The 512,286-nt window shown below is 38.0% G+C and overlaps 10 protein-coding genes, 1 long non-coding RNA gene and 2 pseudogenes across 22 annotated transcripts; 7 read left to right on the top strand and 6 right to left on the bottom strand.

Moving 5' to 3' along the window:
* Positions 1-3,058: 3,058 nt before the first annotated feature.
* Positions 3,059-58,212, top strand: nebu (solute carrier family 2 member nebulosa). Of its 5 annotated transcripts, none has more exons than XM_089731138.1 (3): positions 3,059-3,243; positions 54,575-54,695; positions 55,191-58,212. In XM_089731138.1, the coding sequence occupies exons 1-3, from the start codon at positions 3,187-3,189 to the stop codon at positions 56,549-56,551; spliced, it is 1,539 nt and encodes a 512-aa protein (XP_089587264.1). In that variant the 5' UTR covers positions 3,059-3,186; the 3' UTR covers positions 56,552-58,212. The 5 variants fall into 5 exon arrangements, with proteins under 5 accessions (XP_089587264.1, XP_089587262.1, XP_089587263.1 ...); XM_089731136.1 differs by lacking the exon at positions 3,059-3,243 and adding an exon at positions 16,057-16,227; XM_089731137.1 differs by lacking the exon at positions 3,059-3,243 and adding an exon at positions 32,506-32,685.
* A 1,557-nt stretch (positions 58,213-59,769) lies between these two features.
* LOC114243314 (mucolipin-3) lies at positions 59,770-62,219 on the bottom strand. Its single transcript, XM_028174762.2, has one exon. It carries the CDS (start codon positions 61,943-61,945, stop codon positions 60,143-60,145), a length of 1,803 nt encoding a protein of 600 aa, XP_028030563.2. The 5' UTR covers positions 61,946-62,219; the 3' UTR covers positions 59,770-60,142.
* A 701-nt stretch (positions 62,220-62,920) lies between these two features.
* LOC114243291 (lipid droplet-regulating VLDL assembly factor AUP1) lies at positions 62,921-74,741 on the top strand. The gene is made up of 8 exons (XM_028174726.2): positions 62,921-63,083; positions 64,637-64,803; positions 66,589-66,701; positions 67,433-67,506; positions 67,707-67,840; positions 69,713-69,903; positions 71,381-71,531; positions 72,521-74,741. The coding sequence occupies exons 1-8, from the start codon at positions 63,046-63,048 to the stop codon at positions 72,766-72,768; spliced, it is 1,116 nt and encodes a 371-aa protein (XP_028030527.2). The 5' UTR covers positions 62,921-63,045; the 3' UTR covers positions 72,769-74,741.
* A 1,791-nt stretch (positions 74,742-76,532) lies between these two features.
* l(1)G0007 (ATP-dependent RNA helicase l(1)G0007) lies at positions 76,533-193,611 on the bottom strand. Of its 2 annotated transcripts, none has more exons than XM_028174781.2 (21): positions 193,127-193,611; positions 191,967-192,257; positions 191,398-191,598; positions 190,512-190,606; positions 189,416-189,618; positions 188,310-188,408; positions 187,195-187,324; positions 187,020-187,109; positions 186,439-186,576; positions 184,953-185,105; positions 184,170-184,363; positions 91,410-91,589; positions 85,230-85,313; positions 84,315-84,465; positions 83,498-83,595; positions 82,856-83,083; positions 81,823-81,994; positions 81,044-81,185; positions 80,331-80,491; positions 78,668-78,908; positions 76,533-76,757 (listed from the first exon to the last, which is right to left on the bottom strand). In XM_028174781.2, exons 1-21 carry the CDS (start codon positions 193,447-193,449, stop codon positions 76,571-76,573), a joined length of 3,561 nt encoding a protein of 1,186 aa, XP_028030582.2. In that variant the 5' UTR covers positions 193,450-193,611; the 3' UTR covers positions 76,533-76,570. The 2 variants fall into 2 exon arrangements, with proteins under 2 accessions (XP_028030582.2, XP_028030585.2); XM_028174784.2 differs by having other exon boundaries at positions 186,439-186,573; positions 193,127-193,587.
* On the top strand, positions 131,391-132,500 carry LOC149502092 (uncharacterized; annotated as a pseudogene).
* Positions 168,979-170,017, bottom strand: LOC114247371 (uncharacterized; annotated as a pseudogene).
* l(1)G0469 (lethal (1) G0469 NlpC/P60 domain-containing protein) lies at positions 175,074-182,078 on the top strand. Of its 2 annotated transcripts, XR_003624688.2 has the most exons (5): positions 175,074-175,647; positions 176,045-176,220; positions 177,021-177,128; positions 177,663-177,757; positions 180,738-182,078. XR_003624688.2 is itself a non-coding variant. In XM_028174785.2 (4 exons), exons 1-4 carry the CDS (start codon positions 175,311-175,313, stop codon positions 180,831-180,833), a joined length of 717 nt encoding a protein of 238 aa, XP_028030586.1. In that variant the 5' UTR covers positions 175,104-175,310; the 3' UTR covers positions 180,834-182,078. The 2 variants fall into 2 exon arrangements, 1 of the variants encoding a protein (XP_028030586.1); XM_028174785.2 differs by lacking the exon at positions 177,663-177,757 and having other exon boundaries at positions 175,104-175,647.
* A 6,864-nt stretch (positions 193,612-200,475) lies between the features above and the next one.
* Positions 200,476-436,929, top strand: LOC114243277 (adenylate cyclase type 2). 4 transcript variants are annotated; one of them, XM_089731129.1, is made up of 25 exons: positions 200,476-200,935; positions 272,385-272,530; positions 281,783-281,989; positions 295,253-295,378; positions 309,209-309,403; positions 403,771-403,983; positions 409,798-409,925; positions 411,489-411,647; positions 414,053-414,185; positions 418,547-418,763; positions 420,395-420,568; positions 422,914-423,041; positions 423,809-423,867; positions 424,983-425,144; positions 426,425-426,590; positions 427,146-427,229; positions 428,162-428,299; positions 429,111-429,277; positions 430,966-431,137; positions 432,219-432,284; positions 432,698-432,847; positions 433,348-433,449; positions 434,219-434,336; positions 435,265-435,409; positions 436,170-436,929. In XM_089731129.1, exons 1-25 carry the CDS (start codon positions 200,893-200,895, stop codon positions 436,273-436,275), a joined length of 3,504 nt encoding a protein of 1,167 aa, XP_089587255.1. In that variant the 5' UTR covers positions 200,476-200,892; the 3' UTR covers positions 436,276-436,929. The 4 variants fall into 4 exon arrangements, with proteins under 4 accessions (XP_089587255.1, XP_089587256.1, XP_089587258.1 ...); XM_089731130.1 differs by having other exon boundaries at positions 200,761-200,935; positions 272,388-272,530; XM_089731132.1 differs by lacking the exon at positions 200,476-200,935 and adding an exon at positions 243,472-243,636 and having other exon boundaries at positions 272,388-272,530.
* On the top strand, positions 203,105-205,587 carry LOC149502091 (uncharacterized). Its single transcript, XR_016323811.1, has 4 exons — positions 203,105-203,163; positions 203,340-203,411; positions 203,868-203,988; positions 204,080-205,587. It is a non-coding gene; the product is annotated as an uncharacterized LOC149502091 (long non-coding RNA).
* On the bottom strand, positions 321,475-387,831 carry LOC114243278 (uncharacterized). 2 transcript variants are annotated; one of them, XM_028174705.2, is made up of 5 exons: positions 387,553-387,831; positions 355,110-355,239; positions 342,618-342,754; positions 330,223-330,392; positions 321,475-322,619 (listed from the first exon to the last, which is right to left on the bottom strand). In XM_028174705.2, exons 1-5 carry the CDS (start codon positions 387,649-387,651, stop codon positions 322,040-322,042), a joined length of 1,116 nt encoding a protein of 371 aa, XP_028030506.2. In that variant the 5' UTR covers positions 387,652-387,831; the 3' UTR covers positions 321,475-322,039. The 2 variants fall into 2 exon arrangements, with proteins under 2 accessions (XP_028030506.2, XP_028030505.2); XM_028174704.2 differs by lacking the exon at positions 387,553-387,831 and adding an exon at positions 361,276-361,890.
* A 13,020-nt stretch (positions 436,930-449,949) lies between the features above and the next one.
* Positions 449,950-453,940, bottom strand: RIOK1 (RIO kinase 1). Of its 2 annotated transcripts, none has more exons than XM_028174764.2 (4): positions 453,725-453,940; positions 451,982-453,160; positions 450,466-450,652; positions 449,950-450,123 (listed from the first exon to the last, which is right to left on the bottom strand). In XM_028174764.2, exons 1-4 carry the CDS (start codon positions 453,785-453,787, stop codon positions 449,966-449,968), a joined length of 1,587 nt encoding a protein of 528 aa, XP_028030565.2. In that variant the 5' UTR covers positions 453,788-453,940; the 3' UTR covers positions 449,950-449,965. The 2 variants fall into 2 exon arrangements, with proteins under 2 accessions (XP_028030565.2, XP_089587254.1); XM_089731128.1 differs by having other exon boundaries at positions 451,982-453,153; positions 453,725-453,932.
* A 6,815-nt stretch (positions 453,941-460,755) lies between these two features.
* black (glutamate decarboxylase-like protein black) lies at positions 460,756-471,074 on the top strand. The gene is made up of 4 exons (XM_028174730.2): positions 460,756-461,152; positions 462,207-462,500; positions 469,140-469,507; positions 470,280-471,074. Exons 1-4 carry the CDS (start codon positions 460,883-460,885, stop codon positions 470,881-470,883), a joined length of 1,536 nt encoding a protein of 511 aa, XP_028030531.2. The 5' UTR covers positions 460,756-460,882; the 3' UTR covers positions 470,884-471,074.
* A 1,367-nt stretch (positions 471,075-472,441) lies between these two features.
* On the bottom strand, positions 472,442-480,647 carry LOC114243284 (multiple C2 and transmembrane domain-containing protein). The gene is given in 15 exon segments (XM_089731127.1): positions 472,442-472,626; positions 473,323-473,420; positions 474,732-474,841; positions 474,956-475,065; positions 475,140-475,195; positions 475,386-475,537; positions 475,811-475,956; positions 476,031-476,235; positions 476,568-476,743; positions 477,132-477,324; positions 478,124-478,264; positions 478,875-479,020; positions 479,227-479,407; positions 480,054-480,399; positions 480,402-480,647. Coding segments are annotated over 15 exon segments (2,187 nt in total). The 5' UTR covers positions 480,472-480,647; the 3' UTR covers positions 472,442-472,569.
* Positions 480,648-512,286: the final 31,639 nt, after the last annotated feature.

Below are 512,286 nucleotides of genomic sequence, written 5' to 3'. Positions count from 1 at the left end.
ATCTCGCCCAAGCCCTGGCCCTCTAAGTGTTTTGGGTCCCCCTCACATGTCGGTCTGGGGACCGGCGAGGGGGGCCTAAGAAGACGACGTGCAAGCTGCTCTGCACGCGTTTTACGCAAGAGCATCCGGGTGATGGAAGGCCGGCTATCCTCGACCCACGCTGGTTCTGGCCCAGCGGGGTATTCCGTAGGGTAACCCACTCTAACCGGCGCCATCTAGGCGGGCTTCAGACAGTCTGCCGACCGAGAGGGCTGGTGGTCGTGGCACTGACGACCGCCAGTCCGGCGTCCCGAGGGGGAGGGTGATGGGAGAGATGTGCTCCGCACTAAACGCTTCACTTTCCCCCCTTTGCCTTGTCATGAGTTCTGTCTCATGCGAGGTTTGGACGTTGGTTGTTGAGCGACAGGAGGTTTTAGTCAGTTCGACTCTGACATACCCCGCCCAGTATCCCCAGAAAAGGGCGGAAGTCCGGCGATTTCCTCCTGACCAAAAAAAAAAAAAAAATCCGTGACGATTTATTTATTGATAGTAACGGTTGGCAGATTTAAATGGAGGCATTACCAATACTAATGTTTTTTTTGTTCATGTGTAATAGGTTAATATAAGTAATTAATATAGGTTAATATAATTTAATATAGGTCAAAGTAGGTTAATTATCAAAGCAAAGATTAAAATTCTCCAACATGTCTCTGTAGCACTGAAGTTTATTTAGCTGAATTATAAGTTTATTTAAACTCATATAGAAAGTGTACTTCATTGTACTACATCTTTTAATATAAGCTTTATACTGGTGGTAGGGCGCCTTGTGAGCCCGCACGTACCACCGCCCTGTCTATTTCTATCGCAAAACAGTAACTCATTTCGGCTTGAAGGGTGGGTGGTGCAACCGTTGTACAGTTAACCTAAGGCTTAGAACTTTCGAGGTGGGTAATGGCATTTACCTTGCTCATGTCTGTGGTCTTCGGTAACCACTCAACATTGGGTGGGCTTTGAGCTCCCCGGAATGACTACCTATCCAATAAAACATCTTTATTTCTTAAGCTGTTCCGTATTGGTCCCCTTTCCTCCAAACTGGATCGTTTATAATGCATAAAAACACATTCGCTATGATTGTACATTTTGTACTGACAAAACTGTAGTTTCTGCTTATCTGGAAGCGGTTTAAAATGATAAGTTAGACCAGCAGCACTCACTGACACCGGCGTTAACTGCCCAGGCTTTGATTATAAAAACCACCAAATAATGCTGCAGTTCCGTGATAAAATATACAAAACATATTTTATCTGATTTACGATAACGTAACGTGATTTATTGTATTATCGTCATATATCTAATCTGTTATCAGTTTATGTGTGAAATTTAGTTTTTTTTTCAATAAAAACTTAAAAACACAACGGCATTTCTTAGCAGGGTTCTGTTATGTATTGTTATTTTGAATCAAAACAATGCATTTAACATTAAACTAAATTTAAGTGATGTGTGCTCAAAGCTAACAGCACCCTAGCCAAAGCTCCTAGCTGCATTTTGATATAATTATATAGCTGCTGATTTCACCGCGTATGCTAAATTTATCGAAAGAGCTTAAACTTTTATAACTTAGCATCGAAGTGTTACTCAAAATGGAATGAATTTTAAGCTCTTTTTTATGAAATGGAGGGATGCTTTAGTCAGAGCAACGGAGAAAAGTAAATTCGTAAAAACCTAGATCGTAAGATGTGGAAATATATTATATATTTGAAAGAGGTAAGATTTAACATTCTATGGCTTAAAGTTGACGAAGACAAGACTTGAAACCATTTCAAAAAAGGGACATGCATAATATATCTGTGTATCCGTGTTCTAAGTGAGAACATATGCCAGCCTTTATCATTTTCTACTATATAGCGTTGAAGTAATGCCTTTTACGTCACAGTACGACTGCCAATGGACGAAATATGCTACGAAGTTGTTATTAAAATATGCTAACAAAATGTGACAGATATCAACTTAATTGGTGTTCGTGTCATAACTGATAAAAGATCCAGAGTTATAAGGCTATCGAACAAATAGAACGATGAAAATACCATATTATAGCTTAAATCGTTAATGGTTCCGTCTAAATTATTGCCTTTTAAGCATCTAAGTCTTTACGGCAAATAAGCCAACTACTGTGTTTCCTAGCCATGTTCACGTCAGCAATACTAATGCTAACCATAAGAACATCTGAACCCTTTTGAAATCAAACGAATTGGGGTAGATATTGCGGAAAGATAATTACATAAGTTTCATTTGATTTAGAAAAATAAAACAACACCCTATTTAATGGGCTTAGTAATAGTTGTGTATCGTTATAGTTCTAAGAATTATGTTCGATACTTGAACAAAGTCCGTCCCAACCGAAGTGTGTATACACTTCGATACTACGAACTATATAGTACACAATTATTGTGTTTAAATGAATATATATCATTTATCACCTTCTTTATTCTTTTCATATTTCTCTTGCGGCCCTATTGAAACTTGGTTGAGATCTTTTGAAGAAATAAACATTGTATTTGCCCTAACTTTCCTATTACTTTGTATTGTTATTTTGTGTGTACATAAACAATACAATAATGTATTAATTTTATAACCACATTAATACTTTGTATTATGGATTAACAAGAATTTAATAAAATATGAAATCGATATAATAATATATGGGCCAAGGTTTGTCGCTTTGTCAGATGTTAACTGCAGTCGTTAATTAAGCTAGAAATCACCGCCTTTCCGTAGATTCTGATAATTTGATTACTTAATAATTTTTTTAAGTAAAAGACTTCCTTATGTATTCTTCTATAAGAATTCTATTACTTTATAGTTTGAATTTAGATGACTCACTAGCAATATGTCGAGGGTGAACTGCCATCAACAACTAAGAACTAAAATGAATAACATCTATATTAACAATTATTATTAAAAAGCAAAATAAAATCACGTATGCTTCGATATTATCACAATAGTTCCCCAGAAGGGAACCCTAAACATACGAAACTCGTCCTTAAAGACATTATCAAGAAACAGGGGACATGTCCATTGTGCAGTACAACGCATGCGTGGACCAAAGTGGGGTGACAGATACAGTTCACCACGCGCTTCTAAAACGAAAATAACAAATTAATAATAATACACAAAAATTAAGTTTTATTTGGTTGTTTTAAGCATAAAATGGCTGAAAGAAATGGTAGCCAGCCGGCGGAGATGATTGGATTGCTGGAGCGAAAGGTGAGTCTTTATTAAAGGTCAAAAGGACGTGTGTTGTAGTAATTTTGTCGAATTTACGTAATATAGATCTGTGGGTGCATAATACAAATGCCTGTGTGTGTGTTTTTTTTTAATTCCGATTTTACATCACGACAATTATCTGTTACTAAGTGTGTGCGATATTTATTTTATCTAAACCAACGATAAATCAACTAATTAACGCCTTCGGTGTACGATTTAATAGTATTTAAAAAAAACTTAAGCAGTATTGTTTATGAAGACAAGTAGAAACTGGATGGTTTTAAATCAATTTCTTAAAATCGATTTTGTTCAATAAATAGTTCCGGGTCAATATTTTATTAGATAAAAAAAAATGATCAAACATGACAAAATCCTTTTTGAGGTGTTTATTTGCGATTATATTTAGCGCCTTTTGCAGCGGACAGTGGATATTTCCATTTAAATCTTGAAGTGCCATTAGATCTTAATTGAGGAGAACTATTTATCATATGTTAGACCCAAAACAACTTTGTTTTACACCGATAGTTCATATTATATAATCAGGTAGGTACAGACTACAAATAGATGAGTTTCCAAAGATTTATCATCTATTTCATAATATAGTATTATTATTCTTCGGATTTTGCGAGTCGAGGACATAATTAAAGGTACCTATTTTTACGGTTTAATCTCGCATTATTACTATCATTTTATTATTTGCTGGTTTTCGAATACTCCACAGTCGTCCGTGAACTACGAAAGCTGTATCGACATAACGTGGACATAACTATACATCATAAATACCTTCGCTACGATGACCGGTTACTATTTAACGAGATGATACGGATTAAATGAATACTTTAAATAACTGATACATGGAGCTTTGGTTAAGAATATTACTCACTGATATAGAACGATTACGATAATCACAAATTAGATGGTTGCATTAAATTATAATGAAGTAACGCAAACAAATTGAATAAAAATTAAATACAATTATGAAAGTAATTGTATCGACGTTCAAACCTAAAATCAATTCTAGATTGAATTACGTGTTAATTCTATAAAAAAAATTGCTTTTCGTTAGAGGAATGCGCACTATTTAGATGTACACATATGTTTTATAATTGTATTGAAATAAGCTATTGCTTGTTTGTATAAAGAAAATATAGGTATATTTTATTATCTACATTGCTTATGAACGACAAATCAGAGCGTGAGTTCAAAGTTTATTGGACGATGACTTGAGCAAATATTTATTATCATAGCATTGTATAGAAATAGCAAATTCATTTTTGATAATAAGACCGCTTCAATACAAAAAATATTCTAGAACAATTTTTTTTGTTGTTCTAACTCAAACGAATAAAAGATAAGACATAGACGTACCTACTTATGATTTTAATAAAAGAACCATGCCTTTCGCAAATTTAGAAAAAAATATAATAAATAATAAATAAATAAATATTTACTAACAGTCACGCCACGTTAACTGGTCCCGTGATAAGTTCGTAAAGAACTTGTGTTACAGGTACCAGATAACGGAAATAAATATAAGATTTTTATTATACACATACACAAATTTAATATACATCCATAACCCTGCAAAAGACATTTATATTTATCATACAAATATCTTCCCTTGGCGGGATTCGAACCCGCGACCCCCTTGTGTGGTGACCATGTCACTTACCACTACACCAGACGGTCGTTTATAATGTTTGGCATTTAGGATCATTTAACTTTGCTCTGAGTATATGTGAAGTTTTAAGTAACAGCATGTGAACATTACGTCATCACGGAGATTATTTGTACTGTGTGCGTTATTATTGTTCGTTCTTAATGGCCATTTGAGTTGACGAGTAGGAAATCTGCATCTTATTGGTCGGGTTTAGGAGTAAAACCAATATTAAACGAGAAAACGGCTTAAATCGGGTGCGCCTTTGACAATGTTGACAGCTTGACACTGATAAATACATTGCTATACTATAATATACCTAATATAATACGCCACCGTCAATACATACAATGAACACAGTTCACGTTACGTGAAGAGAGACGAGAATTAGAATCGTGTCCAGCAACGAAGATTGGTAGCGCTGGTTACAGCCCACTGTGTTTCTCGCCGGATCTTCTCAGTGGGTCGCGTTTCCGATCCGGTGGTAGATTCTGCGAAGCACGGCTCTTGCTAGGGTTCGTTTTGCAACATCGTCAGGTTTGAACCCCGTGAGCTCACCTACTAGCCCGGTGACCTGACATAGTCTCTCTAGCCATCAGCTTAGATAATAATAAAAAATAAAAATAAAATAAAGCTGATCAGTGTCGAGATAAAACACATACAAAATTTTATCAAACACAGATGTTTTTTTGAAACTGTTTTTCTTTCAAAGCTTTTCACGAGCATTATAAACTATAAGGTTGAGCCCGCTTATTTGGCTTCCAGTTTTATTTACGTACGTTGCGCGTTCACGAATAATTAAAAAATAAATTTTAATCATGCTTTCCGTTTATATTATTTTTTTATTGTTTAGGTGGGTGGACTAGCTCACAGCCCACCTGGTGTTAAGTGGTTACTGGAGCCCATAGACATCCACAACGTAAATGCGCCACCCACCTTGAGATATAAGTTCAATGGTCTCAGTATAGTTACAACGGCTGCCCCACCTTTAAACCGAAACGCATTACTGCTTCACAGCAGAAATAAGCAGGGCGGTGGTACCCACCCGCGCGGACTCACAAGAAGTCCTACCACCAGTAAAATTTTATATTATTCGAGCACTCAAGTATTGAACACCACTGTGACATCTGCTATACGCTGTACAATAGCAACATACCAACAATACTTGGCCCACTGGTATCCTCAAACCCGTTTCCAAAGAATGCTCACACAACCCAAACGACAAATTTAGCCCAGAGTCTTTAAAAATACATTTAACAATCGCCTTTAACGAGCTCCACAAGTCACATCCGCTATTACAATAAGAGGAGAATAGCTCGTGGGACATGTGCTGTAGTTTTAATTCAATCATGAATACGGCAGCTACCGAGAACACTGTCAGTATAAAGTTTTGTGTTTTTTGGGAACAAATCGCGCACGTTCATCTGTCTCCAATTTAGGATTCCCTGCGTTATGAGTACCAAAGCCTGGCATACATACTTCTGATATTATTTAAAGTTCTTGGTAGCAGAGTCCAATCTTTAAATCGCAGAGTGCAGGCAGTTACGAAATAATATATTAACACACTTTTATAAATTAGAATTAGTTACGTGGATGCTTTATAATTTTTTAACGAAATCACAGTTTTGTTATTTTTGTTTTACTTCACGAATTGACAGACATTTTTTTTACTTATTTTTTTATAGGGCACCTATTGTCACTGCTGTCTATGTATATGGTTTATTTTCTTTTTGATAAGGAGTTTCTGTATCTATCAACTCCAATAACTTCCTCCTCCTTTCGTCGATAATCCTCAATGCTGAGGGTCGTGGCCTCCTCTAACAACTTTTTCCTGTATTATCCTGCGACATTCCTGTCTATCCTCGGCTGGGTGGATAGCAGCGTGGACTGAAGTATTAAGAGTGACGCGTACTGGTCCGATCAACACATTACACTTCTGCCTCTGGACCTTCTTCCGCATACCTTGCCTGTTACAAGCAGCTTTTCCAAATTGTCAGCTTTCTTTCTGGCGTTGTGTCCAAAGCACTCGAAGCTCCTCCGCGCGCATATAGTACTGAGGCGCTTAAATCAAATTAAATCAAATGAAAAAAAAATTATTCAACATAAATGAAAGTACATACTTGTTGAACGTCAAAAGAACTACCGCCAATTCACAAAAACTAGCCTCCGTCCTGAGAAGAACTGGCAAGAAACTCAGCGGGCATGTCTTTTTTTTTAAAATATTAGATTGTTTTTTTTTCAATATCAGATTTTTTTTAAATATTCATTTTTGCAATGAGTATTATAACGTAACAATTATTGCAATATTGAAATGCCCGGAGCGAGCAACTCATTCCCACTTTCTGCAATCTTCTACGATCGGAAACCTGAGCTCGATAAGAATGGATTCGTTATTTCTGTGTTTTGTCCAATTAGTTCCGAGCATTATTACATACTTATATACGTTTAAATATATACACATGTAAATAATATACACCTAGACAAAGAGAAAATAGTCCTGTTCATCACACGAATGTTTGCCCGATGTGGGAACCGAACCCGCGACCCTTGGCGCAACAGCCAGAGCCGCTTACTAAAGCTTGATAATATGCTTGCTAATATTATTATGTTGAGTGTAAAAACCCAAAAAAGTGAGTAAATAATGTTAATTATTCGTTCATCAATGACCGTGATACCAGTAAAGGACGTTACAAGTGGGTTTTATTAGTAAATTTTCCTCTATTTTCCTCAGCGCAGATTTACGGTGACTTCTTGTGAATCTATGTATTTATTTAGGTACTCGTTCTTGTATTATACATATATTAGTTTAATTCTTTGGGGATACCATAGTAGCCATAGTATAATTACAGCATTGTATCATAACTACTGATAGAAACTATTAGAAACATCTACGTTGGTGATGAAACTTGTGTAATTTTTACATTACTAGACAAAATTATTTCATTATTATTAATTATTTATGATGACCGATATAATTATAGAATGTTAAAATAAGTGGAGCCAATTCTAAGGTATAGGTATCATATCATGCGTTAAGTAATGAATAAATCAATAGAAATAGAATGGTGCAAAAAATAAAAGGGACATACACAACAAATAATCTTCAACCATTCTTTAAAGTACTCCTGATGTCATCGTGGCCTAAAGCCGGTGTACACGTTTGAAGTGATGCGACTATACCAGTTTCAATCCCGCAGGTCGGTACTATTTGTTTATTTTCTAAGAAAACATGTACGTAATTTGCACGTGTTAAGGTACGTCTCTTCTTCTTCTTAATCGCATACTTTATTGCTGAAGGCCGTGACCCTGAATGGCCTGCGTGGCTCTTTGTACTATCAGCTTCCATTTCGTTCGGTTTTCGGCTTCACTCAGGGCGATCGTAACTGAGAGTCCGGTGAGCGCGATTACCTGATCTGACCAACGGTTTGGCGGCCGACCGGGGTGTCTTTTCCCTTCTACCTTACCCCCCACAGCCAATTTTTCAAGGTTGTTTGGTAGCCGCCGCGCAATATGACCAAAGTAACCAAGAACCTTCTGGTAGCAAATCGTAGACAGGCAAAATTTTTTTACTGGAGCCCATAGACACCTACGACATAATTGCGCCACCCACCTTGTTATAAGTTCTGAGGTCTCAAGTATAGTTACATTTGCTACCCTACCCTTCAAACCGAAACGCATAACTGCTTCACGGCAGAAATAGGCAGGGTGGTGATACCTACCCGCGCGGACTCATAAGAGGTCCTGCCACCAGTAATTACGCAAATTATAATTTTGCGGGTTTAATTTTTATTACACGATGTTATTCCTTCACCGTGGAAGTCAATCGTGAACATTTGTTGAGTACGTATTTCATTAGAAAAAATGGTACCTGCCTGGGATTCGATCACCGGTGCATCGCTCAATACGAATGCACCGGACGTCTTATCCCTTAGGCCACGACGACTTTCTACGCGAAGTTGCTCGAGGGCAGATTGGCTTATTCTCTTGGCGGTATACGGTATGTGGATCATTCTTGGTCTTCGAGAAAGGCTTCACGACAGCGGAATAGCATCGCGTAATAAAAATTTTGGAGTAAAACCATCTTGGCTATTTCTGCCGCGAAACAGTCATATTCCGCTTTGAATGATGGGACGGCCGTTATAATATATAACACAACTGACACTTCGGCCTAATGTTTCAACTCGAAGGTCAAAAATCAACTATTCCTGTACGACCGGTATTGAAACAATTGCGGCCTGGGGGTCAGGAGTCATTTATATGAAATTATATTATTGCTGAGCTATGCTCAAAAAAGGAATGTATAACAATATAATAATATATCAGCTGTAATCCGCGGCTCCGCCCGCGTGGTCAAGGAAAAGTGTGACGTAATTTTACGAGATAAAACAGTTTCTAGCGGGATTGAGATCGTTTTTTTTTGTTTGAGATAAAAAGTTGCCTGTGTCACTCTCCTTACCTAAAACTAACGCTTAATAAAAATCATATCAATCTGCTGCTTCTTTTTACGTGAAAGAAGAACAAACACACACGCTTTCACATTACATATATGGATTAGACATAGATATGTAAAATTAAATATAATAAAAACTATATTATAATAAAATAATATTCCAAGCACCGATCGTTCTTGTCGAACCCGTCAAATGCGACGAAGGGTTTGTCGTGAATACTAACTAACCCACCGACAGCCCACTGAGTTTCTCGCCAGATCTTCTCAGTGGGCCGCGATTCCGCTCTGCTGGTAGATTCTGCGAAGCCCTACTCTTGCCAGAGCTAGGGTTAGCAAAGTCTCCTGGCTGATAGGCTGATTGTGAAACTCGGTCACGTTCCGCTGCGAGTACAGTGGTGCTTAGTGCGAGTTTTTTAACTTCTCGATAGCGTAAAAGTTAACTCAAACTTGTAAGGAGTTGGAACAGCGCCCCTAGCGGCAAACGTAGGGCAAGCACGCTGTTGATTGTATGAAAACATCTTTTTTGAAACCACTAGCGCCACCTGTTGTAATACGCTGAAGATACTATGACAGAAACCTACAACTGTAGACCGTTCATCATAGTATTTTCTTCGACTTTAGAGAGTCGTAGACATAATTAAAACTGCTTTTACGATTTAATCTCGAGTTTTTTGTTGTCAACGGTGAACTGTCCCTCGTGAACTCGTGACTAAGAAAACTTTTTTTTTTTATTATTATTAAAAGATCACTGGTGGCCCGGAGGCCTTTCCAGTTTCACCAGGACATGTGGGCGAGCAAAGGCTCAGCCAGGACGGGTGGGATTTGCTAACAACTGCCCGAGCGTCTCTGAAGGAGACCTAACAACTCAAGAGCAGTTGCTTCGCGAATGAATCTACTACCGGATCGGAATCGCGACCCACTGAGAAGATCCGGCGAAACTAAGAAAGCTGTAAAGTACCTATTCGAAAAGTTGATACCTACGATATAAAGACAATAAAAACGCGAGATTAAATCGTAAAAATGGCTTTAAGTGTCATCATGATTTCATGATTGTTTTAGATAATAATAGTAGGCAAACATATACATAAGTAAACTTAGTTTGGCCATAAATACTGTTACAATAAAAATAAAAATAAAACAATTGCAAATAACATTTATTACTTTTACAGTGTGTTAGTTTAATACATAAATATAAAACAATTTAAAGTATAAAAAGCTTATTCAAAGTGGTCTCCATTGGCTGCAATACAGTCCTTTAAATGTTGAGGCCAGTTATCAATAGAAGCTCTTTCGATGGGAAAAATTTTCACTGCCAATCGTACGAATTGTTTTAGGGAATCCAAATTATAATGGCGTTTAGAGCAAGTCGTAGGTACTCTCTAAAACTGACCATAAATCATAATCCAGCAGATTAAGATCGAGACTAGACGACGGCCAGTCTTCAGCTTTGATAAATAAATAAATAATAAATAAATAAATATTTACTAACAATCACGCCACGTTAACTGGTTCCGTGATAAGTTCGTAAAGAACTTGTGTTACAGGTACCAGATAACGGAAATAAATGTAAGATTTTTATTATACACATACATATATTTAATATACATCCATAACCCTGGAAAAGACATTTATATTTATCATACAAATATCCTCCCTTGGCGGGATTCGAACCCGCGACCCCCTTGTGTAGTGACCATGTCACTTACCACTACACCAGACGGACGTTAAAGGACGGACGGACGTTTGATGAAGTTCGAAACGTTCGTTTCCAACCAAGACTGCGTAGACCGAGCTATATGACCTGGCGCCGAGTCTTGCTGGAAGGACCATTCTTGATTATTGAACATGGTGCTGTTAAGGGGCTTCACTACCTTCTCAAGAGTGGTATCTTGATACACTTGTGCCGATGTTTTGATACCTTTTTCACAAAAGTATGGCTCAGCCACTCCTTCATAGCTAATACCCCACCAAACCATCACTGAAGTCGGACAGTGCCCACGTTGCACTCTGTCGACTTGGGAAGCTTCCTTAGAGTTTTGAGCATAAATACGGTCATTTTGTTTGTTAAAATGCTGCTCAATTGTAAAAAAAATCTCATCCGTAAACAAAATTTTTCTATGACCTTCCTTTGCGTACCGCTTCAGTAGTTGTTTCGATTTTACCACCCTATTCTCTTTTAAATTATCAGTTAAGAAATGACCAGTACGTCTCTTACAGGCTGCAAGTCCTAAGTCATCGTTTAAAATACGCGACATGGTTCTAGGTGCTATCTTCATCTCCCGAGATAAAATCTTTTGCTTTCGGACAGGATTTCTTCGAATTCTTTCCCTTACTGCTTTGACCACCTTTTTCGTACGAACACTACGTGGACGGCCAGATCTTTTTCTGTCACAAACAGAGGAGGTCTCATTGCACCTATTAATAGCCCGGTACACAAACATTTTACTAATACCAAGCGTATGGAGAGTTTTAAAAATTGCATTTGGCTCTATACCTACTTTGTGTAATGCAATCACAGCGATTCGGTTCTCTTTATCACCCCACTCCATTTTAATATCGCAAAATATTGTACAATGTATTGGCGCCAAAGTGAGAAAACCCAATGAGCAATCATTTAAAAATGACAGATTCCAAATTCAAATGTAATATTTTGTTTATTTTTAATTGTAACAGTATTTATGGCCAGACTAAGTATAACATACCTACATTATGTATATAATGAAGAATAACAGAATTGCGACTTGAGGAAAACTCAGTTCGCTCACCTCTCGGTAAATTACCATAGCTATGTTGACATAATTGCACACTTCAAGAATTTGCATTTTCTAAAGCTGTATGTATTTAAACTAAAATGAAAAGGTTACTTGGTTAATTGTTTTTAAAATTGTGGCTGTTGGAAATATGAGCTAAAACTAAATAGGCGTCTTGTGAACATAGAGAGATTTGATTCGGGTTTGTGTGTGCGCGCCTGGACAACAAAATCCCACAAGATGTTCAGAACCTACATATACATAGGTTTAAGAAAACTATTAAAGAACATATGTGCAATAAAGCTTACTATAAAGTCAATGATTATCTAGAAGATTGCACAAAGTGGGAATGAGTTGCTCGCTCCGGGCATTTCAATATTGTAATAATTGTTACGTTATAATGCTCATTGTAAAAATGAATATTTAATAAAAATCTAATATATATTTTTTTATCTAATATTTAAAAAAAAAGATATGGCCGCTGAGTTTCTTGCCAGTTCTTCTCAGGACGGAGGCTAGTTCTTGTGAATTGGCGGTAGTTCTTTTGACGTTCAACAAGTATGTACTTTCATTTATGTTGAATAAAAAAAATTTGATTTGATTTTCGTGTCATAGACATCTACAACGTAAATGCCGCCGCTCACCTTTAGATATGAGTTCTAAGGTCTCAGTATAGTTACAATGGCTGTCCCACCCTTCGAACCGAAACGCATTACTGCTTCACGGCAGGACTCATAAGAGGTCCTACCTTCAGTAAATAAATTCGGAATCATTACTTAAATAATTACAACAATACAAATTACGCATCTATTTATTGCAGTTTCTACTAATCTATAGATCTAGTATGTGAGTTAATCTAAAATTTCAATACGACTGTCTAGAATCTGGACAAATACGTTATATAAGTTTGTCAAAGAGAAAATATTATACTTAAGAGAAAGTTACACGGAACAGGTTTCATCGTGGTACATTTATTTTGTGGTGTAACAGGAAATGCCTTTAGTTGTCCGAGAAAAGTATTATACGGGATGTTGAATATTGAGATTCGGTTTTTTTTAATTCATCATCGATGTATGACAGTGAATGTTTTCATTCTGTGTGCTTAGTGCGAGTTTTTTAACGTTCTCGATAGCGTAAAAGTTAGCTCATATTTGTATGGAATGGGATCGTTTGCGTACGTTTGCCATTCCCGATCCTGCGGAAAGAATGGAAAGCAGTCGACGTCGCCCAAAACACCTCATCTCGGATCCTCCCGATCCACTAACGGTGCTTCTAGTTACTTCAAGCACCGGTCACCGTCGAACCCGTCGCTTGCGACGAAGGGCTCGACGAGTAAATTAACTGTCAGACACAGCCCACTGAGTTTCTCGCCGGATCTTCTCAGTGGGTCGCGTTTCCGATCCAGTGGTAGATTCTGCAAAGCACGGCTCTTGCTAGAGTTCGTGTTAGCATCGTCGTCAGGTTTGAGCCCCGTGAGCTCACCTACTAGTTAAGGTTACGCTGGAATAGCCTCTCTAGGCTACCAGCTTAGGTAGAAAAAAAAAAAATTGCGTACCTTTGCCGCTAGGGGCGCTGTTGCAACTGCATACAAAATTGGGCTAACTTTTACGCTATCGAGAACGTTAAAAAACTCACACTAAGCACACATATTTCTAAATCAATCTCTCATGTACTATTTCAAGACTTATAGTGTCAGACATTAGATCACACTTCGCATTCCGTAGAACAGCTGTTCTTGGCCTGCTGAGATTGAAAAAGGCAGGGTCATCAGCAACCCGTCCTTACTAATTCTTCTTCTATATCGTTCCCTCACTGCTGAGGATCGCGACCTCATGTGACGTTCCTCCACTGTGTTCGATCATGAGTGGCACGGACCGCATGGTACAGACTACCACCAAATGCTTCTCTTAGTAGATCTGACCATCTGACTGGTGTTCTGCCCACGGCGTGCTGGCCCTCTATGCGACCCGCAATTAAGTATGAGCTTCTCTAATTCATGTCTGGGAGAACGCATGATGTGTCCGAAGAAGCTCATAACACGTTCCCGGCAGATGGAAGAGAGCCTTTTTCGGATGTTTAGCTCTCTATTATTAAACGGGCATTTTTTTAAGTTAAGTTTAGTGTTGGGTCTCCAAACTCATATCTCGATGAGCAGCGTCTTTTTACTTTTATTGATGGGTGGAGGAGCTCACGTCCCACCTGGTGTTAAGTGGTTAGCGGAGCCCATAGATATCTACAGAATTTCCATTACATAAAAACAAAACATACGATTATACCTAGCTAATAAAACCGTGTTACAAACATCAAAGTTCGACCTAAAACGTCTCAGCTTTTCTCTTGTTAATTCTTTTCAGTATTACAGAACTACTCCTTTTTTTTTAACGCTGTGTAATTCATTTACGCTCATTGGAACGTTTAGTGGTTCAAGGAAGAGTAGGCAGTCAACGCTCTCGCGGTCGATCACCCACAAGATGAACAGACTTGATTAAGTCATCTACTAAGAGTTCCCTTACTGAATGTACGCGTACCGCCGCAAATAGAGAGAGATGGAGAAGTTTCTCAAAAGCCGCAACCAAGCAATAAGACATACATAATCACGACCACTCCGCCAGGAGTGTACGACTGAGAAGAAGAATCCATTTACGGATATACGGTCGAGGGGGTACGACCTACCTCCCCCAATTGCTCGTAGGAGACTACGCCTTGAAAAAGGAACAGATAGAACCACTCCCTAACCATGAAAGAAAATTTCATACCGAACTGGAATTGTTTACCGGGCTTTAAATTGCAGAGGGCAGACAAACCCAAATGGCGAATAAATGTAACGAAGATAGCTAAATTGAAATCGGACCACGTTGTATAGTAGTCAGTATCTAACCAACTAGATCAACCGGTCGATCGTACCACATTTCGCTCTACAAGCGGCTTCGTTGAAGAAAACTCATTTATAACTTAGACTCGATCAGTTTTCATTGTCACGGACAACTATAGTTCTAAATTCCGGTGGCTCTAATATAGTTTACAAGATTAGACTTAAAATAAATCATAGAAACGGCAACTCAAACAAAAACCTGTAGAAATCTTTGTGTAATAGATACAAATGTATGTATCGCGATCAATTCAGAAAGTATAGCTGGCTAGGCGGCTGAAGTTGTTGGCTTGTAGGTTCAAAGACCTCGATAATCGATTGAACACAAGGGTCGAATTCATAATAATTTCATGAATAATCTTCGTTTCATGGATGGATTGATTGAGATCAACATGAAAACAGTCACGCGACATTGTGTTATTATAATTGTTTATTTATTATTGCTAGGTATAAATATCAAAGTTGTTTCCAAAAAGCTGCTAACAAAGTGAAGCTAAACAAAATTACTCATTACGCAGTAATTCTGTTGATTTAGTGTCATATTTGAAAAATGCTACCGCTATCTTCATTTTCTTTACTGAGAATTTGTATTCAGAATTTAAGGTTTATTTTAGAAGTTTTCGCGCGGTAATGTTTCAAAGTCTATATATTATGTGTGTGCGTATGTGAAGTTTCTTTACTCCACGATAACTTGCTGTTTCTGTTTCTGTTCATGCCTGAACAGTTTTGCCATTTACCAAAGCGATGCTGACCATAATTAAAAAACAAAACAAATTCATTAAAATGTTTATTTTTATTTGCTATAACGTCGTATAATTGTTATAACGTCATGTGATCATTTACTATCTAAGCAAATAAAAGAGTGTTCTCTTATTTTAAACTCTAATTCAGTTTACGTCGTAATTGCGTATTATAGAACGTTTTACAGTTTTAGTTTAACATAAAAAACATAGTTCATAATTATTACAGACCGCATATTGTGGTCAAGAGAAAAACATAGAAAATAGAAATTCCTAGAATGGCCGCTCTGAAAATTAACTCCAAACTCGTCACAATGTTCTGACGCACGTGTTTCGATTCAGTTGGTTTCTTAAAGTGTTACGTGCAGTACACAATCGGATACAGCGTTTAGTATTCAATGCTCGATTTAAATTGTGACGACGGCTTAAAAAGTTACAGACGTGAAATGTTGGAGTGTTTTGATAATGCTGGCTTTGTTCTCTCTGAAAAGAATGCTCGGACGACGAGCATTGAAAAGGTATGTCGAATATATCCTAGGGATGCCCTTCTGAATATCCTATTCTTTTGTTTTTGTATATGCATAGTAAGCATATGTTTGAATAATTTTTATGAATTTATTGGGTTTGATCAATTTCCGCGATTGTCATTGTTTTCAAATTATTAATTTAATGGGTTTTGACTGATTTCATCAAAAGGGTGAATAGACTATTGGACGGTAATTAGTGCCAATCAAGATTCATGTGTGATGATAAATGTTTTAGACATTCTTAAAGCAATAGTGTACTCTTAAAATTGATAATTTTTCGTGATGGAAAAATACATCAATGTATTTGGTATAAATCTTCGTCATTATCAATAGTCTTAATGGCTAATCAATCAATTTAATACACATAATACGCGAGCTTTATTTTGGAGATTATTTTAATGCGAAATCTTCTTGTCTTTCAAATGTAATCACTAAAATACAAGGAATCACGTGTAAACGTCTCGTTAAAATAGCTGAGACCTCGACAATTATAACAGTATTCGAAGCGTGACTGCAACTACAAACTTTTAGGAAAAGAAACGAAGTAATAAAATCAATTTAAGTCATCATTAATTTTATTGTTATAAATAGACAGACCCTTCCTTGTGTGAAGTAGTTTTTGTTTATTATTGTCTTTGTAAGCATACGAACACATTGCCCACATGGTGGTGAGTGGGTACTGTCGCCCGTGGACGTCAGCAGTTATAGGGGCACAGATGAGCCTCTACCTACTGACTTACTCTCTGTAAGCCTAGTATGGTGAAGGTAGTGTCATAGCGCTTGGGAAACACGTGGAGGGTAGTTCATTCCAAAGCCGGCAAATTAGCGAAGTCCATTTATATGACCAGATACATGCCGCGACTCAGCCTGAAACGTGGAGAAGTCTCAGCTTTATTGTATTAGGTAGTGCCGCCTTCAAACAGGGCATGACTGCTTTGCAGCAGAAATAGTAGCGAGTAGTAGTATAGTAGCAGTAGCTCTGCAATTATTACAGTTTTCATTTGTTGACAATGAGTTAGGGTTCTATTAACTTTGAATTCATACCCGTTAGAGGATTTGAATTCCTAACGCATACATCAGTCGAGTGTCCCGCCGGATCTTAAAGGGGGTTGCGATTCCGAGATCTGGTAGTAGATTCATTCACGAAGTAGCTATCCTTGCCCTGTTGTTAGTTCTTCTCCGGAGGCGCTCAGGCAGCCGTTGGCAAATCCCTTCCCTGCTGGGTGAGCCTTTTGCTCGCCCACCTGTCCTGGTGAAACTGAAAAGGATTCCGAGCCACCAGTGATCTTTCACTCCAAAAAAAAAGTATTTGAATTCCGTTTTTGACGCGTCAATCAAAACGAGCATGCCACTATTCATGTCAATATTCAAACACATCTACATTTTTTTTTTACTTATCGCAATCTAGTTTTTTTTTATTGACTGCTGTACCTTAAGATGTCTTTGTCGTTTTAAAAATCGATACGTTTAATCTCAAACACCAGAATGTCTCCGTCCACAAATTACTTTTTTAAAGTCAGACTACGTGACTGTCCGTTTTACGATTTCTTGTCACAACGTTAATTTTGTAATAATAACATAAGTATGTATTCTCCACAATACCTATTTAAAAAAAAAATGTTACAAAGTTTCTTTTCTCAGTGTTCGAATTGGTATTTTGTAACGCTATCAACGAAATAGAATAAAAAATGATTTCATGAATACAAAAATGTATTTATTTTGTGCCTTTTCAATCTATTGCGAGAAGAAACAATCTATTTTTGTTGTTGGATCAGAATTGAAGAACCGGTATGTTCATAACTAGATTTTTCACCTTTAAGTAATCGTCTACAAATTCTGTTCTAATAACATATAATAGTACAACTTTAATGCATATTGAAATGCCTGAATCAAGTCTAGACATTAACCTACTTCAATATATTCGGTGATTACGGAAATTTAATTTTAATTTGGCTTATTTTGTTGTTGATTTGTTAATTGCTTCTTGTTCATTGTTCTAACCAAGTTTCTTTTTTTTTGTTGGCTAAAAGCTTTTTTTTTGGCTGGTTCTCACCGGCCTTTGTGTTTGTTCGCTAAATATTATAATTTGAAGAAATGAACCATCCGAATAACATAAATAAGGCTTCATCCTCATGTGTCAAAGTTGTTCTCCGTATTATTTTTTTTCCTACCTATGCTGATAGCCTTGAGAGGCTATTTCAACGTACCCTAGCTTGTGTAGGTGATTTCATAATCAGTGTTGCTATATAGTGCGTCTTTACCGTTCTCGATAGCGTAAAAGTTAAGTTATTTTGTGTATACAGTTGGAACAGCGCCCCTAGCGGCAAACGTAGGCAAACGTTCCAATTCTACACAAATTTGAGTTAACTTTTACGCTATCGAGAACGTTAAAAAACTCTCACAAAGCACACTGAGAGACAGAATACTTGTCTATGAAAGTACAATCTTATAATTATTAAAAAGACTAGCGGACCCGGCCACACGTTGCTGTGGCTGTGGCTTAGGTTTTTGTTTCTAAATAACTCGCGGCCGCCTATGCTAATACCAAAAATTTACAACGTAAGAACAATTGGATTTCACTGTATTGCGTTTACTACGAAATAAATTTCACTTATACTTTAGCCTCAGAAACACGTGGTGCTTATGCCATTAAAATGTAGCTTATGTGAAACGTTGGTGTTTTTAGCACAGCGCCATCTATGAGATATTAAAGTCACAGTATAACAATTGTCTATAAAAACTGATTTAAGGCGCCATCTGTTTTAGACTTATGAAACTTACAATTAATAACAAAAATCAACATAAGAAATCATTTTATTGTTAATTAATAAATATTGCGACCATTCATCGAAATAAAAACCATCCTATCTCTCAAGTTGGATCGAACTGCACATGGTGTGCGAATTTTATTATAATCGGTTAAGTGGTTTAGGAGTCCATTGAGGACAAACATTGTGACACGAGATTTATATATATTAAGATTAGTATACATTGTGGGAAACTCTTCTTCGCGCGCTAAATTAAGAATTTTCCATTACCCACTTAGGTCAGAAACGTGTTTTACTCTGCCATAGTTTACAGAACTGTAACTAAACATGTAACCGCGACATATTTTTTTGTTAACGCTCAGACGTTAACAAGAATCTAGTTACAATATTAAGATAGGAATTATAAGTCTATTATGTTACGAGTGTGAATAGTTTCTGTAAACACGTACGTTGTAGTTTTTGCAAGCGTTTTTTTTATTGCGATGGTAGACAGGCAAATGATTGCGTGCACGTGCGACCGTGCAATAAATAATACGTACTGAATAAATTTATTGTATAATAAGCAAAAAAAAAATGTAATAAGCAAAGTTACAACAGGTGGAAAACCTGAAATTTTAAATCAACTTACGATAACATGCGAGATATTTGCTATTTTATCCGATATATGGAGATTATGGAGATAGAGGCGATTCTTATTTTTTTTGAAATAACCGACTTCTTTGTGTTTCGCCCATCGTCCCCGACGTGTAAAAAGAAATTCAGCAGTTTTCTCCTAAACATAAAATCACTAAACCATTATGGTGCTCAACTCCCATGGGTAGATATACTCCCATGGTATACCAAAGCTTCTAGTAAAAAGATAAATGTCATCCACAATGACGGAATAGCATCGTAAATTAACAAAAAATGTTACAACCGCATTCTAAAATTAAAATATTCGTCTCTTCTTAGCTTCAAAGCTAAAGTAAACCTAGACTGGTTTGCTATGCTTTGACGCAGTGAATTAAGCAAAAAAGTATGTGACCAAAAAAGATAGAGTGCTAATCTATAGTTTCCAATTTAATGTATGCTAATTGTACTTAATTGGAAAACTATATACTAATCGGAATTTGTAATTTTGGAACTAAACTTATTTTTGAAATTTTAAAGTGGTCGTTAACTTTGTAGTATAGTCTTCGTCCAAAAGTCAGCGAGTTATATTATTGTTACGCGCTGGGGTTCAATAAAAGTTCCACCAAAGTACAAATTAAAACTCTTTTTTTCCTACCTAACCTGATGGTCTAGAGCTAGACTTTAGAGAGACCGTGTGAGCGTCGTCAGCTAGTAGGTGAAGCTCACGGGCTTCAAGCCTGACGATGTTGCTAACACGAACCCTAGCCAGAGCCCTGCTTCGCAGAATCTACCACCGGATTGGAAACGCGACCCACTGAGAAGATCTGGCGAGAAACTCAAAGGGTTGCGTCTGTGACTTAATTTACTCGCCGAGCCCTTCGTCGCAAGCGACGGGTTCGATGAAAACGACGACCGGTGCTTGGGGTACCTAAAAGCACCGTTAGTGGATCGGGAGGATCTGAGATGACGTGTTTTGGCGACGTCGACTGTTTACCATTTGGTCCGCAGGATCGGCTATGTAGTTACCGGCGGTCACAATGAGAGGGCTCTCGTGTCGTGCTGCTTTATCGAAATGGCGCATTGATACCGACTGTAGATACTTACTGATGAACTCTAGGTCCAGGTCGTGAAGGTCGACGTTCCTGACTTACCACGTGGCTTCTACGGCTATCCTGCAATAAAAGGGATTGAATGGTTTGAAGGGGTTTCAAGTTAGTGCGGGCCGCGTGAGCGAACACTACACTTGCATAGGTCACGACGGGGAGGCTCGGTGGAGCGACGTTCTATGCAGGGTGGCTGGATAAGAGCTGGATAAGAGAAACAATTAAATTCATGGACATGGACGGCTAAGACTTTATTCGTTATTATTGGAATATCAGGATAAGGGAAATATGCTTTTATGATTAAACCGTAAAGATCGTTTTAATTGTGTCTTCGAGTAGCAAAAACCGAAGAAGATACATGTAAATAGTTGTATACATATAGTACGCCATTGTCCTCGACGTCATCAGACTAGTGATATTGCAAACGTCACAATGTCTATGTCAAGGCTATATGAACTCGCTTGTGCGCCATTTGCATCTTTAAATTACGTAACCATTACAATATTTTGATTCACTTTTTGTATGAAATGAATAAAATGTAATAATTAAAATGTACCGTGACATAGTGGCATCACTCGATAGCCGCCGGTAACCCACAGACACAGCCCACTGAGTTTCTCGCCGGATCTTCTCTGTGGGCCGCCTTTCCGATCCGGTGGTAGATTCTGCGAAGCACGGCTCTTGCTAGGGCCAGTGTTAGCAACACTCCCGGCTTGAGCCCCGTGAGCTCACCTACTAGCCCAGCGACACTCACATGGTTTCTCTAGAATTACGCAAATTATAATTTTGCCGGTTTGATTCGATTTATTACACGATGTCATTCCTTCCCTGTAGAAGTCAATCGTGAACATTTGTTGAGTACGTATTTCATTACAAAAATTCGTACCCGCCTGAGATTCGAACACCGATGCATCGCTCAACACGAATGTATCGGACGTCTTATCCTTTAGGCCGCGACGACTTACTTAGTGTTTCCGAGGACTATGATTTGTCGTTTTTGGTACAAGGTTTCTGACAGTTTCTGTAAACATTAAATAAGTTAAGGAAACTATTACTGTGGATGACGTTGGGGAAATTGTTTGTGGCTTAAAGTGGCCAGGAAGCATTGACTGTAAGGTATTCTTCTAAAAACTAGTTTGAAGAAGGACATTACACACAGTGCCGGTGTTTTTTATTTTTTTTATTGCTTAGATAGGTAGACGAGTTCACAGCCCACAGATATCTACAACGTAAAGGCCGCCATCCACCTTGAGATATGAGTTCTAAGGTCTCAGAATGGTTACAACGGCTGCCCCATCCTTTAAACCGAAACGTATTACTGCTTCACGCCAGAAATAGGCAGGGTGGTGGTACCTACCCGTGCGGACTCACAAGACCTTGTGGTCCAAGGTCCTACCACCAGTAAGCCTTGAAATATTATGAAATACCGAGTAAGCATCAAGCTGTCAATAAACTGACGCGATCTTTTAATTTTAATGTTTTTCATCGATTCGTTGCAGTGCGCATTTGTATGCATCTCACGAAAGATATTATTACAGAGACACGTTTTCGATACGTGCTAATTAAAGAGACATTTTGTAAATAAAAAAAATACAAATGCCCTTTTGTTTTAAATAACGTGAAAGAAATATAATATGTTTTTATTTCATACTATTGTCTCTCGTTAATGCTTCGTATTATGTTTAATATACCGAAAGATAAAAACAAAATATGTGTATGAATATTCCATTTTTATTCAAACATATTTTTATCGCTTAAAGTATTTTATCTCAACATTTTTTAAGTGGTGGGACTTTTCTATTTTAGTTGGTATTTACTGAGTGGCACAAAAGTTAGCGCCCGTGACTATTGACCCGAGGATCGTGGATTCGATTCTCACTTTTGGCAAACGCGCAAACTAATGTGATGAACATTTCGTGACGAAGTTCTTTTGCTCTTTTTCTGAGTATTTAATATGCAAACATATATTTATTTAAATGTGTATGAGTAGGTACGTCTATCAGTCTCTGGTTCCAACAGTAGATAGAATCCAAGTTTGGGGCCAGACGTGTGTGATTTGTCTCTGATAACTTAATTGTTTCATGGGAAATGAGATTCTATCATGATACCACCATAAGCCACAAGCCACCATAAGGCACAATACCTACGACAATAACCACTTAACACCAGATTAATCGTGAGCTTGTTCACCGATTCATGTGTTAAAAAAAAGATCATTTGTGTTACTACTGAAGTTGGAAGAATTGAGCCCACAGAAAACTTAACAGGAGAAAGTGCAGTTTTTCCCTACCTATAGCTTTGAGAGGCTATTTCAGCGTTACCCTAGCGTGTAGGTGAGCTCACGGGGCTCTAACCGGAGTGTTGCTAACACTGGCCCTAGCAAGAGCCGTGCTTCGCAGAATCTACCGCCGGATCGGAAACGCGACCCACTGAGAAGAACCGGCGAGTAACTCAGTGGGCTGTGTCCTATGGGTTAAGTGCAGTGGAAAAGCACCTTGGGCAATATTCGTCGCCGATTTTACTGACTTAATACTATATTATAAAACTAATTTACAGTTTAATTTCAATTAAAAAGAGTGCCGGAAGACTTAGACTTCGAATTCGTTTATTATATGAACATATTTATTTCCAGTCTCGCTAGAATGTATCTGCCAGGTGGATGGATTATCAGTGTGGATGGATCGGCATTGATAAATTGACGATAAATTCAAACATGATGTCCAGATGATTCGATAGATGGCGTTAAATCATATTTTTATCTATAACAATTGAATTTAATTTTGATTACATAATTTCTTCAATGACTTTCAATTATTGAATTGAGATTGAAATTGATAAAAGTAAGCTATCAATACAAACAATATTTCGAGGTTGTAGCGATTGACTGACTTTTTTTTGGGAAGTCAATAATGTTATCATTAAAATTTCGCAAATGTAAGTTGCATTTTGTGATATGTATTTTTTCCCCCTACCTAATCATTGTTAGCCTTAGGGGCTATTCCAACTTCGCGCGGACGGGTAGGTGAGTTTTCAAGGCTAACACTACATAGGCGGCACTGAAAATTTCGGAAATTAACGAAGTGACACAACATTACTATTTAAAAATGTATTTATTGTTTTTCGAAGTATTCTCCGCGAAATTTGACACATTTTTCCATACGATGGAACCAATCATTGAAGCTATCATTCCATTCGGAAGTTGGGGTCTCCAAAATGGCCGTTTTGTAGGCGTCCACAGCTTCTTCAGGTGATGAAAATCTCTGTCCACGCAATTTATTCTTTATTTTAGGGAAAGTATAGAAATCATTAGGGCTTAGGTCGGGGCTGTACGGCGGATGGTCTAATAATTCTATGTTTTCTTGCTCTAAAAACTCTTTTGTCCTGTGCGCGGTGTGAGAACTCGCATTGTCGTGATGGAGGATGATGCGGCGGTTGCAGTTCTCTTTACGGAGTTCAGAAACGACCTGTGGCAAACAAATGCTAGCATACCATTCTGCATTAACCGTTCTTTGTCCCTCAAGAGGAATAGTCGTAACATGGCCGGTTTTGGAGACAAACGTGGCCACCATTTTTTTTGCAACACTCCGTGAACGAACAATTTTTGTTGGCTTTAACTCATTTTCGAACACCCAAACTCGCTACTGGTTTTTTGTTTCGGGTTCGTACGCGTATATCCAGGATTCGTCACCTGATACAATGTTGTATACAGCATTAGAGGATCCTGCGTGGAATCTTTCGAGAGTTCTGCCGCACCAAGTAACGCGAGCCGCTTTTTGTTCTTCACAGAGCGAATGCGGTATCCATCAGGAAAACAACTTTTTTACACCTAATTGTTCATGCAAGATTATTTGTATTTGACTCATGCCAATGTCTAAAGTTGCCTGAATTTCGCGGTATGTCACATGTCGATCTTCCTCAATCAGCTTACGCACAGCATCAACGTTTTCTTGGGTGACTGCAGTTTTTGGACGACCTTGTCGGGGATCATCACTGAGCCTGACACGTCCACGTTGAAACTCAGCAAACCAGCGATAAATTGTGGTTTTGGATGGGGCTTCATCACCAAATGCAGAAATGATCCGGTCAATACACTGTTTTTGTGTTAAACCACTTCGGAAGTCATAATAAATCATCGCTCTTGAATTTTCTCGAGTCAATTCCATTTTCTCAGCGACTAAACAAGTTTGACAAAACCTCGTGACAAGACCGAGAATCTTTTTTAAAATAAATAAATGGTATTCGATTTTTAAAACCAAGGAGTTTTCAATTAAAAAGATTTTAATATGACAGGAACAGTGGAAATATTCCATTCCCGATACTTTTAGTACAGCCCTCGTAACCCTAGCAAGAGCAGTGCTTTGCTGAATCTACTACCGGATCGGAATCGCGACCCACTGAGAAGACCCGGCGAGAAACTCAATGGGTTGTGTCTATGGGCTAGTTTGCACATCGAACTCTTCGTCGGAGTCGACGAGTTCGACGTGGACGGTGACCGGTATGTTTTTTAGCACATTTAAGTAAGGTAACATAAAGTAACATAAAAAACAAAAGATTTTATTAGTGAAGTTATACTTCTTTAGGCGCGTTATGAAAAATTGATGAGAGTGAAATTTTACGATGCGCGCGCTCCGTGACACAAAATTAACAGAATGAAGTTGCCCACTAAATCGCTCATTACAATACGACCGACGTAACTTGGCGAGTCTGAATATAGCCGCAGGTGAACTTTCCGAACCGTACCGAGAATTACCGCATTTATACGATGTCAAGAAAAGGGATGTCCAATATGCGTGTTTGAGGATGTTGTTTAATCGATTTTTATTCAAATTGATTAAAATTTAAATAAGTAAAAAAGGAATAAATTTAATAAAAATAAAGTATAACTTCTTACGCGCGTACATAAGTACAAGCACCCTTTTTTATTTTATTGCCTTGTAGACAGACGAGCATACGGCCCACCCGACGGTGAGTGGTTTTCGTCACTCATGAACGTCACCAATGCCAGAGGCACGACTATACAGCTGTCTATCGCGAAACCAATTTGAGAAATTCCTTATATAAAGGCAGTTACAAAAATTTATAATTTAATTTATCCATATCATCAAAAAATGTTAGGCACATTACCTTGCATCTACATTCATTAAAACCTGCAAAAATAAGACGGGCGAACGAGCTCGCGGCCCACCTGATGTTAAGTGGACACGGAAGTCATAGACATCAACAAAGTAAATGCCGCCATCCACCTTGAAACAAGAGTACTAAGGTCTTAGTTTTTCTGTACAACGTCTGCCCCGCCCTTCAAACCGAAACGCATTACTGCTTCACGGCAGAAATAGGCAGGGTGATTATGCCTACCTGTGCGGACTCACAAGGGGTCCTACCACCTGTGTCAAGTGTAATTCAGATTACGACTTTATGTCTGAAGGTGGATTGGCATGGTGACCACTTAATACCAAAACGCTATCCATATATTGTGTGAGTCTGCCTTACTCGTATAAATATAAATTATCCGTAGATATTCACTTTATAATCAAAAATGACTCGCTTAAATCGTGTTTGTGCTTTGGTTTGCATATAATATCAGTACGACGCGGCGACGCTCGCGGCCACGTAATTTCATTGAAAAACCGTCTTTATATTTTGTGACATACTTTATTCTGTGACATCTATGATCTATATATTAATACGTGAAGCAAAAACTTTGTATCCCTTTTTAGGAAAATCGCGCGGACGGAGAAGTATAAAATTTCTCACACTCATAGAGAATATAGAGAAGGAGTGCACAATGCTAATAATTTTTTTTAAATAATGCATAAAAATACATTAAAACAATAAAGAAAACATTACACACACTACAATGTATTTGACACACGCACGCATGCAATCAGCATACTATGTGTTTATTGTCAAACTTTTCTTATGGCTTTTGGTCTGTGGTCTAATTGAGAGAAAGATTAAATATTGTTTGTCCTTGTTAATATTTGTCTAAAGTGTAGTCTTAGCGAAATTTGTGAAGAAGTAGAATAGTTTTTGACAATAGAATCTTAACAGTGTTTATACAAACTTATAATTTCAATTAATTATAGTCGAACTTCGACTACCGGGGGACCACTAGTTTTCAAAATTGCATAGATTTCTTTTGAAACGCAATAACATTTTTAGTATTTTCCTGTGATGATCGTATCGGGGGGAACCACGTTATAATACACTTCACGTATTTATTATTCATGCATTAGCATATTAAAAGAACGCATGTCCCGTTTGTGTGAATACGAAAACCGCATTACGTTCCTCGATTGCAAAGTTGATTTAATGTTAAGCCGGTTTTGAACATACGACCTTCTAGATTCAACGTGTTTATCGTCATGTAGATGTAAAACGCGAATGTGTGTGAGCACGTAGGTTATTGTGACGCATGTCTGACTTAGCAGTGTAGTTCCGGATTAACCGAAGTACTGATAATGATTTATACAAGGAGGTTTTCCTCGTAAGAATGTCGGCGATCATGTTATATGAGAGCACTTCTCATGATAATCGATTTCAACCGCTCTCGCGTTGATAGTGTCATTCGAATCAATCGCTCGATTGTTAAGGCTGTTTCTACTCCCGATCCACTAACGGTGCTTTTAGGTACCCCAAGTACCGGTCATCTTTTTTTTCCCTACCTAAGCTGATAGCCTTGAGAGGCTATTTCAGCGCTACCTTAAGTATTAGGTGAGCTCGTGGGGTTCAAACTTGACGACGTTGCTAACGCGAACCCTACTACTACTTACTAGAATAGGTAAAAAAAAGGCTATTTCTGCTTAGTTTCAAAATGACGAATACCTAGTATTTCAAGAATCATTCGCGAAGCAGCTACCCTTGAGTTTGATCTCCGGAGGGGCTCGATGGATGTTAGCAAATCCATTCCCTACTGAGCCTTTGTTCGCTCAACTGTCCTGATGAAACTGTAAAGGCCCCGGGGCCACTAGTAATCCTATCATTTAAAAAAAACTAGTATTTAAAATTTTTTGGGTATACATAAACGATGAGTACCGTATCCTATAGTCCAACTAGAAAAGAACACTAGTAATGTCAGCCGCATATAGTATTTCGAAAAATACTTTTTTCTTGCTATATAAATTAACACGTTTTAAAATAACTAGGTACTTCTAAGAAATCGTTTACTGAAAACAGCATATTACTTTTACGAATCAATGTGACACATTATTGTTTAATTATCATTATCATTACCGATTCGGAATCACCGGGATGAATCAACAAAAAACTTATCAAGTACTGATGATAATACAATAATTTAATTATTTTCGAACTCTGGTCCACTATTCAAACATGAAGGTATGATTGGGAATAGACAGCGGTGTGGTTGCGTCACAGTAATTATGCAGATTACTATACTATGACGTTTTGATTTTTATTACATGATGTTCGTTCCTTCTAGAAGTTATCAGAAAGCGTATTGGAAGTCAGAACAATGCGGTGTTTCGTAACGATCTGAGGCTGGGATATTATTTATTCGCAACACTCGTACATTCGTATCTTACACAGTTAAAAAATGTTATTTTTTAATTAATAATTTCGAATAAATAACAAAATCTTCATACAAAATAAGTACGTTATAATATTTATATTTATTTACATTCATATTCGTTTGATTTTATGTATCGACATGTTAAGTACTTTATGTCTAGCGCGCGAGTGTAATAAAAAATGTACGAAACTCTGTATGAACTTTTAAAACACAGTAAGACACTGGAAGTAAGTGTATTTTATTTCAAATTCACGAACACAATAAATACACAGAAATACACAGAAATAAATACACAGAGATACATCGTCGAGAGTTGCATAAATAAAACGTTCACCTTTGTCCTGCCTTGACCATGACCATGGACACGTCAATAAACTCGGCGCTGGCAATAACGACATCGCATAGATTTCTTAAAAGATAGCTTGATCCATAGACCTTACTTCAGTGGCTTGATCCATGCTCGATCTCTGCAACATATGTCAAACTGACATTCCTAGGGTTTCCAGGATATAAAAAAAATCGACAAACAATATCGACGTTTCTTACTATTATCTATGCTAATGTAATTTATAAATGGATTTAATTTAATTACAAACGTTACTAAACTAAACGAATAATTTAACATAAAATACATTTATTCTCTTAAATGAGTAGACCCCAAATCCAGATTTGAATCAGTTTCTGAATCGCTAAAACAATCTTGTAAAATTATAAACTCTTACTCTTGTTCGCAAATATTATCAAATCGGACGTCCCGCTGCTAGTCTTCTTCCATTAGTTTTCTGCATTTCGTTACCACATTCCAGCAGTCTTCTGCAGATACATTGTCGACTGAACTTTTTAACAACTGCAACATTTTATTTGCCGTGAAAGGCGGTATTGTGTTGTGTCTGGCAGCGTAACCTTACAAGAAAACATATTTTTACTAAGATTAATATACAGTAGTTAATACTTAAAGTACCTATCTAACTGGAATTTCAAAGGGGTGTCTAGGCGCTGCGGTATACAATAAAAAAATTGCTACAATAATGCATATATGCGATAATGAGTTTGTTTGATACACTTTCACCTCTTAGCTTCTTTGCCGATCATCGTGAAGTCATTAACTTCAGACAAAGGTACATAAGAGATGCATACGCTACCTTTCATCCATAACACAGTCAAATTCTCGAGGGATTTTTTTTCCTACAGTAAAGCAAGCGAAGCCCCATGTAAAATCTAGTACTTTACAAAAATATAATATTATACAAAAATTATATTGAGTCGAAACTACCTAAATTAACTTTTGCTAAATTAAATGATCCGATCTTTTCTTTTATTACACTAATCCAGATTTTAAAACATCGATGCTGTCTGACAGCAATAGTCGAAACGCTGCGACTGACGACTAAAAATTACATTTTTTTTATTGCTTAGATATGTGAACGAGCTCACAGCCCACCTGGTGTTAAGTGGTTACTGGAGCCCATAGACATCTACAACGTAAATGCGCCATACACCTTGAGACGTAAGTTCTAAGGTCTCAGTATAGTTACAACGGCTGCCCCACCCTTCAAACCGAAACGCATTACTGTTTCACGGCAGAAATAGACCGGGCGGTGGTATCTACCCGTGCGGACTCACAAGAGGTCCTACCACCAGTAATTTGACTAGAGTAATACATTATAAGAATACACAAACGTATGAAATTGTCATAATCTAGATCACGACACGTGCCTTTGCCTTAGAATACCGGAACGTGATTTTGTTTATTAAACAAACAAACCATTAAGTTAATTCGTATTTAATGACTAAATAGTAGCGAGTAAAAACGTGGGCCGATTTAAAATCTACGTCTGAATTATATGTAGCCTTCGAAACATTAGCAGACGTTGAAGCAGAGTCTAAAAAAACGTGTTTTGATTTACCCATTTGATGCGTCAGACTTGTTACGTTCCTATATTATTGTTGTTGTTAAAATTATTGCTTAGATGAGTGAAGGAGCTCACGGCCTAACCGGTGTTGAGTGGTTACTGAAGCTCATAAGCATCAACAACGTAAGTACCACCACCTACCTTCAGACATGAATTATCAGTCTCCGTTTTGCAATACAACGGTATCATCACTTGAAACCGAATCGAAACCCATTACTGCTGCAGAAATGACCAGATTGGTGATACTACAAAAGACGTTAAACCACCAGCAGTCTTTATATTTGTATATTATGCATAAATATTTATGATGAAATTTTTATTTCGGTTTGCTGGTGAGACCGGAGATTTCGAATTATGTCTTTGAAAACTGTCATCGGTATTCGCGTTATGGTGTAAATTGGCCATAGCCAATATTTGACAATAGGCGGACCGTTACCTCGCCTATTAATTAAGCAAATACACAGTAAAAACAACTAGATAAGCCCGGCCACGCGTCGCTGTATCTATCGCGAAATACGACACTGAATACACCCATTTGTCGGAATTATTCACTAAAACCATTAACAAAGCCATAGATGATATTATACTTTATATCTTCTTCTTCTCAGTAGTACACTGCTGGCGGAGTGGTCGTGCTTATGTATGTCTTATTGCTTGGTTGCGGCTTTTGCGAGGCTGGATATTTTATATGGATACCAGTGAAAGTTACGCATCGCTGGAAGGATCGTTTGAAGACATCAAAAGATATCGATGGACTCGATCGAGCCATTCTCAAGTGCCATGCGTTCGGCAAATGTTTTTTTATAAATCTTATAATATATTAAGTGTATGCTTACCATAAAGAAATTAATCTACTGAGTTTCTCGCCGGATCTTCTCAGTGTACCGCGATTCCGATCAGGTGGTGGATTGAGCGAAGCCCTACCTACATCTGGTGAAGCTAGCACGTGTGTACGAGTATATTTACTAGTGGTAGGACGTCTTGCGCGTCCGCATGGGTAGGTACCACCACTTTGCCTATTTCTGCCGTGAAGCAGTAATGCGTTTCGGTTTGAAGGGCGGGGCAGACATTGTACTGTACAAACTGAGACCTTAAAACTCATATCTCAAGGTGGGTGGCGGTATTTACGCTGTAGATGTCTATGGGCTCTGGTAACCACTTTACAACAGGTGGGCCGTGAGCTCGTTCACCAACCTAAGCAATATAAAACTATAAAAATATCGATACAGAAGATTAGAAAATCTAAGTGAAATATAGGTTCTTTAACACACTTTAGTCCAGTGCCTCTTTCTGTTACGGGTCCATCTCGCATTCCAGTTTGAAGGGTGAGACAGCCATTGTACCAAAAAACAGAATGATTCCTCGACTAAATGTTTTCGGATGGCGGTATTCATGTCATAATTTCTACGGTCTCCCAAAACCCAACAGCGTCGTTAAGACAATCTTACGGTCCAACTCGTGCGACTCACTAATTACTTTAGTAATTACAGATAGACTTGTGGTTTAGAGTTAGATAGAGAGTTAAATAGTTGGCGACAAAAATAGGTAAGACAGTCAGTACCGCTATATCATATAGTTTTAAAGTATAAAGTGTTACTACTAGCTACGTTTGAAATCCCTGTGGTCTAAAGGATATAAAGCCCGGTGCATTCATATTCGAATTATCTATGATATGAGCGAAATATATTTAAAATCATATATCATATACGTAATATATTATTTACCTAATTACAGTTGGTTTTGTTTAGGCGTCTTTTAGGTACAATTACCTTGTTAATTCCTGCCGTGAAGCTGTAATGCATTTCGTTTTGAAGGGTGGGACAGCTGTTGTACAATAGAACAGAGAATTAGAGCTCATGTCTCATGGCGGGTGATTGTAATTACGTTATCTTTGGGTTCCCGTAACTACTTAACAACGGACGGGTCGTGAGTTCGTTCACCGTCTAAGCAATGAAAAATAAAAAAGTTTCCTTGAACGTTTTGTCTTATGATATTTTCAAAGATTCTTGTTGTATCACTGCTTTATTAAAAACAATTTATTCGCTTTAGTAGTTCAACTAAAGCGCTAAATGTTATTATTTAACTCTATTAAGAACAATTTAAGTATCAGAAATATGGGAATTCACGAATTCATATCCTCGGCATCGCTGTTTGGTCAGTATTAATTAACATTTGCAAAATCAGCAAAATACCTACAATTAGATAAAACCCTCAAGGCTCCAAAATAACTTGTTTTTAATAAAGCAGCGATACAACAAGAGTCTTTGATATTTATAAGACAAAATGTTCAAGGAAAAACATGGGAACATAATCCTTGACTATAAAAGCGATCAAGTTTAATTTTTGTGTCCAGTGTCGCGTCAAGTCGCGTGGACTTCAAATGTGAATTGACCTCGAGAAAAGTCATTTTTGAATTGAATTTTGTGTACATAGTTTGGTTTTTTTGATAACAAAAAAAAATGGTGCAAATGGATCCGATTTTAGTTACAATGAAAAGTGTTCCGAATGATTTTTACACTGATGTGAGTAGATTGTATTGTTTTGATATATTTATGTAGGGTGAGCCGGCCATTTTGTTGTTCTCGGAAAAATGCCTTTCGTGATTCGTGTAATTTCTCAGCTCTTCCAAATTCGTTTTTTAAATTTTGAAGATGGGTAACTGGGGTTGTGGTTTAAAGTGAACTGTCAAGCTTAATAGCAAAAAGAACAAACACCTCTGGGCCACGGAATAGTTTATTTGAAATTTACAGAAACAGTAAAAATGATCTAATGATGAGCAATTCACGAAATCAGTAAAAAACTAAAATTACAACACCATATTATTTTTTTATAACTTGAAATTGACACATTTGAATAAATAATTACATAATTACATAATTTATAATTTTAAAACCAAAGTGGAAATATGAATTCAATAAACTATTGAAAACAAATGTACATTTACAAAACCATTTGTTTTTTCCCTCTGGGCAACTCTTTCATCGGTTTAATTGATTTTATTAGATTAATATTAATTAATCTTAGATTAACAACTTTGACGGTCTAATCTCGCGTTCATTATTTTTGACTAATTACTGGTGGTAGGACGTCTTGTGAGTCCGCACAGGTAGGCTATCTGCCTATAAATACCGTGAAGCAGTAATGCATTTCGGCTTGAAGGGTGGGGCAGTCGTTGTACTATACAAACTGAGGCCTTAGAACTCATATCTCGTAATCGAAGAGTTCAACGAGGACGGTTATCTCTGCTTAAGGGACCTAAAAGCACCGAGAATGGATCCGGTAGTGTAAGATTGGATCCGGTAAGTGTCACATTCCCGATCCTGCGGACAGAATGGAAAGCAGTCGACGTCGCCCAAAACACGTCATCTCGGATCCCCCCGATCCACTAACGGTGCTTCTAGGTACTTCAAGCACCGGTCACCGTTCTCGTCGAACCCGTCGCTTGCGACGAAGGGCTCGATGAATAAATTAACTCTCAGACACAGCCCACTGAGTTTCTCGCCGGATCTTCTCAGTGGGTCGCGTTTCTGATCCGGTGGTAGATTCTGCGAAGCACGGCTCTTGCTAGGGTTCGTGTTAGCATCGTCGTCAGGTTTGAGCCCCGTGAGCTCACCTACTAGTTACGGTTACGCTGGAATAGCCTCTCTAGGCTACCAGCTTAGGTAGGATATAAAAAAAAAAGGTAAGTGTCCCACCCTACGACTCGGAAAGCAAGGTTGCGTCGCGACAGAAACAATCAGGGTTGTGGGACCCCACTATTTACGTACGATTATTTGGTGAAGAAGCGTTTTAACAGATACTTTTGTTTTGTTTCACTTCTTTTTTTTATTGCTTAGATGGGTGGACGAGCTCACAGCCCACCTGGTGTTAAGTGGTTACTGGGGCCCATAGACATCTACAACATAAATGCGCCACCCACCTTGAGATATAAGTTCTAAGATATCAGTATAGTTACTTCGTTCAACAAACAATTTTTTTCCTACCTATTCTAGTAACCTCAAGGGGTTATTCTAGTTTCACCGAACTAGTAGCTCGCAGGGTTCAAACCTGACCACGTTGCTAACACGAACCCTAGCAAGAGCCGTGCTTCGCAGAATCTACCACCGGATTGGAAACGCGACCCACTGAGAAGATCCGGCGAGAAACTCAGTAGGCTGTCTGTGTCTGTGGGTTAGTTTACTCGCCGAGCCCTTCGTCGCGAAAAAATAAAGGGAAATTAATTTGACTCGATTTTTCCCTCATTGATGAACATTTATTTTATATTCTGTGTCATTTGATCCTCAAAGTTAGATAACGTGAACCGAATTGTGAACGCACTGTAACTTTCCACACGTACCTACTTTATAGTCGACTTTTAAAAACGTATGATAAAACTATGTGGGGTCTATATCAGCACACACGGTTTTTTGGGTCGCACGCCTTAGGGGCGGGTAGACGGAGCATTCTAAGTTCTATAACTTCCCGGTCAGGTATCCGTGTCCAAGTCTTGGATGAAACAGAACTCAACCAAGACAGGCGGGGGGAATGTGACACCTTCCGCGGAGGGCGTCCCGGTCGAGAAGCGATCCGAAACCCCGAAATAACCTGAGTTAGAGAGTGGTCATAATCGCACCTTCTAAAGACGCCAGATAACACATCGAGTTCTTAGTGGTCCCTCGCCAGTCCAAAAACTGACACACAGAGGGACCCAGAACAAAGGGACCATTGATTCTCTCGTGAGACCCCTACCCTAGCCTCTCGAACGGAGTGCCCTCATCTGCTTCATATTTTTTGGTTGTTTAATTGTTTATGTTTTATACCTTCACGCATTGTTTGTTCGATTGAATTGGCCGTAGTCACGTCTATGAGCGAATGTCGGTAATACATTTGCATTTATATTGTATGCTGGTAGGCTGTATACGCGACTGCCTAGTGCCTAAGGCCTTCCTATAATACTGTGGCGTAGCCTTTTTTACCTTTTGTCAAAGGAAAAGCCTAATTTCAATTTGAATATTATCAAAGAAAAAAAGTGCTTTGGTCATTTTTCATCGAATAGATTCGTTAGAGATGTACATTATTAATTAATCTACAAATTCTTTGACTATATTATATTACATTAGTAATATCAAACTGAATGTTTTTTATCTAAATTAAAATACGAACGGCAGATCTTCAGTAAGTACGCGATCTAAAAGCTACGATTTGTCGTCAACTCGACAAGACGTATCCGTTTTGAAATTTGAAAGATTAATATCTAAATCAGATTGCGCAGTTCAAAATGTCTCATTAAGCATGAATAAGCGTTTTTTAGTCATAGATAAATAAATATACCTTATCGAATTCCATATTATAATATATTTATATTTTTTTATTTTATTCAAACGACAGCCGATTCTTGTCGTTTATAGGAGAATTAAAATGAAATTCATATGTAATAGAATTTTTTTTTATAAAGAAAATAAGAATAGTCAAAACGCTAATTCCATAGACAAACGTTTGTTAGAAAATTTAATTTAAATCTTAAAATTAAAACAAACAATGATTAACTAATTTGCATTCCCGAGTAATCGAGTAAACTAATCAATTCGTTTTTCATTGCTCGTTTTAGAATCGGATGCGGAAAATTTATATTTGTCATTTTTAAGACAAAATCGAGACTTGTATCGATGTTTAGAGGTCGGCCGCGCCAATGATTGTGTGAATCTAATTGCTTTGTTCGCACTTCGCTCATTGACATTTCTTCGCGGCAGCAAATTAGCAGACGTGTTAGAATATGCGTGCTTTTAATTTATAATGGAAATATACCTCGAAATTTAATCTCTGGATAAAAGACAAAATGATAATCTTATATATAAAATTCTCGTGTCACAATGTTAGTTACCATACTCCTTTGAAACGGTTTGATGGATTTTTATGAAATTTTATATGCATGTTCAGTAGGTCTGAGAATCGGCTACTATCTATTTTTCATGCCTCTAAGTTATAAGGGTTGTTCACCCCTAACATTTATTTTTTATTTTTTGGACAATTTTTTTTTTTTATAAAGAGTCATTATGTGGTTGAATGTGGTTTTGTTATTTTTTATTTGTTCTACACTAGAAATTCCCTAGAAATCTTATACATATATGGCAAAACAACGTTTGCCGGGTCAGCTATTATTCTATAACTCTTAATAGAACTGAAAGAAATGTGACATGAATTTATTTCCGTTGCGTCACAAAAAAATAAATCAACTTTGTTCTTTTTCATTTCGTGATTTATATTTTTTTATTTCCGAGGTTAATGACCCTTATTTGTAGTCTTCAGAACCCTTATTAAGTAGTATACTAGGTTTGTGTTAATTTTGAGTGAACGCAGTCACGCCATAGGTAAATGGCTACTTATTAGATACGTATATTATTATAGCTCAGTAATAGTGTGTTAAATTTTATACCGCATAACCTAAGTCTAAAAACCGCTAGCTTAGAAATCTTTATAGGTATAAAGGTATGAATTTAAAGCCAAACGACAATTAATATATTCGAATAATAATATTCGAAAAGAAACAAAACACGATTCTATTTAAGAATGTAAAGTTTTTGGTTGTAAACCTATTTAAACAAAGCACACCCTATTTAAGCTTAGCATTATTTAAGTCGATGTACTTTCTAATTATACCTTGTATTGTTTATGTTCGAACATGAAAATAAAACATAGAGTTAAACTTAATTTGTCATTTCATAATACCATAGTGAAAGCCGCGTCGAAAGTGTTTTCTGCAAAAATGAAATTCATCATTATTAAATGCACAGATAAAATTCTGTGAACCTTTTGTGTTTGGAATTAAAATAAACCGTCAATTAAATTCTTATGGTATACTCTGATGTCTTCTGATTTCGGTTATGTGGATTCGTTTAGCTTCTAAGAAAATAAGAAACATAACATGTGTTTTATTTGGAAACAAACAAGCATTTAAGTTTGTTCTTTGTAAAAGGTGTATTTCTTTTACGTTTTGTGTTATGCATATTATGACGCTATTAAGTATTATTAAGCAGAATTCTTTTGAGTGTTTTACATATTATCGAAATAAAATAAGCCGGTATGGCGATAAAGTAATGTATTAATGCGTCATACCACTGTCACATATTTTCTTGGAGTGCAGAGAGTACGCGAGCCGGTCAGTGCGCTAGCGTTATTCAGGAAAATAGGCCGCCTATCTGGCAGCCTTTGCCTGACGTGAAATAGAAAACATCGAAATATTAAAAATAGTTCGAATATGTACATATTTTGAAGCACGAGAATTTCTCTGGCCGAAAAGGGCGTTTTTTTTTTAATTTTCGTGAAACACCTATGTACCGTACCTACTTGTTCAATCTTTTTGGTGAGTTTTGTATTATTTATGCGAATTGTGTATTATTTTCAATTAACTTTAATCTGTACATAGTCTTGCCTTTTATATTTTTAAAATGTTTGTGCAGTAAAATAAATTTAATGCAATGCAATATATATAATGAAGACGATCGTAAAATGAGTATAAAATTAGACGTAAAACTGAAAGAAATAACTTTGTATGCCTTGCTATGAACAGGAGCCTGTTTGTATGTTTTAAGTTGAACAGCTACCATAACATAATATTAATATCATTCGAATTATATACAGACTGTATCATCAAATCTATAATATATGGAAATAAAAATACCTATGATACAAACTACATAGTTACGACTCTTATCAGAGCATATATTTAATAAGTATGTATAACTTTACTGGTTTCGTATTTTCTCTCAAAATACTGAGGCTACCCTCAAATTTTAATAAAAGATTTATGCCCCTCTTACAGTAAAACAGTAAAATTTTGTACATATTATGCATATTTGCTACTCGCACAAAGAGAACTCTTTTTAATGATAACTTTTTTAAGATAATTAAGTACACAAAGAACAGTAAAAGTGACCGATAATAGCCCGTTGCCCTAAGCAAGAGGTATCGTAAAATTCCATTGCAGTTATAACAATGAATGTTGCAACTATAAACGATCAACGTTCATACCTAAACACTTCTGTAAATATTAAAGCCGTTTGACTTTATTTCTTTGCCTATTTTTGATTTGACTTTGACGTCTGCGACATCTTCGTGGCCTTGACAAGTTAATTGATGAATTAATATCCAAAAATATATATTTTGAAGCGATTGGCCTTTTTTGTCGATTTTTACTAATATTAAAACATGTTGTACCTATAATCAGTGGTGGATTTACACTAGGGGCAGTCGGGGCAATTGCCCAGGGCGGCAAAATTTTTAAAGTAAAAATTTTGTTTATAGGCTTGTCAAGATTGCTCAATATAATTAATTAATTCTAATATATAATAATTTTTTAATTGATAATTCAAGAAATTCAATCCATTGGATCCATTATTTGTGTATAATCGATTTTTTATTTTCTTTAATTAAAGAAATTTATGTAATTTATGTAAATGTACGTTTTTTTTATGCAATTTATTTATCAGCCACCTTTAGTCCAAATTCATAATTGTTAGGAAAAAAACAAATATTTATTTATGTTTTTGGGATATATGACATATGATAAAGTTTCCGCAATAAATTAAAGTTATTTTAATTTTGAAAAATAAAATATAAAAACTATAAGTTTAAGTAAAATTCCAGTATTGGGGCGGATTTTTTTACGGTGCCCAGAAGCGGCATTAAGTTTAAATCCGGCCCTGTATTTTCTATTTATTTACTGTTAAAAACGAACCTGATCAAAATACTAGTGTCTAGTTTCGTGTAGTTACTGTGTTAATTGCCCTAATACCTATCCATCAAATTGAATTTACAACCGCCTAATTATTCAATTTATGGGGGTCCGCGATTATTGTAGTTAAAATACAATTATTTGTTTATCAATCGGATTAGTTATCATAAATATATGTTTATCTTGCAGAACCAGAGATAAGTTAGTGAAAAATAAATATAGAGTCGAAATAATTACCGTATTAACATTATACGAGAAAACAATGCACTTATAAACCGTGAAACGTGTGTTATCTAACATTTTGTGCTAGGCACGGTTTTATTCTATAATATTCTTTATTCGGAGCGTTACAGATAATAATAAGCATACTAGATTAACTAGATAATGTGTCGTTTTTGTCTTACCCATTTCTGCCGCAGGACATTAAAGGTTAGCTCGAATGAAGGTTCGAAATGTTCGAATGAATGTTTCTCATAGTGCCAACGAACGTCAGTCCACGCTGTGCGTTCAATTGCATCAGTTCTAGGCCAATTTTTAATTCTTAACAAGATGATTATTACGACTAAATAGCTTGATACCTGGATGCTTGATTATGGTAACCAAAATGTTCTATTTACAACAAAACATGGAAATCCTATCGTATACAATTAGCTCTAATGATGAGAAATATTTATTTAAATATACACATCCAATTTATTATGATATTATAATTACACTGAACAATAGTTATATTGTTCGTAATATTTGTTCATAGAGATTTAACACCTGCCAATACTCTTTACACTTTTCAAGGTGAATAACTAATTATTATTCGTAAACGAACATTTAAGTTATTATCTCCATATTATATATGTATGTCTTTCGATGTCCATAGTACATATAATGACATAAACAAGTTCGTTAAATCATTCGTTGTCGTTTAGTAAAAATTTTAGTATTTTTTTTTTGTGGGAACCGAAAACCTAGAGATAAATAATTGTGAAGAGCTCACTTTAACACAAAATCCCTTTGTATAATGACTGATACCTAAAAACAAGGTTACGTAAAGCACATAGCAACCCATTTTTGTTAATGTTCTTAAAATAAAAAACAAAAGTAGAAAAAAAAATCTTTCACTGTTCAATCTGGGGTGTATTTCTTTTATTTAGATATTTTAATGTCAAAATCGAAGGCTTTTTTACATTGCTTTGACGGGTGAATGAGCTCACGGCCTACGTCGTTTTTTGGCGGTTACCGGAGCCCGTACCTAATAAACATGAACAAAAACTAAAATGCTATCACCCACCTTGAGACATGCTGTCCCACCCTTCAAACTGGCATGCGTTACCTTTTCGTAGCTGAAATAAGCACGGTAGTGGTGGTTAGTACTATACCCATGTGGGCTCACAAGATGTCCCACCACCAGTGGAACCACGCAAATCATAATTTTGCGAGTTTCATTTCTATTACACGCATTGTTAAGTACATATTTCATTACAAAACTTGCTATATATATGTCTGCGGGTTTTGTACATCGGCACAGTCGTATCGCCCGATACGAATGAACTGGTCCGCTTATCCTTTAGGCCATGACAACTTCTTTTTTTGTTTTGACACTTATAGTTTTTCTGTTTTGTTGAAATTGGGCAGTAAACGTCTCAGCATCTGTCCAGTTCAAGATATGTTTTCATTCTTTCATTGTAATAAAACATACCAAATAGGGCAATTGTAAATGAAAACGCATAAACTTTGTTTATTATTAACGTACGACTTTAATTTATTTTTTTAATGGCCAATTGTTTCAATATAATCGATGTCATAAATTCAATATGATCTATTGTGATCTCGATGGAAAACAAATGATTTTTTTTTTTTTTTTTCCTAAGCTGATAGCCCTAGCGGCTATGTCAGCGTAACCCTAACTTTAGTAGGTGAGCTCACGGGGCTCAAACCTGACGATGTTGCTAACACGAACCCTAGCAAGAGCCGTGCTTCGCAGAATCTACCACCGGATCGGAAACGCGACCCACTGAGAAGATCCGGCGAGAAACTCAGTGGGCTGTGTCTGAGAGTTAATTTACTCGTCGAGCCCTTCGTCGCAAGCGACGGGTTCGACGAGAACGGTGACCGGTGCTTGAAGTACCTAAAAGCACCGTTAGTGGATCGGGAGGATCCGAGATGACGTGTTTTGGGCGACGTCGACTGCTTTCCATTCTGTCCGCAGGATCGGGAATGTAGTTACCGGCGGCCACGATGAGAGGGTTCTCGTGTCGTGCCGCTTTATCGAAGTGGCGCATGGATGCCGACTGAAGATACTTACTGATGGACTCTAAGTCCAGGTCGTCATGGAGGTCGACGTTCCTGACGAACCACGGGGCTCCGACGGCTATCCTGCAAAAACGGGATTGAATAATTTGAAATGATTTTAAGTGTATGCGGGCCGCGTGAGCTAACACTACACTTGCATAGGTCATGATGGGGCGTATGCAAGTTTTGTAGAATGTCACCTTATTTCTAAGGGACATTTTACTTCTCCTACATATCATCGGGTAGAGTCGGAAAACAAATGAAGCTTGGTCTTCCATTTAATAGCTATAGATATTAAGTACGGATACAGTTGTTGGACGATATCAAACCTGCGACCATAAATGAGTTCGTGCTCAGATATTTCCTATTTCTCAGGTAAACTTAATTTTGTACGTATCATGATTTGTTCATGAGTTTTCAGGGCTAACGTATGTTTTAGTGAGTTTCTACATCCTTAAAGTTGGTATGTTGGTATTCTATACGAGTTTCTGAATTTTTCCTTTCGTGGCTAAATCTTTTGGATTGCATGTACATTAGTAATAAAAAACATTAAAAATTATTGTTGATCAAAAATAAATTTTATTTTGTTGAACAATCCGCCGTGTCGAACGAAGCAATGTCAACGAACTTTTGAATTTGGCAACAACTCTTTAGGCAGGTTTTGACGAACCCTTTTGCATATTTTACACACGCACAGAGAGAGAGAGCGCGCGAGAGAAAACATCATTCTTTGATCGTAAATTAGTCCTTCGTACGGGAATGTGGTTTCATAATTGACAGTTTTTTTTTGCTAACTGGATATAAGAAGTACCCACACCGTGATTCAAAGAATGCGTAGCTCCAACTTTCGTAATTACGGACGTCTAAGACGTTATTCGGTCACTTTTGAATAGTGTGTTAATTCGCTGGCTACTATCTAATCTATTATAGAGTTGCCCTATGTTGTCTATGAATTGCTAAACTTGGTATTCTGTTTTAGCACACCAAAGGTTTCTATCTCAAAAACAAGATTCGATAGTCGCAGAGTGATTATTTTATTGTGATGATTTAAATAAATCGTTTTTTAACTATTTTAAGCGATAGCGATAGTTGAAAAAAAGTACATTTTGACATTTACGTTTCTTTGCACGCAGAAATAATTTTTATAGTATTTTGATGCAGCCTATATGTTGAATAGGGATGTTAATTTATAACCAAACAGTTACAGTCTAAATTGAATAAAACTTTCTTGTTGATTTCTAGTTTGGATTGATAGCAGCTGCTAGAGACGTAGACAATGGGTAGGTACAGTTAAATTGGTTATCTACAAAACAATTATAATTACATATCTTCAGAGCATATCTACAAGAAATCTAATCTCATTTTCTTAGTACATAGAATGATAACATATCGTAATTTCACAAATATAATTTTCGGTCATTTTTTAATAAGGACAGAAGATAAACGGTGCTGTTGCAATAAAAAATCCTTTCTGTAGTAGATTAGGCCTAACAATCTGAAACACTATATGATTGACAATTTTGTTTTTATTACAATAGTTGAGGAGGCAAGCTCATTCGCCCATCTGGTGTAACCTTATTATTTCCAGTCTATTTATTTAAATACATATATATATGATATTATAATTATTAATGTAATATATATTATTAATTATACAATGTTATAAAAATTAATAAACAATAATAGATTGCAAATGGTGGCAGTGTTTACAACTTACAACACAAGTCGCCAGTGGTTAGAGCTCCAGAGTGAGAAACCTCCTCTTGATACGCGCCGTGCCAAGGATAACTGTTTCCTGCAGCAAACCCCTAGCCCTGGATAAATAAAGTTTCTTAAGAATTTAATAGAAACTTTTCGCTACCAAACCGCCGACACAACTATCGAGATAATGATGGCTGAATCAACGTGCCGCGTGGCATTAGTCTCGTGGGCCTGGTCCCATTAATCTTACCATTACGAAGTTGATAGGCATAGAGACTTATCAGAGCTGGGGAAACACTAAGAGTATTAATTCCGAAACTATAAACTGATAGTCGATTTATTATTAAGCGAAGGAACGATAAAACGATTCAAGGAAGTTTATCTTTAAGTAAATATTTTCAGCAAACAGGTCTAGACTCATTGATAGCTGTGCTAGAAATTATTTCTCATACTATGTATTTCGATTATGTAGCTTAGATCATAAAAAATAAAAATCTGCTTTATTTATGAAAACACTTTCGCCACCGAAAACTGTCATCAAACAACGCGGATACACTTCGTCCGGGCGGAAACGGATGTGAGAAAGGTCGGCTTGTCACATGCTGGTATATTACACGACATCATTATTCCTCAGTTAACTCTGCAAATTTATTTACCGGAAAAATTATTTGATGTTTTGCAATTAAAGACGACGAAAAGACATTTCGATCCTGAAAGAGCTCAACATCAAGGAGAGAATAGTCTCTCCTTGATGTTGAGCTCGACGATAGCGTCAACAGTCCAAATACGAATCCTCAAGTTCTTCGGGCACATCACTCGTAATGAGGACTCCATTGAGCGGTTGGTGGTGCAAGGGAAAGTCGAGGGCAAAAGATCTCGCGGACGATCTCCAACACGATGGACCGACCTCATAAAATCTGTGACTCACTCCAACATAAATGATTGCTCTCACTCTGCGAAACATCGTGCCACATGGCGTCGCATCGGGAGAGCATCGGTATCGCAGGATCCGACTGATGCATGACCACGACCACTCTGTCAAGAGTGTACGAATAGGAATTAAAGACGACGTCTCGATTGCATATTTTGAATGTTACATGTCGGATGTTTACTTGTGAATTCCTTTGCACTGTGACTAAGGCCATGAATCATAATTTTTTTTTTTTTTATTAAAAATATTTTTTCCATTTTGTTAATCTGTGTTGGATTATACAATCATGATAAAAGAATTCAATTCAATTTTTATTTGCAGTCCAAAGGCTACACTGTGAATCCAGTGTGACATTTCAAGCATTTGAGAAGAACCTAATGATAATCATGTAATTTCTACCAAAACGAATTAATGGTAATTAACGGTATCGAAAAAAAGACCTAGACTATAATGCTTATAACTATATAATATATGTTTTAATTAAGAGATCTTATAAGATTGTATAATGTCTACATAGATAAGAACAATGACGAAGGTTTGTCATAAACAGTGACAATAAAAAAATATTATGCCTGCAGTACAGACTATCTGATAATGTTTCGCATATGGAAAATTTCATTTTTTAGGTTTTTTAAACATTTTTCATTAAAATGGTTTTTCAGTAAACGCCCATTGATTTTCTTCTATTTTCTCACACAAATATTCTCCGAGATAATTAATAGCCCACTATTATTTATCTGAAGAAACACTAAAGCAAATCTGACCGCTCTACTAGAATTCAGGATGATCACTACTAATAACAATGTTATTATTAAAACCAACCTCAAGGCTTAATCATGCGTTTAATATTTATATTTTGACCGACAGTAGAAGCAGTAGTGCGTTTCAGTTTGAAGAGTGGGGCAGCCGTTGTAACTATACTGAGACCTTACAACTCATATCTCATGGTGGGTGGCGGCATTTACGTTGTAGATGTCTATGGGCTCCGGTAACCGCTTAACACCAGGTGGACCGGGAGCGCGTCCACCCAAATAAGCAATAAATAAAAAACAATTTATTGTTTTAATGTATGTAACATGTAAGATTCGGAAACTGAACATTACGCATTACGTGTTACACATACAATACACATTATCCAATTTAATTAATGACTTGTTTTACGCAATGTTTATGTGAGGACGTGCATAATTAGACACAGATTAGATGGGCTAAAACTCTTTATTTTGTAATTTAAATGAACACACAATAATACATTTTTTTATAGTCGTGACTGATTAGTTCGCACCATGGAGTTAATATGTACCTACAAATAAAATGTGTACAACTACAAACAAATAAAATGTAAAATACTAACTCTATGGTTCGCACAGACAGTCATAGATATGCGTTGCTCACGGTACTTTGCTTTATTAACAATTTACATTATATACTATCTTTTTCTCCACCTTATCCCACTACATGGGGTCGGCACAACAAATGTTTCTCTTCCATTCTCTTTTATCAGCTGTCATTTCAACACTCACTCCTCTCTCTCTCTCTCTCTCTTATATCGTCATTCACACACTCCATCCATGTCTTCCTCGGTCGACCTCTTCCCCCTCTACCTCGCACTACCATTTCCATACATCTCCTTGTCACATGCATCTCCTCTCTACGCATCACATGTCCATACCACGCTAACCGTCCGTTTTTTTATTTGTTGATTACCGGAGCTACTTTCATACTTCCTGATATTCTTTATCTTGTCCATTCTTGTCACTCCACACATCCATCTCAACATTCGCATCTATGCCGCATGCACTTCTCTTTCATGCTTTACTTTCGCCGCCCAACATTCAAATCCATACAGCACGACAAGTTTAATGATCGTTTTGTAAATTTTTCCCCTCGAGCTGAAGAGGCATTCTACGATCGCATGCTGTTGCAGAGACCTGTCGCCATTTCATATGTTTACATTACATACATACATATACATTAGATCAAAACATATTTTATTATTTTAAAAAAACTACTATTACAGTAAGTGGTATCCGAAGTCGGCAACACAGGTAATTTAAAATGCTATCTGCATTTATTACAAACAAAAAATAAATGCAAATATATAACCAAGTAAGTGTAACTTGGATTTAAGGAAAGATTCTGGGCCAAATAGGTTTAGGTCGATTATTTTAGCAATAAACAACTCAAAGAATCCTCGAAATTGACGATACTAGAATAACATCATAATAGTAGGTAATTGTTGTATAAGGTTACCAAGGGAAACATTACCTAATATGTAATTAATATTCTAGTTGAAACTTTGTACGTATTATGTAAGTAGAGGTTTTATTGCAATCGTAGGTTTTGGTTCCGAGTCGTGTCTTTCACTTTCACCTTATAAAGCAGACTGCCCTTAAAGAAACTTAAGATACCTTCAGATTTCAGACAGAAATTCGAAGGTTCAATTAAAATAAACCATGATGATTTTTTTTTATTGCATAAATTCGTGGGCGGACTCACAGTCCACCTGGTGTTAACTGGTTATCGGAGCCCATAGACATTTACAACGTAAATGCAGCCACCCACCTTGAGATATGAGTCCTAACATCTCAGTAGTGTACAACGGCTGCCCCACCCTTCAAACCGAAACGCATTACTGCTTCACGGCAGAAATAGACCGGGTGGTCGTATCGACCCGTGCGGACTCAAAAGACGTCCTATCATCAGTAATCAACAGTATACTTTAACATTATTTATTATAATATACGTATATGGTTACTGTACATACCTATTATCGAATTATTATTGTTATAATAAAATTTTAATATCAGCTCATTAAGTGTTGGATAATAATAATTTATCAAAATAATGTCATAAAAATCGACGATAATTTTAATTAATCAATTTTACAAGAAGGACATGTAATAAAGTATGACAAAAACAATTATGGTACCACCCGTGAATCTCTTGCATGTTTGAATCGTTGTGTAAAAGCAAAAACTTACCTTGCAATCATTCCCAAACTTCAGGTCACTGACGTGTATATGATCAAAGGGCCAACCATTCCCGTGAAGAACAGTTTATTGTGCTTGGGTATTTAGTTTAACACATTCTATTATTTATTTAATGGGGGTCTCCTTTTGAGTATCAAATACTTGTATTCAGGGAACCGGCTATTCCTTTTTTTTCCCACATAAGCTGGTACACTAGGTGTTTGTGCCAGCGTAAGCGAGTAAGTAAGCTCACGGGGCTCTAACCAGAGGACTCCCCGCTATTCAACATCTTTAACCCAAATTTTTGATTATTTTCGACATCAAAACACAAAAACAAAGAAGAAACGATAAAATATAGTCACATCATCATAATCATATCACAATATATCAAACATAAAAGATCATTGCATACTAAAATTTAATGATATTCAGAAAACTTTAGGGAATCTCTTATTCGTTTTTATCATATCGAGGGGTGAATGATATTTCATTTAATACGTGACATTTATTTATCTTTGTAATTAAGGGTGCGTTTATTTGATATTACCATCAACAGCTCGATGTTTTAAATTGAACATCAATTATGTTTACTTCATTCAAATAACCGTATTTTTTTTGTCATGATATTTTTTCCAAACTTTAAACTTTAAATGGCTCTCCTGTATTTCGCTTAAAGCGAATAGCCTTTCAATCCTCGAAATATATCAAATCAAATCAAATCAAATCAAAAAATTTTTATTCAACCTAAATGAAAGTACATACTTGTTGAACGTCAAAAGAACTACCGCCAATTCACAAAAACTAGCCTCCGTCCTGAGAAGAATTGGCAAGAAACTCAGCGGGCACGTTTTTTTTTTTTTTTTTAATAAAAAAATATTTTTTATTAATTTTTTAATATTACATTTTTTTTTTAATATGAATTTTTTACAATGAGTATTATAACGTAACAATTACTACAATATTGAAATGCCCGGAGCGAGCAACTCATTCCCACTTTGTGCAATCTTCTAGATAATCATTGACTTTATAGTAAGCTTTATTGCACAGATGTTCTTTAACAGTTTTCTTAAACCTATGTATATGTAGGTTCTGAACATCTTGTGGGATTTTGTTGTACAGGCGCACAGACAAACACCCGAATGAATTTCGTATCTTATGTAACCTACTCATCGGCACAACAAGCTTGTGTTTGTTCCTAGTATTTCTATTATGTATGTCCGACTTTTTAGGAAACTCCTCAATATGTTTACGAACATACATCAAATTTTCAAAAATGTACTGGGATGGCATAGTGAGAACTTTAATTTCTTTAAATTTCTCCCTCAGGGATTCCCTTGAGTGCATGTTATAAATAGCACGTATAGCTCTTTTCTGCAGAATAAATATCATTTCTACATCGGCCGCATTGCCCCATAGCAAAATGCCATAGGACATGACACTGTGGAAGTAACTAAAGTAAACTAAACGAGCCGTGTCCGCGTTTGTTAACATTCTAATTTTTTTTACTGCGTATACTGCAGAGCTGAGCTTACTCGCCAATTTATGAATATGAGGTCCCCACTGTAGTTTGGAGTCCACTGTTATAACAAGAAATACGGTTGATTCAACAAGCTCCAATGATTCCTCAGAAACAATTACATCACTATCCACTTGTCTCACATTTAAAGATGGTTTAATACATTTTAAAGTAAATTTAATACATTTAGTTTTCTTACTATTCAATAATAGGTTATTGATACGGAACCAATGAACCACACACGAAATCACATCATTCACTTCGTCATAGACTTGTAATTGTCGTTTAATTTTAAATAATAAAGATGTATCATCTGCGAATAATACGACCTCGTGTCGGGACTCAATAAAACTAGGTAAATCGTTTATATATATTAGAAATAAAAAAGGACCCAAAATGGAACCCTGAGGTACACCCATTTTCAACAAGGTGCCTGAAGATCTAAAAATGATTTATGACCTATGGAAAAGACGCTATTCAGTGTTATCCACAGTAGTGCTTATTATGTATCACCCCGAAATCACATTCAAGGCAAAAGTGTTTGAGACGTATCAATTTTTGTTTTAAAAGCATAATATACTTTGTTTGCAGCAAAGCAAACAGTTTATGTAAATACATATGTAAAAGTTTGTGCTCTTATTATACTGGAAAATGCGAATTTAGATATGTATTTTATTTTTACTATCAAAATCGGACCAACGCGAGCTCACTTGGTTAGATATGAGGTTGCAGGAGATCCGAGAACAGGCAATGGGGAATCGGTTTGACATTATCGATGTTCGCAAAAGATACTAGCCAGTCATAGGAATATCAAAATCCATCACTAGTTATCGGTGATTGTCATAAAATATGTTTTAGATAAAGAGAATTCATCTCGAAATCGTCCACTTCAAAATCTAAGATTACTTTTGGTTAGCGATCTTCGAGTGCCACCGTGTTTTTTATTATTTTTACCCGCGCTTTATTCAAAATGTTCGGGTCGAATTTGTTGGGCGCCATGACGGTTCCGCTCTTCGGACCTCACGTAGTTGGAGGTTTGATTACAGCGAACATTATCACATCGATCGCAACGGTAAATAAGTTCCTTATTTTATTTTCCTTTTCACGCAAGTAATTCGAACTCGATTATCAAGTTGAAAAGGTTGTTCGTGGTCATAATTTCAGGCATCATGCTGCCACAAAGATCAATGACTTTACCAATGGATCTATAATCTGTACATAATAATATTTACTATTTCTTTTTGTTTTAATGAAAATGCGCATCTATTCTCGCGTACTTGATACTATAACCGATAGCAAAAACAATCCAAAAAAATTCGCTTTATGTGTTAAAGGTCAATAAAAATTCTATTTCAAGCTAATCCACTTCATTCAAATAAATTCATTCAATATTTAATTAAATTCATATACCATGTAACTTATGTAATTCAATGTTAACGTATTAATATCGAAATATTAATTGAAATTATTTGAAATATTTATATGATCAAAGCAGCGGTCAGCTCTGTTTCTTTTTTGGTCTTTTTTTTTCAAGACAAACTTTGAGTAATCGTCTCTAAAAAATGTTGCGAAATTGTGAATATCATTTTAACATAAAATAATCTGCTGTAAAAACACGATAACTTAAAGAAAACATTGAAAGTTGTAACGCTTTGAAACATGTATGTAGAACACATTTATCTCGATCGACAACTGATAAGAGATAACACACGAATTACGATATCTATGACAACATGACAATCCATGCTCTATATACAATATTACTTGTGTATGGAACTTATTTTGTTGATAAGGCACGATACGTAAAATACCTAATTTTGAAGGGTCAGCAAGAGTACAGAAACGTCCGCGGCGAATAGGTGCTAAAGACACCGGGCTTGGAAGATTCTGTGAAGCACTGCTTTTGCTATAGTATTAGAAAATTCTCTCAGATTGAACCCGTGATGAGCTCACCTACCCGTCAGCGTGAAGCTGGAATGACCTCATAAGCTAACAACAAATAAGTAGGGAAAATATGGTCCTACCGATATGATTCAGGACCATATCGGTAGGATTTTTGAAAATCTGAAAACTCAGCTTCCTCGATATATGTAGCTACCAAATATCGAATCCTTGGCTGAGTGACACGCTTATGGTAATGTTCCAGAGACATAAAGAAACTTTTTTTCTGCTTTGAATTCGAAAATTAACACATTTTATTGATTCATAAAGTTGTGTTGGAAAGCTGTTTTGTAGTAAGATTTTATAGCAATTGTTCTTAATCGCTTGATTAGGTTGCGGCTAGTGGAATGCAATCAAATAAAGCGGCCTAAATTCTAACTATCTCTTGAACAAGACGAGGTAAAATCAATTAGGTTTTACAAGTGTATTCCGATTTGGTATGTCTGCAGATTTTTAGTTATATCTTAGACATTCAGTGGGCCTTAGGTGTTTACTTCCTTAACGCTGTTTTGAGGTTTTACAAGTGTATTCCGATTTGATATGTCTGAAGATTTTTAGTTATATCTTAGACATTCAGTGGGCATCAGGTGTTTACTTCCATAACGCTGTTTTGCGGTTGGAAAACGACGGCTGAAAAAACAATCGACAGCTGTGTACATGATCTTCGTATTGGTGGGCCTCGAAATTTTTTTGGGTTTCGCTTTTAGCTGTGATCGTAATATGTTTTAGCTGTCATCTAGCAACATTTAATCTGTTTGTAGTTACCACGGAGATTAGTCGGCGAACAAACAAACCGCCATTACGGAATTTCGAAATGTCACATCGTGATTTTTTCTTCGTCATGGCTTCGTCTTGGAAATGTTCATGTTCTTAAGAATTCTGAATGAATATGTCTGTCTACGGACGGTGCGATTTGGCTACTCGAAACTGGTAAGATGGTAAGTCGGGTAGCTTCGTTGGTGGTTGGATCGCCAAACCGACCTTACAGATTTGCACGTGCAGAGCGTAATTCGCGCCTTTTGAGCTCTTCTAAATCTTGAGCTGAGTTTTTTTCTCAATGCATAAGATTCAAAAACCTTTCCTACATATATTATGAACAGTAAAATATTGTAATCACAGTAGGTATAACCTTTAAGCTTTCCTTAGCAGTAATACTTTTGTGAATCTTTTACTTAAGTAAAATGGTTGAAGCGATTCGAATTCATACTCAGATATTTTCGAAAATGTCCGTTTATATGCGACACTCAACTTCTCAACAGAAGCTGTTATTTCACCCAGTATCTTCTCTTCTTTTTTTACGCCAGTTTTTACGCCCTAATTGTTATGAAGGACTTCAACATGTCTCACGTTCACGTTCATACTGCATACGCAGAAGTCGGTAAATCACCTCTCGACGCAAAATAAACTTATGAAAGTGCGGTAGTAATGTGAAGAAATATGACAAAATTAGATTGTACCTGCATTTTCGCACATAATTTCGGAAATAACTTGTTTTTTTTTTAAATAATAAATACTTAGGCACTTATTCTTATGTATCCTAATACTTAAAATACTTAGAAATAACAGGATCAAAATTATTTAGTAGCCAAACACGCTGCTCACATCCATTAAATCGTATCTCATATATATATTTATATTAGCCTATAATCGTATATTTCGTTTGATCAGTAATATAGTAATTGTAAATGTAAAAATATAAAATTTAGGTTGTAAATTTTATTTTAGTTGGAATAACTAATGAATTAGCAAGCAATTTATCACAGATAATACACGTTATATTTAAGACAATTAATTACACTTATAACAATAATAATCTTCTTTGATGAATGTGAAATATAACAATCCCTTTGTGCAGAGCATAGATATGCGAGGTAACACGAGGCATATTATTTTGATAATGGGAATTTTTATTTATTAGTGTTTGTTCAGATTTTAATATTGCATAATGGTTCCCTTGACTATTTTGTATCATAGCTCGTAAAATGGTAGAGTCCCGGACCCGAGTCCATTGAGTTTTCAGTAAATTCTTATCATTTTACTGAGGACCGACTGACGTAACTCATTTTACCTCATCCAACCGTGCTGTGTGATATCATCTTCTTATATTTGTCCCATTTAGCTTTCCGAAATCTGAAATGGCTTAAACCTATTACTATAAAATGTTGCCATGTAAAGATGTATTGGCTATATTTTCTATACTCTTCTAATAGAAGAATTAAAAAAGCATTATGTCAGATTTGACAGCTTTGACACTGACAGTAAACGTCAAATGTATACCGATACCGTACCTACGTAGTAAATAAACTCATAGAAATGTAAGACAAATAAACTGTTTATTGACAAGGCTTTGTATTGTTAAAGGTGTTAGTAAATTTAGATTCAAAATGAGATCGTGCTTATTTCGAAAAAGAGGTAGTGATGATGAAAGGGAACCTTTGCTTCCCGCGATCCCTGTATCCGAATCAAGTTCAAATATCGAAAATGAGGTCAGTTTGATTGTTTAATATTAATTAAACAAATATTAATTAAACCCTTGTAGAAATAATATTTCTTATTTGCGTGTTTCGATCTACGTATAATGTAATATTAAGATTTGAGTGTTAGCCACATGGTTCTATTTTGTTTTTTTTTGCTATAATGGCACATAGCTTCCGAACATTACGATTAGAATTAAAGCTTATTTAATATGGGATTCCATAAGTTTCAATCATCATCGAACCAGGATCCGTGAAGTCGTTGTGGCCTAAAGGTAAAGACAGACGTCCGGTGCATTCGTATGTAGCGATGCACCGGTGTTCGAATCCCGCAGGCGGGTACCAATTTTTCTAATGAAATACGTACTCAACAAATGTTCACGATTGACTTTCACGGTGAAGGTATAACATCGTGTAATAAAAATCAAACCCGCAAAATTATAATTTGCGTAATCACTGATGGTAGGACCTCTTGGGAGTCCGCACGGGTAGGTACCACCACCCCGCCAATTTCCGCCGTGAAGCAGTTATGCGTTTCGGTTCGAAGGGTGGGGTAGCCGTTGTAACTATACTGAGATCTTAGAACTTATATCTCGAGGTGGGTGGCGCATTTACGTTGTAGATGTCTATGGGCTCCAGTAACCACTTAACACCAGGTGGGCTGTGAGCTCGTCCATCCATCTAAGCTATAAAAAAAAAAAAAAACCTGATGAGCAAGAAAGCATAATGTTCTGGTACCAAACAAAGACAAATGCACAATAATATTGTTCAGGATTAAAAAATTTACAATAAAACTGTTTATACGTCCCAGTCTAAATACGATAATTGTTATTGTTTTATTTCTTTACTGATAACCTGCTTATCTTTAATTATTATAGATATATAGTTGTTATGAATATAAAAAAAGAACCATTAATTAAATGACTTTCTGATACTATAAATCTTATGGTTATAAAAGATTATCCAAATTAAATTGGTTGCATTTACTTTTTAATTATTAGAGAAATTTTGATAAACAGGATGAGTATTGATTGATTACAATTTTTTTAAATTTTCATTGCATAAAACTTTAATTCTAATTGAGTTCCAGATAGGAACACTTGAAAATGACGATTATATCATATTAGATACATATTGTAGTATGTCACATGTTCTCATTATATTTTGACACTTGCAAAAAGAATTGTTGTAGCGAGACCGAAAATTGTAAGCAGAGAATTATTTACTTTATTGCTTATTTAGATGGACGAGCTCACAGCCCGCCTAGTGCTAAGTGGTTACTGGAGCCAATAGACATCTTCAACGTAAATGCGCCACCCAACTTGAGATATAAAGTTCTAAGGTCTCAGTATAGTTACAACGCCTGCCCCACCCTTCAAACCGAAACGCATTAAGGTTTTACGGCAGAAATAAGCAGGGCGGTGGTACCTACCCATGCGGAGTCAAGAGGTCCTACCACCAGTAATTACACAAATTATAATTTTGTGGGTTCGATTTTTATTACACGATGTTGTTTCTTCACCGTGGAAGTCAATCGTGAACATTTATCAAGTACGTATTTCATTAGAAACATTGGTACCTGCCTGCGGGATTCGAACACTGGTGCATCACTATATATGAATGCACCGGACGTCTTATCCTTTAGGCCACAACGACTTTTGTGTTCACATTGATGTGATTTACTGTGTAAGTTCTATTAATTTGAAGTTATAGCTAGAAGTAAGCTTCCTGAAAATATCTGGTAACCAATGTGAACACAAACCTATTGCAAACTTTATACACTTTACAGTTTGACAAATTAATGTTCAAGTCCAAGAGTGTTATAAAGCTTGAGATGAAAGACTTGTTTATCTAATAATATATTAATTCATTTGTTGCAGTGTGCTAGCGAGACAAACACAAACGGCAGGATGGCAAATCTCGGTGTCTCTCAAACAGAACTGGTTGCTCCTCGGGGAGATTCTGGTCGCAAGTTACCTCAATACATTGCTGCTTTAGCAGGTATAAAACAAGCACATTTTTGTAATAATTTTATCATATCAGGGAGTCACCTCTGAGAGTACTCCAGGAATTATTTGATGGCACCCTCTTTAATTTAACAGTACTAACTGCAGAGTTTTAGAAAGAGCAACATAATTTTCAAAATCAGCCTACACATTACAGAAAATTCAATGAACGTACAGAAAACAACAGTTAAACATAGAACCCCTAAAATACAAAATATAGAAAATTGTAGAAAAAATTCAGTATTGACTTTTTTTTTATTTAAAGCATAAGTGGGTCGACGAGCTCACGGCTCACCTGCTGGTAGGAGGTTACCAGAGCCCATAAATATCTACAAAATGCCGCCACCTACCTTTAAATATCTATATTCTATTCTAAGATCTACTAGGTACTCTATATTCTAAAGTCTAAATTTTTTCTTATTTTACAATTATTTTTACAGTTTAGGGTTTATATATATTTTTTAAATCACCTGGTATTTGTCTATTTCAGCTACCCTTGGAGCACTAGCTGCTGGAACAATGCTTGGTTGGTCTTCGCCAGTTGTGTTCAAAATAACACAACCAAACAATACAGACTACAATTTTGACATCAGCGAAACTGAAGGAAGCTGGATTGGGTCTGTCATCAACTTGGGTGCTGCTGCAATTTGTTTTCCAATTGGCCTGGTCATGGATGCTATTGGACGAAAAAAAACTATGCTGTTTCTCATCCTCCCGTTCACTTTGGGCTGGCTTCTTATAACTTTTGGTACAAGTGTCGGTATGCTCATAGGCGGAAGACTCATTACCGGTATTGCAGGAGGAGCTTTCTGTGTCACCGCACCGGCATACACTAGTGAAATAGCCCAAGACTCCATCAGAGGTACCCTAGGGAGCTACTTCCAACTGATGATCACAGTTGGTATTCTATTTGCTTATGCAGTGGGTAGTTACACATCAGTGTTCCTTTTCAATATTCTTTGCACTCTGATACCTATTGTCTTTGGTATTGTGTTCTTTTTCATGCCTGAAAGTCCAAAATTTTTGGTTGTAAAGAACAGAAACGATGAAGCTCGAGAAGCACTAATTAAACTACGCGGTACCAATTACGATGTTGACTACGAGCTGGACTCTTTGAAACTGAGCGCTGAAGAAGCACAGAACAATCCAGTTTCATTTGGATCAGCTATTACGAAGAAAACGTCTATTAAAGCGATAATAATTTGTTACGCACTTATGATATTCCAACAGCTCTCTGGTATAAATGCGGTCATCTTTAACACCTCATCGATTTTCGCTGCTGCCGGAGCCACAATCCCAGCCGCGATCGCGACCATTATCATCGGCGTCATCCAAGTAATCGCCACATTTGTATCCAGTTTGGTTGTGGACAAATTAGGCCGACGTATTTTGCTTCTCTTCTCCGCTTTGGTTATGTGCTTGTGTTCGACGGCTTTGGGGGTGTTTTTCTTCTTACAAAGTACGCACGGAGAAAATTCTGATATAGTTCAAAGTCTTTTCTGGTTACCTCTTTTGTCTTTGTCTCTTTTCATCATCGCGTTCTCGCTTGGTTTCGGTCCGATCCCGTGGATGATGGCTGGAGATCTCTGCAATATTGACATAAAGGCGTTCGTCGCCTCCACTGCCGGGACATTGAACTGGCTGCTTAGTTTTACGGTGACGAGCACCTTCCTTGCCTTGAATACTGCTATTGGATCTGGTCAGGTATTCTGGATGTTCGCAGGCATCATGTTGATTGGTTTTGTATTCATTTTCTTCGTAATACCCGAGACAAAAGGCAAGAGCCTTCAAGAAATTCAAGTGATGTTAGGAGCGACACCACAAGATAGAAACGTAGAAGACAAAAAGTGAACAGACTGACAAATATTTGTGTAAGACGCTCGATTAAGTTTGAATGTCGTGCTGTTTAATTGACAGTGTTTTTGACGTCACCCTAGTTCTTTGGTGTTTATGTTATGTAAGCAATATTTTCCTAACCAAAGAATGTACGTGTGTCAGGAATTTATTATTTATTTATATAAATATATATATGATTATTTATTACCGATGTTGAAATTGAAGTTGAGAATTTTGATTTTGCTGATTTTATTGTATCGCTTATGAAACGTACGAAGCATATTATAAAAACACAATTTTTAATATAGACGACGACCCTGTTATAATGATAACACTGCATGCACATGAGCTTAAATTTGGGTAAATTATCAGTGTTTAAATTTATTTTATCGAATTATGTGTATCCTTGTAAGCGGTGTGGATGTTTTTACCTTCATTAGGTATCGTTATCAATCTGATATTATTAAATATTTTAAAAACAAGGTACCTAAGTCTTAAAAGATGTAGCTTTACTTTTTTTTATTTTCCTAACGTGGCAGCTATTAATTTAAAAAAATATTGTTATGTTAAATAAAAATGGTATCTATGTATTTCTTAATGAGAAGGTATTTCGAGCATTATACGGAATATACAACTAATGTATATAGCAAGAGTAAAAGTGTATAGTAAACAATAACTAATATTATTACTAAATTGTAAGGTTTATAAATATACACCCAAAAAGTCACAGCCACAATTAATTTTTTCCGCGTGTTTTAAACCAGTTATTTTAAGGGATTTTATGACCTGTTAAATAGGCCCTTTAGGTCATATCTTATTGTAATTTATATTCATATTTTTATGAAAAAATGTATAGGGTGACATGAAATGAAGATAATTAATTTGCGACATTAATCAACTGTGATGAAATTAAATGAAATGAGATGATATGATATGGGATGAAATAAAATCTCAGTAAAATTGTGGTCATTTACTGAGATTTTTTCAGTGAACTTTTTGGAGGATCACAAGAAGTTACGTCCAGCGGCTTTGTTACATTTTCCCACATTTGTGCACTTTCACTGATATTAAACAGCTAATAAACCACAATTATTACACATTTAAATCTGAAGAAACAGTAAATAGACAAAATAAAACAAATCACACAACTTCACTCCTCGCGTTAAAAACTTTTTGGCGAGAACGCCAAAAAGTTTTTAAACCAATGTCATATTCCGTAAAACATTAAATTTTGTGCCATCTGTGGTGGTATAGATTGATAGTATCGGTTTTAAATGCCATTAAAATATTACTTTTGTAAATTAAATATATTATGTTAGTTAATTTAATTATGGAAGGGTTTAACAATTATTTATTTTATTAGAATTAAGAATAAAATGTAAATGAGACTTTTTACAGATTAAGATTTGTTTGATAAATTAACAATTTCTTTTTCTTCGCCGTCGTTTCATTCATTTGTCTATATTCAAAAGTAAATTATGTTCCTAATTAATTAATTAGTCTGATATTAATTTGTATGTAACAGATGCTAAAACAATTTGTAAATGAATATTTTGCGTCAAGAAACTCCTGTATATAATAATTCTAGCAGCAAGTTCTGCGAATATAATTGTATAATAATTGTAAAGGCAATAAAATGGTTTATTAGTATTGAATAAAATTGATATTATAATAAAGTTTGTTAATACTTACATCATTGCCAATTCATCGTATATCATTGTAAAGGTATTGCTTTAAGGCAAGAAAGGATAGGTAATGATTTCATTGAATTCAATCTAGCGCAAAATAGTAACTTAGTAACAACAGGGAGAGGCTAGGATGTGACTATGCCGTATTTTTCATACCATGGATACCTGCGTGCAGGAATGGCCAATTATGCCCAAAAAAAATTAATATTTAAATTTATTAAATTGTAAGTGAATGAATGATCTACGTTCATTCAAATTGATTGTTGATGATTGATTGGTTAATATAGATCATAAATTCGGCGCTTTTAGGCATAGATTATACACTTTATATTTGACTTTTAGGCCTCTCAAGCACTGGTCACCGTCCTCGTCGAACTCGTCGATTACGACGAAGAGTTAGATGAGCGCACTAACCCATAGACACAGCTTACTGAGTTTCTCGCCGGATCTTGTCAGTGGGTCGCGATTCCGCATTAGCAAATTCTCTCAGGTTGAGCCCGTGAGCTCTCCTGTCCGTACAAACGTAGCTGGATTTTTTTTATTGCTTAGATAGGTAGACGAGCTCACAGCCCACTTGGTGTTAAGTGGTTACTGGAGCCCATAGACATCCGGAAAGTTTTAGCAATATATTTATACTACATATTTTATACCATTCACGCCATAGTCGATGTTATATCGGCAGTCTGAGAATGTTTGTTCTTGAGATTGTTTTCTTGTTTTAAAGCACGGAGCAATATTACCTATAGTTTTTATACCTAAAAAAAACACGCTTTAATAGTACCTATTCCAACTAAGACCTGAATAATAAAAATCGTCGTGGCCTAAAGAATAAGACGTTCGGTGCATTAGTGTTGAGCGATGCACCGGTGTTTGAATCCCAGGCGGGTACAAATTTTTGTAATTAAATACTCAACAAATGTTCACGATTGACTTACGCGGTGAAGGAATAACATCGTGTACCTAATAAAAATCAAACCCGTAAAATTATAATTTGCGTAATTACTGGTGGTAGGACCTCGTGTGAGTCCGCACGGATAGGTACCACCACCCTGCCTATTTCTGCCGTGAAGTAGTAATGGGTTTCGGTTTGAAGGGTGGGGCAAACGTAACTATACTTGAGACCTTAGAACTTATATCTCAAGGTGGGTGGCGCATTTACGTTTTTGATGTCTACGGGCTCCAGTAACCTCTTAACACCAGGTGGGCTGTGAGCTCGTCACCCATCTGAGCAAAAAAAAAAAAACATCCTAATGATACTTATTTAGGCTCAAATAATAAATATATTATCATTGAGCCTTGATATGTGTACAGATTTTATTGACGTCTTGAAGTTGTAAGAATTTTATTGAAAGGTTTCCTGTTTGTCAAATACAGGTCTATTGAAATGCGGTTAAAAAACGAAATTAAAATAATAACATTGTTTGACCTATGTTGATTCCAACACACAACAACTAGTTAGATATTTAAGAATATCCAGTTACAACACATGATAGCTCAGAGTGAATAACCTAGATATGAATTGTAATGAATCGTGAACACAGATTATATGAAAAAATAATTTATTCATAATTATTTTACAACATTGTAATCATTTTAAATAACAAGAAATATACAAATAATTGATTTTTTGCTTCAATTTACAAAAAAAAAGACTGCCTACTAAACAATATCACATAAAACGTGCACATGCTAAAATAAATGATGTTTCATTATTTTATTTACAAATTCTTCCATACTGAACTAATATATTCAGTGATAGAAAATCATTTAATCAATTCGCCATTCTCTAATTTATTGAAAAGTACATATCTGTACAATATACAAATATTCATTAAGTACCTACAAAATAATATTATGATTAGATTAGGTATTCACTTAAAGAACTTCACAATTGCTTAAAAATAGAAACAATGGAAGTTTACATTAAATTAACTGTTGAACTTCTACCCCCAATTTTTGAATATGCACTTCTGTAAATGTTGCAACAGAAAAGGGAGTTCATTATTGCATTGAGGGATGATGAACTATGCACTCTGTACAATCCTGATGATACCTCTTCAATCCTTGTTTCACCAATGAATTGTTGCAAATCACTTTTGGGAAAACCATCTTTGTAATATTGTTTAATTGTATCATAAGCATCCATAATAACAGATATAAATAAACTTAGTACAACATAAATGTACAGACTTATAAATGAATATAGGTAGACACGACTAAACCACCATAGCATTGGTGATTTCTTGGACATGATGGAGAAGGTTGCAAACATGTCATCTCCATTAATCAATGAGAAAAGACATTCTGATGTTGTTGCTAGTGATCTAAATTTCATATGATAGGGACCCAAAATGAGCCAACCACAGAACATGAAACCTGCATACAATAATAAAGCACAAATTGAAAATCTGAATATTTTTGGAGCTGCTTTTTTCAACGTGAGTATAACAACATTGTAAGTCTTGAAGAAACCTAGGTATCTTAGCACTCCAAACCAGACGAGCAGATTTCCTGTACCTAAAAACAGTGAACAAACATTCCACTGATCATTTGTGAATTGATTTCGTTCGATTTGTTCCTTAATAGCTGATCCCATGATGATCAGAAGGTCATTGATTATTATCATAATATACCAAATATTCAAGAACTCCAATCTTCCATCTAAGCTTAGTTCTCTGTCATATTGTCTTCTAAAGAATTGTACTGTTAATTCTTTTAGCAGCTGTGCTCTGTAGAGTGCTCTGCTGCATAGCACAAATGAGGCTGCACAAATCAAAATAACTAAAATATTTAAAGTGCTCCTGAGTATTTGGTCAATTTTATTATCTGTCACATAAGCTGTGTCGCCTTTACATTCTAGCTTGTGAGGTTCTGCTTCCAGAAACAAGGACATTTGTCCATCGTGATCTTCATTGTCAAATATTATTTCAACATCAAACCGGTAACAGTCTGGTGGAGTTATGGGACCGGCAGCCCTGAAGTTGATGGTTTTGATGGAAAACATTAATTTTGCTCTAACTAATGATGAGAAACTGATGTTCAATCCAGCATCTCTAATGTACGCTTCAGATTTGAAGTCTTCATTATCTTTAATTGTGAAATTTATACAGGTCTCAAAGACTTCAGAGTTAAACTGGTAGCTCTCATTAAAGCCATAAATAATGCCTTGTTTATAGTTGTACTGGCAAAAGACAGGATCTGGCATAAAGTTACTTTCATCATTGTACGAATATGGGCCTATCGCATTAGATAAATTAGTATAACCGGCAACTGCATAGTCTAATGTATTGTAGAACTCATCGATTTTGTACAAGGCAAGTGGTCCTGCTCCCGGTGGATATGCGTTTATCTCACGTGTAGAGTCCCAACCGAGTAAAAAGAGATGCGAGAATGTGATTCTGTTATCCCATGTATAGTTGACGTGATTGTATCTGTTATGAGCGAATAAACATAGTTGAAAAGTCACAAGTACAATTTTGATTACCTGCACGACAAATTTGTAAGGAAATTTTCTCTTTGCTTTCCATTTCTCGATTGGATTCATAAAGAAAAACTGCAGTTTTCTACGCATTTTTTCTTCCATTTGAGTAGGCGGAGAGAACGAAGTCGATTGGTGAGGAAAATCTTGATCATTGTTGGCATTCGGTCGAATTTCCTTTTTGTGATCGTCTTCGCCTTCAGAACAGGTAGTATCATCAGGGGCGTGCATGATTTCATCCATGGATATAACTTCTAATATAATTTTCTAAAAAGACAAGGTCAATTTGTCACGAACGTTCGAACTTGTTTTTTTTACTATAATTAGAGTTTGAAACGCTACATAGAACTTCAGATTCGAATAATAGTAAAAATGAATTCGATTAATAATTAAAATAATGTTTCTTTTGTTCTTTGTTTACTTTCAAGGATTGAGTCCATAGATTATACACTTAATTGATTGAGTCCTCGATTTAAAATTGTCACTTGCACATTATACCAGAATGTCACGTGTTTTTTATTTATTAAATTGAATAAGCAAATGGTACCACGCAATAACTATTCTGTTATAAAAGGCGAAGTTGTTTTAGTTCCACAATAAGTAAAACTTAATAAAATTCACTGAAATAGAAATATAATGAAATGGGATGAACAAACTTCTCAGTTAATAAATGATGGGGTTCTCTTCTATCTATCAATATAAAAACATCGGCTTCTTGCGAGTTTAAGTGATAATCAAGTATTACTTTGCCGCTTTGTGAAGTAAACAATAAAATAAAGTGAAATTAATTGAAGTTCATCAACAGGGTAAAAAAATATATATATTTGTTTCTTATCAATCGCAAAACATTGTATGCTATGTGTATGTATTAAAATATCGTAATTGTTGAGACTTCGGTAGATTTTTCGGAAGAACCCAGGAATCCCAGTCCAGTACTTTGTTCATGTACTCACCTTCACCTTCATGGACACTAAACGGTTTTTATATGTTTAAACTTGAATAAGCACAGAATTAACTAAACAAAACAATTCACAAAACTTCTGTATTCACTTTCATTCCAAAAACACTATTGCGGACTAATTTCTACAGTAATATCACTTCCTTTTTCACCCAAACGGTTCGGTTTAATTTTGACAATTTTAAAAGACAGAACTGTATGGAATCATTTCCCTTTGTGTAACTAAATAAAACAAACCAACGGAATAATTTATGATTGCCAAATGTCGAACGAAGAACACATCATTGCCTGTATTACTGTGATCATAATTTCATCGAGAATTTTATAAAAAATATATGGCAGACAGCGTAATTATTCAACAAAACATCTATCTACATATTCGGTGATGGCTCTTGCGGCAGAAAAGTTAATCAACAAAGAGAGGTACAATAATAATATTAACAATATTTATTGTTACGTGATTTAGTTCGGGGAAAGTTGATGCCCACTCGACCCTATAAAATAAAACGTATAAAAATTTCACATATTCACATCTTAATTTTTGACAGTCTGATTGCAAATACATAAATAATTTCACAGCATTTCATTGAATAATGTATGTAAATAAACAATGTAATTGAGTATAAAAACAATATTTAGTCTATGAAAAATCTAATCACGAAATTATGTTGTTGCTTCAAATTCTTAAACTTGAAAATCACTGCGACATTGAGACTTTAATTACATGAAAAAAGTAGTATTTATTTTATTTATAAATATTACAAAACTATATAACTATCATGGGATCTGGTATTTTAATTTCCTTGTAATTCAAAGTAAATATTTTAAAATCTCCACTCTACCTTTAGTACCCTAGATCTGCTGCGTTTTGGGTCTATTAGTTTTTTGATTTTACAGCTTCAATATGTATGTTAATGTGAAGGCTAAAATGTGAATGTTTTTCAAACACAAGTTATGGACATGGCAACAGATTAAGTAGGTACATTGAACAGTATTAATAATTAAAACCTTGAAAGATTCTCAGTCTCTGTTGTTTGAACTGTGAATTGGGAAAAAACAAATATTAAATCATATTTTCAACATTATCTAAACATAAAATGAATATAAATTTTCATTGAGTGATTAAGTAATTGTATATGTAAATCTCTAGTTTCAGAGACATTGTTTTTAAGCACTTGACCTTACGATTGTGTTTCAAATACAATAGTATTGAGAAATCTATAATAAGTTTATAACATGCAATGAGGAAAGTCCTTGGGGACAAGTTTAAGGAAATTAAAATCTTAATTATACTTAACCATACCACTATGAAAATTTTATGAGTCTTTTTTTTTTATTGCCCTTGTAGAAAGACGATACAGCCCACCTGATGGTGAGTAGATGCCATTGCCTTTAGACTTCAACAATGCCAGGGGCAAAGCTAAACCGCTGCCTACATTGACAGATTGGGTTAGATTAGAACATCTAGCAAAGGCTAGTATCTGAAATTAAGAGAACAAGTAACTTTTTTATGTGTGCACATTTTCAATGAAATCCCAGAAATTAATGACTACTTCTTCAAAGATTTAACAAAACTTTTATGGAATGGTTGTCAATAAGAGATTTTTACTAGATGGGTTTGTTTGGAAGTGAAGTTCTCTGTTCATTTACTCATCATTTCCGCTCACCCACCCTTTTCATTTACTATGTATTGTAATTTTGTTTATATCTCTTTTTTGTATTTTTATTGTCTTAGTAGGTAGATAAGCCCATCTGGTGGTGAGTGCTTACTACCACTCATGAACGTTAACAATGCCAGGGACATAGAAAAATCACACCCACTGAGTTCTTTTTGAGTAGAGGTTTGATTTTCAAAAAGAATGTTCAATAACATTAATTTTTTTTTAGAAACAGTTGTGAATTTTTTAATTTAGTACTGATAGAATAGAATAGAAGATATAGAAACTATAATGGTTATTGTTTTTGTTGCTTTTCAGGTTCAATGGAGAAAATGCATTGCAATTTTTACTGTATTTACCAATTGGAGTTATTCTGATGGTGATCAGAATATTCCTGGGTGTGATATTATGGATTGCATCAATTATATTGCCCAACAAATGGGCAGTCAGTCACATGTTAACTACTTTGGCTTGTTGGACTTTTGGTAAGATTTTGAAAATTGATAAATGTGTTTAATGCCAGTGGATGATATGTGTTATTTGTCTGTGGGACATCCTGAATTTTTTTGTTGCCATGATGGGTGAACATTTGTGTGGTTCTCCATTGACATTACAATGTGTTATGGTATAACAGATAATTTAAAAGATCTATGGGAAGAGCTGGTTGGAACGACACATTTAATTACTACATTTTACTAAACTCAATTTCATACAAAAAATTAGTAGGGGTACCATATTTTCCTAAGTAACTTTCTCTGTTTGTCGCTTGATTATTAGTGGTAGAGTGGCAGCACTGATTTCAAACTACTGCACCATTCTATCTCTGCCACAAAGCAATCATCTAATCTGATGAAGTAGTAGTAGTAGGAACTGTAGTATTAGTAGTATTTAATGCTCACTACTACTATCATACAATACGCACACTATGTCACACCTTAAATGTTATAAATGTAAGTAAAACAAAGTTAAAATGTTTTTTTTTTTTTTTTTTTTTTTTTTCCGGGCCGAGGGCCGAACCTCCTACGAGGTCCCCGCGCCTAGGGGGCGCGCGGGGTATGTGAGACTCTACGATCTGCAGGTGTTGAGAGCAGACCGCGGGCCCAAGGAATTTAGGGCCCACCCACTAAACGACTCCCCTGCACTCTTACACCCGGCGTCCGATCTCCGTCCGGGGTCAAAACCCGGTCAGAGTAGGGGGGTTCCCGCGGTCAACACTACAACCAGACACGCGGCGCCACCCCGAGGACGCCCGACCGACGGGTCGTCGAGGCGATAGTCGACGACCAACGACGTCAGTCTCCGCGGTACGGCGGCCCTTCAGGCCGCCCGGGCGATGCCGCTGGTGTTCCGGGATACCCCGCTGGGCCAGAACCAGCCTGCCGGGTCGGAACGCGATACACCGCCGACCGGGTTGCTCTTCCACAGTATGTTCGGCGACGACAGCGACGACGAAAATGCGGACCGCATCGCAGTCCGCAGCCGCCGACGCGTCGTCCCGTCCTCCTGGTGCCAGCGCGCTAGAGTGACGGTAGCGTGTGGCGCAGTCTCAGCCCCCTTAGGTCGCCCCGTGACCATCACCGGGAGGAGACTGCCTCCTCATAGGGGCCGGAGCTGGACAAACGCCCTCCTCCGACCCCCGGCTCGACGGCGGCGGCACGGCGCCGAGAGGGAGGAAGAGTTCTCCCTCTCCCGTTCCGCCGCCTCCTTCTGCGAGATGGTGGACTCGCAGAAGTCGAGCATCGCCTGCCAGGACTCATCGTTGCCGAGCATCGCAGCCACGACGGTCGGAAGCGACAAGTCCGGTCCTATTTTTGCAACGAGGACGCGGCGCTGCTCCGCGAAAGCGGGGCAGCACGCGAGCGTGTGCTCCGCCGTGTCCTCGTTGCAGCCACTGCAATGGTGGCACTTCGGCGTCGGCTCCCTCCGGGCGACGAGGTGCAGGTAGCGACCGAAACAGCCGTGTCCCGTGAGCACCTGCGTCGCTCGGAAGGTGAGACGTCCGCGGTCGCGATCCACCCAGTCCGAAGTTAAACTGTTAGTTTTACTTTGGATTGCTTCATATCCTATCACTTGCATGCTTTAGTTAAACTTTCTGAGGTTTTTTTCACTGATGTTTTGTTGTTGGACCAGATGCCTTCCCAGATTCATTAGGGTTTTGGAATGTAGTTGGAGCTTCCAGAATGTTTCTCTGTTTCGATCCTTAAAATAAAATAAAATGTCATCTGTATTTATCAATGAAATTTAATACTTTGAAATTATATATGTTTCAGGTGTCTATGTGAAGCTCAAAGGACAAAGAGACCCAAGATGTAGTGTGTTGGTTGCTAACTATGTGACATGTTTCGATTCTCTTGCAGCTGCACATGTCTTTGGTACCATATGTGTCAGTATTAAATTATTACTTTTGATTCTAATTACACAATCAACTTAAATAGTAATTTATTGCATAGACAGGTTAATGAGCTCAATTCCCACCCAGAGTTAAGCGGTCACTGGAACAAATCAACATCATAATGTGAATGCCATCCGTCATCTTGGGAAATGAAGTGATATTTATCATATAACAGCTGTTCAAACCTTCCTCACCGTGATGCTGTTAAAACCATATGCACTTTATTACAGAATTTCCTTTGATTACCTACATTGTGGATGATAAAATGTTATCTGTCTACGGAATACTAATACAGTTGTATCACCCGATACAAGTTCTCTAGGCATCTTGTATTCTAAGCCACAGCTTCAGTATTTTTAATTCGCCATCATATAAAATTCTACATTTGCATTTGTGCAGCAAAGTATATTATAGAGTTGGTTACTTACTAGATGGTGCACTTTGATGTGACATATTAATTCTAGATCATTACAGTTTACGGGTGAATTTTTTTTTGTGTTCCAACATAGGCAAGTCCTCGTTGATTCCTTTGCCTGTTCTGCTTATAACTGTGAATCATATTGGAACTAGTAACTATGCAACACTTATGCAACTAGTTGCATAATTATAAAACTTGCATTACATTAACAATTTAAATTGAATCTGGAATTAATCTACTTCCTCTTAGTGATTTTCTGAATATTTTAATTCAGAAGGATTAAAAATTACCTGTTTGTTTGCAGTTGAAAAGATGGAAGTTGCCACCATTTTTCGCATCGACGTTGGGTATAAAGAACGCCTCACAATTTTCTAAAAAGTAAGTGTTTAGGAAAAATTAAAAGTACTTAAATTATATATATAAAAAAAAAAAATCTTCTATAAAACAATAGTTTTTTAATATTTCGAGTAGAAATACAGAGAATCATTACTTCGAAGCATACGAATCTTAGCTTAAAGTTGAAGTAGTAGTTTATAGTCTTATATCACATTGTAAATAATGAAAAAAAATTATTTCAGGCAACATTTCTCTGACGTGCCAACAAAGCCTGTGTTGATACAACCAGAAAGTGGACCCACGAACGGTAAAGCGGTGTTACGTTTCACAGATTGGCCATTCCAGATTAAAAGCAATGTGCAGCCGGTCGCCATCAGTGAGTTTACCTTTTTTATGTTCGAATATAAATTATTATTTAAATTATTAAATATTTAAATTATTATTTTACTTAATATAATTTATTTAAATTAATATTATTACATATAATATTATACGAGTATAATATTAATATTATTATATAACTAGCGGCCCGCTCCGGCTCCGCTCGGGTCTTTAACAAAAATTTGAACGATATTTGACGTTGTTTTATTTTTTTTAAATAAAAGAACACTTATTGCGGCATAACTATAATAGTTAGATATATGCTGTCGGGACACTTTTTGTAAATAATAATATGTTCTACAAAGTCGTAGTACATTATTTTATTCTATCATCAATAGTTTTCGCAGGGCACGCGATGTAAAGAATATTTTAGGTAATTTTTTTACACCTTGGGTTACATTATTGGAGTTTTAGTAAGGATCCCTAATTTCTTTCAAAAAGATTATAGCCTATGTCACTCGGGAATAGTGTAGCTTCCAAACAGTGAAAGAATTTTTCAAATCGGTTTAGTAGTTTCGGAGCCTATTCAATACAAACAAACAAACAAATATTTCCTCTTTATAATATTAGTATAGATACTAGCGGACCCGACAGACGTTGTCCTGCAAAAATTCATTCAAGTCGATTCAGCCGTTTAGTTGCAGTAGAGATAAATAACCCAGATACCGACTGCAGCGTCATCTGCCGGGCCGATTTGTGAATCTAAACTATCCAGGGCGCCACCCAAAAGCATACAAAAAATTCGTTAAAATCGGTCGTTTACGAGGAGTTCAGTGACAAACACACGCACAGAAGAAATATATTAAAGACTAGCTGACCCGGCAGACTTCGTAGTGCCCCAATCGATAATAAAAGACCGACGCGGGACACTTCAAAGGAAATCAAAATTGTTATTTTTATTTAATTCCGAGCATTTTCATATTTATCTACCTTTTAAACCTTCTCTGGACTTCCACAAATAATTCAAGACCAAAATTACCCAAATCGGTTCAGCCGTTCTCGAGTTTTAGCGAGACTAACGAACAGCAATTCATTTTTATATATAGAGATTATTAGAAATCAGGTTTTTTAAAAGAAAACTTAAATTAGTATGATCTGTCTGTCTATGTATGAAACGGAGGCTATAAATTTGCAATACGATAGTTTTACTCCATGTGAGATAAACGGGTACCACCATTAATATCATATCACATCACAGTATTATTTACATTTTGGTTATTGGGTTTTGTGTGGCCAATCTTAAATTTTCTGGTATGTATGCGCATCTTGATGAATGATAGAAAAATTTGTAGTATACTACAGTCACTCCGTTTTGATTATTGTTTGTATTAGAAATAGGCAGAACACTGCTATTTATCGACGCACTTCATTTTATAAGTGAACTGTTCTATAAAGTATGTTTATATATTTATTATTATATACAAGTAAATTTAGAGAGTTCTGCATAAAATGTTTCGAAATATTTTCATCTCTTTTTTTAACTATTTTAGTAACCTCGAGGGGTTATTCTATATTCACCGAACTCGTAGGTGAGTTCACGGGGCTCAAACCGAAGGTATTGCTAACGCTAGTACTAGCAAGAGTAGTTCTTCGCAGAATCTACCCACTGATCCGGCGAGAAACTCAGTGGGCAAATATATCTCAATGTTTATGCTAGGTGTCTTTCCTATGTAGGCTTCGGCCTTTAAAACTAACAAAATTCTCCAATTATTATCAAGAACAAGACCTGGCTGTATGGACTAAAGTCCTTTGCCTTTCCCATTAGGGTTAAATTAATATCATCATCTTTCCTATGTGGAATAATGTGATTTGTAAGGTTATTGTCGGTCCATGTGGTTGTGACGTGACGGCTCGTATGTCCGCGCAGCCGTGGAGCGCGCCTTCACGCGGGCGACGGTGCAGCGGCGCCAGTACAGCGCGCGCTTCCCGTGGCGCGACGCGGCGTGGTTCCTGCTGTCGCCCGCCACCGTGTACACGCTGCACGCGCTGCCGCCGCTGCGCTGGGACGCGGGGGACGTCGGGGACCGCTGCCGGGCCGCCGTCGCAGAGGCGCTGCAGGTACTGTGGCGAACACTTCCCCAACCAACACGCCTCAACTTCAGAGGTCACCAGTACAGCTACAGTCCGCGCGCGAGCTCCGAGGAATGTTAAGGAATGTTGACGTAATGAGCTAGTGTTGTAATTAGTCGATATTGCGCTATCGATACTAACACATCTTAAGCGTCCGTGCGAGTGTAAATTATAAAATAGTTTTATAAGGGTATTTATGTACTTCAAATAAAAGAAAAAAAAACAGTTGATCACGTATGAATTTAATTTAATGAACTGATACTTATTGAACAATATGAACGTGAAATCTTATTAATTACTCTCGCAATCAGATTAATCAGTAGTTGAAGAATTTGATGTACTCTTGTCACTCTCCTCACGTACTTCAATAATAAATGATTCGACAACGTCCTCCATTAAGCCATCCTTTTGCCAGTAATGTTCCTCTAATGCTAAGACATGTTTATTAAATTAAATAGCTATTTGTGCAAACAAAAAGAGTTATAAGTGTAAGACTATTTATATTAGAAAACACACGTAATTAACACTGCTATCGCTAAATTAAAAACAACGTGTCGGTAAGCGTACTCTCACGTTAAGGTCGACACTAGTACCGGAGAGTGCGGGGTATGAAGCGACGGTCGGGCGCGGTGCACGCCCGCCCGCTTCCTCAGCCCCCGAATCCTCGGAGCTCGCGCGCGGACTGTACATACCAGCTAGTAACACATGAGTCACTTCTATAAACGACACCATTACTTCGCTTGGGACTGGTGGCGAGCGCTGGCTCCCACCCGCAATTGAACGTTGTTGTCCCGCGCGGCGCTGGTGATGTCCAGTGCGGTGTTGTTACCTGGTGAGACTACATCTCTTTCAACGATCAGGTGGAAAAGAATCGTTTGGAAACTAATTGCACACGGTGTACCAATCAATTGAAATATATCTATATACATACACACATTTACACATCATAAGAATAAACAATTTACATATAAAACATACTTTTTTTTTTACTGCTTAGATGTGTGGACGAGCTCACAGCCCATCTGGTGTTAAGTGGTTACTAGAACCCATAGACATCTACAACGTAAATGCGCCACCCATCTTGAGATATAAGTTCTAAGGTCTCAAGTTTAGTTACAATGGCTGCCCCACTCCTTCAAACCGAAACGCATTACTGCTTCACGGCAGAAATAGGTGGGGCGGTGGTACCTACCCGCGCGGACTCACAAGAGGTCCTACCGCCAGTAAAAATTACCTAAATTACCTATCAAACATAAATATACAATTCAAGTAAATACCAATTTCAGAATCTACCCTAACACAAATTAAAGTGGTTGACAGCTAATTGTTTAAAAAATGTTACCCAATGAGGCATTTGAACGAATTTAATGAACAAACAATAAAAAAAAGAACAAAAAATCTTAGATTTAAAAAAAAAACAATTAAAGAGAGGATTAACTTAGGGTGTCCACATTGAACTTGCCAGGTGGAAGTGTCGGAGCTGACGTGGGACGAGTTGTTCGCGGGGAGGCGCGTCCGGGCCGCCGCCGACCGCGCCGCCCCGCTCGTGCGCCTCGGGAACCAGGTCAAGGAAGTGTTGCCAGCCGTCCCACTCAAAACTATCCTCCAGGATTTAGGTGTGTTTCGGCGCAGCATCGGCGTGGACACCCGCGCCGAGTGTTGCCATGTCTTTTTTTTTATAGTCCTTTGATGGGTGGACGAGCTCACAGCCCACCTGGTGTTAAGTGGTTACTGGAGCCCATACACATCTACAACGTAAATGCGCCACCCACCTTGAGATATAAGTTCTAAGATCTCAGTATAGTTACAACGGCTGCCTCACCCTTCAAACCGAAACGCATTACTGCTTCACGGCAGAAAGAGGCAGAGTGTTGGTACCTACCCGAGCGGACTCACAAGAGGTCCTACCAGTGTCTCTGTTCTGTTACCAAATGTGTTGTTTTTTTGTCTAGGTAGTGTTTCTTTAGATTTCAATGTGTAATAACGGTGGTTTATTATCTGTTTAATATCTGTGAAAGTGCAGAAATGTGGGAAAATGAAACAAAGCCGCTGAACGTAACTTCTCGGGATCCTTCAAAAAGTTCACCGAAAAAGTCTCAGTAAATGAGCACCATTTTACTGAGATTATATTTCATCCCATATCATCTCAGTTCATTACATTTTATGCCATGTTTCATATTAATCAAGTTTTCATTAAAATTTAAATAAGACGACCCAAAGTTCTTAGTTACCAGGTCATAAAATCCCTTTAAAAAAATCTCTGTATAAAGTGCGACGAGTCTGTACCTGCCTCACTAGAGAAAAAATAGTGGGCCGTACGCGTAGCCATGACATCTGCTTATAGCTGCGCGGGAACTGTGAGGTCCGTCGGTCGCAGGGCGCCGCCCCGTCAGGTGAGACCCTGGACCGAACAGGGCGGTGGTAGTCTGGTGCGGACTCAACATGCTTATAACAATTTTTAATGTTGTAGGCCTACAGATATACGGCCCACCTGTTGGTAAAGAGTCACCGTCACTCATGGACATTAGCAATACCAGGGCACAGATATCCGCTGTCTACTGCAGTAATAAAGTTACCATAGTTGATAAATGAGAACAACTTACAGAAAGAACTGGAAGCGTCGACGTGACGATCACGAATTTCCTCGAGGGCGTGACTCCGTACGTCCCCGAGGATGCGGCCCCCGGACCGCAGCCCGGGCCCTCGGCGCCGCGGTACGTCACGCCGCCGCCCACAGGAACCTTCCCGAAGACGGCCAAGGAACGACAGCTGAGCTTCGAGGAGCGAAAAGCTCAGATGATAGCGGAAGCTCGCAGGAGATATATCGAGAAACACGGACTGAACGTAACGTAGGACCCCTAGACTGTCGCGGGCCCGCGCCGCCGCGACCCGCCGACACGAAATGTCACCCTTTCTTGATATTAATTTCTTGAAATAATTATTATAATTGGAAAACTTACATTGATTATACCGACATCTGAAACTAAATTAAGTTAAAAAAAATACGATTAATTGTTTATGGAAATTCGATACGATCTAAGGTTTCTTGAAATAATTTTATTAGTTATGAATCGAGTAAAATCAACGATGATTTAAAAAAAAAAACAGAATATTTTGATAATTTTATATAATGTTGTCCTTTGGTAACATTTTCTGAGAGAAGCTTTTTCATCAACATTTCGCAAATAAAAACGAAACTGAAATACATGGATAATCGAAAATCCATGTATTTTTTTAAAAGAAATAATAATACTATAATTTCAAGGGCGACCCATCCGTGAGGCGTGACGCACGTGACCTCTATCTGTCCTGTTCGCACTCGTAACCCGTGACGTCTGTCTGTCCTGCTCGCACTCGTAGCACACTCGACTGAAGCAGAACAGAATGACGTAACGCTGTAATGTCATAGATTTCTAATTGTCAAATAATTAAACTAATCTTCCTACGCATGTAGATATAGAATAATTCGGCCTAAAAGTTAAAATATCATTGCTTCGAGTTCATAATATAGTCTATATTTAGTGAAAATATTTTTTAAAAGATTTTAATGTATTGTAAAATAATCATAGTTCACAGTTTTATCGAATAAGTGAATACATATTTAGTAATACCGCGTTTAAAAAAGCAAATTTGTGATAAACAAAAATTAATAATAATTTTGTAATGTTTGTTAAAAATATTGACCGTTTTCATGTCATTTGGAGGCTAGCACATTGTTTAAGGCATTGTAATGTGAAATTTTCTGTATTAATTAAGACATTTTATCGACTTCCCGCGACATCAAACTGTGGGCCAGTCTCGACGTTACAAGTTTAACATGTAATTTACTTTAGTATTTGTAGAATTGAGAAAGAACACAAACAATGGATTGAGAACATATTTCTCGGATCTTCTTGGCCCGAGTATACTCGAGTATCTCTTGTTAAACCGCACCCTGGTTTTGCCCTATCGATATGCGCTTGCCGTGCTCACGGGTGCTCAGAGGCAGTGCATTTGCATTTTCATTGGCACGAGCGACAATTGCGTTAACCGGTTCGCCTGCGTACGTACGAAATTAAATAAGCCATCTTGATTTTTTAACTCAAAAGAATCCGTGCCAATAATCAATAATTTAGTGATAATTAATTAGATACGAAGATTTGTGTTTCAATCATCGATAAAATCGCTGCATCAGCACTAGGGCTGTTCATTATCGATTATCGCCTTAGGCATATCTGATTTTTTAGTCTCTCTAAGTTTATAGTTTGTGGACGTGTTTGCGCAGAAAATAATGAAGTTAACATTAAGATAAATAAAAAGTCTCGAAGTAAAATCCTATTTCCTGAAATATACAGACACGATTTAACTTAGTAGCGTTGAAATATTCAAATAAATGGTTCAATTTGATTAAATTGTGTTAAATTTCGTCCGAAAACACATATCTTCTTTTATTATTATTAGTAAGCACTACAATATATTTTTCTATGTTTTGTCGACATGAAAGCGCGTTAATTGTTCAGTTACACATTGTGGTCGGGAAGTCACTCGAGCGAGACTGAAGTTTTCTGAAGTAACGTGCAGTGTGATCACGAGTGCTCACAGTTAGTACTCATGGCACAATGGTTGCCTCAATGCCGCTTGCACCGTGTAATTGACATCTTGTGTCTTGTCCCCTGTCATTTTGTCGAATCATATTAAATTTCTCGTGATCATGAAAACATTGAACATTAATTTGGTTTCGTGTTTACATGTAATAAAAAATTACGTAAGAGATTTCAAATTATTATTTTTATTTTATATTTAAATTTCTTAATGACTGTAAATAAAGTTATTTTGATTTAAGGAAACGTTTTTTATTTGTGGAAAGAGTCCTTCTCTGAACGAATCCGATGATAAAAACTCAAATTTGAATGTATCGAAGGTATTCGAGGCGTCGTTGATTAATTGACAGCTGTCAAAATGACAACTAAGTGGCCGCCATCTTGTGGGAAGTTACTGGGATGAAGAGTTCGACGTGTAACGTAACTAATAGACACAACCCATCGAGTTTCTCGCCGGATCTTCTCAGTGGGTCGCGATTCTTATCCGGTGGTAAATCTACCATTCAGCGAAGCACTGCTCTTGCTAGGGCTAGTGTTAGCAAATTCTCTCACGTTGAGTCCGTGAGCTCACCTGCCCGTCCGCACGTAGGTAGAATACCCTCTTAGGCTACCAAAGATCAGGTAAAAAAAAAGAAAATTACTGACGATTTGCAATTTAGGAAACATTAAGAACAGACTTACTGTAGTACGTATTCACTCTATAAATTATTATCGTATCAGCTTTGGACCGGTGTTTTCTAATGCCCGTACAGTGCAATAAGGTTCTGAATTTAAGTCTTCATCAATTATTTATATCTATATACATAAAAGAGAATGTATATGAACATGTAAATGTGTGAAGGAATAACATTGTGTAACAATAAAAATTAAACTCGCAAAATTAAAATTCATGTAATTACTGGTGGCATGGAATCTTGTGAGCTTGCACGGGTAGGTACCACTAATTCGACTCATTTCTGGCGTTCTTCTTAGTACTTGTATCTCAAGGTGTGTGGCGGAATTTTGGCTGTAGATGTCTGTGAGCTCCGGTGACTACTTAACACCAAGTAGGTCGGCTCACTCATTTTAGCTATAAAAACAGCTAATGATAAGTAGTCTCAGATTCTCTCTTCTCTATCTATTTAGTCTTCGTGGCCTAAAGGATAAGTCATCCGGTGCATTCGTGTTGAGCGATGCACCGGGGTTCGAATCCCAGGCGGGTACCAATTTTTCTAACGAAATATGTACTACCTACTATATTTGAGACCTTTTTTTTTTTTTTTTTTATTGCCTTTGTAGGCAGACGGGCATACGGCCCACCTGATGGTGAGTGGTTACGGTCGCCCATGGACTTCAGCAATGCCAGGGGCAGAGCCAAGCCGCTGCCTACCGCTGCCTACCGCTGCCTACCTAGAACTTATATCTCAAGGTGGGTGGCGCATTTGTGTCGTACATGTCTATGGGCTCCAGTAACCACTTAACACCAAGTAGGCGGAAGCTCGTCCACCCATCTAAGCAATAAAAAAAAAGCATTCGAGACGGTGATTTAGTGACAGCTGTCAAAATGACAACGAAGTGGTCGCCCTCTTGTGGGCGGTTCCTGCGACGAAGAGTGACGTGCGAGACGCCCATAGGCACATACTATTGAGTGTCCCGCCGAATCTTCTCAGTGGCCATTGGCTCGTGATTTCGATCCAGTGGTAGATTCTGCGAATCCCTGCTCTTGTTATTACTAGTGTTCGCCTTCGTTCGAATCCTTTCCGCGGTGAAGGAATAACTTTGTATAATAATAAAAATCAAACCCGCAAAAGCTGCCTATTTCTGCCGTTGTGCTATAAAACTGAGATTTGGAACTCGTGTCTCAAGGTGGGTGGCGTATTTACGTTGTAGATGTCTATGAGCTCCGGTGACCATTTAACACCAAGTAGTTCGAGAGCTCGTCCACTCATTTTAGCTATAAAAAGCTGATGATAAGCAGCCTCAGGTTCTCTTTTCTCTATCTATCCATTTGTTACTGGTGTTGTCTAGTGTTGTGTTACGAATAAAACAACCGCGTCATTCAACTGCAAAAGTGTTTTAATGTTGTCCCCGGGCCGCTACAGACCCAGGCGCTGCGGTGTGCGGCGCGGCGTGCCCAGCCCCGGGGTGGCCACCTCCTGCTTCACGGGAACGTCTTCGTCTTTCTTCTTGCGATCTTCTGCCATTTTGGCCTCGGCCTCCTTCATCTCTTCTTCCATGCGTTGGAGGTGGACCGCTGCCTCTTTACGCTTGTCTCGATTCGATCTGGTAATTAGCCATTATTTATTTATACTTTATTTTAGTTTTTTTTAAACCATAACATTTTCTTAGTAAGAATTACTTATAATCTATGTTAGTAACTTAAAAAATCTAACACATAAATATCAATACATACATTTTATATCATTACATTTTTATTTATTTATTTTTATTTATTAATGAGGTCACAAAGTTTTTGGTTTTCATTTCTGTACGTAGTCCATAAGTAAATCTAATATATCGTCTTCTCGCATTAAAACTGTATAACGTCAAAACTTGCTAATTTTGCAGAAGAGTGTTTTAAAGGTACCTAGTCAAAACATAGGTAAACTATAAAAAAAAATTACTAAAACTAAACTACGCTCTTTTGACAGTATTTATGAGAAAAATACTGGTGATACCAAATGTTTACGCATATTAACACAATTTCGAATATTTTTGAAAATTTTACACTTTTAACGCGAAAAGACGATATACAGTCAAACCTGGGTAAGTGAGAAAACTCTATTAGTGAGAGTAATAGCCAGGACCCGTCATTTTAAGCTCCCAAAACCTCTATTAGCGAGAAACAGAAACCTCTGTAAGAGAGAGTCGTTTGTCTCTCATGGACCTCCGTAAGTGAGAGTGCTACTTATCTATACCTCTATAAGCGACAGTCGAGCTTTATTTATTTATATTATTTAGGAGGAACAAATGACAAAACAAATTACAAATTTAACATCTGCTATTTTATGACTCGTTCTTAACTTTCGTGGAACTTCATAACATTGTTTTTGTATTGTTTTCTCGTCAATATTGAACCTATTCTATTTCGTAGAACTAAATAGCGTTGTTATTTTATCGCATTCTTTTCCCAATGGACACGTGTGCCCTCCTGTTTGTCGGACTTACTCAGTTTATCGTTAATCAATTGCGAAGGAAAGTTCTGTTCTGCATCATGTCAAAACGGAAAATTAAAGTACTGTCATTAAGTGATAAACTTAAAATAGTGAATGCGTTTGAATCCGGAAAATCGCGAAATGAAATTCAGAGGGTGGATTAGCGAGAAACTCGGGTTAGTGAGAAACCTCTATAAGCGAGAATGAGATTGTGCTCCCTTGAACTCTCGCTTATCCAGGTTTGACTGTATTAATACGTGAAGCAAAAACTTTGTAGGAGTATGAAATTACTCACGCTTATAGATAATATAGAGAAGGAGTGCAGAAGGCTAATAATTATTATTATTTCGCATAAAATGATTAAATGAATAAAGAAAACGTTACACACTCTACCATTTATTTGACACAGCATTTATTATTTTATTTATACTCTTTGTTTAATGTTAAACTTTTGTTATTGTTGAAAGTCTGTGGTCAAATTGAGAATAGATTAGTATTGTTTGTCTTTAATATTATTTGTATATAGTGTATCTAGTCTTGGCGAAATCTGTGATTATAGAAGTATAATAGTTTATGACAATAGAATCATAATAGTGTACAAACTTATAATTTAAATTAATTATAGTCGATTTACCACTAGTATAGTTAGTTAGGTCTTCGTAATTATGTCCATAGTGAAATTGGATGTATACAACAAATAATATTTGCTACAAAAAGTTATTATATCTGTATTGTAAATATCAAAGACAAACCGGCGGTTGGGGTATACTTAATTGGCATTAGCATCAACAGTTCGATGTTTTTAATTGAACCTCAATTAAGTTTAATACATTCAAATAGCTGAAGAAGTTTTCTTGTTATGATATCGGGCACCTGTGTACTTATTGCGAGTGTTTTAACGTTCTCGATAGCGTAAAAGTTAACTCATATTTTCCTACGTTTGCCGCTAGGGGCGCTGGTCCATCTGCATACAAATTGAGTTAACGTTTACGCTATCGAGAACGTTAAAGTGATTGTATCGGTGGAGCGAGTACGCACTTGCCGGTCTCCTTGACGGAGAAGAACATGGGCCCCAGCTCGGCCAGCCAGCGCGCGTCCACGGCGGTGACGCAGTGCATGTACTCGCGCGCCGTCATGGTGAGCTCGTGGTACACCACGTAGTCGGGGCTGCAGCCCAGCCCGAACAGCGCCGAGGTGGGGTGCAGGTGGCACGGCATGCCGGTGCGGCAGTTCACGTACTCGCCGATGCCCTTCAGCCGCGCCGCCTGCTGGAAGTAAGCTGCAGGCCCAATCGACACGGTCAGCATCTTGGGAAGTTTAACGACCAAAGGAAGATCTTCCACCGAGCGGGTGATATTAGCTCGGCAGACGGACGGTCCGAATGTTGTTGTTCGGAACTTGTGTATATGTAGACTTATATTGAAAATGTCGTAAGCGAGATTCAGGCATCTGTCAAATGTGATGGATTTACGCCTAGACCAGTGAGGACCGGGCTTAGGACGACATGATGTAAGAGGGAGAACAATTTTTGAAATGCCGAAATTTCAGAGACGAAAAAGTAATGACAATCAGTCTCCTTTGAAAATGAGATCAGATTAATTTTTATAAAAAATAATATAATATTAATAAAAAAAAATATGTGTGCTTTTATGAAACCACGGTAAAAGTGAAACTTTTTTCACATTATAGACATTAAACTCTGACAAACAACATTTACATTAAATACTGACAAAAACAAAATAGCGCGGAGCACTGGCACAAATGAGTAATAGTCTATACACTACACGGTCAGCTGCTGCTGAACTATAGGCGCCGCTATATTGGCCTTAGCTGCTCTGACGAGCGCCTTTCACTTTATCCCTACTCCGCGGCCGACCGTCACGCGACATGCAACACACAGACGAAAAAGTTTGAGACGATGTAATAAAAGTTTCACTTTAGGGTCTAGGGTTCCCTCGAGCCTCAATCCGTCACTGGGCATCATCGTCTCCGCGGAAACGTTCCGGTTAGAGCAATTTCGACGCTGTGACAATTCACATTATAATGGCAATAACGAGCCTTGGAAAATCTTTTTTATTGCCCCTGTATGGAGACGAACGTGCATACGACATGCTTGGTGTTGAAGGGTTACCACCACTCATGGACGTCAGAAATGTCAGAGCCAAGCCGCTGCCTACCGTTAAGTACTCTTCATAAGCCTTGTTTGAAGAAGGACATGTCATAGTGTTCGGTGTCAGACAAGATCTCTGGAAAGGCACCGTAGATGAATTCTTCTCCAGTAGGTGGTGGGACAATGAAAAGCGATGAAATGATGGGACCATTTTCTCATTTTTTAAATTTTTTTTTTATTGCTTTGATGGGTGGACGAGCTCACAGCCCATCTGGTTTTAAGCGGTCACCGGAGCCCATAGAAGACATCTACAACGTAAATGCGCCACCCACCTTGAGATATACGTTCTAAGGTCTCAAGTATAGTCACGACGGCTGCCCATCCCAAGCAATTGAAGTGTAATGTCGATATCATAAACTATGCTTTAATTTTTTATGCCATATAAAAATGACCTGCACCGTCCGTCGTGTTTGTTTCATTTCCTCCTGCCTTACTTGACATTTCGAGATATTTCCATTGGAATATATTCATTTTATCGTACTAAGATAAATATCATTTATTATAAACGCACGACGTAAACCCTCCACGGACCTGAACAGATGCATTTCCTGACGGTGTCCCAATCGGTGCCGCAGGACACGAGCGGCAGGCGCTGCTGCTGCAGAATGTCCTTCAGCTGCTGGCGGACCTCGCGCACCTTCCTCATCGCCTTCGCGTGAACGAAGTGCTCCGTGCACCACTGACTGGAGTAGCTGCGGACCGCACGCACAGAAGGTCGATTCCCAGCGGATACAGATCGACTTGTGACGACACACCGTTAGATTTGTATCGATCAGGGTTCAAAGAGTAATGCAGCGCGAAGAACGGTTGAGCTTGCATTAGATAGGCCACATCTATACATGTTTGTGGCGAGATTTTCATTTTTTGTTTAGCGCCAGATTAGACATATTCATTAATGATTACCATATGGTTATTTACTTTAGCGAAGTGCACATATTCATCTGCGTAGGTGAATAAATGTAACGTTTTATTGCTTAAATGAGTTATTGTACTCACGGCCCGTCCGGTGTTAAGTGAACATTACAATGTTAATGTCGTCACCCACCTTTAGACATGAAGTTAAAGTCTTCATACTATTGTGTGACATTACTCCTTAGCAATACAAGTATGCAGGGTGGCGGTACCTACTCGTGTGGGTTCACAACAAGTCCTGCTATGGAAATTAATCATAAAGTGATTTCAATAATCATATCAAGTCGATTGGTTAGTCAGCACTATGTTAGTTTACAATTATAATTTTGTACTTGTTGGATTTCCACTGGTTGTACAAGTGTAGGAGGGTCAGGTGATCGGATTCGGGAACTTGGAATTTCTCTTTGACTGCGTCGGCTTCTTCCTCGCGACCTTGAGGACGGTAGAAGACTGAAGGCACCGACAGCATCGACACTGCAATTTCAGGTATTCCTTTTGAATTGAAGTGGCTGTACTCCGGGAAATGGGAACGGTATTTGCTCGCTATTTGTTATTCCCAACTTAAGACAAATTATTCTTAAAATTAGGCTCCATCGGTTACTAGGGTATATTGTCATCGAAATGTGATTCTCATGACAAGACATTAGGTTGACGTCTCCGTAGCCCTGGAATGATGATAGCTATACTATCCTTCGTTCTGGAATAGGATTGCTTCGTGGCAGAAATCAGCAACACGACTGAAGGTACTTAAGACTAGACACAAAAACAAAACATGTTTTAATTTCATCAAATTTTTTTTTTGTAGCTTAGATGAGTGGGCTACTTCACAGCCCATCTAGTGTTAAGTGGTTACTGGAGCCCATAGACATCCACAACGTAAATGCGCCAACCACCTTCAGATATAAGTTCTAAGGTCTCAAGTAAGTTACAACGGCTGCCACCCATCAAATCGAAACGCATTACTGCTTCACGGCAGTAATAGGCAGGGTGGTGGTACCTACCCGCGCGGACTCACAAGAAGGCCTACCACCTAAAAGTATCAAAATTATGCGTCGCTCTAACAAATCTTGTTTTGATTCTGCTCTGAGCAGTGGAAGTCGGGGAGACTGACCGATGATGAGCACCTCGGCGCTGCAGCCCATGTCCGCGGCCACGATGAGCATGTGGCACTGCGCCGGGTCCAGCGGGAACTCCGCCATCTGCCGCCCGAGCGCCGTCAGCGAGCCCGTGCCGTCCAGCGCGCCCAGGATCCACAGCTGGTACATCGAGTTCAGGATCGTGTCCTGCACCAGGCGAATGTCGACCTCAGACTGGGCTCAGTCCACTGTGCCGCTTTTAGAATTGAAACGACTGTTTCGCGGCAGAAACGAGCAAGATGCTGGTATTTATCTGGTGGTAGGGGGTTTTGTGACCCACGGGCAGACACCACCACCCTAATACACTATAGATAGCTCGATAGACATACGATATATCTATCGAGATTGGTATCTTGATAACTTTGAACCTAGACTCAGAGGATTTGTCAGATTGTGAAGGATATCCTGTTTAACAAAGGCTAGTTATTATTATTTGTAATTTCAATTGTGTTTTCAATAGCCAAAGCTATGCACATTAATATGGTTTTGCTGAGTGCACACACTATTTAGATTGCAATCCAGTTTAGATTTAGGTACTATTTGTACGATTTAGCTGTGTGCTGTAATGATTCTAATTTGTTTTGTGCATCAATAAAGTATTTAAAAAAAAAAAAGATGTAGTAGATGCTTGTTGGGTATCGCAGAGCACTGATACAATACTCAGAGAACGCTGCTCCCCATCTCCTTTGAATCTCATAGTCGCAGTACAACCCACGGCATGATACTATACTAGGCCGGCATCACACAGTCTCTAAGACCATCTACCTAACACAATAAGATCCTAACGTCCAACCAAAACTCAAGATTGATGCGATCTAGCACCAGTCTGTACAATCCTTTAAAACACCCTTCAAGCGGGTTCGTTTGTAGTTTATTTAGAACATTTGAGTCCCCTACGTAATCGTTGGTAGCGTAAGAGGCTATTCCAGCTACGCCCGGACGGGTAGGTGATCTAACGGGCTCAACCTGAGGGAATATATTAGGACGTCTACTATTACATCTACTTACCTGTGGAGGAGGATCCATGAAGTGGAAAGCCAGTAGGTCTTCAACGCCCAAGGACTTGAGCAACAGCACGGTATTGGCCAGGTTCGTCCTCTGTATCTCCGGCACAGTGGACGCCAGCAGCTCGTGCTGGTACTGCCGCTGCGTGTACAGACAGAAGGCCTTGCCCGGGCCGGTACGCCCGGCTCGGCCCGCCCGCTGCCGGGCGTTGGCCTGGCTAACCGGATATATCTGTTAACAGGAAATTATAACACCTAATATTAATATATAATTTCTAGACTTTTATAATTCATTTTATCGTGTAACAATAATTTTTTTATAGAAAAATAGACGGTAGTTACCATAATTTTCAATGTCGACAAATAACAAATACGTCAACGGTCCGCGATCACGCAAGCTTTCTAATATTCCAAAAATAACAAATCTAATGACAATAAAGAAGGCGACGTCAAACAGTAAAAGTAGGTTAAATTTGTTAACGATTCGCGAGAACCGAAGGAAATACCATGTAATAATATCACGCGGTGCATTTATTGACTGGTTGAAATTCAGCCGCTGAGATCTCTCTTTCAAGCCTCGCGGTGTCGATGGTCCCAGTCAAATCAAATCGACGGTTAGACCTGTTATAACATTTGAACGTCGTACCTGCAAAGCGTCCATACCGATCCTCGGGTTGTAAACCTTCAGCTTGCAATATCCGCAGTCTATGACGTACATGATCCCGTCCACGGTCAGTGACGTTTCTGTAATGACAGAGACAGAGTGTGATTTACGTGTGCATGTGTGTGGGCGTGTGTGTGTTTGTGGTTTTTGTGAGTTCTGGGTCCGCATTCAGACTTTTTTGCGAGAACGCGAGGAGTGAAGTTGTGTGATTTGTTTTATTTTATTTATTTAGTATTTCATCAGTTTTAAATGTGTAATAACGATGATTTATTAACTGTTTAGTATCTGTGAAAGTGCACAAATGTGGGAAAATCAAACAGAGCCGCTGAACGTAACTTCTCGGGATCCTCCAAAAAGTCCACTGAAAAAGTCTCAGTAAATGGCCACCATTTTACTGAGATTATATTTCATACCATTCATTTCATTTCACTCCATATTATAATTTTTCACAAAAAAGAATATAAATTAAAATAAGACTTCACTTGAAAGGTCGTAGTTACCAGGTCATAAAATACCTTTAAAAAAAGTGGGTCCGCATTCAGGAGAATACGTTGACGTGATATTCCTAACCATATAATGCCTACTATGGCATCTAAAAGGCAATCCAAAATCGAAGGATCAAACGGTCTTTCAGCCATAGATAGCACTATCGTGGGTTTCGGTTTGTAGAACCTCAAGAAAGCAGGCTACATTCACGCCAAGACATCAACGATGGCCACTCCGTTAAACACCAAGGGCATAGGATTCGATCTAAGTGACACGAATTATCCGAATTCACTTTGCTTCAATAGCGTTTTACCTGCTATATTGGTGGCGACGATACACTTCCTCTGTCCGGGCGGCGCTCGCTGGAATATCTTCGCCTGCAAGTCAGCGGGGAGCTGAGAGTATATCGGCAGGACGGTCAGGGGGGGCGCGTTGTCTAAATCGCCCAGTCTCTCTGTTAATACCTAACAAAAGGAAAATAAAACAAGTCAAGAACCAAAATCAGTGGATATATTTTGTCATCAATGAATAGAAAGAAGATTTTTAAATAAACATTTTTTAAATAACTTCATAAAAATCTTACAGGTTTCATATTGTTTGACGTTAAGCTAAAACGTGTGACGTCAATTGTAGCTATTCGATATGTGTATTTATTTCATCTATGGTTATGTAACTCTTCGTTTATTTATTTATTTTTTAGCACCAACTGACGTCACGACGTTAAATCGACTTCGGTTCCCTCTGTATTTTGTACCTTATGTTCCATGGGGAGTGCTCTGAGGAATTGTTCGAGATGATACCGGCATCTCGTTTTTACCATCGCACCGCCCGCCACTGGAGTAGAGTTCATCCATACTACCTGGAGCTACTGCGGTCATCCACAGTGCGTTTCCAGAGATATTTTTTGCCACGTACCATCCGGCTATGGAATGAGCTCCCCTCCACGGTGTTTCCCGAGCGCTATGACATGTCCTTCTTCAAACGAGGCTTGTGGAGAGTATTAAGCGGTAGGCAGCGGCTTGGCTCTGCCTCTGGCATTGCTGAAGTCCATGGGCGACGGTAAACACTCACCATCAGGTGGGCCGTATGCTCGTCTGCCTACAAGTGCAATAAACATAAAATAAAAAATATCTCCGGTAATTTCAATCAGTAATTTTTATTCGCTTTCCGATTATCACCTGTTTGTACCTGTCCCGTTTGTATATTGATTAAATTTTAACGTATTTACCTCGCACGTAACTTCGATGTCTTCCTGACCAGGCATGAATATCAGAATGTCGCCCTCGTCTGGCTGTAGATGAATTTGTAAAGCCTAAAAGCGAAAATGAGGGTATGAATAAATAAACTTTTACAATAGCTCGTTTGAATGGAAAAAAAAATAATTATAATTCTGTTTTTAATTTATAGTGATTTTCTCGAGCTTACATATATACGATATATAAATTAAAGAAAAATATATAAATGTGTTCGTCAAAAATTGGTGTTGATTTCCCTAAGTCCTTTGTACAGCCAAGTTAAACCAAAAAAATGTATGTACTAGAAAACATACTAATTAGGTTGGTACGCCATTTTAGGAGCCCGCACGGATACGTGCCACAACTCTGTTCATTATTACTGCCACTGAGCAATCATGCTTTGTAGATTTAAGGTGAGTTTAGCTGTTACACAATAGGTACAATCAAATTTGATGACACGTCTGAAGTTGGGTGGCGGTTTGCACATTGTGACTTCTATGTGTTCCGACCTAATATTCCGGTCATTAAGTATGACCGGAATTGCGTTACCTAAAAAAACGTACCCGGTAATTTCGTAAAATATGATCTGTCCGGTGTGCTTATTAGTGCGAGCTTTTTGACGTTCTCGATAGCGTGAAAGTTAATTCAAATTTGTTTGGAGTTGACGAACGTTTGTCTACGTTTGCCGCTAGGAGCGCTGTTCCAATTGCATAAACATTTTAGTGAACTTTTACGCTATAGAGAACGTTAAAAAACTCGTACTAAGCACACGGCTCTACATTGACGAAATGTCATGTCCGAATAAAAACAAACATTTTGAAATGTTTACGAAACGCGTATTAATAGTTGCAATACGTACAAACAATATCGTATGATGCGTCAATTGAATAAGCTGACGTCAGTAGAATCTCTGACGTTTATGAGGAGATACGACTGCGCTAAATATTAAAGTCCATTAGGGGACGCTTTGATTTGAGATATTAAAAGATTGCGGTGTATTTTGTAGATAAGCATAGTGAACATAAGCACCGTGAATTTACTAATTATTATTTAAATACAATAATTTTGACATTATATTGAATGATATCACGATATCCATCTTTTTTAATAACCGAAAAAAAACTATTTGTTTAGTGTGAATTAGATGACGAAAACTAAACTAATTGAAATGATTGGAGATCAACCGTAAACTGAAGAATTTAAGACCGTGCTCGGGGTAGATTCTTTTTTATATAAGAACGAATAGTCTAGCGTCTTGAACTGAACAAGGTCGCAGGGTGCGCCCTTGGGATAACCTTGAACTGCGTAGCCTCCAGATTGAACTCTACAGACTGTGCAGCGAAATTTATATCGATCTCGGCTTTTACAAAGTCTTTTTCAGTTCGAGCTGATATTATTCTCTTTGTGCTCGTTTTGAGAAGGTTTTAGGGAAGAGCCAATTTGAAATTATACATTTCAGCATAATCCTAATGCGGTAAAAGCGAGATCTTCAGAAATATTCTACGTCATTAATACGTTTGTCGCATTTTCACATTATTCGACAAATTTCTCGTCTTGCCGTTCGTCAAGAATAATTCTATATAATTTTCCGTTCACCTTTTTATACTGTGCACACCTGTAAGTACAATAATGTCAAACTGCGGTTCAACGTCCGTTGGTCCAAACGAATGACAAATTTAATTAGGACCATGAAATCGATAGGTGTGAAGGGCGCGCCCAAATGGCTAACTAAAATTAGGACTCTTTTGTTTGGATTGAAGTTATGTGATCTTGTTTAAATTGTTTATCATTCAGTAATTGCTAATTGATTCACAAATATACTATGTGCCTCTATTAAAGTTTGCTGAAAAGTTGGACAGTTAAACTAGTGTTCAAAGTGTGGGTGAGAAAATGATTTTATTTACTGAAATTCGATATCTGGACAAAATTTTTACGAAACATCTATCCGTCTCGCATATGTTTCTTCTATCCAAAATGGGAGGAAGTTCAAGCTTCAAATCTATTGGGGCAATCGGCAAACAAGTTTGAAAAAAATTCTCGATATTCAAATCCTTCAAGCATGTACCAGACAGGTACGACCAACCACCACGATGAAGACATGGTATTATGAAAGAAAATTTGCGCAATTATCAGTGGTATTCAGTATTGTAAGTCCGCTAAGGTAAGTATTATCATCCTGCCTGTTTCTGGGTTTGAGTTTCTTAGTTTGGGCCAGCCCTTATTGTAGATAAATTATATTTCGATCTCAGGTATCAAGAAAGGTGGAATTTTCGTTGTTTTAATGTCTATGTAACCAAAACGCTGTAACAACGTTCTTTAATTTGTACATATATCTAAAATGAAATTATTGTTTTGCGAGCATAAGTTTAAACATGGGAACACTGATCGGCAGATCCCAGACGTAAATACAACCGTCACCCATGCAATTAAGAGTCAAGGGCGGATCCAGCTTTGGCGCCAGGAGGGGGTCACATAGTCAAATTTAGATGCGTTCGTTCCCAAACGTTTGCCATTATACAAAGTTATTATATTATATTAAATGAATTAAATATTGAAGGTATGTAGTTACATAAAATCTGTATGGTGACAAAATATATAAATAAAATCATTATATTCAATTAGTGGTTCACCTAAGTCCTGGAACCAGCTCAGGGGGTGGTCATGACCCCCATGACCCCCCCCCCTGGATCCGCCATTGTTAAGAGTGTAAATCCATTGCGGCAGATTACCAAATTTGTATAATACCTTTGTAATGTACCGGAGAAAGTCTCGTATAGTCGTACTTAATAATCACTATCTGCGGCTTAAGCTCACGAATACAATCTTGTCATAGATATGCAAGTATTTCTTGTTTTTTTAATTTATTTTAGTGCATCGACACTCAGCATCAGGTGGGCCGTATGCTCTTCTGCTTCCAAGGGCAATAAAATAAAGGTGAACGACCTCAAAGGTCTACCTAGTGTTAATTGGCTATCAAAGTCCATCCACAACGTGAATGCCAGCACTCGCCTTTATCCTTAAAGTCTATTCTTGTCTCAATTGTATAGTAATTACGCAAATTACAATTTGAGCTTACACGACGTTAAAGTTATTCGTGAAGATATTGATCTGAAGTAATTGTTCCGTTCATTGTGGCGGACTATGGGAGAGGCCTACATCCAGCAGTAGAGAGATACAACCTGATGATGATGATGAATTGTTGCACTAGTAACGCCCGGTTTTTTCCTGGTGGTAGGAGCTCTTATGAGTCCGCGCGGGTAGGTACCACCACCCCACCTATTTCTGCCGTGAAGCAGTAATGCGCTTCGGTTTGAAGGGTGGGGCAGCCGTTGTAACTATACTTGAGACCTCACAACTTATATATCAAGGTGGGTGGCGCATTTACGGTGTAGATGGGCTCCAGTAGCCGCTTAGCAGCAGGTGGACTGTGAGCTCGTCCACCCATCTAAGCAATAAAAAAAACCTGGTAAAGCTGGCGCATCATTTGATACAAGCACACCGGGCGTCTTATCCATTAGACCGTGACGACTTGACATGAGTAATATGTTCACTCTTTTTTGTTTCTACTATCAGGTCCTTTGTGGTATTTGTGGTATTTTGTGGTATTTTATCTACATACATCGATGATACGTATTCGTGCATGTCACGATTACTACGAGAATTTTTATCATGACGGTTTTTATACTTTGATAATGTATGAGGATTATAGATATCCAGTGAAGTTCGGTCGAAGGCGTAAGCATTTGAAATCTTTCGAATGTTTATTTATAGAGATATGTACATTAAATAGTTGGACAATAAATGTAACCTAAGGAGGGAATGCTTTAGATCCATTCATTCTCTAGTAGGTCGGGGACTGTAGGTCGTTGACATCGATCGGTACAGTGTTGCCAATATTACGACGAAAAATTTACATATTTTGTGTAATTGTGTTTTTTTTTTGCGCATCGAATATGGTTATTGCCTATCATTTATGTACAAAGCAGTTATTGTTGCTTAGTCACGTTTGCCTTTCAAGCGTCGCGATATATACACATTTTTGTTAACAGAATTAGTTTTGCAATGTAAAAAAAAATATAGTTTTGTTTTTGTTACACCAAAAATATCTTCATTCAATTGTAGACAAATCCACGAGTCAATCGATCGAATCGTACAAACACAAAATTAATAAATAACCTAGATACAAATTTTGTTTCAAATACATCGTTTTATCATTAATTTTATATAATTTTATTCATGTTACAACACAACCTTTTGTAAGCTGAGTCAATTAATAACTCATTTCAATACATTTTCAAATTTTGTTCAAACAAGGTTATGTATTTATGAGCACGCTTTACTTGTAAGCAGCGGTCCTATTCTGACTTTGACATTGACAATTTATCGACAGATAACTGTTGTGACTGCTTTTCATTAGGTCAGTTGTATGGTCATCATCTTTATCTTAATATATTTATAAATTACGTGTCACGTTGTTTGTTCGCGATGGACACCTAAACTACTGAACCGATTTTATCTTCTTTTTTTTATATATGTATCTTGTTCCAACTTAGGCCATAGGATGGTTTTTATTTAGATTAATGGTCGCAATATTTATTAATTAATAACAATAAAATGTTTACTTATGTTGATTATTGTTATTAATTGTAAGTTTCATAAAGAACATTTTTAATTAATGAAATATTAATAACAGTTTGAAATAGCAGTACTTAAGACGCGTGTTCAGGACAAGGTCTGCCGGATCTATCAGTTGTCATATAATATGTAACATGTTTATCACATTACGCAGTCTATAAATATAACACGTGCCTACGATTTGCAGACGGTTTCGAGTGAGCTAATGAGTATTTCGTAACAAAAAATACTAATAAAAAAATCCACGTTTATCTCAGCACGGTGATAATGTGGTAACACACAAATTGCGTTGTCTAGGCACCGTCTGTTCGCTTACTTTACTCGCATACCGTTGAAACTTTCAACTGTTAAGTGGGTGTCTGAAAACGACGTAATATTTGGTTATGTTACTTTTACGTGCGTCCCATTCAGATTGATAATAATACATTTATTGGTAAAATTATTTGGTTTAGTATCACTATTTAAGGAAGAAAAAACGAAATTAAAGGTTTAAATAAGGCTGTTTTTTTATTTAAGAGTAAGGTATTAATTATCCAATGTAGTGTACCCGATATGGTTTATTTTAAAACGCTTTTAAAAACACTTTTATTGGCTCGGTATGTACATATGTTTGTTTGTATGTAACAGAATTTCTGAAAGTCAATATGATTGACTAAAAGACGTCCGACTAGATTGAAAATTCGCTCACACATTGCGGTTTGAAGACCATATAACAATTTTATGACTTCGCTCTAATACTCTGCCTAGTATCAATAGGATAAGAAAAAAAAGATGAAATTAATTGTTACTTGCTAAGGGTTTTCTTTTTAGCTTTTAAACTACGTGTATTAAAATTTGAGGTTAACAATATATAGACATCCTAAAACGATAAGCGTGACTTAGGCATAGCTTAGTACGAGAACGTTGTCTACAACTTATATTAAAGTAGGTTATTTTGCTCATTTTTACTTTGAGATTGGTTAACTTATAACGTTATAACCTTTGGATCTATTAAACTGTACAATATCAATTATAAATTCATTGTTGGGTTAGTTGTTATCGTGATCTTGAACACTAAAGATCAAGGTCCGGATTTGAGCAACGATTGGGGCCAGTTTTTTTGTTATATGGTATACCGGAATTACTTCTAAGCTGGGACCATTGAAATTGAAATGTCTTAAATATCACATCAATCTTTTATTTTATTTATTGCTTACATGAGTGGACGAGCTCGCAACTCACCTGGTGTTAAGTGGTTACTGGAGCCCATAGACATCTACAACGAAAATGCGACACCCACCTCGAGATATAAGTTCTAAGGTCTCAGTATAGTTACAACGGCTGCCCCGCAATTCAAACCGAAACGCATCACTGCTTCACGGCATAAATAGGCAGGGTGGTGGTACCTACCCGCGCGGACTCACAAGAGGTCCTACCACCAGTCAAACTCACAAGAGGTCCTACCACCAGTAAACTCACAAGAGGTCCTACCGCCACTAAATAATCTAAATCTCTGGAATAATAATAATCTAAACCAGTAAATCTCTGGAAGGTCTTACCTGTTTGACAGCTCCGTCAACGTAATCTTCGCACGGGTTCTTTGAGAAAAACGTCTCCACGGGGAAGGTCCTGCCGGGGATGGTGAAAGTCGGCACGTTACCGAAAAACGTCGAGAACTTAGTCGAATCCATCGTGGCTGATGTGACGATCAACTTCAGGTCGGAGCGACGAGCTACTACCTGGAACAGAAAAAAAAACGGGAGTTTCCCATATAAACTAAAATAACATCATCATTTTAACCACTTCAAGAAATGAGAAGTTTATCATTTACAATTTTTTTGTGTGTACCCTCAGAAAATTTTTCTAGTTGAACTTGATGATTCAATGATGACTTTGATGATTCTATTTTTTTTAAAGTCCAAAGCAGGTGCTTCTTATGTGGTCTCATTTAAATTTTATCAACATCTAAGTGTTTTTGAGTTATCATTAATAATGCACTTAATGTTTTCGATTATATAGATGATATTCTTATTTTATTCAAGTCAATGTATTTTTTCATTTGTTTTAATTTTGTGTTATTAATTAGGTAATTCGTATTTGGTTTTAGTCTGTGAGAGTTTTAACGATGGAGGGAAGATCTTCAACTGAGCGGGTGGTATTGCTCGGTAGACCGACGGTCCTAATGTTGTTCGGAACATGTATATTTGCAAGCTAATCTTAATAACGTCGTAAGCGAGATTCAGACATCTGTCAAATATTTTGTGTTGTATTAATACAACTTAAGCCTAATTAGCATAATTGAATAATAAAACTATACATAATTAGCCTTAAGGCTACCGCCACGAGTCTGTTTGAATTTTAGTTATTTTATTACTGACAATGGAAGTGGTTTTTTCACGACATTTGGAGTACCTATTACGTTTATATTTGTAAGATATTAGATAATAATAAATTCAATGTTATGTCTATAGTTTGTTTATACACTTTTATTATAAATAAGTCTTGAAGGCTTTACTTCTTTTAGTTTAACTTAAGTTATCTTAGCTTAACTTAGCTTAGTCATCCTTGTCTCGCCGCCTGGCGGACCCCGCCTACGGGCGACGGACCGTCGAGGCGATCCGCCCGGTCCTCTCGGAATGGGTGAATCGCGACCGAGGACGTCTCACCTTCCGAGCGACACAGGTGCTCACGGGACACGGCTGTTTCGGTCGCTACCTGCACCTCGTCGCCCGGAGGGAGCCGACGCCGAAGTGCCACCACTGCAGTGGCTGCAACGAGGACACGGTGGAGCACACGCTCGCGTACTGCACCGCTTTCGCGGAGCAGCGCCGCGTCCTCGTTGCAAAAATAGGACCGGACTTGTCGCTTCCGACCGTCGTGGCTACGATGCTCGGCAGCGACGAGTCCTGGCAGGCGATGCTCGACTTCTGCGAGTCCACCATCTCGCAGAAGGAGGCGGCGGAACGGGAGAGGGAGAGCTCTTCTTCCCTCTCGGCGCCGTGCCGCCGCCGTCGAGCCGGGGTTCGGAGGAGGGCGTTTGTCCAGCTCCAGCCCCTATGAGGAGGCAGTCTCCTCCCGGTGATGGTCACGGGGCGACCTAAGGGGGTTGAGGCTGCGCCGCACGCTACCGTCACTCTAGCGCGCTGGCACCAGGAGGACGGGACGGCGCGTCGGCGGCTGCGGACTGCGATGCGGTCCGCATTTTCGTCGTCGCTGTCGTCGCCGAACATACTGTTGAAGAGCAACCCGGTCGGCGGTGTATCGCGTTCCGACCCGGCAGGCTGGTTCTGGCCCAGCGGGGTATCCCGGAACACCAGCGGCACCGCCCGGGCGGTCTGGTAGGGCCGCCGTACCGCGGAGACCGACGTCGTTGGTCGTCGACTATCGCCTCGACGACCCGTCGGTCGGGCGTCCTCGGGGTGGCGCCGCGTGTCTGGTTGTAGTGTTGACCGCGGGAACCCCCCTACTCTGAACGGGTTCTGACCCCGGACGGAGATCGGACGTCGGGTGTAAGAGTGCAGGGGAGTCGTTTAGTGGGTGGGCCCTAAAATCCTTGGGCCCGCGATCTGCTCTCAACACCTGCAGATCGTTGAGTCTCACATACCCCGCGCGCCCCCTAGGCACGGGGACCTCGTAGGAGGTTCGGCCCCCGGCCCGAAAAAAAAAAAAAAAAGCTTAGTCATTCTTTACACTGTAGAAAACGTCTACTATATAGATATTTTTGAAATTATTAAAATATAAAATATTCGCTTTGTTAAGACCAGAAATATGCTGAAGCGTTAGCCGTTGCTATTTCTCCACTAGAATTGTAAGTCACCAGGGCTAAAAGAGCTTGGAGGTTCTTACTGGATACCAAGTCTCGTGGAGCAATCCTTGATATTTCTTACCCGCGATTAAAATACTTGCCGCCTACACTAATTACCGGAATTAATTTTATATTTAACAGCATTCATTTAATTTATATTTTGTATATATTTAAATTTTTACAAAAAAAATCGATATATTTTAGTCCCTACAATGAATTTAACTTCACATTTTATTTCAAAATCTATAAAAGGTTTATTGAGCTAGAATGACAATTATTTTTCATTGATTTTCATTTCACGCTACGCTAAACACTCTGTGATATTTACGTGAAATTAACTCGCACAAAAACTGTATATCTGCTCCTTAACAATAACGTTAATAGGGTTTTTATATGAAGAAAAAGCTGCACGCGAATAGCTCTATTTTTATCAACGCTCGCTGGTTTTAAATTTAATTCTTGGTGTTTTTGTATACCTAATACCCTTGGACTTTCGACATTGCTCGAGTTTTTGTATGAAATCATTTTATTAGTAGCGTAGGCGAAATTACGATTCAAATAGTATTTTTTTCCCTATCTATAGCTGGTGGCCTAAGAGGCTATTCCAGTTACGCCCGGACAAGTAGGTGAACTCAAGGGCTCAACCTGAGAGCATTTGCTAACACTAGCTGTAGCAAGAGCTTCGCAGAATCTACCACTGAATCGGAATTGCGACCCACTGTGAAGATCCGGCGAGAAACTCAGTGGGCTGTGTCTATGTTAGTTCGCTTCGACGGGAACGGTGACCGGTGCTTGAGAGTTCTAAAAGCACCGAGAGTGAATCCGGGGGATCCGACAAAACATGTTTCGGGCGATGGCGGCTTTGCGCTGCCCCGTCGCGGTCAGATAAGCTTATTTATTCACCAATACTGAAAGACATCAAAACGAGAATGACCACTTTGAGAAGTGATGCTGAATCTCAGTTGTATAGGAATACATAATAATAAAAATTGTTAGGTAGTGCGAAGTACATATTTTCGGTAATGTTTCGTTTCACCCTTCAATTTGTACCGTAATCATGCTTTCCAGTCTGAAGAAAGCAACAGTAGCTTGGTGATGATTAATAGGCACAAGTAGAGCGCGCGTCACGTAAAAAGAACGCTGGAAGAAAGTGGAGGGGGTGTGTTTGCGCATGGATACACTCGCGCACGAAAACACTAAGTACTTTTGTTTTATTTTTGAAGTAATCTTTCGCTCGCGGCTTCGTATATTGGTTATAGGTATGTACAGTTTAGTAGTTCTGTACTTTCCCGTCATGACTTACGCGAGTGTGGTGTTCGCTCACGCGGCCCGCACACACATAGACACCCTCCAATCCCTACAATCCCGCTTTTGCAGGTTAGCTGTCGGGGCTCCGTGGTTCGTGAGGAACGTTGACCTACATGATGACCTGGGCCTCGAATCAATTCGGAAATACATGAAGTCAGCGTCGGAATGATACTTCGATAAGGCTATGCGTCATGATAATCGCCTTATCGTTGCCGCCGCTGACTACTCCCCGAATCCTGATCATGCAGGAGCCAGTCACCGTCGACGCCCTAGACACGTCCTTACGGATCCATCAGATCCAATAACCTTTGCATTAGATGCCTTCAGCTCTAATACTAGGGGCAGGCTTAGGGACCCCGGTAACCGTACTCGTCGAACTCGACAAAGAGGTCGACGTGCAACCTAACCCATGCATCAGCCCGCTGAGTTTCTCGCCGGATCTTCTCAGCGGGTCGCGATTCCGATCCGGTAGTAGATTCATTCGCGAAACAATTGCTCATGAGTTGTTAGGTCTCCTTCGGAGGCGCTCGGGCAGTTGTTAGCAAATCCCACCCCTCTTGGCTGAGCCTTTGCTCGCCCACCTGTCCTGGTGAAACTGGAAAGGCCTTCGGGCCACTAGTAAACTTTCAATCATAAAAAAATAGTTCTGTACTCTTGTAGCTGTATGTAGTTACATGTTACAGGAGAGCGTAGAAAGATATCATAAGTTTGAAGTTAAATTAGTTTATGAAAGTTAAAGTCTAGGTAAAGTTATAAAAATGATAATTTCTCTTGATGTGAATTGTACGATAGTTAGTGATGCACTCTCTTGACTGTAATTAAATTTCATATTACATTATTTGTTGTCACGCGGCAAAAAGCGGATCGCATCGCGAGTAAGCATGACGTTCTGGTACTGTTGGTGGTCGGCAATCCTTAACTATAATAAAATTGTACGGTGGGAAGATCGTACATGGTAGGTATGTACATTAAAAATAATATATTAGATAGATTTTTATGAAATAAAATTAAAAACATGTTGATTTCTGCGTTTAATGTTTAATCTGAGATTAACAGACAGATTAACTGAGACGAACAGATAGACAGACGGACGGACGGACGGACAACAAAGTGATCAAAGGGTTCCGTTTTTTTCCTATTGAGGTACGGAACCCTAAAAATTAAATTAGACTCGGATGATTTTGTTGCCACTGTGGTCCGTTTCATGAATTATTTCAAATTATCAACTGCATTATTATCAGCCTCTTTCTTCATAAAACAATATACGTCATAAATCATTTTTCTCACTTTTCTATGTAAAACCATTTTGTAATTAAAACTTATGTGCCCGATAGTATTTTGAGAACGAACGTAACGTGAACCTAGCGCGGAAAGCAAAGGTCGACTGACGAACCAATAACACACCGGCAAGCATGCGGCAGGTGACCCGCCCGCCCCGCGCCGCATCTCATACCACCAAATACATCGATAAATAGCCTACTGCGCAGCTTGACCGCCAGCGTTCTTTTTAAGTGACGCGTACTCTAACCATGGACAAAAAAGATGAGCTGTGGGCTTATCGGCCAGTATTATGAAATAAAACTGACTTTTTATAACGCTGCATGAAACGTGCCGTAAATGTCAGGATGCTTAGTTTTGTAATTGCATGAAGATTCTGATCGATAATTTATTTCTATGCGGTTTGCATTGCTGCATCATGTTTGACGTCACCGAATCGATATTGAAAAGCGACAGTTGGCGCGAATGCGTTGCTGGTGGCGTCTGGACTTGTCGAATCTTTTCTTTAATGGTCTTCTTTATAGAGGTGAATGTCCATATGACGTGATCATTAATAAACGCAGTATTATTTAAGGCGTGTTTAGTTTTTGGATGGATGAAGGAAGGATGTATGAAACGGATACAATTAAACTTGAAAGAGTTTAACTAGAAAACATTATTATCCTATTTTTAATTAAATTACTTTAATATCGGTTTAAAAAAAAAGAAAATAGAGAATTATATAAAATTTGATAATTTTATCGTTTTGGTATTTGAAAATTCAAGTTTTAATGTAAATCTTTATAACAATAAAATTGAAATCATAGAAACACAGAAACACAATTTAGGTGCATCTTTTACTTCACACAAACGGGTGAAGTAAAAGATGCACCTTAAGAAGAAACAGAAAAAGTTCCTCACTATGGTACATTATAATAGATTCATGGAGATATAACCCAAGGAAGGTTTGACGTCACTGTCAGGCAGACAGGCGGCTAGTCGTAAAACTAATGCTAAATCCCAATTCAACAAGATAAAAGGACATGCCTTGACTCCACCTAATGTGGGGGATAAGGGCAAGAAGAATAAGAGTCATAAAAACACAAAAATAAAACTTTTCATGTTTTTTAGGTTTTGTGCAAAGGACAATGGCCATTTTCTATGGGCGTTTGGGCCCCTAAAAAAAGTTGTCCTGTCATGATAGTTTTAACTTAATTTGATAGACAAAGAAATATCGTTTCATATTCCGAAAACGATTTTTATATTCTCACCCAGGTTTAAGAGAAATCTGTTTTCTTCTGCAGCTAAAATTAAGTTGTTAATTGTTTTCTTCGAAATCAATAATCGCTCTCATAATTATTTAGAGTATTAAATAAGTTAATTGTGGTTAATGTTGCTAGAAATAAGCCCTTACGTACATTTTATTATTATTATATCCTCATAATAATAATAAAATGAAATGAAAATCCGGAAGCCGGCAACGACATTGTTGTTGTTGTTATTAAATTCACAATATGCAGGCAAAGAGCGTAGCCTATACAGCCTAGTCTGTCGAAGTTATATATTTTTTATGTCAATAAAAAGCCGGTGTATCTCTTTTTATTGCTTTTTGGGAGTTTTGACGTCAACTCGACGAATACCACATTGACTGAGCATGAGCTTACGCAGACCTTTTATACACAATATTACAAATACAAATAATACAAATTACACAATAAACTATTAAAAAAATATTAAAATAAAAATTCAAGTGACGCTTCACTCGGGTTGCTGCCAAAACTCTCTGATCATATATAATAAGAATAGAGTAATGGTAGGCCATTGATATTTTTACTAATGGAATCATTAATATCTAAAAATATTAAATAATTCATGGTTTTATGTAATAATTATTATTACAATAAATATTGAATTGAACAAAAAAAAACTAAGAAGCCTGTGAATTATAAGCATTAGCTATTTTTTTTTAATTTGTTGTTCAAGTCACAACAACTCTTTCGTTTGACAGCATATAGGTTTGCTATAAGGCTGTATGGGCTAAGCCCTTTGCATATTGGCGAATTTAAAAACTATGGCATGGATAGTTTTGGGATGTTATCAATTAAGTAATTTATTTTTTTGGAAAACAATGCCGGGTTGAAAGAAATGTTGATACATAAACTAAACAACGTGAAAAAATAAGGCATCGTTTTCCAAGTACAAATAGTTTTGTCATAAAGTTGGCCCACTTTTGGGCATTGTCCTTTAGTCACATATTGAACATTTGAATGGGCTTCCTGTGTGTGTTTTGAGTGACGTGTTTTGTTTTCCGAGTCCGGTCTTAGAGAAAATTTAAACCACTTATATTATGTAAAGAGGTGTATGATTTATAAAGGAAACCCGTGAATGGCAGTGGAGGTACTGCGATTGATTTGATAATAATACGACCGAGTATGTCTGTACAAAGTATATTTACCCAGTGTTTTTATAAATTTACTGAAAAAAAGCTGTTCTTAATCTCTAGATTAATATCACAAGTACTTATGACATATGTTGACTTTTAACTTATCAGATTACCGGTAATATAATTATGTCCGATGCTCACGATGTTAGGACGCAATTTCATGACGTCACGCGATTGCAGGTTTAATGACTAATCACAATAACTCAGTACATATTTCTAAGCTGCCATTTGTGAATATTCTACAGGACGAAGAAATTGAAAAGTGAAAAATTTAAAATGAAATTGAAGGTTCAAAATGAAAATTCAACAATTGTAAAACGAATTAAATTAAGCGATAAACCACTAATTTTTTTTCTTTTTTTGTGATTAGTCCTTTCCCCTTTTTCATGTCGGGAATTTATAGAGCTTTATCCTTATGCTTGTATTTTAAGCTGCATTGATATTAAGTAATCAAGTTTGACATTTTATTTAAATTTCATTAAAATTCTTATTAAATTACATTACCTCACCATCAGTCAGTCAGTCAGTCATCAGTTATAGTTTGTGGTTTGTAGCTAATTCAGTAGATTGTTATCGAAGCTACTAGGCCTAGTTTCGATATAAGCGCACGGCATAAAATCCGTTGTACTGTTCGAATATTAAATAAATGACGTAGAAATATCCAGGAGAGCGAGACAAAGTTGTGAAATTTAGCGTACCAGATCTGAAAGCACTTAGCGGATTAAAACAATTTCCTGCGTTAAAACTGTCACCGTAAACACGTTACACGCTACCAAAGGTTACCAAGTCTAAGAAGCTGTTCCAGGTACGCCCGGACGGGTAGATGAGCTCACGGGCTCAACCTGAGAGAATTTGCTAACACTAGCCCTAGCAAGAGCAGTGAAACACGTACCATGTACGCGAGACCATACGATTACACATTGAATTATGTAACTAAATATAGAACAGACGTTGGAGCCAAGCCCCCGGGCGATTGTTGCGTATTTATTGCGATAACGGTTCTAAATCGGCCAATTAACGGTGTGTTTTACACAAAAAAAAACTTACAATTAAATAGCACGTGCTCATTTGTCTTTCTTAAATTAAATTAACACGTGCCACGTAAAAACTAATACCAGTTAGCGAGCCTTTGATAACTTGACGGGTAGGTATCGCATTTTTACTTGTATATTTATATATACTAGAGGTCCCGCAGTAGTCGAAATTCAACTATAATTAATTGGAATTATAAGTTTGTAAGCTATTATGATTGTATGTTATTCTTCTATAATCACAAATTTCTCCAAGACTACACTACAAAAAATATTAACAAAGACAATCTATTCCCAATTTGACAACAGGCGTCAAGAACAAAAGTTTGACAATAAATAGTATGCATGCGTGTGTGCGTCAAATACATGGTATGTAGTGTGTGTAATGTTTTCTTTATTGATTTAATGTATCTCTTATGCATAATTTTAAAAAAATATTAGCATTGTGCACTTCTTCTCTATATTCTATATAAGTGTGGAAAATTTCATACTCCTCCGTCCGCGCAATTTTCGTAAAAAGGGATGCAAAGTTTTTGCTTCACGTATTAATATATAGATTTGTTACTTAAATTGGTGAAATTGTTAAGGTCATGAGTGAATGCGTTAAGCCCCCAACGCTAATGGCAACAACCATAACGAGACCTAAGTTCTAAGTCTTACTTCTACAGTACAACAGCTGCCCCACCCTTCAAATCGAAATGCATTATGGCTTCGCGGACTCACAAGACGCCCTGCCACCAGATCGCCTGCGTATATACATGTCGGAAATAGTCATTAGTTTGGTAGCTAAACGAAACGCAGCACGATTCCCGAGAGATGGCAGCACGATTGCCATATCATCGGAACTCGGCTAACTTCGTGCTACGACAGAGCCTAGCCGATAGAGGCGCATAGACGCCATCACAGTTCATCACACTTACCAACCAGCTTCCTTGAAGAGCGGTGCCTTCGTCCTGAGAACTGTCATTAGTTTTCGTTTGCTGGCGTCAAGAGGGAATTTCTATCTAAGACAACAAGCGTGAATGGTGTGCTCAATATTTTTCTTGGCTTGATCACCTTGTTCGCCCCTGCGATGTCTGACGATGGTGTTAATAATTGTGGCTTCTCCGACATACATATAAGAAAGAAGTCCGTTAATCGTTTCTATATTTACAACAAACAGATTAACGTGTCTTAGCTGATAAATAGTAGGTACATATATACCTAAAGCTAATTAATCTTTCTTATAAATTGCAGGGGCGTGTAATTATTAGAGATTGCTTTAGTTAGGGCTAGTGTTAGCAACGTCCACAGGTTAGTCTCATGAGCTCGCTTACTTGTCAAGTTACGCTGGCATAACACTCATAAGTTTACCTACCAGCTTAGGTAGGAAAAAAAAAGAAAAAAAGAAATGGCTTTGTGTGTGTGTTTATGTGACAGACAACGTAATGTACGCTTGAACAACGGGCGCTTGAATTTTTAAAATTTTGTTCGATTTGAATACAGTTGCGAAGTGTGGCGAAAAGCGTGACTGAAAGAATTTCAATTAACGCTTTTAGACTATTTGCCTATTAGATTTTATATCTGGATTATAAATCTTATCGACCTGGTTTAAAAATTTGAATTAGATTGAGACTTCAAAACACGGAGCTACCGTGCAAGCATTTAAATAAAATGTGTTCTTTAGATAGTAGCACAATAAGTTTAATAAGAATACGTTGTTTGGCAGGTTATCAGTACCTAACGGACATGGCTAACCGTATATAGATTGGTTGGGTTACAATGTTTACTAATTTATTGAATAGACGGGCGACGAACTGATAGCCTACCTGATGTTAATTGGTTATTGTGGCCCATGGACATCATAATATGAATACGCCGTCCACTTTGAGTCACGAGGACAATAGTATAACAGGCATCTTTAAAAACGCACGACTGCTTCGCGTTCGATATCGGTAGGGTTGAGATACATAGCCGTACGGGCTGACAATTAGCCCTACAGCCACTCCCAACTATATATCGAATCGGCAACCCTAGCCAGGATAGCCCCATACTGAAAATAAGAGCGGAAACAGCCCTGCACGTAGAATAGTTGAAGATCGTAAAAGTCTCCTTAGTCATGTAGTATATTAAACTGTGGAAACTGACTTACATCCTTATTCGTTTGGATGTTAATGTGTTTGGTGTAGAAATCTTAGCGAGATGATTTTATTACGTACGTACGATGATCAACTAACCGTATATATTTATAGAGTACCATCTATTGTAGCTGTATGGATGGATGTAGTTTTGGCCATTGATTAATACTACGCCACGAAACGATACGAAACTGGATAGATCCAAAGGGCCATTTGGATATTCGTGGGGAGAATTGAGTAATAAAAATCATGCGGCTCCTTACTCAGGTCTATTTTTTTTGTAATATCCGAGGTTTTGATCATAATTTACGTGTTAAAATTCGCAAACAGCGTGGTTTACAGAAAAATCGTGGAATTGTAAAGTCAGTAGATTCGATACTAATGTGGGTTTTATGCCATGCTCTTTAGTAATTTTGATGTTTTCAATGATCAGTCTCAACTACAATAAAAACTTACAGAACATGTACGTGTTTCGTTACCAAACACAAACATTTAAAGTAGGCACTTCAAACGTGTTTACAAACGTTTGAATCGGGCATTATGAAATTTCCAACCTTCTGATTCTCAAACTCGACCTTGATAGTTCAAATACCAAATTATTTATAGATTCTAATCTTACAAAACAAGCGGTGAATAATGTTTGGTTCTATTTATAGTAACACCACGTGGCACAAGTACCGACTAGTTTGATTCTGAAATTTGCTGGAAAAGTATTTGGCAAACAACCAATCGATTGTCGAAATTATAAAATATTAAGGAGAAAAGTCTACATTGTAGCTACTCTGTGACTGTACTGCTGATTTTAATTTTAAGGACACAGTATTGCACAATAATTGTACGCATTAAATTTCTCCAACTGTATTTAGCTTACATAGCTTACTTCTTAATCAAGAGGTCATTTGATAAGCACTGGGTATGTACTAACATGTTTTATGTCTGAAATGATTATAAGAGTAGGTCAATGAATCATTACCAGTGCTAAGGATCGGTAGCTTGTTAGGACGCAGTACATACATTATATTGACATAATTAATAAAACGGGTGACAGCTACGTTTGATACGCCAGTCCGCAATTATTTTTTTTAAGGCTATTATAGACGGAATTTGCTGAAATTTTTCGTAAAGAAATAGAAAATGGTATGTTGCGGTGATCTGGTACTATCCATTGATTTGGTAAGTTTTAATTTTTAATGGCGCAAGAACCAATTGTTGCGCCTAATTAAAAATGAATGACCGTTTGAATAATTACTTAACCATTGTTCGTCGGTTTAAGGTATGACATTATATTTAATCGACTACACAATACTTCACCAATTGTGTCAATACTCCAGCTTCAAGGATAACATTGAATGAAGCAACGATGAAATATACGGTAACTAAATCATCAAATATCACAAGCTGAATTTCACTGTGGATAAAATATATAATTTTCAAATTTTTAGTAGCACCCAATTAATTTTTAGCTATGGATATGAAACCCATTCGGTTTCGAATTTTCTTGAGAGAGAGAAGTATCCACACTCTAAAAATAAGGAAGTCGTTGACATAGGCCATGATGGCTCGTGATTATAAGCGCACGTGGGATACAACTGTTACTAGACCTGCTTCTATTGATTTTGGGTTATGGTTTAGTTGATTATATTTTATGTTAAGTTATTGATAGTCAATTTCTCAAAGTATTTTTTGACATCGGCTATCATTCCTCATGACTTACACGAGGCGACAGCGACATACCGATAACCTTTAAATACAAATATAATAAGAGCGGTAATCCTACTGCGGGTCGTTTGTATTGGTGTGACCATGATATCCGTCGACTTCGTCAATATGGAAATCGATGACGTAAAGGTTGGTTAGATTAGTCAAGTGAAATTCATTAGTACGAGTATATAAAACAATCAAATAATTTAAATCAATGGATAGTTTCTGGATAGTGGACGAGCTCATAGCCCACGTGATGTTAAGTGGTTACTGGAGCCTATAGACATCTATAACGTAAATGCGCCACCCACCTTGAGATATAAGTTCTAAGGTCTCAAGTATAGTTACAACGACTGCCCCACCCTTCAAACCGAAACGCATTACTACTTCACGGCAGAAATAAGCAGGGTGGTGGTACCTACCCGTGCGGACTCACAAGAGGTCCTACCGCCAGTAAACGTACACTTTTGGAGGGTCAGAGTTTGTTTTTTAGTCGTGTTTTTTCGTTTGTCTTAGCGCTATTTTGTAATGTGTTCCGAGTGAGGCGATTCCTAAAACGGTGGCACCAAAAAACTTTGGATAATGTAATTTATTCTTGTTTATTTGTATGCCTACTGCACAAAATTCTAGAACATTCGTTACTTATAAAAGACTAGCGACCCGCCCTCGCTTCGCTTCGGAAACATTAAAACACACATGAAACAAAAAAAAAAAAAAAAAAGTAGCCTATGTTCATCAGGGACAATGTTGGCTTCTAATGGAAAAAGAATTTTTCAAATCGGTCCAGTAGTTTCGGAGCCTATTCGAAACAAACAAACAAATCTTTCCTCTTTATAATATTAGTATAGACGTACCAGAGAAAACAACAAAGTTAATTTATACGGATGTGTTATCAATGTTTTTAAGAATAGTATTCTCAGTTATCTAACATAATATTTAGACTTGAGTGCAAAATATATTCTGTATCTTTAGAGTTGTTGTTACGCCCACACTACTTTTCCTTGTCCCGTGCGATCGGAGAAAGTGGAATATAGGGCTTTAGATTATCGACATTGAAGTTTGAATTGATAACATGGAAAGTTATACCTAGATTGGATTACATTGGGAGTAAAAATGTATACTTGGATATGGACTGGTAATTTAATAAATTTTAGGAAATTATTAAACTCAATGTAAATTGCATATTTAGGTTTGTAATGCTTTTGTCGACGGATAATTAATAGATATAGTTGCCAGGATACGCAGGAGAGAACGACATTATACGCAAATTCCCGACACTGTCATTATGCAAGTTAAAAAAATATAAAAAAATGTGCCTTTCTAATTTAAACTTCGTACAGTATATAAATACCCAATAAATTTAAACCTTAATAAAAACAAAGACTCAAAACAACTGATGTTAATGTGAGAGTTATATATTTATGTGAAGTTTTTATTCCCACGACTAGAAAACCAAATGTCACAGCGACGTCAGGAACTGAAGTGCAGTATTAAAGTGTATATCGAGCTTATTCCCCAGCACCACATTTATAGGAGGTTGTAATAATCGCAACGTTATTATTTGTAACTTTGAGTGCTTAAAATGCTTTTTTAAAATATAACTATATCGATGTTGTTTACAACAGAATATCAACATTGTATATTAGTGTTTTATATCCGGTAAATATTCTATAGCCAGTAAATCCTATGTAAATATTCTAAAGTTTAATTTTAACATCTGAAAAAGAAAAGACTAGTTTAAAAATATTCTAAGCACAAAAGAAATGTTTGGAGTTTCGATCTTGGAGATTGTGGTTTCATTTTTAACAAATGTTGACATATAAACCGTATTATCTTTATACAAGCGACAAAGGCCTTGAACTAATTAAAAATAGCGTTTTCGGGTTCGCATTCACACAGAACGCGCTAACAAACGGAATTATTGTGGATTTAATACTAGAGACATAATGTTTATAAAAGTAGATACTGCATGATATCGAGGGGTGAAAGCGTATTTGGTTAAAGCGACATTTTTGCAACTTTACAGGGAAGCCATTTAAATTTTAAAATTTGGGTAAAACATATAACAAAAAAACTTCTTCAGCTATTTGAATGGAGTAAACTTAATTGAAGTTTAATTAAAAACATCGAATCGTTCATGCTAATCAATACATAGTATAAAACAAAGTCGCTTTCTCTGTCCCTATATCTGTCCCTATGTATGCTTAAATCTTTAAAACTGCGCAACGGATTTTGATGCGGTTTTTTTTTAATAGATAGAGTGATTGAAGAGGAAGGTTTATGTGTATAATAACATCCATTAAATAGTGGAGAAATCAATAATAAATTACAGTTTCCGAAGCGAAGCGAGGGCGGGTTACTTATACCGAATAAAACGCACCTTTAATTACAAAGATAAATGTCGTGTATTAAGTGAAATGTCGTTAACGAAATAGCCTTTAATCACTCGATATGAATAAGGACGTGAGAATATTTGTAAATCTACCCCCAATATAAATTCGTATAACATTCTTTCTGAAGCTTTTCGAGACATATGCTTCCGATGAATCATTGCGCGGTTGCAGGATGTTCGATCTTAAAATAGAATATATTGTGCGAAGTTACATACTCAAGAGTATCGAACGAAAATGGATTTCATATGGTACAACTGCTAGGAACATTCTAAAACACAATTTCATTATCAATCACATAATATCGTGCTGTTATTTTATTTACGACCGATCCTTAAGAGCCTTTCTGGACAGAGAATGCTACTAAAGCCATTTTATAGCCGGTGTGCTTAGTGCGAGTTTTTTAATTACTCGATCGCGTAAACTATCTAATACTGCGCTGGTGCTATGACCCCGAAGTGGGTCTTGGTCTCCGATAATAAGCTTTGCCATTCATCCTGGCGCTGCGAAACACCTTGACAGTCCGACACTTGGAGCTTACGTAAATTTCCTTCCACAGTGTCAAACCAGCGGTACTTGGGTCTCCCTACAGGGCGGTGTCTCTTTTTATTGCCATTGTAGGTAGACGAGCATACGGCCCACCTGATGGTGAGTGGTTACCGTCGCCCATGGACTTCAGCAATGCTAGGGGCAAGACACTGCCTATCGTTAAGTACTCTCCACAAGCCTCGTATGAAGAAGGACATGTCATAGCGCTCGGGAAACAGTGTGGAGGGGAGCTCATTCCAAAGCCGGATGGTACGTGGCCAAAAAATGTCTGGAAACGCACTGTGGATGAACGCAGTGGCTCCAGGTAGTGTGGATGAACTCTACCCCGGTGGTGGGCGGTGCGATGGTAAAACGAGATGATGGTATCATCGCAAACAATTCCTCAGAGCACTTCGGTACACCCGCGTACACCCTTTTTACAGCCCGATCCTGCTCCATACGCACTACATGCTCAAGCCATCCGAGTCTTCATCTCCCCCAGAACGTTTGGCTCACAAAAAAGCCTAAAATCGCATAAAAGTTTACTTAAATTTGTAAGGAGTTGGAACAGCGCCCGTACGTTTGCCGATGTTAAAAAGCTTGGACTAAGCACACTGTACACGGAGCGTCCTTTGAGGTCGTTATCCACTTGCTTAGCGAGGTATTTATGGATGCAAATATTTTCCTATTGGTGCGGATGGGTAGATACGCATACAGTACATCTGGTGTTAGAGATGAGTTTAGAAACGTGTGTGATTGTGAATGGTAACGCTCGTCTCGACACGTGAAAGTCTTCCAGAACATAGGACTTAGGTACCAACCTATGCAAGCTAACAAAGCATTAGCCTAATTATATTCGCTATGATGCTACTACGTTTACGGTGTATATTACTGATGGTAGGACCTCTTGTGAGTCCGCGCGGATGGGTACCACCACCCTGCCTATTTCTGCCGTGAAGCAGTAATGCGTTTCGGTTTGAAGGGTGGGGCAGCTGTTGTAACTACAATGAGACCTTATAACTTATGTCTCAAGGTGGGTGGCGCATTTACGTTGTAGATGTCTATGGGCTCCAGTAACCACTTAACACCATGTGGGCTGTGAGCTCGTCACCCATCTAAGCAAAAAAAAACATCCTAATGATACTTATTTAGGCTCAAGTAATAAGCAATAACCATCTAAGCAATAAAAAAAAATATTTCTCCGGAGGCCGCATTGTTTTTCAGGCCATTTTATTAGTCACCAATGGGCTGACGGCTCATTGTATATTGGCAGTCCAAAAAAAAACGCACGACTGCTTCCCGCCAGAAATACTTATAATTCACCGCATTCCTAGTAATTACGCAAATTTAAAAATATTTGCACTTAATATTTTTATTATACTTACTATGTTATGATCACGTGTTAAGTGCGTATTCATCATGTAATTATCTTGTTGGATTACCGGAGTGATTTTCAAACGTATGTATTATGTGTAGTCGTTTATAAATAAAAGATGATCCGTGACATGAATATCAAATTGCATTGTGGTTGCAGAGGACACTTACAAACTCGTTTTAAGCTTGTATCACATCATCGGTTTTTTCATAAAGCATAGAATCAAGAAAAATACCCGAATTGATTTAAATTCAAATTCGAGTCTTTTCAGTAGAAGAATTGCTTAAAACCACGATTTCTTTTACCGAAAACGTTAAATAAGATTTCGAATAGTTGAATATCTCTCCATAACTCACAAAAAATACCTTACACTCCCCCTGGCATCACAGCATACCGCGTAAGTGTCAATAAACCGTTGAAAGGCTGAAAAATATAATATAATGTTTTCCTCCGTTTTCAAGTACAATGTGCGTAAAACAATGATATCTCCGCAAAACGTCAAGGCAGTTCACCCTTCTACGTAACAAGTTCAACTCCGTTTGTGAATATTTATTGTACCGACATTGAAGTTTATTTTTAAAACATGTTTCAATGTTTTGAACTTTCATTACGTGCTAACGAAATTTCTCGAGACTTATTTTTCATTTTGTAATCTTTTTGTTACCGTCGCCATATTCGGTGGTATTTGGTATTTCGTCAATGTGTTTGGAAACGAGAACTCTGCGGACATTCTTATCATTTATATAAGTTAGGATGAATATACTGATGAGTATTAATAATAGACTCTTACACATTTTTTCCGAAGAGGTAGTCTAAAATTGGCGAATTATCGTTCAACCTATATCATGTAATACTCGTATGACAACTATAAGGGCCCATGCGCTGGGAATGACTTGCCAATTTATAAATAATGCTAACGTTGATAATCGTTTTTTTTATTTATGTACACACAAAAAAGAAGATATAGTACAGAGTAATAGGAAAATTAGGTACAAAGGCACTGCTTATTTCTTTAAGAAATCTCTTTTCATATAAACTTAATATATTATTTAACTAGCGACCCGCCCTCGCTTCGCTTCGGAAACTGTAATTTATTATTGATTTCTCCACTATTTAATGGATGTAGTTATACATATAAACCTTCCTCTTCAATCACTCTATCTATTAAAAAAACCGCATCAAAATCTGTTGCGTAGTTTTAAAGATTTAGGCACAGGGACAGACAGATATAGAGACAGAGAAAGCGACTTTGTTTTATACTATGTAGTGATATATTATAATTTTATATAAATAATATATTTTTTTATATAAATCTACGACTGGAAATCGTGCCATTTTATCGAACGCCAGCGAAATGCTTCCGGTTCCCATTTTTGAACCAAACCGCAGTTTCCGGACCTCGGTAATAAAGTTGAAAGAACTTGTCACGGACGCACATTAATGTTTTGCTTATCGTTGACGATTATGGTATCATAGTTGTCCTATTTTCAAAGTTAGCTAAGTTTTTTTTTGAAGCAGTTTTTTTTGGAGTTGTTTGGTTTCCTTTGGAGGCGCTCGGGTAGCTGTTAGCAAATCTCACCCCTTTTTGTGTGCCCACCTGCCCTGGTAAAACTGGAAAGGCCTTCGGGTCACCAGTAATCTCTCAAACATAAAAAAAGTGTTTTTTTTTTCATTATATCATTGTTCGAAACTTGCTCTTTAATGTGAGCCGTCTCGAAAATGTGAAAGGTAACCTATATGTAACACTTCGCATTAGCTTTTTTGTTTCTATAATAGATGAGGGGAAATATGTAATCGATTGCTTTGGGCAGGACACGGAGGCTTGTTAATCTTTCCTAAAACTGGTGAAGTGACGGCACTTTTTTATTTTTATTGCTTTTGTAGGCAGACGAGCATACGGCCCACCTGATGGTGAGTGGTTACCGTCGCCCATGGACTTCAGCAATGCCAAGGGCAGAGCCAAGCCGCTGCCTACAATCTTGGTTGTATGTAATATGAATATAAATACATAGCTATTGACGGGCAGTAAATCATTTTAAAGGTTTTATTCAAGTTACCTGGTTACCCTCCGCTGTGACTATCCCTAGCTGTTTGCAAAAAAAACCGATAGATTTTCCAAAAATATCTTCGACGCTAACCTTGCAAAATAGTAGTAGGTGGTAAAATTATGAACACGATCAAACATTAAATCGATCGAGCTATTCTCGAGTGATGTTTCATTATGCGTGTAATTTAGCAAGGTTTTTTATTTCTAGGTTTATTTATTTCTATAGATTTAAAATGAATAGCTAGAAAAATATGATATTTTAGATAATATTTTTACTGGTGGTAGAGCATACATAGTTCGTATCTACTACGACTCAGACATCGGCCATATCGTAAGCCCTAATCCTAATCCTAAACCTAATCCCTTCTAGATGAGAAATTATATTAATACGAATATGAATTCCCAACAATTTTTAAATCTAATACTAGTAAAACGTAAATAACAGTTTCTCGCAACTGAAGTAAATTTGCATAATATCACCACAGACCAGGAAGTCGCGCAGATGGGTTACGCTCAGACATTATGCAGTAAGTTCGAGTGAATATTTATGGCTGCAGTGTTTTATTTGAGTTTATTGCACGTGCGAGCTGTATCAGTTAATTAAAAACTAGATGATGACCGAGCTTTGCTCGTTTTTTTTATATAACGCCGTCTTGTTATTTCTTTAAAGCGGTTAGTTGCCCTCAATTAAGAAAAATAGCATTATTATTCGCCAATAGATGTCGGGAAGAGTTGATTATTGAAAACACGAATAAACAACATTTTTCTGAAAATAAATCGTAGCTAGATCGATTTATCGCCCCCGAAATCCCCTGTATACTAAATTTTATGAAAATCGTTGGAGCCGTTTCCGAGATTCAGATTATATATACATATATATATTTTATATACTTATATATACAAGAATTGCTCGTTTAAAGGTATAAGATAATTTTTACTTCACCAATATCACACTTTTGGATAGTTCTTAGGTAATATACATACCGAACGTGCAGAAAGTTCAAATCATAACGTAAATTTGAAATTCGCTCGTCAAATACTAACTGAGTATTGGCGCGAACGTAACGAACGACAAGGCTAGATGGACGTATGCTCCTCTATCAAGATCATTTAATCAAACTCTGTAAGATGCTGTTTGTCATACAATTGCCGTGATTAGTTCTTGAGCAGATAATGTATTTTTTTTCTTCTAAATAAATAAACAGATATCTAACATCTATTCACAAAGGATTTCATGTTAAATGAATATCATCTAATCGAAATCGTGGTCTAAAATCAAGGTAACAAAATTTATAAGCTGCGTAATAATTAGCGGTGGGTGTTAAGTTGGTGCGTAGGCTTATTCCTAAAGGCGAAATGTTCGTGGATTTAGAAATACAATAGAGAATAATTTGCTTTTTACATAAATAAATTAGATGAATAACTTGAAGTAGTCGTGGCCTAACGGATAAGACGTCCGGTGCATTCATGTTGAGCGATGCACCGGTGTTCGAATCTCAGGCGGGTACCAATTTTTCTAATGAAATACGTACTCAACAAATGTTCACGATTGATTTCCACGGTGAAGGAATAACATCGTGTAATAAAAATGAAACCCGCAAAATTATAATGTGCGTAATTACTGGTGGTAGGAGTTCTTGTCAGTCTGCGAGGGTGGGTACCACCACCCTGCCTATTTCTGCCGTGAAGCAGTAAGTTTCGGTTTGAAGGGTGGGGCAGCCGTTGTAACTATACTTGAGACCTTAGAACTTATATCTCTAGGTGGTAGGCGCATTTACGTTGGATGTCTATGGGCTCCAGTAACCACTTAACACCAGGTGGGCTGTGAGCTCGTCCACCCCCATCTAAGCAATAAAAATAAAAAGATGAGATTTAACCGATTAATTGATTTTCTAAGGCCTACCAATCACATCGTATACGAAATACCATGAATTATCTGCAATGCTTAGTGAAGCGAGCAATGAAGATTGTTTTGGTAATAATTTCACTAATTGCCGTTCGTCACGAAAGTCTGTGAAACCGTAAAACTAGGCCGTGGAATTGTGAAAAAATGGTTCATCCTTAAATGTATTGATGGGAAATGCTATTTCGATTTTAGTTGTGGATAATGTGTCTTGAGGAAGGCAATAATGGAATGGAATACTGTAGACTGATGATGAATTAGAATACTGTATACAGGTTTGGATAAGAGATCTAAGATAAATTTGAAGTCGCGGGAGGATTTTTAACAGGTTTGTTTACGTTTCACGAAATTACGTGAAAACTTTATACAAATAGTTGATGTTGGCATTCATTTGAGCCCTTTTAATAAATGAGTATTTAGCGATGGTCAACTGCAGAGTTCTGCTGGTTTTGAGCATTTGTATATTATTGAAGAAAGTGTTTAAAACTTACGGAGATGACAAAGTTTATGGTTTAAATCTATTAAGCTATCTATAGTCGATTCCAGTAATCGGTGATCAATTTCTTTTTTTATTACAATCTGTGTGCCAAGGTCTCGCTCTGAATCGTCTCAGTTTAATATACTGTAACACATAACGACAAATGCCATGGAAACGTTGGTAGTGTAGGGGTTGGTGCTTCCCGCTTCCGTAGGTTAACCCGCGATTCCCTACAAGTGACCCCTGGGTGGTGCAAAACGGGAGCCGAAATACATAATCGGTGGTAGGACTTGTCCGACTGGCTGGCGACCACCCTCCAACTAGAGTCCCGCGCCAAATAGCCTAGCTGTGTTCCGGCGTGTAGGTTGGAGAGCCAGTTCTATTCCTTCCCTTTCCCCTTCCTTGCTGGGGGTGAGTCTTGGTGACGCCTGGAACATGCGGAGCAGACGTGCGTGCGAGCTCACGGGGCGTGATTGTTTGACGGGGGTATAGGGAGACCTAGTGAAACGGTATCCGCTGCCGCCCGCCGGTCAGTAGGGGACCTGAACCCGGGTGTCTCTACTAAAACTCCGCCCCGGGAAGCTGTCCCGCCAACCGGTGGTAAAATCCTGTCGTGCGGTCGTCGTGCCGGAGTCGGAGACCGGAGTGGATCCCGGCGATCGTACGCAGGGTGGACTGGGGGCCCTTCCATGCCCTGCGTCAGTCCTCTCACGCAACCCGTGGTCGAGCACGTACTATGTTCCGCGCTTCATTCAGGTGTTGCCTCGATCTCACCTCCAACATCCTACCTCTCCTAATCCTACTCTCCAGAAATATAATTTATGAAGTCGAAAAAAAGAAAAGGGTTTTACAGGCGGTTCCCCATTCCACATTTAATGTGGATTTCAGCAATGTCAGGGGCCTACATAGCAACCTTGACGCCGTACACCACCACCTTGAGACGGCGCAGCCTACCCCTGCTTTTTTTAACGGAGACGCAGATATCTGCTCCGGACGATACCTCATACCTTGAATACCCCGGCTACGTATTGGAGCACAACTTCCTACGTAAAGCCGGGGTGTGCGTATCGTCCGGGCGGATGTCTGTTGTCGCCGTCTTCGGGGCCTCGAACAACGGGACCTGTCCCTATTGTGGCTGCGCGTGGATCACGGGGGCTGTATCCGAATCTACGCGTGCCTGTACAGGTCCCACAGCAGTGATGCAGGTCAGCTCTGTTTGAGCATGTGCAAGAGGGGACTAACCGCGTGCTTGAGCAGTACCCATCTGCGGAGGTAGTGGTTCTTGGAGACTTTAACGCTCACCACCAAGAGTGGTTGGGGTCCAGAACCACTGACCTCCCGGGTCGGACTGCCTACGATTTCGCCTTGGCCTACGGCTTCTCCCAGCTGGTGACACAGCCCACCCGTGTCCCAGATATCGAGGGGCACGAGCCTTCTTTGTTGGACCTTCTGCTGACCACAGATCCGGCCGGATACAGTGTGGTGGTCGACGCTCCGCTTGGATCGTCTGATCACTGCCTTATTCGTGCTGCCGTACCACTCTCTCGTCCTGTCGTCGAACGACGACCGGGTTGGCGGTATATGTCAGCAGATTGGGATGGATTGCGTGAATTTTACGCATCCTACCCATGGGGGCGGTTCTGCTTTTCCTCTGCTGATCCTGACGTCTGTGCGGACCGTCTTAAAGACGTGGTGCTCCAGGGGATGGAATTGTTATTCCCTCCTCTGAAGTGCCCGTTGGGGGTCGCAGCAGACCCTGGTATAACAATGCCAGCAGGGATGCTGCACACCTCAAGCGGTCCGCATACGTGGCATGGGATAATGCCAGGAGACGTCGGGATCCTAACATCTCAGGGGAAAGGCGGAAATATAACGCCGCTTCCAGGTCCTACAAGAAGGTAATTGCCAAGGCGAAGTCGGAGCACGTTGCTAGTTGGCGAGCGATTGAAGAGCTATCCCTCCGGGAGCCGTGCTTTTTGGTCGCTCGCCAAAGCTGCAGAAGGAAACTTTTGCAGGTCTAGTCTCCCACCACTGCGCAAGTCCGATGTCTGGCCCACAGCGCGAAAGAGAAGGCTGACCTTCTGGTCAAACTCTTCGCCTCGAACTCGACTGTGGACGACGGGGGTGCCACACCACCGAACATCCCCCGGTGTGATAGCTCCCTGCCGGATATCTGCTTCACACAGTGTGCAGTCAGGCGGGAGCTCCGACTCCTGGACGTCCATAAGTCGAGTGGGCCAGACGGCATTGGTTTTGAAAACGTGCGCCCCTGAGCTGACCTGCGCTAACGCGTTTGTATCGCCTCTCTTATTGCACTAACAGGGTTCCGTCTTCATGGAAGACCGCCCACGTCCACCCTATCCCCAAGAAGGGTGACCGGTCGGACCCATCGAGCTATAGGCCTATCGCGATAACTTCCTTGCTTTCCAAGGTGATGGAGCGAATAATAAATACACAACTCCTGAAGTATCTTGAGGATCGCCAGCTGATCAGTGACCGACAGTACGGTTTCCGTCACGGTCGCTCAGCTGGCGATCTTCTTGTATACCTTACTCACAGGTGGGCTGAAGCCTTGGAGAGCAAGGGCGAGGCTCTTGCTGTGAGCCTTGATATCGCGAAGGCCTTCGACAGGGTCTGGCATAGGGCACTTCTATCGAAGTTACCATCTTACGGAATCCCCGAGGGTCTCTGCAAGTGGATCGCTAGCTTTTTGGATGGGCGGAGCATCACGGTCGTTGTAGACGGTGACTGTTCTGATACCATGACCATTAACGCTGGCGTTCCACAAGGTTCGGTGCTCTCCCCCACGCTTTTCATCCTGTATATCAATGACATGCTGTCTATTGATGGCATGCATTGCTATGCGGATGACAGCACGGGGGATGCGCGATATATCGGCCATCAGAGTCTCTCTCGGAGCGCGGTGCAAGAGAGACGATCAAAACTTGTGTCTGAAGTGGAGAACTCTCTGGGGCGAGTCTCCGAATGGGGTGAATTGAACTTGGTTCAATTCAACCCGATAAAGACACAAGTTTGCGCGTTCACTGCGAAGAAGGACCCCTTTGTCATGGCGCCGCAATTCCAAGGAGTATCCCTGCAACCTTCCGAGAGTATGGGATACTTGGGGTCGACATTTCGAGCGATGTCCAGTTTCGGAGTCATTTGGAAGGCAAAGCCAAGTTGGCGTCCAAAATGCTGGGAGTCCTCAACAGAGCGAAGCGGTACTTCACGCCTGGACAAAGCTTTTGCTTTATAAAGCACAAGTCCGGCCTCGCGTGGAGTACTGCTCCCATCTCTGGGCCGGGGCTCCCAAATACCAGCTTCTTCCATTTGACTCCATACAGAGGAGGGCCGTTCGGATTGTCGATAATCCCATTCTCGGATCGTTTGGAGCCTCTGGGTCTGCGGAGGGACTTCGGTTCCCTCTGTATTTTGTACCGTATGTTCCATGGGGAGTGCTCTGAGGAATTGTTCGAGATGATACCGGCATCTCGTTTTTACCATCGCACCGCCCGCCACCGGAGTAGAGTTCATCCATACTACCTGGAGCCACTGCGGTCATCCACAGTGCGTTTCCAGAGATCTTTTTTGCCACGTACCATCCGGCTATGGAATGAGCTCCCCTCCACGGTGTTTCCGAGCGCTATGACATGTCCTTCTTCAAACGAGGCTTGTGGAGAGTATTAAGCGGTAGGCAGCGGCTTGGCTCTGCCCCTGGCATTGCTGAAGTCCATGGGCGACGGTAACCACTCACCATCAGGTGGGCCGTATGCCGTCTGCCTACAAGGCAATAAAAAAATGCATCATCGAAAAAAGTGATCAAAAAAAAAAAAAAAAAAAGAACACGTATGTAGAAAGTGTTTAAAACTTACGGAGATGACAAAGTTTATGGTTTAAATCTATTAAGCTATCTATAGTAGATTCCAGTAATCGGTGATCAATTTCTTTTTTGATTACAATTTGTGTGCCAAGGACTCGGTCTGAATCGTCTCAGTTTAATATACTGTGACACATAACGACAAATGCCATGGAACGTTTGTAGTGATGTCATCAATTATCGAAAAGGATCAGAATGATAGTGATCAGTAGAACGATTGTTTCAGGGGAAGGTATTATACAAAAAAAAAATCCACGTATGAACGATTCACGTAAACTATTTGCTATTGTTTAATCTCCAATCTAAAATACCGCACAGATGTTGATTCTTCGCAAATTTCGAACAATGATAAATGAAAAAAAAATCCACTTTTTTCTGTTTGAGAGATTACAGTGAGCCCGGAGGTCTTTTCAGTTTTACGAGGGCAGGTGGACGAGCAACGGCTCAGCCAAGAGGGGTGGGATTTGCTAACAGCTACCCGAGCGCCTCCAAAGGAGGCCAAACAACTCCAAAGTAGCTGCTTCAATAAAAAACGTAGCTAACTTTGAAAATGAAACTATGATATCATAATCGTCAACGATAAGCAAAACATTAATGTGCGTCCGTGACAAGTTCTTTCAACTTTATTACCGAGGTCCGGAAACTGCGGTTTGGTTAAAAATTACATTTAACTCTCATTTCAATTGAACAAACATTTTTTGCTACTAATCCTTTTTAATGCCAAATTATATTTAATACTTACAGCTAAATAACAATTTTAGGCGTTACCTTCGATTGACGAATAACAAAAACTCAATTCTTGTAATATGCTGGGTAAAATGCAAATGAGAGCACCGTGTTTTCATTTATTGCCGAACTGCATGCTTTACTATGCCCTACTTAAGTAAAATCACGCAAATTATGCATATTGTGTGCTTTCGAGACAGATTTTTGACGAGGTTAAGTGGACAGATAACTAGGACAAGATGCTAAATAAGAACAAAAGTCTGCTGATATTCTAAAGATTTTTACGATGCAATAAAATTTACAAAATTGCTTGTGGTTTTGAGTTCGCGCGGAAAACTAAACTAGTAATTATAATATATCTTTCTTCTCTGTCCTTCTCTCACTGCTGTGGATCACGACTCTTCTCTCTGCTCTCTTTCCACTTATTCCTATCCATTGCTTGTGGAGGGCTTTTACCAAGAGAGGCCACCTCCTACAGATCAAGTCTGCCGGAAGATTTTTTCAAGGTGAATCAATTGACCCTATAACGGCACACATTTAACGATAGTCATTGCAAAACTGCCAATTTTATTTCGTAAAACATTGCTATACTCTATTTTACTTTCTTTGGCAATGTTCAATGAGAACAATGAATTGAAGGCGACTGCGAATCACATTTTATGACCTGTTTAGAGAATCAGAATTCGTAAAGATCGCGTTTCGAAATGATTGTAACGGAATCATTACAATTGAGGACAATGAATCTAATCTATTATACTATATTATATTATAATTTAAAATTGAATAGTTTTAGATGAGAATCTCTCACTACGGGCAGACGGTTCTGGCTGTTTTTTTAATGTTTGGAATTTGAATCAGGAAATTCCGTTCAAAGAAATTTATTGAAATGTTGTCGGGCCAGCTTCTCTAAAGTCACAAGAAATATTATCTTTTTTTTTTTTATACCTTAAACGAGCAATTCTTGTAAATTAATAATATATATATATATATAATATCTTTTCACTGGTGGTAGGACCTCTTGTGAGTCCGCACGGGTAGGTACCACCGCCCTGCCTATTTCTGCCGTGAAGCAGTAATGCGTTTCGGTTTGAAGGGTGGGGTAGCCGTTGTACTATACTGAGACCTTAGAACTTATATCTCAAGATGGGTGGCGCATTTACGTTGTAGATGTCTATGGGCTCCAGTAACCACTTAACACCAGGTGGGCGGTGAGCTCGTCCACCCATCTAAGCAATAAAAAAAAATAAAAAAATATATCTGAATCTCGAAAACGGCTCCAACGATTTTCATAAAATTTAGTATACAGGGGATTTCGGGGGCGATAAATCGATCTAGCTACGATTTATTTTCAGAAAATGTTGTTTTATTCGTGTTTTCAATAATCAACTCTTCCCGATATCTATTGGCGAATAATATACTATTTTTCTTAATTGAGGGCAACTAACCGCTTTCAAGACACAACAGGTGGCGTTATCCAAAAAAAATCGTGCAAAGCTCGGTCATCATCTAGTTTTTATATTAAGTATTGAAGTAGTTTTGTTTATGGCGATAGTCGCGAGTCTTCTCTTCTTCGTCGTTTCTTCATTACTGGAAGGTCGTATCTTGAAACTCGACCGTGGGTCTGTCTCGTGAGCTATTTTCACCTCGTCCGGTCCTCAGCTTTTCGCAGGGCGGTTGCGACTGGCAGCCCATTAGAGTGGTTATTTGGATATACCAGCGGCTAGGAGATCATTCACGGGGTCTCGTTCCTTCCACCTTGCCCGCCATGATCACTTTCTCCAAGTTATCCGGCTGTCGGCGGGCATTCAGTTATGACTTGTATGCTCAGAGCGAGTTTTTGACATTCTCGATAGTGTAAAAGTGGACTCAAATTTGTATGCAGTTGGAATAGCGCTCCTAGCGGCAAATTAGACGAACGTTCCAACTCCATGCAAATTTGAGTTAACTTTTACGCTATCGAGAACGTTAAAAAACTCGCACTAATCACACAGATCAGATATTCGATACGAATGACTCAAACGTGGTGCGGTTTCGCACGGGTCGTTGCAACGTGGTCGACGGCGCCAGTGACGCTTCAGAGAGCATCAGCACGTTGGGACAAACTTGAGTCACTTGTGACTAGCTTACTCCTTATAAACTTCAGCATTTAACATATTTGTATGTATTTATTATGGGTTTAACAAGCGAACGACTGTTTTAAGTGGCTACAGGAACCCATAAACATTAGCAAAGTAAATGACGCCACTCACATTGAGTTAGGAATTCTATGTCTCAGTTCTATACACCTGTACAACTGTTGCCCCATCTATGTAGAATTGGGATCGTCGCGTAAAGAATAAAAACTATTCCATTGTTAACTACACTTTTATTCTTCTTTTCAAAATCTTATTTCTTATAATAATTAAAAATCAACTGATACCTTTTACGCCTAGCTTATTCCACCGTCTTCGACATCTTCTTTTCTCTGTTATTCTGTCTGTCATTCTCTTTTCCCTTTCTTACCGTTTTCTCTAACTCACATCTAACGATCCGTTCTTGTCTCTTTTTATACGTTCATTCTTATCAATCCTATATCTAAGAAATCGGAATGCATTAGTGTGCGGCGGTAGGAATAGACAGTGCCGTGGTGGTACCTACCAGTGCCGGCTCATAAGACGCCCTACCACGATTATTTATTTCAGCAATTAACAAAACACTTAGTTTTTTTTTTTTTTTTTTAAGTCTCAATTATAAAGTATAATGGCTGCCTAGAGTCTTCAAAACGAAATGTAAGACTGCTTCACGGCAGAAACAGATTAACAGACAGAATAATAGGCCCTTAATATTAACTATTTACAACAATTTACAATTCTCATTTTCCAATAATCCAGCCGTAGTATAGTCAAGCCATCCACACTATTCTCTAGCAATCAACAAGAAACATAAAGTTCGCACAAAATAAATGATTAAATCACGAATTTCTCTTACACCACGTCAGAATTAAATTTGGTTGATGTAAATTCCAGCAAACGTTCCCAATAAACGTAGAATTAACTGTACGCGACTGTCAATAAGTACATCACGTTATTCAAAACGTGACATGGAATACGAGGAACACGTTCAAAGTAATGTTTTTATTGGTATACTAAATTCCTGTTCTTATTAAATCAAAGTAGGTTTGTAATTGTGAAAAGGGAGTGCTCACAATACGATTTATTCCAAAATAATTCTCGTGTTAGACAACTAATTAGGGGGGCGCGCTGATACATACTTCAAATATATTCAACTGTATATAATTGAAGTATGTATCACAACTGAACAACTGTTCTTTTTTAAATTTTAAGTTCTTTTAATGTAAACTTTGAGAAGAATATACTCCATGGTAGATTAAGATTAGAGAATTGGTTTCCAATATTTTATGTCCCGACTTTTTCGATCTCGATTCTATGTTGCAGAGACAGATCTAATGATTTGATATTATCATTTAATGAAACTTTGAAAACTATTGTATAAGATTATGACAAGAGTGTTACGTTTGCTGACGTCCTTATTCCACATTCAAATATTGAAATAAGGCTTAGGCCAAAAAAAAAATATACCCATAAACCTCTAGCTATCTCTATGACGTGCAAGTGTTTTACGATATTCCAATACGCCATAGACTTTTCATTACGGCATTATATGAAAATGGCCCTTTGGCATGACAAAGCACTTCACACATTTTACGACTTTTTACAATGACAGTTATCATTAATTGCTTTACTAACAACTGTACTGGGTTTCGAGTGCATTGTCATTAATGTTGGTACTGTTTTGCCAAACAAAACGACTACTACGCATTGTCCTTCAGAAACATAATGTTCGTCACCGTGGAATGTGGCAGAATGGGTCTAATGCGGTGGTCCCTAACCCACGGATGGTAAGCCAAATGGCGTTCTTTGACTCCTGGACTACGGCTTCGCGAAATGTTTAGTTCAGGCAAGGAATATTCCTTACTATCTTGCCTTGTAGGAGACGAGTAAACTTTTAGTAACACAAGTCAATATGAATATACATATATAAAAAGGCTGTTTGAATATATTCCAATAATTGTGTGTTACCTATATTCGGCTCTTTTGGTTAATTCATTTCCTTGAATCGAGAAGTACCAACGAAGACAAAAGTCTCCATTTGTTGTAAATGGTTAAGATGTAAATTCATCTGCAGTGACTATTACTATTTAAGCCGGCCTGTCCGCTCGTGTTATAAGCCTTAGCACTTGTTTTTTCACATGTTTGGGTCGTTATCTTATTTCTGATGACCATTGAACATACAATACAAAAAGGCTGCTAATACCAACAGTAAAGTTTCTTAATTTAATATTCGAATTTATTTAAACAGACAGCACTAGTATGTTTCGTAATTATGACACGTTGTAAAGTTCGACTCTAGTCATCTGGATAATCGATTACAATAAACAATTTCGTTACTGGCGCAGCTGTAGCAATCGATTAAATGATGCGACACGCAATGCCCGCCCCTGATAAATTTAAAAATAGAATGCAGTATGCATTTAACGCGTGAAACGCCACATGAATATTATGTTTATATTGTGTCTGCAGCGGAAACTGTAAAGATAATACATTGCAAAACAACTGTTTGTGTCAGTTTCAATATAGAAGACGGAACTAAATTTGAATTTTAATTCTTAATGATTATAATAAAGTCGAATCGAGTTCTGCTTTTGAATGACTGGTAGAACATGCTAATTTGAACAAGAAATAAGATGTATATTTCTTTTCTATGAAGAAAATGCCATACACGTTCTTGAGTTCCGAGAGTGATTTTTTTTTGGCAAACATATTATATTCTATTTATATCAATATAACTGAATTAGATATTCTGAATCTAGATAGTTGAAAGTGGCATACGTGACAGAGAAGTTGAGAAGTGCGCGTTTGGGATGGTATGGATATGTGATGAGACGAAATGAAAGTGAGGTTGGTAAGGGAGTGTTAACTATGAATGTGGAAGGATATAGAGGAAGAGGTAGACCTAAGAAGAATTGGATGGATTGCGTGAAAGACGATATGTATATGTGTAAGAGGGATGAGTGAGCGAAGAAATAGTATATTACAGAAGAATATGGAAGGAGAAAGCATGTTGCTCTAACCCCAGGTGACCGGGAGAAGGGCAGGAGAATAATGATACCTAAATTAGATATTATATTGCATATACCGGCGCAACACTACTGTTGATTCAACTAAAATTATTGATTAACTATTATAATTACAATGAATGTAGGCAAATTGTTTGACTGTATTCAAGAGAATTCGTGAACAAACTACCCCCGATATTCCTATAAATAATAAACACGGTCATTCACTCCGGTTTGAGCAGCCGAACGAAGTTGACCACTCTGCTGTTATTGTTGTACACTTGAAATTCAAAAAAAGGAATTATTGGGAAAAGTAAGTTTCATTACCCTCACTATGGAAGACAACGATAATAACGAAGAGAATGACGTCATTAATTCTAAAAACAACATGGCGCCAGTCGCTCTCTCGTACTTAATTTTCAAATATCATGAGAGGTCAAAGTCAGTGTAATTTTGAAAGAAATGAAAATAGTACCTAACGTTACACGAACATATTTTTTTACCCAATCCTCCTTTACTATGATAATATAAAACTACTTTTACGGTTTCATCTTGCGTTTCGTGTTTTCGACGTTTCAGATACTTTGCATTTGCTCATTACTGGACGGTAATAATAATATATGTGAGATTAATTCGTAAAATTAGCTTTAATTATGTCTATGACTTGCAAATACCGAAGAAAATACTACAAATTATATTATTAGTTTGCAATGGTTTTGACAAGGTCAATGACATTACGAACTGACATCCAGTCGTCGTTCAGAGGGACCGCTTGTCTATGGCTGATGAGCATGAGAAATTAGTATTTGCTAATTGTCTTTTAGTAAAAAATAATTTCTATGGTAGAAAGTTATCTTATAATATATTGTAAATGAAAGGGTATTCCCAATGCTCTACCAAGTCAGTTATATTTTTGTATATTTATTAATATACAAAAATATAACTGACTTGGTAGAGCAGTAGATAGCGCACCTGATTATTGCAACGAGGGTCGTGGGTTCGATTCCCATATCGGGCAAACATTCGTACGATGAACAGGATTGTTTGCTCTTTGTCTGGTTATTGCCTATATATGTATAAAATTATGTATGTCAGTCTCAAGTACCGATAACGCAGGGAATCCTAATTTGGGTCGGGATGACCATGCGTGTTTTGTCAAAAGCAACATTAAAAAAGACTACATTAATATAGTCACCAAACATACAAAAATAGACTTCGAAACCATTACCCAACTCAATACTATATCCTAAAGCATGTTCTGTTAATAATAGACGTGATGTTATATATATCTAAATATGCCGAAATTGTTACAACTCTAATGAGTGACACGTAGGGGCGTTTGTCTTGGGCAACTTGACCGTTTTCGATCTGGAATTTGTAACCAAATACAAAACTAGAGTAGTCTAAAATTGTATTAAGGTATAATTACGATATAATTGGAACCCAGCTAGTGTCACATATATGTAGTTATCGTGCTAAAACATCGTTTTATTGATTTATACATCCAGCTCCTTTTTTTCCCTATCGAAGCTTGCTGCCTTGAGAGGCTATTCAGCTTCGCCCTAACATGTAGGTGAGCTCACGGGGCTCAAACCTGACGACGTTGCTAACACAAACTCCATAGCAAGAGCCGTGCTTCGCAGAATCTATCACCGGTTCGGAAACGCGGCCCACTGAGAAGATCCGGCGAGAAACTCAGTGGGCATCCAGCTCCCTTAAACTTGATAGATGACAGTTATGAATATGAAAAGAAAATAATTTGGATTTTTATTTATTTAATAGTTTTTTGTTATTGTGGAAGAAGGTCCTAACGCCAAAATTAAGGTCTTGTTTTAATTATTATTGAAGCGTTGACATGTTGTTTAGTCTAGAATCAAAAACAAGTAGGGGCGAGCGGCGTGATGTTAGCACAAAAGGTGGCATGTCGACAGAGTCCACATTCAGAACGAAATTATCGACATGTTTTGTAGTGCTGAGAATCTTATACCCTTAAACGAGCAATTCTTGTATATTAATATATATGAATATAATCTGAATCTCGGAAACGGCTCCAACGATTTTCATAAAATTTAGTATACCTACAGGGGATTTCGGGGGTGATAAATCGATCTAGCTACGATTTATTTTCAGAAAATGTTGTTTTATTCGTGTTTTCAATAATAAACTCTTCCCGACATCTATTGGCAAATAATAATACTATTTTCTTAATTGAGGGCAACTAACCGCTTTAAAGACACAACAAGATGGCGTAATAAAAAAAAAAGCGGTCATCATCTAGTTATTTTTTAAGGGAGTAAATCAAAGTGAAACAAATATTATTTAAAGACTTTCACGATGACAGAACGCACAACCGTCTCTGGCGCCGTCATATACAGCACTAGATTTATTTTGTTTGACATAGGAATGTGTTATCTTTAATTTTCTGACCTTGCATTAAAATATTTCCTTGTCCGTAAAAATTAGATAACTTATAGACTACGAGTATAATACATAATCCTGTCGATTAAGATACGCGGTGATTAATTGTGGCATGTAACGGCCTTCGCTCGGTTATCCAAAGATATTCGACTATAGGCTTAGTTATGTTTGAACATTTGATGGTAATTAATGAACCTAGTATAATTTTCAACTTATCATTTAGAATATAGAATTTGAAATATAAGTACCAAAGATTTTTAATACGATAGCAATAAATACAAATATAAAAAAGTCGCATTGAGAAACTGTTTTTTGAAGTCGGTTACGCATACCTACATACCAACTATACTGAATTGATTTTGACGAAATTCACGGAAAGAATATAGGTTATCATCGTTCCACTGCGGAGCGCGGGTTTCCGCCGACGCGATATAACGACCAGCACATAGGCGAATCTGCGGGTGGATAACTAGTAATTGAAATTGCCGTGAAGCAGTAATGCGTTTCGGTTTGAAGGGTGGGGCAGCCGTTGTAACTAAAACATGAGACCTTAGAACTTATATCTCAAGGTGGGTGGCGCATTTACGTTGTAGATGTCTATGAGCTCCAGTAACCACTTAACACCAGGTGGGCTGTGAGATAGTCTACCAAACTAAGCAATAAAAAAAAAAATTAGCCATAAGGCCCGATAAATCATCAAAAATAGTTTAGTAATTATCAGACAACACAAGATCTCCACGTAATCGTTTGTCGCAATCTGATAAAAATAACATCATAATAAATAAAAACTTGTAATCAACCTTGAAGATGCGCTTCCCTGTCACAGTCGAGAACAAACAACGTGTCACCAGACTCACTTCCGACCCGCTTCCGCGTGCTAGCTGCATCTTTAAACTGTTCTTATTTGAGCATTAATCTATAATACAATGTACGAGAAGTTACAAATGCTATCATCGAACGAGTTTTACCACGTTTTATAACTTTAGTGAGTTCTCGATGTTTCGGTGCTGTTGCAAGCACCATTTTCACGGGTAGACCACGTTCGGTGAACAAAGTATAACCCTTCGATGTCGCTAGAATGGGTAGACTGAAGTTTCAGTGGTGACACTTAGAAGAGCACTGCATACCGGAAACTTACTAAGCATAAAAATCTCGGTAAGGACCCTTTCAATAAGAGTACCTATTTATAATTATTTATCGAGCTGCAAAAATTTAAAATAATTCGTAAAGGTGAAGTTTTTTTTATTTTTATTGCTTAGATGTGTGGACGAGCTCATAGGCCACCTGGTGTTAAGCGGTTACTGGAGCCCATAGGCATCTACAACATAAATGTGCCACCCACCGTCAGATATAAATTCTAAAGTCTCAGTATAGTTACAGCGACTGCTCCACCCTTCAAACCGAAACGCATTACTACTTCACGGCAAAAATAGGCGGGTTGGTGGTACCTACCCGTGCGGACTCACAAGAGGTCCTACCACCAAAAGTACTTTTCTTTAAAATAAAAATTGTGAAATAAGTAAATATCACTTTGTGTGCCGAAGTAATATGTAAAATATTAAAAAAAATCCGAACCAAATATGTCGAAGTCACAATAATTGCATTAGGAATAATAATAAGTCGCCCATTCTTCTAAGATCTACGAACCAATTTCAATAGTAGGCCACCTTATTTCAGCGATGACTGGATCAGCATTATAGCATTTTCATCGATTTTCGTTTTAAATATCGACTTGTTTATTGTCATTACATTTTTTTCGATTTTTCTGACATTTAAAGTATTCGTGGTCACGGACTAAATTGAACCGAACCGTAATATCTATATATTAATACGTGAAGCAAAAACTTTGTATCCCTTTTTACGAAAATTGCGTGGACGGAGGAGTATGAAATTTTCCACACTTATACAGAATATAGAGAAGAAGTGCACAATGATAATATTTTTTTTAAATAATGCATAAAAGATACATTAAATCAATAAAGAAAACATTACACACACTGCATACCATGTATTTGACGCACACACGCATGCATACTATTTATTGTCAAACTTTTGTTGTTGACGTCTGTGGTCAATTTGAGAATATATTAAATATTGTTTGTCTTTATTAATATATTTTTATAGTGTATCCTTAGCGAAATTCGTGATTATAGAAGTATAAAATACAATCATAATAGTGTACAAACTTACAATTCCAATTAATTATAGTCGAATTTCGACTACAGCGGGACCTCTAGTAAGTTTTAATTGGGTGACCATTGTTTTTCAAGTAACGTTAGCATACAAAGCCAAATACAATATGAAATAAACTGTTGAGGCCTTTAAAAGGTATCGACATCTTTGAAAACCAGGTCACATTCGCCGCTTCGATTGCTGCACGTGATCAATCTTGCCTCTATATTATAACTCCTAATAAAGCATATTTTAAAAGCATCGTCATGAATTTAATTTTTCGAACAATAATCTATCTATGTATATATTAATACGTGAAGGAAAAACTTTTTATCCCTGTTTACGAAAATTGCGCGGACGGAGGAGTTTGAAATTTTCCCCACTTATAGAGAATATAGAGAAGATGCTAATATTTTTTTTAAATAGTACATAAAAGATACATTAAATCAATAAATAAAACATTACACATACTACCATGTATTTGACGCACACACGCATGCATACTATTTATTGTCAAACTTTTGTTCTTGACGTCTGTGGTCAAATTGAGAATAGATTAAATATTGTTTTTCTTTATTAATATTTTTCTACAGTGTAGTCTTGGCGAAAATTGTGATTATAGAAGTATAATGGTCTTTGAAAATAGAATCATAATAGTGTACAAAATTATAATTTCAATTATTTATAGTCGAATTTCGACTACTGCGGGACCACTAGTATATATAAAAATGAATTGCTGTTCGTTAGTCTCGCTAAAACTCGAAAACGGCTGAACCGGTTTGGCTAATTTTGGTCTTGAATTATTTGTGAAAGTCCAGAGAAGGTTTAAAAGGTAGATAAATGTGTAAATGCCCGGAATTAAATAAAAATAACAATTTTGTTTTTCCTTTGATGTGTCTTCCGTCGGACGGATTCCTTTTGTTTGTTTTAAGTTTATTTTATACAAAAGTTTAGGTCTTTTATTTATCGATTGAGGCACTACGAAGTCTGCCGGGTCAGCTAGTCTTATATATAAAATTCTCGTGTCACAATGCTAGTTACCATACTCCTCTGAAACGGTTGACCCATTTTTATCAAATTTTATATGCATGTTCACTAGGTCTGAGAATCGGCTACTATCTATTTTTCATATTTTCATACCTCTAAGTGATAAGGGTTGTCCACCCCTAACATATTTTTTTTATTTATTAGAATTTTTTTTTTGTTATAATGAGGCATTATGTGGTTGAATGAGATTTTGTTATTTTTATATTTCCTTATCGTTCACAGCGCTACATGCCCCTTTCAATTATTTACCACATCCTTACACACTTACAAAGTTATATATTTTTTTCTACACTAGAAATTCCTAGAAATCTTATACAGTCAAACCTGGATAAGCGAGAGTTCAAGGAAGCACAATCTCAGTCTCGCTAGAGGTTTCTCACTAACCCGAGTTTCTAGCTAATGCTCCCTCTGAATTTCGTTTCGCGATTTTCCGGATTCAAACGCATTCACTATTTTAGTTCAAATCAGTAAGTATTTTAAGTAAATCACTTAATGACAGTACTTTAATTTTCCGTTTTGACATGATGCAGAACAGAACATTCCTTCACAATTGATTTACGATAAGCTGAGTAAGTCCGACAAACAGGAAAGTACACAGGCACACGTGTCCATTCGAAAAGAATGCGATAAAATAACTACTTTATTTAGTTCCACGAAATAGAACAGGTTCAATATTGAGGAAAAAACAATACAAGAGTCATAAAATAGCAGATCTTACATTTGTAATTTGTTTTGTCATTTGATTCTCCTAAATACTATAAATAAATACAGCTCGACTGTCGCTTATAGAGATATAGATAAGTAGCAGTCTCACTTACGGAGGTCCATGAGGGAAAAACGGCTGTCTCTTACAAAAGTTTCTGTTTCTCGCTAATAGAGGTTTTAGGAGCCTAAAATGACGGGTCCTGGCTATTACTCTCACTTATAGTTTTCTCACTTATCCAGGTTTGACTGTATATGGCAAAACAACGTTTGCCGGGTCAGCTAGTAATATATACAATAATGGAAATAATAACTGCAGCCTACGCTCTTTCATATGAAATAAATTAATGCTTATAATAGAAAAGTCAATGTTTTTTATTCGCGATAACGTTCAATTTGAATCATAAACTGGAAGATTAAATTGTCTTGTGACTGAACACCACGTTGGTTTAGTGGTAACCATATCTACCACAGGGTTCAAGTTCGATAAGTAGTCGAAGTCCGTATATAGTTATTCGGTATTTAGAATTATTTTATCTGCACGTATTACAGGAAGAAGCAAATGGCGTTGAATGTCGAACATGTATTTTTTATATATTTTAATCTTCATTAAAAGCGTAATACGAAACGTTCTCACGATATTGGTTCCGGGTGAAAATCAAATTAAGTTGATAATTATAAAAAAGCGTATTAAAAAGTCACAAGTATTGACAGACCCAATCAGAATGCGAGGATTACATTTTTAATATATTGGAGTCTTCAATAAATTAAATCAATAAATTTATCTAGCTTTCTATTTCCTAATCTACATTTAGAAATGAATCTTTGGGTATATTTTGAAGTTTTTTTTTATTGCCCTTGTAGGCAGACGAGCATACGGCCCACCTGATGGTGAGTGGTTACCGTCGCCCATGGACTTCAGCAATGCCAGGGGCAGAGTCAAGCCGCTGCCTACCGAAAAGTCGTCGTGGTCTAAAGGATAAGACGTCCGGTGCATTCGTATCTAGCGATGCAACGATGTCCGAATCCTGCAGGCGGGTACCAATTTTTCTAATGAAATACGTACTTAACAAATGTTCACGATTGACTTTCACGGTGAAGGAATAGCATCGTGTAATAAAATCAAACCCACAAAATTATAATTTGCGTGATTACTGGTGGTAGGACCTCTTGTGAGTCTGCGCGGGTAGGTACAACCGCCCTGCCTATTTCTGCCGTGAAGCAGTAATGCGTTTCGGTTTGAAGAGTGGGGCAGCCGTTGTAACTATACTGAGAACTTAGAACTTATATCTCAAGGTGGTTGGCACATTTACGTTGTAGATGTCTATGGGCTCCAGTAGCTACTTAAAACCAGGTGGGCTACGAGCTCGTCCAACCATTTAAGCAATAAAAAATTCAAAAAAAAAATCATGTCATCTCGTGTCCTGTGTACGCGCTTCGTAGACCTGATAAGAGACGTGACGAGCTATTGTTAGCTAGAAATATTTCTCGCATAGTACTTACTTTAAAGACAACCTGTGGCTGTGGAATCGTTTCAATATAATTAATATGAATTATACAAATTTGGCAATGAGTACAGCAAAGCATGAACCAAAAGCTAGGAAGACTTTAAGACTAATCTACCAATTACTAAAAGCATTTACCACAGATAGATAAATATTACCATATATTTTTCTTAAAACCGCGACGGTATAGCCACGAAGAAGTAACATATGGTTATCTGGCTTCAAACTGGGAATACCTATGGGAACCTGAGACATATTTGAATACGATTATACATATTTATACAGAGATATTAAACACCCAGACAAAGAGCAAACAAACCTGTTTGTGCTTTACAAAAATGCATCTAAATTGAGGAATATGCCAGTTATATTTGTTGACAAACATTACAAATATAATCGAACTCTTACATTAATTAGACAGCTGTTCCCAATATTGACTTAACTCGGATTTTTGGTGAATCATTAACGAAATAGGGCGTTTATTTGTTTATGTGTGATACGCGCGACGAGCCTACTGTTTAGTACTTTTCCAATAAGCATTAAATAATTTGATTAGAGTTGATGCACACATGCCCCGTACGAGACAACATAATAGGTTGGGCAAAAAGTCTTTTAGCATTATAGTATGTATTGTAAGGTTTATTGTAAAATAATTAAAACAAAAATAATAAAATGTATCATGTTAAACTTAAGGCAATTATCGGATTGTTAAATAGCAACACTGTTTGTGGGAGCAATGGCAGTAGTGGGGACGTGACATAATAAAAAAGGCGGTAGTCTGAAAAAACGACAGAAATCAGTGTATTGAGTAGTGAGCAGATATCTAAGATTGTACAAGTGGAGTTACAAATAAAGAAGTATTAAGTGAACTATTGCAACCTGTGTATTTATTTACTGGCTCTGGAATATGAGCTTACATCTCAGAAGAGGGATCGCCTCACGTAAGTACATTCTTGAGTTTCTTGTTAATTGGCCGTCACTTTATATTTCGCAAAAAAAAAAAAAAAAAGTATAGAAAATGAATTAGAACCGCGCTGACTACGGAGGTAGCTTCAAAGTTTAGCCCGGAATAAAGTGATACGCCATGATTGTGGCATCTTCTTTACTATTTTAATAACTGAGAACTAAAAACTATCTGATGTTATGGTTATGTCACGTGTTTCATTATAACTCAACGTTCAAATGTTTGTTGAGCTAGAATACAACCAAAATAACATTGTAATTTATGTTATTAATAACAACGACCATATCGCATTGAGTTTTATGATGCGTATATAATATGTTGTGTACACGTATGTACATATTCTTTAATATCACCTTTTATTTTAGGTGTGTTCATTTGAATTTGTGTTTCAACCACGAATTCAATGTATAAAGCATAACTAGTTACGAACTTTATATAGGTAGTTCTCATTCTACTAATTTTTGCTCGGTGCCCCGCTCGCATAGTCCGTCGATAAAATGCTGCCCATGCTTTTCATTGATATTTTCATTTGGGGTAGGTGAAATAATGTTGATATGGGTCCGATGACTGAGAATTTATAGACAAACAATTGTCCTCTCTCTATCATATTAGTATAGGTTGAACGTTGTTCATATTATTCACGTTCAATTTAAAATAACATTTTGCAACGTCTGCAAGTTCCAGAACATGAATCGACAATCGTTTGATGACACCCTCGCGCAGCCGTAAAGGAAGCAGAGGTGAAGCGGGTCCCAGCCGATCTCGTAATCGTGGCAGCAGCTCTCGCACGTGCAGCCGGGCCCGGGAGCTGGAACTGTACCAAGAACGTATCCAGCGACTAGAACAAGAGCTGCAGCAAGAGCGGGACATTTTACAGCGATGAAAGAGAATTACACGGCGCTCTTCAACCGAGAGGCCACGTGCGACCTCTCTTCGTGCAGCTACAGAGACGCGCCGAAGTGACTACGGGCGGTATGCAAACGTCAACCATGAACGCCGTGCAACACATCAGGTCACGTAGTCCTTCCTTTTCTACCAATGATGTTTGTTGTCAAAACAATAGTCTATTAAGCACTGTCCCGAATCTCAATCGTTAGCGCAGAACACATCGATGATTAATAAAATATCACAGGAAATGTGTGAAATTAATGAAGGCGCGTCGGTTTATGGTTGGGACGATACCACCACTATACACTTTTCTACACTTACTATAAACCTTACGAACAAATTATGGCCAGTGCTTCGTAGACATGTTGAGATGAAGAAGCAAGCTTAATGAACCTATAGAGAAATACTATTATGAAAAACTGTCTCTGTTAAACCCATGTGGTATTTCTGGTAAGCGCGCTGTCGATTGCATAATTCACTGAATTAGTGACAGGACTATGAAGTCTAGTGCCTTAGCTTTGCGCTGCTCTCTTCCAGAAAGGCTTTTACAGTTTCTAATGAGTTATAGGGACACGGATAATGATCAACAACGATCGCAATTGAAAAAATAAAAATGCCTCTGACAGCGAATCAAGTTCTAAAAAGAAAAGAAAGTTTATATTAACGGTATGGTCTTTGAGTCGCTCGTGGATTTTGAAATGACCCTCATTATAATATCTATAGCGCACAGATTAGGCAAATTCATGACAATATACAAACCATCATGAAAGGCTTTGGTAATAAGCTAACAAAGTTACCCGGGAGCAAACTTCATCAACAACATCTCGAGATTGATGGCGTTCGTGCTAGTGATTTGTAGATTAATTTATGATCATCATGAATGTTAGATGAGTCTTTGTTAATTGGTAAATATTTTACTAAACAACCTCATATAATCTCTATATATAAAAATGAATTGCTGTTCGTTAGTCTCACTAAAACTCGAGAACGGCTGGACCGATTTGGCTAATTTTGGTCTTGAATTATTTGTGGAAGTCCAGGGAAGGTTTAAAAGGTAGATAAATATAGAAATGGTCGGAATTAAATAAAAATAACAATTTTGTTTTTCCTTTGATATGTCCCCCGTCGGACGGACGGTGGTTGTTTTAAGTTTATTTTATACTAGCGACCCGCCCTCGCTTCGCTTCGGAAACATTAAAACACATGAAACCAAAAAAAAAAATAAAAAAATAAAATAAAAAAAAGTAGCATATGTTCATCAGGGACAATGTCGGCTTCTAATGGAAAAAGAATTTTCAAATCGGTCCAGTAGTTTCGGAGCCTATTCGAAACAAACAAACAAACAAACAAATCTTTCCTCTTTATAATATTAGTATAGAAGTATAGACAAAAGTTTAGGTCTTTTATTTATCGATTGAGGCACTACAAAGCATGCCGGGTCAGCTAGTTTTTATAAAGATTCAACTACTTTGAGGTTTTTAAATGTAGATTCTGAATTGCTGTTTGTTCGAGGAAAATATTAAAAATACTAAGTCACCTTCAGCTAGCTGTTCGGAAGTGTCAGCGTTATATTGTGTATTAGTACAGCATATGGGTTATGTGCTAATAACTAATAGATAAGTGGCAAAATTAAACAACGAAGCCATTATTAGTGGAGGCATTTACCTAGTTAAAAAATGGGCAGTTATATGAGACTGTCACACCAGTATCAATACGCTGCCTATTACACTCTATTACACGAAAATAATATAATTTTTCGAACCGAAGCGATTAAGGTTATAAATAGATTAACTAAATAATTCTCACCGATAGTTTCGAATCAGGCCCATAAGGTAATGAGTGATAACTTAATTGATAAGAACCAGTTATTACTTGGTACAGCAGTCACTGACCGAGATAAATTCTGAGAAGGATAAAGCACGCGGAAGGGTAAATGAGGTGTTGGAGGCTGGCATACTTAGGGAATCTACATCAGAATTTGTGAGTCCAATAATTTTAGTACCTACGTAAGAAAAAGGAGAATCCACAAAACAATGTCTAGACAGGTTAGAAGTTGACATTAAGCCTTGCAAAGTGTAGTTTCTTGTAGAACAACATCGAATATTTGGGTTGTGAGGTTAGTGCGGAAGGCGTTCGACTAAAATACAGTACGTCATTGACTTTCCGCGTCCTGGAAACTTACACGGTCTGAAGTTTTGCGTTAGTCGCACACCCCCTGAACAAACTTAATGTCTGGGAATGTTCGCAGGCACAGGAACATGCGTTTCTAGAACTGAGAAAGTCTCGTTGATAGGCCGGTCTTAATCCAAACGCAGAACATATAAGCTTCATTCAGATGCTAGCAAATTAGGAGTTGGAGGAATTCTATTACAGCGTATTCCAGGAAATTCCAACCAGTAGCATTCTACAGTCTTCAAACTTCTCCAGAAGAAAGGGTTATCCATTCATATGAACTAGAGACATTAGCTGTTATGTGTTCACTCAAGAAGTTTAGGGCTTATTTACTAAGGAAGGCATTCAAGATCGCGACTGATTGTAGTGCATTACGTTCTACCTTTCAAAAAGAGATCTAATTCCTCGGATCGCTAGATGGTGGCTCTTGATTCAAGATTTTAGCTGTGAGTTAAGTATAGGGCAGGGACCAGAACGGCACACGTCAATGCGATGTCGCGTAATCCTGTCCCGGAAGAAAATTAACTATTGCACACACACACACACACACACACACACACACCGACTGTTTAACCATTAATGATAAAGACTGGTTATTAACTCTTCAGTTAGGTGACGCGGACTTAGGTAGAATAGAGACATACTTTATATATTATACTTTATATAACGTCCGTCTGGTGTAGTGGTAAGTGACATGGTCACTGCACTGGGGGTCGCGGGTTCGAGTCCCGCCAAGGGAGGATATTTGTATGATAAATATTAATGTATTTTCCAGGGTTATGGATGTATATTAAATGTGTGTATGTGTATAAGAGGAATCTTGCATTTGTTTCCGATATCTGGTACCTATAACACAAGTTCTTTGCGAACTTATCACGGGACCAGTTAGCGTGGCGTAATTGTTCTTTATCATTCGCAATAATAAGCTTTTTAGGTATTTAAACAAAGTTTAACAAGATGTTCGATGGGTGGTACTAAAAGGTACTCAATGGCAAAATTGTAAGTTGAACCATGACGAAGTAGAAGAATTAGGCGGAATTATTGGTTTGTGAAAATGACTCTTTTTGCGTAAGCGCGTGTATTGAGTACGCTTACGCGAGGCATACATCGCATGCACGGCAAGGATTGTTACATCCTATTTTGAAGTTCGACATTCCTTTTCACACGCTTCACCTTGATCATGTTGGGTTCTTCATAAGGTCAAAACGGGGCTATACGAACATTTTGGTTATAGCAGGTTCCTTTACAAAGTTTGTATTTATTAAATCTGTGCACGAAGGCGCAGAACGTCATTATATGCTTGAAGAGATATTTTATACTTTCAGTGACCCAGATAGGCACGTTAGTGATAAGGAAAGTTTTTTTTCACATCTCAACTATTCAAGAAATTTTGTCTTAATAAAGGTATCTAACAAATTTTAAATTCCAGTCCACGATCACAAATGGTATAACTGCATGATTTTAGACTCATTAACTGCACAAAATTTAAAAGCGATGAGAAGGATTGGAATAAGAAGTTAGGAATAATAAATGGGGTTTAAGTAATACTGTACAGAAGACTACTGATAGGACAACAATGGAAGTCATGTTCGGTATGAAAATGAATAGTGAAATTAATCCGGCCTTAAATGAAGAGTGCCTAGAGAGACTGACTGATCTTATTTCTATACGGAAACAAGTTAAGGAAAGGATAGAAAACAAAACATTATTACGATAGGAATAGGAAACCGGCTCGAAATTACAACAAGGGAGAACTCTTGAAAGTATTAAAATCTTCTTTTAAAAGACACAAAGCTTGTGCCCTACTACGAAGGCCCTTTCAAGAACCTTAAGTGCTAGGTGATGATCATTATAGGATAAACGATCCCTGGATTTGAAGGGATGAAAAATAAGCGCAAAACTACTTTTGCATACGATCGTATGCAGCAATGGATACATATCGCGTCACTTGATCTTCTTATTAATGAACTTGATACTGATCACGATGCAACCGACACTGAATAATAGTATTAGTAATGATCGATTATAGTCTAGAATATATTACTAAGATATCAGTATTTCTCAGTTAATATATGTACATAAACATATTATTATTATGCTTAAATTGTTATTATGTATACAATTAATTTGATGAAGAAATTATGCTGCAGTATTATTTTATTTACAGGTCAGGAGCGAGAATGGATTGGTTCGCACCTTGACCAGAAAGTCCTTGAGAATAGATTGATTCAAGGCAAAATAGGAAATACTACAGCTGAGAATTGATTGGTTCAGTTTGTGTATTTCATAAAGTCCTTGAGAATTAATTGGTACCTACAAGGCAAACAAGAAATACTATAGCTGAGAATTGATTGGTTCAGTTACTTATATTTCATGAAGTCCTTAAGAATTGATTGGTTCAAGGCAAAACAAGTAATGCTACAGCTGAGAATTGATTGGTTCAGTTGGTACTATTTCATAAAGTTCTTGAGAATTGAATGGTTCAAGGCAAAACAAGATATGCTACAGCTGAGAATTGATTGGTTTAGTTGGTACTATTTCATAGAGAATTGATTGGTTCAGTTGGTACTATTTCATAAAGTTCTTGAGAATTGAATGGTTCAAGGCAAAACAAGAAATGCTACAGCTGAGAATTGATTGGTTCAGTTGGTACTATTTCATAAAGTTCTTGAGAATTGATTGGTTCAAAGCAAAACAAGAAATACTACAGCTGAGAATTGATTGGTTCAGTTTGTTATATTTTATTTCACGAAGTCCTTGCAATTGATTGGTCTAGTGTGTTTAAAGTCATTGAGAATTGACTAGTTCGAAGGAATTTCACAATTGAGAATTAACTGGTTCGAAGGAGTTTCACAATTGAGAATTGACTGGTGTGAAGGAGTTTCACAATTGCGAATTGACTGGTCGGAAGGAGTTTCACAACGGAGAATCGACTGGTTCGAGGAAGTTTCACAACTGAGAATCGACTGGTTCGAGGAAGTTTCACAACTGAGAATCGACTGGTTCGAGGAAGTTTCACAACTGAGAATCGACTGGTTCGAGGAAGTTTCACAACTGAGAATCGACTGGTTTGAGGAAGTTTCACAACTGAGAATCGACTGGTTTGAGGAAGTTTCACAACTGAGAATCGACTGGTTCGAGGAAGTTTCACAACTGAGAATCGACTGGTACGAGGAAGTTTCACAATTGAGAACTGGTTCGAGGAAGTTTCACAATTGAGAACTGGTTCGAGGAAGTTTCACAACTGAGAATTGACTGGCTCGAGGAAGTTTCACAACTGAGAATTGACTGGCTCGAGGAAGTTTCAAAACTGAGAATTGACTGGCTGAGGCAGTTTCACAACTAAGAATTGACTGGCTCGAGGAAGTTTCACAACTGAGAATTGACTGGCTCGAGGAAGTTTCACAACTGAGAATTGACTGGCTCGAGGAAGTTTCAAAACTGAGAATTGACTGGCTGAGGCAGTTTCACAACTGAGAATTGACTGGCTGAGGCAGTTTCACAACTGAGAATTGACTGGCTGAGGCAGTTTCACAACTGAGAATTGACTGGCTGAGGCAGTTTCACAACTGAGAATTGACTGGCTGAGGCAGTTTAACAAATGAAAAGTCTGTTTTGAAGGAATTTACATATGTCTGTAATTTACTGTTAAATTTTATTTGGCACCAACAAAGGCACACTTCTTTGAAGGGACACCTGATGACTAATTGAGTAAATATTGGCCTAATGTAAGGTTACCACCTGGGTCATGTATGGGGACATACATGTTGTCAGGATGGTCGAATGTAAGGTTTATTGTAAAATAATTAAAACAAAAATAATAAAATGTATCATGTTAAACTTAAGGCAATTATCGGATTGTTAAATAGCAACACTGTTTGTGGGAGCAATGGCAGTAGTGGGGACGTGACATAATAAAAAAGGCGGTAGTCTGAAAAAACGACAGAAATCAGTGTATTGAGTAGTGAGCAGATATCTAAGATTGTACAAGTGGAGTTACAAATAAAGAAGTATTAAGTGAACTATTGCAACCTGTGTATTTATTTACTGGCTCTGGAATATGAGCTTACAGTATGAACTTGTAATAAAATCTCTTTGGCTACTCTATTTGTATCTGGCTGGTTTTGGTATCATTAAAAGTTTAAATTTTTAAAGAAGATAATTCCAAATTCAATGAAAATGTGTGATTTTTAATTATTTTTCGTACTGTCAAGATGAGTAGTGAATATAATGAAGAAATTCGATACATTTGAAAATTTCTATAGCAATGGGATCATGTCCCTACAAGATGGCAAAAAGTCATTGAATAAAATGGTACCTACATACTTTAGTTAAATGTAAATAAACTATATTAAACAATAAGGTGAATTTTCTTAAAAAATGCGAAGAAACTTTTTCCCCAACCTATTATGTTGGTATGTGACCTGTGGCTCTCAAATGTTACACCAGAGGTAATTAAGTTTTGTAATAAGAATCTCATAATTCGCTATCCTTCTGATCATTTAAAATCAGAATAAAATTTATTCGAAAATAGAATCTATTCGCGGCTGGTGGTAAGTAGTCACCGTCGCACATGGACCATCCATATATTGAAAGTGCTTTTTAATTGAAGAAAAACGCTTGAAATTCAATATAAATGCTTCGTAACTACAGTTTATGAATCAATATTATAAATAATGTATGTAAATTTGCGAAGTCGGAATTGGTTCAAAATCAAATAACAACTATGGTTTTAGTTTATGCGTTTACGTTCTTATGACATTGAACTAAAGCCTTGTTGTAGTTGTATTTCATCGAAGGTTCTAGCATATTAACATGGACACAAGAGAAGGGCGCCAGGATAATTAAAGAACCAGTCTAAATTACATATTAACGGATATTCACTAAATGCACTAACTTTAAATTACAATAATTTAAATTCGAAATAATCGATAAGGTGTGTCATTATTCTGATTCGAATCGTATATCCGTAACCACTTCAGGCACGCCGTCAGATCGCACGACATTCGACTCTACTACGCTATAACATAAGCAATATCAGGAAACGACCTTAACATCTATAACTAGTCAGGTCATAAGTATTGTCACACAGTAAAAACTTTTCTTTTAGAATGCTGGCCACAAAAAAGTTTATTGAATTCGAATTTCGAATTGTTCATGAAAATAAAAATGTATACTTTTAGAATTTTACTCATTTTTAAATATGGAGTGGACGCTTAAAGAAGACCGTGTTGCAGTTATTGCGTTGCATCGTTGCGGTTACGCGCCAATTCAAATTTTTAACATACTGAAAATTTTGAATATAACCAAAAGATTCGTTTATCGTACCATCAAACGATACAATGAAGACTCTAGTGTAGATGACAGGTCAAGAAGTGGACGCGTGGACAGGTCAAGACAGAATTTATGACCTGACTAGGTATATAGGTATATAAAAATGAATTGCTGTTCGTTAGTCTCGCTAAAACTCGAGAACGGCTGGACCGATTTGGCTAATTTTGGTCTAAAATTATTTGTTGAAGTCGAGAGAAGGTTTAAAAGCTAGATAAATGTGAATTAAATAAAAAGAACAATTTTGTTTTTCCTTTCATGTGTCCCCCCGTCGGACGGATTCCTTTTGTTTATTTTAAGTTTATACAAAAATTTAAGTATTTTATTTAGCGATTGAGGCACTACGAAGTCTGCCGGGTCAGCTAGTGTTTGATAAAAATATTGCCAATAATTGTTCTCTCATAAGAAAGCTCTTATTACCGAAGCTGGCAGGGCGCCACGCATCAAAGATTTCAGTGCATGTTTTGCTTGTAGATGCCAAAATCGAGAGCTTTTAATACTAGTTGTGTTACAGGTGATTTAATAAGAGAAGTGGATGGACAGCTACCCACATTAGCTATTTTGGTGAAGAGATTGCTTGAACCCGTTTTATCGTGCAACAAATAATTGTAATCATTAAACAAATGTTTGTCATTCATTAGATTCTACAAAAGTGAGATGTTGTTTATATCAAATGCCTGATAATAGGGTCGCTGACAACATAAATTAACCTGGAACTAATAATGGCGAAGTTCACAAGAGATACTGAGTAAGATGTTATGTATTTGACTATTAAAAAAATTATCATGGGCTTTTTTACGCGACATACAGGTATGTCGATAAATTTCGATAATTCGACAGTCTTATTTATGAAATATTTCTCATTTTTGTTTCACTATGTAGCGTAGGCAACTAGTTTTTGATTTTCATATAAAATGAACAAATAGATGTTATTAAACAAAAACCGAACATGATCGGAACGAAGCTAATAGAAAAGCTATTTATACCGCAATGGAAACTAGCATTAATCTTCTTATAAATATACAGAGAATGGTTTGAGACAGCTCCGTAAATAGCAAAGTTCGCAAAGACAATGCAAGCGATGACTATATCGAAGCTATAGAGGGTTTAATGTGAACGCGAAAGAATCGTGTGGACTATTGAATTATTCATCGCATATGGTTATTTGTTGGAAGAATGATATATTATTGCTGAAATGTATGGCTTGAAATATAGACGCATTTTTATTTGATAGTATTTTAGTGCTTTTTTTAGTAAATATTAATTGTTGTTAAAAAGTTTTTTAAGTCTGAAAATTATCAAATTAATAATTATATATAAAATGTTCTTTTGATATGTGAAATTGGTAAGCCCGCAATCTAGGACGAAGTTTAGTAGCGGTCATGCACCTCTCTCCGCTTCACACGAGCTTGTCAGCCGTTCTTAATAATGTTACATTGCGTGCATTGCAAACATGTTCAAAGTATACTTGTTTTGCTATTTGGGAACTGTAACTTTAAGCATTATGTGCCAATATACCGATATCCAACTGGCATTTACTGGTGGTGGGGCGTATTATAAGCCCGTATGGGTGCGTTCCAACATTCTGATTCTACCACTTCATGGGTTCTGGTTTGAAGGGTGAGCCGTTATGAAAAAATGAGTCTTATATCTTGTGGTAGTTGGCGGCATGTACGTTGTTCTGTTTACGAGCTCCATATGACCATTTAAAACTAGGTGGCTCAAGGGTATGCCATAAAAAAATTAAAGGCATACTAAATAGTTACCAAAGTTTTATTTATTTATTTATCGGCTTCATTCACAGAGCGCTTGGAAATCAACAAGGCTATGCCAATGACACGCTCAAAAGCAATCATTTAGAATTCAAATCGCTATGTATTTCGAACCGTTACTCATCCCACTTGTTACAAGTGGAACGTATCGTGATCACTCTCCATTTAATCGCTCTATTGGTTGTGCGATCTATCCTAACTGTGGTGTTGAATGTGCTTTCCGACGTTTTTGTGATTCCAAGCAACATTAATTACATTACCATTTCTACTGGTAACACAGTCTAGTATTTACAGTCGGCATTAATGCGCCATTTCGAGAAAGCGGCACGACACGAAAACCCTCTCGTCGTGGCCGCCTGAAACTACATACTCGATCCTGCGGACCGAATGGTAAACAGCCTGCGTCGCCCTAAGCACGTCATTTCGGATCCTCCCGATCTACTAATGGTGCTTTTAGGAACCTCAGGTGCCGGTCATCGTTCTAGTCGAATCCGTCGCTCGCGACGAAGTGCTTGGCGAGTAAATTAACCCACACAGCCCATTGAGTTTCTCGCCGGATCTTCTCAGTGGGTCGCGTTTCCGATCCGGTAGTAGATTCTGCGAAGCACTGCTCTTGTTAGGGCCAGTGTTAGCAACGCTTCCGGTTTGAGCCCCGAGAGTTCACCTACACGCTAGGGTGAAGTTGAAATAGCCTCTCAAGGCTATCAGCATAGGCAGGAAAAAAACAACAATATTAACGATATAAAGTAAAAGTCATTAATAAGCCCTGGACAGGCAATTCAAGTGTCAAGTGCGACAAGAATATTTTCGTGATAACATAATGTATATTTTGAAGTGCTTAAGCGATTTTGAAAATTAACACGTTTTGAATAAAGTGAAAATTCCGTTAAACATATCCACATACATTATCCATTCAATATAAATATTTGACCTTCAGCGTTAATTGTTGAGCTTTATTAATAGAATTACAACAGATAGCATTAATGTGTGATAATTCACATGATTGTGGCGTTTCGTACATGTGCGAGACTAGATATAACTCATATACATATGTATAGTATAGTGCGTGCAATACACAAACAGACGACTAAGGATGGCACGCGGTTTCACACGCGCTAAATTTTAAATTCAAACGTAACGAAACCCGGTGCTTGTTCACTCGTATACTTTTCCAGGTGTACATTTCTTTTATATTATTTAAACTAAAACGCGTGGTCACTTTGCGACCAGGGCGAGTTCACAAGTAATTCGCAAAATAAGTTTCTTGCCTTTGATTTTATTATAGTCGAGAAGTGGACTTAATAAGTGGAAATAATCTATAGATTTCCAAAGTTTCGAATAGTTTAAACGGTTTTGTCAGAAACGACTATGGATTCGCTTGAATTGACATATTTATTCAAGCGTAGATAATTTAAAAAAATTAGACAAAAGATTTCACAATAACGACATAAAACACGAGACTGAATTAAAGAACCGGATATAATAAAGACCGATAGGACAATGACAACTGCGCCAACATCGCTATGATATCACGAAAAATAGTTCAATTAAATCGATTGTTGGACCTATATCCGCATAATCGATTACATTCTCCATTTTTAATGGTACTTATGCGAACTGTGAACGATATCTATCTTTAATAGAGTAGACGACTAGGGAAGCTCATGAGCACTCTTAAATGATTACTCACAAAATCTCTACGTGGTGGTTATCTCGACCTTAACAAATTATGTAATCGTTTTCATATAAGAAATTTAGAAGTCGTCGTGGCCTAAAGGATAAGACGTCCGGTGCATTCGTGTTGAAGCGATGCAACGGTGTTCGAATCCCGCAGGCGGGTACCAATTTTTCTAATGAAATATGTACTCAACAAATGTTCACGATTGACTTCCACGGTGAAGGAATAACATCGTGTAATAAAAATCAAACCCGCAAAATTATAATTTGCGTAATTACTGGTGGTAGGACCTCTTGTGAGTCCGCGCGGATAGGTACCACCGCCCTGCTTATTTCTGCCGTGAAGCAGTAATGCGTTTCGGTTTGAAGGGTGGGGTAGCCGTTGTAACTATACTGAGACTTTAGAACTTGTATCTCAAGGTGGGTGGCGCGTCTACGTTGTAGATGTCTATGGGCTCCAGTAACCACTTAACATCAGGTGGGCTGTGAGCTCGTCCACCCATCTAAGCAATAAAAAAAAAAAAAAAAAAAATAACTAACCTAAAAACTGTAGTACAAGATTGCTTCCCAGTAGAAATAAGCAAGCTGCTTCTTTTCGATTAAAAAAACTGATCGTAAAATTCTCCGCCCATTTTCGAAAGTATAAAAAGCCAAACGTGAACAATAGAGAATACTAGGTTTTGCCTGCGACTCCGTCCGCGTGGAATAGTAACTTTGGCATAACGCTAAATTTTACCCCCACTTTATTTACGTAGAAAGTGAAAATATTTTTTAATTATAGAATGTTAAGAAGCTATTTAAATCCCTATTTTGAAACATTCTTTATTGGTGCTTCACCTGCATTAGTCTTAGAGTGATGCTATATAGCCTATATCCTTCCTCAATAAATGGGCTATCTAACACTGAAATAATTTTTCAAATCGGACCAGTAGTTCCTGAGATTAGCGCGTTCAAACAAACAAACTCTTCAACTTTATAATATTAGTATAGATTATTAATTATAATGAGGAAATTATTTATAAGTAACAAAATAAATAATTCGAATTCATTGGTTATTTGAAGTATTTTTACTGTCCGTAGCTGTAAGATACCTGTTTAGTTTTTCAGGTAGTTTTCAGTAAAGGCAACGCAATGACTCCACAGAGCGACTCCACAGAGTGTCGTCGAAGCCAGAGCGGTATTAACCGGATCACGTAAGAGCAGTCATCCATGCGGTGGGCTCGCCAGATGAAGTCGGTTGTGGGCGGACTCTTGCACGGGGACACTAGATCATTCTCGACTCGTGACAAATGACGTGATATCATTCCACAACATGCGTCTAACAGCACAAACGTGTGACCACGACACTCCGTAAAGAGTTCATTTCTTGTATATTATTATACTGACCTATAAAACATACAGTCATGTACATAATCCGTTTCAAGTTTGACAGCGCAATGCGAAAATGTTGATATATTGATTTATTTATAGATAGAAACTTTACAATAAAAGATATACCTACATAGTTAGTTGAATACAGTTAACAGATACTTCATGACTGCCCGTATTGATTATGATGGTCCATTGCAAAGGAGGACCAGTACATGATATTGGACGAAACATTATTTTTATAGCGTAGACTGGTTCGTGGCCCATCTGTAGGCAAGTGTACTGTAACTTATTGAAAACATAACGTAAATACAGCTCCCAGCTACAGAGACTTAATTTCACTGAAACACCAGCCATATAACCATATGGTCCGAAAATTTCAGTTATCACCACTCTTTAAACTGTCACACGCGACTTCTTTGTCACGTGTGTGACATATGTATAATATATGACTTAAGATAGCTCCAACGGCCTTTTTCACTGAAATTATACAGGCAGATTAAAATACTTTTATACAAGTTATTTAAGTGTAACAGGCGGTAGATTGAACACTTCCGATTGCACAGGCATATGCGGCTTTAAAGCGTGATTACCTTGAATAATGCACATATGCGTAAATAACTTTTTACCCCTAAGTATTCGCTGGTAGCCTAAGGGCTATGCCAGCTACGCGTGGACGGGTAGTTGAGCTCACGGGCTCGACCTCAGAGAATTTGCTAAAACTAGGCCTAGCAAGAACAGTGCTTTGTAGAATCTACCACCGGTTCGCAATCGCGACCCACTGAGACGATCCGGCGAGAAACTCAGTGGGCTGAGTCTATGGGCGTAACGAACGCTTCGAATTGTGAAACTTTTCGTTTGAAGTCGGTCAAAAATACACAAAAACGCAAATTATCATAAAAGTGTTGTTTATATGACGCATTAAACACCAGCCAGAAATTTGTTTAGTCATTAATTATATTGACCGAATATCTACTATCGTTAGTTAGTTAATACGGCATTCGTTTGTTTTGTTTTTAATTAGGATACGGAAAATTACCATACCGCCGCGACGAAGGACTCATCGTCGTGTATAACATTGATAAGACGATCAGTGTCAGTGACCGGCTTCATTACGTCCAGGGTCAGACTGACGAGCCTTATCAGAAAGGCCGAAACTTTATCTGCGAGCTTTAATACTTTTATTGTGGTGCCGGTTGTAAAAAAGAGAGGGAAATGCGTTCCAGTTAAAAAGGTGGGACAGACGTAAAAATTGAGACCTCGATACTGTAGCTCTTTTGTTGTGACGTGTAAGGACTCCGTCAAAATCGGTTGGGTAATAGCGGGCATCTGCACATTTAAAGCAATATATGAATGTATTGTTCTGTTGCTATTCCCATAAAAAATAAAAATCATATGTACGGACGTTTCTTCCCGGTTAGGGTACTCCTCCGCATCGTCCCATAAGCAACTTCGTTCCAAAACAACTTCACTCTTCCCGAAGCAAAATATATCTCGATACGAAATTATCCTAACAAAGAATGAAGAAAACTGTGCTTACCGTGTTCCATAATCAGACCTATCGCATACTAGTGAATAACTATAGAACGTATACTATGTCCTACTACAAAAGATGGATGGATGTACTGGTGGTAGAACCTCTTGTGAGTCCGCGGGGCTAGGTGCCACCACCCTGCCTATTTCTGCCCTGAAGCAGTAATGCGTTTCGGTTTCAAGGGTGGGGCAGCCGTTGTAACTATACTTGAGACCTTAGAACTTAAATCTCAAGGCGGGTGGCGCATTTATTTATTTATAATCACTCACCAACAGCGGGCCGTGTGCTCGTCTGCTTAGTAAGGCAATCAAAATAACATATAAGTTACTTATTCATTCATATCAAAATTTTGAATTTTTGCCAGGATCTAATCACGACATAGTTATTCTATTAGAATATCAGTTTTCCATAAATTCTTCAAAATATTTGATTTATAGTTCAGTCGTTTAAGTGAATGAAAGATCGAAATGACTTTAGTAGGTCACATAAACAAAAAATTATGTTGTTACATAAATTATCTAATTCAGATGTGACATAGAATAAGCTTTATCTACAAGTTTTTAGGGTAAGTTTTCCATTGAATTGATCATGATTTGGAGGAAAAATAAATTCCGTATGTCAGGAAATCTGAAAGGAACGCGGTAGAGATCAAAATGCGTGGGCGTGTTGTGTATACAGGTTTAATCTTGTTATGTGACTAAGACCAGATATGTTTCTTAGTGATTTAAATCGATTAACTTAGTAATTCTTTACTTTAAATCACGGATTAAGAATTAACGAACTAAAAACTAAAATACCCATTTAAGAAAAAACTGCTAAGCCTATATTTTATAGTCATGATTTTTTTGCCTGCTTCTTAACTTCAAGGGATTATTCTAGCTTCACCGGACATATAGGCGAGCTCAGCTTGGCTACTTTGCTATGTCTATGGGCTCCAGTAACCACTTAACACCAGGTGGGCTGTGAGCTCGTCCACCCATCTAAGCAATAAAAAAAACTATATTATATATATATTATACCTTTCGTTCATATAAGCATGTATGTAATAGTATGCAATCCGAACAGACGTAAACAAAGCGAGAACGCGATGCAATAAGCAAGTAATAACACGTTCGTCCCGGTTCACCTTCAAGGTATAACCAATATTTGAGAAAAATAGAATTACAAAAACACTCTTATCGTCAATAGCAGTACGGTCAATGTTTCAATGATAGAAGATGCAAAACAATCTCTATTTTCGAACAGAAAAACTATATTTTTGTTTAAACATAAATATTGATAGAGAACGACTTGGCGACAGTTCTTTTGTTACTGATAATAATAATAGCTGAATGCATTCTTGTTATCATTGAGCCGGGGAAATACTTGCGTGAAATTAAGTCTTATCTTTAGGTATGGGGTTATAGAAGTTTGAGTCTTTGGTTTGAAAAGGTTATTTACGATTAGAGCATTGTGAAAATTCTGATCACAACATGGTAATAATCATACCCTACCATGTAATTGCGATAATTAGTTTCTTTGTCACGCTTTCGTGTCTTAACAACTCGGCTGATTGTTATGAAATTTTGTATTTACGATTGACAGTATTGCAAAAAGCGTTTTTTTTTCTAAGTTAACGCGAACCAAGCCTCTTGTGAAAGCTTTTTGAATTCTCTAGATGGGTGTACGAGCGAGCACACGGCCAATCTGTCCCTAAATTATTATTACTAAAGCCCACAGAAACCAGCGGCTTTGTAGGCAGCGGCTTGGCTCTTCCCCTTGCATTGCTGAAGTCCGTGGGCGACGGTAACCACTCACCATCAGGTGGGCCGTATGCCCGTCTGCCTACAAAGGCAATAATAAAAAAAAAAAACCACAGCGGCAATGCCAAAATTCACCATAAGATTTGAAGTAATAATAGCAATCTTAATTTTCAAATTATAAACATTTCCACACAGAAAGAATAGACTGAACGCGTTCCAATAATAAGTGCGCAAAATTTTAAATATCGCGATTTTCATTAAAACCAATAACGTCATTAAATTATACTTTATTATTATCTCATTAATTATACAAGTCGTTACTTAACACGTATTACGAGTATGTACCTATGATGGATTTTACCGAAGACAATTAAATCTAAATATAAGTCATACCAACAGGTTTTAAACGTTTTTGTTTTATCAGACAGCACTAGTTGCGTCGTCTGCCAATTTACGACAACAAAAAAAAAAAACAAAAGCTTGTTCCAAACAGACCATTCGTTGAAGCGAATTAGGTCAAGGTGCATTATATTCAATATTCAGAACAACACAGAGAAATTTACATACGCACTCGACATTAAATTGTTCGTATCGTGTACAATATATATCCCACTCGCTCCCACATCTAACCACACTAATTAAAATAATTAAGAGTGAGCAGTTGTTGACTTAAAATGCACGGTTTATTCATTTCACTGGAATTCGAGTCAATTTCGAGGCTGGTAAGTCAAATTTTCTAAGTAATTCCCGTTCTTATATGAAGGCCTGACTAAAGTCACATGCGTATTTGGGCCGAATTTTTATCTTGATGGCTCGTGTTGATCTTTACGCAGCACTGACTCACTGGAGAAACGGTACATACATGTCATTACCCGATTTGGGTAGCTATGCTCTAGATCCATTTGGAGGTTGATCAAAAAAAAAAAGAAAAGTAAAACGCCTAATATTTCCGTTATCGATGAAAAAAAAAATCCATTTTTTTCTACACTGCCTATTTGTTTTTTTTCCTACCTAAGCTGGTAGCCTTGAGAGGCTATTCCAGCGTAACCTTAACTAGTAAATGAGCTCACGGGGCTCTAACCTGACGATGTTGCTAACACGAACCCTAGCAAGAGCCGTGCTTCGCAGAATCTACCACCGGATCGGAAACGCGACCCACTGAGAAGATCCGGCGAGAAACTCAGTGGGCTGTGTCTGAGAGTTAATTTGCTCGTCGAGCCCTTCGTCGCAAGCGAGAGCGGTGACCGGTGCTTGAAGTACCTAGAAGCACCGTCAGTGGATCAGGAGGATCCGAGATGACGTGTTTTGGGCGACGTCGACTGCGTTCCATTCTTTCCGCAGGATCGGGAATGTGCCTATTTGTATTACGGTCACAGAGCACTAAAACACTAAGCCGGTGTTCTTCTTCACTATAGTGTTTGCAGACGCCTTCATAGTATAACTGTTAAGCGCACACAAAGTTTCTATTACGATAGTAATGACTGACTTACCATCACATCAAAACCAAATACGGCCTATTGAAGTTACGACCTGTATTATCCCCCTTTCTCATACCACATCCTTTTCATTCTGTTCCTACCGTAAATCTATGACGTCAGTCTCACTTTTTACAAAATGCAGTAGATTTTATTCAGTCTAAACAAAACCTTCACTCACAAAGGCACGTGTAACAATTTTTATAAAACAAAAAGTAGGTAAATACTGTCGTTACCAACATCTGAATAAAAACAAAAAAAAATAGCTTGACAAGGTGCCTGCTACGAACTTAGAAAAAACTTGACTTTTTACAGTACAGTCACTGTTTTGTTACAATATGATTCGAGACAATGTTTATGTTTCCTGTTTGTTTATGTATTTTGTTCTAGTCGCAAATGTATAAACATAAATATATAAATAAATAAGGAAAGATTGATTAGTACCCCTTTTGTCGACCGATATATTTTCATTTCTTTAGCAAATATTGAGAAGCTTTAGTGGTTATAATAACAAAATATAGGGTTAATAAGTTTTTTAGAAGAAAAAATTGCAACAATGTTTCCACCGACCATTATCTTTGGTTGTGGTGTCTGTCTGCACGAACTCATGTCTTCTCGTGGATGTCCTAAAAGGCGACTAAGATTCACCAGAGAATGGGCAGAAGCGTTCTCTGGGTATATACCAGTCCACCGCCGATCGGAATTTACTGGTGGTAGGACGTATTGTAAGCCCACAGGGATAGGTACTTCTATTTGCCGTGAAGTAGTGTTTGTTTTGTGTTTTGGTTTTGGAGAGTGGCATATAGGCAGTGAACCGGTAAGATGCTCGCACCGAATCTTTCCCTTCTGTCTTGGAAAATGACTTAACTTATGCGGACGGTCAATTAAATAAAAAAATTTTTTTCATGGAGGCCTCCACGGGCGCCTTTATATCATTATGAGTTTGACACCGATTCGGAATGAAGTTTCATTACTGCGAAGAATCGGCAGTGTTCAGGAAATAATTATATATTCGACAAAACATCATTACCCATGACAAAGATAGCTTTAACTAAAATAAATTTTGGGTTATTGAGCACTACATAATTAGGATGGGTGGTGGTGATGGACAGGGAGATGGGAAGTAGAGGTACATTGTAAAAAGTAATTAGAAATTATGTTTATTATTTATATTATTATATACAAGCATCAGATGTCTCTAACAACAACAATTTATAAATGTTTTAATGGTAACTACAATTTTCGCAATGTTAATGATTTAATGAAAACACTAAATAAAAAAACTGCATTAGGCGGGTTCATTTGTATTTGACTTCATCCTTGACACTAGTGCCAGCCAGGGTCGTGAGTTCATTCCACGCGAACTAGGTTAATACGCAGTATTAAGGATAAATGATAATCTGACTACTCTGATGGCGAACACTAATGTTATAAAAAATAGATGATTATTTATATGTTTGTTTACGTTCATGTTTTGCATGTTACAGTTACATTGCATGTTTGATGAGGCCCCCCGTGGTTATTAGCAACAGGCAGGCAATAAAGTTGCATTCAATCCATCCAAATAATGGCGATCCATTGAGTTCGCTAACAATACAATAAGCCGAACCACCATACGATCCCGCAAACACAACTACATATCGTCTTTGCAAATTTAAAATCTCCTATATGACATTTTGGTGTTTTCATATATTATGAAAGTTATTTTGTATAACTATAACTCACCAAAAACTCCCATGTGCATATTTCAATATTTCACTTTATTACGCGTCAATCTTAAAAAATCCCAAGTGTCGGTTTGCATTTTATTGCAGGTCAAAGTATCCTATGCGCTAAAAAATATTTGCATATACGTTTTTTTCCAGGGGGTACTTTTATTAGATTTTCTCCAAAACTACATTTATACACATATGAGATTTTAAATTTGTAACGTATCCACTATCATATCGATTTAAAAAATGTGAAAGAATCGTTTCAAATTGTGTGACGTCATTTAGATAAGGTTGTCGTTTTATTGGGACAATGGAAGTTCCACTAGGTCGGAACTGGGTCAAGGCGCGTACAACCAACACACAAGGTCTACCTATTTCACTACACTACGAATTATATGACGTTTAAAATATTCAAGGACATTTTGAAAATTTTATATTATATCTTATTAGGCAGAATACCGCTTGTAAATTATGTCTGTTGCCTATGGACATAAGCAATTCCACGGAAACGGTAAGCTCAGAGTTAATTTCTAACTTGGTTTGAAACGATGTGTTGTGACCATAGGGAAACAGCAAAGAGTGGTTAACTTCATCCTGCGTGATGGTACGCGGAAAAAATGTTATTATATTCCTAACTTCGATCTAGGGTTTGGAGTCTGCTCTGGTGGCGTGTTTGTCAACCATCATTATGAAAGTGAATTTGATAAATTTTGAGAAACAATGCAAATAGGTTGGTTAGACTCAGTGAAGAGTCGAATATTTGCAAACCGAATTTTAAATAGGATGCTGGACTTGTACATACTCGCTCTTAAAAACAGAAGACCGACAAAATTAAAATTTGCTATTAAAGTAAGTCCAGATATACTCGTATATTCTTTTTTTGGTTAGTTAGGTGGAAGAACTCACAGCCCGCCTAGTGTTAAGTGGTTACCGGAGACCATAGACATCAACAATTTCGTTAAAACAATCAACGTCATTTGACGACTGATTCTTCATTCACAGCGATTGTATGAACGATTTAATATATGTACTCCTTCGTAAATGTGACTAAATGTGACCAAAATCCCATCGCGCAAGACATTGCTCATCGGAAATGGCGTTGGATAGGACACACTCTACGGCGCAGCGGAGTCAACGCAGCATCAATCGCGTTTGAGTGGCAACCGCTTGGCAGGAGAAGACCTGGTCGCCTTGTACACACTTGGCGACGCACCGTAGAGAGTGAGATGAGAACTGCCAACGTGCCTGGAGTGATGTCAAGGAGCAAGCGCAAGACAGGTTAAAGTGGAGACAACTTGTGAGGGCCCTATGTACCAGCGGGGTACCATAGGACTACAAAAACAACTCCTTCGTACTCATTTTTAATATTTAAGTATCACTCGAATTATCACGGAACAGAATCTAGATTGGCAGTACTGTTAAATGCAATATTACTATATTTATTATTTCTTTTAACATACTTGCTAAAGGAAATAACGTCTATTCGCTAAACTTCACATTATGACTAAAGTCTTTTCTGAACTTTGAAAGATTACACACACTGCGTCTCCATTTTAGAACAAACAAACAAACGCCCAGGCGCTACATTTCACAAATGGTCAAAGACACATATTTATTTAGTATACTTAATCCATTATTGACTGTCATTATATCCAGACAGTCGTGCACGTAAGTGTTGAGTATTCTATTATTTAAATTTGCTTATTATTTTTAGCATATTAGCATATTATTTTGTTAGATAAAAAGAGCTTTCAAACGTAACGATCGATTAAGTCAACTTCTTAAATGTAGTCCTCGTTGAATCGAAATGGACATATCATTAAGAAAAAAACTGAAATATAATTGTATGTTCCTGCCCAGTTAAGAACCTGGGAGCTCTTGGATCAAATCCGGGCGTTAAGCCGCTTGGGCCATGATCGCGATTTTATAGTTTAAGACGCAGAACGATGAAAATTTTTTTTGGTTACAAATTAAATACATCAGTCACTTATGCATTGAATTGTACCTTCATTCGATCAATATTCATCAAAGTTGTATAAAATCACAGTAGACTCGAGGCGCAAGAGTTCGATCGTAAGAGACTTTAAGCTTTTAACGCTTTAGCCTTGAAAGTCTTTGATTATGTTAATAGCATTGCCAATAATACAATTAGGAAAGACTGATATGTTAATTTTTTATCGGTTGTCATAGATCGATTACAAAACTAATGTTTATAGAACATATTTAAATTAAATAGCATGCGATGATTCATGACTTTATATCAACAGATTAAGATCATGGTTTGGTGTAGATGGGTCCTGATCAGCCGAGGAAAAAATCATAAAGCTATAAACTAAGACTCTAGTTAAGTATTCTGGTATTTATGGTATAAAAACGGTTCGTTTCAACAACGGGTTTACCCACCCATATTCTTGTTACGTAACCGGTATTCAGAGTATTCGATTTGGTAGCTACTTTCAAATTTTTAGTACTAGTATATCAAAAATACTCTTTCAATAATTATGAAAATATAAAATAATTAAATATGAATATAAAATTATAATAATATATTATTTATAAAAATAAAAATAAAGATTATAAAAATAAAATATAATATAAAATATGAATCGAGGTTTATTTTGTCCTTTAAAATAAATTATAATCTATACTAACATTTATATATATATATATTTTTTTTTATTGCTTAGATGGATGGACGAGCACACATCCCACCCGGTGTTAAGTGGTTACTGGAGCCCATAGACATCTACAACGTAAATGCGCCACCCACCTCGAGATATAAGTTCTATAGTTACAACGGCTACCCCACCCTTCGAACCGAAACGCATTACTGCTTCACGGCGGAAATAGGCGGGGTGGTGGTACCTACCCGTGCGGACTCCCAAGAGGTCCTACCACCAGAGATTTACAGTGGTTTTTACGAATGTTCCGTTATAACTACTGAACCATGCATCCGATTGACTTGAAACTTGGTATCCGTGTAGAAAATATATATGAACTTAATGGATAGGTGTTGGACTCCCTAATAATAATGACAATAAATAATAATGTTAATTTTAAATGCGCAGCGAAGCAGGCGAGTACGGCTAGTTCATAATAATTTCAACTAAATTCGATCGTCGTTTTATTATAATTATTTATTAATGTAGCTTAACTTTTAGATTGTTTTGTTATTAGTTGCTCATTCGATCTCCATCTTGGATCGTGCCAAATAAAGTTTTTCTTTATTGTTTTTGTCTCCTTAGAGTATTTTGTTGTTTGTTCATTCATTCTTATTTTTTGCCGTCGTCATTTTTTCTGTTCATTCCAAACGCCAGCCGGAACTATCTTATTAGTATTTGAATTGCCAATTGTACATAATAATATTATCATTTCGAACAGCAAAACTTATTCAATCCATCATTATTCCGAGAGAGAATACAAAGATACGAAACAAACCGCTATCTATCAGGTCAATATATTTTTAGTTTTCTAATAATTTTGTTGGGTTTAACTGTATTTCATAATATTATTGAGTCATGCCTAAAAATTACACAGTTAGCTTTGTTTACAAATAAAAACTGGTCAAGAGATATGGAGGATTATTATTTCTGCACACAAATGTATTTTTGCTGCAAATAGCTAAGTTCACGGTACCCTTAGCATTAAATGTAACTTAGTGATTTTTGAAGCGCGACCTTGAGATGTGAGGTTTAAAACTAAATTTTATTTGCTTATACGAGTAACATTACCCTATTAACATTAGCCCTACCAATTGTAATTCCAATACGAAAAATTTTGCTGGTACGATTTTTACTGCACTGTGTAGTAAGTTCAAAGTCGTCGTGGCCTAAAGGATAAGACGTCCGGTGCATTCGTATCTAGCGATGCACCGGTGTTCGAATCCCGCAGGCAGGTACCAATTTTTCTAATGAAATACGTACTTAGCAAATGTTCACGATTGACTTCGACGGTGGAGGAATAACATCGTGTCATAAAAATCAAACCCGCAAAATTATAATTTGCGTAATTACTGGTGGTAGGACCTCTTGTGAGTCCGCGCGGGTAGGTACCAACCACCCTGCCTATTTCTGCCGTGAAGCAGTAATGCGTTTCGGTTTGATGGGTGGGGCAGCCGTTGTGACTATACTGAGACCTCAGTACTTATATCTCAAGGTGTGTGGTGCATTTACGTTATAGATGTCTATAGGCTCCAGTAACCACTTAACATCAGGTGGGCTGTGAGCTCGTCCATACACCTAAGCAATAAAAAATTAAAATAAAAGTAGTTACTTCATTCTCGAAGTCGTTCGTGAACAAGTACCACTTAGGTATGTATTACCGTTTTTGTTTTTTTTTAGATCACGACAAATATAAAAAATACCATCTTTTTTTTCCTACCTAAGCTGGCCTAGCCTTGAGAGGCTATTTCAGCGTAACCTTAACTAGTAGGTGAGCTCACGGGGCTTAAACCGGAGTGATGCTAACACTGACCCTAGCAAGAGCAGTGCTTCGCAGAATCTACCACCGGATCGGAAACGCGACTCACTGAGAAGATCTGGCGAGAAACTCAGTGGGCTGTGTCCAGGGGTAATTCGCTCGTCGAGCCCTTCGTCGTAAGCAACGGGTATGACGAGCACGGTCACCGGTGCTTGTGGTGCCTAAAAGCACCGTTAATGGACCTAAATACCAACCTTTATGACACTGACGCATCAGAAGTGATACAGGAACTTAGTTCCTTTCGCATCAGAGGTGTGGTAAGGCTAAACCACGAGTCCGTTAACGATCTTCGTCACTTACATAATGTAAAAAAACTTTAAAACATCATTTTTAAGTCGTGTACTTGTAAATTATTTACATTATTATCGAGAACAGTTTCTTACAAATAAATTCCTAACGAAGGAGGCGGTTCGCTTCAGTTAGTTCAGCTATAAATACTTGGCACAGCGACGTGAGCCGGTTCTTGTCGATAGCGATAATTTATTAGCTCGGATCCAATAAGGGAAATGAGAAAATATGCGGAAAATTGCGTATCAGGCAGTAGGCAGTCGCGGGGACAAAGGAACCGAAATGCTTTGTCAGGTTATTGATGACATTTTCTGCTCGTGTGAAGACAACAGTATTATTAATACATACGTTGTTAGGTATGTTCAACATACAACACTTTTTGTTTATTACATAAGCATTTACAAATTGTGCCTAAAATAGTAGGCATCAAAATATACACGCAGCTCAGTTCCTTTATATGCAATTCAAGCTCTAACTACTTATAAAATAAAGATCAATTTGCAGTGAAATATAATGTTATCAATGAAACATCTTATCCCGATTGATGCGAAAGCCTTTTACTCCGAACTACTGAGAATTTTCATCAAAATATAATAAGTAGCAAATTTTGTCAGATAGAATATAAATTACATAGGATTTTGTTCTTTATTATCAGCTCACTAATGACTAATTTAGGTTGGTCAGTTGCATAGGGTTATAAGGGCTTACGTGACCGACAGCACGGTAGGTCAGCCACATTTTTTATTTAACAGTAGGAGTACATACACACGTTAAGGTTGTTTGACTTATTTATTTCATGTGTTCATTTTGACCTTAAAATTTACAATCATTCGTAAATCATTACAAAAATTTATTTACTTCATTAGTTGTTCGTTTGGTTGCGTGTCCAAATTAATTATAAGTCATTCTAATTGGCGATAAGGAAATCACATTAGGGCACTGATCATTATTTGTTCTAAAATAATGAACATTAAAGTTCTTTATTATTATTATCTTCTTTATCTATATATATAAAAATGAATTGCTGTTCGTTAGTCTCGCTAAAACTCAGGAACGGCTGGACCGATTTGGCTAATTTTGGTCTTGAATTATTTGTGAAGTCCAGAGAAGGTTTAAAAGGTAGATAAATATGAAAATTCTCGGAATTAAATAGAAAATAACAATTTTGTTTTTACTTTGATGCCCCCCCCCCCCGTCGGACTGATTCCTTTTGTTTGTTTTAAGTTTATTTTATACAAAAGTTGAAGTCTTTTATTTATCGATTAAGGCACTACGAAGTCTGCCGGGTCAGCTAGTTATTATATAAAATGGACTGTCTCGTGGAGGTAAAGGTGATGCTATCACGAAACAATTAGGTGGCGGTTTTATATTAGCGCGAAAGCTAAACTAACTCACTTTTCGTGCGACAAAATCGGCGTTTATTATGTGTATTACTGAAATTCTGACCTGTTTGTATTTGAGAAGGTTTTTTGTATACTTTCCTTAAAGACAGATCAACAATGAAACATGGTTTATTAAAGATGCATCCAATTACTATGTAACTATACTGAGACCTTAGAACTTATATCTCAAGGTGGGTGGCGCATTTACGTTATGGATGTCTATGGGCTCCAGTAACCACTTAGCACCAGGTGGGCTGTGAGCTCGTCCACCCATGTAAACAATAAAAAAAATTGAAATAATCAATCAAAAGGCACATTAAAACAGCCTTAAAAGATTAAATGATTGTTCTCCAAACTCATTATCTCTTCAGTTTCGACCGCTGATATCAAAAGTGTGTCAATACTTAGAAACGGTTCGCTGTTGTAAATGAATGATTCGTTTAACTAGGTTTCACCTGTTCGAGAACATTTCGGTATCTAGGTATGTTTGGGTGTATTTGATTTCCTAATGTAATATCCGACCTTAATAGTTTGGCGTTGTATTTACTTAGTATATAAAATAAGACAACAAAGTTCAAGGAGAATTTAAAAAAAAACACGACATTCAAAGGCCCCTATATATACACCTATATATACATACATATATGGAAGGGAGGAGTGGCACCAGGTTGTAAAACTCATTACTAAAATCCGACAACCACAATCCACAGAGTCTCTCGCCGGATCTTCCCATTGGGTCGCGATTCCGATCCGGTGGTTGATTCTTCGAAGCACTGCGCTTGCTAGGGCTAGTGCTATGAGGTTAAGCCCGTGAGCTCACCTATCCGTCCGCGCGTCATTGGAATGGCCCCTTAGACTACCAGCGAATAGGTAATGAAAAAAGTTACTAAGAGACAGCCACAATCACTCTACGAAGAGTATAGCGACGAACACGAAGAATACATGTATTGCAGTTAGACGTCAAATAATTATCTGAATGTTTTATTATATACTAGCTATACCCGTCCGCTTCGCTGGGCATTTAAAATTAACATTATTATTTCTCACCTCCACAAAGATTCTCATCATTAACGCCCCCGCAACTAGTGTAGGGAGTCTAACACTCATATAAATATTAGCCTATCCATTAAGTACATGTATTTTCTACCTGGATACCAAGTAAATCGGAAGTTATAACGGAACATCCGTAAAAACTACTATAGATTTATATATTAGTATATATAGTATAACCAGTAAAATTCGCTGATTCGTTGTGAGTAATGTTGGAATTTCAAAGGCAACTAAATATTTTCATTACCCATGCTTCCTTCCTCTGTCGTTATTATATGTATAGTATTGTGCTAGAAACTTTACTTGAAGTGTAACATATTAAAATAACAAATTTATAGTTTTTGACGTAATGAAATGAACAAAACGTCAATAATAACCGCATAAAATAAGAAATATTCATATTTATGTGGCGGTTGATTCAGGGTAGACAGTGGTTTGGCTGCACTTCTGAAATTTCTAATTTCCTGATAGACATCGGTTGGACATTGCTGATGCAACGGTAGCCAATTTCAACTAGACGAAATGGTTACACCTGCTTTTTCGTTACGTTTATAAAAAGTTTTCAGTGAAATCTATACTAATATCTATACTTAATATTATAAAGAGGAAAGATTTGTTTGTTTGTTTGTATTGAATAAGCTTCGAAACTACTGAACCTGTTTGAAAAAATCTTTCACTGCTTGGAAGCTACACTATTCCCGAGTGACATAGTCTATAATTTTTTTTTAAAAAAATTAGGGTTCCTTACTTAAACTCCAATATGAAAGCCAAGGTGTAAAAAAAATACCTAGAATATTCTTTAAATCGCGTGCCGTCCGAAAACTGTTGATGATGGAATAAAATAATGTACTACGACTTTTTAGAACACATTATTATTTACAAAAAGTGTCGCGACAGCATATGTCTAACTATTATAGTTACGCTGCAATAAGTGTTATTGTATTAAGAAAAATAAAACAACGTCAAATATCGTTGAAATTTTTGTTAAGGACTCGAGCGGAGCCGGAGCGGCCCGCTATATTATATAAAAATACAATCTCATAATATTTTGTAGAATAGAGACAAGAATACCAAAGAATATTTTATCGACAATTAGCACGTCTTATCATCTCAATTTTATAGATAAAGTCTTAATCGGTTGGTCACGTGCTTCAACTTCAACACTATCGATATTGCGAAAATGTAATCGAAAGTCATATGAAGAATATTTAAGAATACAAAAGGAACGAGAAAGTTCGATTCATACGCAACATTCCATAAGAACTGACACTAGGTATCTAAATCTATATATTCTATATATATAAAAATGAATTGCTGTTCGTTAGTCTCGCTAAAACTCGGGAGCGGCTGGACCGATTTGGCTAATTTTGGTCTTAAATTATTTGTGGAAGTCCAGAGAATGTTTAAAAGGTAGATAAATATGAAAATGCTGGGAATTAAATAAAAATAACCTTTGATGTGTACCCCGTCGGACGGATTCCTTTTGTTTGTTTTAAGTTTATTTTATACAAAAGTTTAGGTCTTTTATTTATCGATTGAAGCACTACGAAGTCTGCCGGGTCATCTAGTTGAAAAATAAAGATAAGATTCCCTTTTTTTTTACAATGAAGGTCGTATTAATTTTAACTGATAGTTTTTGACAGAAATAGGCAACTGAAAACAAAACAATAATATTCAAAATGTTTTCCTAAATTAAAGCATTTCATTATTTATCGTGGTGGAAGCACTATGCGGTATAAACATAATACAAATTCTATTGTTTCTAATATTCCTGCTTTATTAGTTGTTGTTACTACGTAGATGGGCGATAGGTACTGGAAATTCGATTAATATGCAGAATATAACTTGTCGATATCGTAATAAGAAGAGAACCCAAATTTATCGCATTTGCGACAGTTTTATCTGACGTTATCTCATTTGATTGATGGTGAAACTCTTGAATTGTTACAGTCGAGGCATATAATAAGGTATCTCCTTCATACTGTTTGAAGTAGTAAGGATATTTTCTGCAAGTTCTATATCAGAAACCTTTGTTTTGTAGAAATTTTCCGTTGATTCATTTTCGCTTGTGTTCTATTGTAATATTTTTAGGTACAGTTTTTGTTTTCAAATTACTTAATTTCATTTTACCCCCAAATTCAACTGCAAAGATCGTAGTCCGAAGGATTGTACATAAAAATGATCAGCAGCATTTATCCGCCTATAATGGTATCCTTATTGTTTATTACCGCACTAGTCTAAGACTAATACCAAGCAGTCGATACTTCTGCTGAAATCACCCACTCCATCCTATGCACAGGTTCCTATTCAAGAAAATGTATGGATACTATCCGTTTTTGTATCCATCACTTTATGTGACTGCTATGGTCGGGTTAAATACTCTTGAGCTGAGACGGAAGACGATTCTTATGGTGCATTATTATCAGTTATTGCTTAACAAAATTGATAACTTCACTGCACTGGAATCAGTGTCGCTATATACGCCTGATGGCCACATGCGCGGATGTATGTGTGGAGGGGTGCGTCGCCAACGGCAGCTTCTTAGTACCACGCACACGCGTACGCAGCACGCCGCTAACTCTCCGACACATCGTGCTGTCTCGCTACTCAATGGCTTGCTAGCCTATGCTCTGGATATGGACAAATTCCATGATGGTTTGCAGCGATTTATAGCTGTTGTTAGAAATTACTTAAGCTAATTATTAATACCTTACAAATGTTTTTGTTTATACTGTTATATTGTAAGAAGACTAATTAATAAATTAGTCCCCTACACTCTCACCTGTGACACGAACGCGGGAGAAATAATCTAGGTACTGAATATTTTGTGCCCTTGCTTTTTCTGTCAGGAAGAAATCGTGCGTTTCCATTTGCAGGCTATCGCAATTGTACCACAGTACTGATATCTCCAGTGGGGCGATAGCACTCGTGCTTGGAGTTTGTCTGGTCATCCAATCCAGTGGGATAATTCATTCGTAGTCTTCTCAGTTTCGTTGATTCGTTTAGGGTGGCTTAAGATACTATTTTAGCCAGTGTACATAATGTACTTGATTTGACCATTGGCATTAGGAAATGAAGGTCGAGGGATTCATGAACTAAATCAAGGTGGTTAACTCAAAGGCTATATGGTACTTGGTTATTCATAGATATATTCATATTCATACAGTATACTTCTTAGTTTTAGTTATAATTTATGAAATCTCGTAAAATAATATTTTTATGAGTATGCAATAAATGTATTGTCTATGGGATTACAAATTTAATGTTCGTTTGCAGTCAAATATTTATTTAGTTTTATGTTATATATCGTAAGTCAGTACTATATAGAGATTTTGTTTATAGCATGCTATAAAACATATTCACAATAAAAATTTGTAGCTCGCATCTAAACTTATTGAAAGTCATGACTCCTAGACCTTAAGAAATCTAAAGCATTAATAAAAATACTGCTTTACAAACAAACCATTGTTTTCTCTGAATCTTTCAGGTTTTTTTTGACTAATATGGCTTTTTCATATGATAGCGAATCGTGGATAAGAAAGGCATGTTTCAGTGTTTCTAATCAATATCTTGTCGCGAAATCAGTACTTTATCAAGATGTTTTTGTTTTAAAAACGTCATACACATTTTTTGTACGTCAAACGCTGCATTTAATATGAATTCGGTTTATCTGATCTTAAAATTTCCGCTCAACTTGTTTGTGCGCCATACATGGACTTAAAAATGATATTTCTGCTAAAAGTGTTGTTGTCTTTCTTGTCATTTTTTTATATATAATGTTAATTTAAATTTAATTTTTAAAATTCGAAATAGATTCACGTTAGTACGATTCTTGCTTTGTGTATAAATAGCCTTTATTTTTTTTGCCAACAAACCAAATTTTGGAACTAAATAACCTTAGAATATTGTGGTAATCTCTCTGGATTCTAGTGATGAATCAGTAATAAAAAAAAATTGATGATTTTTGCTTTTCACGTTATCTTTTATCCAAATCGCGTAGTTTTATAAAATTCTGACAACGAAATGTTTTAAGATCCTATGAAAGCCGAAGATGTTTTTTTTTATTGCTTAGGTGGGTGGACGAGCTCGCAGCCTACCTGGTGTTAAGTGGTTACTGGAGCCCATAGACATCTACAACGTAAACGCGCCACCCACCTTGAGATATAAGTTTTAAGATCTCAGTATAGTTACAACGGCTGCCCTACTCTTCAAACCGAAACGCATTACTGCTTCACGGCAGAAATAGGCAGGGTGGTGGTACCTACCCGCGCGAACTCACAAGAGGTCCTACCACCAGTAATGCTTAGAAAAACAATAATTAAAAGAGAGAGAGAGAGCGAGGTAGAAAGATTCTGAAGAGCATACTATACATTGGAAGAGTGTGATACACTTATTGGCAATGTTGACATAGATGTCCGTAAAGACAACGTTGCAAAAGTTAAAATTCCAGTTCGCAACACGTTCGCGCGAGACGTTAACAATTAACATGTACGAATGAACTTTACATAATCGTGTACGTGAATCGATTTAACACCAAATCGCCATCTGTTAAATGAGACCGGTCACGTATTTCTTAAACATACAAATGACTGAATTCGTTTACCGACAAGAATTATAGTTACCAAAAAAGATGTGTGGTGTCGTGGGACACCGGATAGGAACGAAGTTCCTTATTATAAAAATATTAATCTTAAGTTCTATTCCGAGGTATAAAAAAAATAAAACTGGAGGTTTCGCAAAAATCCACGGTTATTCGGTAACGTGCGAACTTATATTAAGCAAACGAACGCTTTGAGATCGTGGTCAATGAATGATAAAAAATATGTTATTTTTGTACGTTTATTACAAAGTTAAATCACTGTGTGCATTACTAATAAAAATCTTACGTTACGGACGTTTTTCCCGGTTAGGGTACCCCTCGAAGTAAATCAGCTAGTTACACAAAAAACCCATAAATATATCTGCAATCATAAAGATTTTATCAACTTTTTTCGTTTAAACGCTCCTCCTGTTAATCTACGAATTTGGAGTTAGCGTAGTGTTCATTGGAGGCATCGAAATGCGAATCTAAATGCTAATCCCGTGTTTTAAAGCAGATATAAAAATACTGACAAGGGCCTTATTGGTGGAGTCGAAAAATATCCACAACTCGAATACAGCCCTTGACATATGTAGACGAAATGTTCTGTACAGTGGTATTAAGATTATTATCACGCTCTTGCTGACGCACATCGTTGGTTCACGACAGGATAGTAAAGCCGAATAAAACGCAACGCAATGCAAATTCGACTTTAATCTCGTGTCATAAGTTGGGCACCAACATACACGTTGTGGTACCAATCTGTTTTATTCACCTCTTCATATATGTCCATCGATATCTGCTCAGTGCTCAACTACGCTAATAAAAATCTGTACAAAATATAATATTTAATTCATTTCAAAAATATAAAGCAGCGTGATCGTTTTTATTAATAACTAGCGACCCGCCCTCGCTTCGCTTCGGAAACATTAAAAAACACATGAAACAAAAAAAAAAAAACAAAAAAAAAATTAAAAAAGTAGCCTATGTTCATCAGGGACAATGTCGGCTTCTAATGGAAAAAGAATTTTTCAAATCGGTCCAGTAGTTTCGGAGCCTATTCGAAACAAACAAACAAACAAATCTTTCCTCTTTATAATATTAGTATAGACTAGCTTTTGTCCGCGACTCCGTCCGCGTGGAATAGTTACTTTGGCATAACGCTAAATTTTATTACTCTTCAGCTTTATAATATTAAAAAAAAAGTATAGTATTTAAACTGGTTGTCAGACCCTTCCGAGAGGCAACGCCGGAAGTTTAGTGGACGACCTCGGTCGGGAATTCTATACGAATTTATTTTTCGTTTTGTTTACTACTTAATAATATAGTGAGTTTTTGAGTAAATAAAAAAAATAAGTGGGTAAATTTTATGAACTCGCAGAATGCGTAAGGGTGATTTTTGCCTATCTAAAGGTGAGCATTTGGCACTGTGTAAGAAAATCATACAAAACAGTGATAGGGATTAAATGGTAATTAGGTTAGTCAGTAATTAGGCTATACACGACAGAATTCCGCTTAATTCTTCATTTTTGTACTTTAATTTTCTGGAATCATTAAATAAACGAATAACATAAGTAATTAATATTTTAATTTAACTATGCAGTGCTTACTATTTACATGACACACGTCTATAGAAAAAAATGCAAGGCCGAAAAACACTACATGCGCCCACAGCATTAAGAACGATAGACCTTCAACCATACTATTACATAATCTTAGTCATCGTTCCATGTATTTTAATTACTTTATTCATCAAATCCATCGTATTGCTGGCAATGCCGTTGGTAATAGCTCACTTTTCTTTTATGTTAAAAAATCTTTAGCTTTCTGCTTATACTTTAAGATGTGGTAAGCAGGTTTTGTCAGAGTTTATTCCCGTTCAAATCCCGTTTCTCAGCAACCCACGTTCGGATTATGGATGAAAAGGAATTCAACAAAGGCAGGTTTTCTGCGGGGCGCATGTCTCTAACCTATCCTATACGGCACAACGGAGGCGCGATCTTTGATAACACGTCGTCGTGGATTCTTAGTCGGCAGTCAATCTGAAGGCCGCCACCCCTTACCACTCCCTACTCCTCTTACCAACCCCCTACTCTAATGGGTGGAAACTAGCATTGGACGCAAAGCTGCCTTAAGTCACTTAGTTACCCTTTCACAAGACGCGCGCAGAGCGGCCTCTACATCTTCTTGGGTTTTACTCGCCGGTTCCCAAACAGAGATACGAAGGGACTTCCGCGAGATTTCTATCGCAACGCTCGGTTCGGCGGCATCGGAGTTGTGAAGAGAGGAGCATTTTATTTCACACCTCACAGCCTGTTCCTGTTTGATGGCGCACTCGCAAGTCAGGCTCTCGGGCGGCGACCCGCCAACATTAAAGCCAACTTAATTGAGATAGTGCGGATATATGTATGTTGGAGACAGTCATAAGTTCGGTAGCTAAACGAAACGCAGCACGATTCCTGAGAGATGGCAGCACGATTGCGGGATCGTCGGAACTCGGCCAACTTCGTGCTATGACAGAGCCTAGCCGATGGAGGGGTGTAGACGCTATCACGCTTACCAACCAGCCGGTGGAATCAATATTTCTCTTGGCTCAACCCTATTGGGTCCTATGATGTCTGACGATGGTGTTCATAATTGTGGTTTTTCCGACATGTACATATTATAATCTCCAATGGGTAATACCCCTGCAAACATCTACCGTTACTCATAATTTAGAAATTGGCTGCGCAGTAATATTCGCTACAGCAGAGTAGTATATAGTACCTAGAGATAACCTGAGAAATATGCTTGCTTTTTGACAAGAGCTTCATGACTCCTATCAAAAAGTGCCTCTGGCCCCTAATCTACAAGTGAAATTTTATTTCGTCCTTCATCGATAAGCAAAAAGCTTCAATAATTAACTTTAACAATGACCATTGACGTCATTACGAATAAAATACCAGTTTATTTGCAATATTAGGTGTTCGATTTGGAATGACTTGCAAAATCCGTCACATTATGTCCATTAAAATTATTCTTTATTGGAAATCCGGCTGATGTTTATCTTTAATCGACTTTCAATGAAGATTCCTTCAAATTTATATTATTAGTAATGAAGTCGGCCGGTGCCATGAAAACAGTAAATCGGTCAAATGGATATTGTAAATTAGTAAATTTAACGCTAGAACATAATACAATATTTTATAATATAGTACACATTAAAGCTGAGTTATGAATTATTAATGAAGCCATCATCTAATAAAAGATTCTTGACAAAAACCTAACTCGCGCTATCGACATAATCATGATAAGTTTTCATATACTAAAGTTCCGAGCAACAGCATTCGGACATATACGGTTCTCACTTTTAACTGTACATGATTTGATAATTTTTACTTGAGTATAAAAAGAGTTAAGTCTTAAGTCTTAATATAATTAATATTTCATATGTCAAAGTTGTCTCTACACATTCATCGGGCAGTATGAAATTAAATTTAACGTTTTTTTTTCTATTTACATAAATAGAACCAAGATTTGTAATTTCAAAATAAACACTCCACAAACACACGTCAAATAACTTAATGAATTAACTTACACTTCAATTATCTTAATTGACATCGAAAGTTCTAGAATCTAGACGGATTAATTCAAGCATAGTCACGGCATTGTGAAGCCGGTAAGGTATGTCTGTTAAGGCCGAGACTAGATGAGTCATCCGTGATTCACGGAACAATAATTCTATGTATGGAAGAAATATTTAATAACGGCTTCCCTGCAATCACCGTCGCTTGCGACGAAGGACTCGACGAGTAAATTAAGCTCACTGAATTTCTCGCCGGATCTTCTTAGTGGGTCGCGTTTCCGATCCGGTGGTAGATTCTGCGAAGCACTGCTCTTGCTAGAGCTAGTGTTAGCAAAACTCACGGTTTGAGCCCCGTGAGCTCACCTACACGTCAAGGAGAAGCTGAAATAACCTCTCAAGCCTATAATCATAGGTAGAAAGAAAAACGGCTTCCCCAATTGTGTACGCAACTTTTGAAGAAGGTAACTTAAATCCTATAATTTATTTGGGTGCCCCATTTTTCGTTATTTTTATTTGGGTGTGTTATAAGAGTTGCTGAATTCGAAATGCAAACTTATGTAGTCAAATATAATATAAATAGGCTAAGGAAAACGAGTTCAGTGCCACTGTTTCCTTTATTTGTTGTTGTTTGTCATCAACATACCTTTTGGGAATGTTATTTTCCTCATCTTTACGAGATAATAGTCAATAACAAAGCAAAAGAAAAAAATAATAGAGAAATGAATCTTGACGCATTAGTGATCAGGTTGAATTTCGATCATCGCACCAAGACTAGTATTAATTAATTATCTTTTTAACGCAAGGTCATAATTTTACTGGTATTGTATTAATATAATTATTTATCGGATAAAACGACATAAATTTATTCATTTCATTACTGGTGGTAGGACCTCTTGTGAGTCCGCGCGGGTAGGTACCACCGCCCTGCTTATTTCTGCCGTGAAGCAGTAATGCGTTTCGGTTTGAAGGGTGGGGCAGCTGTTGTAACTATACTTGAGACCTTAGAACTTATATCTCAAGGTGGGTGGCGCATTTACGTTGTAGATGTCTATGGGCTCAAGTAACCACTTATCACCAGGTGGGCTGTGAGCTCGTCCACCCATCTAAGCAATAACAAAAAAAAAATGGCTATTACAATAATCTGTTGAAATTTAAATGTCGTTATTTTTTTTCCAATTAATTCTATAGATTCGTATATTTTTGCTAAAAACATTCTTACCCTTTGAGAATAATTGTGAACTCCATTTCTATATAGCGACATTCGTATTAAGTGCCGTAGCGGGTTGTTAGATCGTCTCTCAGCGCGTATTGGTCTAGAAGCACTCAAGTATTTAGTTACGTCACTGATCAGAGAGAAATCTTCTGATAAACATTGATACACGATTTGCTTCACAAACAACGCGTAGGTAGGTACGTAGCGTCTATGTACCTTTACTTTACTTGTAATGTAATAGGTACTACTTTACTTACGATACTTAATTAATAACTAGATGATGACCGAGCTTTGCTCGTTTTTTTTTTGATAACGCCATCTTGTTGTGTCTTTAAAGCGGTTAGTTGCCCTCAATTAAAAAAATAGTATTATTATTCGCCGATAGATGTCGGGAAGAGTTGATTATTGAAAACACGAATAAAACAACATTTTCTGAAAATAAATCGTAGCTAGATCGATTTATCGCCCCCGAAATCCCCTGTATACTAAATTTTATGAAAATCGTTGGAGCCGTTTCCGAGATCAGATTATATAAGTTTATATTAATATACAAGAATTGCTCGTTTAAAGGTATAAGATTTGTCATCACTTTTATAGGATTGAACTTTTGTTTTTTCTTGCCTTTTACTATAAGCGCATTGACAGTATTATTTTTTTAAATCGCTAATATGGTTACATGAAAATAAAGTACTGAAGTATCGACAAACCCTACTAAAGCACATGGTATTTTCTGAAATCACTTACATAAATTTCCAATATTTATTATAATTTATTATAACAGTTGTTGACTTCATTTAATTCTGAAATGGGAGAGATTTTTTATAAAGATTTTATTTCATCCTTTATCATCTCATCTCATTTCGTTTAATTTCATCTCATTTAATTAATGTCTCAAATTGATCATCTTAATTTAATTTAATTTCATGTTATCATTTTTCATAAAAATAAGATTAAAAATTAACATAAGACTTGACCTAAAGGTCTTAGTTACCAGGTCATAAACTCTCTTAAACGATATCATAATAATATGTAGATCGATAGATGATCTAAATAGTCCTTTATCTAAGTAGTTTTAAGACTCATTTCCATTATTATATTATGGTTTTACATAAGATCTGACTAACAAAGACATTATTACGCAGTAACGAATACAGTGACTGGTATAAATAAACATTAAAAGATAATTATAGAATAATATTGCGTTGTATTTATCTTTTTATAGCGTAGAAGACAGGTGAACGATCTCACGGGCCATCTGGTATTAAGTGGTCCCAGAAGCTTATAGACATCACAAAAATATCGTATATGACAAAATATTCATTCTGTTCTGATAGAATTCGACAATGGTGCGGACACGGCTGGACTATTTTTTATTTCAAATCTTGGAAGATACCTAATGCCATTGTACTTTGCACCTTAAATGTATGTAATAAATTTTAATATGACATGGTTTCTTTTCGTGTATTTCTGTATTGCATAGTCATCTTTGGATTGTTAAGTAACATAATTACCGAAAGCATTTCTGAAGTAACAAATCATTCAAATGTGGCCTTAGAATTGAATACAGTAAACAATGAGGTACATTGTATTACAAACTTTAAAGCGTCTCTAAAGACCTCAGATCCAACAAAGGAACGGGGATCAAGGTCAAAAGTTACATATTCATTTACAATTATAATAATAATAATAATAATATAGCCTTTTATTCAGATCCATATTACAACTATATGACTAAATATAATATATAGAAAACTTGAATTTTATTTTAAACCTTAATCTAGCCTATTATTTGAATTTTTCTTATTTTCTGCAGATCTGTTTGCCAATCGACAAAGGCCTCCTCCAACCTTTTCCACTCATGTCTTTCTTGAGCCACTCTGTTCCACGTGACGCCTGCCACTTTTCTTATGTCGTCATTCAATTCTATAAGATTTTCTTCATTCTTCAGCGTGAGTACGTTCAGGGCTGCGAGGTATATTTTTGTGTCTTTGTAGTTTTTTTTTTTTTGTATTGTTGGAGGGTTGTGGTCTTTATCCCCTACGAGGACCAGTCGGCTTGGGGGAAGAGGTATTTCTTCTGTTTATTTGTTTTCATAGTTTGTTTGGATTTTCCGTTTACCGGTTAATTGCTATTTTTATTGAGTGTAGGTTTGTTGGTAAATGAGTTCGATCTAGGTCGCATTGCATCAAAGGCATTTATCCTGATAACTTTCGCAGAGCATAGTGTTTGCTGTTTTCTGGGTTGCCTTTTGGAAGGTGACGGTGAGATAGTTGGTTCCCTTTTCCTTTTTTCAGTGTTGGATTCTTTTACTACTAATTTGTCGTAAATCAGAAAAGCTATATTTCCCTTTTCTCTCTCTTCCTTCAACCGTGGTAGCAGTGCTTTCTTTTCTCCAAAATTTCCTTCGAGAAATCCTCCGATACATAAATGTTCTTTAAGCTCTTTCAATTCTTCATAATTTCATCTTTTCTCCAAGCGTTTATAAAGGAACATAGCACCGGCCTTGATTTATTCTGAACTATATTTTTTCCCAAGCGGTATAATTTGTTTATTTCGGATTGCTCTATATATATGTTTAGAGCTTCTTTGAAGGTCATCTTGATATTATTAAATAGCTCCAATATTGAGTTTTCCTTTTCTTCTAGCCCGAAAATAATTATGTTGTTACTTTTCTTTTCTCTTTTCAAATATTCCATCTCTTTCTCTAGATCGCTAACTTTTTGTTTTAATTGTTCGTTTTCTTCAATTATAGGAGTAAGTTTTTCATCCATTCTATCCATTATTGTTTTTAATAAGTGATTCAGTTAGTTCAGCTGTTTGTTTTTGCATTTCCATCTTCCTATTATCAAATAACAGTTTAAATTGTTCTTCCATATTTTTGTGTAGTAACGTGGAATGGAACGCAGTATAGTAGATGACACTACTTTTCATGCACCGGCAACACTAGAACCAATGCCAACCCAACAAACTGACATTAAGTATTTTTGTTTTTTTAGTTGTAGGCTAGAATAGTATTTATTCTATTTGGCAGGTTTTGTGAAAGTTGTTGTGGATTTTCTTCTGGAGTTTTCTGAACAGATCCTGTTAATATTCCAAGGATTTATTTCTTCTGCGTCCCTCGAAGCACCAATTAAGTGGTTTTTAACAGTGTTTACGACTAAACCAACTTTTTACTATTTTTTTAAATACGATTTGTTACAAATAGAATCACAGTGATGTTTACACTTCAACGACCGGAAACGGACTCCTCATTTATTTTCATTTACAATTAAATTTGGTAAAATAATTATTAGTACACCAACAAGATAACGCATGTCTCAGAACTATGTATGACTTTGGTACAGTAGATAAAACTCATTCAGACTGATAAGTTGAGATAAACATAGTACAGTGAAATGCATATCAGTAACTTCCCATTTTCTTTGCTGTTTTTACACGCACGTAATCTGATGCGGCCATGATGTATTGGCAACAACGAACCCACTGAGTTTCTTACCGGATCTTCTCAGTGGGTCGCGTTTCCGATTCGGTGGTAGCTAGTGGCTAGTGTTAGCAACTTCGCAAGGTTTGAGCCTCCTGAGCTCACCTACTCGTCCGGTAACGCTGATATAGCCTCTCAAGGCTATCAGCATAGGTAGAAAAAAAAGCAATAACGCATTTTGACCAAAACACGGAATGCCAACTCCGACTTAGTACACGTCACTCGTTCCTAGATCTGAGGTTGAAATATCGAATGTAAATAAGTTAGCTTAGTTATTTTAAGTAAACAATTTACAGTCGAAGATCAATTCGTAAGGACGATGAACTCTTGAGAGTTCCGAAATGTTAAAGATTGTAGAACAGCAGGTCTAAAAATCTCCGCCGTGCACATTTTTATACGTATATTGATGAATCGAAGCTATCGTTATTTAAAATCTTTAATTGTTTTGAAGTATTGATGCCTTTTATCTTATTTTTTATTTTATTACTAGCTGATCCGGCAGACTTCGTCGTGCCTCAATCGATAAATAAAAGACTTAAACTTTTGTATAAAATAAACTTAAAACAAACAAAAGGAATCCGTCCGACGGGGGACACATCAAAGGAAAAACAAAATTGACATTTTTATTTAATTCCGAACATTTTCATATCTTTATTTACCTTTTAAACCTTCTCTGGAGTTCCACAAATAATTCAAGACCAAAATTAGCCGAATCGGTCCAGCCGTTCTCGAGTTTTAGCGAGACTATCGAACAGCAATTCATTTTTATATACAGTCAAACCTGGGTAAGTGAGAACTGGATAAGTGAGAAAATGAAAAGAATGAGAGTAATCGCCAGGACCCGTCATTTTAAGCTCCTAAAACCTCTATTAGCGAGAAACAGAAACTTTTGTAAGAGACAGCCGTTTTTCCCTCATGGACCTCCGTAAGTGAGACTGCTACTTATCTATACCTGTATAAGCGACAGTCGAGCTGTATTTAGTTATAGTATTTAGGAGAAACAAATGACAAAACAAATTACAAATGTAAGACCTGCTATTTTATGACTCATTATTAACTTTCGTGGAACTTCCTTCCATTGTTTTTGTATTGTTTTTACCTCAATATTGAACCTGTTCTATTTCGTGGAACTAAATAAAGTAGTTATTTTATCGCATTCTTTTCGAATGGACACGTGTGCCTGTGTACTTTTCTGTTTGTCGGACTTACTCAGCTTATCGTAAATCAATTGTGAAGGAATCTTCTGTTCTGCATCATGTCAAAACGGAAAATTAAAGTACTGTCATTAAGTGATAAACTTAAAATACTTACTGATTTGAACTAAAATAGTGAATGCGTTTGAATCCGGAAAATCGCGAAACGAAATTCAGAGGGAGCATTAGCGAGAAACTCGGGTTAGTGAGAAACCTCTATAAGCGAGAATGAGATTGTGCTCCCTTGAACTCTCGCTTATCCAGGTTTGACTGTATATATATTTTTATTTTATACTATAATTACCACCAATCTTTTATAATATAATATTAGAAAGCGGCTGAGAACCGTATCAGTAAATTATTTTAATTCGATTTTAGAAAGTCCGGATAATTTAAGTTTAGAAGTAAGTATGTATTAAAACCAAAATCAATGTTTATTTATTCAAATACATTCATATTATTGGAATATTCATATAATTATACGCTTCTAAATAATCTAGCATAGGTTTCAGTGTAGTTACAACGGCTGCCCCACCCTTCAAACCGAAATTCATTACTGCTTCACGACAGAAATAGACAGGGTGGTGGCATCTACCCGCGCGGACTCACAAGAGGTCCTACCACCAGTAATTACGCAAATTATAATTTTGCGGGTTTGATTTTTATTACACGATGTTATTCCTTCACCGTGGTAGTCAATCGTGAGCATTGGTTGAGAACGTATTTCATTAGAAAAATTGGTACCCGCCAGCGGGATTCGAACACCGGTGCATCGCTAGATACGAATATCCTTTAGGCCGTGACGACTTCAAATATCTCAAGATATGTGGCGACATTTACGTCGTAGATGTCTATGGGCTCCGGCAACCACTTCATACCAGGTGGGCCGCGAGCTCGTCCACCCAAATAAGCAATTAAATAAATAAAAAAGTTCAGTGTACACGGTATGAACTCGTGTCGAGACTCTACGCGACGAGAGCGGACGAGTCACACGTGACAACAAAACGAGCGTGTAAAGCTGGCATGACATGACATAAAACATTGATAACATACTGCAATCGATGGTTCGGCAGCGAGCTTGTGGCATCTCGCATGAGAAGCACGAGCGACGCAATTATGTCACGAACGACACGAGCGCAAATTAAACTAGCAAATTGGATTTTTTCATTACTTAGATTAGTGGCAAAGCTCACGGTTAACCTAGTGGTAATTGTTACTGGAGCCCATAGACATCAGCAACGTAAACGCCGCCATCCACATCGAGATATAAGTACTGCTTGAGGCAGAAATTAGGCAAGGTGGTGATACCTACTCGTGCGGGCTCACAAGACGCCCTACCACTGGTACTTACGTAAAATATAATTGTCAATCAAATTTGACCAAGCAAATAACGTAAGCACAATTAATAATAATTTAAAACCATGATTAAATTTCAGAGAGAGTCATTAAAATCTATGGGCTTAGTACGTAACTTGCACGGAGCAAACAGAATATCGCATGAATCACCGCGTCAGTCTTAGCCGGCTCGATAGATTCGAGTTTTGAAAACTGAATCGACAATTACAAAACTGGTATTCGAAACACGTTCTCCATGGCATTCACGAAGTTATTATTCTGTACTATTTTAATGTAACAGCCACGCCTCGTGACTTATATTTTTTTTTGTCGTCGATATTAAGACTATATGAAATCGAAATTTCTCGATCTGTTTGGCGGTTAAAATCAAGCTGGTCGGTAAGCGTAGTAAAATTCATTAAATACCCCAAGCTGTCGAAACTTTTTTTAATTTTTTTTTATTGCTTAGATGGATGAACGAGCTCACAGCCCATCTGGTGTTAAGTGATTACTGGAGCCCATAGACATCTACAACGTAAATGCGCCACCCACCTCGAGATATAAGTTCTAAGATCCCAGTATAGTTACAACGGCTACCCCACCCTTCGAACCGAAACGCATTGACTATTAGACGCTACCCATAGCAAGTCGGTGACGCCATTAGAGACATTTTCAGTACCTACTGCCAAATTTACAAACGTTAACCCTGATACGATTATAATAAGAGCATATTTACATTTGGAAGATGTCAATCGTGCGTAATTTAAATAAATTAAAATACATAACGTTTTTATTGGAATTTGAGGTTTTGGGAAAGCAAGAAAGATTGGTTTTTTTTTGTATGGTTTCAATTACATATTGAAGGTTATTTAATTGTAAACATAATTATTTAAAGGGTTCCTATCACGATTTTTGTTTTTAATAACTTTCCGATATTTCTACACAATCCATTCGTGATATCAGCTTGTAAAAAGAAAAATCATGGTAAGAATCGGCATTAATAATAATATTAGCTATTTTATATTTTAATGTTGTGTTCACAGTTTACACGGATGAGTTTGAAATTTTTGAAACTGAAACGTTACAAGTACTGAAAATGAACGAAAAAGTTTCTCCGACATGTAAACAACAATGTATAATCAATTGTTATTACGGTATCGCAATAAAAACGGTACAAAAAATGTTGTTTCGCAGGTTGTCTGCCGGCTGGCGCCTTCATACCGCGAGTGGCGATGGCGGGAGAGGGGACTCGAGGGGAGGGGTGCTGCGGGGGGTGTGGCGCTCAGCACCGAGTGAGGTCAACCTCGGTGCATCGTAGTGATGTAGATCACATTTTATAATTAATTTCGTTGCTTAATTATTATTCTGCAAAAAGTGACAATAGTCTAACTGATGGGACAAAAGTGGAGACCCCAAGCGAATAATCAATTCTAGAGTTTTTTCATTGCTTATATTATTGGACGAGCTCACAGCCCACCTGGTGTTAAGTGGTTACTGGAGCCCATAGACAGATGTCGTATGGGCTCCGGTATTCGGATCCTTGAGATATAAGTTGTAAGGTCACAGTATTGTTACAACGGCTGCCCCACCCTTCAAACCGAAACGCATTACTGCTTCACGGCAGACATAGGCAGGGCAGTGGTACTTACCCGTGCGGACTCACAAGAGGTCCTACCACCAGTAAAATAGGGTAGGAACGTACATATGACACATTTTTATGTAGTCGTGTGCTTAATGTAGGTCAACGTATAACTTTAAGTATAAAGGAAGAATTTAATAGTAATATTCAACTACAAAAAATAAATTTTGAAAAAATATCTGAAATGTCACGGGTTTGGTTGTTCTTTGTACGTTAATTGGGAATAATTATGTAGTATATCTGGTAAATCTTTGCGTACGTATAGATACACTATAGTTTTCACCTACTTTAATGGTCAACATTTTGTTAACATAAATTAAAATCTTTGTCGGATTTCAATAGTACACGACGATAAGCGAAATAACAAAGTTGAACGTTACGTTCCCAGCACTAGTGTGGACCGTCTTTACCTCCTCATCCCGCGTTCACCCCCTCTCTAGTATAAAAGCGCGGGCCGACACGCGCGCCGCGTTTTTCGTTAGTGAGCTTCCATGTAACCGAGTACTGCGATACGCTCGATACCACGCGCCACAAATATTGTGAAAGTGCTGCTTGTTGTACGTGATTTGTAGAAGTGAGAGTACATTTGCCGCGAACGAGTCGCGAAGATTAAGAACAATTTCTAAACTATCGAATTCGGGAATTGTTTGTGAATTCGTCACAGGAGTGGGTTCAATGGAAGCGAGGTTCGTAACTTGCCGGAGTTTCCAGCAGATCAAGCCGCCCGAAAAGACCCTAGCGCCGCAGCCGACGGTGAAGGGCCTACTGTCCAGATTCGGGAGCCAGGCTCAAGCACTTTTCGCCCCCAAGAAGACACGTTTTGGTTCTTCGGTGGCCATCCACAAACTCCGCGAGACCAAGTGGTTTAAGCACGATGAACAGAACATATTATGCGCTGTTCTGGAATCAGGATTCATCCTCGAAGTGCGAGCTCAAGACCCTTTGCCGCCAGATTCGACTCTCTCACCAGACTACCATATGTACGCCGTCGCCATGTGGAAGAAGGGTAAAGGTGCGTACAGTTTTCGATCATAGATTAGTATTGAACCACTTTTGACTGATTTACGAATTGCGAAACATTTATTGAAATGAGGGCGTTATAGCCAGTGCATATGCGTGTACAATACGAGTCTCGAGGCGAGACTAAAATTTACTAAATAAAGTTGGCATGGTGCAGTCATGGCCGCACGTCGCGTCGCCGGTCGCATACACAATAGCATTTGTAAATAATTCATGTAGAAACGTTTACGCCTACGCTTGAATGTTTACATTAATACCAGCGTGTGATGAATTTAAAATGTAATGTTAATATATGTCCGGTCTATTTAAGATATATCGATGAATGGATAGTGCCTTGCACTAAAGATTAATTTCGTTCCTTAATCAAATGCTATCTAATTTTCCAACAGAAAAAACAAAGAACCCCGAACAGATAGACGTGTACACGGTTCAACAGAAAGGTGTGAGAAAACGTGTGATAAAAACAACGTTAAGCGCATTCTGGAAGCAAGACTCTGTTATACGCATCAACAACGTGGACGACAAACAGGAGACACCGAACAGCGAAAAAGATATCAGATCTAAGGTGATTAATTATAACCAAATCGTTCTCTATGAGTCCACACTAGCATACGTACCAATGCAAAAAAAAATCGACACTTTATCAATACATTCTTGAAAAAATCCCCTAATTTTACGAGTCGCGTCAATTTTTACGATAAGATAATCTATGCCAAGTCCATACGTGGCCTTTAAGTTTGTAACAATGTTGAAACGCTAAAAAATCTTCAAAGCAACCTCAGAAGGAACTCATTAATTTTAAACTCGTTTCGAAGGAAATGACATAACACAACCTTTAGATTCACGTGTTAAATTTTTAAATGATTTCATAATGTTGTGTTAATAACGCTACCGGTTGATACTATAAAAACGATTGAATGTTTACGAAACATACAATATAAACTGTGAAGTAAACATTGTTGATAATTCGATCGTGAAGACGTGACTCTCAATTGGTTCGGCGAAGATTTTTTTATCTGTAAACGTACTCCATTTTAAATGCAAATCTAGTTTGCCTCCTTTGCACAAAAAAAGGGTTCGATGAAATATTAACGCTTCAATGCCTTTTCCATATTTTCTAGAAAATTCTATCCGATAAATTTCTTATCAGAATTTTTGTTTAATTTCACGCAAGTCCGAGCCCTTAAGTCTATCAGCACATTTTCTGGAACTTTCAAGTTCTCTTTTCGAAAACGTAGGCCTTCGTCAGCATTGGAAACCATCTTATTTCAGATGATGAAAGCATCGTCGCTTTCGTTTTATGCATACTGTGGGCACAATTGAACGTTCGGACGGCTACTAAGGCGAAGCTTCTACTGATTGCAGTTGGATATGGCAACTAAGTCCAGATTCGAGAGAAACTGGCATAATACCCTGCATTTCGTCCATTGGTGCCGTTACGGTGAGACGCCGCAAGAAGCTCGCATGAGACAGGTAATTTAAACCCACATAATTCAACATTCGATGATGTTCTAGAATTCTTTATAGTCGAGCTGTTCATACCTACTAGCGGAAATAGCGAACCAGCGTCATTTGTAATACACAAAAAACACGTTCTTGCACTTCATAGGCTTTTATTATCTGCACGTTACTGTATTTATAAATTATCAATTTCTTTTAATTCACATTAAGGAGAATGCATGCCGTTGCGAGTCAACTAACGGAAGAACTGTAAAACTGTCCATTCCTTTGATCGGATAATTAAATTTCGCGAAACACGAAATACAGCTTTTCATTTGTTCCGTGAGTAAAACTTATTGCGAGACGAAATGGATCATCGCAAATCATCCAGCTTTCTGTATGTTCACGCCTATCCTGTTTAAGTTTGCTTCGTTGTGAACTCCAAGTACGGGCCATTGAAATTAAGGGGAGTACCGGACTACCGGCGATCGTTCACGCATCTTGCATGGGGTCTTGGGACAGAAGTAAAAAAAAAAAGATCGCACAAAGGAACAATTTTGTTTACAGATCAGCTTAACGACGTCGAAAACACCTATGATTATCATCTTTTGATGGTAACTCTTGAGGCGCTTTGGACCCTTACAGCTGACAACAAGATACCGGTGAGAGTTTCGTTATTAAACAACGGGTGTTAGAAAGTGCTAATTCAATGTGCCCACTCTTTTTAAATGTTTATTTTTTTCTAATCCATCATTAGAAAGTCTATTTGTTCACTAATGTTGTGTAGTTTGTGTTTGTGTTTAAAATATAACTCTACGTTGTGTATTATTCATGTGCGACGAATTTTGGTATCATTTTATGTGTTCCATGTATATAAACGAATAATTAAAGTGGTCGAGAACATTATATTTTACGGCAAGAAATACTTCGATCCGACCACAAACACGATTCTTCAAGCTAAAAGTACATTCACCTCGACTTACGTATAGGAACGAATCTATTAAATTCTTGATTAATCACTTCGTAACGATAATAACAATAATTTGAAAATGGTCCACTTTTTTAATTCGTTTTAGTTTTTATTTTAATTATTAAATTGTTATTGCGTAAGACGATGTCATAATTGAACGCCAAACATTATCTAATATTAGTAATATCATTCTATAATTAAAATTAATTGCTTTTTGTTGTACAGGTATATGCAATAATGTGTTTTGATTTGAAAGTGGGGCAGATTTTCAATACCATAATATACTACCGAGACTTCGAATATTTTTTTATTGCATTGATTAATCTCATGGCCCTCCTGGAGTAAGTGGTTACCGGTGCTCACTCAATACATCAACAATGTAAATGCCGTCACCATAAATAAAATAATACAGTTTTTTTGCCGTTTTCAGACATCTAGCAAAAAATGTTTACTAGTAAATCAAAAATGTACAGCAAATTTTACAAGATAAACCATTTTAGGAATGTTTAAAGAACATATGCGTAATTTTTTTTAGTACATAATGTCTAAACAGCATAAAACAATGTAGGGCTTAGTGTTTGGTTATATCTGATTTATCAGTTTCTTTTTATAAACCGCTCCACGAATATTGATAATAAATGAAATTATTATCAAAATTGAAATCATTAAAGAAATAAAAGGTATTAAAAGAACGCACTGCCAACTCTGTGACAAATAACAGACGATCAAAGTAAGATATAAAATAATTCTTTAAAACTTTAATGTTACGTTATTTTAAAAATGTTATTCTATTAAAAACGATGCCATATAACTTTAAAAATAGCGTATTTACTGGATACGTAATCATTTACCGACCTGCGCAACTGTTCTAACATTCAATTGTTTTTCTTTAGTCACTGTTGTCAGGTTGTAAGCTTAATCTTTTATATTTCTTACATTTTATATATTACTAAGCCAGGCAGATTTTCATCTGCGAAAAATCAAACCGATTGCAGCGCCCCCCCCAACGCATACAAGAACTCACACAACACACACACAAAAACATGAAATTGATTCCGTTTAGTTCAGTGAAAAATAAGCGTAGTGAACGATGAAATATTTTTTTCGGAATTCAATTCTTTAAGTTGTTTTTGTATCATTGTTAAGCGGATCATCCGCAAATAATATACACATATGTATATATATTTATTTATACATACGTTTATGTGTGTTTAAAAGTACGTAACTTCGCTAGATTCAAGGAAGCGACAACATCAAAATGTATACTGTTTAAAAATAAACATTTATTATCTGATTCTGCAATTCATAAGTTTTAGATTCGGAACAAAAGATTTACGTAAGCAGTAACATGAATCATCATCATTGTATTTACGTTGTTTAATTGTTATTTTGAGAATTACTTCAGAAATTCACTACAATATTCAATGTTGGACACAAATAAGAACTTTAATACAATCAAATAAAGTTCCAATTAAATATCAATTTCTTTTTATGATACACACAGCACCGTAATATAAAGGACAGAACAAATGTTTATCTACATATAATTTTCAAAATCGAAGCTATCACAAAAATGTCGTTACTTCACGGTTATTAGCATAGGGACTTAAAACTCTGTAAACTTGAGAAATAACACAATAGGATTAGTTTATACTTGAAACAAAACGTTAGTAAATAATAATTAAAAATCAAAACAAAAAGGCGAATAAGTAAATTATGGTAATTTGATTATTAAAGGCATAATCATTAGAAAAGACACAATATAATATAGTCGCAAATGAAAGCTCATATTATGGACGCGTAAATTTAAATCTACCTACATAATATATCTTTCTTAGCAACCAAATGTAGTGATAAATATCGCATTATCAAAGTTATTATTTTTCCCGACGACAATTTTTTCCAATCTAAAAGATATCGGATTATGACGTAGTTTTAAGATCAGGTATTCACAAATTCCTTTTCAAAGTTCAACGGTATTAACAGTTTCAAATTGCACTGCTATTATTGGTTAATGACGGCAGGACTTATAAGGTGGGTAGTTTACTTGTCAGTCTATGTAAACAAAGAGATTTCATTGGTGGCAGACGATCATTTGTAACTAATTAAGAATTCGTTGTGACATTTTAATGACTTTAGATTTTTAGTAAACGATTGTACAATAACAATTTGTATGGTCTCACTAATGACTTTTGTGTTAATGTTTAAGGTTTCACGTGATATGTATGTAGTTTTTGCGTTTTCATTCGCTTTGAATTGAAGTAGACGACAGCTACGCCTTCGAAATAAACTTAACAACGACTGCCCCACCCTTCAAACCGAAACGCATTACTGCTTCACGGCAGAAATAGGCAGGGCGGCGGTACCTATCCATGCGCATTCACAAGAGGTCCTACCACCAGTAATTACGCAAATTATAATTATGCGGGTTTGATTTTTATTACACGATATTATTCCTTCACCGTGGAAGTCAATCGTGAACAATTGTTGAGTACGTATTTCATTAGAAAAATTGGTACCCGCCTGAGATTCGAACAATCGGTGCATCGCTCAACACGTATGCACCGGACGTCTTATCCTTTAGGCCACGACGACTTCATAAGAAAATAATCTTAAAGAATCCAGTTTATCAAACATTTTTTTAGTACTAATGAAAGATTTCGTTGTTACAGATTAGCGAGTCTCTTAAATGGGGCAACGTTGGGATGAACATGGGCGTGATGCTCGTCAGCCAACACAACAAAAGGGACAAGGCAAAGTCAGTTTGAGAAAAGCATTCCAGCGGCAACACCGCTGGCAAATATTCATGCTACGCTTGCTTCAGATGGCCAACATCAGAAATCGATTACGTATGACAGATTATTCGTGGTCGTACTAAGCAGCTCTGTATAGTTCCTCGTTTTTTGAATTTCAACTTGGTTAATACTATTTTATTTGGAGTATTTCTCTGTTCTGCCAGTATACGTTTTAATTTTTTTTCAAAAATTCGTCGCCTATATTCGAGAACAGTTTTTACTGTAGTATTCAAAAGTATTTTAATTAAAACGATCTTTTCTATTAATTTCGCTAGTATAACAGTATGTAAAGAAAAAATTAAGAAAGAAAATATGAAACATTCCTAAGTAAGAAACAAAAAAAGACGCCAATCGGCTCGAAACTATTATTTTATTATTTATGTCATAGTTTATGTCATATTATTATGTCATGTCATAGTTATTACTAACTCTTGATATTACTGGGTTAACATCGTTGTTTATCTTAAGCGAATTGTAGTTAGCTAACACAACATAAGATTTAATTAGGCACCAGGAAATTATAGAAAGCATTTTCCACATAAAAAAAAAAGTTGTAAGAAATTGAAATGTTTAAATTCGTTATTGGACCATAAATTTGGACCAACAAATAATGATCGTCATCAATTTCATTTTGTTAGTCGATGCAGTACTTACTTTAAATTCAGTTCGACTAACATCACAAATTTGACATTTAACCGACAATTCTACTTTTTTAATCCGACCTTTTTCGTTTTTAAAGTTCATCCAATTTGAATTAAGAACGATTCATTTTGGTGACATAAATTTTAATTTAGAATCCGTGTTTGAATTGACATTTCGAATTTGACATGTTACTGTTTTTTTTTTTCTTCTTTTAAAGTTGTGCCTACTGCTCTTATGTTTGGCTGTAAGTTTTTAATGACAATATTTAAGGTCTGAGAGTGACGACCTAGTCCTGAAAATTACTTCAACAATATCTATTACAAGACTGTATTATCATTTTCTTAAAACTTCGACTTAAACAGAATTTACTGCTCAAGGACGTTTAATATTCATAATTTTTGCCGCCTAAGTCACTGATAAGACTTCGGTTGGATTTTTACATGATTATTTTACATAATTAGATGTTTACGTTGATCGTGACCATGCTGACTGTTGTGAATGTACTAGTGTAAGTTTTGAATGTTCTATTTATGTATAATGAAGAATTTTTTAAACGATTAAATGATTAAAAGAAAATTGGGTTTTTTTTAATCGATATTTCGATTTTATATTCGTAGGTGAAATTGGTTGAATATCAAAACGTTTATCATCGTACGATGAAAATGAAAATTGAAAAACAAACCAATGTTTTTTTCACTTGTTTTATTACTTTGATTTTGATGTTGTACCGAAATAATAATATAATGTACAGAATTAAGAGGCGAAAAGTTGTTCTCTTCGCTAAAATGGTTTATGTTGTAATCAACTTTAGCTTTATGAGTTCAATTCAGTTCATTTGTCTAAGTTTGAATCTACAACAATAATCTGGTAATAGCGTAATAACGTAAGACCTCACACTAATTGGCTTCCTTTGCTTAGGAATGCTCGGTGGATACCGTCTGGCTGTGACCCTTGTGCCTTATTATGTATTAAAGAGACGAATACATCACTGCATTAATCTTTTAGGGATGTGTTTCAATTTTTAAACCTAAAACTGAAACTGCATACCGTATTAAAGGGTTGAATACATTACTGCATTTATTTTTTAGGGATGTGGTTCAATTTTTAAACCTAAAACTGAAACTGCATACGTCAACTCCTAACACGATTTTCAGTTAATGAGATTTGAATCAATTTCGGTCAAAGGCTACTTTGATGTTTGACAGCAATCTTAATAACATTATTATTATTCGGGGCCCATAAATGTTGTTTGGCCTTGGTTCAGTTTAGCTGAATCAACTTCGACCATTTCAACGGTGGGCGTAGAGAAAGTTGTGCCCTTGTGTTTGTTGGTTTATTGTATTAGAAATTAAATAGGCAAATTTTTTCAATACACATAATTATTCGTCGAGTCTACATATTGTACGTCACCCCCCCCCCCTATTTCTACCGCGAGGCTGTTATGAGTTGCGTATTGAAGGACGGAACAGTTGTTATAATAATAATAATAATAATCATTTATTTCAGACCATATTTTAGCTCATATACCATATGTATACCATACTAACGAGAACACATGTCCCATTGGGGGTAGCGACAGTGGAGTCTGTGAGCTTCGATTTCCTTATGTTCGTGATTGGAAGAACTTCATAAAGCAAAAAAAGGTGCTCGTGCAAGTTAGTGCACGTGAAAGAAGTCAAACTTCTTTTGCGGTGTGTAATATTGTGGTTTTCTTCATTTTTCATCCTCAAATTTCTCTTGTAATAGGCAATGCTGTGTATCAGAGAAACGACTTAACTCGCTTTGTTCTTTCCCTATCTCCACGGTCGAGTGGTTTGCGAGACGCTCTGTCTATTTTCTCACTCTCGCTTTTCCTAAATTGTATATTTTCTCTCTAGCCGTAACGAATCTGTCGCGAGTTCAATTTTACTATCAACGCGCCTAAAAGGAGTTTCGCTTCAAAATGAGCGGAGTTAAATTAAAGACAGCTAATGTTTCGGCGTGACAAATCTATTAGATTTGCTTTAATAACGTGTCTGTGGCGGGTAGTCATCATACAACACAAGATATTTGACAGAGTATTGGCGGGAACGCGAGGAGTGAAGTTGTGTGATTTGTTTTATTTTGTCTATTTAGTGTTTCTTCGGGTTTAAATGTATAATAATGGTGGTTTATTAACTGTTTAATATCTGTGCGAGTGCACAAATGTGGGAAAATGAAACAAAGCTGCTGGACGTAACTTCTCGGGTTCCTTCAAAAAGTCCACTGAAAAAATCTCAGTAAATGACCACAATTTTACTGCGATTATATTTCATCCCATATCATCTCATTAAATTTCATCCCAGTTGATTAATGTTTTAAATTAATCATTTTCATTTCATTTCACTCCATAATATCATTTTTCATAAAAATATGAATATAAATTAAAATAAGACATGACTTAAAGATCTCAGTTCCCAGGTCATAAAATCCCTTAAAAAAAAGATATTTGACAGATGCCTGAATCTCGCTTACAACGATTTCAAGATAAGCTTGCATAATGTACAAGTTCCGAACAACAACATTTGGACCGTCGGTGTATCGAACAATATCACCTGCTCAGTGGAAGATCTTCCCTTTGTCGTATACCTACAAATCTCGTTACGGAGCACACAAATTTCAATTTAACTTCAAGTACAGCAGACTCACCTCCCGCAGCAGCCCGAAGAGCATGTCGGTGGACAGTGAGCGCTCGTGAGCCTCGTCCATGATGATGGCGGAGTAGTTGTCCAGGTCCGGCTCCCGGAGCCCCTCGCGGAGCAGGATGCCGTCCGTCATGTACTTGATGACCGTGCTCGGGGATGTGCAGTCTTCGAACCGTATGGCGTACCCGACCTCGTCACCTGATCGACGTATTTTCAACACGCTCTTATTAGTTTGGTCTGTATGTAATGTACCTATTCTAGTAACATCGAAGGGCTGTAGTAGATTCGTCGAGCGAGTAGCAAAACTAACGGGGCTCAAGTTTGACGACGTTGCTAATACTACCGGATCGGAAACGCGACCCACTGAGAAGATCCGGCGAGAAACTCAGTGGGCTGTGTCTGTGGGTTAATTTAGTCGACGAGCCCTTCGTCGCAAGCGACGGGTTCGACGAGAATGATGACCGGTGCTTGAGGTACCTAAAAGCACTGTTAGTGGATCGGGAGGATACGAAATTAGGTTTTTTTTATTGCTTATTTGGGAGGACGAGCTCACAGCCCACCTGGTGTTAAGTGGTTACTGGAGCCCATAGCCACCTACAACGTAAATGCGCCACCCACCTTGAGATATAAGTTCTAAGGTCTCAAGTATAGTTACAACGGCTGCACCGCCCTTCAAACCGAAACGGATTACTGTTTCATGGCAGAAATAGGCGGGGCGGTGGTACCTACCCGTGCGGACTCACAAGAGGCCCTACCAGCAAAGGTTGTGTATGAGGTGCGTGCTCACCGAGGCGCGTGTGCATCTCGTCGGAGACCCGCTTGGCGACGGACATGGCGGCGACGCGGCGCGGCTGCGTGCACCCGATCATGCCGAGCCGGCTGAACCCCTCCTCGTGCAGGTACTGGGTGAGCTGCGTGGTCTTGCCGCTGCCCGTCTCGCCTGCCGGGGACGATTTATATTATATTAATTTATCTTATACTAGCGGCCCGTTCCGGCCCCGCTCGGGTTTTTAACAAAAATTTTAACGATATCTGATGTTGTTTTATTAAAAAAAAAAGAACACTTATTGCGGCATAGCTATAATAGTTAGATATACACTGTCGCGACTTTTTGTACATAATAATGTGCACTACAAAGTCGTAGTACATTCTTTTTTTCTATCATCAATAGTTTTCGCAAGGCACGCGATGTAAAGAATATTTTAGGTAATTTTTTTACACCTTGGGTTACATTATTGGAGTTTTAGTAAAGATCCCTAATTTTTTTCAAAAAAGATTATTGACTATGTCACTCAGGTATAGTGTAGCTTCCAAACAGTGAAAGAATTTTTGAAATCGGTTCAGTAGTTTCGGAGCCTATTCAATACAAACAAATACTCTCAGACACAGCCCACTGAGTTTCTCGCCGGATCTTCTCAGTGGGTCGCATTTCCGATCCGGTGGTAGATTCTGCGAAGCACGGCTCTTGCTAGGGTTCGTGTTAGCAACATCGTCAGGTTTGAGCCCCGTGAGCTCACCTACTAAAGTTAGGGTTACGCTGACATAGCCGCTAGGGTTATCAGCTTAGGTAGGAAAAAAACGAAAGAAAAAAAAAAAAAAAAACAATCAAACACATCTTTCTTCTTTATAATATTAAGTATAAGTATAGATATATTTTAAATGACATAGAAAATTAAATATACATAATATATTTTTTTAATACTTCATTAAAATATTGGACGCTACTCGTTGCTAACGCCCACACTGGCCTGTAACAGGTATATTACGCGCGTGTGTTCGAGTGCCACGCATTCACTCTCGCTCTGTCTCTTTCTAGTATGATAGCGTTAGACGTTCAACGCTACCTTTTTGGAAGTTGGAAGTCGCATTAGAAGTTTCACTTCAATAAACTTTACTCAAAACCCTGTTTCTAACGTGATAAAAACCTGCTCTCCTTTCCGAGCCGATCTGTGTGAACGGATCCTTATTCGAGAAAACCACGGGAACGATTCCAAGAAACCTTTCCTTTTAAATAACCACACATTTACAAAAATCTATTTATCAATTTAATATAACCAATTTAAGTTTAGCTCCCGTTTCAAACACCTTAACACCATGTATTATATACGCATCATCATCATTCAATCATCCGTGATTACTAAAATTGTATAGTATTCGCAACATCGAAACTAATTTAATGACAACAAAAAAGCGAGATTGAGCCGTAACAGTGGTAGTAATAAAGTTGAATATTGATCCGCCACCGGCGCCCCACCAGCCCGCGCTTTGCTCACCGACTATGATGACGACGTTGTTCTCCCGGATGACCTGCAGCAGCTCCTCCCGGACGGCGAACACGGGCAGGTAGCGTCTCTGTTCCGATATGGACATCTTCTTCACGAAGTCCGACTTCGATTCCGGTTCCTGAGCTTCTGAGAAAGAAAGAAAAATTTATAAAACAAATACATTGCGCGTCGAGTTGGCGGGCGAAAGCGGTGTCAAATGTTTCGTCTGTTAATTTTATTATAATGCTTCTGCTAGTAATTAATAGGGACTTAGTAACCGTTTGGCATATGTATAGGTATCGAAAAATGATACAAAATCACAGGATATGGCTTCTCATTTTCCTTCAAAACATCTACACTGGGACATTAAGGTTATCTCCTCTTATTTCATGTCAATCGAATACAAATTCAGATAAATCAACTTCATTTCATTCTGTTTTAATCATTTTATCATGTAACACAGAATTATTTTAATAATCGAATATTTTTACAAACACGATAATGACAACAATGCCGTCGCAAAAGCAGATTGCCAGATTAAAAAAAGGAAAGACTGCAAGGGCGCTCGCCAGCCGCTGCGCTTCACGTACCTTTATCTAAATGCTCCGCGTATTTGTAAGCTTCTCTTGTAGGGCCATCTTCGAGTTCTTCTTTTTCCCTCTGTATTCCCATGATATTGCCTGTATTAAAAAAAAAAAAAAAAACGTTATAATTTTAATCTATCTAGAAACGCTGTCATAGACAATAATGGCGGGTATCATTTACCTAGTTTAGTTCCCTCTAATTTCCAATGTTTCTTCTGAGCTTTTCGTCTCTCCTTTTGTTCTCGGAATGCTTTCACTAAGGCCGAGCCTTTGCGTGCGTTTACCGCCATATCCGATGTAGGATCTTTTACCTAAAAAGTTTTATTTTATAATATTAAACATACTTTCTAATCGATATCACGAAACTAAAACTATAAATTAATCGACTAAATATAAATTAATCATAAGTAATCACATGTAATCAAGTTTTAGTTTTTTTTTATTTTTTTTATTGCTTATATATTTTATATTTATATATTTTATTTTATTTTTGTTGTCAATGCACTATCAATTGCACCTATAATTGAGGTGACATCTGCCATGTATTTTGTCAGTTTGTGAATGTCTTGTATTCATAATCACTTTGTTGGTGCAACTAAATAAATAAATAAAATCTTATTTACTTATACATATATATTTATATATTTTTTACAATAGTGGCATTGCTCATCTCGATGAGCGACGATGACCACTCACCACTAGGTGAGGCGTAAAACTGGACTGCTTTCGTAGACAATAATAGTGAATACCGGACTCCCTCGACTTTAAACCATAATTTATGTCAGCCGTGCTTACTAATGAGGTTAAAGAATCAATATTAAAAAAATCTGAGCATACAAACGAAACTGCATTTTTTATGATTAAAGGATTACTGGTGGCCCGGAGGCCTTTCCAGTTTCACCAGGACAGGTGGGCAAGCAAGGGCTCGGTCAGGAGGGGTGGGATTTGCTAACAGCAGCCCGAGCGCGTCCGAAGGAGACCTAACAACTCAAGAGCAGCTGCATCGCGAATGAATCTACTACCGGATCAGAATCGCGACCCGATGAGAAGATCCGGCGAGAAACTCAGCGGGCTGATGCATGGGTTCAGATGCATATTTATTTCGCGGCGCGAGTAAGCAGGACGGTGACCCACGCGTGAAGCAGTCACGTGTTCCGTTTTGAAAGGGGGGGCAATGGATACACAATGCTACGAGACTTCGACTTCATGTGACCGAGGACTTTGGTGACCATATCACACCAGACGTACCGACAGCAATACAGACAGTAAGTTTACGTGAAGTTTATGCACACGTACCGGTATCACGGGCTCCGGCTGCTTCGTGAATATGATTCTTCCGTCGAGGAATGGGGGCACGATGTTGTGCACCAGTAGGTGGACGCGGTCAACGCTCTCCTGGAACACAGGACACAGAACTTATTGTACAGACTCTTTATGTTTCCCTGTTAGTTTTCTGTTATAATCTGTGACAAAAATAAATATAAACTGTACTTTAGGACTTTTTGGCGGGAACGCGAGGAGTGAAGTTGTGTGATTTGTTTTATTTTGCCTATTTAGTGTTTCTTCAGGTTTAAATGTGTAATAACGGTGGTTTATTAACTGTTTAATATCTGTGAAAGTGCACAAATGTGGGAAAACGAAACAAAGCCGCTGGGTGTAACTTCTCGGGATCCTCCAAAAAGTCCACTGAAAAAATCTCAGTAAATGACCACCATTTTACTGAGATTACATTTCATCCCATATCATCTAATCCCATTTCATTTAATTTCATCCCGTTGATTAATGTCTCAAATTAATCATCTTCATTTCATCTCATTTCATTTCACTCCATATTATCATTTATCATAAAAAGAAGATTATATAAATTAAAATAAGACATGACTTAAAGGTCTTAGTAACCAGGTCATAAAATCCCTTAAAAAAAAATAAACTGTACTTTACGTTTTTTTAAATTAAATACTCCTTTGCTTCTCTGTTTAACATAAGCCTCTGAATATGACCACGAGACTTTTTGACGGGTACGCGAGGAGTGAAGTTGTGTGATTTGTTTTATTTTGTCTAGTTAGTGTTTCTTCAGGTTTAAGTGTGTAGTGACGGTGGTTTATTAACTGTTTATTATCTGTGAAAGTGCACAAATGTGGGAAAATGAAACAAAGCCACTGAACGTGACTTTTCGGGATCCTCCAAAAAGTCCACTGAAAAAGCCTCAGCAAACGACCACCATTTTACTGAGATTATATTTCATTTCATTTCATATTATCATTTTTCACAAAAATAAGAATATAATTTTAAATAAGACATGACCTAAAAGTCTTAGTTACCAGGTCATAAAATCCCCTAAAAAAAAGAATACGACCACAATGTGCTGCGGTGCGCTATACAAGGACCTGTCAGTTGCTCACCTCATCCATATCGTTGTTGACGTTGATGGCGTGGACGACCCCGCTCGTCAGCATCCTGTTCCGTTCCCAGAGGTCGTTGTCCTTGTCTATTTGCTGTCTCTGAGCGGACACCTTCCTGTTGCGACGTTTCTCTATTTGCTCCTCCTTGCGCGCCATGTACTCCGCGCTCGTGTTGCCGAACGGATCCGATTCATCGGCTTCACCTGACAAATTATTATTGTTGATTGAATCACTCTTCAGGTGGAAACCTACATGACATATTAGCGTAGTAGACAAATTCTAAGAATATTTACTGAATCAAAAGGAATCAAATCAAATAAAATAAAAAAATTCAACATAAATGAAAGTACATACTTGTTGAACGTCAAAAAGAACTACCGCCAATTCACAAAAACTAGCCTTCGATCTGAGAAGAACTGGCAAGAAACTTAGCGGGCATATCTTTTTTTTTAAATATTTGTTTTTTTTTAAATATTAGATTTTTTTAATATTCATTTTTACAATGAGTATTATAACGTAACAATTATTGCAATATTGAAATGCCCGGAGCGAGCAACTCATTCCCACTTTGTGCAATCTTCTAGATAATCAGAAGGACGATTGAAAAAAATAATATATAAATTTATTCTAGTTCTAAAATTTGCTTGTCAATGTTTTATCCATCAATCGATGTTTTAGTTTTACATATATCAGTCCATTTTTGTGCCAAATTTTTAACTAGCATTAACTTTATGGAAAGTATGTTCTACCTTGTCTCTAAATGTCTGTTGGCATTCATGTTGTGAAATAATGTTTGTGGTTTGCAGTACCAATTTACAACTATGGGTTCTATACTTTTCTCTATTGTTATTACAAATACAATCACTTGTTTCACACAACTTTACGAGTAAGCACCTGATTAAGTACAAATTATCTGGACTAAAACTTTTAAATGTTTTCTTTACATTTTTTATAATTTTAGTAGATCGATAAATAACTTTTAACAATAAAACTTATAAATTTAAAACTAGACACAATAAAGGCACAGTTTCAAATGACAAGTTCCAGAGGAAAGATATCTGTCAATCTAGTTCTACATTACTACAAAAATTATTACCTTCTCCCATGTTGTACCAATCTCTATCTAATTTCTTTTCTGCTTCTTGCCAATCAGGATCGTCTACATCTACTATTCTTCTAGAACTCGCAAACCTATCAGACACAATTTTAGCACAAACATGAGATAATTATGATTAGTGTATTTAAATATTCTGTTTTACTATTTTTCTTAAAAAACCGTATTTACGTAAAAACGTATTTACTACACTTTTAGTAGACAGCGGCTTTGCTCTGCCCCTGACATTGCTGAGGTCCATGGGCGACGGTAACTACTCACAATCAGGTGGGCCGTATGCTCGTCTGCCTACAAAGGCAATAAAAAAAACTTTTTTGGCGGCAACATGAGGAGCGAAGTTGCGTAAATTTCGGAGGGCCGTATGCTCGTCTGCCTACAAGGTCAATAAACAAAAAATTTTTTTGGCGGCAACATGAGGAGCGAAGTTGCGTTTTTTTTTTTTATTTTGCTCATTTAGTGTTTCTTCAGGTTTCAATGTAATGGTGGTTTATAACCTGTCTACATCTGTGAATGTGCATAAATGTGGGAAATAGAAACAAAGTTGTTACATGTAGCTTCATGGGGTCTTCTAAAAAGCCCACTGAAAAAGTTTTAGTAAAAATCCACCCTTTTCCTGAGATTATGTTTCAATCAATAATTTCATTCAAATCAAAATCATTTTGATATTTAATATTAAGAATTGATTAAATTTTTAGGTCACGAAACAATTACATAAAATCCTAAAAAATGAACATTATTATACCTCAAACAAGAAGCATGTGTAGTATGTTTGTCGGAGATTAATCTTGCTGACAGAATCTTGTCTATAGAGTGATACTAGAAAAAGAGGTCAGCCAATTTCTTCTTAACGGTAGAATGATCAACTTACTTATGCGGCGTGGCCCTAGGAGTGTTCTCATACGGTCTGCCTTTATAATCCCGCATTGTTCTATTGCCTCTTTCGCTACGCTGATCATAGTCCCTAGGCAGAGGTGTTGGAAAGTCCCAGCTGGATTTGCGTACTGTAGACCTTGGGTCATCATCATCATCATCCCAGGCAGTCTTTTCTGTTGGCTTTAGAACACTAATACTGAAAGATAAATAATACACGTACAGGCTACTAACATTAATTTGAGTAATAAAGAAAAAGATTTAATTGCACAATATTGAATCCATGAGAAATTATAGAGTAGTTGATGTTAATTTTTTTTATTGCTTATATGGGTGGACAAGCTCACGGACTGCCTAGAGTCAATTAGTAGACAGGAGCCGAAAGACATCAACCATGAGAATGCTGTTACCTTTGAGTCATTAATTCAGTTTTTTACAGTATAGCGGTTGCCTCACCTTTCAAAGAGAAACACATTACTGCTTCGTGGCAGAAATAGGCAGGGTAGCGGTGATAATATATTGAAATATAAATTACCCTATTTGGGACAAACTTATTAATTCACTTACCTTGGGGTTTTGGGTTCATCTTTAAATTTAGGATTGTAATAACTTCTTCTTGAACTACTCCTTTCACTATCACGATCTCTTCTATCTCTGTCACTTCTATTTCTATCCTTATCTCTACTGTCCCCATCCCTGTCTCGCCTCCTATCTCTATCCTGATTCCTTCTGTAGTCATTGTTCCTTCTATCGCGTCTGTGATAATGACGATAATAATCATCATCATCTTTGGCCTGTGTTTTCTTTTCTTCCTGAGTAGAATTGTGTACACCTTTTTCCTTTACTTGCTTTTCTCTTCTGAAATTAGTAAAAACAGTGAAATGTGTTATGTCCCTTATTTTGTGATCACAAAAACTGCAATGTATTAGATATCAGAAATAATATAATGAAAGAAAAACATTAGATTAAAACATAAAAGTAGTTTTAATTATATAATGAATATGTTTTATTTGTACCCATTACTAAGTTATTTTTCTACTTCACAATCCATTCTGTTAGTGATAAAAAAATAAGAATAAACAATACAAAATTTCATGCTCTTCATTCATTGATGACTAAGCTCACAGCCTACCTGTGTTTACCAAAAGCCATGCTCATGATAATAATAAACACTGTCGCAACTTGATTGAGATATAAGACATCAGTCTCAATTGAGTTGTAATACTGTTATCATACATTTCAAATCAAAAAATTGTCCTAGTTTGTTATAATTATTTTGCGGTAATAGGCAAGATGATGTTATGCATCCATGAGGGCTTAAATTACCAAATGAAGAAACCATTAATAAATAAAAGATATACATTCCACAAGACTAAGAAAAGTACTCCTCAACTATGAATTTTTAATATCTTTCTCAATGCGATAACAAACTTGCCTTAACAGCTTGGCTTAACAATTTCTTACTTCCTACTGCACACAAAAAATATTGGTATAGTTAAAAAGCATTAGGGAAATAATTAATTTTTAGTTTGAACTCCCTATCTTGAATCTTTGGTTGACTTGAAAATTCCAGCCAATGCTGAATTCAAGCAAACATTTTTGTAAATATAAAGTAAGAGTTGGATGTCACATCATCTCTACAAGAATTACAAATTCACCTTAATCTAAGAAAAACAACAAAACTAAGAACATAAAAGTAAGATAATGATTGAAATTAAGAAACATACTTCTGCATTCGCTCAATGAGTCTTTCCCGTGCCTGCTCTGATATACCGCCAGTATAGGTGGGGGTTTCTTCATTGTGCTTTCTGTATTTACGTTCTTTCACCACATTATCCACATTCGTTCCTTCGTCCTCGTTTTCTTCGTTTTGGAACGATATAAGGCGATTCTGCTTACGTTTCGCAGCAGCCAGTTTATCGAGACCCAGTAAGGAAGGCTTGGCAAATTGAAAATCTGCAGGTTTATCCTTTTGTCTTATGATTAAACCACCTGGGGTGTCACCAGAAGTTCCCTCCAAACGATGGACATTTTCTTCGGGATCGGTCATCGTACAATTTGTTTAATGATTCTATAAATTATTTAGCTTAGATGTTTGTGTTTTGTGATTGATTTCACATGAGGTTAATTTACTTTAAAACTTAAAATACAATTTCCCGTTTCTCGTAGGTAATGGAAATGACAGAACGAAATGTTTTGAATGTTTTATTGTGACAGTTGACAGTTAGGACTTGACAGTAGTAGTTCTATTGTTCCAACAAGAAAAGCAAAGTTATCAGAGCGTACAGCTAAATTAGAATATTGATTCTGTTAAAAAGAGAAAAATTATATAGAGCGAATGGCTGAGGTGAGGATGATTTATTTAAGATCATAATCAATTAAAACGACATTAAATAGAACAACATGGGATGAAAGAAATTCTAAGTAAAGCAGTAGTATTTATAACACAATGAACTTTTTGGAAACACTAAATTGGCCACATAAAACAGTATTGATTTCAGAACTAAGCACCTCCTAATGCTCATTTTAAAACTCAGATAAGTTTTTAGACAAAGACTTAATTGGAAGGAAATTAAATGTCAAATTGTACAATCGAAAAAGAAAAATCGAACTCTACTACAATTTTTCCTTTTTATTTCGTTTATCTACGTCCTGGTAGATGGTGCTTTACGTAATTCCGTTTTTAGACGGAAGTTAGCTATCAGCATTTCAAAAAGGATTGTAACGCCGATAGTATAATTTGAAAATTTGAAGAAATCATATTTTTAAATTTTATTAAAACAGGTTGTTGTATCAACTATGTACCTACGTCACGTTAAAAATATTTAATAAATTAGTTGCATTACATATTAAAGTCGTAAGAAAACGAATTTAATAATTTTTACCACTATTCAATCGCACCTTTGAATTCAAATGAATGCGAAATGTGTCAGTGACCGTTGTTCATTCATAGTTAAAGTTAGATGAGGAGCGAACGAGACAGAAAACAGTGAATTTTCTACACATTTCTAAAAATAAGTTTATTTAAAAAAATCACGGTGATTGTAAAGGGATAAAGTTCAATACTCTAGACTAAACTCAGCCTGTTTTAGGTAAAGCTGAGACAGTTGCAACCTTATCTGATTAATCGATGAACTGACGGTCGCCGCATACTCATAAATGTTAAAACGTGAATGCTACCTCTACTTTAAGACTTAAGGTCGATATTCAGTGAATCTTTGAAAACCGATATCGCGTAGTTCGATTTCGATTAATTAAAAACTTTGAATTGCATAGTACAGTACATGCGTGCGTAAAGTTTACGCGGTAAGCCATGATTCAAAGATCGGCTTAAGAATATTTGGTTCGTTATGTTTTATTTATTTGAAAAATATTTATTACTAGCGACCCGCCCTCGCTTCGCTTTGGAAACATTAAATTTTATTATTGAAAGCTGAGCCCCGCGATGTTACTTGCGATTATTGTTGTACCGCGGGTGACACCGCGGGGCGAAGCTAGTCAAAAAAAAAGTTACTCCTTATATCATCAGCTATAGTAACCGGCAAACTTCTTGAGCAAATGACCTTGACTGCGCAGAACCGAATTTTAGATCACTTTGGTGGTGAGGGTGAGGCGCGACGGCAGGGGAAATCGTATCGAGCGTGTTATTGGTAGATCAGTAGAACCTTGCGTCCCGCACCGCGCCCTCATTCCGCTTGCTCCCAAAAGTACGCTTGCGTACAGTGAAAAGTCTATCGTTATTAATTGTTAAGTTATTTGTTATAATTGCTTGTTGACTTTGTTGCCATTGCTATTTGTTGAGTGTTTGTTGATTTTTTATAAAAAATACACTATGCCGCGACAAACTGGTATAGTATTCAAAAGAAAGGGTAGAAAAATTGTGTACGACGTATATTGTTTCATTATAAAACAGGGGAAGAATGATATGGAAAAAGTAAAACAGACTTCGGAAGCAACAAAAACATCCGTGAGTACTGTTAGGTACATTATTAACGAAGCTAAAGGCTCTGGCTTGCTCGCCGTGTTTCGGACTCCGGGTAAGAAAAGATCAGGGAAGAAGAAAGTTACCGGAATGGATATTTTCGTTCAATCTGTAATAAAAAGATGTAATCATAATAACTACATAACAAGCAGCGAAACTCCGTACCGTAGAAAGGCTTCGAAAAATTTAAAGAAGATATAAATTTTAGTGGCTCGGTATGAAGTTTACGACGAATTATGAAAGAGCTAGGCTTCAGATGGAAAAAAAAAACAGAAAATAATCGGAAGCTGGTAATTGAAAAAAGTTACATTCGATTACTACGAATCGAATATCTTCAAAAAATAATTAATTATAGACAAAAAAGTAGACCGAACAGACCGAGTTGTAAACTACACCGATGATCCCTATGTCGACTCATCTCGATGATAGCAACTCGGGTGATAAAAACAGTGATGATGATGGTGAAGATTATGATAACGAAAAAAAAATTACAAATACCAGCTTCGCTTCAACTGAACCAAGACCTGGCAACAGCTCTAGTTTTGACTTAATAGAAGGAATATCTATTTTACCCCCAGATTAAATTATTACAATTATTAACCTATATTTTTTTTTGTTCTCATAAATATATAAATAAATACATATGTTGATTTTAATAATTTAATTGCATTATGACGCAGAGTAAATAATGTTTTTGCACGTGAGTGTACCATGCGCAAACTTACCCCCACTACGGCAACAAATGCTCAAGAAGTTTGCCGGCTATTATACCTATCAGTGAGTCTCGTTAAAATCGGTCCAGCCGTTCCAGATATTAGCCGGAACAAACAGACAGACAGACAGACAGACAGACTGACAGGCAGACTGACAGACTGACAGACAGACAGACAAAAATTGCAAAAAATGTTATTTTGGTGTATGTACCGTATATATTCATATGCATGTAGTAAAAAGCGGTTATTTCAATATTACAAACAGACACTCCAATTTTATTTATATGTATAGATGAAATTTTTTTCATCGTATCGATTACTCCCGTTGAACACGATTTATTGTTGTATGAAAAGATTACTGATAGTGCGGAAGTTTTTTCAACTTCACCAGGATCGGTGGGAAGCCTATGCTTAGTCGGGAAGGGTGGAATTTGCTAGCAGTTGCCTGAGAGCTGAGGGATGCCTGACAGCTGAAGGCACCTTCTACGCGATTGCATCTATGTACTACTGGGCCGGAATCGCAGCCCGTTGTGACGGTCCTGCAAGAAACTCAGTTGGCTGATGTTAACGGTTATTATCTATGGGTTAGGATGTTAGTGTCATGCAACCTCTTTGAGAGAAGACACGACCTACAATGATTAGACTTATTGTAGACTAAGGCCGGTTACAGTGCTCCACCGACCGTCTGTGCGTACGTCAGTCGCGCTTGTCGTTTATATGAAAATTCATAAATCATTACAGTGCTGGACTGACCGTACGCACGCGTATATTGCTACGCACTGCGTACGAGGACCGTCGGTCTAGCGCGTCCGCATGCGTGCCGTCGGTCGACCGACGCGCTATGGAAACAAATGAACGCGTTCTGTGCTGCACCGATGGGTGGACCGACAGTACGGATGTGTGTATCATCATCAAAAAAAGCGATTTCGTATTGAACATGGCCAAATATATCGACACCGAACGCATAATCACCGAAGTTCATCTTCGTGAACCTCTCTGGGACAAAGGCCACGTGTTATATAAAGAACGCGATGCCAAGTTAAAGGCCTGGCAAGAAGTATAATTTATCAAAACTTTTAATCGACATTCTCAAGTAATTAAATTTTGTTTTTTGATCTTCGCGCAATAATGAATATAAAGTAGTGAATTCCCCTTGCAATGCTCTTTGGACGACGATTGGATGTACGTGATATCTACGTCTTTTGTTACTTAAACGTTTTCGAAAATAAGCAGCAATTACACTATTTGCAAACGCTTCCATTTCGTGTACCGACTATACCAATCTGGTCAGATTGTTGGTCAGGAGAGCACTGAATGAAGCAAACTGACGATCGGTTAATGCGTACCGTCAGGACGGAACGTACGCACAGACGGTCGGTGGAGCACTGTAACCGGCCTAAGACGGACTTGACATTGTGAGAGTGTCACATTGTCAATGTGTCACGAGACTGGAAAAAATAATTGAACGCAGATGACCGTTAACTAGCAGTGGTCATTTTTCAATGCCCTTCATATAGAATCTAAATATGTAGATGACAAACGAATGAACCGACCGTTCAGTTACTGAACACTATCTACTTTTTTTTTCTACCTAAGCTGGTGGCCTTGAGAGCCTATTTCAGCGTAACCTTAGCTAGTAGGTGAGCTCACGGGGCTCAAACCGGAGTGATGCTAACACTGACCCTAGCAAGACCAGTGCTTCGTAGAATCTACCAGCGGATCGAAAACGCGACTCACTGAGAAGATCCGGCGAGAAACTCAGTGGGCTGTGTCTGTGGGTTAATTCGCTCGTCGAACCCTTTGTGGCAAGCGACGGGTTCGACGAGGAGTAGTGTAATGATATTATTATTTCAGTAGAGGTTACTTTGGCTACAATAATAACTTACACATTCCTAATATTCATATTGTTATAGGGTTGAGATATATGATTTTAGTGTTATGATAAGCTTAAGAATAACACTTAGGTACCTACATGTATGGATCGGTGCTTCGTTTCAGATCGTTTGAGTTTTCCATTCAAGGATATCAGTCACCGGTTTGTTTTTATTTTTATTCTTATTTAGGAAGTTTTATCCTTTGTACAAATGGTTACCTATTGAAGTATCTATTCAGTTTTAGCAAATGTAATAATAGCGCTAATACCCCAAACCCCATAGCCGAATTGCTTTAAAAATGCTATCTCGAGTTTTTTTTCCACAGTCATCATCATCATCATCATCAGCCTGCGGCAGTCCACTGCTGGACATAGGCCTCCCCCAAAGCTCGCCACTGAACCCGATCTTCGGTTCTACGCATCCAGTTACTGCCAGCTGCCTTGCGCAGGTCGTCGCTCCATCTAGCAGGAGGGCGTCCTACACTACGTCTGCCGGTTCGCGGTCTCCACTCCAGAACACGTCTACCCCAACGGTTATCGGTTCTGCGACATATGTGACCAGCCCACTGCCACTTCGGCTTACTAACTCTGCGAGCTATATCGATCACTTTGGTCTTTGCCCGAATGACCTCATTGCGTATTCGGTCTCGCAATGATAAACCGAGCATAGCTCGCTCCATAGCTTGCTGAGTAACTTTTAATTGGTGGACTAGTCGCACAGTCAGTGTCCACGTTTCGGCTCCGTAGGTAAGCACGGGTAGGACGCACCCACGTAGGTTTTTCCACAGTGATACAACAATAAAATGAATAAACATTAAATTTAATAAAATTTATATATCAATTGTAATTGATAAGTTTTAATATAAATTACGTAAAAATACCAAGTTGGTCTTTACAAATTTTTTTGAAAATATAAATAAAAACGCAGCTTAAATACAGTCTTTTGAAAGTTTCGAATAAGAAGCTATGTTGATTAATAGGGGTCGATTTTTATATCTCGTCCACCTCTAAAATCAGTTTTCCTGTAAGTAGACCTCCGAGAAACCGATGTCGACTACTAGGTATCCCTATACACCAGGGATACCTAGTAGAATATTTATTGTGGTCTAGTCGCGTATAGCACGGAAATGAAAGAGTGGTAACACCTTGACAAACCAGATTGGAGTCTCAATTGGTTGGCCGTCCTTAGTTTCACTGCTAAATGGGTGAGTACCACCACCCTACCCATTTCTGTCGATAGTCATGCGTCCTATTGGATCTACACTACCATATGTACAGATAGGTAAACACAACTTAAAGAGGGAAGTTAAGTGAAGGATCCAACTGGGTTGGGCGTTGTTCGGCAGACTGCGTGGAGTCTTTTCATCGCACATCTCACGGTGCCTGAAAAAGAAAGTTTTTAACCAGTAATGACGTACAGAGCTGAGACGTGGACACTCACAGTACGGTTGGTCCGTCAGCTCAAGGTCGTTCAACGAGCCATGGAAAGAGCCATGCTCGGAGTTTCTCTGAAGGATTAAATCAGGAACGAGGTTATTCGACAGATAACTAAAGTCATCGACATAGCTCAAAGAGTCGTCGTCGTCAAGATGAAGTCGTCGTGGCCTAAAGGACAAAACGTCCAGTGCATTCGTATTGAGCGATGCACCGATGTTCGAATCCCAGGCGGGTACCAATTTTTCTAATTAAATACGTACTCAACAAATGTTCACGATTGACTTCCACGGTGAAAGAATAACATCGTGTAATCAAAATCAAACCCGCAAAAATTATAATTTGCGTAATTACTGGTGGTAGGCCCTCTTGTGAGTCCGCGCGGTACCACCGCCCTGCCTATTTCTGCCGTGAAGCAGTAATGCGTTTCGGTCTGAAGGGTAGGGCAGCCGTTGTAACTATACTGAGATCTTAGAACTTATATTTCAAGATGGCGCATTTACGTTGTAGATGTCTTGGGCTTCAGTAACCACTTAACACCAGGTAGGCTGTGGGCTCGTCCACCTATCTAAGTAATAAAAAAAATGTCAGCAAGCTGAAGTGGCAGTGGGCTGGCCATATATGCCGTAGAACTAACGATCGCTGGAGCAGACGGGTTCTCGAGTGGAGACCGCACAGCGGAAGACGTAACGTGGGACGCCCCCTGCCTAGATGGTGCGATGACCTCCAAACGGTGGCCGGCAAGAAGTGGATGAGGATAGACGAAGACCGAACTCAGTGGTTTCGGTTGGGAGAGGCTTATGTCCAGCAGTGGACGACTGTGGGCTGATGATGATGTTAGCATATGTATATATATTGCCCAAAGGTGATGACATCGATGTTGTGATATCTATGGTCTTTAGATAATAGCTTAGCACCAGACGAGCCTCTTGTACTATTAGGTATCATTCATCTACATTTTAAATAAATCCATTGGTCAAAGAATTCCGAGGACACTATTGTTTACTGAAACTTGACAATGCATAGCAATTGCAAACAATTATTTACTATAGACCACGTTTTTATAAATAGATCAGTGTGCGAGCATTACGGGCGACATGTAGACGTGTGCTAAATAAAAAAAAAATATGTATATATACGCGCGATGAATCACAAATTACACACTTTAATATCCGTGAGAAATGGCGCGCTTTGTATTTTGAACGATTTTTTCCATTGATTGCACCGTTTCGTTGTGTCCAGTTTAAAATTCGATAATGTTTAAGTGAAGTGAAAACCGAAAATCCTAAAAATGATATGTTAAATCGAATGAATGAATTTAACTTTTACGTCATCGCAATAATTTTGATGAGTGCCAATAAATTACCACCTACGACATACATATGTATAAGCGACATAAATATGTTTTCGTGAAAATGCCGAATTAATATCTAAAGTTGAGAACGTCTTGTGAAAGTATAATTTATTGTTATTACGTTTTTTTTTTTCAAAATGGCAGATCCCGAAAATTCTGCACAAAAAGAAGTTATTGAAGGTAAGAAGTTTTATTATAATTTTTAAAAGAAAATAAAGTTTATAATAAAAATAATAATAAGTTTATAAGTTTATAAAAAAACAGCACTTAAAATAATTAAAAGAAAGAATATAATTATTTATTTTTTATTGCAACGTATTCACGGCCCACGAGGAGTTAAGTTGTCCCAAGAGCTCTAGACATCAACTACCTATGTCAATGCTGCCACGCTCTATGATACATGAGTTCTTAGTCTCAGTTACAATTATCCTATAGACATAATAATACCCAATAATCAAAATACACTATTTTAAAATTACAAAAAGCAGCAAAAAAATACTATGAGAACAGAATCAATGACTAGATTAATTGAATTATTAAATTTATTATTAACTAGCTGACCCGGCTGACTTCGTAGTGCCTCAATCGATAAATAAAATACCTAAGCTTTTGTATAAAGTAAATTTAAAACAAAAAAAGGCATCCGTCCGACGGGGGGGACATCAAAGGGAAAACAAAATTATTATTTTTATTTAATTCCGAGCATATTTTTTAAACTTTCTCTGGACTTCCACAAACCATTTTAGACCAAAATTCGCCAAATCGGTCCAGCCGTTCTCGAGTTTTAGCGAGACTAACGAACAGACATTCATTTTTATATATATAGATAGAATAGATTAAATTTGTCTGTGCAAAGCATTGCACTCATTTCTTGGCCGTAAATAATTTAAGTACTTGATACGACTGGTTTATTTGCAACCAAAATTTTATTTGGCTTGCATCCGACATAATATATTTTTAAATCTTATAAGATAGCAATACATGAACGATTAATAGGTGTGTGTAGTTTATAAGTTACTAGCGACCCGCCCTCGCTTCGCTTCGGAAACATGAAATTTGATTATTTACGCCATCACATTAGAAACCTCAAAAATAACAGTATTTCTCCACTATCTAATGGATGTTATTATACATATAAACCTTCCTCTTCAATCACTCTATCTTTTAAAAAAACCGCATCAAAATCCGTTGCGTAGTTTTAAAGATTTAAGCATACATAGCAGGGGGGTGCAACTCCTATACAAAGGAAAATAACATACAACTAGCGTCATCTTACTCCTGTGGCGACGTCATTTTTGTAACTTTTAGGCATTAATGATCTAATAAACTCACTAGATGGCAGATATGAGTTCTGACTCAATAAAAAATGTAGCGTACTTTGAAGCAGTGCTTCCACTTTTAGGGAATTCTCCCTTTTTTAGGGAAAAATAGCTGATATTTTGGATGATAAAGACAATTTAAAAAATACCAGGATTTAGGATATTTCGGGGTAAAAAGCAAAGCCTATACTAGTAACTGTTGTGAATTTTAAAATAAACGATAATTAAAGTAAAACAATGAACATTTTATTTTATGGAGAGAGAATGACATTAAGTCGAGTTGACAAGTAAAAGAATAAAACAGAGTTGTGTATAAAAACTATAAAGGTTTGATTCAACAGTAACCCTCTAGTAAAGTAAATCATAGATTAAGCCACTGCTTTTTCTTAGGGATTCCCCAGAATCCCAATAAGTATAATCCGCCAAATTTTTATTTACCTATTTTCGTTGATGTCACCAGAACTTACTTGTATTGTAATATACAGGTACTTCATGTACCATGAAAGATTATCATGGTAATTTCATTTACGAAAACCTTGTAATTGTCATTTCACTTTTGCTAGCAGTTCCTTCTTCAAAGACTGAGGTGGAAAGATTATTCAGTGTTCTCAAATTTAAAAACTGACAAAAGAAACAGGCTTTCTAATGAAACCCTGAACGGCTTGCTTCATAGAAAGTTCCCAACTTTGCCAGCAAACAATTGCTCAATTTTAGAACCGAACAGTGTTAGGTTGTGCAGCAAAAGAATATAAAAGCAATGCGTCGACTTCCTTGAAAATTCTAATCCTATAGATCTATGATCTTCTGGGGGCGTTTATATTATATATACCTACATTAAATAATATGCTGTGGTTTATTTTCTGTATTTTATTTACGCTTTCTATATAAAGGATTTATGAAAGTTGTCTAGGAAATTTTAGGGTAAATTCAAAAGAAACTAGGGTAAAATGTGTTAAAAAAAACGTAAGTGGAAACACTGCTTTGAAGTTTTCAAAATTCCAGGGCCGTAAAACAATCTCAAAAAAAAAAAAAAGTTTTCAAAATGTCGTAACGATTTAATTTTTTAAATCGTTTTTTTTTGGTCTTGGTGTGAGTTATTTTACGTTGTAGTATTAATTTAGAGCAACTTTTAGCTTTATGAGAATATTAGACGATTAGACATTGAGAAACTCTGTTTTGAATTCTCTTTAGACATAACTTGGCTCCAATACTTTTTTCTTCGTTAGCGTTTCGTAAGCCTGTGTAACTATTTTCATTTCTTACAGAATTTTTATTATTAAAAATCAGCATGCCTCGAAGATCGAAAATGAAATGCTATTTCGGATGCCTTGATAACGGTGAGTTTACACTATTTTCCCGGTATATTATTTGCTAACAGAATTATTATTCATAATATAATTAAATGAATTAGCACCAACTAATGGTCCTTCCTATTTCTGTTGCCTAGCTATCATATATGTTAAGTTTTGATCAAAACAGTCGGTATTAAGTCTCGTACTATCACACACACACCTCAGATAATAAAATTGTCTCGAGTGGGTGGAAGTATTTATGTTTTGCAACTCAGCGTATTATATGCTTATTGTCAAGTGGGCCCGAACTAGTTTTTTGGAATGATCAATCAGTCATGCTTTCCTGTTTAAATAAAATACAGCACAATTGATCTCACATCCAAAGTTAGATGATGGCATTCACGTTTTGTTTCCTGGTGTTTGATAACTAAGTTACACCAAGTGGCCTGTGACCACGTTCATCCTTCTACCCAATATAAAATAATGTTTTTATTTTTGTAGACAAAGGTTTGATAATGACAAAATTTTATGGAAAAATTATAAGGAGCACTAAAATGTCTGAAACATGAAAAGATTGATGCACTATATTTGAACCAGAATGTGTTATGTAATATATTAATTTGTAAGTAAGATTACATTAACACTAAATTTTTCATGGTCGTATTTTTTCAATATTTGTTACATACTTAAGATACTTTGTTTCTCCGTTTCAGAAGAGAAACTGATTCAGCAAGGAACGTGAACTCTCAAGGGATCTTAATTTTTTTTAAATATGTTTATAATTGATAAATTAATAATTGAAATAGTTCATAAGAAATAAATTGATGCCAAAAATTTGTTTTAAAATAGGTTGTTTAGTTCTTATAGTTATAGTATTACGTTTGAATAGTTGTAATTAGTAAGTTAGTAATATATGAAAATACTGATATAAATTTTTGTAAATAACCTTTTGTAAATTCTACGAGAAGATGATTTTAATTAATGATCAAAAGTCAACGGTCTTTAAAAGCATTATTTGCAATTATTTAGATTTACTGTGGAATATATTTGCTAAGTTGTGTTTTCTGTATGAGCAGATATAAATGAAAATGCCCAAACATGATTATGTTTCTTACATTTTCATTATGTGAAATCAATATGCTTGTGACTGAGTATATTAATAATTTATTAAAACTTAAGTGATAGACAGCAACCCCTATGGCACTGCTGAAGTTTATAAGCACTGGTGACCACTTATCATGGGCCGGGTTGCGTGCTCGTCTGCTGTTGAGTGCAATAAAAATTTTCGAAACCCTTTCTATTATTTAGATGTAATATTAGTGTACATTTAATTTGGATTAAAAGATAAATTTACATTTTATGTTTGCATGTGTATGTTTATAATTCATTTGCATGTAACGAACACCAGTTTCTTTGTAACAAAATGTAAACTAATGGTTTGTAATGAATGTAATTAACTTTAAGATGATTTTCTTTCAATCTGCTGTTTGTTTCATCTAGTATTACCAAAGCTAAAGCATCAGAAACGTCAGAATAGAAATAATTTAGATAGGGAATAAAAGTATAACTAATGTAATCATGTCTAAGATTACTATAAGCGTCATTAAGTACAAACTATCAATATTTAAGAGTACTTTAAATCATCATTACATTTTTTAAACATTTTTTGTTTTTCAAATCATGTAATAAAACGTTTGTGCAGAACAAAATGTCACATGTTATGAACATGATTGTGGGTTAATCGTTTCTTAAATTTCTAAATGTTTATAAGAATGCTAAGAATAATTTAGTATTCACTTTAGTGTGTGTATTATCTCTACAATGCTAGTATAAATGACAATTATTGTATGACGAAGCATAGGTAGTGTTTATAGATGTAATATTTTCATACAAGGTCATGATCTGTCACGATCAACTTTAAGCAAGAACTGCTATAGTTAAGAAACAAATTTATTAAATTTAATTAAAATTGTCTACTATGTTTGTAATGGAAAGCTGACATATTTATATTTCGCACAAATGACTTAAGTGACATTGAATGATTTGATTATCTAGACTTAATTAACTTTTAGATAACTTTCGATTTAATGTTATTAAGTACTCTAGTAGGATTAATCTAGAGGAGTTATTGTTATTCGAAATTTTATACAATTGTACGTTCATACTATCTTTTAACAGTAAATTGTTTGTAATATAGGGAAATTAAATAGCTTACAGAGAATTACAGCTTTTTATTTAAAAAAACTGTTTTCTCTCTGTATGAAAAGGTCTTATCGATTAGAATGCTGAACACAATCAAACGTTCTTTAATATTTCATAAGTACTACCGGGAATTTCAGCGATTCTAAACGATAAGATTTTTTCATAAAGAGAGTTAATTATAAAAAATATTAAAATTACTAAAAAAGCCACCTGGTGGGGGGTAGGGAGACTAATAATCGACAGCAGCGACGCCTGCTGTCCCGGGCTCTAACTAAAGCAAAAATAAAAATGAGAGTTGCGCATCTATCTCAAATATATTAAGTGTATAATCTATGATACATAGGGATATAGGGACAGAGAAAGCGACTTTGTTTTATACTATGTAGTTAGTATGTAGTGATAATAAAGAATATATTCCAATTGGTTACTTATCTAAATCTATCATGGAAATATTGTTCTAAAGTTAAGGTCCGTCAGACGGATTCCTCAAAAATATTAACAAATTAAAAAATCTTAAACAATGAACGTAATCATACTTTTACACAAATGTGATTTTAATTACACTGTCTCTCCCATAGACTTTCAGAACGACTGATGCGTTAAATTCATCAATAAAACAGAAATTATTTCTAGTTTTCCATTTGGTATTTCCATGGAAAACTCTGTTTATGAATAATTAAATCAAATGTTTACGTAGATTCTAAATTTTTATTTGAGATCGTTCATTTTACGTTGTATGTATGGACTGAAGTGATTTTTTACTGTGTTCCTGTTGGTAATACAGATTTAATGAGTGCAGTGAGAAAATATGGCATGAAAGTGAACAATGCCTATGTTTTCGCACTTTTATCATTCCCATCAATCTCTTTGATTCATAGAGAACTGATCTTATTGGTGGTAGGATATTTTGTGAGTCCGTACGGCTAGGTACTACTACCACCCTGTCTATTTCAGCCGTGAAGCAGTAATGCGTTTTGGTTTGAAGAGTGAGGCCGCCGTTGTAACTATACTTGAGACCTTATAACTTATATCTCGAGGTGGGTGGCGGATTTGCGTTGTAGATGTCTATGGGCTCCAGTAACCACTTAACACCAGGTGGGCTGTGAGCTCGTCCACCAATCTAAGCAATTAAAAAAAAATCTTTATCATTCTCTACTTGAGGTAATCGTAAAGACAGATTAATAGATACATCGGATAATAGACCGTAACTTTCTCTGAGTATTATAGCATATTGCGACCGACATTTACTGGTACATTTGGGGCGCATTGTAAGCCTACATGGGGTTGAGTCATCCTGCCCATTTCTGACGTAAAACTGTGGCAGCATCTATCATAGAACAGTATTTGGCGTGCCTGAATCTCGTTTGCGAAATTTTCAAGACAAGCCTGTGCATACATGTTCCAAACACAATATCCGGGACGGTCGGTTTACCGAGCAATTTCTCCCGCTCGGTGGAATATCTTCCCTTGTTCGATTCCTGTAAATAACTATCATATTATTATATACATGTTAGAAGCCTTAGTTGAGCGGTTATTTCTTATAACATAATATTTCCCTTTACTTCATCAAAATCCCATCCTAAATGCTTTATAGTCGTTTGCGGAGTAAGAAAAATAAGTTTATTATTTTCTTTTAGTACAAGTAAATATAATACGTAAAATTATTTTCATATTCCGTGGGCGTAACTTTCGTAAGATCGTGAATGTGCAAAATTTAAAATAGCAACGGATAATACGATGACCGGAGTCTTTCAGAAATATTCAAATCCCTAAAATGATTCTGCATTAAAATGAAAAACACAATGAAATGTAATGCTGAATTTTAATCAAGATTAATGAGCTCGTTTATTCCGAAACTAAACAAGATCAGAGTAATAGCGTTTCGATTGCGGATTGGCAGTTTTTGATGCATTCCGATAGAGGCACCCGTCACGTGCGGACGTGCTCGATCGCCCGGTCTTTGTTCGCCCGGCTTTTGTTAGCCCGGCCATTGTTCGCGCGGCCTGTGTTCGTGGTACATCTGCCGACTAAGTGCTCTTTCTGGAAGTTTTTATTTGTTTTGTTTCCTTTTGTTGTTTCTGTGTTCGTGGTACATCTGCCGACAAACTGTTTTCCTGGAAGTGTTTAATTGTTCTGTTTCTTTTTGTTATTTCCGTTTTGTTGTGTTTTTCTTTGTCCTGTAGTAATCGTGCCGCATCGCCACCTGTCTTCAATAGAACCGCTCAGGTCCGAGAAGTTGGGGCCTCGCCGCAAGGCGAGTGTTTTCAAGACCCGGGGCCGCCCCACCTGGACACTCAGCGATCATGGACGCTGTATTCGCGGAATTCCTCCGACTTCGCCACCCACAGCTCGCCTCAGAGTTTCTGGCCTTCAAGGCCGATCACACCGCGAGCCCTCTCGTGGACTCCGCCGAGCTCGCTGCTCCTGCGTCGCCTGTACCTGCGTGCAAAGCTTCTGCATCGAGCACCGCAGCCTCCGTCGTGCCTGCCGTTCCCGCGTCGCCTATACTGGCGAGTAAAACTGCTGCGTCGTCCGCCGTGGCCACCGTTCCAGCAGCGCGATCATCCGCAGCCTCCGTCGTGCCCTCCAAAACACCTGCTCGTAGGTCACCTGCGCCCGCCTCCTCGTCCTCCGACTCTGACTCGGAGATGGAGGTCGACCTCGCTCCCGCCTCATCGACGGATGGATTCACCCTGGTACAAAAGGGTAAGAAGCGTGCCGCGGAGTCTCGAGCTCCCGCGGCCGCTAAAATTAGCAAAGCCGCGAACGCGTCGCGCCCCCGCCCTCAAACTCCCGTTGCGCCTCCAGCCCGTGCCACTCCGTCGCCGCGTCCGGTGGCACAAAATAAAACCCAGACCCCTCCCCCGGTAATCCTCCAAGAGAAGGCAGCTTGGGATCGAGTTTCCCTGGCCCTTAAGGCCAAAAATATCAACTTCACGAATGCCCGTAACCTCGCGAACGGCATTCAAATTAAGGTTCGAACACCCGACGACCATAGGGCCCTCTCTTCTTACCTCCGTAAGGAGCGTATAAGTTTCCACACGTATACGCTCCAGGAGGAGCGCGAACTCCGTGCCGTCATACGTGGCATCCCTAAAGAGTTGGATGCCGAGCTAGTCAAGGCCGACCTTCTCGAACAAGGCCTACCGGTTAACTCCGTACACCGCATGCACACAGGTCGCGGAAGGGAGCCATATAACATGGTTCTCGTCGCCCTCCAGCCTACCCCCGAGGGTAAGCAAATATTCAACATCCGAACGGTCTGTAGCCTTTCCGGAATCGCCGTCGAAACCCCACACAAGAAAGGCACACCTAGCCAGTGCCATAACTGCCAATTATACGGGCATTCTTCCCGTAACTGTCACGCGCGCCCCCGATGCGTCAAGTGTTTAGGAGATCACGCCACGGCCCTCTGCACTCGCGATCAAAAAACCGCGACGGAACCGCCTAGCTGCATCCTGTGTCGTACACAGGGTCACCCCGCAAATTACCGCGGATGCCCCCGAGCCCCGAAAATAAATCGCCGCGTCGCCCGCCAAAACCGCCTCCGAGCTTCCGGCCCAGACACCAAAGCCTCGGCACCCTCTGTGTCGCAAGCTAAGCCAGCGTTCGTTCCGGCGCCGGTGCCCAGTGTCTCGGCTTGGGCGAAACCGCTGCCGTATACGAACACGGTTACAACTCCCTCCTCCACGATTCGTCCCGCCCCCGCAACTCGTCCCTCTCCCGCGACTTGCCCTCCGACCGCGTCCGACAATCTCGCTTTAGCGATCGACTTCTTTCAGTCGATCAACTTTGAGCGCGTTAACGCTTTGGGCGACGCCATTCGCGCTGCCTCCACTGCACAACACTTTATCGCCGTTGTGCAAGAATACGCCGACGTATACGCGTCATTAAATACGTACGTCCTCCCCTCACTCCGCCGGTAATCAATGGCGTATATAAGTAGAATAAAGCCCCTATCCGTAACGATAGGATTTTTAACGCTTATGGTCTCGCAAATCAACGTGATCAGGTTTCCGACTTTTTGCGTGACCATCAAATTGATATCTTTTTAGTGCAGGAGACCCTACTTAAGCCCGCGCGCCGTGACCCTAAAATCGCGAACTATAACATGGTCAGGAACGACAGGCTCTCTGCTCGTGGTGGTGGTACCGTCATTTACTATAGAAGAGCCCTGCATTGCGTCCCGCTCGATCCTCTCGCGCTCGCTAATATCGAAGCATCAGTGTGCCGAATCTCACTGACGGGACACGCGCCGATCGTTATCGCGTCCGTTTATCTTCCACCGGATAAGATCGTTCTAAGCAGTGATATCGAGGCGCTGCTCGGCATGGGGAGCTCTGTCATTCTGGCGGGCGACCTAAATTGTAAACACATCAGGTGGAACTCACACACCACAACCCCGAATGGCAGGCGGCTTGACGCGTTAGTCGATGATCTCGCCTTCGATATCGTCGCTCCGCTAACACCGACTCACTACCCGCTAAATATCACGCATCGCCCGGATATACTCGACATAGCGTTATTAAAAAACGTAACTCTGAGCTTACACTCGATCGAAGTAGTTTCAGAGTTAGATTCAGACCACCGTCCCGTCGTTATGAAGCTCGGTCGCGCTCCCGACTCCGTTCCCGTCACGAGGACTGTGGTGGATTGGCACACGCTGGGCATCAGCCTGGCTGAATCTGATCCACCATCCCTCCCGTTTAACCCGGACTCTACCCCGTCTCCTCAGGATACCGCTGAAGCCATAGACATCTTAACGTCACACATCACCTCAACATTAGATAGATCATCGAAACAAGTTGTAGCGGAGGACTTCCTTCACCGCTTCAAATTGTCCGATGATATTAGGGAACTCCTTAGAGCTAAGAACGCCTCGATACGCGCCTACGACAGGTATCCTACTGCGGAAAATCGTATTCGAATGCGTGCCCTACAACGCGACGTAAAGTCTCGCATCGCCGAAGTCCGAGATGCCACATGGTCTGATTTCTTAGAAGGACTCGCGCCCTCCCAAAGGTCTTACTACCGCTTAGCTCGTACTCTCAAATCGGATACGGTAGTAACTATGCCCCCCCTCGTAGGCCCCTCAGGCCGACTCGCGGCGTTTGATGATGACGAAAAAGCAGAGTTGCTGGCCGATACATTGCAAACCCAGTGCACGCCCAGCACTCAATCCGTGGACCCTGTCCATGTAGAATTAGTAGACAGTGAGGTAGAACGCAGAGTCTCCTTGCCACCCTCGGATGCGTTACCACCCGTCACCCCGATGGAAGTTAAAGACTTGATCAAAGACCTACGTCCTCGCAAGGCTCCCGGTTCCGACGGTATATCCAACCGCGTTATTAAACTTCTACCCGTCCAACTCATCGTGATGTTGGCATCTATTTTCAATGCCGCTATGGCGAACTGTATCTTTCCCGCGGTGTGGAAAGAAGCGGACGTTATCGGCATACATAAACCCGGTAAACCAAAAATCATCCGACGAGCTACCGCCCGATTAGCCTCCTCATGTCTCTAGGCAAACTGTATGAGCGTCTGCTCTACAAACGCCTCAGAGACTTCGTCTCATCCAAGGGCATTCTCATCGATGAACAATTCGGATTCCGTACAAATCACTTATGCGTTCAACAGGTGCACCGCCTCACGGAGCACATTCTTGTGGGCTTAATCGACCAAAACCATTATACACGGGAGCTCTCTTCTTCGACGTCGCAAAAGCGTTCGACAAAGTCTGGCACAACGGTTTGATTTTCAAATTATTCAACATGGGTGTGCCGGATAGTCTCGTGCTCATCATACGGGACTTCTTGTCGAACCGCTCTTTTCGATATCGAGTCGAGGGAACCCGCTCCTCCCCACGACCTCTCACAGCTGGAGTCCCGCAAGGCTCTGTCCTCTCACCCCTCCTATTTAGCTTATTCGTTAACGATATTCCCCGGTCGCCGCCAACCCATTTAGCTTTATTCGCCGACGACACGACTGTTTACTATTCCAGTAGAAACAAGTCCCTAATCGCGAAGAAGCTTCAGAGCGCAGCCCTAGCCCTAGGACAGTGGTTCCGAAAATGGCGCATAGACATCAACCCAGCGAAAAGTACTGCGGTGCTATTTCAAAGGGGAAGCTCCACACGGATTTCCTCCCGTATTAGGAGGAGGAATCTCACACCCCCGATTACTCTCTTTAGTCATTCCATACCCTGGGCCAGGAAGGTCAAGTACCTGGGCGTTACCCTGGATGCATCGATGACATTCCGTCCGCATATAAAATCAGTCCGTGACCGTGCCGCGTTTATTCTCGGTAGACTCTACCCCATGATCTGTAAGCGGAGTAAAATGTCCCTTCGGAACAAGGTGACACTTTACAAAACTTGCATAAGGCCCGTCATGACTTACGCGAGTGTGGTGTTCGCTCACGCGGCCCGCACACACATAGACACCCTCCAATCCCTACAATCCCGCTTTTGCAGGTTAGCTGTCGGGGCTCCGTGGTTCGTGAGGAACGTTGACCTACACGACGACCTGGGCCTCGAATCAATTCGGAAATACATGAAGTCAGCGTCGGAACGATACTTCGATAAGGCTATGCGTCATGATAATCGCCTTATCGTAGCCGCCGCTGACTACTCCCCGAATCCTGATCATGCAGGAGCCAGTCACCGTCGACGCCCTAGACACGTCCTTACGGATCCATCAGATCCAATAACCTTTGCACTAGACGTCTTCAGCTCTAGGAGCAGGCTTAGGGACCTCGGTAACCGTACTCGTCGAACTCGACAAAGAGTTCGCCGTGCAACCTAACCCATGAATCAGCTCGCTGAGTTTCTCGCCGGATCTTCTCAGCGGGTCGCGATTCCGATCCGGTAGTAGATTCATTCGCGAAGCAGCTACTCTTGAGTTGTTAGGTCTCCTTCGGAGGCGCTCGGGCAGCTGTTAGCAAATCCCACCCCTCCTGGCTGAGCCTTTGCTCGCCCACCTGTCCTGGTGAAACTGGAAAGGCCTCCGGGCCACCAGTAATCCTTCAATCATAAAAAAAAAAAAAAAGTTTTTGATGCCTCTGTGATCAGTCATGACCATAAAGTGATGTATTTACAAACAGTGCAAAATAATAGTTTAAAAAAAAACAAAAAATATGCTTTATATAAAATTCAACTAAAAGCATGGGGTGCTTTTTAAGATATTATTGAAATAATAATTCTTCTACTCATATCTGTCAGAAAAATATTATAATTCTTCTACTCATATCTGTCAGAAAAATATTCATAACTAATAACACCATGCACCACAAGCTTTTTTTACAATAAAATATATTTTACACTATTTTCAATTTAATTTTATTAAAATTTATTTTCTATTTTTAGTTGAATTTTATATAAAAAAAATTTAGTTAAATTTTCTATAAAAGCGTATTATTAAAACTATTAAGTACTTTAACATCAATTCCTGCTTTATCGATTAAAGATAATAAATATAAATTATATAAATTGGCAAAAATCTTATTTTGCGAATTGAATAATGGAATAATCTTATCAAATTAGTGTATTGTCATAGGTCCTCGATGAATCTACAAAGTTTGAATGAAATCTGACCGTTTAAAGTTGGTCAAAATCGCGTCTACAGGAGTCAGTTATAAACATAAAAACCTATAAAGATACATACAAGTGAAGCTAATGTAAAGCGTGAAAAAAAACGGATTTAGGTTTCATGATTTTTGAGGCATCGAACAAAATAAGGTTTCCATTTTGTCACAAATGTAGGGAGTTTTCAGTTTGAATAAAAATATACGAAATATTGTATTTTCTTAAACTGTTTTTCGTATACATTCTACAAGTTTTATAATTAATATCATGTAAATACCTAGTCAGGTCATAAATTCTGTCACATGTTTAATGTAAAATAATTGAAACAAGTTTATTCATTATGTAACCATTCATATACCAAAATGAACTTAACAAAACATAGATTCTTATGACACTAAAGTTTATTCAAAATAACCTCCGTGATTTTGAATACAGGCCTTCAATCTGCGCGGCCAGTCGTCTATCGCAGCACGAACGAGGTCCATGTCAATATCAGCGGCTGCCTTAATCAAGGATGTCTTGAGTGACTCCAAATTGGGATGAGGCTTTGAGCACGCCTTTTCCTCCAAGTGTTGCCATATCTTGTAATCTAACGGATTCAAATCTGGACTGGAGGAGGGCCAGTCTTCGTGCCGGATGAAGTCGATTTCACGCGCCGCCAGCCAGTCTTGTGTGCTCTTCGCTCTATGAGCTGGCGCCGAATCTTGTTGGAATACCCAGTGCCTGTTATTGAACATGGTATGAGAAACAGGTTCCACAAGGTTCGTCAGGACTGTATTTTCATAGACAACTGCATTCGTTTTTACACCTTTCTCACAAAAATGTACCTCTGTTAAGCCCCAATAAGAAACTCCCAATCATACCATGAGCGAGGATGGAAAATGACCTCGTGGGACACGCGGAATACGGTTGCTCGCTTCTTCACTACTGTGTGCGTACACCTTATCATTTTGTTTGTTGTAGCTCTCTTCTACGGTAAAAATTTTTTCATCCGAAAAAAGAATTTCCCGATATTTTTTTCCCGCGTACCGCTTCAACAAAGCGCGGCATCTCTTCAGTCTCAGGTCCATGAGACGAGCATTCAAACGATGTCCTGTTTTTCTTCGATATGCTCGAAGCCCTAAGTCTTTAACACCCTTTTCACCGTGGTTCTGCTTAACCCCATCTGAAGGGCCAACAGTTTCTGCTTACGTTTGGGATTTCTTTGAATTCGCGCCTTCACAGGTTTTATCACTGCTGGAGTCCTAACAGACCGAGGGCGACCACTTCTTGACCTGTCATCTACACTAGAGTCTTCATTGTATCGTTTGATGGTACGATAAACGAATCTTTTGGTTATATTCAAATTTTTCAGTATGTTAAAAAATTTAATTGGCGCGTAACCGCAACGATGCAACGCAATAACTGCAACACGGTATTCTTTAAGCGTCCACTCCATATTTAAAAATGAGTAAAATTATAAAAGTATACTTTTTTTATTTTCATGAACAATTCGAAATTCGAATTCAATAAACTTTTTTGTGGCCAGCATTCTAAAAGAAAAGTTTTTACTGTGTGACAATACTTATGACCTAACTAGGTATAATGTAGAAAAATATTCTATTAAACGTCACAAAACGATAAGCAACGAGAGCACATTGGGTGTGTTTTTACTTAAGTTGAGTATGTTATTATTAGTTAAAATCATACTACTTACGCTGCTTTTAACAATGTTGTTTTTGTATAAAACAGAATCTTGAGCTTGTAGAACTGTTCTAGATACAGATATCTTACTATCGTTTTCACTAACTATCCTTGTTTTTGACATAGCTACAGGAATTTAATTTATTGGAATTACTAAAGGAATTAATCTGTTTACATGAGTGTATCGGGTTTGCTACAAACCAGAAGAGTGGCGATTACTCGTGAGGCGCACAACATCTGCCAACAGCAATGATAGTGAGTGACGACCACGACCGCTATGACAAGAGTGATACGACAGAAAAAACTAAAGGATATCGGAGCTTTTGGCCTTAGAAAAAAAAAAAAAAACTTTCGTACTCTTTCATCCGATATCCGGACAGGGTCAATAAAAAAATCAACACTAATATGACCCTAAGAGAAGTCTGTCTGTCACTCTTTATATTTACTCTGTGCAAATTGAACTTCATGGCCACCAATGCGGAAGAGTCATTCCGATTAGAAGTAGGAAGTCTGGATTGAATTTAAAGATTCATTCTGCCTTTTGATTTTATTTCGTACTTATTCTTTAAGAGCTGGGTAAACAATCCGAGATTTCGACAATTGTAAATGTTTATGTTCGTGTTAAAACAAAAAAAAATATTAGAAAACATTTTCTATTTTTAAAGACTTGTCTACTAGTCTAAGCTTTGAGCATCTTGGAACATTTGCTAACCAAATCTATCAAATATATACTGAATTTAAACAATCAATGCAATAACTACAGTTTTGCTATTATCAGATGCACAATGGATCTTACAACACATCACAAGTATTTAAATAATAACTTGGTAGCTACTGACTGAGTTCTTTGATTAAATTACGATCTGAAATAGGGGGTTTTTTCACCAATCAAAAAGGCATGAAATAAAAACTTTATTATAAATCTCAGAAATTATAAATATTAATTTCAGATCCATACCGGAAAATGTCGAATACAAAAAAGTCCTTTGTAGTTTAGATAGCCACGAAAGCTTAAAATAATTCGGAAAAACTTCTTGAATTGCAAAATTATTTAAAAATGCTGACCAATCTCTTTTTTGTAATAATAATTTAAGACTGTGTTATGTTTTTTTATTAAATCAACAAAAAAATCGGTCTTTTCAGGGATACACAATCGTAATTGTAGAAATTCTGTCCATCAACTTGCTCTCGAAGCATGAACCTAAGCTGGATTGAAGCTAAAAGCAGCATTATCGGACATTTATACAGCTTTTTATCGTTTTTGGAACGAAGTTCCTTATCGCGCGTTGTGAAAGGGGGCTAGACGGAAAAAATTCTTACGAAAAGTTGTCACGACACTTTTTAGATCCGTCCGAGTACAGTTTCTCGAGATAGCGTTTCAACAATAGTAATTTAGTTCATAGTATTGTTTTTTTCTTCTTCATAATGCCGTAATTTATTATTATAACTTAAAAAAAAATTACAATTCCTTCACTAATTAATCGAAAGGAACTTCGTTCCATCCGAGTGTCCCTTGACACCTCTGAAGTTTTTTTCTGTAACTCTTGCATTCGACCTTATATATATTAACAACGAGAACTGTGTCGCTTTAAATTGATTCATCATTGAACTTGCGAAACTATTGAATCGAGTTTCCAAACAGCTCGAGAGCGTCTTTGTACCGCGTAATTGTAAATAAGCAATGTATCTGAACGACGAGCTAGGGATGCCAGACGGACATTTTACTGGATTAGAGCAATCCAATATAAAATGGCCATGGGTATTTAATGAGGAAATAATATGGACAGGGGGTAAAGAGATTATTCACATTGCTAAAATGGTAAAAAGTACCTTTGAAGATGCCTTTGGTAGACTGGGGACTAATTAATGAGCTTCGAGACTGCTTGAAGCCTGAATGACTAAAAATCCCGCGGCATTTGTCGAAACTACCTATATTTTAGGATGGACTCAGAACCAAGTTAAGTATGCAATCATAAATGCTTAGTGACAGCAGATGCAGGGTAAGGTGCATAGCTTTTTGCTTGACAACTTTCACAGCGAGATATTTTTAAGAGGATATAAGCTAGTTAGCTCATTGAGGTCTCACTCCAGCAGCGAGGTAGTCTAAGAGGCTATTCCAACTACACGTGGACTGGTAGGTGAGATCACGGAGTTCAAATCGAGAGAACTTGCTAGCATCTGCCCGGACACCGCGTTAATCTGGCGCGGAGGCAAATCAAATGAAGCGACAGATTTACACATTATGAAATACATCACGGAAACATTAAACTGCATATTGTTAAATTATGGTATTGTATGAAAGTCAAAATACAGGATGAGTTGTCTATTGATTCGATTTCATTCCGTTTTTCAGGTAAACTCAATATGATTACCTACCGCTCACGGGGAAATTTATACAAACGCAGCTACCGTTTGATTGAACGTAAACAATCTTGTTGTTAGTTTAAATTTTTACATTTTTTATTCTTTTTATGAATATTTTACGGAATTATTGGTAGCGAACGAAATAAGTAGCATTTTTGAGCTAATGTTGTTATGTGGTCAATATTAATAGTGAATTGGTGAAAAGTTCGATCAAAAGAGAGCACGTTTTACGATTTCTACCAGATTTATTCATTTTTAGCCCACTTAAAAATGAGGAGGTTATCAATTCGACTATGTTTTTATATGTGTTGCCTCACTACTCTTTTCTATAGTGGTTTTCATGATTCTTTTTTATTTGTAAGATGGCAGCCACGTAGTCCTGTTTCTGATCTGGTCAAGATCTGATCAGTAGTTTTGTTTTATCCATAATAATTAAATATTTCATTGATGTCGACCACATTGATGCTATTTCTGGAATAGATTTTCTTTTTAGTATTTTTTATTAGTGATCTGAGTATCACTCATAAACAAATGAAAACTTTAGAATAAAAATAAAATAATTAAATTATTTGTAAATGTAGTTTTAATTATGAATTAAGAGAACACCGTATTTTACTTTTCTTCAATTGTAATATAGTTATTATTGTCTTAGAAAATAGTTGCGCTTGGGTCACTTCTTAGTTTATGACTATAGTTATAGAAACGTTTAATATTGATCTAATAATTCCTATCATAAGGATACAAAGCTCATAATATGTCTTAACGAAATAGTTAATACACTTATAGAGAAAGTATTGTAAAACTTTTGGATGGCTTCAACAAGATCTGTAAAAAATTAAAAATATTAAATAATGTCAATGTCAAAATGCAAATATATACTTTTTTTTTTTTAAATATGAGAATTGTCGTCGTTTGTCATTAGATTGGGCGAACCGCCAGATCTGCAAGATGACAACATGATGATGACAAAATGTGAGAAATAACGTTGAACCTTATCACTAGAGCATACCGATTATTTCTCCACGATCAAACTGAGTTGTCGAAATCGCGTAGGGTTCACACACGTTAATCGTAATGGGCAATTTGTGTTGGATTTCTGCATGATGTAAAGATTTTACAAGTTCGCTCTTTCATTAAACTGTGTGCACCTGTTAGGACCTTTCATACGTTATTGTTATGCGTTAAATTGTGAACATTAAATGAAATGAAATATTGTTCAACTTTACAACCTGGAAAAATAAAAAAATGTTATTTACTTCTGCCTTATTTGACATTTAAAAAAAATGGTGTTAGTGATTCTTGAATACAGTCGTTATTTTTTTAATGCGTTAAGTAGGAAGAGCTATAATAATTTCTTTCATATGAAACGCAGATTAGGTTTCAAGTTTAGGTTCATCAAGGCACGGTTTCTGTTTTGCAATAATTTTAAGGGATTTCTCCTCTTTTATTTAATATCAAGCATTACGAATAGTGTACAGTCCACATTTATATTCAGGTGTTTTAAAATTTTAGTCAAAACGTCTTGAAGCATACCGGAAAATATATTAAAAAAAAAAAACGATCAATAACCATATTATCACGGAATTCGACACGGGACATTTTTCGCGCATCTGGTCTCTGTTACAAGAATAACGCTCAAGATCGTATCCGATGTGACATTTGGCTGTAGGCCAGCGTACGTGATATTCCCGGTTGATGACCGTTTCCCAAATGTATCCTGGGCATCTGTAATTAAATTTATTGCTAATAAAAATACGTTAATGTCAATATTTTTAAGTCTACGCACAAACCGCGCGTATCCGTTAATCTGATTCGTGTAATGTAATTCAAATGTGTGCTTTAATTTCGAAGGACAGTTTATACTTCTCTTTAAAAGTCTAAAATACACTTAATCCCAATAAATGGATGCTGTAATAAATAATACAACGTTAATGAGTAGAGTATGAATTAACAAGAACTAGGTCATATCGCCGGTATAAACAAGTTCATTTTGATTCGAACTTTGCTGCGTCGCCGTTAAGGACAGTTTTGAGAAATTTTACGTTATTTGATTCTAGAAATGTACTCATATTAAAAAATAAAATGTTTTAGGTTAGATGGCGAATAAATATTTCAATATTCAAAATGTTTAATTTTTTTAAAAGTATAAACAGTTTTCATATAAAGAAAAAAATACGTATATCATTTTATAATCAAAATGAAAACTATTAGCGCATAAAAGTGATCTCATCCAATGCACTGATCTTATCAAAAAATACTTACAAAATCAACAAACATAATGCAACTATAAGTTATAGTCGGTATTTATTAACGATTACAAGATGTAATCAATCCATCATGCATTTTATGTAGCTGATGTCTGTGCACGGTTCTAGCCGGCCAGTATATTATTATGAAAAGCGATGAGTACGCGAAAAGAAATGCCACATACGTTGTGGTTACACGAAAATAAACATAAAAATGAGTTATAGTTTTTTCAGTCCGTTTTATGTTTGTACGTGGAACGCGAAAAATAGTTAGGTTTTGTAACAAAAAAATATATTTGTAGGTATATTACTTGTGTTCACGAAGTAGTTCGAATATCCGAGTAGTAAGCGTACCATAATGTGTCTTAAGTTCAGGTTTTAAGGTGTCAATTATAGAAATAACTATGAAATTTGGTTGTTTTTAAAGAGCTCGGGCGTCTTTCGTCAGAAGCCGTGAAACCTCAACATTCTCTCAACTACATACTAGTACTACAAAAGTCAATTGCATCAACTACAAACGAACGTATGAATAGAAACAATCGAACTAATAAATATATAATTAAAACTAGTTTCGATCTCGTGTTTATTTTCATGCTATGTATGTATTTAATTAGTTGTACCAACAAAGTGATCACCAATTCAGAGCATCGACGAATTGACACGTGCCGTGATATGATAAATGTCATAAATGTCATTGAAATAAAAATAAGATTAATTGATTAATATGTAATATGTACAATAAACGATTAAAAAATAATAAAACAATTTCATGTACAAGTAACAAAATAAATAAAACTACAGTTAGAGTAAGGAAAAAAGTAATGTTTAATGTTGTTGTATTTGTTTATTATTTCCCACGTTTCGAATAATTTAGTGTACATAATCGTGGTCACGGACTACTAAGGTATTTGTATATTGTGATAACTACCGTCTAAGTGCCGCTGTAATTCAAAGGAGGATCCTAGTAACCTTCCGAGACTATTGGGATTCTTGGGGTCCGTTTTCGAGCGGTTCTCAGTATTGTAATTTGGAAGGTAAATCGAAATTATATTTAAAAATCTTGAGAGTCTTCAATAGAGCGAAACGGGGCTTCGTTCCCGGACTTGCGTAGAGCACAGCTCGCGTCCCTTTTTTTTTTTTTTTTTTTAACGCTGGGGAATCCATTTACGGATACCCGGTCGAGGGGGTAACAGACCGGGTTATGTCGGACTCCGGCGCCTCCTGAGAGGAAGAAGGGGAGAAGAGAAGAGCCGAGGTCCTTCACCTCCCCCAATTTCTCACAGGAGACTACGCCTTGAAAAAGGCGCGCGAAGCACTTGCCCCGCAGAACGACTACCGACTAAACCCCATCGAGCCCCACCACTCCGACTCCACGAAACCCACGGTACCGCACAGTGCGCGCCGAAGGCTCGCCGTCGCCGGTACCCATCCTGTTAATAGGACGGCACTCCATCCCCGGGAAAATCCCGCAGGACGTCGTCTCGGAGACACACCGTGAGCGGTGCACAGGAGCCACCTTGCGCCGCCTCACCACCGGACCAACAGCCGAGTACCGGGCACCCCCGCACCCGGCACCCGACATCCCCTACGGGAGATGAACGGGAGCTTCGCGCCCGTGCCGCCCACTCCGCCTTCTTCGCTGTGAAGCCGAAGAGGGATCCCACTCCCTTTCGCGCTCCTCAGCCTCACGGAACGCCATGACCAGGTCGCAAAACCTGGTCATGGCCTCCCAAGAATTCTGGTCCTCTAGCATGCGGGCGATGACAGCCCGCAAGGAGAAGTCTCTCCCCAGCACCGCGATGAGGTCTCGCCGCGAGCGCTCCCAACGCGGGCACGCTTCGAGTGCGTGCTGAGCGTCATCGTCCGGATGCCCGCACTGGTGGCAACCCGGATGTGGCTCTCTCCTGCAGACCTTCCACAGGTACCTGCCGAAGCAACCATGCCCCGAGAGGACCTGCGTTAAGTGGAAGGAGAGCACACCGTGTCGTCTATCTGACCATGCCTCCAGCACGGGCACCAGGGCCTCGAGGGTGCGTCGGCGAGTGACTGAAGTTTGGCCAAGCTCCTCCAGCAACCGCTCCCTCCACTTGGCGTACGCCAGATGACGCGCAGCACGCCTCCACCGACCGACAGCCGACGGGCCGGGCGTCCGTCCCCGACTCAGGGACTGTGTTCTGCGCCGGTATACCGCAGCTGCTACCTCAGCCTCGAGATCCCAAGGAAGGGAACCGGCGAGGGCGCAGGCGACCTCCCGGGAGATCGTACGGTACCCCCTGATGACTCTCACCGCGAGCACCCGCTGCGCTCGTAGCAGCAAAGCTGCATTGCGCGCAGAGAGTGCGGGCGACCACACGGGAGCGCCGTACAAAGCCATACTGCGCACGACCCCCAGGTACAGACGCCGGACGCCGGCGCTGCAACCACCGACGTTGGGGAGAAGACGGGCTAGTGCGCCGGCCATCCCCAGCAGCTTCGGGACTAACTCACCAAAGTGGTGGTCGAAGCGCCATCGACTGTCCAGCACAAGGCCCAAATATTTGAGCTTCGGCTGGACAGCGATCGATACTCCGCCGACTATGAGATTCGCTCCCGGAGGAGGTCCCCTCCGGACTGGGTGAAAGCACACCGCTTCGGACTTGCGGAGGGCCACCTCAAGACCTAATCTCCGAATGCGACTAACGACGGTGGAGACCGCCGCCGTCGCAAGGATCGCTGCGGCTCTGTAGTCAGCTCCGCTGGCCGTCACCAGCGTGTCGTCGGCATAGCACACTACGTCGACGCCACGCAGGCTAGCACCGCGCAGGACCCAGTCGAAACCGATGTCCCACAGGAGTGGTCCCAGTACCGACCCCTGCGGGACCCCGCACGACACCGCTTTCCGTCCCCACCCCCTCCTCTCGGGGAAGACTACATTTCGCCCTGAGAGGTAATCCTCTATCAGGGTGCGGAGACTAGGGGGGACGCGATGAAACCGGAGCGATTCCACTATCGTGCTCCAAGGGATCGTGTTGAAGGCGTTGGCGATATCAATCGACACAGCCAACAACACGCCCCCCTCGGAGCACGCACGATCGGAGAGGTGGCGGACGCGCAAGACCGCGTCCATGGTGGAGCGACCTCTCCGGAAACCATATTGGTTAGGAGCCAGGTCAGGCCCAACGCTTTCGAGGTGCTGGACGAGGCGACTGGCGACGATGCGCTCGAGGAGCTTACCAGCCTCGTCCAGCACGACGATTGGGCGGTACCCGCTTGGCTCGTCACGTGGCCGGCCTTCCTTAGGAATAAGGACAAGCCGACCAGTCTTCCATGGCTCTGGGAACCTGCCCTCACGGAGGCACCTGCTGAATAGCCCTTGGAGGGCAGGCCCCAAGCCGTCACCTGTCAAGGCGAGCGCCCACGCTTGGGACGAGATCCCATCGGGACCGGGTGCCGTGCGCTTAGCCCGCATCCTCTGCACAGCCAAATCGAACTCCACCTGGGAGACGTCCTCAAGCTCTTCGCTATCAGCAATCCGCGCCATTGTCATCACAGGGGGGCGAAGGCCGTCCCGGATAAATCGGGAAACAGACCCCCGACTACCCGCTGCAATGTTTCCGGCGGCAGGGTGCTGGTTGCGGGAGGAGCCCAACGGCGAAGCGCATTACGCGCCAGCCTGTAGGGCCGCCCCCACGGGTCACGGTCCAACGAGGCCAGTAGGTCGTTCCAGGCGGCCTCGTTCGCCTCCCCGATAGCCAAGCGCAGGGTTCTTATCGCCGTCCTGTACACTTCGTACAGGCGGTCCTCCTCGTCGGGGTCCCGGCGCGTTCTTCGTCGTCGATATCGCTGGTATGTGCGACGACTAATATCGTATAGCCGGCGCTGGCTGGCGATCTCCTCGGTCCACCAATGAACTTGGCGCTTAGGAGCGAGAGCTCTCACGCGAGGCATAGCAGCGTCACACACCCGTGACATTGCCTCGCGCAGACGCTCCACCCCCTCGCACACGTCTGCTGGCTCGCCAAGCGAGTCAAGACGCCACGCCTGCACTATGGCCGCCTCACGCAACCGCTCGATGTTGAGACGCTTCTGGGCCCAACGAGGACCCCTAGCGCTGCCACTGATGGGCAAGGAAAAGCCCCGAACAGAACCCACCGGGGTCGCGGCGACACTGAATCGGATGTAACGGTGGTCGGAGAGGGTCTCCTCGCCAACCATCACCGCCCAACCGCGTACGCGATATGCGACGTCAGGCGTGGCGAATGTAACGTCTACCAAGGACCCGCCCAAACGTCGCACGCATGTGAGTTCCGTACCGCGATTGAGGATGAGGAGACCGCTTCCGACCAGCCACTCCTCCACCGCTCTACCTCTGGGGCACGTCCTAGAGGAACCCCAAGACAATGACTTGGCATTTAGGTCACCTAGAACGAGAATCCGTCGGAAGTGCGACCTTCCAACGACGCGGCTGAGCTCGCTGAGGAAAACCTCAAACTCGGCGAGCGTCCTGTTTGGGGAAAAGTACACTCCCAACACGAATATCTCGGCCCAGAGGACGGCAACGAAGCCGCGACCTCTTTCAACAACGGCAAACGTAGGCGGAGCACCCACACAACAACGCCGGATGATTGCCACTCGGCCCTCCAAATCGGCCGCCCAATCGGGGCTCGAAGGGACCCGATACGGCTCGGCGACCACCGCAAGATGGGTCAACCCCTCCGCCATGCTCTGGGACAAAAGGTCCTGAGCTCTGGCGCAATGGTTGAGATTCCCCTGCAGGAATCGAAGGACACCTGTCATAGCAGGACGCCATTCGATGTCTCCATAGCCGTACCGGGCTGCCTCCGTGCATTTTCAAGTGCAGCGGAAGTTCCTCTTCTAAGTCTCGGTCTCGGGGACTTGGCACAAGCCTTGCTCCCGGAGACATGGTCCGCCGGTCTGCCGGCAGCGGTACATACAGCGCAGTGTGGTGCAAGAGAGCAGCCGGCCGCTACGTGGCCGGTCTGGCCGCACCGATAACAATCCCGGCTGCGGTCGACCGACGAAGGACATCGGGCGCTCACGTGCCCTAGCTCATGGCATCGGAAGCACTGTAGCTTCTTAGCCTCTAACAAACAAGCGCGGAGCACGCTCCAACCAACCCTCAGTTTTGGAACGGCGAGAACCTTCATCGTGGCAACGACGGGCAACCGGACCAATACTTGACCCATCCCGCCTGGGCCAGACTTGATGTCTCCGATCTTCACCGCATCAGGAGCGCATTCGCCAATCCGGGCAAGCTCCGCGGTAAGTTCCTCCGGCATCAGGGAGTCATCCAGTCCGCTGATGCGGATGGCTGCAGTCGTTACTGGCCTGGTCACTATGACCCCTTCTGCGGGCAGAACCTCACGAAGCTTTTGGGCCAGGAGATCGGCCTTGGCGCTCTGGTCTGCACCTTCCACTACCAGCACCTTAGACCCAGTCACTGCAGACCGGATGCGTTGGATGGGTATTCCAAGGGCCCCAGGATCTACCTTGGCCCTCGCTTCGGCGAGTACAGTGCGGTACGTGAGTCCTCTTTCCACGGCCTCTGGTTGCAGCTTGAGGACAACGGCCTGAGTGCGTGGAGGGCGCAGCTTCTTCTCTTTCCTCTTTACAGAAGACCGGTCTTTCCTTTCCGCTTCAGCGATAGCTGCTGCTGGAACCGTCCTCACTGCTTCCTCCCTCGGTCGAGCACCCCTACGGGTGACCGTTGACCAGCTCTCGATCATGGAAGCTGGAGCCGGGAGGAAGGTGTGCGTTTCGGATGAAGCCGCTTGCGCGGTGACACTTCTCTTGGGGCCACGCATCCTCTTTTTCGCCAATGTCATCGGTGGCACTGATGACGGTGCCGCATCCGGTGCAGCGTCAACGACGATAGGGGGATTAGACGATTTTTCCCGGCTCCTCTGCTTGTCCGCCGCTAGCGGTGGTCGCATTCGGGGCTCCGGTAGAAGCCGTGCCTCCAGCCCTTCAAAGCGAGCATCGAGCATAGTGCCGACAGCTCGCATAATGCGCTGTAGGCGCAACTCCTCCTCTTCCTCCTTGGTGTTCGGGGCCGGGGTCGCAGTCGATGTGGGCAACGCTAGCACCTGCGAAACCCTCGCCAACTCCCTTCTAACTTCATCGAGCTCCTTACGCAGTTGCAGGATCTCCTGCTCCTGCTTGACGTTGACCGCTCGCAGTCTCTTAGCCTCTTCGGCTGCGGTGTAGCCCACAAGGTCCTCCGTGGCCTCCTTGACAGTGACTGCCAACTCCTTCAGTGCACGCACGTACGTGCCCTTCGGGCTGCTGGATTTGGCGGCGACCATTAGGGCCACCTCTGCACTTTGATGGAGCCTACGCTCGGCATCGGGCTTAGGGACAGACCCTTCAGCCGCTCTCCTCTTGTGGCGTGTGGTGCGCGCGCTCTCAGTGAGCTCCTTCTCCTCTTTTTGTGCCTTGAGGTACGCTTACCTGGCAGCGGCCATGCCAACGTACTGCCCTGTGGTCGCAGGGCGTCCCCGTCCACGCTTTGACGGCGTGACTGCTCTGGGCTTCACACCTGTCGGATCCTGAGCCTCCGAGCCGGAGCTGCTACTCCGCCCGTCCGAGCTTATATTGAGCACCCTTTTCCGCCGTCGTCGTGTCGGCGACGAATGGGTCGACGACTGGGCCGAACCAACTGTGGCCATATCGTTGTCCGACACGACATCGGCTCTTAAGGAGCTTACTTCAGGGTCCTTCTCGGACATAATTTTCTTCTTTTGAACTCCGTCCTTCCCGGACCTGACGTCTAGGCAGTTTTTGCCCCCCCCAGAGTACGCGGGGCAGCGTGCATCCGACGAGTCGGCCACACGGAGGGATTCTCCTCCCGCTGAGCGGGAGGTACCCTCCTGGGGTAATAACTTTTTTAAACTGGCCATTACATAAATTTTTATTTATTTTTTTAACCCGGGGTACGGTTCCCTGGGACACCCTAACGACTGGTCCCCCACCAGCCATTCATTCTCTCGCCGGGTGTCAGAGCTTAGAATTGGGTATGAGAGGGAAAGAAGATGAAAATAAAACAAAATAAAACCACAGGCGAAGAAGAATAGAAAGGCGTGTAAAATAAAACAATGAACGGAAACAAAAGAAGAGAAAGAGACAGGGTAAAACTTAAGATAAATAAAAATAACCAAGGGACAGTAAAAACAAAACAATAAAGTAACAAAGAAAAGGGAAAAAAAGTGGAGGCCCACGCATCTCCAGAAGAACCACTCTTCAGCAGGTGAAGGGGGAGGAGAGCGTGTAGCCCCCGGTGCTGGTTTTGGTCCGCGTCGCTCAATCTCTCCCGCCGTAACACAACGGGAGAGAAGGAGCGATGCCCCTGTGACTATTGCCCAGAGGCCCGTGGTCCGCCACCTACGGACGCGCCCGGTCGAAGTCCAGCAACTCCCCCGCAGACGAGACCCACAGCACGCAGAGTGCGCACCGCAAGCCCGTCCACGACCGGGACAGCTCGCGTCCCTGGGTAGAGGCTCCCGGATACAGCTGTACCGGTTTGAAAGGAACGTCTACCGTCTGACTGGGCGCTGTACATGTTTCACATCATACATTTAAACGTTTGTCATGAACTATGAAGCCATACAAAATCAAATATAAACAAAGGGTCACCAGTTCTGGTCGAGTTCTCATTCCGTGTAGGTTCATTATTCTTTAATGTAACTCCAGTGGTTCCGCGAGCCGACTCAACTCAATATCATATACGAAAAAGAACTTTTTGTAAGGGAAACTTGGGCAAAACGTAATAATGTGCTTAATGAAATGAAAACAAAGAATGGATAAGTTGTTTCTTCATCGTAAAACGTAATGTGGCTTAATACAATACTTAAGTATGTATTCTATTCACGATAAGTTTTAATAATCAAATTTGGTAAGTACACTTGCTTGCATAGTTCATGTCTTTACAATATTAGTTTGAAATTTCACACTGAAACTGTACAATTAGATTTGGTATCATTGTTAATTGCTGAAAGAAGTGTGTAATTTGTATACATGGTTTCCTTGAAGTGAAAAAATGAAAAACAGGAGATTAATATTTTAATGGTTTGTAATTTGTTCCATATTTCTATTTATTGCATTGATGATATAACAAGCTCCCTTCTGGTGAAAACTGGAAATTGTGTAGACATCAAATCGTAAATGTCGCCACCCAGCTTGAGACATCTCCAAAATCAAAGTCTATCAAGTCATGCGGGCTGAATTAGCTCCCTACCATCAGTAGACGCGGGTTGAAAACCGCAGCACGCAAGTATATAACTTAGGGAATGCTGCTAACTATTCGCCCATGAAACTCTTAGTCGTATGATATAACAAATTCAAAAAGAAATATAGTGATGTCATAGAATGACCCCGCATAATTGTATAGCCAAGTTATAGACTAAAAGATTCATGAACTGATTCTCATAGATCGTTTGGAGCCTCTGGGTCTGCGGAGCGCTTTTGATTCCCTCTGTCTTTTGTACCGTATGTTCCATGGGGAGTGCTCTGAGGAACTGTTCGAGATGATACCGTCATCTCGTTTTTACCATCGCACCGCCCGCCACCGGAGCAGAGTTCATCCATACTACCTGGAGCCACTGCGGTCATCCACAGTGCGTTTCCAGAGGTATTTTTTGTAACGTACCATCCGGCTATAGAATGAGCTCCCCTGCACGGTGTTTCCCGATCGCTATGACATGTCCTTCTTCAACCGAGGCTAGTGGTGAGTATTAAGCGGTAGGCAGCGGCTTGGCTCGGCCCCTGGCATAGCTGAAATCCATGGGCGACGGTAACCACTCACCATCAGGTGGGCCCTATGCACGTCTGCCTACAAAGGCAAAAAAAAACTGAGCGTGTGACTTAATTTCTTAAGCGTCAGCCTGATCTCTGCTTGAGAAATTAATCAACAATGCGCAGTCAGCAACAGCGACGACATACAAAATACTCGGCATACCTGATTCGTTAGCAGTGATCGCATGTGAACCTTAAAATAGCGCGCTTTGTAACATTGTTTGATTATGTTAAACGAACGAAAATAACGCGCTGACATGATCAGCTTTAAAGTGAACTACAGATTTATTAGCGACCCATTGGTCAATTTTGTTTACTTGATCAAACTAACCAAACGACTATCCTTAAAGACAAGGTGCTAAGCATCTACCATAGTCCGTAGTTATGGTGCACAATTACAAAAGTAATCTACGCCACAAAAATGTGTATAAGTGCATTACTGCTTTGCGGCTGAAACAGGCTTCAGATGGTCGACAAAGCACCCTACTATCATCACCAATTAAAATTTACGCTTCTGCATAATACAGAACTTGAGATATCTATATATTAATACGTGAAGGAAAAACTTTGTATCGCTTTTTACGAAATTTGCGCGGACGGAGGAGTATGAAATTTCCCACACTTATAGAGAATATAGAGAAGGAGTGCAGAATGTTAATGTTTTTTTAGCTTATGCATAAAAAATACATTAAATCAATTAAAGAAAACATTACACCCAGTACCATGAATTTGACGCACACACGCCTGCATACTATTTATTTATTGTCAAACTTTTGTTCTTGACGTCTGTGGTCTAATTGAGAATAGGTTAAATATTGTTTGTCTTTATTAATATTTTTCTATAGTGTATTCTTGGCGAATTTTGTGATTATAGAAGTATATTAGTCTTTGAAAATAGAATCTTAATAGTGTACAAACTTACAATTTCAACTACTGCGGGACCACTAGTATACATTAATCGAAATGACTTCCAAACGTTACTTAGGTATATTGAATTTGTAGATGAAGTGAACGTCAGATGGCCATTATTGTTCTAAACTTCGGTGCAACTGCCATCTCCAAGTTGATCTATCCCGAGCCAAGGTTATAAAACTTTGACTCAACGGCTCCCGGCCATTATGCAAAACACACGTTTTACTTAAGGCGACGCTAAACGGGTATTCCGATTATTGTGGCTTAAAGAACAATTCTTGAATTTAGACTTAAAGTTTTTATCAGATAAGTATATTTGTATTGTATTATCAGAGCGATTGGTGTTGGGACGTGCTGTAAATCTTCAGGAGTATATTATGTCACGGTCCTGCCTATATCTGCCACGAAGATGTTATGTATTCAGATTTGAAGAATAGAACAGCCATAAACCTACGAGCTCATGCTTCATCGTGGCTTTTTTTTTTATTACCTGCGTTATTAAATATATATAATTATTATTAAAGTGGCTGAATGCGTTATTAAATTGCCGTGTCTCTACGTCGTTGTTGCTTTCCATCTGTACGAAATCCTATTCTGTTTGAGGCAATCCTCTCGTCTACAGAAAAAAAAAAAGTTTTAAATGCGACATATTTTTTTAAATAGGTGAAGGAAAAAAACATTTCAATATTGCATTCTCGGTCGTTCGTGAACCGATTTTCTAATATTTGTTTGGTAGCTCTTTACGACATTTATCGTCACGGTTTTCTTTTTTTTTTTTTCGAATTGAAAATCATTAATTTGTCAAAAAAGGAGTAACCAAAAAAAAACCGTTTCACAATTGTTATAATATGTGTCAATAATTACAACTGCGTTGAACATGTCTATTCTCTATACGTTAAAGTGTAAAAGTAAATCCGTTCAGTTCCCGTTAAACCAGGGTAAGTTGGAACTATCCATAAACCGGTCAAGTCCGGGATGACTGGCGCTTGTTTTATCTGTTCTCCTGGTGCCATACGGATTCTTGGGTTCATGGGATGTAAGGTTTACTACATATTGTTTTCTTGAACCATACATAAAACGGACTTTTAGTTTTTGTCTATCCCAAGATATATTTCTGTAAGACGATCTAGATTTTTCACTACTTTGGATCATTTAGGTATGAAGAAATGAAGTAAAGGTTGGTATAAAGCTAAAGAGTTTGTTTGTTTGAACGCGCTAATCTCAGGAACTACTGATCCGATTTGAAAAATTCTTTCAGTATTAGATAGCCTATTTATTGAAGAAGGCTATAGGAAAACCAATACAGGCAGAGCACCAATAAAAATTGTTTCAAAATAGGCATTTAAATAGCTCCTTAACATTCTATAATTCAAAAATATTTTCACCTTCTATGTCAATGAAGCGGGGGGTAAAATTTAGCGTTATGCCAAAGTAACTATTCCACGCGAACAGAGTCGCGGACAAAAGCTAGTAATAAAATATAGTGAAAACGTTATTACTACTAATACTAATGTAAACATAAATGAATGTGAATACATTTCATATACCTAATTATTTTAGATCAATTGAATATGTGTACAAAAGCAAAATGTCAAACATAATCAAAAACATTGACAATCGAATAAATAATGGTTTTAAACGAGAATTTGATGGAAGTTAGTGTTTCAGCAGACCTTTTACGTACCTAGAGTGCTTTCCTCTAACGAATGGCCTGAACTGTATAAGAACGCCCATAAAACCTCGTGTAATGCATTGGCTTCATTAATTGCATGCTCTCTGATGATCTCAGGAATAAAATAGGTGTATCACGGACGAACTCAAAGATAATAAATAGTGTAAAATAATAAAAGGATGCAAAAATTCTGGGAAAAACAAAAAGTCAACCAGTTGAATTTAGCGAGAAAATTGTCTTAACCCAAGTATGAAATAAATTTTGAAGAGGCTCAAGTTTATTGAGTTGTACTTCGGCCAATATAGCTGACATCACCATGGTCAAGAAAAGAGATATGAAGAGTATGTGAGAGCGTAATTTTCGTGACAACACGAAGAAAATTACGCAACACATTTAAGAATCCTGCAGTCCTGTTCAAATGTTTCGGCTTTCATTTTGTTGATCTATATTCACCTTCTCATTTGCCGTATAAAATGATTACATTTCCATATCCACATTCTGGAATATGACAAATTGTCACAGATCTAAAAATTAACATCTCGTCGCGAGACCTCGTGCGAGATAAACGTGAGAGAAGAACGTTAGGTGCAATTTGCCAGATCGTAATCGGCGCTCGTTTCCTTGTTAACGCACTGTAAAATTGGTTTATGATTTGAATTTCATGCTGCGGCGAATGTCAAGGCACTCCGACTGTCTGTTGATTTAACGGGACCTGTATACGGGATTTCTACACGCTCCGAAACACCTTCAGGGATTTTATGAGGCAGGGGAGATTAAATCGAGCCTTCGAGGATTCGCTACTGTTGATTAACATTCTTAAGGGTCATGTCACACTTATTCGTCACTATTTGATGCTTACAAGGACGTGTAGTGTATAGTTTTAATGTTATAATTGCAAGACGATAGTTTAATACTTATTTACAAGTGTAGGCCGTTGTCTTATAAGATGGGACTTCTGAAGTTTGTATTTATAAGCGTATTGCAAAATCAGTAACTAGTCATTTACTGGCTCAATGATTGAATCAACTATACGGTCGGTTTTAAGGTCGGAGACTCGATCTCATTCATCAAAAGGTAATAAAGGGACATCAAGACTACAAAGTTCCCTTTGTATTTTGTACTCTGGAAGTTAGGAAATCACTCGACAACTTCTATTGGCGTTAGTCAAATAGAGACTTCTCGTTTTTTTTCCGTGGTACAAATTGCGATAAGTTGATACCGTGGTGAAGAAATTGGGTCGCTAACCAATTACCCGACGAGGTAATCAAAATGACAGCGTGCTACATATTCTACACTATCAATTCATTCCGAAGAATATCTTAGAAGACGACAAAACGTTAGCTAGAATCAGTACCATCACGTCAGTTATATCAAGCTTAGTATTCATCGATAGTAGTAATGCGAATTGTGTTTAGGAGTGCTTTGAGTAACGATAGATTTGAAGTATGTTGCTTGCAGCGTAAGCTTGTAAGAAATACTGTTAAGGGAGTTCATATAGAGTCCCTTCTTTATTTCGCCGTAAAGTCGTGTTTTATATAATTAACACCACAGTTGGAACAATATAAATTTTATTGTTGTAGCGGCATAAATAATTGTAAGTAATTACATTAAATTAGTTATTTATCACATTAAAAAATATTTTTACGTTTTAAATATTTGGCGGTAAAAAGGTCCCGTGGCACAGACTATATTCTGTTTCCCACCTCTCGTGCGTTCCGGCTTACGCATCATAAAAATGTGTGTTCATAAACGCCACACTGTCATATCGATCGTGAGCTGACTTTTGCTATGACTCATAAAACACATTTAGTCGAATACACGCACGATTAATCGTTACTAGTGTTGCACCGTTAGTCGAATTTCGACTATGATTAATTGAAATTATAAGTTTGTACACTATTATGATTCTATTGTCAAACACTATTATATTTTTTTATTCACAGATTTCGCCAAGACTACACTTTATACAAATATTAATAAAGATAAACAATATTTAATCTGTTCTCAAGTTGACCACAGACTATAAGCAATAAGAAAAGCCTGACAGTAAACAAATAGTATGCATGCGTGTGTGTCAAAAAAATGGTAGTGAGTGTAATGTTTTTTTTACTTGATTTAATGTATTTATATGCATAATTCAAAAAAAAACAAATAACATTCTGCACTCCTTCTATATATTCTCTATAAGTGTGGGTAATTTCATACTCCTCCGTCCGCGCAATTTTCGTAAAAAGGAGTACAAAGTTTTTACTTCACGTATTAATATATAGATCATCATAATAATATAATAATTTATCGAAAACTAAAAAAATAACAAAATAAATTATAGCCTTTAAAATCAACTGATCGTTATATTTATAATATGTAATACAAATCAGATAAATCGTTCTACTCAATACGTGTAAAGTCGTTTTACGCGACACAAAATCTTTGATAGAGTGGTGACGATCTTACTATCTTTGTGCTCTGAATTGGCAATGAACATGATTTATTTTATACGCTATTCCTCGAGAGTAATGTATTCAACCATAATAACATTGTGCATCAAATCCTGACGCATTTCAAATGGTTTTCCATTTTAGGTTTTCCATAGCTTTATGGAAAACAGTTTATTTTCATGGTTAGCTTATGTTGTAATTGAATTTTGACGAAATATACAAGAGAGAAGATTTTTGGTGTCGCGAATATGGAGTAGTATCAATTCAATTAGCACACTACCGTTTTTCAAATAAATTGAAATTATACAAAATTTTGTATTATGTAACTCGAATTAGTAATTTTTTGTGATAAATATACAAAATAATACATGAATCTAGTAAAGGCATGCATCAAGTGCAAAATTTCAAACTGCACCAAGACTTAAGAGTCTAATAATAATTTTGAGATATAGTGGCAGATTCAATCACACTGGGGATAATTTAATTAAAACTACTTTTACGGTACCTATCTCACCTTTTTTTATTTTTAATATATTCTGTCATACGTTTTGAATACGTTACAATTTTACAGCCACGAACGACCGTAGAAACCAAAGAAAATCCTTTTTGGATTTTGGATTGAATTGGAATTTTCTTTGTTCGTCTTTCGTTTCTCAGAAAGAGAATGAAAACATATATTGTCTATGCCATTTTTATGTTAAGATAAATTTACGAAAGGTTGTTGGGGATGAATGTGTCGCCGTCAAATACCACGAAAGTGTGATTCTCGGGAGAAAGTTGTACGTTTATTTCAAAGGATTTTCTATCGCACGCTATATACATATTATTCAGCAGTTTCGTGGTTTTTTAATCTGTAGATATGCTATTCTATGCTAGAGTAAGTATTATTAATACGCTTTTATTAGCTTCAGACGTATGTATGTTAAGTAGTATGTAACGGAATCTTTGAACATGATTTTGACTCCTTTCAAAACGTCGGATTAACTCAAAATTTGCCATACTTATTAAGCACCGCTGATAATTCAATATTTAAAAAAAAAAATTTCAAAATTGAAATACAAATAAAAAATGAAAAAGAAATAATAGTATAAAAAAAACTAAAAAAATACGCTTTTATAGAACATCCAACTAAAAAATAGAAAATTAATTTTAATAAATTTTAATTAAAAATAGTGTAAGAAAAAATGATTTTATTGTAAAAAAGCGTGGGGTGCTTTTCAGGATATTATCAAAATAGCCCTTCTACTCATATCTATTCATAAAATATTTATAACTACTGATACCATGCATGTTTTTTAGTTGGATTTTCTATAAAAGCGTATTTTTTTGTTTTTTTTTAAACTATTATTTATTTAATCTGTAGATTTGCTATTCCGCAAAAAATCCGTGACACGTATGAAGTAAGTATTATCTTTTTAATTAATACGTGAAGCAAAAACTTTTTATCCCTTTTTACGAAAATTGCGCGGACGGACGAGTATGAAATTTTCCACACTTATAGAGAATATAGAGAAGAAGTGCACAATGCTAATATTTTTTTTATATAATGCATAAAAGATACATTAAATCAATAAAGAAAACATTACACACACTACATACCATGTATTTGACGCACACACGCGTGCATACTATTTATTGTCAAACTTTTGTTCTTGACGTCTGTTGTCAAATTGAGATTAGATATTGTTTGTCTTTTTTAATATTTTTTATAGTGTAGTCTTGGCGAAATTTGTGATTATAGAAGAATATAAAATACAATCATAATAGTGTACAAAGTGACCTCTAGTCTTTTTAAAAAGCTTAACGTTTTTTTTTTGCACCAGATCGTAGGAGAAAGGCTCTGATGTTATTACCGAAGCCCTAAGGAATCACGACGAAAATTTTGATGTTGAAACAGCTTTTGATCAAACGTTTGTTTATGATGTTCACACCGCACTCCACAGATCACTAAAATACTGAATATATTTTAACGATACAACCCTAAGGAAGATTTGTGGAATGAGCCCGTTCCACAGCATTCGACACTAAAAATCGCCGAAGATTTCATTGCTAATAAATCAGTTTGGTAATTTTTTACGATGCACCCATGTTCGATTGGGGATAAAAAAAAACTCGTATAGACGAACTGAGACGTTAAATAGATAAACGGCTTCCCGGGGATATATAGAGGATAATGACGCAAGTATTAACTCATTTTACTGTCGGAAAATTCGCTGAAATTGAAATACTTTAACCGTATTTCACGATGTTATTATATAATTCGGTAGGCAGCGGCTTGGCTCTGCCCCTAGGATTGCTGAAGTCCATGGGTGACGGTAACCACTCACCATAAAGTGGGCCATGTGCTCGTCTGCCAAAAAGGGCAATAAAAAAAAAATAGAATAGAATAATGGAGATCCTATGTAATCGCGGGTGGTCTCGAGGGAGTATTCCAGCTACATACGGTTTTATAAGCGAGCTCACAGTTTTCAGCCTGAGAGAAATTGCTAAGACTAACAAGAGTAGTGCTTCGCTGAATATACCACCGGATCAGAATCGCCACCCACTGAGAAGTTCCGACGAGAAACTATGGATTTTGTCTATTTGTGTTGGCGATTCATAAGTAGTGTTTTGGCAGTATTAGTAGTGTACATTTTTCTTCTTAGCATGACATTCTAGATGGGAAGTTTTTTTATATGTATCTTTATCATTTTTAAGCTATTGCATAGCTTTTATCGCGGGCCTTGAGCGCGGAGACCGAATCATGACATTCGGTAACGAAAAAAACCTCACTCCGCCTACCATGTAGCTCGTGTTCAACACATTCACACGTTGTGTTGTGAATAAGCGCGTGGCGTGACGTCACACTGCATGCGCATCATGAAAAGTCTGCCCATCTCTCTCTCGCGCGGTCTAACTTATGAGTGTGAAGGGGACAGTTAAGGTTTTGCTTTTATTCATGTTTAAAATAGCGTGGTCTTGTTTTATTATTGTTTGAATATTAAATTATCATTGTCTAATTATAATTGCATAAGTTGATAAAAAATGCTATGCAATAGCTTTACCGCGGCAGTTCCCGAGTGCCACACGTTTGTTTTTTATTTATTTATTGCCCTTGTAGGCAGACGAGCATACGGCTCAACTGAACTGTGACTGACCATCAGATCGACTGTATGCTTGTCTGCATCCGCGTGACGTAAGTGGCAATAAAAATCAATTAGTGACAACAGAGTTGCAAGCAGGAGAGTAAAACCCCTTTTAAATACCACGCATTTCTTACAATCGTTATCAGCGAGAGAGCAGTCAAATAATAAACTGAATAAGGAATGAATAAAATCCTTCTCTAAGATTTCATTTCATACGTCGAGCCATCTCGTAACTTACGCCGCATGTATTTTCATTCATATTTGACTACATCAAGTCTTTATTGTGCTTATAATTTACATTTAAGTGGCAATTCTATTTTGTATTGTTTTTCACATCAAATTTACCAAAAAATATGGGTTTATTTTATATATTTGATGTTTTTATGTTTTTGTATTATCATTTTAACTTAGTGTTCACGGCTAGGTTTGTTCACGATCCATCTAGTATTAAGGAGTTGCCTGCAGAGTTCATAACGTGAATATCGCCCACTTCAAGGAATGTCATCGCAAGGTATCTTATCCTTCATGTAACGGATGATGCTTCGCGACATAAATATTTAATTAGCGGTACCGACTCTAGTCTCTAGCAGATTCACGATCAACATTAACGCCAGTATTACAAGATTCCCCGCTGAAAAAATCAGTGATATTTACTTAGAATTTCGTGGACAGATTTATAATTTATACGCGGCTATATTTGCTAAATGAGAAATGCATAGATTCGACTTTACTGTTTTAAATTTACCTAAGGTTTTAACAGTTATTGTTTCTATGTCTTAAGTGGCTTACATGTCCACAACATCTACAAGATTTGGCCGAGGGAGGAAACCGAAGAGAAAATAAGTAGAGCAATTTACCTTGTAAATTATCGTGGTCTATTTCAGAGTTACCCACAAAATGAAATATTCAGCAGGATCGGAGAAATTTTTAAGGTTTTCGGAGGCCATTTTCACATTTAAGGGCTAAGTTAACTAATGAAACTCTAGGTTCAGCGACATGAGTTTGACTAACTCGGTGGTGGAGTAGTAAGCGACATAGCTGCTTGTTCGAGAATGATTATGGGTTTTATTCCCGCATCGGGCATTCGCCTGAGGAAAAAAAATGTTTGCTTTGGCTGGGTGTTTAGCATTGTTACGCCGGTAAGAGTAACGCCATCTGGCATCAAATAGCAGAAACGAATATCAAATGAACTAGAAATATCGAGAACGCTCGAGAAGTGTAACGCCATCTATTATCGAATAGCGGAAACACACGTGGAAACGACTAGTACTACTACTAATAGCTCTCGACAGTTGTAGAGTTATCGTATCGAACATGAAAGCGTTCCAGAGATGACACGAAGGAATCGGTTCTACTTTTAAATAGAGTTTTAATTTCTACTTCGGTGAAAGTTTTATTTATCCCGAGTCCCAGCGCGTAGCAGTATCGTTATGTGCATCTAACTAAACGTTTATAAGTACGTATATGAATCTCTGGTGTGCTTAGTACAGGGAATTCTTGCTTGGAGCTAGATGACCGTGTGTGACTTGTCCGCCGATAATATCATATTCATATTATAAGTGTAAACTTTACAAGGTAGCTGTGCAAGCAAATAATATTTTGAGTATAAAATCAATCTAAAAATACTATTAATTATTTGAAAGCACCTCTTCTATTCATACCATGTTATTTTGTGACATATCTTATAATGTAATAATACACAAAACTTTTTCTTTGCCCGTACGAAGAAACTCAACGCAATATACGGCCACCTACGATATTCTTCAGATAGAAAGAATGAAATACATCGAGTTTTCTGGAAGGAACATCGTAAATAGCAAAAAACATGACGTTTCAGTTGTATTTACAAAAATCATAATTAAAATTTGTAGGCACTAGTCATGTTTAAATCTTTCAATCAGGTATCTATTTTTCTAGTAAATTTGTACTTAGCACAGTCTCAAGAAATATGACGAAAAAATCTTATCGTCTAATTATTATTATTATTTCTTATTTTTCCTATCTATTCTAGTGACCTCGAGGGGTCATACTAGATTCAATCAGTCAATTACTACCTGTTCATAGATTTAAGAAAACTGTCAAAGAACGTTTGTGCAACAAGGCATATTATAAAGTTAAGGATTATTTACTAGATGGCACTACGTGCGAATGAGGCGCTCGCTCCTGGCCTTTTCATTTTTCATTATTATTATTTTTTTTTTAATCGTATTTTTTGATTTTGTATTTTTTTTTTTAAAAAGTCTTCGTGGCCTAAAGGATAGGACGTCCGGTGCATTCGTATGAAGCGATGCACCGGTGTTCGAATCCCGCAGGCGGGTACCAATTTTTCTAATGAAATACGTACTCAACAAATGTTCACGATTGACTTCCACGGTGAAGGAATAACATCGTGTAATAAAAATCAAACCCGCAAAATTGTAATTTGCGTAATCACTGGCGGTAGGACCTCTTGGGAGTCCGCACGGGTAGGTACCACCACCCCGCCTATTTCCGCCGTGAAGCAGTAATGCGTTTCGGTTCGAAGGGTGGGGTAGCCGTCGTAACTATACTGAGACCTTAGAACTTATATCTCGAGGTGGGTGGCGCATTTACGTTGTAGATGTCTATGGGCTCGAGTAACCACTTAACATCAGGTGGGCTGTGAGCTCGTCCATCCATCTAAGCAATAAAAAAAAAAAAAAAAACTGGTATTTCCTTTATTGTAAATATTTTTATTTATTTAAAAAAAAGAAAATATTTGAGAAAAAACAAAAAAAAAGCCCGCTGAGTTTGTTTCGCCGGTTCTTCTCAGGACTGTGGCTTTTTTTGGAACCGGTGGTAGAGTTAACATTGTTATTTGTATTTTGACATTCAACAAGTGTGTCATACTGACATCTAAGTTGAAATAAATGATTTTGAATTTGAATTTGAATTCACCGGGCGAGGGCATTATTTGTATTACCAATAGTGTACATGTGGTAAGCTTGCACATGTAGATACCAAGCCTCTTTCGATTTCCGCTTACCATATTTGAAGGGACAACCCGTATACAGTTGAGATTTAGGTCTCATGTCTCAAAGTCGTTAGCGGCATTTACATTTCGATAACCGTGGGCTCCAGCAACAACTTAATCGTGACCATGAGTACGTTTAGGTATCTGTTTTTACAACAAAAAAATATAATAATTCTAAACTGTAACTATACTGAGACCTTAGAACTTATATCTCGAGGTGGGTGGCGCATTTACGTTGTAGATGTCTATGGGCTCCAGTGACCATTTAACACGAGGTAGGCTGTGAGCTCGTACACTCATCTAAGCAATAAAAAAAAAGAAAACTTTCTGCTTAGAAATCTCGATTTTTTTTCTTTCCTACTTCAATACAATTTTCAAAATCAATAATATATAACGTAAATTTCACATTTACGAGAATTAATTTATTTCAAAAAGTATTTTAGATGTTGCCTTGACAGCGTTCTTCCTGTGACACAGCCCGTTAATATTTCCATGGGCGTGTACTGGCGTCAAATTATGTGATATCCATCCAACGTGTTTAGTAATGCACGATCGCTTATTCAATTGTTTGTGATAATTTAATTTTGCGCATCTGGTGTGCTGAAGGTTTTTTTTTTTTTAATTGCTTAGATGGGTGGACGAGCTCATAGCCCACCTGATGTTAAGTGGTTACTGGAGCCCATAGACATCTACATCGTAAATGCGCCACCCACCTTATATAAGTTCTAAGATCTCAGTATAGTTACAACGGCTGCCCCACCCTTCAAACCGAAACGCATTACTGCTTCACGGCAGAAATAGGCGGGGCGGTGGTACCTACCCATGCGGACTCACAAGAGGTCCTACCACCAGTAATTACGCAAATTATAATTTTGCATGTTTGATTTTTATTACACGATGTTATTCCTTTACCGTGGAAGTCAATCGTGAACATTTGTTAAGTACGTATTTCATTACAAAAATTGGTACCCGCCTGCGGGATTCGACCATAGGTGCATCGCTAGATACGAATGCACCGAACGTCTTATCCTTTAGGCCACAACGACTTCGAAGTCCCCGCGTGACTTTATTAGATATTCAACGAAATTAATTAATTGTCAGATTGTCGATCGGCTTTTGGTATTTTAAAACAAATACACGATTTCGAACTAAAATTTTTTCCCCTACCTAAGCTGATGGTCTTGAGAGACCATATCAGCGTCACCGGGCGAGTAGGTGAGCTCACGCGGCTCAAACCTGACGTTGTTGCTAGCACGAACCCTAGCAAGAGCCGAGCTTCGCAGAATCTACCACCGGATCGGAAACGCAACCCACCGAGAAGACCCGGCGACAAACTCAGTGGGCTGGTCTATTTCAATACTTATTACTTAGCAATACTTGCTATTGATTCGAGAAAAGAATAGGCCATTTGGCCCTTTGCGTGTTTTCTCGCACTTTCCCGCACAATTTGATTTTGTGTAGTGTAAAAAATACCACTCAAAGCTTTTTACTTCTAATAGTACAATTCTATTGTATGTATTAAAATATTCCACATTCACCGACCTAAAGTTAGCATGTTCTTTCTTATGTTACGAATGTCACAAACGCAATAACGAATACGAGTATGTCTAGACCCCTAGAGAATGTCAAATATGTTTAATATAAATTATAACTCCGACCAAATTGTAGTCAAGGCATCTAACGACTAAACAAGGTGGATTATATCAATAATTATAAAGTTTTCCTACAACTTTGTTTTCATTTGAAACTTGTACAACACTACATACATATCGGAAAATAAAATCAAAATGCATATTCTAAATACGTCTTTTCTTAAAATTTCTTTCTGGTTTTACTCTGTGGTCTTGCGAGCCCACACGGGTAGGTACCACCTGCACCCTGCCTATTACTGCGGTGAAGCAGGATTGCGTTTCCGTTTGAAGGCTTGGACTGGCCGTTGTACTGTAAAAACTGATACCTTAGAACTCATGTCTCAAGGTGGGTATCGGCATTTACGTTGTAGATGTCTACGGGCTCCAGTAACCACTTAATACCAGGTGGTGAGTGAGCTCGTACACCAACATATGCAATAAAAAAATTTATCTTCGATAATACCAAACCTAATAACAATTGCAAACAAAATCACTTATTTATTCCTGTATCTATAATATACAAATCTTTAATTACAGTTATACTTGTTTGTTCGCTTATTTTTGGACCTCAACAGAGTTTTCTAGTATAGCATCTTTAGCTTAGGTTATGTAGGGCGCGAGGCATTTTCCCACTTGTATATTTCATATACAGCCCCCGACATGACAGTTACGAATCGCGAATGCTTCCCGCGTCTCACTACTGCCATATAAATTATTACTACGAGTAGGTATCTGGTGTACGTGTGTGTTCACAGTTAAAGTAGATTTATCTGTGCATTGACTTTGATGGGCAGACCATGTCACAGCCCTATAGATACGACGAAGGATGCCTTTTATGTGCACATAAAATTGTGAATGCTGTGAACGAGTTCTTTTGCTAATGCATTAGATCGGTGTCTAAGCCCACGGCCTACCAGATTCTAAATAGTTACCGGAGTCATAGAGTTCAGATGAAATACGCAAATATAGAAGTTTTTTGTTTTTGTTTTTTTGTTGCCTTTGTAGGCAGATGAGCACACGACCCACCTGATGGTAATCGGTTAACGTCGCTCATGGACGTCTGTAATCCTAGGGGCATAGCCCAGTCGTTACCTATCATTGAATATTCTTTGCAAGCCTCGTTTGGTCATGTCATAGTGTTCACACTTGCTAAAATCACGACCTATGCGTAAGGTACAGTCTTCTAATATTTTGAAGACGAGTCATGGTAGTATTAGATTCAAAGGTATATAATATAATTTCTTGACCGCGGTAGAAATTAAACATGTAGAACAAGCTAAATAATTGTTTCTCTCTTGAGTATCTCTTTTTGTTCTTCACTTCGATGATTAAACAGCTGCAACGTCAGTTATATTTTATTCATGAAGAAGAATCCGCGTACAAAGAAAGTGCCAAATTTCCTGTACGACCGTTCTTAGGTTGAAGCGTGTACAGCTGTAAACAAACTTTGATCTCCGCGTTAACATATTAAGTACTTTTACGTATGTTCTACGATTTGAGTTTTTATGAGGTGTTTAAAAATGATTAACGCGTTACATTTATTTATTTATTTTTTGATCTCAATTAAGAGCTTTTTTTTTATTGCTTAGATGTGTGGACGAGCTCACAGCCCACCTGGTGTTAAGCGGTTACTGGAGCCCATAGACATCTACAACGTAGACGCGCCACCCACCTTGAGATACAAGTTCTAAAGTCTCAGTATAATTACAACGGCTGCCCTACTCTTCAAACCGAAACGCATTACTGCTTCACGGCAGAAATAGGCAGTGCGGTGGTACCTACCCGCGTGGACTCACAAGAGGTCCTACCACCAATAATTACGCAAATTATAATTTTTCGGGTTTGATTTGTATTACACGATGTTATTCCTTCATCGTGGAAGTCAATCGTGAACATTTGTTAAGTACGTATTTCATTACAAAAATTGGTAATCGCCTGCGGGATCCGAACATCGGTGCATCGCTACATGCGAATGCACCGGAATTCTATCCTTTAGGCCACGACGACTTCTAAGTTTCTGCTATTTTACATGTTAAATAGGATCTCATTGCTCTGCGTGATGTTCTAATTTAATTTTAAACATTATTACTATCTTCTTCTTCTATACATATAAAAATGAATTGCTGTTCGTTAGTCTCGCTAAAACTCGAGAACGGCTGGATCGATTTGGTTAATTTTGGTCTTGAATTATTTGTGAAAGTCCAGAGAAGGTTTAAAAGGTAGATAAATATGAAAATACTTGGAATTAAATAAAAATAACAATTTTATTTTTCCTTTCATGTGTCCCCCGTAGGACAAATTCCTTTTGTTTGTTTTAAGTTTATTTTATACAAATGTTTAGGTGTTTTATTTAGCGATTGAGGCACTACGAAGTCTGCCGGGTCAGCTAGTTACTAATGTAAGATCTGTCAAGAGTTTCAGATAAGTTTTCCTTTATGTTTTTCGTCCGCGTTTAGTCCGTATAGGGCGGTCGTGGCGGGAGGACGCGCGCGGCTTATTGCAATATCAAGCAAAGTTTGCGAATCGAATGTTCGCTACTGTTATATCGTGTTCATGATTTTGTTTCGAATATGTTTTGATGTTGTGAAGTTTTAATTAAAGCATGGCGGATATGGACGTTGACAGTATCGAAGGTAAGTCAATGTTTTTAGGCTTCGTTATACTCGTAGGTGCATAGTTCTTAAAGTGATTTTTGTCTTAGATAAACAAAAGTTGATAATTCATTATGACGTGGTTTGTTGTATTATGTATGTGAAGAAAAACCTATATCACTTAAGATCTTTAAAACTCTTTAGTTTAAAAAATTATTTTTCTTAAACTAAATCACCTGTCTGTCATTGAATGGAAAGAGAGTTCAGTAGCCGTACTCGCTCGCTTCGCTGGGCATTTAAAATTAACATTATTATTTATTGTCATTATTATTAAGGGGTCCAGCACTCATATAAATATTAGCCTATCCATTAAGTACATGTATTTTCTACATGAATACCAAGTTTCAAGTCAGTCGGATGAATGGTTCAGTAGTTATAACATAACATCCGTAAAAACCACTGTAAATTTATATATTAGTAATAATACTGTTTAATTTTTATATTAATTTTAAAATGGATTAAAGGTTTTAAATGTTATTTTTTTATTAAATCATAGAAAATGCACTTAATCTTTTATTGTTTATTCATTCTGAAGTATAATTATACGAGTATATATAAAAACAAATATCAAAATATTCACGTCAAATTCATAAGTTTTCATAAAGTATACCGCGGTTAAGGTAAGACAAGTCGTAGGAAGTAATTACGCTGTGTTACATTTAACTATGAGGTTTGTTATGTAAAATTAAATGTAATTTGGGTGTAGTCTGGTTTTTTATTAAATGTAGTTTCAGCAGTTATTATACCTATATAAACGATTGAATAAATAAAGGTGAATTACAAAGAAAAAAATACGATTCGATTTTCGTCAAGTCGACATGTAAATGCATTTGATATCAGCAAAACGTTAACGAATATGTCGTGATAATATGTAGAAGGAAATTTAAAAAAAAACAACCGAAAAACAATTGCTTCGAAAACTTAAATAGTAATAAATCATGACGGACGTTCTTTTTAATACGCTTTTATTAGCTTCAGACGTATGTATGTTTGTAACGGAATCTTTGAACATGATTCTGACCCCCTTCAAAACGTCGGATTAACTCGAAATTTGGTATACTTATTAAGGACCGATGACAATTCAATATTTAAAAAATTGAAATTCAACTAAAAATGAAAAATAAATAATAGTTTATAAAAACTAACAAAATACGCTTTTACAGAAAATCCAACTAAAAAATAGAAAATAAATTTTAATAAATTTAAATTAAAAATAGTGTAAGAAAAAAATACTTTATAGTAATAAAAGCGTGGGGTGCATGGTATCAGTAGTTATAAATATTTTATGAACAGATATGAGTAGTAAGGTTATTTTGATAATATCCTGAAAAGCACCCCTTTCTATAAAAGCGTATTTTGTTAGTTTTTTTAAACTATTCTTTATTAATACTCCTTTTCACCATATTAAACACGTCTGACTAACTTGTAAATTAATATAACGTATCAGTGGCCGATGACAGTTCTCCAGAGGTAGCAGTCATGATAGAATAGAAAATATTTGGCAAATGCCTGAATCGCGCTAATAACATTTACATTAAGTAGCACTCACGAAGTAGCCGCCATTGAGCGGTTAGGTCTCGTTAGGCACTCCCAGATAGCAAGCCCAGTCCTTCCTGGTTGAGGCCTTTTCACGTCCACGCGTTCTGGTAAAGATGGCAAGACCTCCGGGTCATCGGTAATCAAAAAGTATGTAACTCGATACAGCGCTATATACTAATATAATTCATACTAATGAATCTTTAGCGATGATCGTCTTCAATTGTTCACAAGGTGACAAAGTACAAAGTGATAATCAAGATAATCAAGAATAAATTCAAGCGTATATATGACATAATTTCAAATAATAGATTCAAGTGATGAAGAGGAAGAGGTAAACTTAAAAAAATATGGATGGATTGCGTGAAAGACGATATGTGTAAGAGGGGAGTGAGCGAAGAAATGGTTTAAGAAAGCAAGAGAATGGAAGGAGAAAGCATTTGCGCCGACCCCAGCTGACTGGGAGAAGGGCAGGAGAATGATACGAGATTCGAGTGATTTTTAGTGCCCGAATACAGTAATTTTGATTTGTAATAGATAGGCTAAGAATGTAGACAGAATTGTTCTGTCCTGATATTCTAGCGCGCTCCCCATTGCGACGCTTTGGTTGTGTGAGGAGTGCTAATACTCAATTACGCAGAGTTATATTTAAACTGTTCACTGTCGAAGCACGACATTGACACCGATGTCAATGCAAGATCAAATTCCAAAGGGGAAACCGAACGCTTCCTAGTTCGCAACAGAACATACGCGTTTCAGAAACATAAAATAATTTTGATAGCATTTCGGTTAAATTTAGTTTCATATGATACGGTTTTTAGTTTAGAAGTGGACACTTGCCGCCGTACTCGGTAAATAAAATAATCAAAATTAAAACTGCGTTAAATTTCGTCTATTTTTTTTTTATCATTACATTATGTATTTCTGACGTATCGAATACCTTAGAGTTTTTTTGGTCACGGATGACCACAGAATCCGAAGAGAATAATACTATTTGGATTTTAATTAGAATAATTCTTTGCTCGTCTTTCGTAGGCCATTTGTATGTTAAGGTAAATTTACGAAAGGGATGTTGGGGATGAAAGTGTGGCCGTCAATACCACGAAAGTGTGATTCTCGGGACAAAAGGTGTATGTTTGTTACAAACGCTTTTGTGGCGCACGCTAAAACTTTATCGTATTCGTGGTTTGAGACCACCGAGTTAGTATTAACATCCATACATTCAAAGTATCTAGTGAAAGAAAAACACGAGATTAAACAATAAAAGTATTAAAGTGTATGCCTACGTTTCTCGATAACCAAATAAAATACTTCAGACTTGTAGATCAATGTAATTTAAGGTCGATAAAGTTTCTTCATAAAACTACTGGTGGTAGGACCTCTTGTGAGTCCGCGCGGTTAGGTACCACCGCCCTGCCTATTTCTGCCGTGAAGCAGTAATGCGTTTCGGTTTGAAGGGTGGGGCAGCCGTTGTAACTATACTGAGGTCTTAGAACTTATATCTCAAGGTGGGTGGCGCATTTACGTTGTAGATGTCCATGGGCTCCAGTAACCACTTAACACCAGGTGGGCTGTGAGCTCGTCCACCCATCTAAGCAAGAAAAAAAAAAACTCCCAAAAACAATAAACGTTTCGGGCGCTATCCAGAATAAACAGAAAAAATCAGACAAATACTTCAGTATTTTTCTCAGATATCTGAGATTCGGTGCCACTTAAAGTCTCGTGGAGTTGCGAAATTGATTGATTTTTTTTCTCTGTTTACGTTAATACTTAATTTTTGTAGAGGGAAACTGAACGGGAGTGTCTATATTCGTTTTTGATTGATCAAACACGCAGTGGGTTAGGACGCTTTAGGGGTAGGCAAGGAAAGTGGGCTTGGTGAAGTTGCTTCTCAGACGGATATAGACCTTTGTTTATGTTACATATCTCTAATTGTTAATAAATAATATTGGAAGTATGTACTTATAAAATAGTAATGAAAAGCGATAGAGGCTTGTTGATTATTTCTCAATGTTGACTGTGATTCGGTGTGCAATCTCTCTTTCTCAAAATTCTCTTTCATATAGATTGTGCACTAATCTAACGGACTCAAGAGTTGCATGGTCTATCTATATAGCCTTAGGAGCACGTGCGCACTTGGTGGCAAATAGTACTGTGAGCTCAATTGACAACAAATACCATCAAAATTACTTTATTGGAATATATAAGTAAATATAGTAGATAAATAATTGAGTAGCTGAGAATAAAATAAGTGATTTTGTTACTAACGAATACTTATCATGACTTATTATCTTTTTTTTTCCTTAGCGTACGGATAAACGAGCTCAATAGCTAAAAGGAATTTAAATCTTAAAATGTTAATGAATACAATCGAATATCAAGTATTGGCTCGGTAGGCAGCGGAATGGCTCGGTAGGCAGCGGCATGGCTCGGTAGGCAGCGGCTTGGCTCGGTAGGCAGGGGCTTGGCTCGGTAGGCAGGGGCTTGGCTCGGTAGGCAGCGGCATGGCTCGGTAGGCAGCGGCTTGGCTTTCGGTAGGCAGCGGCTTGGCTCGGTAAGCAGCGGCTTGGCTTTCGGTAGGCAGCGGCTTGGCTCTGCCCCTGGCATTGCTGAAATCCATGGGCGACGGTAACCACTCTGATGGTGAGTGTCTGATGGTGGGCCGTATGCTCGGTTGCCTACAGGGGCAATAAAAAAAATATTGAGATCACTGAAGATTGGAAAATACCAAGTCCTGAATTTCTTGCGTATTCTTTATGACGATTTAAAAGTACCCCTTTATGACTATTTTAATACACGCGTTGGGCTGCCTATCTGCCGGTGTAAATGAAAACTGTATGTTAAAGTAATTTCACTTTTTTTGGGAGTCCCGCACTAGCTCCTTGTGAATATAACTTGTTTAATTCATTAATCGATTAAGTCACAACGCATTATGAATTACGAAGGTCGGTCGGTCAATGTAATTACCTGGAGTGAGCACTCGGCGAGTATAATGTGTATGAATATTACACACGCGATGCTTCACGATAATAAACTAGGGTTTCATAGCAAAAATTCAAGGGCGACACGTGCGAATGTTGTTGATTTCTGTACGTAAGTTCATGGTCGTCGAGGTATTAGGTGGTTGTCGCGATTCATATACTTCAGAAGCCCAAAACACGTCATTACGGATCCTCCCGATCCATTAACGGTGCTTTTAGGTACCACAAGCACCGGTCAGCGTCCTCGTCGAACCCGTCGCTTGCGATGAAGGGCTCGACGAGCGAATTAACCCATAGACACAGCTCGCTGAGTTTCTCGCCGGATCTTCTCAGTGTGTCGCGTTTCCGATCCGGTGGTTGATTCTGCAAAGCACTGCTCTTGCTAGGGTCAGTGTTAGCATCACTTCGGTTTGAGCCCCATGAGCTCACCTACTAGTCAAGGCTATGCTGAAATAGCCTCCCAAGGCTATCAGCATAGGTAGAAAAAAAAAGACTTTAGAATGAAACCTCTATAATGAGCTACGCAGTCGATGTCTTCACGGAGAAGAAGCGACGGCCTTCGATTCTTCACATATATGAAACAGCATTGGGTCGTTTTCAATTTTGCGGACAAAAAAGTGACGATTTAGTGAATTTAAACTTTCTCTAAATTTCCATTTTTGGAATGAAGTTCCTTATGGGACGATGCGGAGGGGTACCTTAACCGGGAAAAAACGTCCGTAACGTAAGATTTTCATTAGTAATGCACACACTGTACGACTTAACTTTGTAATAACGTACAAAAAATTACATATTTTTTAATTATTCATTGACCACGATCTCAGAGCGTTTGTTTGCGCACTCTTATGCAAACAACCGTGAATGAAGTGTACCACAATAAGTTCGCACGTTACCGAATGACCGTGGGTTGTTGAGAAACCTCCAGTTTTATTTTCTTTAAGCTTCGAGTAGAACTTAAAATTTATATTTTTATAATAAGGAACTTTGTTCCTATCCGGTGTCCCACGACACCACGCATCTTTTTTTTGTATTTAGGTTCGTTCTGAATAAAAAAATGCTTCGTCACAATCAAGTCAATAACTCATTTATTGATAATATTATATAATATTCATTTATATTTTTCATTTACGCATTTGGTAACGCCAACACGAATGACAAGAACTTTTTTAAAAGCTTAGAAACCGTACTTCTCTTTTTTTTAATAATGTTAGTTTCCAGTTAGTTTTCTTTTATTATTGTTTTATATCCTGATTAAATAAAATTGCCGAATTTCAACACGCATTACTGGAAAAATAGCAAACGAGTTAGAATTTAAATTTCGAACCAGTGATACGAATGAGATTTGGGGTAACTTTTAATGTACATACAACTCCTAATTTAACAATGTTTATGAATATATAGTTATAGGACCACGTGCCTGTTGTCATGACAACACAAATTTACTGTACTTATAATTACGGTAACATTAAAGTTATGATAATTAAACCAAATTACTCGCTTTTGGCTCCAAATCTGAAAACGACCCCTTTCCGAATCGGTCGTAAAACCAATGCATGCACGAAAGTACCTGTAAATGTCTACTCGAATAAAAGACACTTCAATTTTGATTATTGGCATATCGATCTTGATCGGTTGGTATTTTGGTTCGTCTGCCTTACACATTCGCTAAAATTATGAAATTTTTTTTATTGCTTGAATAGATAAGCTCACGGCAACCAGTTTTAAGTGGCGACTGGAGCCCGTAGGCATCAACAATGTAAATGCCGCCCACCGACTAATCGCTGTGTGGCGTATATATCCACTAAAAATTTCGACCTATTCAAACTTATCTTTCGTCGTTTCTTTGTAACAAAATTAAAGCTAACCTCGTTAACGTTATGCATTAGTCATCATCATCATCAGCCTTGATCTGCCCACTGTTGGACATAGGCCTTCCCCAATGCCTTCCACATAATGCGTTCCTCCGCCTTCCGCATCCAACGACTTCCAGCCGTGCGCACTAAGTGGTCGGTACACCTGGTTGGAGGACGCCCCACGCTCCTGGTACCATTATGGTATGCATTAGTGATCCTGACTAAAATACTAGATAATCACGGCTATATTGCAGAAGAAAATCTAAGTTTCAGGACTTCGATATTAGTACGTTCGCTTATCACTTGAATATTATGTACACCGGCAAATATCTATCATCGACGAGTCAACGTTGTACCAGTCCCGAAAATCCATAGTCATTGTAAACCACGATCACCAATTAACAAATGGAAATAAATGAACTCAAGGCATTACCGCCAAAGTCACTCCGCAGTCAGTCATACAATTTTAATTTAAGCTGTTTGTTTTGGCCGAAACACTAACAACGTCAGAGTTGTATATTGAGAGTAACATTAAATCTTCAGACTCGCAGGAAAGTTTATTTTCTAATCCATAAATAAATTTAAGTCCGCGATCACTTAATTCTTGGATAGCCGTTACCTAAATTTCAAAATAAAATATTGATATCTGTAATGTATACAAAATCATCGATTGCCGTTCACATAGTTAGCTAAAATCTATCATCTTAAACTAAAGGCTACCCATTTAGTAGTAAGTCAGAAATCAATTGCTAATTGAAGATATCATATCGCATCTTTGGGTATTTGCCTGCCACTTATGTACAGATAATATATATAATAATATATAAGTGGCAGATGTAAGTACAGTAATAGCACTGTATTTCTTATTTAGCTAGAATGAATGGTCGCCACTATACGAAAATACAGAATAAAAGGGTTGAGATAAATAAATAACAAGATAATTTGTCTTGGATTCCGCAACGCGCTTAATCAGAAGATAGTAGGAGACATAGGAATAAGAGTCATACTCCTTCCCTAAAACTCTATACGGTAAAAGTCGAAAATGCAGTTAATCAGACACGAAGATGAGGTGCAGTCGAGACAAGCTCAGACGCCATGCACAGTGGTCAACTAATGAAAATAGGCTGGAAGCGTCGCTATGAACTGCCATCATATTTATGGTGCCAATAATATTATGACAAATACATTTTGAATGCAAGGAATTTTCCGCCAGTTGCCATGAGAGCTAATAAAATAAACGACATTAGATATAGTGCTTTAAGAATTTTTGCATATAAACGTGTTCATATTGCCAGAAAATATACTAGCGAAATAAATTCAGTAGTCTTTTTATTACCTTAGATAAAAATACGAGCTGAATCACTTGGTTTTGAGTGACTGTCAAGACCTGTACATTGCATTAATGACTTCGACAGTTTTCTTTATACATGAACTGAAAATCGTCACAATATCAATAATAATAATAATTATCTATATATTAACACGTAAAGCAAAAACTTTGTATCCCTTTTTACGAAAATTGCGCGGACGGAGGAGTATGAAATTTGCCACACTTATAGAGAATATAGAGAAGAAACATTAAAAGAATAAAAGATACATTAAATCAATAAAGAAAACATTACACTCACTACATACCATGTATTTGACGCACACACGCATGCATACTATTTATTGACAAACTTTTGTTCTTGACGTCTGTTGTCAAATTGAGAATAGATTAAATATTGTTTGTCTTTGTTAATATTTTTTATAGTGTAGTCTTGGCGAAATTTGTGTCTATAGAAGTATAAAATACAATCATAATAGTGTACAAACCTACAATTCCAATTAATTATAGTCGAATTTCGACTACTGCGGGACCTCTAGTTCCAATAAAATTGTCTTCAATATTCTTGAATAATCCTAATGAACTCAACAACTTAAAACAGAATAAATTACGTCTGAATGATTTTATTGCATTATTGAAAACCGTAACCGCACTGGTCTAGCATTTATGGAGAATGAGGAAAACAAATGCACAGATGAAAATAGATCAAAAAAACAACATCTGGATAATAGCTTTCATGTAAACAGCAAAGATAAATTTCATTGGCCCTATTTGTAAGGTTGAGTGAAAAAAATAGCTTATCAACGCCTTACCATATATGTGTTATTAAAACTCTGCAGTATACAAAGCGTTGGAAATTATAAAATGGAAACAATAGGATAAGGGCATCTTGTATTAACATCAACCGTAAATGTAGCTTTAAATAACACGTAGGATTCGTTAAAAACGATAAAACCAGTAAAATTACATTCTAAGGAATCATTGTAATCAATATGAAAGTATGAAAATAAATTCTGACATAACGGTGTGTATAAGTGTGTATGTGTATATGTTTATAATTTTTATGATATGTGTTTTAAGTGTGCAATTAGTATGCATTAGCCTGCTGACATTTACTCATAACATACTTCACGTGATGAAAGTACTCGAATAATTATAGCGATAACTTATCGTTTCTGATCCAGATACAAAATTGTGTTTAATTTCGGTCTGAGATTATTGGATAATAATATTCTAGCACAATCACAAAATGCCATGTAACCACCATCCATTTTGGCCGTAATCAACTACAATTGAGACTTAATTCTTGTCTCAAGGTAAGTAGCGGTATTCACGTTTGATGTCTATGGGCCCCAGTAATCATAGAACACCAACCAGCTCATCCATCCAACCTAAGCAATAAAAATTGATTTAAGAGAAAAAAAGAAGAGAGAGAGAAGAAATTAATTTCTCTAGGTCTATGCATTCCTTAGTTCTTATTTTGTAGTCCATAGCGGGCTTAATATTATGTTTAACAGAAAAATTACATACGACCTGGAATTAAATGGCTACCGAGAATCAAAATATATCTCAGTGCCCTCCCAAAAAAATAGGAATGCATAACGATACGGTATCTATCCCTGCATATTAATAATAGTAAAACTTCTAATGTTAATAAAAGTTTACATTAAAGCATAGTGATCTGACTGACGTTTCGAAACTGTGGTATCATAGTCAAAACAACGGTCATTGGCCTTGACGTGACTTTGGCAATGGACCAAAATAATATAGTGGGATTCTATGCGCTCACATCTGTTGTTTAAGGTTCATAATAGTATGAAAAGTATTTTCTATTAGTTTTCGTTATAATTAATGCTTTTATTTTGGCTTTCGTTTTAATTAAAATACCTTTGATAATTTGTCAAAAAGCTTGCTCAATTATAAATGTAAATTTTCAATTCCAATAATTGTTCAACATAAGACTATTTAAATTGAACTCCGATCTCAATGTGGTGGACACGCCGATCCACGATGTTGGACATTGACCCTTGTGGCACTCTTGAAAAGTACGTGATACGACACGGTCTGAGATTTACCTCTAGGAGTAGTACCTCTAGGTTCAGTCTTTAGGTTCAGAGGTACGACCAGCGTGACGTAGCGTATCAATTCTTAGCACCCAGTCATACCCAATGTTCTATAGTTTGCAACCAAGGATCGTCCTCTGCGGAGTTCCGCGCAAGTTTGAGAACCGATGTACCTGATCGACGTAGCTTCCAGATAGGCGTCGATCAGTCGGCGGAGTTAGTGGGTCATTCGGTGCTTTTCCAGCACCCCTTTCTATCGTACCACCGTAAAAGCCAAGATAGGCTGGTCCTTCATTGAACGCCTCTTTCAGAAAGAATACTGCTCTGCCGTAAGCTATGTGGGCCGTCAGAATGCGTTCAAATAGTCCTGCCATTAGCCAGACGAAAGGGCTATTCTTTACTCTACGGAACTTTTATTTAAACTGTGTTTATTTGCCATAAATAATTATTCTCTTTTGTTATTGTCATTTATTAATAGCTCATGTTTAACTTTTTCTCATGTGGTTATAGGAGCCACTGTACCATATTTTCACTCGGAACCCATGAGTACATCGCGATGGAAATAAGCGTGGTGTTGTGCTCATAATACTCGCTGCAACGAGTAATAACGCAAATTTGTAAATTGCAAATTTTAGATTTATTACACGATTTAAACCTAATATATCGTAGAAGTTATTTGTGATCGTGTATTAGGCATTTACATATTTTCATAAATAGCTGGTATGGATGCTATTGTTTGGTTTGGGTTGGTATAATAAAAAACTGAATAAATAGTCAAGCATTTTGTTACAACAGACCGTTGATTTGAAACAGTCTTCGTCTGTCCTTGTCAGTATTCACAGCTTACAGTCAGTTATGAATAATAAATTGTAATTATTAATGTCACTAGTGGTCCCGCAGTAATCGAAATTCGACTATAAATAATTGAAATTATAAGTTTGAACGTTATTATGGTTCTATTGTCAAAGACTTATTATACATCTATAATCACAGATTTCGCCAAGACTACACTATAGACAAATAATGTTAAAGATAAACAATATTAACCTATTTTCAATTTGACCACAGAGTTTAAGCATTAACTAAAGTTTGACAATAAACAAAGAGTATATATTATACATATGTATGTGTGTGTCAAATACATGGCAGTGTGTGTAATGTTTTCTTTATCGATTTAATGTATCTTTTATGCATTATTTTTTTAAAATATTAGCATTGTGCACTCCTTCTCTATATTCTCTATAAATGGGGGAAATTTCGTACTCCTCTGTCCGCGCAATTTTCGTATAAAGTTTTTATTTCACGTATTAATGTATAGATAATCGATAGTCCCGTTTAAAGTACATAATTAAAAATACTTTTACGGCTTAATATCGCTTTTACTATGCTCATTTTGTTATTTCCGACTCTTCGAATACTTTATTTGTGGAATATATATTTTTTTTGCCTAGATGGGTGGGCCATCTCACAGCCCACCTGGTGTTAAGTGGTTACTGGAGCCCATATACATCTAAAACGTAAATGTGCCATAGTATAATTACAACAGCTGCCTCACCCTTCAAACCGAAACGCATGACTGCTTCACGGCTGAAATAGGCACGGTGGTGGTACCTACCCGAGCGGACTCACAAGAGGTCCTACCACCAGCAATCAGGTTCCTATAATAGCTTAAAGGTTAAATAGCTTAAATAATTAAACAGCATGCTCCTATATTAGCTTAAAGCAAAACGCCTTCACGTAACGGTCCCCAATAAAGGAAAACCAATTACTTTGTCGTCCTCATTCTCATTAATGTTTAAGATCTATTTAGCAGTAAATTACACATTTTGCCGCTACTAAATAGTGTACGAGCTCGGTCGCTTCATTACTAGACTCCTAGTAAATCAATCGACAGCGACACAGTTTACAAATTAGTTTTGTTTAATGTCGTCGTCCGTTGCGCTCTAATTGGCTACTAGGTCGAGAATTTGAACAATGTTACACTGTCATCTTTTCGATATGTTCGAACGGCCGATGAAACCCGTGAAAACTTCAAGTAAGGGAAAGACGGAGCGGACATTCTAAATATGTATTTCGTGACGTAGCTTTCGACTCCACAGCTAGTGGTAGTTATTCATCTTAATTGTAATATCAACGAAAAACTGTAGATAAGTTCGAAGCAACTGAGTTACCACAGACACAAAGCTAATTTCTTTATCAATTTTCATTGTTTTTATTATATATATTTTATTGCCCTTGTAGGCAGACGAGCATACGGCCCACCTGATGCGGCAATGTCAGAGGCAGAGCCAAGCCGCTGCCTACCGTGAATTTTATTTCATACTAGCGACCCGGCCTCGCTTCGCTTCGGAAACATCAAATTTTATTATTGAATAGTTGAGTCTCGCGATGTTACCCGCGGTTATTGTCGTACCGCGCGTGACGTCACGGGGTGAAGCTAGTTTAAAAAAAGTAACCTAACTTACTCCTTATATCGTCAGCTACCTATTCGTGAAAGTCCCGTCAAAATCAGTCAAGCCGTTCCAGAGATAAGCTGCAACAAACAGACATAGAGACAGACAGACAGACAAAGTTTAAAAAAAATGTTATTTTGGTATAATATGTACTGTGTATACATACTTACACAAGAGGTCCTACCACCATTAATTACGCAAATTATAATTTTGCGGGTTTCATTTTTATTACACGATGTTATTCCTTCACCGTGGAAGTCAATCGTGAACATTTGTTGAGTACGTATTTCATTAGAAAAATTGGTACCCGCCTGAGATTCGAACATCGGTTCATCGCTCAACACGAATGCACCGGACGTCTTATCCGTTAGGCCACGACGACTTCATAAATTTATTTATTATTTTATTATTACAAACAGACACTCCAATTTTATTTATTTGTATAGATCATCATATCATATCATTATAAATAATCATATCATTTTTAATATCAATTCATTCATTGTTTTTTTCTCGTATCGAACTTTGCTTCCCATTTTAATTCCACTAGTGACACAGCTTGGAATATTCGTGACGACCTTAAAAGGACGCATGAGTTCATACACCGAACTATATGGTTTAATTGTTGTATAATTCGGTTTACAAAGACTAGATTAATATCTCTTTAATGGTCTCATGTGAGCTAAACGTGTGTATTTAGCAACGTTATTACGTATTGTTCTACGTAGCATATGTTACAGTGCTCTTCAATTGCTTAGAGGGTGGTAATTACAGACACACGTAGGAATACATAAATGTACCTAGTTCTCTTTATCACCCCACTCCATTTTGATATCGCAAAATATTGTACAATGTATTGGCGCCAAAATGAGAAAACCCAATGAGCAATCATATAAAAATGACAGATTCCAAATTCAAATGTAACATTTTGTTTATTTTTAATTGTAATAGTATGGCCAGACTAAGTATAAACTTAAGCATGAACGATGTAACGTATTTTTGAAATGTTTTTTTTCTTTAAGTTAGGTCAAGTAATCAAGATTCCGCTCCAAAACTTTAAGTTAATTAAAGTAATTATAGTTCTTAGCCTCATAGTTCATTTTTATTTATTTTTGGGTCAACGATCGCTATGCTTGCTAACATAGGCATATAGGGTAACCATTATAAAAATTATTACCTTATCTGGATAATGTCATTGTTACACCTACGGTGGTATTGAAATAAAGTTAAGAATTCAATAATATGGTCGATATTTTGAATATTTAATTTTATCCAATAACTAAACATATCCGTGACTCAAAATGGCCGATTTTCGTTTTTAACCCACAGAGATGCTTAAACTGTTTATCAATATAATCAACAATCATAATTACTCAACTATTGTGGATTCATAGACAACGCGACCTGGTATGGTCCATTTTGCGACACGAGGATGAAATTCTCCATCTTCTACATCAGATGATGGTGCCAGCATATGGCGGATTATCACTTGGAGCCATTCAAAAGAAACGTGGTAACGAATTGAAATTTTCATTTAATTCATTTTTTATTGCTTACTTTGGTGTTAAGTGGTTACCGGAGCCCATAGACATCTACAATATAAATGCGCCACCCACCTTGAGATATAAGTTCTAAGGTCTCAGTATAGTTACAACGGCTGCCCCACCCTTCAAACCGAAGCGCATTACTGCTTCACGGCAGAAATAGGCGGAGTGGTGGTACCTACCCGTGCGGACTCATAAGAGGTCCTACCACCAGTAATTACGCTAATTATAATTTTGCGGGTTTGATTTTTATTACACGATGTTTTATTCCTTTACAGTGGAAGTCAATCGTGAACATTCCTTAAGTACGTATTTCATTAGAAAAATTGGTACCCGCCAGCGGTACCGCACCCTTCAAACCGAAACGCGAATTTAATTCATAGCAACCTTTCTCCGAAATACTCGACACGTTATCGCGACTTCTGTTTGATTTACCGATCATGTGTCGGATATTCAGTCAGAAACACAGATTGTGCGAAAATGATCAGCTCGTTGGCGCCAGATTAGATTAAAACGAAAATCGTTTTCCGTCAGATCTTTTATCGTGCTGGTCGAACGGTAGCTGACCTTGTTAGCAAATGATGTTGGTAATAATGTGATTGAAATGACGGCGAAAGGGTGTTTTGATACTGCACTAAAACATATCTATCTTGAGTCGTGAAAATTGTAAGGCATTCGAAACATCTAAAATACTAAAACGACAATAAAAAAAACTAGAGAATATTATTATTTTTATTGCCTTTGTAGGCAGACGGGCATACGGCCCACCTGATGGTGAGTGGTTACCGTCGCCCGTGGACTTCAGTAATGCCAGGGGCAGAGCCATCACAACACCATGCAGATCGTTGAGTCTCACATACCCCGCGCGCCCCTTTTGCGCGGGGACCTCGTAGGAGGTTCGGCCCTCTACCCGAAAAAAAAAAAAAAAAAAGGGGCAGAGCCATGCCGCTGCCTACAAAACCATATAAATATAAACCATAAACCATAAAATAAATATAAACCATAAAAATAGTTTTAATTATGTCTACGAGTTGCAAAAACTGAAAAAAGATACCATATCTACCATATCTCTGTCGTGAGTCATTGCGTCAAGAAATCAAATGATCAATACTTACATACTAATTACTTTCACGTACTTAATTTTGATTACTCTAATAAAATATTTAATAAAATATTTACTCACCATAAGTGAAGTCAACGTTTCAGTGAATTAAAAAAAAAACTTCATGGCTCTAACCAAAATATAAAGGGGATTATATAAAAAAAAACTAACAGACTCGGTGGTGTAGGTTAGCGATCCTGTTGGGCCTAGGGTCGTGGGTTCCATTCCCAAATCGGGAAACCATTCGTCTGATGAACACGTTTGCTTGCTCTTTGTCTGGGTGTGTATTATTTATATATGTTTAAATATAAACGTATATAAGTATGTATGTCAGTCTCTGCTACCCATAACACAGGGAATCCTAATTTGGGGCCAGATGACCGTGTGTGGTTTGACCATAGTTATTTAAAAAAAAATGCGGTAGAAGTGAAAGCTTCAGAAGTATTGTATATCATTCTCTCGCAGGATAAATCTTAATGTAAATGTTTCACATCTTTTAGTGTCGCTTTTTCTTTTCATCATGTTTTAAATCTTCGCGGTGCTAAAGAAGTTTTTACTTGAGGTAGCTAATAGTAATACGTGCCAATATTAAAGCTTAGACGAATAATCCGCACGCGCTTGAAGATAAAATAAGAAAAATAAATCATTCAGATGAGACAAGAAAATGAGATGACGAACCGCGTGGAAAAGTAATCTGTGCATTATGGTTGGCAATTTGCGAATAACTTCAAAAGATTTGATTTCGTCTAATCTTATCACGCATGAGGTCACAGAAATGTTTTATAGGGTAATAGTCTGATCTTCATGTAACCGAAGTAGAATTATTAGCCTTATTTACCTAGCCACTACTCTCTTTCCCTAGTTTTCACTTTTTTAATCTGAACGCATCAACGCTTCGTGTTAAAACCTACGAGTAATCTAAAATACACATAATACAAATCCATAGTCAAGTCAATAGTCCTAATCGTAGGGACTCAAACGATACATTAGTAGCTATTTTATTGCAGTAGTGCTATTAGATGACCCAGATGCGTGATTCGTTTAGTGCGGTAGAGCCCTAAAATTTCTTGGGTCCCGCGGTCTGCTCCCAACACCTGCAGATCGTGAAGACCCACATACCCCGCACGTCCCCTAGACGCGGGGACCTAGTAAGAGGTTCTTGGCCCGAAAAAAAAAAGTTGCGTGATTCACGCTTTTCGGACCCTGTGAGCTATGCTAGTGAGGGATGAGTTGTTTATTAGGTTAATATACGGGTTTTGGAGAGCCTCAATTTAGACAGTAAGACAGCTGTCCTGTAAAGCGGAGCTGACGCAGCGAAAATATGGGCACCAAGGAATTCGCTTCGCCTAACCTGCATTGTCACGACTTAGTATTGTCTTTGGCGAGGTTCGGACATATGGACAGTTTTTAGTCGGACAGATTATAGTTGGATCCTTCAACATACCCCACTTTCTCTTAAGGCATGAGCGGAAGTCCAGCGCTCTGCGTCAGCGCAAAAAAAAAGTAATATTGAGCGACTGACTGATGATTGTAGACATTAGCTGTACTGCTGCCTACAAAAAATTACAAATTGTCCATTCAGTACACGATACTGTTCCCAGATCCAATTAGGCACATATTCTCACAAGTTCCTTGTAAGCGTCTGGTCATCAGGCAATTGGAACTTATTTTCAAATCAAGTCGGTACCAAGCTCTTTGATTTCGGTCGATTTAAATTTTTCTATCTGCCGCATGAGAAAATAAAAATAACTATTACCAAATTTATCGATAATGCTTAATTACTACTACTAGTGGCAATAAAATAGTTTAGGAAAATAAAATCACCTTAATAAATTATTTTCAATGAGACAGTCGTGATAAATGGAGATCCCTGCGAATACTATAAGATAACATTGAAACGATAATAGATTTATTTCGCATAACTCAATACCATATGGTGTTCGGACGTTCGTAATCCGGATAATCTCGGTTTCGTACGTTGGGTGTAATACATACGGCTAAATGAACGCTTTTGATATGTTTGCTACTCTATTTGCTACGTGTATTGTTGTACTTATGTCGTTTTTAACGTTGTCTCTGTTTTTTTATACACTTTTTTTTTATATATTACAATTTTTTTCGCGACACGATTAAAGATGCTTCTGGATTTGAATCTCACGAGTTTTAAGATTACTATGCTAATAGGATTATTACAAATGCCGTAACTAGCTTACTTGGGAAATTTCGTTGTGGCGCCATATTTGAGGTTTGCAATTACGTTATGTGTTTGACTTATAACTTTGTACAGCAAGACTGATGGCGCGCAGTTGCAATAAATCATTTCTTTACTTGGTTATTCTTGCTCATCCGAAATTTGTTGTTATGCGTCTTATAGTCTGTCAATTATAATGATGAACTAAGCATCAGATATTGTTAAGTCCGTAAAATAAATGCGAAAACAACTATAAATCATTGAAAGATTTCTGGAAACTTAAACGTAAGATTAATCTGTATACATACGTGCTTGAAATTTTAGCGAAACCGCTTGTATTATATTAACGCCATTCTTCAAAGATTATACTTTTCCAACAAACAAATTTCGATTTAAACTTTTATAGTTTAAGCGCAACTCCAATTTCTGTATTTTAACACGTTTCGAACAATCTAGATGGTCGCAGCAGAAAACCAATTTTCATAACTGCACGTTCCAGATTAGCGTCATGTGGCGGTCGTGCGTTATGAACTAACGGAGAACGAATTAAATTGTGAACGAATTTAAACAGTCATCATCATCTGTGCAGAAAAATTGGAACGAAGTCGCAGATTTCTTGAAGATCCCGTGTAACAATTTTCTAGTTGAACGAATTTTACAACTGACATTTTATTTTTGTTTTCGTTTACACGCAGATAAAAGTTGTTATCTTAAGAAGTGTTTTTTTCATTTAAATAAAGTTAAAAAAATACGAGAAAAGTCTTCACGAAAAATTCATTCATTTTGAAACCATGCAAAGCTATTATAAAATATGTTATGTTAGGCGAATGTTCTACAGTTTGAGCCACAAAGAGAATTTAATATTAACGTAAATGCGTTACATTTATTGAAACAGTACTTGCTGTATTTCATATAAAACTGTCATCTATTTTCTAGAGCATAGGATCAAAAATACTGTGACTGTAAATACTCATTTCCAGAAATGGGACATCAAAGAAGATGCCTGCAGGAAGGCAAAGCTTTATAGTGCTTTAGACTAGACTTCTTCATTACTTCATTTATAAACAGGCTACGTTTGCAAACATAAATTTTCTAATCTGTTATAAAAATTTTGTTCTTTAAAGAGTCAAACAGACAATGCAAATAGTGCATGGTTAAGTTCAAAAGATTTTGATTTCTAAGTTAACAAACCGCAAATGAATACGATACTCCATAGTTGGGGAAATTTTGAGAGCTTCAAGGAGATATATTAAAGAAAGAAAATTTACAAACACACATTCAGTCGAAAAAATATCGGGAATGGTTCCAATGATAAATTAATGGTTATAATCTCAATTTTATGTTGTTTTTAGATTGGCACAACTGTTTTCAAATTTGGGCGTGGAATTTGAGTTGCATCATTTATTAAGATTAATGTGCTGCTTTTAGTTATAATATCTAGTGTTTATTGTGTGGAATAAAGCGTTCCAAAGCGGTCGAGATGTTAAAGAAGATTGGCTTCACTTTGGTAGGCCAACTTCTGAAACTGAAGTTCACATAGCACAAATGAAGGAAACGGTGACTGAAAATCCTCATTGAAGTTTGAGAGCGACAGCCGTCGAAGTTTCTGTGTCTCATGGGACACGGATCGTTGTGTTAAATAATCACTTGCGTACGAAACACATTGCCGCTTGGCTAGTCACAAAAAACCTGAATTTTCTCATAAGACTCAAGCGCTTAAGAATTAAGCGCTGCAAGTATAGTTTCCGAAGGAGCATACTTTGAAGGTGATAAAATAAAATTGGATGACTAAGTAACATTTTGTGTAATATTGATCTTTTCCCGCTACTTTCTTAACAGAGTAGTACATATTTATATCTTGAAATCTCATCAGTAACTGTGAAATATGAATCTAAATTGTTTATATGTATAACAAAAAACGGAGACCGCTTTTTGAGAAACACAGAGAGAGGAAAAACAAAAAAATGTATCAAAAAAATAACGAAATTTCAACTATAATAAGCAGGCGATTCAATATTTTTATGCTTTTTTTTTGTTTTTTTTTAGAAAATACAAATTCTAATAAACATTTTTCCCGTAATAACCCAAAACTTGGAGCATATAATAAATACCAAAACTACCAACTCAATTATCCTTACAGAAGAAGAGATATTTATTTCAGCAACAAAAGATCTATTAGATCATAATAATATGTCGGTTTCTCAAACTGTTCAATTGTTGGGGAAAATGTGAGGACTTATTTGTGGATATCCATTGTTGTTCCAACACCGGATGGAGTCTGTGCAAACGTAATAAAAGGAAGGTTGATCGACGAACACACATAAACACGTGTTGTGTGCAGACATAGGATGACCACATTATTAGCTCGGGTTTGATTGATCTTTACTGATATTTCGTATCGAGTTTGGTAGGTACCTAAGTGATAGTAAATTTTATCTATCAAGTGTATATATATAGTTTGTTGACAACAATACTATGGCCTAAATTACGATGGAAACGGAATTCCATAAAAGACAAAGTGACAGCTATAGGAACTGCCGATAGAAGTTACTAGTGGTAGGACTTCTTGTGAGTCCGCATGGGTAGTTAGGTACCACCGCCCTGCTTATCTCTGCCGTGAAGCAGTAATGCGTTTCGGTTCGAAGGGTTGGATAGCCGTTATAACTATACTGGGACCTTAGAACTCATATCTCAAGGTAAGTGGCGGCATTTACGTTGTAGATGTCTATGGGCTCCGTGGACCACTTAACACCAGGTGGGCTGTAAGCTCGTCCACCAATATAAGCTAAAAAAAACCTATAGCTTAGAATTTTAGTCTTAAAATTTGAAAGTTCATAATGTTTAAATTAAAATTATCAACATCATTCTGGTTTTCCCATATTGACAGTCCGAATAACAATTGAATACATGTTTATTTGGCTTATTTATTATTTAAATATATTACGGATCGTACAAGATATTAATAAAATAGAAATACAATTTAATTGAAATGACAATAAATTATATGTTTTAATATTATTTTACTAAATCCATTTAACTTTACTTATTAATATATAGACAGACTAATATTGTACAAGGTATCAGAAATTACTGACGTGACGCGAATTCATAAGATTTTTCCCTACTAAAAAGTCAACGTGACTAAAGAAGTTTTCACTTCAAAAATACAAAATACAAACCAACAATTCTAGGATAACGAACTAGTCTGGCCATAAATACTGTTACAGAAAATCTTTTCTTTTTTTCAAGTTTTTAATTATTTTGAATCTGGAACACGCTTATTATTTTAAAAACTTAATTCGATTTTGCGCCATTTCACATATTTTTTCGTGTTCATTATCAAATTACTTGATTGATGCCTTCGAAATGTGGTGCTGGAGGAGGATTTTGGGTATTCCCTGGACCGCACGCCGCACCAATGTATCCATCCTAGCTCAGTTGAAGATCCGGACTAGACTCTCCACCATTTGCATGCGAAGGATACTTGAATACTTTGGCCACATCGCAAGGAAAGACAGTGACAACTTGGAGAAATTGGTGGTCACTGGAAAGGTCGAGGGCAAGCGACCAAGAGGCAGGAACCCGACCCGTTGGACGGACCAGATTCGTGCAGCCCTGGATACCACAGTGCACTCAGCTGCAGATAGGAACAGATGGCGGTGCACTATAAAAAACAAACTGTTTCAAGGCCATGACCACGACCCTCAGTAATGAGGAAACCGACGCAAGGAGGAGAAGGATCAAATTACAATATGGAATGGGGTGTTAAAGAAAACAGGATTGCAGTGATCGCCTTGCACAAAGTGGATATGGAGCCGTCGGTCATATTCCAGACACATCAAAAGCTTGGTAACAGCCGTATGTTCGTATATCGTACTATCAATATCTACTACAAAACTTCGTCTCTCGAAGACCAAAAAGATCGGTGCGGCCGCGTGCTGTTAGAACTACAAAGGCTGTTAATGCTGTTAAAGCCAGAATTCGTCGATACCCAATTAGAAAGCAAACAATCTTATCGCGAGAAATGAAGATTCCCGCTAGGACTCTGTCGCGTATTATAAAACAAGACCTAAAGCTCGGTGCTTATCGTCAATATACAGGGCATGCCCTAAATCAATCTTTACAATTAAAGAGAGTGGATCGCTAAAAATGCCTTCTGATGCGACACGCAGGTGAATGGTACAGAAATGTCCTCTTTACCGATGAAACAAAATTTAAGCTTGCAGAACACAACAATAAGCAAAATGATAAAGTGTACGCTCACAGTTCTAAAGAAGCTGCTCAAGTGGTCGGAAAAGTACAACGTGGTCATCGTCCTGCATCAGTGATGGTTTGGTGGGAGGTCTCTTATCAAGGAGTCACAAAACTACATTCTTATGAAAAAGGAGTGATAACTTCAGTCAAAGTGTATCAAGATTCAGTCTTGGCTCATGTTGTGAAACCTCTCAGCAATACACTTTTAAAAATATACCGTGGATTTTCCAGCAGGACTCTGCACCTGGTCACAAGGCACGAACTACCCAAGCCTGGCTTGAAACCAACTTTCCGGACTTTATAAGAGTTGAAGACTGACCCTCATCTAGCCCAGACCTCAACCCTTTAGTTCTAATTATGGTCAGTTTTAGAGGACATGGTTGGCTCTAAACGACACGGTGACATTGAGTCTCTTAAAAATCTTTGGAGCAAGCAGTGGCGAAATTTCCCTTGGAAACTGTGCGTAAATCCATAGATTCGTGGGCAAAGAGATTATGGCCTGTAAAGCCAAAGGTGGCCATTTCAAATTTATTTTTTATTTTTTGCTGATTAGAATGAATATGTCGGTATAAATTTCAATAATATTACATTGAGATATTTATTTTAAATGCTCTTACATTTATTTTCATAGATGTTAGTTTGTTGTTGTATTTTCCTTCCCTATTAAGTTTAGGTAGTGTTGCCAAACTGGATTATTAAACTTCGAGATAGAAATGACAAAATAATCAACAATTAATATCAGGAGAAGTTAAATGCACCGCTGTGATTAAAGAAAATTAAAACAAATACTTAATATTTCAACACCTTAAGTACTTAGAAACATTGTAAAGATCCATTTGAGAATCAAATCGAGTTTAAATTCACGAATCGGCGCGTAAACTTTCAACGTTTTTGAACAAGCACCGTCTGTTGTTCGATAACAATCCATTGTTGTACTCCCTGAGTTTTCTTTGGGAATTATGCGATTACTTCGTACTTTCATTGTAACTTTAAATTGGCTCTATAACTTGGTTGGATTGCGACATTTAATTTGATCGAAAACTTCTTACTGGAGGATTTTCAATTCTCAAAACTTCGCAAGGATGGGCGACTGGGCACGGGCTCAGCGCTTCTAAATTGTACCTCAAGGGCAGCTGCTTCGCAAATGAAATTGCTACTGGATCGGAAACGCGACTTGTTGGGAAGAACCGCTGAGAAACTCGGAGAGTTGATGCCATGAGCCCGGTTTCGCTCGAACTCACCAACAAGTTCGACGAGTTCGGTGACCTGAATTATGCCTTCTCCTCGTTTTAGTGCTAGACTTGTTGGGAAGAGCCGTTGAGAAATTCGGAGAGTTGATACCATGGGCCAGGTTACACGTCGAACTCATCAACAAGTTCAGTGACCTGAATTATGCCTTCTCCTAGTTTTAGTACTAGAAGTGGTTGATAATACTGAGAGTGGATCTGTTGGGAGACAGTTCTCTCTTGTCAGATCGTCGTGACTCCTTACGGGGCAGGGTTTGGGCTTAGGGCAGCTCCCTCTACCCGGACTGTGGGCTCCTTGTCTCGCTTGACATGGGTGGTGTATTTGCTGGTTTTCTTTGTACTACAATAATATGCTGGCATTGTTTGTGAGGATAGAAGATGGGTCTGAGGTTGCATAGAATACTCGTATTTACGGTTTTCTGTCTTTATTGCTAATACTCTTCTTTATACTAGTGCGCGAGTCACTAATCACCTCCAGTTTTTTATTATTTATCTATACTAATATTATAAAGAGGAAATATTTGTTTGTTTGTTTGTATTGAATAGGCTCCGAAACTACTGATTTGAAAAAAAAATCACTGTTTGGAAGCTCACTATTCCCGAGTGACATAGGCTATAATCTTTCTTGAAAAACATTAGGGATCCTTACTAAAACTCCAATAATGTAACCCAAGGTGTAAAAAAAATACCTTTTTTTTTTTTTTTTTCTGGTAGAGGGCCGAACCTCCTACGAGGTCCCCGCGCAAAAGGGGCGCGCGGGGTATGTGAGACTCAACGGTCTGCATGGTGTTGTGAGCAGACCGCGGGCCCAAGGATTTTAGGACCCACCCACTAAACGACTCCCCTGCACTCTTACACCCGACGTCCGATCCCCTCCGAGGTCAGAACCCGGATGAGGTAGGGGGGCTACCACGGTCAACACTACAACCAGACGGCGCGGCTCACCCCAAGGACGCCCAGCCGACGGAGCCTTCGAGGCGAATCGAAGGCTCTAGAACGTCGGCCGTCTCGGTACGGCAGCCCGTCGGGCCGCCCAGACGGTGCCGCTGGTGTCCCGGAATACCCCGCTGGACCAGAACCAGCCTGCCGGGTCGGGACGCGATACACCGTCGACCGGTCGCTCTATTCACTCCACGGCAGCGCGCTAGAGTGCTGGTAGCGCGCCGCGCGGCCTCACCTTAGGTCGCCCCTTGACCTTCACCGGGGGGAGGCCGCCACCTACAGGGGCCGGGACGTACGGGCGTATTCCCGCCTCCGGCCCCCGGCTCGACGGCGACGGATCGGTGCGGAAAGGGAAGAGCTCTCCCTCTCTCGCTCCGCCGCCTCCTTCTGCGAGATGGTGGACTCGCAGAAGTCGAGCATCGCCTTCCAGGACGCGTCGCTGCCGAGCGAGAGGTCCTCTCCTATGACCGCGACGAGGGCGGCGCGTTGCTCGTCGAATCCAGAGCAACGCGCCAATGTATGTTCCGCTGTGTCTTCCTCGTCGCGGTCCACGTAGTGGTGGCACTGCGCCGTCGGTTCCCTTCCGGCTATCTTATGCAAGTACCGGCCGAAACATCCGTGGCCGGTAAGCATTTGTGTCAGCCGGAAGGTGAGGCATCCGCGGTCGCGGCCCACCCAGTCCGCGAGAACCGGGCGGACCGCCTCGACGGTACGGATGCCGGCCGACGGGTCCGCCAAGCGGCGAGACCACGCCTCCAGCACGGACCGCCGAGATTGGAGCCTCCGCGCTCGAACTACTCCTTCGCCGGGGCGCCCTTCCCCCCTAGAGCGAAGGTCGCTACACCACCGGTAATCGGCAGCGAGCGCCTCCGCCTCCAGGTCCCAGGGTGGCGTCCCGGCGAGCAAGCACACCGCCTCGAATGAGACGGTGCGGTATCCTCGGATCGCCTTGACCGCAATCGCGCGCTGCGGACGTCGCAGCGCCGCGACGTTCTTATACCTAAGATATTCTTTACATCCCTGCGTGCTCTGCGAAAACTATTGATGATAGAATAAAATAATGTACTACGACTTTGTAGAACACATTATTATTTACAAAAAGCGTCGGGCAGCATATGTATAACTATTATAGTTATGCCGCAATTAGTGTTCTTTTATTTAAAAAAATAAAACAACGTCAAATATCGTTGAAATTTTTGTTAAAGACTCGAGCGGAGCCGGAGCGGGCCGCTATTTTGTATAAAAAGAGAGAGAGAGAAAGAAAGAGTTCTCTAATCAGCAATCGCTTTTATAGATTTCTTCCTACTCTTTTCCTCTCTCTATTCCAGCTGCAACTCGTCCCTCTTTCGTACAGTGTTGGTAACTACACCGCATCACATTTCCAGCGTCCACACCTCATTGACAATATCCTTAATATATTTCGAACGGTTTTGAACATTAACATTATTAATTAATTAATTAATTAAACAAAGGAACGGCGGTCTAAAGTAATGAAAATGTTTATCTCTTACAAAATAAAGTTACGTTGGCCTAATGTGGATGATTCGGTTTTTCTGTATCGACTCGATGTGTTTAAATCCCTTAACAGATATCAATACCGTTTTCTTTAAAGTTTTCCGCAGTAACATTCCGCAGCTTAAAGTATTACTATAATTTTACATGCAAACTTTTTTTTATTAGTTAATTTAGCAGAGCACAGTGCTGTTTAACTTAGATATTGACTTTGAGGAAAGGGCCTTTGAATGGACCTCACTACAGAATGGAGATGCTAGGTCGGGGTTACAATTAATTATTCACTTTGTTACGATACAGCTCTTTTTATCTAATTGGTCTCATCTTATCCCTTTATCATTAAATCATAAGCCACTGGAATAGAACGCTTTCTTATGCGCTATTCTTTTTGCGGATTGGATTTTTGTTACACGATATTATTCCTTCACCGAGGAAATTAATCGTGTACATATGTTAAGGACGTATATATTTCAATAGAAAAATTGGAACTTAGCTGCGGGATTCGATGACCGGTGCATCGCTAGATACGAAGGCACCGGACGTCTTATCCTTTAGGCCACGACGACTCGCGTTGCTGAAGTAACTCTGCAATCGTGACCACTCAGCATCAGATGGACCTTATGCTAGTCTACCAACAAACACAATGAAAATAGTCAACTGCCCGCTTATGCGAGATAATTTTGGCTACGTTTTAGTATCACACTGAAATTAACTCCATTTTGTTTCGCAAGTGTTTTGAAATTTTCTTCAAACAAGAGCTGATGAGTAAATTTCGAAGTTGTCGTGGCCTAAAAGATAAGACGTCCGGTGCATACGTGTTGAGCGATGCACCGGTGTTCGAATCTCAGGCGGGTACCAATTTTTCTATTGAAATAGGTACTCAACGAATGTTCACGATTGACTTCCACGGTGAAGGAATAACATCGTGTAATAAAAATCAAACCCGCAAAATTATAATTTGCGTAATTACTGATGGTAGGACCTCTTGTGAATCCGCGTAGGTAGGTAGCACCACCCTGCCTATTTATGCCGTGAAGCAGTAATGCGTTTCGGTTTGAAGGGTGGGGCAGCCGTTGTAACTATACTGAGACCTTAGAACTTATATCTCAAGGTGGGTGGCGCATTTACGTTGTAGATGTCTATGGGCTCCAGTAACCACTTAACACTAGGTGGGCTGTGAGATCGTCCACCCAACAATGCAATAAAAATAAAAAAAATAAAAACTGTAGACAGTTCGGCATATCGGGGGTAATACAACAAACAACAATGTTCATGAAATTTATAAAAGATTAATTTCATTCTTCTGTCGGTAATATCAACAACACTCCGAAATCGGGTCAGACAGCTTAATCGAAGTCAACAATATCTCGCTCGTAAACTTTGATTCCATATTGAGCTTTCAATATATACTTTGTAACAAAGAAATTCATTCGACGTTTGTTTGAAAAACGATTTGTATTGTTTAACTTTTCTCATACGAGTGAGTTCGTTTTTGAAGCTGTTTATGGATCGAGAGACAAACAAATTATTTATTTTCATATCTTGGGTAAATATTTGTTTTCATGCTGTCTTTCTGATGGTGAGGCGTATTGAGGGGTGAGGTGAAGCGTCCATATGTGCGTGGCGGTAATCATCTTATGATAATCACTTCAAACTAGGTGGGTAATGAGCTTTTTTTTATGATTGCGTGGTTACTGGTGGCCCGAAGGCCTTTCCAGTTTCAGCAAAGGCTCAGCCAGGAGGGGTGGGATTTGCTAACAACTGCCCGAGCGCCTCCAAAGGAGACCTAAGAACTCAAGGGTAATTGCTTCGCGAATGAATCTACTACCGGATCGGAATCGCGACCTGCTGAGAAGATCCGGCGAGAGACTCGGCGGGCTGATGCATGGGTTAGGTTGCACGTCGACCTTTTTGTCGAGTTCGACGAGTACGGTTACCGGGGTCCCTAAGCCTGCTCCTAATATTAGAGCTGAAGGCGTCTAATGCAAAGGTTATTGGATCTGATGTAAGGGCTGTCTAGGGCGTCGACGGTGACTGGCTCCTGCATGATCAGGATTCGGGGAGTAGTCAGCGGTGGCAACGATAAGGCGATTATCATGACTATGGATAATGAACTCTTTCCTGTACAACCACACAACAGCAACACAACGACAACAAAACATTACCACAATATACGAACAAATATACCGACTCACGTACAATCCGTACGCTTTTATTTCTGAAAATATTAATGAAACGAAATGACTTTTTGTATCTATACTAATATTATAAAGCTGAAGAGTTTGTTTGTTTGAACGCGCTAATCTCAGGAACTACTGGTCCGGTTTGAAAAATTATTTCAGTGTTAGATAACCCATTTATTGAGGAAGGCTATAGGCTATATAACATCACGGTAAGACCAATAAAAGTGGAGTACCAATAAATAATGTTTCAAAATAGGGGTTTAAATAGCTCCATAGCACTCTATAATTCCAAAATGTTTTCACTTTCTACGTAAATGAAGTGGGGGGTAAAACTAAGCATTATGCCAAAGTAATTATTCCACGCGGACGGAGTCGCGGGCAAAAGCTAGTTTAAATATAATTGGGAACGTCGGAAAATGAAGTAAAGTCAATTGATCATCGTCGGACAGGAAATCGCAATTTTTTTCCACAATCTGATCCGAACAACCATTCCCGAATGTTCAAATTCATTAGAACTTCAACGATAAATAAAACGAACCGAAATATTTGATACAGCATTGGGAATTTTATTTTAAAAAATTCAATGTAACTTTTCGGTTGTAATATATTGGTTTTTGACAGAGATGAAACATGAGAATGAATTTAATGGCTTCATTTCGATTGTTTTTAATTAGTGTAATACTTTAATAATATTACTTGAACCACTTTTAGTTATTCAACTTAAATCTCTGTTTTGATATATTTAAAGGCTATTTATATTATTCACAGTGCGCTCTAGTTTCACTAATAATTAACATGGTATTTCTATCTCGATAATTATCAAGTGGCAGATATCGGTTTATACCTAGCTGTATCTTTAAAAAATGGACATGTACAATCATATTCTAATCGTCATACTCGAGTTTTATTTCATAAACTTTTAATTATAAATAATTCACGGATTTTCCCATTAAAATATAAGGCTTAATTGAATTTAAGACTTTTACAGCTATTTGTGTATAAGTCGAACTTCACATTTGTGAATGTTTTAATTATTATTTTTATTGCTTAGATTGATGGACGAGCTCACAGCCCACCTGGTGTTAAGTGGTTACTGGAGCCCATAGACATCTTCAACGTAAATGCGCCACCCACCTCGAGATATAAGTTCTAAGATCTCAGTATAGTTACAACGGCTATCCCACCCTTCGAACCGAAACGCATTACTGCTTCACGGCGGAAATAGGCGGGGTGGTGTTACCTACCCGTGCGGACTCCCAAGAGGTCCTACCACCAGTGATTACGCAAATTATAATTTTTGCGTGTTTGATTTTTATTACACGATGTTATTCCTTCACCGTGGAAGTCAATCGTGAACATTTGTTGAGTACGTATTTCATTAGAAAAATTGGTACCCGCCTGCGGGATTCGAACACCGGTGCATCGTTACATACGAATGCACCGGACGTCTTATCCTTTAGGCCACAACGACTTGATAGAATTTATCAATAGTTCAAATTTTTCAATGATACAATCAATTAATGTTCAATTTGTTGTTCACAGAAGAGGAGGGAACGGAATTGGAACTAGAGGCATTATACAGAAGATACTGTGTCCGACTTAAACATGCGCTATTTGTGTCAGCACTGTGTGTTACGTTAGCGTGTTGCGTCACATTGCTGACGATCGTCTGCATTCAGCATTCACAAGTAAGTAGTCCTTTAACTCCCTTACTTTTCAAAGTTTTTATTACCAACTAGCTTACCCGGCAAACTTCGTAGTGCCTCAATCGATAAATAAAAGACCTAAACTTTTGTATAAAATAAACTTAAAAAAAAAACAAAAGGAATCCGTCTAACGGGGGACACGTCAAAGGAAAAACAAAATTGTTATTTTTATTTAATTTTGAGCATTTTCATATTTATCTACCTTTTAAACCTTCTCTGGACTTCCACAAATAATTTAAGACCAAAATTAGCCAAATCGGTCCAGCCGTTCTCGAGTTTTAGCGAGACTAACGAACAGCAATTCATTTTTATATAATAGATAGATGATAGATGATATAACAATAATATCAGGACTACAATGCAGACACACCACCTCAGTAGCGAAGATCAGTTTCGCGAAAACTTATTGCCCGAGTAAATACACTAAAATACACGTCGCTGTCCCGAAATACATGTAGCATTGTCTTAAATTTTATTCAGTAACAGACCTAATGTTGTTACTGCGGGATTTCTATCCTTAATTAGTCAAAGCACGAGGCTCCGGAGGCGAGGAGGATCTTCATTGTGGTCGCACAGCGGTCGGTTACAACGCTTAAATAAATATTCTTGTTTAATTTACTAATTCACGTTGGCAATTATGTTGTGTTTTTATTTTATTAACGTTAACGTGTTAACGAAGTCTAACTCCGAAACGATCTTTTGTGACCAGAGGCGGTGGACATCACAACTTTAATACCATACACCACTTTGAGACATGAGACTTTTTTTTTTTTTTTCCTACCTAAACTGATAGCCTTGAGAGGCTATTCCAACGTAACCTTAACTAGTAGGTGAGCTCACGGGGCTCAAACCTGACGACGTTGCTAACACGAACCCTAGCAAGAAGATTTGAAGATTTGTAGATTCGCAGAATCTACCACCGGATCGGAAACGCGACCCACTAAGAAGATACGGCGAGAAATTCAGTGGGCTGTGTCTGAGGGTTAATTTGCTCGTCGAGCCCTTCGTCGCAAGCGACGGGTTCGACTAGAACGGTGACCGGTGCTTGAAGTACCTAAAAGCACCGTCAGTGGATCGGGATGATCCGAAATGACGTGTTTTGGGCGACGTCGACTGCTTTCCATTCTTTCCGCAGGATCGGGAATGTAGTTACCGGCGGCCACGATGAGAGGGTTCTCGTGTCGTGCCGCCTAATCGATTAGACTAAGTCTCAAATGTACCGGAATAAACGTACAAAGCCGCCATCTTCAGACGCGACGTCGCAATCTCCTGCTTACAGTTATTTGAGTGGAGTAAAAGTTTTCTTTTATTACATGTAAAGAAAACCATTTCGTGGCTGATCGGATCTGATCGGAACTGAATTTGTAGTAATTGTTGTATTTTCTTCGGTTTTCGCGACCCGTAGAGTCAAAGCTGTTGTATGAGCTCAATGTTTAAATGTCTATGATATAATGTAACTAAACAAGCGAAATTAAACCGTAATAGTAGGTTTGATGATCGCAGAAATTCCTTTTAACACGAATTCATGAACAGATTGTTTTGTTTTTTGCTTTCTTACCTTAGAATCTAGAGGTATCTTGTTTTCCAAATCTTCTCCCCGAGGACAGACCTATTCACATCTCACAGACCTCTAAAAACAAAGCAAGAGTAACTGCTGTAAATATGTTGATTTGACTTAAATTGGTGGTTGCTAAATTTTTATATGATTTTTGGTGCTGATTCTTAGTGCACTTTTGCGACAGAAGTCGTAACTACCTACACTATTGTTTAAGGAGTTCTTACCACGATTTTCACATTTAATGATTTGTCTAGTTCCCAAAATCGTAATGTTTGGATTGTGGTTGTTTTGTGGGACTCTCAACTCAACCTCCACTTGTAGTCTCTTTCTGTGTCTTTGTTTAGATACACAAAAGTTTTAATCACACACAAGTACACAAGGGTTTTGCAGAAATATGTTGAGGGTAAAGGCGTCAACTCCTTTGACTACAATCCCGACAACTCCATCCTTGTTTTTAATTTACAATTTGCATTTTTACCTTGTTGCGGGTTCAACACATAGCTCGGGCATGTTGTGAAATCCGCCTTTAGATAAACACTATTTAAAAAGAAGAAAAAAAAGTAAACAATGGATACAAATTTCAGATACTTTTAAACTTCAATCTAGAGTTGAACGGTCGCTTAATTCTTTTGTACATATGAGAACGGTCAATTCGTTCCTTGTCGTCTGGTTCGTGTCCGTCTTTTAGGAAGTCAAAAAAAGTACAGCCTGCTACTAGTCACGTCCGTACTCGTTCCATTTCTCTCTTTATTTTTGAATTCTTGTCAAATGTCTGTCTTAGTCTGTGTCTAGTCGTTGTAGGTCTTATGTCCTGTCAAAGAGGTTGCAGGCCACGACAAGAGTAATCAAGATTTCTATGAACGTCAAAAATGAGCACAAAATAAGAATCAAACCGAAGTCTACCTTTCTTTCCCGTTGTACGGTGGTATGATTAATATCTTTGGGCTCCAGTAAGCACTTAGCATTGAGAGGGGCGTTCATCCACCAAAAAATATGTCCAAGAATTTTTTTCGTTATATTTTCAGCTGTAGGGAAACATTGCGAATTAGGAGCGCAGGAATTGTGTGCGACGCTAGAAATGTTCAACCCATGTATATAATATTACGAGTATATAGTTTAAGTTGGCATTAACGCTTCGAAGCGCGGAACTTACATTATAAAGACAAATATAAAATCTATTTAGTCGCCACTTTAAAAATAAATAGACAATTCAAGGAAAATATGAGCTCTTTCCTCTTAGTGGTAGACATTATAAATGGTGTGTAGTGTTTTGTGAGATCCTATGCACTTAACACCAGGTTTCTTTTTTTTAAAGTTATTTTATGACCTGGTAACGAAGACCTTTAAGTTATTTCAATTAATATTCTTATTTTTATAAAAATGATAATATGGAGTGAAATGAAATGAAGATGATTAATTTGAGACATTAATCAACTGGGATGAATTGATGAAATTCCACATTTGTGCACTGTCACAGATATTAAACAGTTAATAAACCACGGCTATTACACATTTAAACCTGAAGAAACACTAAATAGACAAAATAAAACAAATCACACAACTTCACTCCTCGCGTTCCCGCCAAAAAGTCCTCTTAACACCAGGTGTTACTGGACCACCAATATTACCTATAATAATAAAAAAATCTAAATAACATTGCTTCCCACTTCTTCTTCTGAGTCGGTCTCTTCATTGCTGAAGGTCGTGTCTAATTTGAAATGTGGACCACTCGATGCACATTGCTTCCCCACGTCTTCCTGTCCTCGGCGGTCTTTATAGCCTCGGTTATTGGCAGGCCGGTCAGCGTCTTTACCAGATCAGATCAGCAGGTAAGTGAGCATCCGCGTGATCTTCTCTCGTCAACCTGACCAACTATCATCAGCTTCTCTAAATTATCGGGGTCTCTACGAGCGATGTTCCCATCATGTTTCCCACATAAAAAGATGATTAACGCTAGAAGTGATGTTAGAAAAATTGAATCAACGATTTCAAACATCATATTGTTAGAATACTACCTGGAGAGGTCACGTTCGAGTGCTACAACCGCCATTGTACGTCTGAGAGTATCGTTATCGTTGCAACTTGAAAAATTGAGAGATTTCGTTAGATTTCGATAGATTTCTTTTAATTTTTTTATTGCTTAGATGGGTGGACGAGTTCACAGCCCACCTGGTGTTAAGTGGTTACTGGAGCCCATAGACATCTACAAAGTAAATGCGCCATCCACTTTGAGATATAAGTTCTAAGGTCTCAGTATAGTTACAACGGCTGCCCCACCCTTCAAACCGAAACGCATTACTGCTTCACCGTAGAAGTAGGGGCAGGGTGGTGGTAACTACCCGTGCGGACTTACAAGAGGTCCTACCACCAGTAAATTCAGATTTCGTGCAGTATCTAAAGTAGATAAACATTATTTCGCATAATTACATGGCAATGACCAGAAAACGAACAGAAAACATTTTATTGTTATAGTTTGGAAGCTAGAAAACGAGGTCATTAAATTGGATTAAGAAGAAGCAACGTTATTTTTTAAGCTTAAGGACTTTTTTCGTTTACAATCAATCCTCATAAGAACACCCCCTGTATAATTCATTCGTCTATTCATTAACGAATTTACCAAGACACCGACTTTCGTTTTGTTTCGTTCGTTTGAATTGCTTTGATCGGCAATTATAATTCGTCTTTGTGAGTTTTACATTAATTGGTTTTTTGTAGAACGTCCAAAATAATTGTAGGTTTTTATATTATTTAGTTTCTGTTTGTAGCTCCAGTGTTAGCTTCGATGTTATCTTAGAAGTTAAGCAAGAAGATTGTTCCAAAGAAATCTATGTTTTTCTTAAATGAACTCTTTTTTTTTTCTAGAATATTGATCGATTCGTCGTTTTTCTACTGGATTTAGTCAAGTGTGTGTGTCAAAACACATGACCTGCGCTGGCAAGAAAATGGCCTACGCTCGGTGTTGTGATTCGAATCTGGTAAAGCTCAATCCTATTAGCGCTGCTTTACCGAAGCCTATTTTACCTTCCGAACTGATTGCACGCGCAATTTTATTTCAAAATGTCAGATTGTCAGATCTAAGTTCAATTTACGGACGGACTCAGACAATATCTTTGGTAATGGTGCTTTGGGTGTATTCGTCTTGTCATTATTACTAGCTAGGGCATCTTGTAAACTCGCACGGGTAGATATCACGAGCCCGCCTATATCTGCTGCGAAGCAGTAATGCAGTCCGGTTTTAAGGGCGGGATAACTGTTATATATTGCGATCTCTGTGGGCTTGAGTGGTAACTTAACATAAGGGTGGGTCGTGCGATATTCATATACATAAAAATGCTGTCTCGAGATCGGTGAAATTTTTGTTTATTATAATTTACTGGTCGTGTGACTCTTGTGAGTCTGCGCGGGTAAGTACCACTGCCCTGCCTATTTCCGCCGTGAAGCAGTAATGCGTTTCGGTTTGAAGGGTGGGGCAGCCGTTGAAACTATACTGAGATCTTAGAACTTTTATCTCAAGGTGGGTGGTGCATTTACGTTGTAGATGTCTATGGGCTCCAGTAACCACTTAACACCAAGTGGGCTGTGAGCACGTCCACCCATCTAAGCAATAATTTTTTTTTTTACGATATTCACGATCGACTTACCCAATGAAACATTATTTTTTCAGTCATTGAGGGTAGGCCGTGCTTAGAGCCCAAATATAGAGGTGCCATCGTGCATCATATTTCTGCGCAAAGCTATTATCTCTTCTTGTGTCCTTTTAACATCGATTAGTTTCTAACCACTTTACTCGATACGTTCGTAGCACGATATTCGTGTAGTGTACACTGAGACTGGGTGCATCAGATATTGCATTAACTGTTCTCCCGAGGCAAGGCTTATTCGATTAGGGGTCAGTCGATTAGCTCTAGACGCTTCGAAGATCTCATTTGGTAGCCTTAATTTACGTTGGAACTAAGTAGCTTCAAGTAGATACTTCTCCGTGTCTGTGGTGATCATGGATTTGTTAGAGTGTTTAACAGCTTAAAATTGTTATTTACTCTAAGTAGAAACTATACAAAAACACTTTAATCAAAATTAAAACAACTTTTATGGTTTTAGCTTGCGTATGTGTTGTATTAGGGTGTATGTTTGTTGTAGTGGGTAATCACGGATATCTATACTAATATTATAAAGCTGAAGAGTTTGTTTGTTTGAACGCGCTAATCTCAGGAGCTACTGGTCCGATTTGAAAAATTCTTTCAGTGTTAGATAGCTCATTTATTGAGGAAGGCTATAGGCACATAACATCAATAAGGCTATAACATCACGGCAAGGCCAATACAAGTGGAGCACCAATAAAGAATGTTTCAAAATAGTGGTTCAAAAAGCTCCTTAACATTCTATAATTCAAAAATATTTTCTACGTAAATGAAGTGGGGATAAAATATAGCGTTATGCCAAAGTAACTATTCCACGCGGACGGAGTCGCGGGCAAAAGCTAGTATATGAATATAGTCGTCTGTAATTAATAGCCAATTACAAGTTTTTTTTTTTATTTTTTTTTATTGCTTAGATGGGTGAACGAACTCACAGCCCACCTGATGTTAAGTGGTTACAGGAGCCCATGGACATCTACAATGTAAATGCGCCACCCACTTTGAGATATAAGTTCTAAGATCTCAGTATAGTTACAACGGCTGCCCCATCCTTCAAACCGAAACGCATCACTGCTTCACGGCAGAAATAGGCGGGGCGGTGGTACCTAGCCGCGCGGACTCACAAGCGGTCCTACCACCAGTAATTTACACAAGGAGGCCTGTGATATAAAAAAAAAGATATGTTCGAGCTTTAGGAGCTAATGGAAGTAAGTGTACGTATTGTTCTTGTCTCCCTTGTGTTTTCACTAGCCGTAACACAGGATAAAATCCTACGAGTAGCTTCCGGTTGTTTTGCGTGAAACGTTTATTTCTTAAGTAATTCTACATCTTTCGGTATACAGTGAGTGGCCTTCTCTCGCGGAATTCCCTCGGATCCTTTTCAGGGTTGCACAACACATCGGGGACATGATTTATCTATCGTTTCTATGTTGTTATGTTCAATGTTACGTCATATTCGCTACGTTGTTGTCGGGAAGAAATATGATACGTATGTCTCTCAAGTGAATACAGTATTCTAGAACAAAAATGTGCGGGTAAATTCATCGTGTAAATTCTGATTAATGTCTGTGAATTTATAAAGGCATGAAAACGTTTTGGTAATATAAAATTAGATTGCCATACTAAAGGAATACTAAAATACTAATTTTTTTACACTCTCCCCATCAATATATGCTCTATATATCTATATACTTATTACATATATATGCAGATAGAACGCGTAGGTAAAGGGTAGGAAGGGCCCCGTTCCTTCTCAGCAAGATAGCAGAAAGTGGTAAATCTCTACAAATTTTTAGATTAAAAAAAGTCAAAAAACGTTTAGGAAAAAAAAATTAAGCGACTATCACCTGACTCTCGTACTATTTTTTTTTTATTGCCCTTGTAGGCATACGAGCATACGGTCCACCCGATAGTGAGTTACCGTCGCCCATGGACTTCAGCAATGCCAGGGGCAGAGCCAAGCCGCTGCCTACCGCTTAATACTATACATAGATAAATTGGATGAAAGTTACTACGATTTAGCTAGGTATCTACGGTACCCTAAAAACTATTTTCGCCTACTATACCCCGAGAAAGTAAGCCGGAAACGGTTGTAAAGGGGCTAGTAAATTAATAGTGGGATGTAAAAACAAAGCAAACTTAATGTCATTCCCACTGTATGTATTTTATTCGAAACTTGAGGTTCAGCTTTCCTTCTATATGACCACTAAGAGAACTTAGCTCTTAACATTTAGGTAAACACGATGTAGAATGTCGTATGAGTAAGACATACAGTTGGCTTTTAGAGTAGAAGACATTGATCGGTCAAACTTGTCCTAGAATTGTCTAATTACTCGCCTGCTCTCTGCAGATTCTTCGAAATTTGATATTGAGATTTTCCTTCTGAGATGCAATTCATGACATCCCTACACTTTACGATAAAAAAAAATTAAATTCGGCCGTGAAAATATTTATCTTCGAAATTAAATATAACATAACACTTTATTTGACACCATAATATGTACAGAGTATTTTTTTTTTTTCATATAAAACAAATAATAGTCGGTGACATAAATTGGCGACCTTATCGCTGAAAGCGATCTCTTCCAGGTAACCTTGCAGGGAGAGGAATAAGCGAACTGGACGGTGCTATATCTTAATAAGCTTACATAAAAATATATACTTACATACATATGTGAAAAATAAATACAGTATAAGATAGACTTACATACGATTAAATACAACTAAATATGCAAGTAAATACAAAATAAGTAGCAACTTGTACAGTTATATTGTAGGAGCCATATTATTCTGCAAGGTAGTGCGATTTTTATCTGAACTTGAAAATTTCCGACGAGGACGATTGTTTGATGCATAAGGGTAGTGCATTCCATAAACGGACTGCTTCAACCGTTAAGGTATTTAAAACTAACGGCAGAAGTAGCCAGGATGCTGTCACATATTCTAGCTATAGCTAATCATTTCTTGCCGAACCTTCTGCCGGACCACCTGCGTGGTTGCCGTGACTAAATTGTTGACGTGAATAAATTACACTACTAACGTGGTAGTTGGTATAAAGTCAGCGCAGAAGAGTCATTTAACGCTATATATGTACCGATATATGACTCTTCTGCACTGCCTTTACGACCGACCCTTATACGAGACAGAGCCCGGAGAGGTATGGCGGATTAGTGCAGTCAAGGGTCCTACAAAACAATAATATAAAATACAATGCTTGTGAGAAATATAATTTGTCCAACCTCTGTGAGAATATGAGAGGTCAGAAACAATTTAACTTCCATAATATCTGAACCTTTAATGCCAACTCGCGTACATAACCAAGGCAAATTGTATAACATATGTTACACCTATTGAGAACGCTTAAACTTAAAACTGGTTGTAGGTAAAACTTACAATTGCATTCGCTTTGTAGTAAGGAAGTTTTTGAAACTTTTCGAAATTGTATGTCCTAATTATTCGAGTTACAAAATAACAGGATTCCGAATTTACTTTTACGTCACTAGTGAAAATTTAAATTAATATTATTTGGCTGACCTAATATTGATGCACTCCAACCCTGGGACCGGTGACCCAGTGATCAGTGGGAGAACGGACACCCAAACAAAAAAAAAGGGTGCGTGTACTTACGTACGCGCGTAAGAAGTTATATTTTATTTTTATTAAATTTATTTCTTTTTTTTTTATTTAAATTTTAATCAATTTGAAAAAAAAATCGATTAAGCAACATCCTCAAACACGCATATTGGACATCCCTTTTCTTGACATCGTATAAATTCGGTAATTCTCGGTACGGTTCGGAAAGTTCACCTGTGGCTATTTTCAGACTCGCCAAGCTACGTCGGTCGTATTGTAATGAGCGATTTAGTGGGCAACTTCATTCTGTTAATTTTGTGTCACGGTGCGCGCGCATCGTAAAATTTCACTCTCATAAATTTTTCATAACGAGCTTAAAGAAGTATAACTTCAAAATAATTAAATGATGAAATGAAGATCAGTGTGGCGGTTAAGAAATTTCAAAACACTTTTGTTTTCTTGTTACAGGAACTGTCAACTCAAGTGAAGGCCATCACGACTCTCTCGGTCATAACCTTCGTGCTCACTATAGTTCTGTGCTTGGAGTTGCTGCCGGCTGCAGCAGAGTGTGAGACCTTGGCGCTATCAGGCTCGTTACTTGTGACGGTATGCCTTGGGGCTGGTACTCTTGTAGCAACCAATCACGCACCGCTGCCTCTCTTTGCTTTGATTTTGGTAAGTATTAGTTTTGGTAAGTAAATATTTTCTATTGCCTTGCAGGTAGACGAGTATACGGCCCACCTGATGGTGAGTGGTTACCGTCGCCCATGGACTTCAGCAATGCCAGGGGCAGAGCCAAGCCGCTGCCTACCGCAAACTTCTAATATTTCTATTACCGCCAAAGTATTTGACACTAGATTTCCTGCAGCTCTATTTTGTGTATCGCAGAGAAGCTTATAGTTGTACATCTCGTGTTGACGTGGCCTATCACTATATAGTATAAAACAAAGTCGCTTTCTCTGTCCCTATATCTGTCTGTCCCTATGTATGATTTAATCTTTAAAACTACGTAACGGATTTTGATGCGGTTTTTTTTAATAGATAGAGTGATTGAAGAGGAAGGTTTATATGTATAATAACATCCATTAAATATTTTAGAAATCAATGATAAATTACAGTTTCCGAAGCGAAGCGAGGGCGAGTCGCTAGTTGTATATACACCCTTAACCCTAACGTGAAGTGATCAGTTCGGGAAAAAAAGATCAATTCGTTTCTCGTAATTTATCTCGGGTTCAGATTCGAATTATTAATTTTCTTCTAATAAATCACTTAATATTGATTTCAACAGTTTTTATTGTTTAAGTTGTGAATTCACAAATTAATTATTAACAAATTTGATTTTTGATCTCTCTTTTCTGTTTGATTTTTGTTGAGAAGCAAATTGGTGACAAAAAAATGTTGTAAGTTTTTGATATATGGCCGAGAGTTCAGTACTTCATACAGCAATATATCCGGATTTACTGCGAAGCTTCTGAAAGGGGTTAAACGAAGAAAAACTAAGTTCGCTTGAAGCTCGCGATCTTCAGAAAGCGAGAATTTAGTTAAAGCTTCGAATGGGAAAATCGAATGAACTTAACGAAGTCTATCTTCGGCTCTGTCTTTGAGAGTCTATTGAATTTTTAACGGCATTTAGATGAGTTTAAAAATGAAATATACCATAGAATTTCCATATAATTCCAAAAAAAATCCATATATTTAATTTTGAAATACCTATACCATTCCTGTTCACGATCGACTTCTACGGTGAAGGAATAACATCGTGTAGTAAAAATCAAATCGCAAAATTATAATTTGCGTAATTACTGGTGGTGGTAGGACCTCTTGTGAGTCCGCACGGGTAGGTACTACCACCCTGCCTATTTCTGCCGTGAAGCAGTAATGGGTTTCGGTTTGAAGGGTGGGGAAGCCGTTGTAACTATACTGAGACCTTAGAACTTATATCTCAACGTAGGTGGCGGGATTTACGCTGTAGATATTTATGGGCTCCGGTAACCACTTAACACCAGGTGGGCCGTGAGCTCGTCCGTTGTATTCTCTGTGGGCCGTGAACATTTATCTGACAAAATCCTTAAAAGAAATTCAGTTTTTGTCTCTGCTTTCCAAAAAAGCGATGATTTCCTGGAGTTATTTGTGAAAAAAATGAGTGATCGCGAAACCTTTACGCTATTTTAAAGTTAAAAGGGAAGTTATCATCATTAAAAGGGAAAAGTAATTTTATTCATAATTAGAATTTGCGCGAAATTGAGAATCTATGTAGTTTGTAAGTGAGAAATCATAAAATGTTATATCAATAAGGTATCAATAATATATGCGACGGAACAATATAAAAAAAAATCGACCGTGCTTTTAATGTTATAGAATAGGGGTCACCAGTAACAACACTTTAATTTCGGGAGTTATTTTTAACACGAGCTTATAATACCCTATCTTATATACCTTTAAACGAGAAATTCTTGTATATTATTATATATAATCTGAATCTCGGAAACGGCTCCAACGACTTTCATAAAATTTAGTATACAGGGGATTTCGTAAATCGATCTAGCTACGATTTATTTTTAGAAAATGTTGTTTTGTTCGTGTTTTCAATAATCAACTCTTCCCGACATCTATTCACGAATAATAATACTATTTTTCTTAATTGAGGGCAACTAACTGCTTTAAAGACACAGCAAGATGGCGTTATCAAAAAAAACAACCGAGCAAAGCAAAGGTCATCGTTTAGTTTAAACAAAGTATAAACGTCCCACTTATTATTTGTTGAACGCAAATGATATCATAGCTCGATTTAAGCTCTCATTATATCCAATTTCGACTTGAAAAAAGACAAAGGCCAATCGAAATTTAATTAAAATTCTAAAGCCTTAACTAGAGTTATGCAGAAGGACAATTATTGTTTTTTTTTATGACAAAACAATTTTCGTTGAGTAATTATTTATTTCAGCTTTTTGAAGAGCCACTCTTAGTTTTGAAATCTGAAAAAGGATTCTACTTCCCTTTGATACCGAATCGGATTAAAAATATACAGTAGAAGGTCGGTAGACGAGTTCGCGGGTCATCTAGTACTAAGAGCCAACTGAAAACGTACTACCTACTATGGGACGTCGAACTCTGAATTTCTTTCGAGTAGAGCTTACTCTAAAGCATGAAGGTTAAATTGAAAATATAGTCATAGCTTTTAACGGTAATAACCTCGAGTGATTGTTAAGCAAATGGAACCAACAGATAATTTCATTTTTATTTATTTATTTTTTATTGCTTAGATGGGTGGACGAGCTCACAGCTCACCTGGTGTTAAATGCTTACTGGAGCCCATAGACATCTACGACGCAAATGCGCCAACCACCTTGAGATATAAGTTCTAAGGTCTCAAGTACAACGGCTGCCCCACCCTTCAAACCGAAACGCATTACTGTGTCACGGCAGAAATAGGCGGGATGGTGGTACCTACCCGTGCGGACTCACAAGAGGTCCTACTATAATAATAATATATTAATAATTTTGCGGGTTTGATTTTTATTACGCGATGTTATTCTTTCAACGTGGAAGTCAATCGTGAACATTTGTTAAGTACGTATTTCATTATAAAAATTGGTACCCGCCTGCGGGATTCGAATGCGTCGCAAGATACAATTTGCACTGGGCGTTTTATCCTTTAGGCCACAATGACTTGCGTTGTCGATATGATTATATTCGAACAGATTTAAAATTTTGGTTGATACCGATTTTCTTAACACGTCAAGCGTATCGACCGCTTGAAACTAAAGAAATAACTACAGTCAAAATCTGTTATAACGACATCGAAGGGACTGCTCATATTCAGTCGTAAAAACCGATAGTCGTAACAACCGGTGATGTTTAATGTGTAGGTATCGTGCAAGTACAAACAAATCGATAGGAAATTATTGGAAAAATATATTTATTCAACTATGTACATTTTATTTATTACACATAAGTACAATGCATATTATTTTTCTGTGAGCATAAAATCTGTAATGTTGGTCTGTTTGGAACACTTCTGTTGTGCATAGATATTTTGTAATTCACGTTGGATTTTAATTAACGTATCATCATATTTGCTGTGGATGTGGAACTGTTCATTAAAAAGAACAATCTTTCTTAATACACTAACAGCATTGATACCATCATTCAAAGTTGGTACAGTAACTGCATGCACGTGTTTTGTTTCTAAGAATTAGAAAAGACCCTACACTAAACTAAATCCTATTGTTTTCTTTCCTGATTTTAATAGCCATTGAAGACAAATGTGGATACCTATTCAAATTGTTTACAATACAGGTTAGCCGGTCGTTCTAACAGATCTAATTCTCCGAAATATTAGTTAAATGTGGTCGTTTTATGAGGTATGTCGTTATTAGCAATGTCGTATAAAGCAATGTTTTTAATAAGGCGGTCATATAGCATTCAGCCGGGACCTTTGTTCTAGGTTATTATAACCGACATGTTGTTCTAAACGATGTCGCAGTAAACGGTTTTGACTGTAATTACAAAAAAATGTTTTCTTAATTGTGTATCGTGGCTTAATCTCCGCAACTGTCTCGGCTACAAAACAACGGAAAGCCGAAAACGTGACTAGGCATAATTAGTATTTATCAGAATTCTCTAATAGCAGTTGAATAGCCTGCCCTTGCGGTGTAATGTGTTCCAATCAAACGGGTACCAGTTCGAAATCGATCACGTACCGATAAGATTTATTTCAAACACTACCATCATAAGACTTGGCTCTAGAACAGCTTCAGATAGGTATTCGTTTTTTTTAAAGGATTTTATGACCTGGTAACTAAGACCTTTAGGTCAAGTCTTATTTTAATTTATATATTTTTATTTTTATGAAAAATGATAATATGGAGTGAAATCAAATGAAGATGATTAATTTGAGACATTCCTTAACTCAGATGAAATTAAATGAAATGAAATGAGATGATATAAGATGAAATATAATCTCAGTAAAATGGTGGTTATTTACTACTGAGACTTTTTCAGTGGGCATTTGGAGGATCCCGAGAAGCTACCAGCGGCTTTGTTTCATTTTCCCACATTTGTGCACTTTCACAGATATTAAACAGTTAATAAGCCACCGTTATTACACATTTAAACCTGAAGAAACACTAAATAGACAAAATAAAACAAACCACACAACTTCACTCCTCGCGTTCCCACCAAAAAGTCCTTCAGATAGTCGTTATCCGATAGTAAATAAAAGAAGAAAAAAACATAACAAACTGTATCGATAGGCATATCACGGAATATATTTGACATAAAACTGAATCGTGATAAGGATATTCGCAAGTTTGAATGTATGCAAGGTCCTTATGTCAAACTGAACGTCGATCTATGAAGCACACATCTACATGGGGAAAGATCATTCCAGTTGTCGTTCCCAACAGGAAATGAAGATCAATTTCATAAAAAGCGTATTAGTGTCAATATTAGGCTGTAGGTAATTATTCTATGCGTAAGCCTACATTTTGCTTAACTCGAGGTAAATTTTGTCAAGACCTTCCCCGGTAAAAGTGAGCTCCTTAAGCAATGGCCGCGCATAATTAGCGTTCATTTGCATAATATTTCCTTTGCGACAGCTTTAATGAAAGCAAAGGTGTCGCCGTGTAGACCTTGGGCGTTTTAATCTGTTCTTTGACAATTTTACTTTTAGAAACGCTTATTTGAAGAAGAAATATTTTAATTGGTGAGGTCGGTTGTGAGATTGCTATTACCATCGTGCCTATATCTCGGATTAGGCTCCTTACCGTGGGGCAATCGTTATGTAAAACAATCGAAAAACTTACGTCATGCCTTAAGTACGTTCCGATGTTTCGTTTTTTGGACGTCAGAAGAGTGTATAATCTATGGTTAGAAGCGTCCAAAAATCAGAACAGTCAGAATCCATTATTAATTTTTGCAGCTGTCATGGTATTATGTAGATTAAAAATATAGAATTTAATGTAACTTAATCTTTAGTAAATATATTTTTAAATTAATACGGAAAATTAACTAGGTTCGGTGTTTGCTTTGTTGTTGAAAAATATAGTCTCCCGCGTTAACTGCAGACTCGTAGCAACGCGATGTCGGCCATCATGGATCGCTGCAATTTATAGACTGTCAACAAAAAGACGAAACGAATTCGAAATTCAATTTGCGACGGAACGTGTTAGGGATCTATGTATGTACAACGCAGGCTGTTTTTTATCTGTGATCTGAATTTTAAAATTAATAATCAAATTGATTATTAATCACGACTTTTTTTGTTCGATATATAGTTTTTAACATGTTTTTTTGTTGGAATGATGATTGTTTCTGATGAATGATCCCTGTAAACATCACAGCGTGATGACACTCGCGGACCTGTAAGAAACAAAAAGTCTTAATAAAGTCTTAATTAAATTTGAAATTCTAGTAACGGCTAATCTACTCTTTAAGCTGAAATGGAATTTGTGTGAACGAGACTTCCTGTTTACCTATACTTAGTCTAGCCATAAATACTGTTACAATTAAAAATAAACAAAATATTACGTTTGAATTTGGAATCTGTCATTTTTATATGATTGCTCATTGAGTTTTCTCATTTTGGCGCCAATACATTGTACAATATTTTGGGATATTAAAATGGGGTGGGGTGATAAAGAGAACCGAATCGCTGTGATTGCATTACACAAAGTAGGTATGGAGCCAAATGCAATTTTTAAAACTCTCCATACGCTTGGTATAAGTAACATGTTTTTGTACCGGGCTATTAATAGGTGCAATGAGACCTCTTCTGTTTGTGACAGAAAAAGATCTGGCCGTCCACGTAGTGTTCGTACGAAAAAGGTGGTCAAAGCAGTAAGGGAAAGAATTCGAAGAAATCCTGTCCGAAAGCAAAAGATTTTATCTCGGGAGATGAAGATAGCACCTAGAGCCATGTCACGTATTTTAAAAGATGACTTAGGACTTGCAGCCTGTAAGAGACGTACTGGTAACTTCTTAACTGATAATTTAAAAGAGAATAGGGTGGTAAAATCGGAACAACTACTGAAGCGGTACGCAAAGGGAGGTCATAAATTTTTTTTGTTTACGGATGAAAATTTTTTTACAATTGAGCAACATTTTAACAAACAAAATGACCGTATATATGCTCAAAGCTCTAAGGAAGCTTCCCAATTAGTCGACAGAGTGCAACGTGGGCATTATCCGACTTCAGTGATGGTTTGGTGGGGTATTAGCTATGAAGGAGTGACTGAGCCATACTTTTGTGAAAATAGCATCAAAACATCGGCACAAGTGTATCAAGATACCATTCTGGAGAAGGTAGTGAAGCCCCTTAACGACACCACGTTCAATAATCAAGAATGGTCCTTCCAGAAAGACTCGGCGCCAGGTCATAAAGCTCGGTCTACGCAGTCTTGGTTGGAAACGAACGTTTCGGACTTCATCAGAGCTGAAGACTGGCCGTCATCTAGTCCCGATCTTAATCCGCTGGATTATTATTTATGGTCAGTTTTAGAGAGTACGGCTTGCTCTTAACGCCATGATCATTTGGAGTCCCTAAAACAATCCGTACGATTGGCAGTGAAAAATTTTCCCATGGAAAGAGTGCGTGCTTCTATTGATAACTGGCCTCAACGTTTAAAGGACTGTATTGCAGCCAATGGAGACCACTTCGAATAAGCTTTTTATACTTTAAATTGTTTTATATTTATGTATTAAGCTAACACACTGTAAAAGTAATAAATGTTATTTGCAATAGAATTTTTTTTTCCTTTGTCTCAGTATTTATGGCAAGACTAGGTATAGATACGTATCGGCGCAACATTACTATTAATAATTTAGTTAATTAAGATGACTATAAAGTTAACTGTCTTTTTAATATTGTCATAGTTGGTTGACTATTGTTAAGTTCAACGCGTGTAAACAATTGTTTCAGTTGGTATTGATAAGAGTTCAAGAGTAAGCGACCGCTACTTTCTATTATAAATACGAGTGACTATTGTCGCACAACACATTCCGCCATAGACAATACACATAAATTAGTTATAGATAAGTCAGCTAACTCAAGCATTCAACAAAAATGTTTACGGGCGTCGGCCACTAGATGGCTTCGCTTCGATTAGTTTCTCATTGCTCCTGTAGATGGGAGTAACAAATTACTAACCTATATTTTATTTTTAATAAAGGTAAATTTTCACATATTGATAAAATTTTATCAATTTGTCTATAACAAATAAAGAACATTTAAAGTCGTCGTGGCCTAAAGGATAAAACGTCCGGTGCATTCGTATGTAGCGATGCACCGGTGTTCGAATCCCGCAGGCGGGTACCAATTTTTCTAATGAAATACGTACTCAACAAATGTTCACGATTGACTTCCACGGTGAAGGAATGATCGAAATTATAATTTGCGTAATTATTGGTGGTAGGACCTCTTGTGAGTCCGCACGGGTAGGTACCACCGCCCCGCTTATTTCTGCCGTGAAGCAGTAATGTATTTCGGTTTGAAGGGTGGGGCAGCCGTTGTGATTATACTGAGACCTTAGAACTTATATCTCAAGGTGTGTGGCGTATTTACGTTGTAGATGTCTATGGGCTCCAGTAAACACTTAACACCAGGTGGGCTGTGAACTCGTCCACACATCTAAGCAATAAAAAAAAAGAATTGAATGATTTATAATTTTTATTTTATTTTCTGTGTTTAGTTATACAATAATTAAATGCCTCAACTTTAACTATAAAACTTTTAATTAATTAACACGTTTTCTCTGCTTATTTGAGAATTGAATCAGATTTGAAATATTGCTGTTTCGGTTGTGATGCGATGTCTATTGTCTAAAGTAACCATTTAACACCAAGCTTTCCTGCCCATGTAGGAGAAAAAAAGATCGGGAGCCACCTTCAAATTTGAATCGGTATTATTTTGTCTATAGACACTCAGCCGAGCTTAAAACTATCGATTTAAGCTCTCGCCTGAGTACGCTGACACGTATGATCGTGTTCGTGATAGTGTAGAGAAATTCTGTAGATCGTGAGGCGAATGTACGACCGATGGTTTTTTTTTAAGTCTTTACTTGTATTGAATTTTCAACTTTCGGGAACTTTAAAACAAGTATCATATTTGCTTGAAAGAAGTTTGCAATCATTATACATACTACATATTTGTTTATTAAATAGCACGGGCAAAATAGATCAGTGTGATTTTATCCTCAGTTTATCTACCGATTTTATTTTTCATTTCTTTTGTTCAGTAGCTATTTACGATATTTACAGTTTCTAATAATATATTATTATGTAGTTTAAAAATTAGAAAAAAATACTTAAGTACTGGTGGTAGGACCTCTTGTGAGTCCGCACGGGTATGTACCACCGCCCCGCCTAGTTCTGCCGTGAAGCAGTCATGCGTTTCGGTTTGAAGGATGGGGCAGCCGCTGTGACTATACTGAGACCTTAGAACTATATCTCAAGGTGTGTGGCGCATTTACGTTGTAGATGTCTATGGGCTCCAGTAACCACTTAACACCAGGTGGGCTGTGAGCTCGTCCACACATCTATGCAATAAATAAAAAAAACAAAATGTGTGCAATTCACACGTGGTAGAAGTGAAACCTTCCAAAATTAAAATACAATTATCCTAAACGTCTTAAGTATATGTAAAATTTTGTCATTAGTAAATAATTGTAAGGTAGCGCTCTCTGTGAATTGATATTTTAATTTCACGTATAATCCTAAATTAAAATTCACTACAAGAGCTTTCATACACACGTTAGTATTAAAAAATCTCACAGATGGCGCTGTATTAAATAGTATGTATATTTCTGTCTCACTCCTTGCTGGCTTCATCCTACACATTTTTGTATTTGTGTCTCTTACCTGTCGTTTTTTCCGTTGCATCCGGTTTGAAATCACAACGATTCTAAAGAAGTTTTCACTTCAAAAATCTGTGAATACAATTGACAAGCAAAAAAATTTACACTTAAAATGTCAAGCTGCTCATTTATTTATTTAAAACGAAGTCCCGAGACAAAAATGAAACTCCAATACTGCTTACCGAATATGTATAATGAAAAAGGACAGTTCGTAAATTGAATAATTTTTACACGAGGCTAGGTCCACAAAAACAACGCAGATTAGACGTGCCCCGCGGCTTCGTCCAAATTAAATGCCACGAGCGACCTTGCGAGGAGAGCTTAATTTTCTTCGTGAAAAAACATTACTTTTACATTCTCGGCTATACTCTATAAATCGGTTAGAAAGTGGGCTTCGGTTTCCATTTATGGGTTTCGCTCCATCATCATAGTGTGAAGAAAAACTGGCGGTAGGACCTCTTGTGAGTCCGCACGGGTAGGTACCACCACACTGCCTATATCTGTCGTGAAGTAGTAATGAAAAGTGTGGGACAGCCGTTGTAACTATACTTGAGACCTTAGAACTTATATCTCAGGGTGGGTGGCGCATTTACGTTGAAGATGTCTATGGGCCTCAGTAACCGCTAACATCAGGTGGGCTGTGAGCTCGTCCACCCATCTAAGGAATAAAAAAAAACGTTCTGACGTGATCTAACCAGCTCATAGTTTGCGTACGAGCTTGATTCAATTTACCTGCTATCTTGATAAATTGTGACATAACTCGCGTAGACGTCAACCTGTGGAAATAGGAGTAACTTGATGATACGTGCGTGATGGTCGAACGATATTTTCTTCAGAAAAAATAAAGGCTGATAGGTACTCTTGTTTATTCTTAGCTTAATCTATGTACGTTAACAAACAAATTAATGAGTGAATTGTCTAGCGTTAGAGAGTTAACTTTTTTTATTAACCTATTTATATACATAAGCCTATACATATACTCTGTTTATAAATAGTCTGGCCATAAATACTGCTACATAAAAACTTTTCTTTTTTTTAAACTTTTTAATTATTTTGAATTTTGAATTTCTTTCGATTTTGCGCCATTTCACGTATTTTTTCGTGTTCATTATCAAAATACAACATGGAATGGGGTGTTAAAGAAAATAGGTTTGCAGTGATCGCCTTGCACAAAGTAAGTACACATGTCGGTCATATTCTACACTTCGAAAGCTTGCAGCCGTATGTTCGTATATCGTACTATCAACAGATGCAACAACACTTCGTCTGTCGAAGACCAGAAAAGATCGGGGCGGCCGCGTGCGGTTAGAACTACAAAGGCTGTTAATTGTGTTAAAGCTAGAATTCGTCGAAACCCCATTAGGAAGCAAAAAATCTTATCGCGAGAAATGAAGATCCCGGCTAGGACTCTGTCGCGTATTATATAACAAGACATGAAGCTCGGTGCTTATCGTTGATATACAGGATATCCCCCATATCAATCTTTACAATTAAAGAGGGTGGATCGATCAAAACTCCTTCTGTCGCGATACGCAGGTGAAAGGTACAGAAATATCCTCTTTACCGATGAAAAAATTTTAACGATTGAAGAACACCACAATAAGCAAAATTATGAAGTGTACGCTAACAGTTCTAAAAAAGCTGCTCAAGTGGTCGGAAAGGTACAACGTGGTCATCGTCCTGTGTCAGTGATGGTTTGGTCGGGGGTGTCTTATCAAGAAGTCACAAAACTAAATTTTTGTGAAAAAGGAGTGAACACTTCAGCCAAACTATATCAAGATACAGTCTTGGGTCATGTTGTGAAACCTCTCGGCAATACACTTTTTAAAAATATACCCTGAACTTTCCACCTGGTCACAATGCACAAAATACCCAAGCCTGGCTTGAAACGAACGTTCCGGACTTTATAAGAGCTTTATAAGAGGCTCTCATATAGCCCAGACCTCAACCCTTTAGACATCAAGTTATAATCAGTTCTATAGGACCTGGACTGCTATAAGCGACACGGCGATATTGAGTCTCTTAAAAATCTTTGGAGCAAGCAGTGGTGAAACCTCCCTTGGCTACAGTGCCTAAATCCATAGATTCGTGGCCAAACAGATCAAAGGCCTGTATAAAAGCCAAAGGTGGCCAATTCGAATAGTGTTTTTTTTTTTTTTACTGAGTCTTAAATATGTAGGTATAAATTTTAATAATATCAGTTACATTACTTTATTAAAAACAGAACTTATGGCTGGACTAGGTGTATAAAAACAGGTTACTAAAATAATAAACTATTTATATATAATGTTAATAAATATTATTTAGTTTTCTAATGTGGACTAAGAACCTTGATTTTAATAAAAATCCACATTAAACACCTTTGATTTATACTATGTTTAGAAAATTAACGCGTGTAATTCGGCTGCGAAATTGTAACCCTCCATATTGTATTGTCTTAATTAGGAATGTTAGTTATGTTACTATAAGTAAAGTAAACTTTGGAACCCATTCTCCGTGAGCTTTCTGTTTATCGTTCAATTTCGAACAATCCGAGAGACTGTTGATACAATTTATTGTATTTAACTTCTGAAATGTCATGAAAGAAAACAATAAGTAACTTAATTGAACTCCTATAAACACAATGCCAACTGCCACGGAACTTTTTAATTGCAGTTTTATAGCTCGAGAGCTGTTGCAACAGGTTGTACGAACTTTTGTGTTGCGATAAAGTAAGAAAACAAAGTAATTTCAACTTTCCAACTATGATCTTTCGAACAGCAAACAAAACAGAATTTAAGTTTTTTTATTAATTTAAGTTTAAAGTTTTTTTTTTTTCATTTTTAATTCTATGTTTTTGTCAATTGACTGCTGGTTGCTCGAATACACCCCTAGTCATTTTGATGAGATGAATGTATCTGGTAATAATTAATTTATAGAAAGTGTTAGATGGTGACAATGACTGGGTGACAGGGAACTATGCATTGACTTGTCAAGCATTTTTCTCGCATACTTGGGCTTTAGTTTCTGTGGGCGTAAGCCCTTCTCACCACTCTGCCATTTTCGGCGACGGAAGTGATCGCGAATCACAATGCAAATGGCGATTGTGTATTTCGCTTTCAAACATGCGAAGCTACTGATTAGCGGATTAATTAGCTTATTTTATGTAGTGCTTTCTATGGCTAAACTTTTATCGCCTCTAAATTTGTGGGCGTTGATTTTAAGTGTCCATAGAAAATACACTTAACAATGTCACAGATAATATAATAATATTATGTACATTATTTATGCAGCGATTTCAAACTTCGAATTATAGGTTGGGATTGTTTTTCAGTATCATAACTAGATGGCGCTACTATCTGCCCTGCCTTTTCGGCGTCCATGATTTTCCCGCTAAGTTAATTTAAATTATTACATTGTTTTTTTTAAGGTACGACAATAGTAGGTACTTACACTCTGGATATTAAATAATAAGTTCCCTCTAATTTATATTTCAGCAATAACATTTGAAATTTATATTGCCGTATCTTCTTCATTCTTCGTGAAATGTAAACATAATTAAAATTACTTTTATTATCGCGTTTTTAAATGTCATTATACTATTTGCAACGTTTCGAATACTTTTCAGTTTACTTCTTCACGGCCGACCGGTTTAACTAGCGCTCACCGAATTATCGAAGATTTGACCATAATCACTGGAATTATGTTTTAAATTGCTTCTTTCGTTTCGTTATCGTCATTTTGAAAGAAATAAACTGAATATTTCTGAAATCTTGTTATAGATTCTATAGTATTAAGACTCGTTAAGCTTGATGGTAGGACCTCTTGTGAATCCGCGCGGGAAGGTACCACCGCCCTACCTATTTCTGCCGTGAAGCAGTAATGCGTTTTGGTTTGAAGGGTGCGGCAGCCGTTGTAACTATACTTGAGACCTTAGAACTTATATACCATATAGATAACCACTTAAAACCAGGTGGGCTGTGAGCTCGTCCACCTATCTAAGCAATAAAACAGCTACTACGCAAATCGGTTGGGAAGCTGAAGATAATATGGTACTTGGTTAAATTGCCTTTGCCCATTTATAGACAGATTATTGTGTTTACAGATGGTGCACACGATGATGCCCATAGCCAGAACGATAGCGTTGGTTATCTCTGCTGTCCTGACGGTCGCATACGCGGCTTTGGCGGTCGGGGTGCGTCCCGAGACCGAAGTACATTTTTATCATCAGGTGCGTACATTATTTATTTATTTATTTACTAGTGGTCACGTAGTAGTCGACTATAATTTATTAAAATTATAGGTTTGAACATTATAATGGTTCTATTGTCAAAGACTATTATACTTTTATAATCACAGGTTTGGTCAATACTACACTATAGACAAATAATATTAAAGATAAACAATATTAACTTTTTCTCAATTTGATTTTACAGATTTTAAGCAATAACAATAGTTTGACAGTAAACAAAGAGTGTATAAGTTTAAAAGAGTGTAAAGAGTGTATGTGTGTCAAATACATGGTAGTGTGTGTAATATTTTTTTTATTGATTTAATGTATTATTAATGCATAATTTAAAAACATATTAGCATTCTGCACTCCTTCTCTATATTCTTTATAAGCATGGGAAGCTTCATATTCCTTCATCCGCGCAATTATCGTAAAAAGGGGTACAAAGTTTTTGTTTCACGTAGTAATATATAGATTATTTAGTACAAGGAGAACCAACAGCCAATTAACATAGTATAATAATATAACAAATAATAGAAACAAAAAGACGATTAAAGGTCTTCACCAATATAAACAAGTTAAAACATTAGAGAAACAAAAACATAGAAACAAAGAAATCTATATATTAATACGTGAAGCAAAAACTTTGTATCCCTTTTTACGAAAGTACGTATTTCATTAGAAAAATTGGTACCCGCCTGCGGGATTCGAACACCGGTGCATCGCTAGATACGAATGCACCGGACGTCTTATACTTTAGGCCACGACGACTTGTGCTACATTACTATAGTAGAGTTATTTTGTCGCTGCAGTTTGGGTCATAAAAAGTCGGAGCGGTGAAGCGAATATTTCGCTCTCTCTTCCACTCACGAGCCTTATGGACGGGCATAGTGATGCGCATTATTGTTGTCGATAAGCGTTATCGATAGTGTATTTAGTTTTGTCATTTTGTGGGTTAGTGATAAAAATGAAAGAAAAAAATTGATAAAACAACGTATAAGTACTAAAGTTTAGAATACAACAAGTCACAGTGTGTTTCATTAATAACGACCTCGGTTATAACGACTTTTTGGTTATAGCGAAGTCACACTCACGAAGCTCACGGCCCACCTGGTGTTAGATAGTTACCGAAACCCATAGACATCTACAACGTAAATGCCACTACTCACCTTGAGACATGAGGTCTCAGTTTTTACAGTACAAATATTGCCATACCTTTCAAACCGAACCGCATTACTGCTTCACGGCAGAATTTTATTGGTACATTGTAATTTAATTTCAATGTTGGTGTGTTTCTTGCTCTGTTTTGTGTGCTTAGTGCGAGCTTTTTAACGTTTTCAATAGCGTTTGCCTACGTTTGCCGCTAGGGGCGCTGTTCCAACTGCATACAAATTTGAGTTAACTTTTACGATATCGATAACGTTAAAAAACTCGAACTAAGTACACTGATACTGTACCGCTGGAACGTTCAAATACTTCGAATTACAAGCAACTAGGTAGATTTTAGTGTGGTAGTATGTATTACCTGTCAACAGTCCCTGTCACTCTAACTCAATTCAGGAGAACCTTCTCGTCCCGCCTAAAAACCTGTTGGGCATATCGAAAGAATCTGTACAAGTATGTAAATCGATGAATTATGTCTGTAAATCCAGCTTTGTTATCTAGAAATTAATAGTTTTAGTGCCCAGAATATGGAAGCCGTCTAACTAATCTCAAATCGAATTTTCCATGCCATTACGTAGGCTCAATCAATCCAATCCAATTTCTCTTTTGCGGTTACTCGTGAACTCGTTTTTATTAAAACGGAGGATTGAGATCGCGACTCGCTTGGTGAAGTTAGATATTTTTTTTTAAGCGAAGATGGTCACCAAGTTCACGGCCTAACCTGGTGTATAGATACCGGAGTTCATAAACATCAAAATGTGAATATCGGTAATTAATTTGAGATTCCACAGGCGGGTAACACAACAATAATTATAATGATTGGGAGAAGGGGAAATGCAGATATAAGAGATATCAAATATCAAATAAATCAATTATTAACACTACAGGTGAAAAAGATCATCATGTTTGCATTTCCATTTATTCAGAGTATGCCAGCAGAAAATAAAATAAGACATAGCATTAATGATTTCATGCAAACAGTTTCTAATGTAAATAATTATTATGTCATGACACCATGCAAATCAGAAAATACATTCTATACTATTGACATTAATTGCATGATAAAAAATAAATGTATTATTATGACAAAACCTAACAAATACTATTTAGGTAGCTACAATTTTAGACAAGTAGCAAACTCGCTACATTATTTTTTACATATTTATCTAGCCATGAATTTGGCTAATCAACCTACTGCTTCTTTTGAGCAGGAAAAAAATATGACATTTATTAATTTGGAATCCGTTCCAAGTAATTTAAATTAAATCCTAAGACAACAGAGTTTACCTCTTGCAGTAAACATGATTTATTTGGACACAACCCATCAACCAATAATGTTTCTTTGAAAACAACTGTGATCAACCTGGTGCATCAGAACTTACAAGGTTTGATGGGTAAAGAACTTGAAATTGATTTGTTCCTAGATTTTAATAAAGTCAATGTTCTATGTGTAACTGAACATTGGCTTAAAAAATATGAATTAAATTGTAATTTTAAAAATCATCAGGTTGTGAGTTCCTTCTGCAGAGAGAATGCTATACGAGGTGGCTCACTGATCATTGTTAATAAAGATTATAAATGTAAGGAACGTAGAGACATTGTGAGCCTCTCTGTGGAACGGATTATTGAAATGGCCTGTGTAGAGCTTGAGCGATTCATTGTTGTAAGTGTGTACAGACCTCCTGATGCGTTATATGATTCTTTTGAAAATATTTTGGAAAATGTATTGCTAAAGCTTTCTGTCTCTAATAAACAAATTTTTGTATGTGGTGATTATAATATCAATCTTTTAGAAAACACAAATACCACTATTAGATTCAGAACATTGTTAAAGTCATATAACCTCCCAAACTTATTTCTAGAGCCTACTAGGACAACGACCACATCGGCAACATGTTTAGATAACATATTTACAAATGTAACACCGATTAACAAAAAAATTATTAATCAATTAACATCAGACCATAGTGGACAATTTGTGTCTTTTGAATCTATTATGAATTCTAAAGATAAAAATACTCTTGTGATTGTTCCTATTAATAAAAAACGAATTGAGAAGTTTAGAAATAATATTAAGCAAGAACATTCAGAAATTATTTATAACAAAAACCCAAATTTATCATACCAGAATATGTTTGAGAGAATTAATATGGTCTTTACTGATGTATTTATTCCTAAAACTGTAACATTAAAAAACAAAACGGTGTTCAGCGAGTGGGCCACCACCGGAGTGTACAAAAGTAGAAAAAAATTGTATGATCTGTACTCTGAAAAAGCTTATAATAATGATGAAACATTTCATCAATATGTCAGGAACTATTCCAAACTATTTAGAAAAGTTTGTTTAGCGGCAAAATCTTTATATTTAAGTGATTTAATCAAAAATGCCCCTGACAAGATAAAGATGACTTGGAACATCATTGGTAGAGAAAGTGGAAAAGTCAGAAATAGCCATCAAGAATTCTCGTTAAAAATAGACGATAAATTGGTAACTAGTCATGAAGATGTGGCTAATGCTTTTGAAAAGTTTTTCTCTGACATTCCAGTTTCAACTACCACATCTCTAAATTCATCCCCCACAGCAGCTGAAATATTATTGCATAACCATGTCAAGAAATGCAATGAAATTTTTAAATTTAAGAAAATTAATTCAAACAATATAATAAAAAGTTTTAATAGCCTTAATGTAAAAAATACAGCTGACTTGTGGGGAATATCAGTAAAGGTTTTGAAGTCTGTAATAGACATTATTGCTTCTCATCTTGTTAGTATTTTTAATGATTGTATTAAGTGTGGTGTATTTCCTGACTTAATGAAACATAGTAAAGTGATTCCTCTTTTTAAATCTGGTAGTACTGATGACCCCTCTAACTATAGACCTATTTCAGTACTCCCTACGTTGAGTAAAATCTTTGAAAAAATTATTTTGACACAACTTTTAGAACATTTCAATTCAAATAACCTGCTTCATAATAAACAATTCGGGTTTACAAGGGGTCGCTCTACAACTGATGCAGGTGCTTATCTAATCAAAAATATATTTCAATCTTGGGAGGAATCGCATGATTGTCTTGGAATTTTCTGTGACTTATCCAAAGCATTTGACTGTGTTGAACATGAAACATTGGTGAGGAAACTACATCACTATGGTATTAGGGATGGTGCATTGGAACTTATTACTTCCTATTTATCAGGAAGGATACAAACAGTAGATGTGAAAGGAAATAGATCTTCAGGCACCACGTTGAAAATGGGTGTACCTCAGGGTTCCATTTTGGGTCCTTTTTTATTTCTAATATATATAAACGATTTGCCTAGTTTTATTGAGTCCCGACACGAGGTCGTATTATTCGCAGATGATACATCTTTATTATTTAAAATTAAACGACAATTACAAGTCTATGACGAAGTGAATGATGCGATTTCGTGTGTGGTTCATTGGTTCCGTATCAATAACCTATTATTGAATAGTAAGAAAACGAAATGTATTAAATTTACTTTAAAATGTATTAAATCATCTTTAAATGTGAGACAAGTAGATAGTAATGTAATTGTTTCTGAGGAATCATTGGAGCTTGTTGAGTCAACCGTATTTCTTGGTATAACAGTGGACTCCAAACTGCAGTGGGGACCTCATATTCATAAATTGGCGAGTAAGCTTAGCTCTGCAGCATACGCAGTAAAAAAAATTAGAATGTTAACAAATGCGGACACGGCTCGTTTAGTTTACTTTAGTTACTTCCACAGTGTCATGTCCTATGGCATTTTGCTATGGGGCAATGCGGCCGATGTAGAAATGATATTTATTCTGCAGAAAAGAGCTATACGTGCTATTTATAACATGCACTCAAGGGAATCCCTGAGGGAAAAATTTAAAGAAATTAAAGTTCTCACTATGCCATCCCAGTACATCTTTGAAAATTTGATGTATGTTCGTAAACATATTGAGGAGTTTCCTAAGATGTCGGACATACATAATAGAAATACTAGGAACAAACACAAGCTTGTTGTGCCGATGAGTAGGTTACATAAGATACGAAATTCATTCGGGTGTTTGTCTGTGCGCCTGTACAACAAAATCCCACAAGATGTTCAGAACCTACATATACATAGGTTTAAGAAAACTATTAAAGAACATCTGTGCAATAAAGCTTACTATAAAGTCAATGATTATCTAGAAGATTGCACAAAGTGGGAATGAGTTGCTCGCTCCGGGAATTTCAATATTGTAAAATTGTTATGTTATAATTACTTATTGTAATATGAATATTTAAAAAAAAAAAATATTTAAAATAAAAATCTAATATTTAAAAAAAAAAAAAAAAAAAACATGCCCGCTGAGTTTCTTGCCAATTCTTCTCAGGACGGAGGCTAATTCTTGTGAATTGGCGGTAATTCTTTTGACGTTCAACAAGTATGTACTTTCATTTATGTTGAATAAAACTTTTTTGATTTGATTTGATTTGATTTGATTTGGTACTAATTATTACTAATAATTCTAATGAAATACGTACTTAACAAATGTTTACTTACTATTGACTTCCACTGTGAAGGAATAACATCGTGTAATCAAAATCAAACCCGCAAAATTATTATTTGCGTAATTATTGGTGGTAAGACTTCTTGTGAGTCCGCACTGGTGAGTACCACCGCCCCGCCTATTTCTGCCGTGTATCAGTAATGCGTTTTGGTTTGAGGGTGGGGCAGCCGTTGTAACTATACTTGAGACCTTAGAACTTACCTATATATCTCAAGGTGGGTGGCGCATTTACGTTGTAGATGTCTATGGGCTCCAGTAACCACTTAACACCAGGTGGGCTGTGAGCTCGTCCACCCATCTAGTAATACTACTATCGGAGGAGCTAGGGAATGAGGAGTAGCGGATAGCTAGATAGCTACCGGATAGATAGATTCGTAATTAATAGCCGAAGAGACTATATAATAAAATTCCCTTAGCGAACTAGTGAATCAGTTTGGTTATTATTCATCTACCTTCAAGTAACTTAGTATAAACTAAGTTCAAAGTCAATTAAAACATAAACGCGTGTACCTAAGTAGCTTTAAAGTTTTCCTTCGTTCTAAGTTTCAACACGTACGAAATAAACAAAGTAACGTTCCGTTTATCTTTTGTAAAGCTCTGTACGAACTTTTTAAACTTAGTTTCAAATGAAATCAGTTGTTACAGTGCTCTTAACTTTGTTTAGTCTTAGCGTGTGTTGTTATTTGTTTATTGTCTGTAGTTTGTTACTATGTAGGAGGAAATTACAGGATTAAGCTTAAGTTTTTTTGATTGCATATATGGGGGAACGAGCCCGCAGACCATCTAGTGGTAAGTGGTTAGTAGAACCCATAGAAAACACAACGTTAATGCCTCCGCCCACCTCAAGACACATTCAAGTCTCTATCTATTGAAATCGTCGTGGCCTAAAGGATAAGAAGTCCGTTACATTCGTATGTAGCGATGCACCGGTGCTGGAATCCCGCAGGCGGGTACCAATTTTTCTAACGAAATACGTATTTACTAAATGTTCAAGATTTACTTCCACGGTGAAGGAATAACATCGTGTAATAAAAATCAAACCCGCAAAATTATAATTTGCGTAATTACTGGTGGTAGGACCTCGACTGAGTCCGCACGGGTAGGTACCACCACCCTGCTTATTTCTGCCGTGAAGCAGTACTGCCGTTCGGTTTGAAGGGTGGAAAAGCCGTTGTAACTATACTGAGACCTTAGAACTTATCTCAAGGTAGGTGGCGCATTTATGTTGTAGATGTCCATGGGCTCCAGTAACCACTTAGCACCAGGTGGGCTGTGAGCTCGTCCACCCACCTAAGCAATAAAAAAATTTACGACGTTATTCCTTTATCCTAGACTAGCGACCCGCCCTCGCTTCGCTTCGGAAACATTAAAACACACATGAAACCAAAAAAAAAAAAATATTTAAAAAAGTAGCCTATGTTCATCAGGGACAATGTCGGCTTCTAATGGAAAAAGAATTTTTCAAATCGGTTCAGCAGTTTCGGAGCCTATTCGAAACAAACAAACAAACAAATCTTTCCTCTTTATAATATTAGTATAGAAGTCATCAAGTTATCTGTGAGAATGTGTTACGTACATGTGTATTTAATTAAAAGCATCGGTAGCTGCCTGCGGGAATCGGACATTTGATACAACTTGGTATTTTGATATGTTGCTAATAACATATATTATACTTTCAATATAAACAATTGGTACAATGTTTTTTTTTCTTCTACACATTCGCCGGTAGCCTCAGGGGCTATTTTAGCCTGGACGGGTAGGTGAGCTCACGGGCTCAACCTGAGAGAATTTGCTAATACTAGCCCTAGCAAGTGTAGTGCTTCGCAAAATATACTTCCCAATCGGAATCGCGATCCACTGAGAAGAGTCGGAGAGAAACTTAGGGGGCTGTGTCTATGGGAAATTTTGTAGCCACAGCGTTAGTTAACTAGAAACTCGATTGGAATTAAATCTTTGAAAGACTTCGAATTAAAGAAAAGTTTGGACCCAAAATAATGAGTTCGATTAAACTGTGATCAGAGTTTTAAGCGCTTAGTTTTTCTATTGAAATAGGCACTCAACAAATTTTCACGATTGACTTTCACGGTGAAGGAATAACATATATACTAATATTATAAAGCTGAAGAGTTTGATTGTTTGAACGTGCTAATCTCAGGAACTACTGGTCCATTTTGAAAAATTGTTTCAGTGTTAGATATCCCATTTATTGAGGAAGGATATAGGCTATATAACATCAAGTATGACTAATACAAGTGGAGCACCAATAAAGAATGTTTCAAAATAAGGGGTTAAATAGCTCCATAGCATATAAAAATATTTTCACTTTCTGAAATGAAGTGGGGGTAAAATTTAGCGTTATAGCGAAGTAAATATTCCACACGGACAGAGTCGCGGGCAAAAGCTAGTCGTGTAATAAAAATCAAACTCGCAAAATTATAATTTGCGTAATAACTGGTAGTAGGACCTCTTTTGAGTCCGCACGAGTAGTTACCACCACCCTTCCTATTTCTGTCGTGAAGCAGTAATGCGTTTCGGTTTGAAGGGTGGGGCAGCCGTTGTAAATATACTTGATACTTTAGAACTTATATCTCAAGGTGGGTGGCGCATTTACGTTGTAGTCTATGGGCTACAGTAACCACTTAACACCAGGTGGGCTGTGAGCTCGTCCACCCACCTAAGCAATAATAATTTTTTTTTGTCAAAATCGTCCTGCATGTTTTCTTCAATGCTACAGTTCTCAGATTCAACCAATTAATCGATTTGCAGGATCATGTAATCGTTTCTTAACCGGCCCTATTAACGGTGAGGGTTTTGTACGTCAATATGCTGAAGTGACTGATTTACGGGCATCGGTGTCGGTGACGGGTCGGTTTAATCGATTATCAATAAGGTTTTGAGTGGTGGCCTTAACGCGTAGTACCTTATGTGTAAAGGATTCAAATCTGAAGTGCTATTGACTTGTATGAGACGCTTGCAACGACAATGCTTGGTCTAATGAACAACTCACCGAATCAAAAAGGGAAGTGGATAGTGCAGTGGCTCTTATTTCGATAGTATTTAAGCCACCATCGACAAGACATTTCGATCGATATTGTTTTTTTTTTTATGAAAGGCGATTGCATGCAGTAGAGATGCGAATGTTGCGATGGATGTGTGGAATAACGAGAATGGATAGAATACGGAATGAATATGTTAGAGGAAGTCTGAAAGTGGCACATGTGAGAAGCTGAGAAGTGCGCGTTTGGGATGGTATGGACATGTGATGAGACGAAATGAAAATGAGGTTGGTAAGAAAATGTTAACTATGAATGTGGAAGGATATAGTGGAAGAGAAATGGATGGATTGCGTGAAAGACGATATGTGTAAGAGGGGAGTGAGCGGTGGGATGGTATATGATAGAAGAGTATGGAAGGAGAAAACATGTTGCGCCGACCCCAGGTGACTGGGAGAAGAGCAGGATAATGATGATTGAATTTTTTTTACCCGCTGCGCAATACTTAATTATACTAAGACGTTGATATTCATATTATGCGTTTATTTAAATAGTTTGATATAAACAATGGTAGAAGTCGAGAATCGTTTAGTATTTGTTCCTAGAAGATTCGGTCGCCGTAAATTCCAATGAAGTCCTTCTTATACGAGAGCAGGAACTGAAATGCATCGCTTGCATTTAACAACCTCCTGCTCGTATTAAATAGCAAAATCGCTAAGAGCATTGCTTATCTCTTCCCGTCAGGCGCTTTCATGTAAAGGCATTTCCTTTGTCTCCGAGAGATCTGTGCATGAATGGGAATTAGCGAAACAATGGCTTTGTTTGTGTACCTTATTTTCTGTTCCTCTTTAATGACGTACATATATTATATACTTGACGTATTTATCACATAATTACCTAAATATAATTATCATTGCCACGGAATACGTCATCGCAACCTTTACATATATTTCATAATAGTTGAGAATTAACAATTTATTTGTAAATTTCAGTATATTCAAAGTGTAAAGAATCAAAATCTAAATAATTATTAAAGTTTTATAGCAATCGGATCAAGGCCAAATTCCAGATCGGTCAGCAAAGTGAGCCCGGTATAATGACTAGTGACATATTATCTATACTAATAATAAATCTACAATGGTTTTTACGGATGTTCCGTTATGACTACTGAACTGTGCTTCCGATTGACTTGAAACTTGGTATCCATGTAGAAAATACATGTACTTAATGGATAGGCTAATATTTATATGAGTGTTGGACTCCCTACATGAGTTGCGGGGGCGTTAATGATGAGAATCTTTATGGGGGTGAGAAATAAAAACGTCCAGCGAAGCGGACGGTTACAGCTAGTTATGTATATTTCTAGTTATAAGGTATTTTCAGATTTTTCATTAGAATCAATGAATCCAAAGCAAAGCTTTCTAGCGAGTTAATCTTGGATTTTCTACTTTCTTTTCTTTTTGGGAACCACTTACTCGTTCGAAATATAGCTTTCCCTCAAATTGTTTCTTTTCAACTGACTGTACCTTGTACTGCAAGCCCGCACGGACATGTACCACTACCCTGCCTATTTCTGCCGTGCAGCAGTCGTGTGTTCCAGTTTGTAGATTTGGAACTGCAGTTATGATGACTGGAATTCACATTATGCCGTCCAAAGTAAGTAATTACATAGGTAAGGTGTTACTCCAGGTCGTACGTGTGAGTTCAACTACCTGTGCAAAGGAAAGTGAGCACGAATCTAAAATAATGTTCTCAATCATCATCAACTAGATTGTTAAGCTTTGCAATACTTATACTTAGCCGTTTTAAGCACATATCGGCTCCCTGAATATTATGTGTTAATTAATTTGCTACTTTAATTAGGGACAAGGCATTTAATATTTACGCATTCATTCAATGTACGACGTACTTTTTTTTTATAGCTTAGATGGGTTGACAAGATTACGGCCTACCTGGTGTTAAGTGATTACTGGAGCCCATATACATCTAGAACGTAGATATATCCGCCTTGAGATATGAGTCCTAAGCTCTCAGTACAGTACAACGGCTGCACCACCCTTCAATTTTATTACTGGTGGTAGGACCTCTTGTGAGTCCGCACGGGTAGGTACCACCACCCTGCCTATTTCTGCCGTGAAGCAGTAATGCGTTTCGGTTTGAAGGGTGGGGCAGCCGTTGTAACTATAATTGAGACCTTAGAACTTATATCTCAAGGTGGGTGGCGCATTTACGTTGTAGATGTCTATGGGCTCCAGTAACCACTTAACACCAGGTGGGCTGTGAGTTCGTCCACTCATCTAAGCAATAAAAAAAAAAAAAAAAACGCATTATTGCTTCACGGCACAAATAGGCAGGGTACTGATACCTACCCGTGCAGACTCCCAAGACATACTACCACCAGTAGTACTTCATTTGTACGATTGACGAATGATTTCAGTGATATGACATTTAATTACTCTGCACTACCTTTGATAGAGGATGCCTTTCACTTTAAGTCCGTCAATTTAAATAATATATAAAGTGTAATCCAGAAAAAATTTTTTTTTATCAGAACGAACAAAAGTAAACAGAAAATGATAATTATTACTTCTATAAAATAAAAAATTAAGTTAAATTTCATATATTTTTATTATTGTCACATGAAAATCAAGGCATACCTACATGCTTTAGTCAAAGGGAAAATAATCGTAAATCGTTTGTCTCTCAAAGTTTTATGTTAAAAACATTTCGGCAAATTATTCAAGACATCGTCCCATGAAAAGTTTTAAGTTCTATCCCGTAAAAGCGGCTACATAATTAAAGACTATGACTTCGTTAAATGAAAGGATATGGAGTGGAAGGTTTGCGATAAAGCGTATTAAAGTTGATTGTGGTTTTCATTTGTTTTAAAACAAAATTTAAGAAAACCATGCCATTTTTTTTAATATATAATTGAGTTTAATTACATCGACGTGATTGTCGTCCAGTAATCTATCTTCTATATATAAAAATGAATTGCTGTTCGTTAGTCTCGCTAAAACTCGAGAACAGTTGGACCGATTTGGTTAATTTTGGTCTTGAATTATTTGTGAAAGTCCAGGGAAGGTTTAAAAGGTAAACAAATATGAAAATTCACGGAATTAAATAAAGTTTAGGTCTTTTACTTATCGATTGACGCATTACGAAGTCTGCCGGGTCAGCTAGTCTAAATATAAAAAAATGAATTTCTGTTCGTTAGTCTCCCTAAAACTCAAGAACGGCCGGACCGATTTACCTAATTTTGGTCTTGAATTATTTGTGGAAGTCCAGAAAAGGTTTAAAAGGTAGATAAATATGAAAATGCTCGGAATTAAATAAAAATAACAATATTGTTTTTCCTTTGATGTGTCCCCCGTCGGCGTCGGACGGATTCTTTTTGTTTGTTTTAAGTTTATTTTATACAAAAGTTTAGGTCTTTTATTTATCGATTTAGGCACTACGAAGTCTGCCGGGTCAGCTAGTAAAATATATTTATTTGATTGTTAAGGAATAAAAATTAAAGAAAAATAGCTTTGATAATTGCTTCTGACACTGGACGACATTATTTGGTGAAGATAAACACGTCTGTATTAAACGAAGCTCAACTGTTTACTTAGATTCCTCAATACCTAATTTTGCCATATACGCTGTTGTAATTAACAAATAAACAGCAGTGAGCGCTGGTTAATTACTACAATATCATTTAAGTCACAGAGTAAATACCATCACATCGTCCACCACCGGAGTAGAGTTCACCAATACTACCTAGAATCTAGAGGCGTTTCCCGAGCGCTATGACACGTCTTTCTTCAAGCGAGGCTTGTGCAGAGTACTTAGTGGTAGGCAGCGGCTTGGCTTTGCCCCTGGAATTGGTAACGTCCATCAATGACGGTAACCATTCACCGTCAGGTGGGCCGGGCCGTATGCTCGTCTACCTACTAGGGCATTAAAAAAAACGTTAAAGTAAAAAGTGTATCGTTGAGTAACCGGGTGTACTCGTATTGGGCGTTTCCACTATGCTGATGTAAGAATCCCGCAGGCATGTACCAATGTTTATAATGAACTACATACTTAACAAATATTCGTGATTGACTTCCACGGTGAAGGAATAACATCGTGTAATAAAAATCAAATACGCAAAATTATAATTTGCGTAATTACTGCCGGTAGGAGGACTTGTGAGTCCGCACGGATAGGTTATTTCCTGCATATTTCTGCCGTGAAACACTAATGCGTTTCGGTTTGAAGGGCGGGGCAGCCGTTTTACTGTAAAAACTGAGACCTTAGAACTCATGTCTCAAGGTGGGTGGCGGCATTTACGTGCAAGCAATTAAAAAAAAAACATGTGTGCAATTCACACGTGGTAGAAGTGAAATCTTCCAAAATTAAAATACAATTATCCTAAACGTCTTAAGTATATGTAAAATTTTGTCATTAGTAAATAATTGTAAGGTAGCGCCCTCTGTGAATTGATATTTTAATTTCACGTATAATCCTAAATTAAAATTCACTACAAGAGCTTTCATACACACGTTAGTATTAAAAAATCTCACAGATGGCGCTGTATTAAATAGTATGTATATTACTGTCTCATTCTTTGCTGGCTTCATCCTACACATTTTTGTATTTGTGTCTCTTACCTGTCGTTTTTTCCGTTGCATCCGGTTTGAAATCACAACGATTCTAAAGAAGTTTTCACTTCAAAAAACATATGTGCAATTCATACGTGGTAGAAGTGAAACCTTCAAAAATTTTGGCTTCAAAATAATGAGACGAATGTAAAATTTCGGGAAGAGGATAATTGTAGGTTTTCGTAATGATCATAATGATGTAAAGTTTCATTATTATTTTAAATTTTATTCGTATATATTACATACATTTATTCAGAATGTATTAATTACGAATATTAGGTACGAAGCAAAGCACAAAGAGATCCATGAATATAAGAAACACTGTCTTCCTGTCCTTCCTATCTCATTTTCTCCCACTTCAAATCTTATGAATTTATGTGTCTGTCTCTTTTTACTGTCGCTTTTTCGTTTCATCGACTTTCGAATCACAACGATCCTAAAGAAGTTTTCACTTAAACAAAAAACTTTATTATTAAAAATTACATTTTAATGATATCATTCGCAGTTGGTGTGCGAGTTAGCGCTTCTGCTCTCCGCGAGTGGGATCGGAATGTACTACCGCGCGCTGACCGAGAGGGCGCACCGGAATACCTTCGCCGGCACGAGGACTTGTCTTGAACAGCGCGTGAAATTGGAGTGTGAGAGGGAGCAGCAGGAACGACTGCTTCTCTCCGTCATACCAGCGTATATTGCTGCTGAGGTAAGAGTTTCAGTTAACGATTTACAGAGAAGAGGGGGAAATTTGGCTGCTACGGTACGATTTGCAGTTAACGAGTTACAGAGAAGAGGGGGAAATTTGGCTACTGCGGTACGAATTTCAGTTAAAGATTTACAGAGAAGAGGGGGAAATTTGGCTACTGCGGTGCGAACTTTAGTTAACGAGTTACAGAGAAGAGGGGGAAATTTGGCTACTGCGGTACGAATTTCAGTTAACGATTTACAGAGAAGAGGGGGAAATTTGGCTGCTGCGGTACGAATTTCAGTTAACGATTTAAAGAAAAGAGGGGGAAATTTGGTTGCTTCGGTACGAATTTCAGTTAACGAATTAAAGAAAAGAGGGGGAAATTAGGCTACTGCGGTGCGAATTTCAGTTAACGATTTACAGAGAAGAGGGGGAAATTTGGCTGCTGCGGTACGAATTTCAGTTAACGATTTACAGAGAATAGGGGGAAATTTGGATATGAGCTGATAGGACATCTCTACATTATTGTTAAACGTAAGGCAAAAGTCCATGGAACATTAAATTTATCCTTGCTTATGAAACATATGATAAAAATCAAAATACAAATAGTTTTTAACTTATTCAGTACCTACTCATAAAATTATATTTACGAGTATTAAAAACGAATATATTGATAGACTAATATATTGAAGGTATAAATAAAAGTAAATATGAACAAGTATACGTTCGTATATATATATATATCTTTACGACTGTTAATCGGTACACGCAACAAAGAAAATGGAGTTGTGTCAGCGTGGGGATGCTAACCCCGGATGCGGACCCCGCCTACGGGCGAAGGACCTTCGAAGCGATCCGCCCGGTTCTCTTGGACTGGGTGAATCGCGACCGAGGACTTCTCACCTTCCGAGCGACACAGGTGCTCACGGGGCATGATTGTTTCGGTCGCTACCTGCGCCTCGTCGCTCGGGGGGATCCGACACCGAAGTGCCACCACTGCAGTGGTGCAACGAGGACACGGCGGAGCACACGCTCGCATACTGCCCCGCTTTCGCGGAGCAGCGCCGCGTCCTGGTTGCAAAAATAGGACCGGGCTTGTTGCTTCCGACCGTCGTAGCAACGGTGTCGTCGCCGAACATACTGTGGAAGAGCAGCCCGATCGGCGGTGCATCGCGTCCCGGTAGGCTGGTTCTGACCCAGCGGGGTATCACGGAACACCAGAGGTATCGCCCGGGCGGCCTGGTATGGCCGTCGTATCACGGAGACTGGCGTCGTGGGTTGTCGACTATGGCCTCGACGAACTATCGGTCGGGCGTCCTCGGGGTGGCGCCGCGTGGTTGTAGTGTTGACCACCTTATTGTGACCGGGTTCTGATCCCGGACGGAGATCGGACGTCGGGTATAAGAGTGCGGGGGAGTCATTTAGTGTGGTAGAGTCCTAAAACGTCCTGGGCCCGCGGTCTGCTTCCAACATCTGCAGATCGTCAAGTCCCACATACCCCGCGCGCCCCCTAGGCGCGGAGACCAGGCAGGAGGTTCGGCCCCCGACCAGAAAAAAAAGTGGAGATGAACGTGTTTTAATTTTAATCTTCCAAATGTATTATTATTATTATTTTTATTTAAAACCATTTTATTAAATTACTTTAGTAGACAAATGTTCCGGTCCTTGACTTTTGGGAAACTGGTTTGATCAAAACGATTAAAATTATTTATGTAAAAAATTTCAATAATAAATGAGCGATACTAAAACTATATTATGAATCAAATCAAACAGAACCTGCTTGAATATAAATGATTGATTTTGTGGGGAGTTTTCAAAAAAGAGCTCAAATAAATGCCAATGATGTTGACAAAATATTTTCTCGTAAAAATATGTGCGGCGATGTACATTTCTTTTTTTTAGTCGTGCACATCTGTTTATCGATACTTCGCATATTCTGGCCAGTCACTATCTTTTTTTTATTGCTTAGATGGTAAGAAGGCTTAGTTGGCTTAGAAAAAAGGTAGTTGCATCAATGCTTAATAGGAGAAGCGATTTATTCATTGTTATTCATACAGTTAGTGAGTTTTATTGTCGAGCCAAATCGTGTTTCACTTGTAAGAAATACAATTTATATATGTACAGATTTATCTAGAGACCAGCGATTTAATTTAATATATTCAATTAATATCTTCTAATATATTTCGTTTGCTAATTATTAGTTATTAGCGAAAAAACTGCCTCCATAATTTTAATTTTTAATTTTTAAATACATGTAATATATATATATATATATATATATATTTCGTTGGAACCGGCTGCACGCACGAAAAAACACTCATGCGGCGTTACCTCGCTCTGAGGCGTTACATTTAAGGCTTGAAGTGCAAGCGAGAGCGCGCAACGAGCGACAAAGAGGCACAATCGACCTCCGCGTTCGGCAGCGTTCGACATCTGTCTCTCTCCTACTTGAGTGAGCGATGCATCCGCGTGGACAGCTGCTATACAATAATACATTCACATGTTTTCGTCAAGTATGAAGTTCAGTGAAAAGTGAATGTGGTGTCAATTGTTTATAGCAACGATAATTGCGATAATTGAAAAATGAAACCATTCCATCAGTATTTTCTTTTCTTATGCCGTTGTCACGTTCAACTATTAAAATCAAATCAAATCAAATCAAACAATTTTTATTCAACATAAATGAAAGTACATACTTGTTGAACGTCAAAAGAACTACCGCCAATTCACAAGAACTAGCCTCCGTCCTGAGAAGAATTGGCAAGAAACTCAGCGGGCATGTCTTTTTTTTTTTAATAAGAAATTATTATTTATAATTTTTTAATATTAGATTTTTTTTTTAAATATGAATTTTTTACAATCAGTATTATAACGTAACAATTACTACAATATTGAAATGCCCGGAGCGAGCAACTCATTCCCACTTTGTGCAATCTTCTAGATAATCATTGACTTTATAGTAAGCTTTATTGCACAGATGTTCTTTAATAGTTTTTTTAAATCTATGTATATGTAGGTTCTGAACATCTTGTGGGATTTTGTTGTACAGGCGCACAGACAAACACCCGAATGAATTTCGTATCTTATGTAACCTACTCATCGGCACAACAAGCTTGTGTTTGTTCCTAGTACTATTTCTATTATGTATGTCCGACTTTTTAGGAAACTCCTCAATATGTTTACGAACATACATCAAATTTTCAAAAATGTACTGGGATGGCATAGTGAGAACTTTAATTTCTTTAAATTTCTCCCTCAGGGATTCCCTTGAGTGCATATTATAAATAACACGTATAGCTCTTTTCTGCAGAATAAATATCATTTCTACATCGGCCGCATTGCCCCATAGCAAAATGCCATAGGACATGACACTGTGGAAGTAACTAAAGAAAACGAATTGTCAGTAAATCGACTTTACAGACAACCGATTTTTTTAATATATTTATAATGGTGTACAAAAAGCATACTCTACTTAAACCTATTCTTATACGATTCAAATGTTCGTTAATCCTATACGGTTTTCTCATTGATTGGGGGCCAATGCAAACAAAGATCCCTTTCGTAAAGTATCTAATGTTACCACTATCGAGAGTCGAAAACTCCCGGCCGAGTCATTATATCGATAATCGATAGATTTGCGTTTCCGCACAATTGAGCACGAATGAAATGCGACCCTCGATCGGTGTTTAACCACGGACGCCTTCAAGAGAAACCCTTTTGCCTAGCTGAAGCGTCAATTCAACAAGAAAAATGGTTTCATTGGTCATGTTCTTTGATATTAAAAGCTTTTGAGGCACTCTTAACAGTTTATAGAGCAATAAACATCCTAGTGAAATATAATGGAAGTAAAATTCATTATGGATTTCGTAAGCGTCCCACGTAGACCGTTAGTTTAAAAACTATTCATTTTTATATAACTCACGTCAAGAGTTGATAAAATTATTTTTAAAATATTCGTGATTATAATTTGGTAGAGATGTATAGATAACTTACGTCGAATATGTATAAACAATTCATGAATATTTTAAGAAAAGAAATCCAAATGAATTCATATGAATTTTAAATAAAACGATTGATACTGTGTGTTACTCTAATTCTAGTATTTAAAATAATCTCTAAATCATCATTATCATCATTAAATCTTGCGTTTCTAGATATATAATCCACAATCAGTCGAAAATTTAACCGTCTTCAATTTGTTCTATGTGCGGCTGATAGCAACATCAGTAGATGTGTCATGCATATGAGGCATTTGTCAGCTTTAGCAATGTTTTAAAGGGAACATAAAATTCCCAATCCGAAATTTAAAAATAATATATACTGAAGTTCAGCACTAAAGTAATTTAACATTAAAAAGACCAGCTAATAATCAACCCAGAAGCTAAAGCAAGCTAGGTTCCTCTTTTCCGCACACTGGGACTAAACATCAGTGCGTTGCCCGTTCAGCGTCCTCGCCGAACCCGTCGCTTGCGACGAAGGGCTCGACGAGTAAATTAGCCCATAGACACAGCCCACTGAGTTTCTAGCCGGATCTTCTCAGTGGGTCGCGTTTCCGATTCGGTGGTAGATTCTGCGAAGTACTGCTCTTGCTCTTGCTGCTAGGGCCAGTGTTATCAACACTACGGTTTGAGCCCTGTGAGCTCACCTACACGTCAAGGACAAGCTGAAATAGCCTCTCAAGGCTATCAGCATAAGTAGGAAAAAAAATGGTGCGTTGGATTGAAGGGTCAATGAAAACTGTCAACGCAGACCTAAAACACCGCTAAAGTGGAAGAACCAGTTTGCAGAGACTATAACCAGTTTACATGGTCACCTACAATGAAACTGTATGACAGATCTAGTTTTTAATGATAAGTGTAGCGTCACGTATTTTTGTTAGATCTTCAATTATCACTCTTACACGTTGAAATAAACCGAACTTTAAAGTAATGCTGAGTCTGATGTGTGAAATGAATATTTGTAGGTTTGTTCGTGCTAAATGGCTTCGCGCGTCGTTTTTTTTTACTCAATTAGTCATATTTTAACGGTTTCTATCACTTCAGGAGCATTTCGTGTATCGAGATAAAAATGCTTAAGTTATTTCAATACGTTTTACGTGATATTTACAATCACTGGAAATTACCGGTCCGCGCGAAGTTGCCATGGCCCCTTAGGCTACCAACTATTAGGTAGGGAAAACTATACCTATAGTTTTTTCTCACATCTACAGGACTTAATATCAAGGACGGGGTTTCCAACTTGAGGTATCTTGGTCTTCGTCTCGACCTGGACGGTCGCCGGAACTTATCAAATCATTCTCATATCAAAAAGTTTTTAATATCAAAACTAACTCATATCATAAAGTTGGACCCTCGGGTAATGGTGACGACCGGGTCGTTGAGCCAGCTTCTTTCAAATTTCGGAGGCCCCGACCTGGTGGTGCGTCGCCTCCATGTCGGGGTGGTGCAGTCCATTGCATAATATGGTGTACTGGTCTCTTGCCTCGCCCCGACCCGCGAATTTTGGACCGCATTGCGCCGATTGCCAGCGTGCCAGTCTGTTTATTTTTAGTAGCCATTTTTATATTATTTTTATATGGATACACTACAACACTACAGTACACGTGGCCGTAAGACAAGACCCATCGCTGAGGGGGTCAAGGCCGAACGGCGCGCTACTTGCACCAGTGCGCCGCCCAGGAGTGACAACATAAGAGCGACCGGTTGGCGGAGTATCGCGTTCCGACCAGGCCAGATAACTCCAACCCAGCGGAGTATCCCGGGACACTAGCGGCACTAGCTGAGTGACCAGACGGGACGGTTACCGCCCTGACCTCAGGGGGACTTATCAAGGATATAATTAATTAATTTAGGTTTAAATTATTTCTAATCTTTTGCCTAACATCATTATCATATCTTAAAATGTACTAACCATCAGAACTAAGGTCAAGTTTAGTATTCGAACTGTTAATTGAAAACGTACTAATGTCTCACGACCACATCGAATTTAATTTCGAGATATCTTCATTCAAACTCATCGAAGTGTTAAATGGTAGCGTTTGATAGAATTAGATCATTAGAAAAAGGATATTTACATGTGTTATTAAGGTCGCTAAAAATTTCACATTGGAGTGAATCGCTTTAAAGATCACGAACTCGACGAGTGCCCGTGATGTGACACGCAATGGGAGCATGATACCATAGAGTTCCACGTTTTGTGGAAAATCACTGAATTTTGAATGGTTTTCCTAAAACGGTTGCCGGTCTGTGGGCTTCTATAGTTCGCTCACTTTAGGAGCCTATACGGCGACTGATTAACCTGTATTAGACATATGAAAACTACTGGTGGTAGGACCTCTTGTGAGTCCGCACGGGTAGGTACCACCACCCTGCCTGCTGGTGCTGGGTGGCGGCATTTATGTTGTAGATGTCTATGGGCTCCGGTAACCACTTAAAGCAAGGTGGGCAATGAACTCGTCCACCCATCTAAACAACAAAAAAAAAAGAAGTATACCAGTTGGTTTTTTGTGTGTGTTTTTCTACAAGGACCAGATATCTTGATTATTCGTCTTCCTAACTACGAATAAAAGTCAGTAAAGGGTTAGTTGTAACGTAATTTAATCGAGAATGAAGGCAACTTCTTGACTATGCCCAAGCATTACCACTTCAATATGCGACAGTAACTAATTACCATCGTGCGATATAAGACTCAATGAATATAGTAGTTTACAAATTGAATACAAATATAGTAGGTTACTACTTCACTAATTGATAATGAAGCATATTTATTCACTGGTTGATTCTTCGAGAAAGTGGCGCAGCAGCATAATAATTCTCTTAGCGTGGTCGCTTCGAATTATATTTTCAACCCAGTCGAGGGCGAAAGTCACAGCCGCCGCATCCTAAATATGTCACATCGGATCCATCCGAACCACTCCTGGTGCTTATAAGCTTTCTCGTCGACGAGTTGGACGTGCAACCTAACCCATAGACCCAACCCACTAAGTTTATCGCCGGATTTTCTTAATGGGTTTCCATTCCGGTCCGGTGGCAGATCCAGTGAAGCACCGATCTTGCTAGAGCTAGTATTAGCAATTCCTCTAAAGTTGAAGCCCCTTGAGCTCACCTTCGAGTCAGCGCGCAGTTAAAATAGCCACATACGTTACCAACGATTAGGCAGGGGAAATACCGAGGGGAAGGATTCTGATCCGGAAGCCAAAATAACTCATATATACATATTATTCCATTTCCATTTCCGTGGATATCGTAAAATGCAGCCAAAAGATTCGCTGAAGAATATGCATTCACTGTAAGGCGTATCATATAGCATGGACATTGCAAAACCATTGCAAATTTTTATCCAGTAGCATTGTAGGTTCAAAGTTAGTACAGCCGCTGTGCAATACAAACTAGACTTCCATCTCATGACTCAAGGTGGGCGGTATGTATGTTGTGATGTCTATATAGACATACCTAGTCAGGTCATAAATTCTGTCACATGTTTAATGTAAAATAATTGAAACAAGTTTATTCATTATGTAACCATTCATATACCAAAATGAACTTAACAAAACATAGATTCTTATGACACTAAAGTTTATTCAAAATGACCTCCGTGATTTTGAATACAGGCCTTCAATCTGCGCGGCCAGTCGTCTATCGCAGCCTGAACGAGGTCCATGTCAATATCGGCGGCTGTCTTAATCAAGGATGTTTTGAGTGACTCCAAATTGGGATGAGGCTTTGAGCACGCCTTTTCCTCCAAGTTTGCCATATCTTGTAATATAACGGATTCAAATCTGGACTGGAGGAGGGCCAGTCTTCGTGCCGGATGAAGTCGATTTCACGCGCCGCCAGCCAGTCTTGTGTGCTCTTCGCTCTATGAGCTGGCGCCGAATCTTGTTGGAATACCCAGTGCCTGTTATTGAACATGGTATGAGAAACAGGTTCCACAAGGTTCGTCAGGACTGTATTTTGATACACAACTGCATTCGTTTTTACACCTTTCTCACAAAAATTTACCTCTGTTAAGCCCCAATAAGAAACTCCCAACCATACCATGAGCGAGGATGGAAAATGACCTCGTTGGACACGCGGAATACGGTTGCTCGCTTCTTCACTACTGTGTGCGTACACCTTATCATTTTGTTTGTTGTAGCTCTCTTCTACGGTAAAAATTTTTTCATCCGAAAAAAGAATTTCCCGATATTTTTTTCCCGCGTACCGCTTCAACAAAGCGCGGCATCTCTTCAGTCTCAGGTCCATTAGACGAGCATTCAAACGATGTTCTGTTTTTCTTCGATATGCCCGAAGCCCTAAGTCTTCATTTAACACCCTTTTCACCGTGGTTCTGCTTAACCCCATCTGAAGGGCCAACAGTTTCTGCTTACGTTTGGGATTTCTTTGAATTCGCGCCTTCACAGCTTTTATCACTGCTGGAGTCCTAACAGACCGAGGGCGACCACTTCTTGACCTGTCATCTACACTAGAGTCTTCATTGTATCGTTTGATGGTACGATAAACGAATCTTTTGGTTATATTCAAATTTTTCAGTATGTTAAAAATTTGAATTGGCGCGTAACCGCAACGATGCAACGCAATAACTGCAACACGGTCTTCTTTAAGCGTCCACTCCATATTAAAAAATGAGTAAAATTCTAAAAGTATACATTTTTATTTTCATGAACAATTCGGAATTCGAATTCAATAAACTTTTTTGTGGCCAGCATTCTAAAAGAAAAGTTTTTACTGTGTGACAATACTTATGACCTGACTAGTTATATATGCCGGTCACTGAACACCAGATTAGCCGTTAGCTCGTTCAACCATCAGGTACAGTAGAAAAAAAGCTTTGTATAAAAACGAATAAATTTGGGCTAATGTTCGTTACTTGAACCTTATACCTTATGAATTAATTTCCCTAAAAGAATACTTCTTCAAGAATGACTTCCACGATGAAGAAATAATATTTTGTAGGGAAGGCAGTGACTAAATTTTTAGCTGTACGCACAAGTAAGTTTCGTCATGACTGACATTAAGATTTCAACTTTAAATATTTTCTTAGCACAAGTCTGTCTACTACCACGCCTACTCATTTAAAACAATAAAAAATTCAAACTAAAATTAACATTAAGATTGATATCTAGTAAAAAAAAAAGTAGTTTTTGGAATTCAAATAAATTAAAATTCAAATTGACTTGTTCAGACACTTCGGACATATAAAAATGGTTATTTGGAGTCAGCCAAATATTAAATCATACCCGGATGAAATATGTAAATATCTTCATTGTGAAAAAACAATCACGCAGTTCACATGTGGCTCAGAGCCTTCGATTCGCCTCGAAGGTTCCGTCGGCTGGGCGTCCTTGGGGTGAGCCGCGCCGTCTGGTTGTAGTGTTGACCGCGGTAACCCTCCTACCTCATCCGGGTTCTGACCTCGGAGGAGATCGGACGTCAGGTGTAAGAGTGCAGGGGAGTCGTTTAATGGGGCCCTAAAATCCTTGGGCCCGCGGTCTGCTCACAACACCATGCAGATCGTTGAGTTTCACATACTCCGCGCGCCCCTTTTACGCGGGGACCTCGTAGGAGGTTCGGCCCCTACCCGAAAAAAAAAAAAGTTCACATGTGGTAGAATTTATACATTTAAAAGTATTTTCTGCCTATATGATTTTCACGATGGCTAATTCGAATACATTCATTTCATCGATACGCCATAATTTTTAACGTCAATTTTCCGTTTTAATTGAATTTCAAATCGCAGCGGTGCTAAATCAGCTTTCAGTTCAATAAACGTTCCATATTCAAGGAATTCAAGTTAGAGTTGTCTCATGTGAAATTGAGTCGGTTTTTTTATTGCTTAGTTGGGTGGACGAGCTCACAGCCCACCTGGTGTTAAGTGGTTACTGGAGCCCATAGACATTTACACAGTAAATGCGCTATCAACCTTGAGATATAAGTACTAAGGTCTCAATATTAGTTACAACGGCTGCCCCACCCTTCAAACCAAAACGCATTACTGCTTCACGGCAGAAATAGGCAGGGTGGTGGTACCTACCCGTGCGGAGTCACAAGAGGTCCTACCACCAGTAATCACGCAAATTATTACTTTGCGCGGGTTTGATTTTTATTACACGATGTTATTCCTTCACCAAGGAAGTCAAATGTAAACATTTGTTGGGTACGTATTTCATTAGAAAAATTGGTACCGAACACCGGTGCATCGCTCAACTCGAATGCACCGGAAGTTTTATCCTTTAGGCCACGACGACTTTTATACGAAAACCAAAAAAAATACCTACTAGAATACGATACTAATTATAACTCTAAATAATCCACTGGAGACCCACTCAAAGACACATTATAATCCATCAAAATCAGTCCGGCCGTTTAGGTATTAAGTGATACGGATACAGTAGAAATATGCGTTTTTTTATGATGAATGATGCCAATATTTAATATCTGATCGATCTCAACAAGATATTTATCTTTCTGTCGCATTTCGCTTGGCTACCAGTTTAATTCAGAATTCAATCAACTACCGTTTTGCTTCAACGATTAAAGAATTTAATCTCCGAGGAACCTCGTTAACATTTTACGTTGAAGAAATCTACGTTCCTAAGGGATTATTAACATTACCGATTTCGGGTCCTACCGCTTGGAATGTTTTACTGCTTCGACTGACTTTGAAAGTTTGATTCTTATAAATCTTTAGAAATGAGACGAGGAATTGAATAATTAAGGATTATGATGGAAGCGTCCTGATCATAATCATCGCTAGAAGAGTTAGAGAATATTTAAGATTCACAGCGCAAGTTTTGTATGGAGATTGTATGAAATTAGTCCCCAAATGTTGGAATGTTATATTGTAAAAATATTGTCGACTTTAGTATTTGATCACCAAGTACAGAAATATCACGCCACTGAGCTTTTACAAAAAGTAGCTCTTTGACGTAATGCAGACGTTGCTGATGCTGTACATCCTTAAGACGTCCATTGGGAAGAGAGCTGACATTCGTAAGCAAGTTGCAAACACTTAACCTAGACTGGGTGTCTAACAGTACCTGAGACTTTATTTAACATCTATACAAATAAACAAAATTGGAATGTCCGTTTGTAATAATAAAATAACTTTTTACTAAATGCGTAAGAATGTATACCGCAGTACATACACCAAAATATATATTTTTTAATTTTTGTCTGTCTGTTTGTTCCGGCTAATCGCTGGAACGGTACCGCGGGTAACATCGCGAAACTCAGCTATCAATAATAAAATTTAATGTTTCCGAAGCGAAGCGAGGGCGGGTCGCTAGTATTTCATATATATGTAAAGCAATTATTTGTAAAATTTCTCTCTAGAATCTGAGCTTTGAGTCTGATTTTTCTTTGAACAGTATTTTTGGATATAGAATATTACGGGTAATATAATACAGGTATCCGGTTCGTCTGCACATGTTTTTTGTGAGTGTAAAATTGGATAATTGGCTATGTCGCGAAGTTACGTCGTGTTTATCTTATCATATCAATTCTTATAAAAAAACGATTTTGTTCTATTTAAATGTCATATTTTTTCTTTTCTTTTCTTTTTCTTTTTCTTTCGTATTTCATATTTTGTAAAATGAAATACGAATTTCAACTAGGAGATTTCAACGTGACGAAATTGAGTTTAAGTTCAGTCGTGTAAAAAAATAATAACGGTTCCTGTGTCAAAGGGGAATCTCATTTCGCTTTTATCACAGACGTGAACATAAAAATGTTTATTTTTTATAGCTAGTTTCTACTATTTTCACAGTGTCGCTCTTTCAAATTTCCGAGTTCATTTTTATGCGAGGTAAATTCATGGCAATGTGAAGGTCGAATTTACATAATGTTATTTATTAGAGAATTTCAATTTTTTTTATCGGAATTATATCGTCTTCTTTTAATTTTTTATTGCTGACCTTATGTTAAGTTGTCACCACGGCCTATAGATTTATGAATTAAATGTCGAAACTTGCCTGAAGAGTTTTTAAATTTAGTTTGTCGCATGCTTCAAGTCAGAACACATAATTTTTTTATGGGAGAAATAGACAGAATGCTGACACTTAGCTGCGAGATGTCAATAAAACTTCAAAGGAAATCTTATCAAAATAACATTTATTTGTCTTACTTTGTTACTAGTTAAAACATCTTAAATATATTTAATACTAATTTAATGTACATCAGTCATAGTAGGCCAATGCCAAATATTTCTAAATGGGCTATATTATATTCATTGTAAAAATATGTAACCATTTTAAAAAAACTAGACGGAATGAGACCATCATTAGTCTAATGAGACTGTTTTCTAAGAACACAAAGTTTAGATTAAAACAATTACAATACATAACCAATTTTCTGTAGACTGTACTAATGTTATATAACAAAGGAAATTAATTGAATTTACATTTTAATGTGAACTCAAATATTACAAAAAGAGGCGGATAATATGGAGTTAGCAAAGTTTATTGGATAAGTTTTTATTGGATAAATACGGCTATATCAAGGATTGAATTCGATACTGTGGATGTTTGATTTAATAGGATCAGAGTTAAAGTTAAACATTACTCGTATGCTCCGACATTTTTGAGTCATCGTTGGTATATCTGAAAAATGTTTCACCTAAATTATCGACTTAAATTCTAAATCTACAAATAATTCGCTACGTCGATTCACGACAATCTTTCCTTAGCATATCTGTATCTGATTTTCCAATGTTCACGTGTATCGTGATAGCTTCATCGTTTTCAGCTTTCATGATCACATCGCTCCATTGCACTTCAGCTTTTTTCCCGTAAGCCTCGTTTTCTATTAAAATGGCCGATTTAGTACTCAGCGCTTTACTTTGGAATTCTACTAAAGCGCAGTATTCGCTTTTTTTCGTCTCCGATTTAACATCGGCAATATAACCTAGCTTCCTCCTCATAACTTCCACTTTGACGTGGTAATTGTAAATGCATACTTTGATTACGAAAGCGCTTTTCTGGTGCAGCAGTATTATCTTATATTTCGTTCGACAGCAGGCTGTCTTCTTCAGTTTCGTTTGGAAGTTTTCTATTAATATTTTTATCTTCTGCGAGTATACCGCAATGATGTTGTGCGTGGACTGAAGGTGACTGGAGAGTTCTTCGAATGGAACCGAGCAACAGTTGGCGGTGATGGGACACATCATCGTATCAAACTTGCATTCTTCTTCGTGTTTGACTCTTGTGATTGCTGTCAGTAGTTCTGTGCAACCGCGTCTGTGGACAAAGGAAGACCCCAATGTTAATTTTACGTAAAGGCTTCAAAACACTTTTAGGATCAAATGGAATGGAATTTGGTAGGCAACGGCTTGGCTCTGCCCCTGGCATTGCTGCGGTCAATGGGCGATGGTAACCACTCACCGTCAGGTGGGCCGTGTGCTCGTCTGCCTACAAGGGCAATAAAAAAAAGTCTTTACACCTGTTCTGTTTTTAGGACGTTATGTAGTCATAGTTTGATGTTTAATTGGGTTTAATTGGATTAATTGTCTGCGGAAGCCGAATGACATTAAAAAGTAAATACCCCAGATATCTTAAAACACAAGGTCGAAATCTCAAGTGGCCTCAATTAATTGATCTCTTTTTTCAAATTTAGCATATTCTACTTCACGGCAGAATTATCCGTGATTCTAATCCATAATGAGTCGAACTATCATAGATTACATTAATATTGACATAGTTTCAAAGACATATTTGCTTTAAACCAACACACAAAAGGCCATACCCTTTAGTATTTGATGATATCACTAAGTACATGAATATCACGCTGCAATTATTTATGAATGCCAAATAAAATAAATCATCATTTATCTTTTTAATAAAAATTAAAGGGTAAAGCTTTTAGCACATAGTTGTTGGCTCTAATTAATCGACAGAATCCGTCTTGCCCAATCTTGTTAAAAAAAACATAATAATGTGTGTTACGTAAAATCCACTGTTTGTTTAGTAAATTTAGTATATTTTGTCAGAGCAATTAATTTCGGCGCGACCTCTCAAAGTTCTATATAAATTATATGATTTTCCACGGAGCTCGTTACCTATGAATGATGATATAGAATACAATTGAAACTGTTGCGTAAAATTGGTTCTTTGTTAATCGTTTTTCAAATATAATAAAAGTGCCTCAAATTCCTGAGTTATTTAATGGTCCATTGGCATCTCAGCAAAATTCTCTATTTTATTATGAGGCTTATAAAAAAAAAACAATTTGAAAGCAATAAAAGGTAGGTAGGCAATAAAACGAATGGCTGCAAATGACTGAGTTGCAAAGAAAAATACCATAATTTGTCATAATTTTAAAGGTTTTGATGTTTTATAAAAACAAGAAAATCTCAATGTCATTCTTAATATTTAAAATTGTGAAATATTAATATTTACACACGTGCTCATTCCACTAGTTTATTCATCCACTATTAGTTATAATTTGACACGTTCGCTCAGATAGCTGAATTGTTTATTTTAACTATTTTGTTTTTTGGATATAAGATTTAAAATAAATTTCTGCACTAATAGGTATCACTGTGGTGAGATTTCAATAAAATGAGACCAGTACTAATATTAGATAGTATATTAACAGAAAAAAAAGAAATAGGAACCATGACATATTATGTGCCTAGTAGAGGGCACTTAGCCCGCTGAGTTTCTCGTCGGATCTTCTTAGTGGTTCACTATTCCGATCCGGTGGTAGATTCAGCGAAGCACTGCTCTTGCTAGGGCTAGTATTAGTAAATTCTCTCAGGTTGAGCCCGTGAGCTCACCTACCCGTCCGCGCGAAGCTGAAATAGCCTCTTAGGCTACCAGTGAATAGGTAGGAAAAAAAAGGCGCTAAAAGTAACATGAATCAAGATTATAAAGTTACCACAGATTACAATAATCACAAGGTACTTATTTCATTCACGAAACAGCCAAAGGGTTTCGGTTAGATATGTATAATATATACATATATGAATAACAGGTCGATTGTTTTTTTTTTTTTAATTTTGACAGTCTAAAATTGGGCGATGGTGTGACAACAATAGTTAGTGGTTACCATTTAATATCGGCCTATCCGTGAGCTCGTGTATTCATTTAAGGTAATAAAAATAGCATTTGGCGTAGATAGGAAATGATGGACATGACGGTTCAACATTGCGCAGGGTGATTTTAAAAAGATCATCGTGTTTTTAGAATTTCAGATGATTGCTAGAGTTTCAGCATTGCATTGTTAATACAGACACACAGAGGTATAAGGATGAAAAACGTCTCAAGTTTAGCTATTCATTTTAAAACAATAATAAAATTAACAAATTCGTGTGTAATAATAATGATCACGATCAAAATATTCAAATTAAAAATAGAAACAACTCCACATCGAATAACAACAACAAAAAAAAAACAATTTATTCACGATAACTAATGTCGCCAATCAATGTGCAACAAAACGTATAATAAATTTCATTTTATACGTATGTAAATCGCTAATTAGTCTTTTTAATTGTTTATCGATAAAAATATAAATGTTTTACATAAAACTGTTTTGTTTTTACGATTAGTCTATTCTGACATGAAGCAATCATGTCTTTTTTTAGCCTCAAGGACAACCTAAAGGTGGGCCGCTGCATTATGTTTTGCTGTCCACGGGCTCTTATCTCAAATATACTGTGAAGTTGCTGGTCAGTTTTGTATGTAATTGAGATTTTAACATAATATTGTCTCGGCCAGGTGCCAGTATTTCAATTGAATATGATATACTTATGATATACTTTTTTTAGTGTTTAACCGCGATTGCGACTACCCAGTTGCACTACCGCAACCATTCCTACGGTAATAGCATTCGGGTGAATGATGCTGCCTACCCGTATACACCAAAAATCGGTTGTTTCTCGAACATAACCAAAAAAATTTTTCAAGTTTAATCAAAATAAAGGAAAAATATTACGTAATATTTTTGTAAGTTATTCATTTTGGTGTAAGTGAACCGTTCTTAAAATTCGATTCCATTTTTCCTATTGGATCGTCTGCTATAGAACGAGATTCCGGGGCAACAGACGTGCACGAAAAAGAAATCTGTACATCGAAATAAATAAAATGCGATATTATGTACATAACAATGCTGTCAAAATTGGTCGAATGTTGTCACAAGCAGTGACACTATATTATTCAAAACTAGTGGTCGCCCGGTAGTCGAAATTCGACTATAATTAATTGAAATTATAAGTTTGTACACCATTATGATCCTATCAAAGATTATTTCTTCAGATATTTCGCCAAGACTACACTTTAGGTAAATATTAATAAAGACAAACAATTCAAATTAATGTATTTTAATTCATAATTTAAAAAAATAATAGCATTGTGCACTTCTCTGTATTCTCTATAGGTGTGGAAAATTTCATACTCCTCCGTCCGCGCAATTTTTGTAAAAAGGGGTACACAGTATTTGTTTCACGTATTAATACATAGATATTCCTATTCTGTATGTAATTAACTTACTTAAGGTATGGGTCATGTGATTGATTGAGTTCATTCCGAAAAAAATTCACAGAAATTTATAAATACGGTATTGTTATATCTAACCCAGGCGACTGGGCAACGCGAAGCCGCTATTGCCCGAAACATGTCTTGTTGGATTCCCCAGATCCACTTACGGTGCTTATAGGGCTCTTCAAGCACCGATCAACATCCTCGTATAGTCGTCTATGCGACGAGCGAGCTAACCCATAGACACAACCCACTGAGTTTCTCGCCGGATTTTCTCAGTGGACAGCAAATCCGATCCGGTGCGAAATTCTGCAAAGTACTGTTCTCGCTAGGGCTAATGTTAGCCAATTCTGTCAGGGTGAGCCTGTGAGCTCAACTATTCGTTCGCACGTAGCTGGAAGGGCCTACCTTAGGCTATCAGCAATAAGGTAGGGAGAAAAAACGATAATCCGGTATCTCCTCAAAATTATAAAGGACACGCGACTTTAGCCAGACCTAACCTATCCATTTGAGATTCGACAAAGCTTCGAATAAGCTAAAAGAAAAACCGTAAAAAGCATTTGATAAAAAACAAGAGTCATTTAATCCCCCTAAAACCCTTGTGCAACATAAAAACGTTAGGACATATCTTAATTTACGAGCGGTTCACACGGAACCAATTCATGAAAGCTTAAGTAAGCAATTGTATCCACAAAAAGAAACAATAAAACCTTTTTTTGTATTGAACAAACAGAGTCGAAGTTGTCATAGAGTGTTTTTTTCCCTACCTATGCTGATAGCCTTGAGAGGCTATATCAGCTTCGCCCTAACGTGTAGGTGAGCTCACGGGGCTCAAACCAGTGTTGCTAACACTGGCCCTGGCAAGTGCAGTGCTTCGCATCTTTACTGGTGGTAGGACCTCTTTTGAGTCCGGGCGGGTAGGTACCACCACCCTGCCTATTTCTGCCGTGAAGCAGTAATGCGTTTCGGTTTCAAGGGTGGGGCAGCCGTTGTAACTATACTTGAGATCTTAGAACTTATATCTCGAGGTGGGTGGCGCATTTACGTCGCAGATATCTATGTGCTCCAGTAACCACTTAACACCAGGTGGGCTGTGAGCTCGTCCAATCATCAAAACAATAAAATAAAAAATTAGAGTCTTCGTTAGAACCTAACAAACGTAAGTTAAAAAAGACATTGTCTACTCCACGACCTTCTTGAAAACAAAACATTTATTTGTGAAATTCTATTGATTTTTTTTTGGATAAGTTATCAATTTTGCGGTTTATATTGGAAACATTGGAATTGATTGAGATGAATGAATTCATTAGTGGTGTTTTTGAAGTCCCCACAACCTACCTGTTCACAATGATATTTCGTCAATATCGTAAAATTACATAGTTCGACTACAGAACCCATTAGATTAATTGCCAATTTTAAAGAGCTTTAAGCCTTCGTCAAACAGAACGCGTAATTAGCGCGCGTCAGAGCGCTAAACTGACGCCGCGCTATGACGCCGAGATGTGTTGTACTACTATGGTAATATACTGTCAAACATCCCTAGCGAAGCGACAGAGCGTTGCGTACTTATAGCGCTGGGGCTCTGTCTGACAGTATGTTACCATAGTAGTACAACACATATCGGCGTCATAGCGCGGCGTTAGTTTAGCGCTCTGACGCGCGCTAATTACGCGTTCTGTTGGACGAAGGCTTTAAAGTAGCTGGCTCATTCTGGTTTTAAAATATTACAATCAAGTCCGGTGATTATTATAATTTTGTAGACAATATAATTGTTATGTAGTCGCGTTGATTCGTTTTATTATGTTATATAATAATTTACATAAATAATGACCAGAATATTTGCTGAAATGTTTTATTCTTTTAATTTAACATAGACATTTAAGTGTCTACGCCAGTGATCGGCAACCTTGTCGACCAAAAGAGCCAAATATAGATAATGTACAATTAAAATTTATTCAAAGAGCCATCTTTTTAACCTACATACATACACATATTTTGATAGCCTTGTGTTTCAAAAATGTTTACTCGTCTCTTACAAAGCAAGATAATAAGTAATACTAGTTCACCCGGTAGTCGAAATTCGACTATAATTAATTGAAATTATAAGTTTGTACACTGTTATGATTCCATTTTCAAAGACTATCATACTTCTATAATTACAAATTTCGCCAAGACTACACTATAGAAAAATATTATTAAAGACAAACAATATTTAATCTATTCTCAATTTGACAACAGACGTCAAGAACAAAAGTTTGACAATAAATAGTATGCAGGCGTGTGTGCGTCAAATACATGATAGTGTGTGTAATGTTTTCTTTATTGATTTAATGTATCTTTAATGCATTATTTAAAAAAAAATAGCATTATGCACTTCTTCTCTATATTCTCTATAAGCGTGGCAAATTTCATACTCCTCCGTCCGCGTAATTTTCGTAAAAAGGGATACAAAGTTTTTGCTTCACGAATTAATATATAGATTCCGTGCCTGAACTAAAACATTTCGCGGAAAAACCGTAGCCGTGGGATCCAAGATCCGTATGTACAAAATATGGCCGAAATAGTAAATATGTATTGCTAGAGAGGCCGTTGCTCACAGATGCTGGCAAAACTAGAGTCATATCTAGACCACTGCCTGCCGCAATCTTTGTGGAAAATATTAAAAAAAATATTATGTTCACTATTCGAGGGAGATTGAATTACGCGGCACCTCTGACACGGCTAATCACTGACATCTTAAGATTTCAGTTCATTTTATGTACATAATTTTGTCTTTTGTTTTGTAATTGAGAATTTGAATAAAAGTGGGTATTTTTAAAAACGAAGCATCCCTTGTCAATTACTATTATTAAAGAGAGATATCGGTTGACGGGAACATAGATTTTAAGCGCTAATTGAGGTCCACGGGCAATTCAACAGCAAAATCTCAATTTCATTGGGACCGCAGCCCCGCTACCTACTCTTTAAACTGACACCTTCGTGTGCGGACTCTAAATAGGCAACCATAATTGATTGCACATACCAAGAAATTCTGTGCCACAATTTTTTTTTTTCATACACGAACTCGTGACAATTTCATGAAAATTCAATAAAATATATTGTATAAAATGGAAGGGAGAAAGAATGGATAAGAGCCCTCGTCCTAAGAGAGTTTCTCGCCGGATCTTCTCAGTGGGTCGCGTTTCCGATTCGGTAGTAGATTCCGCGAACCACTGTTTTTGCTAGGGCCAATTTTGCTAGGCCTACGAACACGTCAAGGAGAAGCTGAAATAGCCTCTCAAGGCTATCAGCATAGGTAGGATAAAAAAAAAGGGATACTTCTATGACTCCAGACGGAGCAGACGTGTTTCCGATTTTTATAAATAAATTTCTAATCCCAATAAAAGATCAACGGCCCTTTTGTAATTTTAATCGAAAATGTTTTCAAGTCACGTGGAATCGCATAAAAAAATATAAATTGTTGATTCAGTTAGTTTTGGCGGGCTTTACCTATCTAGACTTTTTTATTCACTTTTTTTTTTTGGAAAAATGTCTCCCAACTCCTTAGGCATTGATTTTGCCAATCTCACAGTATACACAAAAATAACAGGTGCTTACTGCATCGTCAAATTAATTTTAAAACTTTACTGTATGTATGATTTGTGTTTTAATATAATTTTCAGTGTCCTTTGCTTATAATAGATGAGTTGCTCTATCTGGCTTTAAGTGGTTATTGGTATCTACAGATATTAAAACGTGAATGATCCACTTGTCTTGAGATATGAGGTCGAAATCTCCATTGAATCATTCTTAAATATCCCATTAAATTGGGACACGCGGCGTATCATCATCATTTTGTATAGCGCCAGATAAAGGCTGCTGGTACTTATGCGAGCGTCCAATTATTTACCAGTATAATTATTCTAGGGTCTGCTTATTTGTGGATAAATTAGGCACATTCCATGGGGTATGTTCCATGGGGAGTGCTCTGAGGAATTGTTTGAGATGATACCATCATCTTATTTTTACCATCGCACTCTCCGCCACGGGAGTGGAGTTCATCCATACTACCTGGAGCCACTGCGTTCATCCACAGCGCGTTTCCAGAGATTTTTTGCCGCGTACCATCCGGATTTGGAATGAGCTCCCCTCCACGGTGCTTCCCGAGCGCTATGACATGTCCTTCTTCAAACGAAGATTGTAGAGAGTACTTAACGGTAGGCAGCGATTGGGCTCTGCTTGTGGCAATGCTCAAGTCCATGGGCGACGGTAACCACTTACCATCAGGTGTGCCGTATGCTCGCCGCCAACAGGGGCAAAATTATCTTAGATTGCTTGGTCCATAGTCATAATGAATGGTCATTTTGGTGTGTCCATTAATTACCTGTAATTCCTGCACGGTAACATCAGATCGTTGACGAGCCTTTGAAGTGCTAGACAGGGCGCTGCCGGTGCCCTCAACGAACCTCGGCACCATGCACACCTTGACATGCGTCGTGAGCACCGCGCGCACCACACACCCCCACACCACGGGCACACGCACGGCCCACAGCACTGGAACAAAAAAATATTCTCACCATCGAAGTCATACGATCCTACGGCCACTTTGTTACACGACAATAGAACGTAACACATACTTCATCACAGATGGTATTCGGATGAAACGAGATAAAACGACGCTAAGTTTATTTTGTACGATAAATAAACCAAAAATACGATATGACTAATACATAATATATTAGTTGGATAATACGAGTATATTATTATGACAACGAACAGTGATTTAAGTTGAAATAAAATATTAAGTTGATTTATATTTGTAAATTGATTGAAAACATAATAATATGAGGTCATGTATTTGTTTACTTAGTATGAGTTTTTTAATGTTCTCGATAGCGTAAAAGTTAACTCAGGAATGGAGTTGGCCCGGGACCTGGGCGGGCCCCCCGGTGCGCACTCTGCGTGGCCGGGGGCTCCGTCTGTGGGGGAGTTTTGCTGGACTTCCACCGTGGCGCGTCCGTAGGTGGCGGATAACGGGATCCTCTGGGCGACATTCCCAGAGGTATCGTCCGATCTTTTTCGTTGCAAGGATTCTTAGGTTTAGGTCCTAGGTATAGGGTTAGGTTTAGATGTAGATTAAGGTCCTAGGTATATGATTAGGTTAGATGTAGGTTAAGGTCCTAGGTTTAGGGTTAGGTTTAGGATAGCTTAGATAGGCTTTGCAACGAAAGAGATCGGATGACGCGGACCAAAATCAGCACTAGGAGGAGCGGAAGGACTGCGCTCTCCACACTCTTCACTAAGTGAAGAGTGCTCCTTCTGGAGATCGCAGCTTCCGACGGCACTGGTTCGCCGGCCTGCCGTGAGCGGTGGCACCCTGTGCCCCGTAATCGTGGAAGTGAGTCAGCGCTGCATTTTCGCAGCTGCTGACCGCTGGTTGCTATGTCCCCGGCTTCGGCTACAGGGGAACGCCCCCCAGATATGGGGGGTACCGGTTCGCCGGCGTGGCTTCGTGGTCGCTCGTTTCGAGCGTCGGGCGGTGGTCTGCCGAGTTGCCCTGTGCACCCGGTGGGCTGCCGACCAACCCGTAATCCTCACTGAGTGGGGGGCGGTGGCCGCTGCCGCAAGGCACGGGGTCGCGAGGACGTAAACCTCTATAAAAAATACCCCAATCCCAAGCTCCGATGCCCGGCGAAGGGATGAATGGCTGGAGGGAGTCCAGTCCCGAGGGCATCACTTGATCCCAGGGGACCTCACCCCTGGTTAAATAAGAAAGGAAAAAAAATGAACATGGACAATTGCGAAACAGTATTACCCCAGGAGGGTACCTCCCGCTCAGCGGGAGGAGAATCCCTCCGTGCCTCCGAGCAATCGGAGGCACGCTGCCCCTCGTATTCTGGGGGGGGCAACAATTGCCTAGAGGAAGGAGGCGGCAGCACGAGCCGCGAAAACGATCTATTCGTGCACCCTGAGCGTTGCGACAGTGCACTCTCACTGCGCTCGACGCGAAGCTCTGCGAGGGGCTACGCGTCGAGTGGTCGAGAGTCGCCGCTTTTGCTCCGGAATACTACCGGACGGCTCGCCAGCAGAGCCAACGCTGATGCGAAAACTCGGAGGAAGCGGAAGACGGTCAAGCGACCAGTGACTTCCGCTCCCTCCGACTCCTCGGAAATTGAACCCGCGCCCGCCAAGTTTTTGGCGGTCGAGGAAGGACCGGCGACTGTTGCGGCGTCGTCCGCCAAAGAACAGGATGTTCGGATAACCTGCGGCGGATTGGCAGCCGGCTCGCTGCGAGGCGGGAGAACCCGTTGTGGGAAGGCCGAACGAGTCAGGGAGGGAGAGGTTGAGCGGTTGTGCCGCTCCCTTATGGAGACTGAACCCACTGACCTGCACAAAATCTTCGATATCTCTCTGGATATTGTCTCCAAGGTGGCGAGCAAATCAGGCTCCTTAAAGGGCACGTACGTGCATGCCCTGAATTGCGTGGTCACTGCCATGGGTAGGCTCCTAGAGGCATTTCTCCAGCGCACGGCCACGGAGGAAACAGCTGGCCTGCGGTCGCAGCTGGAGAGCCTACAGGCTTTGTACGCCTGCGTTCAGAGTGAGAATGCAGAGCTTCGGGCGGAGAGTGTAAAGTTGCGGGAGGAGATGGCCGCAATGCGTGTGGCCATTGATGGTGTAAGGAGACAGCGGGGCAGTTCGGTTTCCCCACCACCACCGCCCCAAGTGCAAGAGGCTATAGTGGCGGAAAAAGATAAGGAGATCGAAGACCTCAAGAGGCGCCTAGCCATTCTTGAGGCTCGCACCTCTACAGTGGTGCGTGCGAGGCCACCGCTGGCACACGAGCAGCCAGCGCAGGTATCAATAACGCCTAAGACCGCGGCTGCACCGGCGCCCGCGAACGCCACTGCGGCCAAACTGGCTACACGGTCCAAGACTGCTGGGCGACGAACACCCGCCCAGCCTGCGAGGCCTCAGGCTGCTGCTTCTGTCCCGCCCCAGCCTGCGAAGGCGGGGCCTGGCAGAAGCCGCAACAATCCAAAGGGGTGTGTGAATGCCGCCCAGCCAGCGCAACACCCCCAGCCCCGTCCATTGCCTCCCGCCCCGTCCAACATGGACGCAGCCTGGACGACGGTAGTGAAGCGGGGTCGAAGGAGGGCGCAAGACGTACCTAACCCCCGTCCCGTCCCGACAGTCAAGGCTCCCCAGGTAGTGGGTCGAGCAGCAACTGAAGGGAAAAGAAAGGGAGGGCGCAAGGCAAGAAAACCGCGCGCTCCGCGGTCGGCGGCTGTCGTATTGGAGCTGCTGCCGGCTGCCAAGGAAAAGGGCCTCACCTATGGGGAGGTCATGGCCCGGGCGCGCGCTAGCGTCGACGTGGATGCTATGGGCGTGGAGGGTGGCCTCCGAGTCCGGCACACCGCCAACGGGGCCCGGTTGCTGGAGTGTCCTGGTGCCAACACCAGTGCGGCCGCGGATAAGCTAGCAACCCGGCTCCGTGAAATCCTGCCGGACCCAGAAGTGGTGCGTATAGACAGGCCCGTCAAAATGGCAGAAGTCAAAGTGACGGGCCTGGATGAATGCGCCACAAAGGAGGAAGTGGCCGCTGCCATTGCATCGCAGGGCAATTGCGCCCTCACGCAGGTCAGGGTGGGAGAGCTGCGAAGCTCTTACTCTGGAGCCTTCACTGCGTGGGCGCGTTGCCCTATGCAGGCGGCCACGCTCCTGGCTACGCCTCCACAAGGTCGGCCCGCCGACTCACCAGGGAGGCTGCGCGTGGGCTGGGTGATGGCCCACGTGCAGTTACAGAAGGCCCGCCCCTGGCGATGCCTCCGGTGCTTCGGCACCGGGCACGGCCTCGCCAGGTGCCCATCGGCCGTGGACCGCAGCGGGCTTTGTTTCCGCTGCGGCCAGCCCGGACACAAAGCGGTCTCCTGCGCAGCCGCCGCGCCACACTGCGTGCTATGCGACGCGGCGAAGCGGCGGGCCGATCATCGGGCTGGGGGCCCGGCCTGTCTTTCCGCCCCCTCCTCCACAAAGAGGAGGCGTGGCGGGAAAAAGAAGAAAATAGCAGAGGAAGAGCCGGCTGCGTGTAAAGCAGCCGGCCAGTCAGTTCCCGCCGCGGCCGTCGGGCCGCAAGGTGGGACGGAAGACGAGGGAGCGATGGACGTGACACCTCAATAATGGATCACGTCCATCGCTTCCTCCAAGCGAACGTGAACCACTCCGCCAGGGCGCAGGATCTCCTCGTCCACACCATGGCGGAGTGGTTCATCGACATCGCGATCGTTGCGGAGCCATACTTCGTACCTCCCGACCGAGAGGATTCCTGGGCCGGAGATGTTGATGGCTCCGTGGCGATCGTGATGCGACAGTCAGCGGCGCTACCCCCCCTTGGAATGGTGGCCAGGGGATCCGGGTACGTCGTAGTTAGGGTCAATGAAACCGTCGTGATCGGGGTGTACTTCTCTCCGAACAGGAGTCTCGCTGAGTTCGAACGGTTCCTGGGTGGGCTCGAGGCGTTGGTTCATCGCTTCGAGTCTCGCCCGGTGATACTGGCGGGGGACCTCAACGCTAAATGTACAGCGTGGGGCTCCCCCCGCACGGACTCGCGCGGCGAGTTCCTGTCGGAGTGGGCTTTCGCGACCGGTCTCTGTCTTCTGAACAGAGGTTCGGTCGCGACCTGCGTGCGGTGGAACGGGGAATCACACGTGGACGTGTCGTTCGCGTCTCCGTCCGCCGCACGCCGTGTCCGTGGCTGGCGTGTTCTCGAGGGGGCGGAGACGCTCTCGGACCATCGGTTTGTTCGATTTGAGCTCTCCGTTTCCACTTCGTTGAATGCGCCGGCCGAAGACGCCCGCGGTGAGGAGGAGCTCCCGCGTAGCGCTCCCCGATCATTCCCACGATGGGCACTGAAGCGCCTGAATAAGGTGCTCGCGGTGGAGGCGGCCACAGTGGCCGCGTGGGCGCCGATGCCTGCGCGTCTAGTGGACGTGGAGTCGGAGGCCGATTGGTTCCGGGGTACGATGCGTCGCGTCTGCGATGCTGCGATGCCCCGAGTCAGTGGCCGCGCCCCACGTGGCGGTGCGTATTGGTGGACGCCCGAGATCGCACTCCTCAGAGAGGAGTGCGTGCGGGCACGCCGCCGAAATGCCCGCCACCGCCGTCGCCGTCTTCGCGGTATGGATTTCGCGGAGGTGGCGGCCCGCTTACATGCCGACTGCCGTGAGAAGCAGGAGGCTCTGCGGCGGGCCATCGGCGAGGCCAAGTCTCAGAGCATGAAGACGCTCCTGGAGACGCTCGATCAGGATCCCTGGGGGCGCCCGTACCAGACGGTACGCAAGAAATTGCGACCGTGGGCGCTCCCGGTGACGGAGCGTCTCCAGCCTCAGCAGCTGCGGGATATTGTCTCCGGGCTATTCCCGCGGATGGAGAGGGACTTTGAGCCCCCCTTCATGGGCGTGCCGCCACGCCTTGACGCGAGCGGTGATGCCCCTGCTGAGGTGGTCCCTCCGAGCATATCGGAGCAGGAGATGCGTGCGGCCGTGTCGAGGATGCGGAGGAAAGACGCGGCCCCCGGCCCTGACGGTGTTCACGGTCGGGTTTGGGATTTGGCCTTCGGTGCCCTTGGGGACCGGCTCGTGCGGCTCTTTGAAGCCTGCCTCGAGTCGGGGCGGTTTCCAAAGCAGTGGAAGACGGGCAGACTTGTTCTGCTAAGGAAGGAGGGACGCCCTGCGGACTCACCTGCGGGGTATCGTCCCATCGTGTTGCTGGACGAAGCGGGAAAATTGCTCGAGCGAGTGGTGGCCGCCCGCATCGTCCAGCACCTGACGGGAGTGGGTCCTGATCTGTCAGCGGAGCAGTTCGGATTCAGGGAGGGCCGCTCGACCATTGACGCGGTGATGCGCGTGCGCGCCCTCTCTGATGAGGCTGTCAGCCGGGGCGGGGTTGCACTGGCGGTATCCCTGGACATCGCCAATGCGTTCAACACCCTGCCCTGGTCGGTGATCGCGGGGGCGCTGCAGTATCACGGCGTCCCTGCGTATCTCCGTCGGCTGATCGGGTCCTACCTCGAGGATAGGTCGGTCGTGTGCACCGGGCACGGTGGGACGGTGCTCCGCTTCCCCGTCCAGCGCGGTGTTCCACAGGGGTCGGTCCTTGGCCCTCTCTTGTGGAACATCGGCTACGACTGGGTCTTGCGTGGCACCCTAAGCACTCCTCTCCCGGGTCTGAGCGTAGTTTGCTACGCGGACGACACTTTGGTCGTGGCCCGGGGGAGGGACTTGCGAGAGTCTGCCCGTCTTTCCTGCGCGGGGGTGGCCTTCGTCATCGGCAGGATCCGACGGTTGGGTCTGGAGGTGGCGCTTGATAAATCCCAGGCCCTGTTGTTTCACGGGGCCCGGAGAGCGCCGCCTCAGGGGGCCCACCTCGTGATCGGAGGCGTTCGCGTCGAGATCGAGGCAACCGGGTTGCGGTACCTTGGTCTCGTACTGGACGGTCGTTGGAGCTTTCGCGCTCACTTTGAAAGATTAGGTCCCCGACTGATGGCGGCCGCCGGCTCGCTGAGTCGGCTGTTGCCGAACGTCGGGGGGCCTGACGTGGTGGTGCGCCGCCTCTACACGGGGGTGGTGCGGTCGATGGCACTGTACGGGGCTCCCGTGTGGTGCCACGCCCTGACCCGCGACAACGTTGCGGCGTTGCGACGTCCGCAACGCGCGATTGCGGTCAGGGCGGTTCGTGGATACCGTACCGTCTCGTTCGAGGCGGCGTGCGTGCTAGCTGGGACGCCTCCCTGGGACCTGGAAGCGGAGGCGCTCGCTGCGGATTACGCGTGGCGATGCGATCTCCGCTCCAGGGGGGAGCCGCGTCCCGGCGCGGCGGAAGTTCGAGCGCGGAAGCTTCAATCTCGGCGTGCCGTGCTCGAGGCGTGGTCTCGCCGCCTGGCGGACCCCGCCTACGGGCGACGGACCGTCGAGGCGATCCGCCCGGTCCTCTCGGACTGGGTGAATCGCGACCGAGGACGTCTCACCTTCCGAGCGACGCAGGTGCTCACGGGACACGGCTGTTTCGGTCGCTACCTACACCTCGTCGCCCGGAGGGAGCCGACGCCGAAGTGCCACCACTGCAGTGGCTGCAACGAGGACACGGCGGAGCACACGCTCGCGTACTGCACCGCTTTCGCGGAGCAGCGCCGCGTCCTCGTTGCAAAAATAGGACCGGACTTGTCGCTTCCGACCGTCGTGGCTACGATGCTCGGCAGCGACGAGTCCTGGCAGGCGATGCTCGACTTCTGCGAGTCCACCATCTCGCAGAAGGAGGCGGCGGAACGGGAGAGGGAGAGCTCTTCTTCCCTCTCGGCGCCGTGCCGCCGCCGTCGAGCCGGGGGTCGGAGGAGGGCGTTTGTCCAGCTCCAGCCCCTATGAGGAGGCAGTCTCCTCCCGGTGATGGTCACGGGGCGACCTAAGGGGGTTGAGGCTGCGCCGCACGCTACCGTCACTCTAGCGCGCTGGCACCAGGAGGACGGGACGGCGCGTCGGCGGCTGCGGACTGCGATGCGGTCCGCATTTTCGTCGTCGCTGTCGTCGCCGAACATACTGTTGAAGAGCAACCCGGTCGGCGGTGTATCGCGTTCCGACCTGGCAGGCTGGTTCTGGTCCAGCGGGGTATCCCGGAACACCAGCGGCACCGCCCGGGCGGCCTGGTAGGGCCGCCGTACCGCGGAGACCGACGTCGTTGGTTGTCGACTATCGCCTCGACGACCCGTCGGTCGGGCGTCCTCGGGGTGGCGCCGCGTGTCTGGTTGTAGTGTTGACCGCGGGAACCCCCCTACTCTGTCCAGGTTCTGACCCCGGACGGAGATCGGACGTCGGGTGTAAGAGTGCAGGGGAGTCGTTTAGTGGGTGGGCCCTAAAATCCTTGGGCCCGCGATCTGCTCTCAACACCTGCAGATCGTTAAGTCTCACATACCCCGCGCGCCCCCTAGGCGCGGGGACCTCGTAGGAGGTTCGGCCCTCTACCCGAAAAAAAAAAAAAAAAAAAAAAGGAATGGAGTTGGCACGTTTGCCTACGTTTGCCGCTAGGGGCGCTGTTCCAACTGCATACAAATTTGAGTTAACTTTTACGCTATCGATAACGTTAAAAAGCTCGCACTAAGCACATAGATAGTTGTGCGATACTGAAAAGATCACGAAAACGGGATTTGTAACTATACTGAGACCTTACAACTTATATATCAAGATGGATCAAAAAAAAAAAAAGGGGGGGGGCGCATTTACGTTGTAGATGTCTATGGGCTCCACTAACCACTTAACACCAGGTGGGCTGTGAGCTCGTCCGACCAGCATATAACCGACCAGATAAGCAACAATAAAAAAAAAAATAATAATAATAATTCCGTAACCTTGATTATCAATCAAACAACATATCAATTTTACGATTGCTTCTTTCGGAGATTGTTGAAATAACGAAAAAAATCATTTGAGTGCAGGAAACAATTTTAATGTCAACGATTTAATAATTCGAACCGAATGCAGACTAGTTTTAGTGGAAAATCAAAATGACTGCAAATACAACGAATCGATAAGATTTTATAATTATTTTAAGTCATTACTTAAGAGCTACTGGTTGTCCCTGTACAGTTATTGTTTATCACGAGTCACATTCAACGTATGCTTGTGTAGAGAGAACATAATAAATAGATGGTCGCTTAAAAGTTGACAAGATCAAGTGAGTCGAACCATGTAACACAATAAGACATGAGTTCTAAGTCTCAATGTTACAGTATGTTAAGTGTCAATGGTACAACGTTTGCCCCATCCTTCAAAAAGAAACGCATTACTGCTTCACGGCAGAAATAGGCAGGGTGATGGTACCTTCCCTTGCGGGCTTAAAAGACACCTTACTGCCGGCAAAAATATTGCTGATCCATGAGTTACAATGATTAAAAAAGTCTTGAAAATTTGCGCACGCAATAAGGACAGATGCTAATACATATATAACATAATTATGTAAGACATTATAAAATCATTATAAATGTATGTACATTTATAATGATTTTATAATGTCTTATTTGACTATACTACCTACCTATACTATACTACCTATTACTATAATTGTAACTATACTAAGACCATAGAACTCTTATCTTAAAGTGGCTGGTGGAATGTACGATGTAGATTTCTATGGGCTAAGGATTTAACACTAGATGGGCTGTGAGCTCGTTCACCAATCTATGTAATAATAAAGAAATCGCTGTTTTTTTTCCCTACCTAGACTGATAGCCTTGAAAGGTTATTTCAGCGTAACCTTAACTAGTAGGAGAGCTCACGGGGCTCAAGCCTGACGACTTGCTAACACGAACCATAGCAAGAACCGTGCTTCGCAGAATCTCAGTGGGCTGTGTCTGTGGGTTAATTTACTCGTCGAGCCCTTCGTCGCAGGCGACGGGTTCGAAAAGAACGATGACCGGTGCTTGAGGTACCTAAAAGCACCGTTTGTGGATCGGGAGGATCCGAAATGACGTAAATCGCTGTGATATTCTGTGACCGGTATTAACAGAATAAAGAGGTGACATTAAATATTGGTTCCGTTTGCTATTTAAGCGAGCGTTTTATACTTTTTAAACCTAGATATAGGCGCAGTGTATGACGACCCCGTACTAAATGGACCGATGACCTAGTGAAAATCGCACAGTCAAGTTAGACGCAGGTTATTTTTTTGATTGCCCTTGTAGGCAGACGAGGATACGGCCCGCCTGATGCCGAGTGTTTACCGTCGCCCATGGACTTCAGCAATGTCAGGGGCAGAGCCAAGCCGCTGCCTACTTGCACGTGGGAATGAACCGCCCGCACTGGACATCAATTGGAGAGACCTAAGTTCAGTAGTGGGCGGTGGACAGACTGAGATGATGATGATGAATCTACATATATTTTTTTGAAATAAGATCCTAGAACAACAATTCTAAAGGTGACCAAAAATTGGTATCACAAATGTTAAGAAACAAAATTCCGCACTGAATTTGTAGTCGTGTAACCATAACAACGGGATATGTTAGGAATGTATTGCATCGGACGTATTGATATGGAGAAGCGCTTAATTAAATTCCTGGAATATCCTTCGCCTATGTTTGGTATTGGTAGGTCTTCTAAAGAATGTTTAAAATATGCTAAAGGATTTTTGTAGTTGTATGTTTTAAGCACTGGTTTTTAGTCGGTGTCATTTAGAGCTTAAGCTTATTAAATCTTGTACCTATCTAACATTAGACGCGAATCAAGTTTGCTTTGTTTTTTCAGGACTATAATTACATTTGCGAAGGCATTGGAATTTTAGTGGTCGACTTTTTGTAACGAGAGCTTCCTCAACAGAACGTTACGTCTAGACAGAATCTCGGTCACGCATGGATGTCCGGATCCCTAAATACCAGCTACTATCATTTGTCTATACACAGAAGCGGGATTTTAGGATAATCGAGACTGCCGTTCTCACGGTCATTAACGAGCTCTTGGCCTCGGCTGGCGGGCCTTGAGAAGTGCCGGGAAGAATTGTGTGAGATGATGCTCTCATCTCGTTTTTACTATCGCACCACTGGCCACCGTAATATTTTTGCCACGTGCCCTCCAGCCGGGAATGAACTTTTCTTCAAGGTGTTTCTTGAGCGCTAAGACAAGTCCTTCAAACGAGGTATGATGAGAGTACTCGGTGGTAGGCTCCGATTTGACTTTGCCCTTGACATTGCTGACGTAGGCTAAATGTCATCATTCTATCTTCATCGTCATTCTTAACTCACTTCACCGAGATGATTAACTGGAATTAGGGCGTATGGGCGTATGATGATCCAGTATGAGTATTACTACTGGCCTGCTTATTTTTTTTATTGCTTAGATGGGTGAACGAGTTCACAGCCTACCTGGTATTAAGTGATTACTGGAGCCCAACGTAAACACGCCACCCACCTTGAGATATAAGTTCTAAGGTTTCAGTATAGTTAAAACGGCCCCACCCTTCAAACAGAAACGCATTACTGCTTCACGGTAGAAATAGGCGGAGTGGTGGTACCTACCCATGCGGACTCGGAAGAGGTCATTCCAAGCATGAAGCGTCGTTTTGGTTTCAAAGATGGGAAAGCCATTGTACAATCAATTTGGAATCTCATGCCTCAAGGTTAGTGGCATTATTCGCATAACTTAATACCAAATAGTTGGTGAGTTGGTCCTTCAAGCATAATAAAAAAACTCAATATATCAATAATTACCTAATTTTACCTGAATCATATTTATCGATCTTTATATTGAACTCTTACGATATTCACATATTTATAATCAAAATATAAGGCTTTAATATCGTATAAGTAAATACTCAACTGACACCAAATTCTGTACAAAAATCAATAAGTTAGTATCAACATTAAATATTGAATCTAAGACTATTAATGGCTCATGTACTTAGTGTAACGAAGTTTCGTTACTGCACGTGTCTATAATTACCTCAAACTCCAACCATTTTCGGAAAACGTTGCTTCTTTTAAATGTCGAATTTGGAATTAAAATTTGGTTTTTTACACGAAATATAAATATGCAAAGAAAACGCATTGTGAATGAACTGTGCTCCGATGGTGGAAGGTGCGATGGTTAAAAAGAGATGGAGAGATTTTGAACAATTCCTAAGAACATTTCCCATATAACCTAGGGTACAAAACATCGGATCTACTGGTGGTAGGACCTCTTGTGAGTCCGCGCGGGTGGGTACCACCACCCTGCCTATTTCGACCGTGAAGCTGTAATGCGTTTCGGTTTGAAGGGTGGGGTAGCCGTTGTAACTATACTTGAGACCTTAGAACTTATATCTCATGATGGGTGGCGCATTTATGTTGTGAATGTCTATGGGCTCCAGTAACCACTTAACACCAGGTGGGTTGTGAGCTCGTACACACATCGAACAATAAAAAAAAGGAAGAACAAAAACCTGATGAGGTTGAGGAAGAAATAGGTCTTAAGCGATCCGTAAGAACGGGATTTAACAAATCGATTGGTAGTTTATGGACCAGAAAGTGACATCAACAACTCTTTTGGTAATATGCAGCATGTTTCGATATTTCTGAATAAAAAATTTGAATGAAACCGAAGGAGCGTTTTGTCTTAATAGCGACAATAACTCTTATTGAAATTAGTGCCACACGTACATACAAGATAACCAAAATTACAGTCCGAAACCACTAGTTTCACTTTGTATTTAGAAATAACACGGATTCGACATTGCGAAACGGCACGTACAGTTCATAAATTCCACACTATCATCGTAGGTGTTGCCAGTAGTTAAAATTTCCTCAACTTAGTGAAGAGCACCTGAGCTCTGCTGCATAAGACTTCTTCTTACTTTAGAGACACAAACATTGTATAAAAAGCCGTACAAGAACATTAATCGTAATTTAAATCAGTCGAAATTTTAATTAAAACTTTTTTGATTATTTGGAGGAGATTAGGAGCTGATTTTTATTGATGCACAGATGTTTATAGAAATGCTGGCAGTTAAGGTTAAATTTTTTATTGCTTTCGAAGGTGGATGAGCGTATATGCGAACTGCTTGTTAGTGGTCTCCGTCGCTGGGGAACAATGGAAACGCTAAAACTACTAATTCATTCAAGATATACGCCAGCTCTTCTATGTAATAAATATAATACGTACATAGTACACAAACATACATAATTTATGCACAACTTCAGTAAATAATATTTGTACAAACACAATTTTGAATCTATAAATGATTTTAGTTGCGCGAATATCTCACCTGTAAGGGTTCTAAACAAATACTGCATTCAGAGAATCTGGATAGAAGTTCATCGCAGTTCGGACAAGTGCACTGGGCTGCGTGACCTTCTTCTGAAGTTACTAATGCCGGAGGTCCGACAATGGGCAGGGTTTTGTCTGTAAAAGAAAGATCAAATTATATTTAAGCGCTTTTTGGAACGAAGTTCCTAATGGGACGATGCGGAGGGGTACCCTAACCGGGAAAAAGTGTCCGTAACGTAAGATTTTTATTAGTAATGCATACAGTGTACGACTTTGTAATAACGTACAAAAATTAACCTTTTATTTTTATTTTTTTAATAATAACGTGATAAAGCTTTTTTTCGTGTCCAAAGCAAGTGCTTTTGCAAGACTTCTACTTCTTAGTCGTTTTCGTTTTGACAATTTGGTGATTGTTATTTAGTGCTGGAGGAGGAAGATGTGTCTTACGATGTCCCAGCATCTCTCTTTACTCGAAAATCGACTAGTAGGTATATGATAAATACAATTATGGACTAGTATATTTTATTCTTGCCCTACCTATTAGCTGGTAGCCTGAGGCGCTATTCCAGCTACATAATGTCTAGGTAGGTGAAGTGCTAACACTGGCTCTAACAAGAGCAGAGCTTCGCAGAATCTACCACCGGATCGGAATCGCGACCCGCTGAGGAGATCCGGCGAGAGACTCATTGTGTCTATGGATTAGCTCGCTCGTATAGACAAGTTCGACAAGGACCAGTGCTTGAGGGGCCTAAAAGCACCCAAAGTGAATCGGGTGTATTCGACAAGACATGTTTCAGATGACGGTGGCTTTGCGTTGCCTCTTTACCAGGATTGGATGTGTAATTATTGGCGGCGACGATAAGAGGGTTTTTATATTTTTTATCCTGCAACCTTAGTATATTATAATCCCTAATGGTGTCATATCATAGCGTCGCTATTACTACGGCACCGGCTGTCCCGGTCACCGTCCTCGTCGAACCCGTCGCTTGCGACGAAGGGCCCGACGAGTGAATTAACCCATAGACACAGCCCACTGAGTTTCTCGCCGGATCTTCTCAGTGGGTCGCGTTTCCGATCCGGTAGTAGATTCTGCGAAGCACTGCTCTTTCTAGGGCCAATGTTAGCAACACTTCCGGTTTGCCCCGTGAGCTCACCTAGATGTTAGCGTGACGCTGAAATAGCCTTTCAAGGCTATCAGCATAGGTAGGAAAAAAAACCGCGGCAAAGCGATCGTATGTTCTGGTTCGATGAGTAAGTAGCTCACATTAATGTCAATGGTTCAAGTTCTGCATTTGAGATGACAGTCTGATGTTTTGAGTGAGGCTAGCTAATCGATCAGCGCCAAGCAGAACTCTACTCCCATGAATCTCATTAATCTTGATACAATAAAATATTTCTTAACAAAAACTTAAACTATTATTAGCCCATTATGTATTGCGAATTAATTAAAAATACAAATACGTAATACAAATGGTCCAAGTGTATACTCATAATAAGTTTCGTCAAATTTAGCTGGTACTTAAATAATAATATAATTAATTACATTGTTTCCCACTCGCGTTTCGCGTTTGAAAATAATAATAATTTTATTCAAGTTTTTGTTGAACATAAAAACACTAAAATTACATCAGATCTGACTATAAATTAAATCTATATTCAAATTTAATATAGACTAGTCGAACAAAAGTTATTTTTGTTAAATTTACGAAATACATTCATTTAATGAAACAGGTACACAGTTCGTAAGCTGATTGGTGCAGTGCTGAAAAGGTATTATAAAAAGTATTATCCCACGTACGTATATAAATAAATCGTCCGTATTATGCCGTTAAGTTTATTTATTTATTTATTTATTTATTTATTTATTTATTAAGTTGCACCAAAAAAGTGATCATCAGTTTGGTGATATAAAGCAAATATGTTCACATAAATTGGTAGGGTTTAAGCGGCAGGCGACACAAGTTAGAATTAAAACGTAGTTTATCTAAATAAAATGATATCGAGTTAATGTTTAATTCGAAAATTTTACTACGTTTTCTAATGAGGTACGAATAGTTATGCTCCTGATATGTGTACTGTTTTTTTTATTGCTTAGATAGGTGGACGAGCTCACAGCCCGCCTGGTGCTAAGTGGTTACTGGAGCTCATAGACATCTACGACGTAAATGCGCCACCCACCTTGAGATATAAGTTCTAAGGTCTCATTATAGTTGTAATGAACTTTTCACATTTGTCGTGTTATGCCGCCATTTTTTTTGTACACTAATACTGGTACATTCTTATCACTCAGTAAGAGATCATTGGGCGTCTTATTCTGAAGGTGGTATCTTGTGCGGGACTCATGATACGCCCTACCACGAGCATTCAATTTAATCTTGGGGTGGTAGAGCCTCTTGTGAGTCCGCACGGGTAGTCCTCACCCTGCCTGTTTCTACTGTCAAGCAGTAATTCCTTTAGGTTTGAAGCGCGGGGCAGCCGTTCTACTGTTAAAACTGAGACCTTACAACTCTTGTCTCGAGGTGGGTGGCGGCATTTACTTTGTAGATGTCTGGGTTCTGGTTATCACCAGGCGGACAGTAAGCTCGTTCTCCTATCTATGCTATAAAGAAAAAAAAAATATGTAGTTTAAAAAAAAAAAACGCTTTTATTAATTTAAATTAAAAATAGTGTAAGAAAAAATGATTTTGTGGAAATTGTAATATAATTAAAATTTATTTTCTATCTGTTAGTTGGATTTTTTATAAAAGCGTATTTTTTTAGTTTTTTTAAACTATTATTTATTTTTCATATTTTGATTGAATTTCAATTCTTTCAATATTTTTTTACAAATATTGAATTGTCATCGGTCCTTAATAAGTATGTCAAATTTCGAGTTAATCCGACGTTTCGAAGGGGTCAAAATCATGTTCAAAGATTCCATTACATACTAACATACATAACTCTGAAGCTAATAAGTGGTTACTGGAGCCCATAGACGTCCACAACGTAAATGCGCCACCCACCTTGAGATATAAGTTCTAAGGTCTCAAGTATAGTTACAACGGCTGCCCCACCCTTCAAACCGAAACGCATTACTGCTTCACGGCAGAAATAGGCAGGGTGGTGGTACCCACTCGCGCGGACTCACAAGAGGTCCTACCACCAGTAATACTGTCTACTGAATTCTTGCCTAAAAAAACGCATTTCGCTGGAATTTACACAACAGAACAACGGCTATCAAACGAGATGCAATACCGTGGGATTGCGTCAGACAAAACAGAACCGTGTCAGGCGAAAAGAGAAAGGTACACGGGTTTGCTTAGCGCTATCCGTAATGTTGACGTGATCGTAATTTTAACTAATTTTGTTAGTTTAAAATAGGTTTTCTTTCACACTAAATTATGCTAGACAATAGATATCGTTCACTACTTGACACTGTGGTGTTGTTCTTAACCCAGATTTTTTGATCTGGTGCATTTAGATGCATCATAGTGGAACTGCACTTTATATCCATAAGCTGTGGAGGAGATCAAACACCTTTTTTATTGCTTAGATGGCTGAACGAACTCACGGTCCACCCTGTGTTAAGTGGTTGCCGGAGCCCATGGACATCTACAACGTAAATGCCGCCACACACTTTGAGATATGAGTTGTAAGATCTCAGTTTTTACAGTACAGCGGCTGCCCCACCCTTTAAAACGAAACGCATTAGTGCTTCACGGCAGAAATAGGCAGGATGTTGGTACCGACCCGTGCGGACTCACAAGACATCCTACCATCAGTAATGAAGTTAAATTAAGCCATTATTCGTAATGTAGCGCCATGTGCCCTGAAAAGGTATTTCCTGATGTACAATCGGACGTCTCAGATCATGGCTCGTATGGTTGTAATTGGCAATTAAAACTCATGAATACCACAACCTATGTCGCCACTCACTCCAAGACCCGGGAGACATATATCGATGAGTTCAGCGACTTATCCTTGAAATAGTAATGTTGTCTTTGTGCTGGCTAAATATAGGAGACACAAAGCATCATTAGTCTCTACCGACACTAAATATATTAATTTACAAAGAAACTGTTTTGCTTTTGTTAAAATTTTATCAACAAACGGCCTATTAACCCCTTTATCGGTAGGCATTTATAAACTGGCTACTTACCGCTGACTAAAGTTTACAAACCAGGTTAAATAAGAGCATGTCATAGTGCTGCGAAATCAGCTGTACTGAGCTACTTCTGACTAGTTATGTACAGCTGATTTCTGAGTGAGTAGTACTGAGTAGTTCATCCCAGTGCAGGGTAGACTAAAGTTAAATTTGTACAGTGGACGACCGCTATAGTTCCAAGTCAAAGGGATTTTATTTCCTACTTACGCTGATAGCCTTGCGAGGCTATGTCAGCGTAACCGGGCGAGTAAGTGAGCTCACGGGGCTCAAACCGGGAGTGTTGGTAACACTGTCCCTAGCAAGAGCAGTGCTTCGCAGAATCTACGGAAACGCCACCCACTGAGAAGATCCGGCGAGAAACTCAGGGCGGTGTCTATGGGTTAATTTACTTGTAGAGACCTTTGTCGCAAGCGACGGGTTCGGTGAGGACGGTGACCGGTGCTTGAGGTACTTAATAGCACCGTTAATGGATCGGGACGATCCGTAATGATGCGTTCAGGGCTCAAAAGGATAATATTTGTCCTGGTAGCAGACGGCGCGAGAAAGAAGTCGACAAATCATAATCCAGTGGCTTGGTTGATAATTTTGTTCGATTTCGCTAACATATTTTCAGTCTGAGATAATATCATAACATAATAATATGTAATAATAATTACAGCTCTGACATATGCGTGACGAAATACTCACTGGAAGGTTGTCGTAATGATGGAAATAAGACCTTGAATGTTTATTTAAAATTCATGTTATGTATAAATGTTTTTGTAAATACTTGTTTTTTTTTAGTTAAGCCGTATAATTTAAAACCAAATTTAACTCAAAAAGTAACTAATGTAAGTTATTCATTTTTTTTTACAGTTTTAACAAGTTAACAACTATTTACTTACCTAATTAGATTTAAAAGAAATATTGAAGAATAAACGTTTTTATGAGAGAATACAGTTCTCTTAGGATGAGAAATAAGGAAACTATATTTATTAATAGCGTTTAGATATACTAAATAAAAAAAATTAAAAAAAAGATATTTATACTTAAATACGTAAATAGACTACTTGCTTGTTAAAAGTTTGTTTGTGGCTATTAATGAGCTTTAGTGCTATCAATGAAAACCTTTCGGAAATTAACATTGTTTTTGTCTAAAAAATGTGTAGAAGGCTATTAATTGTACTGTTTTCTCCACTGTTTTTTTATTTCAAACATTTTATTTCACTAGCTACTATAGCTATAGTGAATTAATCTATTGATGAATTTTGACGCTATTTTTAAAAGTAGTCAGTTGCTCAGGATGCTAACAATAAAACAAAATGACAATGCAACATATAAAATAAATCTAAATTTTAATGTCAATGATTATGATGGAATTGTAGATTGAATAGTAGTATGTGATTATGATTTGTATGATAATTTTTTTTCTTTGTTCCCTGATTACATACATGGAGTGCGAACCCTATTTTTTCATAATAAAATCATTATTATGTAATTTCTAGAATACGCTTAACTTTAAAATTTCAAACACTTAATGCGAATATTGTTCATCCCGATAACACATAGGCAGACTACGGAATTCTTAGGGCTCCGTTTTTGGCTATAATTAGCAACTCGTAAATAATTTACTCCTTTTTATCATTCATTAGTTAGTCTTTTTATATTCACTAGATGATGACCGGTTTTTTTTTGATAACGCCATCTTGTTGTGTCTTTAAAGCTGTTAGTTGCCCTCAATTAGGAAATAGTATTATTATTCGCCAATAGATGTCGGGAAGAGTTGATTATTGAAAACACGAATAAAACAACATTTTCTGAAAATAAATCGTAGCTAGATCGATTTATCGCCCCCGAAATCCCCTGTATACTAAATTTTATGAAAATCGTTGGAGCCGTTTCCGAGATTCAGATTATTTAAGTTTATATTAATATACAAGAATTGCTCGTTTAAAGGTATAAGATATAAATTAGTTATTTCAACCAATTTGCAATTTTAAAATAAGAACACTATAATTTCTCGCATATCTGCAATGTAGATACAATTACAGTATATTTTTCAATTTGTTGATAACAATTATTCCATCGTTGATGTGACGTCAATTGACACACGATTTCATGGTCTACTTACCAGAATAACATTACAATCGCCCTTAAGCAATGAGAAGGACGTGCGTTGGGAATTGCGGCCCAGTGGCTCAACCCAATAGAAAAAAAAGTGTGTGTGTCCGCTCCGACGCACGACTGGAGTTTACTGGATATAAAAAATTAAACGAAACAATACGAGAAATAGTTCTATATTACGACAACACGATACACAACAGATTATTAACAAATTAACGAGACACAAAACAAACGACTAACAAATATATGAAAATACAATAATGAGAGAAACGCGCGATCAGTACGAGGCTTTGTGGCGGACTGCCGGCACAGCAGCCCGGCGTCACCTGCGATAACGCGGCCGCGCGTTGGCTCCTGATTGGCGCGCGCACGCATCACGCAATCAGGAGCCAATCAGGCGCATAAAGCATTTCGTGTGACATGCTAGGCGCATAACGCATTTCGTGTGACATGCTAGTACGATTTTGGTCCCCATAATTTTCATACCCCGGGCCTATATATGTAAATCGATTCTAAAGGAGTAAACTCCAAAAAAAATAAGACGCTATTACTCGTACTTTGGGAGGCATCGAACGGCCTTTTACGATTTTTAGTAACAAGAAATAAAGAGTATATGTGTGTCAAATAGATGGTAGTGCTTATAATAATAATAATAATAATGTTTTTATTGCAAGTAACCATGACTCATATAAATTGTTAATAAGACTTAGACCTATGTTAGTAGTTATATTTACATCACAATGAATTACTGTCGTAACATCCCATGGGAGATGGCACCACATATATATTTTTATTGATTTATGTATTTTTAAGCTTAATTTAAAAAAAAAATAGCATTCTGCACTCCTTCTCTATATTTTCTATAAGTATGAGAAGTTTCATACACCTCCGTCCGCGCAATTTTCGTTAAAACGGGTACATATTGTTTACTTCACGTATTAATGTATAAATAAATAAATAAATGGATTGCTAACAGATTAATAAAGGATCGTCACAGTACATACATTTTTACGTATGAACATTCGTTGCGCCTAAAAAAAAATACCAGTTTTTGTCGTTCTACACAAGAATTACTTAACAAGAATACTAATCAGCAAATTACGTCTTTTTGGTGACTTATTGAAGATTCGTTCAGAATATGAAATGAGATTTACGTTTTGGCTCTGTTAAGAATAAATTATAAACTTTTGGTATTTGTTTTGTGTGACATCAGAATGTTGGTTATCGACAAAGTTTTCTTTTGGGGCTTAAGCTGTCGGTTCATTACCCCACGAGTTGGGGTGTAGACGTCAAAGCCACAGGAACGTCTAAACTCCAACAAAATAGAGTTGCAAAATTTAGGGGGTTTCGTTTGCGCGCTGTTTCATACAAATATCACACTGGTTATAAATTAAACCCATTTGAAGTGATAGTTAACATTGTCACTAGTTTCCATTACCATCTATGGCTGATTGGACTCTAACAAGTCTTGGAGGGCTGTCGCTCAACTTGTATCTAGGCACACATCTTTAAATTTCTTGTTACCTGTTCACACAAATGAATTTCAACACTACCTTTTTCTCAATCCACTGGTGGTATCTTGTGAGACCGCACGGGTGGGTACCACCGCCCTGCCTATTTCTGTCGTGAAACAGTAATGCGTTTCGGTTTGAAGGGCGGGGCAGCCGTTGTAACTAAGCTTGAGACCTTAGAACTTATATCTCAAGGTAGGTGGCGCATTTACGTTGTGGATGTCCATAGGCTCCAGTAACCACTTAACACCAGGTGGGCTGTGAGCTTGTCCACCCGTCTAAGCAATAAATAAAATAATTTTACAAAAAAAATGTAATTGTTAATTTAAATAAAATAAAAAAATGTTATTAAACAACAAAAAAAACCATGTTTACGTACGTTTTAACGCATGATTCATGACGATAATAAATTTTTACCAATAAACGAAATAAACGTATGACTTCAGTTTATTTTTGAGCGAACGCAGCGTATTTTATTCGGTACGAGGAAGTATATAAATTATAAATGACGACATTTGTTTGTTTATTTGGTAATTTCGCGCAAAGATAGTCTTTACTCGGAATCAACACAAGATACTTTTAATTATAATTATTATACATGTTTTGACCGACAAAGCCAGTTATGTATATTATTATTACAATATTTACGATTTATTTTGTTACTTTACGTTTGCTACAAAATTTATTGTGCAAGCCAACAAACAAACGAAGAGATTCTTTGTATGTATTTTTATCTTATTTGGGGGAAAAAAGCTCTTCCTTCCTTCAGCTTTCAATGATAGAAGTGGTCGCTCATTTTGACATCAAGGGGAATTATAGCTGTGGCAACTCTGAGATTGAATAAGGCATCAAAATGTTTTCATTGCCTCTCAATACCACAAGGTTTATTAGGAGAAGATTTTTTAAATACAAACATCGTTGGAATCCATCGTGATTATCCTCTTAAGATCTTGTTTTATAACTAATTACTAATGCAATGACGTACTTTAAATGCAATTAATAATGTTGCGTTATTCATTGTTTGCACCGTGATATAACTTTCAAGGTGGACTTGTTATCGCCAGATGCCCGTGTGATTATAATGAAAATTACTCAATCTTAACAAACATGTTTGAGCGAATCAATAGCTGGTCGAAGACTTACGCTAACATAATTCTAATTGCTAATTCGAATAAGAAATAATCGAAATATAAAAATAACAAAAAAATTTTTAAACAAATTTTAGGTTACAAAGGTAATGCGATTGGTTTATTGTCGATTAGCCGAGCTCACGGTACTCTTGTTTTTAAGTTGTGACCGAGGTCTGTACATTTCTGTTTTACTTAGGTTTGTGGACGAGCTCACAGCCCACCTGGTTTTAAGTGGCTACTGGAGCCCATAGACATCTACAACGTAAATGCGCCACTCACCTTGAGATATAAGTTCTAAGGTCTCACTCAATATAATTAAAACGGCTGCCCCGCCCTTCAAACCGAAACGCATTACTGCTTCACGGCAGAAATAGGCAACGCAGTGGTACTTACCCGTGCGGATTCACAAGAGGTCCTACCACCAGTAGAAACCTGAGTACCGTACCGTAATTGAGACAATATATACTATGTGAATAGTATATTATACGATATAGCGGTAGGATAGCTATGGAATTGCACACAATTTAACAATAGGTGATGATTTTTTATCCATATTCCATCTAGTACTATTTGAAAACGTAATTTCAGTATATCTTGGGTATTTTTTGGCATCGAACGCGGCTGAGTTACTGCCCACACAAGCGGAAGCGTTAAGTCGCTTATGGATCGATGCATACCACTGATGACTGTTTTCAAATCTCGTTTTTAAACCTATCAGAGTTCTTAGATAATACTGTGGGCGGGAGCTCATTTCAAAGCCGGATGGTACGCGGCCAAATAAATATGGAATGAACTCTATTTTAAGTCATCATCATCATCATTATTCTTTCCTATTACCCTCTGCTGGGGTGTAGGGCTCGAATCAAATTTTTCCATTTATATCGGTCTTGGGCAGTCTTGTAGCTCCTCCCACGTCATGCCCAAGACCCCTAGCTCCTGCTCCACCGAGCGACGCCAAGCTGTTCTGTTATTTTAAGTAGACAATGAAAATTTTACTAACTATGTACATATTACGTTTCCAGAAATTGTTGATTCAATGTTGACATTACTTATAATTATTTGAAAAAGGTTTATTCACGAAATTAGAAGATAAACACGTCATAGATTACGGATCAGTTTACATGGAAACGTGAATCATGGACAAATCAGAGCCCGGCTCACTGGGGATGACGTTTTGATATCACCGAAATCCTGATAGCAAACTTAAGCCAAACACATAAAGTATAAAATTACAGTTTACTTTGATGATGTCAGATTTTGAATGATTAATAAAATAGACAAATTATTTCCGTTATTTGAAGATAACTGAGTTCATTATTTTTCCTACGCTGCTCGTTTGCAAGTCTTAAACATAATTGAAAGTGCTATTACGGCTTATTTTCGAGTCTATTATATTAATTATAAAAAAAAAGAAGTCTAATCTTAACAGATACTGGTGGATACTTTTTACTGGTGGTAGGACCTATTGTGAGTCCGCACGGGTAGGTACCACCACCCTGCCTATTTCTGCCGTGAAGTAGTAATGCGTTTCGGTTTGAAGGGTGGGGTAGCCATTGTAACTATACTGAGACCTTAGAACTTATATCTCAAGGTAGGTGGCGCATTTATGTCGTAGATGTCCGTGGGCTCCAGTAACCACTTAACACCAGGTGGGCTGTGAGCTCGTCCATTAATCTAAGCCAAAAAATAAAAATAAAACACTTCTGAACTATTTGTCGTCGTCTACTGCGGGACATAGGCTCTTCCAAGACCTGCTAAAGCGCTGCGCTTCCCCGAATCCTGATCACGCAGGAGCAAGTCATAGTCGTCACCTTAGACAAGTCCTTACGGATCCATCAGATCCAATAACTCTTGCATTAGATACCTTCAGCTCTAACACTAGGAGCAGGCTGAGGAACCCTGGTAACCGTACTCGTCGAATTCGACGAACTCGACAAAGAGGTCGACGTGCAACTTAACCCATGAATCAGCTCGCCGAGTTGATCTCGCCGGATCTTTTCAGCGGATCGCGATTCCGATCCGGTAGTAGATTCATTCTCGAAGCAGTTGCTCTTGAGTAGTTAGGTCTCCTTCGGAGGCGCTCGAGCAGCTGTTTGCAAATCCCACCCCTCTTGGCTGAGCCTTTGCTCGCCCACCTGACCTAGTGAAACTGGAAAGGCCTCCGGGCCACCAGTAATACTTCAATCATAAAAAAAAGCGCTGCGCTGTGGCAATCCATCCCTGTTTTCGCGACTTTCATCCAATACGTTGTCAATCCACCTACTCAAACACTTGATTTACGTCAATTGAATTTTTGGAACGCATTATAAATCAATGAATAATTCAAATTTACGTATGCAAATTTTATTTCAATACATATTTGACTTCAGGTTATATTACCCTTAGCTTTTACCCACTACTTCAGTCAAATTGATTTAGGAAAAAAAGTAACATAAAACTCACGCAATATAGACTTTTTTCTGGATGAAATGTATGTATGTTCTTTTCTGTATCGATGAAAACGTGTATGTAAGCTTTCACGAGAATTCATATTTAAAACATTCGTATCGATACTAAAATAATAATGAATTTTATTAAATATTCAGATACGATGTTATAAAGTGTTCTCGTGAACTCTTGTTATTTCTATAGCCGAGAAATGAAGCTAAATGAATATCGGTTACTACAACCAAACCTATTACACATAAAGTCCACATGTCAGATAAAGTGAAGAGGATCCAGATCGTTATACTAGATAACCAATGTTTTCATCAAAACATCGATCGTGTAAATAAGATTAAAAATAAATCGAATAGGGTAAACGTTCTTCTCAATGACAACGAACGGAACAAAGAAAATAGTGTTTTATTTTATTGCTCTAGAAATCGAGTGAATGCGCAATGAAACTAGAGTTCAATATATGTTTTCTTAACAATAAGTATTCAATTTTATTTGTTAGGAGTTCAATGTATCGTTTTTTAAGCTGTTCTTTGTAATCGATACTGCTGGCGATATACGTTTTGTTATATTACCACCAGCCTGCTTATTACTGCCGTGAAGCAGTAATGCGTTTCGGTTTGAAGGGTGGAGTAGCCGTTGTATTGTAAAAGTGTGACTTAGAACTCCTGTCCCCAGATGGATGGTGTTGTTTATGTCTATGGGCTTCGGTGGCCAATTTTTTATTTATAGCATAGATGGGTGAACGAACTCACAGTCCACCTGGTGTTAATTGGTTAACGGAGCCCATAGACATCTACAACGTAAATGCCGCCATCCATCTTGAGATTGTTCTAAGATCTCAGTATAGTTACAACGGCTGCCTCACCCTTCAAATCGAAACACACTACTTACTGCTTCACGACAGAAAAAGGCACGTTAATGGTACCGTGCGGACTCACAAGAGTTCCTACCACCAGTAATTAACACCAGATCGACCATGACATCTTCCATCCATCTAATTAAATAAAAAGATACTACATTTTATTTTGAATGTATTGCGCGGTTTCGTAAATTTTACCAGTTGTCTGTGTTTTTAGTTTAAAGTAACATTTTTTTTGTTTAAGTTGAGTTTTCTATCACTTCGTAGGCCCTGTCGATGGAATTAAAAATATCGGTTGACTTACCTTCAATTTCGACATTCTCTCCACTAGACGAATCTGAACCGTCGTCTTCAATTTTCTTTTCCGTTACTATCGTGACACTGTTCTCGCCACAATCATTGTTCTGAGATCTCTTCTCCGTCACAGAGTGGAACTGTTAACAAAATGAGTTTTGTTAAAAAATAATAATTACGTTTCACTATTCATAATCACTACAGGATGACCCCGACCACTCTGTTAAGAGTGAAATGATTGAGAAGAGCAGAATATACATCCAAGAAATAGATAATATCGCATTTACAATAATAAAGTAAAAATATCAGAAACGGTTTTCACACGGCTTGCGTTACGGCAATTTCAGCGTGATGTTTGAAACTTTTGTGAATTAATAAAAATTGAAGGTCAGTTGGATTGGCATGTTTGATGTGCCGACGCGGATAGTGGTATCCTACCTACGCCTATGTGTTCTATAGTGCTTATCAATCAGTAATCGTAAAGCCAAGGATTACGAATCATATTGATCACACAGCGTACATACATATTCCCAGTTGTGTCAAGGTGACACGTTGCTACGGCAGTATCTGTAAGCGAAGCAGAACACTTCACTCCATAGCAGTGATGTTATCCGGAATTTAGATTACAGATATTAATAAATTCGCGTATTTTGACGTGGTTTTTTTTTAATAAATAAGCTTCCAGAAATACTTATATATTTTTTTTGTTGCATATTTTTGGTCGTCTTCACGATTCAAGTGTTGCGTGATTAGCCTATAGAAATCAACACTTTCACACATAAGTGTGAAGGTTTTAATTGCATTGCAAACGATTGCCAATCAAACTTTAACGCATGATCGCTTCGTAGTAGAATGACTGTACCTACACATAGCTCACAATACCAACTGATTATCTTTTCAGCAACAATTTGTCCAAGTATTTACAATACATATTCTTATAGCGTTTAAAGTCGTCGTGGCTTAGAGGATAAGACGCCCGGTGTACCAGTGTCGAGTTATGTGACAGTGCGTGGGTTCAAATCCCGCAGGAAGGTACCAATTTTTCTAATGAAACACGTACTTAAATTTTGTTTACACCTTACTTCTACGAGCGAATAATTACTGTAGAATTGAAACATAAACCTCAAGTCGCCGGGTGAATGGCCGCATTTTTTTCCTATCTATGCTGATAGCCTTGAGAGGTTATTTCAGCTTCTCCTTGACGTGTAGGTGAGCTCACGGGGCTTAAACTGGAGTGTTGCTAACACTGGACTAGCAAGAGTAGTGCTTCGCAGAATCTACCACCGGATCGGAAACGCGACCCACTGAGAAGATCCGGCGAGAAACTCAGTGAGCTGATGGCCGCATGAACGCTGACATAATTATGAGCTCCGGTAACTATTTATTACCGTGTGAGACGAGAGCTCCAAGACCCATCAGCGCTATAACAAAATAAATAAATAAAGCCGCACGAGAGGTATCATTTACAAAGGCCGATATCGTTCCATGGGAAAGGAAGACGACGGCGTTCGGAAGGATCCGATAACGGAGCACCGGATGAACTCGTGGCTTCCTATGGTTTCATTTTACAGTTTAAAGTTCTCTATGTTATTTTGAAGCCATTTAACTGTTCTATATAGGGTGCTCCAATATTTTTGTCATAGTAACAAAACCCTCTGATAACCTGGAGAGACTCATAGTGAGAGGTAAATTGGATGGAAGACGATCCAGAGGTCGGAGCCAGATGGAAAGACCGAGTGTCCGAGTATCTGGACACGAGATCGAGCCACGCACTTCACTGTGCCACTGACCGACATAAGTGGCTACAAATTACAAAAAAAGGTCACAGGCGGGCGCATCACGAGGCTCAGCAATGAGCGATCGACTAAAGGAGGAGGAGGAGGAACTTTTCTATCGTTTTAAAGTTATCGACTGTCAAACGTTTTACTTAGCTCTGTGTTTCTCTCAGTTCGGTTAGGAAAAGCGATCTGCCTCGTCGAGACTAGGTTGATTCTGAGGCACGTATTCATTGCTTAAGAAACAATGCAGACAGGCAATGTTCTCTTGAGCGGTTAGGCTGAACCACGCTGTCAGTGTATGCAATTTTTTTCTAGCGTAGATGGCCACATTAACTGACAGTTCACTTGCCTTTACCGACGCCATCCTCGAGACATTAGTTCAAAGTCTTCATCTTCAAACCGATGTATGTATATTTGAAACAATAATTCAAATCTTCCCGCATTTAACACCTTTTTTTATTTATTTAATTTCTTTATAAATAAAACATGTAGAAAAACAGAAAGCTTTTTTTTTAGATCGAGCTCACGTCCCGTCTCACTGGTTATCGGAACCCATAGACACAGCTGTAAACATAGTCCTCGAATTTTATACTTGAGTTCGGTGAAAAATGTATTTTCTAATACCTGGAGGTGAGTGGTCGTCCGTCCGTGCGATTGTGATATTTGTACACAAACAAGTCTGCTGCTTACAGCTCAGAATTATTTTAAGTCGCATTTGAAAGGACATATATAATATATCCAAACTTAATATACCATATTGTTATAGACAAAAGCTGCACATGGCGATCGTTGAACCAGCGCTTTTTTTAATTTTCTCTAGAATATCTTATTTTGTATTCTTACTGACAAATGTGATTAAGAATTAGTGATAGTATCGAATTCAAAAATAGTGGATAGTAGCTACCAGAGGTGATCAAGAAAACTTACGCCATCTTTCCAAAGTGATTACAAAAACAGATTCGGAGCTGTGTACCGGTACGCCGATTGCCATTTCATTTATTAACAACAGCAAAAAAACCGATATAACAATAGTTTTAGATAAAAAATGTTCTATTTTGCTGCTGAAAATACCGACGACCGATTTATGTAGCTCGATTTATCATAAAAAAAACTTACGAAACTCGCTCTTGTTGTGTGAACTTATAATAATAGAAGCACCTACGACAGGTTTTTGTTTTCTTTTTTGTTATTGAACACTACACTGGTGAGCTCCCCAGGGTTAAGCAACATCTTACCTGCAATAGCCGAAAATTATACTTTCCGAATTAAAAGGTTGGCTGTAATTAATTTACCAGCAGTCGTCATTAATTTACCAGCTAATTTACCAGTAGTCGTCACTTGGCTAGCGATAATTCAGAAAACAGGTCAGGAAGCTCATCTCGCGATATAAGCGACACCCAGCCCAAAATCGTTTGCGCTTCAGGAAAATGAAGTCAATGAACCCTAGCTCAAGATTCAAAATAATAGCACATTTTTTGTCTATCGATGTATACCACTGAATCTCAATGATAAAACGAATCGTATCAGCATCGAAAGTTAATTTATTGCTATTAAATCTCTAATTGAGATTCAAAAGAATCAATAACTTATTTTTCGGAATGAAATTAAACGATATTAAACTTGAGCAATAATAAATCTTATGGTTAATAAATATAAAGTCGTATTTTGGTTATACGGACATTGGCCTTCGGGAAATGTGAACGGTTGAATTCAGGAATCATGACCTTAAGTCTCGAGATAACGCAATAATGTTTCGAAAGACTTCTGCAACAAATATTCATAAATTTCCCTTATTCTAATATATAAATGACTTAATGCATAAATTTTATGGCTAAGTTATATATTAAAATAACCTATTATATACCTATATAGAGCTTAGCTATTTAAATAGTAAATTATTCTGTACTGAATAATAGGGAATGTATTAAAATAATAGGGTATTTTCACAGATAGTATTGTGTTTTCTGCAAAAGCACAAAGATTAGTACGTACGCCTAAGATGGCATGGATCCTGAAGACTCTGAATAGCAAATTGGAAAATATTCGGTCCCTGTGGTATAACGACCAAGATCATTAAGATAAGCGAGCCGGTCAAATATCCCCACCATGACCAAAGCTATTATACTCGCACATTTGAAGATGGACTATTACTGGATCGTTCCGGTACTGGGCGACACTCAGTGAGTCAAAGTCTAGCTCGTGACCTAAACTGCTAGCTGCCTACTATTCTCATCGTGCATATGGAGCAGATTTTGGGGCTATCCCATTTAATCAAATGGTCATGTTATAACCTATCAAAAGCGGTATGAAAATCGGTAAAAAAAGTTATGCTGGAAACCAATTAAATTTGCTACATATGGCCGCGTCGGGGAAGTTGTTGATCCGTTCAAGTACACATAAGCTAACGTATTGACCGAAGACTTATCAGGCACAGTTTTGAAAGAAAAAATACATTTATTCCGGTTTAATAAGCTTGGCCAAATGAAAAAGCTGTTTTGAATTTAAAGGCCTTTTTTTGGCTTCGGTACTTGAACGATCTTATAGCCGGGGGACCACCATGGTGTTAAGTTAAGAGGCTCATAGACATCACAACGTAAATACCATCACCCACATTGAGAAGGCTCTAATTTAGAATATAATTTCGTATAACAACTGTCTCTAGCATCAAATAGAACTTGTTACTTCGCGTCAGAAATAGGTAGAGAGGTGCTTACCTTTGCGTGCTCCCAAAACTTGGGCCATTAAACGCCAGTAAAATTGCGGATTTGAGTTTTACTATCTAAGCGCAAGGCGATGTGTTACATATAAGTATATCTCTCAAAAACGTTATGAAGTTAATGCCAGTCTACTTTGTTGTACGGTATTTTGTCAATTTGGTCTTTATAATCTTGCTGTGTATTATTAGTGTCAGTATCTCGCGGTAAACTATTTAAATTGATTCTCTTGAGTACAAAAGGAGGTCAGATTGAATGTAGCTCACTCAAGTCACGTGTGAAATAAAGCTTAAAAGGTTTTTTTACGAGAATAAATCTATTGTGAAGGCTACACTTTATTATACATTTGTGTAGAGTCAGTTGAGTAGAATCACTTAAGTAGAGTTAGCATGTTTTATTAAGGTTATGCTGTATTAGCTTTTGATAATGTATAAATAGGTTTTATCAAAATTATTGTATAATTATAAATTATTCAAAATCACAGCACAAAAAATGAACCGATGGTGGGACATGTTACCGACCCGCAAATGTTGGTGCACCGATTTGTTTATTACAACCACGAAGCAGGTTTGAAGAGCAGTAAGATTAATGGAAGTGAGATTGTTTTATCTATGTTATTGTTCTAAATGAATGAATGACTCAAGACCCTTCCAGTAAATAGCGGTTGTCGGAACCTTTCGCAGTCTTCTGAAGTTCAGTATCGGTGTAATAATTGCGGTCATTCTGACCTATGATTAGGTGATTCATGAGTTGATTTACTGTTTTTAGTTAGTAAAAAATGCTTCACATAATATTGAATACCATCATAATAAATGTTTCTTAGTTATTTTTTTTAATTCTGTTTTTCTGTTATGCAGTGCGTTACTCAATTGAATTTGCATGGTACTGCATATGTGATGTATGTTTATATTTTTTATTGACGTTCTAGATTGTTGTTTGTTGATCGTTACATACTATTTCATACAGATAATTTATAACGTCTCAATAATATATTGGAAATTTTATATTGTTGAAGTGAAATTTACACTAAATGTGGGTATTAAGTTTATAGGTACACTATTATATATCCTGCTAAAGCTGAAAGGCCACAAGGAATCCTTCCATCACAAGGAAAATAATCATAATGTACATGTTTTTAAAACCGAGCATTGACCCCAGCAGTGTCGAGGTGACCTTATAATAATATATACATAGTTACAAACAAAACCTATAAGTTACTAGCTGACCTGGCAGACCTCGTAGTGCGTCAATCGATAAATAAAATCCTAAATTTTTGTATAAAATACACTTAAAATAAAATTGTTGTTTTCATTTAATTCCGAGCATTTTCATATTTATCTACCTTTTAAACCTTCTCTGGACTTCCACAAAGAACTCAAGACCATAATTTTGGCCAAATCAGTCCAGCCGTTCTCGAGTTTTAGCGAGACTAATGAACAGCAATTCATTTTTATATATTAAGTTATTAATAGCAGTGTTTCTAATATAGATGCGAAGTTTAAAAGAATTACTTCTTCTTCTTGCCTCTATCCCTCTACGTGGGATTGGCTCGGTATGTTCAATTTTTCCATTCAGACCTATACGTCATTTGTGCATTCAGACCCTCCTCTCACTACATCCAAGTATACTTGGAACGTGCCCTCCTCTTTTAAAACATACGGTCGATTATATTTGAGTCACTCACCGATCTTCTTAGAACAATCATTTTCGACTCACGTCTAACATTTTGATAGCTCGACATCACGTTGCAAACGTCTTCATCGTCCGAACAACCGTAAAACACAATGTGACGCCTCATTTTCGTATTTCAAGAATAGTTTCAGGCAAAATATTCTTTTAATAAAAAAAATAACAGTAGCTATATTTATTGAAAATACAGTTTTCCGTGCATGGAAATTTTAATTAGACCGCCGGTATTATGTCGTTCGATTTGCAAATTAATTCATTGTTTTCAATTAATTTTACCATGCAATTCGAACGTCACCAAATGTTTTTATTTGTTGATTCATAAGGGGTTAATAAATATATTTTGTCTAAGCGAATTGAATTCTTGAATTTCTTACAAAATAATTATATTTGAATACATTACACAAAATATAATAATTTTGAATTTCAAATTTAAATTAGGAACGAACGATAGTAATTTGCTCAAACTGGTTTTAGCATATTTTGAATATTCAAAAAAATTTGAATGAAAATAAAATTTTAACGTCACTTTAAAATTTAACAAATTTCACTATTAGTATCATTAAATACGACTGCATCGATGGATTGGCAAGTAATGACTGCTGCCTCTAACAATTCTACTGTTTCCAGTTGCGAAGTTAAGTTTCTCATTGTAGCGAGACAATAGTGTTTTTTGTTTACGAAACAATCCCAATCTGTGTATATATACGCATTGTCGACATCTACGAAAGCGTATTCTAAATAGATTTATAATATTTTTCAATAGTTTGAGCATTCCAAATTCAAATATTGAACTATTCCAAATAGCGTTAACAAAATAAAACAAAATTGAAATTTGTGTAAATGATACAAAGATTTTTTGAATTTCGAATAAATGTTTTAATAATAATGACCAGAAATGATGTGAGCTATTTTATATTGTGATATTAATTACCGATGTAGTTCACTCGGCCAACGTCATTACAATCATGAATGTTACGCACGTTCTAATTACATAATCATATCAGATGATGTTGAACTAGAATTTACTATTAATTTCGTTTCATTGACAAACTTTAGTGTTTAATTTTTTTATAATTCTCATGTTGTATATCACGTAATTGTAGTTAAATATAAAGCGTAATAAAACGATTATAGAAAAAAAATTGGTTAATTAAGGAAAATGTTAAATAGGAATTAATTAAGGAAAATTAAGGATGATGTGAAAAGTAAACTGATATTCATTGGGTACAACAGTAAAAAAACATTACTGAAAATGTAATCGGGTTTACATCGGGTTACAATTTATTCCTGTGCTTCATGCACCAACATTTTTATGTTATTGTCAAACATTAAATTAATTTACTCTTGTTAAAAGTTAAGTTCATCTCTCAACCACTAGTTCAACCACTAGTATGGTAATAGGTACGATAGTAGCTTATTGATCTTTCTTAGTTGCTAAAAAATACTTTTACTCGATCATAGAACATTCAACACCGCTTAGAGGATCATTTAAGTATTTTTTTAGTTTTGGATTTTTTCGGTACACTGTACATACATTCTAATTTTTTTCTCCTACTTATGTTGATAGCCTTGAGAGGCTATATCAGCGTTACTCTAGGCGAGAAACTCAGCGGGCTGTGTCTGTGGGTTAATCTAGATATTGCTGTTGCATGTAACTTCAAACAATTTTTATGTTTGATGTTATTGTCTGTTTTTATTTGTTATTAAATTAAGGTAGGTAATAAAAAAAAAAACTCAACAATCTTGTGAATTTTTTGAGGTAATTAAAGTACCTATTGAGCAAGTCTTTTGATGTCATTGGAGATAATTTCGAGTTACCTTCAACTTACTGTCCGCATAATTGTCTCGAGAGGCGGTTTCGCATGACCTCCTTAAAATGAAACATTATGCTTTACGACCTTCTTTAATCGCCGGGTAGTCAGAGACTTCGTCAAGACTAATAAAATCTAGCAAATATGTATATACCGTACCTACATATTGCCATTTGTCACGGGCCTTTCTAATATTTACCTAATTGCCTTGTGTGGTAGGTTTAATTTTGTTTTGGCGGCCACTTCGTCTCGTTCTGTGGGTATCGCAAACGTTTTTTTTTATTGCCTCGATGGGTGGATGAGCTCACAGCCCACCTGGTATGAAGTGGAAACTGGAGCCCATAGACATCTACAACGTAAATGAGCCACCCATCTTGAGATATAAATTCTAACGTCTCAAGTATAGTTACATAGGCTGCCCCACCCTTCAAACCGAAACGCATAACTGCTTCACGGCAGAAATAGGCAGCGTGGTGATACCTACCCGTGCGTACTCACAAGAGGTCCTACCACCAGTAATTACGCAAATTATAATATTGCGGGTTTGATTTTTTTTTATTACACTATGTTATTCCTTCACCGTGGAAGTCAATCGTGAACATTTATTGAGTACGTATTTCATTAGAAAAATTTGTACCCCGCCTGGGATTCGAACACCGGTGCATCGCTCAACACGAATGCACCGGACGTCTTATCCTTTAGGCCATGACGACCTATGCCACTGGCATTTCAAATATTTAATTGCCTTGTGTGGTAGGTTATTTTGTTTTGGCGGCCACTTCGTCTTATTCTGTCGGTATCGCAAACGTGACTACGAAATTTACTAGTGAATGAACAGCGACGTTGTTTAAGTATTTTAGTGTTAGTAAAACAATAAAGCAATTACCAATATCTCTGGTGTCAAGCAATCATCCGTACTAGATTGAACTGTGGGTTGGTTGTTATAAAACATACTTGAGAGGATGACCTGATACAAGATATCACATATCTTTAGTGATAAATAAATATAAAATTTTCTATGTTTGTATACGTACATATCGACGCTTGAAAGGCAAACATGACTAAGCGATAATAACTGCTTTGTACATAAAAGATAGGTAATAACCATATTCAATGCGCAAAAAAATATGTTTCTAGGTCTATTAAAATCATTTCAATCCTACAGCTACTAGCTAGATTCTACTACAGCTAGATTCGTTAAAATAAATTTTGTTTTCAGGTATTTCAACTTTAAATAAGTCTACTGTAAAGTTCACGCATTGTCGCTTAGTCACGTTTGCCTTTCAAGCGTCGATATAGATATGTAGTCAGTAATTCAATATAGCATTTTACGAAAGATAGCAAGCATACTGATCTCACAACTTTTTAACTGTGGGACATCATCAGTTCAAAACACAATCATCGATTTAATGATCGAACGATCTACGTAAGTAATATAAATCTTAACATAAAGAATTCAAGACAACTTGTTAATTTGCCTTGACTTGTTTAATTGCCACAAAATCCTTTCCATACACAGTTACCTGGAAGAGATCGCTTCACGCGATACGACTGCCCATTGTTTTGATAATTTCTTTAGTCCCGCAGTAGTCGAAATTCGACTATAATTAATTGGAATTATAAGTTTGTACACTATTGTATTTTATATTCTTCTATAATCACAAATTTCACCAAGACTACACTATAAAAAATATTAACAAAGACAAACAATATTTAATCTATTCTCAATTTGACAACAGACGTCAAGAACAAAAGTTTGACAATAAATAGTATGCAGTATGCATGCGTGTGTGCGTCAAATACATAATATGTAGTGTGTGTAATATTTTCTTTATTGATTTAATGTATCTTTTATGCATTATTTTAAAAAAATATTTGCATTGTGCACTTCTTCTCTATATTCTCTATAAGTGTGGAAAATTTCATACTCCTCCGTCCGCGCAGTACTCGTAAAAAGGGATACAAAGTTTTTGCTTCACGTATTAATATATAGATTTATTCGTTTTTCAATTATGAGCTTTTCGGTTATATGATAGTCTGTCAAAAAGGTTACAACCTAAGAATCGGTATGTCGTATAATATATGACGGATTATCGAGTATCGCTGACAGCTCGGAAAAATTATTTAATGTGGCAAGTCATTAAACTGTGTGTCTTATTTAAAATATTCATATTGGGTCATAAATTGCCGTAAGAAATGAATAGAAATAAACAAAGCTATTATATTACAAGTAAATAACGCAATTATCTAATATAATTCCTCGTACGAAGTCAAAACAAATTATGAAATATGGATTTGTAGATTTATGAATGTACAAGATAAACAAAATTATTTCATGCTGTATTCTTTAGCTGAGATAATATTATCATAAAATGTTTAATTTATATGGGTTACGTGACAATTACAAAGAAACGTTGTTGGGATTACGAAATATTAGGTAAAACTATCAACAACTTTTTTATCAATTCCAAATTGCCCTAGCCCATTTTTTCGGTCGGTGTTGTAAAGGGTGTCTGTCTGTGAGAGAATCAATAATAGGGAGTGAGTAGCGGTTTTTTTTAAGTATTAGATTTAATTCTTTGATAATTAATAATTCGCCATAAATATTTATCGATCGATACGCAACGTATGTTATGCAATGAAGATATAAATTCTTAACATGGGACGGACTCTTACAAAACTCGATTTTTCACTGACACCGTGTTGTTTGTCGTTCTCTCATACTTTCTATTATCTGTAGGTTTATCTCTGCCTATATCTTCTATATAATTTATAATTACTTTTTTTTCTACCTATCCTGATAGCCTTGAGAGTCTGTTTCAGCTTCTACTTGACGTGTAAGTGAGCTCACGGTTCTCAAACCGAGTGTGGCTCTAGCAAACACTGGCCCTAGCAAGAGCGGTGTTTCGCAGAATCAACTACCGGATCGGAAACGCGACCCACTGAGAAGATCCGACAAGAAACTCAGTGGGCTTATAATTACGCATAGCATTCATCAACTCAGAGCCTAAAGCGGCCGAGCCTAAAAACTTTAATAAAATTGCCGGTTTTTGTCTTTAATGTTTCCAGCATCCCTAAGGAAGGATTTCGGGAATTTTCAGCCTTAAGGTAAAATATATAGGTAGAAATAAAAAGGAACTTTGAAACACGAAATGTTCAATTTAGGTTGGTGAATCTATGGTCCTAAGTTTATTTGAGAATTATATTTCTTAATTCGTTTGTCTTATATGCGTTTCTAAACTACATATTCCTCAGATTACATAAGAACAATTTTGTATGTGTATAGTTTGTATGACTATTTTCGAAATAGTCCTTTCTTCGGCGGGCGGCAGCTTGGCTCTGTCCCTGGCATTGCTGAAGTCCATGGGCGACGGTAACCACTCACCATCAGGTGGGCCGTATGCTCGTCTGCATACAAGGGCAAAAAAAACAAAGATCGGCAGGATTGAATCGAGCCTCGTCATTGTCTTGCGACAGAAATGTCGTCATGTAGCTATTCTTCCGTACTTTTATACCATCAATGATAGATTAGGGTACAATTAAAGCCGTGGCTTAAGGAAGCGAGGCTCCAACACAATATTTTACATAGTGATCAACTGAGATAGTAAACAAAAAGTAAAATAAAAACATGTGAATTCGCGAAGAATTCTGTCTCATTTTCTCGCAAGCGAAATCGTATAGATCTGTTTCTTTCTAGTGTAATTCATTGCATCCCGTTTCAAACGACATAGTATTTTTTTTATTATATGAAAAACAGAAATAAAAACTACCGTGTCAATGACCTATAGTATCAGTCCTTATCTCAAACAAGTAAATGTGCATTGGAATTTTATCCACATATTATACACATTCACGGTATGTAGGTCACCGACTAAAGACGCTGATGATAATATGTTTTATATTCATTTAAAATATAATAATATGTACTTTATTATATTGTGGCATTATTTTGATGTGAAATTTTACGTGCCGCTTACAGAAATTTATCTACGTTATACGGTCATGTTTTACTGATTCTTGTAAATTGAGTAACGGTAATATTAGTAACTATGTTATTATTTAATGTCCATTTTAATTCTGCCGTGGAGTAGTTTTCAAGGAAAAAAATATATATACTACCTCTACCAGAGACACGAGGGCTGTCTGTTGTCTGTGTGTGTTGAATCGGTAAAGTTGTCTGTCAATGCAACAAAAACAAAATGTAAACTCTTTATCCTCCTTCAACTCGATTTTTACAAAATATGAACTATTAAGGGTTTCGATAGTTTGACTAAAACAAAAACAAATAAATAGAATATTTTTTCGATGTCTCCCGCCCACCATTCAAGCCGAAGCACCTTATTGCTCAGCGGTATAAATAAGCAGAGTAGTGATACCTATCCGTGCAGGCTCCAAAGACGCCCTACCACACCAGTAAACATTACTTAAATTATAATTTTGCAGGTTTCATATTTAATACACGGTATTATTCCTTGATCATGGAAATAGTTAATAACTATGTGTTATATACAAATTTCATTTAAAAAAATTGGTACCTGCCTGTGGGATTCGAACACCGGTACCGTCGCATCGCTCGTTAAAAGTACAACGGGCGTTTTATCATTCAGGCCACGAAGGCTTTGTAAACAATCTCACCTCTCACTTCCTACATCTTATCAATATAGGTTACACTACAATCAGAAGTTATCAGACAAACAAAACGACAGAAATTAAGGCGCATATGTATATGATAACGCGATCAAATTAACGTATCGTTTATGATAATAATTAATGAAACAGAGCTTATCATGGGAAATTGAAATCATTTCTCAAACATATTTTTATGGCGGCAGACGGATAAAGGTCCAACTCTTGTTACAAAATTGACGTTACAAAAAATATCACTAGGCATTAAATATGTCTGCCCACATCGAAATACGTAAGGATTGACTGATTAAGGCTCTGAACATATAAAAAGTATCAATTATTTTTTTTAAATAAATATTTACTAACGATCACACCACGTTAACTGGTCCCGTGCTAAGTTCGTAAAGAACTTGTGTTAGAGGTACCAAATAACGGAAATAAATGCAAGATTCTTATTATACACATACATATTATATATAATATACATCCATAACCATGGAAAAGACATTATATTACATTTATCATACAAACATCTTCCCTTGGCGGGATTCGAACCCGCGACCCCCTTGTGTAAAGACCGTGCCACTTACCACTACACCAGACGGCCGTTGCTTTTTGTCATCGAAGCGCACATGCATACCGGCTGAAACTATTTCAAATGTAAACACGATGACACAGTCATCCGGGATGAATCAGCCCGGGAGTCTGCTCCACAAATACCCGCCGTCTGCTCAGCACATATGGAATGTACGCTTTGTTTAAATTCGGACGAATAATTTTGGCATATCAATTTGTTGTCGTTTTCTTTTTCGCGCCAACAGAATTTTACTTTTAAACAGTGATAATATATCTGGAAATTAGGAATCAGGACAAAACAATGCTTTGATAAATGCAGTTTTAAGAGATTCCCTTACATGATTATGCTAAATTCGAAAACGATTTAAATATAAAATAAAAAAGTAATCTTCATTAAATATTTCGGCAGTCATAAAATGCGCGAGTTGTATTTTGTATTGAAATTTACACAAAGTTTTGCACGAAAATTTGTAAATTTTCTGCATTTTCCGAAGTCGGGACATATACTCACGTATTATACTGTAGTCGCTCTGGACTATTCTAATAGCTTTATAAACTAAATATTTCATATGCCTTACATATTTTAAAAAAAACTCCACTATATGTATAAATAAAAAATATAGATTTGTTTGTTTGTCTGTTGTATATTCGATTAATCATTTGGTGCTAATTTTGTTGTTATGGTATTTCAGGGAAGATGTCTGGCAGATTGCATCTATGGTATAGTTCATATTTGGTCTCATATTTGGTGTAGTATGCTGTAGTCATAGCCAAATGTCACTAGTAGTAATTGTGTATAGTCGTATATAAAAAAGATGTATGGTGTCGTGGGACACCGGATAGGAACGAAGTTAATTATTATAAAAATATTAATTTTAAGTTCTATTCGAGGTATAAAGAAAATAAAATTGGAGGTTTCGCAACAACCCACGGTCATTCGGTAACGTGCGAGCTTATTGTGGTACACTTCATTCACGATATATTGCGCAAATGAACGCTCTGAGATCGTAGTCAATAAATGATAAAAAAAATATGTTATTTTTTGTACGTTATTACAAAGTTAAGTCGTACACTGTGTGCCTTACTAATTTGTACGTTATTACAAAGTTAAGTCGTACACTGTGTGCATTACTAATAAGAATCTTACGTTACGGACGTTTTTCCCAGTTAGAGTACCCCTCCGCATCGTCCCATAAGGAACTTCGTTCCAATAAAAAAAACTTTGACTATCGCGTTATTTTATTTGAATACCAAATCTCCACTCGAGCGGACCGGTATATTCGTTAATACAATTTTGAAATTCAAACCAGGCATAGATACGCGTATTTGCATTCAAAGACGTTTGTTTAGAAGATTTTATTCGCTTTTACGATCATTTACGACGCTCGCGTCCGGTTTAGAACGATTATATAGAAAGGAAGGTGTTTCTAAAATATTACGTACTTATTTAATATTGAGATGCCTTAAAAGTATTGCTTCGTTATTTTGATCACGTGGACGCCTTCAACGAACCCTTTATCAAGAACCATTTATTCTTTAAAAAAAAATATTTGGCCCTTAATTATCTATAGTCAAAAATTCCGTTGTTACTTTATCTCTCATCGGTTGCTTGAGAGAGTTTTCGTTATTGAATATTATATATTGACAATATTATGCTCGCGACCTTTACTTATGATATGTAATTCGAGTTATCAAGTCGGCTTACATAACCGCGTCATGTTACGTCAATACGCTTACAGCGTTTATAATGTTGCTTATTGGACACCGTTTTCTTACCAACTAACAGTTAGTTCAAAACATTTTTATGGAATTATTATCAAATTAAATCAAATCAAATCAACATTTTTTTATTCAACATAAATTGAAGTATATACTTGTTGAACGTAAAAAGAACTACCGCCAATTCACAAAAACTAGCCCCCGTCCTGAGAAGAACTGGCAAGAAACTCAGGGGGCGTGCCTTATTTTTTTTTAAATATTAGATAAAAAAAAATAACATTAGATTTTTTTTTTTTAAAGACATGGAAAACACACGATATGAAAGACAAAACGAGAATACGTATTAGTATTTAAAAAAAATATCGTAACACATTTTACGATCAAACTCGGCTATGCAAAAAGAAACAATAAACTCATAGAAAAACAAAGCTAACAAACAATAATCATTGTTCTCGTTTCTAAATATGTGAAACTAGAAAATTTTTTTAACACACATTTTTCAAGTTATCTTTTGACCTCTTCCCAATTCATTACAGTAGTTTAATGGGAACATTGTCATTGACATTCCTAATACCGCTACTCTTCGGTTTGCCCATATACAGTCAAAACCGTTTACTGCGACATCGTTTAGAACAACATGCCGGTTATAACAACCTAGAACAAAGGTCCCGGCTGAATGCTATATGACCGCCTTATTAAAAACATTGCTTTATACGACATTGCTTATAACGACATACCTCATAAAACGACCACATTTAACTAATATTTCGGAGAACTAGATCTGATAGAACGACCGGCTAAGCTGTATTGTAAACAATTTGAATAGGTATCCACATTTGTCTTCAATGGCTATTAAAATCAGGAAAGAAAACAATAGGATTTAGTTTAGTGTAGGGTCTTTTCTAATTCTTAGAAACAAAACACGTGCATTCAGTAGAGTCAAAGACCGCTTCTTCGTATCTCTTCAGTTAGTTTATTACTAATCTATACACAAAACGCACCAAAACTTTGTGGAGTTATTCGTGAAACTTTCAAAATGTTGCAAAGAAAAAGAAATCAAATTAATATTGAAGAAAAATCGCGGATTATGTAAATATATTTTTCCAATAATTCCCTATCGATTTGTTTGTACTTGCACGATACACATTAAGCATCACCGGTTGTTACGACTATCGGTTTTTACGACTGAATATGAGCAGTCCCTTCGATGTCGTTATAACAGATTTTGACTGTATATGCATTTAAAGTTGTCAAAATCAAATTTAAAATGTGTTTTGACATTTCGTATAACCAACTTAGATGTTTCTTTGTCTTTAATTATATAGAGGTTAAGTCAATTGTTTTTTTTGTCGCTTTTTTGAAGCGTCTTGTAAATATTGAAGATATCTGAATTAGAGATAGAGAATTCAAATATTTATTAAATATTGAAAATGAGTCTGATTTGTAAATTTTTAATTCTTGGTCCAGAACATATTAGCTTGTAGTTCTTTATCAACAGAACCCAAATAATGACGGAAGTACTAACAGAGATAACACTGGTGCTGTTTGGTGACTATTTTAATCTACAAATAATTTTATGTTCAAATATTATCTAGTCTAAGGTTTATACAAATGTTACTGGTTAACTAAAAGAAATGAATGTTGATGTATATATTTTTTTGATTAGCTTAAAAGCTTACGATCCTCACCTCCTCCCAAATTCAATTCCACTGAGATATTCGGTCAAAGACCAACAATTTAGGCGAGTAATGTGCACGGTTCTACCTATCCAAATATATACCTAATAACCAAAACATTCCAAATCAAAGTGTATTTTATTCAGATAGGTCTTTACCGGCGCTTTTACATCTTTATCTTGAACACCGATTCGAAATGCATTTTCATTACTGTGAATAATCGTTAAAAAAACCCAGGCCTTGCTTTTTTCCAATACGGATGCTATGAGCGTTGTATGAACAACTCTGTACCTTGATTTACAATATTATTACATATTTAAATATAAAAAACAGCATGACTGAAAGTATGACAAGTCTAGATTACCGAGCAACGACCAAAGATCTGTTCATAATTTTGTCGCGCGGTGCACAATTTTAAACACCGGAGGTTTTGTCATTTACATGCTCACTGCAATATAATATGCATTCGGTATTAAGATTGTTTTATTTTTTATTGAAAAGCACAGATCCAAAATAGCCCTGGGGTGGAACTTGGTTGGTACCTCTAAGTAAGTAGAGCATCATTATAAATCAGCTCTATGTTTCGCTAAGATTTGTGCCTGTTTCAAAAATACAGTTAGGATAGTGTATCCGAATTATAACTAAAATATTTCAGTCAAAGTTTTCAATATTACAAGCCCAAAATCGAAAATTTATTATTCTAACTTTACGCTCACATTTATTACACATTTATTATCACATTTATTAGTTTTTCTATATATTACGGATATATTTGCCACTATTTTACTATAAGGTTCTTTTATTTATTTAAAATACTATCTGTGATTTGAGCACCGCAGAAAAGGCAAAAGTATCCATGATTTTTTAAACTATTATTATTTGCAGAAGTTAATACGACCTAATGGATGTCAGAAATTTATGAATACGTTCATTGTGAGCGATCAAACATTATATCACAATATAGTTGTCAAGATATGACTAGACAGCGAATTAAATTGTCAACGCGACACAATATTAGCAGTCGTTATCAAAACACACTTATTAAATTGACCTAGTGACTTTCTTTGTGAAGTTACATGTAATTTAGCGCGCATTATTCTGAAAGTAATTATTGTTATCTTTAATTCTATTGGACGCTTTTTTTTTTTAAATCCAGGACCTTAAGTCATTTATCATGATCATTGTGATTACAAAGTTTTTAATTAGATTAAAAAGTAAACTTGATGGTACGTCGACCATGAACCTGTCGATGTTTACTTGAATAACGCAATTATTATTATTATTCAAGTTGTCCTTAACGAAAATTAACGTAATATGTTTTACAATTGGAGCATTTTCAATGTTTCAGTTTTGGCGGGAGTTCCTTATACCACATACTATATCATATATGCAGATAACGTTGCCGATGGCAGTAGGTATGTGCACCCGCAATCTGCCACATAAGATTAAATTATTGAGTCGTAAAATTCAATTTCACATTGTCTGTTTGGTACTAATAATAATTTTATATAAAGTACAGAATTTAGCTTGATAATAAAATAATAATAATAATAAGCATTTCTATATTAATAATAAATATTAAATTATTGGAGCCTATGGACATTTAGGATACTGCAACAAATATGTTAAATAATTATTTGAATATGATAAAAGTAGTTTGTGATGTGTTAGTGGATTGATTAAACATTTACATACCTACAACACTTTTTAAACGCAACCACAAAACACTTTTAAACAATTCACAAAAAATTATATTTGCTCGAGCAATCTTACTTAGTTTAAAGTTATTTGAGGTGTACACGCTTAAATTCAGAATAAGTCCATATTAGTTTTGGGAAACTAAAACAAAGTTGTGATGTCTTAAAAAACTTTTCAAGAAGACAATACTTTTCCTGTAGGTTATTGACTTTAAAGATATTACGGATTTATTTCCCTTCCTTATTGGCAGAGGTAAGTTCAAAGACACGATAAGGCTCAGCAGAGCATACACAGTGTTATTTACTTAATAAACGTGACAAATTCATTTAGCTCTTTGTATGATATTCCATTGTGATAATATTTGAAAGAAAAAAAAAGGAAAATTTCTATATGGTTCTCGCTACAATGATGTTCAAACGAATAAAATCTAAATATTATTTGTTAAATATGGACGTTGTGCGTAGATTTTGATTGCCTATTTTTTCCTAATAATATTCTAATAATTATAATGTAAAAAAAAATATGCGAAATCTTGATGGTTTAAATCGACGGAGATGGAGAATTCTATGGAAATTCTATTAATTAATACACTTTCAAATCAAAACAGAAAACTAGTCAAATGCGTCGGTCAAAACAAACAATTAAAACATCACAAGATCAAATCAAAACAGAAAACTAGTTAGCAGTTGTCAATTGCGTCAGGCAAAACAAATAATTAAAACATCACAAAAACAAAACCGATACATGAACGAAAAACAGTCGAAAATTAAAATTAGAATTATTAAATTATGTTTCTAATGATTTATGTTTGTGTGCCATTTTGACCGGATTCGCAATCGCAATGGTCATTCGACGAGCAAAAGCATCTCTTGACCCAAAAAGGCTTGCAGTATAAAGAATGTTGGTCACAAGTCTATTATTTGAGCAACGGTTATGTTAGCGTTACTTATCCGTGTTCAATGCCACAAACTAAGGTCGTCTATGATGAAATATTCAAACCAGGAAAACGTCTTAATTTGAATAACGGAGACGTGTGTCGTCAGAGCTGGCTTTGTTGTCGGGGCTCTTTGTTCGGGTTCTGTTTACAGATTACGATGAAAGGGATAAAAAGATAAATTATCGAGTGTTTTTAAAGTGAAACTTCTTTATCGACGTAGGGAGGAAAAAACGTATGTAACATTTTTCGGTTACGCGCCATCTTAATTTCTTTCGTTACGCGCCATGTTTATTTTATTTATATTTAGTTTGTTATCAACAGATGTCGCTGCAAGTAAATTCAACAATTCCTGAATCCCGGTGACGAGATGTTACTATATATATGGAAATAGGTAAACGATGCGTTACCAGTTCCGATCGCAACGCTGTTGAGCCCGGACGCGTTTTCCTGAAAAATTGTCGCTGCTGTCGCGATTGTGTGTCTAGTTTGCACGACATCGTCGTTGTCGCTCTGATCGCGACTTTGTTTTGCATTCCGGACGCTCTGTCGCTGGCATCGCGACCTTGATTCAGAAAAGCGTATTTCGAGTTCGTAGTTCTGCAATCGAAAACGACAACTCATTATCATTCATTCATTCCATTTATTATATTTAATTATCTTATTCGGCGTGCAAAACAGTCTTTTTAAAGACTGAACCCCCACTGAGATCACCGCTTGTTGTGGCACTCACAACCCAGTGGGGCCCCACCTGCCCAACTCTCCACCCCAATCCCAGCTGACTGCCGTTCTCACGGCATAGGCACTCCCCCCCTTGTAGCTGGTAAAGCGCAGGGGGTGAACTCCTACTCAGGGGACTCGCCTTTCGGCGAGTGTGCCTTAAGTCCCGGGGACGCCCCCCCCGGGCAAAAGAAACCATGGAAGAAGAGTTATTAGGGTTTCTCGGGTTACTTGCCGAGAAGTACCCGGTCCTATCTAACCTCACGGCCGAATTCGCGGCCTACAGGGCCGCCCGCGCAAGTTCCCCCCCGCCCGCGTCCCTCGCCGCGTCGTTCAGAGCCGCACAAACATGCCCCGCCCCCAAATCCATTTCGAGCGCACGTATTCACGTAGCGACTCATGAAGCGCCTAGCGCCAGCGAGGCGCCTAACGCACCCGCGACGTTTACACCGATCTCGTCCGTCGTGTCGTCAATCGCCAACTCCGGTTCAGACTCCGATACCGGATCGGAGATGGACTTCGAGTCCGCGACGAGCCCGCAGCCCGGAACCTCCGATGGGTTCAAAACCGTCACGCGCGGCAAAAAACGCGCCCGTGCCGTGGAACCGTCCACAGCGCCAAAACAGCCCAAGGCCGCGAACGCGTCGCGACCTAAAGTCGTGGTCTCACCCGACTCCCCTCGCCGCGCAACCCCGTCGCCGAAACCCGCGCCCGTCAATAAAATTACCGCGCCCCCGCCCGTAATCCTACGGGAAAAATCAGCGTGGAACCGGGTATCCCAGGCCCTTACGGCCAATAAAATAAATTACTCCCAAGCGCGTAATCTCGCGCACGGGATTCAAATTAAGGTCGCAACGCCGGGCGACCATAGGGCCCTCACATCTTACCTCCGAAAAGAGAGCATAGGTTACCACACCTATGCACTCCAGGAGGACCGCGAGCTCCGCGTAGTAATACGCGGAGTACCAAAGGAGCTCGACGTCGAGCTAATTAAGGAAAACCTAATCGGGCAGGCGTACCCGATAGTAAGTGTGCACCGTATGCACAGCGGTCGGGACAAGTTCCCGTATAACATGGTTCTCGTCGCGCTAGAACCTACTCCGGAAGGCAAACGGATCGCCTCAAGTCTCCGCACCGTTTGCGGTTTATCAGGGGTCACCGTCGAGGCCCCACACAAAAAAGGCACTCCCGGGCAGTGCCATAGGTGCCAACTTTATGGCCACTCCGCGCGCAATTGCCACGCGCGTCCGCGGTGCGTAAAGTGCCTCGGTGACCACGCGACAGCCGACTGCTCGCGGGTCAAGGAGACCGCGACCGAACCGCCGAGCTGTGTGCTCTGCCAAAAGCAGGGTCACACGGCCAACTACCGCGGATGCCCCAAGGCCCCGCGGAAGCGTCTGGCCAACGCGCCACTGAAAACCGTCGGCCCAAAGACTTCGGCGCCCCGCGCGCCGAAACCTGCCTTCGTGCCGGCACCGGTGCCCACCGTCTCCGCGTGGGCAAAACCGCTGCCGCTCACGTTGGCAGGGAAACCACCGGCACCCCAGCCCCTGCTCGCGCCGCGCCCCGCCCCCGCGCCCGGTCCCGCGCCTCGCCCCGGCCCCGCGCACTCAAACGACTTTACAATTATTCGCGACTACATCGCCGCGATAAATATTGACCGCATGCGTGCATTCGCCGACGCCATGCGCAGAGCGGTCACGGCCGAAGACCGCCTAAACGCGACGTTCGAATACATCGACGTCATCGAGTCCGTCCAGCGCACGCTGGTTTGATTACCGGTAATCAATGGCGTGCAACGCGAGATTAAAACCCCATGCTTTGAAGTTAGCATTCTACAATGCTAACGGACTCGCGCGTCAGCGCGACCAGGTTTATGAGTTTCTACGTGACAATCTCATCGACATCCTTCTGGTGCAGGAGACCTTCCTAAAGCCCTCGCGTCGCGACCCCAAAGTCGCGAATTACGTCATGGTTAGGAATGACAGACTCTCCACCCGCAAGGGCGGGACTGTCATTTACTATAGGAGGGCCCTGCACTGCGTCCCTCTCGATACTCCCTCGCTCTTACATATCGAGGCGTCAGTGTGCCGCATCGCGCTGACGGGACACCAGCCGATCGTCATCGCATCCGTATATCTCCCTCCTGACAAACCCCTCCTGAGCAGTGACCTCGAGACACTGCTCGGTATGGGGGACGCGGTCATTCTGGCAGGCGATTTAAATTGCCACCACACTAGGTGGAACTGCCATCGCACGAATGTGAACGGTAGGCGTCTCGACGCGTTCATAGACGACCTCACATTCGAAATATTCAACCCCCCGACCCCCACGTGCTATCCGTACAACGCCGCGCGTCGTCCGAGCACAATAGATCTGGCACTGCTGAGGAACGTAACTCTGCGCTTGCGCTCCATCGAGGCAATGTCAGAACTCGACTCAGACCACCGACCTGTCGTCATGCAGCTCGGTCGCCCACTCAACCGCGAACCAGATACGAGGACCATGGTGGATTGGATGAAGCTGGGCACGTGCTTAGCTGACACCGCTCCACCAATCCTCCCTTGCGGCCCGGATTCAACTCCATCCCCCGAGGATACCGTCGAATCCATAAACATCTTCACTGATCACGTCTCGACGGCGATCATAAGATCCTCGAAACAAGTCGATGTGGAGGACTGCTTCCACCGCATCAGACTTTCCCCCGATCTTAGGGACCTCGTTAGAATCAGAAACGCGGCAATCCGGGCCTACGATCGATATCCCACGGATTCAAACCGGACTCGGATGCGTCGCTTACAGCGGGAGGTCAAATCCCGCTTGAGCGACGCCCGAAACGAAAACTGGGATAGTTATTTAGAAGAACTCGCGCCCACTCACCAAGCATACTGGCGACTAGCTAGGACCCTCAAGTCCGAAACTATCGTCACTATGCCGCCTCTCGTACGCCCCTCAGGCCAACCACCGGCTTACGATGACGATGACAAGGCAGAGTTGCTGGCCGATGCACTGCAAGAACAGTGCACCACCAGCACTCAACACGCGGACCCCGAACACACCGAGTTCGTCGACAGGGAGGTCGAGCGCAGAGCTTCCCTGCCGCCCTCGGACGCGTTACCCCCCATTACCACTTCCGAGGTCAAGGAGGCGATCGATAGCCTACAACCACGGAAAGCTCCCGGCTCCGACGGCATCCGCAACCGCGCGCTAAAACTGTTACCAGCCCAACTGATAACGATGTTGGCCACGATATTAAATGCTGCTATGACGAACTGCATCTTTCCCGCGGCGTGGAAAGAAGCGGACGTTATCGGCATACACAAGCCGGGCAAACCGAATAACGAAACCACGAGTTACCGCCCCATCAGTCTTCTCCCGGCGATAGGCAAATTATACGAACGGCTCCTTCGTAAACGCCTCTGGGATTTCGTATCCGCGAATAAAATTCTTATAGACGAGCAGTTTGGATTCCGCGCCAGACACTCGTGCGTCCATCAAGTGCACCGCCTCACGGAGCACATCTTGCTAAGGCTGAACAGGCGGAAACCCATTCCGACAGGAGCCCTCTTCTTCGATATAGCGAAGGCGTTCGACAAAGTCTGGCACAACGGTTTGATATTCAAACTGTATAACATGGGAGTGCCAGACAGACTCGTGCTCATCATACGAGACTACTTGTCGAACCGTTCGTTCCGATATCGAGTCGAGGGAACGCGTTCCCGGCCCCGTCACGTCACAGCCGGAGTCCCGCAAGGCTCCGCCCTCTCCCCGTTACTATTCAGTTTGTATATCAACGATATACCCCGGTCTCCGGAGACCCATCTGGCGCTCTTCGCCGATGACACCGCCATCTACTACTCGTGTAGGAAGAAGGCGTTGCTTCATCGACGACTTCAGACCGCAGCTACGACCATGGGACAGTGGTTCCGGAAGTGGCGCATCGACATTAACCCCACGAAAAGCACAGCGGTGCTCTTCAAAAGGGGTCGCCCTCCGAACACCACGCTGAGCATCCCCCTCCCGACTAGGCGCGTCAATACCCCCGCCCCCGCCGTTCGCCCGATCACGATGTTCGACCAGCCCATACCGTGGGCCCCGAAGGTCAAATATTTAGGCGTCACCCTCGACAGTAGGATGACATTCCGCCCCCACATCAAGACGGTACGCGATCGTGCCGCCTTCATTCTAGGACGTCTCTACCCGATGATATGTAGGCGAAGTAAAATGTCCCTTAGAAATAAGGTGACACTCTACAAAACTTGCATACGCCCCGTCATGACCTATGCAAGTGTAGTGTTCGCTCACGCGGCCCGCACTCACTTAAAGTCATTCCAAATTATTCAATCCCGTTTTTGCAGGATAGCCGTCGGAGCCCCGTGGTTCGTCAGGAACGTCGACCTCCATGACGACCTGGACTTAGAGTCCATCAGTAAGTATCTGCAGTCGGCGTCCATGCGCCACTTCGATAAAGCGGCACGACACGAGAATCCTCTCATCGTGGCCGCCGGTAACTACATTCCCGATCCTGCGGACAGAATGGAAAGCAGTCGACGTCGCCCAAAACACGTTATCTCGGATCCTCCCGATCCACTAACGGTGCTTTTAGGTAATTCAAGCACCGGTCACCGTTCTCGTCGAACCCGTCGCTTGCGACGAAGGGCTCGACGAGTAAATTAACTCTCAGACACAGCCCACTGAGTTTTTCGCCGGATCTTCTCAGTGGGTCGCGTTTCCGATCCGGTGGTAGATTCTGCGAAGCACGACTCTTGCTAGGGTTCGTGTTAGCAACATCGTCAGGTTTGAGCCCCGTGAGCTCACCTACTAAAGTTAGGGTTACGCTGACATAGCCTCTCAAGGCTCTCAGCTTAGGTAGGAAAAAAAAAAAAAAAAACGATGCGTTATACATATTAATGAGTTCTTTGTGAATGCATCACGCATTCCTGACAAAATCTTTAGTTGATATTATGTATTTTTTTCTCTGCGTTAAAAAAAAGAAGAAAATTTGACTTGCGCTTTTATTAGTTAAGCAGCAATAATCATCTCAATCCTCTAGGGTACGTATTACTTTGAGAATGACCATCAAAAGTAGTTTGTGCAATACAGTAGAAATTGTGTAAAAATTTTAATACAATAATATTACTATGTGAATCTATTGGACATGGTGCCGAAAAAAATAATTGCTTCACAAAATTTTATCCTTATAAACTTCGTCCAGTAATCGAAATTCGACCTCAGCATTTGGATTTGTTTTACGTATTACATTTCATTCACGCGTTTGGTGTTGACATTTCAAATAAACATTTTTTTTTTTTTACCTCAGTGGCCATGAAACAAAAAAAAAATCAAACAAAAAGGAAAAATGGGTTGAAATACAGAAGAGACAATTTGTAATTAACTGTTTTGTTTTTGTCTCTTCATAAAAATGTACTTTGTTCTGTGAACATTCTGTTGTGGCACAGTGAATTAGAAACATTGTTTATTTTTCTAAATGAAAATACGGAGAATTTTTCCTTTGTTGTTAGAAGTTGTTAACAAATTTTCGAAGTTGTCCCTTTTTTAACAGTAGCGCTGTTTTTTTTTAGGGAATAAAGGATTACTCTTTCCGGTGGACTTTTCAGGTCAGGTAGCCAGCTCCGTAAGCATTGTACATACATTGTTGTTGTGTTCATGGCATTAACTATGTCCACAGGCGCTTGTAAACTTACAATTTGCTGTGTTTTTCCTACCTAAGCTGATATTATAGCCTTGAGAAGCTATGTCAGCGTAACCCTAACGTGTAGGTGAGCTCTTGGGGCTCAAACCAGGAAACGTTTCTTACACTGGCCCTAGCAAGAGCAGTACTTTGCAGAATTAACTTACTATGAGATGTGGCTGTTATTTGACGCGCGTAAACGATTTCTATGACTATCGAAGCTTATTGCTGCTATACATTTATGTACCAAAACAAAAAATAAAAATTTAATTGGGACCAAATTTAAATTTTGAAGACACTTCAGAGCCGTATTTAAATTACAAAAATGTTGAGCAATTTTATAACTCACGTGCATAATATATTTCAATAACATTTAAAAATTAATGTAAAGTAAACAAACAAAAAAAATAACAATCAAGTGACGCAGTTTCCACTGCTGCCGTATGTAGGTAACAGTTTTATTCACACACCACAAAAACATCGAAATGAACCTTAAGATCAATTACACTTACGCCCTCTTCGAATCACGTGGCCTGTGTTAACGACATTGGAATTAAGTACTCAAATATTTCGAAAACGTCATAAGACCCTTTTTTTAGTAGAGTTAGGCATCGGATTGAATCTAATTAGCTCCGTCCTGCGTGAGTACGTGACAGGTGGCGAGTAGAAGCCTTGCACAACCAGTTTCTCAGTTGAGTGAACGAACACGTATAACACAACGACCGGAATGCTGTTAAGTTCATTGCACAAACTTCACGCACCCAGTTTTTGTGACTGAGGATCTCATCGACTCTAGTAGAACACGTGATAGTTCGTGATCGTTAGTTTGCATTTAAATTTCATTACATTTAGAAGATTCGAAGTATTTTTTTCTTTCAAAGTATAAATAACATTCAATAGAAATATGAATGGAGTTTTTTTTATTTTATTATTATTTTACTCAAAGCTGCATACTTGCTGTCTGTATGTCCATCAACTAACATTTACCGTTTTGTAAAATTATACTCATAGGTCTATTTAATATGATTTGATCATGATAATTATCACCATCATAGTCTTGGCAGATCCGTCGTGGTCATGTGGAATGGAATGCTTGTTTATTATAGCTTATATATTAATGATTTGATAGAACTTCCGATATCAAGTAGGTACTTAAACAATGTTGCCTGTGATTCTCGTAAAAATCGACAGAATAAAACCAAATGGGTTTTTTAGGGGAAAACAAATAGTAATGGTTAGTTTTTTTTTTTTCTTTTTCTTTCCTTACCTATGCTGATAGCCTTGAGAGGCTATTTCAGCTTCGCCCTAACGTTTGTAGGTGAGCTCGCGGGGCTCAACCGGAGAGTTGCTAACACTGACCCTAGCAAGAGCAGTGCTTCGCAGAATCTACCACCGGATCGGAAACGCGACCCACTGAGAAGATCCGGCGAGAAACTCAGTGGGCTGTGTCTATGGGTTAGTTCGCTCGTCGAGCCCTTCGTCGCAAGCAACGGGTTCGACGAGGACGGTGACCGGTGCTTGTGGTGCCTAAAAGCACCGTTAATGGATCAGGAAAAAGGTTAGTCAGATTGATATATGTGCTTACCTAAGCACTATCGCTGTCTTTTTTTTTTTACCACAATTCCGTTACAGTTCTAAGATATATCTACAGGCTTATAAATAAGTAACACTTAGTTAATGTAGCTACTAACGAAACAACCTAGAGCCTTTTGCATCTAAGCGACTCGTCGTCATTTAACTCGTAACAGTTATGAGCGAAACTTTAGATCAGATGATATCCCAGCCTACTTTGAACTAATTTAGTTCCTGTCAAAAATTTACTTATCTAGTAAGTACTAAACGTCAGTTTGACTTACTCAGAAGCCAATAAATATGGTTTTTCAAAAGGGTAATGATTTGTATAACGGAAACAAAAATACAATATAGGCACTGTTACTACCATACTAGAGGTCCCGTAGTAGTCGAAATTCGACTATAATTAATTGGAATTGTAAGTTTTTACACTATTATGATTGTATTTTATACTTCTATAATCACAAATTTCGCCAAGACTACACTATAAAAAATATTAACAAAGACAAATAATACATATTGAATCTATTCTCAATTTGAGAACAGACGTCAAGAACAAAAGCTTGACAATAAACAGTATGCATTATGCATGCGTGTGTGCGTCAAATACATGGTACGTAGGGTGTGTAATGTTTTCTTTATCGATTTAATGTATCTTTTATGCATTATTTTAAAAAAATATTAGCATTGTGCACTTCTACTCTATATTCTCTATAAGTGTGGAAAATTTCATACTCCTCCGTCCGCGCAATTTTCGTAAAAAGGGATACAAAGTTTTTGCTTCACGTATTAATATATAGATACTATTTCACTAATAATTAAAATAAGCAGTTCATAAGACGAGCATAAAATGAGCAGTTCATAAGATCTACGAAGCACGTCTTTTTCTCGATGAAAAAATTCAGGTAGAAATAAGGAAACTGTTTTTTTTTTATTATTAAAAACAAATGTTTGTACCGCGTGCGTATGAAAACGAATTAAGGTTTTTATGTTTTTATAACGTCATTATCTTTCTACAGATTACATACGTCATTTAGCATACACATATAGACCTAATATGGTTACGTGTGGGCAATTAAGTTTTAATTTTTAATTTTTATTTTTATTGCTTAGGTGGGTGGACGAGCTCACAGCCCACCTGGTGTTAAGTGGTTACTGGAGCCCATAGACATCTACAACGTAAATGCGCCACCCACCTTGAGATATAAGTTCTAAGGTCTCACGTATAGTTACAACGGCTACCCCACCCTTCAAACCGAAACGCATTACTGCTTCACGGCAGAAATAGGCAGGGTGGTGGTACCCACCCGCGCGGACTCACAAGAGGTCCTCCCACCAGTAATTACGCAAATTATAATTTTTGCGGGTTTCATTTTTATTACACTATGTTATTCCTTCACCGTGAAAGTCAATCGTGAGCATTTGTTGAGTACGTATTTCATTAGAAAAATTGGTACCCGCCTGAGATTCGAACACCGGTGCATCGCTCAACACGAATGCGCCGGACGTCTTATCAGTTAGGCCACGACGACTTCGATTAAGCCGACTTCGAATTAAGCCTGCGTAACAATTTCTAGAAATGGATTATTAGGCTTATTAATAATTTTCGTTTAGATTGACGTTATCTACAGTTCTATTTACTTTACTGAATTATTTTTACTAATTATTTACTTTAAAATATTTATTATTAATTACTTTACTGAATGAATGAGCCGAGAACAAAATCAGTCCAAATTAGTTACTGGAACCTGCAGACATCGGAAGGTGAATGCCTGTATATATTAAGAAATAAGGTCCTCAATTTTATAGTATAGCGAAGGTCTACCTTTCAAAACGGAACGCATTACTGCTTTGCGGCAGAAGTTGGTAGGGTGGTGGAATTGACGTGTGCGGGCTCACAAGACGACCTTTTCCAACAACTTTTACTATCCATACCATTTATTATTAAGGCATACAGATTTATTTACAATACGTGTCTCTTGCAACCACCAACCGCATAACGACCAATTTTCGTTGACATTTATTTGTGTTTAATCAAAATGGATCGTTGACCTGTTGACTGATATTACTATCGCTATCGGATGCATAATGTTCACAACGGTCTGACAGATTTATAATATACGATCCTCTGATTTCTACATCGGTAATAGCAATTAAAGCATTATTAAAAATTGTTTATAAAAAAATTAGCTAATCACCACGCATATGTGTAAGTTGTAGTTTAATTAAAATTAAATTAATAAAATCTGAGTCCTGGTTACGAAAATAATTACCCCGCCGGTGTACGTGTTAAATAATGTACAACTTAAAAACGTATCAATCTCATCACATACAACAGAGACATTAATATATTGACCATGAATTCTGTTATTAAAACCGAAACTTATTCGAAGAACAAGTTACACATGACCTGTTTACCATCGAGAACCAGTAATTATGACTAAATTAAGCCTGGTAAAAAAAAACTTATATAATACGCCTATTGAATTGTAAAGCATTTATAAAAAACTTAAATCTATTTGATTTGACGGCATAATCTTTATTTACATCATTGTTTATCCGGCTGTTATATAACACCTCTGATCGCTTTAAGCCTTGTTCGGACTAGGCGAGTATTTTAGTCGAGTGCCGAGTAATTTAGTAGCTAAATGTGTCTGAACACCAAAAATTTAGTCGAGTAGGTTAGTAAATAATTTAGTCAAGTCAATCCATTTTGTTCTGTTTTTTCGGGCGAGTAGCGAGTAGTTTAGCCACTCAATTACTCAGTACTCGACTAAAATACTCGCCTAGTCCGAACAGGGCTTTAGTGCTTGTACACAAAACTGCGATGCGACGTCACATAGTAAAAATCTACGAACACCCACGACGCACAGAAAGAACTTGCGAATTGATTTGCATCGCTCATTCCTGCGATGTTAAAGGATTGTGGAATTGAAAGTCAATTGTGGAAAGGAAAATACTTGCCGCACGAAATCGCATTTCAGCAATTCGTGTTGCAGTTATCTGCATTGCAAATTCGCATCGCGCCTATTCGCAGTTTTGTGTACAAACCCTTACTGTTAAGATGAAATCGTATAGCTCAACCTCAAGAAACTGGTGTTTTTGTCTATTCAACTTCGGTATCGAGTTGACACGGTGTTCAAAAACATAGATCTCCATTTTAGCTCTAGCGAGTTGAAATATTATATCACCGAAGCTAACCAGGTTAATTCTCCTTTTATAATTTCCATGAAGAATTTTCTATCGATCTATCTATTGTTATGATGTACTAATATGAAGAGGTGCTTGAACTTGAACGAACTCAACTTGAAGTGGTATTATTACATTATACTACAGTATTCTATTGTACATGTGTAGTATATACCATATATAATAATAACAAAAGTGCATAGTTTTATAAGATTTAATAAGAGGCTTATGTTAGAATAAGACTATGTATAATACTTTTTGGTTGGGTGTTTTGTGAGCTGTCATAGTTAGAGCTATTTGCCTATTTCTGTCTGATGTATTCCAACTCAATTATATAGACACGAGTTCCATTTTATACATCAAAGTAGTTTACGGAACACACGTCATGATGTCAATGGCTTAGCATCGGTTTGCTTAGTGCTAGTTTTTTAACGTTCTCGATAGCGTAAAAGTTAACTTTAATTTGTATGGAGTTGGAATGTTTGCCTACGTTTGCCGCTAGGGACGCTGTTTCAACTGTATACAAATTTGAGTTAACTTTTACGCTATCGAGAATGTTAAAAAACTTGCACTAAGTTCACAGGTGTAAAGTGAATTCGTTCACCCGTGAGTGCAATAAAAATATGTAGATAATATACAAAATGTTTATTTTCAATTCCCTTTTGTTATGTTTCTGTATTGTTTGTACATTATAAATAAAAAAAATTGTATACAATAGAAATGGACCTTCATAAGCCACACAATATTCACGTTATTGTCTGAGCAACTAAGCTGTGTAGATTTTTGTATGACGAATAACTTTCCTTTAATTGCAATTATCTTGAGTCATCCAAAATGAGTCAACTGGAATTTTAGTTTATTCTCTTCATAGTATTTTAGGTTACTTTTTTCTCCTTATTGTTATTCATTGTTATGTGAATACTCTTATATTAAAGCATCAAAATACAAATTTATCGTATCCTCTTAATTTAAATAAATATTACTATATTTTGTTGACACATATAACGGCTAGTGTATTTATTAATTGACCCAACATCTTTGATAATGTACAACTGTTTTAAATTTAAAGAAAATTAAAAGATCGTGTTATAAGTGAAAATATGAAATAATTGATAATTTATTTCAGTAAAAGTATTCCAGATACTAATAATAAATTAAAAAAAAAATAACCGTTCACGCATAAGTCTAAAAGGTTCAATTCAAAACAACTTCTTTCATAGTTCACAGAATTAATCGAGCTAATAATGTTAATTTTCCTCAAAATGCGTAACGGTGATTCATTTCAGAGTACACACTTACCTACATGTTCATGGTATAATTTTATTTTACTCTAGAAGCACAATAAATCACAAATGATAAGAATATTTTAACGAAATGAGCACTGAACCCTATCGCTCTGTTTATATTTTACAGAGCTGATATATTATTTTTAGTGACCAGTCAGAGTATACGCACAATATATAATATAGTTTAAAACCTAATATAGTATAGAATTTAATATAGAGTAGATGAAAGTATTCGAAGCCTGTGTATTTTATTCTTTCCCACTGTTAACGACACCATTAAATGGAATAATAATAATTAACTAATCTATATTCCGAGATTAATATTTGTGTGTGTCGTAATTTAGTTCTATTATTATTAAGTTCATGCCTAACGATTTAATCAGTAGGTAAAATAGCTGCGGATTCCTCAAATCGAGGTCTATGAATGCGTTAGAAGTTCTATTGAGTGATACGTGATATTAATTTAAAAATTTCACGCATATTAACGTTCGGTGAAATCGTTATTTAAATACGTGAAAAGAATGTTTAGGTGACGTCCGATTAAATATTGGGTCGATTTCATAAATAGAAAACGAGATTTCATTGTTCTAATCGATTAGATTTTTATGATTAGTGCGAACGCGTATTCTGGAAACAATTATCGACACGTTTCTCACTTTCTCGTAAAAAGAGAGCTAGTTACTTACACACAACATGCAACCAATAAAAAATAAAATTACATCTAAATTTTTAATTACTTTTTTTCTATTTAAAAAAATTAAATATTAACATACCAGTCCTTGTATTCTCGGAAACATTGTCAACAAAAATACTTCACTGAACACCGAAACAAAATAATCATTCACTTGAAAACACGTTTTATGTAAACACATACACTTGCATCACAAATAGGGAACTGTCATTTTATTATGAAATAACTCGCAGCTGTACAAGGCTTAGTTTGATACGTGCGCTTGCGTCGGTCTGTCGGAGTCTTGTGAGGTTGTGGCGACGGCGCATCGCTCTGAGGGACCTACATACGCCTGAACTATAGTGATTCACCTACCTGAGTGGGCGTCAGGGGGTATGCCTTCGTATCTTTGTTTATCAGCTCTGTCTACGCCGTACTAGCTAATTAGGTCTCGATACACCATTTAACTGGGTGCTCGCTTATTTTTGCCGCGAACCTAACACTTTTTTACTTTTAGCTTTTACTGGTGGTAGGACCTCTTGTGAGTCCACGCGGGTAGGTACCGCTGCCTTGCCTATTTCTGCCGTGAAGCAGTAATGCGTTTCGGTTTGAAGGGTACGGCAGCGGTTGTAACTATACTGAGATCTTAGAACTTATATCTCAAGGTGGGTGGCGCATTTACGTTGTAGATTTCTATGGGCTCCAGTAACCACTTAACACCAGGTGGGCTGTGAGCTCGTCCATCGATCTAAGCAATAAAAAAAATAAAAAAACACCTGGTGGGCTGTGAGCTCATCCACCCATCTAAGCAATAAAAAAAAAAACTAATTCGAGCTTGGATAGCTCGTTTCTCGCACCGTTTCCTTAATTGAAACTTTATGATTCAAGCTGAGCTGCATCACCCACAGTACTAGCATTCAGTTCGTTTACCTAACTACTTAAAAAAAAAGCTTTCAAATAATTAAACATTCACAGCGTAAGCACCAAGTTTTTTTCCTTAACTTAAATTAATATTCTGATTTTCACTAAATCATCATTAATAATGATGTAACTGAGAGAAAGTTTTATGAAATTATTATATTAGTATCGGCCTGGCGATTTTGTGTTATCAATAAAACGAAACTTGATAAGATTTGTATTGTTTACAATTTGTCGATAAACAGCTATTCGTTTACCTTGTATTGTGAAAGTTTGGTTTAATTAATTTAGGTAATTGAAACTTCTCTTGTGTCCCACGTTTGATTTTTGGAACGAAGTTCCTTACGGCAGGCTTGGAGGAGATAGGGATTTTGCTGCGCGACCGAACTGAAAAAAATGTGATAGTAAAAACCGTAAGAAAAAGTCCGTGGAATAAGGCCTTGTTTTCCGCACACCGATATTTCACCGCGCGACTTTTGCCTCGTAATTCTTTTTTTTTATATGGAACTTCGTTCCTATCCGGTGTCCCACGACATCACACATCTTTTTTCTCAGTCGCATGCACTCTTGGCAGAGTGGTCGTGGTCATCACTTCGGTTGGTGGTGCGCTTCACCAGACGTCGCCATTCCTCGCGTACCGCAGTCCTTCTTGTGCACTCGTTAACGGGACCGTTTAGAGCTGCCTTTATTTGGTCGGAAATTTTGATAGCGGCATTGAATTTTCTGATGTCTTAGCTCTATCTATGCTTCAGCCCACAGACGTCCACTGCTGGACGTAGACTCCCTCAAGCCTCACCACAACGATCGCTCCGATGCTGTCTGCATCCGGCGATTTTTTTTTAGCCACTGTCTATCGTAGCCAACCGTTGCCTACAGTGTGATTCCTGCGACCTTATACAGATCATCAGTTCACCTTGTGGGAGGCCTACCCACTCTATATTTACTTATAGTTACGGCTGTGAACCGTACCCTGAACCACCAACCTGCCTATTTCTACCGTGAAGTTGTAATGCGTTTCGGTTTGAAGAATGGGGCAGCCGTTGTAACTATACTTGAGACCTTAGAACTTATATCTTAAGGTGGGTGGCGCATTTACGTTGTGGATGTCTATGGGCTCCAGTAACCACTTAACACAAGGTGTGCTGTGAGCTCGTCCACCCATCTAAGCAATAAAAAAAAAAGAACACGCTTGCAGCAAAAAAAATCTTGGCCAGGTCTAAATGTTTTCAATTCTGTGGCTTCACATAAGTATAATGTATGTTTTGCGAAACCGTTAACTAACTTGAGGTCTTCGCTCGATAGTATATTTATTATATTGCGTTGCAAGAAAGAGTTTAATGTACCATTTGCAATTCTGTCAGAACTTATGAAAGTATATCAATATATTTTTATCGTATTAAGTTCTGCTATCGATAAGTTTTTCCTGTTTGTGATTGTACGATAACACCATACAATTGGAATCGTATGGTTCATCGTTCGTCCAGTGCGCTCAGTGCGAGTTTTTTAACGTTTTCGATAGCGTAAAAGTTAACTCAAATTTGTATGCAGTTGGAACAGCGCCCCTAGCGGCAAACGTAGGCAAACGTTCCAACTCCATACAAATATTTGTTAACTTTTACGCTATCGAGCACGTTAAAAAACTCACACTAAGCACATGACCTCATATGTTCAATGTAATCTCCGCATGATTTGTTTCCAATCAATTTACAAATATAAATTAGCATAATGTGTTAATATCTACCTAAATCGCTGTTCGTTGTCATATATTATTCGCCTATTATATTATGTATTAGTCATATCGTATTTTTGGTTTTTTTTATCGTACAAAACAAACTTATCGTCATCTTATCTTGTTTCACTAGAATACCATCTATGAGGAACTATGTGTTACGTTGATTTTGTTATTGAGGCTTTTTTGATTGCATAGATGTGTACACATGGTCACGGCCCATCTAGTGTAAAGTGGTTATCGAAGCCCATGGACAACATCATTTGAATGTTTATATTGTTCTTATGAGAACAAAGAGCATACGGGGCCATTTGGTTTTAAGTGATTACATTGTTTTGATTCCAGTGCTATTGCTGGCTATTACTGCAGTCTGCCTTATAAGATAAAATTAAAGGACTGCTGGTAGCGCGCAATGTATTCGCATGAATAGATGGTACCACAATCTTACTTAATCAACCGATAAAGAATTACCTATGCGTTTCGCTTTCAACGGTGGAACATTAAACAATACTTTTCAGACTTGTTCCAAAAATTAACGTGGTGATGCCCATGGGCTCCATTAACAACTAAGCAACTGGTAGATTTCACAATCTAATTTGAATTCTTGAGTAATAAATAAATCTCTGACTATAACAATTTATTGTTTTACTACATAGACGGTGAAAATGGTCACAATCGCTCCGATGTTAGGTACTTACTGGAACTCTTAGACATCAAAATGTCAATGCGTAAACCTACCTTTGAGACATGAGAACTGTCACTCGATTAATGTACAGTATATGCCAGTTTCTTTCGATTCAGAACACATGACTGCTTAGAAATAAAAAGAAGCCGGGTACCTATCTGGGTGGGCTGATAGTTTGGAGATACACCGCTCAATTCTTCTTCCTCCTAGTCGTACATTCTTGACAGAGAGGTCGTGGTCATGCATCAGTCGAAACCTGCGATACCGATGCTCTCGCAATGTGACGCCATGTGGCACGATGTTTCGCAGAGTGAGAGCAATAATTTATGTTGAAGTGAGTCACATATTTTGTGATCATTCAATTGATGTATATTATATGCCAGTTACTTTAGATCCAGCACACGTGAATGCTTAAAAATATAAAAAAAGCCAGTTACCCACCTGCATCTGTGCGGGCTGATAGCTTGGCATACCAATGGCCCTAAATATGTTGACATAATTTCCTTGAGAGCGATTCTTACTATTTCTGCCGTGAAGCAGTAATGCGTTTCGGTTTGAAGGGTGGGACAGCCTTTGTAACTATACTTGAGACCAGAACTTATATCTCAAGGTGGGTGGCGCATTTGCGTCGTAGATGTCTATGGGCCACTTAACACCAGGTGGGCTGTGAGCTCGTCCACCCATCTAAGCAATAAAAAAAATCTTATCAAGACAAATACTTACAAAAACATCAATTAAACGTCTAATTATGAAAAACTCGTAGTATCCATACAATTGGCAATATAATTAGTATTCTTTTGTAAAAGCCGGTTTACAATTAAATATTTGTTCTTGTGTTTGAATAACATGGACGTACATTGGCTGAATGTATGCTACAAATAAAGGCACTTTATTTGCGAAAATAATATCTTTTATAAACATTATATTATCAGAGAATATATTGTGATCGTATAATAAATGTTTAAAATATTTTTTTATATTTTTATGTTTACTTTAAAGACAACCGATTTTTTTAAGCGGTAGGCAGTTCTTACTGGTGGTAGGACCTCTTGTGAGTCCGCATATTCCAATATAATTTTTACTATGCCTTTTACCACGACGAGTGGTTTGGTCTTGCCGTGACCCGATTTTCGAACATCGGTTCTTTTGGATTATCACATTTTAATTGGTGTTAAGACGAGTTTTTGGAAGCCTGCACGGGTAGGTACTAACACCCTACGTATTTTTGCCGAATCATACGTTCCGCTTTGAAATGTGGCGCAGCAGATTAACAATCCAACTGAGATTTATATTACTAGTCTCATAAGTAGATTCAATATCGTCTCGCTACGAAGAATATTTCGCCATTTTGAGTAAATCCGAATTCTAAATACGGGAATTGCACGACACATTCATACAATATTTTTTATTTATTTTTTTATTGCTTAGATGGGTGGACGAGCTCACGGGCCACCTGGTGTTAAGTGGTTACCGGAGCCCGGAGGACATCTACCACTGAAACGCCGCCTTGAGTTCTGAGGTCTCAGTATAGTTACAACGGCTGCCCCACCCTTCAAACCGAAACGCATTACTGCTTCACGGATGAAATAGGCAGGGTGGTGGTACCTATCGGTGCAGATTCACAAGAGGTCCTACCTCCAGTAAATTTAATTTGTTCCTAGTAAAAAAAAAGAATTAAATTAATAACAATAACAATAATAATAACATCGCACTAAAACGGCCATTACTTAGAATTCCATGATATCTTTTCATATCACACAATTTGACACAAGGAAAACTCACAAGATAAGTAGCTCACGTGTAACCCGGTCATTGTTGTAACATTATCAGGTAGATAACATATCACCGCTATGTTTGATCTGACTAGTTTTCGGGGTTGATATGTAATTGACCCACATTGTTACTGTTTTCAACAATTCGCAACGAATGAAACTGAAAAGCTACAGGAAATTGTTACAGCTTCCCAAGCACCTCCGAAGGAGACCTCACAGCTCAAGGGCAGAGTTGCTTAGCGAATTCACCACCTTTTTATTGCTTAGATGGGTGGACGAGCTCACAACCCACCCAGTGTTAAGTGGTTACTGAAGCCCATAGACATCTACAATGTAAATGCGCCACCCACCTTGAGATATAGGTTTTAAGGTCTCAATTACCTATACAGTTATAACGGCTGCCCCATCCTTCAAACCGATACGTATTACTGCTTCATGGCACCCGTGCGGACTCACAAGAGTTCCTACCACCAGTAAGACCTACTACTACCAGATGGCGATCCGCTGAGATCTGGCGAGATAGTCAGCGGGCTGGTGCTATGGACTGGGTTCGACGAGTCTGGCTACCAAGGTCCACAGGAACAGAGGCATAGGCTTGCACCTAGTACTAGAGCTACAAGCGTCTAACGTGCTAGTGGATCTGATCGATTCGTAAGAACGTGTCTAGGGCGGTGAACTGAGTGATTTGGTCTATATATTTTTATAAGAAGCAAAAACTTGAGTTATCAAAGATAACATGCTATTGAAAAAATGAAAGAAAGCGAAGCTAAACCCCATTGGAAATGGCGAAAAACAACATACCGGAAATAATGCATTTAGAAATCTATTGAAGATTATCGAATTTTCCTGATAGTAAACGCTTAACAAAAGTTATTTTAACCAGTCTTGTCTTGCCGATTAAATTTGTTTTGCAATTTCCTTTACAAAGATGCTTTCAAAATAATCCTTTTGCCACTTCCCGTAATTATAAAACTTAGAAAATTCAATTCCTTTGCTACTTTTTGTACAAAGGAATTTAATTTTGTTCAGCTGAATGTTGTTAATTATTTATGATCATACTTTCATATTATTTAATATCGAGGGATTCAAAGAATTTGGCCATAACGTAAATGGGGTACGTAATCACTACGAATTTATGAAACCGCATTTGTCATTTGGAAAACACTCTAAAAGCTAATTATATCCTGATTTCACAAGACGAAATTCCAAGTAAACCCTATATTATTTTGCACTCTATGTGGCGTAACGCATGATTCATTTCGCCTTGAACCCATCCAGTTTGCGTGTAATTGTATTGCAGAATAAATAGACGATAAAGTATATAATTAGTGTTGGTTTTTGGACGACAGATTTCTGTAAAACTTAACCTTGTTCATATTATCTTTTTTTTCTACCTAATCTGATGGTCTTGAGAGACCATTTCAGCGTAACCGGGCAAGTAGGTGAGCTCACGGGGCTCAAACCTGACTTTGTTTCTAACAGGAAGCTTATCAAGAGCCGTGCTTCGCAGAATCTACTACCGGGTTTGAATCGCGACCTACTGAGAAGATCCGGTGAGAAACTCAGTGGGTTGTACCTGTGGGTTAAGTTACACGTCGAACCTATGGTATTTATGGGCTCTAGTGATTAGGAGGGCACTAGATGGTCGTGCATACAATTGCATTTCGTTCGCTAATCACTGCGCTATTAGCGAAACATCTCAGACAAAAATGACATCAAACTCTTTCACAATCAGCCGACATATTTAGTACTAAGGAAGCATAATAGAAATGAAATGATCGATAATGATCAGTAGCGAACTCAGGTGCTAAAAGAGCCCCCCCCCCCCCCGCTTGCTCAAAAGACCCCATCTACCGCTAATTTATATTATTGATTCATTTCAGTCCTTATTTGTATGAAAATGAGACTTGGACCTCAATTATTTTAAGAAATCAATGCGCTTTGATAGTAGACTACCATTAATGGATACAATTGAAACTTTAGCATTATGTGATAAGGTGAGTGAGTAGTAAGGCGGTATTCAATTTAAGTTGTCTATGCCTTCCGAAAACCACTTTACACCAGCTACCAACCCAAAAATAAAAATAAAAATTAAAAGTGGTAATGTAGTATTTTTACTTTCTATATCTCGAAAAAATAACAATACTAAGTTTAAAAAATATTGTTAGTAGAAAACACTAACGATATATTAATATATAATAGAACAGAAAAAATACGGCAAAAACCTGAATCGTGCTAACAACATTTTCAAGGTAAGTTAGCTTATCAACAAGATCCGAAAAACAACATTCGGATCGTCAGCCCACCGAGCAATAACACCCTTCCCTTTATCGATATCAACAAAGTGATTTAATAATAAGGCGAATCGAATATAATATTGAAATTGATTCTGTTCTTGGAAAAATCAAATTACAGAGAAGAAAACATTGGCAGGAAAAACAAAACTCCAATATTTTTAGTTATTAATGTTTTCTTTTTCGAATTCAATTATCATCGTTATTAGCTTGGTATTTTTTTAAATTAGTTTTTACTTTACATTGACTTCAATAAAAATGTTTAATTTTGTCTAATATTGCATCGAGCCAAAATATGATTGCAATATGAGCGATTCTCAAATTTACTTAGTCGGTAATCATATTATGCACTTACAAACAGCAATTTGGACAATGTCTTGTATGAATTAAGAGACTTAGTCTTAGAAGCAATTTCTATGCATTTCAAATTCTAATGCAGAAAAATACAAAATTAGTAATTTCTTAGCCTTAGAAAAAAAAGAATTCTATTCAAATATCGCATGGCGAATGATTACGTACATAATCGTAGGAACTTCATCATTTCTTAATACAATTGCTATTACGTTTTTTTTCGCTTTGACAATGAAGCCAACACGCTAAAACGTTAGGCAAGCACGCAGCTGCAAGGTGAATCAAATTACTGCCTTGTAATGATAAGATGTAGACATGGACACATTTTTGATCTTGTGAAATGGTTTCACTGTATTCAGTACTGGGAATATAGAGAATCGGTTACCCGGTTAACGTTAAAAGGGAAGAAATGTGCCTACAAACGCTAAAAGTTGAATCGATTTTTTTTTTAAACGAACTCTGGACCAGCGCATATTGTCACTTATAATGTGAATTAGAATGCGGATCGGCCTAAAACATCGTCACTCCAACTTATCCCGCGGATGTTGTAAAAGACGATTAAGAGAATCACTGAACAAAAACAGTAGTGGTCTCTGATTATCATTTTAGATTTTTTTGTTTTATTATTTAGATGGGTGGACGAGCTCACAGCCCGTCTGGTATTAAGTGGTTACTGGAGCCCATAGACATCTACAACGTAAATGCCGCCACCCACCTTGAGATATGAGTTCTAAGGTTTCAGTATAGACTAACTAACCCTTCAAGCCAAAACGCATTACTGCTTCACGGCAGAAATAAGCAGGGTGGTAGTACCTACCCGTGCGCACTCACAAGACATCCTCCAACAGTAATTACGCAAATTATAATTTTGCGGGTTTGATTTTTATTACACGATGTTATTCCTTCATCATGGAAGTCAATCGTGTACATGTACATATTTCATTATAAAAATTTGTACCCGCCAGCGGCATTCGAACACCGGTGCATCGCAAGATACAAATGCACCGTACGTCTTATCCTTTAGGCCACGACGACTTCTTTGCAATGGCCAGCTGGCCTTTTGTGGTCGTAGGGTGTGTTGTGGGCCTGCATGTTAGGTACCATCATCTTGATTGTTTCTGTCGCTCTGGTCTGAACATGCCTTCCGGCCTGAATGGTAGGTCAGGCGTTCTACAACAAAACTGACGCTTGGACTTTATATGTGAAGGTGGTTTTCGCATTATCACCTCTATAGTCTCCAATAACGACTTAACAACGGCTATATAACGAGTACGAGACTGACTCGATGGTTCAGCAGTTTCAGTCCCTGACTGTTGCGCCAAGGGTCGTGGATTCGATTCCCAGATCAGGCAAATATTCGTTTGATATACCCATAGCACAGGGAATCCTAAATTGGCGACGGATGACTGTACATCATTTGCTCCCAGTAATTGATTTATTTCTTACTAAATTACACAAACAAAGCGTCCCCCTCTTAAATTGTTAACAACAATACCAAAAGTGCTAAGCAGCGTCGTCTTACAACAGCTTAGTTTGCGTAGCAGACTAGATTGTAAGTAAATATGATATGAAAATAGTACTTAAATTGAAAATATTAGTTTTTTTTTAAAGATTGTTTTGTGTGTCTGTTCTGAGGTTAGGGTATATGTAGCTGTCAGACTGTCGTATGACCTGCAAACAATTAGACGTGCGTGGATTTTGGTGGTCTCTCTGACTTGCACCGTCTGTTTGAGGGGAAGTACTCTGATTGGCAAACGTAGTGCAGGACGCCCTCAGGCTCGGTGGAGTGACGACCTATGCAGTGTGGCTGGGTCTTGCCATGGAAGCGCTGGATGGGAGAAGCCGAGATCCATGCTCAGTGGCGTGCAATTAGTGATGCCTATGACCAACACTGAACTGATATAGGCTGATTATTATGATGATGATAACTCTGAAGATTAGTTTCAAATAATCCCGAGTAATGTAATCAAATAAACACGAGCCGAACGTAATGCAGTGGCTTTTACTTCTGCTTTGAATCGTTTTAAGGCATTTATCGTACAAACCGTGACGTCGTGACGTCGTTGCAAAAATAGGAAACGACTTGTCGTTGCGGAGTGTTGTGGTATCGATGCTCGGTGACGACGAATCGTGGAAGGCGATGCTCGACTTCTGCGAGTGCACCATCTCGCAGAAGGAGGTGTCAGGGTACGTGAGGGACGCATAGGCCCGACGCCGTCGAGTGGGGCCCAGGCCCTGGCCCTTTATGTGTTGCGGGTCCTCTTCCCATGTCAATTTGGGGACCGGCGAGGGGGTCTAAGAAGACGACGTGCAAGCTGCTCTGCACGCGTTTTACGCAAGAGCATCCGGGTGATGCAAGGCCGGCTATCCTCGATCCACGCTGGTTCTGACACAGCAGGGTATTCCGTGGGATAACCCATTCTAACCGGCGCCATCTAGCCGGGCTTCGGATAGCTTTCCGACCGAGAGGGCTGGTGGTCGTGGCGCCGACGACTGTCGGTCCAGCGTCCTGAGGGGGAGGGTAATGGGGGAGATGTGCTTCGCACTAAGCGCTTCACTTTCTCCACTTTACCTTTTCATGAGTTCTGTCTCATACGTGGTTCGAACGTGGGTTGTTGAGCCACAGGAACAGGAAGTTTTTGGTCAGTTTGACTCCCGTCATCCCCAGTGGAGGGCGGAAGTCCAGCAGTTTCCTTTTGACTAAAAAAAACCGGCCCTACAAATAACTCACCTCAATCACGTTATGGAATGTCCTTCAAAATGAGTTTGAAAAATTAATCCAAAGCAACTTAGTTGTGTCCGTACATTTTTTCTTCGACTTATCATGTAAATTATCACCATTTTCACCACCAAACTTTTATTACGAGAGTGGATCGAATACTGTAAAACTGAGACTCAGAACTCATGTTTAAAAGTGGTGGCGGTAAACATCCGGTAGTAGGAAACAGAATCAACACAAATTATTAAAAAGAAATATTCACTACAACATAGGCAACGTAACTTTAGTCACGAATGACAAACATAGCACGAATTTAAATATAATAAACTACATCAAATAATAAATTCGATCGGTTTCCTGAACAGCCTACGTGACAGACGACGTGTTCGAATGATAATAAGCGGTTATTGTTATCGGGCCGGTCCGTAAAATGGCCTCCGCATTTGTGACCTCTCCGATAAATCACATTTCAACACGTCTTAGTTTTTTTAAGCGTAAACAATAATTAACTTGAATCATAACACGATTTTATTAGCTTTTTTATTGCTCATGTGGGTGGTCGAGCTCCCGGTTCAATTGGAATTAAGTGGTTACCAGAGCCCATAGACATCAACAACGTAATTGCCGCACATCCTTGAGACATGAATCCTAAGTCTCAGTTTTATAGGACAACGGCCCCATCTTTCAAACCGAAACGCGTTACTGCTTCACGGCAGAAATAGGCAGGGTGGTACCTACCCGTGCGGACTCACAAGACGTCCTACAGGTAATAATCTACTGTACTGTAGCTTCACCTGTACCTATCTAAGTTTCAATACCAACGGGCTATTTCAATTTAAATTTCACCAACTTCGAAATGTCCGATAAACTTTAAAAAAATGTGAGCCGGCACGGGACGCCTGACAGATGTGAAACATCGACATTATTTTGTAAAAGTAATATGCAGAAAAGAACAGATTGTGATAGGAACTAAATATGTCATAATGATAAATAAAATATTACGAAAAAATAATTTGTTTTCAAGTAAAACACAGGTTATGTGTACTGTAGCAAACAACACTGTATACACTATGGAGTATACACTATAGGCATCCGAGCTCAGTGTAGCGAAAGAGATGGCTTAACGCCGGCTCGAGTGGGAGAGAATCGCACAGTCGATTGCGCATGGCGGCGCGTCGCCACGGCATGCGTCGCCACGGCATGCGTCGGCACGGCATGCGTCGCCACGCCAGAAATCGGTTTTACGTGCGGCTATAGATGTTTCACATCAAAATTTACGTGCATATCAAATATTGATGACAATGCAATAATTTTATTACTTTAATTTGGTACTTTGACCAAATATCCTGATCAGAATGGTCAGATTAAAAGATGATTTCATTTGATATTTAATTCAATTTGCTATGAAACGAAATATAGTCGCTAGTAAAGCAATAATGTCACATCCATCGCAACATACCTACAACCTACCATGATTTGGCAGGCAGCGTATGGACAATCGCACGATACCACACCCATCGGGAGGCAACCCTGGTTGCTGTTGCATTAAAAAAATAATATATGTTTTCAATAGGATCTCAGTCCCAGAACAAACTAAAAGAACTGCAAGGAACCGATTAGCGGTCCGGTTTCGTTTTGCATCTCGCCTAAGACATAGAGACGTAAATTAATAAAGTCGTTTAACTTGTTAAGAAGTGCTCAAGGCTGCTCAATTGTGAGACGGTCATCAACAGATCAAGGCCATTAATTTTACTAAAACAACAACATTTTTTTACGTCTTGCTCAAATAATTACCATAACGTACGTGCAGTTTATTTTATGATAATGCCTAATAGTGTCACCTTTGGTTGCATTTTAGGGATGAACCAAATGTTCATTTTTTCGATTTGTTTTTTAATCTTTTCGAAAAAGGCGCTGAAGGAAAATTAACAGCGATTATTTACTTGAACTCGCTATGCTAATTGATTTAGAAACTTTGTCTATGAGTTGCAGTGTAACACCAAAACAGACAGTTGGTACATGCATAATATATATCTATACTAATATTATAAAGAAGAAAGATTTGTTTATTTGCTTGTATTGAATAGGCTTCGAAACTACTGAACCGATTTGAAAAATTCTTTCACTGTTTGGAAGCTACACTATTCCCGAGTGACATAGGCTATAATCTTTTTGAAAAAAATTAGGGATCCTTACTTAAACTCCATTCCTGGAGTTTACGGTAACGGTAACGGTTTAAGGTAACTAAGAGTAACAAGGAATGGCGAGGAATGGCGACGTCTGGTGAAGCGCACCACCAACCAAAGTGATGACCACGACCACTCTGCCAAGAGTGCATACGACTGAGAAGAAGAAGAACTTAAACTCCAATAATGTAACCCAATGTGTAAAAAATTACCTAAAATATTCTTACATCACGTGCCCTGCGAAAACTATTGATGATAGAATAAAATAATGTACTACGACTTTGTAGAACAACATTCGCATATGTCTATCTATTATAGTTATGCCGCAATAAGTGTTCTTTTATTTTAAAAAAATGAAACAACGTCAAATATCGTTAATTTTTTGTTAAAGACCCGAGCGAAGCCGGAGTGGGCCGCTTGTATAGTATAAATGTATATTATTAACACTTCTACATTATTTTAAAAGGATGATATTATAGCAAAAAGGAAAAGAAAAAACCGCAGATGAATTTAAAATAATGTACTATACACAAGGATGCCAAAAAAGACGGTCCACATTAATAAAACTATGTTAAAAACAAAACTTCTGCTTAGTTCGGGTTTGGATTTAAAGATCAAAGCATTTGTCATCTGCCATTGGGACATTCCTAAACGTAACCCGATGACGCAAAAACGGTCAGTGCAGTGACGTCAGAGGTGGAATTATGGGCAGGTATGAGTAATAAGATGTCTACAAGACCGCACGTCCGCTTGGTAGAAAGCCGTTTCTTTTTTGTCGACGGTTCCAGCTAACTGTTCCCCTGTTAGTGCTAGTCACGGATGATCGTGTGCGCTAACGTAAATATTCGTACGTCAGAACCTTTAAATTAAACTAATGAAGCCGGGTCACGCAAACGAGCAAACGGATAAGACGCCCGGTACACTCGTGTCGTGGGATGCGAAGATGCCGCGAATCAAATTTGGCAATCACAAAATTTTTCGCGCTAACGGTTGCGATAAAGAAACTATTTATGTTTTATGGAAATGAAATGGAGAAATTTGCTTTCAATGATTCGATTCGATGACTGGTGTCGTGGGACACCGGATAGGAACGAAGCTCCTTATTATAAAAATATCAATTTTTTTAAGTTTTATTCGCAGTATAAAGAAAATAATTATTCGGGTATACATTTTTTATTATGTTTTTTATTGATAAAAATAAAATAAAAACTACTTTACAAAGTGAACAACTTTTCTTTATTCACAATGATTTATAAAAAATATATAATAATAATATACAAAGAAACAGCTATTTATATGAATAATAATAATAACCGTCATCACGTAGACGTCATCATTAGAGTTATTAGACACTATATAGCTATCATACCAAGACTATAATAATAAAAATCTTACGTTACGGACGTTTTTTCCCAGTTAGGGTATTACTATACTATAGGGTATTACTGCTGTGAAGATGTCGTATGTTCTGTGTTAATAGGCGGGACTGCCAATGCGACAGTATAATTGAGATTTCGGTGCCGCATTTCGTGTTTCGCTATGGAGTCTATTAACTCAAAACTTCAATGTCTCCGCTTTTAATGAGGTAGTGGAGGCTTAACAACGTAGCGAAGATCTTCCACCGAGTGTGTGATATTGCTCGGTAGACCGACGGTCTCAATGTTGTTGTTCGGTACTTGTATATATGCAAGCTTATCTTGACAATGTCGTAAGCAATTATCAGGCATCTGTCAAATATCTTGTGTTGTATGATAGCTACCCGCCACAGGGTAATCAGTTTAATTGATTAATAATTTTCTGTGCTATGTCACGTTTTTCCCCGTAAATAAAGTCAATAGATATTTTATTCTTAATTAATTTAAAATAGAAAACTAAATGGCAGTTAGATGATTCACGAAAAGTGAATAGCTTGAATTTGTTAGTCTGAGCTTAACCTTCATACAGCATGCGTTCAAAATGTGCTAATCGGTGATACGGTTATGACAATTCAGGACAAATTGCTAACCGTGTCTTGAGGTTGGTAAACAATATTTTTGAGGTCACTCTCAAGAAAATTTAGAAATCGTTCTAAATATTTTTCAATTATTTCATGATTCATATGCTTCAAGTGCCGAGGATCCATTATATAAGTGAAAAAAAAAACAAAGCTTATCACTTCCGAAAACATATCATAAATAGGTATCTGCTAAATGAGATAAATAGGACTGCAATAAGATAACCTGCAATTAAATCTTCGACTTCATAACTTAAGGCAGCCGTTGGGTTTTGCGGTCGATGGCACTGTACGGGGCTCCCGTGTGGTGCCACGCCCTGACCCGCGACAACATCGCGGCGTTGCGACGCCCACAGCGAGCGATTGCGGTCAGGGCGGTTCGCGGGTACACACCTGCAGATCGTTGAGTCTCACATACCCCGCGCGCCCCTCATGCGCGGGACCTCGTGGGAGGTTCGGCCCCCGGCCCGAAAAAAAAAAAAAAAGCCGTTGGGTTTGCCCGTCGGCGGTGTATCGCGTTCCGACCTACCGCGTTGGTTCTGACCCAGTGGGTATCCTATAACACCAGCGGCATTGCCGGGGCGGTCTGGTAGGGCCGCCGTACCGCGGAGACCGGCGTCGTTGGTTGTCGACTATCGCCTCGACAACCCGTCGGTGGGACGTCCTCCGGGTGGCACCGTGAGTCTGGTTGTAATTTTCACTGCCGGAACCCCCTCACTCTGACCAGGTTTTGACCCCGAGCGAAGATCGGACGTCGGGTGTAAGAGCGCAGGAGAATCGCTTCGTGCACTAGGGCCCTAAGACGTCTTTGGGGCCGCGGTCTGCTCCCAACATCTGCAGAACGTCAAGTCCCACATACCCCGCGCGCCCTCTCTCTATTTAAGGGGTTTGGAAAACGTGAACTCCATAAGAAAACCAATACGCGTTTCAATAAACGTTAATTTGTATTTAATAAAAAAAATTTGTAAAACATCACCTCGTATATATTTACAGCATATATGTAGACACGAATAAACATGTTCGCGAACCTAATGGAAGAAACTCCCGATTCAAGACATGTATTTGTTAATGTCAATAACATGTCCTTTCGTTATTTTATTCTCTCACAATAGCTTTATCTGTCTACACCTGAATGATTTAGGTAGATAATAAGGAGTTATTCGTTTGCCACAAGCGCCTGGAAAAAAATCAGAGCATATTTTTTTAAATGAATTTAACATTTAAAAGTATTACCATAATGTTTGTTACGGGTTTTAGCATATGAGTGATAGGCGGGTAGAGCTTTCGCCCCATGTCACAACTTGTAGAGTATTTAATAGTTGACGGACATGATTGATTAATTTATTAAGCTGATTTGTAAACTAATGCTGGTAAAATGCTTAAGCTGGTGGTAAAACCTCTTGTGAGTCCGCACGGGTAGGTACCACCACCCTGCCTATTTCTGCCGTGAATCAGTAATGCGTTTCGGTTTGAAGGGTGGGGCAGCCGTTGTAACTATACTTGAGACCTTAGAACTTATATCTCATTTGGTGGGTGGCGCATTTACGTCGTAAATGTCTATGGGCTCCAGTAACCACTTAACACCGGCTGTGAGTTCGTCCACACATGTAAGCAATAAAAAAAATTATGCAAGAATTTACACTTGACCGCTCATTTTGAATACATTGTTGGCAGGTAAAACGTTCGATTATGCTGAAAATGGCGGACGCGTGCGTCGACACGTCGAAGCAGACACGCTTCCACAAGATGCACGTGCAGAGGCACAACAACGTCAGCATACTGTACGCCGATATCGTGAACTTCACGCCGTTGTCGGAACGACTCAGCGCATCGGACCTGGTCAAGACTCTGAACGAACTATTCGGGAGGTTCGATCAAATTGCACAGGTGAGAATCGTAATATGAATATGGCGCGTTAGATGGTACGATGCCCAAGACTTCAAAGTCTCTGTTGACTGATTTTTTCTCCTAGCTATTCGCTGGTAGCCTATGGGGCTATTACAGCTACACCCAGACGGGTAGGTTAGCTCACGGAATCAACTTTAGAGAATTTGCTAATACTAGCCCTATCAAGAGCAGTGCTTCGTAAATCTACCACTGGCTCGGAATCGCGACCCACTGAGAAGATCCGGCGAGAAACTCGGTGGGCTGTGTCTGAGGGTTAATTTACTCGTCGAGCCCTTCGTCGCAAGCGACGGGTTCGACGAGAACGATGACCGGTGCTTGAGGTACCTAAAAGCACCGTTAGTGGATCGGGAAGATCCGAAATTGTGTTTGGGGCGACGTCGACTGCTTTCCATTCTATCCGCAGGATCGGGAATGTAGTTACCGGCGGCTACGATGAGAGGGTTCTCGTGTCGTGCCGCTTTATCGAAGTGGACACCACATAGCCACGTATATATAATCTATGAAAAATGATTTACTTTCATAACCATTTTACAGTCTCGTAAAGTGAACATTTTGAAATTTAATTTCTAATTTTATAATCATAGTTTCAAATTCTGATCCACTATAATTATTGCTTTAATAATTCGAACAGGAAGGATCCGGGTACAAAATTTAATAACAGCAATTATTACGATGAACCCGACGACTAAGTGAGCGATACTTAATTTTATTCGAGACACCTGATATATATACATTTATAATTAAAAACGATTAAAGAAATATAAGATCTATGAACATCTAATTGTACTTATTGATATAATTTTAAATAAGACTTCCAATATGTTGGTCTGTAAAAATAAAGTTTTTGGAACGAAGTTCCTTATGGGACGATGCGGAGGGGTACCCTAACCGGGAAAAAACGTCTGTTACGTAAGATTTTTATTAGTAATGCACACAGTGTACGACTTAACTTTGTAGTAACGTACAAAAAATAGCATATTTTTATTATATATTTTTCATAAATCATTGTGAATAAAATAAAGTTGATAACTTTGTAAAGTAGTTTTTTTATCAATAAAAAATCATAATTAAAAATGCATTTCCGAATAATTTCTTTATAATAGAAATTTATCTTTATAATAGAGAAAATAATTTATTTATACCTCGAATAGAACTTAAAATTAATATTTTTATAATAAGGAACTAACTTCGTTCCTATCCGGTGTCCCACGAGACCACACATCTTTTTTTTAATAAATACGAGTCAATACCTCGCCTCGGTTCGTGAATGAATTGAGAAAATTCGTTTAGCTTCATTTCTAACTTAGATTATAACGCCGGGTCAATACCATAATTCGTTTTCATTTTAAAGGGCTTGTAAAATTGGAATCGGTAATCTGATTTCCAGGATTAACAGAAATTCGATCATAAATTTCCTTAAGCCTTAATTCGCCATTTTTATTGCCTTCGAAGTCAGTAACCCTAAAGTCTATGTAATAGTGAGTTGGTCCTGTCAGTAATAGGGAGATAGCCAAGCTGCCCAAGCCTGGGGACTGATTTTAGCCTCGCTTAAAGAGCATACTGTTGCGTTTATTTCTTACTAGCGACCCGCCCTCGCTTCGCTTCGGAAACATTAAAACACATATGAAACAAAAAAAAAAAAAAGTAGCCAATGTTCATCAGGGACAATGTCGGCTTCTAATGGAAAAAGAATTTTTCAAATCGGTCCAGTAGTTTCGGAGCCTATTCGAAACAAACAAACAAACAAATCTTTCCTCTGTATAATATTAGTATAGATATAGATATTAGTATAGATAATATTAGTATAGATAGGTATCTTGAGGTGGCCAGAAAAATGAATAAATGCGTTTACTTCTTCAAATACTAATTAAATTGGTTTTAATTATTTTACAAAAATATAATTGAGATGCGCGTCCATCTTTTTCTTTATATATTTTTTGGAGTTTACTCCTTTAGAATCGATTTACATATATAGGCCCGGGGTATGAAAATTATGGGGACCAAATCGTACTAGCATGTCACACGAAATGCGTTATGCGCATGTCACACGAAATGCGCGCCGGGCTGCTGCGCCGGCAGTCCGCCACAAAGCCTCGTACTGATCGCGCGTTTCTCTCATTATTGTATTTTCATATATTTGTTAGTCGTTTGTTTTGTGTCTCGTTAATTTGTTAATAATCTGTAGTGTATCGTGTTGTCGTAATATAGAACTATTTCTCGTATTGTTTCGTTTAATTTTTTATATCCAGTAAACTCCAGTCGTGCGTCGGAGCGGACACACACACTTTTTTTTTTTATTTTGACACAATTGTCATGGCACCAATGTGCCACTATTGCGATTCCTGATTTGCTATTGGTTCGTGCGATATGACGTCATCATTGGCCATCACAGCCATCAATGTATGACGCGACGTTGATTCGTTAACACATAGAATGCAGCAAATAATTTATTGAAAATACCAATCTATCTTGCATGGATACAATGACATACTATTGTTTGGATGTTTATGATGTTATTACATTGACGGCAATATTAGTGATACATTGTGCTAGTGGTAGCCAAAGTCTATGAGGTTGTTGTAGTAGTAGTAGTAGTATAAGTAGTTGGAATAACTCCTTAAACTGCCAACTAGCAATTAGGTAAGGAAAAAAAAAAGTGTGTGTGTCCGCTCCGACGCACGACTGGAGTTTACTGGATATAAAAAATTAAACGAAACAATACGAGAAATAGTTCTATATTACGACAACACGATACACTACAGATTATTAACAAATTAACGAGACACAAAACAAACGACTAACAAATATATGAAAATACAATAATGAGAGAAACGCGCGATCAGTACGAGGCTTTGTGGCGGACTGCCGGCGCAGCAGCCCGGCGCGCATTTCGTGTGACATGCGCATAACGCATTTCGTGTGACATGCTAGTACGATTTTGGTCCCCATAATTTTCATACCCCGGGCCTATATATGTAAATCGATTCTAAAGGAGTAAACTCCAAAAATAAAAATAAAATACATTCACCGTCCTTAATTGAATTAAATATTCATAATTGCTAGTTTGTTCTCTAAAGAGGTAACGAATACTCAGTGTAGTGTTATAATTTGATTGTTTGTTAAAGGAAATTGTTCTGAAGTCGCCGTTTTGAATTCTTCAATGGCTTTCTTATAATTAATTGTCAATAAAGCGTATCAAAGGAACGGTTCTTTTGTAAAATTTTATCAAATTTCGAATGCTTTCGTTTTTTGGACTACTACAATAAACAGAAAAATCCTGTCTTTACACACTGCGTGATTGCTGTATCATAGAAAGTTAGAAATTGTCAGTACCAGAAATTCAACATTTGTTGAATAAATGTTCATTCTAGATTTGTTCCTCGAAAAAGTGATTTAATACTCTAGAATAGTGACAATATAGGCGGGTGGGTCGCATTGATTTTTGGATTTGCGATCCCATCACCTGCTGATATCAAAATTAAATACGATCATACCTATTATTAATTTGACAAATTATTTATTATTAATAATCAAATACAATTACACTAACAATAAGCGATTTCGTTTAGCCTTTCAACACATTAGAATAATAGTTTAATGGTCCACTCAAGTGAAAATGAATTCCAAACAATTTATAGTAATTAGTGTAATAAAGACAAAATACTAGATAAAGCAGAACGCTGTTATAAATAAATGACCCAAAAAAAAACATTAAGCAAATCGAGCTTAATGTCCCAAAGAAAATGAAATTATAGCCAGAATGTGGTCAAACAAAAATAATATTTAGGAACATGAATTTTAGGCGAAGATTTCATTGTCCTATTGGATCTGATTTATGGGAAATGCTTTGTTCATTGCTTAAATAAAAAGATATCAGTTAAAATGTAATTGTATTTTTCTTCAATAAAGAGAAAAGTGCATTAAATACATAAATTTATATGAATACTGTAATCCGATCCGCAGTAGCGAATGGTTATTGGATTTGATGGGTAAGGACGTGGGATCCGTGAGGACGTGAAGAAACCTTCTATATAGTAGTGCCAAAAACTCTACCGTGTTGCATTATAATCGGATGAATAGCTTAGAGTACAAAGAATCATTTTTAATTTACATTAATAGGTGACTCATGTTTCAGTTTTTTTTTAGATTCTTGTAGTCGTTAATTAAGAGGATCAGTGTTCATATACCTAGCTCACGAGATGTAGTTTCGTAAAGATGAAACTCCATTCGCATCCCAAAAATCTACAGGTCATCATTTGGAATTTTGTGGTAATGAGTCGACCACAAAATTCAACTCAAAAACCTTTAACTATTTCTAAAATGGATTGACGTCAGAAGAAGAGTTAGAAAAAAAAAAGAAGTGAAGTATCTTATGGACGCCCGGTTGAAACCTAGTTCGTTTCGCTCAAGCTTTTTTTGTATTTGTAGTAATCATTCAATCTATACTAATATTATAATCTATACTTAATAATATTATAAAGAGGAAAGATTTGTTTGTTTGTTTGTTTCGAATAGGCTCCGAAACTACTGGACCGATTTGAAAAATTCTCTTTCAATTAGAAGCCGACATTGTCCCTGATGAACATAGGCTACTTTTTTAAAATTCTTTTTTTTTTTTTTTGTTTCATGTATGTTTTAATGTTTCCGAAGCGAAGCGAGGGCGGGTCGCTAGTAAAAAATAAAGTCGTATAAAGTTGTTAAAACATAAATTAAAAAATTTTACGCGCATGTCGATTTACCTATGTTTGTAAAAAATACAATAAAAATAGATAAATAAACATTAAATTTATAAACATATTTGTGTATATTATATTCTCAAAATAATAAAAATTGATAGAAACAAATTTCAGTTTCTTAGGTGATCGGGTAGTGCCTCGAAGAACAGTACAAAAATATTTCATTTTTTGGTGTGGTTTTTCATTGTGACACTTTTTTTCCGTCTAGCTCCTTGGCCCGCGAATAATCTGAATCTGCGATTAGAGATTCTGTTCCGAAAATACGAGCAAGAACATTAAATTTTTCATCACAGTAATTTATCGTTAAGTTGTAACAACGATTTGCTATTACAGGAGTGGTGCAGAGCCACCGCACGCCGTCATTCATGCCCTGACGGCATGAATAATCAATAGTTTTAACAAGCTGAAGAGTGATGGATGAATGTCTGTTCAGCTGAATTATAAATAAACGTTTTTAGCGGTTAACGACAAAGGAAAGACTTCTACTGAGAGGGTGAAATTTCCCGGTAGACCGACGGTCCTGATACTTACACACATGACTGATACATATATGCGAACTAATCATGAAAATGTAATTAACGCAATTCAGACATTTGTCGAATATCTTCTACATACTCGTATATATATCTATATTCAAATATCAAATATCTATCAAATATGACTGGTGGTAGGATCTCTTGTGAGTCCGCACGGGTAGGTACCACCACCCTGTCTATTTCTGCCCTGAAGCAGTAATGCGTTTCGGTTTGAAGGGTGGGGCAGCCGTTGTAACTATACTGAGATCTTAGAACTTACATCTCAAGGTGGAAGGCGCATTTATGTTGTAGATGTCTATGGGCTCCAGTAATCATTTAACACCATGTGGGTTGTGAGCTCGTCCATCCATCTAAGCAATAAAAAATAAAAATAAAATAAAATCTTCTTTTATTTGATAGATACCTGCTACACATGTTTTATTGGCCTACGAATAGGACCATTATTTAGCTTTAATTTATTTGGAACACTAAATACAGTTAATTTTATGGATGTTATAAAGTAAATATTTTCATGTTCATAGGAAAATCAGTGTATGAGAATCAAGATCTTGGGTGATTGCTACTACTGCGTCTCCGGCTTGCCAGTTTCAAGACCTAACCATGCTTTCAATTGCGTCAATATGGGCCTACAAATGATTGACGCTATCAGGTAATTTAGTACAGCATAAGTCACAAAAGACGGAAAAATCAATGTTCCCAGACACATTTATAACCAACTAGCGGCCCGCTCCAGCTTCGCTCGGGTCTTTAATAAAAAAAACCAAATTAACAATCATAATACACACACATCAACCCTTCTATATCCGTCAGCTTACTAAAAAAAGAAAATTATAAAGATAGTTTTGAATAACCTTGGGTTACGTTATTGGAGTTTTAGCAAGGATCCCTATTTAAAAAAAAAAGAAAAGAATATAGCCTATGTCACTCGGGAATAGTGTAGCTTCCAAACAGTGAAAGAATTTTTCAAATCGGTTCAGCAGTTTCGGAGCCTATTCAATACAAACAAACAAATCTTTCCTCTATATAATATTAGTATAGATGAATCTATTATACACAGTATATGCTATTCTTTCCAATTCTCCACTATTAGCAGTTCTATTTACATCGTAATATAGCTTACCACAAACTGTTAAATTTGTAATAATCATATTATTTATAATTTTAAGTGAAATAGATGTTTTTTTCTAATTGTCTCACAACGTACAGGAAAAATCTGACGCAGGTTATTTCCCAATTAAAAAAAAAAAAATTTTAAGCAATCAATCGAATGTAATCAAATCTTAGTTATATAATTTTTTTGTTGTTGTTGTTAATGCACTGTCGATTGCGCCTATAATTGAGGTGACATCTGCCATGAGCTTTTGTCAGTTTGTCAATGTTTTGTATTGATGATCCTTTGTTGGCGCAACTTATTAAATAAATAAAATAAATAAATAAATAGACTCTCGCCAACATCAGGCAGATGGCTGTTATAAAATTAAGGGTTAAATCGAACTGTAGCATGGTAATCGGCAGACCACAGCCATTGAAAAAAGAGTGCTAAGAAAAGGAGATGATGAAAAATACGTTTTTTTTCTATTCAAATCTTGATCTAGTTTCACTTTTTTGTTTTTTATTGCTTAGACGGGTGGACGAGCTCACAGCTCACCTGGTGTTAAGTGGTTACTGGAGCCTATAGACATCTACAACGTAAATGCGCCACCCACCTTGAGATATAAGTTCTAAGATCTCAGTATAGTTACAACGGCTGCCCTACCCTTCAGACTGAAACATATTACTGCTTCACGGCAGAAATAGGCAGGGTGGTGGTACCTACCTGCGCGGACTCACAAGAGGTCCTACCACCACTCACTTCTTGGTAGAGAAGGCCAAATTATAAGCTTAGTGGTTCTATGCCATCGGAACTTGGCGCTGTTTCATGAATGTATCCTCGATGTTCTACTGTATGGTCCATATTTGATAAGTTCAACGTCGATGTTATTTGAGTTAAATGAATGTACCATCCAGCATGGACCGATCTCATAAAATCTGTGACTCACTCCAACATAAATGATTGCTTTCACTCTGCGAAACATCGTGCCACATGGCGTCGCATCGCGAGAGCATCGGTATCGCAGGATCCGACTGATGCATGACCACGACCACTCTGTCAAGAGTGTACGAATAGGAAGAAGAACCATCCAGGGTACCAAACTTTTTAATTTTTTACCAGATTCGTCCGTGAAGCGACAGGCTTTAACGTGGACATGCGCATCGGAATTCATACTGGGAACGTCCTTTGCGGCGTGTTGGGACTTCGGAAGTGGCAGTTCGACGTTTGGAGCGATGACGTCACGTTGGCGAATCACATGGAATCCGGCGGTATTGCCGGGTATGCGTTTATGTATAACGTGTTCTCTCACAAAGATTGTCGAATAACTGTTTATCATACTTTATGCCTAAACTACCAGTTATTTCTCCCTACCTATTTACTGGTAGTCTGTTATTCAGAAACAAAAGAAATTTTCAGGTACTCCTATAGTATTTTTAGTTAGGCTATGTACATTTTTTATGCAAAAGTTATTATAGCACAAAATAAACAAACACAGCTCCGAGGTTAAGAAAAGGTTTTTATTTTTTGAAAAGTTCATTTTCAACGCATTTACTTATGCAAAAGCGTTTGTTTCCAACGTTGTGTGACTAAGCTCACATCTCGTTATGAAGTGAAAACTTTTATTTCACAAAAGCTCTATGCTTTCGTAGTAGGTAGATGGTATTATCTTTTTTTGTTTCAATAAGAATTTATATTAGTGACCATTAATCGATTTCCATGGAGGCAAGCTGATCTCACGGCACTAAAACGTGGTCTGAATCTTCCAAAGCTAAAACACCAAAATCTTGTTCATTTTCGTCCAATCAATTATGCGTTTTGATTTGAAAGGTAGAAAAGTCATTATTATTGCTCCTGGGAGACCGTGGTTACTACACTGATTTGTCTGCAAGGTCTCGTACTCAATACCGTCTTTACCATAAGGGCACACGGGGCCCGTGCCCAGGGCCCCCATTCTCAGGGGGCCCCGAAAGACCGACAATTTCTCTCACACGTTTATTCTCAAAACATTTTTGTCGGGCACATTACACTTTTTTCACAAATCAGTAATCAGAAGGTATTTACAAGACATATACTATGCCTATAATAGAAGATTTTGCTCAACAGAAATCCCGAAAGAAACCGTGATCGAAATCGTAACCAAAAAACCAGTCTAAATCTAATAACTAATATCATCAATTCTAAATCAATCAATTCTAATATCATTAATGACATATTATATTATACTGTATTTGAATAAGTATAATAAATGGTCATACTCAGTATATTTTTTTTAATTATTATTTGCTTTTTTTACTTTCCAAAAGGGCCTCAAATTCTTGTGTGCCCTAGGGCCCCATCCTAGTTTAGGACGTCCCTGCTCGTACTACTTCTCAATTTAGAATAACAAAAAATTGGTACTACTAATGTATAAAGATTAACAAATCAGTGAATGCGTAATGTTTCACCGCGATCTTTTCACCACCATGAAACTCATTACTGTTAGCCATTAGGCAGTCAACTCGTCATTTCTCCAAGCCAATTACAAAAAACAAAAAAAACATTAGCTGATTGGATGATTAACAATAAAGAATCACAATTTGTTAATTTCGTTCCTAATTCAAACAATTGTTAAATTTCAAAAGAAACAGACGGGCTATTTACGTACAACAAAAAAAAGCTTCTTCGCAAGTCTGACAAAGTTAAACAAGGTTAAAACAATTGTAATTTTTTTTTCCTTTCGCTACCACTTTTGTGGCTGAATTCAATGCGGCACATAAAATATTTCCTTTCTGTGTTTTATATGTACATTGAATTTGATCTTAAAAAGAATTGCTTAAACGGTAACTCTATTGAAGCTGAGCAAACATTTTTGTGTTTTAAAGTGATTGATTGATATTTTTATAAGATCACTAGCTGACCCGGCAAACTTCGTAGTGTCTCAATCGATAAATAGAAGACGTAAACTTTAGTATAAAATACACTTAAAACAAACAAAAGGAATCCTTCTGACGGGGTACACATCAAAGGAAAAACAAAATTGTTATTTTTATTTCATTTCGAGCATTTTCATATTTATCTACCTTTTAAACCTTCTCTGGACTTCCACAAATAAGATCAAAATTAGCCAAATCGGTTCAGCCGTTCTCGAGTTTTAGCGAGACTAACGAACAGCAATTCATTTTTACATATATAGAAGATAGATAAATGAAAATCTATCTGAATTATTTCAGGTTGGTTTTTTTATTCGATTTAAATAAGTAAATACGTCATTAATAATAGGAAGTACCGGTTTCCAGTATATTAAATAGAGTAAGCTTTCGTTAAAGCTCTCTAAGCCTTATTCTCCTATATTTAGATGACGATAATCATTTTATTCCTGTTATTTTTTTAGTATTTATACGTAGTCTTAAGTTTTTAAACAACTATGGTTCCGGTTTCTGAAACGGTGGTATATGAAACGTCAATTTCGATTACTGTAGGTATTTTCAGTTCGAAATACAGTTGTCCTTTTCATTCGCTTTAAAATTTTGTTAGGTCTGAAGAAAAAGATAGCGATATAATTTTCTTGGAATTTTGATTTAATCGTGCGACATTGTGTGTAGTGTCTTTTGTATTAATTGCCTTGTAGGGGTACCTAGAACCAGTATACATTAGTAAGTGTTAAGAAAATCAAGATTTAATTTAAAGTAACTCTTTTTTAACAGGCGTGTGCATATTACGAAAGCAACGATGCTTCAATTGGGTGGAAAATTCGAAGTGGAACCAGGAGACGGTGCGTCGCGTGAGGGTTACCTCGCTGATCACAAAGTGGAAACGTACCTTATTGTTCCTCCGAAGGTAAATCATAAAATTTACGACTGCTACAACGTCCTTTTTTAATTTCGATAAATAATATGAAACGGATCACCAACAAAAAACTTATATGAAAGTTAAAAGCCAAGTTATTATAATTAATTAATGAAAGTTATTATTTAAAAAAAACGTGAGCGGTCGGAATACGGTATACACTTTCAGGAATGTACTTCCTTGTTATCAAGAAGATACCTAATCAAAAAGTTTCATTTAATATTTTATTGAAACAAATTAATAATATAAACACACTAGCTGTACTCGTCCGCTTCGCTGGGCATTTAAAATTAACATTATTATTCCTCACCCCCACAAAGATTCTCATCATTAACGCCCCCACAACTGGTGTAGGGAGTCCAACACTCATAAATATGTAGCCTATCCATTAAACACATGTATTTTCTACATGGATACCAAGTTTCAAGTCAATCGGATGCATGGTTCAGTAGTTATAACGGGGCATCTGTAAAAACCAGTGTAGATTTATATATATATTAGTATAGATATACATACATATCGACGCTTGAAAGGCAAACGCGGCTAAGCGACAATAACTGCTTTATACATAAATTATAGGCAATAACCATATTCGACGCGCAAAAATATATATTTCTAGATCTATTAAAATCATTTCACTCCTACAGCTACATTCGTTAAAATATAATTTTTTCAGGTATTTCAACTTAAAATTAGTCTACTGTAAAGTTCACGCATTGTCGCTTACTAGGCTGCACTAAAAGTATCGGGAATGGAATATTTCCACTGTTCCTGTCATATTAAAATCTTTTTAATTGAAAACTCCTTGGTTTTAAAAATCGAATACCATTTATTTATTTAAAAAAAGATTGTCGGTCTTGTCACGAGGTTTTGTCAAACTTGTTTAGTCGTTGAGAAAATGGAATTGACTCGAGAAAATTCAAGAGCGATGATTTATTATGACTTTCGAAGTGGTTTAACACAAAAACAGTGTGTTGACCGGATGATTTCTGCATTTGGTGATGAAGCCCCATCCAAAACCACAATTTATCGCTGGTTTGCTGAGATTCAACGTGGACGTGTCAAGCTCAGTGATGATCCCCGTTAAGGTCGTCCAAAAACTGCAGTCACCCAAGAAAACGTTGATGCTGTGCGTAAGCTGATTGAGGAAGATCGACATGTGACATACCGCGAAATTCAGGAAACTTTAGACATTGGCATGAGTAAAATACAAATAATCTTGCATGAACAATTAGTTTTAAAAAAGTTGTTTTCCCGATGGATACCGCATTCGCTCTGTGAAGAGCAAAAAGCGGCTCGCGTTACTTGGTGTGTCAGAACTCTCGAAAGATTCCACGCAGGATCCTCAAATGCTGTATACAACATTGTATCAGGTGACGAATTCTGGATATACGCGTACGAACCCGAAACAAAAAACCAGTCACGAGTTTGGGTGTTCGAAAATGAGTTAAAGCCAACAAAAATTGTTCGTTCACGGAGTGTTGCAAAAAATATGGTGGCCACGTTTGTCTCCAAAACCGGCCATGTTACGACTATTCCTCTTGAGGGACAAAGAACGGTTAATGCAGAATGGTATGCTAGCATTTGTTTGCCACAGGTCGTTTCTGAACTCCGTAAAGAGAACTGCAACCGCCGCATCATCCTCCATCACGACAATGCGAGTTCTCACACCGCGCACAGAACAAAAGAGTTTTTAGAGCAAGAAAACATAGAATTATTAGACCATCCGCCGTACAGCCCCGACCTAAGCCCTAATGACTTCTATACTTTCCCTATAATAAAGAATAAATTGCGTGGACAGAGATTTTCATCACCTGAAGAAGCTGTGGACGTCTACAAAACGGCCATTTTGGAGACCCTAACTTCCGAATGGAATGGTTGCTTCAATGATTGGTTCCATCGTATGGAAAAATGTGTCAAATTTCGCGGAGAATACTTCGAAAAGCAATAAATACATTTTTAAAGAGTAATGTTGTGTCACTTCGTTAATTCCCTAAATTTTCAGTACCGCCCTCGTAGTCACGTTTGCCTTTCAAGCGTCGATATGTAGAAAGAGATGTGTTGTCATACGTGTAACGATCTATAAAATACCATAATATATTGATAAAATTATATCGCTGCAATCTATGCAAAGACCTTACAACACTGGAGTCTGTTCGTTTTCCGTGGACTGACTGGCGCTTCATCACACGTTACGTGTAATAATTACGTACATTTAAAAAATAACTGAGAATGAACTCGAACGCATCCAATTGTCGTGAGTGCAACACGTAATCTATAGTCGGATTTTTTATTAGACGAAGTAAACTGACGTTTACTGTGTTGTCAGTTTTTGATGAAATAAAAATAGTGTTGTGACAAAGTGAACGATTGAAAAAACTCCTGAATTAATGAAATTGCCTCGATTGTCTAGTGAATAGTTAGTGTGCCGAACTGCCGATATCGGGCACGGGGTTCGAATTTTAGCCGTGCTTTGTACATACCAACGAGTTTTCGACGAAACATTATGTTCCTATGGTATCTACCTGTACTGAATACCGAGTGTTTTAAACATTAAGAAAAACATTGCGAGGAAGCTTGTAAGACTGTCCTATTTCCAATGCATCATATAGTTGAAACTATAGATGTATAAAATATAACAATTATAGGTACATAGGTAATGAAAATAAAAAAACTGATTGTAGTTACATACTACTAGTAACATATTATTATATTGGATCACTTTAATACAATTTTATTGTAAAATATAAATAATATTCTTTTATAGTCTGAAATTAATGATTAACTCTTCACACTCATTGTTCATTTATGTGATTGAACGAGAACTGAACGCATCACTATTACTTTAAATATAGCAACATTATTTTACAAAGTGACATTAGCTACTGTCAGCTGGCTTCGTCTAATTAAAAATCCGACTATAGATGCGAATGAACCAGCGAGTGTGTTCCTTTAAATTAGGTTAATTGTTTGCGCGCGATTTTTGCTTTCAAAGCTGTCCACACTGAGTTAAAAAAAACTAGATAGGCCATATTAAATGTTCTACGCACGAAACCGGTCGTTGGAAACGTTCACACAATTTTCAGTAAGCGACAAGATGAATTACGCGTCTTAAAGGTGAGTGATAAATGTTCTCTGGCCGGTATCTACGCGGATTAGCGTTGTTCTTCATCTAATTCCTAGCGTTGTGAAACACTAATGGAATACATTAGTAGTTGTTTATTTATTATGAAAATTAAATTTTTTTTGTTACGTCATTAGACTAGCTGAATTTGATGAAATGCGATACGAATATTTATGGACACCGGCAATGACAGGGGCCTGCCGTATATGTGCAGTGATACTTTGCACATCCCTCATTAATTATTTGTTAATATAGCATCAGGACAATCTTATATATTTTTATGACATGCTTTTCTTTGTTTATCAGAACATAATAATATGATTTTTTTTTTGTTGTACACTTTTTCTTCTCACATACATCCTATTTATTCCTTTGGTGGTGTGATTTGGTCCAAAACACATACAAATAGATTAAGCTCGCTTCATACATACGATTATCATTTAAAGATGTTTTTGAATCTACCTTTTTTTTTGGGTAAAATCGAGTTTAAGAATAATTTTATACGAATTAATAGTTCAATCAAACACTTAGGCTACATCCACTTGAAGAATTCCCTTAATAACATTTCCTTGAACTCCAAAAGTAATTCTATTTCACGGAGGGTCTTTCCCAATTTGCATTTGATAAGCGTGACAAATTGGGGTTCCGATATCTTGATAATCTTACCACTCTTCCGATATACCTTTCAGCTTGTTTGCTGTATTTCATTATTATTATTATTTTTAATCCTGAGATTGGTGGACTAGCTCACAGTCCCCCTGGTGTTAAGTAGTTACTAAAGCCCATAGACATCCGCAACGTAAATGCCGCCACTCACCGTAAGATATGAGTTCTAAGGTCTCAATATAGTTACAACGACTGCCCCACCCTTCATACCGAAACGCATTATTGCTTCACGGCAGAAATAGGCGGGGTGGTGGTACTTACCCGTGCGGACTCACAAGAGGTCCTACCACCAGTAATTACGCAAATTATAATTTTGCGGGTTTCATTTTTATTACACGATGTTATTCCTTCACCGTGGAAATCAATCGTGAACATTTGTTAAGTACGTATTTCATTAGAAAAATTGGTACCCGCCTGCGGGATTCGAACACCGGTGCATCGCTTCAACACGAATGCACCGGACGTCTTATCCGTTAGGCCACGACGTAATTCAAGAACAATGCCATATGTAGATTTATGTTGGACTCTAAATCGTTCATGTTTTCAAAATTAATAATTTTAGAAGCCTTCGGAAAACGGTCGCCTCTCCATATGCACGGCAGATCGCAAAGCCAGTATTGTTTCATCGTTGTACCAAGAAACGTCGCCGACGAGAGCGAAAGACAACATTAGTCCGGTACCCTCGCAGCACAGCTTCGTTGAAGACAGCGTCAAAGTTCTCAGATCAGAGTCGATGAGAGTGGAGCCAGCGCGAACGGAGTCCATTAGAATTGTCGGTGGTAAGTTTCTGCACCTATACTCTATTCCAATAACGAAGTCCCATTTAACAGATGTTTTAGCTTAGCTTGGCTTATCAGCCCATGGACGTCCACTGTTGGACATAGGCCTCCCCCAAGCCTCGTCACAAAGACCGGTCCTGCGCTGCCTGCATCCAGCGGATCCCCGCGAACCTCAATAGATCTATGGTAGCCGAATCTCTGCCGGAGGCTCTTAGCACCCCCTGCCCCGCCGTTACCTTGACCGCTACCGTAGCCAGGAAGAATACCGGAGCTGCCGGGGACTGGGGGCCAGTTTTTATTTGTGTCAGCCATGTGGGGGGGGGGAGGGGTTGCCATTATTACCACGCTTGGAATGCGGATTGGCGATCGCAGTGTGCTGTTATGATACTCGGAGAACGCTGCTGCCCATTCTCTGGATAATCCCTTAGTCGCCTCTTACGACAGCCACGGGAGGAGAAGGGGAGGTGTTATTCTTTTTCGAGGCCGACACCACACGGCCAACAGACAGATGTTATTATTATGTTATTGTGTGTGTGAATTAATTGTATAAGAATTTAGATTGATTGTGTATTTTTGAAATGATTTTTATTACCATGAACAAAAAATGATTATTATTTAAAATTATGCGAAACGTGAAGAGTTACGTTCTAAGGAGTGTCAAAAGAGACTTCGTAATTGGAATAGAGTATAACAAACGATTTATTTATAAGCCTTGAAAGCGAAATGTGTACATTGAACATTTTGAAATGGAGTTCGAATGATTCCATACTAGTACGTACACTTGAAACTCAGAGCTCATGTATCGAAGTTAGTGGCGGTATCGCCTTTGTGACGTCAATGGACTCTAGTAACAACTAAACACCGGGCGGGCCGTATGTCCCGTAATCTAGAGCTATACAATACAATTTTTTGTACGCTTTAAATAAAATAAATAATTAAATAATAAATAATAATTCGAATCGAATTTTATATTTGATTTTATACTAACCTTCCGGATAAGCCGACTTTTTTCGACTTTTGGATTCAATTTTATAATCTGTAGAACAGAATAGCAGTGCCAATGTGAGGAAAGTAAAAATAGGGAAATTTTTAATTAGCGAGCAACGAGTATTATCAGTTCATGTCTGTTGAAAGTATCTGTATTTTTTCCATTAGACTTAATAAAGACTGCTGTATAGTTTACCTCTCTGTAACATTGGCATGTGTAGATTCTATACACTTATCAACTATATGTACAATCGTAACATCATTACAATATCATTTATATCAAATTATACTCTATCCTGTTCCTAAATTGAAGACCTGCGTGCTTTTTATTCCCATATCTGTTAGAACTTCATGAGCTTTGAAGTTTAAATTATCTTTTTTGTAACTACGAGTAGTAAAAAATTGTACTATATTTTAGCTTGTAAATTGACAGAGATTGCCATTTTTTTGTAGTTATATTTTTTTAAAGATCTTTTTTAAATAAGTTTTTTGTTTAAAGTTATAAAATTTAGATCGAAAATATACATCCTTACCGATTCAATCTTAGACATCAAACGTAGTAATACTGATTATTTTCGAACCCCTTTTAATTAGTAAAAAGTAAGGTAGGTAGGTAATTAATAAAAGTATACGTACTTTTACAGACCTGAGCCGAAGAGCTTCGGTAAGAGTGGACGGTCCAAAATCAGTGGCCTTTGAAAGTGGTAATGTGGCGACCAGCTCTGGCGAAGGCCTGAGCAATGGAAGCGCGGTTGCTATTAAGCCAAAGAGTCGAAGTGGTTCCATTATTGGAGCTATCAGCCCTATCATGGGAACTGGTGAGTATGAATCATGATATAAATAAGATTTGACAAAAATTAACTTTTGTATATTGATAACGAAGAAAAAGAAGCCACTTCGAATATAATGGTATGATAGTTATTGTCACCTAATAATCATCGGTTAATAAGGAAATATCAAGGTACGCAGAAGTTGCTTTTATCGCTTATGGCACCAAACTGTTTTTTAAAATTGGTTTCATGAAGGAGATACTCCACCTGTTTGAAAACATCGAAGTTAATTGCAGACTTCGGCTTTGAACAATAAATTTATTGATGGTAATACACGCGAGCTTCACTACGCTGTTTAAGATAACATTAAAACAAACACTTGTATTTTTCCCCGTACATATTCGTTATAATTATTCCACTCTGGCTGATAGGAAATCTCACGGTGCTGAACCTGAGAGTGTGAGAATCTGCCATCGGATCGAAATCGCGGCCCACTGAGAAGATCCGGCGAGAAATTCAGTGGGTCTATAGGTTTAGCGTTAGGTTATTCAAATTTATTATTTCTTACTTATTTTTTTTAATTGAAAATTGCATTAGGTATTCAGAGCTCATTCGCTGATACTGCTATCCTTCTTTTAGGATTTTTTGGCATATTCAACATTTATAATTTAACCGAATTTAGTAAAGGACAAGGTTTTTCGACTGTATGTATGTTCACTGATTTCTGCATCATTGGTAGACCGATTTTAATTATTTTTTTCTTTGAAGTATAATACACTAAACAGTTAAATTTCCTATACCATGTATTTGACTTTAAAAGTCGGTTAATGATTAATCTTTAGTGTTGTTTTGTGACAAAACATATAATAAATTAATTTCATTTGATTTGCGAAGGTAATATATCGCCAATCGACGAGATCCCGAAACGATTATTCATTCGAATGATAAGTACAATATCGATTGAATCGATGTGTTAGTTTATATGTATATTTATTGTTATTATGTTTTTCTTGTGTTGTTCGATTGAGCATGATTTATTGTTGTCGAGATCAATTACATTGTGTAGTTTACTCGTATTATTACTTACTGAAGAATACGATTAAATATAAAATGGGTCATTAAATCAAGAAGCACTCAACCAAGGTCGCAATTATTAATGAATCTAAAGCATCGGCCGGGATGTACCGATGGAAAGGAATTTTTCTTTGTTCATCATATTTGAAAACTGACCGTTGTCTATTTCTGAGCTTAATCTATCTGATTACGATCTATGGTCTAGTTTAAAGAGTATGGTAAGAAATACGAAGCACTCAGGTAATCTGTAGTACCTAAAACACTTCACAAGTTTGACAGTAAAAAAATTCCCGTTGTATTGTATAATGTACCATAATTATTCGATCGATAATTAGCGACGACGCTTAAAGTATTAAGTATTGTATAGTCATAATTATAAAGGAGCCCCCATTGTTCAATAAGCCATTTTACAAATAAAAAAAATTGTCTTATTAATTGTAGTAACGTTTATTTAAAGACTAAATTTTCGAAAAATTAATAGTAACTGACTAGTTTATTTCTGAGATATAAACATTTAGGTGGGGATAAACATTGATGGGATCTAGCAAGTGAGTCGTCTATTATCAAAGGCGGCAATCTGAGTTTTGGACAATGATTGGTAAATCAGAAAAACGAATTATTGACTTTGTATTCCATTGGCAGTCACAAAACTCTTCGGAACGACATCTTAGATAAATAACAGGTTAACTATTAACCTTTATTTAATGCAGGTTTTGAACCGTATTCTTTGAAGGAGACGATTATATTCAAATAAATCTGTATTGACATATCAATAAAAAAATTTTGTCCAAATGTACAGATTGCCGCCTTTGATAATAGACGACTCAAGTATACTCTCTCGTGGCTCGTGAAAATCGAAAAAAAAAAAAAAAAAAAAAAAAAACTATCATCAACGCAGATTACATAATAAATTTGCGTAACCTAGTTTTTGTTTGTGTCTTTGTTCATCTTCGTAATTTGTGTTTTCACTTATCAAAGTTTAATATCTCATAATTTATTCAATCATTAAGTCAATGAATTATGGCTTAGAGTGAGGTAGTAGGTGCATTCCTTTTTGAGGAAAAGAGTAAAAAATATTATAAAATATTATATACATATACAAACGCGCACACACACATACACACACACACTCACAGACACACACACACAGACACACACAGTGTACATACATATATACACAATACAGAAAACAACTTTATATATTATAATATGATATCACATTTTTATATGTGTGTGAATATAAAATACATATAGCATATGCATATGCATGTATATAATATATAGTATTTGGTAATCACGGGTGTTCCGATTCTTTTCAGCTACTCCCGGGATTCCTTCGCGATCTCGTCCTTCGAGTAGAATGACAAAGTACGTAGAATGTTGGGGAGCGGACAAACCTTTCGCTAACATAACTGATTCTACTCTAGCGAAAAACATTGGAATCTCTGTGAGTATTGCTTTTATGAGTGTTGAGATATATCTTAAGCCCGCGATATCATTCGTAGTTCAAACTAAAAACTAGAACATTTAAACTATAAATAACCATTAACTCGTTATTTCAATCATAGCTGTACTCTCTATCGGAGTTTAAACTGTTTCAAAGTTAAAACGGCCACAATGGAGCAACTAAACTGTGAAATTGGATTTAAAACATTTTAAATCAAATTCTCTTCAAAATGGCCGCTCGATTCAACAGCTGTTTGTTGTTTTGTGTGAAAATGTCCATCATTATTAATTTGTATTAAGTTAGCGTAGCCCTATTAGATTTACTAGTCTCCCGGTAGTCGAAATTCGACTATAATTAATGGAAATTATAAGTTTGAACATTATGAGTAGAGTGTAAAATCTTAAATTTTAAATTGTAGGCTCTGTATCATAAAATCGAATAAGTTAACAAATATTGTAGACAAAAAAACATGACCCAAATAGAAAATAATCCTGTTCTGAATTTTAAAAAAATCGAAATTTTAATATTTTCACAATTGGCGCCACCAAAGTTAAACTTTAAATTTTGAGTGATATTTTTTATGAATTTGTATATGTAAGATCCAGCTCCAGATTAACTAACCTGGATCTAAAAACAGGAGAATTCTCCTAATTTAGATTTCGATTATAGTTCATCTTTACGTTGCGGCCGAATGCAATATTAATTTTAAATCGCAAATAGACAGCACCATAGATTACAAACTAAATAAATTTATTTTATTTTTTCAGAGCTTAGCAATGATCGAACAGAACTTACTGCCTCAGCGTACCAATTGTTGTGATTGCAGGTGAGTTTAATTAATATTATACTTGTGTTTTCAAGAGAAAACGTCGAGTAATTTAAGAAAAATGTCTTTATTAAATATTGATCCTCGTCTCTCAAAGCTAATTAACAAATTTATTAATTTCCAAATAAAATAACTATTACATGGGAATACAGATGATAATTATACTCTAATGTTAATTTACAGTAGCAAATAAATATTTGGTCTAGTGAAATCATTTCACGAAGAAAAAAAAAACAACGGAATATGCAAAGGGAAATGAAACCGTGTTTTTAAATTTTAATATTAGAATACCAAACAAATAAATTTACGTTTACTATCGTTTCATGACGTTACGTTTAATAAAGTTAATTATTAAGGCTAATTGATATCTCTCCTAACGTTTAGGTTTTTGTGTATAATGATACGATAGCCAGGGCTTACATTGTGGTAGATGCCGGGCGTGACGTGCGGCAGCTTGTCCAAATATTGGACAGCCAAACTGAAACCGATATGATTAGACACATATATAAATGAGAAAATAGGTAGGCAGCGGCTCGGCTCTGCCCCTGGCATTGCTAAAGTCCATGGGCGACGGTAACCACTTTCCATCAGGTGGGCCGTATCGTGTGCTCGTCTGCCTACAAGGGCAATAAAAAAAAAAGAAAAATGTTTGAATACTACATACAGTTTTCAAAAATCCAAGTCAAGGAAAGAAAACTTGTCTTAGAAAAAAAAAATAAAAAAAATACTATGCGTGTTAATAATTCAGCGCTCACTCTTTTTTTTATTGCTTGGATGAGTGGACGAGCACACAGCCCACCTGGTGTTGAGTGGTTACTGGAGCCCATAGAGATACCTTGAGATATGAGTTCTAAGGTCTCAGTATAGTTACAACGGCTGCCCCACTCTTCAAACCGAAACGCATTACTGCTTCACGGCAGAAATAGGCGGGGTGGAAGTACCTACCCGTGCGGACTCACAAGAGGTCCTACCACCAGTAAATCACTTACACAGATACTAATAAAGTGCGTCGCAGAGCAACCAAAGTTTTGGTGATCACATAAATTTCTGATTAATGCTTAAATAAAAAAATAAAAAAGTACGTTTCGGATCTTGATTATAGTTAATTATTGTAGCAACAACACCGAAGGCATAAACCGTGTGACGCTCTGGTTCAAGAACAGCAATCAGGAACGACAATATAGGAACCAATCGGACACGCAGTTCAAGTATAACATCGCCTGCGCATCGCTACTGTTCACGTTATTGGCATTCACCCAACTACTCACCGTACCGAAGTAAGTTCAAGAGAATCATTTCGGTCATTTTTGTTTAATTGCCTTTGTAGGCAGACGAGCATACGGCCCACCTGATGGTAAGTGGTCACCGTCGCTCATGGACGTCAGTAATGCCAGGGGCAGAGCCAAGCCGCTGCCTACCATAAAGTACTCTCCGTAAGTCTCGTTTGAAGAAGGACATGTCATAGCGCTCAGAAAACACCGATTTCAATGTTCAATTTGTACGGTTGACGAGCTAACGACTCGTTAAGTAGCTCACTCTTTAAATCAATCAGTTACTCGTTCACTGACTCATTCATTGTTTAATAATTAAAATATTTACTAAAAATGTGAAATTGCGGGCTGTGAATATGTGCTGGTAGACTAAACTTACCTGTATTGTATATATCGATATGATTAACAAAAAAAAAATGTAGAGGAAAAAGTTTGTAGGCGTGTCAGGTCAGATTTTATTGTCACCTTACAATAGCAAATAAGAGAAATTCTACGACAAATTATGGACATACGATATTAATGAAGAATAGCAGCTTAAACAACCCATTGAATTGACGCTCTGATTAAAATAAACTGAGTCATCAAAATTATTAAGAAGGTTAAGTAAGTGTATACAGTATTTGAAATATAATACAGATTTATAGCAATACAGTCTAGATTGAAAAATGAACTGTTTAATATACGGTTTTATTTAGGTAGGGAAGCCAACAAGCCTGGCTAACAATAAGTCGAAATGGCACGAATTGGAATACAAATTTTGGAATCGCACTGGGGAACTTATTTTTTATTGCTTAGATGGGTGGAAGAGCTCACAGCCCACATGGTGTTATGAGTTATTGGAGCCCATAGATATCTACAACGTAAATGCGCCACCCACCTTGAAATATAAGTTCTAAGGTCTCAAGTATAGTTACAACGGCAAAAATAAGAAATAAGGCAAAAATAAGCAGGGTGGTGGTATCTACCCGCACGGACTCACAAGAGGTCCTACCATCAGTAATTACGCAAATTATAATTTTGCGGGTTTCATTTTTACTACACGATGTTATTCCTTCACCGTGGAAGTCAATCGTGAACAATTGTTAAGTACGTAAATCATTAGAAAAATTGGTACGCGCCTGAGATTCGAACACCGGTGCATCGCTCAACACGAATGCACCGGACGTCTTATCCTTTAGACCATGGCGACTTCAGAACTTAAAAAAAAGGACTACTGTCTGATGACCGTATAGCTTAGCGCTTAGACTGTTCTATTTTAATGATTAAATGACTCCTTTAACTTCCAGGGGCATAGTTCTGTACGCGTCGTTCGGTCCAACGTTTGTAACGTTGCTGGTATTCGTGTATTTGTCTTGGTATGATGATAATCTCTTCAAGAGAGGCCTCCGTCCGCTCTCGGATGTACCGATCATGGACGACTTATACGCCGACACGTGCACAAAACCTGGACAGGTAAATTGAACTCGTTTTTTTAAGCAACCTGACGTATTACTTGGGATAGGTGGTATTGTGAGCTCGCACTTTTTTATTTTTTTCCTACCTATGCTGATAGTCTTGAGAGGCTATATCAGCGTAACCTTAACTAGTAGGTGAGCTCACAGGGCTCAAATCTGACGACGTTGCTAACACGAACCCAGCAAGAGCCATGCTTCGCAGAATCTACCACCGGATCGGTAACGCGACCCACTGAGTAGATCCGGCGAGAAACTCAGTGGGCTGTGTCTGTGGGTTAATTTACTCGTCGAGCCCTTCGTTGCAAGCGACGGGTTCGACGGGCTCTGCCCTTGGCATTGCTGAAGTCCATGAGCAACGGTAACCACTCACCATCAGGTGGGCCGTATACTCGTCTGCCTACAAGGGCAATAAAAAAAAAATATATAATATATAATGTAACGACAAAAAATATTATATGTAAAATCGCAAAAGCATCTTCGTTTACGACTAGACCCGAAAACCGAAGAAAATACTAACATTTTTCTGTATTTATTTTTTGTGTTTTGTTATTAGGTTGTGGCTAGCAATCGCTTCATAAGGCTAACGATGTTCCTTGTGTCCGTCGCACTGATCGGAGCCTGTGCGGTTATCAATTTGGTAAGTTTAGGAGCTCATGAAGGGTGCACCAGTCTATTTTAACTTACTTACTGTTTTAAGAGTATGTTCTTTCGTATCAAACATAAAACGATCGGTGTTAATATAAAGATTACAATAAGACAAAAATTGCAATAAAACTGATTTTTATTTTTAAATGGAGAGTATCTCTCGTGTTACATTTGAGATACAGTCGCAGTACTATTGTAATTTCTAAATATTGTAATTGTCGCACCCTTTAAAACGGAAATGCCTTGCGACAGAAATAAGTAAATTCTTTTATTTATTGCGTAGGTGGGTAACCGAGCTCACAGATCACCTGTTGTTAAGAGCTTACTGGAGCTTGTAGATGTCTCAACGTGAATATCGCCAACCACCTTGAGACATTAGGTCCAAGTTTTTTTAAGCCGCCATTCCACGAAGAACGCATGGTTGCTTCGTGGTTGAAATAGGACAAGGGTGAACTCACAATACTCCCCCTACAGCAGTTAAAATGGCATCATTCGTGGTATTATTAAAATTCATTTAAGGCTTGGGCACTAGTTTCGAAAGGTTTCTCCAGCGCCCAGCTGCCTTCTCCTTGTGTGAAGTTTCTCACATTTCAGCTAGTGTTAATTACCCAATATCAGAATAAGACTGCTACCGTCAGTCACTTAAAATCACGAGGTGGAACTTTCAATCGTGTTGCACAGTTGTTGCTTTAGGTAAAGCTCTGGTTCCAAAACCGGTTCGTGTGGTGTGTTTAACAATAAATGGTTGTTTATTCATTAAGGCAGAGATAGTCACAGCGGACCATAATTTTGCGGGTTTGATTTTTATTACGCGATGTTATTCCTTCAACGTGGAAGTCAATCGTGAACATTTGTCGTCGGACTTCACTATACCCAATACTAATTTTTTATAAGATTCATTTGTTATTTCTTCATTAATTCCAGTTCCAAACGTACGTTTTCGAAGACGATTCAATCGAATTAACGAATGCGACTGAAAACCGAAACATATCGGAGGAATTCAACATCAGCGCTGCACCGGTCGAAGTATTGGCGAGCTTCAATCAATTCGATTCCGCGCCGGTAAGTTCTGAAAGAAATCTCAGATATAGGTCCCACTTTTTATGGGAAGACGAGCTGACGACTCCTTCGGCGTTGACCGGCTACTGTGCACCCACAGAACACCATCTGCTGTTGAATACGACTGGTGGTAGGACCTCTTGTGAGTCCGCACGAGTAGGTGCCGTGAAGCAGTAATGCGTTTCGGTTTGAGGGGTGGGGTAGCCGTTTTGACTATAATTTATATCTCAAGGTAGGTGGCGCATTTACGCTGTAGATGTCTATGGGCTCCAGTAACCACTTAACACAAGGTGGGCCGTGAGAGCTCGTCCCCTAAAAAAAAGAAAAATAGTAGGGCGGTTGTGGATCCGCGCCGGCATAACTCTCCAATGGAATGAATGAGGTTTGAAGGGTGGGGCAGCCGTTGTAACTATGCTGAGACCTTAGAACTTATACTTCAAGGTGGATGGCGGTATTTACGTTTTAGACGTCTATGGGCTCCGGTAACAACTTAACATTAGCTGGACTGTGAGCTCGTCCACCCATCAATAAAAATAAAAATAAAGGCTAGAAATTTTGCGACTTACCTACTTATTTATGAGACTATTTTATTCTTTCATCATCGAAGTCATTAATCGAAGTTCTTCTCATGACGGAGGCTAGTTTTTGTGAATTGGCGGTAGTTCTTTTTGACGTTCAATAAGTATGTACTTCCATTTATGTTGAATATTTTTTTTTTGGTATGATTTGATTTGTACAAATTCAAGGGTTCAAATTAAAATTGTACTTTAGTGCAGTTTGTCCACGCACGTCTCACGTGGCCCATGTCTTCCAGAGCTACGTGTACAGCTCGGTGTTCACTCTGGCTTCCATCTCGGTGTTCCTTCGGATCGGCTACGTCCTCAAGCTGCTGATGATGTGCATCACCCTCGCCGCTCACATCACGCTGTTCGTCTCCGCCGAGGTCTTCAGCGAATATTTTAGCGGGGACATGGAGTATGAGTGAGTAATTCGAAATTCAGAGAGACAGAGCATATACTTTATTGTACATTAAAAAACAATATTTAAAAAAAAACAGTCAACAAGTACTTAGATACATTTGTACAATTATCAACCGTTTAATTTACAGAAATTCTGTAAAAGATAAAATTACAGCAGGTATGTTGCGGTGTACTTACTACATTAAGCATTATTAAAGAAAAACACACATACACACAATAAATGTAAAGAAACTATATTTCTATAAAGTACATAAGTCGATAATGGTGACATGCATTGATATTATTTAATTTTGATATTGAAGGAGATGACCTGCCATGTTCGGGCATATTATTATTGTTACTAAATTAAATTGGATAATTATTTTATGGAATTGAGAGTGGTGGACTTTGAATGTCGTTTCTTTGTTTTCAGAGCAACGCCATTTTTATTTTAACTTACAATTCCTATTTACAATTCCTAGTAAATTAAATAGAAAAAGTCTTATAAAAATATGTATTACTAACATACCCATATACAACAAATTTGATTGTGTCGTTTCGGTTTCTAGTTCATTCAGTTGAAAACTTAAGTTCTTACGTGTTCATTTAAATAAATCTATAATGATGAATGTGTCTGGATTATGATGTGATAACGTTTTATAAATCGATGAACACCGGTTGCACGCACGCAAAAGTGTCACGTTCCGCCTGAGCGTGCAAGCGAGAACGCGAAACAAGCGATAGAGAGGAACGATCGGGCCAAGCGTTGGCTTGTGACACATTTATCTGTCTTCTCGCGTGACGTCAGAGCTAGCAGCTCGAATAGTTTTGCTACTGACGTTATCACGTAAAACTATCGTCCGTAAACCGACTTTACACTTACAGATAGAACCAATATATTTTTTCATGAACAAATGAGTGTGTGAAGCTTCCTCAAGTTACTAAGATGCTTAAATCAAAATTTCTCCACAGCCTTAGTATTTTTATTATTTTTTGAACTTAAACGTCTTATTAATTAATCCAAAATCATCAGACGAAGCCCAACTGAGGAGACACGTGATTAAGCGGCTAATTGTTGAAATGCTATTTAAAATGTCCTCAAAAAAAGGGCAGATTTCGTTGTCGGGTTAATAAAAGAATAGACTTAACTCAGCGAGATTGTCTATTTAATACGCTTTTATTAGCTTCAGGCGTATGTATGTTTGTAACGGAATCTTTGAATATGATTTTGACCCCCTTCAAAACGTCGGATTAACTCGAAATTTGGAACGATGACAAATCAATATTAAAAAAATATATTGAAAAAATTTAAATTCAACTAAAAATGATATATAAATAATCGTTTAAAAAACTAACAAAATACGCTTTCATAGAAAATCCAACTAAAAAATAGAAAATAAATTTTAATAAATTTAAATTAAAAATAGTGTAAGAAAACATGATTTTATTGTAAAAAAAGCGTGGGGTGCATGGTATCACTAGTTATAAATATTTTATGAACACATATGAGTAGAAGGGTTATTTTGTTAATATCCTGAAAAGCACCCCACGCTTTTTTTACAATTACACTATTTTTAATTCGAATTTATCAAAATTTATTTTCTATTTTTTTGTTTGATTTTCTATAAATGCGTATTTTGTTAGTTTTTTAAACTATTATTTATTTCTAATTGATGCATTGTAATTGATTTTTTTTGAAAATTTTTTGAGGTTCTCGATGTTCCCGTACGCCGCGAAGACAGGCATGATCCTCATATTCTTGGCGGTGCTGTTGCACATCCTCGACCGCCAGATAGAGTTCACCTCCCGCACTGACTTCCTCTGGAAAGACAAGCTGAAGTTCGAACAGGAGGAAGTCGAGACTATGAGAGGAATTAACAAGGTATGCATCTTTATCGATCTGTTAAAACAGTAGAATCCGCCGTTTATGTACATTCAAGAATCAAGAGGAGTATGAAATTTCCCACACTTATAGAAAATATAGAGAAAGAGTGCAGGATGTTACTATTAAATACATTAAATCAATAAAAAAACATTACACACACTACCATGTATTTGACGCACACACGCATGCATACTATTTATTTATTGTCAAACTTTTGTTCTTGACGTATGTGGTCAAATTGAGAATAGATTAAATATTGTTTGTCTTTATTAATATTTTTCTATAGTGTAGTCTTACTGAAATTTTTGATTATAGAAGTATAATAAATAGTCTTTGAAAATAGAATCATAAAAGTGTACAAACTTATAATTTCAATTAATTATAGTCGAATTTCGACTACCGGGTGACCACTAGTAGTAGTAAAAATAGAAATGAGTAATAGAGCACGAGTCAGCAATATGTAGAATTCTATTCTGTTTGTCTGTTCGTTTGTTCGCCACATCTACGGAACTACCGAAGCGATTTTCATATAGTATTTTCAAAGATAGACACGAATTTGTGATAATTACATTGTTACTTTAGATTTTAGATGTCAAATAACAAATGCTAGTAATACTGATTCACGTTAAGCCTCTGAACCGATTTAAAGAATATAAGCTAACTTTTTTTCCTGCTGTTAAGATAGGCTTTCGCCCACGCAATGTCGATAGGTATAATGCTGCGGCGGAAACTGTAGTTAAATAAATATTTCTAACATTAAGATCGGTTTTCAGTTTATAAAACTATTTTTTGTGTCGACTGTAGTGTGTGTAATACTTGTTTTTCCTGGCAATTAGATTATGTACGTAATCTAGTATTTTCTTCGCTCTTTACGTGTCGTGGACATAATCAAAACTACTTTGGCGTTATAATCTCCAGTCTTTAACTGACATTATATTCTTTTGTTATGTTATACGTTAGTCTTTGAGAAAACATGTACTCAGCAGTAGACGTCGACGGGCTGATGTTGATGATGCCTGATGAGGAATTTGATGCTTGATGATATTTTAGTCAAAACATGTTTTTTTTTTAATTCCAGATTCTTCTTGAAAACATCCTACCGGCTCACGTCGCTGAGCATTTCCTCACGTCAGTCGCTTCAGAGGTCAGTTGTCTTCTATACTGATACATAAATCTACAGTGGTTTTTAGGGATGTTCCGTTATAACTACTGAACCATGCATCCGATTGACTTGAAACTTGGTATCCATGTAGAAAATATATGTACTTAATGGATAGGCAAATATTTATATGAGTGTTGGACTCCCTGCACCAGTTGCGGGGGCGTTAATGATGAGAATCTTTGTTGGGGGTGAGAAATAATAATGTTAATTTTAAATGCCCAGCGAAGCGGACGGGTACAGCTAGTTTTTTATAAAAGTTAATCTGAACTTAAATTTTAATCATGAAATTTTGTTTGTAATTTTTTTTTTGAGTCCCCAATAGCTCTACTATGAGGTGTTTCAGGATTATCCATTCTTTCTGGGACACCCTGTATAGCCTTTAGTTTGACCAACAGGAGGACCTGTATCACGAGCGCTACTCGAGTATAGCGGTCATGTTCGCTTCGATACCGAACTACAAGGAGTTTTACGACGAGACCGACGTCAACAAGCAAGGGCTCGAGTGCCTGAGGCTGCTCAACGAAATCATATGCGACTTCGACAAGGTGAACCGTCCGCTAGTGCACAATAACGCTTTTAGTCTTTATACGTCAAAAGTACGCTTGAAAACTGAACGAAATGTGAAGGCGTTTTTAAACAGATGAATCTGGTCAAGATATTACCTATGGTGTCAACGACCTGACGTTTTGTAGTTTGTTAAAATTGCGTTCAAATTTTTTAATAGATTCATGTCGTGCTCATAAAAGCGTGTCAAAAAATATGTGATCTAATAAACTGAGCTAGAAATGTATCACGTTCCGGTTGATTACCGCGTCCATTGACACCCATATGGACAGATATCAATGCCAACGATTATCCGGAGACGGAACTACTTTGCAAAGTTTTCTACTCCACGTTCCAAGCACAAATGCAACGTTAGAAACAGATAGACGCGCACCTACGCATATAGTCAGATTTTATACCTATATTCTATATTATTTTAAATGTGACTCTTTATAACATCACAAGCTTATGTTTTTAATAAATCTCATTATATCCGTTGCAGTTACTCTTAAAACCGAAATTCAGTTGTATAGAGAAGATCAAGACAATAGGAAGCACGTACATGATTGCGTCAGGGTTGAGTCCCGGGAAAGAAGAGCAGATCGTGAGTTATTTTATTTTTGCTAACGATATGGGGATCATGGATGTTGCGTATCTATTGATTCTAAGTAACCAGCGTCCATAGACACGAGCCGCAACGTGACGCCGCCACTAACTAGGTTGGTTTGAAGCTTCAATTGCTTTCGCACAACGTCTTCCACTGTACGCCTTACCGTCAGTAATGGTCTTTGAATGTCGTCGTGGCCTAAAGGATAAGACGTCCGGTGCATTCGTGCTGAGTGATGCACCGGTGTTCGAATTCCGCAGGCGGGTACCAATTTTTCTAATGAAATACGCACATAACAAATGTTCATGATTGGCTTCCGCGGTGAAGGATCGTGTAATAAAAATGAAACCCGGAAAATTATAATTTGCGTAATTACTGGTGGTAGGACTTCTTGTGAGTCCGCACGGGTAGTTGCCACCATTCTGCCTATTTCTGCCGTTGAGTTTGAACTTATATCTCAAGGTGGGTGGCGGCATTAAAGTTGTAGATAACCTCTACGGGCTCCAGTAACCACTTAACACCAGGTTGCCTGGGAGTTCGTACATCCATATATGCAATAAATAAATAAATAAAATGCCAGGAATATTCCAGATGTTAAGCTAAAGCTAAAGCAAAATTGTACGCAAAAGTTACCGTGGTTAAAATTAAAAAAAATATTTTGCGGTGAATGATCAAAAACAGCTCTTTGGTTATGTGGTCAATGAAAATGCCGTACTGTGCGGGATGCATCGCATATCTCGATGTGGGTACTATATTGTTTTAACAGGATGCGAACACACGGGAGGAGCACACGGTCGCGATCCTGGTGGAGTTCGCGTTCGCGCTGATGACCATACTCGACCAGATCAACAGGGAGTCGTTCCAACGGTTTAAGCTCAGAATAGGTGAGGTTGGCGGGTAGTTGTATACCTAATTTTGCAATTGATTTTCGAATTATGTTCTTTAAAGCCAGATCTCCAGTCACGAGGAAGTTTCTTCATTAATCTAGTTCTGTTTCTGCGGGAGAACTCAAAGGTATTATTATTAGTTAATATAACTATGGTTTGGAGAGCAAGGTATTAGAGTATTAGGTATATGGTTAAGTTCTGTCGAAGGAAGGTGTGGGTTGACCATAGTTGATGGTCATTAGGGATGCCAGGTGGATATCTGCAGTCACTCGGATGCCGATTCAAATCTCATTTGAAGACCGACATAGTACCATAAACGGGAGTTAATATCATAACCAGATGGAGTGGTAAAAACTCTGAGACTGTGAGTGGTTCCAAGCTGGAGGAATGAATTCTGCTCCCGTAGTGGGTGGTGTGGCGATGAAAGCGAGATGACGAGATCATTCTAAACAATTGCTCAGAGCTTCCCCATGGAACATACCGTAGAAATAGTGTTTTTATTTTTATTTTCGCGAGTCATCGTTTTCTTATTGTGATTTTTTATTTCTGATGTTTAGAATATTTGACAGATTCCGTGGTCACGCAGGACTAAGGTGTTCTTCGTCGACTTTCAAATATTGTGCTAACTACTGTACATTTCTCTTTAAATATATTCGCAGACTTTTAAGTTTCATTTCACATAAAACGAACTAACAAAAACTCGAGGTCTGACAGTTTGTTTGACTTGCTTTTAATTTTCACGATAAAAGGATCCCAGCTGTTAGATAAGCGGTAACCATCGTCTCTGTTAAAGGTGGGGTGTTTTTAGGCGAGATTATAAAAGTTGTTTTAATGGTACCGCACAAAATAAAAAGATACTCATAATTCTTCCATAGACCATGAGGTCCCGATGATCACGCGCGATTGACATGTATTATCTACCCAGGACTGAGTCACGGGCCGGTGATAGCCGGGGTGGTGGGTGCCCAAAAGCCTCAGTACGATATATGGGGCAACACCGTGAACGTCGCATCGAGGATGGACTCCACCGGCATCATGGGAAAGATCCAAGTCACCGAGGACACCGCTAAGTAAGCACTAAGCGATTTTTGCATTATCATGGTAATTCAGATGACAATTTAAACTACATAGATACGTACCTGAAAAATCTGGCTGTTTCTGCAGCGAAGCAGATACGCATTCCAATAAGAAGGGTGGGGCAACCGTGGTACTATACAACTCATATTTCGGACTCCTGTGTGCTTAGTGCGAGTTTTTTAACGTTCTCGATAGCGTAAAAATTAACTCAAGTTTGTATGCAGTTGGAACAGCGCCCCTAGCGGCAAACGTAGGCAAACGTTCCAACTCCATACAAATTTGACTTAACTTTTACGCTATCGAGAACGTAAAAAACTCGCACTAAACACACTGTTTCTAGCTGGGTGAAGGCACTTATATTGTGAAGTCTATGGGCTCCGCTATCCACATAAACACCCATACCGACTTACACGTACAGTACAATACGTAAAAGTGTTATATAGTTAGACTATGACATTTTCATGACGTGGCGCCGCGTGTCTGGTTGTAGTGTTGACCGCGGGAACCCCCCTACTCTGACCAGGTTCTGACCCCGGACGGAGATCGGACGTCGGGTGTAAGAGTACAGGGGAGTCGTTTAGTGGGTGGGCCCTAAAATCCTTGGGCCCGCGATCTGCTCTCAACACCTGCAGATCGTTGAGTCTCACATACCCCGCGCGCCCCCTAGGCGCGGAGACCTCGTAGGAGGTTCGGCCCTCGGCCCGAAAAAATAAAAAAAATGACGTTTTCATAATATATATTTTTTTAATACAGAGTCCTAATGAACGCCGGATACAAATGCGAGTGTAGGGGACCAACATACGTGAAGGGCAAAGGGACTCTTGTGACATACTTCGTGAAAACGCCTAATGTTGGTTAAGGAGGATACTAGATCTTAAAAATATTGTAATTTTAATTAATTTAAAGTTTCATGTAGCATAATTTCTCAATTTTTCGATGTCTAGGCATGAAAGACAAACTGACCATAGATTTTTAGTATTAATTAAGTAGTTTGTTTTAGTGTTCTTGCCAAAGTTATTTTTATAAGTACACAAACTACGAGTTTAGTCTTATGTAATATGTATGTTTATTTCAATTGTTATTATTATTAGTCCTAGGTTATTAATCTTAATTAATCCGATTCAAATAAAAGAAATACGTTTTGATAAATCGAATTTTTCCATTCGAACAATGTGTAAGTAATAACCGATCAAAATACTTCTTAATCCAACTCTTCCTTTACGATTATGACCTTTTTGTTCTAAATGAGCAAACAAGCTCAAAGCTCACCTGTGTGCTTAGTGCTAGTTTTTTAATGTTCTCGATAGCGTAAAAGTTAGCTCATATTGGAATGGTATGGAATGGGATCGTTGGCTACGTTTGCCGCTAGGGGCGCTGTTCCAACTGCATACAAAATTGGCTTAACTTTTATGCTATCGAGAACGTTAAGAAACTCGCACTAAGCACACTGGTATTAGATTACCGGAGCTTGTAGTCACCATAATATAAAAGCCATCATTTTGAGACATGAGGTCGAAATCTCGTAACGGTTAATAGCGTCCCGACTTTCAAAACCGAAATGCTTACTTCTTTGCGGCAAAATTCTTTAAACTACCCGCGAGGGCTTACGAACAGACTTGGTCGCGACGAAGCAAATAATGAAGATGTTTTTTTTCTTTATTCCCTACCTACTCGCTGGTAGCCTAAGGGGCTGTTTCATCAACACGCGGACGGGAATAAATAAGAAGAAGGAATATTATTTATAGTGCCCGATGAGTATAATGTACCTATTTAATGCGCAGCTATCGCTATTCAGCGACATTTTGACAGCAAGAAATTTGCCGTCAAAAGAAATTAAATAATATGTTAGAACGAACTATCGAAAACCATACGATATTAAATATTTAAAAAAGCAATCTGGGGCTGTTTGATTTAGATTTGTTTTTTTTCGACGTGTAATCATTGGTCGATAATGTTCAATAGGTACATGATCCTTTTCAATAACTCATAATATTTTATGTCTACGAGTAGGCTATCTCGGTGGCTCTCAATCATCGGGATATATAGGTGTGTTATTTTAATTATTGTTGCATAAATAAGGGGACCGAAGGAATTGTAATTGCAAATTTTGACAGTTCAAAACTGTCAAATATTTTTCCCGCGATTATGTACGCAAGGGTGGTGCGAATTTGTAAATATTATAAAAGATTGACCGCTGCTGGATGGGGTATCCTTTTAGTAGTATTAATATTTGCTTGCACCGTCATTTGTAATGTTGTCATGCAAATGCAAAATATTTAGAAAATCAAACACTCAATAGTTTGAAAATGTTGTTCTTTAATCAATAAATGTTATTAGATGCTTAGGCTGTAGAATTATTTTTATATTTGCATTTAAATACATAAGCGATTGAAGTTATTTTTTTTAATTTATTGTTTAATATGTTAGAGCATAGTTAAAAAAATTAGCTTAGTGGTGCTAATAAATTTTCGTTTCAATTAATTAAGTTAATCTCACGACATAATGACATATCGGAAAGGTATGGAGAATGTTGCGAATGTTACGAATTTATGTTAAAAATTGTTCTAGTTACCTTAGTATTATTAGTCATCAAAATAAACATGAACTACGTAACGAAGTACAAGTAACCTTTCTATAATACGGTATTTTACAACACGATTCCACTTTAACACGAAAAGAAAATTTCCCCAAAACTCTTTTCTACAACACGATGACGAGATTTTGTTTAATAAAAATAAGGTAGGATCAAGTGGAGACAACTTGTGTGTGAGGGCCCAATATACCAGCGGGGTACCCTAGGACTGCAACAACAACAACATTAAATAATAGTATAAAAAAACTAAAAAACACGTTTTATATAAAATTCAACCAAAAAAATAGAAAATAATTTTAATAGATTTAAATTGAAAATAGTGTAAAAAATATTTTTATTTTAAAAAAAGCGTAGGGTGCTTTTTAAGATATTATTAAAATAATAATTCTTCTACTCATATCTGTCAAAAAAATATTTATAACTATATTATCATCGAGATCTACGATCGATGTATATTATAATAACACCATGCACCCCACGCTTTTTTTACAATAAAAAATTTTTTTTACACAATTTTCATTTTAAGTTTATTAAAATTTATTTTCTATTTTTAGTTGAATTTTATATAAAGCGTGTTTTTTAGTTTTTTTTTTAAATATTATTTATTTATCATTTTTTAGTTGAATTTCAATTTATTCAATTATTTTTTTAAATATTGAATTGTCATCGGTCCTCGATAAATCTACAAAGTTTGAATGAAATCTGGCTGTTTAAAGTGGGTCAAAATCGCGTCTAAAGGAGTCAGTTACAAACAAACAAACATACATACAAGTGAAGCTAATATAAAGCGTGTAATTTTTTTTGCCTCCAACGCCTTAGTCATTGATTTTGCCAATGTCACAGTATGCAAAAAAATAGCAGGTGCTTAGAGAAATAAAAATCTAAATACAAATAAATTTGATCAGTTTTTCCATACGCGAATCTTTAATTTTAAGAACAGCACAAACAAATATGTTAGACTAACTACTTTAAAGATAAATAATAATATAGATAAAAATTTACATAGAATATTTACATGGTTAGAATATACTAAAATTAATAGAGAATTATTATTAATAGGCTGGGGGAGGATTTTTATTTAAAATTATTTAGAAAATGACATTACGCTCTATGAACACAATTAAAAGGAATAACCGAAATTTTATTGATTAATTTTTTATGTATAATAGATAAAAAAAAGACTTAGAGGCAAAGTTTTTCACTTTCCCCCCTATGCCTTTTCATGGGTTGTCTCATGCGAGGTTCGGACGCGGGTTGTTGAGCGACAGTAGGTTTTAGTCAGTTCGACTCCGACATGCCCCGCCCTTCATCCCCAGGGGAGGGCGGAAGTCCGGCGATTTCCTCCTGACCAAAAAAAAAAGAGGCAAAGTTTAAATGTTTCATTGAGAAAAATTATTCTCTTTTTTGTACTGGCTTCTAGTCTCATAAAACATGGTTTTGCACAACACGGGACTGTAGGGACGTATCTACCGTGTTATAGAAATGTTACCTATACTGAAAAAATACACTTTTACCATCAATATTTATTTGGTAGGTCTAAGTATTTTGAATAAAATCGCCACGTTAACTAATACTCTGAAATAAGCAGCTGTGTTTCGATATTGCAATGTGCTTTTTACAACAACTCCAGATGAGTCCTTGGTCATAGGCAGCGCTGTGTTTGTACTCTTACCATTGCCTATGTCCATGAACTATAATAGATGCTAATTAAACAAGTTGCAAGATTTCGCTCGCAGTAAAATATCGTTTGTCAATAGTTTTTATTTATTTTATGTGTGACAAACATTAGCATTTAGGGTTTGACAAATGAATTAGCATGATTTATTAAATTTTATAGATATGTAATTGTTATAGATACTATTATTTTTTGTGTACTTTGGAACAATTATTAGTTTGAGATTTCAAAATTATTTAGTCCTAATCTTTAGGATGGCTAGCATAATTTTATATTGATATGGCAGATGTTATTATACTTGTATTCTACTTTTAATTTTGTATCGAGGCCCAATTATAAAAAATTCACTATACATGTCGGCGCAAATATGACTATTTACCTACTGATCATCAACTAATTACTCTGTGATAAGAAATTAATGTTAAACAGTTCCTTTTATTGTAATTTCAATACTTTAAAACGTGTTTGAAAAACGTGTAAACCCGCTCACGTGTTTGTAAAACGTGTAAACACGCTCACGTGTTTAAAACGTGTCAACACGCTCACGGGTACGAAGCCCCATAAATACGGCCGTGCTGTCTAGCACTGATTGATTCGTGTCCGAGCCGTTGTACTGTACGGATATCTCTGTAACGTTGTTATGCTTCTCGTGCAATATACGAAGTTCTTGTGAAGTTCTCGTGAAGTTTTGTTTCGGAAACCCAAACATGAGTTATCGTCAACAAAGCAATAACCGTGACGTCAGCAATGCTGACGTCACACTTTTTAAAAACGTTCCATCTGTATCTCCCCCGACATCAGAAGTGAAGGATCAGGACTCTACTCTCACTGGCGTGACGTGTTTGAACATGTTCGAAGTACAGCGGAAAAACATGATGCAGATGAGAATACCAGTAACGGTATCTGAGATCACGGGTCAGAAATTCTTCGGGAACAGACAGATTCCGATCCATGTGCTTGGTGCGCTACGATTGATATGTACCTCGATGAACGTCTACTGGATGGTGCACGGCTCATTGTAGTCTTCAGTGGGGCCCTGAAAGGCGGTGCCTTATCATGATTGTCGCGGATTTCATACGTAAGTGTCACATGGAGGCATTTGCGACTTATTTCTCGCTCGTTATGCAAAATTCTTGCTGCGACGCTTATCAATTTAAGCAATGGTAAGCCACAAAAGCGTGAATGCAGCATACGCAAGTCGTGTAATAGCGTCTGCTACCTCGATGGAAGATCTGAGCCACGAAGAAACTTTATCACATGGCATTTACTAGCGGAAATAGGACACGAAACAAGCTGTTGCAAGAAATTAAGGCAAGTGCAAGTCTCAAGTGGAAGTTCGATCATAATAATGGATCTGTCATGACGACAAGCAAGCAAACAAGAAAGCAAGCAATTTTTCGTGGGGAAGAAAATTGACACATTTGAAGTCGTCGTGACCTGTAAGATACACCGTCCGGTGCGTTCGTGTCTGACGATGCGGCGGTGTTCGGGTCCCGCAGGCGGATGCCAGTTTTTCGGGTGAAGTGTGTGCTTGTGCGTGCTTGACAAGTGTTCGCGGTTGGCTTCCGCAGTGTGGGAGTAACATCGTGTAGTAGAGGTGGAACCCGCAAAATTGTAATTTGCGTGGTGGCTGGTGGTAAGATGTCTTGTGAGTCTGCACAGGTAGCCAGAGGTGAGACTTCTGCGGTCGCAGCCCACCCAGTCTGCGAGAACCGGGCAGATCGCCTCGACGGTACGGAGGCCGGCCGACGGGTCCGCCAAATGACGAGACTACGCCTCCAGCACGGACTGCCGAGTTTGGAGCCCTCGCGCTCCGGCTGCACTTGCGCTAGGGCGCGCCGCCTCGTAGGAGACTGTGAGGTATCCTTGAATGACTCTGACCGCGATCGCGCGCTGCCGCCGTCGCAGCGCAGCGACGTTCTAGTGGGTAAGGACGTGGCACCAGACGGGTGATCCGTATAGTGCCATCGACCGCACGGGTACCGTCACCCTGCCTATTTCTGCCGTGAAGCAGTGGTGTATTTCGGTTTGAATGGTGGGGCAGCGGTTGTAGCTATGCTGAGACCTTGAAACTTGTATCTCGGGGTGGATGACGCGTTTGCGTTGTGGATATATGTGGGTCCAATAACTACATAGCACCAGGTGGGCTATGAGCTCGTTCATAGTCCACCCATCTAAGCAAAAACATTGCCACGAGTTGCCGCCGAGGCAAATTGATGGCGCGATGTCATCGACGGCCGCGAGCAACGCAGCAGCAGAGCGACGTGCCGGTAGCTGCGTAACATCGGGTGTTTTGGTAAATGAGAAAAATCTGGTGAGTCGTTTTACTTTTATTTGGAATCTGATGCCGAATGTTCTCTTGTCGAGAAATCTATTAGTAGTAGCTTCATAATTCAGGAATTTTATGCGATGGTTCTCATAAAGGGTCTGTTGTTTTGACCAAAACTGTACGGAACAAATCCTTTGCGATGATTTATTGCTTAACCATTTTAATGTCATGTACTACCCGATAGTTGTTTTAATCGGTTCAGTGAGATTGAGCATTCAGCGAAATAAGCACTTAAATCTCGTGTGTCCTTATTCGAAGCCCACACTTGCGTTATTGCTGACCAAGCTCGCAATTAGCTCATGGAATTGTTCTTGACATGTTCTTGACAAGAAGTGTTAGAAGCACATATTTTTTAAATTGTTCTATCCAACGTATAAAAAGGGTGAGCCCTCTTGAGCTTTTAATAATTCGCGTGCCATACCCCGAAAAGCTTTTTACTTTAAATGATACTGAAAACAAGAGATTAACCTTGACGAGACCAGAGAGCAACCGGTTCCCCTCGTACTAATGGACAGGTAGAGCGCGTTATGAGTGTCCTAAAAGCAATGTTAACAGCGGTAGACTAGCGATACCAGATCGTGGCAAGATGTTGTAGGTGAGGTTCAGCTAGCTATTAATTGCACGATGAGTCGTGTAACGAAAGCATCGCCACTCGAGCTTTTAATCGGCAAGGTTGCAAGACCGTCGTTGATGTGTAGCGATGTAGACTGAAATTGATATTGACGAAATTCGCGAGATAGCGTATGAGAACAAAAGATTATGATAAGGCGCGATTTAATCAAACAAAGGCGAAAATTTAAAATTTTCCGGTAAGCGTACGTACAAATATGCACACGATAGGTTGAGGAGGATATCAGTAGGTCATGTACCAGTCGAAGTTGATGTTGACAATGATCCTATTGAAGATGAGTGAGCCTAAGTTGTGCTGGAAACTCTAGTAAGACTCTATCGGCCGTATTGTGTTCGACCGTACTAGTAGCTATTACGTAGTCGTAGCCCGGTAGAAATCGATGTCTCTTGAGGCAACTCAAGTAGTCCGTGGGTGCGCGGTGCGCGTTTGGCTCTGACGGAGGTCGGGGTCTGTAAATACCATCGTGTGTAGTCAGGGGGTGATGCACACGGGCGATTCACGCTGTGGATGCGCATCATGAGGGCAATTGCGATTGCTGGTCGGCGGGAGAGCCGTGGCGATAGAGAGGCTTATGTGAAGTTTCGATAATTTAATTATGCTTAATTAAATGGTTGAATGAATAAACGACGGTGGTACAAGGCTCTGATCATCCTCCGCTCTTTAATTTGCTCTAGAAGTTTATTGTGATCAATTATTTCCGTATACTTGAGAATTTTCTAAGCTTTTACTATGTGTGTGTGCTTAATTCATCAAAATGTAGTGCAATCCCTAAATACGATTTTGTTGAAACTAGTGATTTAGAAGATGTAGAGTCAAAAGACCACGATACAACTAACTGATTAAAGTAAGGATTTTTGTTGTCCTATTTTGTGTGATTAGTAAAGATAAGTATTCGGTGTCATTTATAAAACTGGTAATTGAACACATCACCTAAATCGAGCGTGTGTTTTATGTTGAAGTTGGGTGCCGGATGGAGGTCCCACTTATTTGCGTCGCTCGATGGAGGTATCAAGGTTATCGTCACTCGATATAGGTGGCATGAGTTACTCTCACTAGATGGAGGTGATTGTAACGACAGTTTGTGATTGATACTGAATACTGATGAAATACTACTCACATTACTTAGTTTTGTAATGACTCTGGTTTCTAATGCTTATTGAGCGTTAATGAAATTTTTCAGTTGTATAGTGTGTCGCTAATAATTGGGTAATTAAATTATCTACTCACACAGGTTAAAGATCTTGTTGAAAGCTAACGTTATGTTTTGTAATGAAAGAATCCCAATCCTCAATCTTCAATGAATCAGGATTGGCCGAGACGAAACCTGTTTGATATTACAGAAGGTTATTTTTCTAGCAGGAGCGTCACACAGGGACGTGTGACATGTCAGAATGGCCGTGTCGTGATTAAAGACTTTTAGTAATATTAAGACGTTATTTTGACTATTATTTTAAATGATGAAATGCTGTTTTGATAAATATCACAAAATGTAGGGTAGACTCCGTAACGCCACAGTATAAAATGGCGGTACGTGGACAGAGTCGTGGCGTTCCGTGTCAGACAGTCATCCAGTCCGTATCAGACGGTCCGTCCGTCAGAGTCAATGAGTCTCTGGCAGTCAGTCAGTCTGTTGGTATGTGGCACGAAACTGTCGGTTTACCCTGTCATTGTGAAAGTTGTGTGTGTTGGGTTTCAATAATTATTATTCAAAAAGTTTTATGGACTAAACTGAGTTCAATCGAACACGAGTGATAACGGAAACTACCGCTTAACCATCCCCGCCGCGCGCCAATTTATATTTCTTACTGCTATCCTGATAGTTACTTAAAATGTTTACCAATTTATGAGAAAGTCAGTATCAACATCAGCAGTAAGATCCAGCCGTTGGCCTTTGTCTTTGTTGACGGGTCGACCATCATTAAAAGTAAGCCTGTACATTACCCCTATCCTATTTTCCTTCCTTGAACCAATTTCAGAGCCCCTGTGGACCACGGTCATAATACATAAGGCCTAGGCCACAGCATCGTCCTACCTACATTCTTTAGAGCCCCTGTGGACCACGGCGTACGAGACCGCTCAGCACCACAGCATCATTCCCATGTGAGCTCTTCATTACGCTATTTATTTTCAGAGCCTCTGTGGACCACGGTCATAAATATAAGGCCCAGGCCACAGCATCGACCTTCACAATCCTTTAGAGCCCCTGTGGACCACGGCGTACGAGACCGCTCAGCACCACAGCATCATTCCCATGTGAGCTCTTCATTACGCTATTTATTTTCAGAGCCTCTGGGGACCACGGTCAAAATGATTGACTATGACTGACTAACTTTGACCGACTTAGGCCTAGGCCCCAGCATCGTCCTAGTTCCCACTTCCATTAGAGCCCCTGTGGACCACGGCGTTCGAGACCGCTCAGCGCCACAGCATCAATCCTATCTACGAGAAATCAAATCGTGCAATTATGCGTGGAGCATTTGTATCGATATATCTACGAGTACATAAATCGTGCGAGTAAGCGTGGAGCATTACAAGCACTTCAATATCATCGCTCACCTCCCATGTACAGCATTCCTATACTTATAACAATTTTGTATAAAGCTTCTCAATCTTTATTCTGTACTACATAAGTACCACAGTGTACGCCCACTACATAAGTACCACAGTGTACGCCCACTGCATAAGTACCACAGTGTACGTCCACATAAGTACAGTGTACGTCCACTACATAAGTACCACAGTGTACGTCCACTACATAAGTACCACAGTGTACGTCCACTACATAAGTACCACAGTGTACGTCCACTACATAAGTACCACAGTGTACGTCCACTACATAAGTACCACAGTGTACGTCCACTACATAGTACCACAGTGTACATCCACTACATAGTACCACAGTGTACGTCCACTACATAGTACCACAGTGTACGTCACAATATAAAACTACACAAAATAAGTTACTTTCAAAGTAACATAAAAAGGTACACAGATACCAATCTCAGAAACAGACATTCCATTGTTTCAGATGGACTCCAAGAACTCTCTGGTGATACACCATACATGGGCGGCTGGTGCAGAGCGCGCACCGCCTGTCAGTATGGCCGTGTCGGCGCAAATATGACTATTTACCTACTGATCATCAACTAATTACTCTGTGATAAGAAATTAATGTTAAACAGTTCCTTTTATTGTAATTTCAATACTTTAAAACGTGTTTGAAAAACGTGTAAACCCGCTCACGTGTTTGTAAAACGTGTAAACACGCTCACGTGTTTAAAACGTGTCAACACGCTCACGGGTACGAAGCCCCATAAATACGGCCGTGCTGTCTAGCACTGATTGATTCGTGTCCGAGCCGTTGTACTGTACGGATATCTCTGTAACGTTGTTATGCTTCTCGTGCAATATACGAAGTTCTTGTGAAGTTCTCGTGAAGTTTTGTTTCGGAAACCCAAACATGAGTTATCGTCAACAAAGCAATAACCGTGACGTCAGCAATGCTGACGTCACACTTTTTAAAAACGTTCCATCTGTATCTCCCCCGACATACAATTTTGTAGAAAAAAAAAACATAAAATTTGGAAAGTATTCTAAAGATAGTAAGATAATGTCAAACAATTATAGAAACCCTTCTTTCAACAATACAGAGCAAATACATACCTTGGCTATCATTTTTTTGCCTGTTCTATCACAAAATAATATGTCAATAGCCATTTAATTCACAAAAGGATTGATATTCAATAGTATTTTATTTTTTAATGGGTTTAATCTTGCTGCAGAATTATATTATACATCATCTGTGATTAATTTCAACATATAACTTTCTACATTTTATATATTTCACTCTGATATTTGTATTTTTTATGACTAACTTCCAGGAGTTCTGTATTGATTTGGTAAAATTGTTTCAAATAAAATAATTAATCCATTTAAGTCTTTTACTCAGTATGAATGGTAACAGAATTATTAAATACTAGTTGACCCGGCAGACTTTGTAGAGCCTCAATCGATAAAAAAATGAATTCATCCGACGGGGACACATCAAAGGGAAAACAAAATTGTTATTTTTATTTAATTCCGAGCATTTTTAATATTTATGTAACCTTTTAAATCTTCTCTGGACTTGCACAAATAATTCAAGACCAAAATTAGCCAAATCGGTCAAGCCATTCTCGAGTTTTAGCGAGACTAACAAACAGCAATTCATTTTTATATATATAGAAGAAGAAAATAGATTTAACCAATCAAATGAATAAGTATTTATGATATAAATATAGTATACAACCAAATATAGCTTATAATCCACGTCCTTCTTACCTATTTCTGCAGTGTAATGTTTTGTATTCCAGTTTGATGGATGGGACAGACTTTTTCAACCTCAGTGTCTCAAAATGGGAGTCAGCATTCACTTAATATCCACGAGCTTCAGGTTTGTATTGATATGACTATAATTTTATCAACTAAATAACTATGGTAAGATTTAAGCTTCATTATAACAATATTCCTGTTATGTGAGCAATAATTTTTTCTTAACACTAGTTCTTAGATTTATCAATTATTATATCAAGCTTGAATCTAAATAAACTTAAAAGAAATAGGGTCAGAAAAGTTAGACAGAATTATGTATTAAAATAATGTTATCTAGTTGGGTGAAGACCGATTATTTTAGTAAAAGCACAAATTTACTGGACATCTTACGAGTTCACAAGGTAGGCACCAACACCCCACCTGTTTCTGCCGTGAAGCAGTAATGCATTTCAGTTTGAAAGAGGGTGCCAGCCTTTTTACTGTTAAAACAGACATCACAACTTATGCCTAAAGGTGGTTGGCGATATTTACGTTGTAGATGTCTATGGGCTCCAGCTACCTCTTAACACCAGGTGTCCATTTAAGCTATAACGAAAAAATAATAATAATACTATTCTTATGATTGTCATGCCTCTGTGACAACAAAAACTGTAAAGTATTTGAAGCATCAGGAACAATGTAATGACACCCAAGAAAATATTGTAAAAGTTAAATTTCAAAATTATATTGGACTGAACTGAGGAAGATGGATAAAAATCAAACCAAAAACATTGGTATCTAATATTTATTGTGTGTATAAATTAATCATTTCTACTTGGTACTACTAAATTGAAAAAAGCTGTAGCTTCGTTTTACTCAACATTACTATCTGACACATATCCGCCAATGGCGAATTCTGCTGATTAATACTTCATTCCGACAGTAGAATGAACGCTTTAAATTAATGAAAAACGTGATATACTTACAAAATAATTTATTAAAAATAAGCTGTACTATTGCACAAGCACATAATAATATTAGTACACCCACTTTTTCTCAAGAAAGTTCACATTTCGTTCTTTCACAATGTCTGACCAAATCTTTTAATTTGTATACCAGATCTTGCAGCTCTTGAGTTCCACAAGTGAACCTAACGTCGCCTCCATCATCAGTCTTCAATGTAACAGTATACAACACATTTTCCGAGCTTGCGTTGGGCGAGCTTGTTACTTCTAGTTTCCATTCGACGTCAATTACATTTGGCAAAACTTTGACAATATTGTGAGAAGCCATCGCCTAAATACTTGAATGTCTTAAAATCATGTTTAGAATGTAATATATTTAATTCACTTTTTGTAATAAAACAAAACTCGTTTTGAACTTGATATTTCAAAGTGTAGTGGTGAATTCTCCAATTCCATTTTTGACCATTGTCACCAATTTTTAGACATTGAATAGTATAGTGTTGACAGCTGACACAATCAGTTATTGACAGTTTAATCTGTTACTTTCTTCTTTTTGTTGTGATAGAGGGATTGCTGGTGACACAGAGGCCATTCCAGATTCACCAGAATAGGTGGGTAAGCACTAGCTCAGCTACGAGAAATGTACTTATTATTGAGTTGAATGAAATTAACATTCATAACATTTAAAAAAATTGACTAGAAAACAACGGTAAAAGAAAAACCGTTTCGCCGCCTTATATAAAGTATAAAAATTATGACAATATTCGAGAGGGTTAAAAATGGTTATCTGTCTGATTACTGAAAGAACTGTCTTTCGTCACTCTGTTGATATTTGAATCCAGTAAAATATTTAGCTCCACTCAAAACACCAATTCGTCACATTAAGTTTAAATTTTCTAGTTTAGAAAGTTTCATTCAGTACTACTTATATAATTACACTTTTAGGTGGAATAATAATATATTCCCCTTGTTGTTACACCCCAATTAAAGACGCAAAGGAATGCATAATGTTTTTTTCTTCCATGATTTTGATAAATATATCAATCACAGCATAGATTGTTTATTAAAATAATTATTAATTTATATACATTGAGGTCATTGAGGTGGTGGCTAGCCCAGGCCATGGATACCACCGCAACGATAATAGCGCTAACTACCTTAACCATAAGTTAAAATCTCCACTGAATTAAATTATATTAACGGCTCTTAATTTGAACTAGAATTCATCACCTCCTGAACTAGAGCTCCTTTTCAAGATAAAAAAATGAGGATTCCCTACTACTAGCATTTATCGCAAAAGTTGAAGTTTTAATAGGCGTTTACAAACTTATATATTTAATTAGTTACTTTGGGCACACATTGTAGTTGGGTACAAACAACAAGAACAGCTGGGCATACCACAGTAAGCTGAAGTGGTAATGGGCTGACCATATTAGCCGGAGGACCGATAACCGTTGGAGTAAAGGTGTTCTTGAGTGGACACGCCGTGAATTAGCAAACCTAGTGCAGGACTCCCTCAGCCTGTGACGATCTATGCAGGGTGGCTGGCAACAGATGGATGAGAGAAGCCGAAGATGGTTCTGAGCGGCATGCAATTGGATAGACCTATGTCCAGCACTGAACTGGTGATGATGATGATACTTTGTATATTGCTTTCGTTAGGTCCTTACTGATTCACATTTGTTAGACGCTTGCAGCTATAAAGCTAGGCTCAGACATGGAGACCCTGGCAGAGGTACTCTTCGAGCTCTAAGAGTACGTCACATTCGACGTGCACCCTAGTCGATCGCATCAGGCCGCTGAATTTCTCGCCTGATCTTCTCATCGGGTCGCGATTCCGATTTGGTAGTAGATGGATTCGCGAAACTACCCTTGGCCCTCTCAGTTCTCTTCAGAACTGAAAATCAGTCAAAACGTTTTCAAATTATATAAGGTTGCTATGACGCAAAAACACAGTAAATACACGCTTATAATTTGAAATTTTCTTGATTTTACGGAAATGCGATTCGGGTCAACCTGTTCATTGTTGTCCACAATGAAAACAAAAATATAGCCCAAAAACAATTTTATTTTCTGCCGAATCCTTTGTCCCTGCGCTTTTTTACGTGTTTCTTCGTTTTAGATTTCCTCCTTTCGGCCTTTTCTTCCTTTATCGCTTTCTTTCTTGATTTCTTACTGTTTGGTGACTCGTCTCGAGGACGCGCGCTATTCTTGAATTTTGTACCTGCAAATGTGGATGTTTTTAATTTATTCTGACATAAAAATGCCATTACAGTTAATAAGACAGTTAAAGCTAAATAACTCCATGTCGATTTAAAATGGGTTTAATAGTTTGAAACGCTGGGCAATCCTTTTACGGATACCCGGTCGAGGGGGGTAACAGACCGGGTTATGACTGATGAGGAATACTGAAGTCCAATATCAAGGTCTCTTCTTCCAATTCCTGTTGGGAGACTACGCCTTGAAAAAGGCGCGCGGCTTCAGCCACGCAAGGCCCGCCCCGCAAAACCGACTACCGACTAAACCATAAATTAAATGAAAATTAATCTTTAAAAGAACATCCAACCTGATTCTTCATCTCGATCTTCATCCTCAGAGCTGTCACTACTTCCACTAACATCATCTTCTTCTAAAATCTCCGGTCTGTTGGCAGTTCCTGACAGGTCTTCTTTAAATCCTGCTATTTTCTTGTATGTTAAGTCCTCTGTGTCACCCTTTTTTGCTTTACTTATATCACGTTCATAGTTTATCACCTGTAATTGAGAATTGGAAATTACAGAGCACTTTAGGTTCCACCGTCAATGTGAGTTGCAGCATGTAGCAATTTAAAGCTTGAAAAGTATCTTATTAATCAATTATATAAACAAGCCTGTATCTTTAAAGAAAAAAGGTAATTTTGTAGGATTACATTTTTTCCATGATTAACTTGTTAAATGATTAAATATTTGCTTGTGCCTTGAAGTATTTGGATAAAAGTTTTGAATAATGATCTACAATACATCCCTTGCAGAATCCTTTTACAAATGTACATCATTTTTAATAGGACATGCTCACATTTAGCTCGCTTTTAGTAGGATATAGTAGGATAAGCATTATTAAAATTCAACCAAGCATCATTTCATTAACAATCTACACATCAACTATGATCCCTGTGCGATAATATGTTGTATAGGTTAATATAAAGAAAACTGTCAATTTATAAGCTTCATGAATAAAAAGGAAATAGATTGGCTCAGATACTTGATCAAATAATAGTAACTTTAAAATTTAAATTGGGACTATTACCATAACTAGATGAGTTTGTTTAACCATCTATGCCCTATAATTATAGTAACAATTTCCCACTTTCTTTACTTTCGGCAAGTAGCAAAAACAATTTATTTTTAAGGATTAATCTCACGTCTTTTATGTATCAACAGTTTTAGAACCTTCAGAGAAACATATTTAAAAAAAGGACAAGATTAAAGGTAAAAGTAGTTTTCTGTTGCTGCTAATCATATTTTTTAGTGCTCAAGAGCAGTCAGTAGTAACAATAGCCAACATTTACGGGAGAGCTATGTGGTGGTGGATAGTAGGAGCCTGTTCACATCGTGAAGGCTGCATACTTGTTTGCTTTGTCAACAAGCATTAAAAAATATAAAGCATTAAGCAAATGTTAGCATAAAGCTGTTTTCAGACTATACTATAATATAATATCATATAGTATATGGCTCATAGCACCGCACATAGCATAGCATATCGTGCACCATACGTTGTTATGGACACCTTCACACTATACTATATCGACGCTTGAAAGGCAAACGTGACTAAGCGCCAATAACTGCTTTGTACATAAATGATAGGCAAAAACGATATTCGATGCGCAAAAAAAAAATATATTTCTAGGTCTATTAAAATATTTCAATCCTACAGCTAGATTCGTTAAAATAGAATTTTTTTCAGGTATTTCAACTTTAAATTAGTCTACTGTAAAGTTCACGCATTGTTGCTTAGTCACATTTGCCTTTCAAGTTTCTATATATAATTGGCTAAGTTTAAGCAGCTTTAAAAAAGAAAATATAATTTTTTTTTGTTTTCAATACCTCAGTAAGTCTCTTAGGAATGTAAATGTTTTTAAATGCCTCTTCTTCAACTTGTTCTTGTGCTGTCATATCCTCAAAGTTTCGTGAAGCCGCCTTATCTGATAGCTTCTCAAGGCATTCTTCTAAATTATTCACATTTATTGATGAGTCTGTTATGAAATCAAACAACTCTTTAACAGTCAATGTTGCCACACCACGTTTCCTGAAGAAGTCTGATATGTTCGTACAATCCTTCCTTAGAAACTCAAAGGCATGTGGATGATCGTGTTCAACAGACTGTGATACGTCAATAACAACGGCATTCCCTTTGTGGTACAGCAAGTTGTACTCAGATAGATCAGCATGTACCAATTTACATATATTATACATTTTCCACATCATTGTTATGCAGTCTCTATATAATGACCTGGCTGTTGACTGTGATATTTCGACATCTTTTAATTTAGGCGACGGCCATCCTCCCTCACCCATGAAGGTCATAACCAAAACATGACTTCTTAAGATTATAGGCTCGGGCACATTAAGTTGTGCATTGTACAGCCTGACTAAATTTCTCATCTCCTTCTCAGCCCAGGTGCGAACCATTTTACGTGGATTGGATCTACAATAGCCATTTCGGAATCGATATTCGCCCGATACATATTTGTCTCGATCTTTGAACACTAATATTGATGTTTTGAATATCTTAATGGCAAAGTCCCGTCCGTCTTTTGAGGTAGCGTGATACACGTTGGCTTCTTTGCCTGTAGATATGCACCCATTAATTTCGTTGATTATGCCTCTGTTTAATAGTTTGAATAGGATCATTTTAGTTCTCGGGTCCATGACCTGTTCAGCTGTGGCTCTATCATGTTTGTCTTTAATCCGAATTCGCTCATTATCTTTCTTTCTATCATTTTGATCGATAAACTTTTCAGTGTTGTTTGACATGGGCTCATATTTGTCCACATTTATTTTGTTTATGTATCTTTTAAAGAGTTTTTCTGTTGGTTGATAGGAAGTGAGTTTTGTTGTTGGAGCTTGGCTGTTGAAGTTATCTTTTTTCTTTGTACCTTGTGTAGGGTCATCCGAGTCAAGGAAATATTGATCTGAATCCAGTTCATTATTATCATCCTCATCATCATCATCATCATCATCATCATCACTACTTATGTTCTTGATCTCAGGTACATCTGTAAACTTTAATATTAAATTTATTTAAATACACCTAATAAGGAAATTAATTTCAAAAGCAGAAATTGAAGAGCCCATCAGAACAGAATGCTTTTGAACATATGATTTAAAGATTCCTATAAATGTTTTAATAGAAATAGATTATTATTACTTTTTGTCTGAAATAGGTTTCTGCAATTGTAAGTTTGTCACTGGTTTTCAAAATAGAACAGAAGTATGTAATAGGTAAAAATGAGAACAATTTTTTTTCAATAATCAGTAAACAGCTGATTGATAGTCTTGGCTGTACTACTGACATATCTCATCTCTATGAACGACATTGAGCACCTATTATCAGGTTTGCTCATATGCTAGCCTGCCTCCTATGGTAATTAAGAAAACCATGTTTGCAAGTTTCAAGTTTTTATTTTCATATCCAGACCTGTTTTTGTGCACCTAGAGAGTTACAAAAAGTTGGTGCTGTACCTTATTTTAAATTTCATTTTGTTGGGACATTAATTTAAAAGTGGCAGTACAACAATAAGGTGAAAAAAAACTCGTCAACAAAGAAATATCAAGATATTTACATACCCTTACGCACTTAACCTTTAAAGAAATATCCTCTTCGTAATCACTAAATTGACCGTCTGACATTTTATTTTTATTAAAAGGATATGATTGTTTTAGCTCAAATCGAACAGAAATTAACAGAATCTCTTAACAATCTCCTTAAATATTATTGCCCATGTGGATTATTTTAGTGACAACTTTCTTTGCTCACTTCCTCGTTAAATTGACGGATAAAAGAAAGATAGCTCATACAGCCAAATATTTTATAACAAAGACCGAAGCTGTCTTGCAAAAAGAGTAAAATGAAACAGATTATAGAAATAAAATGAAAATAAATGAGATAAAACAACACCGTCGATTTTGGATGAAATTAGATAAAATACCTCCTCAATATAATGTTAGGAATTTATTGATAGCTCAGTTGACTTATGAAAAAGCCCAAGTGTCATGTCCAATAATTTTATTTTTTATTTTTCCACAGATTTGTACTTTTACAAACGCGAAATGGTATTGGATAGAATGCACAACTAATAATACAGCGGTAGCCCGCTGGGTGCAGGCTGCGTAATACCGGTTGTTGTGATGAACCTTAAGGGAGGCCTATGTCCAGCAACGGGCGCGTGTGGGCTAATAAAAAAAAAATACACGTTTAAACCTGAAGATGTATTAAACGAACAAATGAAAATTCGCTCCACTCGACAAATGCCTATGACATTGCGAATGGTAGGTAGGTACATAAATCAATAAAGAAGCAAAAAATGTAAAGGCTGATTTAAAATTGTAATCAGACATGATTATAAATCCTATATAGATAAAAGAGTTCAAACTTTTTCAAAGAATTCGAGATGACTATAGTGAGAGTATAGTCTCAATTAAAATGTACAACGGCAGTTTTATTCTTTAAGCCGCGATGTATGTAAAACGCCTTTTCTTCTAGAATCTGAATGTGCTTTGCAGGTTCAATAAGCTTACTCATAGATAAAACAACGGTCGACCTCTAGTTAAGACGATATTACATAGCGCACAATAGTCGTTTGGGACATCTTTATAAAACTTGACAAGAAAAAATAAAATTGTGGTCATACTATTATCTGCACGTAGCCGTTGCTGCTCCTGACGGATATGAGACAATCGAATCGCGTAGACGCTGTAATGGAATAAATGTTTGTAATTGAGGGGGCAGATTTGATTGGACAATGACATTCAATTCAATGTCAATTTGCGTTGCGTTTTCTTTGTATTGTATTAATTTAACTCTAATTGCATCACATAATTGTCGCTAAATTCTGCGAGTTCCGTACATATATTTTTCTTGAGCGCTACGTGTCTTACTTCAATCGGACCTTGAAAAAACTCTTGGAAAAGGACATGCTCTGAATTTTGTTGTTTGTTTTTCGGTTTATATATTTTAATACCTTTGTAAATCACACATGCTTCTTAAATTTTAGTGTGAGGAGATTTGAGTGAATCTATTTAACAGATTTAGATAGTTCTAATATCGTCCGCATTTAATGTATTAATAATACCTAATAATTGAGAACAACTCACGCATCCAGCCCCAATTTAGGATTCCCTGCCATACGGTTTACCAGAGACTTAGACGGTTTAGAAGTCGTCGTGGCCTAAAGGATAAGACGTTCGGTGCATTCGTATGTAGCGATGCACCGGTGTTCGAATCCCGCAGGCGGGCACCAATTTTTCTAATGAAATACGTACTCAACGAATGTTCACGATTGACTTCCACGGTGAAGGAACAACATCGTGTAATAAAAATCAAACCCGCAAAATTATAATTTGCGTAATCACTGGTGGTAGGACCTCTTGGGAGTCCGCACGGGTAGGTACAACCACCCCGCCTATTTCCGCCGTGAAGCAGTAATGCGTTTCGGTTCGAAGGGTGGGGAAGCCGTTGTAACTACACTGAGACCTTAGAACTTATATCTCGAGGTGGATGGCGCATTTACGTTGTAGATGTCTATGGGCTCCAGTAACCACTTAAGATCAGGTGGGCTGTGAGCTCGTTCACCCATCAAAGCAATAAAAAAAAAGACTGACAAACATATTACATACGTTTAAATATATTATTATATACATAGAGATAATATAGACAAAGAGTAAACAAACCAGTTCATTAGACAACGGTTGCCCGATGTGAGAATCGAACCCTATTGCACCACCATGTCAGTTAGAATCTATTTATATTTCTTCAAATATATTTTAATGCCAACAATGCTATTAGTGTAGACGAAGAATAATAACGGATCCAACATTGAGTCTTTTGGGATTCCTTAATGACTACATTACTTTAGTACATATTTTACGTTCTATAGGTATTATTTGTGTTCGATTTACTAAGCACGATTGGATACCTAGTTTTGTACAATTCCTTCAATCCCGATTTCTTCATTAACTCGATAACATCTAAAGACTTTATTAGGTCTACGCAGAATCACTAAGCGCATTTTTTAGTATTGCATTATTGTTGAAATAATATTTGTTCATTTAATTTAATTTTGCAAGACCATTTATGACTTCGAACGTTGCGTTGAAATAATATAATGTCTCTCCTATGTTCATTTAATTTAATTTTGCAAGACTATCTGTGACTTCGAACGTTGCTTCGTGTTCTCCACTGAATCCTTTACGAACCCCACGGAAGCGATATGGTAATAGTATTTTAGGTACATAAAGCCAGTTTTAAATGTCTTACTTGACACTTACATATTGATATTAAACTTTTGTTTGTCGCACGGTCAAAAGGCTGCCAGCATCGAGCTTAAATTTTAATTGTTAATAATATTCAATAATCCTATAAAATAATAATAAAAAAAAAGAAGGTAAATATCTACGCAACGGATTTTTGTTTTAGATAAAACAAATAACCATACGAGCTTAGCGTAATTACAAAGCTATTTTTGAATAGATGCCCAATCATATTCGTTCATTTCAGTTGAGAATCAGATTCAATGAAATCCCTGATATTTAGGAAGCAATAATAAAAATCTCGTGGTTTTACTGGTGGTAGGACCTCTTGTGAGTCCGTGCGGGTAGGTACCACCGCCCTGCCTATTTCTGCTGTGGAACAGTAATGCGTTTCGGTCTGAAGGGTAGGCCAGCCGTTGTAACTTTACTGAGATCTTAGAACTTATATCTCAAGATGGGTGGCGCATTTACGTTGTAGATGTCTATGGGCTTCAGTAATCACTTAACACCAGGTGGGCTGTGAGCTCGTCTACCCATCTAAGCAATAAAAAAAAATCGTACTGGTACTGACATTTCAGATATTAGGTTATTCGACAAATGAGTAAAGCACATATACTAGTTCAGATTTTAGTATTGAGTGATTAAAATGTATTTTTATCACAGCTCGAAAAAGCCTTTAATTTGAAACTACTTAATCATTTCACTTTTAATTATTGGCACGGAGAGCTATGTTTGAAATTTAGCCGTAAAAAGTACTAAGTGCTTGATTTCATCTCAAGACTAATTAAATAGTTTTGTTAATCTTAAAATTCATGAACACTTTTTTACTACAGAAGAGGGAGAAAATGTGTTAAGAATAAATTTCCCACCATCAGGCTTAGAGAATCAGAAATGGTTTTCTGTGGCGGATTGGACTTACAGCTAAATAATGCACGTTATTTCCTCATTATGCTAAGGAAGGACTATGGTATAAACATGACAATGAGCTGGTGTGTGGACGGATATGAGAAACCCAATGTCCGTAGTACATCCACCAGTAAAAGAAGTACCATTCCAAGAATTAGGTAGTTAATTTAGAGACGAGCTAGTCCTTAAAAAACACCTTGCAGATAAGTCAGGACTCGGGACCACATAAGGTCACCTTTAAGACTGTCTATACTAGTTTCTGACAGGTCACGGTCAAGTTTCAAGGACACGACATTCAGAAATGATGAAAGCGACGAAGAAAAAAGGTACGCGTGGCAAAGTATGAAGTATGAACCATTCCTACCCCCTCGGAATAACTTTATTTTTTATTGCTTAGATGGGTGGAAGAGCTCACAGCCCACCTGGTGTTAAGTGGTCAGTAGAGCCCATAGACATCTACGACGTAAATGCGCCACCCACCTTGAGATATAAGTTCTAAGGTCTCAAGTATAGTTACAACGGCTGCCCAACCCTTCAAACCGAAACGCATTACTGCTTCACGGCAGAAATAGATGGGATGGGGTGGTGCTACCTACCCGCGCGGACTCACAAGAGGTCCTACCACCAACTTATTGACAATCGGCATTAGTAGGACATTAGTGAAAGGAATTCGGTAAATATTTTAAAGATGTAAAATTGGCTGTTGTAAATGCTACATATGTCTCTGTTCGCAAAATTATATTAATTGTATAAATAAATCATTCGACGCGTATTTTTTTTTTTGTATCGATTTTTATTTTAGTTCCTGCAGTTCGAACTGGTTTTTCACTTCCGATTCATTAGTATTTAAGTAGTTGATAATAATAAAAACTAGTTTTTGTGCATTATTTTACTACACTTAATTCCTGTCTTAAGGTCTTATATTTTTTTTATCTAACAAATTGTTTTGTTGACAATTAAATCAATTAACTGGGTGATTTGAAATTTCCAGTATCCTAGGAAGTGTGATGAGGGTGTTTTATGTGTGGATGAAATCTGCCGAGGCTGTCCAATCTGATGAAACAGCATCGTAAGCTTGACCTTTTTAGCCTTAAACATGATTCAAATTGATTTCCAAAGATGAAGAGTTTTCAAAGAAATCTGTTTTTTTTTGGGTCACATTTAACATCGATACATCAATGCCTGAATGCAAGAAACAATGCTGAATTCTTAATCAATTCCACCAGCAAGGTGATAGGCGCATATTTAGAAATGCGATCAGGGTTGTTGGTGAGCCGGTATATTTTAATATCGATTTGCGGCCGTATTGTACGCCTTCGAAAAGTAGGTACGTTATCTAACCAAAGTTGCTTTATTAGTCTGAGAAAAAAAAGAAGGGCTTTTAGTTGTGTTACTGTTCAAACCATTATTTGTGTTTGCATCGCATGCGGCTAAGAGTTGGACATGAAACCTAGTCCATAAACACAACCTGCTGAGTTTGTCGTCAGATCTTCTTAGCGAAACACTGTTTGCTAGGGCTTGTTAGCGAGTCCTTCCAGGTTGAGCCCCGTGAGCTCATCTACCAAAAGGTGCGTGGCTGGAATGGCCACACGAGGCTACCAGAGATTAGGTAAGATAAATAATGTGTTACTACTCATGACACGCAAAGAAATGGCTTGGGCTGCAAGCGGCTGCATCGTGGCTACATCTTCAAAGGTTATTAAAGAGATGATGAAGCACTACGTGGAGATCAAGTTAATGATATTTAAAAAAAATATATTTATCGGCGTGAAACTATACGCGGCGCGTTTCGCACAAGCAAACTAAGTTTAATGTGTTCTAGAATGATCATGATATTTTTGTCACTGAAATTCATTGTGTGATGATTTTAGAGTTTGCACTGACATAACGTGCTTTCAAATAATAACATTGTGGTAGAAATTGCTTTTTGTATCTACAATCTAATTTAAGATAGATAGGATAAGATGGCCTCATTTACTACTCGTCATTTACTGTGTTCGGATTCAAACACCGATGCACATGAATGCGCCGGACGTCTTATCCTTTAGGCCACGACGACTTCAAAAAGATCCTCGATCCTTACATGCTATTTATTGACCACTCAAAACAGATTTTGTGATTTCTTTTGAAGTTGCCACTTTGAGATTAGTAGAGATTAGTTTAGATACATTAACAGCCAAATTTAGCCCACTGTCGGTCATGTGTCTTTGGACATATTATTATGTTTCTTCCAAGGCACGTCACGCGGCCTGAGTCACATTTAGATTACGATCCTCAATACTAAAATTACTTTATTTTCATCGTCAAATCAAATCAAATCGAATCAAATCAAAAAAAAAAATTCAACATTAATGAAAGTACATACTTGTTGAACGTCAAAAAGAACTACCGCCAATTCACAAGAACTGGAAAGAAACTCAGCGGGCATGTCTTTTTTTTTAAATAATAGATTTTTTTTAATATTCATTTTTACAATGAGTATTATAACGTAACAATTATTGTAATATTGAAATGCCCGGAGCGAGCAACTCATTCCCACTTTGGGCAATCTTCTAGATAATCAATAGCTTTGTTCGGAGTTGAACATACCTCGATTCGCTTCTAGCAATAGATTAATTATTTGGTTCTTCTCTGTCACAGTTGCATCTTACATGAACTTTGTTATTCACGTAAAATAATGCAGAAATTTTAGAACAACACCAGCTGGGTTTTTTTGTGGCAAAACTTGCAGCAGGTGATTAGTCACAGAAGTCAACTGACCTCCATCAAACATTAATTAGCGTGGTTAAACAAAAAAGTACCAGTCAAGGCAAATAAAAGGGAAAAAATTGATTTAAGGTACCAACTGTCTGTAAAGCCGTGTTAATTAATATCTATAAATTTACTGATAAAAACAGTCGAATTCAAAAAAGTCACTTCCTAATGTAAAGGACAGTCTGTAAAGTTTTATAAATAGGGCTGTTACGACTTACTGCAACCAGGAAACTTTTACCAATTTAATGGCCACAAAAAGGCATATATTTTTGGTATCTCGTTCCAAAAGGAAATCAATACCTTTACTTTTAATAACACTGTAAACCTACCGGAAGCTAAATAGCCTTCCAAACAAAAATTTCAATTCATGGCTCAAAATTTTGAAAAAAACAATAAACTTAACTTCTTTTTAGGAAGACCTACTTTAGGATGCTATGCCTTCTTGCAGAAATTCTTGACAGTGTGACGCTAATCAACGCACTGGTATTCAATCAAGCAAGAACACATATCGCCTTTACTTTATCCTCTCCGAATGACCTAAAACAGCAGAGAGAGACGTATTTTCTAGCATGAATTAAAAAAAAAACAAATTAAATCAGTTGTTTGTTTACGTTAGTAATAAAAACTGCTAAAACATAACCTTACGAAGTGAATTGACGTCGTTCAGTTGTATTTAAGAAGGCCACGTATTGACTGACGAGCCAAAACCGCGGCACTGTCTCAAGCGGCCGGCCGTAGCTCTTGTTTCTATCAAAGCTTAAACCGAACAAATGTTATATATTTAATTACGCACAAAACCAACTAAAGTAGATCACGATGCCTGCCGATTCAGATCTTATAGTCGCCGAGAGAGAGGACTTGGGCATTGATAGAACCCTCTACAAGTCACTCTCAGAGAGATCTAAGCATGAAGATTTTATCAGGCGGGCAGTGGATTTGCTGGTCGAAAGGGTAGTGTTCGGGAGGTCCCTGAGGACTTCTAAGGTGGTGGAATGGGCTGTACCGTCGGAGATCAAGAAAGCCATCGACTTGAAACCCAGAGATGGGCCCATTTCTCACGATGAACTTTTGGGACTCATGGCTGATGTAAGTGTAATTAAAATAATTTGATGGTTGTGTTTGGAAATGTAGAAACTGTCAAAATGATTGAAAAGACCAAGGTTTTAAATAATTTAATTTTCAATTTAAAGTGTCCGAGAATTTAATAATTTACAAAATTAAAAGTAGGATAATTTATAAAATTACAATATATGGATTTTTGTATAATTATATTTTGTCTGTGTTAATTTTCTATGTAAATAGATTTTTTAATCGAAAACAATAGTGAAATCTAATAAAAAACAACTGTCTCTAGAGCAGGTAAAATTAGCAAAATCGTATTTGCTGGCCCAACCATAATAACTTGACTACTTAACTTACTATCCGGACTTAAAACTCTACGATAAACTTTAATTGCACGTTGCATTTATAATTTAACACGATCTTGCATTTAATACCAACCTTCACAATTTTTTTAACTACTGTAACGTTAGTTGGTGTATTCAAATGAATTTTAAAATTTAAAATAATATTTCTCTTTGACACAGTTATGACTCGGACAAGAAAAGATCACTATTATATAGTTTAACAATTATCTTTCTAAGCCCGTATTTTTGTTTGATTTTATTGGTCACATTTGTTGACGTATCTGGAGTTGAGGAGGGTTAATGCAGACCAGTACTTTAAGGAGGAGATTGTACAGTTTATTTTGCTGTTGAAAACTTTTTCTATACCCGCGGCTTAATCAGTTTGAAATTGAATTTTGAGCCGTAAAATAAACTTTATGTATTTTAAAATCTTCTTTAATAAGCACTTTATGTAACTCGGATACAATTTTAAATTTAAATATCGATCTCACAAGCGATTTCCTGCAAACATTTTGTAATTGTAACAATATAATAATATGAAACTTATTGAAATGAAATTGACACACATTGACTATTTTTATCGATTAAAGAATTTTGTAGAATTTTCTTTGCTGAAAATTTGGCGCGGTTTAACGCAACGGGTACATTTATAAAAATCAATAATTGTTCAATTACGATTTTACTGTACCGGTATCAAAATTTTATAAAACCCAATTCTTAATATAATTCTCCAGGTGGCCCGATATTCCGTGAACACAGCCCATCCGTATTTCGTAAATCAGTTGTATTCATCCGTGGACCCGTATGGCTTGGTCGGACAATGGCTGACAGATGCCCTCAATCCAAGCGTGTATACCTATGAAGTTGCACCAGTTTTTACCCTAATGGAGGAAGAAGTGCTAAAAGAGATGAGGGTACTCGTTGGATGGAAGGACGGAGAAGGTGATGGTATATTTTGCCCGGGTGGTTCCATTGCCAACGGTTATGCCATCAGCTGCGCTAGATTCCATTTCTATCCTGAAATAAAGGTGAGTGATGCTTAATGTTAATATTGAAGAATGTGTTTTCATGTGAACAAAACATTAATTTTCAATGTTACTGAAAATCGTAACAGTATTAATAAATCAACTGCAATTTAGCCACGTAAACAATTACGATGGGAATAAAATTAACATAATTTCAACAAGATTACGTGAAAATGTAGATAATAATTTAAAAGGAAAAGTAACACAATTTTAAGTTACATAAGAAAAACCTGCATTGATTAAGAAAAATTGTATAGGAATTAAATTTCAATTTAAAATCAAATTCATAGCTAACATCAAAAGTCGAAGTTTCGAGTTTATACCGCACCCGTGACCTAGTGTGGTAATGCTAGTATAAAAAGTCGAACACATTATTTTTTAATAAGTCTTTCTTAAAACGACTAACGACCATTTTCATTGATCGATGACAACTGAACACAAAATTCAAAATTCAAAATTCAAATTTCAAAATCATTTATTTCAACTTAGATGTCAGTATAACACACTTGTTGAATGTCAAAATATAAATAACAATGTTAACTCTACCACCGGTTCCAAAAAAAGCCACAGTCCTGAGAAGAACCGGCGAAATAAACTCACTCAAACTCAACTCAACAAATAATAAGCATCACGTCACTTTTGTTCTTCGAGTGAGTACAAATGTCATAGACAATGTCAAGTCGACCATTAGTGCATTGTTAGCCATGATCATTTGTTGTTTCATAATTCGATCTTGATGTTTTTGAACTTTTTTACATCGAAACTGCCTTTAGCCATGTTATTTTCAACCTTATCGTTAGTAGTCAAAAGGGCTATTCCAAATTCGCGTGGACCGCTATCACTGGCCCTAATAAGAGCAGTACTTCGCTGAATCTACTATAGGATCGAAATCGGGACTCATTGAGAAGATTCGGCGAGAAACTCAGTAATGCAGCCATGGTGATGCATTCTTTGCATATAAACAGCTAGCATACGACCGCATTCCCCCATTGATCATAAAAATCTGTCTAAAGCCGCGAAGTCACAAAAACAACAAACAAAATATGCGAATATAATATTTTTATGTAGAGCCTTTAATTCGAACGTATGACATTGGCCGATCTAGCTAATTTAAGTCAAACAAATTTTGCGGTTGTAATATAATACGTAACGTTTTGTAATTCGTACGATAATCGGGCTCTCTCTATATAATTCGCCACTTTACCGAACAAAGACATTGACCCCGAAAACAAACAATTAGTTTCAAGTCCTAAGTTAATAATTGAAGCACGCAACAATCACTGTGTGAAAGTATTGTCTTATTCTACGAGGATTTCTTTTGTTTACTTACAACTTGTTAATGAGATTGTACTCATCGAGTATTAATAAACTAATGAAATCTTCGAAGACGTCAAAGAATAACGGCATACAGGGAGCGTACGGACCTCTAAATGACCAAATACTGGACATTTAAACCGTTGCTAAACGCTGAGGAATCTTTTGAAACGATATCTGAAGAAGGACGTGTGTCATAGCGCTCGGGATATGGGAGGAAATTGTCTCTGGAATCTTCTTGTGGGTAGACGCAGTGATTTCAAGTAATAGGGTTGTTTGTGCATTGGGCGTTGCTTCGGTTCCTGGTGGTGTGATGATAAAAGGGATTTCCGCAATAATCTCAAAAAATATATCGTGATAACTTCGCAGAGTAGTAGTTGTAGTAACAATTATTCTAATGTCATTGATATTTGTAGTAGATTGAGCTCAAGCTTGCTTACACAACAAGTTTGTTTTTTGATTGCTTACGTGGGATGACGAGCTCACGGTCCACCTGGTGTTAAGTGGTTACCGGTGCCCATGGACATCTACAACATAAATGCCGCCACCTACCTTGCGATAAGAGTTCTAAAGTTACAACGGCTGTCCCCAACCTTCAGACCGAAACGCATTACTGCTTTATGGCAGAAACAGGCAGGGTGGTGGTACCTACTCGCGCGGACTCACAAGCGCTCCTACCAGTATTTACGCAAATTATCAAAGAAAAAAATCTGCTTTTTGATTACTGCACGTGAGGATTGGCTCGATTACTATGAAATTGTCAAACAAAAAACCTACATATTAACATGTGTAAATTTGAATTGATTTGTTGCGAGTAAGAAAATTCTTAAATGGGCTGCTAAGCTGGTTTAAAGGTGGTTCACTGCTTATTTTTAAGCGAAATCAAATTATTTTTTTTACATTAAACGACATAGTCTTGATGTTACCATACTTGACGATACTTAGGACGTCTGAGTAAAACGAAAGATACAGAAAATCTGGTTCGACACAGAACAAAAATAACCGGAATTATAAAAAAAAAAATAGTAAGTTAGAAATGAATTAGGAATTAGAAGAAAAAAAAGATAGATACTTTTATCTGATTTATTAGAGATACTAGTCGAAACTCTAAAATACTGAGCATTTCAAGGGCAATTAGTATTAACAATGCATTAGTACTGATTGTTAATCACTAAAAAACTAACTACATAGCTACTTACGGTATTTTAAACATAGATTCGAATCTATGCTTACAATACCGATTGTTTAATTAACTAGATATGAACGCATTAAATACGTACTTCAGATTTTTTATTAATCACAATGCATTTTACAATCTAATTAGACTTGTTATGCACTAGTGGATTCTGCAAATCTTTACCGTGTATATATGAGTGCATCGACAAAGGTATTTATACCTTCGTACCTACCCACACCACAATCGACTGGATATTTCGAGAATTTTGCAGGAAGTCGTCCGTTCACCTTAACCTCGATTCAAAATAGCGCTCAATCGAAAGCCTTGTTTAAAAAAAAAACAACTTTATTTAATTAACACTAAAACCGAAATCAGTTTTGGCTTTCGTCGCGTTAATTCGGTTCTTTTTTTTTGGACGGCAACTTATTTTTGCGCAACCTGTTGCTAAAAATAACGCAAAGATAACGACTAATTGCTTATCAACTAATTTAAAAAGCATACATTCGAAATGAGAGTATTCTGTTTGCTTCAATATTAAAATTTGCAAACAATAAAAGATCAACAAAGATGAATTTTGTTCTGGTGCTGTGAATCCGTCCCTTTTGATGTTACTTTTAGCTAGGATTATTAGGGCATGAATGGCGTTTATTCCAAATTATGATTTCAACACTAAAATCGGAAGATTACTTGTGGTAGCACTTCTTGTGAGTCCGCGCGGGTAGGTACCACCACCCTGCCTATTTTTGCCGTGAAGCAGTAATGCGTTTCGGTTTGAAAGGTGGGGCAGCAGTTGTAACTATACTGAAACCTTAGAACTTATATCTCAAGGTGAGTGTCTCATTTACGTTGTAGATGTCTATGGGCTCCAGTAACCACTTCACACCGGGTGGGCTGTGAGCTCGTCCACCCATCAAAGCAATAAAAATAAAAAATAAAAAACATTTAGTGTTATTCTTTTACTGTTAATTAAACAGGAGAATCATGTATCCGCTTTGAAACGAACAAATAACAATTACTTAATTCTTCTTGACAGAATTAGAATTAAAAAAAACACGAAGAAATATTCAATTTTACGTCACTAAAATCAGGTGTAGGTAATAATACTAAATGTAAAATCGCACACGCTGTCTGCGATTTTCTGTCAAATCTGTTAACTTAGTTCATTGTGTTAAGCATGTACACAAGATATGAAGATTTCAGTCGTAATATATTAAGTAAAATAGACAAATTGGCCTTGACCTAAATATGAACTGAAGTAGTTACCTAAGTTCCCGTACGGTAGGGCGTGTTCTTTTTGAACAAATATCTACATATCAAATTTAGAGTAAGTGTCAATGTCATATATTGATTAATATTGTTGTTTCCTTTCAAAATTTTTATCGATTTTATAAATAAAATTTCTATATCTTACTTACAATTTCTATCCCTATAAAATACATATTAAAGTGAACAAAAGGTTATTTTATTATTAACAGATTTTCTCTTGCCTGCATCACTATCGGATATCCCTAATTTGAAATCGCTATCTAATTCGAGAGTCCGATAGTAAAGCAATAAAAACACAATAATAAGTATTATATACACTATTCTACAAAGAATAACGTGATATTTAACTCTGCTTTTTTACATAATAAATGCATTATCAATATGATGAAATATTAGAGCATAATTAAGCTATAATTTACACGTGCGACCTTAACGGTTTATTTGTGTGTTAAGTGATGTCCATCCAGTATTACGTTGTTTCCAGAACTCATAGACGTAACGATCTGCCGTGAAGCAGTAATGCGTTTCGGTTTGAAGGTGGGGCAGCCGTTGTAACTATACTGAGACCTTAGTTTTTATATCTCAAGGTGGCTGGCGCATTAACGTTGTAGATGTCCATGGGCTCCAGTAACCACTTAACACCAGGTAGGCTGTGAGCTTGTCCACCCATCTAAACAATAAAAAAAAACCAAACTACCAGCCAAACATGAAGATGTTTTTTCTTATTTTTTTCCTACCTATTCTCTGATAACCCAAGGGGCTATATGTATAAGATACGCTGTGACATATATATCAATCCTAATATAATAATAAGACTAAGGTATCAAGTGTGCTGCATAGCGGTTCTAGCCTTCAAACCGGGTCATATGATTACGTCGCAACAGAAATAGGCTGGATGGCTATACATGCCAATTTGGGTTCACAAAGCGCCCCAGGGTTGGCGATTGTACTGTATTCAAAGGATGGATGAAAACTGGTCATGCGATAGATTCGATGACCGGTCGTGAGTTGACAAGTATTAGATCTACCCTCATAAAAAAATAACCACTACCCATTAATTATTAATTCTCGGGTGAACATCTTAGTACCATTTATGATACCCACGGATAGTGATGGGGGAAGTATTTTCGCATATATATTTTTTCATTCGTTCACAATCTCCGCTTGATCGACGTCCGTGACCACGAGAACGTCGAAAATCGTATAAAATAAATAAGAACAGAAAAAAAAATTGTAAAACAATAAAGTGTCTATGAGAGTCCAAAGAAAAGACAACATTAATATTACCACCTTAAAACTTATAATCGAAGTCCAAGGAAAATCCCTTCAAATTGACACTCGTATTTGCTTCGCGGCATTAATAGGCAGAACGTAATAGTGACCGTCAGAATACGGGCTCAGTACACTGGTGATTACGCAAAGCTGTACTTAATTTTGAGTACATTCACTTTTAAAGAATTAATTGCAGTTATTTTATTAGCCTTAAAAAAACATATGCCTAATTTCAGCGCTACATTTTACTAACACGACTATCTACACGCAGTCAAGGCTCTATTTATTAATCGGTGAATGACCTCTCCTTAGATCATGCACGTTTGTAATTAATAAGTTTTTCGCGTACCGGAAGTAGTTACGTAGAACGTTATGGCGCCAAATTTATTGGCTCGATTTTCTTAAACAATTGCATTAAATAATTACGATCAAAACTAAAAGCAATTCAATGAAGAATTACCGTTGGCTTTATTGAAAAGATAACTAAAATATCGCGCGTATCAGCTATTATAAGTTTATTAATTAAAACTACTTTTACGGTTTTAATTTCGGGTTTATTATTTTCATTTTATTAGTTCCGACGCTTGGAATGTCCTTGACAGATTTAACTCAAACGGAAACTTAAATGTCGACGATTAACTACTACTGATAGAGTAGTCAGTAGGAGAGTCGGTGACCAAGAAAACTGTAAAGTATTTGAAGCGTCGGAAATATTAAACGTCAGATTAAACTGTAAAAGTATTTTTAATTTTGTCTACAACTCCCGAAAACCGAAGAAAATACTATAGTAGATTGATTGTGAGAAATCTTCAGTAAAATAGTTGGCGTTTTGACAATAATTAATAATACTATAATAATATAAAATTAATAATACCACAATATAAATCCCTCACGAAATCGTATGTTTCGTGTGGCATCATAATAATATAGTTACATAAAAGTATTTTAAATAGTAAATTTGTGGATAATATTATATGATTGTTCCAAAGTGTTCTTTTTGAAATTAAAATATCATAAAAGTATCTATTAGATATATTTAATAAAAAAATATATATAATAAAGATTAAAAATGATTCGTTTTGAAAACCGGGTTTTATCGATTTTAAAAATAATAGATAATTTCGCTCGTTAAAAAGCAGCTACTCCGTTGTGATCACAGTAAAATGTGGGAGTCCTTACGGATCCATCAGATCCAATAACCTTTGCATTAGACGCCTTCAGCTCTAACACTAGGAGCAGGCTTAGGGACCCCGGTAACCGTACTCGTCGAACTCGACAAAGAGTTCGCCGTGCAACCTAACCCATGAATCAGCTCGCTGAGTTTTTCGCTGGATCTTCTCAGCGGGTCGCGATTCCGATCCGGTAGTAGATTCATTCGCGAAGCAGTTGCTCTTGAGTTGTTAGGTCTCCTTCGGAGGCGATCGGGCATCTGTTAGCAAATCCCACCCCTTCTGGCTGAGCCTTTGCTCGCCCACCTGTCCTGGTGAAACTGGAAAGGCCTCCGGGTCACCAGTAATCCTTCAATCATAAAAAAGTAAAATGTGATTTTAAATTATTCCAAATAGTTGTCTAAAATAAAAATATATTGATGATAGCATTGCATTCGTTTTCAGACCAAAGGCGTATACGCTGTACCGAAACTGACGCTATACACATCGGAGCTAGCACATTACTCGACGAAAAAATTGGCCGCATTCATGGGGATAGGAGATGAAAACTGCGTTCTAATAAAAACCGATAAATACGGTAAAATCGATGTTGAAGACTTAGAGGCTAAAATTATAGAGAGCATCGAGGAGGGCGCTGCTCCATTCCTCGTCACAGCCACCGCTGGTACCACAGTCTTTGGTGCTTTCGACCCATTAGTCCCCATAGCGGCGCTCTGTAAGAAATACAATCTCTGGCTTCATGTTGACGCCGCTTGGGGTGGTGGAGCCTTAATGTCGAAGAAACATAGGCATCTGTTGAATGGAATTGAATTGTGAGTATTATTGAACACAACAACTTTCTAGTTTGAAATTAGGATTCATTTTAATCCGCCCATCTGGATAAATATGCAACCGTGTGATCAGATCTCTTGAAATAATTTGTATTATATTATTAATAAGTCTGAAACTATAAGCCAAGCATTCGAATATCAAGAATACTATGTAGGATTTTGTATGGATGTAATTTTTACTAAAAAAATGAACAAGGATGAATCTAAATACTATCTTTTGCGTCTGATGTCGTGCTTTGAAGTGAAAGAAGTGTCTATGGCCTGTCTGTGATCCGGCACCTGGTATTGAGGTGAGGTGAGGGATTCGGCTCTATCGGGATTGAAGCTACTGATCTAATCTAAGTAAATTGGCACAGTGATAGGCGATCATGAATGAATACAAAGATAAATGAAAAAGTAAGCCGTTGTAAACCATGAAATCAGTTAAAAAAAGGATATATCATCAATCTTAAATAAAATTACAAATCGGGTTTAAAATGTTGTATTTTGCACATTAAAACTCTCCGAAAAACAATTAACCTCATTAAATTTACTAGTAATAAACAGCACTAATAATTATTTTAATGTTATAGTTTGTAAGGACATTGCAATATTTTACGAAAGGAAGCAATTTAATATTAAAGTCGTATCGATTTTGTTGTCAATTACAACCTTCAATTCATCTAATATATATTTGAAAAAGAGAATTAGAGAGGATAATTCTTATAGAAATTCTTGTGTTCGACGAAGCTTCATTAATTGAATACGTTTACAGGGCGGACTCAGTCACGTGGAATCCCCACAAGCTACTGGCTGCTCCTCAACAATGCTCCACGTTCCTAATTAGACACAAGAACGTTCTCAAGGAAGGACACTCGTGCAATGCGAAGTACCTCTTCCAGAAGGACAAATTCTACGACACATCATACGATACGGGGGACAAACATATCCAGTGCGGTCGACGGGCGGATGTCCTCAAATTCTGGTTCATGTGGAAGGCCAAAGGCTCCGACGGCTTCGAGAACCACATCGATACGTTATTCGATAACGCGCGCTTCTTCTTGGAACAGATTCGAGATCGGGAAGGTTTCGAATTGGTCATTGAAAAACCGGAATGCACGAACATAATGTTCTGGTACATACCGCGTTGCCTTCGCGGCTGCGAAAACGAGTCGGACTACAGAGAAAGGCTCCACAAGGTTGCCCCCAAAATTAAAGAATTAATGATAAAGGAAGGAAGTATGATGGTAACTTATCAGCCTCAAGGAGATCTTGTGAATTTCTTCCGTATCGTGTTCCAAAATTCGGCTCTCGATCACAAGGATATGATATATTTCGTAAATGAATTCGAAAGGCTCGGCAGAGACATATTAGTATAAGCTAAATTTATATTATTACAAAAAATCTCGCATCTGAATATCTGTGATCGAAACGGCAATATTGTTTTTTTTTTTTAGTCTAAAATTTGTTATTGAATTAATGTAGATTTAGTGTGATTTGTTGAAAAACAAACTTAATGCAATTTAAATATAACTAAATTATGAATTATATTAAATGTATAAAACAGTTATTGAGTGTTTTTATTATTGCGAATAATAACATGGATCAAGCTAATTTTTATACGCACTTGTAAGATAGCAAAAACTCTTTATAAATATGTACAATAAATATAGTAAAATATATTTAAGATGTTACAAGAGTCCACACATGCAATATATTAAATTTCTCGGCCCACTTTAATATTTGAAGACGAATTTTCAATACCTATTCTTATCAGCAAGCCAGAGAGTTGGCCTATTCTGATTAGCAGTGAAATTACTTTCCGTAACGATAAAATTGAATATTATTTAAAAGAACATGTAAAGGTCTACTTGATTAGAAACTTTGACTCGCTTCAAATATCTGTTACTACTTCGCGGTACAAATAAATGATATCTATGACTAGCATATGATACGCCTTACCATCAGTACTTTCGTCAAGGACGTCAGACATGGAAGTCATTCGATTTTAATTTTTATTTTCTATCCTAACTAGGTATGTTGTTAGCCTTGAGAGGCTATATTATCCTAGCGTGTAGGTGAGCTGTCGGGGCTCAAGCCGGACGTGTTGCTAACACTGGCCCTAGCAAGAGCAGTGCTTCGCCAAATCTACCACCGGATCGGGAACGCGACACACTGAGAAAATCCGGCGAGACACTCAGTGGGCTGTGTCTGTGGGTTAATTTACTCGCCGAGCCCTTCGTCGCAATCGACGGGTTCGGCAAGGACGGTGACCAGTGCTTGAGGTACTTAAAAGCACCGATAATGGATCGGGAGGATCCGTAATAAGTCATTCATGCGAAGGTGTAGGTAGGAAAGCGATACATCAAATTATCACTCACATTGTTACCGTTCTCCTAATGGATTTAGCGATTGACTGGACCAGTGATCAGCAACCCGCGACTACGGCTCTTCCACAAAACGTTTAGTTCAAGCAATGTATATTATATATTATCTTGCCTTATAATAGACGAGTAAACATTAGTGAAAAAGAAGAATATAATATATATGTTGAAAAAAAAGGCTTTTTCACTAAATTTAAAATATGTGTTATCTTTTTTTTTCTATGTATATTTGGCTATTTTGGTTGGCAAGGTTGCCGTCGTTGCTGACTACTGAACTGGACTATTGTACCAGGGCTTTGAAGTACGATTCATGGCATGGCCTTTGTTAAAGACATTTTATATAGGAAGTCTTTTAAGTCCGCACGTGTAGGTATTATTTATTCTAGTCTATTTCGACCGCGATACAGTCGCATGTTCCGGTTCCTATATGGTATGAAATCATCATAATTTAAGTTAGTTCTTCCAGTCACCCTCGATATTTAACTCTGGAATTAATAAATATGTACCTACTTCAAGAAAGAGAGCATCGTCAATTTAAGAAAAAGGAACAGAATTGGGACCGGAAACATCTTTATTGTTCATAATTCTGTACATTTCTTAAATTCAATTCCTTAACTTAGTTTTACACTATTTATTTGATTTTAGAGGGTACATGTTCCATAAGGGTACCACTTAAAATATTTATGGTTCTACAACGTCTTCCTCTGGTTCCTCCAAAGGCAGCTCTTCACAGTCAAGCTGAAAATAATGGTAAAGTTGAGTGATTATTCAAAAACGACTGAAAATTAGTTAATAAGTTAAACAGTGCTTGTGAACGATGGCTTGTGAAACAAGATTCTTCATATTATATGAATTACATGAGGGCTATTTCGAGAAGGACACTGTTTTTTGAACGGTAAATGAAATGAAAATTGATTATTTGGACCAAAAAATTTTTGAATACTCTCTCGCCTGAAATTTACTTAAACCGACTTATATTTATTTCTTTATTAATGCAAAATCCTTTTGCAGTTTCTCGCAAGGTTGAGATAGCCGTTGGTTTTGAGAAAGATTCCAGTGCAACTAGGCCTTTTGCCTAAGGTATGTAAAAAATCTCACGGTCCACCGGATCTTAAGTGATTTTGAAGCCTGTAGGATGAACGCCCTTATCTTGAGTCATGAGTTTACAGTCTCATTTGTATCGTATCCTGATTGTCCGACCCTTCTAACCAGAACGCATGATTGCTTCGCGACAGAAGGAGGCACGATGGAGGTCCTTACTTACTTATCCGGGCTTACAATACAGGGCGTATTGTGTAAAATATTTCAACCATACAAACTCATGTTCCAAGGCGGTATTAACGTTGTGCTTTCTGAATTTCGCTAACCACGCGAAAGCAGCTGGACAATGAGCTGTACCGCTTGTAATTCTTCTTAAGATCATTAGCTACTCACCAACGTTTCATCATCAGGTACTCGGGAGAGCAGATCCAGAATTTCATTATTTGGAATTCTGTTCGGCCTAAGAATTTTTCTTGTGAATTTGTGTACACCTTAAACATAAATTATCCATCGCTATTTTATAAAAAAAGATGCGTGGTGTCGTGGGACACCGGATACGAACGAAGTTCCTTATTATAAAAATATTAATTTTAAGTATTCGAGGTATAAAGAAAATAAAACTGCAGGTTTCGCAACAACCCACGGTCATTCGGTAACGTGCGAACTTATTGTGGTACACTTCATTCACGGTTGTTTGCATAAGAGTTAGTGTATTGCGCAAACGAACACTATGAGATCGTGGTCAATGAATGATAAAAAAAATATGTTATTTTTTGTACGTTGTTACAAAGATAAGTCGTACACTGTTTGCATTACTAATAAAAATCTTACGTTACGGACGTTTTTTCCCGGTTAGGGTACCCCTCCGCATCGTCCCTCCCTTAAGGAACTTCCTTCCAAAAACATTCGTACGGAGACAATTTGGACAGCTTGGTTTTAAAATTAAAGCATCCTTATTTTATAGAGAGACTGTGGCTTGAAACAAATGTTCCTAGGTTACATGTTTTCCTGCGATATAATGAAGTGTCCACGTTTGTAACGTAGATCGAGAGAAACTCCGACACCAGCCACTGTTCAACTCAGGTGAATGAAGAGTATAGGTTACATCGTTCACACTGACCACAAAAATTAATAAATATTTCAAACCCAATTGATACATATTCAAGGGCTTACGTCTTTCATTTTCATCATCTCTTTGCTTACATAATATATTATTATTATTATAATGATAACAAGCACGCTCAAGTTGAAGTAACCGAAAGAAGAATGATTTTTTTTGTCATGAACACTTATCGTATTTTATATAAATAGAGATAAACCTCAGTATTAATAATAGCGTTAAAAACTAAAGTAACTTGAATGGATTCTCAAAATTTTATAAAAACATAGCTTGTCGCTTTTTTTCCTACCTATGCTGATAGCCTTGAGAGGCTATTTCAGCTTCGCCCTAACATGTAGGTGAGCTCACGGGGCTCAAACCGGAGTGTTAGCACCACTGGCCCTAGCAAGAGCAGTGCTACGCAGAATCTACCACCGGATCGGGAATGCGACCCACTGAGAAGATGCGGCGAGAAACTCGGTGGGCTGTGTCTGTGGGTCAATTCGCTCGTCGAGCCCTTCGTCACAAGCGACGGGTTCAACGAGGACGGTGACCGGTGCTTTTGGTACTTAAAAGCGCCGTTAATGGATCGGGAGGATCCGTAATGACGTGTTTTGGGCGACGTCGACGATTGTCGCTGATAACGTAATCTGATAAGAATGTTTGCTATCGATAATAAATATAAAGTCGATTAGGTACTTACCCCAACCCATGAAGATATATTTCACAGGAATCACAAACATTACGAAGGCGATAATTATGATCATGAATATGGTTAAGAAACTTAAGAAGGGTACTGTAAAGTTGAATAAACTGAAAAGAAAATAAAGTGTCAAAGTATAACAAGTGTTCGTTTTACTAGACGTATTAATCTAGTCTAAGTTCCAGTCGTATCGGTATCGGATTGTCATGTCATCATTCACTTACTTCTTTACTCTCTCGTGTAGACTCGCAAACGTTCCAATGAAATTCTGCACCGTCTGTACCATTTCCTGTAAACTTTGTATCTTTTGTCTTAAAGATGTGTTTTTTTCGTCCTAAAAGAGAATAATCACATGTCGGATTTAAATTACAATAGACTTATTTCATTAAAATATATAAATAATTTTACCTTCTCTTTCTTAGAATGGTCGTCTTCAATTGGCATTCCTTTGAAATAACGTTTCCCTTTAACATAAATAATAACTGAGTCAATACAATTTAATCCTGTTGTGTCCTGTGAATATTGTGTTCTTTTTTTTTATAATAAATAAATAAAAAAAATTATTTAATCCTAGCACTTGTGTGTTCAATAATAACGTAATTTAGCCACATTGCCAAATATTCACTAATTGTCTAATATAACACTGCTACTTACAGTTAACTAAATAGTATCTCGGTGGGCGATACCAAATGAATGGTATCAATATCAAAAGTGGCAACATCCAGATTTTGAAAAACCAACAAAATAATAGCCATAATGTGAGGGCTAATGCGTTTGATTTTCTTGATTCCCATTCGAAACATGTTCTAAAAAGGTAAGTGGTCTTTTAAATTTTATTGGCCTGTTAGAATATCAACTTAGGGCGTATTTCACGGTACAACTTGATATATGAAGCCCAAGTCTAAACTTTATTGGAAAATGTTTTATTTTAGTCTAGAATGAAATTGACAAATATATTGACAAATATTTGTGAATTTCATATTTTACATACGAATGTATGTTACAATAATAAAAAATATAAATAAAACATACAAACATATTTTCCATAATATGGAAAATGGGAAAAAGTCTGGACTTACTTAACGATCTGGATAGCATTTAGCACCCATGCAGTGCCATATTTTGCCCTTGAGATATTCCTCGCAAAAAGATGTCTGTCGAATTTGGCTTTCGTTTCTAAATATTTTGTCTGTTTGGGTGTAAACGATCGGAGCGATGCTTTTGTCTGTAGCAAGAATTATAGATATTAGAATTATACTTAGAGTTTTATTAACAAAATTATTAACGTAGGAAGCTTACGAGATTCCATGTGACTTTCATTTCTAACAGGATTCTAGGGTTCGTTCCTCTCGCTCTTTCTCTCTGCGTTGTGTGTTTCAGAGCATACCATTTTTTTACTCCGTTGTTAATTTTTAATAATGGTATTGTAATTTTTGCAATATCCTCAGATCTTTTTTCGTCATGTACTGTCACTTCTATTACTGAAGTAATATCATTTACAATGCTAAAAGCAGTTTTTATAAATTTGATTAAAATATGTCCAGACGAACAATAGAAATTAATTAGTACCTGGTATTCAATAAAGATTGATAGCTGTGCAACCCATCCAAGACTGCTAAATCTGATCAATATGACCATTTCTGTTGAAAATTTATTACTGTTGTGTTTTTCCAATTCCAACAATCTAGAATCCGTGCACAAGATTATGTGTGACAATTTATAATATTGACACTATTATTTCCACCACGAGGACTATACCCATTATTATATAATCCTTACTTGAAGTAGACAAGTTTCATTAGCCTCTGCTAAAACATTTTAACACAAGATACTCACAATCTAAATAATTTCATCCAATTAGGTTCATTCGTTTTGATTTCTGTATGTGTTTGTAACCTTTCATTATCAAGTTCTAATATGCAACATGTGTCCTGAGCATGTAATCCTTTAGCTCCGTATACCAACACAGATAACCAGCCAACTTCGTTTGAATTCCCGATATGGTACCATGCCTTAAAATTAGCAATACGTGTTGTAAATAAGAGGAAGAACGCATAAATTTCAGATCGACTTAAATTAAATTTGTCACTTTCGAAATTTGCATGGAAAACCGCGTGGCTCGTGCCCTGACGAATAGGATATAAGTACGCATTTGAAGTATCTTTTTTAAACAGTTTTAGTTTCAATGCAATAGACTCATAGACCAAGGCTAGAGAGTATATACATCGTAATTTCCTTGGATTTTGGTAAGAACTGATCTACCTATCGATGCCAATTAAAGAGATAGAATATACGTCTTGATAGCCAATGATGATGATAGTTTACAAATCTAAGCCTGACCAATTCTTTAAATCTCAACAGAACTATTTTAAGAAACAAAAATATGTTATGTGGTCTTACAAATTTCTTTTTGACAACATCGAGCTCCTTAGTTGTTGCTTCATAATCTTCTAAATCTGCGATGGTATTGTGTAACGGTATACCGCTAATTGTGATTAACAGAAAAATTTGTACTACAGATAATTCCCCTTCTATCTTGAGACGCATTTCATGTGTCTTCTCTTTATCCAAATTATTCAGATCTATTATAGTCCTAAAATAAAAAGGTTACATTAATAAATAGCTATCTATATCAGCAAATTTTACGAGATATCGATCTCATCTTTAAATGGGTCAATCTTATCAAACGTGTTATTGTAACGATTTCTTTGTTACTACCTGCTGACATAGCATTAGCAACAGCATTTTGTTTTATTCTATTAATTCGCACTAGGCTAAAGCTGTATTGATTAGTTATTTTGAATGTGCAAAATTATTCCTTAATGTTATGAGTAACGCCATCTATCGCCGAATAGTCGAACGAATATCGAAGGATCTAGTAGCACATAAAACGCTCAAGAAGTACAACGCCATCTATTGACAGATAGTGGAAACTACTACTAGATATGTGTGGAATATTCTCGATAATTCTAGGGATGAGGTATTGACTATAAAAGGGTGGAAGGGATGGCACGCAGTCAGTCAGTAATCGCAACTACTCGAAGCGGAACAGTGAACGGATCACCTGAAGCGAGGCGGAACAAGCGAATTGAGAGTTTTAAAGTGTTTTTTGAGCGTTTTAAAGTGTTTGTTGAATATTTTGTGTTCTAAGTGTTGAATACAGTTTTAGTTGTACTTTGGTGAAATTTTATTTATCCCGAACCCCAGCGCGTAACATTAATAATCAAATATCGGATAGCACGGCTTCAGATTATTTGTAGTCATATTTACGTATTTAAAAATATTCCAAAGCTTTAGGAAAGGTATGGATCACGTGGGCTAAAATGATGTTTCACTTCGATTAATTAAGAAAATAAACACAATCAGTAAATGGAATTGATTTCTATAATTACCTGCCAATACAGAAATCTTTATCGCACAGAGACAACTCAAGCAAATGGTCTTCGTACATACTCAAACTGAATAGTTCTTGCCATTTCAATTTAGTTGTATTCCCTTTTGCTGTCTTTGACTTATGTTTCTCAGTTCCCAATCTGTAAAGTTCAAGCTTGTTATTTAAAGTTATAATGGCAAATGATACAAAGGATACATATTTTACATTCCGTCTCACCTGTACTACTAAGAGATCGGTAATTCATGTTAAACTTTTATCAAGACAGTCAATCAAAATTGGTCTAATTTCAAACATTTGTGACCGTAATGTTAACTGTGTGTTGTTTATTTCTGAGTGGGCATTTAGAGTTGTAAATGAAAAGAAACAGGCGGTACTTTTTTTTTTTTTTTTTTTTTTTTTTTTTTTTTTTTTACCTTTACTTTAATAATAAATCTTTTTACGGTACTTTAACGGCGGTACTTTAATAATAAATCTGCAGGAAGAAGTTTTTATATATAAAATTTTTCTCTCCGTTTCACCGTTTTCTCATCGCATTACATTTTGTACCATAAGAAATTAAATCGAATTAATGTTATAATCTTTATTTAATTTTATTAACAGTTACAATACGTGTATTTTGCGCACTTATCATTGCAACAGATTAGAACTAATGTATCTGCTAATCGAGCAATCTTTGGCTTCGATAAGAGAAGGAAATTTTTAAGCTTAGATATTTTTTCAAGACATGATAACTTATGATTTGGTTGTACCTAAATCGACAAAATAACATACGGGTTCTTTCTTCGGGGCCTTCAGTCTCTAAATCTGTAGCGTCGATCAGTGCAATTGTTACAGTCCCCAATTTAGTCTTCTTTAAGCTCCTCAAATCCTGTTTAGTCGTATTACTCAAAATAAACTGCAAAAGAAAGGAAGTTTTAGTAAACGATCCACCAGATAATGTAATTGCCCCTCAAACTCGGATCGATTTCAATAAATTAGTTCGGAGCACAATAAATTCAAATGCTAAAAAAAGGTTTCCCGGGAAATAGCAGTTTTGTAAACATTTAAAAGAGCTTTAAGAACCGAGATCCGGAACGACTTGAAACGTAAATACAAAAAGACCTTTTCAACTTTGTCACGATGTTCCTTTTCCTGTCCTTGTTCGGATTTTTTACTTTTTCCTCTCGCCAACGTTTTCCTTGACAGCGGATATTTTTGAACCAATTCTATTACGGATCGAAATCTTCGGGGAGTCGCCGGGGGCGTGAGTTCACCGTCGCTCCCTGAAGCTACTTCATTTAATCTGTTAATAATCACTGAATTGTTATTAACAATATACATTAACAAACTTATTATATATACTTATGTTTAATAATAATGATAATAATAAGCATTTATCCCAAACATTAATTAGGTACAAAAAATCAAAACAAAAATAACGAGGCTTGGAAACGGTTAGCGGCTCAGCAATGCCTAACAATCAAATCATAATCAAATCAACACGCTGCGAAGAGCTTCCCCTTCTCAATGTCCCTCCAGCAGTATACCCACCCCTGCGTGACAGGGAGCTTCTGCCTGGGTAGTCGGGTTCGCTCCGAGGCTCGTCCCGTGCCCCGTAAGGAGGTACGACGACCCGTTTGATTTTGAATGCCTAACAATAAGAAACAATCGGTACTGCGGCGCTGATCTTCCGCCAGCACCTGCAGAGTGACGCGCACACGAGTATCAGACCGACCAATCGTTATGTACTTGAGTTTAGCAAATTATTTCTTTCCTTTTTTTAAATTGGAACATGTTATACTTTGTTAAGGAAGCTGAATTTAAACAAACACAAGTACACAAGAAACTAAAACATACAAAACAAGAATTAAAAAAAATGTTACGCAATTTAAAAATGTCAATTTTATATTAGAAGTTTATTTAAATGATATATTCAAGTATGCACTTACGACTCAAGACTCATTTTAGAAAAGTCATCTCCAAAGAATTTATCTTCCCTGCCATTTTGGTACTTTTCAAGAGGAGTAAACCCTTCGGACTCGGAAATACTAGCTTCTTTGAAATCAACATATTCAAGATTAGCGTCATTCCTGTTCATGTCTTTAATTAGCAATGTATGCTTTTCCAGGGAACTATGGTTCTGAACTTCTTCAAAGATTTCGTCCGACTCCGCAGTTATATCCAAAGTGCTTGCGAATTTGATCTCTTTAAAAGCATAATCATCTTTAAGCGTCGACAGTACGTCAACGGATTTTGATTTCTCCAGTTTCCATTGCATCTCTTCATATTCCTTTGTATCCTCTCGTGTAGTTTGGCGAAATGTGTCTTCTTAAAATCACCGAAGTGACTTTTAGCTCTTTCACCCATTTTCACTGAGCAATTTTTTTATTTTTTATTTATTTAACTATCGTTAACATAATGGACGCGAACTTGGTTTGGCATTGGAACGATATTACATCGTTGGATTTATTTTAGATAACGTTATCATGTTATTGATTATTTTGACCAAATACTATCATTTGTCTACATTGTACATATTTGCTGGGATTTGTGATAAAGAATGTAGTTTTCTGTGATGATTTTATGACGTGGAAGTAGTGGCGATGGGTGATGGCTAAATGGTTGGCTTGGTTTGACTTAAGATGAACATATCTGAAAATGAATACGATGGCGGCACTGAAAATTTCGGGAATTAACGAAGTGACACAACATTACTATTTAAAAATGTATTTATTGCTTTTCGAAGTATTCTCCGCGAAATTTGACACATTTTTCCATACGATGGAACCAATCATTGAAGCAACCATTCCATTCGGAAGTTGAGATCTCCAAAATGGCCGTTTTGTAGGCGTCGACAGCTTCTTCAGTGATGAAAATCTCTGTCCACGCAATTTATTCTTATTTTAGGGAAAGTATAGAAATAATTAGGGCTTAGGTCGGGGCTGTACGGCGGATGGTCTAATAATTCTATGTTTTCTTCTGCTCTAAAAACTCTTTTGTTCTGTGCGCGGTGTGAGAACTCGCATTGTCGTGATGGAGGATGATGCGGCGGTTGCAGTTCTCTTTACGGAGTTCAGAAACGACCTGTGGCAAACAAATGCTAGCATACCATTCTGCATTAACCGTTCTTTGTCCCTCAAGAGGAATAGTCGTAACATGGCCGGTTTTGGAGACCAACGTGGCCACCATTTTTTTGCAACACTCCGTGAACGAACATTTTTGTTGGCTTTAACTCATTTTCGAACACCCAAACTCGTGACTGATTCTTGTTTCGGGTTCGTACGCGTATATCCAGGATTCGTCACCTGATACAATGTGTATACAGCATTGAGGATCCTGCATGGAATCTTTCGAGAGTTCTGACGCACCAAGTAACGCGAGCCGCTTTTTGCTCTTCACAGAGCGAATGCGGTATCCATCGGGAAAACAACTTTTTACATCTAATTGTTCATGCAAGATTATTTCTATTTGACTCATGCCAATGTCTAAAGTTGCCTGAATTTCGCGGTATGTCACATGTCGATCTTCTTCAATCAGCTTACGCACAGCATAAACGTTTTCTTGGGTGACTGCAGTTTTTGGACGACCTTGACGGGATCATCACTGAGCTTGACACGTCCACGTTGAAACTCAGCAAACCAGCGATAAATTGTGGTTTGGATGGGCTTCATCACCAAATGCAGAAATCATCCGGTCAACACTGTTTTTGTGTTAAACCACTTCGAAAGTCATAATAAATCATCGCTCTTGAATTTTCTCGAGTCAATTCCATTTTCTCAACGACTAAACAAGTTTGACAAAGCCTCGTGACAAGACCGAGAATCTTTTTTTAAATAAATAAATGGTATTCGATTTTTAAAACCAAGGAGTTTTCAATTAATAACAGTGGAAATATTCCATTCCCGATACTTTTAGTGCAGCCTAGTATCTGACTTTATTTTGAAGCGTTTAATCCTTAATTCTATCGATATTTATATAAAAATCAAGGTTTGTCAGCCGTCCATTTGATTGTCATTAAACTTCGTTTCGGTAGCTAGTAATGGCGATTTCAGCTTGCCACTGAAACTTACCAGTGAATTGGATTTTGGTACGATTAAGACATGATGTCGGAAAAAAAATATTGTTACTGTATTTATGATCTGGCAAAATCATATATATTTTTTTTACTAGATTTATTTACTAGATAGATGGTTGACTAGGTCATCGTCGATCTGCGATAACGCAAATACCGGCATTCACCTTGAGACATGTAGTCACAATCTACATTGTATTACACCTTGGGTTTTCTCAATACGCCCTTCCACCAGTACCATAAATCATGTTAACAGTAATTCTGAATGCAAGTTTCCGGTCCACTACGTATTTAGTTACTTAGCGTAATTGAAGTTTTGTAACGATATCAAAATAATCATCACCTTATCAATACTAAGCCAAAGAAGCCTAAAAATAAATAAACTAGTCTACAAATGTGAATCATGAACAGAATGAATCATTTTTACCTTGGCCAAACTTATCGAGTCATCTATACGTTCGTAATTGAAATCGCGCGATTAATGTTATAATTCTTACCGATTCATGTTTGGAGTTATAGCAACTGTTTTGATTTGTAAAAGAAAACAAAACGATAGTTTAATGAAATCTTGAAACCCGTTAGTACTGCCTGCCGGTACTTGACAAGCTTCTCTGGATTTATAGCAAAACTATAGCCCACTGAGTTTCTCGCCGGATTTTCTCAGTGGGTCGAGTTTCCAATCCGGCGATAGATTTTTCGAAGCACTGCTTATGCTAGAATCAGTGTTAGCAACTTCGCCAGGTTTAAGCCCCGTGAGCTTACCTACTCGTCCGGTAACGCTGACATAGCCTCTCAAGGCTATCAGTATAGGGAGGAAAAAAAGGAAAACCATTTTTGTGTCTTAACAACCATCATGCGAGGAGACAATTTATAATCATACAAGCTTCGCTGGATTTATAAGAAAACTGTTTTTGGGTCCTCACAGAAATCTTACGAGGAGACAATAGACATTAATAAACGCTAAAAAGCTTTTATATATTTTGTAATTGTCTCTTAGTGTGGATGGGTGGACGACCTCACCCTTAATCTGGTGTTAAGCAGATTAAGACATGAGATCTAAGACTAGTATAATGGATGTCCCACCTATGGAACCGAAAAGGTTGGCTGCCTTGCGGCAAAAAAAGGTAGGGCGATGCTACCGACTCTACCAGTAAGAACGAAATATAGTTAATTTTTAGAGGTTTGGTTTTTATTACGCGGTACTAATCCTTCATAGTGGAAGTAATTCGTCATTATGTACGTATTTCATTGGGGGAAGGCCTGCCGGGAATTTACTGTGCTTATACAGTTCTTGTTTACTTTAAGTGATTTCTCTGAATCTGGGAGATTAATGAACTCTATTCAGTAGGCAGTGAATTTAATTTGCAATTTGATTTCGAGGTCCGTTTACAGAGTTCAGCAATTTGGACATTATTCCGTTCGAGGACAATAAGTATTGTTCCGCCGACTTGGAGATTGGTAAATTATTTGAAGTGAAATGACCTCGGTAATTATGGATTATAAGTTGCTAATATATCGAGGGATAAAAGGCTTTTTTTATTTATTGCTTAGATGGGTGGACGAGCTCACAGCCCACCTGGTGTTTAGTAGTTACTGGAGCCCAGACATCTACAACGTGAATGCCGCCACCTACCCTGAGATAAAGTTCTAAGGTTTCAGTATAGTTACAACGGCTGCCCCACCCTTCAACCGAAACGCATTAATGCTTCACGGCAGAAATAGGCGGGTGGTGGTACCTAGCCTTGCAGACTCACAAGAGTTCCTACCTCTGAACGTCCTATTTTGAAAATGCGACTCATTGCACGTTCGATTGGTTCGCCAACTCTATCAATGAATTTTTAGTTCTATGTCGAATAAACTCCTGTTTTTATCATTCAGAGGAGAAGCCATAAGCGTCGCTCTTTCATAGCAATCACACAGATATGTGAGTAATAAACACAGTAATGCTTACGACTCACATATTATCGTCTTTCCCAATATTAGCTCAATAATAGCTCGGCTTTTAAAAACAAAAATACCGTTTAGATGCGTGGTGTGATGTTGCATAGTGCGTATCCTAATAACAAAATAATTTGGTGACGTCGCTGGCAGCGATTGTGAGTCTGCGGCGCTTGTTTCTCTCCGGATATCGAACTCCCACCTACTTTTTTATACTGGTGGTAGGACCTCTTGTGAGTCCGCCCGGATAGGTACCACCACCCTGCCTATTTCTGCCGTGAAGCAATAATGCGTTTCGGTTTGAAAGGCGGAGCAGCCGTTGTAACTATACTGAGATCTTAGAACTTGCGCATTTACGTTGTAGATGTCTATGGGCACTAGTAACCACTTAACACCAGGTGGGCCGTGACCTCGTCTACCCATCTAAGCAATAAAAATAAAAAAACCTCGAGCCACAACAAGAAAAACAGTGCGCGAGTGCAAAACGAGAACGCAGCAGTTATTTATAATGATAACTCCGGATTTTACTAACTCACTTTAATACACACAATCACGTACAAATGTTCTATGTTATAATGTTATATGTTATATGTTAATGTTGTAATTAATAAATGTTAATGTTGAATGTTACGGTCACGAGGACTGAACCCGACTTCCGCGGGACCAGGTTGTTGTACGACTGCTGTTACTGTTCAACTGTATCTTCAAATAAACGTGCAGTGTGGCGTTATTGCTTTTTGCAGTAGGCTGCGACTTGGCTCTGCCCTGGCATTGCTGAAGCCCATGGGCGACGGTAACCACTCACCATCAGGTGTGTCGTATGGTCGTCTACCTACAAGGGCAATAAAAAAATGGCTTGGTAAGATGTTCGGTCGTATTACACCGAACGCGCAATTTGACGATCTATAGCAGGGGCTCCCAAGGTTATTTTGTCTAATGCCTACTTTGAGAATAAGTTATCTTTTAGCGCCCCCATTTTTTCACATACTTCAAAACACTATAACGAGAGCTCTCAGTCGGTGTCTAAGAATCCTCCTAGAAGAATTTACAAATCACCTCCCAAGCTTCTACACAACGCTCCCGTTTTTTTCTGGGTCTGTTACCGCCCCCCTTTAGGCCTGGAGCGCCCACAAGGGGGCGTTATCGCCCACTTTGGGAAAGGCTGATCTATAGGAAAGTCTGTCTCCACATTGACGTTTAGGTTTGCTGGATAAATAATTAAATAATATTCGTCTACATTATTTATAATTTGTCCTTCCAGATCATCATTATCATCATTAACACCGCCGACAGAGAGGGCTGGTGGTCGTGGCGCCGATGACCACCGGTCCGGCGTCCCTAGTGGGAGGGTGATGGAGAGATGTGCTCCGCACTAAACGCTTCACTTTCCCCCTTTGCCTTTTCATGAGTTCTGTCTCATGCGAGGTTTGGACGTTGGTTGTTGAGCGACAGGTGGTTTTAGTCGGTTCGACCCCAATAGGCTCCGCCCGCCATCCCCAGTGGAGGGCGGAAGTCCGGCGATTTACTCCTGACCAAAAAGAAAAAAAAAGATGTGTGGCATCGTGGGACACCGGATAGGAACGAAGTTCCTTTTATATAAATATTAATTTAAAGTTCTATTCGAGGTATAAAGAAAATAAAACTGGAGGTTTCGCAACAACCCACGGTCATTCGGTAACGTGCGAACTTATTGTGGTACACTTCATTCACGGTTGTTTGTAAACGAACGCTCTGAGATCGTGGTCAATGAATGATAAAAAATATGTTATTTTTTGTTCGTCATTACAAAGCTAAGTCGTACACTGTGTGCATTACTAGTTTGTACGTTATTACAAAGTTAAGTCGTACACTGTGTGCATTACTAATAAAAATCTTACGTTACGGACGTTTTTTCTCGGTTAGGGTACCCCTCCGCATCGTCGCACAAGGAACCTCGTTCCAAAAAAAAAACATCATTAACACCTCCGCAGATGAAAATATCCTGTATTCATAATGAAATTGAGACGAATGTTTGTTCTCCAAACACGCAATACTGCAAATTCATTTTGGAGATGCATTTGTGCGGTAGAGCATTGGGCATGTTCAAAGAGAGCTCGTTTGGGAGGTTAAGAGGAAAGTTTCACTGGACTTGGGCATTCGCTTCGCCGCGTCGTTCGCATTCAACTCTTGAACAAGTGGGGCGGGCCGCTCCGATGAATCATGAAATGGTTCGGAACTTAATTCCATTTTTGTCATTTGTGTTTTATAGTAAACTAGCGGCCCGCTCCGGCTCCGCTCGGGTCTTTAACAAAAATTTAAACGATATTTGACGTTGTTTTATTTTTATAAATAAAAGAACACTTATTGCGGCATAACTATAATAGTTAGATATATGCTGTCGTGGCACTAGTTGTAAATAATGTGTTCTACAAGTCATTGTACGTTATTTTATTCTATCATCAATAGTTTTCGCAGGGCACGCGATGTAAAGAATATTTTAGGTACTTTTTTTACACCTTGAATTACATTAATGGAGATTTAGTAAGGATCCCTATTTTTTTTTAAAAAGATTATAGTCTATGTCACTCGGGAATAGTGTAGCTTCCAAACAGTGAAAGAATTTTTCAAATCGGTGAGCTCTCGATATTTCGAAGCGGTCGCAAACGCTATCTATGATTACGGGGTCGTGAAATGTGAAAATCGCAGTGAGTAGCCTTTAAATATATAATAGTGTGTGTAATATACAATAAATCTGTATTCTTCGTTCATCGTACACCTGTACGGTACAACGTTCATTCGTAAAGATTCATATTTTCAGTTGAAAAATTTTTAACTTACTAACATAGATTATAAGTAATTATTACTAATAAATGTTATGGTTTAAAAAAAAAACTGAAATAAAGTATAAATAAATAAATTAAATAATTTACGAGCCAGTCTGCCACCAGAGCTCTTCACCGAAATAACAGAAATAGCTGTCATTTTCAATTATATTAGACTAACGAAGTGCTAACAATTGTAACACTATCAAACAGATATACAAACCTACATTCATAATAACTCATTTTATTGTAATCCTATAGCAATTCCACTATGTATTTCTTCGTTAAGACATTAATCAAAGGCGCGAGATATTTATGAGTTTGAGTTTGGAGAATAGAATTCTATTGTAAGACAATTGGGTATTTGAAAAAAAAATTTTTTTTTTTGATAAATGGAAATGTCATAATATATTAGTTTTATAGCAAAACATTTTTTTTCGCAATAATTAAAAAAATGTTGTTGTTCAACGACATTTTTTGATCTACTTATGGCAAACATGTAAATTCGCGACTAGGCAGCTAACTTCTTTTGCTAATATTCATGACAGAAGGTGATTTGCCCATTTGTCAGTGAGTGAGTAAATTGCATTTCCGTCAATCGATAGTTGTTGATGTGACAAAATTTAGTCAAAATCTCTTCTGAAAGTATTCTCCAATCTCCCCCTGAATCAATTGCATTAGCAATTTTATAATCTTACACTTTGCTAAGACAAAGTTGTTTGAAGGACGATCGTAAAGTACTTAAAATAACGTAGTTTATTGATGGTAGGACGTCATGTGAGTTTTTTTCCCTATTGGCTGATAGCCTTAGAAGCTATTCCAGCTATGGTTTGACTGCTTGATTGAAATTGCGATCCACTCAGAAGATCCGGCAAGAAACTCAGTGGGTTGTGTAGTCATAGTCGACGAGTTCGAAGAGGACGGTGACTGGTGCTTGAAGAGCTTAAAAGCACTGAGAGTCGATCCGGGGGATTTGACAAGACAGGTTTCAGGCGACGGTGGTTTTGTTTTTTAAATTTTAGGTTATACATCTGTTGGCAACTCCAACATTTTAGTATGGAAAATAAAATTATATGAGTGGCAACATTTTTGATGTCACTCTCTTCCTTTTTTACTTTTCACCGCAAGCGGACGTGTTTAGTATATCCATAAAATATCAAGTGTATAAACATACAAATAAACCGTATTGCAGCACAAAACACAAGGTTTATTTATCATCAGCAACCGGCCCATACAGCCCGAACGAAAACAACATCCTACATTCTACTATACGAGCTACCCGTAACGCCTTTAAAATATTATTAAATCTAGATTAATAGCAAATATTCTTCAAGTCGCTTATTTCACGGTTCTCGAACTATACCAGATTCTTCGTGATCATATTGTGAAGTTCGCTTTTTTGTTCCTGCATAAAACGCCTTTCAAGCTTAGTGTTGGAGTGTTAAAAAATATAGAGGAGTCATGAGTCACTCTCTAATTTAGGAAGAACTGAACTACTACGTCACGGCACTATCAAAACTGTTCTCAGGTCCGGCACTTCTATTGGCATCAGTTGAACTATTTTTATTCGCATACAGGATGTAGCTTTGCATTCTCAGGTCACATCAGATCAATAGCAACGATGACGCTGAATATTAGAATATCGTCTTTGCCAAACCAACATCTGCTATGTGCAATTTTTTGAGATTTTTACTTTTTGACCCTTTCTTGTATAGTTCACAGACCTATCTACTGTATAAAAAAACTGTTATGTGTCTATTGCTTTAATATTTATCTATAGATTTCATTTGATTTAGTTCTTAAAAATTAACCATTTATATAAAATTTTATACGAATATGTTTTTACTCGTTAAATCAAAACAGAGGTTTTGCACATAGCAGATTTTGGTTTGACAGCAACGATATGTCATTTGTACTGTAATTTTTGATCGCGTTAAATCGCATCGCATTGTATTGCTGCATGACCTTTGATTTGTTATAAAAAAAAAAAAACTTAAATATAATTTAAGTTTTTCTCATCTCGTATCATATCAGTTACCGTTTACAACCTATGAATAAAAGTTCTCCGGAGAAAGGGACGATCGTCGCGTCTTCTAGAATGGATTATCAGAGACATCTGGGCTTTTTCGTCCAATCCCTAATAAAACTGGATAGGGGTCATAAATTTTGAAGATTTACCAATGCCGCAACTGAGGGTAGTTTTTTTCGCACTGAAGCTTTTATGGTTGCATTATAAATCGCGGTTATGGGTAGATAGATAGCAATTTGAACTCGTGGGAACCACAGACCATCGACGATTGATTTAAAATGTATACTATTATACTGGAGAAATCCTAGTTTGGAGCTAATGAATGCGAAAGGTTAAAAAAAAGCAATGTCACGTCACAAGTTGGAAACATAATTTTTAATGTTTTTTCTCAGTCGGTTAACATTTTACTTAGATTGAAGAAAAAGAAAATAAAAAATATATATAATAATTAGAAATACATACAGTATCTTTAAAAACGATTTTTTACTTTTCAAGTACTTGTGTAAATTATTTCTACAATCTTTTATTTGATAAAATAAATTAAATTATAAAAACTTAAATTAAATTAGGGTCCGTTTTGTAAGCTGTAGGTAATACGTCTTCAAATGTTTTATTTTAGCAAATCCCGGTCTCTGCCCGATGGAGCCGATTGATTGCGATAAAATGATTCATTTCGCGTGGGCGTTTGAAACGCGCAGTTATAACGCAAGGCATAGTAAGTCTCGTGCGAATCCGCACTAGGTACAGTCCTTCGGCAATCAAATTGTGATCAACTAAACGTGGAGAGAATTTTTACGTATTTCTGTCGTGAGATGTTGAAAATTAATCATTTTTCGGTTATGCGACTAGTACTGACTCAGTTTCGGGTATCCCATAATGGCAGTTGCCATTTGGAGGTGAATGGAAATACATTAATCAACATAAATTTAGTTCATATTTTTGAAACTTTTTTTCCTACCTATGCTGATAGCCTTTACAGGCTATATCAGCTTTGTCCTAGCGTCTAGGTGAGCTCTCGCGGCTCAAGCCGGGAGTGTTGCTAACACTGGCCCTAGCAAGAGCAGTGGTTTGCAAAATCTACCACCGAATCGGAAACGCGACCCACTGAGAAGATCCGGCGAGAAACTTGAAACTTTAAGGAATACAAGCTACACATATATTACTGATATCACGTATCAAGGTTAGGTTTCCCAGTTTTCCCAAATGGTGCTTAAAGCTTAATAGTTTTAATATTTTCATTTAGAATGTAATATTATCATTATCTTAAATATATATAACTTTTCTGTCCGTATAAATGTTAGTGAATTACTCCTAAACGGTTGGATCGACGAATTTTTTTGTATGTGTTCGTACGGATTTGAGATTGGTTTAGATTCACAATTCGATCCATTAAAAAAATATAATAAAATATATTTTAGTGGATCGATTAGGTATATACTTTATATTGTAAGGAAAGTTTATAACGAATTAAAACTATCACAGCGTAAGGTATAGTTTAATTATGTGTGAACAATCAATGATGAATTTAAATATAAGTAACAGAAGTAAACACAATTAAACACTCACTTACATACTTACTCATTAAGCACTCACTCACACAATTAAACACTCTTGAGCGGTGGCGTCTCTGGCGCCGCCCGCATGCCTGCCCCCCAAAGACCCACAAATGCTTAAAGAGCGTGGACTGTATTTTCGTGCTAGCTTCAATAAAAACTAGATTCAGAGCGAAGGATTTTTATTTCTTGCTGTACAACACGTGCACGTACGACCAGATTTTTTTATGCAGCTGCAACTAACTGTGTTGCCGTACTTTTTAGCGTGCTCCCACATTTAAAAACAATCATACAAAATTTTATGTTTAGGATTGCAACTAAGCAACAAATAGGGATGTGCGCATTATAATTTTGAAATTTTTGGATTTAAGATGCGTGTACAAGACAACGTCTGTCGGGTCCGCTAATTATTATATAATTTAATTAATCGGGATTCTTCGAATAATAATTAGTAAGCCCATTTATGATTATTGATATCTAAGAAACTTTTAACTGGTGGCATAGCGTCTTGGGAGCCCGCTAGGGTAGGTACCATCACTCTGCCTATTTTCCGTGAATTGGTAATACTATCCGGTTTGAAAGGACAACTGTTTGACTATAAAATTGAGACTAATACATCATTTCTGAAGATCAGTGTCACAATTCACGGGATATAATAAATCGAAATGAGGTGAGCTCGCTTCTAAAAAATGTATTTATCTATACTAATATTTAATCTACAGTGGGTTTTACGGATGTTCCGTTATAACTACTGAACCATGCATCCGATTAACTTGAAACTTGGTATCCATGTAGAAAATACATGTACTTAATGGATAGGCTAATATTTATATGAGTGTTGGACTCAATAATAATGACAATAAATAATAATGTTAATTTTAAATGCCCTGCGAAGCGGGCGAGTACGGCTAGTACATAATTAATGTACAGTGAGTTAGTGTATTGTATCGTATAAGTATCTAGTGTAAGGTAGTCGAATTCGAAATCGATAAAAACAACACAAAACTCTAACGAATCAAGTTCCGCAAAATCGTTAATTAATTTAAAAACAAATTTTCATATTCAAATCATAATATTATATTTGTTTCATAGAATACGTTTTGCGGACTGGAGTTTATGTTCCAAAACGGAAGCTCTCGGTTTAATCAGAAGGGATTTGGAACTCTAATTGAAAGGATCCCGCGGCGCGGATACGAATTTAAATAACGTTCTTTAAATTAATATTAGAACGACGAAAGAAATTATTTTCAAGTAGCTATACACGCTTTTTTCTTATGAAATAATACTTTTTATGTTTTTATTAAAGTGAAACTTTAATTATTACATTGTCTCAAACTTTTTCGTCTGTGTGTTGCGTGTCGCGTGACGGTTGGCGGCGGAGTAGGGATAAAGCGAAAGGCTTGTCAGAGCAGCCAAGGTCAGTCCCCAAATCCACCTGCTTATTTAACTACTTCCTTTCAATACTTAGGGTCTAACCACAGCCGAAATCTTTGTTCATCTCACAATCTTCTTCTTCGCTGTCCTCCACATAGTTCTGACTTTTTACATTCTTCCTTCACTATTCAATCTCGTCACTCAAGTCGTCGTGGCCTAAAGGAAAGACGTCGGGTGCATTCGTATGTAGCGATGCACCGGTGTTCGAATCCCGCAGGCAGGTACCAATTTTTCTAATGAAATACGTACTCAACAAATGTTCACGATTGACTTCCACGGTGAAGGAATAGCATCGTGTAATAAAAATCAAACCCGCAAAATTATAATTTGCGTAATCACTGGTGGTAGGACCTCTTTGGAGTTCGCACGGGTAGGTACCACCAACCCGCCTATTTCCGCCGTGAAGCAGTAATGCATTTCGGTTCGAAGAGTGGGGTAGCCGTTGTAACTATACTGAGACCTTAGAACTTATATCTCAAGATGGGTGGCGCATTTACGTTGTAGATGTCTATGGGCTCCAGTAACCACTTAACCAGGTGGGCTGTGAGCTCGTCCATCCATCTAAGCAATAAAAAAAATCTTTTCTTCAATGGAATGCGCTCCCACTCAAAATAAGGTTGGCCATTACACGTGAAGCGTTTTAGACGAGGGTTTGAGAACTGTTTCTCAAAGAGTTAGCAGAATCATCTAATTGATAATATTTATTTTATATATATATATTTTTATATGTATATATTTATGTATATGTATTATTATTTGTATATGTATTTGTGTCTCTAAATATTATGTATGTTATATATACATATGTTTAAGTAATATCACTATCACACTACACCTACCAAGGTTCATCTCTGCACCCCCCTAAGGTAGACTGTCAGAGAATGCCTATGGCATTAAGTCCGCCTTTATACTGTCTAGTATATAAAGTTATAAATAAAAAAAATAAGAAAATATAATTTCGATTTCAATTATTCACACTCGATTCTCAAAATCGTTGGCTATGTTCACGTTCTGATATCAATGGGTCCCAGCAAACAGACTACTCAGCCTCTGCGAGTAGAATATTAAAAATCACTGTAAACAAAACTGTAGGAGCATTTACACAACGTAATAACTTTTGGTCTCGTGGTGTTAGAAAAATACGTTATCTTAGATTTTATTTAATTAAAAAAAAAAATGAAACCTCAAATCTATCATTTCTGACACATCGCAAACCTCCGACACAGTTTTACGGCATTAGTAACAACACGCTGGTTGATTTCCCAGAGGAAAATAAACAAGATTAAACATCCTTACAGAGTAAAGGTTTTTTCAAAGTAAAGAAAAGTTTAATGGAAAATTTTGATTTAGCACAATTTAACAACAAAATGAACTATGTGTATAAATGAACAAAACATTTTTTGATTTCCCATTTGGACATTAACATAGTTGAATTACATTAACTGAAGATAATTTAGTAATCGGTAGTAATCCTCTTGAAAAATAAAGTTAAAAGAATTTTATATTCGTGTTTTTAGTTTTCACAGTTTAATAAATCGACGAGAGAGAGAGAGAGAGAGAGAGAGAATACACTTTATTGCACACCAAAACACAATTTACATTCAAAAAACAATCAAAAAAAGCAGATACGTTTGTACAATAGGCGGTGAGCCTTTGCTCGCCCACCAGCTGTCCTGGTGAAACTGGAAAGCCAGCAGTAATCCTTCAATCATAAAAAAAAACAATAGGCGGTCTTATCGCTAAAAGCGATCTCTTCCAGACAACCGTTAAATTTACAGAAATTCTAGAAAATGTAAAAATATAGCAGGTATGTTGCGGTGTAATACATTATTATATATATACGATACATATATACGAGTTTTGGTACTATATCAGGCATCTTAAGGCATAAATTAAATAGCGAATATTTAAAATGAAAAGAAATAAAAGGCCTGTTTATTTAGGACTTGGGCTTTTACGAATAGTGGTAAATTTTATTTTGACTTTTATGAAAAATGTTCAATGGAATCGAAATTTATTTTATTTATAAAAAATTACCAAAGAACGTTTTGCTGAACAGTAAAAGTAGCGAAAATACAAATAAAAACAGAACAAGAGAATAGTATACTTATTAAGAGTATACTTGTAGTGAAACTTTCAGTTCTGTTCTGTAAGATTATCAGCTCTTACGAAAGCAGCGAACATACAATGAACAAACCGACCGCTTAGTTTAATTGCTCAAGTGTTTCACCGGGATGATATCCATTACCTTAATGGAACTGACATTGGGCGCCTGGCTTTTGACCAGGTGCGACAATCTTGCACCTCGTACGTGATTAAAAATGCCTCACGTCACGTCTATTACTTGTTAGATAAACTTGCAACTAGCTAGCAATGGTATGTTTTTTTCCTACCTTACCTGTTAACCTAGAGGGTTATGTCAGGTGAGTAGATAACCTCACAGGGCTCTAACCAAAGGACGTTGTTAACATTAGCCCTAGCAAGAGCAGTGCTTCGCAAAATCTACCACCGGGTCGGAAAGCGACCCACTGAGAAGATCCGGCGAGATATTAAGTGGGCTGTGTCTGTGGGTTAATTTAGCTGCCGAATCCTTCATCGCAAGCGACGGGTTCGACGAGAACGGTGACCGGTGCTAGTGGTACCTAAAAGTACCGATAGTAGATTGGGAGGATCCGCAATGACGTGTTCAGAGCTACGTCGACTGTTTACCATTTGATCCGGATCGGTTATGTAGTTACTGGCGGACACGATAAGAGGGTTTTCGTGTCGCGCCGCTTTCTTAAAATGGCACACTGATGCCGATTGCAAATACTTACTGACGGGGTCTAACTCCAGGTCGTTGTGAAGATTCACGTTCCTCACGAACCACGGTGCTCCGACCGCTATCATGCAAAAACGGTGTTGGATGATTGGATGACTTGGAAGGCTTTTAAATTAGTGAATGGTATCGTCATCGAAATACAATCGTTTTTGAATTTCTCTAATGATCTATATTTATAAAATTACTTTAATACAGTTCAGTAATCATGTATGTTGTATTTTATATGGATATCATATCGTAGCATGGACTTCATAATATTTACTTACTTAGTAATAATTTGAGCCACATGTCTTGTTAAGTCTTTTGCATTAGATTATGTACCATATGAAGTAAATTAATTGATTAATTAAAAAAATATATCGAATAATTCGTTTTCCTTCAAAACTTCGTGTGAAACGGTTGATTCGGATTTTAAAATAGAAATCGTACATCGTATATTAGTAATTGTACATTAATTATTAATAATAAATAATAAACAAATTAAATATTATTATTTGGCAAGTATCAAAATCAATAAAACGCATTCTCGACCGATACATAAGTTATACGATCGTCGCACAACTGCAGTTGTTTTAATCAATAAAACAAAATCTCGATATTCCGACACATGAGTTGTACGATCGTCATGCAATTGCAGTTGTATTACATATAATATTCATGGACGCTATTGGAAACGCATAGACCAAGAATGCTTGTTGTCGTAGCGTACCGCGACAGCTTTGAGCTTCTGGTATTCATCACACGAAACTCCAACCCTTCCAGTCCTCATCCAGTATTCATATGTATAATTTTATATAGAATTTACATGCCGCTTCGATACTGTATGAACCCATTAAGTTGTACAGTTTGTAATAGTTTTTCGTGATTTCACAGCATAAAGTGTACTGTATATGTACTCACACTCAGTGTAGTCCTGACTTAACTTTTGTGGTCCCTTTAAGCACACACGTGAGACAAAAGTGAGTACATTAATCTATTGTACAAAAATCTTTAATGATGCAAATTGAATAGAACCGGATCCGATGCTATAATTGATTACTCTATAAATACTGGCTAACCCAGCAGACTTCATAGTGCCTCAATCAATAAATAAAAGACCTAAACTTTTGTATAAAATAAACTTAACACAAACAAAAGGAATTCGTCCGACGGGGGACACATCAAAGGGAAAACAAAATTGTTATTATTATTTAATTCCGAGCACTTCCATATTTATTTAAACATTTTAAATTTTTCTGGACTTCCACAAATAATTCAAGACCAAAATTAGCCAAATCGGTCCAGCCGTTCTCGAGTTTTAGCGAGACTAACGAACAGCAATTCATTTATATACTAGAGGTCCCACAGTAGTCGAAATTCGACTATAATTAAGTGGAATTGTAAGTTTGTACACTATTAGGATTGTATTTTATACTTCTATAATCACAAATTTCGCCAAGACTACACTATAAAAAATATTAACCAAGACAAACAATGCTTAATTTATTCTCAATTTGACAACAGACGCCAAGAACAAAAGTTTGACAATAAATAGTATGCATGCGTGTGTGCGTCAAATACATGGTATGTAGTGTGTGTAATGTTTTCTTTATTGATTTAATGTATCTTTTATGCATTATTTTAAAAAATATTAGCATTATGCACTTCTTCTCTATATTCTCTATAAGTGTGAAAAATTTCATACTCCTCTGTCCGCGCAATTTTCGTAAAAAGGGATACAAAGTTTTTGCTTCACGTATTAATATATGGATATATAGATAAATAAAACAATGATTACTACAGTAATCGAGATCATCATCTGATTGAAAGTAGGGCAAAGGTATTGTCAGCATTAGCGAACAATGGCAAAGGTAGAGTAGTAGGTACCACTGCTCGCTGATTAGCTTAGGCAAATGAAAAACAAAGCATTATTGAGAGAGGCTTTCGTAAATAGCATCATCGCCTTTAGAATTGTAATAAATAAAAAAGAATATACGTCCCGAATTGAAAATCCTAGTTTTTCATTTGAAATAGACTCACAGAGAATATTGTCGCTAGCTTTGGTTAGACGGACAAGTTAACGGCTCTTTAGATGGTAATTTTTTTTTATTGCCTCTGTAGGCAGACGAGCATACGGCCCACTTGATGGTGAGTGCTTATCGTCGCCCATGGTTTTTTTTTTTATTGCCTTTGTAGGCAGACGAGCATACGGCCAACCTGATGGTGAGTGGTTACCGTCGCCCATGGACTTCAGCACTGTCAGGGGCAGAGCCAAGCCGCTGCCTACCGTTAAGTACTCTTAATGCAGTACTTTTACTGATACCTTTAAGTATTCTTACTGATTATTGAAGGTCACAAACACCACAATGTGAACTTAACCCAGACTTGTCCTACTCTGTAAGCCGGAATAAGAAGGAATATTTATTAATTACATAAACAAATTTATCAGACTAAAATCATGATTAAATATTAAAATATTGCTACACTTTACTTACCTGGTTAGAACTTGACAAATAAAATGTAAGCGCTCAAACAATGATAGCTTAATCCCTCAGTGTAGAGCTGATTTCAAAGGATTTCCAGTTCCAATTAATTTTAAATTGTCTGCGGTTTCCCTCGTATGTGACGTATTTAGTTTCTCTTCCTATTGAGAACCTATTGGATTTTCTCAACAGAAATATTGTTCACAATTTAAATTAAAAATTTCTGGATTTCATTGTATAGTTTTGTAGATTTTTTAAGCGAGTTCTTCTTGAGGCAATTTGGGAAATATGACATTATTTTTTTAATCAATTTAGATAATGATTTAATAAGATAAATTGAAAGTCATTGGCTTGTTTTTGTGAAAGTTGAAGTTGTTCCTCATTTATTTAAAAAATAATTAATAGTAAAAATAATAATTAATAGTCTTTTTACCAGATTACTTGTGTAAGGTTTGTTTTGATTTTTCTATTATTTTTTAACCTTTCGAATGACGTCCTTTTAGATACGATATTGGTAAGATGTTTTAATATTAAATGTCTCCTTATATTATGAAACTCAGTCATACAAAGAACACACAAAATTTATAAGAATTTCTGAAAATAAAATCAGCTAGAACCTAGTGTGAGGGGAATACATTTTTTTTAATAATTCACCATCTCGCCCCGACGTTGCTGTTGCAAAGAGAAAATTGAGTTCGCTCACAAAGGCAGTCATTCATCCCACCAACGAACATATCTCAGACACAGTGCAGAGCAAAAGCGAAGATGAAACATTGCTATTATATATTCCTGTAAGTCATAATAATTAGTAGCATCAAAGTTGTTTTTTTGTTGTTGCAGTAAATAAAATATCCTACGGTTCACTTAGTTTAATCAATTGTGTAACGACTGTATGTTCTTAAATAATGACTGAAACTTCGCAAGAGAAGCCTGTACGATACGATATGCTTACAAAATACTTAATATAAATTTTTGCGGGCCTCCTTTTACTATAAGTTGGTATCACTTCACCGTACGCGAATAGAAAAAAAAACAGATTTTCTGGACGCGATTACTTATCTATTATTTTAGGCTAATTGTCACGAGACTACTCTTGTTCTTGTTAAATGACTATATGAGTCATTAGATGTATTTAGAAGCAAAATTTGTCAACAGCATTCTCCTTCTTCTTCATTTCCTTTTCCTTACCTGTATCAGTTTCTTGCAAGATTGGAGGAAGTGGAACAGAATTTACAGAAGAATTCAAATTTATGTTTGGCTCATCGGTAACATAATGACTTACGCGAGCATTCTGCTTATCTTCTGGTCCATAAATATAAATTATAAGATCCGCAATGGATTCCAAAGACGCCGCGAGGGAAGAAGAATAGTGTGTAGAATTATTATTATCGTCCAGTTCACATTCCGGATCAGACTGGTCACTTGCGTCAGATGGAGCATGCAATTTTGGTACCAATGCTAATATTATTTGACCACGAGAATGCTGCGTAAGCATAAAAAAATGAGTACTTAAGCAAAACCCATAACCAAAGTTAAATAGCGTTAAATAAGTATAAATAAATATGTAAATTTAATAATTAGGTAAAATATTAGTAATCATCCCAATACATGTTAGCCCGCAATAACTTTGGCAATGTTCGTTGTGGCGGACAAATCAATCAAACACTAAATATTTATCAAATTGATTTTCTTTTATTTTTTTATTTTTTATTTATTTATTTAAGGTCGCTTTTTAACAACAATGGTCATTAACGACCACTATAAGCTTATAGTTAAATTAATCTATGGTAATCTATAATTTTCAGGAATTTTAAAGTACATTTTACATTATTATTTAAACAGTCAAACAAACATATAGGTAAGGCAGAAGTATGTCTTTCTGCATTAAACATTGGGCACTCAGTTAGTAAATGCTTAATAGATATATTGCTATCACATCGACTACATTTCTTTATTTCTTCTTTTGTAATAAGATGGATGTGAGTAATGTTACAGTGACCTATTCTTAATCTATTTAAAACTACTTGATCTTTTCTATTATTAATCTGAAAATTCCTTTTTTCAAAAACGGATTTTCTTATATCATATAAAGCACTTTTATTATCTTTTACCCAATAGCTATTCCAGAGTGTTTTAATCTTCCATTTAATGTGTTTTTTAAGATCCTGTATATTAGAAGTAAGGTAATTACATTGGGCTAACTTTGTGGCTCTCTTAGCTTCTGTGTCAGCTCTTTCATTTCCAGATATGCCTTGGTGACTAGGAATCCAGATTAGCTTTATTATGTAATTGTTATCTATAAGCGCGGTTAGAATTTCCTTGATCAGAATAATAAGAGGGTTTTTGTTGTGATTATTTGAAAGGGCCATGAGGGTAGACATTGAATCAGTGAAAACTATATATTTTTTGTGATTTGTGTTTGTCTTAATAATGTTTAAGCATTCTAGTATAGCAACTGCTTCGCATGTGAATATAGAGGTATAGTCTTGGAGTCTATTCTTGCAACTATAATTTTCAGATACAATAGCGCAACCAGATCTACCTTCACAGACTGAGCCGTCCGTGTAGTACATCTTGAAGTCTAAGTGATTATTTTTAATTTCGTAGAAAAGATCTTTGTAGATATAATCTGATGTGGTGTCTCGGGGATTATTTTGAGCTATTTCCATATTTATTGTGAAATTTGATTGGTGCCACGGAGGATAGTAGTGGTGTTTACGTGGAAACAGCGGGGGAAAATCTAAATTTATTTCTGCGAGGTATTTTTTAATTCTTAACCTCAAAGAAGATGAAAGGGTTGGTTGTAACCTAAATTCTATATCCGATGGTACAGGGTCCTTTAGTATAAATGAGTCTTTGTTGTTTGTTATATGGTTAGTAGCATATGACAGGCATAACTCTTTTCTCCTAAAAGCTAGTGGCATTTCCTCTGCTTCAACTAGAATGCTGTTTATTGGGCTTGTTCTGAAGGCTCCTAGACTTAATCTTAAACTAGTGTTGTGTATACTTTCTAGGGTTTTTAAAATATTGGAAGATGCGGAGTCATAAATAATAGAGCCATAGTCAATTTTTTGTCTTATCAATGCTTTGTATGTATTCTTAATGCATGTGCTATCTGAGCCCCAACTACTTCCTGATAGAATTTTGATGACGTTGAGTCTATTATAACAATCTGATTTTAGTTTTTTTATGTGGTCAACCCAGTTCAGTTTTTGATCAAAGATAAAACCTAATATTTTTAGATGACGGACCTCTTTAATTTGTTTATTATTAATTGTTAAGCTTACTGTTTCTTTCTTTTTCCTTTTTGCTAAAACGATAAATTCAGTTTTCGTATTTGAAAATTTAAATCCAGTATGTCGACACCATTCACTTAGTTTATCTAAAGTATTTTGCAATAGTGTTTGCGTTGGTTTAATGCTGTTCCCACTGCATACAAGGGTTAAGTCATCCGCAAATAAACATCCCTTCACTGGTCTTTCTATAACCTCTGTTACGCTATTAATTGAAACTAAAAAAAGTATTACGCTCACCACAGATCCCTGCGGTAGACCGTTCTCGGTATTGATAGGATCTGAAACGATGCCATCTATCTTAACCCTAATCCTCCTGTTTTCTAAAAAAATTTCTAACGAAGGCTAGGGTGTTACCTTTAATACTCATCTGTTCCAGGAGTAACAAGACTCTGTGTTTCCACACCATTTCATAAGCCTTTTCCAAATCCAGGGAAACCGCCACAACCTTATTTATAATTGCAAAGGATGTTAATATTTCGTTTTCCAAATACGCAAGATGATCTAATGTTGACTTATATTGTCTAAAACCAAATTGAACTGCTGATATTAGTTGATTCTGTTCTAAATACCATCTCAATCTATTACTTACGATTTTTTCAAATAATTTACACAAATTGCAAGTGAGCGATATAGGTCTGTAACTGGAAGTTAAGGTTGGTAATTTCCCCGGTTTCGGAATCGGTATAACAATGGCTTCTCGCCACTTATCAGGAAAGACTTGATTGAGCCAAATGAAGTTGTAAATGTCAAGGAGTCGTTCTAGAGCCACGAGTGGAAGGTTTTTGATTAAGGTGTTAGATATGTTGTCTGGTCCAGGGCTAGAGTGTTTTAATTGGTGTAAATAGAAATACAGTTCATGAATTGTAATATTTTGATTGATAGAGTTACTATTATCCAAAAAATCGAATACATTATTATTCTCTTCTATTTGGTTTTTAAAAGATAAAAATTCTTGGCTGTAATTGTTAGAGCTAGAGTTTGCAGCAAAAGCAGACGCTAATAATTCCGAGTTATTTTTTGGATCACCACTTAACTGTCTATCATTGTTTTTTAAGACTATTGTTTGTTTTTTGCTTTTTTGTCCATTAATATGACATGTCCTTCTTCAAGCGAGGCTTGTGGAGAGTATTAAGCGGTAGGCAGCGGCTTGGCTCTGCCCCTGGCATTGCTGAAGTCCATGGGCGACGGTAACCACTCACCATCAGGTGGGCCGTATGCCCGTCTGCCTACAAAGGCAATAAAAAAAAAATAAAAAAAATAATAGCGTTTATTTTTTGCCATACAATCCCTGGCGGAGTGTAACTATTAATGGAAGTGATAAAACTTTCCCAACTTTTCTTTCTGCTTTCTTTAAATATTCTTCTAGCATTGGCTCTTTTTCTTTTGTAATCTATCTTAAGTGAATCTTGAAGATTTTGGAGATCTTCCAAACGTTTTGGACTTTTTTGGTAATATTCGGCTTTTCTTTTTTCTTTTTTATAAAGTCTATATGCTCTTTTAGATTCTTTAAGTGATTTATTACACTCGTCGTTCCACCAGGGCACTTGTTTTTTTTTAATTTTCCCTGTTGTTTTAGGTATATGTTTTTCTGCTGAACCGAGAAGTATTTGATTAAATTCATCAACTAAGTCATTAATTCTGGTCAAAGATTCGGGTGTAACTCTACTTAGTTGGTTAATTTTAATTTCTATATCAGAACGAAAGTTAGGCCAGTCTGCCATCTGATATTTGAAGTGTTGCGGGGCGTTTTGGTTTTCGGGGCTTAAATCTATCTTTAATGTAATCATAATAGGGTAGTGATCACTGTCGTATAGATCGTCTAATGCATACCAGTCAAAGTAAGTTGATATACTTCGTGAAGCAAAGGCTAAATCGATACTGCTGGTGTGACCATTGCTATTATTAAAGTGTGTGGGCTGATTAGTATTAAGGAGAATCATATTTTCGTCTACATCTAACCAGTCAGATATAATTTTACCCCTCAGATCACAGTGATCTGAACCCCAATAAAAATGGTGGCTATTAAAGTCACCCAATAATACAAAAGGTGTTGGAAGCTGATTTTTTAGGTTATTCAGGTCATTTTCACTTAAGGGGCAGCTATTGGGCAAATAGACGTTACATATTGTAATAGCCAAAGGATATTCTATTCTTATTGCTATCACTTCTAGTGGGCTAATAATATCGACCTCTTTGGGCAGTGTGTGTGATTTTACATAAGTAGCTACTCCACCACTAGCTATACTGCTATTTGATCGATTTTTGAAAAAATTAATATAATTCTTCAACTTAGCACAGTAGTTATTTTTAAAATTAGTTTCTTGGATACAAATACAAAGAAGGTCAATATCATTTAATATACGTTGTATATTCTCTAATCGTCTATGAAAACCGTTAACATTCCACTGTAAAATTTTCATTCTATCAAATAACTAAATCACTTACCTTATTTTTAAGCAAATTGTAATAAAAGAGACTATGGCTTGTTACTGGTTTCTAACAGTTTGATAAGTTTCTTAACTAATCTTTCTTAACTAATCTTGTACATCTATTTTTGAGGTTCCTATTTAAATTCATTTTAGTGCGGAGAAACGTGCACATATCAATCAATTAGATCCGGGATATCATCCGTATAGTCTTTGATAAGTTCTTGAAGATTTTGTTTGCTACGGGAATTATCTAAAAAACTAATAAACTGGTCTAAGGTGAGTGGGAAGTGAGGTTGTGTTTCTGACTGATCCAGCTCTGTTTTAATATCCTTCCAAACTTGTTCTTCACTTCTGTCATCGAGAGTTTTCTTCTTCTTCTTGAGTGACTTAGGGGTCTTCTTTAGTTCTTCGTCCAGAGACCAATTGCTGTCGGTTTCATCCGTGTAATCACTGACTATAATATTACTGTCATCTAAGGTAGGTTCAGCTTGATTTATTTCCGGTTGTGATGGTTCTGAAGAGGATGAATCCGCTTAACACCTTTGTATATGTCAAATTTATTGTGTGGTAGTAAGTTTGTTGGTACTTGCGGTTTGGAAATTTCAGTAGGGGGGTAGATTTGGTTTATTTCATATTCAAGATTAATTGTAGAATTGAGAGACTGTGACGGTAGCTTGTTGGATTCGACTGTAGTGTCATTGGAAGTAGTTGAATTGTCTTGCGTGAGGTTGTTAGGGCCTTTGGTACCGAGAACCTGTTGACTGCTTTGCGGACAGTATTTTGCCAAGTGTCCCATTCCATTACATACAAAGCATTTCATTGTTTCGTTTGTAATATAAATCCAATAATTGGTTTCATCATAGTTAATTTGCATCGATTCTGGTAATCTTTTTTCATCCTCAGGGGAAACGTACTTGTCTCCTAAAGCTCATAATGTGTGAAAAACCAGGGTCCGGGATGCCCACTTTCATGAATGTTATGGGAGACAATACTTTAATACCCATTTCATTAAATTTTTCTTCTAAGATATCGTGCGGAATTATGGGGCAAACGTTGGATAAAACGATACGTTTGTTTCTTGTTATCAGCGGCCGAATCTCCAATACGTGGTCTTTCACTTTAACGTTTTTAATGACGTCAACCAATTCGTCAGCTGTTTGTTTTGAGTCCAAGTACACGCAGATTCTCGAGTTGGAAATGCGAGAAATGAAGCGGATTGACGTTGATTTGGTCACTGCGGAAAGGGCTAACAAGTAGTCTCGAATCATGATTCCGTCGATTGAGTTTATAATAATAGCTTGATCTTTCTTCGGGTAGCTGGTTTTAGATGTAACGTTGGCATAACTTACGGTGGGGGTAGGTTTATCCATAGTGTCAGAAGGGGCTCCCGTTGCCAGGAGTACCCCTAACTTGACAAACGGTGTTAAAACAGAACACTCGGTAGTGATATTATATTCGTAATTACTCGTTAACCGCGCCGCGTCGACCGATACGTGTGAACCGTACGGGGACCGCAAGGCAACTGCAAATTGATTTTGTTCACTGTGGCGGACAAACATAGTTTTTAGTAAAAAAAGTCACCAAAACCATACACAATTACAAGATCTATAAGTGATTCAATAAATTACAATATTACAAAGTTATTTCAGTAAACAAACGTGCACATTTATTAGTAAAAAAACCTTTATAAAAAAATATAAATACTTTAAGTAAAAAGGATGGCTTGTGCTTTGTTGACATTTTGTCTCAAAATCACAAATACAGGATTACCAAATAAGATTTTTTTTTTGCTTAATAGAAATATATTTTAAAGTTTTTGCTAGATGTTTAAGCCGTATAGAAGTTTTCATAGACCCGCAAGATTTTATTTATTTGATTGTTCGCTGTAGCGGACTTAGCCAAATTAAGGGTTAAAAAATGACATTAACTTTCTGTATATCAAACGGTAATTTCGTAGGTAAAGACCGAATATTTTTGCCTAATTATATCTTAAAAATCCATTATTTTCCCTGATGGTACAATTCTCTATTGTTCATTATATTATATAGACATATGTATATAAAGACATAAAACTTATTTTAGTGTTGATTAAGATTACTTTGACGGGTTTAATCTTGTGTTATTTATGTGTGTTTAGTGTTCGTGGACGAATGAAAAAAAAAATTGTTGTCTGTAAAGTCGGTTAACGGACGATAGTTATAAGTAATAATCTTCTTCTTTTTCTCTACCTTATCCCACTATGTGGGGTCGGCACAGCTAATTTTTCTCTTCCATTCTCTTCTATCAGCCGTCATCTCAACACTCACTCCTCTCTCTCTCATATCGTCATTCACACACTCCATCCATGTCTTCTTCGGTCGACCTCTTCCCCCTCTACCTTGCACTACCATTTCCGTTATAAGTAATAATATCATAAAGAAATATTAATGAAAAATTGTATACTTTTATGAATTGTATTATTATCTTAGAAAACGCGAAAACGCGAAATTAAATCGTAAAATTGTAATCTACGAAAATCCAAGAAAATATCATAGGCATTTTAGTGTTTGTTAAAATTGAGTGACTGCAACATCTATAGACTGGGCAAAGGCTTCCGTTTGCAGGCCTGCTCATTATTTTTGCGGGAATATTTTAATGTTATTGTACCTATTTGCAAGTTTTCCCCTTTCGTAACAATTTTTACAGAGTGCAGAATTAAATAAAAAGCATCGTACATAAAAACCCGAGTCAGGGATCGGTTTTGAAATGAATAGTAATTGGGAGCTTGACTCTATACTAATATATAAATCTACAGTGGTCCTTACGGATGTTCCGTTATAACTACTGAACCGTGCATCCGATTGACTTGAAACTTGGTATTCATGTAGAAAATACACGTACTTAATGGATAGGCTAATATTTATATGAGTGTTGGACTCCCTACACCAGTTGCGGGGGCGTTAATGATGAGAATCTTCGTGAGGGTGAGAAATATTAGTGTTAATTTTAAATGCCCAGCGAAGCGGACTGCTGTACCCTAGTCTATACTAAAGTTGTTTAATTACATATGCTTTAACGATTTTATCTCGTGTTTATTACTGCCAATATCGTATTTCTGATGTTTTTACAGTTTCGTTGTATGTAACCACAAATAGTATAATGACAATAATAAGCCCGAAATTAAGCCATAAAATTATTTTTAATTATTGTTTACAACGCGCCAAAAACCGAAGGAAACGCTAAAACTTGATTTATGAATGAAATTGTAAAATTGATTCAAAGGCTAGTATGATCGATCTATCTATCGAGTCTTCTATAGACAGAGAACAAGAAATTATCATGAATTCAATACTTGTTGGTGCATTGTTAGTTGTTATATCAACTATAGATATTTCAGCTTCTTGTGTGGTCTAGGAGGAGGAGAAGGTTGCGGAATGTGTTCTTATGCTGAGCAGAGTGGAAGACAGTATATCCTTTTTTTTATTTTTTATGATTGAAACATTACTGGTGGCCCGGAGGCCTTTCCAGCTTCACCAGGACAGGTGGGCGAGCAAAGGCTCAGCCAGGAGGGGTGGGATTTGCTAACAACTGCCTGAGCGCCTCCGAAGGAGACCTAACAACTCTAGAGCAATTGCTTCGCGAATGAATCTACTACCGGATCGGAATCGCGACCCACTGAGAAGATCCGGCGAGAAACTCAGCGGGCTGATGCATGGGTTAGGTTGCACGTCGACCTCTTTGTCGAGTTCGACGAGTACGGCTACCGGGGTTCCTCCTTTCGGGGAGTAATCAGTGGCGGCAACGATAAGGCGATTATCATGACGCATAGCCTTATCGATGTAACGTTCCGACATTGACTTCATGTGTTTGCGGATCGATTCGAGGCCCAGGTCATCGTGTAAGTCGATGTTCCTCACGAACCACGGAGCCCCGACGGCTAACCTGCAAAAGCGGGATTGTAGGGATTGGAGGGTGTCTATGTGTGTGCGGGCCGCGTGAGCAAACACCACACTCGCGTAAGTCATGACGGGCCTTATGCAAGTTTTGTAAAGTGTCACCTTGTTCCGAAGGGACATTTTACTCCGCTTACAGATCATGGGATAGAGTCTGCCGAGAATAAATGCGGCACGGTCGCGGACTGTTTTTATATGCGGGCGGAATGTCATGGATGCATCCAGGGTGACTCCCAGGTACTTGACCTTCCTGGCCCAGGGTATAGGTTGGCCGAAGAGGGTGATCGGGGTGTGATATTTCTCCTCCTAATGCGGGAGGAAATAAGCGGTGAGTTTCCCCTTTGAAATAACACTGCTGTGCTTTTCGCTGGGTTGATGTCTATGCGCCATTTTCGGAACCACTGTCCGAGGATTAACGCTGCACTCTGGAGTTTACTCGCGATTAGGGACTTGTTTCTACTTGAGTAGTAAACGGTTGTGTCGTCAGCGAATAAGGCTAGCTGGGTCGGCGGCGACCGGGGAATATCATTGACAAATAAACTAAATAGGAGCGGAGAAAGAACGGACCCTTGCGGGACTCCAGCCGTGAGTGGTCGCGGGGAGGAGCGGGTTCCCTCTACTCGATATCGAAAAGAGCGGTTAGACAAGAAGTCCCGTATGATGAGCACGAGACTGTCCGGTACGCCCATGTTGAAAAGTTTGAAAATCAAACCGTTGTGCCAGACTTTGTCGAACGCTTTTGCGACGTCGAAGAAGAGAGCTCCCGTGTAGATCGGTTTTGGTCGGTTAAGTCCTACGAGAATGTGCTCCGTGAGGCGGTGCACCTGTTGTACGCATGAGTGATTTGCACGGAATCCGAATTGTTCATCGATGAGAATGCCCTTGGATGAGACGAAGTCTCTGAGGCGTTTGTAGAGCAGACGCTCATACAGTTTGCCTAGAGACATGAGGAGGCTAATCGGGCGGACAGTATATCCCAGTAGTTGATCCATGTATTAGGGACCTCAGTAAAGCAAAATATCAGGCATTCATAATAATTTTTGGAACAAAGTTCTTTATGGGACAATGCGGAGGGGTACCCTAACCGGAAAAAAAATCCTTAACGTAAGATTTTTTCTATTTAGTTTGTTATCAACAGATGTCGCTGCACCTTTTAGCGGTAGGCAGCGGCTTGGCTCTGCCCTTGGCATTGCTGAAGTCCATGGGCGACGGTAACCACTCACCATCAGGTGGGCCATACGCTCGTCTGCCTACAATGGCAATAAAAAAAAAAAAAGGTGTGTGTGTCCGCTCCGACGCACGACTGGAGTTTACTGGATATAAAAAATTAAACGAAACAATACGAGAAATAGTTCTATATTACGACAACACGATACACTACAGATTATTAACAAATTAACGAGACACAAAACAAACGACTAACAAATATATGAAAATACAATAATGAGAGAAACGCGCGATCAGTACGAGGCTTTGTGGCGGACTGCCGGCGCAGCAGCCCGGCGTCACCTGCGATAACGCGGCCGCGCGTTGGCTCCTGATTGGCGCGCGCACGCATCACGCAATCAGGAGCCAATCAGGCGCATAACGCATTTCGTGTGACATGCTAGTACGATTTTGATTGGCGCGCGCACGCATCACGCAATCAGGAGCCAATCAGGCGCATAACGCATTTCGTGTGACATGCTAGTACGATTTTGATTGGCGCGCGCACGCATCACGCAATCAGGAGCCAATCAGGCGCATAACGCATTTCGTGTGACATGCTAGTACGATTTTGGTCCCCATAATTTTCATACCCCGGGCCTATATATGTAAATCGATTCTAAAGGAGTAAACTCCAAAAAAACGTAAATTCAACAATTCCTGAATCGCGGTGACGAGGTGTTACACAGTTCATAGACGTTCTCGTTTTTTTTTTTTTGTAATAACGAGCTTTGTTCCTCTCCGGTGTCCCACGACACCACACATTTTTTTTATTATCAATGTGTATATTTTGGGTCACAAGTCGGTAAGTCGGGTCCGCCACGTTCATTCTAAGCTATTGGATAAGTTTTATAAGGATGAGTGAATAAGTTCAACATCAACTGGTAATTATCACTTCGCTTGAAGGATTTTGTTAAATTTTAAAATCGTACGTGACATTTCATGTAACGTATAAAATTCAGGCGATCAAACTCAATTCAGTCGTGTCTGCTTTTCGTGATAATAGTAAAAGAACTTATAACACATTATATCGTATTTCATTTCGTAGATACTAACACTCGGTGACGTCCTGAAGAAAAATCCTAAAACACAACACTAACATCAATCACCGTGCCTAATTTTAACTCTAAGCCGTTTAGGGTCCGCTCAAACACACATTAAATCGAGTAATAGAAAGTAAATAGCCCTTTTAAAGGAAACATCATAAACCTTGCGTAATAGTAGCCAAAAGCATAGCCATTAGAATCGATTGCATGATTAAATATTGAACAACGAATCTACTGGTTAATATACCAGATTAAATCTAACTTTAACGTTCACTATTCTAGTTCGAAATTCAGCCCGAAAGTTCAACTATAGCGCTTTAACAACAGTCGCCGTTAACTTCGTTAGATAAATTAATTACAAGCAGCTGCACTCCCTATGGAGGTGTTTTGGTTTGTCGTCTTAAACCTGATTTCATTGAAGTACCTACTACTAATGTAACTGATGTAAAATATTGTGTATTTACGTAATATTGTGTATTTTTGGTTATTAAATGGTATTGTTACGCCGGTAAAAGTAACGCCATCTATCGCCGAATATCGAATGATCTAGTAGCACCTAGAACGCTCGAGAAGTACAACACCATCTATTGTCAGCATACATCAAATTATGGGCCAAGTTACCGCTGTTACTTAAACAATAAAAAGGAAACTATTTCAATTATAAAATAATACAGACTAAAGATAATCTGCTCAACTGCAGCACTGATTCTTTGAATTGAAGCTATCATTTCGATTCTGGTATTAGAACAGTCCTATAAACTAAGTCGTATTACTTCTTTGTATTATAGGCTGAGCCGTGTGAGATCGTGCACAAACCAAAAAAAAGCCAAGAATAAACCAGGGCAACTGGCACATAGCAATCTCTCTGTGGAAGCGAAGAAAAATTAACTAAAGAACATAAAATACGAGAACCCAAACCCAAACCCAAAGAAGTAGTTTAAATTCCTAAAGCCACGTTATTTAGTTTTATAAGCCTTTTTAACAGCAAAAAACTAACCTTAATATTCAACAATTTACGGTATTGCACAGTCAGTTGGACTTTTGTTCAGCAATCCTCTTATCAAGTCGACAGCGGTGAAATTAAACCGCTTTGTTAACTTGTTAGAGCTGAGAATCTGTTGCCAACTCCCACTGGCCGTGTACACCTCGGAGCTGACCGCTTCAAAAAGATTCGCTTAGTAAGATCTTTCATTGGCGGTTCTTTGTTATTTGGCTCTGTCTTACTTATAACATGATCTCCAAAAATAAAGAAAAATGTACCTAAGTCGGATTTTTGTTTTTTTATTTTTAGAAAAATGACATCGCCCAATTTTTGGACCATTATGAAGCACGACCTATTAAATTACTATTGGAATTGCAGTGTTTTTGAAACTCCGATATTATTCTTTACTTTTTTTCTTGGTTGAGTTGCTAAAGGAATCCACGGCCTGCCTAATGTTAGCAAAGACCTCAGAATCGAATATGTCATCACACCCCTTGAGATATGAGGACGAAGTCGCAAAAGTATCGTGTAAAGCTGTCCTGTCTTTCAAACATTGAAAAGAGCTAGGAGAAGCCTAAACCTGAGACACTAACCAAATTAATAATGTATTTACTAGACATAATTAGTGAAGCTGTTATATCATGGTATTCTTTTAATTTTTATTGCACTTGTAGACAGACGACCATACGGCCCACCTGATGATGAGTGGTTACCGTCGCCCATGGACTTCAGCAATGCCACGGACAGAGCCAAGCCGCTGCCTACCTTTGCAAACATTATTTTGGCACGTATTGTTTTTTTGTCTACTCAAATTCAGATTCATGAAAATTGAAACCTCTTTGCCTCCATACTAACTATGGTAAGCTTAAGCCACTTTAGGCGTTGACGGCCTCAATTATAAACGTTATTTATCATATACGCACAACTTTTATTATTATTAAATACCAAAGATAATTAACCTTTTATTCGTGGTTCTATTTGTATTTTCTGTATTATTTTGACATTATTAGCATATGATAAACATTCATAACTTCCGTATATCGTTTATTAATGAAGTAATGTATATTCAGGAATTGAAACAATTTTTGCATTCGTTCACCGGCCTTGAAGCTTAGAATTTAAAACAGGTATATATTTTATTCATATATACCTAGTCAGGTCATAAATTCTGTCACATGTTTAATGTAAAATAATTGAAACAAGTTTATTCATTATGTAATCATTCATATACCAAAATGAACTTAATAAACATAGATTCTTATGACACTAAAGTTTATTCAAAATGACCTGCGTGATTTTGAATACAGGCCTTCAATCTGCGCGGCCAGTCGTCTATCGCAGCACGAACGAGGTCCATGTCAATATCGGCGGGTGCCTTAATCAAGGATGTCTTGAGTGACTCCAAATTGGGATGAGGCTTTGAGCATGCCTTTTCCTCCAAGTGTTGCTATATCTTGTAATCTAACGGATTCAAATCTGGACTGGAGGAGGGCCAGTCTTCGTGCCGGATGAAGTCGATTTCACGCGCCGCCAGCCAGTCTTGTGTGCTCTTCGCTCTATGAGCTGGCGCCGAATCTTGTTGGAATACCCAGTGCCTGTTATTGAACATGGTATGAGAAATAGGTTCCACAAGGTTCGTCAGGACTGTATTTTGATACATAATTGCATTCGTTTTTACACCTTTCTCACAAAAATGTACCTCTGTTAAGCCCCAATAAGAAACTCCCAACCATACCATGAGCGAGGATGGAAAATGACCTCGTTGGACACGCGGAATACGGTTGCTCGCTTCTTCACTACTGTGTGCGTACACCTTATCATTTTGTTGTAGCTCTCTTCTACGGTAAAAATTTTTTCGTCCGAAAAAAGAATTTCCCGATATTTTTTTCCCGCGTACCGCTTCAACAAAGCGCGGCATCTCTTTAGTCTCAGGTCCATTAGACGAGCATTCAAACGATGTCCTGTTTTTCTTCGATATGCCCGAAGCCCTAAGTCTTCATTTAACACCCTTTTCACCGTGGTTCTGCTTAACCCCATCTGAAGGGCCAACAGTTTCTGCTTACGTTTGGGATTTCTTTGAATTCGCGCCTTCACAGCTTTTATCACTGCTGGAGTCCTAACAGACCGAGGGCGACCACTTCTTGACCTGTCATCTAACACTAGAGTCTTCATTGTATCATT

This window comes from Bombyx mandarina, chromosome 11 (assembly GCF_030267445.1).
Source record: "Bombyx mandarina strain Sakado chromosome 11, ASM3026744v2".
Lineage (NCBI taxonomy): Eukaryota > Metazoa > Arthropoda > Insecta > Lepidoptera > Bombycidae > Bombyx > Bombyx mandarina.
Note: the sequence above shows the minus strand (reverse complement) of the source record. Positions and strands in the feature narration are given on the sequence as shown.

Bases quoted from the DNA above. Each gene is read 5' to 3' on its own strand.
- nebu (XM_089731136.1), top strand. From the start codon at position 16,108: ATGCTCGATTTAAATTGTGACGACGGCTTAAAAAGTTACAGACGTGAA. The intron at 16,228-54,574 runs GTATGTCGAATA...CATTTGTTGCAG, and splicing joins GGACGACGAGCATTGAAAAG to TGTGCTAGCGAGACAAACAC. The intron at 54,696-55,190 runs GTATAAAACAAG...TGTCTATTTCAG, and splicing joins ATACATTGCTGCTTTAGCAG to CTACCCTTGGAGCACTAGCT.
- RIOK1 (XM_028174764.2), bottom strand. From the start codon at position 453,787: ATGTCAGACGGTCAATTTAGTGATTACGAAGAGGATATTTCTTTAAAG. The intron at 453,161-453,724 runs GTATGTAAATAT...TTAATATTAAAG, and splicing joins TAAAGGTTAAGTGCGTAAGG to TTTACAGATGTACCTGAGAT. The intron at 450,653-451,981 runs GTATTGAAAACA...TCTCAATTACAG, and splicing joins TTCCTAAGAGACTTACTGAG to GTGATAAACTATGAACGTGA.
- LOC114243291 (XM_028174726.2), top strand. From the start codon at position 63,046: ATGGCTCTTGCGGCAGAAAAGTTAATCAACAAAGAGAG. The intron at 64,804-66,588 runs GTAAGATTTTGA...TATATGTTTCAG, and splicing joins TTTGGCTTGTTGGACTTTTG to GTGTCTATGTGAAGCTCAAA. The intron at 67,841-69,712 runs GTGAGTTTACCT...ATGTCCGCGCAG, and splicing joins TGTGCAGCCGGTCGCCATCA to CCGTGGAGCGCGCCTTCACG.
- black (XM_028174730.2), top strand. From the start codon at position 460,883: ATGCCTGCCGATTCAGATCTTATAGTCGCCGAGAGAGAGGACTTGGGC. The intron at 461,153-462,206 runs GTAAGTGTAATT...ATAATTCTCCAG, and splicing joins TTTTGGGACTCATGGCTGAT to GTGGCCCGATATTCCGTGAA. The intron at 462,501-469,139 runs GTGAGTGATGCT...ATTCGTTTTCAG, and splicing joins ATTTCTATCCTGAAATAAAG to ACCAAAGGCGTATACGCTGT.
- LOC114243314 (XM_028174762.2), bottom strand. From the start codon at position 61,945: ATGGATGAAATCATGCACGCCCCTGATGATACTACCTGTTCTGAAGGC.
- LOC114243277 (XM_089731129.1), top strand. From the start codon at position 200,893: ATGGCAGATCCCGAAAATTCTGCACAAAAAGAAGTTATTGAAG. The intron at 411,648-414,052 runs GTATGCGTTTAT...CTTTTTTAACAG, and splicing joins GAATCCGGCGGTATTGCCGG to GCGTGTGCATATTACGAAAG. The intron at 429,278-430,965 runs GTGAGTAATTCG...AAATTTTTTGAG, and splicing joins AGCGGGGACATGGAGTATGA to GTTCTCGATGTTCCCGTACG.
- LOC114243278 (XM_028174704.2), bottom strand. From the start codon at position 361,389: ATGAGGCGTCACATTGTGTTTTACGGTTGTTCGGACGATGAAGACGTT. The intron at 342,755-355,109 runs GTAAGTCAACCG...TTTCTTTTACAG, and splicing joins AGAGAATGTCGAAATTGAAG to ACAAAACCCTGCCCATTGTC. The intron at 322,620-330,222 runs GTAATTAATGGA...CTTTGTCCACAG, and splicing joins TTACCGTGCAGGAATTACAG to ACGCGGTTGCACAGAACTAC.